The sequence below is a fragment of the Tenrec ecaudatus genome, chromosome 7 (assembly GCF_050624435.1).
Source record: "Tenrec ecaudatus isolate mTenEca1 chromosome 7, mTenEca1.hap1, whole genome shotgun sequence".
Lineage (NCBI taxonomy): Eukaryota > Metazoa > Chordata > Mammalia > Afrosoricida > Tenrecidae > Tenrec > Tenrec ecaudatus.
This window is the reverse complement of record NC_134536.1, coordinates 21,106,486-21,683,201: the sequence shown is the minus strand read 5'-3', so window position 1 is coordinate 21,683,201 and position 576,716 is coordinate 21,106,486. Positions and strand designations below refer to the sequence as shown.

General features: G+C 41.4%; 2 protein-coding genes and 3 pseudogenes across 3 annotated transcripts; all 5 read left to right on the top strand.

Moving 5' to 3' along the window:
• The first annotated feature begins 91,444 nt into the window (after positions 1 to 91,444).
• LOC142452655 (zinc finger protein Pegasus-like) lies at positions 91,445 to 92,755 on the top strand (annotated as a pseudogene).
• A 25,696-nt stretch (positions 92,756 to 118,451) lies between these two features.
• RAB32 (RAB32, member RAS oncogene family) lies at positions 118,452 to 141,755 on the top strand. Of its 2 annotated transcripts, none has more exons than XM_075554423.1 (3): positions 118,452 to 118,845; positions 136,860 to 136,960; positions 141,252 to 141,755. In XM_075554423.1, the coding sequence occupies exons 1-3, from the start codon at positions 118,596 to 118,598 to the stop codon at positions 141,399 to 141,401; spliced, it is 501 nt and encodes a 166-aa protein (XP_075410538.1). In that variant the 5' UTR covers positions 118,452 to 118,595; the 3' UTR covers positions 141,402 to 141,755. The 2 variants fall into 2 exon arrangements, with proteins under 2 accessions (XP_075410538.1, XP_075410537.1); XM_075554422.1 differs by having other exon boundaries at positions 118,457 to 118,845; positions 136,686 to 136,960.
• A 43,746-nt stretch (positions 141,756 to 185,501) lies between these two features.
• Positions 185,502 to 412,481, top strand: ADGB (androglobin). Its single transcript, XM_075553888.1, is given in 36 exon segments — positions 185,502 to 185,575; positions 219,210 to 219,372; positions 221,405 to 221,497; positions 226,733 to 226,804; positions 231,224 to 231,433; positions 241,037 to 241,176; positions 242,763 to 242,849; positions 248,244 to 248,491; positions 258,148 to 258,288; positions 274,659 to 274,753; positions 278,785 to 278,959; positions 282,638 to 282,728; positions 298,575 to 298,701; positions 302,184 to 302,217; positions 303,841 to 304,024; positions 306,873 to 306,936; positions 309,787 to 309,889; positions 312,790 to 312,931; positions 318,788 to 318,902; positions 322,595 to 322,762; positions 326,447 to 326,582; positions 327,220 to 327,357; positions 331,166 to 331,259; positions 339,279 to 339,413; positions 340,171 to 340,324; positions 342,836 to 343,023; positions 349,961 to 350,145; positions 360,890 to 361,089; positions 365,987 to 366,098; positions 386,778 to 386,947; positions 390,472 to 390,648; positions 392,404 to 392,532; positions 396,093 to 396,285; positions 404,147 to 404,261; positions 409,665 to 409,848; positions 412,296 to 412,481. Coding segments are annotated over 36 exon segments (5,022 nt in total).
• Positions 330,457 to 330,585, top strand: LOC142453892 (U2 spliceosomal RNA; annotated as a pseudogene).
• Positions 404,776 to 405,788, top strand: LOC142453071 (proliferating cell nuclear antigen pseudogene; annotated as a pseudogene).
• Positions 412,482 to 576,716: the final 164,235 nt, after the last annotated feature.

The window sequence follows — 576,716 nt, the reverse complement described above, 5'->3', positions numbered from 1 at the left end:
TTTGGGGCATAACACAAAACTGACATGAATGACAGTGTGTCACCCTCTTATTTTGGACATTTTCTCTCTAAATTATATGTTTATTTACTGAAGTAAAAAGTACAAGGGAACAAAAATGTGCTTAATCAAAAGTATAATGAATTCTATGAAATGAATTAAAAATATGACAAGCATAGTACCAACTAAGTTTTTATACTTTAGACAGAATAAACACTACTGTGAGCACTTAGAATATGCTACTGCGCAGATGAGCATTAACAAGAGTAAGGAATATAAATTTGTGATTTCCACATTGGGCAGCTACCCCACCACCACCTGAAAAAACAAAGAGAACCTTGATTACAGGTGCCATTTTAACCACCAGTTTAATGAACTCAACAAAAATATTAAGTATCAGTTCTGCCTGAACCAGTGTAAACCAGCTGAACCGCACCACTGTAACATCATGATATATGGAGAAAAGGTTGAAGTTGTCAAGAATTTTGTCTTGCTTGGATTCAAAATCAATGTTCGTGGAAGCAACAGTTGAGAGATTACAAAACACAATGCACTTGGCTGAAAAGCAAGGATGTTACTTTGAGGATGAAAGTGTGCCTAATCCAAGCCCTGGTGTTTTCAATTGCTTCATATGCATATGGAAGTTGGACAACGAATAAAGGAAGACTGAAGAGAAATCGATGCATTGCATCCAGAATGCTCTCTAGAGGCAAGGATGGTGAGACTTCATCTTAACTCCTTTGAACATTTTCTCAGGAGAGGCTGTTCCTTGAAGGCGGACATCAAAAAAGCAGAAGGTCCTTGTGTCAGTCTGGGTAGACTAGAGAAACAAATCCATGAACACACATGTGTATAAGAAAGAGATTTATATCCAAGAGCAATTAAATATTGAGAAAATATCCCAGCCCAGTCCGGATCAAGTTCATAAGTCCAATATTAGCCCACATGTCTGATACCAATCAATAAAGTCCTCTTCAGACTCATGAAACACATGCAATAACGCCGAATGTAGATCACAGGCCGGTGGGTAGAAAGTCCTTGGATCCAGTGTCATTGGAAACATCTCACCACTGGCAAAGGTCTCTGCCTCAGGGTGGGTCCATGTGTCTTGTCAGCAGCTATGTCTCCCAGGGTCTGTGCAGAGTGTCCCACCTCCTAGGAGGAAATACCAGAATTCCCAGAATCCTTAGGGGAAGGCTATGCCCACACAGAAGCCTAATTGGCTATGACCTCATTGACAGGCAAGACTCCAGCCCTACACACCCAACCCTCAAATTGACAATTATATAACTACCACCGTCCTCGATGAGAAGGCTTGACACCAAGGCTGCACCAATGGGTGCAAATGTGAGAACAATGTGAGGATGGCACAGGACCAGGCAGTGTGTTGTTCTTATGTCCATGGGGATTCTATGAGTCACAACCAACTGGAGGGCACTTAACAACAACAACAACAAAAACAAGTGAGTGAAATGAAGAATAGAATATATGCAGGTTACCACAGATTTACCGTGGAGCCTTTAATTTGCGTGCACTTTTCTTGAGGAGACTGTGTAAGGCAGCACATTTCAAGACACAAGAATGTCAATATCTTTCATCTGCACTACAATTCAAATGCATAGACTGTCCTTCCTTCTTCTGTATTTAATGTCCAACTTAGACATGCATATGAGGTGATTGCAAATACCATGGCTTGGGTCAGAAGCAACCTCAGTCCTCAAAGTAATACCCTTGCTTTTCAACACTTTAAAAAAGTCTTGTGAAGCAGATTTCCCCAGTGCAATCTCTTGACAGTAGCTTTCATGAGCATTGATTGTGGATCCAAGAATGATGAAATCCTTGACAACGCCAACCTTTTCTCCATTTATTCTAATGCTACCTATTGGTCCAGTGGTTGGGATTTTGGTTTTCTTTACATTGAGTTGGAATCCAAACTGAAGGCTACACTCTTTGATCTTCATCAGCAAGTGCTTCAGGACCTCCTCACTTTGAGCAAGCAAGGTTGTGTCATTTGCACATCACAGGTTATTAATAAACCTTCCTCCAATCCTGATACTAAATTCTCAATATAATCCATATTTGCTGATTATTTGAGTCAGATCCTGCTTATAACAACTTTGAAAGTATAGTGTAGAATATTACAACAGAACTGCTGAAAATCCCTATAGAAGCAAATTTCCATCACCCTACAGGCTATTTAGTCAAGACTTTAACCACTGCACCACCAGAGTTACTACATATTTTGAAGTACTATTTTATACCGTAGTGTCTTAAAGAGCTATACACTGCAGAGGGAGATTAGACAATGGAACAAATATCCATCTATTAGTTTCAAAATGGCTACTGTTCTGAAAGAAGTAGAGACAGAGAAGAAAGGCAGTTCAGAGAGGACATTTCAGATGCTAGAATAGGCTGCCCTCAATAGAGAGGTCTGAGGGGCGGGCCCCAATCTCAACTACGTGAACAGCCTCCCCTCCCACAGAAGAATTCACTTCAGAGGACAGCACTGATGCTACAGCTTAGGAAGATAGGCATGTCTGATCAGAGCACACGGAGCAAATGAAGGTAGAGGGAGAGAGAGCAGAACACATCCTGGCCCACCAAGCCCTGAGGATGATATTCGTGCTCAGAGCAGCCAATGTACAGAGAGGACCATAGGGTCGGCCCCACTATGAGATATGACATCCTTCACTGGTCTATATCACTATGGGGGGAAAACACTGGAGACACACTGAGGCAAGACACTAAGGGTATGCAACTAAACAGCAATGGGAGCAGAGCAACAAAGTCCCTCAGGAAATACCAAAAACAGATGTGGGGCCAGGTCGTGGCATTCCATCAGACTCCACAAGAAAACATTCCTAAAGGTCAACAAACAGACCTTGAATTATTTTTAGGCTTTTCTTTTTTTTTTATCACTGGTTTTTTGTTGTTTTCTTTTGTTGCTTTGTTTTGCTCTGTCTTGTTTTTTGTGCATATTATTATCTCTGCACATCTATCTAGAGAAGATAGGCAGGATAAACAATCTAGAGGAGAAATCAACAGGATCGACGGTTCCAGGGGGGGACATGGGAGATGGGACAGCTGGGGAAAGGAAATGGGTGTCAACAAACCCAGGGACAAGGGAACAACAAGTGATTTAAAATCGATGGTGAGGAGGGTGTAGAAGGCCTCGTAGGGCTTGATCAAGGGCAATATAACTGAGAGGAATTACTGAAACCTAAATGAAGGCTGAGGATGATAGTGGGACAAGAGGAAAGCAAAAGTAAATAGAGGAAAGAACTAGGAGACAAAGGGCATTTATAGAGGTCTAAACATAGGCATATATAAATATACTTATATATGAGGATGGGAAATAGATCTATGTACATATATTTATATTTATAGTATTAAGGTAGCAGATGGACATTGGACCTCTACTAAAGTACTCCCTCAATGCAAAAACACTTTGTTCTATCAACCTGGCATTTCATGATGCTCACCTTCCCAACACCATCGCTGAAGACAAAGTGGATGCATAAGTAAATGTGGTGAAGAAAGCTGATGGTAGCCAACTATCAAAAGATATAGTGTCTGGGATCTTAAAGGCTTGAAGGTGAACAAGTAGCTATCTAGCTGAGAAGCAGAAAAGCCAGTTTGTGTGATCACGAGGTTTGAATGGGACCAGGTATCAGGCATCAAAGAACAAAAAAATCATTATTGTTAATGAGGAGGAGTGCGGAGTGGAGGCCCAAAACTCATTTGTAGAAAATTGGACTTGCCCTTATAGAAGGGACACAAGGAAGAAATAATCCAGTCAGGATGCAGCATAGCACTGATAAAATATCCAACTTTCCTCTAGTTCTTTAATGCTTTCTCCCCCCTCCCTACCCATCTACTCTCATGATCCAAATTCTACTTTACAAATCCAGCTAGACCAGAGGCTGTACATTGGTACACATAAGAGCTGGAAACACAGGGGATCTGGGAAAGCCAGCTAGACCAGAGGCTGTACATTGGTACACATAAGAGCTGGAAACACAGGGGATCTGGGAAAGATAAACCTCTCAGGACCAGTAATGAGAATAATGATATCAAGAGGGAAAGGGAAAGGTTGGGGGAGAAAGGGGAACCTATCACAATGATCTACATATAAACCCCTCCCTGGGGAATGACCAACAGAAAAGTGGGTGAAGGGAGACACTGGACAGTATAAAACATGAGAAAATACCAATAATTTATAAATTATCAAGGGTTCATTAGGGAGGGAGGGGAAAAATGAGGAGCTGATACCAAGATCTCAAGTAGAAAGAAAATGTTTTGAAACTGATGATGGCACAAATGTGCTTGATACAATGGATGGATGGATGGATGACTTGTGATAAGGGTTGTATTAACCCCTAATAAAATTATTAAAAAAAAATAAGAATAGGTTGCCCACAAAGTGCGGTGTTTGTATGCTTCCCCAAAGTAGCCTTGGCTCATTCTGATTCAAAGTCCTAAATTAAAGCTTTATCTGTAGAGCCAAGGTTTGATGTGGAACCATTCTCAGGCCATTTCCCTCCACTGCTCCCATTGCCAAAAGCCACAGTCCAAGTGCAGGTCTCCCTCTCACTTATATCTGCACCCTCAGTGCAGCTGCTCTCAGCGTTGCTTCCTTCTTTCAGATTTTCTCTCCTAAAGTCTACTCAACAGATAATATGAAGGCTACACAGTCATTTCAGAACCAGGATAATTAAGTTGTTAGAGGTATGGGCTTAATACCAGGCCTTCAGAATTCAAGTATATCTGCTGGGTTTCTACACATCAGTAAGATAGCCAACACGTACACCTCAGTGCTGTCATTTGGAAAATGGAGTGGCTAATAATTGCCTAGTCTTACAGGGTTGTCCAAAGGATTTCAACAATTCACCGTGGAAGCCCTCGATCACGAAACGTTGGTTCACACTGACATTATCATCACCAGCATATTCCTTCCGAGTAGCCAGAGATGAAGAGGCTAGGAAGCTGTCAGGGGCTGAGAGCTTGTGAGAGACTCGCATCTCCAACTCCCCACCACACTAAACTGAGAGAAGCATTACTCCGGTTCAGTGCTTTTCAGCCTTGGCTGCACTTTGCAATCGCCTGGGGAGCATTTAACTTCCAGAACAATTAAATAAGAATTTCTGTGAGTAGCAATCAGGCATCAATATATTTAGAGCTTCACAATTGATTCCAAAGAGCATTTAAGAAAAACTGCCGTCCATATATAGATTGTCAATAGTCTCCCCAAACCCAATTCAACCCCTTTCTCTCTCTCATCCACTGCTTACTTAGCTGTTTATTCTTCTCTCTAAGTCTTCAGAAATTTAACAGGTATTCCACACTCCCTAGCCCTGAGTCCTCTTACCTGTGGTCACTGTAGTCCAGCATACAATCCCATCATAACCGCTTGGTAACACAGAGAATTACCTGTTGGGTTGCTAACCTCAAGGTCAGCAGTTTGAGACCACCAGTCATTCTGGGGGAGAAAGATGAGAATTTCTTCTCCCATAAAGATTTATAGCCTCGGAAGCCCATTCTACTCCTCCCTATAGGGTCACTATGAATTGTAGTCAACTTGATGGCAGAGTTTGTGAGAGTTTTTTTTTTAACCCCCAAATCAATTAAAGGTGCAAGTTTGTATTTATTTTATTTTCATTTCATACGTGAATACTTTCTAGAAGCAAAAACCAACAATCAGATTATTTTAATGTCTACAACACAGTTCCAAGAAAATGGATAGAGGTATGTTTTTCATAGTATTTATTACTATTATTATTTTTTAAAACTTTTATTGATTGGGATTATACATATATTAAATAATTCCATAGTTCAATCCCATATAGCAGAATTGCACATTTGCTACCACAATTAGTTTTGACACATTCTTTTTCTATACAAACCCCTTGACATCGTCATCCCTGCACCCCACCCACACCTCTGTGCCCCACTACTACCAAAACCTCTATTCCACTTGCTGACTCTATAGGTTCATTGGTCTTGCTTTTCATAGGCCCCAAAATGAAAAGAAAAAACAGTACCACCACATCAAGAGGGTGACCCCCAATGACATTTCACTTTTGAGGTACACCCCATTATGTACAACGAAAAACAAAACAATATAAACCCCAAATACGTAAGATCTTGGAAACCAGATAAGGTCTAGCATGCATCTTATGGGGAAGTCTGCTGACAAATTGTAACTGTTCAAGTCAGGCTTCTGCCTTTGACCTTACTAACCCCAACTCACTAATGCACTCGGTTTGGTGGCCACATTCCTCCTATCTCTCAATTGTGGATGGAGGGAGTTCACCGAGGTTTATTTCCTATGCAGTTCGACCAATGAATCTTGGGCTCCCACTGCCATCCATAGCTTCTGCAAGCCAGATGCTCAGATTTAAGGCTCTGACACTAAGCCCATCCTTCAGTGACTGATGAAGGTGTGCTTCTTTCATGTGGGCTTAGTAGACATATCACTTAGATGGCTGCTTGTTCACAGAGAAGCCTTTAAGACCCCAGATGCTGTTTTATCTGATGGCCAAGTACCATCTAATTTTTTAGCCACATTTTGTTCTAGAACCTGCATCCACTGTGTTCCCTTCCTGCAGGCGGGTATTGGGCAGGGCCATGTTGTAAGGACCAACTGTTCTCAAGTTGGAGCTGGATTTAGTGTGAGCTGAAAACCAATTCCTGGATCTATGTTTATTTGTTCTTTGGTCTTTCATGTCATGTCATTGCATTGTTCAATCTTGTCAAGCAGAATTGTATCATTGCTTCCATAATTGGTTTCTAAACATCCTTTTTCTTCCTGTGTACCTTGCCATCATCTCCCTTTTTTGGCACCCCTCCCTCATACTTCTGCCCCAAACCCTTATTCTACTTGATATCCCTATGGGTTCATTAATTCTGGGTTTCACTTACCAAAACAGAAAAACTTACATAACAATGTCAAAAAGTTAATCCCCCCTTCCATAACACCTCTGAGATACACCCTGATATGCACAAATAAAAACCAAATACAGGTAAATAATTTTCAAAGGTTTTCCAAAATAACACATATCTTATGACAACATATAGGGCATTGATATAATGTGTTAGTCTGGGTTGACTAGAGAAACAAATCCAGAGATACTCATGTGTATAAGAAAGATCTTTATATCAAAGGGTAATTGTATATTAAGAAAACATCCCCGGCTATCAAAGATATAGTGTCTGGAGTCTTAAAGGCTTGAAGGAAAATAAGTGCCATCTAGTTCAGAAGCAACAAAGCCCACATAGAAGAAGCACACCAGCCTGTGTGACCACAAGGTGTCGAAGGGATCGGGCATCAGGCATCAAAGAAAAAAAAAATCATATCATTGTAAATGAGGGGGAGTACAGCATGGAGACCCAAAGCCCTCTGTAGGCAACTGTACGGCCCCTAACAGAAGGGTCACGGGGAGAAGATGAGTCAGTGAGGGTGCAGTGTAGCAATGATGAAACATCCAACTTTCCTCTAGTTCTTAAATGCTTCCTCCCTGTCCCACTATCATGATCCCAATTTTACCTTATAAATGTGGCTAGACCAGGAGATGTACACTGGTACAGATAGGAACCAAAAACACAGGGAATCCAGGACAGATGATCCCTTCAGGACCAGTGATGAGAGTGGCTATACCAGAGGGTGGAGAGGAGGTAGGGTAGAAAGGGGGAACTGATTATAAGGATCTACATATAACCTCCTCCCTGGGGAATGGACAACAGGAAAGTGGGTGAAGGGAGACATTGGACAGTGTAAGGGAGACATTGGACCATGTAAGATATGACAAAATAATAATTTATAAATTATGAAGGGTTCATGAGGGAGAAGGGAGCAGAGAGGGAAGGGGGGGGATGAGGAGCTGATGATACCAGGGGCTTAAGTAGAAAGCAAATGTTTTGAGAATGATGGGGGAAACAAATGTACAAATGTGCTTGACATACAATGGGTATGTGTATGGATTGTGATAAGAGTTGTATGAGCCCCCTATGAAATAATAATAATAATAATAATAATAATAAAAACATCCCAGACCAGTCCAGATCAAGTTCATAAGTCCAATATTAGCCCATATGTCTAATACCAGTCTATAGATTCCTTTTTAGACTCACAACACATGCAATGACCCTGAATTCAGGAAGATCACAGGCCAATAGGTAGAAAGTCTTGTGGATCCAGTAGCGGTGGAAGCATCTTAGCACTGGCATGGGTCTCCATGTGGCTCCTCCAGATCCAGGGTTCTGACTCTATCAGTGTTTCTCCCTGTAGCTTGTCAACAGGAATGTCTTGCAGGTAGAGAGTGTGTCCCACCTACAAGGAGGAAGGCAGGAGTTCCCAGAATCCGCAGGAGAAGGCCATGCCCACACAGAGGCCTCACTGACTAGACTCCACTTCGTCCCTCAAGTTGACAGTAGATTATGTAACTGCCACATGTAGCAAGACCTTTATTTATCCTCCTACCAACAGTTCTCCAAAATTGGTATAGCTGTCTTCTGCTTCCTCATACACTTTGTATTTTCTGACTTAAGACCTCAATTTCTGGGCGCATCGGAGGTAGCATCTGAGGTACTATGACTCTTAAGGAAGACCGAGGGCTCTAGTGTATGCATCACCTGTGACCCTGCTGGACTCTATGTTCCTCATCTTCAGGACCTTCTTTGTTTAATCTCCACCTCATACTTACTGAGCTCAAGAACAAAAGGAGGAATGCCCGTTTGACCTATCCAGTCAATAACCAGTAATTATGACCAAGTTGAAGGTGTTTGAAACCAGCCCATGTGCTACAAAATCATTGCTTCAGTATTACTTTCCTCCCTTTGTAACTATTCAGACCAGTGTGTAGATCTTACGGGGAAGGAAACTGCAGAGTTTTATAGCTCTTACAGATCTTTTCCTGTTGTGATTTTTCACAAAAAAACCTTTAAAGTATTCCAAAGCCTATGCTGTACACAAGGGAAGAGAGGCTCAGAGAGGTCAAGTGATGCTTCCATGTTCACATAATTAGTAAGTGGCTGAGCCAAGTCTCAAATGTGAACTTTCTGGCATTTTGAAGACTTGTCTTCTGCCGTCAGAAGGTTAAAATGTGATTGTTTAACTGAGGGTTGGGGCATGCCAACTAATAAGACTGAAGTGGGGATATGATAAGCTGTACGTATTGCTCTCTTTCTCTAATAATATTATGAAGCCCAGCAAGAACTGCTTCTGGGACCTTGAAATTCTTTATCGGACACATGACAGAGACCCGAGACATTCCATCGATCTTTCTTCAGTAATTTTAACTTCTTTTATTCAAAAAATGTTCCAGTTTCTAGATTTTACAAGGCTTCGGTGCAAAATCAATGCAATACAAAGGTAAGTTTTAAATAATGCTATAAATTATAGAACCTTTCATGAAGCAAAATTATCAAAATGTGAGGCTATTGCTTCTCAACATTTCTTCAGTTTACATCTGTACACTTCTGTTTCCATCTCGCGCCCTTCCACATAAAACAGAAGTTTGGTCATCCTCCAGAGGCTCAAATCATGTTCCTTTCAAGTATCCTTTGAGTTTATGAAGCAAAAAGAAGTGTCAGGGATGATGTATGAACTGTAGGGTGGGTGGAGTAAGGATTTTCAGTGAAATATTTATAACACTTGCTATCCTCAATGAATGAGCAAGTGCATCATTTCAATATAAAATATAAATTCCTAATTGCACTTTCCTGATCTCTTGCTCAGCAATGCACTTTTCAGTTTCCTTAAAGCATCTTCATAAAAAAGTTCCCAAAATAATACTTCAAGAAAATCTATCAATATTTCCCCCATTAGGACTCAAAAACAAGCCACCGTAACCTGCTAAACCTACTCAATGTCTCAATGTACCCAGCAACAACAAAAAGAGCAGATTCTCCCAGAAGCCTTGGAGAACTTGTCTTCAGCATCACACACTGCAGAGACATCTTTGCACTACTTGGGCTGGGAATAAACTCATGCATGCATGAACCAGTATGCTGCTCACAATATTTTGTGCCTGACTTTTGTATTTGTCTGAATAACTAGCTTCTGGCAATTTCTCTGACCTGAACCTTAGAGGTTTCCCACACACCCATTCAGCCTGCCACCTCTCACTAAGCATGCTTCAGGAATAAAAGGGAGGGAACAAAGGAGATCGGAATGCACTAGAAAACCAGACCAAGGCAAGCATAACTAGTGAATGATCAAGCACTGCTGACCTGGTGAGAAGTCATATCTGATTTTAAACTTTGCTCATGAAGAGATGATCAACGTTTGAAAACATGGACAGTGAAATTATCAACCTAGTTCCTTCCAGCATCAGGCAGCCCAAAGTGGATCTCTACCGAGAGAAATAACCAAAGTGCTCAATTAGAAATTAGCTCGGGCACAGTTGTGAGCCACCTCTCATGCTGCAGAGCTTGCTGAGTAGAATGACATGGGAATGTTTGAAAAATATAATACACACAAACACACTTGATGCTGAATGCTTTTAGCTGAATTAAAAGCCCTTCAAAGGATTTTTTTTATCGTTGCCCTATTGCTTGGCACCAAGTGGGCATTCAAGGATTATTAATGAATGAATGAACACCTGGCTGACTAAGTGAATGAATAATTTTTAAGTAAGTATGCTTTCCAAAGAACTTACTTTATTTAGCAAACACTAAAGAATTCAGGTTATTAAGACTTTTGAAGTAAACGAGCAGCCAAGCTTCAAATTAGTGTATAAGTGTTAGCCTTGAATAATATCCTTGCAAAATTCATTCCACCTAAAATCTCAGAATGAGTAGTATTTGGAAACAAGGCGTTTCCAAATGCAATTGGCTAAGGTGAAAAGGTCAATTAGCTAAGGATTTTTAATACTCCAGTGAGTAGTGCCTCTACTGGGAATGCAGAGGGAGGGTGGGTTGGAAAGGGGGACCCGATTACAAGGATCTACATGTGACCTCCTCCCTGGGGGACGGACAACAGAAAAGTGGGTGAAGGGAGATGTCGGACAGGGCAAGATATAACAAAATAATAATGTATAAATTATCAAGGGCTCCTGAGGGAGAGAGGAGCGGGGAGGGGGGGGGGGAATGAGGACCTAATGCTAGGGGTTTAAGTGGAGAGCAAATGTATTGAGAATGATGAGGGCAATAAATGTACACAATTCATGTATGTATGGATTGTGATAAGAGTTGTATGAGCCCCCAATAAAACGATTTAAAAAGAGAGAGAGGGAGAGAAAGAAAAGACAGAGAGACTCAGAGGGAAAGGAACAGATATACACAGAGAGAAGACCGAGGAAGAAATTAGATTTAGTCTGCCACAAGGCAAAAAACCCCCAAAGTTTCTGGAAACCGCCAAAAGTTAGGAAGATTCTCTCCCTTTGTCTTCAGAGAAAACCTGGCTCTGCTGACACCTTGATTTTTGACTAGATGCCAGAGCTGTGAAAAACACAAGTTTGGATTATTTGAATCCAGTCACTGGTGAACTAGGTATAAAAATGTTAACCAATGGTTGAAGGAATCAGTCCCCCTCCAGGAATATATGTGACTGGCTCCCTGCCCGTCAATACTAGGGAGGTTATTCCTGCAACACCAGTGCCAGCCTGTGAAGAAATCCCATTCAAGGGTCAGCATTGAGCATCCACTGAAAAGCTAAGTCTGAGCCCAAGGAGCCCTTGCTGGATGACCAGCAATTGTGAAATGGGATCTGGAAAAGTCATGGCTATGGTGTGAAGTTCATGTCCAACATGCTTTCTTATAAAGAAACTTCCCCCGCATCTATGATTTCCTGCATTTCTGGTGATGCCATGAACCATTTTCCCAGACACAACACCACCTGGGCCTTACCAAATATCCTGAGCCTGCATTTTGCACAGGTAGAGGGAGGAGAAGAGCACAAGCTATACTGATGAGATGCATTTTTAACAAATTATTTAGATTATTATTGTTGAAAATATACTCAGCGAGTGTACATTGATTCAGCAATTTCTACATGTTCAAGGCAGTGGCGCTGAATACATTCTTCAGTGAAGCAGCCATTCCCACCCTCCTTTTTCTGAATTGTTCTTGGTCCATTAACATATACTCGCCGCCCTCAAAATTTATGAATTGCTATTGTCAGCTACATCTTCTACAGATGGTTCTTTGAAAGAGCACAACATTTGAGCAGTTAGATTTTATGTCAACTTAAATTTGTATGAAAGTGTCGGGTAAAGCCCAAACTATCAATTAGGTCAGTTTGGTCATGCCTCAGGGGTGTGGCCTTTCTAGAAGAGTGACTGGGAACTGCTCCTCTTTAGCTTTTCTGTGTGATGTGTCTCTGTGCCTGCCTCCACAGGGTGCCCCATGTGGGTCTCCCAACCCTGGGAGCTGTCAGTGCCCTGCTATGCTTCCACAGACCTTGGATCCATGTGACTCTGCACCCCCTGGCCTATGATCTTCCTGCATCCCACTTCATCTCCCTGCATCATTACTCTGAAGCCTGAAAAAGAGTCTGTTTAGCATCAGACCTATGGACTAACGTTGGACTAGGCTGAGATGCCTTACTGATATGAGATTGCTTCTTGACATAAAGCACTTTCTTATATATGTAAGTGCCCTGGTTTTGTTTCCCTTGATGACACAGCCTAATACAATATTCAAGGCAGATATTCAGTGGCAACATGAATTATTCCAATCCCAGCCCGGAGCTAGTGTCACCCATGATCAAAACCATCTTTCCTCCGTGTGAGTGCCTATGTATCTTGGTAGGGGAATGTCCTCTGCATAATATTCGAGGCCCACAGAGTTGAGTTTTTGCTATGCATATGGTTTTCATAGCGTACCTCAACTTTGTAGCCTATGGTATGCAAATGACAAAATCTTGCTTGCTAAAAGTGAGGAGGCCTTGAAGCATTTTCTGATGACAATAGAGGATTAAAGCCTTCGATGTGGATTATAGCTCAAAAAAAAGAATACCCAAATCCACACAACTGGACAATGATAAATGGAGAGAAAGTAGAAGCTGTCAAGGATTTCATCTTTCTTGGATACACAATCAATGCTCATGGGAGCAGCAGTCAAGAGATCAAAGGACATATTGCATTAGGTACATCTGCTGCCCAAGAACTCCTTAGATTGAAAAGCAAGATGTGACTTTGAGGACTGAGCTGTGCCTGAGGCCAGCCAGAGTAATTTCCATTGCCTCATATGCACGTGAAAGTCGGACAACGAATAAGGAACACCATAGAGGAATTGAGGCATTGGAATCGTGATGCTAGAGAGGAATATTGAAAGTATCATGGACTGCTAAAAGGACGAACCAATCTGTCTCGGAAGAAGTACAGCCAGAGTGCTCCTTAGAGGCAAAGATGGTGAGACTACATTTTACAAACTTTGAACACATTGTCAGGAGAGACCAGTCCCCAGAGAAGGCCATCATTCTTGATAAAGTAGAGGGGAAGTGAAAAGGAGAAAGGCCCTCAAGGAGAGATTCACACAGTGGCTACAACAATGGGCTCCGACGTGGGAATGGTGGTGAGGATGGCACAGGACCATGCAGTGATTCCTTCTGTTGTGCATGGGGTCGCTATGGGTCAGAACCAAGTCAATGGACCTAACCACAACAACAAACAAAGTAGAGCTTTCGGGAAAGACATCCTAGAGGGATAAAATGTAATCTATTGCCCAGATGGAAATATTCAATAGACTGATATTCCATATTCCTTGACACTGTATTCTCAGCAGGCAGGAAATTATACTCAAGGCCACAATCCAGACAGATGGGAGAAAATCAGGACCCAGAGGCTAAACACCGTTCTTTTCAGAGCATTGGGAAAGGATGGGGTGGCGGGAAGGTGAGAACTCTCTTTACTCTCTAAGGCCTAATTCCCCTTCTCCAACTCTATAAAAGCTGCCGAGGCTGTAATTACTTAATAGAAGCGAAACAGTCTCTCCGTGCTGTGTCTGTGGTTCTGAAAAAATGAATCAGAAATCAAAGTCATTCATCACTTTAAAACTGCCTCTCAAAGTAAATGACATCTTAAAATGATTTCTATTGGGCTAATTGGCCCAACAAAGTAAATCTAGAGATGCAAGAAGCCCTTTCAAAATAGAAACAGAAAGATAAGTCAAGAAATGAGAGCAAACAGAAGCAACAAAGCCCACATGGAGGAAGCACACCAGCCTGTGCGATCACGAGGTGTCGAAGGGATCGGGTATCAGGCATCAGGCATCATTGGAACAAAAAAATAGTATCATAGTGAAGGGGGGAGTGTGGAGTGGAGACCCAAAGCCCATTTGTAGGCCACTGGATATCCCTTTACAGAAGGGTCTCAGGGAGGAGATGAGCCAGTCAGGGGGCCATGTAGCAACGATAAAACATACAACTTTCCTCTAGTTCCTAAATGCTTCCTCTCGCCCCACTATCATGATCCCAATTCTACCTTACAAATCTGGCTAAACCAGAGGATGTGCACTGGTACAGACAGGAACTGGAAACACAGGGAATCCAGGGTGGATGATCTTTCAGGACCAGAGGTGTGAGTGGCGATACTGGGAGGGTGAAGGAAGGGTGGGTTGGATGGGGGAAACCGATTGCAAGGATATGGATGTGGTCTCCTCCCTAGGGGGGTGACAACAGAAAAGTGGGTGAAGGGAGACGTCATACAGTGCAAGATATTACAAAATAGTAATTTAAAAATTATCAAGGGTTCATGATGGAGGGGAGAATGGGGAGGAAGGGGAAGGAGAGTGGATGTTTTTGAGAATGATGAGGGCAATGAATGTACAAATGTGCTTTATACAATTGGTGTATGTATGGATTGTGATAGGACTTGTATGAGCCCCTACTGAAATGATTAAAAAACAAACAAATAAAACCCCACAACAACAAAAATTGAATAACATACAGAAACAAGGAAAAAACCAGGGAGGTGGCCTATGGATTATAGCTTAGAGGTTTGATTACTGTTTAAAATATTGTATTGAAAGATCACGTATTTTGAAAAAAAAAAGAAAGAAAGAAATGAGAGCAGAAAAACCAAACTGCTATATTGTTCCTCCTTTTCCAGAAGCAAAGGGCATGTCTTCCCGTGTGGACTTGGCATCTTTATGAACATTACCACATATGATACTCACAATGACATAGGCAGAAGGCAACTTCAGGTCTGAGAACTCACTGAGGGTTTTACCTGAGCTTAAAACAGTCAGTATATATATACTGTATATACACCCAGATCTACATTTCTTATATCTGAAGCCGTTAAGGGGCTCAAGCATCATAAAGGCGGGAGCGGCACAGGACTCGGCAGTGCCTTGCAGGTTGTACGTAGGGTCACTGAGTCAGAACCAATTCTACAGCACCTAACAACCACAGCAGGCATGTGATGCAAATATTCAGAAAAATAAAGACAAATTAGATTTAGGTTTGGCACGTGGTTAAGTGCTAGCCTGTCAGCCACAAGGTCAGCAGTTCAAAACTACTGGCTTCTCCACCGGAGAAAGATGAGGCTTTCTCTTCTTGTGAAGGTTTACAGTCTCGTTAAGTCCACGGGGGCAGTTCTACTCCACCCTATAGGTTCGCTATGAATCAGAATACTCTATACCAGTGAATAAAGCCCCATGAGATGGGTTGATACAGTGGCTACAATGGGCTCCGACATGGCAACAAGGGTATGGATAATAGAAATATGCAGCATGTTGTTCTGTTGCGTGTAGTGTTGTTGAGTTGGAACTGACTCAATAGCAACTAATGACAGCAGCAGCAACAAAGTCCCGTCATTTTATATATATAAGATATATATATATACATATATATATATATCTTGATCTTGATATATATATTGTAAGATTTTAAGAAAAAATATATAGGTGGTGTTTGTTGAAATTTTGAGTTGTATTCTTTTTATGTATGGGCAATAAGTAAATAAAGAAGTCAAAGGCAAGACTAGAAGCTGAAAAACCAATTGCCCTTGTTAAAGAACTAGAACCTATACCTGAAAGCCACAGACAATCTAGTTTTGTAAAATTGCTGAGAGGAGTTGAGACACATTACTCTAGCCCATCTTTTCTCTCGATGTTTGCTCTGCCCCGATCTGGCAGTCACATAAGTAAGCGTTCGTATAAGTCAAAGTCAAGAACTAAATGTGACATTAATGTGATGGTCTTTGATATATTAACTGAGCTAAGATCCAAACCAAAAGATCAAACTATTTATCCTCAAGTCTTTTCTGATTTATGATGTTTGAGAAGAAGATAATCAGGCCTATTTGCTGAGTCCTAGAGGCAAGGCATGTTGAGGCTTACAGGCAAGGCTGAAACTGGCGTTTTGATGTGGAGTCTAACAGGGGGCAGTGCAAATGTCAAACCTTGTAGCTGCTAACTGAGAGGTTGGAGACCTGACACGCCACCCCATTATGCCTCAGAAGAAAGGCCTGGCTGTGGTGGTGGTTGCTGTTACTGCTGTTGAGTTGGTTGTGACCCTGTATACAGGGACCCGGTATACAATAGATGGAAACACTGCCCAGTCTTGGCTATCCTCACAATTGAACTGGGATTTAAATGCATCAATGCAGCCACTGTGTAAATCATCTATTCAAAGGTGTTCTTCTTTTTCACTGATCCTCTACTGTAACAAGCAGGATGTCTTTCTCCAGAGGCTGGTCTCTCCTGACAATATGTACAAAGCACAGGAGACACAGTCTCACCATCTTTGCCTCTAAGGAGCACTCTGGCTATACTTCCTTGCAGACAGACTTCTTGGTTCTTTTAGCAATTCGTGTACATTCAGTGTTCTTCACCAGTGCCACATTCAAATGCATCAGTTCTTCTTAGGTCTTTCCTTACTCATTGTCCAACTTTCACATGCACATAAGCTGATTGAAATAGTATGGCTTGGGTCAGGTACACTGTAGTCCTCAAAGTAACCTCCTTGGTTTTCAAAACTATAAGAGGTTTTATGCAGCCAGTTTATCCAATGCAATGTGTCTTTTTGATCTTTAGGCTGCTGCTTCCATGAGCATTGATTGTGGACCCAAGCCAGATGAAATCCTTGACAACTTCGATTTTTCCTCCCTTTATCAGATATCACCTACTGGTCCAGTTGTGAGGATTTTTCTTTTCTTTTCATTGAAATGTAATCCATACTGAAGGCCACTGAAAAACCTTATGAACAGAATCGAAACATTGTCAGATATGAAAAATCCTGGTTACCTACTTCCACACACACAGAAACCAGTCACTGAAAACTCATTGTTCTACTCTGACACACAGGGACACATATAGGATGACCGTGAATCAGAAGGGACCTGAAAGTGACTAGTTTGCTCTTTCGGTCCAGGGAGTGGTCTTCCTTGCTAACACATCTGAAGTGTGTGAGGTGAAGTCTCCCCATTCTTGTTTGCTCGTTTGGCAGTTCCTGGTATTTTGATATTGTTCACCAGCATGATGATTCAAATGCATTGGTTCTTCTTCAGTCTGCCTTATTCAGTGTCCAACTTTCACATGGACATGAAGGGAATGAACACACCATGGCTGGGGTCAGGTGCACCTGAGCCTCCAGAGGAACCTCTTTGCTTTTCCCCACTTTCAAGAGGTCTAGTGCAGCAGATTCACGGTTCTGAGGAAACAGTGAAACCTGAGACTGGGCTTGAGCTGCTGCAGCTACAGGCAGGCATGGCTACTGCTGGAGTGAAAAAGAGGTAGGAATGTTATCCTGGGAACTGTAGCAAGACGAGGAGAAACCAAAGAGCAGGAAAGCTGTCCTTTCTTCCTCAGGCAGCCCACCATTCTCCCTGTGGCATCCCCTCTTGGTGAAACCTTGAAAGGAGGCAGCTGACAGATGGAGTTTCTGTGATCCAAAATGTGGTTACAGAGCCTCTGTTGCAGAAAAGCAGAGCTACGGGGCGCTCCAGGGAAGAACCCTAAGGTCCTCGGCTGATAATTCCATCTGTGCTCGCAACTGACAACCAGCACCCTGCTGCCAGTCATCTCAGTGGAATCTCTCAGATCCTGAGCTACACCATCCGAACTGACTCTACGTGGAATGGACACACGCTGAACATTCTTAGGAAAACAAATGACCATTGCTTTAAGCCACTGAGGTAAGGATTGGTTTGTTGCCATGCTATAGATAACCTTGTGTCCTCTAGATTCCTTGTTCCCTGTGCCTGGCAGAGTGCCTGAGACATTTAGAAATAAACCTTTAAGGAATAGAGAAACAATGGATAGACAAAGGCCTTTGTAAGGTGAAATGGATGATAAAACATCCCTGAAATACGGTTTTACAAGCAATGAAAGTCTGGTCTGATGGATGAGAATCAGAGGCATATCAAAGGAGAGAACTAACATGGAAAAGCACAAGCCTCGGGTATACACTCTGAGGTGTTCTGGCAGCAGAGCGGTTACACGTTGGAGTCCTGGCCCTAACATCAGGAGTTCAAAACCACCAACAGCTCGAAAGAAGAAAGGCTAGGCTTTCTACCTCTGTAAAGAGTTACAGTCTCTGAATCCACAGGGGCAGTTATACCCTGTCCTATATGGTCCCTATGGGTTAGCATCTACGTGATGACAGTGAGGTTTTGTGCAACCAAAAATGTGACTCGAACAAGTTCAAGTGCAATATAAAATGTACTGAGCAACAGATGTGAAGTAATGGAAAAGGAAAGGTTTCTGGCAGCCTGTGGTCACTAGACCATACAATGGAATTGATTTCAATTCTTAGTGACTGTAGGAGACAGCAACACTGCCCCATAGAGTTTCCAATGAACCCCTGTGGCAGAGTGGTTAAGTGCTAGACGATTAATCAAAAGGTCAGCAGTTCTAAACCTCCAGTCACTGATGAAGCAGTCTGTTCCCACAAAGAGTGTAGCCTTGGAATCTCTATGAAGCAGTTTTACCTGGCCCCATCATGTTGCTATGAATCAGAATGGTTTCAATGGCAGTGAGTAATCCGTACAGAAGCAAACCGTCACATCTTGAATGGAAAGGTTTCCACAGCTGATGAGGCGCTGGCAGCATGCACTCATCTATGGCAGGAATTGGGAAGACAGCTACCTGACTGGAAGAGAACCGTGTCTGTACCAACTCCAAAGAAAGGTGACCCAGAAGAATGCTCAAATTCTAGAACGGCATCATGAAGGTCACTTGCAAATAAAGTGTTGCTGAAGGTCCTCCAACAACAGTTATAGCAGTACATTGACAGAAATCGACCGGAGGTTCAGGCCACATTAAGAAGAAGACATGGAATAAGGAACATCATTATTGATGACAAATGGATCCTGGCTGAAAGCAGAGGATGCCATAAAAAATGTTTACTTTTCTTTCATTGCCTATGCCAAAAATGTCAACTGTGTTATCATTATAAACTCTGGATAGCCTTGAGAAGAATGGGAATTCCAGAACCCCTAATTGTGCTCATGTGAAGCCTGGACCTGGATCAAGAACAGAAGTGAGAACTTAAGAAGGGAAGAGTGCATACATTAAAATCAGGAAAGGTATGTGTCAAAGCTGCATCCTCTCACCATACTTAGTCAATCTATATGCCGAGCAAATAATCAGAGAAACTGGATCATGCAGATGACACACCTCGCTGGCTGACAGTGCGGACATGAAACTCTTGCTGATGAAAATCACGGATTGCAGTCTAATGGATTACAGTTCAATGTGAAGAAAACCAAAATCCTCCTAACTGCACCAGTAGATGACATCATGATAAATGGAGACAAGACTGAAGTTGTCAAGGACTTTGTGTGCCCACAATCAATGCTCATGGAAACAGCAGTCAATAGGTCATAGGATGGCATACATTGGATAAATCTGCTGAACAATACCTAATTTGATAAGCAAGGGGGTTACTTTGAGGACTAAGGTAAAGTGCACCTGACCCAAGCCGTGGTATTTCCATTGCCTCATATGCATGTGAAGGTTGGGCATTGAAAAAGGAAGACCGAAGAAAAAAATCGATGCATTTGAAATCTAGTGTTTTCAAAAAACATCGAAAGTACCGTGGAATAACAAAGAACAAACAAATCTCTCTCGGAAGAAGTGCCGTAAGAACGCCCCTTAAAATAAAAGGTGTTTAGACTTCATCTGACGTTTTTGGACATGTTGCCAGGGGAGACCAGCTCCTAGAGAAGGACACCGTGTTTGGTAAAGCAGAGGGGAAGGCAGTTGACAAGAAGGATCGGCACAGTGCCTGCAACCATGGACTCACACATAGGAAAAGCGTGATGGCGACGCAGGGCCAGACAGTGCTTCCTTCTGTCGAACACAGGATTGCCGGTTCAGAGCTGACTGGACGTCACCTAACAATGGCAACGCCGGGGTAGGAGATGTGACTTTATTCATCACCCAAAGTTTCCTTGGGGGGGCACAGTCTGAAAATTAGCTAGGCATCTGATATTGCTAAACAAACAGAAAAGCAATAACTAGCTTCTAGTTTAAGCAATACCCTATTATTAAGGCAAATTTCCAGCTGTTGGCTTCATTGCGTAAAACAGGAAACTCTGGCTCTGGAACTGCCCAGGAGGACATCTGACCCAACCAAAATGCAAAGAAGTGATCAACATCTACTCTGCCTAACCTTTTGACACCAAAAAATCAAAACAAAGTTCATTGTCATTGATTCAATTCTGACCCATGGCCACCCAATGGTTATAACTGCCCCCCTGTGTTTCTGATGTTGTAACTCTGTAAGTGAAAAGAAAGCCTTGTCATTCATCCCAGGGGCAGCTAGCCAGTGATCTTGAACCTTTGAGTTTGCAGAGCAGTGCATAACCACTGTCGCCAGGGCTCCTTTTGACGTAAGAAGGCAAAATCACCTTCATTCAGTCCCCAGGTGTGAGCACATTTCCATCGCTGCCCCTCCCCACCTGCCATCATGACCTACACTGAGCAACTTTTAAAAAGTTTGCTCTCAGGCTCAGGATCCTGCATCTGATTTGACCTCCAGTTCTTGGGACTTAAGCTGCTACACTAGCTCCCGGGAACAGCTTGTGAGTCCACAGTTTTATTTAGTGGGAAGGAGGAGAATCCTCCTGGCAGACATTGACACCAGCCTCCACACCCATGTGAGCCATTTCCTTGAGGGTTGGTGAGTTACACGACACATTGTAGTGAACTGTGGAACCCTGGGACCTGAGTGAAAAAACGCACCTTTGTTTATATTGGAGTTGTACAGCGTTTTTAAAAATCTGGGCATTTGGGACATCTTTAACTTTTATCTCATTGTGACCTTCCTCCTACTAATCCTTCTAAAAGAAATTCTTTTAGAAGGAACTCACTCGCTGCCCGTGAGTCCACATCTACTCAGAGAGAATGCTACAGGACAGAGTGCAATGGCTGCTATGGGTTTCTGAGACTCTATTAGCATGGCTAAATGGAGCGACTCCATTAAAATTCAAATGCTGCATTTTTAAGAATTTTTTCTACTGTTCAAGTCAATTCAGATTCTTTTGGGTAAAATCTTATAGTACATACCCTGCCCCCACCCCCCCAAAAAAGCACAGTAGAGTTTACTGCATCAAATGAGGAACTGTCTGTTGTGTCTGTTAAGAATGTTCAGTGTGGTCTGAAAAGAATGCCTTGCCGAGACTTTCCCCGCCCCTGAGGGCCTAGGAAATAGATTTAGAATCCATTAAGGTTAAGATGGAGCCGGTCACTGTCTCAAAGTGAAGCAAATATCAGTTAATCAAATGTCAGGTGTGATTTCATGACTCCCCAACATGAAACTGCCTTCGCCGGCATCTTTGCTTTACTCCTGTGGCCTCTGCACATCCCAGAAGAATAGAAGCTTACTGCCTTGCTGGGTGGGAAAGGCAACCTGGAGCTGTGGCAGAACATCGACTGGATTATCATTGAGAGAAATCTTGTTAAACAAACCTCAAGATGAATAACCTCCGAGTATAACAAATTTCAGGATGTGATTGCTGGCTAAAAGTTTCAGATCGTCCCTGTAACTTTGGATGTGCTTCCCCCTCCCATTTCTGTGGCTCATAAACAAAGTCCCACTGTTTGTTTCATCTGATACAAAAACTGCTCTCTCGTGTGTCTCTCCATTTCCCAAAGTGTTTTTTTGCAGAGCCATCATAAAGCTATTTATTTTAATTTCTAGTGGAGCATATGTCTGTGTGTTTTTACTAAGACAGAAGCCACCCAGAGGCAACTTGGAAGACAGGCTTGGTGATTTGCTCCTCAAAGATCACAACCCGGAAAGTCCGATGGTTCAGCTACACCCTGCACTCACCATGAGTCAGAATCACTCAGAAGGGCTCCCATCCAGGAGGAGGAGGTTGGTCATATTGCTGAAGTTCTTAAAGGTCAAGGTTTGATGTTCGTACTTAATTGAAAGTCTGGCATGGGTTCTTTAGAAAGCAGATTTGGAGAAACGGATTTAGACAGGTGACACTAAATATCAAATAATTCAAACATTCTGTATATTGATTGTAAAGCGATGGTGGGACAATGTCTTCCAAGACCACTGGCAATGAGCTAGACCAGGAGAACAAGTGAGGTCTCTGCTGCAGAATCTATGTGGTAGTTTAGGAACAGAAGCCAGCATAATTGTTAGCATCTGGATACTATCAAAACAACAGACTCTGCCACATTCTTTTATTGTAGCTCATGTTATTGTTTCAGCATTCAATGCTTGAGAATGTAATTTCTTTCACTTAACGAGGGCAGTCCATGGAGACGTACAATTGGCTCAGTAGAGCTCATAGTGCATTCGGAGGGATTTTCTTCATTAAAAAAATCAAGTTTAATTTGATATTTCTTTAAAATTGTGTCCTTTATGTTAGTTAAGGAATCCTTGTGGACTGTGTATTATGCATTGGGCTGCTAGCTGCAAGGTCAGTGGTTCAAACTCAACAGGCACTCTAGGGGTGAAAGATGAGGCTGTCAGTTCCCATAAATATTTACTCCTGTCTTGGAAGCCCTCCGTCACTTTCAATCAGATCCACTTAATGGTAGTAGGTATCCTGGTTATCTAGTGCTGCGATAACAGAAATAGAACAAGGGGAAAGCTATTACACACATTTATTATCTTACAGATAAGGAGGCTGTGTTTAGGGTGCTGGCGTTCTATGTGGTTTCTGGGGAAGGCTCTTGTCTCTTTTGAGAGTCTGCTCTTAGAAGGTCTTCATGTGACGTCACTCTTCCTCTTCTCTGCTCACCTGTTTCTTTTAAATCTCAAATGAAATTCACTCAAGAAAAACCCATAAGCTGAAGAAAGCTGATGGTTCCCAGCTATCAAAAGATATAACGTCTGGGGTCTTAAAGGCTGGAAGATAAACACATGGCCATCTAGTTCAGAAGCTTCAAAGCCCACATGGAAGAAACACACCAGCCTGTGTGACCACGAGCTGTTGAAGGGATCAGGTATAAAGCATAAAGGAACAAAAAATCATACTGAAAATGTGGGTGAGTGCAGAGTGGAGACTCAAAGCCCAATGGTAGCCAACCAGACACCCCTTACTGAAGGGTAGTGGGGAGGAAATGAATCAGGCAGGGTGCAGGGTAGCAACAATGAAACATATAACTTTCCTCTAGTTCTTAAATACTTCCTCCCCCCAACTATCATGATCCCAATTCTACCTTACAAATCTGGCAAGACCAGAGGATGTACATAGGTATAGATAGCAACTGGAAACACAAGGAATCCAGGACAGATGATCCCTTCAGGACCAGTGGTGAGAGTGGCGATGCCTGGAGGGTGGAGAGAATGTTGGGTAGAAAGAGGGAACTGATTACAAGAATCTACATATAGCCTCCTCCCTGGGGAAGAGACAGCAGAGAAGAAGGCAGGGGGAGATGTCAGATAGTGTAATATATGACTAATAATAATTTATGAATGATGAAGGGTTCATGAGGTAGGGGGAAGGGGGAGGGAGGGGGAAATGAGCAGCAGATATTAAGGGCTCAAGTAGAGGCAAATGTTTTGAGAATGATGATGGCAACAAACATACATATGTTCTTGACACAATGGCTGTATGTATGGATTTTGATAAGAATTGTACGAGCCCCCAATAAAATAATTTTTAAAAAATAAAAACAAACAAAAAAATCCATAAACTAAGATACCTTATTGCTAGTAATAACAAATAAAAAAACATTTCCAAATGGGATTATGGTCACAGGTATAACAGAATTTACAATACTTGTTTTGAGAGGACACAATTCAGTCCAAAGTAGAGGGTCCAAGCTATCACCTGTAATATTGATAATCTTTATTATAGTAATTAAGACTAGCATCTACCCTTTCTGATGGATCTTTATTAGGAAGGTTCTTTAGCAGTAATGTGAGAGTCTGATTTCCCAATGCTTTCTCATTGACTTTTACAACAACAAAAACTCACTACCATTTAATTGATTCCTCCCCAGAGTGACTGTAAACAGGGTATCTGAGACTACATCTTTATTGGAACAGACAACCTCACTTTTTTTCTCTCAGAGCGGCCAGTGTTTGTGAACCACTGACTTTATGGTTTGCAGTGCCATGTTCACTGTACTCTGCCACCAAGGCTCCATGTAGGACCATGGCCCGCACTACATACACCTATATCACAATCTTGTACATAAAGACAGTGCCAAAAGGAAATCATGAAGAGTGTACACTACTCAAGTTGTTTGTGATTTTTATTCGCCTGGGTTTAGTGAGAAAGCTACCTAATGAGTGCTTTGACAGATGATCCATGGGGGATGTGGCCAGTCTTGTTAGAAGTGACTGCATTTTGCACAATTGAATTTCTGTAATATAATGTCAGAGCATATTTGGCTTTAGTCAATATTTATTTAGTTGCTTCTTTGGAAGCAGTTGTAATGTGAAAATTAGTTTAAACTGAATTCCCAGTGTTTCAGAAAACAAGTCTACCACTATTGGTCACACCAACATTTGCAAAATCAATTAATAACAAAAGAGTGTTTAATATGGGGAGATAAAGAGACTTTAGAATTCATTTATAACTAAACTAAAATGTATTTATAACAGAAATTTCCATCACTGAACTAATTTTAGGTTCAAAGAGTCACCAATTACCATGGAGTCGTTTCTAACTCCTGTCAATTCCAAGTAGGTCAGAGTAGAACTCTGCCCCAGGATTTTTCATGGACTAGTTTTTCATAAATAAATCACCAGGCTCTGCTGCTGGGGCATCTATTGAGGGACTCAAACACAGCAGCTGAGTGGTTAACCATTTACACTATCCAAAGACCATGTAATCTGACCTATTTTTAGAAAAAACAAAGGGAGAAAATCCCTACCCTGTACAACAAGTTACCTTCCTCTAGACATTGCACCTGCAATTCTAGCGCTAGCCATAATTCACTGCCATCAGTTCGATTCTGACTCGTAGCACCTATAGGACAAAGTAGAACTGCTTCTGTGGGTTTCTGAGATTGTAACTCTATGATAATAGAAAGCCTCATCTTTCCCCATGTGAAGCAGCTGGTGGCTTTAAACTGCTGACCTTGAAGTTAGCAGATCAACACTACCTAGAGCAGTGCTTCTCAATCTTCTCATGCCGCGACCCTTTCATACAGTTCCTCATGTGGTGGTGACCCCAACCATCAAATTGTTTTCATTGCTATTTCATAACTGTAATTTTGCTACTGTTATGAATCAGGCAACCCCTGTGAAAGGGTCGTTTGACCCCCAAAGGAGTCGTGACCCACAGGTTGAGAATCGCTGACCTATAGGGATGAGTTTTATCCACATGGGCAAGCTGATGTGGCAGATGACAGTAGGAGAGAGAGAATTTACCTCTGCTGCCTGCTGGCACAGGTGGTTTTCCTCCTTGTTACTTCGCTGTATCCTCTTATCCCATTTACAGATAAATGCTGTAGGAATCAGAATGGTTTTTGTTTTGTGTGTGGTCACATTGCTAGGGTTAACCCAGAATCCAGAGTTAACCCAGAATGCCTTTTCATCTTTCAAGTGACCTCAGCTTTTAAGAAAATGACCTTTTTAGGGAAGACCCGGGAATGGTCTGCTGAGGCATACAGACTGCAAGCAAGCCAGGTGAATATTGTGGTCATTGTATGAATGAGCCCTCTGACCGCATCGTATTTTCTTCAAGAAATATGACCCCAGTATAAGGTGCTGTAAAATGATCCTCGGTTTCCCTGGACCAGAAAATGTTTTGTGTTCATTTGCAAGTTGTTTTTCTGCTGGAGCCACTTGCTCATCTCGACTTAGTTTCACATGGCTAAGTGACTCCATGAGTTCACAGTTATTTTTTAATTAAAGAAAATGCATGCTCCCCTTCAGCTACGCTGCTGCACAACGAGGAGAGTTTTCTAAGGCAAGATTAGCCCCAAAACCACGGGCTCTGTCATTACACTGACCTTTTTGTTTTGTGGGTTCTGTATTTTGTTTCTCATTGGACTTGGAGTTTCTGTGACATAGAAGAAAAAGAGAGAGGATACAGGCAGTTTACAAGTTTTTCTGAACAAGAAAACTGTGACACAAACAGATAATCGTTCTTCTTATTACTGGTGATAAATACAAACAACAAGACTACACACACACACCCACAGATCAGTGACCGTGACTATTAAGTTGTGCCACCTTTCTCAGAAATTATTTGTAAACTATTTCACCATCATTAACACAAACACATCCCCCCCCCCAAGTTTCTCATCTTTCCTTTCAAGTTGTTATCGTCAACTTGATCTCATGTAGATCAACATTTAAAGGAGCATGATGATTAATTCAGACATTTTCCAGTTAGGCTAGCTTATTATTTGCTTCAAAGATGACTTCAAGAGATCATTTTAGTTCAAGGCTTAATGATTTTCTCAGGGTAAATCATTTGGTGGAGGAGGAAGGTCACCTGGCCCAATAGCTCCAGAAGCTCTTAATTATATGTGGAGTATTATAAAGCCCTCTTCTTACTCTGCCCAATAACATTGCCTTTGTGCAAGATAGAATATATTGGTGTAGTGAATTACATGATATGGTCCTTCTAGCCAAAGTCCTTTTAAGCCCCACGAAATGACTGAGAGGGCCCATGAAAATAGACTGCATTTGGGGGATATAGCCCTAAAACCAATATTGGTCAGTGATCACTTACTGCTGGGTTTAAAAAGCCATTTAAGAAAGAGGCAAGGTGGAGCTCCCTGCCACCAGACAAAATGAAGAGCCAGAAATGGAGTCCAAGCCTTTGAACCTCAAGCTCCTTGATCCAAAAGACAAAGCTGTGGCATCAGCGAACTGACAGAGGAGTGATCACAACGCAATCAAGAGCACAAGACAGCGCCATGGGTTTCTTTCCCATACATAAATGGGTACCATTGGCTTTCTCTCTCTACCAGCGGTTCTCAACCTCTAAGCTGCAAACTCCTTGGGGGTCAAATGACCCTTTCAAAAGGGTTGCCTGATTTCATAACAGTAGCAAAATGATAGTTATAAAGTAGCAACGAAAATAATTTTATGGTTGGGGGGGGGTCACCACAACATGAGAAACTGTATTAAAGGGCCACGGTTTTAGGAAGGTTGAGAACCCCTGCTCTAGACAATCCAGCTGTGGCAGTAACATAATCTGTCAACTTGCAAAGGGGTGGAGTCTAGCTTGTCCATCAGGTCACTGCTTGATGACCTCATTTGGAGGCTCAAAGGAGATAAAAAGCTCACTGGAGGCTAGATACGGACTGTTTGCTTGTTACCCTGTGAGACATTTCTGTTGACAAGCCACATAGAGTTACGCTGATGGAGCCATAGCCCTGAAGCTGGAGGAACCATGTGCAGACCCACACCAGTGCTGAGATACTTCCACCACCACTGGATCCACAAGACTTTCCACCCACTGGACTTCAATCTTTCTATATTTGGTGTTATTGCATGTATTGTGTGAGTCTAAAGAGGAATTTATAGACTGGTATTGGACATATGGGCTAATTTCAGACTGACAGACTTGTTCTGATCTGGGCTGGGATGTTTTCTTAATATACAATTACTCTTTGATATAAAGTTTCTATTACATACATATGAGTCTCCCTGGATTTATTTCTCTAGTCTACCTGGACTAAAATATTAGCCCCATACCACTGATGTTGAGTTTGATATTCCTTTTCCTTTGTGAATCCCGAAAAGGCCACATGTGGCCCGCACACTATTCTTGCGTGTATTAGTTGAGCCAAATCTTCAAGAGATTGAAACCTTCTTAAGAAATGAATAGTATCCTCCAAAAAGACCAATTGAAATACTAACCTCTGTATGTGTATGACTTGGAGTTTCTTTGGAAATAGGTGTGACTTTTTCTGTCAGTTAAGCTTAATGGTGTCACTCTGCAGTACAGAGGGTCCTCATCTTAATCCCTTCTGAGTAGTGTCTTATAAAAGGTAGGAACTGATAGGAAAATCAGAAACACATTCAAGAGAAAGACATTTTGTGAGGACTTATCTACAAACCAAGAAATGTCCAGGGATGCCAGAAATTGAGAGACAAGGATCATTCTCTAGAGTTTAGAGAAAAGGGGCATAACCCTACCTATATCCAGAATTAGATTTAAAGTTTTCAAAAGTGAGAGGAGATAATGCTGTGCCTTACAGCCAAACACTTTGTAGTATTTCGTTATGGTAGCCTTGGAAACCACAACAAAACTGGAGCTGATTTGGAATAAGATTTGTTTGTTTCCTGATGTCTTTCACAATACCTTTCATTTTCTCTTGCTAAAGATTCCAGGTACCATTGTGCTGCATTTTTTATTGTTGGGATTTTAATTATTTGGTAGACCATTACACCTCAAATGCAGACAGACCTCTAAAGACATTATTGCTATTCCCAAGCAAAATTGTCTGATTTTATCCTGGCTTCCAACACCCACAGCCATCAAGTCAATCTAGACCTATAGCAACGCTATAAGGGTGTCCGAGACTGCAGATGCTTACAGCAGTAGCTCATTTCCCCTCAGAGTGGGTGGGAGGTTTAAACAGCCGACCTTCCAGTTTGCAGAACAGTGCTGACCCTGGCTCAGATGCCTGCAAAAGTTGGCCTTAATAATAATTTTTTTCATTTAAATTTATACCTGTTCCTATTGAAATGGGGTGTGCTGTTATTTCTTTTATTTAATCGACACCAGGGGAACTTTTAATAAGAGCCAAGTACAATATGTATGTTACTGAATTCCAGGTGAGTTCACCCTTCAGAAGATTTTAAGTTTGACATTCTATTTTGACTGTGGATCTGAATCCAGAAAGAAGATAATCGTGTAGATGTTGTGGGATAGAGTGTCTGGGACCTGAGGCTCTCATTTAGGCCAACACTGCCTCCAGATAAATATTAGTCAGTCTGGCTCAATGTTTAAACGAGACAATGAACTCTTTGGAGAAATGATAACTTTGGGGTTCTTTCTTTTGTTTTATAAATCGTTTTATTGGGAGTTCTTACAGCTCTTAAAGCAATCCAGACATCAATCATATCAAGCACATTTGTATATATGTTGCCATCATTATTTTAAAAACATTTCTTTCTACTTGAGCCTTTGGTATCAGCTTCTCTTTTTTCCCTCGCTCCTGCACCATCCCACCTTTGTGAACCCTTGATAAATTATAAATTATTATTATTTTCATATCTTACACTGTTTGCTGTCTCCAATCACCATGTTTCTGTTGTTCATCCATCTTGGGGTGAGTATACAACAATCATTGTGAATGGTTCCCCCTTTGATCCCTTTCTATCCTCACCTTCCCCCTACCTACATGGTATCACTACTCCCATTGCTTTCCTGAGGGGGTTTATCTGTCCTGGTTAAGTGTGTCGAGAGCTCTTATCTGTATCAGTGTACATGCTCTGGTTCAGCCAGATTTGTCAGGTAGAACTAGAGTCATGATAGTTGGGGGATGGGGGTGGGGGAAGCATTAAAGAACGAGAGGAATGTTGTATGCTTCATCAGTATACTGCACCCTGGCTGACTACTCCTTCCTTGTGACCCTTCTGTGAGGGGATGTCCAATTGACTATAGATAGGCTTTGGGTCTCCACTCTGCCACCTCACCTCATTTGTATCGATGTGATTGTTTGTTTTGCATCTTCTGATACCTGATATCTGATCCTGTGGACACCTCATTATCACACGGGCTGGTGTGCTTCTTCCATGTGAGCTTTTTTCCCTGATAGATGGCAGCTTGTTTATCTTCAAGCCTTTAAGACACCAGATTCTGTATCTTTTAATAGCCGGGCACCATCAGCTTTCTTCACCACATTAGCTTATGCACCCATTTTGTCTTCAGAGATTGTGTTAGGAAGGTAAGTATCACAGAATGCCAGGTTATTAGAACAAAGTTTTGTGTTGATGGAATACTTGAGTGGAGACCTAATGTCTGTCTGCTACCTTAATATTTAGCATACAAATATATATACATGGAAATATATCCCTATTATTAGTTATAAATATATTTACATATGTATGTGCCTGTATTACCTCTAGATAACTATGTATAAAGAGCTCTATTAGCTGTCTACATATCTTTGAAAATGATTCTCAATGGGACAAAAAGAGACAGTCAAAAGATAGTTGCTGACTGTACTGCATAACCCCCAAACACTTAAAATGCTCCACACTTCATTGCAGCATTCCCAGAGTGTTCCATGAGCAGAACTGCAGAAGGACTAAGAAAGAAATGGAGGGAAATGGTGGGGGTAGGGGGTCCTTTCTGGTCTTACCTGTAGGATAAACATTGTAACCAGCTGAATTTAAACACTTTTTCTGAGCAACATTTAATCACCTTAGTCCATGCCTTCTACAGCTTCTTAAAACGGATAATCTAGCTCGAGATATAACTCAAGGGTTTCCCATTGTTAAGCCTGTCCAAGAAGTTTTAAGCCAAACAGCAGGAGCTCACACTGGCAGCTGGCATTGAGTCACATTCTCCAATGTTGAGATTTATAGGTCCTAGCACAAGGTTAGGACTACTCTATTGGGAGTTCAGTGGCACCTCCCAATCAGTATAAAGATCTGGGCTCTTGAAGAGAAATACAGGGTTCCTCGCCTTCCATTTGGCCTCAGGTCCTGGCTTAAGCTATTGTCTGAGGTCCCCCGAGTATATTCTGCCCATATCCTACGTCATTGTTATGATCTCTTGAACGGTCCTCTGTCTTTAGTTTTCTCTAAATATATCATGTTTACTGGAGAATGTGTGCCCTCCTTCATCAAGCTGACTGTAGCTCTTTTACTTCCACCACTTAACATTCAGCTCTGCTTTATGGATGTCCTCATTGTATCAGTAACGGTGCCCAAGTGAACCCTTTCCAGTCGGCATCATTTAAAACATCTTTAAATCCCAAGCCTAGAATTTAGGAAATACTCAATAAATTTTTGCTGCATATGGGAGACCAATATTTAAAAGTGAGTTTAGATATTACCAAGGCAGTTGATTGATTTTGTAAATAAGCAACACAGCTATTAAAGTTCTTCAACTGTAATATGCACTTTTAGTGTTATTAGAAGCTTTGTAAAATGCATATTCCTTGGTCCCTGTGTTAGTCTGGGTAGACTAGAAAAAGAAATTCATAGACATGCATATGTGTATAAGAAAGAGCTTTATATACAAGAGCAATTGAATACTGAGAAAACATTCCAGTCCAGTCCAGATCAAGGCCATAAGTCTGATATTAGCCCATGTCTTCTACCAATCTATAAATTCCTCTTCAGACTCACGCAACACATGCAATGACACCGAATGCAGGAAGATCACCGGCCAGTGAGTGGAAAGTCTTGTGGATCCAGTGGCAAGTAGAAGCATCTCAGCGCTGGCAGGGGTTTCCACGTGGCTCCTCCAGCTCCCAGGGCTCTAGTGTAGCTCCGTGTGGCTTGTTAACAGCAATGTCTTACAGGGAGTGGGTCAGTGTCCTGCCTCCAGCAAGCTATTTTTCGCTTTACTGGCTCCAAGTGAGGTCATCAAGCTGTGACCTGATTTCCAGGCTGAACTCCACCCCTTCACTCTTAAGTCTCAAATTAACAACAGATTATGTAACTACCACAGTCCCATATAAGATTCTGAATCAGTAAAGCTGGGTAAGTTATAGGAATCTGTGCCTTAAGTAAGTTGTTATTGTTGCTGTTGTTGTCAGGTGCCATTGAGTCTGTACCAACTCATAGCAACTCTATGTACAACAGAACAAAACAGCCCAGTCCTGTGCCCTCTTCACAATTGTTCTTATGTTTGTGCCCATAAAGGCAACCACTGTGTCTATCCATCTTGTTGAAAGTTTTTCTCTTTTTCACTGCACACCTACTTTACAGAGAGTGATGTCCTTCTGCAGGAACTAGTTTCTCCTGACATCTCTGTGCTAGAGACAGTCTTGCCATCCTTGCCTACAAGGAGCATTCTGGCTGTATTTCTTACAGGATCAATTTGTTGGTTCTTTTGACAGTCCATGTTACTTTCCACATTCTTTACCAACATATTAATTCAAATGCATTGATTCTTCTTAGGTCTTGCTTATTCAATGTCTCGCTTTCACATGTGTATGAGGCTATTGAAAATACCATGGCTTGTGCCAGGCATATATTCATTTCCAAGAGGTCCTGTGCAGCAGATTTATAGAATAAAAGGTGTTGTTGGATCTCTTGAATGCTGTTCCATGATCATTGATTGTGAATCCAAGCAAGACAAAATTTGCTTGACAACTTCAATATTTTCTCCATTTATCATGATATTACCTTTGGCTCAGTTGTAAGGACTTTCGTCTTCTTTCCATGGAGTTGTAATCCATACTGAGGACTACAATCTTTGATCTTCATCAACAAGTGCTTCAAGTCCTCCTCACTTGCAACAAGCAGGGTTGTGTCATCTGCATATCAAAGGCTGTTGATAAACCTTCCTCCAAATCTGAAGCCACAATCTTCTCCATATAATCTAGAGAAGTGTAGAGTTTAATGAGTCTTAAGTGATTGTATTATTAGTGGTCTTTGAGCCACATTTTACCAAATGAAGATGTTTTAATTCCCTTGACTTTAAGTTTAGAGTGTCAAATTCATCCTCCACAACTACTACTAGAGTTTTTGTTTTGCTCTGATATTATTTGTTTTAAAAGGAGCTGATATATCTTTAATTGTTTATTGACCTTCCTGAGATTCAAATTGTCATGTCAGTATTTTGCTTCTAGTCCACCATGCATGCCATTTAAGTACTTCTTTACATTCTGCCAAAGTAACACGCATTCATTATTTATACCTTTTGCAGCTCAGTCTTAAAGCTTTCTGTATCTAAAATTATGGGTATACTGTGCTTGATTTATAAAAGTAAATAGGCAGTCTTTGCGAATGGTAGTATTGTTAAAGCATGACCTCAAGTCCATTGGTTCTAAAAATATCGATATCTATAGATCATTACAGGTAATCTAGTCTCATGTGCTATATATAACGCCTACGTCATCACCATTGAATCAGTTTCAACTCACAGAAATCACATACAAGGTTTCCCAAATTCTAAATCTCTATGGGAGCAGACAGCCTTATCTGCCCCCATGGGGTCCTTGGTGGGTTTGAAGTGCAGATTTGTGGTTAATAGCCCACATGCCACCAGGGCTTCTTGTGCTAGGTGCTCAAAAAAAAAAAAAAGCAAAAATAAAAGTCACTGCCATTGAGTCAAATGCTACTACTCATGGTTATAGGACCTTATGGCTATAGGACCTTATGGTTATATGAGCCCTGTTGGTGTAGTAATGATTGCGCTTTCTGCAAGGTCAGCAATTCAAACCCACCAAGAGCTCTGCATGGGAAAGATGAGGCTTTCTATTCCCATAAAGAGTTACAGTCTTAGAACCCCATAGGGGTAGTTCTACCTTGTCCTGAAGGGTTGCTACAAGATATTATGTGTAACACTAGATAAATAGAGAATCTATTTTTGGAATCATGACATACTTTTGTTCACAAGGTGTTCAGTATGTGATTAACAACTGTACTCTTCTGCACATGCTTTTTATTTTTTCCAAGTAAATTATATCACAAATAAAATAAACATGTTTTCCTGTTCCTGAACCCATTTATAGGACATAATTGAACAATTAAGAGTTTTGTGAAAGCTACTTTGAATTTTATTCTGCACCTTTGAGGATTCTCAGAGGTTGTACTTAAAGCCAAAAATACATGTGCACACACACACACACACACACACACACTCACCAAACCAAAAAGCAAACTCCCTGCCATCAGGTCAATTCCCACTACAGTGATCCCGTAGAACAAAGTGGAAACACCTCTGTGGTTTCCCAGACGGCAACTCTTTTTCAAGTAGATAGCCGCTGTTTCTGTCTGGTATAGAGAACCTGTGCCCACCTTTGGGCATTTTCACCCTGGCTAAAAGGGTGGTCTTTAAATGTGACTGGTCTTTTCCAAGGAGCCCTGGTGGCTTGGGGTTACACAGTGGGCTGTGTTCCACAAGATCAGCAGTTCAAACCCACCTGTGACTCCATGCGAGAAAGACGGGACTTTCTGCTACTGTAAAAAGGAACAGTCTCAGAAACTGACAGGGGCAGTTCTACCCTGTCTTGTACAGTGCCATGAGTTGGAATTAACTCAATGGAGTGTTTTTTTGTTTTGTCTTGTTTTTTGGTCTTCCCCAAGGCCTGGTCATCAAGGTATTTGGTCTTGCGACCATGTTTTTGAAATATGAGGGTAGGTGAGGTCAAGGTTTGAAAGGAGTTACTTGGTAGAAACCCCATTTCTCAGCTCTTCCGAAGAACTGGTCTCTTGTCTTCTTGCTGAAGCACTCACATCTCATGTTCACATCTGACACTGGCAGTGGTCTCCTCCACTTTGCCTGTCAGCCTTAATGTTTTGACTTTGTATATTACACCCTGTAGTTTTTCTGCCTCTATCATGGCCTTGGATCCTGAAGTTATTGATACAGCCTCGGGACCTTGAAAACTGAGCTATAGCCTCAGAGCATAATGTTGCTTGGCAAGAGAGTTTTGAACTACACCTATTGTCTACACTGAGTTACATAACTAAGGAAAGGAAGTCATTATCAATGAAAGCTTTGAATTAATCCTTTTTCCTCTCTGCCTCTATTATTGTCTACTCCTACTATGAAGAAATAAAAGCATTAAACCAATCATTAGAGGAAGAAGTTCGTTAAGTATACCACAAGAGAAATAATAGAAATTACCAGTAACCATATTTATACTAAGAACTACACCAAAAGTATGTATGTATATATCTGTGTGTGCATATATATATTATATATATATTTATATATATACACACAGGTATACATCATGATTATTCATGCAGTCAAATTGTTATGCCCTTCCATCCATAGTCTTTATAACTACACTCAGACACTGAGGGAAAGCAAACAAAAAGGATGGAGGACTCCGCTTTGGGGATCCATTTTACCATTATGCTGGGTATAAAGTACATCACTTCGGAAGCAGGAAGGGAGAATCCCATGACCGTCAGGAAAGAAGAGCCGCCAGTAGAGCATGTGCAAGAGCCCCAGATGAAGTGGTGCCAGCAGCAGATGCAGTGTGGGCTGCAGCCTTGAGATCGTGCGACAGAGAGATGGGATTCCCAGATTGTAGAAAGAATACAAGTGAGGGCTTCCAGGCAAGCAGCTGTTCTGCACAGGCAATGCCCTGTGGTTATTTACCAATACCGAAGGAGTTCTGTGGGACTTGCCTTTGAAAGCTTTTTGTTTTTCCTTTTTAAAAAATTTATTTATTTAAATCATTTTATTGGGGGTTCATACAACTCTTGTTACAATCCATATAGTCATCCATTGTGTCAATAACACACGAGGCCAAGGGCTGCATAGCTCTGCAATTAAGGACCAGCGAGACACCAGACACATACCTGCTGACATGGCTGAATGAGGAGGGGCACAACTGAGGACCAAATGACTTTCTGGTCCTGACTGTGATAAACTGTTAACTTCCTTAATAAAACTCCTCTATTGTGAATATTCTCTGTGAGTTCTGTGTGGCCGTTGCCATGGATTATCAAGCCCAGTTGAGAAGTGGAGTGTTGTGGGAGGATTGCCTGGTGTCAGAATAAGGTAAACGGAGTGGGAAGGTGGAGACATGTCTGACTTCAGCCTCTGAAGGGCTCACCCTTGGGAAGGTGTGCAATCAGATTCACCTCCTTTGTGTATCCAGAAGATGTCAGATAGGGCCCCATGCCATTTGTTCATGAATAAATAAATTGTGTTTGTCTAGGTACTTTAGAGAAACAAATCCACAGAAACATGTATAAGAGAGTTTTATATAAAGGTTAAGTGCGCATCAAGAACACATCTCAACCCAGTGCTGCCCAAAACCACAAGTCCAACATTAACCCATGAACCCATATGTCCAACACCAATCCACAACGTACTCCTCCATCTCATAAAACAGATGCAGTAATGCTGGCTGCAGGAGGAAAGTCAAGTCAGTGAATGTGTAAACATCTCAGTACTGGCAAGGGTCTCCACATGGCTGCTCCAGCACCCAGGGCTGCATCGGGGTAGGTCCACGTGGCTTCTCCTTGGGGATGTCTTACAGGAAGTGAGCCTTGCCAGCTGAAGCAGGGAACTGGCTAAGGCAGCTGCATCCTGGTCCAACCTTCAGAAAGCAAGGGACCCAAGAACTAGAAAGGCGAGGCTCATGGAGTCATTTATCCCTCTGCCCTTCAATTAACCCCACATGTGTTTATCAGTCAGGTTGGCACAATAAACTAACTACCTCATAAATATACCAAAAATAAAACAAATCACCTGTAGCCATAAGTCATAATGACCCTGTAGGACAGGATAGAACTGCTCTTGTGAGTTTCTGAGACTGCAGCTCTGTGCAAGTAGGATGCCCAATCTTTCTCCCACTGAGCTGCAGGGGTTATTGAGTTGCTGACCTTGAAGTTAGCCCCCCCAACATAATAACTACACTATCTCACAGTTCACAATAACACAAAGCCAGAATCAGCCTAAATTCCCACCAACAGAAAAACAGATTAAAAAAAAAACCCTCTGGTATATACACACAACGGAATACTTTGCATCCCTGAAAAACAGCATTGACACCATGAAACAGCTCAACTTGTGGAAGGATCTGGAAGACTGTATGTTGAGTGAGGTGAGGCAAGCACAAAAGGGCGAATACTGTGTGAGTCCACCGTGGTAGGGACAAACAGCAGAAGGACACACACTTGAGCTTGCGGGCCATCCAGTCTTCTGGCAGGAGACCAGACAGCCTGGTAAAGATCGGGGCCAGTGCCGATGAACCACACATCATCTGCTCCAGATAAGTACAGTGTAGGTCACTTGGCCAGAGGATACCTCATGGCAGCTGGAATCAAATAGTTGGGGGGAAAGGAGGGGGTGCTGTCTGCTGAGTGGTAGCCATGCGGATCTGGGGTGAGAGTCCCCGGAGAGGGAGGTGGCCCTGTCAGAGGGATGATGGGGCTTCCTGGTGGGAGGGGCACCACAGGACAGGGGAAAGGGAACGGTCAAGTATGAGTGAACATAGTGCATGGCTGTTGGGGGGAGGGAAGGGCGAGCTGACCACCAGGTGGGGGGAGAAGAGACTGAGGATGCTCTTGGGATTACTAGGTAGGGAAAGAAATGCAGTGGGAGGGCAGAACTGACCAAGGGCATCTGGGGGTATCCCATGAACCCAGGCCAGAGGCTTAAGAACACTGAGACAGTGAATCCTGGATTGTCTGGGTGCATGTCATGCTTCATAGGCTTCATCAGTGAGACCCCAAGTGGGAACTCCAATGGGTAACTGGACTCTATCCCAGACACAACTGTAGCCAGAGGACTTAAGCCGGAAAACATACAGTATCAGAGGTAGAAGAAGACAGGGATCCCAAGAGCTGTGCACTGTTTGTGCACAAAGTCTTGGTAATCAATATCCTGCTTGCTGTATTAAGATAGTACTATGGGTTAGGTGTCAGACTGGAGGCTGCTCCTGACACCCATGGTCATATAGGCTGATAAATCCCAAATCTAAAGACCGCATGGCAAGGTTGAAGGAGTCATGAATCCAACATTTTGTATGGGGTCATGTCAAGCAGCAGGTTGCTGGCGCATCTCCAGGGAATGTGAGGGGAGAGGCTGACGAGCCAGATGCAGCACTCAGAGAGAGAGAGTGTGAGTTTTGCCAGAATATCCACAGATATTGGGTCTAGGTCACATCCCCAAGGAAACTCCCCTTCCACCTCACTGTTCGTGCAGATGAGGGAGGGGGTGACCACATGTCTGCCAATCGTTGAGAAGCACGACCCCAAAGTTACCAGGTAACATTAACCAGCACAGAGCCCAATAATTGCTGAAATTGCTGCCTGTATAAAATTGTCTTCCGTGTACTCAATACAGAAAAGTATACACATAATTATGAGCAATGATAACAAAGTGGTAGTCATTTTCTCAAGAGAAATATGCACTTTGCAAAGAGCCATATACTTGGGTAAATGGAATTCAACCATGACAAACCAGTCAGACTGGTTGTGATCAGTAAAGAAAAAAGGAATGATGAGGGCTATATTAGTCTTACCTCTATTACCTTGGTTTTATCTGTGTGTGTGTGTGTGTGTTCCAATGTTTATTGTGGCACAATTCACAACTGTAAAGAATTGGAAACAACCTAAGTTTCGAACAGTAGACGAGTGGATCCGAAACTCTGGCACATAACACAAGGGAATGCATCCACCTTGGTTTTCAAGGTCCAATCTATACCATTCACTTTCCCCTGAGGAATTGAAATGTAATTGCGACTTAATTACAGTACTCGGTCACAGATACTTCCTTTTTTTCAGTGAGAGGATTATGCTGGGAAATATGCCGGAGGAGATATATTTCTCTCTGCACACCTAGAAAATCTTCTTCTGCCGTCTATAATCATTTTTCTTCAGAGGAAATTTTGACTAAGGCTGTTTGAGTCCCTCGGAGAGCCAGGGGTGTCTAGGATGTCTCTAAAGTGCAAACCTGTGGAGGACCAATTGATAAGCAGCTGCCTACCTGGATCTGTGTAAAAGCGGGAGAAAAGTCCAAAGCTTGCACCCGCTCAGTAAACAAGGAAAGAAACTGTAAGCCTCCTAGGGAAGGATACGGTATAGGTGGGGTGGCTGTAGGGATTTATCTGAGACAATTGGGACAATCTCTAATGACAGATTTTGGCAAGATTTCATTAATAACAAGTGGTGTATTTAAAGTCAACCACCACCGTCACCACAAATTTGCTCAGCAGTATTGGTTAAATCGCGTCCTTGTATCTCAATTTCCTCATCTATAAAACAGGACTAATACAAGTGCACATTGCAAACTTTTATTGTGAAGGCTAAAAAGAAGGAAATACATAAAACTTTTAGGTTTTTATTTCATGGTTAATTGCTGACATGAACTGACTACTTGTTTTAAGGGCCTCTTTTAGTGCTTAGAATTAGCATGTGGCTCAATTAGATCACTGGCATACTTGGCACAGGACAAGGCAGCCTTGTTCTGTTGTACATAAGCTTACCACGAGTGGGATTCGACTTGACAGTAACTAACAAAAACAGAACAGTATTAAACTATAATCCTATCATTCTTTCCCCTCCTTTGCAATAGTAATTTCTGCTAACAGTGTATTTTTCAAGCCCCCTCTCTGCTAATTTGCTTGGGAAGTCAGGGTTGTGAGAAACCTGAGAATCACTCAGTTTGATTTCAACTTGATGATTTTTCTTTCATGGCAAAATCCCTTTGATGCTTGTGGGAAAGTGGAGGGAGGAAGCGAAAGGCGCACACAGTGCCCTTCACAGCCACACTAAAGGTGTCCACTGCAGACGTTACGATGTCTAAGAATAGGTGAAGAGATGTAGGCTTAAGAAGGTACTATAACAGTTACAGAGAGTATGTCAATAATTTGTCAAATTTCTAATCATATGAATCCTCCTAACTACATAAAGCTATCATAGGCTCCTAACAGCAGTAGTCATACATACTGCATTTGCTGCTTGAGAAACTATATAGAGGCAATGATTGAATATAGATGGGCTGTATATAAAAAACAATCTGAAACATATAAATAAAAATCTCAGCTGATTTCTGTGTGCAAATGATTTGTCAACTTGTCCACATTTCTTGACTGTTTGCAGTAACCCATTACCACACATTAGCCAATCCTTTTGAGCTGCTTACAAACATGTTTTTTTTTCAGTTGTCTTAAAGCATTGTAATTTTTAAATACTCTTTCACTTCTATTAAATTAAAATAAGACACTTATATAACAGATTTAATTAATATAAAATTTAATTGATATTGCTATTAAAAGATCACTTATATTTGTCTATAGTATGTATGTTTTATGGAGAAAATTTGCATAACCCCTAATGTGTTAGTCCTGGTAGACTAGAGAAACAAATCCATAAACATGCATATGTGTAGAAGAGAGAGTTTTATATAAAGGGTAATTGTACAGTAAGAAATCATCCCAACCCAGTCCAGTCTAAGTCCATAAGTCCAACATTAGTCCATATGTCCAATACCAATCTATAAAATTCTCTTCAGACTCATGAAACACATGCAATAATGCTGAATGCAGGACGATCACAGGCCAGAGAGTTGAAAATCTTTGGATCCAGTGGCTGATACAGTTATGAGCATCTCAGCCTTGGCAGGGGTCTCTATGTGGTTTCTCCAGCACTAGAGGTCTGGTTGCATCAGGGTAGGTCCATGTGGCTTCTCCAGCTCCCAGGGCATAGCACAATGTGTCTTGTCAGTAGAGCATCTCTCAGGGAGTGAGCAGAAATGTCTCCTGCCTCCAAGAGGAAAAATATAACAGTTCCCAGAATTCTCAGGAGAAGGCCATGCCCACACAGAGGTCTCATTGGCTATCTCCAGATTGACAGGCTAGACTCCACCCCTATACTCTTAATCCTCAAATTGACACCAGATTATATAACTACCACATCCCACATTAAAAACAAGAATTTCTGTAAAGCAGTGAGTGACACATTCAGGAAAAAAATGTGTGAGGAAATGACTATTGCTGTTTGTTTTTTCTTTCAGAATGTTTTGATTATGCTAATATTAAAATAATATTAACTTCAATATTTAATTATGATAGTATTAAAACTACATATTAAGCAATGTGGTTATGACCAAATGAGCCTTAATGGTGAAGTGGGTTACATGGTATGCTGCTAACCACCTGGCAGTTTGCAATCACAAGCTGCTTCGAGGAGAAAGATGAGGCTCATGCTCCTGTAAGGATTTCCGACCTGCGGAACACACGGGAGCACTTCTCTGTCCTAAAGGTTATGGGGGGTCAGAATGGACTTGAGCAGTGAGCTTAGCTGGGCTTTGGAGCTGTCAGCAGCATTCTCAGCCTCCTGCTGGTAACTAAGTTCCCTTTGCTGGAACTCCATAAAGGCCAAAGAAGAGCTTGAAGCCCCACTCCACTTGACTGTAATAAACCAAAAGAAAACAAAAAGCCATTAAGTAGAATCAGACTCAGAGTGACCATATGTAAAGATTCCCAGACTGCAAATCTTTACAGGAGCAGGAAGCCTCATTTCTCAGACCAGATATTGGCTTTGAACAGCTGGCCTTGCAGTTAACATATGAAAACTGAATGCATGAGTGAGTCTAATTCCATCTCTATCACATCCAGTGACTGAAAGTGATGGATTTCAAACACAACTGCCCCATTTTTTTGAACAAGTGTACAAAAATACAATGCAGTCAAATATATGAAAATGATAAAGCATCTCTCAATACTTTTTTCATTTTTATAATATATAGATAGATACATAGAATATGACAGAGTTTCAAAAAGTTCACAGAAAATTTCCATGATCTTTCCATTCCATTTTCCATGAAGTTTCTATATAAGATTTACTTACCAGGCTTGCCTAGAAGCAATTTACTAAATCTACATGTTCAGGGTTCGTGGTTTCATTTGCCATACGAGGCTATCTAGAAGATCTCTGGGCCGCAATGCAATGAATATCAAATAGCAATACGCTCTTTAATAGTTCCTGTCCATGTAGGAGCGTAGTCAACTGTAAGCATATCCTATCATCTGCTCCGCTAAAAAGAGTCCTAGTGGCATATTGAATTGTGCGCTGAACTGCTAACCATGGCATCTGCTGTAGGAACCTCCCCCCCCCCCCCCCCCCAGCCACTCCCAGGAGAAATAGGAAGCTTTGTGCCCTGTGAACATTTACAGCCTCCAGAAGCTCAAGGGGCAGTTCTGCTCTGTCCTATAGGGTCACTATGAGTCAGAATTCACTCAATGACAGGCAGTTTCACTCAGTTAAACACAATTTGTTTCTTGCAATGGGTTTGCTACCAGAACTTGGTGTGTATAAAACATTGACATAGCTAAGTCAAAGTCAAAGGAAAGGACAGGACTCCCAGCAGGTGAGGTCATCACTCATCCTCATGCAGTAGGGATTCTCTCACAAAATACCCCAGAGCATCTGGCTACAAAGAAAACAAAAATGTCCCCCATATAGTTCTGGATTTTAAGGCATTATTAGGACTATCTTTTCTCTCTCTGTTGCTTCTCAGAGGAAAATTCTTCCTTGTCTCTTTCAGCTCTTGGTAACCCTGGGCATTGCTTGGCATTCCTTGGCTGCCTGTAGATGCATCTGCTTTTGTTGTGGCATGGGATCTGCATTCCCCCGGTTTAGGACTCGTGCTCCATGCCTGTTCTCCCCTTTTATAAAACATCGTTCAGAAAGGATTAGGAGTAGGGTCCACTCTACTCTGATATGGTTACCAATTACAAATAAAGTGGAAAACTGGGGCTATGAATTCAACATCTCTTCTGAGGAGGGACAATTTAATCTATAACACCATTTGGTCTCCACATGCAGTGGAGTCAACAAAATCATTTGATAAGGAGACAGTGGACATTTTATAAAGAGACAGTGGACATGGAAAAAAATTTCCATCAAGGTCTGGATAAACTTGTGACTAAAGATGAGCAGGGTTTCACCATTGAAACTTCTGGTAGGGATTTGAAACCAGCAAGGAGGAGGTGACCATCACTGATGTTGGTGAGCAGGGACTTCACTAAACACATTATCAATGGATGCATCTCGGACTGACATTGCTGTTGTTAATGTTTGTGGGATCCAGCCTCACAACCGAATGGGCCAAGAGGGCAGTTGTGTAAATGAGGGGTAAATTAAAAAGACATGAGACAAGGCATGCAAGGGCTCACCTCTTTCATGGAGACCAAAACCAGAATAAGGCAGTAAAGCATTCTCTCACAAGCTTATATAAACTAGGGTATGCAAGCCCCGGTAAGCACATATGTAACAGGAAAAGGTCATATTAAAGGCATACACACAATATGAGAGGGACAAGTTAGAGGTATACACACAATGGGATAGGGAGGAACTAGAAGCATACATGCGACAGAAAGGTACATACAGAACAATGTGGGTGAGCTCTAGAGCTAAAATAGTGACCTTATCTTGCTCCGCTCTGTCTGAGCTGGCTTGAATTCAGGTGTCTTTGCGTTTTTTTCCAGAGAATAATTTATGACTCTATCAGAAGGAAGTGGCCCTACTTAGGGTGGGACTGACAGTAGGGTCTGATTGCTCTTGATGGCAGACAAGCTTCAGGCAAGTGGCCATCAAGCAGTTAACCTGTACATACATACAATGGAGGACTATGAGTCCCTAAAATGCAGTGAGGAACGCGTGAAGCACATCACCGCTCGGGAAGAACTGGGGGAAATTGTGCTAAGTGATGTAAGTCAAGCACAAAAGAGCAAGTATGAGTCCACTGAGGTAAGCTTAAAAACAAAACAAAACAAAAAACAACAACAAACGGGGCTGCAACTGTTGCAGAGGCCAAACCCAATCCAGGGGTGCATATGAAGAGGTGCATAAAGAAGAGGGGGAAAGAAAGAAAGAAAGAAAGAAAGAAAGAAAGAAAGAAAGAAAGAAAGAAAGAAAGGAAGGAAGAAAGAAAGGAACGAGAGAAGATATGGGGGGAGAGAGGAGAAGCAGGGCACTAATCCACCCAAGGCGAGGGTATAGTTTATATCTTCACAGGAGAAGGAGAGAGACACCAGGCTTCAACCCGATGCACCAAGAGTGAATACAACATACCGGCATATACCAGGGAACCAATGGAGAGGTCTGCAGGACTGGCCTCAATCCCAACTATGTGCACACTGCTCCCCGACCCCCCTCAGAAGAATGCATTTGAGAGGACAGCACTGGGGCTGCAGCTTGGGTCGAGGAGTGTGTCGGATTGGAGCACACAGAAAAAAATGCAAAGGGATGGAGAGGGAGGAGAGGACAGCCTGGCCCACCAAGCCCTAAAGACAATGTTCCTGCTCAGAGTAGACAACACACGGGGAAAGCCATAGGGCTGGCCCCATCACGTGACATGTGTCCCTCACTGAACCATGACATTGCGGGGGACAGCACTGGAGACAGTGCGGGAATGGTGCACGGTCTGGCCCCATCACACTCGAGCGAGGCACCGAGGGCATGCAGCAGAGCAGTAGGCAGAGCAGAGTGATGAAACCCCCGGGAAACACCAAAACTATACTTGGGAGACAGAGTGTGGCACCCCATCAGACTCGACGGGAAAACACTTGTAAAGGCCAACAAACAGACCTTGAACTATTTATCGGCTTTCCCATTTTTGTCATTGGCTTTCTTTAGGTTATTGTTATTTTGTTCTTGCTTCCTGCTGCTGTCATTGTTTTGTTGGTTTTGACATTCTTTGTTGTTTTATTTGGCTTTGCCTGATTCTTGCACTTATTAATGTATCTGCATGTCTCTCTAGATGGGTGGGATAAATAATTTAGAGATGAAAAGAACCAGACCTATGGTTCCAGGGGATAAGGGGGAAGGGGAGGTGGGAGAATGTAAGTGGGCAGACCACCCCAGGGACAAGGGAACAACAGTGAACTCAACTCAATGGAAGGAAGGTCCTAGGATGCCTAGTGGGGCTCAATCAAGGGCAATGTAGCAGCAAGGAATTACTAAACCTGAATGAAGGCCAAACATGATGGTGGGACAAAAGGGAAGTAAAAAGGAAATAGAGGAAAGAACCAAGAGACAAAGGACTTTTATAGAGGCTTAAATACAGGCATGTAGACGTGTAAATATATATACATATATATATGGAATAAAACTATGTACACATATCTATATGCTAAGAATTAAGGTTGTAGGTGGACACTGGGCCTCAACTCAAGTACTCCCTTAACATAAGAATACTTTGTTCTAACAATCCAGCATTCTGTTATGCTCACTTTCCTGACAGGATCACTGAAGACAAAATGTGTGCATAAGCAAATGTGGTAAAGAAAGCTGATAGTGTCTGGCTACCAGAAGATGTAGCATCTGGGGTATTAAAAGCTTGAAGATAAACAAGCAGCCATCTAGCTAAGAAGCAACAAAGCCCACATGGAAAAAGCACACTAGCCTGTGTGATCATGAGGTATCAATGGGATCAGGTATCTAAGACCCAGAATAAAACCATACCCAAGGTGTAGAGGTGGGGTGGGGGGTCGTGGAGTAGAGACCCAATACCCATCTGTAGACAATTGAACATTCCCTCACAGAAGGGTCACAGGGACGAGATGTGCCAGTCAGGGTGCAATATAGCACCGATGACACACACCTCTCCTCTAGTTCTTTGGTGCTTACTTCACCCCAAAATCATGACCTCAATCCTCCCTTACAAATCAGATTAGACCAAGACATGCACACTGCTATTGTTAACAGCCCACAACACAGGGAATCCAGGATTGAAAAACCCCTCAATGCCAACAAGGAGATTAGAGATACCACAAGGATTAGGCGAAGGAGGGGAGAGGGAGAAAGGAGGAGTCGATCACACGGATCAACCTAGAACCCCCTCCCAAGGGGGTGAATAACAGAAGAGTGGGGGTCACCCGATTCATAACAGTAGCAAAATTACAGTTATAAAGTAGCAATAAAAATAATTGTATAGTTTGGGGGGGTCACCACAACATGAGGAACTGTATTAAAGGGTCACAGCATTAGGAAAGTTGAGAACCACTGGTATATAATAAGCAAATTTATGCTTGCAAACCACAACACACAATTGTAATAATTATGGGGGAACATCATGTGGAATAACTTTTACGTAGGAGAGACTGGAACATATCTCCAACTTATGAACATTAAAGTCTCCCCACAAGGAACCTCCAGATTCCCAGACTCCTTAACGCATAACCATTGAGAGTTTACAAGTATACGCTCTCTTCCCAGTTCTTCTAGTTTGGGTTAATTTGAAGCTGGTATGTCCAAGAATGAGCAGATCTCTGAGCATACCCTTCTGACTTACATGCTAGATTCAAACCAACTAATTGCAACATATTGATGTCTATAAGAGATACTGAGAAATTTTTAAGGAATTCAACACCTATGCCTTTAAAATTAGCTACCGATTCTACAGAGTAGTACTTGTGCCAATATCTGGTAGAATTACTGACATGATGGAGCTAATATGCTTTGATTTTAAGGATACCAGGTAATCAGAAAGATGATGGCTTAGTTGGATTTCCTAAAACATGGTTCTCAACCTGTGGGTCGTGACCCCTTTGGGAGCAAATGACCCTTTCAGGGTCATGTAGGACCATTACAAAATACATATTTCCAATGGTCTTAGGAACTGAGGCACAGCTCTATCCATCTCCAGGTGGGTCCGCCCACATGCAGATACACCCACATACGAGTACCAGGCATGAAGACTCTTACCCATGCTATACCATGCTTCAAGACAAAATTTCATTTGTTTTAATTGGAAATAAATATTTCACAATGTATAATTACATATTGTTTTGTGATTAATCACTGTTTTAATTATGTTAAATTTGTAACAATGAAAATACATCCTGCATATTTACAAATATAATAGTAGCAAAATTACAGTTATGAAGTACTGTTACAGATATAACAATAACAAAATGAAAATAATTTTATGGTTGGTGTCACCACAACATGAGTGACTGTATTAAAGATTCATGGCGGCATTAGGAAGGTTAAAAACCACTGCCCCAGAAGATGAAACCAATCTGATGCATATACATATAGAGGTGAGAGCTTGATTTACTTCATGGAAATGACCCACCGATTTGTGAGGGCTGGCCAATTCCAAATCTGTAGCAGGGTAGAGACTTCTGCAGGTTTACACCTCACAACCCAAATGCCGGGTGATGAGAAGACTAGTACAAAGGGAATTCTGCCAGAATGCCAAGGAAACTCTTATCTGATATTTGGTTCTCTCAGATCATATCATAGAGAATAATTAAATCATATTACAGTCTATTACATTAAATCAACCAAGTCAGTATCTGGCCAAACACTATGAACCATGGCCCAGTCAATTTGACACATAAAATTAAGCTTCACATATGGCGATGCCAATGGGAACACACCACTGAAAGCCATGGATTCTGTCCTGCTACCAACCTGCCCAAGTGACAAGACAACATTGGTCGTTCCTATTGAAATGATCCTTCTTGGCCAAGTGGTGACTGGGGTGATAGAATGGTGGCCACCTTTGCTCCAGTCAGCAACAGAGCCGAAGTAAACTCTGTTGAAATGCATTAAGAAACTCTGAATTAAATTCTACCTGAGCACAGGTGGGTTTCAGGGGCAAGAATGTAATTGCCAAAAATGTTTATTGTGGGAACATGGACATCACTGGTAACAGCAAAAAAAAAAAAAAATAAGACCTGCCAGTTACTTTGACTACTATAATGAGCTCAATGAAATTTGGGATTGATCAAAAGCAGATAGGGTCACAAAACAAGCATTGCATAGCAAACTTTCCAGGAGCCAATGCATTGACAGCCAAAAGCAGCCCACACAGCTGGGGGCATCCTAAGTCAAGCTGTTCGGGGAGCCAACTGAAGAAGGGGGTTAGAGACCTACAGGGAAGAAGAAAAGGAGGAGGACCATGTATGTCTCCAGGTGAGGTCGAGGGCCTCCCAGTCAGAGCGCTATAAAGACACTAGCACTAGACTTGGGTTGGTGTTGCTGCCAGGTGCCATTGAGTCCATTCTAACCCATAGGATTCCTAGGAACAACAGAACAGAACACAACACTGCTTGATCCTGCACCATTCTTGTAACTAGTCCTCTGCCTGAGCTCAGTGTTGCAGGGGCTGGTCAATCTACCTCAATGATGACCTTCCTTTGCTTTCTCTGCCCCTCCACTTTACCAAGCATGGTGTCCATCTTCAGGGACTGGGTTCCCCTGACAACATTCCAAAGTATGTGAGATGAAGTCTGGCCATCCTAAATTTAGGGTGCCTGGTTGTGCAAGATTTTACATTATCTAAGGGCGGCAGATGTTGGGGACAGTTGTGGGAGATATATAAAGCAAACAGATTCTAGGCAGCTAAAATCTGTTTATCTGGGCTATTTTTAAAGCAATTAGTTGTGTACAAATTTCAGTTTGGCATGAGCCAGCTTTGGGGGTTGCTGGGCCTCAGCTTGCTGTGAAGACATAAACAAGTTAGGGCCAATACACAGAGATCGTTTTCGACTCATTTGTATAACCTACTCAAGTGATCATCCTGAACTTTCCAGGCCAAACCAGCGCCGCTTATTCATCTGTGCTGATTTGCGACCTTTCTCATGTTGCGTGCATATTTGTTGAGCTAAGGAGAAGACTAAGAGCTGCTGGAACGCTTGTCATTACTGAAATGGGTCTTGGCAAGTGTGTGGGTGTTCCATGTTTCTCTGACTCTCCTCCTTTAAGTCACTCTGCGATTGATGTTATGAGGCAGACCCTTGCTTTGGGTGTCATCGACGCAATGGACAAGAAGGCTGTTAGAATTCGCAGCGATACCGATCGGCCCCAAATTCAAATGGCTAACTGGTTATTATCTATAGAACTTATGATGTACCCATGCAACTGATTCTATTCTGACTTACAGCCAACTTACGTATTAGAGAGAACTGCTCCCATGGCGTTTCTGAAACAGCCAACCTTTTGAGAACCACGCTCCCTCTTCTTTCAACCAGTGGTTTTGAACCACCAATTTTGTGATTAGCAGCCCACTGTGTCACCAGCATTCCTAATAATGCAACGGAATTTATTAAAGCTCTAGAAAATTAACTATAAAGTTTATAGTGTGGAAGAGTAGCTTGCTTTTTTATTTTCCAAGTTTTTTTTATTAGGAGCTAATCCAGACATATACCATTCCATAGTTCAATCATATCAAGCAGTGTTTTACAATTGCTACCAACATCCGTTTCAAAACATTTTCTTCCTTCTTGAACTCCTTCATATCAGTTCCCCCTTGTCCTTCTCCCTCCCCTGCCATGCCCCCCACCCCAAGGAGCCCTTAATCTAGTTGTCTCTATCCTGGGTTTCATATACCAAAAACATGGAAAAACACATAACAAAGAGCCAAGAAAGCTACCAACAAGTACAAAATACAACAGAAATAAACCCCAATGTGAAAAAAATGGGAAATACTAATAACCAGATTGAACCCAGAGTGTATCAGAAGGGAGATCAGTAACGAGGTTTGCCAATTCCAATCAGAGTTATCATTTAAATCTACTATAGTCGTCTCCCTAACACTCACTGTATGATAACCAGGCTATTCCCATCCCTCATTATGGCTAGAGGGCAGTTACTGGAGGTTTATTCCCTTTGTAGATTCTGTATTTTGGGCTTCCGCTGTCTTCCATAGCCTTCTACACAGCAGAATCTCATGATTTAGGCTCTGCTACTATTTCCTCATTTGGATTTAGATGATAGAATTTACAATCCTTGGATCACAGATATGGGTGTGCTTCTTCCATGTGCGCTTAGTTGACCTGCAGTAGCTTTCTTTTAGAGTCAATTATGTCCAGTTTATAGGGAAAATAATGACACAGAGAGTTAATAAAATTATTGTGTTGGGTTGATTTTCTTACACTGTTGGAATATATTATTGCAGCTCAAGATCCTACCATGGAAAAAAAATAGAAAGCCTGAAAAAAAAACCCTAATAATATTGAAGAGGTTTGAAAGCATCCAAGGATTCAGTATCTATAATTCAGGAGCAAAAATAAGCAAATTGGGTGAGTTTCACATTATAACTGTATAACCTCTTAAGGCATTGGAAGCATCTTGAGACGGAGAAGCTAAGAAGGAAAGCAGAATGTAATAGGTAAGGGAGTGGCAAGCCGAGCAGGAATTTCTGCAAGCTCAAAACTCAATGAAAGCAAAATTTATATCTCAAAGCCAGTCAAGGACATTCTGATTAATAACTGGTACTCTGAAAAGATGCTTTCTAAGAATAAGAGCCAATGAGAATGTGAATAACTTCTATAAAATAGGGAAATCTGTTTTGTATCAGCTTAATTTCACATGATTTTCCCTACATTAAAAGCTTTTCTGTAAGCAAGATTATGTTCTCTCTGAAGAAAGACAGATATAAGAATCATAAAATATATTTACAATTTTGTAATACAGGTTATGTAAGATTAATTTAAAATTGATAAATTACTGAACAGAAAAAAAAGGCAGGGGGTGGTGGGCAGGAGGAAGGGAGACAATAAAAACAGCTCACAATTAGCGTTTTCAGATGTGATTATTGATATTGTTGATTAATATATTCAGATTATGGATGGCAAGATGAAAAATTCAGTATTGAATTGGGGCATATTAAAATATTCTAGTGAAAAACTATAAGAAGTGACAATTAGTGAACAAAAATCAAGTAACTAGGAAATATTCAGAATGAAGCATAAGAAAAAGGAGAAAAAAGATGAAATTTCAGAAAACGTTTCAGATCCAACGAAGAGAATGAAGAAGACCTAACATGTGCAGAATCGAAAGGCTAGAAGGAGAGAAGAGTGAGAATGTTGTTCTTGCTAGCTGTCAACTTGGCTCCAAACGCGTGTCTAGATTTGATGATATCATAGTTGAGAACCTTAAAATGTTGAGGCTAGAGAACAATCTAAACATTATATGAGTCCTGTGAACCCCAAGAAAAATAAATACAAAGGAAGTCATATCTGGAAATATGTGAAAGTGGTTACAAACCATGAACAAAAAGAAAAAAAAATTCAGGCTGGGAGAAGTACAATTACATTACTTTTATAGAAGAACAATAAAACTAACATCTGACTTCTCCCTAGGAAACCTGTGGGGACCATAAAATGAATCACATGCATAAAGTAAAGAAAGAGCTAAATATTAAATTACGGAAAACAGCCTTCAAAAATGAAAGCATGTCAAAGATATTTCCAAGCAAGGAAAACTCGGGGAGATAATTATCAGCCAACTTTTACTGAAATAAAATACTCTAGGAAGTTCTTCAGTTAGAAGGAAACTCATTGCAATCGCAAGACCAGAAATGCATAAAATAATAATGAAAACTCTTCTATTAGGTGCCATCAATTGGTGCTGTTTCATAGCAACCGAATGAGACAGCACCAGCTCCTGTGGCATCGGCATAGCTGTCCTATGGTGCGTCCATGGTCTCAGTCACTAGGCGACTCCCTCTCATGGAGGAGCTTCCTCTTTTTCACTAGCTCTCTACTTTGGCACACATGTTGACCTCCTCGAGGGCCTGGTCCTTCCTGATGACACACTCCAAACAAAGTCTCCCGGTTGATGCTTCTGATGAGCATTCTGCGTGTAATTGTTCCAAGACAAATGTGTTCATTCTTCTAGAAATCCATAGTATATTCAATATTCTTCACCAACAAAATAATCCAATGGCATTAATTTTTCTTTGAGATGCAACCATGGGGCTCAAACATGAAAACAGTTGTGAGGATGGTGCAGGACTGGGAAGGGCATCCTTCTATTATATTATGCTCCTAAAGGGATTTCATAAAATGAGCAGATCTATTGGCTTCAGTAATCTGCAATGCATGGGAGTGAAAAGATAATCGAACTCTGGAATGTTGCTCCTCGTATATCTGGTCTTTATAAGCCAAGGTAATAAACATCATGGCAGAAGAAGCATAGCACTATCATCATAAACCCTTTCACATTTAGGATATGCATCAAAATTGAAAAAGAAAAAAAATCTCCTGGCAGAGCAGATGGCTGGATGCACACTACCAGTGATTTGTGTGCACACAGTTTCAAGCGACAGTCTTTATTGTTCCCTGAATATGGCTTCTGATGACAGAAGCAAAGTCAACAGCCTTAAAAATATGTAGAAGTGTTAATATCATCTTATAAATGGAGATTGCATTCATCTATTAAAAAAATCAAGGTCAGACCTTACCATATGCCATAAAGATATTGGTTCTGCTGAGGGATGAAAAATACAATCTGGAACAAGCTATGAGACAGCAACCACCAACTTCCAAGCCAGAGTAATAAAAGAAGTGAGTTCTGAGGGACATTTATCTTCACAAAATACTCTAGCAACCATGGGAATTAATCAGCCCAGCAAACATTTCAATTTAGAGCAGTGTTTCCCAAAGTGCCCCATAGGGGCCATACTACCCCCTGTGGGGTGCTGGAAGGATCCAACTCAAATAACATCTCTCTGCCATCAGTATTTACCGACCCGTGGGACCACGTGGGGCAGGGTAGAACTGCCCCTGTGAGTTTCAGAGACTGTAATTTATTACTGGAGTCTTTCTCTCTTGTGCATCTGGTGGTTTTAACTGCTGATCTTGTGGTGCAAAACTCAATGACTAACCACTATGCCACCAGGGCTTCCTGAAATGATCCAAGGTGGGGAGGGCGCTAATATAAAAGTGGCAGAGGGGGGGGCAATTAATTGTTTTTCCTGAAAAGGGAGTGGTGGGTCAAATAAGTTTGGGGAACTAAGCTTTCGAGTGGCAAAAGTGTCACATTGAAATAAAAATGTAAGCAACAACAACAATGACAAAAAACCCACACAACCAGTTTGTGCCCACCTGTTTTTAAAGAGAAAATATCCCATTGACAATTCTGAGAGTATTTAGGGGGAAATCCAGGTATAAAACTGAAGTGAGCCTTTTTTCCCCCCATTATGTATTAGGGCAAATTCATTCATCAGACCTTATTTTAAGTTGAAAGCACTCTTTTTAGATTTTGGTGGAAAGAAGAGGATGCAAAGTGACAAATATACAATTGTAACTTAAAATCCCAAATTCTCACTCCCTGCTATTGAGTCCATTCTGGCTCACAGTGACTCTGTTGGACAGTAGCACTGCCCAAGTGGGCGTCCAAAGTTGGAAATCTTCGTGGAAACAGAAAAGCTTTCTCTTTCTCCCTCAGAGCAACACGTGGGTTTGAACTGCTACCTTTGTACCCACGATGCACCAAGGACTCTAGACTTCCAGACAGGGAAGAAAAACTCATGAAAAGGACATAGCAGACAACTAAATATGTATTTCTCTTAAACAGTATGAACCATGAAAGGAAAGAACCAGGAGGCTGTAGGATACAAGGGACACAAGCTGGGGAGAGGAAAATTCAATGGATTCTGGATCATGGATGAAGACTTAACTCCTACTGGCCATCAAGAAGGCCTAGAGCAGTGGTTCTCTACCTTCCTGATGCTGCAACCCTTTCATACAGTTCCTCATGTTGTGGTGACTCCCAACCATCAAATTATTTTTGTTGCTACTTCATCACTGTAATTTTGGTACTGTTATGAATCAGGCGACCCTTTGAAAGGGTTGTTCAACCCTCAAAGGGGTCGCGAACCACAGGTTGAGAACCGCTGGCCTAGACGCTATCCCAGAACATGTTCTAGCATTAGCAAATGGCAGTGTGTCCTTTTGCCTGGTTGCTAAGTAGTATCGTTGGAAAGTAAAGGGTATAACAATATATTCTTTGCCTGAACTAACCAAATACATGTCCATGGAAAACCAAATCACCTTATTCGTAGGTATAAGTGTTAGGCAGCTAGCATTGGGACTAGGGCGTCCATTACGCATGCTCAGAGTTTCAAGCTTCTGGCCAGGAAGGGGTGGTACACCTCGGTGGGCCTTACACCTGGATTGGCCCATCTAAACCAGGTGAATTTGATTCAGCCATTGGGGGCGACCAGTATTGTCGACCACACCTCCCAAAGGGGCCCCTAAAAAGGCCAGAGGTTTTGCTCTGGGTGCTCTCTCTCTTTCCCAGCGGCTACTACACGATGAAGCCCAGCCGGGCTGCTGTCCAGGAGCAGCCAGGCCACAGTCCTGCAACTGTGTCACAGACTCTGTCTGGTTTGAGTTCCATTTACTGTAGAACCTGACGCTGCTCCAATTCTCTATAAACCCACTTGGATCACAAACCAGGCTTCCGCGTGAATTCTTTCTCGCTCAGAGCCAAGGACCGAGGTATATCTCTCCCCCGAGAGATCTAACATAAGTATCCCTGGGACTGGGCTACAGCTTGCAAAGCTAGAATGGATTTAAATTTGAATCATCAGACCAATGCATCCTCAAGTCCTCATTCAAGTAGTGCTGCAGAAACAGAGTTCATGGGCTCTGGAGGATTCACCAGCCCCTTGAAATTGCACATAAAATTTTGGTCTAGATAATTCTCTACCACTCCCCCGCCCCTCCCCCCTCCCCCCGAGAGAAAGAGGACAACTGCACTGGGCTTTGTAAAAGGGTCGATAAAAACAAAATCACGGAGAGAATATCTGCAGTGTAATATAAACTGAAATGTACATATTCACATGTCAGAAAGTAACAAAGTGGCTGAGCAAAGATTAGAATGCTAAATTTCTTTAGCGCCTACCTTAAATCCAAATCCGTGCTTTCTCATCTTATCCTCACAACAGCCCAATCTTGTATGGAAATCGTAAACCTAGAGGAGATAAATCACATTTCAAATGTCACACAACGTATAGACTCTCCAAACTCTCAGTTTTAAACTCCACTGTAAGACTGCTTCTTTCTGTCACTACAGGCTCTGCCTGGCCTACAGCCTGCCTCATTTTGCAGACTTCTTTGGCCATAAACTTCCTCTGTCTTGACTTCAGTTACCATTGACATGTTACCAAAAATAAACAAACCAGTTCCTGTCAAGTCAAGATCCATACCCCATGGATCAATGCTGTGACCTTTTACAAGTAAATCTGTCTCCCAAGGTACCTCTGGGTGGGTTGGAACTGTCAGATTTTCAGCTGGGTTAGATTACTAGCTAAACCCTCAACTGATTGTACGCCCCAAGCACTCCTCGCCTACACATTGTTCACTGCTATCAGTTGAATCCAACTCATAGCGATCCCATGTGTGCAGAGTAGAACCACTCCATTGGATGTCCAGGACTAGGTCCTTTGGGAAGATTCCTTGGCCTGTCTTCTGAGGTGCCTCTGGGTGGGTTCTGAGCAACACATTTTCAACATGTTAAACAAAACAAAAACCTACTGCTGTTGAGCTGACTCCAACTTCTAATGACCCTGTGTAGGGTTTGTGAGACTGTAAATCATTCTCCCACAGAGCAGCTGGGAGGTCAATTTGAATCATTGACCTTGTAGATAGCACTCCAACATCTAAGAGAAGGCATCACCAGGCTCAGCACATTAGTAGTTATCTCTGGGATACAATTTCCTCCAACCTCCAGGCCAATTCTATTTAGTAAGGAATCTTACTTTGTGTTGCACTATAATTGTCTTCCCTGAGGCTACAACCCTTTTGAGTTTCAGTAGATAGTTTGCTTTCTGAGAGAAGAGGAATGTCTTATTCATTCTTTAGGATCTATGGCAGTGATTGGCATATGAAAGGTTTTCAAGATATGCCTGTATAACCACCAACTGTCATCAATTTCATTCTGATTCAAAGCCACGCTATAGGACAGAGTAGAACTTCTCCCTGGTGTTTCCAAGGCTGTCAATCTTACCCAGAGATCCCTCTCACTGTCATTGAGTTGATTCTGAGTCAGAGAGAGTCTATAGGACAGGGTGGAACTGCCCTTGTGGAATTTTGAGGCTGTATCTCTTTATGGGAGTAGAAAACTTCATCTTGCTCTTGCTGAGCAACTGGCGGTGCCAATATAGAAACAAACCTTATTGTCTTTGGAAGTGCCCTGTTTAAAGTAAGCATTGTATCCATTTTCAGTCTTCCAAATACATAGTTATAGGAGTCTACATAAATCATGTCTTTGAGAGGATAGACATTTCAATTCTATAATTCATTTTTCATTGAGAACCTGAGTACATAGCACAGAAAAGATACTTGATATATGTTTGTCTGTAGAGAAGTATTTCATATTTAATGAAAGCTAGCAGTAATGTTTTGAAAATTTAATGCTGCGTACAGCTTGAAAATACATTTTTGTGGTTATAGGCAAAAATGGTTGCATTTGAATTGTGGTGTTGGCAAAGATTTGTGGATATACCATACAAATCTATATTAGAAGGCGAATCCTTCAGCTTTACATCTACCCACTGCTTCCACAACTGTGTGAGTCATGTCCTTGATGTAAACATCTGTGTGTGTATATCTATATCTATATTTTAAAGAGAGGGTCAGTGAAAATGAGGCAGACCCTTAATGAGACACTGTCACAACATCCTCAGCCATGGGCTCAACATACCAAAAATCAAGATGACGACACAGGACCAGGCAATGTTTCATTCAGTTATGCATAAAATCGCCACGAGTCAAAGCTGATTCGATAATAAGTGATATACACAAAAATCCATACCATTCTAAACCTCCGTTTAAGAAAGTGCAGTTTGCCTAGATGCCTTTAGAAAATGCAAGTTCGCCATGACTGTGCACATAAACTCAAGTATGCCCACAATTTGAGATGTTTCTATTTTGAAATACCTACTATAATTCTGTGCAGTATTTTGAGGCGTCCTCTACAATTCTCCAAACGTATGACTTGCCAGGTCCCATGTTTATGTAAATGGTCCAGATATTGTTAACCTGGACATTTTGCAAATTATAGGAAAGAATAATCCTTCTTCTTTTTTGTTGTTATTATTCAATATATTTTCCCTGAAATATTTAGCAAGAGGAATGAGTGTGCCATCACATGGTTTCTGTGCACAAGATTGCTATAGGAAGACCAATAAAAGAGAACAAATGAATGATTTGATCTACTAATTAGAAGCAAAACCATGCTAAAAATGATAAGGGGTATATCCAGATGCTAGATGAACCTGAATTTAGATCACTTTGAAAGAAATTAAAAATAAAAAGATGGGGATAATTCTCAACTTCTCTTCAAAATTGTCTAATTTCCTTGAGATCACTTACTAAGCTATCATTTATTATCATTTATAGAAAGCAAAGAAAACCAAGATTTATTATTAAAACTATGTGCTATTTTTAAACCAGAAAACTTTGAGGAGGAATGAGCAGTTGTACTGCCTTTTATTTATAATGAATGCTAGTTGCTAAGGTGGCTAAACGACTCGGTAGTCTATATTCAAAACTGGCTTGGAGCTGGGTATATAGTCTGGTTTGTTTGTTTGTTTGTTTTTTCCCGAGGGCCAAGCAGTAAGAATGGGACAGAACAGCCTATCCTATATTATAATTTGCAATATGGTCACATTACAAAATCGTGGCTTGTTTGGTTGCTGCAGAAAGATCAGCCATGGTGAAATGAATAGTGATTAAAAGACTCTCTCTTAGGAAGAATTCCTAATGGATGTGATTTGTATACATCAACAGGAACAAGAACAACACTGAAAAAAAAAAACTGGCTGCATCTTCTCCTTGATCATGGTCTTCACGCTTAAAGACAGGAGTTTCGAAGTAGAAATCCATGATTTTGAAAGCATGTATATTATAAATAAGTATAAACAGGAGAGAAAGACACCTTATACACTACCATGCTGGTGTAAGCCCCAATGTTAGTATCACAGCCCAGGCCAGCAACTCTGGGAGTGATGCAGCCGTTCTTCCCAATAAACATAAAATCCACTAGATGACAAAAGACTGGGTATCTCTGTGGTCCAGCTGTCGATCACAAGTTTCTCTCCCATAAAGTGGTCCCCCTTGCCTCTCCCCTCTCCATCACCTCTGCTCCCTTTGCAATCTGGTTTCTTAAATAGAAGATTTGAGGGAAATCCATGGAATAGGTTATAATAGGTTGCCAGAGGATATGCTTCTATTTTAGAAGTCAGAAAGAAAAACAGAAGACAAATATGTGCAACTACTCTGTACTGTAGTCATTTTCCATCTCAGAGAGCGATTGCATGAGGATGGCCTGCTCCCTGGAAGAAAGAGAGACAAGATTCTCTACCAGAACATTCTTAGGGGAAGACATGTGGGACCCAGCAGGATGGGAGGCACAGAAGCCTTCCTGAGCCATATGCTATAAATGGTGGTGAGATTTGAATTACCTTCATTCCCACCTGCCTCTCTGCTGCAGTGCCAGAAGTCAAGGAGCTGTGAGATGCTCAAAATTTTCTTGATTTGAATTATAGTATTTGTGCAAACTGTATCCCTAATGCTCTAACTGAGATACTAAAAATAATAAGACTCTTGAGACAAATGAGTAATACACTGAACAGAGCTATAAGAGAGGGAGGAGAATGTTTGCAGCTGAGATTTAAAACAGAAGAAACAAAGGGGGAGGGAGATCAAGAACAACTACGAGATCTGATATAAGAAACACCCTTCTCCCCTCCAATTGCCTCCCACTTTGTCAGCTCCCAGAAAGGAACTAAATGAATGTCCAAAATATTTAAAAAATAATGAAGACTACCACAGTTGCCTTAAGTTTAAAATGAAGATAGAACACTCTTAAATGATTCTCAAAATTTACATATATATTTATATATGTATATATATATATATATATATATAAACAAGGGGACTAGTACAAGGCTATGATGGATGAAATTATATTCTATTCTTTGTAAACAGAAAGAACATTAGTTGCTGAAGGTGCCATTCCACTTTGAACAGTTTGATGATGTCAGTGCCTGTGGCAGTTACATAATCTCCTGTCAACTTGGGAAGGGGTGGATTCTAGCCTGTCAATCAGGCCATGGCCTTCTCCTGAGGATTCTGGGACCTCCTGTTTCCTCCCTGGAGGCGGGAGGCTCTCTCTGCTTCATCTTTCTGCTGACAAGTCACATGGAGCCAGATGCAGCCAGAGCTCTGTAACTGGAGGAGCCATATGGAGACCCACACCAGCACTGCAATTCTTCCACCACCACTGGATCCACAAGACTTTTCACCCACTGGCCTGTGATATTCCTACATTCAGCATTATTGCATGGGCGCACGATTCTAAAGAGAAATTTATGAATTAGTATTAGACATATGGGCTAATATTAGATTTGATCTGGACTGGGCTGGAATGTTTCTCAATATGCAATTGCTCTTTTATATAAAACTCTTTCTTGGCCGATTCCCTTTTGATGCTGCATCCCCGCTACGCCGGGCAGTGGAGGGAGGAAGCCCTAGCTTGAACCAGCTAATAAACTCCTTTTGCCGCGTAAAAACATAAGTGTCCATGAGTTTGTTTCTCTATATACACATAAGTGTCCATGAGTTTGTTTATACACATAAGTGTCCATGAGTTTGTTTCTCTAGTCTACCCAGACTAAAACAGTGCCATTTTGGGGGGTGAACAGAGTTTTCCTGGAACTTAGCTGCACCCCTTCTGAGAAACAGACATACTCTCAGCTCTAGAAGAGTGAGATTGGGGTTCTTTTCAGCACAAAGTGCTTAACTTTTCATCACATTAAGAAAGTGGAGATATTATAGTGTATCTTCTCTGTATTTCCTGTTTGTCATTCTAAATTAAGCTCTACCCAAAGAGTGCCAGCCATCATTAATCAGATGTAACTCGTATCAGTTAAAATTGATGGGGCTGTTTTGGCAATTGGAATGAAACATTCATTCCTCAACCTGGAGGGAGTCTGGATATTCATCTTGGGTCAGGGAATTTAAGCCATATGATTTTTAGACTTAATATTGTTCAGGCGATTTTGAAAATTAAAATAATCTTCACCATGTGCGTTTCCTCTTTGACATCACTAGGGTTGTATCACTCAGTGGAGTCACTCACGGCGTCAGTCCGTGGACTTTGAAGCATACCACATTAAAGTCAGAATCCTATGACCCATTGTCCAGAAAAAAGAAAGGAAACAGTTCAGATGTAGAAAATGTAGATTACACTCGTTCATTTTAGCATCACTTTAGAGGAGGCTATTGATGGTGCTAGATGCTGTGGAGTCAGCAACACATAGTGACCCTATCATAGTGGAATTGAACTGTTGTGATCCATAGTTTTCATAGCTGATTCTTCTTTGTTTTGTTTTGGACATAGCTCGCCTTCATCTGGAAACCCCACTGACAATTGTTCTGCATCATAGCAACATAAGCCTCCACTGACAGATGAGCTGTGTCTGCTCTTGAGTTATACTGGCCAGAAAGCAAGCCAGGGCATCCTGTGTAGAAGGTGAAATTTTACCACTGATTCCTAAATATCTTTAAACACTAGCCTGAGCTGAAAACTATGATAAACTGGGCAGCTGAGGGAGCAAGGGCGTGCAGGATTAATCATTCAATGTGATCAGCACTCATCAAGTATCGTGTCAAGGAGATGGTGTGGGACCAAGTTCCCCGAGGAACCATGTAAAGAGTCCACTAGTGGCGGGAGCAGAAGGATTAACAGGTTCTGTCCATCTACCTCTGAGCCAGACTGGCTATTTGCAGTTAGGGAAAGAAAAAGGAATGTCTGCAAAGCTGTTGAATAGATGTTTGCCTAAGAAATGCTTTCTGGAGTTCTGTGTTTCTATAAATATTAGGGGAAGACATGTCCCTTTGTATACCAACTAAGCCAACAGGAAATTATAACTGGATGCTGCCATGGAACCCAGATTAGATCGAGAGGAAAGTAATGAAGTGATGGGAACACCCTCCACCTCCTGTAACTACTACCCAGCCTCTCCACAGGGGCTTGGCCACAGCCCCAGGGCAAACCATTCTGCTTTGACTAAGGCAGCTCCATCTACCCTGAACTACAGAATCATATGGTCATATAAGAAGCTCACCTGTAGCAGAGGGCTAGAACCATGCAAAGACTGACTGTGAAGTGTGCAGCAGGTAGAAGTTTGGCTAATGGGGGATAAGGGAGAATATACATCTTTGGTTTTAATGTCATGCAATTTCTGTCTCATCAATATCCAAAATGAATACAAAGATGCTCTAACTCACAGCTAGAATTTGCAAGGGTATAAAGTACCTATAACCCTCAGTGTTTATGAAAAGTGTATGATAGTCCTTGTCCTTAAAGTTCTCTCCTCCAGTCAACAAACACCTAGTAATAAGGCAACGTTGACAGATGCTTATGGGATAACATATAATAAAATATACTAAAGACACAAGTCATAATTTGATCATTTTTAAAAGTAAAAAGAAATACAATGAGATACTAGAGATGAAAGGGGAGGCATTTAAGGAACAATTATAATGAAGACTATTGAGTTTTGGGATTCAGATTTTCTTGGATACCTATACATTACCAGGTGACATACAAACACTAAAATGAAGTTATGAAAAGGAAATAAAAGAAAAATAAAATGATGTGGTCATTTTCTAGGTATACTGTAGGGAGTAATTAAGTTTTCCATCCAACCAATCTGTTTTTTAATCTTCCACATAATAACAATCAGTTCCTCTGTAGTTAATGGAGAATCTGTTGAGATGGGCTAGAATATAGGTAAATAGGAAAGACAGACGGAGATACTCAATGGCAGGAGACAGGTTTATTGGAGGAACCTAAGAGGGGCCTCTGACCGGAGTCAAAAGGCCGTCTCTGTACAGACTAGTAGGGTTTTATAGGACTAGTGAAGGGGTACACTTGTGGGTGGGGATGTATGGTTTGGCTAATTCCTATAATCAGGATCTGCAGGTGAGTGGGAGATTACTGAACAAGCTTCAGGCAGATGTCCTTGCCGTCTGCCCAAGAAACCGCTGAACAGGAAGCTTCTGCAGGCAGGGGTTTCTGTGAGTCATTCTCCCTTCAGGAGGACTGCATTGATGGTACTTTGAGGTCGTCAGCAGAAAAAGAGATGAAAGCACATGTTCTTGATATTTTTGCAAAGAACATAATTAAAAGTGCATTGACATAAAAATGATATACTAGTGTGTTATTCAGAGTTAAAGAGGTACTGGTATCCTGTTTTGCAATATATAAGATTCTATATTCTTGTGCGGGGGTGCTTTAGAGAAGACATACAACTTAAGCTTATTTTCTTAAACAGTTAATAAATTCTTTATATAGAGAAAGTTATACCATTATAAGCTCTGATATTCATTATAATAATTAAAAGATGATGTTCATTATAATAATAAAAGCTGAAACCAGTAGTTGCCAAGTAAATTCCAACCCTGGTGACTACACACTTTGCTCCGTGGGATTTTCAATGACTGGTTTTTTTTAAACAGATCAAGCCTTTCTTCTCAAATGAGTGTCCACTAACCAGTTGCTGTCTAGTCAACTGGGATTCCATGCAAACTCATGACTACAGACCTGATGTAAGGGCGATTATTGAACATCTTCTGTGAGAAGACATTGAATTAAGTGCTGGAGATACAAAAAAAATGAATTCACACCCAGTTAATTCAATAACTACATAGATGTACCAAGACTTGTGCTTATAGGTGAGGAAAAGCAACTATGAATATAAAGGGATCCAGAAAAGAGTTTACCAAGCAGCTGATATTTGAACTGGACCTAATAGAATGTGTCATGTAAGTCATGGGCCAAGGACGAGTCAGTCAGATGAAGGGCAAACCAAAGTTGAAATATCACAGGAGTCAAAAAGTCAAAAGTTCCACATAGATGAAGAATAAGTAAAATGGAAGTGAGTATTGTATAGGAAGCTATATAAAAGACAAATATTCTTATTGTATTATGATCAATATTTTATAAATATTTTATTTCATGATTGTACATTGTCTGAAAATGGTTATATATGAATATTTTTAGCAATGATATCCCAAATGCTGTAGGCATTTCTAAATAGTTTGAAATGGTTTTCTGCAGAGCTCACTATGTAAATGACCAAAAGTCATCTATTTGTTTCCCTTATACATAATTCACACCGATTTTATAGTTTATCCCAATGCCATATCACATACAGGTAAAATTTGTGTGCTGAGGATAATTCAAACACTGGTTTAGCAGTGTGCCCACAGGGAACTGCCACAAAGTCAACTGTGTACAGGAGAGACTGTGGAAGCAGGCTTATCACAGCTGATGACAGGAATATCTCAACTGAAAGCAGAGAATATCAGAGATGTGGACCTGTGCTTTATTGGCTGTGCAAAGGCATTAGAAAGGGCGAAAATGCCACAACTGTACATGGACCCAAAGGCAGTTGTTCAAACAGAGCAAGGAAAGAATGCCTACTTCAAAGTTAGAGAGGTCTATGTCAGGGTTGTATACTTTCACCATACTTACTCCAACTGTATGCCACGCAAATGACCTGAGAAAATGAATCCTATGAAAAAGAACATGGCACCAGGATTGGGGAGAGAGACCCAGAAGAGCCTACACTATGCAGATGAGTCCACATTGCTTGCTGAAAGTGAAGGGGGCTTGCAACACTCACTGATGAAGATCAAAGGCAACGGCCCTAAGTACGTATTACACTTCAACAGAATTAAGATTAAAATCCTCACAGCTGGACCAATAGACAACACTATGATAAACAGAAAAAAGATTGAAGTTGTGAAGGATTTCATTTTACTGGGATCCACAATCAAGGGCCATGGCTGCAGCAATCAGGAAATAAAATGACATGGCACTGGGTGGATCTGTTGCAAAGGACATCTTAAAAGTGCTGAAAAGCGACAAGTATCCTTTGAGGACTAAAGTGTGCTTGGTGCAGCTGAATTACTTGGTATGACTCCTCTATCCATAGCCTTTGTCGCTCCTACTAAATGATTGGCTGGGAAAATGCAAATAAGGTATAGGAGGGGGGTCCCCCCCCCATAAAAAAACAAACAAACAGAAAAAAAGCTCTGCTGGGTGGAGCTCTCATAGCACACATTTTTCCTGTCAGGTGAGCATCAAGCAACTCGAGAATTAGTGCACCCAGTAGCATCACCTGGGAAGGTTCTCGCGAGTCACAGTGAATTTTTTCATACAAGCAATTTCACTCAAAACTCGTTTTTTGTGATGGCTGATTTAAGAGAACAGGATGGGGCTGTGAAATGTTCCCTGCTCAGGAAAAATACCACAGAAACTGTTGTGATACTGAACACGGCTGACAGAGAAAGCGCTGTGGGAAAAATTAAAATGCATGAGTGGTTTTCTCATTTCAAAAGAGATGAAATGTCGATTGATGAAAAGCCTCATTCTGGACATCTGCCAACTTCCTGAACAGGTGAAAATATCAACAAAACTCATGCGCTTGTGCTCAAAGGCCAATGGTGGACCATTGAAGAGATGGGGGAGTTATCTGCACTGTCTTAAAGCTCGGTTCAATTAATTTTAAAGATTTGGGAATGAGAAGGGTCTATGCGGAATTTGTGCCTCGGGTTCTGACTGACCAGCACAAAGCACTTCAACTGGAAACATGCCAGGCTCTGGAAGAACAGCTCCAAAGTGACCCAGACTTTTCCTTCAAGGTCATTACTGGTGAAGAGACATGGTGCTATTCCTAGGAGCCTGCAAGCAAACATCAGTCAATCCAGTGGAGGATGCCATCTTCACCTCTCCCCAGAAAATCTCATCAAGTGAAATCAAAGATCAAGATGATACTCATTTATTTTCCTGATGTGAGGGTGGGGATAGTTGGATTCTTTCCACCAAGTCAGATTGTTGATCAATTTTTCTACTTAGAAGTTCTGAAAAGATTGTGTTTAAAAGTGTGTGGCAAAAAAGGGGCCTGGTTTGTGGCAGATGGGGGACTGATTTTGCCACCACAATAATGGACCTGCTCAAGCTTCACTGTGCCAATTTTGGGCAAAAAGCACACACCTTACTCACCTGGCCTTGTTCTGTGTAGCTTCTTTTTGTTTCCTCGAAGGAAGAGTAACATGAAAGGACAGATATTTCACTATGTAGAAAAGGTGAAGAAAAAATGAGGGAGGTGCTGTCAGTCATGCAAAGAGTTTGAAAAATGTTTCCAAGAAATATTTCAAGTGTAATGGATATTTGACAAATATATTAAGTGTAATGGAGAGTAATTTGAAGGTGCTAAGGTTGTTCTGTAAAAAAAATTCAAATACATAGCTTAGAAAAAATTCCATTATTTTGGGGGGTACCCCTCATATGGTCTCAAATTAGGGATTGGTCAGTTTTGCCATTTTTTTTTAGTATAAAGTGAGTCATCTCAGAAGCAGAAAGGAGGGGGATATCATAACTGTCATGAACAGAGCCTTCCATCATCCATGCAGGGAGAAATAGCAGCCAGCAACAGAGGAAGCAGCACTGACACCATGAAACAGAGTGAGAGTAGCCAGCTTCCAGACCCACAGAGCATGTAAATCTCCATGTCTACAGGCATCAGCAGTGTTAAAGGAGCTTTGTAACACTTGTTCAAACACAGCAGAGGTCCAGTGGCTATGTGGCTCAGAGACTGATGAGCAGAAAGAGACGTTCCTGCTGATATATTTTAAAAGAGCCAATTTGGACAAAAGAACTGTGTCCTTAACATTTCTGATCCTGATTTGTAATCTTTTGTTGCTGTTGTTAGATGCCTTCGTCCCATAGCAACCCTATGCACAACAGAACAAGATACTCTGGTCCTGCGTCATCCTCACAATTGTTCCTATGCTCAAGCCCATTGTTGCAGCCACTGTGTCAATCCATCTCCTTGAGAGCCTTCCTCTTTTTTGCTCCCCCTTCACTTTACCAAACATGATGTCCTTCTCCAGGGACTGGTCTCTCCCGACAATGTGTCCAAGGTATGTAAGACAATATCTCACCATACTTGCCTCTGAGGTGCACTCTGGCCATATTTCTTGCAAGACAGCATTGTTTATCCTTCTAGCAGTCCATGTAATCTGTTGGCGCCCTTAATAAACCTTACAATCAAGCATGTTGTATTACCAGAGAGTTCTGTGCAGCCATTGTAATGCACTAGCAAGCACAGCAGAGAAGGAAAGAGCCGTGGGAGGCGCAGCTGGTGTCAGAACACAGTAAAGGAGATTGGAATGTTGAAGTATCTCTGACAACTGATTCAAATAAACTGGCTTTGGGCCTATCATGAGTTTGATTTTTCTTATAACTGGTGAAGTCAAAAAAGGTCAGATGTAACCCTCACACAATTTTTGCTGTGTGCCTGATATAAGTAATTTATTTTCAATCACTTCATATATATGCAAAATCTGGACAGTGAATGAGGAAGATAAAAAAAGAACTGATCCTTTTCATTTATGTTATTGGTAAAAATAAAGAATATAACACAGGCTCCCAGAAGAATGAACTTCTTTTTCCCTGGAAGTATAGCCAGAAAGCTCTTTAGAAACTAGGATGATGTAGCAGTTATATAATTGTCCATTTGAGAGGCTTACGAGTGAAGGGGTGGAGTCTAATCTGTCAATCGGATCACAGCCAATGAGGCTTCTGTGTAGGCATGGCCTTCTCCTGAAAATTCTGGGAAATCTGGAATTTCTTCCTTACAGGTGGGAGACATCTCTCTCTCTCTCTGCTGAATTCCCTGGGAGACATGGCAGCTGACAAGAAACATGGAACTACGCTAGTGCCCTGAGCCGGGCAAGCCACATGGACCTGCCCTGATGCAACAAGAACTCTGAAGCCAAAGAAACCACAGAGAGACCTCTGCCAGCACTGAGATGCTTACAACGCCACTGGATCCAAAGAGTTTCTACACACTGGCTTGTGATCTTCCTCATTTGGCATCATTGCATGTGTTTCATGAGCCTGAAGAGGACTTTATAGGTTGGTATCGGATATATGGGATAATATTGGACTTATGACCTTGGACTGGACTGGGTTGGGATGTTTTCTTAATGTACAATTATCCTTTATATAATCCTATCATATACATATGAGCATCTCTGTGAATTTGTTTTTCTAGTCTACCCAGACTACCACAGATGATGAGACTTGGTCTTGCTTATTTGGGACATGTCTTCAGGGGTGACCAGTGCGTAAAGAAGGACATAGTGCTTGGCAAAGTAGAGTATCAAGGTTTTAAAAAATCAAGATTAATTGAATCAGTGACTTTAACAATAGGCTCCACATAGCAATGAGTGTGAGGAAGGGGCAGCTCCAAGCAGTGTTTCTGTCTGTTGTTTTCAAACATATGGTCCCTCTGGGTCAGAACCAACTGGACTTTACATAGTTCACACTGACTTCAGAGTCCATCCACATAGTTATTCACTAGTCATACATTTGACATAGAGGCCCACAAACAACTGAACGTGCATTACTTACATGGTTTCTATGGGGCTTTGTGATTGCATGTTGATAGCAGGCTCTCTCTGCTTAATAGTTAACAGTTATATCAAGTCACGATAAAAAAGTGGGATACTTAACTGCATACTTGCAAAGTCCACACCTAATTTGCACAGAATGGAACAATATTTCCCAAGTGGTAGATACCACTCCCAGGAGGGAACTAGAGTGATGTAGGGGGTATTTCAAAGGCCGATACCTGCACTTTATCCTAGATCATGAGTTAAGTAAAAATATTTTTAATTTCCATGGGGAGGCACTAATAAGCTTTCTCTCTAAAAATTGGGAAGTAGGTCAAATAAATATGGGAACTTATGGACTAGAATGCTATTGAGGTCACAGAGAAGCAGTTTCCCTGCTTAGGAACCACAGATGGCCCACTTACCTAGAGCTATCTGGCACAAAAATATAGACTCTTGGTCAGAAGGGACTGTACATTAACACATTTGCAAGTCATCAGATTGTAAAATTCCAGGAATAAAAATAATTCAAAAAATATTTATTGAGTTTTTTCCAGGCTCTGTTATAGGACACGGAGATACAGCTGATAACCAAAGTTCTATCTCTTACAGCTGTACATTCTAATTAGAAAAGACTGTACATTCTAATTAGATAAGACGCACCACCTGCGTGAATATGTGTGTGTGTGTGTGTGTGTGTGTGTGTGTTACACACACACCAGGTATGGAGGACTATTTTTCTGCCAAGTACCATTTGGATATTTATAATATCATTCACAGGCCAAACTAAATTATCAAATTTAAAATTAGCCTGATAGTTTTGGTGAAACATTTAATTAGCTCACCCCTAATGGCAAGACAAGGCTTTCTACACCGGTAAAGTGATGCAGTCTCAGAAACTACAGGAGCAGAGCTAGTCTGTCCTCTAGGATCAATATGAGTCAGAATCAACTCAATGACAGAAATTGAGGTGAAAATGAAAGCTGGGACTGCTTCTCTTTGCCTGAGGGGTGTGATGTTAGCTGATATTCATGCTTTCAAGGACCTTATATTGTCCTGGTGGCTTAGTGGTTATGTGATGGACTGCTAACCACAAGGTCATCAGTTCAAAGCCACCAGCCAACTCAGAGGGAGAAAGATGAGGCTTTCTACCCCAATAAAGGATACAGTCATAGAAACTCACAGGGACAGTTCTACTGTCTTATAGGGTCGCTATGACTCAGGATCAACTCGATGGCAGTGAGTTTGGAGGTGAGTTATATGACCCACAGGCTGGCCATTCCTTACCCTTGGGGTACTCACACACATAGATAAAATAAGGTGAGAAATAAGATGCTTTTATACAACCAGGTAACAGTTCTTTAATGAGGTGACAGTGTAGGTAATATCTGAAGGAAGTATGGTAATAAGCAATGCAACAAGAGCGAAGGATGTGCATTCTAGATGTTTGAAATGCTGGAGGAATTATAAGGAATGCCTGCAGTACAGTTAGGGGAGGAGGAAGTGCTAAGGAGGAGGTCGAAGTGATAGATGGCCTGGGTCATTCATAGAGAACGTTGTCTTCCTAAAGGACCTTGGGTCTTCTTTTGAATGAGATGATGATCCATTTGAGGGTAATGAGCAGAAGAAAGGCATGATGTGATTTATGCTAAAATGAGTGCTGGCTACTCTGTAGAGAAGTGCATTTTGAAGGACAAGGGTGGAAGTAGGGGGCCTATTATAATATTACAAGTTAAATTAATGAGAATTGATCAAAAATGGTAGCAGAGATGATGTATAGGAAATTGTAGGGTTATGGATCTATTTTACGGTCACTAGAATTCAAAGGCAGGGATTTTGTCTGCATTATTCTTTTTATGTGCACCTTCCAGAATAGTACCAGACACATAGTAAATCTTCAGTTAAAGGATTCTAATCAAATCAAATACATTTGTAAAAAGAGAAGATAGAGAAGCTCAATATCCTAAGTCAAAAGAAAGCCAGTCTGACTGTGGAACAGGTCACTAATTGTTGATACACAAGTTCAAGTTTAAGTTGCAGATAACTGAAAAAAAATACATGAGACCCAAAGTACAAGCTTGAGTATATTCTACCTAATTTAAAGATTTTTTTCAATAATGCATCAAAGCATTGAACATTAATGACTGAAAAACAGATGAGTTGTCGAATGACATCATAGAAGGGCATCATACAGGAAGAAAGTAAAAATTCAATAAAAAGACAAGAAAGAAAGGACCAAAGATGATGTCAGACGAGACTCTGAAATGTACTTTACGAAATAGAGAACAAAATACATGATGGAGAAATAATGAAGTAAAAGATCTGACTGGAAGATTCCAAAAAGCAACTTGAGAAGACAAAGTATCATAACAAAATGTGCAAAGACCTGGAGTTAGAAACCCAAAGAGAAAGAACATGCTTAGCCCATCTCAAGCTGAAAAAATGAGAAAAAATATAAACCTCAAGTTACAACATTAAAGGGTTCTATGAGCAAAATACTGAATAGTGCAGGAAACATCAAAAGAACATGGAAAGGCTACAAAGAATTGCTGTATGAAAAAAGGGGTCAATGTTCAACCTTTTCAGGAGGTAACACAAGGTAAGAACCAGTGGTACTGGAAGAAAAAAGTACAATCTGCACTGAAAACATTGGAAAAAATCAAAGTTCCTGGAATCAGTGACATAGCAATTGAAATATCTCAACCAACAAATGTAGGACTGGAGGTGATCATATGTATCCATGCCAAGAAACCTGGAAGAACTGGCTAACTAACTGAAATATATCCATATTTGTGTCCATTCAAAAGGAAAGTGATACAATGGAATGCATAAATTATTGCACAATATTATTAATACCACACACAAAAATTATGCTAAAGATAATTCAAAAATGGTTGCAGCAGTACATTGACAGAGAACTGTCGGCAACTTAAGTGGGATTCAGAAGAGGATATGAGACAAAGGATATCATTGCTGATATCAGATGGATGAAAGCAAAGAATCCAAAGTGGTGTCTTCATGTGTTTTGTTTATTGGGTAAAGGCATCATACTGTGTGGATCATAACAAATTATAGATAATACTTAGAAGAATAGGAATTCCAGAACACTTAATTGTGCTCTCATTGAGCCTGCCCACAGACAAAGAGGTAATTATTAAAAAGAGAATAAGGGGATACTGTGTGGTTTGAAATCCTGAAGTTATGCATCACGTTGTATCCTTTTACCATACTTATCCAATCTGTATATAAACAAGCTGAGAAGATGGGTTCTAGGAAGAATACAGCATCAGGATTGGAGGAAGACTCATTAACACTCACCACTCTGCAGATATTACAACTTTGCTTACTGAAAACCAAGACGACTTGCTATGCTTACTGTTGAAGACTAAAGACTACATAAAGAATACAAAAAACTTTAATAACTTGCCCAGCAAGGTGCATTATAAAAGATAATGGAAAGATTGAAGTTGTTAAGAATTTCATTTTACTTGGATCCATAATCAATGCCAATGGAGGCAGCAGTCGGGAAAGCAAATGATATACTGTATTAAGAATTTTGTTGTGAAATATCTTTCAAGTGTTAAAAAATAAATATATGTCACTTGAAAGACTATGGAGCACCTGACCCAAGTCATGTTATTTCAATACTCTTCTGTGCATGCCAAATCTGGATAATGAAGACTAAAGAAGCACTGCAATATTTGAATTATGGTGCTGGTGAGGAATATACAATATACCATGGAAGATAGATAAAAGAATAAATCTGTCTTGAAAGACTATAGGCAGGAGAGTCTCAAATACTTGGGGTATGTTATCAGGAGGGACCAGTATCTGGAAAAGGATATCATGCATAGTAGATGATCAGCAAAAAAGAAATATGTTCAGTGATCTGGATTGATGCATTGACTGTAGCAATGGACTCAAAGATAGGATTGCATTTGAGGATGATATAGTTCTGGGCAGTGCTTGTCTCTGTTGTATAAAGGGGTTGCCATGAGTCAGACTGACTGCATGACAGCTAACAACCCCTTGGCTGTCCACATGAAATTTTAGAGGGACTGAGGCAAAGACTCACTGGCCCACGGATTTGCCAGTCATTACAACCCAGGCAATAACAAGTGGAAAAATTGTGTATAGACATGATTTGAATATATATATATAAAGAAATAATATAATAGAGGTGAGTGTGGTCCAGTAGAAGGGAGAAAATCCTAAGATCTAAGAGAACACGAAAATTAAGTCAGCTGGCAATACAATAGTGAAAGTACCATATATACTCGTGTATAAGCTGAGTTTTTCAGCACTAAAAAATTGCCCCCCCCCCCTGCGTTAACAGGAGGAGTGCCCCTTTATCTCACAGGTGATTGCCATTTCTCCACTGTTCATTCAAAGCCCCCGCTGACACTGCAGGGCTTTGAATATTTGTTTACTCACATCTAACCAATTAGAGCCGTTCTATGATGTGTATCTTTGAATAAGCCTTTTAAAGACCATGTGTGAAGGGTGTGGCATGAATGGATGCCATCTGGTCAAGCCTGACTAACAAAAGTAATAAAAGATGGAAATCTCATGAAGCCTGACAGAGTTAATAGCAAAGTGGGTTCAAGATACATGGGAAGACATTCCAGAAGACATGGTGCGAGGTGCCTTCCAGACATATAGTCTTCGTAATGCTATGGATAGCAGTGAAGACTGCACTTTTTATGAAAATGACAGCAGTGATGGTGATGATGGTGATCTCAGTGACGACAGCATCTATGATGACCTCACACCATCTGAAGCCCTGCATTGGAATACGGATGATGAGGAGGAATCCAGTTTTGAAGGATTTTAACTCTTTACATTTTAGCTTGGTTGCTGATTGAGCTCAGGGAATAGTACTATTAAGGTATCATTGTTGATACCTTTGTGTGTGTGTGTGTGTGTGTGTGTGTGTCTGTGTGTGGGTGTGTTCCAGTCTTTTATTGACTAGTTCATATACATTTAGAAGAGTTCCCACTGTTGTCTCATTTAGTAATATTATTTTCATTTCTTTTGATTATTGAAACTCACCAATAGCTTCTGCATTTTCCACCCTAGCCTTATACTCAAGTCAATCAGTTTTTCTGGTTTCCCAGGTAATGATTAGGTACCTTGGCTTATACTCGGGTCAGCTTATATTTGGGTATATACGGTAAATATTGAAATGTCAATCCTTTGAATCTCATAATTTTGTTATATATCTTCTCACTGAAGCAAAGCTGACCTATAATATGTTAGTTCTATCAGTGGCCCTAACTCGAAATGCAAAGCTATCTCATGTACCTTCTATAAGCCTGGAGTGGAACCTGTCATTGCTAGGGGCCTCGGAGTCAGTTAACCACAGTGATGCTGTGCACCACGGAAGGAAACATTGCCTGGTTCTGTGAAACCCTCATAATTGTTGTGTCTGGGCCCATTGTTGCTGTCATGTGTCAATCTATCTTGTCCAAGGTCTTCCTCTGATTCACTGCCCCTCTATTTTACCAAGCATAATTCCCTTTTCCAGGGACTGGTTTCTCTTGGTATGTCCAAAGCATGACATAAGTCTCACCATTTTAGCCTCTGAGGAGTATTCTGGCTATACTTCTTCCAAAATAGACGTGTTTGTTCTTCTGGCAGCCCATGGTACTTTTACTATTCTTGGCCAGCACCATAATTCAAGTGCATCAACTCTCCTTTGGTTTGCTTTTACACAATATCCAATTTTCACACGCATAAGGGGCAATTGAAAATACTATGTCTTGGGTCAGACACACTTAATCCTAAGAATAATATCCTTGCTCTTCAACACTTTAAATAGATCTTGTGCAGATCTACCTAATGAAATGTGTCTTTTGATCTCTTGACTGCTGCTTGCATGAGCAATAATGGCGGATCCAAATAAGATAAAATTCTTGACAACTCCAATCTTCAATGGATTGTGACATTTTCTACTGACTCAGTTGTGAGGATTTTGATTTTTTTAAATTGAGTTATAATCCATGCAATCCTTGATCTTCGCTATCAAGTGTTTTAGCATCCCCTTCACTTCCAGCAAGTATGATTGTGCCGTTTTCATATTAGAGGTTGTTAATAAGAATTCTCCCTCCAATTCTGATGCCATGTTCTTCTCCAGATGGCTCATATTCTCTTATTATTTGCTTAGTATTAACATTTATTAAATATGGTAAAGTGATATACACTTTACTTTAAATCATGCTAATCCCTTTTTCTGTTTTGATGTCTGCCTGCCCTTGTTCCATATATAGGTTCCACATGAACACAATTAAGAGTTCTGGAATTCCCATTCTTTTCAATGTTATGTCTAGCTGGTGTAATCCACAGTCTAATACTTCTACATAACCAAAAAAACAAAGTAAATATATTTCCTGTATTCCCTGCTTTGAGGATTTAATGTTAGAAATGATATCCCTTATTCCATGTCCTCTTCTGAATCCAGCTTTAATTTTGGACAGATTCTTGAAAATGTACTGCTGCAGCTATTGTCAAATAATATTCAGTAAAATATATCTCCACGTGATATTAATGATATTTTTCAATAATTTGCACATTCTATAGGGTTCATCATTCTTTGGGATGGGAACAAGTACGATTCTCTTCCAGTTGGTTGGCCAGGTAGCGGTATTTCAAATGTCTGGAATAGACTAATGGGTGTTTCCAAGGCTTTATCAGTGTGTTACAACATCTCAGTTTGTAATCCATCAATTCCTGGAGCCTTGTCTTTGGCTAATGTTTTCAGTGAAGCTTCTGTTGTTTCCTTCAGCACCATTGGTTCTCGATCATATGCTACCTCTACAGTGAGTCTGTGTATGAGGGGGTAACTCCTCAAAATGGAATTTTTTCAACGATATGTATTTAATTTTTTTTACAGAATAAGCTTATCACCTTCAAAGTATTCTCCATTACACTTGGTACATTTGTCAAATCTGTAATTCCATTCTTGGAAACATTTTTCAAACTCATCTGTTTGGCTGGCTGACAGTACTTCCCTTATTTTTTCCTTCACTGCTTCTATGTCTTCAAATCACTGTCCTTTCATGTCCCTCTTGGTTCTCAGAAACAAAAAGAAGTTGCATGGAGCAAGGTCAGATGAGTCAGGTGCATTGGGCAAGGAAAGCATGTTAATTTTCCAAAAACTGGCACATTGTAATGGCTGTGTGAGCAGGTGCATTTTCATGGTGGAAAAACCAGTAAGTATCCTGGACCCGGTCTGCCACACATCAGGCCCCCACTTTTTTTTGTAACACACTGGTACGAACCTCTTTTCAGAACCTCTAAATATAAAGCTGTATTAACAGTCTGACCTGGATAAACAAGAGGCCATCTAGCTGAGAAGCAACAAAGCCCACATGAAAAAAGCACACTAGCTTGTGTGATCATGAGGTGTCAATGGGATCAGCTATCAGGCATCTAAGACCCAGGACAAAATAATACCCAAAGTGAATTCAGGCTTGAGGGAGGCGCATGGAGTGGAGACCCAATGTCCATCTGTAGACAATTAGACACCCCATCATAGAAGGGTCACAAGGAAGAGATGAGCCAGTCAGGGTGCAGGATAGCACTTACAGCACCAATGAAAAACACAGTTTTCCTCTAGTTCTTTAACACTTCCTTCCCCCCACTATCGTGACATCAATTCTACCTTACAAATCAGATTAGACCAGAATATGCACACTGCTACAGATAAGAGCCTGAAACACAGGGCATCCAGGATAGATAAACCTTTCATAGCCAACAATAAGAATAGAGATAACAGGAGGATAAGGAGAAGGTGGGGGGAGGAAAGGGGGAATTGATCACAAGGATCAATGTATAACACCCTCCCAGGGGAACAAAGAACAGAAAAGTAGGTGAAGGGCGACAAAGGACGATTTAAGATGTGAAAATATTAATCTATAACTTATCAAGGGTTCATGAGGGAGAGTGGGCAGGGGATGGAGGGGGAAAACGAGGAGCTGATATAAAGGGCTCAAGTAGAAAGAAAGTACTTTGAAAATGATGATGGTAGCATATGTACAAATGTGCTTGACACAATGGATGGTTGTATGGGTTTTGATAAGAGATGTAAAAGCCCCCAATAAAAGTATTCAATTAAAAAAAAACAGCAACAGTCTGACCTGGTGGAACAAATCCAAATCCACTACCCCCTCACATCAATAAAACAAATGAGCATTGTCTTGATCTTTGATTTCACTTGATGAGCTTCTTTTGGTGAGGTGATGATGGCAATATTCCACTGGCTTGATTGATGTTCGCTTTGGGTTCCTAAGAATAGCACAACCAGTAATGACCTTGGGAAAAAAGTCTGGGTCACTTCTTTCAAAGCACGGCATGTTTCCAGTCCATGATCTTTTTGCTGGTCAGTCAGAACCCAAGGCATACATTTGCTAGCGACCCTTCTCATTCCCAAATCTTCCATTCACTGAACTGAGCTCCAAGATAATCCATATAACTTCCCCATCTCTTCATTGGTTCCTCGTGGGTCTTTGAGCACAAGTGCATGAATTTTGTCAACATTTTCATCCATTCAGGAAGTTGATGGACATCCAGAACAAAATTTGTCATCAATCAACATTTCACCTTTTTTGAAATGAGAAAGCCACTCATACACTTGCGTTTTCTCCATAGTGCTGTCCTTGTAAATGGTGTCCAACATCACAACATTTTTGTGGATTTTTCCAAAGCAAGAAACAAAATTTCACAGCTGCACACTGTTCTATGAATCATCTACCACAAAAAAATAGGGTTCGAGTAAAACTACCTTTATGAAAAAATTCACTGTGAGCAGAGAGAACCTTCCCTGACGACACCACAGGGTGGTCTGAGAGTGAATTGCTCGATACTCACCTAGCAGTACAAATAAATACTACAAAAGCTCCTCCTAGTGGAGTTTTTTCTTCTTCATTTTTTGGGGGATGGAAGGGAGATGGGTACCCCCTCGTATTACTTCCATCTTTTTATGCTTCCTGCATTGTTCACTTCAAGAAGACAAAGTAAACTATTATGCTGAAATGTTCAAATACCTGGAGTTATAAAACCAAAAAGGAGACACAAGCTTAATATACCTCAAGCTTAAATAACTGAAGAAAAATTCAAGCCTCAAGTTGCAATATTGAAAGAAGGTATGCTTAGGCTTAATTCTAAATGTAAGATGAAGTTAAGAACATTATTGCACTTACTTCCTCTTCTTTATCTCTTCTGCCTTCTTCTTGTCCTTCTTCTGCCTTCTTCCCCTTTTCTTCCTTCTCCCAACTTCTATTCCTCTTCTACTTTTAATAAGTGGGTCAGAACTAGAAAATCCCACCGAGTTTGTTTGTTATCAATCTTTCCATCCTTCCTCATTCAGCACATGTGCACATATATAGATCAGCTATCTCCTTCTCTAGAGAAATGGCTTCTCCAAATGTCCACCACCATGCTCAAAGAAAGAGACGGCTTTCTTTTGTTACTTACTACTCTGTATCCAAAACAAACCTCACAATTACTAGTCAGAACCAAAGACTTGGGAAGTGACTGAACTTTTACGTAACTTTAAAAAATGTATGAAGGATGCATTACTTAAAGCCAAGTAAATTGTTATGGGAATTTTAAAATGCATGCTATTATTATTTTTGAAACTCTGGCAGCAGGCACCTAGGCATATTAATTCTGATGGCTCTGTCAAAAAATAAACATGCAAAGAAGGCAATCAAGCTTATGATATTTAGGACATTAAAATCTAATGCAAAAGCATTTTCAGTTGAATTGAATTCAATTAAGCTTATATTGTGCAAGGCACTATGAAGATTCTCACTGCTGTTGAATCAATTCTGACTCAGTCAACACTACAGGATAGAGTAGAACTTGCCGTGTGGGTGTCTAACACTACAACTCTTTATGAGAATAGAAAGTCTAGTCTTTCTCAATCAGAGCAGCTGTTTGTTTCAAACTGCTGACCTTGTGCTTTGTAGTCCAATGTATAACTACATCTCCTAGGCTCCATTGTGAGGCTTGATGAACTGTGTAATTAAATGAAAAAGAATTATAAAGATGGAAAAATCAAAACAAAGTCCAAGAAACAAGATATAATTGTTCACAGTAATTTATACCAAATCCAAATATATGGCACACACACACATCAAATTATAGATTTAGTGGATAGCCAGTCCAACTTCCTAAGACACCTATCCTTCAGTTCATTGGCTTTGAAATGATATTTGTTGTTGTAGTTACATAATCTTACATCAACTTGTGAGTAATAAAAGTGAGTGGGGCAGAGTCTAGTCTGCCAATGAGGTCACAGCCTGATGATGCCTCCTGGAGGTGAACACCTTCTCATGACGATTCTGGGAACTTCCTCTCTTCTTCCCTGGAGGTGGGACATTTGCTCTCTCTGCTTCCTGTGAAACAGACAAGCCACATGTAGCCACACTGATGGCAGTCAGAGCCCTGGAGCTGGAGTAGCCACGTGGAGACCCATGCCAGCACTGAGATGCTCCCACCATCACTGGATCCACAAGACTTTCCCCACTTGCCTGTGACCTTCCTGCATTCAGCATCATTGCATGGCTGTGTGGGTCTAAAGAGGAATGTATGAACTAGTATTGGAGATATGGTCTAATATCAGACTCATGGACTTCATTTAGACAGGGCGGGGGTGTTTTTTTTCATATACAATTGCTCTATGATATAAAGTTCTCTTACAAATGCATGAGTGTCAAGGAATTTGTTTATCTAGTTAATATGGACTAACACAAGTGTCCTTCAAGATTCAGCTTCCTAGAACTTATGAATCTTTCATATCAGAACGAATCTCGTCTTGCGCCATTTTGAAGCTATATCATTGTATGTTCTGCTCATCCCAAGAGCATGTGAACATTCTGAAGACAGGCATTATATCTTATTCATCTTTGCATTCCCTTAGTATCTAGGTCAGTGTCTGACTCATTATAGATGAAATCATTGCCAGTGAGTCCATTTGGATTCATAGTGACCCAGCAAGACACAGTAGAGAAGCACCCCTGTAGATTTCCAAGCCTGTAAATCTTTATGGGAGTAGAAAGTCTCAATATTAGGGAATACTACATTTTTTGTGTGCACTTTAATTCTTCCAAAAGGCAAAAAAAAACCTTACATGATTGCTAGAGTCCTAATGTCATTAGATAAAATTTGTTGGGTTTAATTTGTGCCAGAAATATGCTAAGAGCCACATATGCAATATGTTTCTTAATCCGTAGAACACTCCTTTGAGACATATTGTTATTAGGCTTCTTCTAAAAATGAGAAAACATAGGCCCCAAAGGTTATCTAGATCATCACAAACTCATATTTGGGAGAGGCAGGTCTGGAGCTTAAATGTACTTCCATTGAACTCAAAGTACGCGCTTTCAAAACTATGAGAGTTTCCCTACCTAAGCCCACAAGCCACCGCCAGGGACAAAAGGGCTTAGCATTGTGCAACTGCTCAACAGGTTTTATTATATTACATGTTCACCAAACATCAATGACGAAACCTTGAAAAGACTTATAGAATGTAAGACTGCATAAATTCTAAGTGTCAGAGCTGAGATTTCCACCTGATTATATTTCTAACCTGGACCCTGGAGGAAGCCTTTAAATGACTACAGCGTGGTGGGCCAGATACTTCGTTGTTTACTGCCTTCCCAGGTAGCTTTCATGGCTCCCGTCATCCTTTTCATCTGGAAGAGATGCAGTGTTCTCATCATTTCAATGGTAAGCAGTCTCTACTTCTGTCCAAACACCCTTCTCATAGCCTAACGTTCTTCTTGAGTGCAGAGGTAGGGGAGGGTGGGCTAACTCCTAGAAACCCCAGGCTTCCAGTTGGAACATTCTGTGGGCTTCAACTCAAAGTAGGTTCTCCTCTTGAGCCACATGCTACAACCTCCTGAAGGAGAGAGTCACTCCAAGTCACAAAGATGCAGAGACATTCTCCCTAAAACTCTCACCTCAAATTCACTTAGTCTGCTTAAGCTGCCCTTCCTGCCCATTGATTCCCTTGATGTTGGTTTTTCAATTGCTACTCTTGCAAGCATTGTCAAACTGGATCTGCTAAATGGCATCAGTGGGAAATGAGGAGGAGGGTTGTGTCAGAGCGAGGAATGAATATCTTTCACAAAATCAAACTCACTGCCATCGAGTTTACCTTATAGAAAAAGGTAGTTTCCCCTATGGGTTTCGAGACTCTGGTTCTTTATTCAGGGGGGGTGGGTGGAGAGGTTAAGATCATTTTATTGGGGGCTCTTACAGCTCTTATAACAATCGGTACATCAGAGTAGTGCAGCTTTCTCCAATATGACTTCGCCCAGTTAAGGTAATAGACCGGTGTTTGTCCTGGCTTTCTGAGATTGAAGAGGTGATGGAGAGAGCATCACACCAGTGGAAGGACTGGTAAGGACCAGGCCTGAGACAAGGTAAAGCAATCCTATTGTGGACACCTTAAGATTCTCAATATATAAAATCATATTGGGGACTTCCAGGAAGATGGCAACTGAGTAACAAATACCAGGATTCCACAGAAATCAGCCCATGAGAGTTGTTTACAGGGAATTTCAACACTGCTGGAACACAGGAGGAGCATCATAAAGATAAGTAGGCACAGACCACAAGGTTCTGAGGAGCTGGGGATTTTTGGCTCACCACAGTGGAGGCCGGCTAGGTCTTGATCTTAGCGCAGCCACTGTCTCAGTCAGAGGCTGGACCATTTGGAGCCTGCACAGAGGCATAATTTCAACACAGCCACAGTTTGCCACAGCCTGCCTTGGGGCAGGGACTAAACCCTTGTAGCCCCATGGACTGGGATGGGGCTCAGCTACATTGTTACTTTTGTTTCCCTCTTTTCTCTATCCCTGCATAGTCGTAGGCCAGCACAGTCTTAGCCCACTTACTTTTTAATATTTTTCTCCTCTTTGTCTCTTTGCTGTTCTCCCACACTCCACTGCGGACCTCCAGACAACTCCCCTTAGGGTATTTACACCTACCCCACACCCAGCTAGGTGAGTTCCACCCTGTGCAGCTAAACCAAGGCTGGGAAAGCCCTGCCGACCTCCACTAGGGGATACTAAACCCAATTTCTTACAGGGGAATTCCTGCCTGTGTGCCTGAGGGAGCTTTTATTTTTCCTCCGTTGTCCCACAGGACTGAGGAAACTTCTTCCCACCTGCCTTAGGAACATGGCCAAAGGCAGCTCGGCCAACACTGATCAATGATCCAGGCTGCTGCAGGAACCTCTGCCCAAGCTACGCAACACCAAATCAGGCAACCCACCAACCTTATGGGGCACTCCCCTGAGAGGGAAGCTGCAGGAGGATAAAGTGGTAGATTAATTGCATAGTAAAATTATCTGTAGGCAGTTCAAGGAAGCATTCCTACAAGTCTCCCACAGAGAGCCAGTACTCTTCAACTCCCTGGAAAATGGCACCTGGCTCCTCTAAAATAACGCAAGGAAAACAGCCATCAGCCCCAACCACATCAACGAAAAAATAGAAGAAACAAAAGGCAATGGCAGAAGATGTCCTGACCATAACTACATGCATAGAAGAAGCAGATATTAAGCTGCCAGTGAACGAAATTTTCAGAATGCTACTTGGAGTCATACAGCATTTGAAGGAAACAATAAAGAGATGAAATGATAGATGAGATAAAGTCCATACACCAAAGGGAAATACAAGAGCTTAGGGAAAAGAAACCAAAAATCAGTAGCAGACACATGGACCTCGAGAATCGACTGGAGGAAGCAGAGAACCACACACGTGACTTGCAGGACAGCCAAGTAGACTTTAACAAACATGAACAAAAATCTAATAAGATCATCAGAGAAGCTGAAGAAAACCTAAGAACTATGTCTGATGCTATGAAGAGGAACAGCATTAGACTTATTGGCTTACCAGAGGAAGACACAACAAATAAGTCATCTGCAACAATATTTTTTTTCATCTGCAACAATATTGAGAGAATTCTTGGAGGAACACTTCCTCAGCTTAATGAATGAAAACCAGACAAACATGCAGGACGCTGAAAGAACACCAACTAGACTGAATCTCAAGAAGTCACGAAGGCACATAATAGTTAAACTATCTAACTTTGAGGAAAAGGAGAAAATCATGAGAGCAGCTAAGGAAAAACAAACAATCAAATATAAAGGTTCCCAAATAAGAATATGCTCAGACCTGTCAGCAGAAACTATGAAGAAGAGAAGAAAGTGGAGTGCCATATTCCAAAAATTGAAGGAAGACAATGCAAACCCAAGAATACCCAGCCAAATTATCGATCATGATAGATGGAGAAGTGAGAGTCTTCCCAGACAAGGAAAAACTCAAATACATTAGAAGAAACCCAGCCCTACAAAAGACCCTTGTTGATCCAGTATGGGCAAAATAACAGTACTCACCAAGCATAAATAAGAGATTGGCACATAGAACAACCTCACCCAGAGGGCTTAAAAGCAAAAACATACCCCAAGATAGCATTGGTGTAAGATTGGAAAAAAGTCAAGAATGATACACACACACACACACACACGCATAACACACTAATGAGAAAGGAAGGTAGGAAAACACCCAAAACAAAGGTATAAGATGACATCACAGAGTCTGCAGATAGAGATAAAAACCCTGAATATCAATGGCCTGAACTCAGGCATTGAAAGACTGAGGCTAGCAAACTGGCTTGAAAACACAACTCACCAATCTGCTGCCTACAGGAGACACATCTCAAGGCTACAGACAAAAATAGGCTGAGAATCAAAGACTGGAGAAAGGTATAGCAAGCAAGCAGCAATTCAAAAAAGCAGGGGTTGAAATCCTAATCTTGGATAAAATTGACCTCAAAGTGCAAACCATAAAAAGAGATAAGAAGGGACACTATATAATGCTCAAGGGAACAGTAGAAAAGAACCACTAAGCACTGTAAACATATATTCCCTGAATGAGAGACATGCGGTATATGTCAACCAAACACTCCAAAAGATGAAAAAAGAAATCACAACCTCAACAATTATAGTGGGTGACTTTAATACATCTCTCTCTGAGAAAGATAGATCACAGAGTATGAAACTCAACAAGGAGGCTAGAAACCTAAATACTACAATTAGACAATTTGACCTGATAGATATTTACAAAGCTTTTCATCCAAATACAAAATAAAATTCACAATCTTTTTAAACCCGCATGGCACATATTTGAAGATAGACCACGTGCTGGGGCAAAAGGCAAATCCACATAAATTTAAGGACATTGATATCCTACAGAGCTCTCTCTCTCTCTGACCACTGTGCCATAAGGCTGGAAATCAATAAAGGAAGATGAAGAAAACAAGAGCAAATAATTGGAGGATGAATATCTCTCTACTGCAAAAGGAGTGCACACTAGCACAGATCAGAGATGAAATTGGGAAATTTCTAGAAACCAATGAGAATGAGAACACGATGTACCAAAATTCATGGGACACAAGAAAGGCAGTTATCAGAGGAAGATTCGTAACAATACATGCACACTTGAGAAAGGAAGAGAGACTCATGATTGATATGCTGGCACAAAATTTACAACAACTAGAGCAGAGTCACCAGGACAATCCTACTAATAGCAAAATAAAAGAAATAGTAAAAATCAGGACTGAGATTCAGAAGGAAAATAAGAAAACTATAGAAAAAAATTAATGCTGCTAAAAGTTGGTTCTATGAAAGGATAAACAGAATTGACAGACCGCTGGAAAACCTAATCAAAGCAAGAATAAGGGATAAAAGAGGGGACATTACAACAGACCCTAATCAAATCAAAAGGATAATTACACAGTATTATGAAAGATTTTACTCCAATGAATTCAACAACTTGGAAGACATGGAAAAATTCTTGGAAAAACAATACCTCTCTAGACTGTCCCCAAGGGATGTCAGGAATCTGAACAGACCCATAGCAATAGAAGAAATAGACAAGGGTATCAAAGGATTACCAACAAAAAATTCCCTGCACCAGATGGCTTCAATGAAGAATTCTACCAAGCATTTAGGGAAGAAGTAACACCAATCCTACACAAACTCATCCAAAACATACAAAACATACAAAAAGATGGCAAACTTCTGAACTCCTTCTATGAAGCTAGTATAACTCTGATACCAAAACCGGGCAAGATCCCACAAGAATTGAGAACTACAGACCAATATCCCTAATGAACATCGATGCAAAAATCCTTAACAAAATATTGGCCAATAGAATACAAAAGTATATAAAACAAATAATTCACCATGGCCAAGTGGGATTCATACCAGGGATTCAGGGATGGTTCTACATGTGAAATATCATTAATATCATTCGCCCCGTTGGCATGAAAAACTATAAGAACCACATCATAATATAGATGGATTCAGAGAAAGCATTCGACAATATCCAACACCAATTCCTGTTTAAGACACTTGAGAAGATAGGAATGGGAGGAAAATTCCTCAAGACAATATAAGCTAAATATGAAAAACTAACAGAAAACGTGGTAGTCAGTGGAGAAAAGAATAACACAATCCCACTGAAAAAGGGGACCAGACAAGGATGGCCCTTGTCCTCCCTCAAATTTACTATCATGCTGGGGGTTTTAGTTAACAACATAAGGCAAAGACATCAAAGGTCTGGTAAAGTGAGATAGTTAGTTTATTGTGCCAGCCTGGCCGATAAACACACGTGGGATTAATTGAAGGGCGGAGAGATAAATGGCTTGGCGAGCCTTGCCTTTCTTGTCTCTCGCTCTTTGATCAGACCAGTGGTGTGTTGCTGGAATTTGAGGTTCCTTTTAAGACTTGCCTCGTCAGAGAATTGGAATGTACATCTCTGGAGCTGGGGACTGACGGTTGGTGACCTGGATGACTGTTGGTGACCTGCCTTGCTGTTTGCTACTTGTGCTGGGATAGCCTAGCTCTCTCTACAGGGGACTACCTGGTGGCCCTCAAGACTGGAAGGACTGCCAGGGTCTCACAAATCTCTCATGGGAGTGAGTTACACTGAGCCATTTGTACTGCTTTATAATTTAACTGTTCATTTCTTGTAATGTGTATATATATATATACATATATATATATCTGTATATAACTTAACAGTTCATTTCTTGTGTTACAGATATATATAATTATCTGCAATCTGGTTTTGTCTCTCTTGAGAACCCTGTCTAACACAGAAAGGAAGAGGTGAAACTATCGTTATTTGCAGATGATATGATTTTATATATGGAAAATCCCAAAAGTTCCACAAGGGGAGTACTGGAAGCAATTGAGGAGTTTGGCAGAGTGGCAGGATATAAGATCAACAAACAGAAGTCCATCTGACTGCTATACACATCAGATAAGACCACAGAAGAGGAGATCAAGAAGGTGGAACCCTTCACAATAGCCAAACACAGATTGAAATATCTAGGGATATACATGACTAAAAGAACAAAAGATCTATATGGGGAAAACTACAGAACACTATCACAAGAAACCAAGAGCGACCTCAACAAATGGAAGAATATCCCGTGCTTGTTAATTGGAAGACTCAATATAGTAAAGATGTCAGTTCTACCTAAGGCACTATATAAGTTTAATGCAATCCTGATACAATTACCCTCATCTTTTTTCAAAGAAATTGAAAAACTGATTACCAACTTCATATGGAGAGGCCAAGAAGCCCAGGATTAGCAGAGAACTCCTCCAAAAGGAGGACACAGAGGGAGGGCTTATTTTACCTGACTTTAGCACATACTATACAGCCACAATTGTCAAAACCGCATGGTACTGGTACAATGACAGATACTCAGACCAATGGGAAAGAACTGAAAACCCAGAAATAAAAGCATCAGCATACAGACCACTGATCTTTGATAAGGGCCCCAAAAATATCCAATGCAAAGCAAATGCCTTCTTCAACAAGTGGTGCTGGAAAAAATGGATATTTGCCCACAGAAAAACAAAGCAAGACTGTTATCTTACTCCATGCATAAGAATAAGCTGAAGGTGGATCACAGACCTTGAAGTTGAACCCCAAACTATTTGGGCCATCAATGAGGGAGTTGGGACCAACTTGAGAACTTTGGCACAGGGAATACATCGGCTATCAGAAATAGGGAAGGACACAAACATAGAGGAGGTACATATTGATAAATGGGATGTACTGAAGATTAAACACCTGTGTGCATTGAAAGAATTCACCAGGAGAGTAATAAGAGTGTCCACAGATTTGGAAAACATCTTTGGCAATGACACATGAGACAAAGGCCTTATTTCTAAAATCTACAATACGCTGCTAGTTTCCAAAAAGAAAAAAACTAATTGCGACTGAGGAGGTGGGCAAAGGACCTAAACAGAAGTTTCACAGGGGCAGAAATCCGAGGGGCCAACAAACATATGAGAAAATGTTCCTGATCTTTAGCCATAAGAGAAATGCAAATTAAAACAATAATGTGGTACCACCTAACACACTCAAAGATAGACCAATTCAAAAATCAGAAAGCAGCAAGTGTTGGGAGGGTTGTGGGGAGGAAGGAACTCTCATCCACTGCAGGTGGACCTGTAAGTATGTACAGCCACTATGGAAATTGATCTGGTGATATCTAAAACAGATGGAAACCGAGTTACCATATGACCCAACAATCCCCCTATTGGGCATATACCCAGAAGAGGCAAGAAACAAACCAAGGCCAGACATCTGTGCTCCAATGTTCATTGCGGCAAAGTTCCCAATTTCAAGGAGTTGGAAACAACCCAAATTTCCATAACTGACAGTGGTTTAAAAAGCTGTGGTACATACATTCAATGGAGTACTATGCATCACTAACAAGTAATGATGAACATATAAAGCACATCACTGCATGGGAAGAACTGGAGGAAACCATGTTGAACACAGTAAGCCAAGCACAAAAGAACAAGTACAACATGAGTCTGCTGAGGTAAGCTTTAAAAAAAATGCAAAAGGGGCATAAGGAAAAAGCTACTGTATATAAACATTCCTGGGGTGAAGACAAAGTAGTATGGCAGGGACCAGACCAAATCCAGGGATACATATGGTAGCCAACTAAAAATGAGGTAGGAAAAGGAAAAAAAATAATAAAGAAATAGGTAGCGGGGGCACAGGGCACTAACCTACCCAAGGGGAGGGAATTGTTTATATCTCCACAGGGAAAGAGGGACCAGACTTCAACCCAGTGCTTCAAGATGTGAATGCAACATGCTGGCTTGGAGTAGGGAACCAGTGGAGAGTTCTGAGGGGCCGACCCCTATCCCATCTACTACACCAGCCCCTCCCCCCAGAAGAATTTATTTCAAAGGTCGGCACTGAATATGCAGCGTTTGGAAGAGGGACATATCTGATAGGATCACACAGGAGCAGATGAAGGGGGAGGAGGAGACAGTGGAGCACATCCTGGCTCACCAAACCGTTAGGACGATGTTTCCAATTACAGGAGCCAGTCCACAGAGAGGACCAGATGGTTGGCCCCAGTAGGAGACACACATCCCTCACTAACCCATAGCCCTACAGGACAACACCGACCGGATACACAGTGTGGGAATTGTGCCCGATCTGATGCTGCCACACCGAGGGAAAATACTAAGGGGGTGCAACAGAATAGCAAGGGAATGGAGCGGCAAGGTCCCAAGGGAATGCCGAAGGTGGACTTTGGGGCCAGGGCTTGGTGCCCCACCAGACTAGACTGGAAAACACTTCCAAATGACAACAAACTGTCCTTGAACTAACTGCAAGCTTTTCTTTCTAGTTGTGTTTTGTTTTTTGTATTAGTTTGTTGTTGTTTTGTTGTATAGTGTTGCTTGGTTTTGCTTGGTCTTGTTTTTATGCATGTTATTATCTCTGCAGGTCTGTCTAAATAAGATTGGCTGGATGAACAATCTGGAGGAGAAAACAAGGAGACCAACAGTTCTGGGGGGACATAGGAGATGGGGAGGCTAGGGAAAGGTAGTGGTGCTAACAAACCCAGGGACAAGGGAACAACAAGTGATCCAAATCGGTGGTGAAGAGTGTGTAAGAGGTCTGGTAGGGCTTAATCAATGGTAATGTAAACAAGTGGAATTACTGAAGCCCAAATGAAGACTGAGCATGATAGTGGGACAAGAGGAAAGTCAAAGGAAATAGAGGAAAGAACTAGAAGGCAAAAGGGATTAAAACAGGTCTAAATAAAGGCATGCACATATGTAAATATATTTTTATATGAGGATGTGGAAATAGATCTATGTGCATATATTTATAGGTTTAGTATTAAGGTAGCAGAGGGAAATTGGGCCTCCCCTCAAGTACTGCCTCAATGCAAGAATACTTTCTTCTATTAAATTGGCATTCTAGGATGCTCACCTTCCTAACACAATTGCTGAAGACAAAGAAGGTGAATAAGCAAATGTGGTGAAGAAAGCTGGCTATCAAAAGATATGGTGTCTGGGGTCTTTAAAGGCTTGACAGTTAACAAGCGGCCATCTAGCTCAGAAGCAACAAAGCCCACATGGAGGAAGCACACCAGTCTGCATGATCATGAGGTGTCGAAGGGATCAGTTATCAGGCATCATCATTAAAAATAATCATATTGTGAATGAGGAAGGGAGTGTGGACTGGAGACCCAAAGGCCATTTGTAGGCCACTAGACATCCTCTTACAGATGGGTCTTGGGGAAGAGACGAGCCTGTCAGGGTGTGATGTAGCAAAAATGAAACATACAACTTTCCTTTAGTTCCTAAATGCTTCCTCCCCCCACCATCATGATCCCAATTCTACCTTACAAACCTGGCTAGACCAGAGGTAAACTGGTATAGATAGGACCTGGAAACACAGGGAATCCAGGTCGATGATCCCTTCAGAACCAATGGTGTTAGTGGTGATACAGGGAGGGTGGATTGGAAAGGGGGAACTCATTACAAGGATCTACATATAACCTCCTCCCTGGGGGACAGGCAACAGAAAAGTGGGTGAAGGGAGATGTTAGACAGTGCAATATTTGACAAAAGAATAATTTATAAATTATCAAGGGTTCATGAGGGAGGGGGAAGTGAAGAAGGAGGGGAAAATGAGGAGCTGATGTCAGGGGCTTAGGTGGAAAGCAAGTGTTTTGAGAATGAGGAGGTCAATGAATGTACAAATGTGCTTTACACAATTGATGTGATAAGAGTTGTATGAGCCTCTATAAAAAACATTCCATACATCAATTATATCAAACCTATCTGTGCAAATGTTGCCATCATTATTTTCTAAACATTTACATTCTATTTGAGCCCTTGCTATACTCTTCTTTTTATCTCCCTCCCCCTCCCACCCTAGTGACCCTTTGATAAATTTTAAATTATTAATTTCATATCTTACACCAGCCACTGTCTCCCTTCCTCCGTGGTTCTCTTCTCTCTACCTTCTCCTATCCTCCTAGTTTGGCTACTCCCATTTCTGTTCCTGAGCAGTTTATCCAGCCTGGATTCCATGTGTCCTGAGTTCTTATCTGTACCTGTGTACATGCTCTAGCCTAGAGGCAGGATTGGGGTCATGATAGTGTGGGAAGGGGATGGAAGGAAGCCTCAAGAAACCAGGGGAATATTGTGTATTTCATCAGTGCTATACTTCACCCTGGTTGACTCATCCCTTCCTTGCAACCCTTCTGTGAGGGGTTGTCCCATTGTGTACTATACGGGTTGAGGCTGCAATTCTTTATGGGAGTAGAAAGCCTTCTTTCTTTCTCCTGCGGAGACTAGGGATTTTGAACTGCAGACCTTGCAGTTGGCAGCCCAATGTGTAACTACCAGGACACCAGGCTTCCTTGCCTTTATAAGATAGGCTGTAACTGCCAATGGTGGCCCACAGATAACCAGCAGAACAGAGGAAGGAGGGACTGCTTTTGAACATGAAACATTAAATGGAAGAATTTGATCAGGAAAACAAAGCAGGATTAAGGGTTCAGGTTAGGTGAGAGGACGGGTATGTCTAGAGGGGAGAGCACCTCTGAGAGGCGGAGACAATACAGAGACAGGACAGGCCTGATGTTGAGTGCTGATGACAGAAGTTGCACCGTGATACACATAAAATCTACAGAGGAGTGAACTAGTTTAGACTGAAGAGGAAAGAAGCAGCAAGGTCCAATCGCACCTATTGGAGAGAATGATCATTACATGCTTTCATTTCCAAACAAATGATTTAAACCATGACTAGACTTTGCAGTTTGTGGTCAGTTATTTTATTATCCAATTATTAAATCATATGCATGCTAATTTCAACATTTTAAATCCTAAAAAAGAATTTTGTCTTTTAGTTTACTAAGAAAAACTTGAGTTATTCAAAGGGGGGGAAAAGGTGTCAAAGTGAATTATTTCCAAGTAGGCCACAGTTCAAAACTGGGGCAAATGAGCTGCCCATTGAACTTCCAAGCACACCACGTTAGGAATCACAGCGCCATGAAAGGGACCATCATGCAAACCTCTGTGTCCTTATTAGTCTCAGTTTTTGCTTCAGAGATAGAGTTTGAGCTAATTTTCCATTTTTAAAGGTCTTTTTGAAGTAGGTTTTCTTCTTTCAGTTTGATGCGATTCACTGGAATCAGCACTAGAGAACCCTGCTAAGTGAGAGGTGTTTCTTCTGTTCTAATGCTTCAAACAGCACCTGCCCACATGTTAAGGGATTAGTGGCATTTCCCCCCACAAATGTTCTCACAGCTCAGAATCTCATTCGTGATCTGTCCTGTAGTTCATTTTTTAGTCAATTTTTTTCCTGTGGTGACTCAGAAATAAAACCCAACACTTTTTGACCCTTTGTTTCCTGCCCTTTTTGTTGTCAAATTCCTATAGAATTCTGGATGGAAACACTAGATGGAAGTATTTACGAAAAGTCTGCGGGGGAAGCATCTTCTACAGAAGCAATTTATGTTCCCCTATCATAGCATTAAGGAACTCAAACACAATATGTTTCTTAACTATCTTTGTAGGCTTTATAATCCTAAGAGTGCCTGGCACATAGGAGCTGCTCAATTAAGTCCCTTAGAGAGTGAATTTTTCCATCTGGAGTGCAAGGACTTTCATCAACTTCTCTTTCTGCCATTTAATTACTTTGTGAATATGGACCAATCATGGAACCTCTTTCAACTTGTTTCTTCATATGTAGCATATAAAACCTTGGTGTTCCGGTCATTTTATTAATATAAAGCTGCACAAAGCAGAGTACACACACACACACACACACACGTAGGTTAAGCAAATAATGCGAGGGTGGCTCAGGGCTGGGCAGCGCTTCATTGTGTTGAACACAAGGTCACTGTGAGTCAGACTGACTTGATGCCACCTAACAACATGCATTGCCTCTAAGGCTTGGGACTATGAATCACATAAGAAAGAGTCCAAAGAAGTGGTGCTCAATCTATTGCAATTTTGCTCCCCGGGGATATTTGAGACATTTTTGGATGCCACATGTGGGGACATCGGGTAGCACTGAGTAAGAAGAGACCAAGGATGTAGCCAAACATGCACTGCACACACGACAAATCCTGTTATTATCACCTCACCCAAACTGTCAGCCCGTGCATGAGAAACCATCGTTCACACTAAAAACAATCAACCAAATAATAGGAAAAGCTTTTCTTAACATGTCTATAACTAGACTAAATGTGAGCTTTTCCACATGTGATTAGTATCAATGTACTTAAAACTTTTGGAATAACTTATAAATGTGTTTGCTTGCTCCGTTTCCTCATCCAGAAATAACTATCTACATATGATAGAAATTTCTAACTCTCATAACTCGTTTCTTCCCCTTCCAGGCTTACTTTTACTCCCCATTCCCCATGCAAGCAGACCTGTTCATATGACCAGTGCTAGTCAGTGCCTTCTGAATACACGTGGCTTGTATTTGCTTTGGGGCCAAAGCATTTAACCGCTGAAGTCTTTTCAGACCTTGCTTGTGCTGTCTGGAGCAGCAGGGAAATGGATGTACAGCAACAGCTGCCCTAGACACCTGGCCAGACCCACATAGGATTTTGCAATAAAGGTATCCAGGCTAAGCTACTGGAATTTGGGGAACTGTTTATCACTAAATTAAACTTAAACTCAGCTATTATACTACAGTAGAATCTTAACAATATTGTTTTTTTTAACACTTCATACACATCTTGAACAATTCCTGGGATGGAACATTTCTTCAAGAAATATTTAAGGAGAAGGAAGTTGAGACTAAACGAATATGGCGGTGGTGACAAAGATGGTGGCTGAGGCGACCGCGGTGGCATTGAACCAGGCGGTGGGGGTTACTCGGTGCAAATGTCTGGAGGTGTAACGAACTGTAAACTTCAAATGGAAGCCAAGATGGGTGAAAAGAAACCAGAGCCTCTGGACTTGGTGAAAGACTTTCAGGAGTACCTGACTCAGCAGACCCATCATGTGAACTTGATCTCTGGATCAGCCAGTGGGGACAAAGAAGCGGAGGCTCTTCAGGGAGCTGGAATAAATGTTGATCACCATCTGAAGTTTCTCTGGACGAAAACCCAGGAATGTCAGTAGACGGGTTTGAAGGGACCTTTGATGGAAAGCTCAAGTGTCGGTACTGCAGCTATGCCTGCAAAGGGACGGCCAGGCTTATGGAGCACATTAGAACCCACACAGCTGCTGCTTCTCAGGTTGGGCAGGTCAACGCTGGAAGCAGTGGGGAGATCCAGTGTTCTTGATCCTTAGTAGGTGAGAAACCTCTGAGGTGTCACGTATGCCCCTTCGCCTTTGCGTACGAGCGTCATCTCGAAGTCCACATGCGTTCCCACACTTGCCAAAAGCCATACAAATGTGAATTATGTTCCTTCCGCTGCCGCGACTGGAGCAACCTCTCCCACCATCGGAGGCATGAGCATAAAATGGTACCAATGAAAAGTACCGGGTCTTCCCTGAGCAGCAAGAAGATGTTTGGGGTTTTACAGAAGATCGGCAGCCTGGGGTATAGCAGAAGAACACTGGTCAACCGGAGCCCACCGCCTATGGTGGTCCAGAAACCCGACTCTCTTAACGACTTCACCCACAAAATCCCACATCTTCAGACAGACGCCTATGAGAGCATGGTGAAAACGACACCCACTGGGGGCTTCCCAAGGGACGCCCAAGAACTCATGGTTGACAACCCTTTAAATCAGCTCTCGACTCTAGCAGGACAGTTGTCCAGCCTGCCTCCTGAAAACCAAAACCCTGCCTCCCCCGATGTAGTGCCCTGCCCAGATGAAAAGCCTTTCATGATTCGGCAGCCCTCTGCCCAGGCCATTGTTTCTGCTGTGTGGGCAAGTATTCCTCAGAGCGCCCTCGCCCACCAGCCCTGAACCTCGGCCGGCACCCAGTCAGAGGAACTACAGCACGGTGGCAGGGCCCAGCAGGGAACCAAGTGCCCACACGAGTACTCCCAGCCTAGGAAACAGCCAGCCCAGCACGCCAGTCCCCACCCTGCCGGCCCAGGACTCCCTGCTTCTGTACCACTGCCAGCACTGTGACATGTATTTTGCCGACAATATACTGTATACTGTTCACATGGGATGTCATGGATACAAAAACCCTTTTCAATGTCACATATGTGGTTGCAAATGTAAAAACAAGTATGACTTTGCCTGTCATTTTGCAAGAGGTCAACATAAGCAACACTAATTAAGAATAATCACATCATACCTGGGGCTTTTGGGTGGGAGTTTTTTGTTAGTGTATTTTCCATCATCCTCTTAACTGCACCCAAGAGCAGGTAAGATGTCTGCTAATTTAAAGTTTATACATTTTCATTTATAGACTATAAATTTGACAGTGGAAACAAAATCCCCCACCCCATAAAAGTCTAGCCAGGGTCAAGTCTGTGTTAGAGCAGCTAGCCGGCTGGATGTCTGGTTTCCCCTTGGTTGGCCATAGGCGAATTAGAGTCCAGTCATGTTTGTAGGACGTATTCATGTAAATCATCCCCTACATGGATAGTCCAGGAAACTTAAACTGGTACAGACTCTTGCAATTTCAGGACATGGGTTGCAGCTGGATATTTTTCTGCTGTATTTCACAATGGGAGAACAGTTACTTTTCTTGCAGAAAACCTGTTGCAATTTATCTCGGGGGGGGGTGGGAAGAGTATATAGAGTTGGTGAGTTGCCTTTAAGTTTTTCTGAATTAGAATGCTATATTATTCACATAATTTAATTTGAAGCAATAGTTTCATTTCAACTGATAGGGGTAAGTTATTGCAGTATAGTAAATCATTTCCACAAGGGAAAATGTAAAACGATTTGAATTTTTAAAAAAGTTATGGAAACATGAAGTTAAAGTTATAAAGGAAAGTTGTCAAAAGAAATGAAACTCATGACTTGACATGGAAAATATGTCATCATTTTCTTTGATGTCTGAAATATTGAGGTTTTAATTCTTAAAATATGTTCCGTTTCTAGCCTAATTTCATGCTGTTTCCATTGGTGTATTCTGATATTCCAGTTTATTTGATTTCAAACCAAACACACATGAAAAGAATTGCGCCTGACCTGATCCTGCCACACCGAGAAAAAATATTGGGGGAGTGCAGCAGAACAGCAAGAGAATGGAGCAGCAAGGTTGCCAGGGAATGCTGAAGGTGGACTTTGGGAACAGGGTGTGGTGCCCAACAGACTGGACTGGAAAACACTCCTAAAGGCCAGCAAACGATCCTTGAATTAACTACAAACTTTTCTTTCTTGTTGTGTTTTGTTTTGTCAGTGGTTTGTTGTTGTTTTGTTGTATATTGTTGCTTGCTTTTGCTCTGTCTTGTTTTTGTGCATGTTATTATCTCCGCAGGTCTGTCTAAATAAGATAGGCTGGATGAACAATCTGGAGGAGAAAACAATGGGACAGACAGTTCCGGAGAGACATGGGATAGGGGGAGGTGGGGGGAAAGGAAGTGGCATTAACAAACCCAGGGACAAGGGAACAAGTGTTCAAAATTGGTGGTGAGGTGGGTATGGGAGGCTTGGTAGGGCATGATCAAGGGTAATGTAATGAAGAGGTATTGCTGAAACCCAGGTGGGGACTGAGCATGATAGTGGGACAGGAGGAAAGTCAAGGGAAACAGAAGAAAGAACTGGGAGGCAAAGGGCATTTATAGAGGTCTAGATAAAGACATGTACATATGCAAATATATTTATATATGAGGATGGGGAAATAGATCTATGTGCATATATTCATAGGGTTAGTATTAAGGTAGCAGAAGGATATTGGTCCTCCACTCAAGTACTCCCTCAATGCAAGAATACTTTCTTCTATTAAATTGGCATTCTATGATGCTCACCTTCCCAACACAACTGCTGAAGACAAAGCGGGTGAATAAGCAAATGTGGTGAAGAAAGCTGATGGTGTCCGGCTATGAAAAGATATAGCGTCTGGGATCTGAAAAGCTTGAGGGTAAACAAGCAGCCATCTAGCTCAGAAGCAACAAAGCCCACATGGAAGAACACACCAGCCTATGTGATCATGAGGTGTCGAAGGGGTCAGTTATGAGGCATCAAAGAACAAAAAATCGTATCATTGGGTGCACACCTCCATGATGCAATCACTGAAGACAAATGGTTGCATAAGCAAATGTGACGAAGAAAGCTGATGGTGCCCAGCTATCAAAAGGTATAGCATCTGGGGTTTTAAAGGCTTGAAGGTAAACAAGCAGCCATCTAGCTCAGAAGCAACAAAGCCTACATGGAAGAAGCACACCCGCCTGTGCAATCACAAGGTGTCAAAGGGATCCAGTATAAGGCATCATCAGAACAAAAAAATCTTACCATAGTGAATGAGGGGGTGGGGTGCAGAGTGGAGATGCAAAGCCCATTTGTAGGCCACTGGAGATCCCCTTGTAGAGGAGTTTAGGGGAGGAGACGAGCCAGTCAAGGTGCGCAAAGTAGCACTGATGAAAAACACAACTTTCCTGTAGTTCCTAAATGCTTCCTCCTCATCCCCCCACCCCCCACCATCATGTTCTGAATTCTACCTTGCAAGTCTTGCTAGACCAGAGGATGTACACTGGTACAGATAGGAACTGGAAACACAGGGAAACCAGGGTGGATGATCCCTTCAGGACCAGAGATGTGAGTGGCGATACTAGGAGGGTAGAGGGAGAGTGGGTGAGAAAGAGGGAACCGATTACAAGGATCTACATGTGACCTCCTCCCCGGAGGACGGACAACAGAAAAGTGGGTGAAGGAAGATGTCAGACAGGGCAAGATATGACAAAATAATAACTTATAAATTATCAAGGACTCTTAATGGATGGGGGAGTGGGGATGGAGCAGATGCTAAGGGCTTAAGTGGAGAGCAAATGGTTTGAGAATGATGAGGGCAATGAATGTACAGATGTGCTTTACACAATTGATGTATGTATGGATTGTGATAAGAGTTGTATGAGCTCCTAATAAAATGATTAAAAAGAAGGTTTATCTGGGGTGGGGGGAAGGCTTTCTGTGAATCAAAAAACAAAACAAACAAACACACATGAGAAGAGCCCGAGAGAAAGGGTCACCTCGGAAGATGCTCGCTCTCGCCCTGTGTGCTGGACCATGTCATTGCAGCCCTCCATCTGGCATTAGGGCATCAGGTGGGGAGGTCATTCTGCCCATTCCTTTGATGACCAAAGAGGTTCAATGGAGTGTCATCCATTTTACTGCCCTTGGGAAGGGCAGGCCTTCAAAACAGATCTGGGATGCTTTCTTTGCTTGCCTTAGCCCCTGTTGATGCTCATTTTATGGGTCCAGTGACACACGGAGAAATGGATCTGAACTAATGCAAGAGCAGGTGCTCACAGTGGATTCTGGTGTCCTCATGAGAATTAGCCTCTGAGGTCATTAGGGCTGTAGATTCAGATTGTAAAGCTGCTTTGCAACTTACCCCCTTTATGGTGAAATCACTATGGAGACTGATTGGAATGTCACCTCAGCAGGAGACCATACAGTGGGGTGAGATGGGTCTAAGATGCATCTAAACGTGGATGTCTGTTTATAAAAATGAGAGTTGGTAAGTCCATCTAGAGTCATTTTGAATGGGAGGCTGTAGTTTTTATATTGAGTAATTAGCTTACTCTGAAAAATAGCTTGGTCAAACAATAAAAGACATTGTTACTAAAAATATTTAAATGCATAAATGGTAGAATACAACAAAATAAAATGACAGACTAGGCATATCACTTTTAAAAATTATCTCTCTCCCATTGAGGAACATACACTGATGCCCACGTCACTGTTTATTCATGTGTTTGATTTTCACAGGGTCAATCTAAACATTGTTTACTACATAATTACATAATCTTTCAACACCTACGACACAATTAAAGAATTCTAGCAAGACTTGCAACCCCTTTGACCTTCTTATTAAGATCAAAACTAAAAGCCAACCCACTGCCATGGAGTCAGTTTAGACTCATAACCAACCTATTGGGGTTTTGAGACTGCAAATCTTTACCAGAGCAGACAGCGTCATCTCTTTACTGGTATGTGGCTGGTGGTTTGAACCCAAAACCTTGCAGCTAACAGCCCATCTCCTAACCAGAGCAGCAGCAGTGTTCCTCTCCCTACACCCGGTTGTCACAAGCACACACACTGACCAACCCACTGCATAGGCTTCAGAGTTGCACACTGGAGGAAAAGAAGTGAGTGAGCTGTGAATGCCAGGGCATTTGATGCCACGGCTCAGCAGGTAGAATGTGAAAGCTGGCTTGAAGCCAAACAATTCCAAATCATTATACCTGGATTAAAAGACATATTAGTTTATGTGCTTCCTTCAATTCCACTCCTTCCTCCTGACTGATGCAGGAGGGCTGGGAACCTCAGCTCTTGCAGAGTGATGACAAGCATGGACTCTCAGGCCAGACATCTGAGTTTGTGTCTGAGTCTCACCACCTCTTCTTCCCAGTTATGCCATGCTAGGCCCTTAATGCCTTATTCTGTAAAAATGTGAACACTTAAAGTGTCCCTAGTACATGGCTAGTCATCTAAATGCATTTATACATGTCAAGGGTTTAGAATCCCATCTGCCACACAGTTCAAATAAGGGGAGCTAATATCTACCACCACCTGTCTTCCCTAAGTCACGCTGCAGCGGCTGGCATGTTGCTATGAAGCTGTTGTGCCACCACTATTTCAAATATCAGCAGAATTTTAAGACAGTCTAGAAAAAAATGCTAGGTGATCTACCTCTTAAAATATCCAGCGAAACCCACAGAAGAATGAATGGTACAGTGCAGAAAGATTGGGCCCCCTAGGTTAGAAGGCCCTCAAGATGCAAGGGGGCTTTGAAAATTTGTGGAAACTGGAATTAAAAGAGAATGGTATTTTCCAACAAAATTATGGAAGGCCCTGGATATACTAGTCGTAACATATGGATTTGAGCATACCATTGATGGTAAAGACATTATGAAGGAAGACAATGATTTGTCCTGTTGTACATGGAGTCACCACAAGTCATGATCAACCTACAGCAACTGATGGGGAGGTGGTAATATGTCAATTACAATGGCTCAGAACTAGTATACGAACAAAATTTCCCTTTGGTACTTTATCACATCAACTAGACAAGCAGGTGCTATCCTTAAAAGTGCTACATGATTAACCAACTAAACAGTTTAAAATATATTTAAAACAGATAAAATCAAGAGTTTAAAACATGATTATGATCTATGATAAAACGTGCCTTCTAATCCATTTGGTTCTATAGCAAGACTCCATTAAATGGTGAAGATATTCCCACTAGACATGAAAATCTAAAATTGAAAAGCACCCATATTTTCTCAAAATATATTTTTGAACAGTCGAGAAAGAGCACAGAACACTTGTGAAGTATTCTTTTTCCTATCTTTTCAAATTCCTTTTAAAAAATTTCTAGGCAACTGAAATAAATATTGCAATTACAAGTTTCGACTTGAAAATCACACTGTAGATGGAAAAGAAGATCGATTGATTCACAGATCACCTTCTGGAGATCCAACGAGGTCATTCAATTCAACATAAGAATCAATATATAATGTACAACTGATTACTGAACATACTCAGGAAGATCGAATCAGCTATCTTTGGGGGAAGAAATTTTAAAATTGCATACTTCCCTTTTCACACGGAGCCTGTGATATCAAATACAATCTCCTGTGAGCCAAGACAAGATTATAATTGTATTTGGCTCTATGAACTCATGAATATTAGATTATCTCACACAATGTAGAAACAGAAGGCAATAAACAGAATTGTCCAAACTGGCTAGAATTTCATTTCTATTTTGCCAAGCTGTTCCGCATTAACGGTTGCAAATTATATGAAATGAACATGGAATTAAAATTAAAATGATTAAATAAGAATCCATGACCTATGAAAAGATTTCAAAATTCAACTGCATGGTACATTGAAAATATTTGTAATTAGTTATCATTAGGCTAATAATAGGGGCACTCTTTGTGCTTTTGCTCAAAGCATATTCTGTTATTATAGACATTTAAGAAAAGTGAGAAGCTGCTAATTTAAACAGAAGGACGTAGAAAACCAGACTCACACATGCACATCAAAGAACATGACCCAGAGCTCAACACCAGATTATCAAGTAGCTTCTTAAAATGAGATAATCTTTACTGTATTTTTTGCATTTGTAAAATATTCTGTACATTTATATTATCTTTATACCCTTTTGTGAAGTAAGCTGTGCATACATTTTAATTCTCTTTAGAGCAGAGAGAACTGAGATTGGGGAGGTTGTGACCACCGTACATCACACAGGAAGTAATAGAACTAGACATTGACCTCAGAGCACCGTCTTATTTATGGGTTAAATTGTGTCCTGCTGAGTAAATTTCACGGGACCTGACACGTCTGACCTCCTCTGGCTTCTGAAGGAAGAAGGTGAATCCTACTCCACACCAGCCCAATGGTGAATGGCACAAGGCAGAAGTCAGACATGCCTCCACTTTCCAACTTCCTTTACCCTATTCTGACACCAACCATTCCTCCCATGGACTTTCCTTTCCCCACACTCTACTTCTATGCTGGATTTGATAACATGTTGCCATGGCTATAGAGAACTCACAGACAATCGTCAGTTCATGGAGTTTTCTTAGGGAAGTTAATAGTTTACCACAAGTCAGGATCAGAAATTCTTAAACACACAGTCTTTTATTATGCAGTATCTTTTCTCAGTTCCTATTCATAGACACGTCTCTCTCTGGTCTTCAGCCTCTCAGCCTCATGGTCCTTTGTCCTCTGCTTGTGCCATGGGCCAGGAATCCCATGGCCCTGTCTCACAATGGCTCTTACTACTTACTTCTCCTCTGTTCTGTCTCATGGTCTTAGTGCACGGTGGCCTCTGGTGCCTCTCCTGCTGACATGATTTTAGAAGGGGATCTTAGACTCTGTTGGATGTTCTTTCTTGACAGCCAGAAGATTATTCTGTTCCTGATTCTAAGATGACTCTCATACCTAGAAGGATGGCAAAACTGACTAATCCCCAATTAGAATCCCCTACACCTTATTTGCACACTCCACCCAATCACTCAGTCAGTGTTAACAAAGATTACACATGAAAGAGCCCTGTCAAGCATTTTTCCTTCACCACATACATCCAAAAGATATATTGAAGTCCCTTGTTAACTATGAACATGATTTTGCTAGGAGGGAAAAAAGTGTTTTTCTTTTGTTATCATTAAACATGGCCAAGCTGAGTAGGGCATGTCCAATTCCCTTCGTTGTGGTATTTATATGAGAATGAACACACATGCAATCCACCTTCCTGCACTATACATAAAGTTTATGGTCCAGAGGCATTGCACCAGAAAGGACACCAGGTACAACACAATGAATGGTGAGGTGCCACAATCAAAAGAGAGGTGCAGTAGATGAAAATTTGAATACTACACATTGAGGCTTCCAAGTCTTCTACTAGCAGATAGGTTTACATTTGTCAGAATAGAGTGGACATTCTTTAGTGGATAACTTGATTAACCAGAAAGAAAACTCTATTAAGCCTGGCATGGGAGTTGTGATACAAAACAGCTAGATCACCCACCCAATTGTTGTTATTGTTGTTCCTTGCCATTGAGTCAGCTCTGACCCACAGCAACCCTGTGCCCCACAGAATGAAATGCTGCCCAGTCCTGTACCATCATCACAATTATTCCTATGCTTGAACTCATTGTTGAAACCACTGTGTTAAGCCATCTCCTTAAGGGCCTTCCTCTTTTCACTACCCCTCTAGTTTACCAAACATGAGCTCTTTCTCTAGGGACTTGCCTCTCCTGACAACATTGAAAGCTATATAAACTAAGTTTCACCTTCCGTGCCTCTAAGAAGCACTCTGTATTCTTCCAAGATAGTGGATTGTCCATTTAACAGTCCATGGTACTTTCAACATTCCTCCCAGCACCACAATTTAACACATCAATTCTTCTTCAGTCTTCCTTATTCAATTTTCAACTTTCACATGCATGAGGTCATGGAAAATACCATGGCTTGGAGCAGGCAGACTTTAGTCCTCAAAGTAACATTCTTGATTTTTAATATTCTAAAGACATCCTATGCAGATTTACTGGATTTAATGCAACACATCTTTTTATCTCTTGACTGCTTCTTCCATGAGCACTGATTGTGGATGTAAAAAATACAAAATACTTGACAATTTCAGCCTTTTTTCTACCATGATATACCTTTTAGTCCAGTTGTGAGGATTTTGGTCTTCTTCACATTGAGTTGCAATCCATACTGCAGGCTACAATCCGTATCTTCATCAGCAAGTGCTTCAAGTCCTCCTCATTGTCAGCAAGCAAGGTTGTGTCATCTGCATATTGTAGGTTGTTAATAAGCCTTTCTTCAATCCTGAGGCTGAATTTGTCCTCATATAATACAGCTTCTCTGATGATTTTCTTAGCATACATATTGAGTAAGTATGGTAAGAAACTACATCCCTGATGCACACTTTATGGAATTTAAACCATGTAGAATTACCTTGTTCTGTTTACACAACTGTCTCTTGATCAAAGCAGAAGTTCTACATAAGCATAATGAAATATTCTGGAATTCCCATTTTTCTCAAGATTATCCATAGTGTTTTATGATCCACATAGTCGAATTCTTTGGCTTAATCAATAAAACAAAAATAAACATCTTTCTGATTTTCTCTGCTCTCAGCCAAGATTCATCTGATAACTGTAGTGACATCACTTATTCTGTATGTTCTTCTGATTAGAACCTGTGAGATTATCCAATGCAGTGCCATCCTCATGGGGTTACAAGCACCCAATTAGCATCCCCTGAAAGGACCATCTGACTTTCCCTCCAAATAATGGAATACTAGTTGGCTAGGTAAACAATAAAATACACAGGAGGATAAAGTGGTAGCCCAATATCACGGTGCAATTAGCTACAGGCAGTTCAAAGAAGCATTCCTAGGAATCTCCCAAAGAGAGAGTCTAGTGCTCTTCAATGCTTTGGAAAATGGCACAGGGCTCCTCTAAAACAACACAACACAAACAGCAATCAGCCCCAATAGCCTCAACGAAAAACAGGAGAAACAAAAGGCAATATTGGAAGAAGTCCTGAACCTAACGACATGTAAAGAAGAAGCAGACATTGATCTGCTTCAGAAAAACATCTTCAGAATTCTTGGAGTTATACAGGATATAAGGGAAACAATACAGAAAATGGATGAAATGATAGGAGAACTAAAGGCCACGCACCAAAGTGAAATACAAAATGTAAGGGACAAGCTAACAAAAACCAGTAGCAAATTCACAGCAGTGATGTAGAGCAGGGGTCCTCAAACAATTGGGCCAGTTTACTGTCTCTCAGACCCATTGGAGGGCCTGACTATAGTTTACCAACTAAAAAAAAAATCTGTGAACAAATTCCTTTGAACATGCACATATCTTATTTTGAAGTTAAAAAAATGGGACAAAAAATACAGTGGGCTGGATGAATGTCCTCAGTGGGCCACATGTGGCCCGCGGGCCATAGTTTGAGGATCCCTGATGTAGAGGATAACCAGGCAGACTTCAACAAACAGGAAAGGCAGTCAAATAAGATCATAAAAGAAGCTGAAGAAAACCTGAGATACATGCCTGATACTAAGAAAAGGAATAGCATTCAAATAATTGAAATACGTGAACTAGACACAACAAAGAAGTCAACAGAAAAAATAGCAAGGGAATTCTCAGAGGAAATCTTCCCCAACTTAATGAATGAAAACCAGGCAATTATTCAAGAGGCTGAGAGAACACCAGCTAGATTGAATTCCAAGAAGTCACCAAGGCATAAAATAGTTAAAATATCCAACTTTGAGGACAAGGACTCATGAGACCAGCTAGGGAAAAACAAGCAGTAACCTATAATGGAACCCAAATAAGAATATGATCACACCTATCAAAAGACGCTGTGAATAAGAGGAGAGACTGACGTAATATATTACAAAAGTTGAAGGAAAATAACACAAACCCAAGAATACTCTATCCAGCCAAATTATCTATCAAGATAGAATGAGAACTAAGTCTTCCAAGAAAATGAAAAATTCAAAGAATATCTTAAAAGAAACCCAGCCCGGCAAAAAGATCTTTGCTGACCCATATGGGCAGAATAACAGCATTCATTGAGCACAAATAAGATACTGCCATATAGAACAAGCCCACCCAGAGTGTAATAAAGAGAAAACAGCCCCCAAGATAGCATTGGCTTAATGGTGGAAGGAAGGCAAGAATGAACCACACACACACATGCGCAACGCATGGATAAGAAAAGGAGGTAGAAACACACCCAAAACAAAGGTATAAGGTGACATCGCAGAGTCCACAGATGGATGTAATTGCCCTAAATATCAATGGACTTAACTCAGACATTAAAAGGCAGAGGCTAGCACACTGCCTTAGAAAACACAACCTGTCAATCTGATGCCTGCAGGAGACACATCTCAAGATAACAGAGTAAAGAGGCTAAGAATCAAAGGCTGGAGAAAAATATAAAAAACAAATGGCAATTCAAAAAAAGCAAGGGCTACAATCCTAATCTCAGACAAAATTAATCTCAAGGTGGAAGCCATAACAAGAGTAAGGGGGGACACTATATAATTCTCAAGGGAACAGTAGACCAAGAACTTGTGAGCATAATAAATATATACACACCCAACGAGAGACATGTGAAATTCATGAAACACTCCAAATGATGAAAAAAGAAATCACAGGCTCAAAAATTATAGAAGGTGACTTTAATACACCACCCTTCAAAAAATATAGATCACAGGGATAAAGCTTAACAAGAAGGCTACAGATCTAAATATTATAATTAGACGACTTGATCTGATAGATATTTGCAGAGTTCTACACCCAAATGAAAAAATAAATTCACATCTTTTCAAGCCCACGTGGTACTTACTCAAAGACTGACCACATACTGGGATACAAGTCTAAATTCACGCATATACAGGTAATAAATATTACTCTCTCTTACCACTATGACATAAGACTTGAAATCAACAAAAGAATGATTTACAAAACAAGTGCAAACAATTGGAGGATAATTTACTATTGCAAAAGGAGTGGGTACTGGCCCAGATCATAGATGAAATCAGGAAGTTTCTAGAAACAAACGAGAATGAGAATACAATGCACCAAAACCTTTGGGACACTGCAGAGTCAGTTATCAAAGGAACTTTGATAGCAATACGTGCAAACATGAAAAAGGGGAGAGACTTATGAGTGATATGCTGCCACAAAACTTATAGCAATTAGAGCAGAGTCATCAGGACATTCCTACTAATAGCAAAAGAAAAGAAATAATAAAAATCATGGCTTAGATACATGAGAGGGAAAACTAGAACCTATGGAAAAATTTAATGCAGTAAAAGTTGGTTCTATGAAAGGATTAACAAAATTGACAGACCACTGGCAAATCTAACCAAAGAAAGGAAGGAATAGGTTTCAATAGCAAGAATGAGGGATGAAACCGGGGTCATTACAATAGACCCTAATTAAAATCAAAGAATAATTACACAGTACTATGAAGGCCTGTACTCCAATGGATGCAACAACTTGGAAGACATGGACAAGTATTTGGACAAATAATCCCTTTCTAGATTATGCCAGATAAACATCAACAATCTCAACAGATCCATAGCAATAGAAGAAATAGACAAGGTTATCAAGGGACTACTAACAAAAAACATCGCCTGCACCAGATGGCTTCACAGGAGAATTCTACCAAGAATTTAGGGAAGAACTAACATCAATCCTACATAAACTTTTCCAGAACACAGAACAAGATGGCAAAGTCCCAAACTCTTTCTATGAAGCTAGTATAACTCTGATACCTAAACAGGGCAAGGATCCCACAAGTATCAAGAACTACAGACCAATATTCCTAGTGAACATTGATGCAAAAATCCTTAACAAAATACTGGCCCAAAGAATATGAAATATATAAAACAAATAATTCAACATGAACAAGTAGGATTCATGCCAAGGACGCAGGGATGGTTCAACATACAAAAGACCATTAGAATTATTTGCCACATTGACATGAAAAATTGTAAGAACCACATGATAATATCAACAGATGCAGAAAAAGCATTTGATAACATACAACACCAAATCCTGTTAAAAACACTCCAAAAGTTAGGAATGGAAGGAAAATTCCTCAATATAACACAAACTGTATATGAAAAATCAACAGCCAACGTGGTAGTCAGTGAAGAAAAGATGAAAACAATTCCACTGGAAAAGGGGAACAGAAAAGTATGTCCCTTGCTCCCACTCTTATTTAACATCATACTGGAAGTCCTAGCTAACAGCATAAGCAAATAAAAGATATCAAAGATATTCATCTGGGGAAGGAAAAGGTGAAACTATCGTTACTCACAGATGATATAATTTTATATATGGAAAATTCCAAGAGCTCCACAGGGGGAGTACTGGAAGCAATAGAAGAATATGGCAGAGCAGCAGGATATAAGATCAACAAACAGAAATCTATTGGACTGCTATACACATCAGATAAGACCACAGAAGAAGGGATCTAAAAGGTAGTACCATTCACAACAGCCAAGCACAAATTGAAATATCTTGTGTATACCTGACTAAAAAAAAAAATCAAAAGATCTGTACAAGGAAAACTACAGAACACTTTTACAAGAAACCAAGAGTGAACTCAACAAATGGAAGAATATCCCATGCTTGTGGGTCAGAAGACTCAATATAGTAAAAATGTCAGTTCTGACCAAGACACTATATAGATTTAATGTTATTCTAATACAAATGCCTTCATCTTTTTTCAAAGAATTGGAATAACTGACTACCAACTTCATATGGAGATGGAAGAAGCCGAGAATTAGCAGAGATTGGCTCAAGAAGGACACAGTGGGAGGGCTTGCTTTAACCGACTTTAGCACCTATTATACAGCCATAGTGGTCAATACAGTATGGTATTGGTGATAGATACTCAGACCAATGGTAACGAACAGAAAACCCAGAAGTAAAATCATTAGTAAACAGACAACTGATCTTTGATAAAGGCTCAATAGTATCAAATGGGATGGATGTTTTCTTCAACAAGTGGTTCTAGAAAAATGGATATCTACCTGCAGAAAAATGAAAAGGACTCTTACCTTACTCCATACACAAGAATAAACAAGGTGGATCACAGACCTTGAGGTTAAACCTACCCTATTAGGGCCATCATTGAGGGAATTGGGACAAACCTGAGAACTTTTGTACAGAGATTACATAGGCTATCAGAAATAGGGAAGGACACAAATACAGATGAGGCACACATTGACAAGTGGGACATACTGAAGATAAAACACTTGTGTACATTGAAAGAATTCACCAAGAGAGTAATAAGACAGTCCACAGACTGGGAAAATATCTTTAGTAATGGCACATCAGACAAAGGCCTTATTACTAAAATCTACATTACTCTGCTAGCTTCCAAAAAGAAAAAACTAATTGTCCACTGAGGAGGTGGGTAAAGGACAGAAGTTTCACAGGGGCAGAAATCTGAATGGCCAATAAACATATGAGGAAATGTTCCCAATGTTTTGCCATAAGAGATATGCAAATTAAAACAACTATGATATAACACCTAACACCCTGAAAGATAAACCAATTCAAAACAATCAGAAAGCAACAAGTGCTGGAGGGGCTGTGGTGAGATAGGAACTCTCATCCACTGCTGGTGGACATGTAGGTATGTACAGCCACTATGGAAATCGATTTGGCAATATCTAAAACAGATGGAAATCAAGCTACCATATGACCCAGTAATCCCTCTCCAGAACATATACTCAGAAAGGGCAAGAAACAAGCCACGGCCAGACATGTGTGCTCCAATGTTCACCGCGGCACAGTTCACAATTGCAAGGAGTTGGAAACAACCCAAATTCCCATCAAGCGACGAATGGATTAAAAAACTGTGGTACATACATACAATGGAGTATTATGCATCACTAAAAAGCAGTGATGAATGCATGAAGCATATACCCACATGGGAAGAACTGGAGGAAATTATGCTAAGTACAACATGAGTCTTCTGAGGTAAGTTTCTTAAAAGAGAAAAGAAAAATGCAAAAGGGGCGCAGGGAAAAAAAAACTACCGTATACAAACTCTCCAGGGGTGAGGTCCAGGTAGTATAGCAGGGGCCAGACCAAACCAGGGGTACATATGGTAGCCAACTAAAAGGAGGTGGGGGGAAGGAAGGAAAAGAAAGAGATGTGGGGTCCTGGAATAGAGCACTGACCCACCCAAGAGGAGGGTATTGTTTGTGTCTCCACAGGGAAAAAGGGACCAGACTTACCTGGTAATGGGGATGCAAATGCAGCATGCCAGCATGGAGAGGGGAAACAGTGGAGGGACCTGAGGGCTCCTTCCCAATACCAGCTACATAGACAACTGCCCCTGTCCCCAGAAGAATTTACTTTAGAGGATGGCACTGAAGCTGCAGCTAGGGGAGAGGGACATATCTGAGCAGAGCACATGGAAGCAAATGAATGGGGAGGAAGAGAGAGTGGAGCATATCCTGGTCCATCAGACCTGGAGGACGATATTCCCACTCCAAACAGCCAATGCACAGAGTGGACCCTATGGTTGATCCCACTATGAGGCACGATGTCTCTCGCTGACCCATGGCCCTACAGGTGACAACACTGGCCTGGTCTGACCCCACGACACCCAGGCAAAACATTAACAGTGTGTGGCAGAGCAACGCGGGGAGCATAGCAGGGAGCTTCCGAGGGAGTGGAAAGGATAGATTTGGGGGCCAGAGTGTGGCACCCCATTGGACTTGGAGGATACATCTACAGGTTAAAAAAAAAATCAGACCTTGACCTATTTACAGGTTTGTCTTTCTTTTTAAAAAAATTTTCTTTTTCTTTTAATAAATTTATTCTTCTCTGGGTCATTGGTTTTCTTTTTTGTTGTCATCGTTGTGTTCCCTTTTGTCGCTTTGTCTTGCTATGCCTTGTTTTGGGTGCATATTATTATCTCTACAGATCTATCTAGATAAGATAGGCTGGATGAACAGTCTGGAGGAGAAAACAATGGGACCAATGGTTCCGGGGAGACATGGGAGAGGGAGAGACAGGGATAAGGAGGTGGTATTGACCAACCCAGGGACAAGGGAACAACAAGTGATCCAAAATTAGTGGCAAGGAGGGTGTGAGAGGCCTGGTAGGGAGTCAGCAAGGGAAATGTAACCGAGAGAAATTACTGAAACCCAAATGAAGGCTGAGCATGATGGTGGGACAAGAGGAAAGTAAAAAGAAATAAAGGAAAGAACTAGGAGTCAAAGGGTATTTATAGAGGTCTAAATACAGGCATGTATGTATGTAAATATACAATGGTAGGGAAATAGATCTATGTGCATATATTTATAGGTTTAGTATTAAGGCAGCAGATAGGCATTGGACCTCCATTCAAGTACTTACTCAAGGAAAGAACACTTGTTTTATTAAATTGGGATTCCATGATGCACACCTTCTCGACATGATCGCTGAAGACAAATGTGTGCATAAACAACTGTGGTGAAGAAAGCTGATGGTGCCTGGCTATCAAAAGATATAGCGTCTGGGGTCTTAAAGACTTGAAGATAAACAAGCAGCCATCTAGCTCAGAAGCAACAAAGCCCACATGGAAGAAGCACACCAGCCTGTGTGACCACGAGCTATCAAAGGGATCAGGTATAAGAAATCAAAGAACAAAAAAATCATATCATTGTAAATGAGGGTGAGTATCGAGTGAAGACCCAAAGCCCATCTGTAGGCAACTGGACACCCACTTACTGAAGGGTTGTGGAGAGGAGATGAGCCAGTCAGGGTGCAGGGTAGCAACGATGAAACATACAACTTTCCTCTAGCTCTTAAATGCTTCCTCCCCCCACTATCATGATCCCAATTCTACCTTACAAATCTGGCTATACCAGAGGTTGTACAGATAGGAACTGGAAACACAGGGAATCCAGGACAGATGACTCCTTCAGGACCAGTGGTGACAGTGGTGATAGATACCTGGAGGGTAGAGGAAAGTTGGGGTAGAAAGGGGGAACTGATTACAATGATCTACATATAACCTCCTCCCTGGGGATTGACAACAGAAAAGTTGGTGAAGGGACACATCGGACAGTGTAAGATATGACAAAAATAATAATTTATAAATTATCAAGGGTTCATGATGGAAGGGGAACGGGGTGGGAGGGGGGGAAATGAGGAGCTGATATCAAGGGCTTAAGTAGAAAGAAAATGTTTTGAGAAGGATGATGGCAACAAATGTACAAATGTGTTTGACCCAATGGATGTGCTATGGATTGTGTTAAGAATTATATGAGCCCCCAATAAAATGATTTAAAAAAACAAACAGTGGTACATATATACAATGGAGTATTATACATCCCTAAAAAGCAGCGATGAATGCATGAACCACATTGCCACATGAGATGAACTGGAGGAAATTATGCTAAGCCAAGTAAGCCAAGCACAAATGGACATGTACAACATGAGTCCGATGAGGTAAGTCTAAGATTTCAAAAGGGGATAGGGAAAAAACTCCTGTGTACATGTATACCTGGGGTGAGTTCCAGGTAGTAAGGCAGGGGACAGACCCAATCCAGAGATACATATGGCAGCCAACTAAAAAATAAGGAGAAAAGAAAGAAAATCGAAAAGACATGAGTAGTGGGAAACAGGGCACTAACCAACCCAAGGTGAGGATGTTTTTATATCTCCACAGCAGAGGGAGAGAGGGACCAGGCTTCAACCTGGTGTGCCAAGGCATCAATGCAACATACCAGCATGAAACAGGGAACCAACAGAGAGGTCTGAGGGGTCAGACACAATCCCAACTGTGCAGACACCTCCCTCTCCCCGCAGAAGAATTCAGTCCAGGGGCCATCATTGAAGCTACAGCTCAGGGAAAGGGGCACATCTGATCAGAGCACACAGGAGCAAAGGAAGAGGGAAGGAGACAGTGTAGAACACATCCTGGCCCATCACGTCCCAAGGTCGATATTGCTACTCAAAACAGCCAATGCACACAGGACCATAGGGCTGGCCCCACCACAAGATAGGACATCCCTCACAGATCCATAGCGCTCCCAGGAACAACACTGGAGGCACAGTGTGGGAATTGTGCCTGATCTGACCCCACCACACGGGGCGAAACACTAAGGGTGTGCAACAGAGCGGCAAGGGAAGCAAAGCAATAAACTCCCCTGGGAATACCAAAACTACACTTTGGGGCCAGGGTGTGGCACCCCATCAGACTTTACCTGAAAACACTCCTAAAGGTCAACAAACAGACCTTGAATTATTTATAGGTTTTTCTTTTTTGTCATTGGTTTTGTTTTTTGTTGTTGTTTTATTTTGCTCTGTCTTGTTTTTGTGATTATTATTGTCTCTGCATGTCTATAGAGATAAGGTAGGCAGGATAAGCAATCCAGGGGAGAAAACAATGAGTCCAATGGTTCTGGACAAGGGAGAGGGGGAGGCAGGGGAAAGGAAGTGGGTGTTAACAAACCCAGGGACAAGGGGACAATAGGATGCCTGATGGGGCTTGATTAAGGACAATGCAGCCTAGAGAAATTTCTGAAACCCAGATGAAAATCAAACATGATAGTGGGACAAGAGGAAAGTAAAAGGAAATTGAGGAAAGAACTAGGTGTCAACGGGCACTTATAGAGATCTAAATACAGGCATGTATATATATTTATATATAAAGATAGAGAAATAGATCTATGTCCATATATTTATATGTCAAGTATTAAGGTAGCAGACAGACATTGGGCCTCTACTCATGTTCTCCTTCAACGCAGGAACACTTTGTTCTAATAACCTGGCATTCCACGATGCTTAGCTTCCCTGTCAAGATCGCTGATGATAAAATGGGTGCATAAGCAAATATGCTGAAAAAAGGTGATGGTGCCCAGTTATCAAAAGACATAGCATATGGAGTCTTAAAGGCTTGAAAATAAACAAGAGGCCATGTAGCTTAGAAGCAGCAAAGTCCACGTGGAAGAAGCACGCCAGCCTGTGTGATCATGAGGTCGATGGGATCAGGCATCAGGCATCAAAGACCCAAAATAAAAAATCATATCAGTGTGAATGAGGGGGAGTGTGGAGTGGAGACCCAAAGTCCATTTGTAGACAACTGGATTTTCCCTTACCGAAGGAACACAAGGAAGAGACAAGCAAGTCAGGGAGTAGTTTAACACTAATGAAACATCCAACTTTCCTCTAGTTCTTTAATGACCTCCCCAACTATCATGACACCAATTTTACATTAAAAATCCAGTATGTACAATGGTACAGATAAGAGCTGGAAACAAGGGAATCCAGGACAGATAAACCCCTCAGGACCAATAATGAGAGTAGTGATGCCAGGAGGGTAAGGGGAAGGTGAGGGGAGAGAAGGGGAACTGATCACAATGATCTACATATAATTCCCTCCCAGGGAGACAGACAATAGAAAAATGGGTGAAGGGAGACATCAGTTAGTGTAAAACATGAAAAAAATAATAATTTATAAATTATCAAAAGTTCAGGAGGGAGGGAGGGAGGGGAGGAGAGAGGGAAAACCTAACTGAAGAGCTGATACCAAGGGCTCAAGAAGAAGAAAATGTCTTGAAAACAATGATGGCAACAAATGTACAAATGAGCTTGACACAATGGATGTATATGCGGATTCTGAGAAGAGCTATATGAGCCCCCAATAAAATGATTTTAAAATAAATAAATTACTAACATCACCAAATTACTAACATCACTAATATTACTTAAAAAAACACAAGAAACTATCTTGAAAAAATAAAGAGAAATTTAACTTTAATACAAGTTTGTGATAGTTAGTGATTATGCCAACTTGAAGCTCCTGGCTAGGGGTAGAGTTAAACCTGTCAATCAAGTTGTAGCTTGAGGGCACGTTCTTGGGGTCTAGCCTTTTGTATAAGAGTAAGGACTCTGGTAACTGCTCTCTCTCTCTCTCTGCCCGTCTGCCTTCCTCCCTAAAGGGGGCCCCGTGTGGTCCATCTGACACTGACAGCTGCTGGCACCTTGTCATGTGTCCACCAACGCTGGATCCATGCAACTCTGTACTCACCAGTCTGTGATTTTCTTCCTTCCTGGTTCATCATTCTGCATCACTGGGAAGGTGGCTATGTGATTCTGTAAGAGGGACTTATGGATTCGCGTTGGGCTTATGGCTAGACTGGGATGGCTTCTTGAAAAACAATTACTTCTTGATATAAAGCTCTTTCTTATATATATGAGTGTCACTGGATTTGTGTCAATAAACAACCCAGCCTAACACAAAATGTAATACATTGGATTACTTTTCAGCAAATATTTTACCCCTTTACTCAATTCATATAAGATAATTTCCTTCTCCATTGATGTTGGGATAGGGCCATCAAGACAATAGAAGATTTATAGAAGTAAGTGACCAATAGACTAACTCTGAAGTAAGTTCATAAGAACCACATGTGTTTCAGTTTGCTTTCTAAAACATCTGTCTTATAGAAAGCTCCCAGTCCAAGGCAGATGAGAAATATATGGACCAGTTGGCCCTCATCAGCAAAATGCAGCTAATCCTCGTGAAGCCCTATGGAGTCCAAGGCAAATGCATATTTCAATGTGCTGTGTTGTGTTTTGTCTTGACAAATAGACTAGTGGAAAAGAGGAGAATGCAGAAACAGACTCATTCTTAAGAGCATTTCCAATCTCAGGTGACACTGTAGCAGAATGGGAAAAGGATAGTGTTCTTGAAGTCAAACTCCCTGTCCTTGAGTACAATCCGACTCACAGACCATAAAGGAGAGAGTAGAGCTGCCCCTGTGGATTTCAAGACTCTTGTGGAAGGAGAAAGCCTCATCTGGTGACTTTTAAACTGTTCTTTTTGAAGTTTGCAGCCCAACACATAACCACTATGTCAGTAGGGCTCTGAACCAAAGTGGTGGGTTAATTGGCTATCTATGTGAGATTCAAATAAAACTTGATGCCTATTTTTAATATTTCCTTTAAAGTGGGTCTGTTGATTATTGTGTTAAGTTTTGGGCTGCAATCTGCACAGGTCAACAGTTTGAAACCGCCAGCTGCTGCAAGGGAGAAACTCCTGTAAGGAGTTCCAGTCTCTGAAACTTGCAGGGGCAGCTCCATGCTGTCCTATAGGGCGGCTATGACTGGCATCAACTTGGCGGCAGGAAGTGGTTACTCAGTAAATCAAATCATGTTTTCTTCATAAAATTAGTTATTATCTACAATCAACTCATTTATTTGGTTATTATTAATTCTCTCTTTTCCTCCCAGTGAAGTATAATGTCCTTAAAAGCAAGAATCTTGTCCAATTCTGCTCATGATTATATCTAGAATGTCTAGCTCATTTCCTGGGACAATCGTAAACTTCTGAATAAACAAGTGATTGATTAGATGTGCCCTGAGAATGCAGTGTGAAAGACAACATTGACTCCCTTGATCTAGTACAGGAAAGATGAAGAGGAATCTGTACCGGGGGAGCTTGGGTCAGCGTGATGGTGCTGGAACATGTTCCAGACTGAGGATGCAACATATGCCGAGGGAGCCCCTTCTGCCCTGAGTGAGCAGGATAAGTCCTAAGAAGGTCGTTCCGCTATGTCTGAAATGGAAATGCTTACATAAAACAAAGGCAGTCTTATTTATTCCACCATAGATCTCAGATTGCTTGTGTTATTTTCACTTTGTACATACAAAAACCTTTCTTTACTAAAATCTCTTCCCTATTTAGACTCTAAGATTTCTCTACTATCTCCACCCACAACCTTCTATGATTTAGATACAATGTATCTGTAGACACTGTTCAGTAGTCACCTATGTTAAACCAAATGAATAAACAAACTCAGTCCTTGAGTCTATTTCAATTCATAATGACACTATATGACAGTAGAATCACCCCAAGAGGTTCCTGAGGCTGTCACTCTTTACAGGACTAGAAAGCCTCACCTGTATTCCAAGGAGCAGCTGGTGTCTTCAACTGCTGACCTTGGGGTTAGCAGCCCAACTCTTACCTGCTACCCTAATAGGGCAGTGGTTTGTTAGCTTAATTTTATACATCATAGTCACTTAGGACTGGAGAGTGGGGTGGTGGTGGTGGTGGTGTGTGTGTGTTAGTCTGGGTACTTTAGAGAAACAAACCCACAGAAACTCATGTATCATAGAGTTTTATATAAAGGTTAAGGTTAAGCGCTCATCAAGAAAACATCCCAACCCAGTGATGCCCAAGCCCACAAGTCCAACATTAGCCCATTATCCCTAATGTCCAACACCAATCCACAAAGTCCCTCCATCTCACAAAGCAGACGCAATGATGCTGACTGCAGGAGGAAAGCTGAGTCAGTGAATGTGTAAGCATCTCAGCACTGGCAGGGATCTCCACATGGATGCTCCAGCACCCAGGGCTGTATTGGGGAAGGTCCACGTGGCTTCTCCTTAGAGATGTCTTGCAGGAAGTGAGTCTTGCCAGCTGAAGCAGGGGACTGGCTAACACAGCTGCACCCTGGCCCAACCATTACAAAGCAAGAGACCTGAGAACTAGAAAGGCGAGGCTAATCGAACCATTTATCCCTCTACCTTTCAATTAACTCCACATGTGTTTATTGGCCGTTGGCACAATAAACTAACAACCTCGGTGTGTAATAGAGATTCCTGAGCTCAATTTCTAAAAGGAAGGTCTGGAAAAGAAAATCTAAGTTAATGATGTAGCTTGGTTTCAAGGTAAGTCAGATACACAGTAGACTTGGGAACTACTGAATCCTAACCTGAAACCTTGCAACTGGAAGTGTAGCCCACTAACAATATGGGCACTACCTGGGACTATGTTAGAAATCTTGAATTCTAGGGCTTACCCCAGGTACACCAAATCAGAATCCCCATTGTAACAAGGTTTTAGGTCAGATGTTCTCAACCTGTGAGTCGCGACCACTTTAGGGGTCGAACGACCCTTTCACAGGGGTTGCCTGATTCATAACAGTAGCAAAATTACAGTGATAAAGTAACAAACAATTTTATGGTTGGGGGGGTCACCACAACATGAGGAACTGTATGAAAGGGTCGCAGCATTAGGAAGGTTGAGAACCACTGATTTAGGTGACCCATGTGAGTATGAGACTTTGAGAAAAAAGCATTGTCCAGGCCAAATTGGCTCTAGGCCATCATCAGAATCACTTGAGACCTTGTTAGAAATACAAATTTTCTGGAGCCGTGGTAGTGTAGTGGGTTACAAATTGGGCTGCTACCTGCAAGGTCAAAAGTTGGAAATCACTATGCATGGGAGAAAGATGAGACTTTCTACTCCCATGAAGACTTACAGTCTCTAAAACCCACATAGGCTACTTTTATAATAAGATCACTATGAATTGTTATCAACTTGATGGAAATGAGAGTTTTAAGTATTCCAGATCCTAGGAATCCTGATCCTATGCTAAGTTATGTATCTGACTGCTAACTACAAGGCCAATGTTTTGAACCCACCAGCTTCTCAGCAGGAGAAAGATGAGGCTGTTTGTTCCTATAAATATTTAGTCTTGGAAACCAAGGTGGGCAGTTCTACACTCTTGTAGGGTTGCTATGAGTTAGAATCAAGTAGATGACATTGGATTTGCTTAGGGTTTTGATGGCCCAGATCTTTTGAATCAAAGCCCCTGTAACCCTTGGGGGCAGAGTGGTTACAAGTTTGGCTGCAATCAGCAAGGTCCATAGTTCAAAGCCAGCAGCTGCTGCTCCCCCTTGAGAGAAAGATGGGACTTTTTTCTACTCTGTAAACAATTAGTCATGAAAACTCGAACGGGGCAGTTCTAGCCTGTCCTACATAGTTGCTGTGAGTCAGCATTGATCTGATGTCTGAAGTGTTAGTAGGGGCAGCTTGTAAATTGCCATAGCAAACCCTTGAAGTACATTCTAGTCTAAGAGCAGGTAATCCAAAACTGTTTCCTGTCTTTGTTAGGTTTCTCGAGTGGGAAATACCTCGGTTCTTGGTTTCATATAAGAAAGAATTCATGACAAAGCTTGGTTTTGTGATCCAAGTGGGTTTTTGTAAAGGGCGAAAGAAGTTTCAAGTTTAATAGTCCCTGAACAGGGGCAACCTTGTAGGACTGCACACCCACACATGGTGACCTGAGGCCAAAGAGACCACTGCAAGACAGAGCAGAATGACAAGGAAGAAGGGCAGGTAGTCTCCTGGTCCAGGTATTTGAGGCCTTTGGCTAGGAGGTGTGGTCGTAGGTATTGGGTGACCCCATTGGCTGCATTAAACTCACCTGGGCCTAGTTTGGGCTGACCCAGGTGTACTGCCCACCTGGCTCAGGCTTGAATTGGAGCATGTGCAGTAGTCTTGATGGCTGGTAAAGGCTCGCCTGGTTCTCTGCAGCAACCTCCTGTACTGGCCTTCAGGCTTGGAGAGGGACAAACCAACCCTCCACCCTACCCCCCTCCCTGCCATGTCCTATTAACACCTTCAGGTAGAGATCTATTATCTATTCTAAACCACTATTCTGCTGTGAGCATTTCCAGTTTTAAATCACCTCATATGAGTACCATAATTCTATGTCTAATGCCAGTGAAAATCTGTAAGAATTAGGGAAGGAACTGACAAAAATCTATAATAATAGGTTCATGTGGAACAATATGCGACAGCTGAGACAGGAACTGGAGATTTCCATGCCCCCAAGTTGGAGATGGCACTGGGAGGACTAAGTGGCTGCACACTTCTACGAGACCCGCTTGAAGTCACCATGAGAACCCCAACGCAGAGTGAACCTATACGCAGGGTAAAACTGCTTCCCTGAGGCTCCTCCCTTGAGGTTCCAAGGTTGTAAATCGTTCAGGGAGGAGACAAGACTTCTCGTTCCCCTGTCCAGAGGCGTGTGGGTTTGAAGTGTCAATCCTGTGGTTAACAGCTCAGTGCCTCAACCATTGTGCCACCAGGATCCCTAAGCAACAGCTCCATTATTTTCAATATTCTAGAAAAGGTTTTACTCCCACTTTGACTTCTAAATTTTAAAACGCCTCCACCTCTCAGGGGCATGGGGGTGGGGGACCTTTCAATGACTGTCAGTTAGTGTGAGGACAGCAAGGTGAGCTAAGGCTTTAGTTTATTTAAGGAAGCTACCAGCGCATTTCCACTCTGAATGTCTCTCTGCGATAGGGGGTGTGGGAGACCTCCTTCAGTTCCACAGACACAGCTAGTAGGATAAAGCCTCCTTTTATTGACTTTTTTCCTCAATAGAAAAATCAACAATACAGGCAGTCTTCAGATTGTGAAAACACCTGTTTCTAAGCTTTTTTTTTTTTTGATTGGGTAGGTAAGTCGACACAGGTGTATATGGTTCTTATTTAGCCTTAATTTATTCTGGAAGCCTTCCCCATGGTGTAAAAGCTGCAAGGGTAAGTGAAGGTGAATGTGAATTAATTTGTTAAGAGTTAGGGTTGATTTAACCCTTTCAAAGTGAGAGCAAATGTACATTAAAGTGGGTTACTCATTGGGCTGCTCCCTGTGAGATCAGCAGTTCAAAACTACCGGCCACTCTGAGGGAGAAAGATGAAACAATGCATTTGAATTGTGCTGGAGAAGAACAAATCAATCGTTCTTGAAAGAAGTACAGCCAGCAGAGGCACGGATGGTGACACCTGGCCTCATCCTCTGAACATGATGTCAGGGGACCAGTCCCTGGGGAAGGACATCATGTGTGGTAAAGTATAGGGACAGTGAAAAATTGTAAGGTGCTGACAAGATGGATTGCTCTAGCAGCTGCAACAATGGGCTCAAGCACAGGAACAATTGTGAGGATGGCACAGGACCAGGCAGTGTTTCCTTCTGCTGTGGGCAGTGTAGCCATGGATCGGAACTAACTGAATGACACCTAACAACGAGTTACCATTTCTGAAACCCAGCGGGGCAGTTCTACTCTGCCCTATTCAGTCCCTGGGAGTTGCAATCAGTTCAACAGTCAGCCGTGAGTTTGAGTTTGAACAGTTGGCTGTAAGTCCACGTTGGTGAGGCAGGGATTTGCTGCTTACTGAACTATCATTTCCATCCTTTCCCAGGTCATACCTCACAGCACTGACACCGATTCAAACACTATCTTCTGAAGGCTTTAAAATAAAAAAGACGTATTTTGTGGGGGAAGAAAAAATTTTAAACGTTCAAATTAACAGATAGATTGAAAGACCCTTGTGCCTTGTCTAGAGGATCCTTGGTGGTGTAGTGGTTATGCCTTAGGCTATGATCTGCATGGTCAACTGTTCAAAACCAACAGCAGCTCCACTGGAGAAAGACTGGGCTTTCTAGGAGTCGGCATTGAAGATGGCAGTGAGTGTTATCTCCTGTCTGGGTCTCATTGCTTTATCTAAATGGAAACTATTTAATTATTTAAAACAAACTCACGGTCATCGGGTTGTGTGGGCTCATGGCCAATCTATAGGGCAGGGTACGTTTCTGCGACTGAACTCTTGGCAGGCGTCGACCCCTTGATCAGTGCGGGCTCACTCCGGGTCACTGTCGGGACACGGGGGTCGCCAGGGGATGGGTGCCCTCTCCCCCAACACCCCAGGGGCGCGAAGGGCTGGGTGGGAAGTTTCCCGCGGACACGGAAGGGCGGCCCGGTCGGTCCCCGTGCCGCCGGCGTCCAGCAGGGGGCGGCGTGGCGCGCGGCCCGCGCGGGAGGAAGTGGCTCAAGTTGGGCGGGCGGCGGCGTGGGGCGTGAGGGGCGGGGCTGGGGGCGTGAGGGGCGGGGCGGGGGCGTGAGGGGCGGGGCGTGGGCGTGAGGGGCGGGGCGTGGGCGTGGGGCGTGAGGCGCGGGGCGCGGGACGCGCGGCGTGGGACGTGAGGCGTCGCGGGCCCTCCCTCCGGCCCGGCCCTTTCCCTGCCTCGCGCGGGCTCGTGTGCCGCGAGGTTCCGGGTCCTGTGACCGGTCAGGCGGTGGCCGCCGGCGAAGAGTCGCGGCTGCCGGGGTCCGTGCGGCCGGCCGGGAGGGCGCGCCCATGGCGGGCGGGGGAGCCGAGGACCCGGTCCGCGGGGCGGCGGTGGCCGCGGTGCCCGAGACCCGCGAGCACCTCTTCAAGGTGCTGGTCATCGGCGAGCTGGGCGTGGGCAAGACCAGCATCATCAAGCGCTACGTCCACCAACTCTTCTCCCAGCACTACCGGGCCACCATCGGGGTGGACTTCGCCCTCAAGGTCCTCAACTGGGACAGCCGGACGCTCGTGCGCCTGCAGCTGTGGGACATCGCGGGTAAGCGGGCGAGGGGCCTTCTGGAAGTTTCGGGCCCGCAGTTGCTCTCGTTGGTGTGCCTTTGCCCTCGGCCTGTCCTGCCCCACTGCGTCCCAGTGAAGAAGCCCAGAGAGGACACGGGGGCTCGGGTGGGTGGCGTCGGGACAAGGACATTGAAAAGTAGGTGAAGCATTTAAAACAGGAGAAAACCAACAGGTGAATAGAATAATCTGATCCTTCTGGAAGTGGGGGCAGAGACCCCTCCGCCTCATCTCCCCCTCCCCCCAGTATCGCCCCCCAATATTCCACTCTGAATATTGCCCCCAGGAGCGGCCAGCTCCTCGCCAGTAGCTCTGCCAGTTTCTAGATGAAAACTGAAGTTCACTCTGAAGAAGTGACTTCCTCAAAGTTACCCTCCTAGCTAGTGACCCCAGAATCCAGATATCACCCCAAAGGGGTTTCTGCACGCCTCCCCGACCTTGTGTTGCCAATGCCTGGCCCTCATTCGGCCACCAGGTCACCGAGATGAAGACAGGGTCAACGTTTCCCTGAGACCCTGCAGCCCTGCCCGTGCCCGGTTCTGAAAGGTGGTCTGGTCTCTCTGGCTTTTGCTCTCACTTGGCATTGGGGATTTCATTTTTTAAAACTCTCTAAGAACTGTACTCATGCTTCATACTCCAATTTATGGAAAGTTCAGCCCTGGCTGGGGTGGGGGGTGGGATGCCTGCTGAGGCGTGACACTGACTAGAGGAACTGTTATTATAGATGTGGGGATTTTGCAATATGGGAATTATGAAACTGGGGAAATTTGAAAGTGCCCGGTTTAACCACGATTGGTGGATTGTTACATGAGCTGTAAGAGCCCTCAATAAAATGGTTTTTTTTAATATACATGAGATAGCTTTTGAACTCAAAAATAAATACCAGTAAATAAAAATGGAAACGTCTATACAAAAAAAGACCAGTCTTTAATAGAACTTTTGAATGGGGGAATGTTCCAAGGTTAGGGGCACCTTAGAACAGATGGTGAACTTGAGGCCCATGGAGGGCCACAGAGAGGAGAGGACAAGTCTATAGTCTGGTAGTGGAGTGTTCTTTCCATTTACAGCGTACTGCTTTGGAGAAAGGACTGTAGAATTAAAACCCATTTCTTTGCTCCACCAGGTTGCAAGAAAGCAGCCATGTCAATCCCTCACAGAAAGGGACTTCACTAGCTTCGGGTCCAGCTTATTATTTTTTAAGTTATAGAAAACCAAAAGCTCATTTGAAAAGTTGTCTTTTCAAGTCAGTTATTGCTTTTGAAATCCTTCCTGCCTGCTCTTGCACGTAACATTTATGAACAGTATTAAGTATTAACCGCCTTTCTCTTGGCAGGGTCATGGTTGTAAAGATTGGTTGACCATGTGACAGTCATTCTCCAGAAAGCCTCAAAGTGGCCATGAGTTTCTCTGAAGATGACTTTAAAGCCCTTGTCTAGGATAGTGGTTGACTCTGCCTTATTCATGTGAGAGTTTGGTATTTAACTCCTAAATGATAAATGGGATGCACTGCAGTGAATTATTTTTAAATCCTTTTTACTCTAAATTAGGTGGAAGTTTACTTTTCAGCCCGTGATTTTTGCATCCAACCACTTAAATCATCTGTCCAACCACCCACTGGCTGCCCTACATCCCTTTGCCTTTTCGCATCTCCCAACTTAACAACTGCCTTACATCTGCATTTAACCCATTACTTCCTCTTCCTCCCACCCACCCCTGGTAACCATCATGTCTCTTTCTTTTGGAGTGAAAACTTTCAACTTGATTTTCATTCTTTCTTTTTTTTTGTAATTAACAAATTATAATATTCCATTTTCTAATTAATGAATTACAATATTCTCATACAGTTGCCATCTTTTGTGATTGACTAACTTTACTCAGCATCATGTCCTCCAAAGCCATATATGTTATGTGCTATTTCACCATTTCATCATTTATCTATATAACTAGGGTTTTGGGGGGTATAGTCTGTTTTTAGGCTACAGCATCAAAAGCTTTTGTTTGAAGTTTAGGAAAACAAAAGGACCAGTAGGCGTTTTCTTACTGGGTACTGCTACTTTTTTCCCCCCGTTTTTTCTTGAACATATTCACCATCTACTGCTGTTGAGTAGATTCCAACACACAATGACCCTATAGGCAGAGTAGGACTTCTTCGGAGAGTTTCCAAGGCTGTAAATCTTTAGGGAGGCAGACTGCCACGTCTTTCTCCCATGGAAGGGCTGATGTGTTCAAACACACCAGCCACCTCACCACCAATTACAGAGCCTGGAAGGGGGAACATCTAGTCTTAATCAGACATAGTTGCCTTGATGCCTTGCTCATTTGCCTAAATCCAAAGATTGCCAGGAAGGAAAGTAAAATGTTAGGTCTTTAAAAAAAAAGGATTTCTGGACATTACATGTCGTGTTTGCTTCTGGAAATTATTAAGCCAGTATGTGTGCTAATTAGATTAGAGATAAGCTTAGGAGGCCATCTGAATTTATGTTTACCATATATAAGGCTTTCAGATATTAAGTCTCAATATTAAGTTAACCAAGAGATTAAAATACTTAGTTTAACCAAAGATAAGGTAGCTAAATAATTAGCTTTGTTTGGTTTGAGTATTTCAGTTGCCACTGAATCTAGTTTATGCCATTTGAATGAAGTAATAATGATATAATGAAGGAAAACTGAAGGCCGTTCCAAAAATTTCCCCCATAGCTAAGCATACTTTCCTTCTGTAATAATAAAATTTAGCTCTATGTAATGCTCAAAGAATGGGAATATTCCTTGGTTGGGAAACAGTAGGTGGAGCCAGCCACTTTGAATAGGACTAATTTAAAGTGTGTGCTAGTACTGGTTAGATTTTGTTTTAGAGGTGGGCAAGGCAACAGAGAAATTATGTCAAGAGTTTCTATTCTTGGAAACTTTGAGTGTGATGAAAAAGACCAAATCCATTGATTGCCATTGAGTCGATCTCAACTTGTGGTGAACCTATAGGACAGAGTAGAACTGCCCCTTTGGGTTCCCAAGGCTGGAAATCTTTCTTCCATGGAGCAACTGGTGGTTTCAAATCGCCAACTTTGCAGTTAGCAGCCCAACATATAACCCACCATGCCACCAGGGCTCCTTGTCAAGTGTGATAGGCAAGAGTTCTGTGAGTGTTTTCTGTACATGTAGCCAAGCAGGCTAATCCTAACTTTTCAAATGGAGAACCCTAGTGACTCAGGTACAGATCTTATGGACGTTTTTATTGTATCATAGGACTCTAACTTTAAAACACAGATTTAAGTGCAGTTTTAGTGGCAGACAATTACTATATATTAATCCAGGCTCATCTTGATATACAGAGAAAGAATTGACATCAGGGATTTCATTTTAATGGGATCCACAATAAATGCCTATGGAAGCATAACCAAACAAAATCCACTGATGTCCACCTGGTTCTGATTTATAACATCACCCTATAGGACAGAGAAGAATTGTTCCCATAGTTTTTCCAAAGCTACAGATCTTTATGGAAGCAGACTGCCATATCTTTTTACAGTGGCGCTGCAGTGGGCTTGAACCACAAACCTTTTTGTTAACAGGTAAGCACTTTAACTACTATGCTACTGACACTCTGTCATTAAAACAGAAGTCATTCCCAAAATCAAAAGACATAATACATTGGGTACATCTACTACAAAAGACGTCTAAAAAGTATTTAAAAGCAAAGCTGCCATCCTTGAGGACTAAAGTGAACCTGACCCAACCCATGGTACTTTCAATTGCCTCCTATACACATGAAAGTTGGACAATGTGTAAGGAATACCAGAGAAAAATCGACACATTTGAATGATGGTATTTGCAAAGAATATATTGAATATATCATCAACTCCTATGTTAGTCTGGGTAGATTAGAACACCAACTCCATTGACTATACATAGGTGTATAAGAAAGCGTTTTATATAAAGAGTAATTGTACATTAAGAAAGCATCCCAACCCAGTCCAGTTAAAGCGCATAAGTCCAATATTAGCCCATATATCCGATATTGATCTATGAAATCCTCTTCAGACTCACAAAACATGCAATGATGCCAAATGCAGGAGGATCACAGGCCAGTGGGTTGAATGTCTTGTGGATCCAGTGGCATTGTAAGCATCTCAGCGCTGGCAGGGTTCTCCACATGGCTTCTCAGGTCCCATGGCATGGAGTCTAACAGCACAGTACCATGTGTCTTGTCAGTAGAGCATCTCTCCAGAATTGAACAGAAAGAGAGTGTGCCTTCTGCCTCCAAGGAGGAAATCTCAGAATTCTCAAGAGAAAGCCATGCCCACGCAGAGACCTCATTGGCTATGATCCAATTGAAACACTAGACTCCATCCCTTCACTCTTAAACCTCTCCAGTTTCAAAGTGACACCAGATTATGTAACTACCACAACTGCCATAAAAGTGAACAAATATGTTCTTGGAAAAGTAGGAACAAAATGCTCCTTAAAAAGTGAGATGTCAAGAATTTGTCTTCCATACGTTGAATGTGTTATTTTGACTGACCAGTCCCTGGAGGGAGGGCATCAAGCCTAGTGAAGGGTCAGCAAAAAAGAGGAAGCTCCTAAATGACATAGATTAACACATTGGCAGCAACAAAGGACCCAAACAAGCAAAGACTGTGAGGGTGGTGCAGTAAGGGCCGTGTTTGATTATGTTGTACATAGGGCCATTATGAGTTGGAATGACTCAGTGCCACTTAATAACAGTCCATCCCAGTGGAGCCATGTTGGCACAGTGATGAAGTGCTTAACTGTTCGCTACAGGCCTTTCGTTCGGTCCCACTCGCCCATCAATTGGAGAAATTCGGGACTGTTTCCTTAGAGATGACAACACTGAACCCTTCGCAGCAGGTATTATAAAGAGCCTGATGGGTCAGTGCTCAACTGAAAATGACAGCGGAAGCCCCAAGTCCATTTGCAGAGTCCCCACATGGATTAAGCCCCTAGTGAATGCCCTCTGGCCACAGTCAAGGGATGTGGATAGCCTTGCTATTGGACAGAGAGCATTTAAAGTTGATTAGGGCAGATGTAGTTGGTTAAAATGTAATATCACTTGAGTCCCTTTTGACCCATTTTAAAGTTGCTTTGGGTCTTATATTTTCTTTCTTTTTGATTGAAGTTTTTCTATGTCTAGTCAAGGTTGCTGGCTTTATTTGTTTGCTTCCTGTTGTGTTTTGTTTATTTTGTCTATATAACATCTAGGAAAGGTATATTTATGGAGACAGTCTCTGGAGCATGGCAGAGGAGTATGGGGGGAAATGAGCTAACAACAATGAGTACAAGAAGAAAATATTTGAAAATTATGTGATAATTGCACAAGTCTTTTTAAATATTGAACTATTAATTGTATGATATGTGAAGTATATCCCATTAAAACTATTTTTTTAAAAAACCCACAGGGGCAGGTGTACCCTGAGCATTGGGTCACTGTGTGTCTGAATTGAAGCACCAGCAATGAGAAGTATTGATTGCACAAGAGTTGTGAAAATATTGAAAAACCTGATATTAGAATTGATCACACGGTGCTGGGTAAATGCCAGTGATGGTTATCATCTCAGTGAACCCCAAAGGGCAGGAATTAATGCTACCCCCATTGTAAAGGTAAAGAAACAGACTTTGAGGACTTCAGAAACAACTCACCCACTTAGTAAGGAAGCCCTGAGGCCTGCTTTGAGAGTCCCTCACTAACCACGTACAGTCCTTGTGCTTAGTCTATTGCAGAGGGTGAACTCCTACAGAATGCTTCGGATAAATTAATCCTTCGGTATTTAAAACAAACAAACAAAAAAAAGAGTGAAGCCTTGAGAACACTTTGGGGCAGTTCAACTATATCCTGCCTTGTTATTCTGAGTCAGAAAGAACAAGTTGGCAAGGAGTTTGATTTTTTTTAAAAAATCCATACCAATTAAGATTGCTGCTCTAAAATATCTAAGTCTTCCATTTAATTTTAAAAAGCACTTATTAAATGCTACTAAATTAAAATGAGACAAGAACTACTTTTTAGGGGAATGGAGTAAGTATGGCTGATCTTTCAAGGCAACAGTTCTCAAACTGTGGGTCGCGACCCCGCGAGGGACAAACGACCCCTTTCACAAGGGTTGCCCATTCATAATAGTAGCAAAATTGCTGTTATGACGTAGCATTGAAAATAATTTTATGTTTGGGGTCACCACAACATGAGGAACTGTGTTAAAAGGTTGCGGCGTTAGGAAGGCTGAGAACCTGTTTTAAGGCTTTTGTAGATGGCAAAGTGATACAAGAGGGCTTCAAAAGTTCATAAGAAAATACATTAAAAGGTAATATAATTTTTCCATGAGCTTTTTGATGCTACCTTGTATTTGACTTAATACTTAGGGTAAACCTATTACTGATAAACCTATGAATATAGAATATTCCAGTTACACTAAGTGGCTGGTCTAGGCTAAATCCTAAAATCAAAACAAAAACAAAAACCTAACAAAGTCTTTTAAGTCTAGTGCACTATCATCTTTGTGTTTACTTGATTTCATTTTTAAAATTAAAATTCTGTATAAAAATTAATGGGAAGCAACTTTTGTTTTTGGGCCATTGAAACCCAAAAAGGAACCAACCTGTTCAGAAGTTCGTGCACTATTTTGCCAAGCATAAAATGCATGCTTGGCAGACTTTGCAAATTAACTAAACACGCATTTTTTCATTTCTTCATATCCATCCCAAGTTAATGCTGATCTTGATCTCTTCACTACATCTTACACACTGCCAGTTATCCTTGTGGTCTCCTCTTCTTTCAGAGCTGACTGCCCTTCATGAACTAGAGTCTGGAATCTTACCTCTGGCACTTTTATGACTTTGGGCATACTAGGGATTATTCATATTCAAGTTTCTTTTAAATAAGAAAAATCTGGGTTTGAGGAGTTATTTTGCATGTAATTATTTGTAGTTTCTGCCTCTGAATTCTGAATTTCATAGTGCTTATTAGATCATTACATGAATAATCCAATTTGTGAAACTTTGCCAGTCCTTAACTTTATTCAAGTTAAATTGCTGTGCCGAGTTATAAACAGAGCTTCTTATCTCATTTTGCTTCCTTAAATCTCTAATTCCTTAATCTTGAAACACCTTGGACTACCATAGTTGGTAATGTGTAATCATAATTGCCCAAGTATGATGATAAGCATAAGAGGGTATTTGTATTTCATGGAAATCCCCCTAATAAAGATGCCTGCTATTTTTCCTTCTTGAATATGTCACTATTCTTACTAGGCTTGGTCAGTACACTTAAGCTGAAAGATACTCTGGCTAGGGGAGACACACAATTTGAATTTGTTTCCAGTTAGTCAACCAAACAATTCTCTCCTAACCATTCTTCTTCTCCTTGTACTCTAGACTCTCTAAGCAACTTCATAGAGGCCTGAGTAACTTCAGCAAGAAAGCATAGCATTTGTTGTTAAAGCCAAGTTGTCTCCAAATTCTGATAAGTACACTGGTTTCAGAGTAGCAAAAAAAAAATTATTTTCTCAATTTTCAAATGTTATAGTTATCCCTAAATTAGGACCTGTAGCTCATAGTATATACTTCTTTTTAATAATTAACCTCTTTGTCATCAATTCAGAATTGCCACTAATACATTTATACTTTTGAAGCACAGTATCTTTAAGATATATTCCTCTTAAAATTCATTTTGTTATTTTTTGTGTGTATAGGTAATTCCCAACTTAGGACAGAGTTTTTATTCCAATGACTGTCATTAAGTCATTGTGATGTAAGGCAAATGCCTCTTTTTTCTTTTTAAAGTTTTCATTATGACCCTTATTATCCCTATCTTTATAGATCTGAATTTTATTTTCTGATGTCCATGTCGTAACAGTGAACCCAGAGTTGTAATGTAATGACTATTGGGTACATGTGCTATTCAATTATAATAGGTTGTTAAGAGTTGAACCTTGGCCAATTATCTATTCATTCTGTTACTTACAACCAACACAGACTCACTGTCAACCAGGCCACTGCATGCTTCCTGGCGGGGTTTTTGTCAGTAAATTCAAGCAGTGAACATCTGTGAATGATAATGGCAGCAACTTTTATTTTGCAACTATGAGTACACATGAAGGAGGATCATAGGAGATACATAGTTTGTTGTAACTCGAACACATAAACTGGGGATTACCAGTACTTTCAAAGTCTGAATCCACAGTGTAGACTTTTCTGCAGGTTCTAGTGGTATTTATTGACATATATTCCAGAGCACAGCTCCTGGATTAAATCTGTGCATAATTCCAGAGATGGAATGTTATTTTCAAAGATGTTATAGGAGAGATTTTACTCATTACATGCAAGGGAGCTCCAAAAAGTTCATGGAGAAAATGTATTAAAGATAATGAAATTTTTCAACAAATTTTAAAAATACACATGTATATATTATCTTGACTTGCTAATTTTCTTAAATTTAGAAAATGCAATTTTCAATTAATCTTTTCCCAAGGCACATACTAAAATATATTGAGAAACTAGAGATGTTGTCTGGGGTAATATCAAGCAAGCACTTCTCTTCTTAAAAAGAAAAACAATGAAGGTCTTAGATTTATAACCCAGAATACTTTATCCTTAAAAATAGTGAGGATTTCACACTTAATCAACACTTAAGTAAGAGAGAATAGACTAAGCCGACAAGTTTAAGTGAAACCATATCATTGCTGTAGAAATATCTTGAATGGTGAAAAAGGTACAAAAATATAAATGTGGGAGACTTTTGAAGCATAAGACAAAAGATCAAGGGAAAGGTTGTCTGGAATTTATTCAGTTATATTTGGAAAAGAGCATTTGCTACTGTTGACCCATGTCATTTCCCCGTGTCTTTTAGAGAAGCAGAACACAGAGAGTACACTGATAGCATGCGTTCAATTTAGGGATCTATGTTGGTCTTCCTGTCAGATAACCAGACACGGTCTTCTTCCTCTTCCCCGCCCCCCCCATTCACTTCTATCTAGATATTTCCCTTATCCATCCTCTGTAGTGGTTTTCGATTGCTTCTTGATGTTAAACTATATCTTTGTTCAGTGTCTGCAGTAATAGACGGAAACATGGGGTAAAATAGATTTGACATCTTCTGACAAAAGGCCTCAGGCAGGGTGGTTTTATGGGAAAGTTGATTCTTTCACAAGTAAGTATGAAGATGGCAGCTCAGAGCACCTTCTGGCAGGCAGCACCAAAAAGTTTTGAGGCACCACGGCTGCTATTTCCTACTCGTCTGCTAAGCCTTCTTTGTCATCCAAGCACATAGAAATGCCCAGCTCCACCTGATACGAGAAATTCACTGTTTCAGTTTCACTTAAGCTGGGAGCATTAGAATCGTGAGAAGGGATTTGGAGGTAGACATATAGCTATATATCTTGCTCATCAATTCAGAATTCCAAGAGGGAGAGACTGGAAATCTACAATATAACAAGTAGTAAGGGTGATTATTGCAGAAGAAAGACAGGCCTTTCTACTCCTGTCAAGAGTTACAGTCTTAGAAACCCATAGGAGCAGTTCTACCGTGTCCTATGGGGTCGCTGTGCGTCTGCATCGAATGCATAGCAGTTAGTGAGTGAGTAATGGGTGATTATAGCTTACATTAAAGTTGAGAACCGTTCTGTTGACCTTGCTGCACCCCGCCATCTGACTCGCCCTCTCATTGCACTCCATGGGCTCTCCACCTTACTGGGCTAGCTTGCGGCTTTCCCCAGTTCCCTCTTCCCAGGCCCTCAGCAGGCTGTAAGTTCCTTTTCCTCAGTTTCATATCACTTTCCAAAATGACATCATCTCTTTATCCCTGTGATGAACAGCAAGGTTTCCCCTTGGAAAGTTGTGTATAGAAACAATGTGTTTCTTGTTCCTGTTGAATGCATTAAGGAGCCCTAGTACCCAATGAATTAAACACTGGGCTCATAAACTCATGTTTGGTGGTTCAAACCCTCCAACTGCTCTGTGGGAGAGAGATGAGGCTGCCTGATCTTGTAAAAATTCACTGTTTTAGAAATTCTATGGAGCAGTTCTGCTTTGTCCTAAACTCAATTTTGACTCATAACCTGTAAGTTTAATCTACACCAGTGGGATTGAATAAATGAGTTGAAAAAGGAAAAAGTTCGCCATCTTAAAATTTTAAAACGTGATATTGGACACAAATCAGTAAAAAAAATTGATATAACTTCCAATTTTAAACTGATTAAAGCCTTCTGTTCATTTTTTTAGTTACCACTAAAGATGTAAATAGTTAAGTAATAACTTAGGCAATAACTTAACTCTAAAATCCTACATGTCTCAAATTTAAAAACAAAACAAAATCCAAACATCTAGAGTGTGAACTACCAAGCATCTGGTAATACGTAATTTTGAGAACTAATTAGTGATACTACTTAGTGAAACTACAAAGCAGTTGTTTTCCTTTTACTTTAGGTACTCTCTTTTTAATTTTCCCTTTTGTTAGGGTTTTGCTACATAAATAGGTTGATTTTATCACAGTCTCAAAAAGCAATAGTATGAGTTAAAATATGATTTGTTCATGTTTATACAGCAACTTTGAATATTTTCCCCTTTAATACTTTAGAGTTCAAGAGCATTTTTAAAGTATGCATTTGTTGATTTTAGGTGTTAATTGGATTTGACTCATATTTGACCTTAAATACAACAGAACCAAATACTTCTTGATCCTGCACCATTCTCACAATCCTTATGCTGTTGTGAACCCATGGTTGAGGCTACTCTGCCAGTCTTTCCCACCAAGGGTCTCCTTCTTTTGGACCAACCCTCTACTTCATCAATCATGATGTCCGCCAGTTACTGATTCCTCTTATCTAACGTAACTCAAGAAAGTGAGACAGCATCTTACCATCCTCACTTCTAAGGAACATTCAGGCTGTAATTCTTTCAAGACAGATTTATTTGCTCTTATGGCAGCCCATATTCGATAATACATCACCAACATGAAAATATACATCACAAACACTACACTTCAAAAGCATCAATTCTGTGTTCTTTTTTTAAAAAATATATTATCTAGCTTTCACATACTTAAGAGGCAATTAAAAAAGGTCATTGGTTGGATCTAACGAACCTTAGCCCTCACAGTGACATCCTTGTACTTCAGCACTTATAAAAGGTCTTGTGCTGCAGTTTTGCTCAGTACACAAATTACTTGATTTATTGACCACTGCTTCCACTAATTTGATGGTGGGTCCAAGTAAATAAAATCCTTGACAACTGCAGTCCTTTCTCTGCTTATCAAGTTGCTCTTAGGTCCAGTTGTGAGTATTTTTGTTTTCTTGTGTTAAGGTATATCCCTGAGATATAGTCAATGTGTCACTAATAGCCATAATTATTCATGTAATGTATTATAATTATGGAATATTAATGCCAGTGGCTAGAATCCCATTTTTGAGGGAGTTTTCTGCAATGCTAATGAACCGGATTAAAGTAGGATTAAGCCCCAACCAAGTCCACCCTTTGTTTCCTTGAGGGTATGCTCTGCTAAAAGAAAGCAGCTATACCTCCATCAAAGAGAGGTATTGCTGTGGACCAATGACTGTATCCTTGCTGTTTACTAATCCTGATATTAGCTTCCCTAATACCTTCCTTTCATTGTGAATATTATTTCTGAGTTCTGTGCAGCCAATGCACCAAATTATCAAACCCAGAATAGATGTAGAGTACCACAGAAGGAATGGTTGGCGTTGTTGGTGTTGTTGTTGTTAGATGCCATTGAGTTGACATGGGCCCATAGTGACACTATGCACAACAGAGGAGAAGCCACATGGACTTAACCCTCATGCAGCCCTGGATGCTGGAACACCCATGTAGAGACCCCTGCCAGCGCTGAAATGTTTACACTTTCACTGACTCAGTTTTCCCCCTGCAGTCGCCATCATTGCGTCTGTTTTATGAGATGGAAGAGGACTTTGTGGATTGGTGTTGGACATACGGGTTAATGGGTTAATGTTGGGTGTGTGGGCTTGGGCAGCACTGGGTTAGGATGTTTTCTTGATGCGCACTTAACCTTTATACATGAGTTTCTGTGGATTTGTTTCTCTAAAGTACCCAGACTAACATGCTGAATATACTCATATAAACCAACCCGAATATCAGCTGAGGCACCTATTTTACCACAAAAACTGTATTAAAAATGTGCTTTAAAAAAAACTCAGTTTACAGTTAAGGTGCGATGTAGGAACAATGAAAAATACAACTTTCCTTTAGTTCCTAAATGCTTCCTCACCACCACCCCCACTATCATGATCCAAATTCTGTGCAAGTCTGGCTAGACCAGAGGATGTGCACTGGTACAGATAGGAACTAGAAACACAGGGAATCCAGGGCGGATGATTCCTTCAAAACCAGGGGTGTGAGTGGCGATACTGGGAGGGTAAAGGGAGAGTGGTTTGGAAAGAGGGGACCGATTACAAGGATCTATATGTGACCTCCTCCCTGGGGGACGGACAACAGAGTGTAGGTGGAGGGAGACGTCAGACAGGGAAAGATATAACAAAATAATAATTTATAAATTATCAAGGGCTCACAAGGAAGGGAGGGGAGCTGGGAGGGAGGGGAAAATAGTGAGCTGATGTCAGGAGTTTAAGTGGAGAGCAAATGTTTTGAGAATGATTAGGGCAAAGAATGTACAGATGTGCTTTACACAATTGATATATTTATGGATTGTGATAAGCGTTGTATGAGCACCTAATAAAATGATTATATATATATATACTGATGGTGCCCATCTATCAAAAGATATAGCATCTGGGGTCTTAAAGGCTTGAACGTAAACAAGCAGCCATCTAGCTCAAAAGCAACAAAGGCCACATGGAAGAAGCACACCAGCCTGTGTGATCACGGGTGTCAAAGGGATCAGGTATCAGACATCAAAGAACAAAAAGTCATATCATTGTGAATGATGGGGAGTGCGGAAGGGGGACCCAAAGCCCATCTGTAGACAACTGGACATCCCCTTACAGAAGGGCCGTGGGGAGGAGAGGAGCCAACCAGGGTGCAGTGCAGCAATGATGAAACATACAACTTTCCTCTAGTTCCTAATTGCTTCCTCCCTACCCACTATCACGATCCCAATTCTACCATGCAAGTCTGGCTAGACCAGAGGATGTACACTGATATAGATAGAAACACGGGGAATCCAGGACACCTGATACCTTCAGGACCAGTGGTGAGAGTGGCAATACTGGGAGGGTGGAGGGAAGGTTGGGTGGAAAGGGGATCTGATTACAAGGATCTACATGTGACCTACTCACTGGGGGACGGACAACACAAAAGTGAGTGAAAAAAGACATCTGACATTGTAAAACATGAGAAAATAATAAATTTTAAACAATCAAGCCTTCATGAGGGAGGGGGAGTGGCGAGAGAGGGGGGAAATGAGAAGCTGATACCAAGGGCTCAAGTAGAAAGAAAATGTTTTGAGAATGATGAGGGCAGCAAATGTACAGATGTACTTGATATGTATGTATGTAAGGATTGTGATAAGTATTGTATGAGGCCCCAATAAAATTATTTAAACAAAAAAAATCTGTATGAGCGCCCAATAAAATTATTTATTTTAATAAAAGAATTATTTGTTGTCAGTAATAGTTTGACTTTAAACAATACCACCAATTTTAGCATGTTAAATATTGACATGTAATGCTGCGGTAAGGTTATAATGACTTGATAAAGGAATAGTATAATGGCTTATAGTTATTGTAATGACATCTACCATATATACTTGAGTATAAGCTGACCTGAATATCAGCCGAGGCACCTAATTTTACCACGCAAACTGCTTTAAAAATGTGCTGAAAATTCAGTTTATACACAAGTATATACGTCATATATATTCGGCTTATACACAAGTATATATACGGTATGTGGATTCATATTGTAATCTCTTGCATATAAAACCCAAGTGTATTTGAATATCACATTATTACCTAGAGAAAATTAAAAATAAATTCTTAATGGTTTGATAATTTTCCATTGAGAACCACTGACTATTTCTTCTCATTGGAATCACCAGAAGACCCTGAGTAAAAGAAACTCAACCATTTTATGAGATTGTCATCTCAAAATTAGCCTTCAAAGCTGGCTGCACCAGAGCAAGAGCACTGACAGCAAGTGGTTCTGCTTGGAAGTGGCAATCCCAGTCACATTATTCACCAAGATTCATGCCATAGCTATTCCTAACTTCAAGGGGGCAGACCCCCCCCCCCATGTACTGGCAAGTCACTCTCTGCATGCCATATATTGAGAAGTGGAGGAGAACCAAACATTCATAAACAGTAGTGAATTTCATGGGAGTTCTTTGCTTTAGCTAATTATAAGGCCATTATGTTACTTTGAGGGCTCAAATGTGCCTGAATTAAGCCATGATATTTTTAATCACCTCATATGCATGTGAAATGAATAAGGAAGATCAAAGAATACTTGATACACTTGACTTATAACACTGGCAAGGACTATTAAACACATCATGGACTACCAGAAGAACAAACAAATCTGTCTTGGAAGAACTGGCAGAGACTGCTTCTTAGAATAGAAGTGAGGATGGTGAGACTTTGTGTCAAATACTTTGAACATGGTATCAGGATATACCAGTTCCTGGAAAAGGACGTCAGTAAGAGGAAGACCCTTGTTAAGAGGGATTGACAAACACTGGCTGCAACAATGGGCTCAAATATAACAATTGTGATGATGGTCCAGTGTAGGGCAACATTTCTTTCTCTTGTACTTAGGGTTGTTCAGAGTAGAAACCCAGTTGAGGCATCTAACAACAACAAAATTACCCAGGGAACAATCATAACAAAGACATGGGACTCTATCCTTACTCTAGTAGTAGTAATTGTGTAGTATGCTAAACTGAAAGGATTTCACCTCTCTACGCTTATGCTATCAAGTACATTCTGACTTTCAGGGGAGTACTGTCCCTGTGGGCTTCTGAGACTGACTTTTTATGGGAGTAGAAAGCTTGCTTCATCATTCTCCACCGGTGTCATTGGTGGTACCAAACTGCTGGCTTTTGCGGTTAACAACCCAAAATATAACTACTAAGACTCCATATGCAGAAAGCCTCTTCTAACTTATACATAGTTAAGTCTAGGTATATTTTGTTAGGTTTTATGTTAAAATTGTCTTTACGTACTGATTCATCATCTCCTTTTACTACTCCCTAATTAAACTTCAGTGTTTTAGAGAGTTTTTTTTTTATAAACTTTGAAAAAAAGAGGCAATGCTAACACATCTGAAGCACTAATGATTTACTTCAGAATTGTTCAGAATAGATTATGAACTCAATATAGGAAATACATTTTACTATTACAGAAAAAAAACAAAATACCTAAATAATCTGAGCACTTTGCTGGACCACTTATATCTGATTCTCATTGCTTAGTTCTTAAAGTTAAAACATAGGAACCTGAAATATTGACACATAAGACTTTGGGAGGAATGTCTTAAGATTTTTATGGTTTCTAAGACCAGTTGGCAAAATGGTACAATGCTAACTTTGTATAAATGTCAGCATTGTGACTAAGTAAACAGTTGACTGAGCATATTTATTTTACCCACAAAACTTGTGAACATGGCAGTGGAGTTGCTTTTCTTTCTTTTTTTTAGTTTCATATATATGCATTACGTTAGGCAGGATTCTCTAGAGAAAAAACAGGACACTTATGATTATATCGGTGTATCAATCTATTGATCTATCTGAGGATAGATTTATAGAGCATGAAGGAATATAACAGCTAATTAGTCCACAAGCAGTGCAGAGAGCTCAGTTCAATTCACTTCCTTGGAGTAATTAATACATACTAGAAGCCCTTTAACTCAGGAGGGCTGCTGGGTCCAAGGTCAAGGAAGGAGACAGCTTAGTCTTCCCTCAGGCAGAGCAGGCAGTCTGCCTACAGGCAGCAAACATCAGGGTGGGTCACCAATAGTCAGCAGCTCTGGAGCTTAGAGAAGCAGGCCTGGATGGAATATCAAACTCAAGCAATACAAGATGACAGGATCCACCAGCCTCAAGTTCAAATGATGTATACACCATCAAGGTGGCAAAGCAGGTCTTGAAGGAACCTCAAGCTCTAGGGACAGGATCGACAGGTTGGCTGTCCCACAGGTAGTGTATAGCTCACAAGTTGAGGCAGAGAACTAGTTACTGTATATCCTTGAGTATAAGCCAACCCAAATATCATCTGCGGCACCTAATTTTACCATAAAAACAGCATTAAAATGTGCGGGAAAAACTCATTTCTTCTACATGAGTATATATGGTAAACAGCTGCACTCTGGTTTGATCACCAAAGAGCAAGAGAGAGAGGGCAGGCCTTGCTGAGCCATTACCTTTGCTCTCCAATCAAACTGACCTTATTAATCCCACATATTCCTATTCGCCAGGTTGACACAATCACAATAAACCTACCCATCACACTCAAGTATGGTTATAAAGGCTTTATATATGACATTCAGATATTTTAACTATCCCAATAGAGCTTCAGATAACTGAAGAGGTATCACAAAGCAGATCAACTTTAAGGTCATTCTTTTAAGATGTTTTCTTTTTTCCATCATCTCATCAATCAATATTTCAGATTATATCAAAAACAAAAATTCAATGCTATCAAGTAGATTCTGACCCATAGTGATCTTATAGGACAAAGTAAAACTGCCCCTGTGGGTTTCAAAGCAGTAACTCCTTATGGGAATAGAAAGCCTCAGCTTCCTCTGGTACATCAGCCAGTGGTTTCAAACTGCTGACCTTGCAGTTAGTGGACTAACATGCAACCACGATGCCATTTGAAAGTATATAATATGCTTTTGGAGAAGAAAGCATTTCACATTTGGGGACAGCTTTTGCATTTTTACTATCAACATAATATAGAAAAAGCTTGCTTGTCATATATTTTAAGAAAAAGTGACATATCATAACATGTTTATCACAAGTCAGATAGTTGCAGACCTTAAGGGTGCATTAATCACCATTCATTTTTCCAAGCTTTAGAAGTGAAAGGCCATTACAAGATATTTCAGAATGCCTGACACCACACTCCCATAAGCCTAGTTGGAATCACAGACCTGCATTCTCATCTTCTATAATCTGCAGCTAAAATCCTCACCAAGCCTCTCTATTTTGTCCTCTATGTCAAAAGTCTGATAAAATCTACTAAGCTGTATGTATGTGTATATTTTTTAACCAAAGCATTCAACAGAATTCAAAGTATTTTTTTAAGTACAGTGCTATTTGAAGGACATGGCAGTAAGACAAACAACTGTACTGCTTTTTGTTCTTTACTAGTAGGTGCCCATGCCTCTGCCTTCTCGAGAGGAGGTCAGGCTTGCATATTGAGTCAAAAGTGGGTATAGGCTAGAGATATGAAGGAAAGATGAAATGAGAACATGAGCTACTTTATCTCATGACCATGTCTAATCTTTTGGGAGTAGAATTTTAGCCAGTGTACTTATCTTCTTCCTTCAAGCTTCCTTTTCTTTTATTCTTGTCTCCTTCCCTCCACTCCAGCTATTTTTTAAATGCCCTTTACTATTCCTCATAGAACAAGGATTAAGTGACTGATTTTTGTCCTCTGATATTTATAAAGAATGGGTTAGACATGTGCAGAACATGAAATTAGCTTATTGTTTACTCAAACCATTTTACCAGCTACTTCTCTTTTTTTGGGTGTGTGTGTGTGTGTTTTGCCAGTTTAGGTTGCTATAAAATGTAAGACATTTGTTTATAGTATTATTATTAAGGTTGAAGAGATTACATCAAATTATGTTTGAATCATGGTTCTTTAATCTCTTATGATTTCTTTGTAGGACAGGAGCGGTTTGGCAACATGACCCGAGTATATTATAAAGAAGCTGTTGGGGCTTTCATAGTCTTCGATATATCGAGAGGTTCCACATTTGAGGCGGTCTTAAAATGGAAGAGTGATCTTGATAGCAAGGTCCATCTTCCAAATGGCAGCCCTATTCCTGCTGTCCTCCTAGCTAACAAATGTGACCAGAAAAATGGCGACCATAACCCTTCACAGATAGACCAGTTCTGCAAACAACATGGCTTCAGTGGATGGTTTGAAACTTCTGCAAAGGTGAGATGTGATTTGCTTTCTGAACCTGCTCTGCTGTTTAGATCTAAAACTTGAGCTCTAGTTGTAAGGTGCTCTGAAGGATTTCTTTGGGTGGTTTCTGGAAGCCTAGAGAAAGTGAAAACTTAGCATGGCTAAGTGATTGCTTCTATCAGGGTGCAATAATGGTGCTATCAAAATTGACCAAAGGGAGGGCCATAGAGGGGGGCAGAGTTTTGAAAAAATTATTATTAAAATAAAAATGGGCTACTTACTTAGACCAGAGAAGAAAAATGACATTTTCTGTGAGCACAATGTTTTGATTTTCACAGTGGCTTAAAGTAACCAGGGGTGTGTCTGGTGAAGCTGTAGATCCCTTGTAGGGTTAATGTGAAGGCCTGAGAGAAGACTCACTCAAATGATACTTAAAAGAGTTTTAGATGAACTGAGTATGAAAGAATACAGCAAGGGGAAACCATTAACACTTGTGACATCATTCTTCATGAATAACAATAAAGACTTTTTGTTTTTCTGTCCTATATGAAAACTATATCAAATGTTTTCAAAGGAAGGGGAAAATAGATTTTTCAATTCTGACCTGGAAATAGGACACTTATGTTGATTATCAAAAATCTTAATAGTCTAGATATATTAAAAAAAAACAGTGCTAGCAATCACAAGTACAAAACACCAGGAAATGTTTGTGTTTGTATTTCAGAAATTTCAAAGAATAAGGTCAAAGAACAGTCAGCCTTTTTAAAGCATGATTAAATATATATGAAATTTTATGGTGGCAATAAAACCTTAAGCCCTAAGTATAGTGTCATCGTAATACAATTCTGACTTTTTATAGTTTTCCATTCTGTTTTGTGTTTTTAACTTATATTTATGTTGTTAGAAGCATTGAGTAAAATTCCACCTCCTTGATTGTGACCCAATAGCATGAAGTAGAACTGTGTTACAGAATTCCCAAGGCTGTACATTTTTACAGATGTATACTCTTACATGGTTATCCAATAGCCTGACTGGTGGTTTGAACAACTGACCTTTGGGTAACAGCTGTGTGCTATAACCACCAGGAATCCTTCATATATAATATAGGTAGACATATACATATAGAATGAATGCCTTTGATTCAATTGCACTTTGTGGTGATGCCATGAGTACACAGCAGAATTACACTTTTGAGGATTTTCATTGCTAGGATACCATAGAAACCTTGCTTCTGAGGTGCCTCTAGGTGAGTTTGAACTGCCACCTACCACTTTTTGCAACCACCCTGCCAACTTTTCCGACCATACACTAGAGATGCACCCTCAAAATAAGACGACTATTTAGTGCCCTTGAGGATCAGGATCATGAAATAAAAGATATGAGTGACAGTACACGCACAAAATCAGTTCCAAAAAGATGGAGAACAGTGATAGAGTAAGAGGGTTTCCTAGAAACAGGTGCTGGCTCCTAAGATGAAGCCTATTTGTTTCAATAAATACATTCCAACATCTTAAAAATTGGTCTTACAATTAGTTCAGTGGACCAATGGAGCATCTGAACATTAGTCTCCATAGGACCCAGAGACCTGCAGAAACAGATGGTGCCTGGCAGCCACCACCAACTCTCTGAAAGGGCTCACATTAGAAGGTCCTGGGAGAGTTGGGGAAGAGTACGGAACAAAACTCAAATCATAAAGCAGACCAGACCTTCTGGCCTGATACAGTCAGGTGGAACCACTGAGACTCTGGCCCTCGGTCACCTTTCATTTCTGGAACTGAAGTCGCCCTTGTGGCTCAGTTTTCAGGCAAACAATCAGCAGGTCTGTAAGGGAACAGCAACACTAGTGAGGTATGCAGACCATAGAATAGTCAACCCTCTGGGTTCAAAAGGGCAGCATTTAGCCAAGGACAAACTTTAGAGGGTAAGGGAAAAAGGAAGCATGGAAACAGGGAACCCAGGGAGGAAGTGAGACAAGTGATGCTAAGTTGAGGGTATTGAAATGAATGAAATGAAACAAAATATGGATGAATTGTTGAATGTAAACTCTGATGATCTGCTCTGTAAACTTTGACTGAATTCACAATAAAAAGTTTAAAAAATCATAGCCTCTGAGTACAAAACCTCTACCACTCAAGCTTTCCCTCCATGCTCCACCAAAAAAGTTGACTTCCTAAGCCACCCTGTTCCAGCTCCCTGGAGGCTAATACTAAAACAAACAACAACCAAAAATCTGGGTAGTTTCCACATACTCCAGGCTTAAAGAGAAGTGAGTCAAGCACATCCCTGTATGCTAATGTTCATTGAAGCTTTATTCAAAATAGTCAAAAGGTGGATGCAACCTGCATGCTCATAAACAGATGAATAGATAAACAAAATGTGGTGGTGTAGACATACAAAGGAATGAAGTGTGAATACATAATCGAACATGGGTAAAACTTAGCAATGCTTAGTAAAATAAGGCATACCAAAAGCATAAATTCTATGTGATCCACTTACATGAAATATCGAGAATACACAAATGCATAGTGACAAAAGTTTCTCAGTAATCAATTACTGGGAAGCAGGGGTCAAGGAGGAGCCCCATGGCATAGTGGTTATGTATTGCGTTGCTAGCTTCAAGGTCAGCAGTTCGAAACCAGCTGCTCCATGGGAGAAAGACAAGGCTTTCTATATCTGTAAAGAGTTACAGTCTCAGAGACTCACAGGGGTAATTCTCTCCTGTCCTACATGGTCACTATGAGTCGGCCTGGACTCAATGGCATTGAGTTTGATGTTTAGATTAGGGGGTCAGGGGAGTAGGAGGGGTTGGTTAGGTGCTGCATATTTCGGGGGATAATGAGAGCTTCTTGGAAGTAGATAATGGTGATGGCTATACATTGTGTGGATGTAATTAATGTCACTGAGTAGTATACTTAAAATTATTAAAATGAAAAAAATTATTAAAATGGTAAAAGAAAATCATATATTTTACCACAATAAAATTTTAAAAGTAGTTGAATAAATAAACAGTAGTAGAGGAGGAGAGATGAAGTTCAGAAATGCGGCCTACATGCTAAGCCAAACCAGAGCAAAGATATTGCAGCAGAAAAGGTTTCTTAAGGCAGGACTTTCTCTGGACAGCTGTGCCCTCTGTCTGCTCTGTACATCTCTTGAGTGATGTGCTTTGGTTCCTCACTTCCTTGCTATAGTAACATTGGCACAATAAACCAAAAAACTCTTTGTCGTCGAGTCGATTCTGAGTTGGTGATCTGCATGAGGCAGAGTAGAATGGCCCTCTCTGGTTGCCAAGGCTGTAATCTGTTCAGAAGCAGACTGCTACCTCTTTTTCCTGCCAGAGAATTGGTGAGTTCACACCTCTGACCATTCAGTTAGCAGCCAATCCATCACCACTGTTCCTCCAGAGTGCCTTAACTGACACCAGACTGTTACTTATCTTCCTGGTGGTGTTAATATTGCATGTTAGTTATCTAAGATGTTACCACTGGGGGGAAATGTGAGGGTACCTAGAATTTTTTAAATAGTATCTTTGGACCCTTTTTAAAAGTTTGATGTTATTTGAAAATCAAAAGTTAACTGTAAAAAGCATCATTAGGTTGCTTGTGGAGTATGTAGAGTCACACAGACGTTTCACAGCTGGTGCTTGCTTAGGTTATCCTTCGTGGACTCACATTGTGTCAGGTTAACTTACAATCATTTGTCTGCAGAGATGGAGGAATGCCATGGCGCGTTTATTTTATTTGAATGTGGTTTGAGCCCTTTAACTACTTTTTATTTCTTTCTCTTGTTTCCCTAATACTTGAGTTCAATATTATAGGACAGGAATTTGTCAGTCATTTATGGGAGTGGTGCCACAGCAGGGTAAAAGTTTGCTTTTGTCCATCTAGATAGCACAATACGCAGCCCGGCAGCACTGGTAAGCATGGGGCTGCTAACCACAAAATTGGCGGTTGTAACTTACCAGGCAGTGCATGGGAGAAATGGGGCTGTACTTACCACTTCAAAAACCCTCGGTGGCAGTTCATTCTCAGCATTTGGACTGCTACGAGTTGGAATTGACTCGATGGCGGTGAGTTGGTTCGGTTTCTTAGAGAGCTTATTAATGCTCAGTTAAGATTTTTTAAATAGAGACATCATAAAGAATGAAACGTTATAAAGAAAACCGGTTCCATTGTCATATTTTGAATAGCATTGGGCTCTTAGGGACGAGGCATTGGACAGGAGATGGTAGGGATGTACTTCCGTGCCACTTGTTTTGTCTTAGTTCCCACGACAACACTTCAAGGGATTCGTGCTGATTTTGTGACTCATTTCTCCATTGCAGGATAACATAAACATAGAGGAAGCAGCCCGATTCCTGGTAGAGAATATACTTGCAAACCACCAAAGCTTTCCTAATGAAGAACATGACATGGACACAGTGAAACTGGATCAGGATACCTTGCGAGCAGAGAGCAAATCTCAGTGCTGCTAACAGTGCTCTAGGTTTGATCACGCCCACCACAGCCTGACTCCATTCCAAGCAGATCCCCGGGAAGGGAGTCCCACTGACAGGCTGCCTTGTGAGTCTTCACACAGAGGCCATTCCAGCGTCAGCATGCTCCAGCCTCAGCTGTTACACAGGGTCCTCCAGTGGAGACCCTCCTGGGGGCGCTGCAGCTGCGCAGAAAGAACACGGCGGCTTTGGTGGTTGCCATTCTGTTGAGGCTAATGTTGACATTTGTTTGCCAGCTTCTCGAGTGCACCTCCGCAGGATTTGCTAGGCTGCCAATTGTGGCCTTGAGAGTAAGCAAGGGGGGTGTTAATAAAGTGTGCTATTTTCTGGTGATGTCATGAGTCTATGTTATTGTCCCACCTTTTAGTAGAGTGAGGTGAGCTTTGTTTGGACATTGCCAGAAGGAGCCTGATGTTCCTGTTCTGCATTTTTTCCCATTTCAAAATGATGGTACTTCACGTAAAATTGTTACCCTGACTTGTTACGGATGCCATCTTCTGCGTCTGGTTGTTAATGTTATGGCAAAATACAGATCAGCGTTTTTTTCTTCTTTCTCCCTAGTTCTTACATCTCTCTCCTTCCTGTGCATTTATAATTGATAATACTAACTAGAGTCTGTTTCAATACAAATTTGTAGTAATAGTGGTCAAGGAGAGACTGTGTATCAATGCATATACAATGAAATTTGAAATTCTGTAGTATGAATTGTGGTAGAAACAGGCTGATGTGTCGTTTTTGTAAGGTATTGAGCATTTAACATTAATACCTGAGAAATTTAATGCAGGCTCGCAACAACTGTATTACCATTTTAACCAAATTTGGGGGGTGGAAATAAGTGTTTGGACTAAATCCTTTGCTTTGAGTTAATACAGTTCCAGACAGTAAAACAGGCATGTAATTTTTTTCCTTAGAAAACTTTGTATTTACTCACTTTTGTCTCCTATTTTCATGGGGTTACATGATACATGTGACAGGTCGAATTTCTTCCCTTCTGAACAATTTCAAAGACCTTTTGAAACAATCCAAAGCTAATGCACAATGAGACATTGACTGTTTTTCTGTACATTATGTGTGAACTTGGATAGAAGAGATCCGTGTATTCTCTAAGAGGAGAGATTGAAAATAGAATTCATGCAATTGTATTTTCTATAGCGGTTTATCCTGGGAATAAATAGTAATTTCCATGACTTATAACCTAGTTCTCTCTTCCACATTGTACCTGAGGCTCACCTAAAAATAACAAGTGAGTTATATGGTGAAGTAAGCAAGTCCTTTGACCTCTCTGGACACTCATTCTATATTGAATCAACTTTTTTTTCAGGATGAAGTAGAAAGAAGACTTACTTAAATAACATAGTTAAAAACAGAACTCCTTGTGATTTTTCTATTAGATCTTACTTCCTAAGAAACACACATGACATACTTTTTATTTTTTTCTTAGTCTAGGTTCAAAGTACATTTTTAAACCTTTTTTTTCATATTCCACAGTGCAGTTGTCTAAATAGTATAAAAATTTGGTGTCATTTTTTCCCTAAGTTACAAATAAGAAGCATCTTCTGGGAAGTCTCAGAATGATACTGCACTCTCCTTGGGGTGCTTTTAAATGTATCGATTTTAATCTTTTCAAGAAAGCTAGGATGTTTCATTCAGCAATGGATTTACTTTCTTTGCTCATTGTTTCTATATTTGTTATGTGAGTTTAGGTTCATCGTAAGGATTAACACTGCCTTAAAAATGGTTTCTCTAAACATTCAGGATATGCCAGAATGTGTAATGACTTAATATATTTACTGTTTCCTAGAATTATAAATAATTATAACTGAGTAAATGTGGTTTTTTAATCACTAAATTCTAAGAGTTTATTTTTGTAACTTAAACCCAAAATTGGAATTTAGGTTAAGCTATGTAAATTGTGAAAGAATTCTAGTTTATTCACTTATAAAAATCAACTGCCTAGTATATATCTATATGTCTATGTGTACTAGCTAAGACACTGGTAAAGAAATGAAGTGTGCCTGATAAAGTGCAAAGGATATGTATCTCCTCTGTGGGAGTCTTGGGCCCAGGACATTGCCACTTTGCTTATCAGCTATGTATACAGGTAGCTTGCCCATCCTCGCCCACAACCATTGCTATGATTGAACCCATAATTGCGGTCGCTGTGTCAATCCATCTCACTGAGGGCATTTCTCTGTTTCACTGCCTCTCCACTGTAACCTACACAATATCTTTCTTCAGGGACTTCTCCTTCCTGATGGTTTGCTCAAACTACTTAAGATGTGTACAGCTTCACTTCTTAGGAGCATTTTGGGCAAAGCAGTAGAACCTGACTTCACAGATTCCATGGAGGTGTTGTGTTTCGGACAGACTGGACCAATCCACAAGTAATAGTGCTGTAGCTGGCTAGCCACGAGGTAGACTGCCAGATCTCTATCACTGTTCCCCCAAATGATCCAATAGGAAAATGAAAAAATTAGAAAAGCTATAGCTCGCATGGAAATATTTTTATACCGTGCTAAGAAAACACCCTTCAAATGATCAAAAACCAAAGAGGAAAATATAATTTTCTTACAGCAGAATACTTTGTATAGCAAAATTTTCAACCCATTTCATTCTAGGGACTTAATATGTAGGATAATCTGAGGATGCTTTAAAAAGTTAATGGAAGATTACATTTGATAATTCCATTTTTGATGGCCCTTTAAGAACCCCACCCCATACAAAACTCATGAGGCAATGAGTAAAATTGTCAGATGATTAAAAAAACAGCATTTTATAAAACTGGAAAAAATTAAAAGATACTCAAATAATGCAAATTGTGTCTGATTGATTATATCTGTGATGTTGGTGAGCATATAAGAACATTGTTAGGTGCTGTTAGGTTGGGTCTGACTCAGAGAGACTGTATTTACAAAAGAATGAAGCATTGCTCAGTCCTGCACCATCCCCATAATCGGCACGTTCTCGAGCCCATTGGGGCAGCCACTGTGTCAGTCCATCTCAGGAAAGGACTTCCTCTTTCTGGCTGACCTAGCCACCAGTCATGGTGCCCTTTTCTGGGGCTGGGTTCTCTTCATCACACGTCCACTGGATGTGAGACCAAGTGTTTCCATACTCACTTCTAGGGAGCCCGCTGAGTGTACTTCTTCCAAGACAGATTTGTTTGTTCTTGTGGCAGTCCAGGACACTTTGCATATTCTTTACAACGTAGGAAAGCAGATAGACATATTCTTCTGTTATACTGTATTTATTTTAAGGAATATCTCCAGGTTTCTTTCTAAAATGGCTGTTTCCATTGCTATTCCTTGTGACACTCAGAGGAAGCCCAGACAACCCCACATAAACACAAGTGCACACACAAAGGTGTTTGTCGAAGGCAGCGTTGCTTGGGCACAATTCTTGAAAAATGTTAAAAAGAAATCTAAATGGACACTTTGTATAACCTTATCGGGAGATACTATGCAGTCGTACCAAACCAAAACCAATCACACTGGCATCGAGTCAACGCTTATTGAGTGGCCCTATGACAGGGGAGAACTGCCCCATGAGTTTCTGAGACTGACTCTTAATGGGAGTAGAATGCCCTGGCTTTCTCCCAGAAAATGTAGTAGGACAGTAATATCTATATAAAAATAAATGTTCAGAGTATAAAAGCTTTATGAATCATCTAAAGAGGCCTGATGACATGGTGAGTAAGACATTGGGCTGCTAACCAAAGTCGTCAATCCAGGCCCCCCAGTCCCTCTGCCATAGTTGAGGCAATCTGCTTCCATCAAGAGTTACAGCCTCAGAAATACTTAGGGGCATTTCTCCCTCCACTGGCAGCGGGTTTAATTAGTTGTTTGATAGTCATCAGAGAAGATGCATATCAAATTTCAGACACTGCCCTCAGAGAAGGGTCTAGAATTGGGGTCGTTGGCCAAGACTGACATTAGTTTCTAAGAAAATGCTCCCATGTTTATTAAACATATTTTCCTTGCATGTGTTATTTAACACTCAACATAGTTGCTACACTATCATTGGAATAAAAGAACCATAATGATGTGGAAAATAAAAACTACTACATTTAATGTGTCATCTATGATCTTGTTCTCATTTCTTTCATGTTAGGCTTAGTTTTTAAACGACACTGTGTTTTACTATTAGTAAAAAACAAACCAAATCCACTGCCATAGAGTTTATTCCAACTCACGATGACCCTATAGGACAAGGTAGAACTACCCCTGTGTGTATCTGAGACTGAAGCTGTTTATGAGGGTAGAAAGCTTCATCTTTCTCCCCTGGAGTGGCTGGTGGTTTTGAACTGCTGACCTTCCAATTAGCAGCCCATTATTCAGCTCAGACTTTTATTTACTTATTTTCAGCTCAGGTGTTTTTTTTAATCTACATTTGCCTTAGTTGATTAATTTATTTGTTTACTTTTGGTGGCTAACTCTAGGCAGTAGTAAAGAACAGGCAGCTTCTCTGCAAAATGAAATGTAGGTATCTGCCTATGAAATGGAACAGGCTACTACATTTCACAACTTCCTGTAGATCCATTAACAATGGTGGTTGTACACTCAAAGTACAGTTTCAGATTGCTCTAGAGTGAATCAAGCTGCATCAGAAGTATATGATATCCACTTTGTATCCAGCTCCTTTAACTCGTTGACATTTAAGGGCGTCCTGTATTGCAGGTGCCAGACAGGGGCTGATGTAACTAGCCCTTTACTCCCAAGTGATAGCCTCGCACAGGTCTAGAGTCTTACACTGAAAATTCACGGGGGAAGATTAAATGCTTCCTTCTCCTCGAGTTCCCGTTGCAACACTTTAAAGTAATAGATACGTGAGGGAAGGTTGTTTGTGGTTCTTTGTTTTGTTCCCCCCATTAAGGAGTTGGACAAATGTCTCACTGACTACTGTTTTCTTAGCAGCAGGTATTTTTGGAACTGCCTCTTATGAAACAGTTTAGTCTGTCTTTTAACCTTGGTCAGATGACAGATTTGTAATTTTTAAGAGTCTTGTTCTTCTTAAGCCAAGGTTAATGGTGAACCTGAAGGGAGAAATGAAGCAGATCTATCAAATAGAATTGAGAGTATCTTTACCCACTCAGTCTGCTTTATTAGAAAATAAAGTTTAGCCAACCCCCACCATGATCTTAATTGTAAATTTTTGTTCCGTGTCTAGCTTCCGTGTTTTAAACAAAATAGTCAAGATGCCATAGTTGCTTAATTCTGTTCTGACATTTGTATGGGAAGTCATTTTAAAATGTAGGTGTTCAATTTTTCTAAAGTAGGATTGGTGTGTATATCTTTAAAAATGTAAAACAGGTTTTTCCTACTATCCCAAAGTACAATGAAACAGAAAGCTTCTATAAGCCAAAGTAATGAAAGCAAAGAAGTAATTAGGTAAGGAAAAATTAGCCACCAAATAATCTGTAAAGCCCAAAATAACTTTAATACAGTTTATAGACAAAGTTCAAAGCTGTGGTAGCATGATGCTAAAATCCTAGTGCCCTGAGAAGAGGCCAGAGACACCCCTCTCGCAGCTCATGTACCCACTACCTCTTTATTGACTCTCTGAGAAACAACACTGAGTGTATCGCTTTGCCATTTTAAGTGAAAGTGAAAATCCTCCTCAGCTTGCTTTTAGGTTACCAAAAATAGGGATGGAGGCAGATCTTTCATAAAAGCATAGTGGCGGAAAGCAAACTTGAAAAGCAGGAGGTAGCTGCATTCACGTTAACTTTAAAAATAAGAAGAAATTGGGTTTGTGTTACACAGCCAAGTGAAAATGGCTGCACTATTTTAAAAAATAAAGATCGCTTGCTTTGTAAGAAGCATAGGGTAGTATATTATACTCACTTGCCTTTTAAAGAGAGATCATGTTGTTTTGCTGCAATTGGGTGCCCCTCCCCCCATAGGTATGGCTCACAGCAGAGCTGGGTCCTGCACCATCTGCACAGCTGTTCTGTTTGAGTACATTGGCACAGCCACTGGGCCATCTCCCTGAGCGTCTGCCTCTTTTTCACTGAACCTTTGCCTTACCAAACATATTGCCCTTCACCAGTGACTGACCTCTTTCAATAGCGTGAACGTATGGCAGCTGAAGTTTCTCCCTCCTCGCTTCAAAGGAGCATTCTGAATGTACTGCTTTAGCTTCAGATTTGTTGGTTCTTCTGGCAGTCAATGGTCCTTTCATTGTTCTTCACCAGCACCATAATTCTACTGGATCATATCACTAACTATGTCTACACTAGGAAAACAGATCAGACTACACATGATATCAGTGATACTAGGAACAAGAACCTAAAGTGATACACTTAAAAAAAATTTTTAACCAAGGAGCAGTTATGTTGCCAAACATGATGCCCCCACCTTTTAAGTGGGAAATTTCTTTTAATAAAGAGAGAAAGATTGATCAGAATTAGAAACTTGAGGCAGATATACTTTAACAAAACTCTTTTTGAGAGCTCATAAAAAGGCAGAGAAGGGCAGCGGTGGAAGTCACAGAAATGGAGGTCAAATTAACAACACCAGGAAGAACAGACATTGAAATCACGGGAAGGGATATAGGATGGAAGATCTGAAAAAGAAATGGGATGAACAGAATGCTAAACCGGAGGTAATCATAGAAGGAACAAAGGAGATCTTAAAATCAGTATGCTCACAATCTGCCAAGATAAAGTGATTAAAAGTAATTGAATGGCCAAAACGGGCAATGTGAACAAAATGATTCCACTATCAAACAAAAGGAATACAGGAGGAGAATATTATTCCAAAGGAAGTAAACTGCCCTGAGGCTCTAACTGTTTACAACCATTAGTATATGAATCTGTCACTTTCATAAGCAAGTAGTAGGCAGTATCCCATCACATGTCTGTGTGTTATATGAAGGGGTACCAAAAAAAATCCGGAATTTTTTTATAAAGCAACTCTATCCCCTTCAAAGTACACGTCATCACACTTAATACAGCTGTCAAATCTGCGATTACATTCTTGGAAACATTTTTCAAACTCATCTGTTTGGATGGCTGACAGCACTTCCCTCATTTTTTTCTTCACCTCTTCTATATCATCAAATCACTGTCCTTTCATGTCCCTCTTCATTTGCAGACACAAAAAGAAGCCGCACAGAATGAGGTCAGGTGAGTAAGGTGTGTGGGGAAAGAGGCATGCTGTTTTTTATGAAAAACTGGTGCACTGAGATGGCTGCATAAGCAGGTGCATGGTCATGATGACAAAACCAGTCCCTTGTCTGCCACAAATCAGGCCTTCTTTGTCGCACAGTTACATAATATTTTCAGAACCTCTAAATAGAAAGCTTGATTAAAAGTCTAACCTGGTGGAACAAATTTCAAATGCACTACGAGTGGACGTTTTTTATCCATTCGGGAAGTTGACGGACATCCACAACAAGGGTTGTCATCAATCAACATTTCACCTCTTTTGAAACAAGAAAACCACTTATACCCTTGAGTTCTTCCCGCAGCGCTGTTCTTGTAAGCTGTGTTCAACATCACAACAGTTTCTGCAGCGTTTTTCCCGAGCAGGAAACAAAATTTCAGTTTCACACTGTCCTCTTCAATTGGCAAGTCCAAAAAAATGAAGTTTAAGTTAAACTTTGTTTATGAAAAAAGTCACTGTGACCAGAGAGAACCTTCCCAGGCAATGCCAGTGGGTGCACTTAACTCAGAGAAGTTGCTCAATGGGAAATGTGTATTCTGAAATCTGTGCGCCACCCAACACAATTCCGATTTGGGGGTTGGGGGGTGGTAGCCCCTTGTACTGTGGTGGTTTCAGTGTTGTATGATGCTAGAAACTATGGAACTTGTATTTCAAATCCAGTAGGGCCACCCATGGTGGACAAGTTTTAGTGAAACTTCCAGACTAAGAGTAGGGTGATAGCACTGAGAATCTGCTTCTCAAAGAAAGCTGTCAGTAGTGAACCCCCTACTGATCACAGCAGAACGGCATCTGCCTGGACTCAGACATGCCACAATGAAGAAGGTGGCCAGGGCTGGCCTACTTTTGGTTCTGTTGTACATCAGGTCACCATGAGTTCAAACTAGCTCAACCGTGGCAAACAATAGAAGGAAGCTTTTGCCGGAAAGTATTTTTAGTAAAACACTTCAGCAGAACGTTCTTCCATCAATGTGACATGACATAAAGGAGTTCCTCCAGGAATAACCACCCATGCATACACAGAGGAAAAAAGATAAATACTTTCCCACTGATCATGAATTAGATCACAACACAACCCCAAATTCTTCAGTATAAAAACATCTAACATTTATCACAAAGCATTAAGACCAGAAGGCACAACACACAAGGAAGGGGTGTGGGAAGACTCCCTTGATGGACCTCCAAGACTCAGGAAATTCAACCTCCAAATGACAGCATACCTGGAAAATAGCTATAATGAAAAAGCTTTAAAAATTTGTGGAAAAATGGAATTAAACAATATTTAAAATTTCCCACAAAGTCAAAGCCCCTTCCAATATGGAAATCTCTGAGTTGCAACTACTGTGTATTAAAGGGATAATGTTCATTTCTAATAATAAAAGGGTGAAAGTGAATGAAATAAAAATAGCAGTCTTAAAAGCAGATGTTCATTAGAAAACATAGTGATAATTCTGAATGTTCCTTTGGAGAAAGATGATAATAAAGATAAACCAGAAATACATGGCAAGGATAATCTAATCATATTTACATGGAAAACTGAAAGAATCAAAATGGAAAATTTTGCTCTATAGTATTGAAGTGAAGTGAAATCACTTGTAAGGGCTCTTCTGTACATAATCTCTGTAACTCCCACCAAATGACTGGGCAGAAACATGCAAATAGTATGCATAGAACTCTAATGGGGGCATTGGTAAATTCTGCCATCCTGATAAGTATAAAGCCATCTCCAAAGCTAAAGCACAGAATCTCAAAAAAGAGGAGCCAGGAATGAAATGCATCCTTTGGACCCTAGGATCTGCAAACAGAGCCTCCCTGATCCCAGAGACAGAGTATTGATACCAGAGATGGCGCGGGAGGGAGAGAAGTGATGAAGTGAAGCAGCAGCACCAAGATCCCATGAGACAGAGCCGTGTGTTTCCCGTCCCCAATAGTGAATAAAGCTAAGTGCTCTGGGCAGGAGGTTTACTGGCAGAGTAGCTTACCCTCAAGCACTTAATCGGGGGGCCTAGGTTTGCAGACCCATGAAGCTAGAACTGGACACCTTCAAGATAAGGCTTATAGTGGAGCAGTGTGCCCTTCAGGCATTTATTGGAAAACTAAAGGAGGTGTGTTAGTCTGGATAGACTAGAGAAACAAATCCACGGACACACCTGTGTATAAGAAAGAAATTTATATACAAGAACAATTGAACATTGAGAAGGCATCTCAACCCAGTCCAGTCCAAGGCCATAAGTCCAATATTAGCCCACATGTTCGATATCAATATATAAAGTCCTCTTCAGACTCATGAAACACATGAATGACACCAAATGTAGCTCGCAGGCCAGTGGGTAGAAAATATTTGGATCCAGTGTCATTGGCAACATCTCAGCGCTGGCAGGAGTCTGTGCATCAGGGTGGGTCCATGTGTCTTGTCAGCTGCTCTGTCTCCCACGATGTGAGCAGAGAGTCTCCCGCCTCCAAGCAGGAAAATCTCAGATCTCCCAGAATTCTCAGGAGAAGGTCATGCCCACACAGAAGCCTCATTGGCTATGATACGATTGACAGACTAGACTCCACCCTTTCACTCATAAACCTCTGAAATTGACAACTATAAAATTACCACAGGAGGATTTCATTTTTCTTGGATCTACAGCTAATGTTTGTGGAAGCAGTAGCCAGGAAATGAATCAAAGCATTGTATTAGGTAGATCTGTTGCATAAGATCTCTTTCAAGTGGCGAAAGCAAGGATATTACTTTAAGGACTAAAATGTGCCTGTTTAAAGCCATGGTACTTTTAATTGTGTCAGATGCACGTGAACATTGGGTGTTGAGTAAGGAAGACAGAAGAATCGATGCATTTGAAGTGTGGTGCAGGCGAAGACTGTTGAAAGTACTATAGACAATGAAATCTGTCTTGGGAGAAGTACGGCCAGAATACTCCTTAAAAGCAAGGGTGCTGAAACTTCCTCTCACATATTTTGGACATATTATTAGGAGTCACCAGACTGTAGAGACCATCATGCTTATAAAAGAAGAGGAGCATTGAAACAGAGGAAGTCCCTTGATGTGATGGATTGACACAGTGGCTGCAACAATGGGCACAAACAGGACAATTGGGAGGGTGGTGCAGGACCAGGCTGTGCTTTGTTCTGTTGTCCACGGGGTTGCTATGAATCAGGACTGACTTGATGACACCAAACAACACCTAAGGTGCTGTGGGATACCTGAGCAGAGTGGAGGCCAAGGGCCTGTGAGAAAGGTATGCTTGTGGGTTTGGTTTGGAATATGAATTTCTTAAATTGTCCTAGAGTGAAATTACTTAACCAATTTATGATTGAGATGTAAGCAGTCTGAAGATTCATCTTTGTCCCCATTTACCTGCAACCACAATCACCAAAAAGAGCATTGTGTCCAGGTCATCACCAGGAACTGGAAAAATATTTTAGAAATCAGACTTTCCATTACCATTGAAACTGTTCCAAAATAAGGAGGAAAGAGAGATGCTGAAATGTTTCGAGATGTGGAAAGGCTACGTAAACATAGCAGAAAGGAAAGCAAAAACAAAGTAATGTTTTATGGACAAATGAAATATTCAAAGAATACTTTCCCTCTAATTAAGCATCAAAATTTGCTAGAGCATTCTAAGAGACAAGTTCCTGGTATTGAGAATGTGGAAGCTAACTTTCCAATGATTGCTACAGAAATTTTAGAAGACATAACTAAACAAAAAATTTTGGAAGATATCCCAGACCCACTCCCAGAATGCCTCCAAAATTGCATTCTCTAACAGACAGAGGAAGCGTTGGAGCCAGGGATTAGACACAAGGTCAGTGATTTAAACCCACCAGTAGGGAGATGGCAGATTTATAATTTTGGGACACCTGTAAAGGATTGGATTCCATGGCAAGGTTTTTGCATTTTATGTAAAAATTAGACTGTGAAATACAACAAAATATGAATATCATTGGAAGGAATTGAAATTCCAGAATACTTAATTGTGCATAGGTCCTGTACATAGATCAGAGAAAGACATTCAAACAGATGAAACGTGTACAATCAGGAAAGATGTGAGTCAGGGCTGTGTCCTTCCATCACATTAACTTAATGTGTATGTTGAGGAAATATTCTGAGAAGCTGGCCTATATAAAAGAAAACAGTAGTGGATTGGAGGAAGGCTCCTTTACAAACTGAAATATGTAGGTGGCGTCTGGAAAGGGAAGTGAACCTGAAGCACTTACAGGTGAAGATAAAAGACCAACGCTTGCAATGTGGCTTATATAGCATCAAGTGTGAGACACTCTCCACATACAGAAGAGAAAAACATTCACAAAGGGACCAAAAAGCAACACCAAGAAACAAGAGGGAAACCATTGAAACTGTCACGGATCTCCATTTACTTGGATTCAGTCAATGTCCATGGAAGCAGCAACCAGGCAGTCAAATCAAATTTGGGCAACCTGCTGCCAAGGACATGTCTGAAGAACGAAAAGGCCACTGTGAAGATTAACGTGGGTCTAAACCAAGTCATGAGTTCATGTGCACGCGAAAGCTGGACGTTGTATAAAGAAGACTTGATGCATTCGAATTCCGGTGCTGCCAGAAGAACAAACAAATCTTGGTGAAAATTCAGCCAGAATGCTCCTTTGAAGCAAGGATACTGAGACTTCATCTCATGTCCCTCGGACATGTCATTAGAAGGGACCAGTCCCTGGAGAAAGGGGCGATGGTCTGTACAATGGAGGGTTGTTGCTAATGGGGAAGGACCTCCCTGGGATAGATTACACGGTGGTTGCAACATTGGACTCAAACATTGCATCAAATGTGAGGCTGGTGAAGGGCCAGGAGGTGTTTCATCCTGTTGTACAGAGGGTCACTATGATTCAGAACCAACTTGAACCCACCTGACAGTAGCACAGCATGGAACTATTTAAAAATGAATTATTGATGATCTTATGAGCCTTGTATTTCCACCATTTGGACATGCAGATACAGTAAGTTTAACAGCAAGGTGCGTTAATAATAAATTCAAGAATCCTTCTGTTATGTTTGCTTATAAGGTTAACAGGTGGAAACCACCAGCACTCCCAGGGGGATAGATAAGGCTCTCTGTGCCTGTAGGGAGTGACAGTCTCAGAAACCCAGAGGAGCAGTTCTACCCTGTCCTATAGGGTCACCATGAGTCAGCATCTAATTGAGGGCAATGAGTCTTGGAGTTTTTATACACTAAAATGTCTTCCTGTGATGGTGATAACAGGCTTGAACCATGTCACATTTTACTACAATTTAGAATCCTATACCTATCTCTCTAAATGGAAAATTACATTTGGACATGTCATAGAAAAGGATGTTATTTTAGATCAGATCTTAAAACTACAAGACTGAAAACAGGAAACCTGAGATGACAACGTCAGAACAAAAATGTAAGATACATGGTATGGTTCTAGAACTCCCATAGAGAAAAGACTGGTGCTTTGGGGTTCTGGCAAGGGAGGTTGGGGGGAAATGGAGAGCAATAACAACGAGTACAAGAACAAGGAAAATGTTCTAAAACCGATTGTGGAACTCTTGAAGTTAGCCAAAGATGAGCAGCCATCCTGGGAGCAGCCATTTAAAATAAATAAGTAAATAGAACAGCTGACTCTCATGAAACACAATGGGCTCTGCAGCATTTGCATTTAAGCCCAGCGGCTTCTACTGTGCCCAGCCAGAGGTAGCCTGGAAAACAACAGCCTGCATTCCAGGTCCTAGAGGAAACACATGGAGCTTCTTGCTTTCTCTTAAGCGACAATTCCTAGAGGATCAACTCAAAACTCTTCTCCTAATACACCTAAGCTGCTGCCGGGGACAATTTGTCTGGAGTGGAAAGACTGACTAATTAAATGTCATGGGACTTTGAAGAACACTGAAGTCTTCCTGGAAATTGACATGACCACCCACATTCTCAGGACCCTGGGCCTGCCCAGCAATGACCCGTGAATGAATGAAATTCTTAACATTCTCTGCTACAAGCCCTCCGTGAAATAAGGAAATAAAGAAACAAAAAGGATAACAAGGGAACACTATAAACAGAAAACCTGGATAAAATTGGAAAACACTTAGAAAGACGCTATAAAGTAGGCATCAGAAGTCTTGTAAATTCACTCAGGTAAATGAGAGTGACCATCAGACCAAGGCTGGTTCTTGTGAAGTGGAAGTCATACGCACTCCCATGCCATTTTTCTTTAAGCCACTACTGAAAGCACTCATCTTTCCCTGGTACTTTGATGTCTCCGCTGGGTTTGGAAACTCGCCGGAGCTGCCTCCAAGAACTCACAGTCATAGTCACACTTTGAGGATTCATGAGGGAAATGAAAGTTTACAGAGCAAGGTCAGGATCAACTTGGAAGAAACAGGATACAGCGCAGACAACAATCCTTCCATTAGGATAGCTTTCAACCAGTACAGTTCTCAGTTCTGTGTCCAGAGTACACCACGCTTCTTGGCTACGCCTGTAGGTCACCTTCTGCTTGAGCTTTGCAGATGGACTTCCGCTCAGGCCTGGCCTTTGCTAAAAGGCCCAACTCAGTCAAGTTCATTTGGCTTCCATGTCCAGTGTCTGCAGGCACCCCTTTGTCAGCAAGCCTTCCGCTTCAAGACACTCAGCTCTCCCACTCCGTTGTCCAGCAAATGCAATTCAGACTCCTTCCTCCCTGGCCAGGCAGCCCACTTAGGTCTTGCAGCCCCGGGTCTTGATGCTCATACCTTCTTGCACTGTCTTGTGTCACACCAATTGTGACATTTATTTCTGTCTGCTGGATCGAGGAGGTTCTCAATGCATGCACCCTGGGTCAAAAGGATGGCCTGCAATTCTGGCTCTTGGTGGTTGTGAGATCCCCTCAACCTCAGTGGATTAGCCCTGTCATAAGCCTACTTCCCGCACCAAGACCACAAACTGACCAAACCTCTTAGCAAACCACCAGCACCTTTTTGCACAGTAAACTGTCTGATACCTGCAATAATTTGATGCATCTTTTGGTATAGTAACCGGTTCGATCTCTGAGCAAAATTGTGGCCTGACAAAGGTCTCCTGACAGAATTCTAAACACAGGGACCGAAGGTCATAGAGAGAAAAGCCCATTGCACTAACGTTACAAACTACCGAAGCTGATGACCCAAACTGAGTGTGAACAGGTCTACAGTAAGTAAGAAGTTAATTAGTAATTAAAGCAGTAATAATCCAAAAACAAAATCCCTACCCTGATGGGCATGAATTCTCCCAAGCATTTGAACAATAATTAAGAACATTTCTCCTCTAATACTTCTAAAAAAGAGAACAGAAGAAATATTTCTTGAGTAATTTATGAGACCAGTATTATCCTCCTTGTCCAAAGAAAACAAATACATCACAAGAAATATAAACTACATTCCAGTATCTCTTACCATATAGATGCAAAAAATCCCCAGCAAAATATTAGCAAACAAAATCCAACACCATGTAAAAGAACTAAACACCATAGCCAAAGGGAAATTTTTTTGGAGGAATTCAAGCTTGATTCAACACAATGACACCAAGCAATGTAATCTATCAAAAGAATAAAAGGATAAACAGTCATCTAAAAAGTCAGAAAAGAGTGACAAATCCCAACACCATTTCCTATTAAAAAGTATTAATGAAAACTTTTAGGAATAGATGACTTCCACCATCTGATAAAGACCATCCATGAAAAATCCACAGTGCCTAGTGGTAAAAGTAGAGAAGCTTCATAGCAAACAGTAGCAAGGCAAGCCTGTACCTTGTTGCCATTCCCATTCAGCACTGGACTGGAGGGTGAAGACAGGAGAATTAGGCAAGAATTTTTTAAAACCTATGGATGAGAGAGGATGAAGTAAAAATATTGCATTTTCAGAAAACAGGAAATACTTAAAAATTAATAAAGTACTTAAATTACTTAAAACTTTGCTGATGCTGTTAGGTGCCATCAATCCAGTTCCAACTCATGGTGACCCTGTCCGCAACAGAACGCAACCCTCTGCAGCCTTGTGCCCTGCTCACAATTGTTGTCATTTGAGCCCAGTGTTGCAGCCATTATGTCAGTCTATGTCTTTGAAGTACTTAGGTTGCCTAAGTTTTGACCAATGGGGAGAAAGTTTGAAAAGGTGTGGTAGTTACGTAATCAGGTGTCAACTCGAGACTACTAAGAGCGAAGGGGTTGAGTTTAGCCTGTCAATCAGGTTGCAGCTTGATGACCTCATTTAGAAGCTTACGGAGGCCAGACCCACTCTCTCTGCTTTATATTCTTGCTGACGAGCCACATGGAGCTATCTATGCAGATGGCAGCCAGAGTCTTGAAGCTGGAGGAGCCATGTGGAGAACCACACCAGCGCTGACATGTTTCCACCACCACTGGGTCCATAAGACTTTTCACCCACTGGCCTGGGATCTTTCTGCGCTTGGCATCATTGCATGTATTGTGCTGAGTCTGAAGGGAAATTTACAGATGGGAAACACACATGTGGGCTAATGTCAGACTACTGACTTGATCTGGACTGGGATGTTTTTGTTAATATACACTTACTAGTTAATATAAAACTCTCTCTGACACACATATAAGTGTCTCTGGATTTGTTTCTCTAGTCAACCCAGATTAACACAATATGATTAACTTCATTCTGGGACAACTCTCGAGTTAGTTTTGGTGTCATGAGTTCCGTTAGTCATCACAGTGTGGTCAGTGCCAATCCCACTCTGTTGTCTAACGCAGCCATCAAATTTACTTTCGAATTTTGTTTGATGATCTCATTCCAATGGTTTTTCCTTTCCCTATATGCACATAAACACACATACACACACCTATTATTGTTTGGGGATTTGCCAGTTCGTTTTATCATTTGTGTCTGCATTAATTTAGAGACCAGTAAAAATAGTTTCTTAATTTCCTTCAGTATTTTATAAAGAAACTCTTGTTCTTTGCAATGTCCTTTGTTGATTCAATGAAGAATAATGGGGAATGTAGATGGACAAAGTTCAAGAATAACGGGGAATGTTAGTTTAAGAATAATGGGGAATGTAGATGGACAAAGAATTTTTTTAATACATGTGACATTATTGGCTTTTTAAGTGGTATGTATCTAGTAATCAACAATGAATAAAGATAAAGAAAACGTTTTACATGGAAACAATTTTATATAATCCATATCTTTATTTATATGGCATTATGGAAATAGGAAGGTAGAATGAGCAAAGAATATATTCAGCATTGTTTCCCCCTATAAGTCTCACAGCCTCGACAATGCAAGAGTTGAGAGTGGGATGGAGTTGCAGGGCTGGTTGGCAATTTTATGAATCCAAAGACTATTTGCCCCATCTCCTGCCAGATTCACGATACACTTGCACTTTCTTTAAAGAAGCTTCTGGGTATGTATCCATCACTCAGAAGAAATCCAGTCTTCGTACCACTCCAGGCTAGATTAGTGTAACTTATTGTTGTTGGTTTTAGTTGTCATTGAGTTGATTTCCCACTCATGACAACTTCGTAGACCACTGACTAACATCATATCTGGGACTCTGTGCCAAACCCAAATCTCTAGGTTTGAGTTTCATTTGGTGTGATTTACAAAGAAAAAAACAAGGTCAAAAAACGTGAAAATGTGTTCAACATTTTTTCCAAGAAAATTTAAATTACCATGTGTTACTTCTATACAACAAATTGAAAAAAAAATAAAAGACAGTTTCAAATTGGTGAGGACATAGAATGACTAAAACACTCTTTTTAAAAAGAATTCATTTTATTGGGGCTCATACATCCATCCATTGTGTCAAGCACATCTGTACATTTGTTGTCATCATCATTCTCAAAACATTTTCTTTGTTTAGGAGTGTTTTCCAGTCCAGTCTGTTGGGGCACCATGCCCTGGCACCAAAGTCCACCTTCAGCATTCCCTGGGGACCTCACCCCTCCATTCCCTTGCTGTTCTGTTGCACCCCCTTAATGTTTTGCCTTGTTGTGGCAGGATCCGTTCAGGTGCAATTCTCTCATTGTGTCTCCGGTGTTGTCGCCTATAGGACTATGGGTCAGTGAGGGATGTCGTGTCTCATAGAGGGGCCAGCCATGTGGTCATCTCAGTTCTGATTGGCCATGATGTGCTCCACTCTCTCCTCCTCCCCCTTCATCTGCTCCCGTGTGCTCCGATCACATATATCCCTCTTCGAAAGTGCCGTCCTTTGATATAAATTCTTCTGTCCCCTTAGTAGTTGGGGTTGAGGACGGCCCCCCAGACCTCTCCACTGGTTCCCACCTCCATGCCGGCATGTTGCATTCACATCTTGGAGCATCAGGTTGAAATCTGGTCCCTCTTTCCCTGTGGAGACACAAACAATACTCCACTACCCTTTTCTTTATTATTATTATTTTTTCCTTTCCCCACAAGGTGTCAAGGGATCAGATATCAGGCATCATCAGAACAAAAGTCTTACCATACTGAATGAGCAGGGGAGTGCAGAGTGGAGACCCAAAGCGCATTTGTAGGTCACTGGACATCCCCTTACACAAGGGTCTTGGGGAGGAGATGAGACAGTCAAGGTGCAATGTAGCAACGATGAAAAATACAACTTTCTTCTAGTTGCTAAATGCTTCCTCCCCATCCCTCCCACTGTCATGATCGGAATCCTACCTTGCAAGCCTGACTAGACCACAGAATGTACACTGGTACAGATGGGAATTGGAAACACAGGGAATTCAGGGCGGATGATCCTCTCAGGACCAGAGGTGTGAATGGCAATACTGGGAGGGCACAGGTAGGGTGGGTTGGAAAGGGGGAATCTATTTCAAGGATCTGCATGTGACCTCCTCCCTGGGTGACATACAACAGAAAAGTGAGGGAAGGGAGACGTGGGACAGAGCAAGATATGACAAAATAATAATTTATAAATTATCAGTGGTTCATGAAGGAGGGGGGAGTCGGGAGGGAGGGGAAAAATGACCTGATGCCAGGGGCCTGGGTGGAGAGCAAATGTTTTGAGAATGATGAGAGCAACGAACGTACAAATGTACTTTACACAATTGATGTATGTATGGATTGTGATGGAGGTGTATGAGCCCCTAATAAAATGATTTAAAAAAAATAAAATAAAAAAGTGCTGAAAAAAACCACCATCTTCTTTCTACTTGAGTCCTTGGTATCTGCTCATTTTTTCCCCTTACTCCCCTATACTCCCTCCTTCACGAACTCTTGATAATCATGTATAAATTATTATATTATTTTTTTCATGTCTGACACTGTCCGATGTCTCCCTTCACCCACTTTTCTGTTGTCCATCCTCCAAAGAGTGGGTTATATGTAGATCATTGTGATCAGTTCCCCCTTTCTACCCCACCTTCCCCTAACCCTTCTGGGGTCTCTACTCATTACTAGTCCTGAGGAATTTATCTGTCCTGGATTCCCTGTGTTTCCAACTCTGATCTGTACCAGTGTACATGCTCTGGTCTAACCGGATTCGTAAGGTATAATTGGGGTTATAATAGTGGGGGGAGGAAGCCTAAAGAACTAGAGGGAAGTTGTATGTTTCATCGCTGCTGTACTGCACCCTGACTGGGTCGTCTCCTCCCCACAGCCCTTCTGTAAGGGGATGTCCAGTGGCCTACAAATGGACTTTGGGTCTCCACTCTGTCCTCCCCAGCTCATTCACAATGACGTGATTTTTTTTTCTTTGATGCCTGATCCCTGATCCTTTTGATACCCCGTGATTACACAGGCTGGTGTGCTTCTTCCGTGTGGGCTTTGTTGCTTCTGAGCTAAATGACCACTTGTTTCTCTTGAAGCCTTTAAGACATTCTTATATTTCTCATGGGAGTATCAATTGGTACAGCCTCTTGGAGAACTCTATTAAGGTTAAGTGTCTGAAAAAAAAAGGTTAAGTGTATGTTCACTATATAAACAAACTATTTTTATCTACATGGAACAAATTCCTAGGAGAAAAAAAGAGCATGTCCATAAAGGCCTATCCACAGTGTTTAGATAAATATTATTCATAATAGTTCCAAGCTGCAAACAATCCAATGTTTAATAGAAGGATAAACTTTATGTATCTTTGCACAATGGCATGCTATATAAGAGTATTATATATTATCGATGGCATATTTCCTGAAGGACATACATATAGTTATTATTTTGTATATTTATATGAATGGAAGGAGTGACACATGGAGAACTACTTCATGTGTGAAGTTCAAGATCAGAAAAAGGGAGGCTTGCTTTGTGGGAGGGAAGGACTTTGTATGTGAAGGGGTATTGTACTATTGGAAACAACCTGTGTCATAATTTGAGTACTAATTATCATCACATAGGTATAGTTGTACACTTACAATGGTGTCTTTTGCTGTATAAACATAAATTTTGTAACTCACGATAGACATGTGAAAGTCACTAGAGGAAGACTGGAGCCCTGTTTGTGCTGTCATGTAAACTTTGGACTGCTAGCAGCAAGGTTGGTGGTTCAAATCTACCAACCACACTGCACAGGATCTTTGTGTTTCCAGGAAGATTTACAGCCTTAGAAACCATACATAGGGACTCTATGAGTTGAACCCAACTTGATGGCAGTATGGTTTGTGGGGGATGGGGTGGGTAGGGGGTAGGGGAAGCTTAGAGGAAGACATGTTTGAATTACTGTTTCTGTGATGCTTAAATTATTTTATTTTTATAACCAGGCCTGTTTCCAAAATAATAACACATAATCCAAAAAGCTCTGAACACAAAAATAAAATAAATGAAAAATAGGTTAAGGTAGGAAAAAATATAAAATAATGCTAAGAAAATAAAATTTATCTGGAAAAAAAACAGTGGAGGTCAACAAGTTGTATATAGACAAACTAGGCTACCACCAAAATCAAAGGGAACAAAATAGTTGGTTACATGGCCTACAATGTACATAAATTAAAAGCAAATAATTAATGCAGGGAAGCATACTATTCCCATTACTGATACTAAAGAGTAATTTCCTCTGCAAATCCATCTGCACAGAAGAGGTGTTACATCATGTACTGAGCAAGCTCTTCTATACTAAGCACAGTAAATATTTTTGTTGGACTTTTAAAAAACCAATTTCTCACTACTAAATATGTTTCAATGAAAGACGAGGCACTAAATTCCAAAGCTAGGCTTATCATTTATGATTTTGTATGTGGGATTTTCTTCTACAGGGAATACCTGTTCTGACACCTGCACCTCTCTTCATGAAAGAGAAAAAGAAATTATACTTGTAATGCAAATGTTAAATTGTGGCTTCTTTCTGTTGCTATGGGCAAGGAACTTGAATGACTTGAACAGATTCTGGAACTGAACAGAAATTGCTTCCCACTCAGTTATAATTTTACCATGCAGAGGCTAGAAATTGGGAATAAATAATGGAAGAGGTCATTTGGGTTCACATTTAATGCTCTGTGTGGGATGTGCCTGATGATTGGAGAGAGAAAACATGACCTAGTGATAGAAAGATCTTGCTTTATGATCTGAAAGAAATTCTGGCAGCTCTGACTTAATTTCATATAAGCACGTGGAAATGAGAAGGCAGAAGCCTCTTCTACAAATATAAAGGTAGCAGGTAAAATTGCGTTTTTAAAGTTGAACCCTGCAGAAAGAAATAAACAGTGCCCAGTAAAGAATACCATGGAATGTGGATTTCTTACCATTTTTTATGCGTGCCATTTTTTACCCTATAACTGGTATCTAATTGAGATAAATATTAAATAAAATAAGGGGCATAGCAAATGTCTTTTTCCTCAAAAAATGTGTAATCCATATTTTTATTCACAGACAAGAAAGTGGTTAAATATGACCGCAAACTCTTTGAAACTGTTCTTGCTGAGAGGTGGAGTTTACTTTCCTTCAGTCTGATTCAGTCGCTGCTTCAGCAATAGACTACGGTAGAAGTGACATCATGCCAGCTACAGGTTTGGTCTTTCACACCGCTAAAGCAAACAAAGAAACAACCCCACAGCCCCACTTCAGCTTGGCTCCCTAGTGTGGTCTCCAGCCCCACAGTCAAACAGGGTCCTGAGGAGACGATGGCACAATTATAGAACAAGGGAGACAGAAAAGTGGAGCACAGGGGACTGATCTCCAATATCGGGAGAAGAGCCTCGAGCTTATTCAACAGTGGGGTCCTATAGCAAGGAGTCCTGCAAGCCTTCAGTTCACATATCACAGTGGAATAGACAATGTGTTAATCTTGGATAGCCTGAGGTCTTTAGGGGAACACTAGCTCTTTAGGGGAACCCTATAATGCTTGATTAGAATAAACGGGGTCTTCAAGCCTCCTGCCAGGTCCTTGAGCATCCTACTAGGTCCCGGCCCCCACCTCGCCTTGGCCCACAGTGTGCGCAGACCTGGCTGGTAAGATCATGGCCATCCAGGAGGTGAGCATTGCTACCATGAACTGTGTCTGAATCCATTATTTGACTCTCTCTCCTATCTCTCACGCTCTTTCTGACTTTAACATAATATTTATATATCTCAACCATACAATTGTGCTTACTGAACCTGTGATTGACTAGTGGTGGGGGCTGGCACCCCACTCAACCGCAATTGCAATAATTAAGAAATATACAATATTGTCTTAGAATAGGATAAGAGTGGAGGATCATGGGAACTGGTCTGATGCTCCTCCTTTGATTGGTGACCAGACGTCCCGCTTTTGGCAGGACAGTCCTGATTTTTAACAATTTTTCCCTCATCCCGCAGTGTTTTTAAAAAGTTCCAATTTTTGGAAAGAAGGCACAACACGCTAGGGTATACAGTTTTCAGCTGCCATGTGGCTATTTCACCAGGATGCGAGTTTTATCAATGGTGTCCCGCTGGTGTCCCACTTTACCAATGTTAAAATCTGGTCACATTGCAACAGAATTTGCTGACAAATAGCTTACGATAGCAAGGTGTGTAGGTGTGAAAGAAGGAAGCCTGCTCACTGCAGTGAAAGAGACGCTGAATTCAGAGGTTTGGGAAAGAACACTCGTTGTTCGGGCTTTAATATTTTCAATTTGAGATGCCCATTAGAAGCCCAAGCAGAAATGTTAAGGAGGTTGTTGGATTTTAGTGTGGAGTTCAGGGTTACAGAGAGAAATGTAAGAGTCATTATCATAGGACAAATTCCCTAAGTAAGCTTCCGCATCCTGTTAAAAAATAACTTTAATATTATAAAAAGATACGGGAAAACTCTCTTAGGTCAGAAAATGATTACGGGTGATTTATTCTTGAGTTCTCCAAGCAAGTAAAATCATATTGGTTATTATTTTTAAATTGATCCATGCTGCTTAGATGAAATTCCACTTCAGAACAATGCCTTTTATTGCTCTAGATTATTACTCTAGCTTATTAAAAACATTGCTCTGGGGTTCTCCCATTACACAGAGCAACTGTTGCCGTAAATGAAACCAGTGCTAGAAAGCAGTGAGACTTCACAGTCATTCGACTGGGGGCCTAGAATGGGAATGAGCTCATTTAATCTAAGAGCTTTTTCTTTTTCCCTCTTTTTCTTCTTCTTTTTTTTTTAAATAAAGTAAGGAAAAACCCAGAAGCTTCAAAGCCAAAATGACTTTTTCAAAGTCATACTGCTAGTTTACTTACTAATTATTTACTTTATGCAACACATATTTACTAAGTATTAGGAGCTGGGTAGTATTCCATGTGTTGAAGAGAAAGCAATGACTATCAAAAGTAGACCCTGCTGCATGATTTTTTATACTTTACTTATTAGGAGAGATAGTAAGCAATTGGACATGCAAGCATGCATTATGATGGATAAGGGCCATTGTCACGGAGTCGGACAGGGACAGGAGCTGCCCCTCCCACCTGCACAAGGCCCCCTACAGGAGGTTGGGAAGAGAAGCATCCTGGAAGACTTTAACTGGGCATGATCCAATTCAGGCCCCCTGAGTCACGCCTGGGTGGCTCAAACTAGGCCCAGGCTCATGACCCTACTCAGGTGGGCTTAATTCAGCCAATGGGTCGACCAGTACCATCAACCATGCCTCCTCAGCCAGAGGCTTTAAATATCTTAGTGATGGGATTGTTGGCGTTTCAGCCTTCTGGCCTTCTCCTCTTGTCCTTTCTCTTGCACCCTCTGGACTGTGCTACAGTCTCTCTGGCCTCAGGTCACCAGGTGAGGGTGTGCAGACCCATGAGGCTGCCCATGTCAGTGGTGGGCCCCAGCATGGCTTTCACACAGTTTGGCACCCTTCCCTGGAATAGCGGGTCCTCTTTTGAGACTATAAAACCTGAAATTTCTCCCGTCCTTTATAAAAACCCACTTGGATTACAAACCAGGCTTCCGTGTGAATTCTTTCTCATGCGAAGCCAAGAACTGAGCTATTACCCACCCGAGAAACCTAACACCATGCAGAAAATGGAATCGGGGTAAGCAGACATTGATTTTAAAAATCTGTTCTAATTGGGGGCTGTCGTAGACTAAAAGTGGTTGCAAGCCCGATGGGACGGCACACTGGCTGCGACAAGGGCTTCACACAGCATAGCGAGGGTGAGGAGGGTGCAGGACCGGGCAGCGTTTCCTTCTGTTGTTCACGGTATTGAGTCAGAACTGATGGACAGCACCTAATACAGACAATACGCACAGAATATTTGTTTGTATTTAGGCTAAACATTTCCAGAGGTTCAGGCCAGATCACAAGGGCGATCCATGCTGATGTCAGGTGGATCTTGACTGAAAGCAGAAAATACAGACAGATGTTTGTGTTTTATTGATTCTGCAAAGTAAAGTCAACTGCACGGACCATCACAAACTATGGGTAACCTTGAGAAGAATGGGAATTCCAGGACACTTGATTGTGCTCGTGTGGAACTTGTACCTGGATCAAGAGGCAGTTGTACAAACAGAACAAGGGAATACTGCATGGTTTAAAATCAGGAAAGGTTTGTATCAGGCTGTGTCTTCTCACCATACTTGTTCAATCTATATGCTGAGCAAATAATCAGATAAACTGGCTTATATGAAGAATGTGGGATCAGGATTAGAAAAAGGCTTATTAAGAACCTGTGATTTGCAGTGACAGAACTTTGCTTGATGAAAGGGGACTGGAAGCACTTACTGATGAACATTAAAGATTTCAGCCTTCAGTAAGGATTAGAACTCCATGTTGAGGAGATCAGAAGCCTCACCACAAAAGGTTGAAATTGTCAAGGATTTTGGCTGCGTGGAATTACAATTAATGCTCTTGGAAGCAGCAGTCAAGAGATAAAAGATAAGTTGCACAAGACCTCTTTAGAGTATTAAAAGGTAGGATGTTATTTTGAGGACTAAGGTGCGCCTGAGCCACACCATGGTATTTTCCATTGCTTCATATGCATGTGAATGTTGGTCACTGAATAAAGGAAACTGAAGAGGCATCGATGCACTTGATTTGTGGTGCTGGGAAGAATTTTGAAAGTATCCTGGACTGCTGTGGGGGCAAGGAGGGTCCCCAACAAATCATCACTGGTCTGATAGGCGCAATTGTATGGCGATAATAAGTAAAGATTATAGTGAAGTCATAGAGAGCATGAGAGATAGAAGAGAGATTGAAATAATGGAGTCCGACACAATTCATGGTAGCATGCTCAACTCAGCCCCGCTTGGTGTGGTCCTCCTGGGGAGAGCCCCAGAGAGCCTGGGAGCAAGAGCAGGTAATTCCGACTTTATTGCTAACCAAGGGTTATCATTACTCTGGGGGCGTAATTATAGGTAACCTCACGTCACAGGAAGGGACAGTACAACAGGCATACACATCATAGGAAGGGGATGTACAATGGGCATAAGCGTGACAGGAAGGGGATGAGCTAGGGGTGTGCACATAGGAATGGGAAGGATTAGAGGTATACATGTGACAAGACGGGTGGACCCTAGATTCATGATGGCGGCCTAACCTTGGTCACCCTTGGGTGGGCTTGACCTCTCTGGAGTCTCCTACAGGGAAATAGACAACTACTATTTTCAGAAGGGAGTGGGCCCTATTTGTTGTGGGATAAACAGTGGTGACCTCTTGTTCTAGCTGGCTGATAACCCTTAGGGAGAATAACCCCTGACTACTTCTGAGGACCTTCAAGTGTATAGTCATTCGCAAGCAGCTAAATTTGGCATATGTTTGGGGGAGATAACTTGGAAGAAATCCTTCTGTTTCCCACAGACTGCTAAAAGGACAAAGTGATCTTTCTGGGAAGAAGTATGTCCAAAGTGTTCTTTGTAAGCGAGCATGGGTAGACTGTCTTATGCGCTTTGGACATACTGTCAAGAGAAACCAGTCCCCGGAGGAGAACATCTTGTTTGGTAAAGTAGAAGGGCAATGGAAAATTGGAAGGCCCTCAAGGAGAGGGATCGACATGGTGGCTGCAACCATGGGTGCAAGCATAGGAACAAGTGTGAGGATGGCACAGGACTGACTGGACAGTGTTTTGTCCCCTTCTATACAAGGCAGTGATGAGTCAGAGCTGGCTCACTGGCATCTAACAACTTGATTAAGCAAGGCTGCGAGGGTGATAACATATTATAGATAGCATTGCCCAAGATGGGAATTCCAGACACTTAATTATATTCATTCAGAATCTGTACCAAGAGGCAATTATGCATCAGAACAAGGGAATAGTCATGATATAAAGTGAGCAGAGGTGTGTATCAGAAATGCATCCTTTCATCATATTTAGTCAATCTGCTGAAAAAAAATTGAGAACCTGGGCTAGATGAAGATGAATGTAGCATCAGTTTTGCAAGAGAATTTCTTTACAGCTTGAGATATGCAGATGATGTAAACTTGCTCACTAAAAGTACAGATGACTTGAAGCACTTGGTGGCAAAGATCAAAGCCTCCAGCCTTCTCTATGCATGTTAACTTAATGCAAAGTAAACAAAAATTGCAATAACTGGACCAACAAGCAGCAACATGATAAACAGAGAGGACATGGAAGTTGGCAATGCTTTTATTTACTTGGATTCAGAATCACTGTCTATGGAAGCGGCAGACCAACCCTTCCCCCTCCCCCCACACCCCCAAACAAAGTCAGCAACATATTGCAATTGGTAAATCTGCTGCAAAAAACAAAACAAACAAAAAACCTCTCTAAAAATGTGCAAAAACACAGCTGAGGCTCTGAGGTCTGAGGGGTATCTAACCCACGTCATGTCAGTTTCAATCATGTCATATGCATGCTAAAACATGCAAAAAACCTGAATAGGAATTGATGCATTTGAGTTGTGGCATTATGCAGCATGGTGACTATACCATGGTCTTCCAGAAAAATAAACAAAGCTGTCTTGGACTAAGTACAACCAGAATGCTCCTGAGAAATAAAGATGGTGAGACATCATTTTTGAACATGCTATCAGGAGGGACCAGTCCCTTGGGAGGGACATCATACTTGTCAGAGTCAAGGGACATCCAAAAAGAAGGGACACAAGACTGATCCAGTGGCTAACAAAGGGCTAAAACACAATGATCGTGAGAATGGTGCAGTGTCGGGCAGTGTTTCTGTTCTGTGCGGCATTGCTATGAGTCAAAACTGACTCAGCACCTAGCAACAACAAAATACCAATGTATGCAAGATGAATATTTTGATTATTTCTGCATAACAAAACCACTTGAAATGTAAAAGCTTAACACAGTGATTTGATTGATCTTCATAGTGTTATCTGTTGTCTAGAATGACTTGCCCAGTTCTGGTCCTGAAAGGTATCAGTCAGAACTAACTCGAGGGTAATGAGTGAGTCCTTGGATGATCCCCCATTGAGGATCTTTGGGACTGAAATTAAAGTCACACCAGGCCTGAGTAAGCTCCTGGAGACCCCAAAATTTTGCTGCCTCTATAGTCTGTGATGGATTGACTTGTCTGTGCTATTTCCCTCAGAAGTTAAGGGCTGATGCAATTTTTACTGAAATGCTTTTAGGGCAAAAGCTGCCGAGACTTCAGCAAAGTACATGAGGAATGGGTTAAAACGTTCTTTAAAAATGCATGATTTCAGTACAATTCATTTTGGCTTCCAGGGTGAGAGTTAAGGTGAGCCAAGAACTGGGCTGGGGGTATGTATGGAAACGTGACTAGATTAAGCTTATTCTTTTGAGTCCTGGGAAAGAGCAAGATAAGCCATCCCATTATCCCAGCCTATGGGGGCTCAGCGATCATCAAGCATGCCGGACAAAGCAAAGAGCAAAGAAGATAAGATGCTTGCTGGCAGATGTCTTATGATGAAGATAATAAAAGGTTCTCACATTCCTTTCCCAAAGCCCACCCATTGCCTCTCCTGCATAAAAATATGTGGGGTTTTTTTTCCTCTTTGGAGAAAAGCCAATACTGTCTCTTTTTGCTTAATCAATTGGGCAAACTAAACCATTTTCCTGTCCAAAAACATATCTCAGAGGATTGTTGGTTTCACTTCCGCACTAGGCAGAAAATCCTAATTTTTCCACTAACAAAATACCTAAGAAGATTCACTCAACATGGGTGCCAGTTGAAGCTGCCTAAAGTCTGGGAGCTTAACTGGGGATACTGCACATACACATGACCCTTACTCTGGCTTAAACTTCTCACAGCAAGTTGCCAGGATTCGGAGAGGTGGAGCCTAAAAAAATAAGTTCCAAGAAAAAAGAAGTTAATGCTGTCTGTGGTACAAGTTGTAGTTTGTCAGGTGCTGGTGGGTTGTGATCCCATGTACAATGGATGAAACAACACCTGGTCTTCCTGCACCATCATCTTAATTGTTATATCTGAGCCCCTTGCTGCAGCCATGGTGTCAATCTCTCATTGAGCTTCTCCCTGTTTTTCACTGGCCGTCTATCTTACCAAGCATGATGGTGTTTTCCAGCGACCAGTCTCCCTTGATAAGATGTCTATCCTCATTTCTCAGGAACATCGTGGCTACACATCTTCCAAGAGACGTGTTTCGTTCTCTCGGCAGTCCATGGCACTCTCCACCAGCACCATATGCAGGAAAGAATACCGAACGTCCCGTTGCTTCGCCAGTACCACAGAAGAGGCGAGTGAAAATACCGTGGTTTGGGTCAGGCCCACCTCAGCCCTCAAAGTCACATCACTGTGCTTTCCGACACTTTACAGAGGTCTTGCACAGCGGACTTAGTCAATGCAATTGCATCATTTGATTGACTGTGGGCCCAACCGAGACAATAGCCTTGACAATTTCAACCTCTGCTCCGTTTATCAGGATGTTCCCTGTTGGTCTAGTGAGATTACTTTCCGCACATTTCACTGTATTCTATACTGAGGGCTGCAATTCCTGATCGGCATCAGTAAATGCTTCAAGTCCTCACTTTCACCAAGGAAAGCTGTGCTATTTGCATATCACAGGGTGCTCATAAGCCTTCCTCCGAGATGATGGCAAATTCTTCTTCACATAATCCAGCTTCTTTGATTATTTGCTCAGCATAGAGCAGTACAGTGAGAGCATACAACCCTGATTCACATTTCCTGAGTTTAAACCATGAATTATTCCCTTCATATTTTTTTCCCCATGTAACTGTCTCTTGATCCGTGTACAAGTTCTGCATGAGCACAAGAAGATGTTCTGGAATTCCCATTCTTCTCAAGGCTCTCTATGTTGTTGTGGTCCACATACTCAAATGCCTTTGCATACTCAATAAAACACAAGTAAACAGTCTTCTGGTATTCTGTCCTTACAGTCAAGATCCAACAGAACTTGCAAATGATATGCCTTATTCCACATCCTCTTCCGAAGCCACCCTGAACTTCTGGAAACACTGTCAATGTGGTGCTGCAACCATTGTTGGATGATCTTCAGCAAAATTTACTTACGTGTGTTATCAACGAACATTGTTCTATAATTTGCGGATTCTGTCGAGTTTTCTTTTTTGGAATATCATATATACTCAATTATAAGCCAACCCATATATTAGCTGAGGCACCTAATTTTACCACAAAAACTGCATAAAAATGTGCTGAAAAACCCGGTGTGATAGGTAGATTTATTGTGCCAATATGGCCAATGAACACATGTGGGATTAATTGAAGAGCAGAGAGATAAATGGCTAGGCAAGCCTCACATTTTTTGTCTCTTGCTCTTTGATGATGGAACTGGTGTGTGGCTGCCTTGCTTGTTCTGTGCCTCAATTTCCAAGCTAGCCCATAGACTGGGTCACTGTAATTTGAGGATCCTTCAAGACCTGCTTCGCCACATGACTGGAATATACATCTCTTGAGCTGAGGACTGCTGTTGGACCCTGTCATTTGGCTGACTGTTGGTGACCTGCCCTGGTGTTTGCTACCTGTGCCTGGATAGCTTGAACTGCTCTACAGAGGACTACCTGGCAGTCCTTAAGACTTGAAGGACTGCCAGTGTATTAACTGTCTCATGGAAGTGAGTTGCACTGAGCCATTTGTACTGCTTTATAGATTGTTTATTTCTTATGTTATCTATCTGTCTATGAAATCATCCGTGTCCTGGTATTGTTTCTCTAGAGAACCCTGCCTACCATACTGGGCTTATACATGAGTATATATAGTAGTTATGAATATGGATCTTTTCTAGTTAGTGGTCTAGTATCTGTTTTTCAAATTTCTTGCCATCATCAGTTTGTTGAAACATTTCATTTGGTATTCCATCAATTTCTAGAGCTTTGTGTTGGGCTAATGCAGCTTGGACGGTTTTCTTTGGTACCACTGGCTCTTGCTCATATGCTATGTCTTGAAATGGTGGAATGACGACTAGTTCCTTTTGGTACAGTGACTGTATTCTACTTAATATGATGGTTCCTGTATTGCTCAATATTTTGTCCACAGAAATTTTCAATATTACAACTTGAAGCCTGAATTTTTTTCTTGAAGTCTTTCCGTTTATGATACGCTGCACATGTTCTTCCTGTTTGATTTTCTAACTCTAGGTCTTGGCAAATTTCATTATAATATTTGACTTTATCTTCTCGAGCATCGCTTTAAAAATGTCTATTCAGCTCTTTTAATCCATCATTTCTTCCATTTACTGTACATAATCTATGATAAAGAGCAATTTTGAGAGTCTCTAATGACATTCTTCCTGACCTTTTCTTTCATTACTATCTTTTTTCATCAAATTTTGCTTTCTTCATATATGTTCTTCTTGATGTCCTCCTACAGCTCTTCGGATCTTCTATCATTAGTGTTTAATGAGTCAAATCTGTTCTTGAGATGTTTTCAAAATTCAGGTTGGTTAGACTCAAGGTCATATTTTGGTTCTCAAGGATTTAAGTTTCTTCAGCTTCAACCTTAACTTATCTATGAACAATTTATGACCTTTCTGCATAGGTCATTGGCCTCATTTTACCTGATGATATTGAGCATCTCCATCGTCTCTTCCCACAGATGCAGTTGATTTATTTCTGTCTATACCATCTGGAGAAGGCCAGTGCATAGTCATTATTTTTTGTTGTTGAAAACAGGTATTTGCTAAGAAGAACTCATGGGTTTTGAAAAGTTCTATCATGCGATCATGTGGTTCATTTCTATCACCAAGGCTGTATTTTCCAAGTACTGTTCTTTCCTTTTTGCTTCAAACTTTGCATTTGAACATTTGCTTATAATTACCAATGAATCTTGATTGCATATTTGATTAATTTCAGACAGAAGATATTGGTCAATTTCTTCAATTTCTGCATCACTTGTTTGAATGGTTAGTGCATAAATTTGAATAATAGTTGTATTGACTGGATTCCCTTATATTCAGATTGATATGATCCTAACACAGACAACATTGTACTTTAATTTAGTACTTTCATTTAATGAATGTGATGCCATTCTGCTTGAATCTGTCATTCCAGGCATACTAATTCGCATATTTCCTGATTCAAAATGGCCAACACCAGTCCATTTCAGATCACTGCCACCTAGGATATCAATCTTCATGAAGTCCATTTCATGTTGGACAACTTCCCGTCTTTGTTCTGTTGTGTATAGAGTCACTAGGAGTCAGAAAGGACTCAATAGTACCTAACAACAACAAGAATCTTCTTAGATTCACATTCCATAATTCTGAGTTCCAATTATTCACAGTTGTTTGCTGCTGTTTCTTCTCATCTTGAGTCATGCCCCATCAGCAAACGAAGGTCTCAAAGGTTTTACTCCATCCATGTCATTTTTATCACCTATCCTTTGAGAAGGCAATTCTTCCTCATTCATATTTAGAGAGTCTTCTGACCAGAGGAGCTCATCTTGCGGCACCATCTCTGACAATGTTCTACTTCTACTCATTAGGCTTTCAGTATCTCTCAAGGTTTCCATGCTATCCACGAGGTCTTCAATGACTAATTCCCCCAAAGGGGGCAGCCTATTTCTTATTCATAGTCTGTTCTTTTTCTGGAAGCTCTGCTGAGCCTGTTGACCTTGGGTGACCCTGCTGGTATTTGAAAACACTAGTGACAAAGAGTCCAGCAGCACAGCAAAACAGAAGTCATCACAATATGATTAACTGACAGACGAGTAGTAAAAAGTTCATTATTAGTGCAAACAATCTTGGCTCAACTACTAACCCAAAGGTTGATTGTTCTAACCCACTCAGTAGCAACATGGAAGAAAGTCCTATTGATTTGATTCTGTTAGGATTAAAAAATAAAATAAAAACTCAAACCCATTTAGCTTATTCCAACTCATAAAGACCCTCTAGAACAGAGGTTCTCAACCTTCCTCATGCTTCAATCCTGTAACACGGTACCTCATGTGGTGGTGACCCCCCCCAACCATCAAACTATGTTCGTTGCTACTTCATCACTGTAATTTTGCTACTTTTATAAATCAGTGACCCTTGTGAAAGGGTTGTTGGGCCCCAAAAGGGGTTGCGTCCCACAGGGTGGGACCTGCTGCTCTAGAAGACTTTCTACTCTGGACTGCACAAGGTTGCCATGAGTTGGGCAATAGGCCACCATCATGTGACATGTGGTTACCTGCAATCACGCCCCCCCAAAGTAGATATCCATATTGAGCTTTTAAGAGACAAAAGGAGTAGATCACTCAGTGAGGGAGAAGGACAAACGAATAGACGGCTCTTAAAGAGAGGCATCCTAGGGTGCGATGTAACAACGGTGAAACATACAACTTTCCTCTAGCTCCTAAATTCTTCTTCCTCCCCCACTATCATGATCCCAATTCTACCTTACAAATCTGGCTAGACCAGAGGATGTACACTGGTACAGATAGCAACTGGAAACACAGGGAATCCAGGGCGGATGATCCCTTCAGGACCAGTGATGTGAGTGGCAATACTGGGAGGTAGAAGGAGGGTGGGGTGGAAAGGGGGAACCGATTACAAGGATCTACATTATCAAGGGTTCATGGGAGGTGGGACCTGGGAGGGAGGGGAAAAATGAGGAGCTGATGCCAGGGGCTTAGGTGGAGAGCAAATGTTTTGAGAATGATGGCAATGAACATACAAATGTGCTTTACACAATTGATGTATGTATAGATTATGATAAGAGTTGTACGAGCCCCTCATAAACTGATTTTAAAAAGCATCCTTTCACTGCATAAGTGAGGAGCCAGGTGCCTGTAGGAGACAGCTGTATAATATCTTTTGATGGAGGGACTTTGTGGAGAAACCTTTCTCCCTGGAGAATGTATATTTGGATGCTGTCAAAAGCCTTGGAACCGTGGAGGTGTTCCTGTCACCAGTGGTGGTCTGCCAAACCCCGGGGTCACAGTGTAGAGCAGGCTGCTTACACTTTTTTCTAGGTCCTCAGGTCTCCACATCCTGCCTTCTGTCCTCTTCACCCCTCAACACCCACTCATATCGATTATCAACAATGCAACCATAAAGACTGTGAAATCTAAGTCAGATCATGACATAACTCTGCCCTAAATCTACTACTCGTGTCGGGTTAGCTCAGAATAAAGGCTGTTTTCCTCAGAGGATCTGTAGAATCTGCCACCTTGTTTTCTCTCTGACTTCAGCTTTTGCTGTTTTTCTCCTTGCTTTATTTGTGTTTAAATGACATTTTTTTTAACACTTTGAAGAGCTGTTTGGCAGAACATTTTCCCAATACATCATTAGATTTCTTGACTGGTGCCTCCATGAAGATTGGTTATGGATTTTTAAAGAAATTGCATATCTCTAATGGCTAATAATTTTGAGCATATCCTAATATTTTTGTTGATCTCTTGAATGTCTTCTTTGGCAAAGTACCAGTTTTGGCCCTCTGCCCAATTGGACTATCTTTTTTTTCTTTTTGAAGATGACCCAGTAATCACCTTACTTGAAATAGAACCCAGAAAATGAGAGGAACAAGATTTGTTATATGCACACCTACATTCCATGATGCACTATTCACAATATCCAAGAGGTAAAAAAAAACAAAACATAGTATATGCCCATTAAAACACCTCGTCACATGTATGAACCTCGAGGATATTATGCCACGTGAGGTTAGTTAATCACAAAAGACAAATGTAGTGTGAGATTGTTAGGGAGCTAGAGACAGACAGGAACCAGGAGTTGTTCCTCTACATACCACTCCCTCCTCCTCTCACCACCCTCTTTCTCCCCTCCCCCGCCTACAGAAGTTGGAAGCCATTAAGGCTAATGGGAATGCACCAATTCAGGCCTTGAACCAGGGAGGCGGTACACCTGGGTGGACCCAAACTAGGCCAGGTGGGCTTAATTCAGCCAATGGGGCCAACCAGTATGGTGGACCATGCCTCCCAGCTGAAGGCCCTAAAGGCTGGAACCTGGAAACCACTGCTCTCTTGCCCTCGGACATGCTGTGGTGTCTCTCTCTCTCTCTCTCTCTCTCTCTCTCTCTCTCTCTCTCTCTCTCTCTCTCTCTCTCTCTCTCTCTCTCTCTCTTGGTTCAGGCTGCTGCTGGTGGGTGTGGAGTCCCGTGAAGTTGCCCGTGTTCCTTAAGTGTAAAACCTGAAGCTTCCTCTGTCCTTTAGAAAAACCCACTTGTATCACAAACTAAGCTTCAGCATGAATTCTTCCTCATTCAAAGCCAAGAACCAAGGTATTTCCCACTCAAGAAACCTAACAAGATCACTGTTATAAAAAATTAAGAAGTCAAGAAATAGTTTTCACAGTAAAAGAAATATTCTTTGATAGTTAACATGGGCGGGAGGGGAAAGAAGCATAAATTACTGCTTAGAATGTAGACACATGTTTACTTGGATGAAGGAGAATGCAATATAAAATTATGCAATATAAATATTTATCTATATATAATATGTAATATAGCACACCAGACTGTCCCGATATAATCACTGAAGGCAAAGTGGGTGCATAAGAAAATGTGGTGAAGAAAGCTGATGTGCCCAGCTATTAAAAGATATAGAGTCTGGGGTATTAAAAGCTTGAAGATAATCAAGCGGTCATCTAACTGGGAAACAACAAAGCCCACATGGAAGAAGCACACCAGCTTGTGAGATCACGAGGTGTCGAAGGGATCAAGTATCAAGCATTAAAGACCAAAATAATCATAGCATTGTGAATGAGGGGGAGTACAGAGTGGGGAAACAGAGTGATCTGTGGGCAATTGGACATCCCTTTGCAGAAGGGTTGCTGGGAGGAGACAAGACAGTCAGGGTGCAGTGCAGCAACGATGAAACATACAACTTGCCTCTAGTTCTTGAATTCTTCCTCCCCATACCCACTATCATGATCCCAATTCTGCCTTGCAAATCCAGCTGGACAGGAGGACGTACACTGGTACAGCTAAGAACTGGAAATGCAGGGAATCCAGGATACATGAACCCCTCAGGACCAGTGGTGAGAGTGGCAATACCGGGGTGGGTGGAGGGAAGGTGATGGTGAAAGGGGGAACAGATTACAAGGATCTACATGGGTTCATGAGGGAGTGGGGAGCAGGGAAGGAGGTCGAAAATGAGGAGCGGGTACAGGGGCTCAAGTGGAAAGCAAATGTTTTGAGAATGATGATGGCAGCAAATGTACAAATGTGCTTGACACAATGGATGTATGTGTGGGTTGTGATAAGAGTTGTACAAGACCCCAATAAAATTATTTAATAAAAAATATAGCAGAAGAAGAATGAAAGAGTTAAAGGCAGCAGATAAAAATACTATTACATACACAATCCTGCAATAAAAGTGATCTATGAATGTACACATCGATAGACATTCAAGCTGAGTGTACATGGAAGAAAGACTGGGAGTATACCATGCACGCATAGGCATTCATGAGTGCAACCATTGGGGGGAGGGGGGGAGTCTATCTATCATCTATCTATCATCTGTGTGTATATCACAGTGGGCTACTAAATGTAAAATCAACAGCTCAAAACCACCAACCACTCCATGGGAGAAAGATGAAACTTTTCAATCCTATAAAGACTGATAGTCTTGGAATCCCACAGGGGTAATTCTACCATGTCCTACAGGGTCCTAAAGGGTCACACACCCTTGTGGGACAATGGGCGTATACCATTAGCACATGGACATTCAGGAGTATACCCATATGTGAATGAATATATATATACACATATATTTATGTGTTCAGCAAATATGTACAAATATACAAGCACATGTACAAACACACATATACAAATTTATGTTGAATACAAGATATCTGTACATGAATATTTACTTTTGCTGCAAATATATCAATTAATGTGGTAGAGCCCATAAGGGGCGAATTCCTGTGACTTGACAGACATAATCACACACCTTGAAGGGATGAGTTACCAGACCTAGAGGCTCAGGGCCACAGCTGTGGGGGACACCAAGATCCATTGGCATAGCATAGTCTACAAAGACAAGATTCTACGTCCTGCATTTGTGAGCATGGCTGTGGTCTTAAAAACATCTGAACAGCCATCTCAGGTGCAACTATGACTTCTCTGTGTGTCGGAACAAAAGAAGAGTGAAGAAGAGAAAGGAAGATACTTGGAAATAACTAGTCCAATGGACTAACTGCCCATGCGAATAGTGGTTGTGATATTCCTGAGACAAGAAGAACTAGACGGTGCCTGGCTACCACTACCAACTGCTCTGAAAGAGTTTGCAGTAGAAGGTCCTGCACAGAGAGGGAGCATGTGGAACAAAACTCAAAATTATGATAAGGATTAGGCTTACTGGTCAGATGGAGACAGGGAGAACTCCTGAGAATATGACCCTTAGTCATCCTTCATGTGTAGAAATGAACTCACTCACCCAACCCCAACCCCTACCTCGGCTCACTTTCCAGGCAAACAATATAAAGTTCTACAAGGCAAAATATAATACCAAGGAACTACTCACACCAGACTAATAAGTTATTTGAGATCAAAAGGGCAGATTTTACCCAAGGACAAGTTTCAGATGGCTTCGGAAAGAAAGAAGGAGGCATGGAGACCGGAAACAAAGAGAGAGCATGAGATACGTGATGTTACTTTGTGGGGATGGCAATCAATGATATGAAACAACAACAAATCCATTGTTGAGTGGGAAACTGATCTACTCTGTAATTCTCCACTCAATTCACAGTAAAACATTAAAAAAAATGAAGTTCAAGCCGTGGCCACGAAGAGGAAGAACATTGTTCCATGTGGTGAAATAGAGGAGCGAAATAAAGGAAGCCCTCAATGAGATGGATTAACAGAGGCTGCGGCAGCGGGCTGAAACTGGACAAGGGTTAGCACAAGACCATGTAGGTTTTTGCCCCACTGTGTCTGGGCACCTGAGAAGAGAGCTTAGTGAGAGGGTGAATCTTTAGGTGGGGTGGGTTTACTGCCTTTGCAAAGGGAGTGAGGGCCTCTGTTCAGAGGGGAATCTGAAAACATACCGAATCTCATGTATGACATAAGTAACTTCAACATCATCCAAATGCAGGCTGATTTGCATTTTTAACATATCTTTTTAATGGGAGTGGGCTCTTACAGATTTTATAACAATCTGTACTTCAATTGTATCAAGGATATTTGTCCATATGCTACCATCATTGTTTTCTAAACATTTACTTTCTATTTGAGCCCCTGGTATCAGCTCCTCTTGATGAAGGTTTTAGTTACAATCTAAACTTGCTTCTTATTTAAGCCACTGGGCAGAATGGAAGTTAATTTCTCCGTTTCAAGTAGTATTAGGAAAATAACTTTTTAAAAAAATTCTCCCACTTTTAAATACTCCCTATTCAGAACCTCTCTTTCAATATAATTAAAAGTGGGTTTGCTAGAGTACCAGTTCTTTCTCTGGGAGCTACATCCAGTTTCATCTATACCGGATTCATTTCTACTAAGCAGGGGTGCTTTGCAGAGCTAAACATGAGGGGACAATTGGAATCTAAGTTGCAACTTATTGAAGATAGTCAAATGTATTGAAGACACCTTTATTGTATTCCCTGTTAGAAGGAGAGAGTATAGCTGAGAGTTATTGGACCCAACAGAGAAGTAGAGTGAATGGGAGTGACAGTTTGGTGTCAGAATAAGGGGGTTAGAGGCTGCTTGACCTCTGCTTCATTGGGATCATCCTTAGGCTAGTGAAGTCAGAGGTCAGATGTTTCCCCAAGTCACTGATGCAGAATGAGTCAACTCAACTCACTGCCATCCAGTAGACTGACTCATGGCAGCCCTGAAGGACAGGGTAGAACTTCCCCTTTGGGTTTCTGAGACTAGAACTCTTTATGGACATATAAAAAGACTCGTCTTTCTCCCTCAGAGAGCCCAGTGGTTTTGAACTACTGACCTTGAGACTTTTCAGCCCAATGCATAACCACTAGGTCACCAGGACTCCTATATGTAGAGTTAAAGGTAGATACTATGATTACAAGAAGTATGAGTAGAGATCCAGACTGCTTGGGCTGGATTACTTCCTAATTTAATGTACCCTTATTGCTTATTTTATTATTTATAAATAAGAGATGATAATATAATTTTAAAGATCAAACACACAAACACCAAAAACCCTAGACTGTTTAAAGAACATGCTCATCATTTTTTCATCTGAGAGAACTGAAGAGAAAACTAAAGCATTGAGTTACAATAGGGAGAGATTCTACATGTACTAATCAGAACCCTGGTATCATTGTGGGTTAGGTGTTGGGTTTCATATTTTGGCAGTTCAAACCCATCAGATGTTCCCTTTGAAAATGATAGGACTATCTACTCTTGTAAAGATTTACAGTCTTGGAAACCCTCTCTAGAAATTGGGATGATAAGCAAAATATCAACTGACTCAGGAAGCATAAAAAGAAGAGAGAAGTAATACAGAGTCACTGTATCTAAAGAATGAATGGACATCCAGCCATTTCTAGAGGGAACATCTGATCAAGACCTGAGGATATTGAAGGAAGAAACCCAACCCGCACTGACAGCACTGGTAGGAAACAGGCTCCAGCAACTGATGGAAGAACAATGGAAATACTGCAACAAATGCAAGCAGTGCTGGAGGTGGTCATTGTCCATGGCAAGAACTTGAAAGACAACGGCATGGCCAACTCATTAGGATCCATCTCTGTGTCCATTCAAAAAATAAATGATCTAAAAGAATAGCAGACATCATCTAATACTGTTACTATCACACACAAGTAAAAGTTTGTTAAAGATCATTCAAATATGGTTTCAGCAATACATGAACAGTAATACAATCGCAGTAGTGCAACAGTAGTACAAGAATTCAGGAGGGTGTGGAACAAGAGATATCATTGGTGATATCCAATGAATCTTAGTAAAAGCAGAGAATATGAAAAAGATATTTACCTGTGTTTATATGAAGAATAATTAGTATCTGGATTAGAGAGAGAATCATTAATAACTTACAATATGCAGATAACACATCCTCGCTTTCTGAAAGTGAAGAAGACTCAAAGTACTTAGGGATGAATAGTTGTTAGTCTGGGTTGTCTAGAGAAACAAAACCAGTGATATATATCTCATATATATATGAAAGTTTTCTATCAAAATGTTATCTGATATCAAGAGGGTATCCCAGCTCAGTTCAACTCAAGACAGTAAGTTTGATGCCGGCTGGAGACATCCTCAGACTCATGTAGCTTCAGTTCAAAAGATAAAGGCATCATCAGGCTATGCCTGATTGACAGGGTGAATTCTACCCCTAAACTTTCATATATTTCATATTATAAAATATAACTGCCACAAATATCAAAGCCTACTGTCTTTAGTATAAATTACACCTCAACAAAAAGAAAATCAACATCCTCAAAACTAGACTAATAAACAACATCACAATAAATGGAGAAATGAATGAAGTTGTCAAGAATTTCATTTTACTTAGATCCACAATCAATGCTCATGGAAGCAGCAATTAAGAAATCAAATGGTGTATTGCGTTAGGCTGATCTGCTGTATAAGAGCTATACCGTGCCATTCGGTCTTCCTTTGATCCTGTTAACATTTGTCTAGCTTGTAGTATTTCCTGCCTTCCTTTTGATAGAGGGTTTTCTTGGTTTGTTATTGTTGATGATCTTGTTCTTTGTTTGATTTTGCATGTTTTTAAATGTATGAATTACAGGATAGGTAAGTCTGTAGAGATAGTAACTGAATTGATGGCTTTTTGGAGATAGGAAAGAGACATTGGAGGGAAATGGGGAGTTAATAATGGGTACAGGAAGGAAGAAAATATTCTAGAATTAATTGTAGTGATGCTCATAGAATTCTTTTGTAATATGATTGAACTGTTGAAATGTATGATATATAAATTACATGTCTATAAATCAATACAATTTTAAAAGAATCTCTTTAATGAAAGTGTTAAAGAGAACAGTTATTACTGAGGTCTAAGGTACACCTGTCTCAAGTCATGGTGTTTTCAATGGCATCATGCGCATGTGAAAACTGGGTATTGAATAAAGAAGACCAGTGAAGCATCTATGGATTCCAATGAAGGTGCTGGTGAAGGCTACTGAGAGTACCATGGACTGCCAAAAGAACAAACGAATCTGTCTTGAAGAAATGTGGCTCCAATACTCCTTAGAAGTGAAGACAGCGAGAGATCAGTCCTTGGAAAAGGACATCACGCTTGGTAAGTGGAGGGTCAGAGAAGACTAGGAACCGCACCTGGTTAGATTGGCACGGGGACTGCCACAGTGGGCTCAAATGTAAGGATTTCATAGGACAGAGACCTGGTTCATTCTCTGGTACTTAGGATTAGGGTAAGTGGGAGCCGACACAGAGACAGCAACAATCACTACTTTGGGAAGGTGACTTGCCCAGTTGTATTTTGTGTACCTTCCAGCCTGAGGGCTTGTCTACAGCACTGGATCAGACAATGTCCTGACACTGTTCATAAGGTTTCCATCATATACTTTCCAGGACCCATAGCTTCTAGCATCGCAGCATCACCAAAGCCCCCACAGTATAACAAACTGACAAGACGAATGGGGATTTTGCCCCTTGAATTCTTCAATATTGCAACTTGAGTCTGGAATTTTTTCTATAGTTGAATTTGTATTTCTATATTTGAGAAATGCCTAGCATGCTCTTCCCTTTTGGTTTTTCTAACTTCAGTTTTTTCACGCTGCATTATACTCCTTTACTTATTTTCCTTGAGCTGACTGGAAATCTGTCTATCTCTTTTACATCGTCATTTCCCCCGTTTGCTTTAGCTGTAGTTTCTGAGTCTCTTCTCATGGTGGTCTTTTATTTCTTTTATTTCTTTCCTGCCTTTTTAATAACGTCTTGCTTCTTCCTGAAGGATGCATGGTTGTTATCCCACAACGCATGTGATCTTTGGTTATTAGTGCATCCAATCTAGTCTCGAAATGCTTTCTAACATCAGGTGGGATAGACTCAAGGTTGTACTTCGGCTCTTGTGGACTTATTTTACTTTTCTTCAGCTTCAAGTTGACCTTGTAGATGATCAATTGGTGGGTGATCCGTTCTACAACTGGCTTCTGAGCTTGTGCTTATGAATAAAATGGACCTTCTCTGTTGTCTCTTTCCACAGATGTACTTTGAGTTGATTTATGTGCATTCCATCCCGTGAAGTTCACATGTATAGTTGTCATTTCTGTTTTTGAAAGAAACATATTTGCAATACATAAATCATTGGTCTTGGAATTTTTTTTCCCGTCATTTTATTGGGGGCTCATACAACTTTTTAAAAAACATTTTATTAGGGACTCATACAACTCTTATCACAACCCATACATATACATACATCAATTATATAAAGCACATCCGTACATTCTTTGCCCTAATCATCAGTCTTGGAATTTCTTAGTCAACAGATCTCCAGCATCATTTCTATCACAAAACCATATCTTCTGATTACAAATTCCTTGTCTTTGTTTTCAATTTTTGCATTCCAGTTAATAGTAATTGTCAACACAATTTGATGGAATGTTTGATCATTTTTCAGAAGGCAGAAGTTGGCAAAAATATTCAGTTTCTTCATTTTGGCATCAGTGGTATGTCAACTTGAATAATAATCATGTAAACTTGTCTTCCTTTTAGGCATATGGATATTATTCTATCACTGACAGTTTTGCACTTCGGGATAGATCTTAAATTATCTTTTTGATAATGACTATGGCTCCATTCCTCTTCAATTTCTCATTCCTTGAATAATATAACATCTGTTTTTCCCATTCAAAATGGTACATTTCTGCTAATGCCTAGGTTATTAATCTTTATGTGTTCCATTTCATTTTTTACTACCTTCCAATTTTGCTTGATTTATACTTCATATATTCCACATTCAAGTTATTAGTGGATATTTCAGTTGTTTCTTTTCATTTTAAGTCATGCCACCTTACCAAATAAAGGTCTTGAACTCTGTCCATGCCTATGAGATCAATACTACTTTGAGGAGGACACCCTTCCCAGCAATATTTGATCTCCTTCTGACGTAAGCGGTCTCCTTTTCCAGCACTATATCAGACAATGTTGCACTGCAATTTGTAAGATATTCATTAGCCTTCCCTATCTTCCCCAATAGCATATCATCCGGTTATCTTTCCTAGTTAGGAGACTCTGATAAAACCTGTCCACCATGGATGACCCCGCTGTCGTTTGAAATACCGATGGGCGGCTTAGCCTCCAGCATCACCACATGCACGCTGCCAGAGGACCACAGACTGACAGAAGGACTGGTAACATTTCTACATGCTACATGCTTAATATAATGGGGCTAAAAATAGGTTAGGAATTCATAGGATTTTACATATTTGAGATCTAGTCCATTACTATGGCTCCTCTAGCTATAATTCCTTATGTGAAGAATTATATAAATCTGGACTCTATGCCTGTGGTTATAATCATCCCTTTACCTCATTTGGAGTGAGTTATCTGTTATGATTATAGGGACAGGAATAGCTAGCTAAGTCTCTAACTTAGTACAGGGTTTGAGGCAAGTTGCACTCCAAAGTCATCCCTCTGTGTTTAAGAGCCATCACAGTCAGACACAGACAAGAGAAGTCCCAGGATCATGTGAAGAGCAGGTTTCAGATCTGTCTGAAATGGTGGCGGCCTAGCCTAGAGGCCTCGGAAATTGTGGCCCAGAGACTCAGAGGTACAGCACTGACCCTGTGGGGTTCCTTCTCCTCCTATTGTCTAAGACGATGAGATTGTGAGACAGAGCAACCTCAGAGATTCCTGATCCATGGAGGCAAAGGCCAAGGAACTGAATGGCTGAGAGACTGAGGACCAGAGAATGCCCTGTGTGTTTCCAAGACTTTGACCCTTTATGGGAGTAGAAAGCCTTGTCTTTCTCTTGTGGTGTGTCTGGTGGTTTTGAACCACTGATCTTCCAGACAGCAGCCCAATGGGTAACCACTATACCACCAGGACTCAGAGGGTCCGTTCTCATCAATGCAGGTGGAATTCTGAGCATGTGCCCAGAAGAGAATTATTTATTTAAAGACACTAACATTCTAGACTCCTCAAAGAGGCTAACCACTTATGGAGGTCTTAAATTATGTGATCTCTTTGAAGTGAGGGTTGATTGGGCCAGCCCAATGTTTGATTTTGTTTTCATTACTGAACCCCTTGGGTGGTGCCGACATGTCAGCTGCTTCCTATACCTAGTCAGTACTTTGGCAGTTCGAAGAATAAAGTCTATTGATCTCCTGCTTCTGAAACACCTCAGCCATGGAACAGTTTATGGAGGGTGGGTCTACACTAACACACACTTGGTTGGCAGGAGTCAGAAAGATTGTTGTGGTTGGGTTTTTGTTTCTGATGTTCGCCATTTCTTAGCTCCCCATCGGATCCAACGTTGTGTCCCTAGCTTTCTGCTTCAGCATTCCTATCACCTGCCACTTCCTTAAAGGCATCTGAGCCGGCATTTACTCAATCGAGGGACTACTAGCTGTACTCTCACTGGTGTCAAACATTTGCCCTCACAAAATTATGGTTAGATGTTGGCATTTCTGAGTTATATCTGAATAAACAGAGACTTACAGGGAAGAGCTTATTCAAGGGTAGCACGTTCCCAAATGCCAGGCAGGCTGGACTGAGCACTCTGGCTGACCCTGACTAGGTCTTCATTTGATAGGCTAATCCTGTCACCTGGCCCTGGGGCCTTTTCTACAGAGTGTACCAAGGATCACTGGTTCTTGGATTGAGGTAGATTCTTTCATGTGAATAAACATTTGTTTCCATCCATCATTTTTCTCTCTTTTGGGGACCCTTAGTCTTCAAAACACTGGCAAACTCAGTGTGTCTCTGTTGTCTCATGAGTAATTAGTGAAGGCATTTCACAAGTTCAGCCCCAGGAAAACCTGGGGTGAGACTCTTAAGATGTGAGAGGCCTTTAATGTGACTTGGGCTCCAAAGGTCAAGGCCAGGCCTAACTGCTCTGACCTCCTGCCTCCATTTCCCCTTGCTGCAGGGGCAGGTGGTCTGACTGTCCCCAACGTCCCCCTTCCCCTAAGTCCGCCCCCCCTCGTCCCTGCCCCCAGAGCGCCCCCTCCCCCGCCTGCGGGCGCCGCCCCTACGCCCCCACGGAGGGACGCAGGCCGCCGTCTCCTGGCAACGGGGGAGACAGAGGCTAGGTTCGCGGAGCCAGTCCAGTTCCGTGGCGCCGGTAGAAGCGACCAGCGCCATGACCACCAAGCAAGCGAAGAAGAAAGAAGTGCACCGCATTAACTCGGCGCACGGATCCGACAAATCGAAAGAGTAAGAGGCCTGTCCCGACCGCCAGCCCTGGCCCAGCCGCAGCCCCCGCTCGTCCCTGTTGGTCCCCGTCCAGGTGGCTGCAGCCCCAGCCCAGCCGTGGTCCCTCGGGGCCCAGCTCCTCGGGCATTCCCGCCCTGGCGCCCTGCTGTTCCCAGCCGCTCAGCCAGGCTCCGCCGGGGGAGAGGGACCTTCCTGGGGAGGGCAGGTGCGCGCGGGGCCGGGTTCGAGCAGGAGGCTTTGATTGCCCTGATTTCTCACCCAAGGCCTGCTTCTCCAGCCCCGCCCCTTCGAGGCACTGGTTTCCGCCCCCTGGCCCTCCTAGTCTGTGTCACAGGGCCCCAGGGGGCACTGAGGGTTTCTGCTCAGCAGGTAAGGCCATCAGGTGAGCTCTTCCAAAGCGCCCTGTGGTGCTGGGAAAGGAAGGCGAGGCCGTGGACTTCCCTTCAGATGGCAAACAAGACAAGCTGGTAGAGTGTGGGGGCTAGAAGTGTGTCTCTGGGACAAATCAACACCACAAACAGAATCAACAACAAACCATGATGCTTCTCCGCCACTTGTGTCCTAATTCAGCCCTCTCCAAAGTACAGGTGTTCAGCTATCTGTGATATATTGTCACTTTTCTTTAATTAGTTTAGATATCAGAAATGACCTTACATTTGCGTACATGATTTTAATAGTCACTCCATTGTGTGGACCCATGTAATTTCAGCATTGTCGAATGGCTTCGTGGAGTCTACATCCTACAAGATCCTGAGGGATCAAGCCCTGATGCTCCAGACCTTTCTATGCTCCCTAACCACCTCTCCACTCGGCCTCAGGCCGTCCCCTGCCCCTGGGCCTTTGCACTTGCTCCTTCTTTTAGGTAACATTGTGGTTTGCCCCCTCATTCCTTTGAGTCTTAAAGCTTAAGTATTTACCTAAATGTCATTTCCTTATGCCTATTTCTTTGGTCCTTTTAAAAACTGCCTCCCCTCCAAATAAAAACACAATCTGAAACCCCAAAAAGTTCTGTCTTCCTTAACTGTTTTTTTTCCTTTCGTTCATTCAGTTTTGCTCACTTAAACTCCCCCCCCCCCCCCCCCGTAGTGGGCTATGCTAACTACAGAGTCAGCATTTTAAACCCAGCAGCCCCTCCATGGGAGAGCGATCAGGTTGTCTGCCTGCTTCCATTAAATTCTTGGAATCACAAAGGGTAGTTCTGTTCTGTATTCTTGGGTAACTGTGAATCAGAATCGACAATGGCAGTGAATTTGGTTTGGTTTTAATATACTTTATGAGTTGAAATCTACTAGATGGTAGTGGGATTTTTTTCACATATATATTCATCTTTACTCTCAATAGAATGCAAGTTTTATGAAGGCAAAGGCAGGAAATTATTTTTCTCCATTTTATGCACTCTGGCAGCCTTAACATCTGTAGTGGCTCCTGGCTTGTAGTAAGCACTCAAATATATCTACTGAATTGAATGAATGAATGGCCAAGAGATAATAGGGTTTTAAGGACATTTTTGAATACATAAAAATTATTTACTCAATGATAGTACAATGAATGAATTTGGGGGCGCATATGAAATCTCTGCCTCCAGTGCATTTATATCATGAAAAAATGTATTCTTAACTCCCACAAAGAAACTGATAAAACCTGATTCCATACGGCACATAACTCTGGAACTCTGGCCTGGTTTTGTGACAGGTCAGAAAGAGGCTAATCTCTCCTCCCTCAGAACTTCTTATTTCTTTTTGAGATAATACTGTTTCTAGCATGTTTTTTATTCTTAGAAAATATCTGAGTTTGGATCATGGTATATACTTATATTCAGAAATGTGTACGTTTATGAAAAGTGAGCAAGAAGGGCAGATGACTATGCTCAAATGTAGACCTTGCTAAAAACTACCTTTTGAGCATAAAAGAGCCTATCAGTCCATTTTGCTATAGCATTTTATGATACATGGGAAGTTGATTACCAGTAAATCCGTCCTCTAAGTGTTACTGAATAACTGAAGTTTCCTAGATTCCACTTTTTTATTAATAAATCTTTTTATTGGGGTGCATACAACTCTTATCAATTGAGTAAAGCACCCTTATACATTCGTTGCCCTCGTCATTCTCAAAATTCGCCTTCCACTTGGGTTCCTGGAATCAGCTCGTTTTCCTTTCTTTCCCTCCCCCCCCCCCCGAAGCCTTAATAGTTTATAAATTATTTTATCTTATCTTACACTGCCCGGCGTCTCCCCTCACCCACCTTCCCATTGCCCATCCCCCAGAGAGGAGGTTACATGTAGATCCCCCGAGATCGGTTCTCCCTTTCTACACCCCCTTCCCTCCCGATGTCATCACTCTCACCCCTGGTCCTAGATTCCACTTTTATCAGAGAGATCCAGATAAATAAAGTATCTCCCAGTATGAGGCCTGAGAATCAACTAGTCTACCAAGACTCCTGTGTAGTTTTCATTTGCAAAGCTCTGACTAGAGTGAGGGTTTTTTGTTGTTGTTTGTTTGTTTTAATGTTATTTTATCACGCTTGATTGGACTTACCTATTTCTACAACTGTGTTACCCCTTTTCTTTTTCTCTTTTCAACAGTTTTATTAACATATAATTCACATCACACAATCCAGTAGTTCAGTCACATCAAGAATTGTACAATCTTCACCACAATAATTTTTAGAAATTTCTTCATTCTTGTACTCATTGTTATTAGCTCCCCATTTTCTTTCCTTTTTTTTTAGCTCCCCATTTTCCCAAAGCTTCCCTTCTGTTGATCCAGTTACTGTTTATAGATTTACCTCTCCTGGATTTAACATACAGAAAACAATAAGCAAGCAAACAAACAAAACCAAGAAGAACCCACAAAAAACTCCAGGAATTGATGGGCTACCAATAGAAATATTTCAACAGTCGAATGGAAGCACTAGGAGGAGTCACTAATTTCTGCCAATAAATGTGGACGGCAGCTAATGATGGCCCAACTGACTGGAACCGATTTGTACCCATTCCAAAACAAGGTGACCTAAGAGCATACATAAATTATAGAACAATATAATTAATATCGCATGAAAGCTACATTTTGCTAGAGACCATCCCATGAAGGTGGCAGCAGCACATTGACAAGGAGCTGCCAGAGGTTCAGGCTGGCTTCGGAAAAAGACGTGCAACACGGGAGATGGAGATTGACTCCAATCGGAGAAACCAGAAAGATGTTTACTTGTTTTTTTATATTGACTATTCAAAGCATTTGACTGCGTGGACCATAAAGAACTCTGGCTAGCTTTGAGAAGAATGAGAATTCCAGAACACTAGATTGTGCTCACTTGGAACTTTTACACAGATCAGGAGACAGGTGTGTGAATATGAAAGTGAATATTGCATAGTTGAAAATCAGGAAAGGTTTGTGTCAGGGTTCTGTCCTCATACCACACTTATTCTGTTGTGAGTCATAATTGTAGGCACTGTGTTATATGAAGAAGAATTTGGCATCAGGATTATGGGAAGGCTTATTAATAACCTATGATAGGTAGATGACACAGTCGTGCTTGCTGAAAGTAAGGAGGACTTAAAGCATCTTCTGTTGAAGATCAAGGATTGCAGCCTTTAGTATGGATTACAACTCAACATAAAGACCCAACTCCTCACAACTGGACCCATAAGTAACATCATGACCAATGGAGAAAAGGTTGAAGTGTCAACGGTTTCACCTTGCTTGGATTTACTGTCAGTGCTCCTGGAAGCAGCAGTCAAGAGATCACAAGACAAGCTGCATTGGTAACATAGTTGCACAAGACTGCTTTCAAGTGTTGAAAATCCAGGGTGCTACTTTGAGGACAAGGTGTGCCTGCCCCAAGGCATAGTATTTTCGTTGCCTCATATGCATGTGAAAGGTGAATATTGAATAAGGAAACACGAAGAAGAATCGATGCACTTGACATTTAGCGCTGGTGAAGAATCTTGAAAGTACCATGGACGGCCAAAAGAACAAACTAAACTGTCCTGGGGAAAGCGTAGCCATACTGCTCCTTAGCGGCACAGAGGATAGGCTTGTCTCGTGTACTGTGGCAATGTTATGAGGAGAGACTAATACCTGAGAAAGGAGATCATTTTTTATAAAGTGGAGGGGCAGTGAAAGAGAGAACGAGCCTTGAAAAGGCGGGTGAAGGCAGTGGCTGCAAGAATGGCTTAGACCATAACAACAATTGTGAGGATGGCCCAGGACCAAGCGGTGTTTTCCTCCATTGTTGGAACTGACTTGAACTCACCTCATCACCACTAAAAGCACAAGCACTGTTACCTGTATCACCTCTCATCCTGAGCCTACAATCCTGCAAACTGAGTACATGGACCATGCCTGGCTATGTCATAGCACAGTGTCTGTAGCTAGTAAGCACTCACGGCTTGTTCATGAAACGAGTTTATAGTTATCTGCTTGTGCTTGCGTGCTTTGGGCATCTGCTCTTCTGATCTAGTCAGCCATTGCCAAACTTCACACCTTGGGCCTTTAAAACTGATAAGCCCGAGGAATCATTGACAGCCGGCTGTGACCAAAGTCCAGTGCTTCACTAGCTGGGTGTGGAGTGCAGACTGACACCAAAGCGGCTGTCTAGGCGATTTCTTTGGTGAAATGTTTCAGCAGAAATTTATCACTTTTTAATGGAAACATCACTATAGTTAGTTGTAATAAAAACATCTCTTGTAAGCCGTCCTCATGTGTTCTAATACAGAAGTTTAGAACTATGCTGGCTTACTATTTGAACCTTCTAATGTGTCTGGTCAGAGCTGCTTTAATCCCCAATTACAATTACAGTTTAAATCACCTTTCATTTGTGAGTCCTACAGGCATTTGATGCTGTTTTTGTTGCCACTAGTGTTTTTGTAGGCATCGTTTTTGCAAATTTTCTGGTGTTTTAGCATGATATTATGCCAGTTAACCTTTGTGAACCTATATCCATATTTCTTTTGAGAATGAAGTACTCATTAAATTAAAGAAGAGGCACATGGAAAGCAGCCGTCTTCCACTCAGTTATGAATAGTGTGTTAACTGAGATGTGATTCAGTGTAGAATGATCTTACAAAACAAATTTGTTGTTAGTAGTCATATGACCTTTAAGATGATTGCTATTTTTATTCTGAGATGAAGATGGACAATAAGCAATACTAAGGATTTGGTATGCTTTGGTAGAGGAGGAGCCCTTGGTAGGGGAGGTGGCAGGAGGTTTGGCATCATGAGTTACAGTACTGGGTGCCACCACTCTGGTGATAACAATGACCACAGTCATAAGTAAATATGACTTTCAATTACCAGGAAAATTGTGCCAGATATTCGATCTAGTCTTTAGTTTTCTGACTCTATGAGATGAAATGTCCCTTCTCGCTTCCCTGTCACTGATTCTTTGGAAGTATTGGTCAAATCCTTCGTCTATTCTGATGCTTGGTTTTCTCTTTAAATGTAAGGACATCTGACTGAAATTGCTTCCAGACCCAACACCCCTTGTTCTCCCTTCCTTGCTTAATTCCTATTATTTTATTTTTCCTACATTTCTGAATTACCAATTATCTGGTGGGTTCCTTGCTGGATTAAGAATCAGGATAGGGAGAACTGGGTTGTGGTCATGGGGATGCCATGGTCCTGGATGCTCCTGATGACAGCGGGAATGCCATACATGGTAGAGGTGGGAGCAGCGCAGATGTGTGGAGTGATAGGAGCCAGAGACTGCAGAAGCTGACTGTTTGAAATGGAAGTACGTGCAGTGAAAATATGTGATGATGATGATGATGATGCCCAGTCAATGGCCACATCTGAAAGAGAAGGAAATGATGGGTACTTGAGATTCCCTGACGAAGCTCCAAGTGCCTTGCCTGGCTGCCTTATTTGTGCATTCTCTTCAGGACCTGGGACACTGCATGACGAGGAAGTCTGTGGTGTAGTTGAGTTCCACTGGAAGCCTGGTGTGGCAATTTCATGGTAAACTCCTCTGGCTGACGATCAGAGAGGATGTTGCAGTGAAAAGCCCGGCAGGCAAAGACCCTGAATGGCCTTCAAAGGATGGAACTCTCACACTGATTTGACCAATATGTGACACGTCAATTGCATGGCTCTTACTATGAAAACCTCCTTCAAACGTCCTGACTAATGAAGACAGAAATGTGCATTTACCTTCAGTGGAGGCTGCTGTAAGTTCTCCCTGTGAAATGATTTTAATTGAAGGACTTCTTAATAACTCGTTAAAATGTGACACCATTTAAGAGTCTCCTCTGGAAGAGATTACTTTTTAATTTACTCCATTTGAATGTGTTAATTTGGACAGAAGAAGAAGAAGAATTCCTCGTAAGTTTGTTGTGTAGAAAGATTAGAAGAGTAGATAAAATGAGAGGTAAGTATTGATATTTTATAAATGTATGGAATTAGTACTTCAAGCTAAAAACACAATTAAATGTATCTTTTAAAGCTAATAGTGTGGCTGCAAATGCTTCTAGATTAACAAACTCAATCAGAACTGATTACTTAAAAATATTTTCAAATGATTAAAAAATATTTTCATTGAGTTTAATAGTACTTTGAAAACTGCCAGGTTATTTTAATAAATCAAGGCATTTATTATACAATCTATAAATTGCTTATGCCACTAAGGTTGGAAATACACTTTCAACAAATGTGTGTAATACAGAATGTTGGATAGGATATTACTAATTTTTCTCATGTGTACCCTTGACAAAGATACTATGCATATGTTCTTATAATAAAGAATTTATGCTCTAGGTGCTTTGAAACTTCATTGCTAAAACTTTTTCCCTCTGGGTATGTCCAAATAAATTAATATCATGTTCTGAGGCCATTATTATGCTAGTTTGGATGGCTGACATAACATATGGTACATCTTAAAAGTAAACAAATTCTTACTTATATTGTCTGTGTTTGTGGGTATCTCCCTGATATAAAAATGAATGCTGTAGTAGAAATATTTTGTACTGATTTTTACATCATCTTTTTACTTGATGAATATCAGAATTAAAGTAGTTAAAATTCTCCAAAAGTCTGCAGGTCCCTTTTGTCCCTTGTTCTCACCACTCCTTCTCTAATACCTGCCTCACTTCCATCTACCCACTCAACAAGGCTAGAGGAAAGCTAAGGCTCTCAGTCTCCTTCAGTGTCCCACAGCATGTGTGTGGTGTGGAGCTGCTTAGGAAGGCATCCAGAGGGGAAATGTATTGAAGCTGGAGGTGGGGGACAGTTTCTAAACTAATAGAGAAGCCTGCAGGGCCTGGGAGCAGTGTGGATGTGCAGGGAAAGGTAGAGAAAGCCGGGAGACTGAGGGACCTCCTCACTTGCTTTTGCCCTCAGGTGTGTCAGGAATATGCTGAAAACTTCCCCAGGTAAAGATAAGATCCGGGGTTTAGGTTGTGCTCCTGAACCTGGCAATGGAGCCCTGCCCACATACCACTGTGATGAAAAATGCAGACCGACTGGTTAGAAATGAGAGACAGAGTCTTGCACTTGCTCAGCCGGGGTCAAAGTCTGGGAGGAATTTGAGATGGCTTTGTAGGACAGGTCAGAATGCGGTTATGAGGAGAATCTGTTGAGTCGTATAAATAAAAGGATGCCTTTGGGTACTGGAATCCTCTTGTTTCTTTCACAGATTTTGGTTAATGCCAGTTTGGATACTTTCTTATCAAATTGCCTACCATGCTTTATGCCTGCTCTTTATGAACACCAGCTTTGCTACCAGAATATAGATGTCTTGGGGAATGGCAGACATTTTTTTCCATATAAAAAATTCATTTATTACATATTGAAATTTATATTAGGAATAGCCTTTAATGACCTCTTTAATTTTTAACACTATTATTGACCCATAATTCACATATACAATCCAATAGTTCAAGCAAATTAAGAGTTGTACAATTATTACAATTAATTTGAGAAGTTTTCTTCTTTCTGGTACTCATTCTTATTGTCTCATCATTTCACCCCCAACCTCCCCTGCTATACACCCAAGAAACGATTAATCCAGTTCCTGTCTCTGTAGATTTACCTATCCTGGATTTCATACAAAGAAAGAAATATAAAGAGCAAAGGAAAAAGAAATCCTTACAATAATAACAAATAAAGCAGGAATCCTCAAGCAAAAAGAACTCAAAAATATCAAAACCTAGAGCAAATTAAAAATAAGTCAGAAGGGAGAGCAAATGATAAAGTATTAAATTTTAACCTAACTGCATCTACCATAGGAGGCTGCCATCTGCGTGTTTGGCAATTTGACACCAGGCAGCTCCTCCTAAGAAAAGCTGGGCTGCTGGGCTTTCTACTCCCATCAGCGGTTACAGTCCCTGAAACCCACGTGGTCACTACGAGTCAGCAGTGACTCGATGGCAGTGAGCTTGTTTATTTTCGGTTTTGGCATCTACAATAATCCATTTTCCAATGCTCTCTGCACGACAGCAAGACTATTCACATCCCTGGCCCATGGTCTGAAGGGATTCACCAGGGGCTTAATCCAAATGTATTTGCCCATTCACACCCTCCCTCCCCCCAACCAAAACTGAAGCAGCTTTAAAATGGGTCAAAAGGGAAATTAAGTGATAATATATTCCATTTTAACCTAACCACATCTGCCGCAATGCTCTGTGTCTGATAACAAGACTATTCATAGTCCTTGACTATGGTCAGAGGGAATTCTCTAGAGGCTTAGTCCATGTTTGGACGCTGCAAATGGATTTTGGGCTTCCACTGTCACCCACAGCCTTCTGTCTGCCAGTTGTTCACAATTTAAGCTCTGATACCATTCCCTTCTTTGGATTTGGGTTTTATTATTTACAATCTTTGGATCACACAGGATATTGTGCTTCTGCCATGTAGACTTAGTTGATGTCTCGCTCATGTGAGTGCTTGTTTGAAGGCAAGCCCTTAAGATCTTAGAGCAGCAGTTCTCAACCTGTGGGTCACGACCCCTTAAGGGGTCGAATGGCCTTTTCACAGAGGCCACCCGATTCATGCAAGTAGCAAAATTACAGTGATGAAGTCGCAACAAAAATCATTTTATAATTGGGGGTCACCACCACATGAGGAACTGTATGAAAGGGTTGCGGCATTGGCAAGGTTGAGAACCACTGTCCTAGAGGCTATTGTTTTCTGAGAGCCAGGCACCGTCTAGTTTCTTTACCGCATCTGTTATAGCATGCATCTCTTCAATGATCTCTTCTTGAGGGCCAGCATTACGCCTTAGAATAGGGATAGAATTCTTTGAATAGCTGAAATTTAAGATCCAGGGGTCTGTGGCCCTGACTTGGAACCAGAGCAGCACAAGTAGGCTTTTTCCTAAACAATCATCAAAGTCCTTACCTGGTTCTCAAAAGAGCTGATCTGCCTACAGGGACACAGAAGGGACACAACGGAACCTCCCCTCAGCATCCATGATGACCGTTCCAGAAGGGACGGCAACGGAACCTCCCCTCAGCATCCATGATGACCGTTCCAGAAGGGACGGCAACGGAACCTCCCCTCAGCATCCATGATGATCGTTCCAGAAGGGATGGCAACGGAACCTCCCCTCAGCATCCATGATGACCGTTCCAGAAGGGACGGCAACGGAACCTCCCCTCAGCATCCATGATGACCGTTCCAGAAGGGACGGCAACGGAACCTCCCCTCAGCATCCATGATGATCGTTCCAGAAGGGATGGCAACGGAACCTCCCCTCAGCATCCATGATGATCGTTCCAGAAGGGATGGCAACGGAACCTCCCCTCAGCATCCATGATGACCGTTCCAGAAGGGATGGCAACGGAACCTCCCCTCAGCATCCATGATGATCGTTCCAGAAGGGATGGCAACGGAACCTCCCCTCAGCATCCATGATGATCGTTCCATGTTACCAACTTGCTCCCTGCCTTGCTTTCTTCTGCCCTCACAAGCAAGCCATTCTTCAGTGTTCTTACGTGGCTTCATTTCTTTTTGTGTTGTTGTTGCACAATCTTGTGCACAACAGAAACATTCCCCAGTCCTGTATCATCCTCACGATTGCTGCAGCCTCAAGTGACAATTCTTCTCACTCAGGGTCTTACTTTTTTTTCACTAAGCCTCTACCTTACCTCACTGAGAGCATATCCAGAGTACAGGAGACTTAACATCAGCATCCTTGACATCAAGGATGACTCAAAGGAGCATTGTGGCTGTGCTGCTTCCAGGGCAGATCTGCTTGTTCTGACCCACGACAGTACTTTCAGCGTTCTTCACCAACATCGCAATCCAAATGCATCCCTTCTTCTGCAGCTCCTTACTCATTGGTCGGCTTTCATGTACGTAGGAGGCCAGTGAAAATACACCGGCTTGGGTGGGGCACAGTTTAGGCCGGAGAGTGAGATCTTTATCTTTACTATTTTAGAGAGGACTTCTGCAGTAGATGTGTTCAGTGCACTCTGTTGCTTGATGTCTTGACTGCTGCTTTCTTGATTGCTTATGGATTCAAAGAACATGAATTCCTTGATACTTTCAATCTTTCTCTGTTTATCATGATGTTGCTCATTGGTCTAGTTGTGAGGATTTGGGTTTGATTTATAATTATAAGCAATGCATACCACAGGCTTTGTTATTTGATCTTTATCTGTAAGACCAAATTTTCCTTATTTTTAGCAAGCAAGGTTGTGTCATCTGTGTATTATCAATCCTTAGAAAACCTTCTTCTAATCTTGATACCACACATTGTTCATATCGTCCGGTTTCTCAGATTTGCTCAGCATACAGATTGAATAAATATGGTAAACAGATACAACATTGGTACACACCCCTCTTAATTTTAAAACATACAGCATTCCCTTGTTCCATTCAAATAACGCTTTCTTGTTCTATGTTCTGGTTCCACGTGAACAGAAGTTCTAGAATTTCCCTGGAATTGAACATTATGAAGTATTCTGAAATTCTCATTCTTTCTCAATGTTATCCATCAGTTATTATGATTCATAGAGGTGAATGTCTTTGCATACTTAATAAACCCTAAGTAAACATTTTTTCTAGTGTTCTCTGCTTCCAGCCAAGATCCATCTGATATCAACAATGGTTCCATGTTCTCTTCTGAATCCACCTTGAATTCCTAGCATTTCCCTATTGAGGTGCTCCTACAACACTTCTTAAACTATTCCAGGAAGATTTTACTTGCATTTAACATTAATGGTGTTGTTGTTCGGTGCTGTCGAGTGGGCTCTGAGTCATAGTGACCTTACATGAAATAGAGTGAAGCAATGCAAGGTCCTGCACAATCCCCACAATCACTGTGGTCCTGTGTGGGCCTCGTTGCAGCCACTGTGTCAATTCTTCTTACTCTCTTAATCACTCTCTACCAAGTCTGATGGTCTTTTCTACTGTTCCACAGTCTGGCCCCTTCTGATAACATGCCTAAGGTACGTGAGTTGGAATCTCACCATCCTCCACTTGAAGACTCACTCAGACTAATTCTTTCAAGGAAGATTTGATGCTTTCGATATTCTTCACCATCATGATTGCTCAAAGACATCAATTCTTTAGTCTTCCTTATTCATTGTCCAACTCTCAGATGTGTTCAAGTCCATTGGAAACACCATGGCTTGGATTAGGCACACCTGCGTTTTCAAAGTGAAATCCTAGTCTTCAACATTTTAAAGAGGTTTTGTGCATCAGGCTTGACTAATGGGAACATGACATTTGATGGTTGACTGCTGTTTCCATGAGCATTAAGTGTGGTAGAGCCAAGCAAGATGAACTCCTTGACAACTTAATCTTTTCTCCATTTATCATAATATTGTCTCCTGATGCAGCCATCAGGATTTTGGTTTTCTTTATATTGAGTTGTAATTCATACTGAAGGCTGCAGTCCCAGATCTTCGCCAGCAAGAGCTTGAATTCTTCCTTGCTTTCGGCAAGCAAGGTTGTGTCCTCTGCATATTGCTGTATACTTCTTTATACAGTACATAGTTTTGGATTATTCATTCACTTTATAGATTGAGTAAATATGATGAAGGGATACAACCCTGTGCACTGTGATTGTCATAGTTTGATAACCATTGCTGGGCCCCTCAATGGGTGTACAGTCCGTTTCTGGAACCTTGTTTTGGCTAAGGTCTTCAGTGTGGCTCTTGGATTTCTTCCTTCAGCACCATCAGTTCTTGATCACATGCTACCTCTTGAACTGGTTGAACTTTAATTACTTTTGCTACAATGATTCAGTGTGTTCTTCCATCTTCTTGTGATATTTGCTCCGTAACTCAATATTGTGACCACGGAAACCTTCAACAATATAACTTGGCCTTGTATTTTTTTTCCTTAATTTCTCTCAGCTTGAAATATGATCACTTTATTCTTCTTTTTGCTGTTCTAACTCCAGGTCTTTGCACATTTCATTATAAAAATTTACTTTGTCTTTTCCAGCTGCCCTTTGAAGTTTTCTGGTCACTGACTTTTCCAGATTATTTCTTCAATTTTCTTTAGTGACCCACATTCAAAAGCACACTTCAGAGTCTCTGACATCCATCCGGGGCTTTCTTTCTTTCCTGTCTTTGTAATGACCTTTTGTTTTTTCATAGATGATGTTCTTAACATAATCCCATAGTTCTTCAGATCTTCTGCTATTGGCATTCAGTGTGTCAAATCAGTTCTTGAGATGGTCGCTAAATCCAGGTGAGATATACTCACAGTTGTATTTTGGCTCTGCCAAATTGTTTTCATTGTCTTTAGCTTCAACCTGAACTTGTTCGGTGTCATTGAGTCAGTTTCTACCCATAGCGACCTTGTGCACAGTAGAATGAAACACTCCCTGGTCCTGCACCATCCTCACAATTGTTCCTATACTTGAGCCCATTGCTGGTTCCACAGTGTCATCGTCTCCTCGGGGGCCTTTCTCTTTTTACTGGCCCTCTGTCAAATAGGACGTCTTTCTCTAGGAACTGGTGACATGAACTTACATGTGAGAAATTGATGGGCTATTCCACAGTCAGCCCCTGACCTCGTTTTTGGCTGATGATGTTGAGCATCTCCATAATCTCTTCCCACAGACACGGACGGTTTGATCCTGTGTCGTCCATCGGGGATGGGCTTGTTGTGTTGTGTCACCACGAGTTGAAACAGACAACAGCATTGTTCTAACAACCTTGCTCCTTCTTGTCACTTTTATCCTAAAGAGCAGTCATCTTTGACTTCTCTCCTTAGCCCACCACTTCCAATTGTTTTCCATGTCCTTATTATTCTCCCATCAAACTGCTTTCCCACCCCCAGCTCCACATTCATCACCTCCCCCACTGCTTCCCCCAACCCCCTGCCATCCATTGGTTCAGCCTGTTAAATTAAGGTAGAGATGTGGAGACAATGTTTTAATCGGTCTTCTGTTAAGATTTTCTTTTCAGATTTAATTCTAACCCCTTGTGCAGTGCTGTCAGTGAGCACTAGTAGCACAAATAGTGAAGCACTCAATTGCTAACCTAAACACTGAAAGTTTGCGACCACCAAGCAGCTCCAGATAATTCATAATTCTACCTAACGGTTACAGCTAAGACGATCTTATGTATGCAGCAGTTCCACTCTCTCAGACTGTCATTCCGAGTCTGAATCTTACTTCATGGCGTCCAACACAGCACTACTTTCAATAGTTTTCCTAACATTTCACAGTTAAACTCATTCTAATTTTGATTTAAAAACAGGGAACTAGATAAAAAGGACAGCGAGAGATTGAACAGTCTAACCAACTTCAGCTTGCTGTTTCTCTAGCTCTCTGCAGCAGCCAAACCTTAGCACTCTGTTGGCCATTCATCCACTTCGACTTGTGGATGCTTTTGCTGTCTCTCTCTCTGTCCTCCACTGGCTTTCATCATATCCCTAATTTCTTCCATCTTTAGTGACCTTCCTTCCCTCGAAGCTGACATTGACTTTTCAAGTTGGAAACAACTTTTACACCTCCTCGGTGCTCCCATTTAGTTTTTTGTTCACCTTTGCCTTCTGGTGATGTCTTTTCATTCTCATTATTATAAGTTATTTGAGATTTTGCTGATCTTTGCAGTCACGCAAATAATTTTAATAAAGTGAAGTGAATGAATCAAAAGAGCATAAACCATAACAACCAGGAGTTAACATTTTACTTTGTAGATTTAGATTTGCCTTTCCATTTCCTTCCATATTTGTAATTTCTGGACAGTATGGCTCAGAATAGCCCTACCCAAAGTTAGTCAGTTGTGTACATCAACTTATCTCTTGCTTCCTTCAGGATACAAGCTGACATGACTTAAGAAGGCATGCTGGCTGCGCACAGCATAAACTGCCTCCTGCTATGAATAAAATCATGCTCATACACTGAACAGCATGCATGAAGAACACAGTGGCAAAATCCCAGACCATCCTTTTATGAAGGTTTAGCTTCCTTAAGAGTGAACATGTTTCCATAAAACGAACCATGTTTGTGTAAAATGATGCCACTTTCCATTCCCTTAAAAGTCCTGGATTGGCTTTGCACCAGTTAAATAATTCCTTGAGCATTTTCAGCTCTTGTACATTTTTAATTGTATAATCTTCTTAGTTGACATTCATTTAAAATATTTTTAAAGATATTTTTCCCTTCTTGGTATGGTATGTGTTTAATAGGCATTTTTAGTTAAAAAGTTATTTTATTAGTATTTTATTAATAATTGAATTATAAAATATAGCTTAATACAATCATAGACTACTTCCAGTATATATTACATTTAATAAGACATTTTCTCAGTTGAAAATTATGTAGGTTATTTAATTTGTTGAGAATGGGTATATATATGAAAGACAGAATATGTAGGCAAAATATATTTTATTACATAGGGTTTGGTAATTTAATATATAATGAGATATAGATTTAAATTTATGGATTTTCACTCTAGGATCAGATAGAATTGCTATCATGAAGTGATGTTTGGAATATCCTTAATTTTTCTATTAAAATCCCCAAGCTAGTTTTTCATTTCTTTTTATCTCTTAAGTGATATAAAATTGACACACAGCACATTATACTTACTTAAAGGGTGCATCGTATCGATTTAAAAATGAACTTCCAAATATAAAACCATCACCACAATCAAGATGAGGAACAGTTACACCATTCCAACAATTTCCCAGTGCCCTTGGTCATTCCTCTTTCCAAACGTTCTGTGTTCTAGTTGCAGGCAGGAACCTGTTAATCTGTATTCTGCTACTATAGTGTGGTTTTCATTTTCTGGATTTCCACATAAATGAAATAAATCATAAGGTGTGTACACCTTTCTTCTGGCTTTGTTCCCTCATCATGTATTTGGATATCCATGATATTGTCAGTCTCAGTGATTCTCTGTCACTGAGTTGTCCATTGTATGGGTATACCATAATGCGTCGATTCATTTTCCTGTTGGTAGGCACATTAGCATCATTTCCAGTTTTGAGCTACTAAAACAAAACTGTTTTGCACATTCATATAGCTTTTTTTATTTTTTCCCATATATCTGTTTTTTTATATGAACATTCCTTCTCCTTCCCTTGAGTAAAATAGGAGTGAAATAGCTGAGCCATGTGGTTGGTGAATGCTTAACGTTTAAAGGAACTGCTGAGCCATCTTCCCAAATGCTGCACTACTTTACATTCTGTCAATAGTATATCCTAATGTGTTGGTCCATTGTCTTATCAAGACATTTTAAATTTTATTTTTCATTTTCTAATGACTATTGATACTGAGTATATTTCCATGTGTTTATTTTTTTAACCTCTTTCATTACTTAAAACAAATCACCAGAAATGCAACAGCTTAAAACAACTTTTATTACTTCACACTTCAGAAGGGCAGAAATCTCCATGAGCGTGACTAGGTGACATTCCCCCATTTCAGGAGGTAGCATATGAGCCAGGACCAAATAACCATGAAGGAATAAGTTCAAGATGTATTGAAAGCATTAGCCAAAAATAAGGCTCCAAGAATTGAGGGAATGCAATTGGAATGTTTCAACCAATATTTCAATGGAAGCATTTGTGGATGTCAGGAAGACTGCTACCTAGCCAACTGACTGAAGAGATGCATATTTCAAAGAAAAGCGACCCAACAGAATGTTCATATTATCGAGAAATATCATTAATACCACATGGAAGTAACATTTTACAGAAGATAATCCAACAATGGTGGTAGCAGTACATTGACAGGGAGCTGCCAGAGCTTCAGGCCAGATGCAGAAGACTTGGAGCAAGGGATATCATTATTGATGTCAGGTAGATCTTGGCTCAAAACAGAGAATACCAGAAGTATGTTTATTTGTGTTTCATTGATTATGCCAAGGCATTCAGCTGTGTGGGTCCTAACAAACTATGGATAGTCTTGAGAAGAATGGGAATTCCAGAACACTTGTCCATGGATAAAGAGGCAGTGGCGTAACAACAAAGGAACACTGCATGCTTGAAATCAGGAAAGGAGTGTGTCAGAGTTATATCCTCTCACCGGGCTTAGTCAATCTGTATGCTGAGGAAACAACCAGAGAGGGTGGATGATGAAGGAGAATGCATCATCCGGAGTGGAGGAAAGTTCATTAACAACCTGCAATAGCCAGTTGACAACCTTGCTTGATGAACGTGAGGATTTGAAGCACTTACTGAAGAAGACCAAGAAATGCAGCCTTCAGCATAGATTACAACTCAATGTAAAGAACTAATCTTCACAACTGGGCCAAGAGGCAACATCACGATAAATGGAGAAAAGATTGAAGTTGTCAGGATTTCATCTTGCTAGGATCCTGGGGAAGCAGATGTGCAGAGATCAAAGATTCCTTGCATTGAGTAAATTTGCTGCAGATCTCTTTAAGATAATGATTCTATTCTAAAAAAAGCAAGTATGACTTGTAGAAAACTAAGTATACCTGACCCAAACTATGCTTTTTCTGGGTGATCCAAGTGAGTTTGATCAAAGTTAGAAGAAGTTTCAGGTTTTATACGGGCATCCTCAGGGCACTCCACCTCCCCACGTGGAGGCCTGAAGCCAGGGGAGAGTGCTGCATGGCCTCCCAGGAGCAGCTCGAGAAGCAGAAAGGGAGCGATGGTGTTTTTAATCGCCTCACATACATGTGAAAGTTGAACATTGAATATGGAAGACTGAAGCAAACGCAATGCATTTGAAACGTGGTGCTGGAGAAGAATCTTGGAAGTACCGGGAACTGCTAAAAGGACAGACATCTGTCTCAGAAGATGTATGGCCAGAGTGCTCCTTAGAGACAAGGGCAGCGGGACTTTCTCTTACCTCTTTTGGAGAGTTGGCCGCAGAAAGCAGGGCTGGAGAAGGGCATCATGCTCGGTAAAGCAGAGGCAGTTGTGGGCTGAGACGTAAGAACAGTTGTGAGGGTGGCACAGGAGCAATCAGTGTTCCTTCCTGTTGTGGAGGGCGTCAGTATTGGTTGGAACGGACTCAATGGCACTTAACAACAGCAACAACAACAGAAATTGGCAAATGACATTTTCTGAAATTCCCGAAAAGCATCTTCCTCTTTTTAAATGACGGAATCCAGTCTGGAAAATTAAGGACCTATTCCTAATTCCGTTATTTATGCCCAGACCAGCAGCAGACCTCCATCACTCTGTTCCAGTTTAAAGGCAGCATCCTTTCAGATTGGTGGGTGCATATTTTATAGCAGTGTTGAAACATGTGTACATTCATCCTACTCAGTCTCACTTTAGGAGGTGGAAGTCTCGGTGGGAAGTGCTATTCATGATGCCAAACCCATGGGATGGACAGAGCCCTGTTCCTCACCCTCTTTTTTCTGCCTGTTTCCTCATGGAATTACAGGGAAGAAGATTATTACTTGTTATACAGGACACTGTAGGAGGAGTTAAACCTATTTTATTTAAAAGCTAGGAGCTTGTGAATAACTCTAGCTATTTGTTCTCAGTTGGGGCCTATTCAGACTATGTGCCATTTAGAGGGTAAATTCAGCTTGCTTTCTAAAATAGAATTTTAAACTTAGAGTATTATGGTTATGTGGCATGTTCAGCCTCATAGCAACTTAATGTCCAATGAACCCACTCACTGTCCAGTCCTGTGTTGTGCTCACAGCCATTTTTGTTTGTGCTTTTTGCTACCCTCATTGTGTCCAGCCCATCTTGTTGGGGATTTTCCTCTTCTTGGCCGACCTTCTACTTTACCAAACTTGATGTCCAAAGCACGTGGAATGAAGAGCCATCATCATGTCTACGGAATATTCTGAACGTGCTTCTTCCAAGACTGAGTGTTCATTTTTCTCAAAGTTCGTGGTCTTATTTAATATTCTCCACTGAGACAAATGCATTAGGTCTTAGGTCTCCCTTATTCATTGTCCGGCGTTCACATGGGGATGTGGCGACTGAAAATACCTTGCGGTGAGTCAGCCACAGCTTAGTTTTTCAAGTGACATCTTTGCTATTTAACACTTTAGAGAGATTTTGTAGCATCTTTTCCCAGATGCTGATTACTTGACCAGCTTTTTTATGAGTATTAAATGCTACTTCCCAAGTCCCCTTCCTAATGCCTATCGAAGGTTTACATTTCTCAGCCCCCAAATCATCACCGTAGTTGATTTTTCTGTAATCAAGCCACTGTTATTTTGTACTGGGTTTTCATCTTATGTGTGTACCTCCATTCCTTATTTAGCAACATGGCTAGATTCCAAAGTCTATGTTGTTATATGAAGATTGGTGTTATTGGAAAATGGAGGATTACCATATGAGATCACTAAATGAAGATGATTTCATCATTGCATAACTGGAAGATTATACTATTACATAACTTCCAGGCTGCATCATAGCATTATTTAACTGGAAAAAAATCACTTCATTACATAGCTGCCAAATCATTGAGGAACTTGGTTCAGCCTGTAATTGTCACAGGCAAAATTACTGTCACCTCACTGTCTGTTTTAGCCGTGTTTCTTCCTGACATATATTATTAATACACAAAATAGTCTGACAGATTTTTTACAATTGTCATCAATGGGAAATGTTGAACAAATGTAGGATAGAAAGAGGTGTGTGTATGAACAGATGCATATTCTATGTATTAAATATATGCATAGAAATACATAAGGAGCCCTGGTGGCGCAGTGGTTACATGTTGGGCTGCTAACTGCAAAGTGAGCAGTTCGGAACCACCAGTCAGTCTGTGGGCGAAAGATGAGGATTCCTACTCGTGTACAGAGTTGCAGTCCAGGAACCAGTGTCAGGCAGTTCTATCCTGCCCTGTAGGATTGCTAAGCATCAGAATTAACCTGGTGGTGGTGAGATTTTAAATTATTTCTGAATACATATCACATATTAGTCAGTCTTCTTATCACCATCTTACTCTCTTAATTTGTTTATGTGTTGCAAATGTATGATACACCATTCTTCTGTCCCTACGCTTTTGAAACTACTTTGTCAGACTTTCCTGGTATGCATGCTGCTTTATGCTTCTTCTCTTTACTGTAAAGCAGCTTCACTTGTTAATCTTTCTATGCTGGAAATCAATCTCTTGTCTGGCAACTTCAGACCCACTAAACTACCTCATTTGTTTACTCACACATATTGTTGTATTTTATTTTTTACATATCCCCTATTAAGGATTTAATTTTATTTATATTTAAAAGATCCCAACTTTTTACAAATTTATTTTGCATAAAAATATCTAGCATTTCTTAAAAGTATCAATGACACCCACCTCATTCCCTCATTTAACTCCCCTCTCCCAACAATATATTTAGTATTGAGGAGGGAAGATTTAGTCATACAGTTATAAATACTTTGAAAATATTTATAAAACTTATAATGAGAAACAACAAAGACATCTCTGTGAAAAAAGTAACTGCTTTTTCAAGGCCGCAGAGTTATTTGCATGTTGGTATTTTTTTAAACTGGACAGTATTTTCCAATATTACCTTTTAAAAAAATAATCAAAAGTCTTGCATTTACGTTTTTCCCCCAAAATGATGAGACCAGAGATGTGCTTTGAGTATTTTGAAATCGCCAATTATGCTAGTGTACTAAGTACATTTGCCCATCAACTTCAAAGGCATATTGTACTGAGAATTTTAAAAGCCACCGTTAGTACGCAATCATTTGGAGTCTACAGCAGTATGTTGGATCTTGGGTTGAATCACCTTAAGCATAGTGTACATTTTATGCTTGGCATTGTAGGTGAGCTATCGGGCGTATGACGATCCTTCTAATGAGAGCCTGGTTTAGTGGTCTTCAATGTAGATGGCAAGTGATTTGATGTGCTACAAGGAACAAAGGCCAATTAGTGATCAAACTTAACAGCCTTAGAAAAGAGCTAGAACACTCAACTATGCATGACAGAATGAAAAGCAAAGCAAAACAGAATCCAGTAGAGTCCTTATTCTTTTAAAAACTTGCATCATCCTTTTTCAAGAAAATAACTTTGGAGACTTTTGAGCTCTCTAAATTAATTATATTATAGCTTTGAAGGTTATAAAATCCATATTTTTATCTGTAAGCTTTCACTTTCACTAATAATAAAAGTAGAAGTACAATGCTGCACTATTTTTCTTATTCTTTAACATTATGAAAGAGTTTCATCTTTTAAAAACTATTCTACTCGTAGGAGACCTGTTGGTTTAGTTGTTCTGTGTTGATCTGCTAACCACAGGTCAGCAGTTCTAAACCACCAGCTGCTCTTCGAGACAAAGTTGTTGCTTTTTATTCCTATAAAGGGTGGAAGTCTTGGAAGCCCATGGGGCAATTCTATCCTGACCTACAGGGGTCATAAGTCAGAAATGAGAGATGGTTTTCCTGCTTCCATGCTTATATTTTCTCACATATATCTGAGGATATTTCTTTGCAAGGAATATATTTTCTTCCTTTCTTTCCAAGATATATGGTAGGCTAAGATAATTTAAAAAATAAATTATATCACAAACTCAACCTCACTCCCCGTGAGGTAATCCCAATGCAGAGGCACCTGGTAGCCAAAGTAGCACCGCCCTTCTGTGTTTCTGAGAGTGCAGCTCTCTAAGGGAGCAGAAAGCCTCATCTTGTTCCTGTAGAAAGGCTTGAGGACTCGAACTGATGACCCTGCAGTTCATAGCCCAGTGCACAACCCACTGCACAACCCACTATGCTACCAGACTTCCAAATTATGCTTAGACATACCTACATAAATAAAAATGCTGTGGATCCAGAAATTAGGGCTCTTAAGAACTCAGTGCCAGAACCCTTAATTGAAGCGGCTGCTTAACCCTCTAATTAAACTGGAACACTTTGCCTTTACATATAGAGGGCAACGTTTGGTGGTCAAATGAAGAAGGAGGTACCACACCTTGACTCCAGGAGTTTCATTCTCATTAAAAAGTTGAAGGAGAAAATCCACTCAAGTGCTGCTGGGAGATTTTAAGAAATTTAATTTCTCACTTCCTGGGTTCTGGGTGAAATAAACAAACAAACGACATCAGAAATTCCCTTGGGAAATGGAAATCCTCTGGCTGAGACATTCAAGGGTTTGAGATATGATTTTTTACAGTACCCAAGGTCTAACTAAGGTGGTGGTGTGGACTAGGCTTTGCGCTGCTAATCACAAGATTAGGCTGTCTGCTGCAGTGAAGACTGACAGTTTTGGAAATCCTGTCTAGGGTAATTATGAGTTGGAATCAACTTGATAACTTGATGACAGTGTTTATGCTGTTTTGAGGGGGTGGTGAGGGGGCCCTTTCTAAAAAGTCTAGACGAACAGGCCTGGTCTAAGCATTGGGCTACTAAATGCAAGGTAAACGCAGGACTCAAACCCACCAGATGCTTCACAGGAGAATTATGATATTGTCCCTCTCTTTAAAGACATATGGTCTTGGAAACTCAAAGGAGCCATTCTGCTCTGTCTTCTATAGCGTTGGTCTTAGTTGGATGGACTAAATGGGAGTCATGTTTTTTGTTTTGTTTCTTAAGGTGAAGGATGACATGGACTTGAATACGTCTCACTTTAATGTAGAGATAATCTCAAAAACAGTTTGATGCGTTGAATACTAATGATCATAGATTAGATGAGTCCTGGGATGATAGCAAGAACATCGCACATGAAGAAAGCAAAGGGTTATTAATAAGACAGCAAAGAAAGAAGTGAACAAAAGTGATGTCAGCTGAGACTAATTTGCTCTTGAACATAGTTAAAACAAATGGAAGAAGTGGTGAAGTAAAAGAGTTGAGCAGAAACTTTCAGAAGGCAGCTTAAGAGGACAAGGTAAAGCATTATAATGAAATGCACGGAGACCTGGAATTAAAAAAACAAAAAGGAATAATGCATTCAGCATTTACCAAACTGAAATAACTGAAGAAAAAAATAAAAACTTGACTAAGCATCTGTGACTGTAGACAAAATACTGAAATACAGAAACATCAAAAGACAGAAGGAAGACACAGGGTCGCTTTACCAGGGAGGATCAAGGAACTTGTGACCATTTCAAGATGTAGCATATGATCATGAACTAAATGTACTGATAACAGTCTAAGCTACACTGAAAGTATTAGTGAAAAATAAGGCTTTAGGAATTGACAGAATAACAATGGAAATGTTTCAAGAACTGCAAGCTCTCAGTCTATGCTACCAAATTAGGAAGATAGTTACCTGGCCAACCCACTGAAAGAGATTCATATCTGTATTCATACCAAATAAATATGACCCAAGAGAATGCAGAAATTATTGAGCAATATCATTAATATCCCATGCAAGTAAATTTTTGCTAAAATACTTTAAAAAATGGATGCAATAATACAAAGACAGAGACGTGCCAGAAATTCAAACTTGATTCCCAAACCGTGTGGAATGAGGGGTGTTATGACGTATAGCAGATGTGTTTGGGCTGAAAGCAGAGAACGCTAAAAAGATGTTTACTTGTGTCTTACTGACTGTGGGAACACAATGAACTGTTTGCATCTTTTAAAACCTATTGATAATATTGAAAATAATGGCATTCTCGAACTCTGCATTGTGCTTATGGAAAATCTGTACATAGAACAAGAGGAGGTTTTGTGGTTTTTTTTTTTTAACAGAACCAGGGAATACTGCCTGGTTTAAAACCCGGAAATGTGTGTCAGGGCCTTATTATTTTACCATACTTATTTGATCTGTACACTGAACAAATAATCTGAGCCGCTGTACTGAATCAGGCTTTGAGGAGAACTCATTACCATCTGGTGGTGATGTGTTCATGACACAATTTTGCTTACTGAAAGCCAAGAAGGTTTGGAGCACTCACTGATGAAGATCAAGGACTATGTACTATAGTTGAGGCTGACTAGATGTGACAGCAACAGTGTGACAGAAGTGGTCTGTCATTGGCAACTAACCTAAAGATTGGTGGTTCATATCTACCCAGGGGTACCATGGAAGAAAGGGCTGGAGGGAGATTTGCTTCCACAAAAGTAGCAGCTAAGCAAACCTCAGAGAGCATTTCTACTCTGTCAATCACAGACTTGCCATCAGAAATGGTAGAAGGGCAAGCAATTTGATTTAGGTTTTGGAATCACTTTGGGCTCACAAGGATAATCTTCATCTCAAAGTTCTTAATTTTACTTTAGTTAAATGTACAGAGTGCCTTACTCTAGTGAAGTCATTACAAATTCCAGGTATTATGATGAGGGTGTATTTGGAGTTATGATGTTGTTAGGTGTCCACAAGTCACTTCTAACTCATAATGACCCTAAGTACAGCAGAACCAAATACCACCTGGTCCCAGCCATCTCACAATTGTTGTGTTTGATGTCATTGTTATAGCACAGTGTCAATAAATCAAGGCCCTTCCTTTTTTTTAACATTTTATTAGGGGCTCATACAACTCTTATCACAATCCATACATATACATACATCAATTGTATAAAGCACATCCATACATTCCCTGCCCCAATCATTCTCAAAGCATTTGCTCTCCACTTAAGCCCTTTGCATCAGGTCCTCTTTTTTTTTTCCCTCCCTCCCCGCTCCCTCCTCCCTTATGTGCCCTTGGTAATTTATACATCATTATTTTTTCATATTTTGCCCTATCCGGAGTCTCCCTTCCCCCCTTCCCTGCCATCCCTCTCCCAGGAAGGAGGTCACATGTGGGTCCTTGTAATCAGTTCCCCCTTTTCAACCCACTCGCCCTCCACTCTCCCATCATCTCCCCTCACACCCTTGGTCCTGAAGGTATCATCCACCCTAGATTCCCTGTGCCTCCAGCCCTCATATGTACTAGTGTACAACCTCTGCCCTATCCAGCCCTGAAAGGTAGAATTCAGATGATGGTAGTTGTGGGGAGGAAGCATCCAGGATCTGGGGGAAAAACTGTGTTCTTCATCGGTACTACCTCGCACCCCAATTGACCCATCTCCTCTCCTGAGGGGATCTCCATTGGCCGACACTTGGGCCTTGGGTCTCCACTCTGCACTTCCCCCTTCATTCTATATGGTATATATACACACACATACATATACACACATATACATATACATACACACATATATATACACACATATCTTTTTTTTTTAAGGCCCTTCCTTTTCTTGACTGCCCCTTTACCAAGCATGATTTCTTTTTCCAGGGTCTGGTCTCTCAACTTGTCCACAGTACTTGAGATGAATCCCACCATCTCTTCCTCCAAGGTACATTCTGGCTGCACTTCTTCCAAAACAGACTTGTTTGTTCTTGTGGCAGTCCAGAGTATGTTCAGTCTTCTTCGCCAGCACTATAATTCGAATGAATCGGTTCTTCTTTGGTTTACCTTATTCAATGCCCCGTTTTCACATGCAAATAAGACCATTGGAAATGCCAAGGCGTGGGCCAGGCCTCCTAAGCCCTCAAAATGACCTTTTTGCTCTTCCATATTTTAAAGAGGGCTGTACAGCAGACTTGCTCACGGAAATATACCATTTGATTTCTCAACTACTTTCATGAGCATTGACTGTGGAGCCAAGAAACATAAAAGTTTGACAATTTCAGTATTTTCTCCATTGATTGTGATATTACCTGATGGTCCAGCTGTGAGGATTTGGGTTTTCAGTGCATTGAGTTACAATCCATACTGAAGGTGACAGTCCTTGATGTTAATCAGCAAGTGTTTCAAGTCCTCCTCCCCTTCAACATGTAAGGTTTTGTCAGTTGCACATAGCAGGTTATTAATAACCATTCTTCTGGTCCTAATGGTGCATTCTTCATGCTCTCCAGTTTCTCTGTTTGTTTGGAATGGCTACAAATAAGGATCTCTTCCAATCAAATTGACCATGTAGCCGTTTTCCAGATTTCTTGGCATAGACAGACGAGTGCTCCTCATGTTCCAACAGCTTGTAGGAACATTGCAATTGGTGATTCCATCCAGTGCTGGAGCCTGGTGTTTGGTTACTGCCTTCAGTGCAGCTTGGACTTCTTCCTTCAGGACCATTGGTTTGTGCTTATCAGTTACCTCTTGAAACAGTTGAATAGTGACTCGTTCTCGCTGGTATAGTGACTCTATTCTTCCCATCTTCTTTGGATTGTTTCTGCATTTTATTCAATGTTTTTCCCATAGAACCTTTCAATATTGAGGTTTGGGTTTTTTGGGTCAGTATTTTCAGCTTGAGAACAAGCTGAACATGTTCTTCCTTTCGGGTTTTCTATCCCCGGCCTTTGCATAGTTTATTAAAGTACTTTCCTCGGGCTTCTCAAGGTGCCCTTTGAAGTGTTCTCTTCAGCGCTTTTAATTCATCCCTTCTTCCACTTCCTTTAACTGCTCTAAGATCAAGAGCAAGTTTCAGAGTCTAGTCTGACATCAGACTTGAGCTTTCCTTTCCTTCCTGTTATTGAAGTGAATACCAACCCTCCCCCGACTTTATGTATGATGTGCTTGATGTCATTCCCCAGCTCACCAAGATTTTGTCATTGGTGTTCAATGTGTCAAATCTGGTCTTGAGATGATCTCAAAATTCGCTTCTCACATATTTAATGTCATTTTTGAGATGCTCATGGATTTGTTACTACTTTCTTCAACTTCACCCTGAACTTTCATATAAGCAATTGATGGTCTGTTCCACAGTTAGCTTCTGACACCTCTTTTTTGATGCTGATCTTTAGCTTCTCCAACATTTACTCTGATGGATGTAGTCAACTTGATTTCTGTGTATTCCTTCTGGTGAGCATATATATGCAGACACCCTTCACGTTACTGCAAAAAGGTATTGGCGATGAAGAAGTCATTGGCCTTGAAAAATTCTATCATGCAATCAGCAGCCTCGTTTCTGTCACCAAGACCATATTTCTCACCTGCTCCTTCTTCCTCTTTGTTTCCAACGTTTGCTTTCACGCAGCCAATAATTATCAATGCCTCTTGACTGAATGTTTGATCAACTTCAGATCGAATAATTTGGTAGAATTCTGTAATATCTTCACCAGTAGCTTTAGTGGCTAGTGCATAAGTTTGAAAAATAGTTGATTAACTGGACTTCCTTGTATATGTTTAGGTATTATCCTATCACAGAAAGCACTGTATCTCAAGATAGATCCTGATATGACCCTTTTTACTATAAATTATACACCATTCCTCTTGGATTTGGCATTCCTGGCATAGTAAGCCATGTGGTTGTCTGATTCAGAATGGACAATGCCAGTCCTTTTTGGTTCACTAATGTCAGGATATAGATTTTTATGCATTTCATTTCAACTCCTTCTAATTTCCCTACTGTATACATTCCACATTCTAATTGTTAACAGACATTCCCAGCTGTTTCTTCTCATTTTGTGTCATAGCCCTTCAGCAAGTGGACACCCTGCAGGCTTTGCTCCATCGGTGCTCTTATGATAATCTAATCTCTTCAGGCAGCTCTGCCTCAGTTATATTTTGAGTGTCTTCCAATCAGAGGGGCTCATTTGCTGGCACTATATCTGACAATGTTCTGTTGCTATTCATTGATGAGGTTTTCAATACACAGGACAGAGTTACCCTCCCATTCATAATGTTTTCTTTCATTACTCACTCTGAAGTATACAGCTTATTTCTTCTTCTTAGTCTGGAAGCTCCACTAAAATCTGTTCACTTTGGGTGATCATGCTGGTATTTGAAATGCTAGTGACCTAGCTTCCAGCACCACAGTCACATGCAAGCCACTGCAGTACAACACACTGAGGGCCAACTGTGGAGGGGTTATTTTTTCTGTGCACCATACTTACAGTTTTTTTCTTATTTATTTTTGCTGACTTAACTTTCTGTCTCTGAAACTTAGCAGGGTGACAGATGAACAGCTATACCGATTATTTGTATATTGAGCTATTTTTATATTTATTGTAGCCAGACCTCTAAGTCCAATAGATTTCTTCCTTCACCTTAGACTCTGGTCTAAGGGCCACACAAGGGCCTTGCTCCTTACTCCCATTGCTGAAATGAAAGGCAATGCTGGAAGCATTAGAGATAATAAGCCAGCATCACAGCCTTGGGTCCATTTAGATCGATCAGTGCTCACTAATTACTACCTGTTAGGAGATTTGAAATTCATCACCAGGGATGCTCCCACCCAGTCTTAAAACTTTAAATGTCATCTAAACATGCTGACTTTAAAACTTTAAGTCAATTTTTTTCACCCTATATGTAATACAGGAGCCCTGGTGGCATAGTGGTATGTGTTGAGTCAAAAGTTCAAAACCAACAGCTCCTCTTCAAGAGAAAGATGGAGCTTCATACACCTGTTAGCAGTTGAAGTCTGAGAACCAGCCAGGGGCAGTTCTACCTTGTCCTCTAGGGTGACTATGAGTTGGCGTCAAGTCCTTGGCATCGAGTTTGACTTTGGCTGTCTAGGTAATAAAGAAGCCTCTTTGTAATTACAAGCATCACCATGCATTTCTGATAGGCATCCCGAGCACAACCCATTCAAAAGGCTATTGCTGAATAGGGAGACACATGGAAACAATGAATCCCCTGGACTAACGGACCATACAAACATCAGTTTACACAAACCTGTGATCAGGAGAACTAAATGGTCCCTCGACTGCCACTACCCACTCCTCTGAAAGGAATCACAGTGGAAAGGCTGGGATAGAGTGGGAGAAAAATGTGAAACACACTCCAAAATCACCGACCAGTCCTATTGGTCTGAATGCGATTGGCAGGACCCCAGGCTTTGCGTCCTAAGGGCTCCCTTAGGTCTGGACCTACCCTCAGCCCGTCTAAGTAAGTCAACCATTTGTGACCTTGTCCTTGGGCCATTTTTTTGTATTCTGGCTTGATTTTGAAGGCCTATTTTTTGTATATGAAACCCATCTTCAGTAAACCTATAGAGACAACAACTGGATTAATGATTCAAAGGGACGGGATGGGGTGACTGGGAGGACATGGGTCGCTAACAACAATGGGCACAAGGAAGAAGAAATGTCCTGGAATTGATTGTGGTGATGGTTGTACAACGTTTTTTAATGTGATTGAACTCTTGAGCTGTATGACATGTGACTTGTATGTCAGTGGACATCTTAGAAAAAAAACTAATTAAAAATACAGTGGGGGCAGAGATGTAGTAAAGAACAGGACACACTGGGAGAATGCGGAATAAGAGTGACAGTACATTGAGGGGACCGAGATGGATGAGTTGAAACAAAATATATATAAATTGTTGAATGTAAAAAATGAAAGATCTGTTTTCTTAACATTTTTCACCATCTGTTGTCAGGGTATCTAGTCACACAGATGCTATGGACACTAGAGGAAATACTGCCTGGTCTTCAACCATCTTTACAAGCTCGGACCCTGTTGCTGCTGCCACTGCATCGGCCCATCTCATGGAGGGCTTTCCTCTTTTCACTGACTCCTCCCCAAGCACCATGTCCTTTCCCAGGGATTGGTCCCTCCTGAGATCCGGGCCAAAGTGATGTGAATTCTTGCCATCCTCATTTCTGAGGAACATTCTAGGCAAACTTCTTTGCAGGCAGATTTGTCTATTTGTTTCGGCCAGTCCACGAAGCGTTCATCGTTCTTCACCAACACCATAGGTCAAATGGACCAATTCCTTTTGGTCTTTTTATTCTTTCTCCAGCTTTCACATACGATTGAGGCATCTGGGCCCAGGCTTGCATCAGGCACACTGTAGTCTTCCAGTGACGTTTGTGTTCCTTAACACTCCATAGTAGTTTTGCTGCAGATTAAATGGCTTGTTTTTTGTCACAGCTACTTTGTTAATTGTTGATTGAGAATCAAAGTAAAATGAAACCCTCATCGACTCCAGCCTTCTCTCCAGTTATCACTACATTGTCTATTGGTCCAATTTGGAGAGTTTTTTTTGTTTTGAATTATGTTGAGGCATAATTCATACTGAAGATTGTATATTTTGATCTTCATCCGTGAGTGCTTCAAGACCTCTTGACTTTTAGCAAAATAAGATTGTGTTATCTGCATATCAAAAGCTATTAATGAAGCTTCCCATTCTTCACAGTGTTATCCACACTGTGTCATGATCCATACAGTCAAATGCCTTTGCATACTCCATAAAGCACAGGGACAGTAGAACCCTGGCACACGACTGCATCAGTCAGGTACATCGACATAAGTGCATGGGCATAATCACATTTCGAGCGAAATGTCAAGAAAATTTTGCACTGCAGCTCAAACTAAACATTGGAATCAAACCCGACACATGTGATTTTTGTAAACAAAAGCAGTTGTGTTTTGGTCGCCAAGTGTTAGTTGGCATTGTTAGTATGTGTTGTTTAAATTTTTTGCGGCTGTGTTCCAAGTGTTTTGCTATACTTTTCTTAGTTTTTGTGGCTTTTGTACTGTTTTTAGATAAAAATAAAACATAGGTCCTAAGAAAGAGTTTTTTGAAAAAAATTGTCATGATAAAGAACTGGTTAACCGTGTTACGATATTGTTGATGATAATTTCATAAACCCTTTTAGAAAACAGTTCATGAAACCCCAACAGCAGACCACATGAGGCAGATTTTTTTTTAAAAGAAAGCCAGCCAGGTCCTAGTGAGAAAAAGGCAAAGAAGGGGGGAAAAAATCCTCCTGCAAAGCAGCTACTAGAGTTGATTTTATGGAAGGGGGTTCACTTTCCAAACAATGGCTCTTTCTCCATCCCTCCTCTCTGCATCTGTGTCCACAGATCCAGATCCTCGTCAGTCTCAAGGTATGGGCCATACTGTAGTTGTTAAAAACGGTTTTAATGTTGTGTTTCTTATTTAAATTATATAATTTAACTCTGAACTTATTTACTTTGAAATTTCTGTGTAATGTTTTGTATAAAAAGGCAAGGCTAGGATAAAACTTGGTGATCAAGGTTGGATTAATCGGTTTTCAGGTATTTCTTATGGGAAAATTTGATTCAGAACTCGATTGGATCATATCTTTGCGCTTCTTCTAGAATGGATTAGTGTTGAGGTCCAGGGTTCGGCTGTAAACATCTTTCGGATATTCTCTGCCTGTAGCAAAGATCTACATGACATCAGTAATGATATCCTTCATTCCATACACTTTTCTGAATCTAATTTGAATTCTGAAAGTTCTTTGTTGATATACTGCTTCAACTTTTGAATTATTTCAACAGAAGTTTACCTGCTGATTCTTGTGATATTAATGCTATTGTTCTACATTATGTTGGATCACGTTTCTTTGGCATGGGCACAGCTGTCTTCCAGATTTCTTCTAGTGCTTCATACAGTTGTTGAAAATCTTAATTGTTATTTTTCATTTCCTGGATCTTTGTTTCTTCCAATGCCTGTGGTGCAACTTGGACTTCTTCCTTCAATGTTCTGGGTTTTTAATAAAATACTAAAATGAAAAATGGTACGTGAACTATTAGTGGTATAGCTTCACACATAGAACAAACACACAGAGAGAAATAATCTCTTAACTAAGTTTGAAGTTTTTAACTACTGTATATACTGGAGCATAAGCCAAGCGTAGTGTATTCACACAATGCATACACTACCACATGCCAGCAAACTGACAGAAGGGATAGATTCACCATCTAACATACTATACATCTCATTTTGCTCATGCCTATACCCACTGGAATATAAATTCTATATGAGTAGAGATTTTAATCTGGCTTTGTTTAATGCTATATGCCAAGGTCTAAAACCGGGTACTCAGTAATTATATGTTCAATAAATTAGTAGAATAGCATTCTTTATATATAAAATATATCAATATCTTTAGACAAGCTTTTCTTCAAGCACAAAGGACATAAAATGATCATTTAAGGCATAAGAAATGTAGATTTAAAATAAGATTTATTTTAATTGTTAAGGGGCAAAGATGTCACTTTAAGGATTAGACTGTAACTAACCAAAGCCATGATATTTTCTATCACCACATATGGATTTTAAAGATGTACAACGAATAAGGAAGACCTGAGAAGAATTGATGCAGTTGAATCACAATATTGGAGAAGAATACTAGAAGTACCATGGACTTCCAGAAGGAAAGCAAACAAATCTATCTTGGAAGAAATACAGTCAGAATGCTCCTTTAGAAGCAAGAACAGCAAGACTTCATCTGACATACTTTGGTCATGTTATCATGAGTGACAAATCCTTGGAAAAGGCCATCCTGATTGGAAAAGTAGATCAATAAATAAAAGGAAGATCTTCTAGGAGATGGCTTGAAATAGTAACTGCAACAATGGGCTCAAACATAGCAACAGTTTGTGAAGTTGACTTAGGATTGGGCAGCGTTTCATTCCGTTGTGCTCAGATCCGGGGGATGGTGCCTAACAACAACAAAATAAGTACAAGCGAAAAGCACAGCCTTCATGAGTACCACATATATTTGTGTATAAGTCGAGGTTTGCAGCCCATTTTAAGGCAGTTTTTTTTGTGGTAAATTTAGGTGAATTGGCTGATATTTGGGTTGGCTTATGCTCGAGTATACACAGTAGTTAAAAACTTCAAAGTTACATGAGAGGACTATTTCTCTCTGTGTGTTTGTTCTAGCCCGAGTTCTGTAGAAAAACAAAACCATCTATGCTTGTGTATGTGTGTGTGTGTGTGTACATATGCATCTATATATATAAAGAAAATTGTATGCTCAAGTTCAGGCATGTTCCAAGTCCACGGACCAGATGTTAGGCTTTAGGCTTCTGTTAATTCATGCAGGTATAGGGTCTAATGATTTGCTGGGAAGTCTACAGACTGGTAGCTTCAAGGTTAACAGGTTGCGTTTGTGGCTACAGATGTCATGGACCCAACATTGGCAAGTGAGATGACAGGCTGCTGATGAATCCTAAGATCTTCAGACAATATGACAGGCTTTTGACTCAAGTCCAACAAACTGGAGGTTGATGAGCCAGGGGAATAACCCATACACAGCAAAACTAACCTGATTTCCCACAGCATTCTCTTATATTGGAAGCAATCCATACCCCTGAGGCAATTCATAACATCAATTAAAGGTTGTTGAGTTCCACCCTAATCTTATCCCATTATGGAGCCTTAAAATTGATTTGGCTGTGATTGCATTGTGTTAGGTCTGGTCATTGGGGGATTGCAAAAACCAACACCAAACTCTGCCATTGAGTCATAGTGACTGTATAGAACACGGTAGAGATCCCCCCTGTGAGTTTCTGAGACTGTAACTCTTGATAGAAGTAGAAAGCCCTCTATTTATCCTATGGATTGCCTAGTGGTTTCAAACTGCTGACTTTGCTTACAATTAGCACCCAGCTCATAACCCACTAGACCACCAGGGCTCTAGGTGTGAGTCCCTGAACCACTGAGAGTCTTGACCCAGCTAAGTTGACACGGAATCATGTTTACACTTTTAAGTTCATAGAAATTAATAAAAATATTATTCCTATTTTAAAGATAGAGAAATAACATGCTAGTAGTGACTTGCAATTTTTGTACACATTAGTCAAAATATATCAGAAATGATAATATGTATGTCATTTCCTATTGTGAACCTCTTTATTAAAGCTTACCCTAAGAAAATAGTTAATGTATATAAAGATTTGACACAAATCATGCTTATTATAGTAAAAAATTAAAATAACTAATGACCAAATTCACCAAATATAGATGATTAGTTAGTAAATGAAATATCTTGCTTTCATATATTTGATTATAATGCAATCAATAAATTAGTATTAAGAAAAATGTTTACTGACATAATAAGTGTTAGTGATATATTTATAAATGGGAAGAGCAATCCATACACAAGAGCATGTTGAATTATGTAACGTTTGAAAGAAAAGTTAGTATATTCACATAAATTGGCTAAAGCAGGTATAGAATTTTTAAAGTAATTTCTAGCTTTTTTCTTATGCCTATAACTTTTATAATTTTTTTGGAACTAATAATCACATCATACTTTTGTTTTGGAAAGAAATCAATCATATGTATACTGTACTTCAAAACATCGCTGGTATTACACATATAAATGGTTTAAGTGTGAATGGTAATCAAATATTCCTCTTCATAACATCTTATGTGCTTGTGATAATACTGTTTCTATATACTTTGAATGTCCTGAATTAATTAAGTAGACAGTAATGCTCAAAATTACTTATAGAATACTCTCCCGTGGGTCATTTCGTTCTTTATAATCTTAACGTGCGGAAGCTATTTGACTACAGGGATGGCTGTCTTGCATTTCACATGACTTTGCTGACAAGAGAACTGAATTTATATCATGCAGTTAATCTATTTTGACCTTTTTGGAGATCTTAATTCAAGCACAAGCCCTTATTTACCCCCCTCTTCTCTCTCTCTCTAGACAGTACTTCTATGGCAGTAATATACAATCTGGTTTTTTTGAACAAAAGAAGGGGAAATTCCCAATATGGCCAGAGTGGAGTGAAGCTGACATAAATGCAGAGAAGTGGGATGCAGGGAGAGCTGCGAAAGAAAAGGACAAGACGGGCAAGAGCCCTGTGTTTGTAAGTAGTCTTGACTCTGATTTGATTTTGTTTGGCTTTAAATTTTCTAATGGAATATGGCTTATAAACATGGAGTGTACGCATACTTCTCCATCATCTGCAGTCTACAAGGAAGTTTTATCTTGGTATACCTGGTCAGTCTCACCCACCCTGTCCTTTTGGCCAAACGTTAGTCCCGAGTTTTTATGAATGTCATTTGGGGAGATGGTAGAGAGATATGTAACTAAAAGTTATAATGAAATAAAGGAATTAAGTGGTAGAAGAAGTCGTCAATGAATTAGGGGCAGAGTTGGGACTTAGGGCATTTAGAAAAGATGTTTTAGAGAATGACAAAACTGAGTGTAAACTTTTCATGGCAATTACAGGAGAAATCATTTTATTCAGAGATGTAACTGTGAGATAAAAATTGAATCACTCTCAATATTCCTCAAGATCTAGGATAAAGATCTAAGTTACTCTTTGTTCACCTTTGATCACTTAAAAAATGATGTTTCCCTATGAAAGATTCCTACATTTTCAGGTGATATTATTTATGAATTTTTGCCTACTTAAAATATATATAACATAAAGATTTATTGATTGGGGATATGAGCCAAACTGAGAGATATTTCTTGAAGTTCCACAAACTGGATATAAGAAATGATCCTCTAGTAAAATGACATGGAAAGACCCTATTCTTGTCTTCAGTGAGGGGCTCAAAACCGGAAGGAAGTGCAACACTGGGCTGAGCCCCGCCTTCGTGTTTTTTTCTTAAGCACATGTATGGGTTCAAGGCCTTGGGATTAGAGGCAAGCAGAAAGTCGTGGCAGTATCTGTAGGCGAGAGGCAGAGATAATGTCCAGGACTTCCAAAGCAGCCAGACGGGAAACCCAGGGAAGAGGAGGCTGCAGGGAAGTGAACCGGAATGGTGGCATATAGTTTTATTTTGAGATATTTCCAATTGCTAAGCGATGTGTGCAAAGGGCAAGCTACTTGGAAACTGAGTGAGAAACAGCAGTGCTGGGGAGAGAGGCTGACTTTCGGGAAAGAACAAGACGAAGACACATGATCACGTAATTTGTACAGGGAGACCGTTTGCTGCTCCCGGGGAGAAAGGTGAGGCTCTCTGCTTCCGTACAGATTGACAAAAGCCTCCGAAACACAATATATAGGGGCGTCACGAGTTGAAATCACACCCGGTGGCAGTGGGTGCGGATGAAGGTGCGTGGAGTGAGAGGAAACCCAAATGAAACCACCCCCGCGCTCGGATGCGTTTCCACAGCTGATGGGAGCACTCCAACCGGAAGAACTTTGGAAGCCAGCTAGCTGACCAACTGACAGGAAGAGACCCACAGTTGTACCCTTTCCGAAGCAAGGTGACCCAACGGAATGCTCACATCATGGCACAATATCACTGATAGGACATTCATGTGAAAGTTAGCTGAAGATCACCCAACAATGGTTGCAGAAGTACATTGACGTGGAGCTGCCAGAGGTTCCGGCCAGCTTCAGAGAAAGACGTGGAACTAGGCCTGTCGTTGCTGAGGACCCGAGGTGGATCATGGGTAAAAGCAGAGTACCAGAATGATGTTTACTTCTGTTTCATGGACTATGCAAAGGAATTCGACTCTGTGGCTCGCAACAAACAATGCAGATCCTTGAGAAGAATGGCAAGTCCAGGACACTACATTGTGCTCTGGTGGAACCTGAACATAAATATGTTATCATGGATACATTCATGTCTGGTCCACCCCAAAGTATGTTCATTTTAGGCTTAATTTACAATCCAAAATAGCTCATGTTTGTTTAAACTGCATTTTCTGTAATGGAAATGCTACTCAAGAATTAAGAGTTTATTGATTAAGTGACATAATCTTAAATATAATATTCACTATGCACTGCATAAAATAGCTTTGAGGACAAACAGAAATTGCTTTGTAAGCTCTGTTTAGTGGTTTATTTCTATGCATTTAATTTGTACCCAAGATTGAGTTGTTTTTATTTTAATAAAAGTAAATGATAAAGAATTTAATTTTTTTCTTTTTTAATATAGCATTTTTTTGAAGATCCTGAAGGAAAGATTGAATTACCACCATCCTTGAAAATTTACACCTGGAAACGCCCACAGGACATTATATTTCATCGGGTAAGAAATATTTTTCAATGTTATGCAAAATAAATTTTATGATGGATCTGCAAGGTCCTAGTTATAAAAGCTACATTTAAAAATTAGGTTTTTTATCTTTTGATATTCAGTAGGAATAAGTAGTTTCTTTATGGCATTTAAATTGGATATAAATACTTATCAGTATAGTTTAATATTTCTTGTAATGGTTACTAAGACATTACTGAAATGCTTCTTTCTGCTTTTAGGATCTTGAGTTTTCTAATTCTCCCCCTCATAATGTCAAATCATAGACTAAAATACTGCAGGAAGTTTCTTCCTTCATGGTTGATTGATAGGCCGTATTCTTTATGCTGCTTAGCAGGAGTTTCATCCAGTCTGCTTTCTCTAGTATTCATTAGTATTAATTTTTTAGCCAAAGACATTTGCACTTCAATTTCTCTATACCAAGGACACTTGAAGAACCTTTTCAGGGCCACTTTCACCTGACTCGTTTGGACCAGGCCGTCAAGGAAACCTCATTTGAAGTAGCACCTCTATGCACTGAATCTTCATACCCACTGGTCTATCTTCTAATTTCTATGCTAGTTTGAATATACTTGGTGTTTCAAATGGTTTAATTATCACTAATGCCTCTTTCATTATTGAATCCCCCATTATTTTCTTTTAATGCACACAAAATCAGTAGACTAAATTAGCTCTTCATTTCTCATCAAATGATTGTAATAGAGCTGACTCTTTTGGTACATTATGGAGTCTCCATTGAATCTCAATTTTTACCCAAAGTGATTTTATTCTTAGAAGTTTTAGCTTCCATAAGCACTCTATTGCAAGAAAATGCAATTTATATGCAATATTTTCAACTACTATTACAGATTGAAAAAGTTGGATACATCTAAGTTTAAAAAGATTAAAATGAGAAAATTTAAAAGGTGCATTCTTTTAAGACAATTTAAATTTAAAAAATCAAACATGAATGAAATATGACTTTATATTACTTATGATTTCAGATAATATTGATATGAAGAATATGAATTCATCAATGCTAATACAATGGGCTTAGTTTTAAATTATTATTAATGTTCAGCTTAGTTCTATAGAGATATTCTGAGCTCGTAAGTATAAAGGATATGAATTGTATAAGTTGGAAGAATAGAAAACTTTTCTGATCATCTTAAGTAAACCTTTCCTCTGAGAGATAAACTTGTACTAAAATATGAAACCATTCTTTGCTGTTGAATACACTTCCATTTATATTTAGATGGTTGCTACCATTTCAAAACCTCTAGTCTTCCTTTGTACTGTACTCCTGCTCTTGTTCCCATCAAAATGTATGGACCAGAACAGAGATAGGAGGAAGGTACAAGAACTGAAAGTCTAGCTAAGTAGAGCAGTCTTAGACACATTCAACATGGATACACATATATACCCGGATATCATGTATGTGTATGCATATATACATGCATATAGACCATATGTAAATGCGCATAGTCTGATCCTCTAAGCTGACTTAATGAACAATGATATAATTTCGACTGAAAAATTTAGAAACCTTGACCAGACTAAGAAATTAACTCAGAACCCTCCAAGCAACATATGAAGTCAATGAAGTTGATTTACATTAAGAGAAGCTTAGCTGATGAAAGCCATAACTCTCTGCATTGAAGAGAGCAGAGTCAACAAGGGTAACAAGATCTGATCCCAGTCCACGAGCAGATCTGTTTATTTCTGATAACTCGATGGGGGCGGCATAGGCCCTTGGGCATTGATTATGCAAAGGAGATTTCTAAGAATTTATGGAAAAATCCCATCTTTTAATTCAATTTTTTTTCATGAACTTTGGAAGCCTCCTTGTCTCAGACAGAAGGAAGATGTCCAAAGATTGATCTTGTTAAAGGTAAAGGTATGGAGAAGCCCTGGTGGTGTCTGGTTAAGCATTGGGCTGCTTACCACAAAAGCAGCAGTTTGAAACCACCCACCTGCACTGAGGGTGAAAGATGAGGCTTTCTACTGCTGTAAAAAGTCACTCTAGGGATCAACCGCCCTGGATTCCCTGTGTTTCCAGGGCGGATGATCGCTTCAGGACCAGTAGTGTGAGTGGAGATACTGGGAGAGTAGAGAGGGTAGGTTGGAAAGGGGAAAGCAATTACAAGGATCTACATGTGACCTCCTCCCTGGGGGACGGACAACAGAAAAGTGGGTGAAGGGAGACGTCGGAGAGAGAAAGATATGACAAAATAATAATTTATAAAATATCAAGGGTTCATGAGGGATGGGTGAACAGGGAGGGAGGGGGAAAATGGGGAGCTGATGCCAGGCGCTTAAGTGGAGAGCAAATGTTTTGAGAATGATGAGGGCAATGAATGTACAAATGTGCTTTACACAGTTGATGTATGTATGGATTATGATAGGAGTTGTATGAGCCCCTAATAAAATGATTTTAGGAGCTCATACAACTCTTATCACAATCCATACATATACATACATCAATTGTGTAAAGCACATCTGTACATTCTTTGCCCTAATGTGATTAAAATTTTTTTTAAAAGAAAGTAAATGTTTAGAGAATGATAGCAACATATATAGAAATATTCTTGATACAATTTATGTATGGGTTGTTATTAAGAGTTGTAAGAGCCCCCAATAAAATGATCTTTCAATAAAATTAAAAAGTCCTTGAGACATGTTATAAGGAGAGACCAGTCGCTGGAAAAGCACATCATTCTGGGTAAAATAGAGGGGCAGGATACAGAGGAAGGCCCTCGACAAGATGCATCGACACAGTTGCTGTAACAATGGGCTCAAACACAGCGATTGTGAGGCTGATGCAGGACACGACAGTGCTTTGTACTGCTGTAGGTAGAGTTGCTATGAGTTGGAACTGACTTGAGAGCATCCAACAAGCGCAACAGAGTTATAGTGTCAGAAACCCATAGCGGCAGTTCCCTTATCCTCTCTATGGATGTTGTGAATCAGAATCAACTCAGTGGCAGTGACTTTGATGTGTTTGTTTGGTTTTCTGAGATAAATCTATAGTTAACCCTGCTAGGTTGGCCATTCAAATACACCAGCCTTCTCTGTGAGAGAAAGACCGGAGTGTTTGCTCCTGGAAAGACTTCTGTCTTAGTCTTTAGAGTCTATGGTTCCATTCCTTTCTGCCACATGAGTGGATCTGAGACAAAAACTGGCCTGATGGCGCACAACAGGGGAACACGTTTTACAGAAAAGGACACACAGTTGCAAGCACGTATTACACGTGGCTGCCCCGGTCTGAAGTCAGAAAAGTCCTCTCTGAGAAAGTGAGGCTTCAGCGTAATCTGAAAAATGAGTAATAATAAGGGGACAAAGAGGCTAGCCTGTGTGACCTTATGAGGCTCTGGAACGGGGCAGCATGAAAGTTGTCAAGGTCACTGAAAATCAGTCATCAAAGCTTAGCGGTTTCCTAAGTTTGATTGTTTTGACCTCCTGAAAAAAAAAAGTCCTTGGAGAAGTTTAAAAGGGGTGGGAACCAGTGGGATGTATATGATAAAATTGGATCTACTTATTGAGACCCTCATTATGGGTGGCCTGTAGATAGGGGTTGGAGGTACCATTAAGGAGGTACTGTGAACTAGCCCAATCAAGAGGTGATATAGGCGCACCCTCATGGGGACACATGGAAATGATGGGTGCTACAATAAAGTGTGGTGAAGAAAGTACATGGTACTAGGCTGTCGTAAAGAATAGAGTCTGGGTCCTAAAAGGCTTGTTTTCAAACAAGTAGTCATGTAAGTGACACTTCAAGCAAACCCGCATGGAAGAAAAACATCGGCATCTGTGACTCAGAGTTTATACATTATATGATCCAAATCTGAAGGAGGGAATGGCATCAGAGCTTCAATAGTGAAATTTGGGTTCTCAGAATCCTATGGATGTCAGCGGAAGCCCAAAATCCATTCACAGGGTCTGCGGATGGAATAATCCTCCAGCGATTCTCCTCCTACCTTGATTGAGGGATGGGAATAACCTGGTAATGAAATAGAATTAGTGAGATGATTATAGTAGATTAAATGATAAATCTGACTTGAACGATTACCAATAAAAAAAAGACTTCTATCTTTGAAATTCTAGGAAGCAGCCCGTGGCGCTTTCACGTGTTTCTCACCAGAATCGTAATCCAAATGCACCGTCTCTTCCTCGGGAGGCCTATTATAAGTATACACCGATATGACACAGTGGTTAAGTGCTCAGCTGCTGACCAAAAGTTTGGTGGTTTGTTTCTGTAGAGACTACAGCCTAGAAAGTCCTGTGGAGCAATTCTTGTGTGCCTCATGGGTCAGTATGCATCCAATGGAATCCAGAGCATCCAATAATAACCACTGTACGGACAAGAGTGAATAATTGATGACACCGGTTTTCTTAGCAATCCAATTCACTAATCAAAACCATTTCTATGTTAATTTCATATGTTGAATATATAATCTCGATAAGAATCACTTTTTATTGTTGCAAGTCGTATCTTCAGTATTATCGGTCTTTATTGGTATTGAATATATAAAAGCAATGTTAGCTGTGCCTCAATTCAATTATGACCATCGTGATAATTTTAATATGCAAAAGGATTTAAAGTTGGACAAAATTTTTAAGAAGCTGTCACAGCTAATATCTTCATCTACAAAAGAGATATTTTTCTAGCTACCAGATGTTAACTAAAGAGCAGGTTTAATTTGAGTGGCTAATTTGAATTTCAAATCAGTTTTTAAACACTCAGATTGTACATGGCGGCTTCAAAAGTTTTGTGAAAAATGGAATCTAAAGACATTGGAATTTTTCCACAAACTTTTTGAGAGATTCTGGTATGTTTGTGTAGTATGTAAAAATTCATCTTACATACCTTTGCACATGTTAGAAGAGACCAGTCCCTGGAGAAGGACATCATGTTTCAAAAGTAGAGGAGCAGCAAAGAAAGAGGATGGTCCTCACAGAGATGGGAGGCATGTATCTGTCACTCTGCATATATTATATCTGATAATATTTGGTTGCTTATTAAGTTCTATATTTTGTAGACAGCCTTTTATTAAATTGATTTCATCTCCAACTCTAACTAATAATTATTTGGTGGATTAATATGTTTATTTTTAATTTTTACTAATTCTCCTGGTTAGGAGTAATGATATCAAGTTTAGCCTGTTTACAGCACATGAGAATATTTCATTAAACTAGTTAAGCTCTCACTTAATGGCGTAATAAATATAATTTAAAATTTTTCCCTTTTAGACTCCAGTGGTTGTGAAAAATGAAACCATGTTTGACTTGTTTTCAGCAAACGAGCACTTACTCGGCAGTGAGGTATGTGGGAAATGGCCAAACCAGCCCTCGTTGCAGAATGCCATCCGCCAGACTCCCTCAAGTAATCCTGCACTGCAAAGTCAGCCTGAAGAGGCTGGCCGTCTCTCACCACCTGTGGCTTCCCCATTGCCAGGAGCTAGGGATCAGACATGACTTCCCTGCAGCCCCCTTCACCTATTCAGACACCAGTTCAATCCTCCCAGGGCACACTACTTCTGTCCTAGGTTCCACAATTTGTTGCCTTGGTTACACAGAACTCACAGCCATTGCTCCCAATTAAGGTGGCTCATTAGGGGCAGTTAACAAGTCACCACAAGTCAGGATCAGTAAACAGTAAGGATACAACCATGGGTCCACAGCAAGCCCTCTCCTCAGTCAGCGGCCAAGTCTCTTTGCCACCCTTAGCCTCTCAGCCAGGTTGTCTGTTGCCCCCTTCCAGTGGCTCTTTGGCTCCGTCCCATAGTCTTGGCACTGACTAGCTGTTCTGTCTCCTGGGTTCCCTTCCTTGGCCTTTGACCTTGGCCTGGATCCTTTGGGTTTTTTCTCTCATAGTTTCTGTGCCACAGTCTCTAATGCCTCCTGTCCCACCGTCTGTCACTACAGACAGACATCTGCATGCATCATGCTCTTCTGATGGTGCTGGGGATTCTGTGTCCAACATGGCTTTTATGCACAGAGAGATGCTTTGATGGAGATGTGGGCTTTGTCTTTTAGCAGACAAAACCAAAGAAACAAAGGATGTGATCTGGTTCATACCACACTAGATACTTAATCCCAACCTAAGTCCCGTGCATTAGCCTAGTAGAGCACTCCTTCTGAATTGAGACTGTAGCCATAGACTTGAAGTCCAGAATTGTAACACATCACTTAAGGACTTTTGACTAGAAGGGCCATCTTAATCAACTACATCTTAGATGCCAACTTCAGTTCTCCCTCCCTTACCTTCATTGTTATTTGTGTAATTGAGTATTCTAGTAATATTCTATGCATGTGTGTGTGTTTAATTGAGTAAGGATAACACACTTTGGGAAGATATTAATATTACCACCTGTCAACCTGCGCATGGTCCTAAGGTTGTTGATTTCTCACGATCTAGGCATTTCCCTTCAGAATCCATGTTTCAAGTAACACATGCAGTGCAGCTGCCCCTATTGGATGACACCGTGTCTGAGAAGTAGGGGTCATGATGCTGTTTGATTGCTGCTCTTACTGGGTACTGGAGTCTGCTTTCAACTCCCAGTGACCCCAGATGGCAGAGCAGAACTGTCCACTAAGGTTGCCTCATGGGAGTCATAATGGGAGCAGATTAGAGGCACGTGAAAAAGCCAGCCATTTGACAAGTGATTGACTGCTTGGCCCCTGCATCACCAGGTCTCCAATAGGGTGGACCTCACCTCACTAACGGTCATCAAGCCCATTCTGACTCATAGCAACCCTATGGGACAGGGTAGAACTGCCTTTTGGGCTTGCTAGATTGTAAGCCTTATGGGGGTAGAGAGCCACACTTTCTTTCTCAGAGTGCTTAGCAACCCAACGAGGAGCTCATGATGCCACCAGGGCACTTACACAGGGGCGACCAGGGGGATGAAATCAGATATAACGCAAAAACACATTTTCAGCACAGAGCTCTAGCTTCCTGTGAGAGGTGGAGGTAAAGGGAGGTGTGTCTTCCTCACTCTACCCCTAGGTCATTTTCCCACCCCCACTCCACTCCCATTTGAATTGGGGTGCTGGAAAAGAATATTCAAAGTACCATGGGCAAACCAATCTGTCTTGGCAGAGACATGGCCAGAGTGCTCCTTAGAGGCAAGTTTGGCAAGACTTCATCTTGCATACTTTGGACAGGTTGTCAGGAGAGACCAGTCCCTGGACAAGGACCTCGTGCTTGGTAAAGTGGAGCGGCAGGAAAAAAGAGGAAGGCCCTCAATGAGATGATACCGAGGCTGCAACATCGGGCTCGGGCCTAGGAATAATTGCCAGGATAGGCCAGGGCTGGGCAGTGCTTCGGTCTGTTGTGTATGTGTCAGAATGGACTAGATGGCACCCAACAACCACACCCCACTGAAAAGAATCTATTCCCCTTCTCTATGCGATTTATTTTAGAAATAAGGGCTTTTAATTATTTGCTCTAAGGGTCAGTTCAAGGACTGGGAACATGGTCCTTGTTGATTTAATTGCTTTGTCGTTAAAATATTTACAAGTACTACAATAAATACATTGATTTCTTTAGCTAGATTGCACAGATTAGTGTAAAATTATCTCTGAAATATTTTAGACTTAGTCTAAAATATGCTTATTTTATGAATCCTAGACATACATAGACTTTGGCTTTTTATTTTTCCAAGGAAAAGATTATTTTCAATATTCTATTGAAAAGTATAGAATTGCATAGGAGGATACCTGTTTCCACCTTTTCAACTCAACCCAGCTCTAAAAACTTCCTAAGTAGCTCTGTTTAAGCAAAACATAAGTTAATGAGGTCGTTCTCAAGTGTTGTGCCTCATTAGAAGTCATGCAGCTTAAACAGGCATCAAAGGTGAGCTGCATATTTCAGAAAAGTGCAACCCTCCAAGGCCATAAAACCCTACTGAGCGCTCACTATGACCCACAGGATTTTTATGCATAATACTATTTTTCACAAAAAACTTGACTGTTAGTGTTAGCTACATTTTCACAGATGAAAAACTGCAGCAGAGAGAAATTGAAGTAAATTGCCCAAGAGCAGAAAGCTATGAAGAACCTGAAGGAGAATTAAACCCAGTTTCTCTTTTCAATCTAAAGCCTAATTCCCAGTGGATCTCGTTGCCTCTTCAAACACACGCACACACAGACACACACACACACACACACACACACACACATTCACAGCACCGATAATGGCAATTTCATTAAGCTATTTCTATGTTGGCATGTCAACCCATGAAACTTGGGACTGAAATATTTTATGGAATATTTTAATTCCATCACAGGACTCGTTTCTTGTCCCATAGACGTGGGAGAAATAGGTGCCTTCTCAAGCTTTTCAGCATTTACAGAATAACTCACCCACTTATTAAAAAGTTAGTTCTGAAATAAGTTCAGCAATGGTCTCAAGCCCATGTAGACATAGAGTGGAGGAAAACCTGTCCCAGGCCAAGAAGTTGTCTTCCAAAACAAGCTGTAGGCAAATTGACAGTGTTTAGCACTAGATATTTTAGCTTGTAATTGATTTGTGTCTTCAGAAAACAAGACTTATGATTTTATTCTGTATGTCAAAAATCAAAACTTGGACTCTATGGCATATGGTGTTTAATATTAGAATTAATATATGTAGGGTCAGTTGTGATATAAAGATGATGCAGCCTTGCTTGCTGAAAACCAAGAGGACTTGCAGCCCTTGCTGATGGAAATTAAAAGCTGCAGCCTTCTGTATGGATTTCAACTCGTAAAGAAAACAAAAAATCCTTACCACTAGACCAACAGACAAACATCAGGCTAAACAGAAAAGATTGAAGTTGTCAAGGATATCCTTTGACATGCGTCCACAATCTGTGCTGCTGCAGCTGAGAAATCAAATGACAATGACACAGTCCACTGATCATATCAGCTACACAAGAACCTTCATAAGGGTTAAAAAGCAAATACACGACTTTGAGGATTAAGGTATGCCTTTATCCTGGTATTGTAGTCATGGTATTTTTCATCATTGCATATATATGGCAAAACTAGGCAATGAATAAGGAAGATTGCAGAATCTGGTACATTTGAATTACGGTGTTGGCTAAGAGTATTGAAAGTACTGTGGACCACCCAAAGAATAAACTAATCTGTCTGGAAGAAGTTCAGCCAGAATGCTCCTTAGAAGCAAGAATAGCTGGATTTCTTCTCACCTACTTTGGACATGCTAGCAGCAGAGGCCAATCCCTGGAAAAGGACGTCATGATCGCTCAAGCAGTGAGCGATGAAAAAGAGGAAGTTTCTAAACAAAGATGGATTGACACAGGAGCTGCAACAATGGGCTCAAATATAGCAATTGTGCAGATGGTACAGGACTGAGTAGTGTTTCGTTCCATGGTAGATAGGGTGGCTATGATTTAGAATGGACCTGGTGGTATCTAACAAAAGCAAAAGTAGTGCAGATCTGGTGATACAGTGGCTAAAACACTCATCTGCGCATCTAAAGGTTAACAGATTGAACCCACCCACCTATTATCCCAGGGAGAAAGAGAAAAGATGTGGCAGTCTGCTTCCATACAGATGGACAACCTTGGAAACTATGGGACAGTCCTACTCCATTTAGAGCATTGCATGAGTTGGGGTCAACTTGGACGCAGAGCGTTTAGTTTTTTAATATTAGAAGCAGATGTTTTTAATCCCCATTAAATTATAGAATATACAACTGAAAAAGAACCAATTATCACCAGTGGTTTTTATCTCTAGCTCATGAGATGGATTATCAGTGAACTCTATGCAGTGTGGAAGATATTCAATGGAGGAGCTGTGAACAACTCTTTGAAAAGCAGTTCAGGAGAAGCTCCTATTCTCTCCTGGAAGCCTTGGGAGCACATCTATTCTCTTTGCAAGGCTGTGAAGGGCCACACGCCTTTGTTCAACAGCTATGGAAAGTATATTGTCAAACTTTTCTGGATGGTGAGTAAATTCAAATGTGTGTACATTGAAATCTGTGCAATGTCTTCCGTACAAAAATATTTTTATTTCAGATTGTGCTTCCTATGCTAGATATTTAACTTTTAGGTCTTGGGGGATGTGCAGTATGTCAACTTTACAGGAACTGGATGAAAAAGTCCCGCATATGTAACTAGTGATGATGAACAGCAAATACGTTGTTTCTCCCGTGACACTAGTCACCTGTGATTTTGCAAGTGGTGCCCCAGGACCACTGCAGAGTGATGTGCCTATAGATTGCTGGCTCTGCTGTGGCCTCTGCTCTCTCAGAGGACAGTCTAGGAACTGGGTGAAAAAAAAACCACACACACACACAATCAAGCTCACTGTCATTGAGTCTATTCTGACTCAGCATTTTCGAGTCCTGTCTCGCCCTTTTCTGGAGGGTGTGCTGGCACATGGTACTTCTCTCCTGTTATCTGCTGCTAAGAACCTTATCCCAACACTTCGTAGTCCTAAATTAAGCCTCACTTTCATGTTATCAAACCTTACTGTGACGCAGCAAGTTTTCATTGCTGTCTAGAAGGAAGCAAATGGGATTATAAGAACTAAATACAAACAAAAACCCACGATTGGGTAGAAAATGACTAGGGGTTGTTAGGATCACGGCAGTGGGAGTGTCACGGTAAAGATGTTAATGTATGTCTTTGCTATCCAAAATTAGACCCTCAAGATGATAGACCTCAAAAGTCACAACTAGTTGGAAGAGAATATAATTCCCCCAGCTTCCTTTCTTGTCCCTTTTTGTCATTCAGGAGGCCACCTTGGCAGACTTCGTTTTAGAGCTTTGAGTGTCTTGAGTTATGGTTGTACAGTGACGAACCCAGTGGCCAGACCTGAGAGGTTTAGAAAAGGAGATAAATCCAGGGGTGAGAAGGGCTTTCGTGGCGCCCAATTAACACTCATCTACACTCGAGGTCGGAGGGACTCCAAACATTAAGTATTTAAAAAGGACCGGGGCAGAACATCAAACCAACCTCGTGGTTCTCCCCTTGCTCCCTCTCTTTCCAAATTTCCTCTGAATAGAGGTCAACAGTGACCAACATCACTGCCTTGTGATATGCATAGGAATTATGTTGGTGGACAACTTGTTGCTAAAATGCATGGTCATGTCCTTGCCACTGAGAATAGCAGAAAGCATTTCTGGTCCATGAGCAGTACATGTAGATCTACTTACTGGCCCAAATGGGCCCTTCTGGGTCTGTGCCTGTGTACAGATCTGCAGGAACCATGTTCATCAGGAGTCCGGACACATCCTAGGAGCGGGGACAACTGCAGGTGAAGAGGTAAATTGCCAAAATATGTGAAAGAGCCAAGCAAAGATTCTGGCAGTCGTAGCTTCTCAACAATGTTGTCTCTTTCCCCCTTTTGTTCGTTTCTGTTTTCTATCCTTATCTTCCAATATGATTTCTTACCATAGAAGCCAAAGTGATAGATCCTTCTTCCTGCCCCTTGCTATAGTTAGGAGTAAGAAGGCCACCTGCTTACCAGGGGCTCACTTGCCCCAAAGTGGATCTTGAATGAAGATGTAGAGATGACATGGATAATAGTGACAACCAGTAATGCCCAATCAGATGGTTTGTGTAGTATGGCTCCTGACCAATGTCACATTAATCAGTGCCCAAACTAATTTAGTTCTTGCACAAATTTGATGCCTGGTCATCTAGTCTCATATCATGCTTACATAATTCTTGAATTTCTTGACTTCTGCTTAGTTATAAAATAAGTTGTTTATATTTTAGGTAAGAAATTAGATGCATTGTTCATTTGTTACAGGTAGTTAAGAATGTATGTACAAAAAAGTGTCATATAAATTTAATTTGTATATTGAGACAAAATTTTGTGTAATTGATTATTATTTTTCTTTATAGTCTAAGACACTTATCATTCAAAGTAATTTATTACTACTGCAATATTTTAAAAATATTTTTCTGTTTCAGCTTACTATTTGGTAGGTTTATTGTTAGTACTGTTATTTTGTTTTAATCTTAATTTGTTTAATCTACTCTGAGAAATATGTAACTGGTTTATTTATTCTAAGAAATTGTCCAGTATTATTTAATTGATGTTTGACATTTAATCCCCCTGATTTTAAAAACCATAAATATGAGGACTAACGTGTGATTTGGACTTGTTTTGTTTCTGGACTCTTATTTTCTCCCATGGTTTTTTCTCTTGTCTCAATACCATATTGTTTCAATTATTATGGCCTTATGTGTTTTGATAATTTTACAGAAAAATCCACTAATATTCTTTTGTATCAATGTTTTCTTGGAATATATTTTGAGTAAATATTTTAATGAGTAAAGACATTGAGTAAATATGTCTTTGCGCATATAGCTATAATTTTTTTCCTTTATTCTCTCTACAAAATACTTGGTCTTCACCATGGGTTTTGCTCTCTGAGTATCTTGTTTTGATTCAGCTTTCAGTCAGATGGAATTTGCATTCCAGGATGTATGTTTACTTTGAAAAATGTGGCATATTTTAAGGGAGTATCTGAGAAGTTCTTCGTGTTTCCTCTTGACACGTGAATGATAACTTGGTCACAGATAAACGGATTTGGATGATAAGCAGTAGCAGTGCCTGGTTGTCTTCAGGTTTTCATGTGAGAGACCCATCCAAGGCCTTTCTTCCTGTGTGAAGCTGTGATCTCCACAGCCTACCACACTGCTCCTCTACCCCTTTTCCTTCTTTTTCTAAACGTTTCATTGAGTGCTCTTACAGCTCTTGTTACAATCCATCCATCACTTCTTTCAAGCACATTTGTCCATAGGTTGCCATCATTAATTTCTAGATATTTAACTTTCTAGTGAGCGCCTCTTCACCTCCCCCCACCCCCCGTGGCCCCTTGATTATTTATAAATTATTATTCTCTTCATACTTTACCCTGACCACTGTCTCCCTTCCCCCACAGTTTCTGTTGTTGGTCCGGGGGCGGGGTGGGGGTGGGGGTGGGGGGGAGGCAGGGGTTTTGCGATTTGAGTAGCATCAATAACAGTTTGGTGTCTGTACATCCTGATCTGTTGCTTTCCACTGTTAGAGTTTAAGATACAAGCTTCCAAAAAGCATGCTTTGTTCTCTTCTCTTGACTGAGTCAATAAGCACGAGAGGCAGCTCTCAAGATCTCCACTTGTTTTCCTCCTCGTTTCATTCCTCAGGCATTTTGAGTCTTCTCCCCACTGGTTTTCTTCTTCTTCGGTTACTTAATGCTTTCTTACTGTTGTCCTGCTGGAAGGCAGTTTTCCATCTCTGCCTTATTACACATAGTTTTCCATCTCTGCCCCCTTCAGGTGCTCCGGAAGCCTTTCTCTTTGTCTCTCCCTTGAACTAAATCAACCTCCCAGAGCTTCTCTGCATGCTGTCTAGAGTTTACAAAGCATGAAAAGCATCCCTGTTATTTCCCACTTGGATTCTAAGTAAACAGCAGGCAAGGTTCCTGGCATCAGCCTGATGAACATGTATGGGGCGGCCTTCGGAACTTGGCTCTCACACAGAGAGTTTCCCTCTCTGCTATGGCGCTCATCCTTCACCTGGCTGTAATAAAGCTGATACCTTGACACCTGGATACAGCCTTGTCAGTGACTTTCAAGCCTCAGGCTTCCCTTAGCTCCCGAGAGAAGCAAATTAGCTGTTGCTCTCCACTTGACATGCCCTGCTGTTGGCCGCCTCTCCCAGCGTATCCCTGTGCTGGTGCACCTGCAAATAATCATGGAAATCACACACCTTGGCACCAGTAATTACCTCCAGATCCTAATGTTCTGACGAGGTGAGAATTATTGGCTTTTCTTTCTGATGGGGCCCTGGTATGTTTTAAGCACAGTCCTATCATAGAACCCGGAGTTTCTTAAAACCTGGCCTGTAGTAGCATCCACATCGATACATCTAGCTGGTTGAGAAATACGTTCTTCCCATGCCCCCCTCCAGGCATCCTGGCACAGTCTCTGGAGTAGAGTCTACAAACCTAGATTATCAACAAATGAGCTTATACCCAGGGGCATTTAAAGAGTACATTTGAAGAACAGTGCTTCTAGGTCTAGAATACTATGAATTTTTTCTTAGTCAATATATGTATTTTTCAAATAGGAATGCTTCATTCTTATTTACTACAGGTGGACATGTTCTTAGTAGAAAAATTCAACCAACACCAACATGTTTAAAGCAGAAAGTAGAGGTTCCCTGTGGCCCCGTTCTCTACCCTTCTCAGAGTAAACTATTAATGTATGGCCCCCTAAGCTTTTTCTATTAATAGAAACACTTGCAATGCACCATATATAATTAATAGGAATTATAGTACTGTAAGATTGCAACTGTTTTATTCAATAACTGTGTGGGATAATTGACACTGAGGAAAATATGACTTGGGACTACGTTCCCTGACTTATAACAGGGAATCTGGAAAGCTAGTAGTCCATGGTAGGAAAACCACCACGTTGGTAAGTTAGAGATAAAGTCCCAGTTCATTATCCTGTTTTAAATAACATTCCCACAGATTCTCCCCTAACAGCTGTGCTGCCTTAAAGTGAGCGCATGGTTGATTCTGTCTCCCTGTAGAAGCAGACTCTTTGGTCATCTCCTCCCACGGAGCACCCATCCCCCCTCAGAGCTTCCCCCAATGCAGGTTCTTAGGGTTCCTCACCTGTGAGCCCAAGCACTTTACTGTGGTTGCCACCCACCTTGTGACCTATGTGAATACTGACTGTGCATGTCCTGTGGCTGCCTACAAATATCCTAAGATAGTAAAGACCCTCTCTCTGCGCTGACCTGGCTGCTGAGACCATGACTGCCCCAGAGGCGAGCATGCTACCATCAAATGTGTCCGACTCCTTTATTTTACTCTCTTATCTTCTATGACTTTACTATGACCTCTATATATTATAGCCACACAATTGCGTCAAAGGGCCCCTGGATTTTCAGAGGCTGGTTTACTCTGATTTAACTGTGGGAATTTCTCTATACTAATATGAGGGAGTTGCAAAAAAGTTTGTGGAAAAAGGTAATTATGAGATAATGGAATTTTCCCATGGATATTTTGAAGTTCCCTTGCATAGATTGGTCTACCTCACACTCTGCTGTACAGATACACCAAAATATGTGTATTCTGCTAAGTCCATATTGATATGTATTTAAGGGATCATGAGTGTTTTACCAGAAGTAGCTTCTTTGTGTTTATTTTTGTCCATTTGTGGGACTCCCCACCCCCCAGAGTTCTGTGATGTAGAATTATTCTGACAAAGCCTAAGCAATTTCTTCATTTTGGTTAGACTATTCAAATCACTCTTATAATTTCATTTGCATGTGTTTGGATGATTTACATTTGAAGTTCTGTGGTCAATGGCGCTTAAGTCTATCATTTTATTATTTGTTTTCTTTTTTTTACTTAATGGTTCTTCCTTTTTCACTTTTCCTGACCCTCTGTGAGTTTCTTCCATTCTCTTGTAGTCCTTTTCAAGTTTATATGATTTTTAATATATTGCTTTGTATGCAGTTTTTAAGCGTTTGCACTAAGGGTAAAACATACACTGGCAATAGTCTGTAAATACCAACAGTTTACCATTTTAATTGGAATATACATTTCATCATAAATTTGATCATAAACTAGGTGCCTGTATACTCCTTTCTTTGTGACATATTTGTGTTAAATAGATCTGATAGATTCAGAATATCATACTTTTTGCTTTTAACAGTCAAGCCCAATTAAAAAAAAATTCAGAAGGAGAAAAATACTTTTCCCTGATAGGTACTCTTTTCTTTGTTCTTTCTTTATTTCCTATGTCTGATGTGCCCTTCCATTCCATTTTATTTCTCTCTGAAGCCTTCTTGTTCTCCTTTGACTTTGTTTTTGAGCCAGTCTCCTATTGAGCAAGTCTCTTAGCTTTCTTTCATCGGAGAATGCCTGCTTTTCACCCTCATTCTTGTCAGACATTTCAATAGAGAGAGCATCTCAGCTGAACAGGGTTTTGTTTTGACTCTTCACGTTCAGCACCTGAAACGTATTGTGCCATTTCCTTTGGCCTCCACGGTTTCTTAGGAGATATCTACTGCCTATGAATTGTTGCTCCACCACAGGTAATCTGTCATTTCTTTCTAGCTATTTTCAAGGGTTTGTTTTTCCCCCCTGGAATTCTCAGAAGATTGATCATGAGGTGTCTAGGTGTGTGTTTCTGTATTTGTGTGCGTTTAGCTTCTTGATTCTGTGTGTATATCTTACTATGCCTCTAAAGTTTTCCCTATGGGTCTCTCAAATCTGCTGTTAGCAATGCATTAGTTTTCCTTTTTCTAAACACCAGTGACCTGAAGGCAACGTCTTTTTGATTTCTCCTAAAAGTCCTGGAGGCTCAGTTAGTTTCCTCCACAACCTTTATTTGTCCTCTGTTGTCCATAGTTGCTGTTGTTCTTACTTGGTCACTATTTTCACATCAATATCTTCACTCTGCTTTTGATCCCATCTGGTGAGTTTGTGTTTTGAGATTAATTTTTAGTTCCACCATGTCCATTTGTTTCTTCTGTTATATGTTCTGACGTTTTGCTGGGATTGCCAATTAAAAAATTATTTCAGTAATCTGCTTTGCAGAAGGCAATGGACGACAGTGGGAACGCAGGATTCATTTGTGGGAACAACGTAGGAAATAAGCCTCCGGCGAGCTCCTTCTCTCCCCAATCGAGGGAGGTGGGGGGACTAAACAGAGCGCATTGGAGAGCTGACTTGAACAACTAAAACCTCGTTAGTTGATCCCCACTCTGACGCACACTGGGCCTGAGCTGGTTTCAACATTTTCTGTATTTTTGCTTTGTTTGTTCATATTAGGGTTTATCTCAGTGCTGTTATGTCATTCGGGGTATCCCTCTTGAAGTTGTGCTATATGTTTTTTCAGATTTTCGGTATATGAACCCAGGATTGATGAACCTATAGGGACAGCAACTAGAATAAGGGTTTTGGAAGGGGGGTGTACCATGCTGGCACAGGGGAGCCGCTGTGGGTAAAATGGAAGACAATGTCAAGGAGTCCAGGAAGGAAAATAATGTTTGGACACGGATTGTGGTGGCAATTTATAATACTGCTTAACATGATTGAACTATGGAATCATATGATATACGCATGAACTCTCAATAAAATAACAGCAGTTTCCATAATTGCTGACTGAGGCTTTGTTATGATAGCTGCTTGTTTGTTTGTATTTTTGGCTTTTGCTTTTTTCCCCACCTAGGTATCCAAAGCGCTTTGTAATATGAGTAGTGTGGCCTATTGTTTGCCTTGACCTTGAAATGGAGATGGCCCTGGTTGCTGGTATGAGGAGGGATTCTAAAGTGCATCCTAGTCCTTTGCATAAGGCTCTGCTTTCTCATGAATTTTTTTCTTTCAGGGGCTCAGTGTGTTTCGGTACCTGGCTCACTTTTGTGGGTTGTTGTTCAAGTGTCAATTCGGTGTGAAAGACTCTACCATGCTTCCTGGCAGGCCTTTCCTCTTTGTTTCCCAGAAGACCAGACTCCATTCATCCCTCGGGGATTTTGTGCCACCAGAGAAGAGGAGCTGCCATGCAGTAGGCAGAGGATGGCAAGAAGAGTTTCTGCCACAGTTTCTGCCCGGACAGGAACCCTCCTCTTTAGTGAAGAAGGAAGGAAGCCCAGTCTCTGCCACTGGCCACACAGTGTTCTGCTCACAGACCGGGTGAGGGGAGGGGCAGCTCTTTGTTCCTGCAGTAGAGCTGGTAGGAAGGTCAGACTTAACTCCCCTCCCAGTAGTTCTGAATATACAGATATTTGTGCCATCTCCTTCCTACATCGCTCTTCTCCTGATCGCTTCTCCTGATCGCTTGATGCATGCTACCACTTAAAGCAAAACAAGACAAAACAAAAAACATCCAAATGTTATCTTTGAACAGGTTCGAGGAAAATAACAGGTATACTCTATTTACCCAATTAGGTACCTTGACCTGGAATTTAAATATGGAAATGCTAATTAAAATTAGAATTTGACTGTATTTTAAAGAATTCTGGTACTGTGTGTTTGTATTGACAGAGGAGTTATCGCACTTTGTAGGAATACTAAATAATTAATTATTTTGTTGACTTTGAAAAATAAAACAGTATGTGATGTTCACACAGTACTTAATGAAAAGACTTCAGTGTCTGACATGTATGCATTAACCAGAGAATGCCAGGATCCAAATAATCCAATGTTGTATGATGATGTCGCAAAGAAATCACGGATTTACCATTCATGCTTTTTTTTAAAACAAACTTTAAGGGAGCATCTGAAACACTGATAGCAAGGAACCTCAACATTTCTATGAAAAAGTCTTAAAAATAAATGTAGTAAAATTATAATTTAGAAATATAACCCTCGATGTCTCTGTGTATGTTTTTGATATTTTTATTTGGATTTTGGGAGACAGGGTGGCTAGACACCAGTCCTTTTAACTCTCTCTTGCCCTCTATCAACTATTAGAGAAGAAACAATGAACCACGTAAGCACTTAAATGGCAATGTAAGTGCAGAGTTACACACGCTATCTGCCCTATCACTCCTGTTTACTTGGAAAATTATGCTGGTTCTTGAAGTTTCATTTTATGTCTACTTCCTCCCTCAAGCAAGATTAGTCAAACTCTTTTTTATCAATCCTTATGCCATGGTCTTCGCATCACCCAGCTTCTGAAAATATTTGCTCAGCATGCAGCCTAAGTGTGGTGAAAGGCTACAACTCCAATGCACAGTTTTCCCGATTTTAATCCATACTCCATCACCCTGTTCCAGTTGGAAATTTGCTTCTTGGTTTATGTAGAGATTCTGCATGAGCACAATTAAATGCTCTGAAATTCTCCTCTCAGTGCTATCCAAAGCTTGCTTTGATGCCTATAGTTCAATGCTTTTGCAAAGACAATCAAATACAAGTAAACATCTTCCTGGTATATCTGACATCAGGAATTATGTCCTTCATTCTAAGACCTTTGACCAATCCAGCTTGAAATTCTTGTTGTTCCCTATCAGTGTAATGCAAACGATTTTTTTACTTATCTTCTGCAAAATTTCACTTGCATGTGATGTTACATTGTTCAGTGATTTACACATTCTGGTTTGTCCCTTTTCTTTGGGATTTCTTTCAGTCACTTGGCCAGGTATCTGTCTTCTAAATCCCTTGGCATAGACTAGTACGTGCTTCCAGTACTGCAGCAGGTTGGTGGAACGTTTCAATTAGTATTCCATCAATTCCCAGAGCCCCCAGTGCAGCTTGGACTTCTTCCATCAATACCACCAGTTACTGATTATATACTACCTCTTAAAGTAGTTGAACATTTTTGTGCATTGACTGCGTATTTTTTTCCATCTTCTTTCAATGATTCCTTCCTAATTCAATATTTCCCCCCATAAATTCCTTCAATATTATCACCTCATGCATGAATGTTTTCTTCAGTACTTGCAGGTAGAGAAGTGCTGAGCCAGTTCTTTTGTTTGGGTTTGCTAATTTCAAGTGATGCATGAAGGAAAATCATACAGTTGATTGCATATTCTTGAGTTCCTAGATTTTTATAATACAGTAAACACATTTAATTGTCTTCTCACTTTTAGGGTTGCTGGAGAAAAATAACTATCGATGACTTTCTTCCATTTGATGAAGATAACAACCTATTGCTTCCAGCTACGACTCATGACATTGAGCTCTGGCCAATGCTTTTGTCCAAAGCGATCATTAAGCTGGCAAATGTCGAGTAGGTAGAATGAAGCGCTGTCAATGATTTTTGATGAACCAAATCATACATTCATAATACACAGCTTTACTAAAAACCAATAAGCAATACCCTCTTCAAACAATGTGAAATTTCAAGTATATTAATAAGCCAAAGCCACAGTTTAGCTTTGTACAAGTGTCTCTGTTTCTTTAGATGGAAAATAGAAAAATTGTATTAGTCATGTAGCCAGCAAGAAGACATATTTCTTCCATAAGAATTAACTAAGATTTCCTATGTATTACATACAGTTATATACCCTATGCATTATGTAAAATTAGTCTATGCATGTGTCCCATCCAATGTATTCCTATTAATGCAAAGTTAATCATGCAAGGTGGATAATAGTGTTTTGGTTTAATTGTTGCAATAGATTGTTTTGTTGGGGCACAATTTCTTCATGTCAATACTGAATATTAAATGCTGGTGTCCAGTGACATTTTACATTCTGTATATATAGCAATACTTTACTAGTCTGAGAAAACTTAAATTATTCTCAAGTACATATACTCCTTTTGATTTATTAACACTAGTATTGTTGAATATATTTTGGTGAAAATTGCTCAATTTTCCTCCATTGTTACTGCAAACTCTTCTTGAGTCTTATATTCCTACATGACAGGTCACATGTACGATACATGTTTGCTATGATCACTTCCCTTAGCTTCTACTTTGAGAGACCTCCACTCATCCTATCCTGGTTTTATCAAGGCCATGAAGCATAAGTACTTGAGTTGGCGATGCAAGATGCAAGAGAGCTCTGTACTGGTGCTCAGTGGGAGACTCCACACACGTACCCGCAGGAACTTGAATTTGATACCCTTCCCCTCCTGTTGTGTGTGGTGGCATTGGGAGTTCAACAGAAAACACCCACATGCTTTAGCAGACAAGTTCAGCCATTTTCTCAAAGCTCATCCCCTCCCCTCCCATAAATACAGCACTGCCAGTCGGAAGTCACGTCTGCTTTTAGTGAATTATCTTTCCGTGTGCTTCGTTTTTCTTCCCTAAGCCTTCACAACGGTAACCATGCCTACTGCCAATCTCCTGGTCTAGCCTTTCTCTTGCCCACCCTCACTTCCCTGTGGGAAACTGTCCCCGCCCCCCAGGCTTACAGGCTTCATTCCAATGATTGTTATCAACACCCAGCCCAGACCCATGCAAGTAACTGAACACACCACACACTTTGGGAGTGGGCGCTGTCTTGGTGGCAGCTAGGTTTGCAAGGGAAAAAATTTAATTTCAAGCTTCACTTGAATTCTGGAAATGAGAGGTATAAAGCTAGTGTGATCGCGTGATTGAATTAGATCATTGGCGTGGTGTTTTGTGTTCACAGTTACCATTAAATAGACTTCTAGAGTCACACGAGTAAGAATCCCCAAGCCAGGCTGATCGCCGGTTCTTTCCTGTCTGCCATGTGCTTTGGCAATATTCAGCTGTTTCTGTTGCTGCAGTGTGTATCATGTGTCGTCTGTATGGTCCCTATATTCTTGATGATAATTTTAGCCTGTGAATGATTTTCTTTTCCTTGTATATCTGGTAACTCTCCCTTTGTGCATTTTCATTTTTAGCATCCATGTGTCAGACAGGCGAGAGCTGGGCGAGTTCACCATTATCCACGCCCTCACGGGGTGGTTGCCAGAAGTCATTTCTCTAAAGTAGGTTTGACCATCAATCGTTCATTTCTGCTTTATTTTCTTTCTCACCCAGTAATATTTCTTTTACTGACATGTTCTTGGTCTCTCAGAAAATCCCAGGAAAATAGCTCCTGATGGTATTATATAAAATCCCTTGAGAATTTCAGGATACTTTCTGGTTTGTTTGTTTGTTTGTTTGTTTAGCTACATTATTAATTCAATCCTTAAGTAGCTCATGTATAAATGGTGAAATATTAAGGCTTAACATCAACAGATTTGTAAATCTGTAAAACATACAGATTTCCCTTTGTTCATATTCTTATTTCCAGACAGAAACACAAAATCTGCTTTTAATTAGTCTGAAATACTGGGGGATAATTAATAATAGTAGAACACAGTAGACATCATGTACTTTTAATTTGTTATGTATAACAGAATGCCATAGTCCTTAATCATCCATGGAATCTATATTTCCATTATATCATTACCTACTCACATGAGGAAATTGAAGCTCAGAGATATTAAATTTCCTAAAAGCAAGCATCATTTGTGGGGAGAGACGACTTGATTCTAAGTCTTCTGGGATTTAAAACACATTTTTTCTCTCACATGATTCTCTGTATGTGACTTTATTTATCTGTGTCCCAAGGCAATTCTTGGAAGGTGCACGAGGCCTGCTAGCCCTGATCTAGTTCTTCTAGTCTCATAACGAAGGGGTCATTTGTTATGGAGTCCATCAGCCCCAGATGTCACAGTTCTCTTCCGTTTATCACCCTCCTTTCCTGGTTGCTCCAGACAAATAGAGAGAGATTGTTGTACCTTCAGTGTTCGAGTGCAAGATTCCCTGGAAGACTCCTGGTCAAAAGAGGGGAAGCGCTGAACAGGAGTTCAAAAACTCTTAGAATCCAGACTTCTAGAGCATGGACGCTGACTTCTGAATCACCTAAACCATTGATTTTATGCAACCTCTAAACCTTAAACCAAAAATATCCCCTGGAGTGATTGTAAAAATCAAACAATAGTTCAGTGAAATCATTATTACAGTTATGTCAGCACGTGTATTGTTTGGTGTCTTGAAACCAGTCATCTGCGTGTCTTAAACACTGGGCTGTCTTAAGAGTGATCTGAGTGCCATCAATTTGACAACAGCAACTCAGACGATGAGGTAGGAAACTCAAGGGGCAGTTAATTTATGCTAATGCGTGTGGGGGGAACCCCAAAACTGAGGACAAAAGTGGTGCAGGACACGGAGAACATAATCAGTGTGACTGAATTGTTCACTTAGAAATTGCTCATGTTCCACAGTGTACATTTTCAAGAGTGACAGCAAAAAATATGTGGAAAGTTTCAAGTGATAAATAGAAAAATTTCAAATGTGAAGGCATGGACTTGTCTAATTTTAATTTTAAATGTCAAATTAAGGATTATTACTCTTGCTTTCATATTTCCGATGCTGTAAGTCATTGTAACTATCAAGAGACACGAAAACATCCGATCCCTCAGGATGGAAACAGAGGCAGGCTTCCACAATTAGTCAGAGTAGAAAACCAATTAGTAAAAATTGTGAAGTGTCTTTGTCTAGAATCATTTAATTATATTTCCAAATAATAAAGGGGCCACTTGAATAATTAATAATAAAAGGAAAGATTTGATGGAGTTTAGATATCCATGGTACATGCATTATGGCTGCTTATTAAAAGTTTAAGGGAAGAATATGATGGAATCCTGATGGCGTAGTGGTTATGAATTGGACTGTTAACCACAAGGTCACCAGTTTGAAAGCACTGGCTATTCCTCAGGAGAAGGATGAGGCTTTCTGCTCCTATAAGGGTTACAGTCTGGGAGACCCACAGGGGTAGTTAGTTCTACCTGGTCCTATAGGGTTGCTGTGAATTGGAATTAATTCAATGGCAGTGGGTTTGATTTGAGTGGGTTTGAGACTAGTGTAAGGTGGAAAACTTGAGCATTGGTGTGCGAACTATCTGGCTAGACTAAATTCTGACACCTCTGCTTTCAAGTTCTGTGAATTGTATCTCTCTAGCATCTGTAAAATAAGCATAGACATACCTTAGGTGGTTGTTCTGAAGATTAGATTAGTGAATGAGTTTCAGGAAAAGTAACCTAGTGTATGGTATGAAAGTTCTCGCCCTTTCTGAATGACATTTGCTGGATTGTTTATTGTTTTCTGGAAATATGCATGATAGTGAGTAATCCACCTTTCCCAACAGGCGTGGGTTATATAGAGAAAAAAATAGGCTAACCACATAATCACTTTTTACCAGTTTTTCTCTAAATAAAAATAGAAAGTAAACAATAGGCACTCCTGTTGGGCACTCCATCAGGGGTTTGTAAGATTGTTCTTACATTCTTATGAGGATTTGAATTACCATTCTACCATGGTATGTTAATGGTGTATGCCATACAAATTTAAATGAAAGGGATGCTATAAAGTGACACATAAATGAGAAGAATAGCTTAATGTAAAATTTTGAAGCAATGACCAGTTGTCAACAGTGCAGGCAGTGGTCAAGAAAGGCCTCATCCAGAAAATTCTGATTTGGTTGGATCCTTCATATTGCCCGTGTCGGCTTAATGAACAGGGGTCTGGGCATATGAAGCATTCCTAAGGAGCCATCGTTTTGTGAAGGCTGAGGGGAAAAAGAGTGGTGAAGTTTCAAACATAGATCGACAGTGGGCTGTCCTCCACAGGAAAATTGATTCATGCACTTTGTGTCATTTCCAATAACTTCTCCCTTCCCACTATCCGTGTGAGTGCCAAAAGGAGACGCCAACTCTGTTTGCCATTATTGGCCTTACCTCTTGGGTTCCCAAATTTTTTGCTATTGGAAACAAAATTCCAAATTACCGGCAGTGCCATAAGAATGCCTTCTGGCTCATAGGGGTCCCTATTGGCTTTCCAAGGCTATTAAAACGTATGGAAGCAGACAACCTCATCTTCCTGCCAAGAAGCAGTTGTTGAGTTTGAACCACCAATGTTCACTTGCCAGCACATCCATGTGCTCCTCCACTTATCTCTTCCAAAGCTCTGTAGAAATAGAAGTACCATGAATCCCAGGCATGAGTGGGTATTAGAATTCTGAAAATTACACATGGAGGGGTGACTGTTTCCCTGCACACTATTGGTGTGGTCCACCTGTGGACATTGTACTTTGCCTTTACACCCTCAAGTCTAATGGTTCAAGACAGTCTGTGGCCTCATCTGTGACCAAGGAGTATTTCTTTAAGACAATGTAGCTTTTTATTGGTATATAATATATATGGGGAGGGGGGAACCAGACACACACATGCTGACTTTGGAATCAGAATGATGTGAGTCCTGTTACTTGCTGGTTATGTGACTTCATAAAGTTTAACACCTCTTTAGAACTCAAGCTAAACAGTGACTTTAACCCTCGAGTCGCAGAGCTTTTGTGCATATAAATGCAAGAAGACAACAAAGGGCCATACTGAATAGTCCTTGTTTTACATGCAGTCCAATGAGACATAGGAAACCGCTCAGTCACTCAAGCAGATGGCAGATGCACTCAGAAACCAATCACTATTTTCTAGCCATCCATTCACTTTGCATTATTTTCTCCTCAGGGAAAATCTCTTAATGAATGAGTGGAATATACCCATCGTCTTTATCTTGTTCTTGCAGTTGTTGTGTGCTGTGGAGTCCATTCAGACTTAGAGTTACCCGAGAGGATAGAGTAGCATCACTCGCCCCGTCCCCGCCCCCCCCGCCCGGTTTGACAGTCCACCATTTCAGGAGGTAGCATATGAGCAAGAACCAATGGTGCTGAAGAAAAGAGTTGAAGCCTCACTGAAAACATTAGCCCCAAATCAAGACCCCAGGTGTTGATGGAAGACCAATGGAAACATTTCAGAATGCTAAGGAAGCACTAGAAACAGACACTCATGATGCCAAGGAAGTTTGGAAGACAGCTACTTGGCCAACTGACTGGAAGAGATCCATGTTGTTTGGTAAAGTGGAGGGGCAGCACAGGATGGGAAGGCCCTCAAGGAGATGGAATGACATCCTGGCTGCAAAATTGGCTCCATAACAGGAACACATGTGAGGCTGGTGCTAGACAGGGGGGTGTTTCATTCTGTTGTTCATAGGGTGGCTGTGGATCAGAACGGAATCAATGGCAGACTCGAACCACCACCGCCACCACTGTATTTACCATTGCAGTTTTCGTACTTCCTTCTCTGGCACACCAGGGAAGCAGTTTTCCTCACGACCAGCAAAGGCTGGAACATTGCTACATGCTGGGGCCACTTTTCTAGCCATCTCTCCTTGGATTTTCAGGTGAGATGGCTAGAAACACTGCCGTGAGGAATTTATATTTAGCCTCAATGAGACATGACTGACCTGCTGCACCCAACCACGCGGATATCTGATGTAAGGTCTTTCGAGGCAGGAGAAAATAATAGCTCATGTCAACCCTCGAGGGCAATGCGTTTAATATCTTCCAGAAGCAGAAAGAAGACTTGCTCGCCAAGTTAGAGACGAGGCCAGGGAGGAAGAAAGAGGGTGTACAAAGATCAGCCAGTGAGGACGAGGGTAAAGGGGTGAAAACTCCATTCAGGTATAGTGGTCACCCATGGAAAGGTTTTAAGAAGATCAATGTGATCTGATTTACATTTTAGAAAATTACTCTGACTACCCTGTCAAGCATTAACTAAAGGAGGCAGGGCTAAGGAGAGGAGTCTGGTTCATTTTCCAGGATGTTTCTATTATTTTGTCATTATGTGTTTTTTTTACAGATGTCTGTGGTTGTATATGCTGGCCTGAATTTCAGGAGAGGGGCTTGAGTGGTTTGGGGCTTCCATCTATGTGTGGTGAACTCAAAAAATGGTTATGCTAACCCCACCCCACTGAGGACAGAGGAGATAAATCACAAGAACACAGCAAGGAAAGCACTGGGAAATTGAACAGTGGGCCCAGGAAAGAGGGCGCTCAAAGGAGTCTGCAAGTCATTTCTGTAAACGGTGGAGAACTAGGTTAGAACGGCATTATGGGAGCCTCAGAGACGTGTTTAAAGGAGAGATTGATCAGCACTCCCAAATTCCACAGAGAAGCCAAATAAGATAAGGGCCTTCTACCTGAATGCTAATGGATGCGAAAGTGCCCGGCCCCTCTTATGCGCTCAGATGCGAGCGTCCCCTTTCATGGTTATTAATATGACTGAATGATCCCAGAGAGAACCACAGTGTTTTTGGTCCCCCTGCATCTGTAAAGTCTAGCACACAGTAGGTACTCATTCAAAGCTTACTAAATGAATGAACTTTAAGGCCATTTTCCTTTTAAACTCAGTATTAAAATAAGACTGTTTGTTCCTCTTAGTCGTCACATGGGGCAGGGTCAAAGCTTCCTTTGGAAATTAACGTTGCTTTCTTTTGTCTAAGCCCCAGTTATGTGGACAAAGTCTGGGAGCTCTTGAAAGAAGTCCTGCCCGAGTTTAAGCTTCCCGAGGAGCCATGCTCTGAAAGCAAAATCACAGTGATCGAGCCCAAAGTGAAAGAACCGGGGAGAGACGCTAGAGACAGCAAAGACCCGAAAGAGAGCAAAGAAGGGAAAGACCTTAAAGACACCAAGCCAGACATTTCTCAGACGACACTCAAAGTACTGGACAAAAGTGACAAAACGCTAAAGGGTAAGCGAGAGTAGATGAAATGCTAATGAGTATCGCATATAAATGTCTGAATGTCACCGTGGAAGGTAATGCTTCTTTATTGCCTTTCTCATTTCTTCTGGTGAAAACGGGCGTGCCATCCACACCCTCCTTTTCTAGAGCTGGGGAGTTGGTAATGTTGCTTATGATTCACTGTCTCTTGTTCTGTTTGGCTTTCTTTAAAAGTCACACGTGTTAGTCGATCAGGCGTGGGTCTACCTTCATAAAGGACTGCTCTTGAAAGAGTCCCCGTACCTCCAGCACGTATGACATGTGTGCCTTACACGTGGATACAAACCTTTGTTCAAGAGTGCTTCCCACGGAGTAAAGCAGTGCTACTGTCAATAGAATTTCCTTAAGCCCCAGGAGGATGATTTATGATATATAACAATAAAATGACAATGATGTCTCTAAACATGAACCAGTGACTTGAAGAAACCATATTACATAAATAAATTTAGGGCTCTCACTTGATTGTAGCCCTAACATAAGAGCAACTAGCTCTTGGGACTTGGCCCTGCCTGGTACTTGCCCTCATGAGGAGATCACTGAAGACATGGGCCCCATAACAAGATGGGATGAAGAAATCAGGTGTTCCCTAGATACCATGAAAATTAGTATCTGGGGTCTTAAAAGCTTGCCTCCCAGATGGTGAAAGATATGAGGATAATAATAATCTGTAATTTATCAAGGGTTTGCAAGGGTAGAAAGGCATGGGAGGGAGAGAAAAAGGAGGAGCTGATACCTAGGGCTCAAGTAGAAAGAAAATGTTTTGAAAATGATGATGGCAACAAATGTACAGATGTGCATGATACAATTGATGTATGGACTGTTATAAGAGCCCCCAATAAAATGATTTATAAAAAACAAAGTCAAAACTTATATCAAAGCAAGCAATCATCTAAGCGAAGAGTCAGTTATGTTAAAATGGAAGAAACACTCCAGCCTGTGTGATACAAGGACTATAAAAAACAAGACCCAGAAGCAGGAATGGTTCCAGTGTCCAAATGGCAAACATCTGGTTTTTGGAAAGCTCTGGATGATAGTGGTATCTCATCGTCCATTTACAGGTTCCCAGTGTGGACTGAGCCCCCAGTGCAGCCCCAAAGCCCGTAGCTAGGTGTTTGAGAGGCCTAATATCAGAGAGGGAGCGTCGTAAAGTGGACTCTGTGCCGCTGTGCTTAGGCTGGAATATAACGCCTTGTCATTTGACCTCCCTCTGGACCCAATGTGACTTTATTCTAAATTTTTAATAGTCTCTGGTTTTTCTTGGACTTTGGTCTTTCTCTGTTTCAGAGGTCATTGTTGCTGGGTCCTTGTCTGTTGTTTGCCCTTGTTTTGTGTGTTGGTCTGCACAGGGGAACCAGGATAGGTAGACTTTTGAAGAAAACAGGTGGGTCAGTGATTGCCTGGGGCACGGGAGGGGAAGGTGGGGGAGATGGCAAGTCAACATCAATGGGTGCAAGAAGGAAGAGAAGATTCTAAAGTTGATTGCAGCAGTGCCGCGTGGCACACCGCCTCTTGATTTGATTGAACCATTGAATTGTATGATGCTCATTGCAGCTCAATAATAAATTTTTTAAAAGGAAAGAAAATAAAAAGATACATGGAAACAGAGCAGCAAACTGATCCCAGACCACGAGAAGCTTGCTCTCTACCGCCCTGAGATCAGAAGAAGGCTGCCGCTACTAACTGTCCTGAAACACGTCCTGGAGAGAGTAGAAAGAAATACCAAAGAGAACCCCAAACCATAAAAGAGGCCAGATTTACTGGTTCCATAGAGCTTGATGGGGTGCTCAAATCTGTGACCCTTAGTCATACAATTCCATGATGAGCCTTGTAAGGTACAGTAACACAAGGAGATGTGCGTACCTGAGAATCACTAACCGGCAGAGACCAAAAGGACGCCCGCACCCAAGAAGGGCCTTCAGGAGGGTTAGGAAGGAGGAGGAAGGGAAATAGGGAACGTGGAGAGTAAGTAGTTTAAGTGATCATCTAATGGTGGCACTGAATTGATGAGATGAAAGAGAAAGTATTATGAATTACTGAATGGAAAAAAGTGAAAGGCAATCCTCTATTTCATACTTTGACGACAATAGTAAACTAATAAATCTACTATTGTATGGGAAGAGGCATGAAGTTTCCCATTTTTATTGAAGACTTCTTTTTACTATGTGGATCATTTTTAAAGTAGGAACTATATCAAGCAATTATTTATTTTGTAGCTTCTCAAAACTATTTCATATAACTATGCATATTTAGGCTGGTATGACCATTGCCTTGTAGTCAGTGCTGATTCATATCGACTCTGCAGGAGAGAGAAAGCTGCTCCTGTGGGTTTCTAAGACTCTACACAGTTGAGGGAGCAGACAGCCTTGCCCGTCTCCCACAGCTGGTGGGATGAACCTTTAACCTTCAAGGTAGCAGCCCATTGCTTAATCCAGTGATCCACCAGGGTGTCTTACGGTTTGTATAGTGAAGTAGAATTACATGTACTAAAAATATCCATTGTTATATGTTATCTCTTACTAGCATCTACTGTGAGCTTTGAAATATTTGTTTTATAAAATATTGATATTTTTTCAGAAATACTTATGATAAAGATGTCATCTACCAGCACTTCTCATAGTCTACTGCACAGAAATTATGACCTGAATGTTTCTAAAAATATGACAAGTCATATTTGTGATTGATAGCTGTCTACCATAGACTTTTCTTGGCGTGATCTAATCCTATTGAAGAAAGCAAATAAGGAAGTCTAATTAAATATGATCCTTTGTTTTGCGGGGTGGAGGGACAGGGGTCATAATAAAACATTCATTTATGTTTTCCCCTTTGAATATTTTTTTTAATTTTAACAATTTATTAGGGGCTCATACAATTCTTATCACAGTTCATACATATACATACATCAATTGTATAAAGCACATCTGTACAGTCCCTGCCCTAATCATTTTTTTCTCCTCTTTTCTTTTTTTACATTTTATTAGGGACCCATACAACTCTTATCACCATCCATACATATACATACATCAATTGTATAAAGCACACCCATACATTCCCTGCCCCAATCATTCTCAAAGCATTTGCTCTCCACTTAAGCCCCTTGCATCAGGTCCTCTTTTTTTTTCCCCTCCCTCCCTTTTCCCCCCTCCCTCATATGCCCTTGGTAATTTATACCTCGTTATTTTGTCATATCTTGCCCTATCCGGAGTCTCCCTTCCCCCCTTCTCTGCTGTCCCTCTCCCAGGGAAGAGGTCACATGTGGATCCTTGCAATCAGTTCCCCCCTTCCAACCCACTCACCCTCCACTCTCCCAGCATCGTCCCTCACACCCTTGGTCCTGAAGGTATCATCCACCCTGGATTCCCTGTACCTCCAGCCCTCATATGCACCAGTGTACAGCCTCTGTCCTATCCAGGCCTGCAAGGTAGAATTCGGATCATGGTAGTTGGGGGGAGGAAGCATCCAGGATCTGGGGGAAAGCTGTGTTCCCCATCGGTACTACCTCTCACCCTAATTAACCCATCTCCTCTCCTAAACGCCTCTATGAGGGGCTCTCCATTGGCCGACACTTGGGCCTTGGGTCTCCACTCTGCACTTCCCCCTTCATTTAATATGGTATATATATACATATACATATTCACATATATACACACACTTATATCGTTGTTTTTTTTTTTGCATGATGCCTTATACCTGGTCCCTTGGCACCTCGTGATCGCACTGGCCGGTGTGTTTCTTCCATGTGGGCTTTTTTGCTTCTGAGTTAGATGGCCGCTTGTTCACCTTCAAGCCTTTAAGACCCCAGACACTATCTCTTTTGATAGCCGGGCACCATCAGCTTTCTTCACCACATTTGCTTATGCACCCATTTGTCTTCAGCGATCCTATCATGGAGGTGTGCAGTCAATGATATGATTTTTTTTTCTTTGATGCCTGGTAACTGATCCCCCTGGGACCACTCGATCACTTCCATGTGGACTTTGTTGCTTCTGAGCTAGATGGCTGCTTGTTTATCTTCAAGCCTTTAAGACCCCAGTCACTATCTCTTTTGATAGCCGGGCACCATCAGCTTTCTTCACCACATTTACTTGTTCACCCACTTTGGCTCCAGCCGTTGTGTCGGGAGAGTGAGCATCATAGAGTTCCAATTTAATAAAAGAAGGTATTCATGCATTGAGGGAGTGTTTGAGTAGAGGCCCAAGGTCCTTCTGCCACCTTAATACTTGACCTATAAATATAGACACATAGATCTATTTCCCTATTCTCCTATATATATTTGCATGTACATGTCTTTGTCTAGACCTCCATGAATGCCCTTTGACTCCTAGCTCTTTCCTCCATCTCCCTTGACTTTCCTCCTGCCCTACTACCATGCTTCATTTCCACCTGGGCTAGAGTATACCTCTTCTCTAAGCAACCTTACCCTTGATCATTTCCCACCAGGCCTGCCACTCCCCCTTCTCTACCATTTGGGGTCCCATGTTTTTCACTTGTCCCTGGATTTGTTAACACCACTTCCTTACCCCTCCTACGCCCCCACCCCAAGTCCCCCCTTTGAATATTTTATTGCACATTACATGTTGAATTTGATCCGAAGACTCAGGGTCAGGTTGGGTTTGGATTGGTTGCGTGCGGTGTGAGGTGAAGATTTACATAGCAAGTTCGTTTTCCCATGAGTGGCTCATCCAGCGAGCATTCTCTGGCATTGGCAGCACTCGCCCCATTTCCTCCCTGGGTGCTCGGATGCCACTCACCCAGTTTCCCTGTCCCTCCATGCTCCTCATCTTGGATTCTTGGTCTTGTGGAGTCGATTGTTCAAGAGAACACATATGTAATGTGTGTATGGCGACCCTGTGCACTACAGAATGAAGCGCGGCCCTGCTCGGCTCCAGTCTCATGCATGTTCTTCTGCTGGAGCCCACTGCTGCAGCCGCTCTTCCAACCCAGCGTGCCTTATCAAAGGCCTTCTTTCTTGCTATCCCTACTTGCCAAGCATGATGCCCTTTTTCAGAAGCTGGTCTCTCCTGACCATGCCATTGGGATATAGAAACATCAGATATGGTGGGACATAGAAGTCATTGCAAGGATGGTGCAGAACCAGGCCACTTTTAATTTTTCTCTTGTCTAATTAAGTACGTGAGACAAAGTCTCACCATCCTTGCCTCTAAGGACCATTCTTGGCTGTACCTCTTCCCGAACAGATTTGTTTGTGCTTTTAACAGTCGATGGAAATTTCCATATTCTTTGCAGGCACCATGATTCAGATGCATCAATAACCTTTCACATGCCTATGGTCAGGTGCACTCAAGTCCTCAGAGTGACATCCTTGTTCTTCAACACTGTCAGAAGATCTTTTGCAGCAGATTGACCCAATGTAATGCATCGTTGACCTCTTGACTGCTGCTTCCATGAGCATTGATTGTGGATCCACGACAAATTCTTTGACAACTTCAACCTTTTCTCTGCTTCTCACGATGGTACCTGTCGGTCCAGTTGTGAAGATCCTGGGTTTCTTGGCTTGAGCCGTCATCCACTCCAAAGGAGGCAATCCTGGGCCTTCCTCCGTAAATTCTTCAAGTCCTCCTCACTTTCAGAAAGTCACATTGTATCCCCTGTGTATTGAAGAGTGTTCCCAAGCCTTCCTCCACAAGTAATATTGTTTATTTTATAGGTCAATTTATTATTTTAATTATTAATTATTTAATAATTTAATCAGGCTTCCTTATTTGCTTTCTTCTATACTTATAGGTCACTCCAAGAAAAAATCTAAAGTAGATAGATATCAACCAGACACTCAAGTGGGTACATCTTGGGGAAGAAAATGCTGGCATATGAGATTTTGATAAATCTAGTATATTATAAATATTTTATAAAACATAAATATATGAATATGATAAATGCTATCAAGAGATAAAAATGGCTGGATATTTTCTAGTATATTTAATTCAATTTTCCTATACAAGAATGACTGTTTAAATACATAATTATTTGAAATATATTTGAGAAGATCTGCTTACAATATTGAAAAGTAAAGATGTTTCTTTGAGAAATAAGGTACACCAGACCCAATCCAAGGTAATTATATGCACGCTAAGGTGGACAATGAACACCGAAGACCAAAGAAGATTTGATGTCTTCGTATCATAGCATTGATGAAGAATATTAAACATACCATCAACTGTCATGAAAGAGAAAAATATGTCTTGGGGGAAGTTGTTAGAATGTCCTTAGATGGGAGGATGGTGAGACTTTCTGGTACAAGCGTTGCCTATGTTCTCAAGAGGGACCAATTTCTGAGCAGAGCACTGTGCTTGGTGAGGTAGAGTCATCCGGAAAGAGGAAGGCCTCAGTCAGACGGACCGCCCCTGTGGCTACAGCAGTGGGACCTGGAAACTACAGTGAGCCTGGTGCAGAGCCAGGCCGCTTTCCATCGCATTACGCGCAAGTTTGCCGTAAGATTTAGGCAGCTTGAACGTGCCTAACAACAGCAGCAGTAGTTACATTGATTCTACCCAGCTCTCTTAAGTTAATTTGATCCTAAAATCCCTTTCTCTTGGCTCACAAATTAACATTCATCCAAACACCCATGCATTCATTCAAACATGACTCGTGAGTACTGTGCCAGCAGTATTTTAGGAATTGGGGATAATGTGGTGAATTTTAAAAAGGTAGAAGTCACCTCTTGGAGCTCATAGTTCATGAGAAGGACTGACATTATCATTCGTTTTCCCTGCAAGTTTATAACCACATGTGAGCTCATAAGCCTTAACAAAGAAATACAGGACAGTCCATGAGGAGGGATGGGGGAAGCACCGGGAGTATTGGAGGACATAGTGGAAGATGCATCTAGCTGGAGGAGAGAGAGTGAGGAAGTAACAACCTATCCTGAGGAGAGGCAGGGATCACATAAAAGCTTTGGTCGTGTCGTGTCAAGAGAGTAGAGAACTTAGCGTAGGGGACTTGAAATTGAGCATTAGAGAAGTGAAACCTTTTTAATGGGCATGCAAAGGAATAGCCAGAACATCTGGAGAAAACTCAGCAGAGCAAGTCAAAGGCGAAGAGTGCTTTTAGAATCAAAGAAAATATCTATGTGAAATATGATTACATTTCTCCATTGGATTTTGTGAGATGGGAGCTTAATGGGACATTGCCAGAGATGTAAGTGGAAGGTATTGGAGAGGGTTGATCAACAAGTGGGAAGCAGAATGGCTTATCGACTATTCTGGGAGAAGTTTGGCTAAGAAGATCAGGAGAGTAACAAGATGGAAGCTGGCAGGGAATATGGCTCCAGAGAGGATGATCCTAGTTTATTTACCTCTACTTTTGTTAGGTGCCAAGCAGTTTGTTCCTAGTGACTCCGTGTGTGCGACTCTGCCTGATCCTGTGTCATCCTCACAGTTGCTACTGGGGTTGAGCTCATTGTTAAGGTCACTGTGCCCGTCCACCCAGCTGACTCTCTTCCTCCTTGACATGGCCCTCTGCTTTCCCTACTGTGATGTTCTTCCCCAGGGACTCATCCTTCTTGATACCATGCCCAAAGCATATGAGACCCAGCCCTGCCATCCTTACTTCCAAGGACCATTTTCCAAGACAGATTCACTTATTCTTTTGTAAAGCCATGGTATAGTCCACTTTCGTTACCAACACCACAATTCAAAGGCATCAGTTTTTATTTGTTCTTCCTTATTTAGGCCCAGCATATGCGGCAATTGAAATTACCATGGCTTGGGTCAGGTGCACCTTAATATTCAATATGGCATCTTTGCTCTTTTAACACTTAGGCAAGATTCTTGGCAGTAGATTTTGGCTCATGCAATTTGTCTTTGATTCTTGACTCTGCTTCTATGGATGTTGATTGTGGAATCCTAATAAAGGGAAATACTTGACCACTTCAAGCTTACTACCATTTATCATGGTTATATTTATATCTAACAAGCAAGAGTTGAGTTTTTTAAAATGATTATTGAGAGTATTCAGCTAAGATGATAGCAACCAGGTATATTTTCCTGAGAACAGAGAAGGAAGATGTTTTAGTGTCCAGAGTAAGGGATTGTCTCAGATTAGCAACAGGCTGTCTTGGGAGAGGATGGATACAGAAATAAGTGGGTGGATCGATTAGGAAGTGAGAAGTTGAGACTTTCTGGAAAAGTCTTCAGAGTCTGGCTATTAGCTAAGAGTAAAGAGTAACATGTTGGTAGAAGGTAACAGTTTTCATGGGTGTTTCAAAGAGATGTGGGAAACGTTTGTATAACTGCGGGAGGATTATCTCCAGGATGACTCACCTGATAGTTTACTCAGAGTGGAGTATTGACATGTGGATTCGAATAAAGGACAGCGAAGCAACACATTTATTGAGAGTGTTATCCAAACCAGATTTGGGCAAACACTATTATATACATTCACATTTCTATGTGAAATAGCATGAATCTTGTTTGTTTTATGATGCATCAATTCTATATTATGAATTCTATTAATTTGAAAGATTTTAATGTACCAAAATAATATGTGAACTCATATTGCAATCCAAAATTCGTTTTGTTGTTTTTTTTGGTGTGTGTATGAGTCAGATATTTATATTAGACTTACACAAAGTAAAATTTTGATATTAATCTGTTTTTTTATACTTAAGTTTTCCAGATAAATACCATATTTTAAGTTACTTTTAAGAATTGAATAGAAATCTACTGTAAAAGCTAACATGAGACAGGCTTTATTTGGAGGCCCAGTGATATTAGTAAGTTGTAATTATTACAGTTTTAAGTTAAAAAGGAAAACCAGAGCAATGGTAATTAAACATTCAACAGGTAATGCAGAGAACGGCATGTCAGAAATCCGCACTTTGTGTGTTGGCAGTGGAAGGGATTCACAGTGAAACCTACATTTCTACCTTTGATGGTGGGGGCTTACCAGTTTCCCTTGCTAATTTAAAAAAATAATATTTGAGTTATTCTTCTCTGGTAGATTTCCACTTCTGAAGGTCTACTCTACTAGAAAATACAACTCTTCGGGGGAAGTTTTAAACCAAGGGTGGACATTCTTCAGAATAAACATTATATGAATGGAAATTCAGCTGGTGGGGGATAAGTTTAGGTGCAAGGATTTTAGTACAGAAGCTGTGTTGGCAATAACATACTGGATTTTGGATAGTGATTGGAATCAGGGATCCAACAGAAGATATTCAAGTATAGACAGGTGTTCCCCAAAGCCCCATAAGATAAAGAAGATTGGAGAGGTTTTTCATATTTAGGACTTAACTTAAAAACTAAAAGCTGTGCTGACTTTTGCTTGATTATTTGTTTTTAAAATAAGAAAATTAGCCTCACAAAATATTTCTTCATAGAGAAACAACATTCAAGTGATAGTCAAAATAATTTTACATAAAGAAACAATATTCATGAGAAAATTTAGGTGTAGCAGATACTAGCAGATACTACCTGTCTCATAAAACAATGTCAATTCCAAAGTTTTCTCTTGCTTTATTTTGATGTTTCAAATTAGTGGGGCGTGCTTATGGGATTACGTGAAATAATATTATTGTTAGGCCTTTCTGTCCCCAACATACTGACTGAATAAGTAACAGACGTTGAGGCTCTATAATGAAAAGATTTAATATAATTCTTTTAATATGTTAGAGAAAGCAGATGCAAAAGACCTTGGGAAGAAGAGGAGTAAAGATGGAGAAAAAGAAAAGGAAAAGGAAAAATTCAAATTCTCATTTCATGGTTCAAGACCCTCATCTGATGTGCAATACTCTCTGCAGTCCCTATCAGACTGTAAGCGTTTAGTCTCTTAGAATAATCATTACTTTAGTTGTTTCATAATTTATTTTAACATTTAGGAGCATAGAAATATATTTCCTTGTATGAACTATCCAAATAAGTTTGTTCAAGGTTGCCCATCATATCCAGGCACAGATGTGGATTTAAGTATGCACAAGATAGTATATATGAGACAGATGAAGTGTTCAGATAGAGCAACTTTTAGGTATTTTTCTGAAAAGCACTAACATTACATATATGATCCAGGTGCCAATCAAACAGAAAGCATCCATATACCTTGCTTACAGTGGGACTCCTGTCATTTTGGTTGTGGTTGTGTGCTATCCAGTCAACTTTGACTCAGATACCCTTTAGGATGGTCTGACACAGTCACCCTGTAGAATGGCTCCTTAGAGTTTTCCAGGTTATACATCTTGCACCAAGGCAGTCTCATCTTTCTCCCACAGAGCCATGGGTGGTTTAGAACAACTGCCTTTGCTGTGAACAGCTCCATATGTGTCCCACTGTGTCACCAATAGAGACCATACAGGACAGAACCAACCTGCCTCATAGGTCCTGCTAGGCTGAAACCTTGACTGGAATACATCATCAACTCCTTTCTCCATGAAGTAATTGGTGGATTCTAACAGCTGACCTTTAGGTAAACTGCCAAGTGGCCAGCAGGGCTCCATATGAACTGTCTTTTTAAAAAATCATGGAAAATGTGTATTTTGAATAAACTCTGAATATTTATTTTTTTTCACTAAAATAAAATTGTTCTAGCTTGTTAAAAGGTTGGCAATGTCTAATTTATCCAAATTGGACAGCTGGCCATTCTTCACAGTCTGGGAGCTTTGCTGAAACCTGTTTACTTTGTATGACCCTGCTGGTTTTTGACAGACCGGGGGCTCAGCTTCCAGCATTCGAGCAACATGTGTGCCGCCACTTTACAACCAACTGAGAGAGAAGTCAAATACATTTTATAGCAGCACAAATGGTGACTATACATGTGAGCATCTCCAGATGGAAGACACAGAAGTGAAATTGTCAATATCTGTGGGAAGATACAGTGGAGAAGCCCATTATTAGCATCTTACTACAGACCAAGGAATGAGTAGGGAACAGACCACCGGTTTCTCACAACCAAGCAAGTTCAGATTCAAACAGAGGAAAATGAAGACAAGTACATGAGAGCCAAAATATGACCTTGGGTATATTTCAATTGTTTTTCAAGAACATCTCAAAAAGAAATTTGTTGCATTGAACACTAAGAAGGGGAGACATGAGCTGTGGTATCACATCAACAACAACACTCATGATAAAGGGAAAAGATCACAAAAATGCAGGAAATAGAGAAAAGATAAAAGTGGATCTGAAGAGACTGACACTTGCTCTTCATCATAGATTAGCAAAAGCAAATTGAAGGAATAATGAAGTCAAAGAGGAACAGGAAGTGTCAAAGGATAGCTTGAGAAGAAATTAAAATGTTATGAAATGTGCAATTATCTAAAGTTAGAAAACTAAAAAGGAACAACATGCTCAGCAGATCTTAAACTGAAAAACTCAATAAAAGAGTTCAAGTCTTGAGTTTCATTATTGAAAGATTCTATGAGTGATACAGAAAGCATTCAAAGTACGTGGAAAGAATACACAGGAACACTGTACCAAAAGAACTAGTTGACATGCAACCACTTCAAGAGGTAACATATGAGCAAGAACCAATGTACTGATGGAACCAGGGATATTTTTTGCTATTGTTGTGTGCCATTGAATCAATTCAGACTTACAGTTACTTTATGAGACAGAGTGGAACTGCCCCATACTGTTTCTTAGGGTGAAAACTTTACAAAAATAGACCTCCCAATGTGACATTCCACCATTTCAGGAGGTAAGGTATGAGCAAGAACCAATGGTGCTGTAAGCAGAAGTTCAAGCTGCACTGAAAGCATTAGTCACAAGCAAGGCTCCAGGAATTGATGGAATACCCATGGAAATAATTCAACAAGCTGACGAATCACTTGCTCCCTCATCTATGCCAGGAAATTTAGAAGACAGTGACTTGGCCAACTGACTGGAAGAGATAAAAAGTTTTACCCATTCCAAAAAAAGGTGACCCAATCAAATATACAAATCATAGAATAATATTGATATCACATGCAAGTAAATTTTCTTGAAGATCATCTAACAAAAGGTGTGGTAGTACATTGACAGAGAGTCACCAGAGGTTCATCAGGCTGGATTCAGAAGAGGATGTGGAACAAGAGATATCATTGCTGATGTCACATGGATCTAGGCTCAAAGCAGAGAATAGCTGAAAGATATTTACCTGTGTTTTGTTGACTATGCCAAGGAATTCAGCTGTGTGGATCATCACAAAGTATGGACAGCTTTGTGTAGAATGGGAGTTCCAGAGCACTTCATTGTGCTCATGAAGAACTTGTACTTGGACCAAGAGACAGCTGTGCGAACAGAACAAGGGCATGATGCATGGTTTAAAATCAGGAAAGGTGTGCATCAGGGGTGTATCCTCTCACCATACTTGTTGAGTCGGTGTTGTAAGGTGCCAGTGAATCAATTCTGACCTAATTCACAGCAAAAGGAAATACCACCTAGTCATGTATGCTGAGCGAATAACAAGAGAAGCTGGATTACGTAAAGAAGAATGCAGCATCAACAACCTGCGATATGGAGATACCATAACGTTGCTTGCTGAAAGTGAGGACTTTGCTGTTTAGCACTTGCTGATGGAGAGGGAGGATTGCAGCCTTCAGTGTGGATTACAACTCAATGTAAAGAAAAGCAGAATTCTCACAACTGGACCAATAGGTAACATCATGATAAATGGCGAAAAGACTGAAATTGTGGAGGATTTCATCTTGCTTCCATCCACAATCAATGCTCAACTGATGCATAAAATTTGCTATCGCTTTAACAGAAAATTGCCTGGGAAAATGCACAAAAGAATCCTTCGCCATCATGACAATGTTGCTGTTCACTCCTTTCAAATATGAATAATTATTTTAGAATTTCATTTGGAATCGACCTTCTGATTCCAAATGGCTCCTTCTGATTTCTTTTTGTTTCCTAATCTAGAAATATCTTTATAAAGGGCTCCCATTTTTCATTCGTTAATAATGTTAAAAAGACTGCATTGATATGATGCTTTAGGGTCATGGCTTCATAGGGAATCCTAGCTAATTGGCCCCACAGCATATTTAGTGCTTCTACTGTAACTCCTCAGAGCCCTGGTGGTATCCTGGGTTACACGTAGGGATTCTAACTGTCAGGTTAGCATTTTGAAATGACCAGCCACTGTGAGGGAGAAAGATGAGACTTTCCATTCCCATAAAGGATGCATCCTTAATGTACACATTTCATAACTTTAAGCCACTTAGTATCCATCTGTTCTGTTGACATTGCAGCTTCTTTGTCTCTGTACAGATTCTGAGTGTAATGAAGTGTTGTGGAGCTCACACTGCTGTCAATGATGCATCAGGATCCCAGGAGCCTCATTTCTTTAGGGATAGACTAGATGGATAGTGTCATCATTTTGGAAAAGTCCTGACCTTGATAAAATTTACATTAAGAAATAAATCATATATATATATATATATATATATATATATCACACATGTATTATCTTTCAGTACCATAGCATTTTTGCAGTTCCCTTTTATGGGGAGCCATATTTTTTGCACATCATTTTGTGACTGGATAAACAGAGGTGATAAATGTATAATAATCCCATTTTTAAAGGTCATGTTTTACAGTGAACATGTCCTGACTTATATTTCTAATATTTAACCTCATTTTAATTAATATATTTCCAGCATATTTGAATTTTGGACTGTTTAATTCTCTTTAAAGACCACCCAGGCCAATGCACTTTTTTTCTGTACATCACCTAAGGTAGAAGCTAACATGTTATTCAGGTCTCCAGAATACATACGCTATACAAAAAATACACATCATTTTATTCAGAATTATTCTATGAGACCTTCTAGTCTTAACATTGAGTCATTTACCTTGTCTATCCAGAGTGTAGGTTATAATTTTTAACCTCTCCTTTATTACGTGGTTCAAAACAAGCCCATATATTTCCAATATCATTTAACATATTCCAGTATCTTCTTTATTAAATACATTATTCTGATTTGGGATGAAACATTAAGAATTATAATATTTTAGTTTTACATAAAAATGTCTGCTTTGGTAGAGAAAGTAGTCACTAGTTATTTTTTGATATCTATATTTAAATTACTTTTGTATTGATGCCGGAAGCATTTTTATAGTGAACTTTATCTCATTTCTAAAGTTATTTATAATTCATCATCTTTATACATGTTTCTTTCACTTTTCAATTTGCTGTGTCTCTTTAAATAAAGTTAATGGTGTCCCCTTCCCCCATACGACTGCACTCATCGTTAATGTCAATGTCAAGTGCAGAATGTGGCTGAGTTTGCACTGTGAGTTCAGAGCTTTGCTCTGGCATTTACTGAACAAATTATGCCAAGGAAGGGACTAGGTCTCTTTCAGCTCGACTGCTCCCTGAAAGGTTGGTGTTAGGAACCTACCCAGTGGCCGCATGGAAGAGAGACTTGGTGATCTACTTCCATAAACATGATCGCCTAGAAAATCCTACAGGATTACTCTGTCCCAGCGGGTGTCTGTGGGTTGAAATCCACCAACATCTTTGAATAAAGTTCCTGCCTGCAAACATGGCAGCTTAATGTCAGTTTTCGTGAGAATCAAGTAATCCAGTGCTTAGCACTTGTTGGTAGAGCTACACCTCAGCAAAGATCCGCTAAAGCTTATATTCTTAAATATGCTAAAGATCAGAGATTGTGTTAAAATGCACTCCATCTACAGGGTATTTTATCTAGCATCAAGAAAACCAAAGCCTCAAGCCAAATCCATGGCCATTGAGTCAATTTCAACAGTGTCTAAGGGTTCTCAAGGCTTTGTAAATATTCATGGGATCAGACAGCATCAGCACAATTTCTCCCATGGAATGGCTGGTGGGTTTGGACCATTGACCTTGTGCTTACTAGTTCAACACTTTCCCCACAGCGCTACCAGGCCTCCTTCACATCAAGAAAAAGAGAGCGACAGTTTGAATGTTCTGCTCCCACAGAGCTAATCTAAATATGTCTTGGATGGTGTGGTTGTAATTTGTCTGCTGTGTTAATCCAGGCTGACTGGGAAAGCAAAGCCAGAGACACTCATATGTATGTAAGAGAGCCTTTAGATCAAGATGTAATTATGCATCAATAGAACAGCCCAGAGCAAGTCCATTTGTTCGATATTAGCCCCTAAGTCCGATAGTAGCCTATGAATTCCTCTTCACAAAGCACATGCATTGATGCCAAATGCAGGAAGACCACGGGCTGGTGGGGGGGAAGTCTTGTGGATCCAAGGGCAGTGGACACATCTCTGGGCTCTGGCTGCCATCAGCGTGGCTCCATGTGGCTTGTCAACAGGAATGTCAAGTAGAGAGGGAGAGTGGCCTGCCTCTTCTGTTGGCAGAATCCAGAAAGATGAAGTTCCTTGAATTCTCATAAGAAGGCAAGGCTCACAAAGAGGGATCATCAGGCCGTGACCTAATGAACAGGCTAAACTTCATCTCTTTATTCTTTTATTAAGTTGACATGAAATTGAGTACTGCCATACCTGCTTTGGTTTTATTTGTAACTGAGATTGTGCATGGACCCTGAGCTGTGATAAGATCACTGGCATGGGAATCAAATATCATGGCCTTCATATGATTTGTACATTGGCTTTTTATACTAAATATGTGATATTTTATAGTTCGCTCTGAGATGTTTGAAAGTTTGGTGTAAAGCAAACCCCCGTCTCTTAACTTTTAGAAAGTAGTATATTTATCACAGTTGCAATTGAAATAAAACGACAATCGAGGTTTAAAAAATGCCAGTAAAAGATTATGGCTCTCAGATGGCAGAAAGCCCCGAACTCACAGCCATTGAGTCCATCCCGACTTGCAGTGACCCTGTGGGACAGAGAACTGTGCCTCTGGGTTTTCTGAGACTCGCCCCTTCTGTGAGTAGGAAGCCTCATCTTGCTCCCAAGGAGCAGCCTTTAACTGCAGACTTGGTGAATTGAATCACCAACATTCCCAAGATGACAGAAGTCATGTAACAATTTATATTTGCTGGGTGTTGGTAACTTGACTTGTATCATATCCACTGTACAATGTGAGACAATGATCTTTAAGCTTTCTTATTTATTTATTTATTTTTCATGGCAATTACCATTTTTTTTCTAATCATTTTATTAGGGGCTTATACAACTCTTATCACAATCCATACATACATCAATTGTGTAAAGCACATTTGTACATTCACTGCCCTCATCATTTTTTTATTAATAAATCTTCTTATTGGGGCTCATACAACCCTTATCACAATCCGTACATACATCAATTGAGCAAAGCACCCTTAAACATTATACATTCGTTGCACTCATCATTCTCAAAATTCACCTTCCACTTGGGTTCCTGGAATCAGCTCGGTTTCCCTTTTTTCCTCCTCCCTCCCCACTTCCCCCTTCCCCATGGTCCCTTAATAGTTTATAAATAATTATTTCTTTTATTATTATTTTTATTTTTATTTTTAAGCAATGTATTCATCAGTATGATGGCTTCACCAAATGTCTCAAGCTAGATATATATTTCTTGGTCTAATGAAGTCTAAGACTAGTGCTGATGATTGACAGGCATCTTCTAAATGGTATTTAAGTGACACATGGCCCTCCCCTCTGATGGCCCTGGCCTCTTTAGCATGGGATTCTAAAGTTCTCTGCCAGTGAAAGGGGTGAGAGCTGAGAGTGTTAGATGTTTGATATTTTTAAAGGTAACCCTGGTCAGGTTATGTATCTTTTCTGCTCACCTTCCTTTGATTATTGCCTCATCTTATTATAAGGAAAGTAAGGCAGTATAGTTTGGTCGAGTGCTCTGAAGAGGAGAGCAAGTGGTGACGATGTTATTAACTATATGTGTATGATACTGTCGACCACAATCGAAATGATTCCTTTTATAATGATGAGCTAAGGATCTCTGGTAGAACAATGATCAAATGCTGGGCTACAAACTGAAAGGTGGGAGGTTTAAACTTACCTGGTGCTCCAAAGAATATACCTAGCTATCTACTCTGCCTTATGCAGGCCATTATAAGTTGGAATCTACTTGACTGCACACACGAACAAGAACAACAAGTTGCTGCAAAGCCCACCTTTCTATTGTTTCTGGTACATTATCGCTGCCTCAGATAGAGAAGTTTCTGATCTGGCTCTTATCATCCATGCTATAATTTTTATGTATCTCTTTTGAAAGTTACAATTTAAATTTGCTTAGAGGATAAAAGTTTTCAACAACTTTCGAAGTTGTTGCTTATCCACAGATGCTGAATGAGAGGATACTACAATTAGGGGTCTGACTCTGAGAGAAAACTCTGGGTTCATAATCCCACACTGCGCTTCTTCATTTGCCACTTTGAAGCCATTGCTTCATCTATCACTCACTCAGTCTCCTTATTATAAAAAATGGTGTTAGTCATATAACTTATTTCATATAGCTTTTGTGAGAACAGCCAATTCATGTAAAATGCCTTGAATAGAATAGAAGAGTTAAAGAGTTAAACAACAAAAGCAAACTCAAACTCACTGCCAATGACTCAATTCAGACTCATAGCCACCCTGTCGTTTAGGAGAGAATTGCTCCTGTGACTTCTGAGACTGTAACTCTTTACAGAAGGAGAAAACTTCATTTTTCAGTAAATGCTGGCAAGTCTGAGAAAATTATGTAACATCTTATGTGAATACAAACTCGCACAAATGTCTCTCACAACCGTAAGTTGTTGTTGATGCACAATTCATCTTGTGAGTCCATGTTTCAGACGGAACTTCGTTTGCTAAAACAGTAAAATTTTAATAGGAAATGAAATCAGTGATATTGAGTTGTAAGTAATCTTACAACATTTACACCAGAGTCTTCTGAAATAAGATTACAGGAGGCAAACTAACTGTCTTCTATATGAAATGAGCCTTCCAGAGCGTGCCGATATGGTGATACCCTCTTTTGACATCATAAAATACATGTGACTAGGATGCCGATTATAGGTCTTACTGGATTCATAAACAGTGAAGAAAATATGTTAAGAGCCATAATTGCAGTTTTAGAGAGACATTTCCAGGCAGTCCAACCCAGCCACTGGGGCCACGAGAGAAGCCCCACTAATTTGCTGAAAATTAGTTCCAACAGCGAGAAAGATTGGAATGGAAATTTGGGGGTTGGCTTCATTGTCAGGCATTTCACTCACAAAGGGAAGAAAACATTATTATTAATGTCCTAGTATTGCAAAGACAGGAAGGCCTGGCAGTCTGCTTCTGACCGTCTATCCATGAAGACCTCCTGGCCCATCACGGCATCACCATGCGTTGTGACTGGCTCTATGCAATATAAATGCAATGACAACCACAGCATTGCAAAGTCAGACAACATATGTAGAGAGACGTAATGGGGAGAGTATGAATTATCTGACACTTTTCATTAATGGTTCTTATCATGATAATTGTATTAAAATGAGGCACCTTCTGTCTTACCACATACTTATACACACATCCACACAGTGTTTAGCATGGCACTTTAGGGTGTTTATGAGTTCTTTAGATCCATTTATGCAAATTATAAAACTTCACTTGGAAATTTCTTTTGCATATTACATTGTCATCCAGTTTGTAAAGGTTACTGCTTAGCTGATAGGTAGCAGTGGGGCCATATCAGTATGTATGATCAGTTTCCATACAAGCTGGCCCATGTTTATGATAATACCTTTTATTAAATATTTTAAAATTCACCCTTTACTGCACCCTAGTATTTTCAGAAGCATTTGGACTACCTAAATTTTGAATATTGCCTGTTTGTCATTTATATAAACTTGTGATTATTCATATATTAGAAGCAAAATATTTTAACCATATTATTTATATAATCTATGGTAATAGGGAAAAGGATGAGACTTTCTACTCCTGTAGAGTTACTGAGTTATATGATAATAACATTTCTTTTTAACGCATTAACCAGATGTTGGGTTTATTTTAATGGCCCCATCTGGAATTCCTAAGTTTCTCTATATTTTTTAATAAAAAATGGAAAACTTTTCAAAATACTTTGATCACAGTAAGACTCCATTTTTATGGTGGTACAGAATCTACAAGTTTAAATAATAATGTATAGAAAATTATTCCATCTCTGAAGATTTAGCTTTGAAAGGTGCATGAAAAGCAGTAAGATCTGCAGTTTGGAATTCAATTTCAATCAAAACTACTTTTATATTTTAAGATATTTAAAACATCTAGAAAATAATTATAATTTTAACTACAAGGTTATGCTTTAATTAAAAAATATCAGATACACTTGGAATTTTCTACTTGCATTTGAATATCTAATCTTTCTGGGCAGAAAATATTAAGATTAAATTTTTAAAGTCTACCAAAAAGTAGACTTTTTGTTTAAGTTAATTTAAGTTCATTTCAAATAGTTGAACTTGTCCTATCATGAATTTATAGTCATGTCTGTATCTGGGAAGTCTTTATGGATCATCTATGATGTACCCTAGGCAGATACTATGCAAACCCTGATCTCATACATTTTTTATCTACTCGTAGAAAATGATAGGCTAGTCAGTGAATGAAAGTGTTATGTTCAAGTTGCAATAAAAGTTATGAGGAAAGTAGTGGACGATTGTGCCATAGAGCACGACTGGTGATGGCTAAGAGAGAATAGGGCGCCTAGAAATGTTCCTTTAGGAAGAAGTCGTAGTCAGTGAACCCAGGTTGTTTAGACAGCTGAATCTGGATTGCATACCTTATTTAAATATATGCATAGTTTTGAGTTTCTTAAAAAGTTTGAACCTGTAGAAAAATCTTAGAGTAATTACATGATCTTAAGTAAATGATTAATAGTTTTTTCACTAATATTGATATCAAGTAATCGAACACAGGACCTTATGATTCATGTAAAATCTAGACATTGTTGTCGAGCACGTTACTGCTGCTGTTAATAGTGTTGTTGTTAAAACATTTAACAATTATTATAGCAATCATTTACTGGTTTTTTAATTGACATTATCAATGAAGGTAATTAATATTGTTCTTCTAAACATTTAGAATGATGAGTGGGAAGCTCTGTGAAATCTATACCCATGTTCTTTATAACCAAAACCTTCATGGTAGTTATCAAGAATTTGAGCTGTAGTGTCAGACAGCCTTGGCGGCCTACTTGTCCATAGTACCTGTCGCTAGAAAAGAAGAATGGCAAACACTTTGTAATATCTGTTTTCATTTTCCTCCTCACTCACTGCCACCGAGTCAGTTCACAGCGATCTCATAGGACAGAACAGAACTGTCCCTGTGCGTTTCTGATAATCTAACTCTTGACGGCAGTAGAAAGCCTCGTTTTTCTCCTTAGGGACTGCCTGGTGGTTTTGAATTGTTCATCTTGCAGCTAGAACCCCCAAGGCATAACCACTTAGTGTAACTTCATGAGATATATTTTGCTAATAAAAAAATTAACTTGACACTCATTCTCCATTCATTCTGAGTTAGTAAATGTATATCCTGCCCTTTCGTACTCATGCTTTAAAACAGCTCCCTTTTCTGTACAGTATTACTACCACCAATATAATTTTCATTAATAATTAGCAAAGAGAACTAAAAATATCAACAATATAAAATGCTGTTATAGTGAACTTAAGTACATAAATTAAATTATTGATACTTTTTTTGGTAAGAGATAGTATCCTTATCAGGGAGAAGTCAATATGATTGTTTTGTATTGACATTTAGAAAAAATCAATAATGACAAAAACTTTTTAATATTTATTTCATTTGCTTCATCTTTATCACATGGCATGTAAATTATGTTACTCAAACCAAACTCACTGCCACCGAGTCAGTTCAGATTCATAGTAACTATAGAACAGCTTTTTAATACCTAATAGAAAATATTAGCCTTAGTTCAGATTCATAGTAAATATGGAATAGCTTATGTAATACCTAATAGAAAATATTAGCCTTGCCTATTTTTAAACTTAGTTCCTATTAATATATTTATAACTTTGTGCTGAGACTCACAGTAATTTTGCTAATAGGGAATTCTTGTTTGGCCCAGTTAGGGCAGATGATAGCCCCTGGGGTCTTAGCCCTTCTTTATTAGAGACCCTTGATTGTTTCAGAGAACCTAGGCTACCAATTCCTAGTGGAGTATTTGTTTTTTAAATTTCCCTTAGAGTCAGGTGGAGGTGGCTCCTTGAGCATGTCCTAGTAAAATATATTAAAATGTTTGTCTTCAGAAGGGTCTTGTAAAGGTTCCTATCTTTTCCAGCGGAACAGCATAGATGCAACTGATCTCTCACTCACTTCTTGTCCCCAAGCATCTTAATCTTGCCTTGAAGTTGGAGATGACATTAGGGCTGGGAGTTATGACAAGTGCTAGAAAGAATTCAGTCAAAATTGCACCACGTCTGTCCCATGCTATCGAGTACATAAGCCAGTGTCGCATCCCCTTGTCTTCAGATTGCCCATTATGTGTGACCAATAAACGATTACTCTGGGGATGTTGTTAGTTCAGTTGTTTGGTACAAGCAAGCTTCGTTCTAACTGGAAATCTATTGTAAATGATAATTTTGTATGCATTTTAACAATCGTGTCAATAATTATTTTCTAAACAGAGCCAATTAAAAAGCAAAGATACATTTTGCTTCCAACATCATTTTCCAGAGGTATTCCAAATAATATTTAGTCATTGAGATATTATTGTTACATTGAAAACTCAGTGAAGGATGGGCAATTGGAGGTACTGGCCTTTTTGGTCCAATGAACTTGGCAATTCATTTTTTTCTTTACATTGGGACTTCTCTTGACTTCCTAGTCTTTGTTCCTTCTTTCCTTCTCTGCCCCGCTCCCCAAGGTTCTTAGTAGGACTGATGATCCAGGGAACATATTTCAGGAAATACCATTATAAACCAGTTATTCACTGGTTTGTTCTTTCGGCAAACAATGTTTGTGGGCTGTCCCTGTCCCATTTATCTTATGTTTTCATTGTCTTTTTACTGTTGCTAAGAATTTATTTTATTCCTATTATTCCTCTGAATCTTCCATTACGGTGTTATAAAAGAAGTTCTTAATGGTAGATTTCTAACTACATATTAAAGTTTCTTTTACATGAAAAGTCCATGAACTAGCATTTCACTTGCACTCCATTTGTACTCCATTCACTTGAACTAGCATTTCACATGGCGTCATGGCTGACTCCTGGTGACTGTAGGAGACAGTTGAACTGCCCCTGTAGGTTTCTGATTCTTCGGAGCTTTTATTTATAGTCACTTATACTAGGGGGCTTCAAAATATTTGAGGACAAATTCCATTAGATTTTCATTCCCCCTTTCCACAAACATTTCAATGTCCCCCTGTTTGATTTGCAGATAACGCAACCTCTCGTGCGCAATCCACTCTATTAATGGCTCCACTAATACAACGTGAAAACAGTGTGGGAACCACTTCTGACCGTCTCGTTTCAGTAGGGAAGAAGGAAGGTCCATCTCCACACCAACCCAAGGCTAATAGGCACAAGGCAGAGGCCAAACATGCCCCTATCCTCCATCTTTCCTTACCCTATTCTGACACTTCTTTTCCTCCCAAGGCACTCTGCTTCTATCCTGGGCTTGCCAATTTGTTGCAGACAATACCCACAACATGGGAATTTATTGTGGAAGCTAATAGGTTACTAGAGCCAGAGTCACAAAATATTCAGGATACAGTGATTGGTCCACCACAGCACCTTTCCTCACCCAGCAGCCATGTCTCTCTCATTGGTCCTCAGCCTCTTAGCCTTGTGATACCTTGGCCTCTGCCTTCACTGGTCCAGAATCCTGGTTCCTCTGCTTTGTCACCTCATAGCCTCAGTGCTCCTCCTCTGCTCTGTGTCACAGTCTCCTTGCCTCAGCTTCTGGTCATCGTGTGGAATGGCCCTACTTAGTCCACCACTTTAGACAAGAATTTCCAAGTGCTTCCCTGGTGGCTCTGCTTTGGAGATGCTTGAGTCTTAAAGCCAGGGAAATGGCAGCACCAACCAACTCCAATTAAAGACTCTTCAATTTCTTTGCATGGTACCATCTGATCATTTGGTGGGCACATTAAAGGAAGAATGGCCACATTAAGGAATTTCACTTCACCACATGATTATTTTTCCACTTAAGTTTATGACCCCCCCCCCCTAAACTTAGAAAGTGAATCATTAATGAACCATTCCCAGGTTGCTCATGTATCCTGATCAGTTAGTTTTAATTTACTTTTTTTCTAACTATATTTCCAATTTCATTATCTATGAATGTCTAAACATATTGATTTCATTCTCATTCTGTTTCCACTTTGACACAAAAGAAACTATAGGATTAGAAGAAGCAGGAGTATAAATTGAATGTCTGAAATGCAAGCACATTCTTTAGAATTAAAATTTGGCAATAAAGAGCCTAATTCTTTTCAATAGCCAGACTCAGAGAGAGACCCTCACCCTTCTTTCTGCCACTCCTTACCTTCCACAGATTCCTAAGGGATCAACTGGTTAATCCTGACCTGGAAGTGACCTTGAAAGGTCATTTAACCTCTCCTTAGTAAAGCAGAAAGTTTTCTAGACAGATAACCCACTGCCATAGAATGGATTCTGACTCAGATAGACCCCACATAGGGTTTCCCAGGTTTTATGGGAGCAGACAACCTCTTCTTTCCGACTCAGAAAGACTAGTGGTTTTGAACCCTGACTTTGTGGCTCTCAGCCCAATACTTAACACCTAATGCCACCAGGACTCTGACTTAAGAAACCATTGTTGATAACCACCATTTTTCTCTGCCAAAATTTTCCTCCACACACTGGCAATCATCCCTTAGCTGAAGACACAAAGACATTTCTGTGTCCTTCTGTTCATGGGCGGAATAATGGAAGGGTTCTGATGAGCTTTCCCAGTTAGCCCGTTAACTAGTAGACAGAGTCCCTGCTAACCAGGATCACTCTGGGTCACCGTGGTAGTTCTGGTTCCAGATATCAAATTGTCTTACCTGTTGATGGTGGTAGAAATAATTATTGTTTATTATCACCATGCAACTTTTTTGTTGTTCAGATTCGTTTTCCATAAAAGAGGATAATTTTGTTGCACCTGTGGTCTGGAGCTCCTTAGTAGAAATGTAAAACTTCCTACACGCAGTCCTTGGGTTACAAAAGAGGTCAATTCCTAAGTGTGTCTTTAAGTCAGATTTGCAGGTAAGTGCGTACAGCTGCATGCAATTCTGTTTTATACAGAATTCATACAAGCTTCTCAATGGAAGCTCTTTGTATGGTATAAAAGCTGCCTGCCCAATGGATTTGTTGTGAGTGGGGGTTGGTTAAATCATTTCCATTGAGAGAAGATTTACATACAATTAAAAGGAAATTAGGAGTTGTCCTGAGATGCTCTGGTGGCATAATGGTTGTACTTTGGTGTGCTAAACACAAGGTCAGTAGTTCAAAACCAGCTGCTCCGTGGGAGACCATGTCCTGTTCTAGTAAAGAGTCAAGGTCTCAGAAACCCATAGGAGAGGCTCTACCCTGCACCATAGGGTCTCTATGAGCGGGACTCAAATTGATGGTAGGTTTTTTTTTAGTCCCTTGGAGGAATTTCCCTTATATCCATAAATCATATTTTTTAATCCAGAGAATTAGCTATATTTCATGAAACATGCTTTTACGTAAAGTATTAACTCAAACTCTGCACACGAATGACTGAAAGTTAGTTGTGAAACAGCATAAATAGACATAGCACAATAACAAATAAATATATCACAGGTAAATACCAACAACTCATAGTAAGTCATGTGGTTAGTAAGAAATCACTATGTGCTGGCATTGTCTCTGAAGAATTTATAGTTTAATATATTTGGTATATCTCACTTGTTGATTTATCTAGAGACAAAAACTCCTATCTAATTTGTACTTTAAGGCTCTAAAGTAACATTCTATAAACATGTTCTCTAATTCAGTTCAGTGTTAAATATTTGAGTTTGTACAGGTGTAAAACATAACTATAATTAAATATAAAGTGAAGAGAGGAAAAAAAATGGGCTTCTATTGATCTGACCAGAATCCTTTTAGAGCACAAACATTCTGGTTTAAGCATAGTCATTTCAGTTATATTAAATGTTCTCATAGGAAATTTTGCAAGTGTTAAGCATTCTGAATGCAGTTATGTCTGTTTTACTTTGTCATAGAAGAAATCTTGTGTTTTGTAATTTCATCTTTTAAATGACATAGACACTTTTGGATATTTAAGTTCAATAGAAGATTCTATCTATGAAAACCAAGAAATGCTCCCATTGTAAAATCATTACCTTGGGGCATGCCCACTTATTTGTGATCCCTTGTACATTACACTGACTTGTAACTGGAGAACGTGCCTGTGCTAACTTTTTACAATCGGAGGAGATGACAGCTTTCTGTGTGGGGTGTGGTGTAATTGGTGAAGCAACCAACCGCCACCCCAAAGTTGGCAGCTTGTGCTTGGAAAGGCCCCAGATAGAATGGGGAAAATATGAGGACCAGCACTCAAAATCATGCAAAAGACCAGACTAAACATTTGGATAGAGAGCACTGGGACCTTCAAGACTATGGCCCTTGGTCACCCAGCAGGTGTGGAACTGAACTCCTCACCTTTGGCTCAATGTTCGGCTACACAACAGACCATTCTGTAGTGGAACAGTATTGCTAGGGAGGTAGCCCCACCTTCGAATAACCAAACATTTGAGATCCAAAGGACAGCCTCCTCCCAGGGACGAAGTCCAGAAGGGTTCGGATAATAGGAGGACTGGAACCAGGGAGAACAGTGGGATACGGGGTGTTACATTGGGTTGCCATGGACGACATGACCCAAGATGGTTATGAGTTGTTGAATGCCAAACTGATCTGCTCTGTCAACCTTCATCCAATTCTCAGTAAACAGTGTAAGAAAAAAGAGATCACAATTTCAATCCACCAATAGGTACCTCAACATAAAGGTCTGGGAACCTGTTTCTAAAGGATCCCAGCCTTGAACCCCTTGACAGAGTTCAGTTCTGCTGTGCACATGTGGGATTGCAAGGAATCAGAATCTGCTCAACAGCAATGCACACGTAACTATACATGCTGAGACTTACAGTGGTCCTTTGATAGCTTCATTTAGGCTCATTTGTCAATTTTCCACCCACAAAGATAAGTTCATCGAGGGATTTGAACACTCTGGGAGGCTGGACCCCTTAACCCATTTAGACCAGAATGTTCATGACACACTATGTGTTTGGTCTTGCAGGTTCTTCAGCAACGCTGCCCCCTCACATGGCTGTATATGCTACCTTTACGCCTCTCTATTTGTTTGAAAAGAAGATCTTCTCATTAGAGACAATGGTAAGCCCCCTGGACCTGGCTCAGTCGTGTTATGTCTGCTCTAGCTTGCTAGCTGCATATGTGCCCATGTGCTCTGAACTGTTGTGTGGCAGGGACACCCCATTTAATTAAGTCTACCTCCGATTTCACTCTCCTTCTCCTGATAATTAGGTAGTTAACCTAAGGGGCCTGACATATACATGAAATGATCTTAGATGGTGGAAATGTTAGTACAAAGCAACAACAGAGTTACTTTTCTTTGCATAGATTCCATTCCAGCGAAAGGCAAAAGAAGTGATATATTTTCATGGGAAACATTTTCATCATTTTTAGATTCTGATAAGTCATATACATGAAGAGCTTCAAACAAGTTCATGGGAAAATTCCATAATCTTCTAATTATGTTTTCTTCATGAATTGTTGAAGCCTGCCTATATTTTCTTAACATAAGATGGCCTAAGTGAGTTTGAAGCCAAGGCTATTTTTTTTTCCTTGAACAGGGATATCATTTTTCATTCCCTTATAAAGAGCAACATCCATTAGATTACAATCGCTTGGTTGAATGCCCTATCACATCTGGACGTATTGAGCCCTCATGGTTTTGGAATGTTTAGACTGCTACCAGTTTATTAGCAGACGTCCTTGTGTTCGGAAGTACTGTGGAAGAGTTTAACAGAACAAACGGGGTGGTGATCTAATTAACTATAAATGCTCCTTTTGTCACATAAGAACTCCACCTCACTGCCATTGAAAAGACTCCCACGCGTAGTGACTCCATCGGACAGAGTTTCACTGCCCCTTTGGGTTTCCGTGGCTGTTAAATCCTCACACAAGCAGAGGACTTCATCATTCTCCTGCGTAGGAGCTGGTGGGTTCAAACCACCAGCCTTGTGCTTAACAGCTCAGTGCATAGCTCACCAAGCCACCAGGGCTCCTCGCAGGAGAAGTGTTTGTTTTTTTTTATAAACTCATTGAAAAATGGATTGAAATGTAAACACCCCAATCCAATAGGATGATCATTGTACTCTATTGTGTCCCTGGCATTTGTGGGCTAACTGACCCGAAGGCCTGTCTTGAGCATTGTCCTAAATGCCTCTCTGCCGGGACTTAACTCTAACCCAAGGAGCTTTGAGGTCTTTCAGGAAAAGACCTTCAAACTTTGTTAAAAGAACTCAGCAGTCTTTTAACAACTCGGAAAATGTGGCATGAGAATAATTGTCATGCATATTTTAAATTATGGTGGCACTTTTGTGGGTTATTCAAACTCTATACCACTTGCTAATAACACACTTGGTTATTTGGTATAGCACTTTACATTTTCAAAATGCTCTAAATCCTTTTATTTTCTAATGATACACAGCTCAAAAAAGGAAAATAGATGAAAGCTTAAAGTGTAGAAGGAATTGAGGTATGTAGACTAAATTTAATGAATAGTAAATGTCTAGAAATTATTCAACATATAAATGTTAAGTTGGGCGTGACTTCAATTTTTTATATTACTTAAATGTAACTTCTATAGTTGTGCACTTCTGAAAAACTCCATAATGCAATAGTCTCTCAAAGAATAGCATCAATAAATTCTCCTGTATATTTCCATTGACTTGATTTAAAGACTTGAATCAGCTTACTGCAGCTTTTAAAATTTTACAGGGTTAGAGTGATGAGAAAAGGGATTAGACTTTAGATCATCCTTAAATGTTGTGTTTTGTTCTATTTTTTTTTGTTTAAGCCCCTTTAAGGCACAATGCCAGAAGTATCGCATGTTTCTGTAAATTACTGTGATCCACAATGTCCAGAACAGAGAAAATCAGGTGTTTGTTTTAGATTCTAAATATGAAGTATTAAGGCTACTTGTATTTTTAACATTAAATCACTTTTTATTTTATTTTTAATATTTATAATACTCCCTGCTGTTGGCCTCAATAGCGCAATGGTTGAATGGTTGTTGATAAATGCTGACAAGTTGGGTTCAACTCATAGAGACTGTGTACAAAAGAATGAAGCACCACCTCACAAGTATCACCACTCATAGGTCAGGTATCACCACCTCACAGGTATTGCCACCCCTAAAGTATCGCTGTGTTTGAACCCACGGTGGCAGCTCTTCCTCTCATTGAAGGTCTTCCTCTTTTTCAGCGACCCTCTCTACCCAGCATGCCGTACTATCCAAGGACAGATCCATCCTGTTGACAAACCCAACATACTTGAGACAAAGTCTTGGCATCCTTTCTTCTAAGGAGCACTCTGACTGTATTTCATTTAAGACAGATTTATTCTTTCTTCTGGAAGCCCATGATATATTTATTATAATTCATAGCTTAACACTTCAGAGGCACCAGCTCTTGTGATCCCATTTGGACACGACAATTGAAAATACCATGGTTTGGGTCAGGCTCGCCTTAGTCTTGATCCTGACAGCTCCACTTTGTAACCATTCAAAGCGGTTATGTGCAGCAGATTCTCCCATTGCAATATGTCATTTCTCCATCACTGCTTTTCGTGGGCATTGATCGCAGATCCATGAAATGAAATCTCTGACAACTTCAATCCTTCCTTCATTTATCATGACGGTCCCTGTTGGTTCATTTACGGGGACTTTTGTTCTCTTCATGTTGAGGTATAACCCATAATGATTAGCTCCTCACAGTTATTCCCAGGCCTCAGGCAGAACTATCGTGTCTCATTATTCATCGTGGTTTTACACCTCAGGAAAGAAGAGGTTGAGCGGCACAGAGACACGAGAGGAAAGCCACTTTAGAGCTGAAGCCATCATTGGAAATGGGCTCATAGGCTTGTTTCTGATCCACTTTCAATGACGGCATTCTAAATGGACAGTTGCAACCACTGCAATTTGCATAGAAATCAGCAATCCCAAATCAGGAACAAAGATAGTTACCAGCAAAATAGACTTTAATGTGGATAATGTTTCATTTTAAATGTTCACATAAGCGGTCAGAGTCAGCATTTGGCTCTGAATATATTACTTAATCTCTCGCATACTTTTAAAATTTCTGATGGCATAGTGCTTTGGACAATTACAAAGCAGAATGACCTCAGGTGAGCTGGAGATTTGAATCCCGGAAACATCTACCTGGGCAGTTCTTGAATCTGAATAACTTTTGTCCCCTGCACAGCTGTGTATGAACACTGCCATTGTACGGGGAATTCGTGGGGCTTTTCTGTGGAGGAACTGGGAGGTAGAGCACTGATGACATCTAAATGACAATATAAGCAACCAATAATGGGCTCATTGATCTATGTTCCTTTTTTAAAAAAAAAAACCACTACGTTTCAATTGCTAATGATTAAGAAGAAACCACAATTGCACATTGTCACATATCAAGCTCTTGTGATAAAGCTTTCACATATAAAAATAATGCTTGCTCATATCAATCCAAATCTCACATGCTAAGATTTTTCCAATCTCATAGCACCATTAACCCTTAGAAAGGAAAAGTATCAGCTAGCTCTAGTCAATCAATTGGTTTACATCCAAGGACACTGGGCTGAGAACAACTCAAAGTCAGGGGTAAATCCAGAAAATAGGAGTGCTGCTGGTTCAGGCCTATGAAGTCTGGGTCATCGTATTCTGTGTACTGAGACTCTGGTGAAGAACACTGAAAGTCCCGCGGACTGCCAAAAGAACAGACAAGTCTGTCTGAGAAGAGGTACAGCCAGAATGCTCCTTTGAAGCAAGGATGGTAGGACCTCATCTCATGTACTTTGGACATGTCAGGACAGACCAGACTCTGGAAAAGGCCATCATGCTTGGGAAAGCGGAGGGGCGGCGACAAAGAGGAAGGCCCTCAGCCACCTGGACTGACACAGCGGGTACAGCAGTGGGTGCAAACACGCGAGGATGGCACAGGACTGGCCAGTGGCTTGTTCTGTTATACAGAGGGGTCGCTATGAGGCAGAAGCGACTTGATGGCAGTGACTTTGGTTTGAGTTTTATCCCCCTGGTGGTGGGCTGGTTTTATAGTGACCACAGGGTGGCTTTAAATGCATAAACGCAATCACAAGCACGCTTAAATTGGCCGCCTCCCTTTTAGACAGATTCTGCTGAGAAGCTCCGAGAATACGGACTCTCTCACATCTGTAGCCACCCTGTGCTGGTGACCAGGACGAGGTCTTGTCCTCTTATAGCCCCACCCAAACCACCACCAGTACCTGCCTGGAAGCTCATCCGTCAAAAAAAGGAAACGGTGGTGACAGATGAAGCCCAAGGTAAGGCTCACTTGGTCTTTACACGTGATTTTTAGTAACCTTTTCTCCCGATGAAGGCCACCTGTTTCATTTGATGGATAATTTCTATCAAAGTAAACCACCCCAGGGTACACCTGACTCCTACCCTGGATGGTATGTCCAGAAGTTATAGCATTCGAGATCACAGCAGCTTAGAAGCTTAGCGATGCTTATTCAAGTCTAAAGTGTAATGTATTGTAAACAGCCTTTAGTAGAAAGCACAAAATGAAGCAATACTGAGCATGGATATATTGTAGAAATACCTGAGTGGCCACATATAGATAGAATTTTAAAAACATATGTTTCCGCCCTAAGGTTATGCAAGTATATATTTCTAGTTTAGGATTAAACATCAAGTGGTTTTGTTGTTGTTGTTGTTGTTGTTTTTGAGCCAATGAGGTTGGATGAATCCCCCAAAAAACTGTCCTGAGAAAACCTTCCAACCTTCAAACAAAATATGTGCTGGGATGTTATCTAAACTGAACGACCATATAGCTAAGTAGTAAAACCCATCTGCCCCAAACCTTGTGCTCTTTTAACTGGATCAAACTGACAAGAGCAACTTCGCAAGATTGGATCGGAAACTTCGAGGGGAGTAAATGCAGGTTCACGTGGGACGAGCAAGTCAGAGAAGAGGGTGACAAGGGCTCAATTTAAAGGTGGTACGCCATGTCATTGAACTGTTCATGCAGACACTGTGGGCACGGTGCAGGTTCTGCGTTACATGTATGCTCTGCAACATCAACCACAGCATCAAAGGATTTTTAAAAATCTAGAAGTATGAGAACCCGCCAAAGTTAATGTCTCAGGTGGACATCATTAGAGCCACTCTTGGTTGTAAACTTGGTGTGACTTCATTTGCATCTAGCATCCCTATAGGAGTAGACAGAGCATCTGTCTAGAACTGGCTTCAGTGCCTCATAGTGTCACCTAGCTACGCAGTAGGTTGCATCTAACCTCAGCCTTGACCAAACTCAGTCGGGCAATTAGTGGGATGTATGGAGAGGCTGGTAGGGTAGTTCCGACCTTTTATTTTCTTCCCAAATCACGCCGAATCATTCACTCCTTAAGTCTTCATTCTTGCTAATTCCTCACCACGGTCATGCCCCTGCCTGTATGTCCTGTTTGGAAAGAAGGACCGACTGGCAACAAAATGAGCAAAACAAACCAAATTCACTGCCAGCGAACTGCTTCTGATGCACTGTGACCCTACGGCGACCCAGAACAGCACTGCCGCATGTGGGTTTCCAAGACTTTTAAACCTTCATGGGCACAGATGAGCTCCTGTTTCTCCTGTTGCTTTAGATTGACGAAGGAGATCATCAGTGACAACTCAAATCTGCAGCAGAAGTGTGACCGTGAGGGGCGGGCGGAGATTTTTTAACAAGAAAAGATAATCAGGAGATTAGAATATTAGCAGAATTGGGGCATGTTTTCACCCTGTATGACGGTGGATGTGTGTATCTGATTTGGGCACCTCGGGGTGGCACAGGCAGTTAGGTGCTCCTCTGAACACAATGGCCAGGGTTGCAAACCTGTAGAGGCCTCTCAGGAGGAAAACCTGGTGAGGGGCTTAAATGACCGCAGCCATTACAACTCCGAAGGGACAATGTTTTAGTCAGAACCACGTGAAATTCCACGAGTCGGATTGACTTCAGGGTGCTGGTAATGCCTGGCCCTCACTGAGAAAGCATCCGTCGCTGTCTGTTTCCAGCCAGCTGTATTGGGACTTTCGTGCGCTTATGCCCTTGCTTTTTGCGTTTTCTCCCTCTGTCTCTTTATCTTCTAATCCTGTTGATTCGGTAACCGTATACCCTGTTCACCCTAATGAGCGTGCATAGCACCAGTCCACCGAAGGCTTCGGTGATCAGCTTAGAAATAGCCTGGAAGTGTCTGATGCCATGAGCCGAGCCTTGTTCCCCATGGGCGGTGAGCACGCCTTTGAAGCTGCCCTGGCTTCTGCTGCCCTGCAAACATCGTTCATCCTGCGCTGCAGGTGACAGTGTCAAGGGAAACATCACAGGCACACAGTAAAGCTCAGTGGTAGTCACGATCTTCGAACTGCCAGGGATTGTGCAGGCCCCAGAGCCCGGTGTCAGCAGCCTGAAACTGCAATCACCACAGAGATTGGGGTATTCACCTCTTCTTTGCCTCCTACTTCCTACCATAATCTGCACATTTAAAAAATATAAATCACAATGGTGAACTGTGTAATTTCCCTCCCATTTGCTTCCTGCCTACAGTGTTACAGCCAGTGCATTGGGTAGCAAAGATTTCTCCAGCACAGCTTGGTTTATCCTTGCCAGAAAGAAGGGTGATTAAGGAAAAGTGTCTGGTCTGGGGGAAAGGAGCAACGATCAGTGCTTAGTTTTTGTTTGTCTGCCTTTGTTGTGAGGCTCACCTGCCTCCTCATTCCCACCCCCTTAGTTATTTCAGTCATTTCCCAGCATCCCTTGAGTTTCTGCAATGGGGCGTGGGTGCCTACAACCTGTACCCACTGCAGATTCCCACAAGCCCCCCTCTTTCCCTCCCTCCCTCCCTTCCCCTCACTGCCTGTTTTCCTTTCTTCCTGTCCTTTCGTAGTCTTTTCTGAACCCAGGACGAACACCCATGTGACACTTGAAACAGGGGGGGAAGGTGGAAGGGGGGACATGGGGGGCGTGGCGGTGGAAGGCCTTTACTTTTAAATGTTATAGTTCAGCAAAAAGCATGGAGCCGTACTGGAAACAGTTGTTATTCACAACGGTAAGGACCAGGGGCATAAAAGGGAAAATATTGAACATGGGGTTTCTTCTGATTTTATGACTGATGGTTGCTAATGATATGCAAGTAACCCCTGCTGAAAACAGGCAGACGATCTAATGATCGGTGGGATTCCATGGTGGGGTGTCACCCGGATGTTTCCCGCATTCTTGCCTGTCTTCTGTCTGTGGATGTTCGTATGTACAGTGAAAAGGAACGCCGACGGGGGCAGGAGAGGCCCTGTGAGCGGATAGCCTAGAGGAGGCACAGAGCAACCACTCACAATGGGTCACAGGCCTCCCTTCACCCCCCTGATGCGCGTCCTTTCCGCTGTGGCAGGGCCTTTTGCTGAAGCGCCCATCCCGCCTGTTGGCTGTCCGTACTCAGCAGCTTCATATGTGGCCTGTGGTCCTCACCCATGGGGGAGTCAGCGTCAGACTTCTCTACAAGTGGCCACAACTCATTCCTGGAGCTGCCAACTTCCTTTTCTCCGCATGACCTTGCTATCCCTGTTGGATTTCCCTTTTGTCCACTGTTCTCTCTGCTTACCGTTTCACACGCCTTCCTCCTGCCCTCAACAGCCGAGAGAAGAGAAGAGCACTTCTCAGTAAGTACTTTTTCTACAAAGCCCTTCATGATGGCTCCAAGGGGCATTATGATCCTTCCCCCCTAGACTTAATTGTCCCATCTTGTATTATGGAAAGTAAGAGCAGGGTAGATAAAGGAGATCTCATGTGGCCTTTGAAATTCCTCCAACATTTTTTATGGATTGTAGTCTCTCTCTAGATGACATGATTGAAATTTGCTGGGTAAATAGTTTATCTAATCAATAAGGCATCAACTGGAAATTCTCTATATTATCTTGGAGTGTTTTCTTTTTAAAGATGTACCTCATACTTCTTAATTGCTTTGTTGTAGAACCAGTAGTGAAGAAACCTGAGCAGTTTCTTGAGATTTCAAGTCCATTTTTGAATTATAGATTGCACCCATTTACAATTCCAACAGAAACGTAAGTATATCACACACACACCCCCCAAATGTGTCTGGTCAACAAATAAATTGCCTTTGTGTGATTGTGTGTGGATGTAGGTGTTACTAAAAATAAGCACTACCAACTCACAGAGTCAAGTCCATTCTGACTCGCAGACCCCAATGGACAAGCTAGAACTTTTGCTGTGGGTTGTCAGCAGTGTAAATTTTCACGGGAGCAGAAAGCCTCATCTTTCTCCTGTGGAACAGCTAGTGGGCTTGAACTGCCAACCTCGTGGTTAGGAATCCACTGAGAAACCCAGTCCAACATCATGGCTCTCTAAAGATAGCACTCAGCAAGAATGCTTTGAAGAATATTAACTTAAGAAAGCTCAAATACACATATGAGGCAGACTAATGGATATTTTCTAGATCACCTACAGCTTAATATTTCATTGCTTCACATTTAACAAACATTTTCTTGCTCACCTTTTATGTGTGAGGCACCATGTTTGACTTGAAGTCACTTTCATGAATATTAATTTATAGAGGGAGCCGGATGAATAAGTAAGTCATTAGATAGGTGATAATTACCATGCAGAGATATATCTCAAAGTTTGTGGCTGCCCCTCAAGGAATATAATTTTCAGACATAATTGTTGTCACATGACTGAGCAGCATTTTTGGTGCCTGCGTGACTGAACAGAACTGCTGCCCCCTTCTGGTGTCTTAGCCTGGGATCTCTGTGAGAGTGGATCTCTACGTCCTCCCACAGAGCGTTGAGTGGGTTTGAGCAGCCCGTCTGTTAGTAAGCAGCCACGCTCGTGACGGAGGGTCCTTGCAGAAACGATTAGCATTCGGAATATAAGAGTCTTGGTTTCAAGGACTGTGCCGGAAGTGGAATAATTGCTGTCGGTGTGGTACAGTGAGTAGAGCTCCCCTTTTGGATCCCATGGCTTCTCATCTTCCTGGAGCCCGAGCCTGCCCACTGCCTGAGGTCCTGTCTCCAGTACCTGTAGAAAGTCTTCGTCTCCTTATAAACTCGCACGTCGAGAGCTTGCTGGAGACTATCTGGAAGGCAGGGTTGGAATGAGCTAACCGTGCCTGGATCATCTTAACTCACCTTCCCTTTCTTTCAGTTCTTACCGTGCTGCCCATAGCCCATGCTTCCCTCATCTCTCCTGCATTTGATTTGGGATTTGTTGATAGGCTTCTGTGTAATCTCATTTATTGGGGTACCACTTTGTTGATCTCATGGGGCTATTGGTTTTTCCTGCTCTGCTGAGTTTTGACATCATCTATTTTCGCCTTTCTTCCAGGAACCTATCACGGTTCCAATTTGCTCATAAGAAATCTATTTTGCTAGCTCTGTGTGATTTTGATTGTATTTTTATTATTTCTTCTAAATCCTCACTGGAATTGTGAGAGGAGGAGAAGGAGACATCCATGTTCAGTCTGCTGTCTAACTGATGGCCTGTGATGTTCTGCTTCTGCTGTCCTACTCTCCCATGACCATTCTCTTCCCTCTCTACCTGCCTAGGCCTACAATTCAGTCATTGTTTCAGACACCCCTCCTTTGCCCACTCCTCAAAACCAACCAAATAAACCCAAACAGTAAGTATATATAATAACTTACATGCACTTGAATTATGGTCCTGTGAAGACTATTGGAAATGTCACCGACTGCCAAAAGAAGCACAGCTGGAATGCTCCTTAGAGACCAGGATGGCGACACTCAAGTACTCTGGACGTGTTGTCAGGAGAGACCAGTCCCTAGAGAATGACATCACGATTAGGGAAGTAGAAGGGCCGTAAAAATGAGGAAGACCTCCATTAGATAGATTGATACATTGGCTGCAAAGATGGGCTCAAACTCAAGGACATTTGTGAGGATGGCGGAGGACTGAGCGGTGCTTTGTGCTTAAGATCCCTCTGAGTCAGAAACGACTTGTTGGCGCCCAACCAAAGCAACAACAGGAACAGCACCTTTTTTTCTGAAGCTCTGATGGAAAAAAATAACGTTTTTGACCTACTCAAGTAATTAAAGGAGAAAATTCCAAATTCCCCTCCCATGTGGCCCCCTCCCCTAAATCCATTGCTATCTCTCTCTGACATGGAGCAGTGTGGGTTATGGATTTGGATGCTGGGTGACACATAGACAATGGCCTATGCGATCACTCGGTAATACACGGCCGATGAATCCCATTAGCTACCACGACTCCCGGACTCCCCACTTCCGGCTATGCTGAGCAGTCCCTTCGCTCCTTCCTGCAGTCACCTTCCAATACCTCTCTGGTTTAGCTCGCATTCAGAGAGCAGGGGAACCGCCATTTTTCATTTGCTGCTGCCTCCTCACCGATTACATTCTCAAAGCCTTTCCACCTCTAACTAGTCTGTCAAGGTGTTTCCTAAATGTGTGCAGTTCTGACCTTTAAAGGAGCAACCCATGAAGCTGTTTAAAAAATGTGTTCCAGGTTTTTATTTCTCTGATAAATGGCAGATTTTCAAATATTTGACAATTACATGTCCCATTATTAACTTTATATATGGAAAAAGACTATTCTATGAGCAATGTTTTCATTCTCACGGACTTTTCTGTTACAAAAGCAAAAGAAATTCAAAGTTTTCATTAAAGTAATTACGCATCTGCCTCCCTATCACTTGAGCACAGTCCTAAGGGGTATCTTACTGCCCTGTAAAGGAGTGCAGCCCTCCCGTCCGCACGGCAGCAAGTCGTGTGGTCTCTTCTTCTCCTTCTTGGACTGGCAAATTGAAAAGTGTCTATTAACCTTGGCAAGCATGCTACTATTGATAACAATGAACTAGTTGGAGAAGAAGCCATATTTGATGAAAAAAAATCAGTACGAAAAAAATGGAGATGACAGATTGATGATATTGATATCCTTATTTTATGTATAAGGCGGGATAAAGAAGTTAGATGAGGATTTGAATTTAGAAAAATAATTTTATTGGAAAAATCCAAACAGAAATTCTGAATATGTTGAAAAACAAGTGATACTGAGTAAAATGTCAATATCAATTTACCTATCAATAAAAATTATGTAATCTAAAGGAAAAAAAGAAAGAGAAAGGAGGAGGGGGAAAAGACTTGGGAAACCTCAGAGACTGAGACTGGTAGGAACACAAAAAGCCTAACAGCGGTTCTCAACTTGTGGGTTGTGACCCCTTTGGGGAGGTCACAGAAGTCACCCAGTTCATAACAGTAGAAAAATTACAGTTATGAAGTAGCAACTAAAATAATTTTATGGATGGGGGGGGTCACCACAACATGAGGACCTGTATTAAAGAGTCGCGACATTATGAAAGTTGAGAACCTTCCTCTAACATATTTGTAATTGTAGACCAACAGGAGTGAGACCTTGTGCAAAACGTTTGAACATGAATGGCTAGAGATCTTCGATATTTGAAAATATAAATTTATGCATTTAAGAAGGTCAGTTAATTACTTAGAGGATGAACTCAAAGAAGATACTCAGGCATACTGCAATCAAACTTCTGAAAGTGAAAGAAAATGATGGAGAAATCTTGCAAGTAGTTAGAAAAAAGCAGCCTATTATGTGGGTGAATAATGACCCAAGTGGTTATAGATTTCTCCCCAGCAACCAGGAAGGCCAAAGGCTGCAGAAAAATACATTAAAGAGCAGAAAGAAAAGAACTGTCATACCAAAATGCTAACCTTTGAAGTTCAGAAATCAAGTAAAAATAGAGACAACCTTCTTTGAAGGGGACCATTTCACCGCCAACCATACTCTGACAGTCTGCAAGAAAATGACACCTTCACCCATCAGCCAAAAAAAAAAGTAGGAGTCTGCCTACAACCATGTGAACTTGGAAGTTAATCCTTCCCCAGTCTAACCCGCAGCCCCTGTCGACATCTTCATTGTAGCCATTGAAGACACCTTGAAGGAAAGGTTACCAACTGAGCCATAACAGAATTAAAGACCATCAAACATGTCAAACCATCTCACTGATGGTCTTCCCTCTTTTCACTGATCCTTTACCAAGAATTTCTTTTTTCCCTGCCTGGACCGGTCCCTTCTGCCAAAATGTCCAAAGTGAGACAAAATCTTGCCGTGGTTGCATCTAAGGAACATAGTAGTTACAGTTTGTTTAAGACAGATCTGTTCTGCTACAAATCTTGGTATATTCAATATTCTTTATCAACACCATCATTCAAGTGCATCCATTCGGTGGTCTTCTTTTTCCTTTGCTCACTTTTCAAAGGCAGATAAGATGACTGAAAATGCCATGGCCTGGCTCAAGCACACCTCAGCACTCCAAGAGACATCCTTCCTCTTTATCACTTTAAAGGGAACTTTTGCAGATGTTAAAGGAGCTTTGGTGGCACAGTGGGTTCGGCTGATAACAGCGAGGACAGCAGTTCTACCCCACCAGCCACTCTACGGCAGAAAGATGAGGCTTTCTGCTCCCATGAAAATTTACAGCCTCAGAAACGTCAAAGAACAGTTTCACTCTGATCTAGAGGGTGAATCAGAATTGACTTGATGGCAGTTCCTGAGCTCTGCAGGTTTGTCCAGTGCAGTGCTGTTCTTGTGTTGGAAGATGCTGTCCAGGAGTTTCAACTCAGAATTGACCCTGTATGTCAAAGCACGAAACATCACCCTTTCAAATGCGATTGAAAACAGGATGGCTTGGGCCGGGCGTGCCTTAGTCCTCAAAGTAATAGCCTTGCTCCTCAGCATCTTAAAGAGGTCTTGTGAAGTAAATCACCCAAAGTAATGTGTCCTTTGATCTCTTGACTGCTGATTCCATGAGCATTGACTGTGGATCCAAGAAAGACAAAATCATGACAATTTCCATCCCCCCCCCATTTATCATGATGCTACTTATTGTTCTAGTTCTGAGGATGCTGGTCTTCATTACATTGACTTGTTTTCCATACTGAAGGCTACAATTCTTCATCTTCATTAGCAAGTTCTCCTCACTTTCCACAAGCAAGATTGTGTCATCTGCATACAGCACGTTGCTAATAAGTCTTTCTCCAATCCTGATGCCATATTCTTCTTCATACAAGCCAGCTTCTCTGATTACTTGCTCAGCATAAAGACTGAAAAAAGTGTGATGAGAGGAGACAATCCTGAAATGCACCTTTCCTGATTTTAAACAACACACGATTCCCTTCTTCTGTTCCCATGACTGCCTCTTGAACCATGTGCAAGGTCCACGTGAGCAAAGTCAAGTGTTGCAGAAGTTCCATTCTTCTCAAGGGCATTCATAGCTTGTTATGACCCACACAGTCATATGCCTTCACACAGTCCAGAAAACCCAAGTAAACACCTTTCTGCTATCCTCTGCTTTCAGCTAAGATCCATCTGACGTTAGTGATTATATCCCTTGTTTTGCATCCTCTTCTGAATCCCACCTGAATGTCCGCAGCAGAAATGCAGTAGGTCTTTTGATTGCTCAACTGCTCCTTCCAGGTGTGGTGGATTCAAGTAAAATGAAATTGAAATCCCTGACAACTTCAAACTTTCCTCTGCTTATAATAATGGTGGTTATTTGTTCAAATGTCAGGGTTTTTTTTCTTTATTGCCTTGTAATTCATACTGAATGCTGCATTCTTGGATCTTCATCTGGAAGCGCTTCAGTTCCTTTGGCTTTTGGCAAACAAGGTTGTACCATCAGGACATCGCAGAATATTAAGCAGCCCTCCTCCAAACCTGATCCCCTGGTGGCCTGTTTTATAGTCCATCTGCTTGGATTACAGATTCAGAATACAGATCGAATGGTATGGTGAAAAGATACAAACTTTGAAATACTTTTAAATAAATAAAGTTTGTTGTACTTCAATTATTTCTCAATGAAGCCTTAAAACTGTGAACATAAAAATGATTTAAAAAATTTTAAATGGCTTTAAAATCTCTAAACAAGAGATTCTAGAACTGAAGAATGCTATAAATGAATTTTTTATTATTTGGAGAAGTCTATATTATTCTTGGTAATCAAATCTATGTAGATAAGACCTTTCATATTTAATACAGTGCATTATGCCTATACAAATGGAACAAAGGTTAACATGTCTGGATCGATATGACTATTAATTTCTGTACAGTGCCAACCCAACACAGATCACTGCCCCTATTAGAGTTCCAGGTTTTAACCATCACATTGAACTCTGGCCAAAACCACTCACAACTGAATCACATATAATGAATGCCATCAGTATTCCACCCTCTTTCAACACCACCACTCTCTGTTACTCAGACCCTTCAGGAAGAGGAACAGCACCCTGACTTCACGGTCCCGTGCAGGTGTTTGGGAGGGTGGCTGGCAGAGCCATAGCAAGTGAAGCACTGCACCGCAGGCTACCTTACGGCTCTCCGAGCCAAAGTCACCTTCATGCATGAAAGATTGAATTCCATCTTCTTTCACAGTGGCATCTTCTATCGTGAGTGTTTACCATCACCAGTAATCCTGTCACCAACCTCTCACAATTGGATTTTATAATCATATCAGCATCTTCCCTCACTTTCTGCGACCCAGAGCCATGAGGAAAAGAAGCACTAGTAGGGATTCTCTCTCGAACCCCTCATTCTGAGACCAGGCACAACCACGAGAGCACATAAGCCACCGCACCATCCTGTTTTCGTATCTATGAGTTCTAAATCACCTGTCTCTATCAGCCCAGTAAGGAACCCCGATGCCAGAGTGGGCTATCATGTCAGAGTGCCAAACCCAGCATTCACCCGGTGGGGGTGGGGGATGGAGCCATCTGCTTCTGAAGAGATGTAAGGTCTGAGCACCCCCAAGGGGCAGCTCTACCCTGTCCTGTAGGTGGCTACTCAATGGGCTCAAAGGCTGTGAGTTCTGAAGCGTCCATGGACCCAGTACTCTGAGGAAACAGTCATGTTCCTTGATCCGAAGAGACTTCCAGTCTAATTGCATCTGAATTTCAGACCCTGCATCCGTTAGTGATGTGCAGCTCAGAGCAAGTCCCCACACTTACCACCGCTCTACAGACTTCTTCAAAGTTCACAGAAAAACAAAAGTGCTGGCAGTTTTTCTAATTAATTTCACGCTAAAGGTACTCACTAAATTATTGATTTTGCCATCCCAAATAAGTTTTTATTATTTCTTAGCTAATTGAGGTCGCATGCCGAAAAGAGTTTTATTTTTTAATACTTTTATTGGGGCCTCTTACATCTCATCAAAATTCATACATTCCTCCAATATGTCAAGCATATTTGCATATATACCGCCGTCATCATTTTCAAAGCATTCTCTTCCCACTTGAGCCTCTGATATCAGCTCCCCATTTCTTCCTGCTCCCCCCCCTGTCCACCCTCCCTCATGAACCCTTGATAGATTATAGATTATTTTTTCCATATCTTACATTGTCCTCTGTCACCTCTTACCCACTTTTCCATTATTCATCCCCATGGGAGGGGTTGATCCTTGTGATTGATTCCTCCTTTCTCCCCCCACCCTCCCCTAATCCTCCTGGTATCTCTACTCTCCTTGTTGACCCTGAGGGATTTATCTATCCTGGATTCCCTGTGTTGAGGGCTCTTATCTGTACCAGTGTGCATGCTCTGGTCTAATCTGATTTGTAATCTCATCTAATAGAATTGAGGTCATGATAGTGGGATGAAGGAAGCACCAAAGAACTCGAATTATTTATCCCGCCCATCTAGAGAGACATGCAGATACATTAATAAGTGCAAGAACCAGGCAAAGTCAAATAAAACAACAAAGGAAGTCAAAAACAACAAAACAATAACAACAGCAGAAAGCAAGAACAAAATAACAATAACATAAAGAAAACCACAGACAAAAATGGAAAAGCCTATAAATAGTTCAAGGTCTGTTTGTTGGCCTTTACGAGTGTTTTCCAGTCAAGTCTCTGGGGGTGTCACACTCTGTCTCCCAAGTCAATTTTTGGTGTTCTCTGGGGGTTTGGTCACTCTGCTCCACCTGATGCTCGGCTGCATGCCCTCAGTGCCTCACCTCAGCGTGATGGGGCCAGACCGTGCACCATTCCTGCACTGTGTCTCCAGTGCTGTCCCCCGCAGTGTCATGGTTCAGTGAGGGACACCACGTCCCATGGTGAGGCCAGCCCTATGCTTTTCCTCATGCATTGTCTGATCTGAGCAGCAACATCGTCCTGGGTCTTGGTGGACCAGGATGTGCTCTCCTCCCTCTCCATCCCTTTGTGTTTCTCCTGGGTGCTCTAATCTGACACACCCCTTTCCCCAAGTTGTAGTCCTAGTGCTGTCCTCTGAAGTCCCCCCTTTGAAGGGAGGCGGGACCTCTCTATTGCTTCCCTGGTACATGCTGGTATGTCGTATTCATGTCTTGGCGCCTCAGGTTGAAGCCTGGTGTCTCTCTGCTTCTCCTGTGGAGATATAAACAATGTCCTCCCCTTCGGTAGATTAGTGCCCTGCTAACTCCTACCCATGTTCCTTTTTTCCTCTCCCTTTTTTTCCCACTCTTATTTAGTTGGCTGCCATATGTATTCCTGGATTGGGTTTGGCCCCTGCCATAGTTGCTGGACCTCACCCCAGGGATGTATACCTATATAGCAGCTTTTCTCCTATGCTCCCCCCACCACTTTTTAAAAAAATCTTACCTCAGTGAACTCATGTTTTACTTGTCCTTTTGTGCTTGATTGACTTCACTTAGCTTGATTTCCTCCAGTTCTTCCCATGCAGTGATATGCTTCACACATTCATCACTGCATTTTAGGGATGTAGGATACTCCATTGCATTATGTACCACAGTTTTTTATCAGTTTGTCTGTTGATGGGAATGTAGGTTGTTTCCAACTCCTTGCAATTGTGAACTGTGCCATGATGAACATTGGAGCACAGATGTCTGGTCGTGGTTTATTTCTTGCCTCTTCTGGGTATATGCCCAGCAGGGGGATTGCTGGGTTGTATGGGGTCTGGTAGGCACAATTGTACAGACATAATAAATAGAGATTATACTAAAGACATAGAGAATAAGAGAGATAGGAGAGAGAGTAAAATGAAGGAGTCAGACGCATTTCATAGCACGCTCACCTCAGCTCCTCTTGCTGGTACAGGGCAGGAGAGAGAGGAGAGAGCAAGCGGGAGCGATTTATTGCTAACCAAGGCTTATATATCTTTTGGGGTTGTTTAAAGCCCCCTAATTACAGATAAAGACACAAGTCACAGGAAGGGTTGTACTATAAGTAAAACAGTTAAGAGAGGAGAACAATTTAGGGGTATACATGCAACAGGAAGGGGAAGGATTGGGAGTAGACAATCTGTGTGACAAGATGGGCGGATCCTAGATTCAGGATGGCAGCCTAACTTTGGATATCACTGAGCAGGTTTGACCTATTCTCTGGCTCTCCATGGAAACAATGATCAGTAGGGAATGAACCCCACCTACAGTGGATCAGACAGCAGTCTGATGTCTGAATGTCTTCAGAGAGAATATCTCTAAGCATCTGACCTCCCACCATGTGTTGGCAAACAGCCTCTAATATTTGGCATATCTTTGGGGGAGACAAAACTGGGGAAGAGTCGTTTTATATCCCACAGTGCACCAGCAGTGGACAAGCGTTCTGTCTCCCCACAGCCCCGCCAACACTTGTTACTTTCTGACTTTTTGAATTGGGCTTTCTTTGAGGGTGTTAGGTGGTATCTCATGGTGGTTTTAATTTGTATTTCTCTTATGGGTAATGATCGGGAACATTTTCTCATATATTTATTGGCCATTTGTATTCCTGCCCCTGTGAAACTTCCAACAGAGGTTTTTAAGGGGCCTAAAGAACAGAGCTGCTGTCCACCAGGGACGTTTGTCTCATGGTTCTGATGGCCACACTCAGCCGTTTAGAATTTGTATGCCGAGAGGAAACCACACAGGAGATGATTTCGTAACCCGAATTTCCCTAGTTAATCTCTTACTTGATTTTCTTGGACTTTTCAGCATTTTCACTTGATTAAAGTGGATTAAATTCTAGAACTCAGATCCAGATGATTTCACTACTTGATTGGATTCTGCCAATCTATTACACTGCTGAATTTATGATGAATACATTTACATATAGATATGTGATCTGCATTTCATCGTTTATAAAGAAGTGCCCTGCATGACTGTGCAGTTGTCTGCATCCGGACAAGTGACGAGTAGTCTCTCTCTCTCTCTCTCTCTCTCTCCATCCTCAGTTGCTGTCCAGGCGCCGGACACTGACACTGTAGCAGCTTGTGGGCTTGCCAGTTTCTAACTCTTGCCTTCTTGGATAGCATTGGGACCTCACAATTACGTTGGTGCTGCTCTCTAGTGGCAATTTCGTGTAAAGCAAATGCATTCAACGTTAAAACCACAAAAGCAGACTCATTGCCATCAAGTCAATTCCGACTCATAGCGCCGCTGTGGAACAAAGTAGGACTGCCACCTGGGTTTCTGAGCCTTTGAATCTTTACAGAAATAGCCAGACTCCTCTTTCTCCCTGGGACAGCTGATGGGTTCAAAGGGCTGACGTTGTGGTTAGCAGGTCAATGTGTAACTCACTACTCCACCAACCCAAAACGACAACCGGGACCATTGAGTGGATGAGGACTCCTGGTGACTCTATATTACAGGATAAAACTGCAGCTGCAAGTTTGTAGGACTGTTTACTGGAGTAGAGATTCCCGTCTGTCTCCTTCAAAGAGGCGGGTGGTTTGGAACTACTGAGCTTTCAGATGAGAGCTCAATTCATAACCGCTATGTCATTAAAAAAAGAAAAAGCAAACTCACTGCCATTTAGTCAATGCCAACTCATATTGAGCCTTCTGTGGGTTGCTAAGACTGTAACTGTTTACAGGAGTAGAAAGCCCAGTTTTTCTCCAGTGTAGCAGCTGGTGGTTTCAAACTGCCGACCATGAGAATCACAGTACAATGCATAACCACTACACCACCAGGGCTCCATGAATTTAGCTTCAGGTAAATTAGGTTTTACTACACTAGAAAAAAACATTTAAGTCCACAAAGCTTATGCATAGAATTTAATTTTATGCACATTTATCATCTATCATCTATCTGTATTTATAGATATACATGGAGAGAAAGGGAGAGAGAGAAAAATTAGCCTACAATCCCATTCTTGTATAGCAATGGTGAGTTGGGGAGTCATGTAAACAATTACACTGAATCAATTACTGTGCACTTGGTAGCTGTATGAACACCACAGGTATAAACATCAATGTTTCACCTCATCGTTAAATTTCTTACCATAAGATTCATTTGTCAAGCACATTGTTCTAGTCAGTTTTGTGGCTGAATCAATTCCAACTCATAGTGACCTAACAGGAAGGAGAATTGCCACCCTGTGTTTCCAAGGCTGTGATGTAGATCAAAGCAGATAGCCATAATTTTTTTCTGCACAGTGTCTGCTGGGTTTAGAGTGTCTGCCCACCTCTCGGCAGCCTAGCACTTAGCAAGTCTCCTTTTGTATTCTGGATGTTAGTCAGTACCATCCAGTAGGTTCCAGCCCATAGCGACCTTATGCCCAGCAGAACACAACACTGCCCCAGTCCTACACCATCCTCATGATTGTTCCTGTGCTTGAGCAGCCAGTGTCAATACATCTCCGGGAGGATCTTCCTCTCTCTTCACTGCCCCTCTGCTTTCCCAATCATTATGTCCTCCTCCAGGGACTGGTCTCTCCTGACAACACATCCAAAGGATGTAAGACCAAGTCTCCTCAGACTTGCCTCTTAGGAGCATTCTGGCTGTTCTTCTAAGACAGATCTACTTCTCCTTTTAGCAGTCCATAGTATTTTAAATATTATTCTCCATCACTGTGATTCAGATGCATTAATATTTCTTTAGACTTCTTTATTCAATGTTCAACTTTCACATGCGTGTCTCGGGTCAGGCTCACTGTAGTCCTCAAAGTCACACTCTTACTTTTGAGTACTCTAAAGAACTTTTGTGCAGCAGACTTATCCAATGAAATTCCTCTTTTGATCTCTTGACTGTTGCTTCCATGAGCATTAATGTGGATCCAAGCAAGACAAAATCCTTGAGAATTCCAACCTTCCCTCCATTGGTTACGATGTCCCCTCTTGGTCCAGTGGTGATGGTTTTGGTCTTCTTGGCTTTGACTTGTAATCCACACGGAAGGCTGCCACCCTTGGTCCTCATCAGTAAGTGCTTCAAGTCTTCTCTGCTTTAACCAAGCAAAATAGTGTCATCTGAAAATTGTAGGTTGTTACTAAGCCATCCTCTAATGCTGATGCCACGTTCTTCTTCATATAAGCCAGCTTCTCTCATAAATTGCTCAGCATACAAATTAATAAGTATAATGAGAAGATACAATCCTGATGCACACCTTTCCTGATTTAAAACCATTCATTATTCCCTTGTTCTGTTTGCACAACTGCCTCTTGATCCATGTACAAATTCCCCAAGAGCACAATGAAGTGTTCTAGAATTCCCATTCAGTTATCGATAGTTTGTTATGATCCACACAGTCAAGTGCCTTGGCGCAGTCAATAAAATCCAAGTAAATATCTTTCTAGTGTCCCATGCTCTCAGCCAAGATCCATCTTGACATCAGCAAGCTCCCTTGTTCCATGTTGTGGTAGTTACAAAATCTGGTGTCCATTTGGGACTTGAGAGGATTGAGTGAAGGATGGAGTATAGTGTGTCAGTCGGGTCACAGCCAATGAGGCCTTTGTGGGCATGGCCTTCTACTGAGGATTCTGGGAAAACTTTGGTATTTCCTCCTTGGGGGCCGGAGAGATTCTCTCTCTGCTCACTCTCTTGGAGCCTCTCTACTGAGAAGGCTGACCCCTGCGAGACATCCCTGAGAGACCACATGGGCCTACCCTGATGCAGTCCTGGGTCTGGAGAAGCCAAGTGGAGACCCCTGCCAGTGCTGAGAAGCTTATACCGCCACTGGATTCAAAGACTTTCTACCCGCTGGCCTGATTGTCCTGCATTTGGCATCATTGCATGTGTTTTGTGAGTCTGAAGAGGACTTTATAGATTGGTATCAGACATATAGGCTAATATCGGACTTAGGGACTTGATCTGGACTTGGCTGGGATGTTTTCTTTATATTCTATTGGTCTTGTATATAAACCTCTTTCTTTTAAAAATATTTTATTAGGGGCTCATACAACTCTTATCACAATCCATACATACACATACATCAATTGTATAAAGCACATCCGTACAGTCTTTGCCCTAATCATTTTCAAAGCATTTGCTTTCCACATAAGCCCTTTGCATCAGGTCCTCTTTTTCTTCCCCTTCCCTCCCCACTCCCCCCTCCCTCATGAGCCCTTGATAATTTATAGATTGTTATTTTGTCATATCTTGCCTGATCCAGAGTCTCCCTTCCCCCCCTTCTCTGCCGTCCGTCTCCCAGGGAGGAGGTCGCATGTGGATCCTTGTAATCGGTTTCTTATAGACATATGAGTGTGTCTACGAATTTGTTTCTCTAGTCTACTCAGACTAACACACATGTCCTTTTCTGATCCCAGCCTGAACATCTGGCAGCTTCCTGCCAATGGACTAAACTGACACAATTCTCGATGGATGATCTTCAGCAAAATTTACTTTCATGTGTTATGAGTGATATTGTTATATCATTTCAGCATTCTGTTGGGTCATCTTTCTTTCGAGTTTATACAAATAGGATCTCTTTCAGTCAGTTGGCCAAGTAGCCGGCTTCCAAATTTCACAAGTGAGTACTTCTAGTGCTTTATCAGCTTGTTGAAACACTTCACTTGATGTTCCCTGAATTCCTGGAGCCTTGAGTTTGGCTTGTGCTTTTAGTACAACTTGAAATTCTTCCTTCCATATTATTGCTAATCTAGCTCGGATGTGACCTCCTGAAATGGTGCGATGCTAACTAGTTCTTTCTGGTACCGTGGCTTTGTGTATTCGTTCTATCTGCTGCTGCTTCCTGCATCATTCAGTATTTTTCCTTAGAATATTTCAGTATTGCGCCTGGAGGCTTGAATTGTTTAATTGAATTCTTTCAGTTGAAGGTTTGCTGGGTGTGCTCTTCACTTTTGATTTTTTAATTCTAGGTCTTTTCATACTGGATTATAATATTTGGCTTTGTATTCTCAAGCTGCCCATTGGAATGATCTATTCAGCTCCTTGACTTCATCATTTCTTCCATTTGCTTTACCTAGTCTGTCTATGATTAAGAGCAAGTTGCAGAGTTTCTATCTGACATCAACTTTGATCTTTCCCGTCTTTTTTTTTTATTTTAACAATTTATTGGGGCTGATACAATTCTTTTCACAGTTCATACATATACTACATCAATGATGGTCTTGAGATCTCCCCACCACTCATCCTGTAGTCTGCCACTGGTGCTCAGGGCTTCAGCTCTCTTCTTGCAATGTTCTCAAAATTCAGGTGGGATACTCACAAGGTTGTATTTTGGCTTTCATAAACTTGTTCTCATTTACTTCAGCTTTATCCTGAACTTACAAAAGAGCAATTGATGGTCTGTTCCACAGTCAGACCCTGGCCTGGTTCTAGCTGCTGATATGGGTGCTTCTCCATTGTCTCTTCCCACAGATGTAGTCAATTTGTATTCCATCTGGGAAGCCCAGGTGTATAGTCACCTTTGTGTTGTTGGAAAAAGGTATTTGCTACAAACAAGTTTTAGGTTATCCAAAATTCTATCATGTGATCTCCAGCTTCATTTCTATCACCAAATCCATGTTCTCCACCTGCTGTTTCTTCATTTTAGTTTCTACCTTTGCATGCTAATCATCCATAATTACAAATGCATCCTCACTGTATGTTCAATCAGTTTCAGACTGAAGTCATTGGTAGTTCTCTTCAATGCCTGCATCCCCAGCTTTTGTGGTCTGTGCATAAAGCTGAATAATAGTTTTATTGATTAGAGTTCCTTGAAGGTGAATAGACATAACCCTATCACAGACAGCATTGTACTTCATGAATTTTTTAGTGTGCTTTTTGGCAATGAGTGCAACGCCATTTTTCTTGATTGGTATTATTCCCAGAATAATAAAGCATATGGTTTTCTGATTCCAAATGGCCAATGCCAGTCCAGACCAGCCCTCTAATGCCTAGGATGTCAATTTTTATGAGTTCCGTTTCAGTTTTGATCACTTCCAGTTTTCCTAGATTCATACTTTGCACATTCCAAGTTCTGACCTTCAGCAGATGTTTGCAGCTGTTTCTCCTCATCATCATCAGCTGGAGATCCTGGAGGCTCCACTCCCACAGGCTTTCCCGGACTCACACCACCAAGGTCGGGCCTCTGTGTGCAATGAGCTCTTCCTCAGTCACGTTTCCAGTGCCCTCAGGCCTGCGGCCCATCCCCCAGCACTGTCTCTGGCGATGCTGTGCTGCCATTCATCAAGCCTGCGGTAGCTGACAATGTGTGCAAGCTCTGCACCAGGTCTTGAGCGGCTTCTTCCTCGGAGATGAGTGGAACGCTTCGCCACTGTCTGTTCTGAATCTGGAAGCTCCTCTGAAAGGTGTTCCCTTTGGATGACCTGACCGTATTTGAAATACCAGGGACATAGCTCCGAGCGTTACGTAACACACCAACGACCGCAGTGGGACAAACCGAAAGACAAGTGGTGGATTATTCTGACACTAATGAGTTAAGTGGTCCTCCATGTGGTCCGTCTCCTGTATTCCCATGCGGTCCAAAGATGACCACCAGGCCTTTGAAACAATCATGGTGGAGAGTGTTTTTATACCAACCCATTGATATGGACTATTTGTTCTGTATTCTAACATGAAGGAATAAATAACTGGTTGTAGAAGAATGAATATGATAAAAATGAACAACATCAGAATGTTCTGTTGTTGGCAAAATTGCAATGGTTCATGTGGAACGTCAAGCAAGTGATTAACATAACAGAAACGTTGTCTTTTCCCTTAGGCGTTATGTAAAATCTTTCATTAAGAAAGGACTGTCCCCAGGACCGTGTTTGTCTTCTCTCACGGAGAGTGATGAAGCGGCAAACAGCCTGACGGACGCGAGTCAAGTAACCAGAAACGTATCCCAGGTAGCTATCTTACTCTTTATGATTTGGTCCAACCCTTCATAGTAATAGGCTTTTTCCTTCTTTTCTTGTATCTTAAATTTGTAAGATGTAATTGGGAATATACTGTATCCACAAAATAATATATAAAATTCATCCGTGTCATAAAATAGCAGCGATAAAATAAGTGTCTTGTATATGTATCACCTAGGTGAGGAAATGGGATATTCATTTCCTCTAGAAGTCCCTGGTGTGTCGCTTCTCTGCAGGATTTCCTATCTGTCATCTAGTGATAACAAAGCCCATACTTCTTATAACTTTATCAAGTATGTATATATCTATTAAAATACGCAGATTAGATTTTTTTTTATATCTCTTTGTATGGACTCATACTATGTTCCGTCTGGGACTTCTGTCAGGTAACATGTTTGGGAGATTCATCTCTCTGTGCATGTTGGAAATAAAATACATTCATGTCATTGGTCTGTGACTTTTTATAACTGTGTGATTCATTTGTCTATCAGGGACTTTGTTTATTTATTTTGTCATTCTTTTTTTGTTTTGTTTGTTTGTTTCATATTTAAATCATTTTATTGGGGGCTTGTACTACTCATGTCACGATCCATGCATCGATTGACTCAGGCATGTTTGTACACATGTCGCCTTCATTCTTTTCTAGACGCGTCTACTCAGCCCTTGGGATCACATCTTTCCACTTCTCCTCCCCACCATCCACCCTCATAACCCCTCGATAGATGGGACAGTGTTGCTATTTTCGTATTTCACACTGACCGCTATCTCCCTTCCCCCATGTTTTCTGTTGTTCTTCCCCCTGGAGAGGGGTGTATGGTTATGTGTCGTTCATTGCGATCGGTTCCCCCTTTCTCCCTTCCTCTCCCTCTCTCCTCTCTACCCTTGTTTTATCACAATTCCCACCCCTGTGTCTGGACTCTGTGTGTCGTGGTCATTGGTTTGTTGTTGTTTTGTTTTCTTTTTGTTGCTTTGTTTTGCTCTGTCTTATTTTTGTACATAGTATTATCTGTGCAGGTCTACCTAAATAAGATAGCCTGCATAAACAATCTGGGGGAAAAACAACAGGAGCAATAGTTCTTAGGGGAGAGATGGGGGAAAGGAAGGTGGTTAGACAAGGGAAGAACAAGTGATTAAAAATTGGTGGAGAGGAGGGTGTAGGAGGCCTGGTAGGGCTTGATCAAGGGCAATGTAACTGAAAGGAATTACTGAACCCCAAATGAAGGCTTAACATGATAGTGGGACAAAAGGAAAGTAAAAGGAAATAGAGGAAAGAATTAGGAGGCAAAGGGCATTTATAGAGGTCTAAATACAGGCATGTACATAGGTAAATATATATGATGATAGAGAAATCGATCTATGTGCATATATTTATAGGTTTAATATTAAGGTAGCAGATGGACATTGGGCCTCTACTCAAGTACTCCCTCAATGCAAGAACACTTTGTTCTATTAAACTGGCATTCCATGATGCTCAACTTCCCAACATGATCCCTGAAGACAAAGCATGTGCATAAGCAAATGTGAAGAAAGCTGATGGTGTCAGGCTATCAAAAGATAAAGTGTCTGGGGTCCTACAGGCTTGAAGATAAACAAGCAGCCATCTAGCTCAGAAGCAACAAAACCCACATGGAAGAAGAACACCAGCCTGTGTGATCATGAGGTGTCACTGGGATCAGGTATCAGGCATGAAAGAACAAAAAATCATATCATTGTGATTGAGGGAGAGTGCGGAGTGGGGACCCAAAACCCATCTATAGACAACTGGAACATTCCCTTAGAGGAGACAAACCAGCCAGGGTACAGGTTAGTAATGATGAAACACTCAAGTTTCCTCTAGTTCCTAATTGCTTCCTCCCCTCAACTATCATGTTCCCAATTCTACCTTACAAATCTGGCTAGACCAGAGGATGTACACTGGTACAGATAGCAACTGGAAACACAGGGAATCCCAGGACAGATGAACTCCTCAGGACCAGTGGTGACAGTCGCCATACTGGGAGGGTGGAGGGAAAGTGGGATAGAAAGGGGGAATGATTACAAGGATCTACATATAACCCTTCCCTAGGGGACGGAGAATAAAAAAGTGGGTGAAGGGAGATGTTGAACAGGGCAAGATATGACAAAATAATAATAATTTATAAATTATCAAGGGTTTGTGAGGGAGGGGGCGGGGAAGGAGGGGAAAATGAGGAACTGATACCAAGGGCTAAAGTAGAAAGCAAATGTTTTGAGAATAATGATGGCAACAGATGTACATATGTGCTTGACATGATGGATGTATGGACTGTAATAAGAGTTATTTGAGCCCCCAATAAAATTATTTTTAAAAAAGATTGGCAGATAGTTGGCCAGCTGTGCTAATCAAGTGTACAGTAAGAGATGGTTATATTTAAATCTATAGTGGGTCTGGCCTACTGCTTTAATATTAAATTAGTGATCAACTTTAAGTACTTGTTAAAAACTGTGATATGTTATAAAATACGGTGATTTCTTTTATTGACAGAATCTCAGATATTGTCAATAACTTTGTGGTTATAAAATTACAATCTGAAAGTGATTTTTTTCCAACTTGTGAAACTCCTCCTTGATCCCTGGTATTCTCAGATGTCAGTGGGCATTGGTCTTGAGTGTGCAGATGACATGCTAAGTTTTTAATGAGTCGTCCTTCTCATGGCTTCCTACCTTTTTCCAATAATAGGTTTAGGTGTGGCCCATTTTATATCAACTGTGTGGTGGTTGATTAAATAATATCCCTCAGAGTGCATTTGGAAACTCAGAATGTGGCTTACTTTGCAAACATGTTTTTTGCTGTGGTAATCAATTATGTTAAAATGAGGTCATACTGGATTAAGGTGGGCCCTCACTGCCATGACTACAAATTACTGAGAAAATCTCATTAATTTCTCTGTTTTAATGGCAGGTGCCTAATATCAAACAATATAACCATTTAAAGATTTTTTAACTTGACATTTTTTAACTTGACATTTAACCATTTTTAACTTGGCATTTCTGTTAAGATCCAATCATTCAATAAATTCATATAGTCTGTATTTAATGCCATGATATTAACCCACTGCCTATTATTTAAACACAAGATTTTTATATTGCAATGTCCAGTGGTACTGTTGGGGTGACCACCTGAAAGCTAGCATCCAGGTTGGCAGTTCAAGCTCACCAGCTGCCTTGTGGGAGAAAGATGAGGCCATCGGCTCCTGTAATGATGTCTAGACTGAGACACCCGCTATCCGGTCACTTTGAGTCAGAACTGACTCTATGGCACTGGTGTTTTGGTTTTGTTTCCACTTCATGTTTAAAAAACTAAATTCTCTGCTTTCCATTAGGACTTTTTCTTACTAAGTCTTTGTGGAAATCTTTCGGTGTTCTAAAACTCACACAAGCCTTTGTGCTTTAGATAGCTGTGGCATTTTTTTTTTGAATTAGTAAGTGCTTAATTTGTTCTTTTCTATTCACAGGGCAATATCAATTCACAAATTGTACTTGGAAAAGGTAAACGAACGCTCTTTCCACGACACTCTGGGCAGACACTCGGGCATGCAGGGGTCGGTGCTTCCTGACAGCTTTCTTCTCTCGCTTCCAGCGGCTCACAGGGGCCTCTCTGTAGTGTATTTTCTTTATTTGTCAAATTAAACTTCTCTGGGTTGAAAGAACCCGATCATCTCCCTCATTAAATCCAGGCTTAGAAGTAAAAAAGCATTGGTGAAGAACTCGGGATTAAAGTTCACTTTTGATGCATCTAGTATGTGACCAAAATAGCAAAACCATTGCACGTCAGAAGTATGAAGTGACATGAGCATTGCGTGACACTGCTTGAGAAGCACAAAATGAAGCCGTGGGAAGAGGTCGAATGGAGGATAATTAAGTGGTGTGCTGAAACATGTCTTGTTGGGAGGAATCTTGCGACTTTTCCTTCTTTCTCCTGATGTCTCAGCTATCTTTCCCTTTCTGCAGATGTTGAATTATAGGGTGGGGTGGGGGGGACTCAAAAACTTTATGGAAAAATGGAATTGCACCACAATGGAATTTCCCTCTTTCAGAGGTCTCGTCATGTAAGCGAAGTCATTTCTTTCTTTTTTTTTTTTAAACAATGTATTAGGGACTCATACAACTCTTACCACAGTCCATACATATACATACATCAATTGTATCAAGCACATCCATACATTCCCTGCCCCAATCATTCTCAAAGCATTTGCTCTCCACTTAAGCCCTTTGCATCAGGTCCTCTTTTTTTTCCCCTCCCTCCCCACTCCCCCCTCCGTCATGTGCCCTTGGTAATTTATACATCGTTATTTTGTCATATCTTGCCCTATCCGGAGTCTCCCTTCCCCCACTTCTCTGCCATCCCTCTCCCAGCAAGGAGGTCACATGTGGATCCTTGTAATCAGTTCCCCCTTTCCAACCCACTCACCCTCCACTCTCCCAGCATCGCCCCTCACACCCTTGGTCCTGAAGGTATCCACCCTGGATTCCCTGTGCCTCCAGCCCTCATATGTACCAGTGTGCAACCTCTGCCCTATCCAGCCCTGCAAGGTAGATCATGAGGTGCCAAAGGGACCAGGTATAAGGCATCATGCAAAAAAAAAGATATATGTGTGTATATGTATGTGTATATATATGTATATATATGTATATATATGCCATATTGAATGAAGGGGGAAGTGCAGAGTGGAGACCCAAGACCCAAGTGTCGGCCAATGGAGATCCCCTCATAGAGGGGTTTAGGAGAGGAGATGGGTTAATTAGGGTGTGAGGTAGTACCAATGAATAACACAGCTTTCCCCCAGAACCTGGATGCTTCTTCCCCCCAACTACCATGATCCGAAAGCGAAGTCATTTCTATTGCAAATTGAGGCCATTCTTAAAGACCTGTGCATACATTTATGAGTATGTTCCTAACATTTCTAAACAGCCTGGTGTGCATATCTAAGTTAGGATTGCCCGTCATGAAGTCTGCGCACTGGGTCTCTGTGGAGATTGTCATAAAGTTGAGGCCTAGATAGTTTCCTAAATGGAGGCTCTTATCCTTGAGGCTCTCTAACGGTTCCCGTTGTGGCTAGTCTTTTTGCTTAGCAACACAGGTGACATTGGACACCTTTGTGCCTCTTCCCTGCACAGATGAACAAACAGAACTTGGGCAGACTGACGCAGTCCATCCACCCGAAGGACTCAGTTACCAAGATTTTGTCAACCTGATGCCGTCCGCGCAGGAGAAATCTCAGGAGGAGATAGCCATAAACACGAGTATCGCTAAAGAAACATGGCTGGACTATGACGACTTCTGCGTGTGCTTTCAGTAAGTGCAGACGTTCCCTGGGATGCTCTCTGTGGACTCCGTCTGGAGAAGTCCCTGGGACTTGACTTTGAGGAGGCCACTCCTCCTCATTCATATATTCAGTCCCTTCCAAGCCGAGGGGCTCAGCTGTGGGCAGCACTGTCTCTGCCAGTGTTCTTCCATTCCGGACGGTGTCATGTCTGGCAGTGGTTCCATGGGTAATTCCTCAGAAAGTCACAGCCCACTCCTTCTGCATAGTCGGTGCTTAGTCTGTAAATTCTCCTGAGACCTGTTGACCTTGAGAGATCCTGCTTGGATTTTGAAATACTAGAGACTTTCGCTTCCAGGATCACCGCGACATGCAAGCCACCACAGTACGCCCTTTGTGTTGTTCAACTAAGGTGTGGGTTATGAGCAAGTCATTGATCTTGCACAATTCTACCAGGCGATCTCCAGCTTCATTTCTGTCATCACTGAGACCATGTTTCCAACTGTGGGAAATATTCCTCTTCCGTTCCTCTTTGTCTCCCATTTTACATACCATTCACCAGTCATTTTGTTTTGTTCTGTTTTGTTTCATTTTGGTTGGCTCCAGTGTTTACATCAGAGGGAAGGCTCCAAGCCTGCATCTGTCTAGTGGCGGCTTGGGGGCTCTATCTTCTTACTTGGCCTTCTGGTTACCACCCAGCAAAGACATCCCTGTCTCCAAGAGCCTTCTCAATCCTCATGAGGTGGTTGTATGTGGCCAGACACTCTGAGGGGCAGGAGGCACCCGTCTTGATCTGTCCAGAACCAAGTCCCACCATGAGTATGTCCTCTGTCTCCCTGGAGTGGGCACTCACCATCGCCCCCCAGCTATTAGACTGAGCCAGTTGGCATGCCTGAATGGACTCCATCAAGGAGCCGATTTGGTGGCTTTCAGCAGCAGGCAGTTGCGGGCCTTCTCAACAGCCTGTGCAATCCTCTTGGGGTTGGGGATGGTGAGGTCATCCCCCACAACCTGGATGTCGACCCCCTTGAGGAATGAGGTCCAGGTGGCCCAGTCATCCTGATCAAAGGGATCTTCCATGGAGGCAACAGGCAAGTTCTCCACAAAGCTCATGTCCAACTCCTCCAGCTTCTCCCCAGTAAAGTGCCACAGGGGGCCATCAGACGATGTGAAGTGCAGGTCCCTTTTCCTGTTGCGATAGAACACGGAAGCTGCCACATCCATGCTAATCAAGACCTAACCTGGGAGCCAGCAGCCTGGACGGCCATCAGCAGCCCCAGGGCTTCATTGTTCTCCAGGCTCCTGGGTGCAAAGTCACCTTCATCATCCACATTGGTGGCATCCATCCCATACTTGGACTTGATGACCCCTTCAGGTGATGCACCAATGCGCATCGCTTCCTTGAAGGAGCTGGCTGCCAGGGGCAGGATCATGAACTTCTGCATCGTTAGCTTGTTTCCCGCGTGGGAACTCCCATTGATCACTTGGAAAGCAGGCACTGGGAGCACGAGGTCCTGCTCCCCGGCAAGGTCTGTGATATGGCGGTAGAAAGCAACCCCCTTCTCAGCTGCACCTGCTTTGCACACGGCCAGGAACATGCCCAGGTTCTCAGTGGCCCCAGACTTGGATTCATTCTTAACCCCAGGAAGCTCTATCATAAATTTGTCCACTTTTTCTTAATCGACAACACTTAGTTTCTTTTCCAGCTGAGTGGGACCTAATGCCTTGTTGACCTACAATCTTCAGGACCCCTTTCCCCAGGCTGTGTGGCTTGTCTCCATCTCTCAGTTTTAGCTTCATAGATCCCTGTGGAAGCTCCATTAGGTCCAGCGGCTCAGAATCAGCCCTTGGTCGTGTACAGGTACACCTGATCAGTGGGGTTGCCCCTGGAGTCCAAGATTTCCCGGGAAAAAATTTTCTGCATGATGTCTTTCTACAGGTTTGAGGTAGTCTCGGAGTCAAGGTGGCAGATGGGACAGGGTCTGCCAGTAATTATTAATGCCTCTTGCTTGCACTTTGAATCAATGTCAGACTGAAGATGCTGGTAGAATTCTTGTTTCTGCATGACCCGCTTTAGTGGTTGGTGGTAAATTCAAATAATAATTGTATTGGCTGGAATCCCTTCTATGCCAACAGATATGATCCTATCACAGACAGCATTGCACTTCAAGATAGACCTTGAAATGTCCTTTTGTCCAATGCATGTCACAGCGAACCTCTTGAATCTGTTATACCCAGTATAGTAAATTATGGTTTTTTTATTCAAGAGCGTTCATACTAGCCCAGTTCAGCTCACAAACACCTAGCATATCCATCTTTATGCTTTCCGTTTACTTTTTGACACCTTCCACTTTCCCTAGATTTATACCCGTACATTCCCAGTTCCGATTATTAATAGATGCTTGCATTTGGTTCATCTCATTTTAAGTCACGCCCCATCAGGAAATAGAGATCTCCAGGTCTTTACTCCTGCTCTGCTCCGCTGCATCATTATGGTTACTTTGAGAAGGCTGCTCTTCTTCATTCATATTTGTCCACCCATAGTCCTCATCGTCACGTGCCGTGTCTGACGATGTTCTTTTACTCATGGGGTGCTCAGGATTCGGCAATATTTTGATGCTCCCCATAAGCGTTTCATGGGCTATTCCTCAGACAGTGGCAGTCTGTTCCTTCTTCGTATTCTACTCTGAGTCTGGAAGCGCTGCTGAAACCTATTAACTTTGGGTGGCCCTGTTTATATTGGAAAGACCAGTGACATCACTCCCAGGCTCACAGCAGCACACAAGCCACAGCCAGAAGCCAAACTGATAGACAAGTGGTGGAACATGAAGTACTAGTCTGTTGAATATAATGGCAATAACCTTTTATAATTTTTTTCAGGACTATATATATTTTCCACAAGCCAAATTCATATTGCTTCAACTTTCAGAAATCGGAATGTAAGGTAAATATATTTTATTTCAATTGTCTTTGCAGACGTGTAAATATGTCTTTCTCTAAGGAAATTCATAATTGAATTTTTTGTAGAGTTCTAGGAGCGATAATGGTTTCAAACTTCTCAAGAGTTAATAAACGTATAGCAATTGTATTTTAAAAACCTCACATATGATGGTAATTATCTAATTTTGATGACCACACCTTTTCTACCAGGTACACCTTTATAAGAAGCAGGTGAGAGGCTCTAAAGCTAAGTTTACTGTTTTGGTATTTTTTTTTAATTTATTGGTTTTAAATGCAGGCCAATATCTCCTCTATGTTGGAGTAAATGAGCGTGTGGTTTTAGTTCGCTTTTCCCTCAATCTCTCATCTGTACAGTGGGCTAATAAGAGATCGGCGCTGTGGAGTTAAGGAACAGGCAAATGTTGTATGCAGCACATATTGCTTCCTAATGAGTGAAGAGCAACATTGCAGAACTAGGAACCAAACTCTGCCCACAGGTGATTCTGATTCACAGCAGCCCCTTCAGTGCAGAGTAGACCTGTCCCTTTGGGGTTTGGAGAGTGTAAACGGGGGCCGAAATCCTCGACTTTCTCCCGTAGAGAGGCTGTGGGCTTTAATCTGCTGGCCTGGCAGTTCGCAGGCCAATGTGTAACCGCTGCACTTCCAGTCTAGCTGTTGTTATTAAAGGCAGCGTTCTCATAAGTCATTCTCCCTCTCTCTCTCCTTCTCCGTCCCTCTCTCTCATCTGTCTATCATCTCTATCCAGATAGCAATGTCTGTGTGTGTGTGTGTGTGTGTTCCTGACCTTAATTCTGATCTCAAGTTTATAAACTGATAGCAAAGGTAGATTTTTTTTCCCCTCTTAGCATTTCAGCTTGGTAACAGCAGCAACATCCCTAAATGAACATCTCTAAATGTTTCTTTGTTCCCTTGATACTTATTAATATTTTTTATAATATGTAGACAAATCTCCCACCCACAAAGGGAGAAACAAACCAAAAAACAACTAAGGCCTGTCCTTGGAGGAGACTGGCACCCACAGCTGATGGATGGCTTAGCGGGTAGAAGGATCTGGGGTCAAAGGTGGGCAGCCACGGAGGAAGCAGGGGGTTGGGAGGGAGCCTGAGTCATTTTCTCAGCACACATTTTCTGGTGTTGGGTGTGGCCAATACACATGCTCATCAGGACCAACCAGCCTTAGCAAGTTCTCAGACTCTGAATAATGACAGGAAGCAAGCTCTGTGTTTACGCTTGCTCTGCCTTAGGCATGCATACACGCTGGGCTAGCTGCTCCTGGCTCCTTCAGACTTCCCAAGAGTGAGCATTTGAAACAATTGTCTCTACCACTGAAAAGTACAGCTACGAGGAAGCAAACGGAATAATTCACCGAGTGATAGTTAATTAGGAACACTGTGAGGGAAGCCATCCTTTTTAACAATCTTGCGTTGTTGTATTCCGCATTCCCGCAAGGTCGCACTTGTTTGAAAAGCAAGGTTTCCTTTTCTCATAACTTGGGGTGTTTCTTTGCCACCGATTTTGAAATATGGCGGTAAAACAATGTGCAAAGCTTTACTGGGTGCCATCGACCCAATGCCAACTCCCCGGACAGACGGATTGGCTCCCTACGGTTTGCAAGGCAGGCATCTCTTTCTTATCTTTTGCCCACCAAGCGGTTGGTGGGCTCAAACCGCTGAGCGCCAAGCACTTACCTGCAGTTACATTTACCTAGCACTTTACTGAGTGGCATCCTTCAGAATGGGTTGACTCATTAGGAATGCGAGAAGCAAGAGCAGGCCAGGAGTCAGGAGTGCAGGCCTTGAGTCAGACACAAATACTTTTGTTTATATATTTATTTTTGTGCGTGTGAATCATGCGGGGCTTACATTTCAGATAACAAATTTTGCATTCAACAACCTTTTGCATGAAACTACTTATCCAGCCTTCTGCTAGCTTGCCCTGCCCACCTTTGCCTTCTCTTCTCCGTCTATGGGATACTCCCTTCCCTTCACCCAAGTTACCCGTCCACCCTCTAGCCTATTGCTTCACCTCCCCCACCCCCAACCATCAAAGATGGGTTCTTTTAGTTCAAGAACCTCTGTAACAGTGGCCTCATAAAATAGCTGTCCTTTTGTAAATGGTCAGTTTCACTCAGCATGATATTCTTCAAGTCCATTCATGCTGTGAGTTCACAGTCGCAGTTTCATTACTCTGTAGCAATGATGGTATTCCAGTGTGCGTGCGTGCGTGCGTGCGTGTGTGATACTTCGAATAGCAGCTTTGCTGCTTGCACACTGTATGGCCTTTGGCAAATAACTTGTCTCAAAAGTCATTCCTTCCCCATTACCTACAGAGGATCAGCTGAGGTCATGTATCCGGAGCCCTTATCAGGGGAAGTTCTGGCTTTGTCTCTGCAAACAGAAGCACAGAGTCTGGTACACCATCAAGCAGTAATGACACTTCTGACGGTTTTGAGAAGAAGAGGAGAGGATTTATGTCACCCCATTTCGATCCTTCAGCAAAGTTACTCCACAGCCTCGCTATGAGTCACAGACCCACGCTGAGCAGTGCCCGGCTCTGTGTCCAGCCTGTTTCTCATTTCCAGAACCATCACTTCCCTCACAAAGAAGTGCTTCTCACACGAGCGCCAGGCTGACTCCCAGGCCCTGCAGGCCCAGTGTCCATAAACTAGGAACTCTTGTATGTTTTCACCCAGTAAGATTTTCTTTCTATCAGGGCATCTGAAACATAGGAAGTTTTCTGTGAATATTAGTATTGTGACACAGTGTTTTTGCAAGCAGGAACAATAACATTAATACATGTTAATGAGTACGATGACTGGTTTAATGTGTTGCAGTTCTCAGATGAACGTGTGTCCTACTATCTGTTTGTGGACAGTCTAAAACCAATTGAACTGCTAGTTTGCTTTTCTGCGTTGGTACGCTGGGGCGAATCTGGAGGTAAGAGGGCATGGGAAAATGACCACCATAAACCATCTCACAGTAAGGTTAGGGGAAGTGCAATACTGGGAGATTTTAGGCTATGGATGAAGACATTTATACCACCTCACACCATATCTTATTCTTCAGACATCAAGAATGACACCCACTCTTGTTCCCCCAGCCTTCACCTCTTTGGCCCACTTAGTCTTTCCATTTTTCTTTCCATCTGTAAGAAACAAAAAAAAAAGGTTGTATTTGTAGTAGAAATACTGTCAGTGACCTTATAATAGACATTTTCAAGACCAATAACTTATTCATTAAAATGCCATTTTCAGTAGCATAATTTTCAAGTATGTATGTGGACCTCACTGGATGGAATTCACAGGGAAAAATTGGCAACATTGTGGAAAGACACAATAAAGCAGCTCAATACATTCAGTCAGAACAAGGACGGGGCCATCGGTGAAGCAGAATATTAGTAGCTAGTATATAAATCCATAGTGAAGCTAAAGAAAGTTAAAATAAGTGCACAAGAGCCAAAGAACAAACTTGTGTATATCTTAATTGAATTAAAAAAACATTTCAAGAACAAATTTAATGCATCGATCACTAATGATTGAAGACCAGATATGACATCAAGGACATCACAGATGAAGAAGTAAAAATTTATTAGGAAGGCAGCCATGATAGGAGATACAAAACTCTGAAACTTGCTCTTTAACATGGAATTACTAAAATGAATTAGATAAAAATATGAAGGAAAGTAGCTGAGCTAAAGATATAAAAAGGATGTATTACAATTAAATATATAAAGACTTGATAATAGAAAACCAAAAGAAAATATTTAACATTTTAAATGAAAGAACTGAAAAAAAAAAGTCAAGCCAGCTTCCAGTTACAATATTGAGGGAATATATGGTCAAACTATTGAATGATTCAGGAAGCATTAAAAGATGATGGGAGGAATACTGAATCGCTGTACCGAAAAGAATTGCTTGATAGCCAGAAATTTCAGGAGGTAGCATGTGATAAAGAACCTAGAGGGACTGAAAGAAGTACATCAAGCTGCACTGAAGTATTGGCAAAAACAAGGCAGCAGGAATTTAAGGAATGCCAGCTGGAAGGTTCACCAAATGGCTTCACTGTTAGAAGCGCTAACTAGTCCATGCCAAGATACTTGGAAGAAAGGGACATGGTCAACCAACAAGAAGAGATTGAGGTCTATGTTCATTCTAACTAAAGGAGATGCGAGAGGATGTGTAAATTGTTGAGCAACGTAATTGTTACCACACTTGAGGTAAACATTGCTGAAGATAATTGAAAGAATGGTTGCAGCAGTATTTTGACAGAGAAATACAATAAATCCAAATTGGATTCAGAAAAGTATGTGAAATAGGCATCATTGCTGATGTTTAATAGTTGGTTGGGCTTTCGTAGACTAGTGGAAAGATGTGTGCCTGTGTTTTATTAACTAATCAAAGATGCTCAGTTGTGCGGGTCATCACAAATTATGGATATTATTGTGAAGAATGGACACTCAAGAACACTTCAGTGCATTTATGGAGAACCTGCAGGAAGACCAAGAAGAGAAAGTCATTCAAGAGGAGCAAAGGCATTCCAGATGTTTGAAAATAAGGAAACGTGTTAAAAGTGGTGTATGCCTTCACCATACTTAATTAATTTGTATGCTGAGCAAATCATCAGCAGTTAGACTATATGAAGAAGACTCATTAATCTTTTATTTGCTGATGATACAACCTTGTTGGCTGAAGGTTAAGAATACTTGAAATGTTCACTGATGGTCAAACATTGCAGCCATGAGTATGGATTACATTTAAATATAAACAAGAATCATCACAATGTTACCAATAAAGAAACATCATAATACGTTAAGCAAACCCTGGAACTGTTCAAGATTGCATCCACAGTCAGCACCTATGGAAGCAGCAAATAAGTAATCAAAACATAGAAATTTGCTGCCAAAACACATATGCCACCTTGAGGACTAAGGTGCCCCTGGCTCAAGCCAGGGTGTTTTCAGTTGCCCCATATGCATGTAATAGCTGAGCCATGAGTAAGGAATACTGCAGCAGAATTTGAATTCTGGTGTTGGTCAAGAATATTGTCAGCATATTGAAAATACCATGAGCTCCCAGAAAGAAAATCACATCTCTCTTTGGAGGAGTAAAGTCAGAATGGGCTTTAGAAGGGAAGATGTTGAGGTTGTATCCTTTGTACTGTGCATGTGTTAGCAGGAGAGATCGGTCTGTGGAAAAGGACATCTGCTTGGTAGGAAGTCAGAGTAAGAACCTCAAAAGGATGGACTGGCACAGTGGCTGAAACAGTAAGCTCAGACATAACAAGAGTGAGGCTGGTGCAGGACCGGCAGGGTTCCCTTCTGTCGTAGGAAGGGTCCCTCTGAATGAGGACCACCTCGAAGCCACCCGAAGGAAAGAAGTGAATCTGGCAGTTGGATTTATCTCCTATCTCATCCTTACCAGACGACCCCCTTTCACCCCACTCGTTTGTTCCTGGGGCGTCATTGTTGTAACCAGTTCAGTTTTCTAGAATGATTTCTTCTAGTACATCACACAGTTGGATTCTTCATTTATATATTTATTCAAAAGTTTTCCCTGACAAACATAACTGAAATGCCTCAAAGCTAACATAAAACACACATACTCTCTCTCTCTCCTCTCTAATTCCTTGATCTGTTTTTCTTCTTTTATTGAAAGCATTTATCTCTAACACAAATTAACAATTTCTGGAATCTATTGTTTCATAACCATTTTAGAATATGTCTAATATCCCAATTTTAAAATGGGTTATGATTTTATTGGCTTAAAATGAGAGAACTATCAGAAAAGCAAGTTATACTTTCAAAATCAAATTTTAATTTTTTTTAACTTTTCCCAAAGCTTTAACAAAAGACAGTCCTCCTATAGAGCCTGGACTACTCATGGCTGAAGAAATTTCTTGGAAATCTCTGAAGCCACGAAGCCTTGTTCTGAAGATTCATACTTATGCTACCAAGGCTACGGTGGTTCGTCTGCCTGTTGGGTACGTGGTGATGTACTTTTCCCATACTGAGAATTTATAGAGCCTTGTAAACCGTGACTACTAAGAATTAAACAATGTCTCTCTAGGGTATTGTTTGCTGAGGTGATTTCAGAAAGCATGGTTCTTGAGAAAAATACACGAACAACTAAAGAGAAGAAATTCTGTATACTGAATTCCCTTGTGGAACACTCATAATTATCAGAGATTCTGTGAATATTGTTTGAAGAAATACTATTTAAACTTTTTTAACCCAACTTTTCCTAAAATTAATATGTTTAAGAATCATTTTTGTTTACTTATTACTCTTTTGGTATTTCTTGGAAAAGCCATGATTTTACCTAAGCACAGATTAACCAACCTAACCTTTTACCCTACCAATTTCTATGTCTTGTTATTGTAAACATATATATTCACTATATATAGTAATATATGATTTTACTTTTAGCTTGTTTTGTTAGAATTTATTTTAAATTTAGAGAAAATTGGTTAAAACCATCAATTTTTTCACTCAAGTATGCATAATCAAAAGGTCTTTTTGATTAATAAAATTCAAAATATTATTACTTCATATTTCAGATGATGAAAGATTTTCAATAGATTTATTTTCAAAGGCCAAGTCTACTTATTCTATTACCAAAGACAAAGTATGGCTGCTGTGTAAAATTTAAGCCTATGCAACAAAATAAAGTGCTAAAATACTGTATTAAATGCCCTTAGAAAATGATGGTTTAAAACCTTCAGCATTTCCTACCCTTGCTCTAAAATCTCTGACATGGCGAGAATCTACCAGAAACCCAGTTACTTTGTTTGAGTGATGGACAGCCGACATAACAAACATAGAGAAGTAATAGATTATATTTTATATTCACATTTCTAGTCAAAGGACCTAATCCATTCTCATGTGTTTTGAATGCACTCGACTTCCTAAACAGCTGAGAGAATATTGATGTTCTTGCTTTCAACCATGCTACATGCTGGTATAGTGATACAGTGTTTCAGAAACTGACCTTGAAATCCCTTAGAAAACTAATGTAGAAGGTAAACAAGCTTCAATTGTTCTCCTCTTTGGTATGAGTGGTTGGTGCATACATTTTACTAATAGTCTTATTAACTGGTCTTCCTTATATGCATATGAATATTACCCTACCACTGACAGCCAGTCCCCATTTGTCAGCCATCCTGTGGTGTCTGTGTTCCTGTGATGCTTGAAGATATGACACTGGTGTTTCAAACACGGAAAGGGTGACCCAAGTGAACAGGCTTCAGCAGAGCTTCCAGACTAAGAAGAGACTTTGAAGAAGGCATAGGCTGTCCCCTTGAGAGGAATTAGCCACTGAAAACCTTATGCATAGTATCCAAACAAACATTATCATATGTTAAACACCTCATAAACAGCAGAACACTGTCAGAGAGAGAGCCATAAAATGAGCCACAAACCACTCAAAGTATGACTGAGGAAGAGCAGCCTTCTCAAAGTACCGCTGACTCTCCCGACATGGACGGAGTCAAACCGGCAGGTGTAAATCCAGTGCGGCACTCATTTACTGATGGGGCATCATGCCAAATGAGGAGAAATAGCCTCAAGCATCAATTAGCGATTGGAATTTGGAAGGGACAAAGTACAACCATAGGAAAATGGAAAGTTGTCAAAATTCAATGGAAGGCATGACGATCACTATACTAGGTGTCAGTGAACTGAGATGAATTTGTACTGGCCATTTAAAATCAGAAATGCATATTATGTACTGTGCAAGGAACGTCAGATTCAAGAGGCATGCTGTTGCATTCATTATCAAATAGGACATTTCATGATTAATCCTGAAGTATAATGCTGTTATTGGATAATACCTATCTGGATCAAGGAAATCCAATTAATGCAACTATTATTTAATTTAGTTGCCAGCCACTAAAGCAGGTGATCTAGAAATTGAAGAATTCTACCAACACCTTCAGGTTTAAATTGATCAAATACACAACCAATATGCATAGATAATTATTCACTATGGGAATTCAGAAGTTGGAAACAAAGAGGAAGGATCAGTAGTTGGAAAATATGGCCTTGCTGATAGAAATGAAGCTGGAGAACTTGTTAATACCAAATATTTTTCAACAACACAAAATACGATTATGCACAAGTACTCCTCCAGATGGAATTAAAAAAAAATAGACTACCTCGGTGGGAGAGGCTTTAGTGGTTACACTGTGGGGCTTCCAACTGCAAGGTCATTAGTTCAAAACTACCAGTCATGCCACTGGAGAAAAACAAGACTTTCTATTCCCTCAAAGAATTACAGTCTCAGAAGCTCAGAGAGGCAATTCTGCCTTGTCCAATGTGGTTGATATGAATAAGCATCAACCCAATGTCAGGGACTTTGGTTGTTTGGGTTTATTTTATTTTTTGTGGGAAGAGACAGCTGACAAGCTCAGTGTCAGTAGCTAACTCCAGGTCATGAGCCCACTGTAATATAGACCATCAAGTTAAAATTGAAGTTAAAGAAAATGAAAATCTGACCTTGAATATACACCATCCAAATTTTGAGAACATTTCAAGAAGAGATTTGGTGCATTGAACCCTGATGACAGGAGACCTGATGAGCTGTAGAATGACATCAAGAACATCCTACCTGAATGCAGCAAAAGGGCATTAAAAATACAAGAAAGGGAATAAAGATCAGCTTGGGCATCAGAGGAGACTCAGAAAAATACTCTTAATCATAGAGTAGCCAAGGTACATGGAAGAAATAAGTCAGAGTTGAACAGAAAATTTCAAAGGACAACTTGAGAGGACAACTTCAAGTATTATAGTGAAAGGTGCAAAGACCTAGCATTAGAAAACCAAGAAGAACAACACACTTGGCATATCTTAAACTGAAAGAACTGAAGGAAAATTCCAAGGCTCCAGTTCCATCTTGAAAGATTCTCTGGGCAAAATAGTAAATGATGCAGGAAGCAACAAAAGAAGAAAGAATGTACACAATCACTGTACCAAAAAGAATTGTTGACATTCAACAACTTCAAGAGATCGTATTATGAGTATGAACCAATGGTACTGGAGGAAGAAGTCCAGCCTTCACTAAAAGCATTAGCCCAACACAAGGCTCCTGGAATTGACAGAAAACAAGTAGAAATGTTTTAGCAATCTGCTAACGCACTGGAATCACTCATTCATCTATCACAAGACATCGGTGAGATCGCTAATTAACCGTTTGACTGGAGGAGATCCATCTTTATACTCATTGCAAAGAAAAGTGGCACAACAGAATGTACGAGTTTTATAGAGCAATATGATTGATATGATATGCAAGTAAAATTTTACTGAAGATCATCTAAGGATGGGTAAAGCGAGCTGCCAGCAGTTCAGGCCGGATCCAGAAGAGGATGTAGAACAAGGGATATCATGGCTGATGTCACATTGATCTTGGCTAAAAGTAGAGATGCCACAAAGATGGTTATTTGGGTTTGATTGACTGTACAAAGACATTCAGCTGTGCGGATCATAACAAACTGTGAATAAAAATGAGAGAAATGGGAATTTCAGAACACTTCATTGTGCTCCTGAGGAACTTGTACATGAATCAAGAGACAGGTGTGCAAGCAGAACAAGGGACCACTACATGGTTAAAAATCACAAAAGGTATGCATCAGAGTTGTACCCTCTCACCATACTTACTCAATTTGTGTGCTGAGCAAATCATCAGAGAAACTGGCTTATATGAAGACAAATGTGGCATCGGGATTGGAAGAAGGTTTATCAACAACCTGCAATACGCAGATGACACAATTTTGCTTGAGGCACTTGCTATGACGGTCAAAGTTTGTAGCCTTCAATATGCGTTATAACTCAATGTAAACAAAACCCAAATCCTCACAACTGGACCGATGGGTAACATCACGATGAATGGAGAAAAGACTGGAGTGGTGAAAGATTTTGTTTTGCTTGGATCCACAATCAATGCTCATAGAAACTGTAGTCAAGAAATCAAAAGACATTCAGTAAATCTACTGCACAGGACTTGAAAGTGTTGAAAAGCAAGGGTGTTATTTGAGGACTAAAGTGTGCCTGATCTAAAGGTATTTTCAATTGCCTCAGATTCAATTAAAAGTTGGATATGTAATAAGGAAGCCCAAAGAAAAATCAATACATTTGAACGATGGTATTGGTGAAGATTATCGAAGGACAGGATGCTTGGTAAAATGGAGGAGAAGAAGGCCCTGGACAAGATGGGTCAACACAGTGGCTGCTACAGTGACCTCAAACACAATGACAAGAGTGAGCATGCGGCAAGACCAGGTGGTTGCTACGTTCTGTCTTCCACAGGGTTGCTATGCATTGTCGCCAAACAGCAGCAGCAGCAGCAGCAGCAGCAGCAGCAGCAGCAGCACCACCACCACCACCACGGTATTTCAGGATAGATCACAAGATGTTCTTTTTAACAATGAAAGAGAAGTCCTGTCTCTTCAGTTTGTGGTTCCTGGCATTGTTATCATATGGCTGTCTATTCAAAATGGTTCCAAAAAGCCCACCCCAACACACTAATGCATAGGATATTTCTCCTTCTCCCCCCACCCCCATTAATAAAAGGATATATTTCTCTGGGCACATCTTGCTGCAAGAAACTTCTGTTCTAAAGTTCTAAAAGGCAAAGATGTCACTTTAATTACTCCGGTGCACCTAACCTAAGCCCGGTATTTCTTTTTTATTAATCTTTTTATTGGGGATACTTACAGATATTGTAACAATCCATAATTCTATTAGATCAAGGACAATTATACAGACAGTTGCTGCTAGCATCGGCTCCCTCCCCCCAATGTTTCCCTCAGTAACCCTTCTTATTATATTACATATTATTATTTTGGGCACATTTTACATCATCCAGTGTATCTGTTAATCTACAATTCTGTTATTCATTCCTCGGGTATTTTGAATAACCTCATAGGTGTGCTAAAGCTAATCAGTAAAAATAACAACAACAAAAATTTTTTTAATTGAAGTATTCAAATCATGGTGTTGGCAAAGACTAATGTCCAGGTGAACAAACAAGGAAATATTAGAAGAAATGCGTCCAGAATGCTCACTCTATTTTATTTTTGATGACCTCCAGTTTCCTTATATTCATGCATTCTTATTTTTAATGGATATTTTCAGCTGTTTCTTCTCAATTTGAGTTGTACCACATCAGTGAATGAACATCTGCAAAATTCTATTTCATCCACATCACTGAGATCAACTCTAATTAGAGAACACAGCCCTCCCTGAGTTAAAGTTCAAGTGTCTTTCCACCCAAGGGGCTGGTGTCCTGTCCTATGTCAAACAGCTGTCTGGTCCTGTTAATCAGGTTTTCAATGGCCCATTTTTTCATAAGTGTGTCTCCAGGTCCTCCTCCATATTCTGTCTTAATCTGCATGATCTACTGACATCTGTCTTGTTGGCCCTACTAGTATTTGAAATGCCAGCAACATACCTTCCAGCCTCACAGCAACGCACTAGCCACCACAGTACTGCCGAGTGACAGATGTGGGGTGGACGAAGCCCTATGACAATAGCCATTGCTGTAGCTGTTTGGGGAAAAATCAAGACTAGTCTTTCACAGTATGCAAGAAATCTCTCGTGCTACTTTGCCATTCACTGCAATTAAATGTACCCTACATAACTTTAAAAAATATAGACTCCCCGACCTCTCAAGGTTCTTTCAGGGTTAAAATTCTAAGAGCTTTTATATCAGGTGTGTTAAAGGGTTCTGCCCTTCAGGAATGTTTGACTTAGTTTCAGGTTCAAGTGATCATCAAATTGTTAACAGAGGCAAGTACTGCCACCAAGGAAATATTCCGTCCTAACATAGTGCCCATTTTCTTTAGGAGACACATGCTGCTCGTCACTATATATTCCCCAATAGGACATTACATACACGTCTGTAGCATGGTGACGTTTGTTGTGGGAGATGAAGATGTGGTGCTACCCTACTTTGAGCCGGTAAATATTTCAGCAATGGAATGAAGAGGTTTTTTTTTTCTTTTCTTTTTTCCCAATCATAAATGCGTAAATCATGGAAGTTTTATTGGTGTTCATTTCAAAAATTTTAGATTAAGCATATTGCTATTTTCTTAATTTAGACAGTTCTTTTTTTGTTTTGTTTTTAATTTTTTTTCTTGGAATAGGGTTTTCTTTTTTTTACATTTTATTAGGGGCTCATACAACTCTTATCACAATCCACACATATACATACATCAATTTTATAAAGCACATCCGTACATTCTTTGCCCTAATCACTCTCAAAGCATTTGCTCTCCACTAAAGCCCTCTGTATCAGGTCCTCTTTTTTTCCCCTCCCTCCCCGCTCCCTCCTCCCTCATGAGCCCTTGATAATCCACAGATTGTTATTTTGTCATATCTTGCCCTATCCGGAGTCTCCCTTCCCCCCTTTCTCTGCTGTCCATCTCCCAGGGAGGAGGTCACATGTGGATCCTTGTAATCAGTTCCCCCTTTCCAACCCACTCACCCTCCACTCTCCCAGCATCGCCCCTCACACCCCTGGTCCTGAAGGTATCGTCCACCCTGGATTCCCTGTGCCTCCAGCTCCCATATGCACCAGTGTACAACCTCTGCCCTATCCAGTCCTGCAACGTAGAATTCTGATCATGGTAGTTGGGGGGAGGAAGCATCCAGGATCTGGGGGAAAGCTGTGTTCTTCATTGGTACTACATCGCACCCTAAAACCCTCTATGAGGGGATCTCCAGTGGTTGACACTTGGGCCTTCATTCACTATGGTGTACACACACACACACACACACACACACACACACACACACATATATATATATATATTTTTTTTTGCATGATGCCTTATACCTGGTCCCTGTGGCACCTTGTGATTGCACCGGCTGGTGTGCTTCTTCCATGTGGGCTTTATTGCTTCTGAGCTAGATGGCCGCTTGTTCACCTTCAAGCCTTTAAGACCCCAGACACTATCTCCTTCGATAGCCGGGCACCATCAGCTTTCTTCGCCACATTTGCTTATGCACCCGTTTGTCTTCGGCGATCGTATTATGGAGGTGTGCAGCCAATGATATGGTTTTTTGTTCTTTGATGCCTGATAACTGATCCCTTCGGGAACACGTGATCACACAGGTTGGTGTGTTCTTCTATGTGGACTTTGTTGCTTCTGAGCTAGATGCCGCTTGTTTATTTAGACAGTTCTTATATTTAAAAATATCAAGTATAGTCTGTAAGAAATTCCCAAATGCCATTTCGTAAAAAAAAGTCTTAACTCTGTGAGGGACACAAATATGAGTTTCCTTTTCTCTAGCAACTGCCTTCACCTCTGCCCTGGTGAGTCCTCTTTCAGATCCACTGTCATATCTTTCCTTAACTCTCCTTGAGTTCGTTCCACTGGGGACACCCCAGTATAAGAGAGAACTGCCCAGGGGGTTTCTAGGCTGTAACCTTTACAGTAACCGATGGCAGCAGGTCTTTGCATTAGTCCTCTTCTGGGGGGAGCAGCTGAGCCCTCACCGTTGCTGACCAGGGCTCCCCTGCCAACCCCTCAGGGAGCTCCTGCCCTCTGGCATTGGGACTCAAAGGCTCCACATGCCTCTTTTTAGTGCAGTTGAACACGTGATCCCTTACACTCCTTTCCCTCTTTTTCCCCTAAGGATCATGAGTGGGTATTTCTGGGACCCAGAGGGAGAGAGTCTGACGGAAGAGATGCTGACAGGTCCTCATCTCCTCTTTCTTGTCTTGGCACCTTAGTGCTTTCCCTCAATTCTTGCCTTTGACAGGTTCTGTAAGAAGAGATGGGCTCAGTGGGTTGAGCTTCTTCTTAGAAGTCTTCCCTTCACATTAGGTGCCCTCTGGGTGGTGTGAGTATTTGGTGAACAAATTTACATAGGTTCTTCTCCGATGTAATTCTTGACCCACTTCAACCTCCATCTTCAAGGACAGTTTTAAGAGTGGGATGCTCTCACTCCGCCAGCAAGCATCTTGGTCAGGGAAGCAACAAGATGGCGCCCTTGCACTGGGTTCACGTGGCCAAGACATGGTCTACCTCTGCACCCTCGCTTCTCTGGGCAGAGGTCTCCATGGCAGCCTCCTCTCTCCTGCTGGTCCTCTAGCTTCACCCCCTCTTTCCCTCCTGCTCAAAAGGCACAGAGGGAAGATAAGCAAGTGAGGCAAATATTTAGGTGGCCCCATTTTCTTAATTACATTGATCCTGCTTGCTTTAAATTCTTGGTTTATCTTTGTCTAATAGTTCTATTTTAGAGTTAGCACCTTATCCAATTCATCACAATTGTTTAGGTGAGTGAATTTCTCAAATGTTTACCATGGTAAAGTATTTCCCTGGATTATCAACTCATCTATCTTGCGAAGATTCAAGATTCAAGATCAGGTCCCAGTGTTCTTTGGTTCTAATGTAGACCCCTGTTCTCTCAAAAAAAAAAAAAAAGAGTACACAAACAGAGAGAGACCCTGGTCTCATAGGATGTTACTGATCACTTGCAATGCTTCCACTTGACAAGAAAAAAAAATTTCCTGGTGGTCATTTTCTGGTAGGTTTCATAAAAGAGGCTTTCTCAGAGCGTGTTGTGGGACCTAGAGTGTAATAATGGAGAAATAAATGCATGAAGGTGCGCATCCAGCATCCACTTTCCTCAGCTATTTGCCCCAGCAGGGAATACATGCTGCCCAAGCATACCTGCTAGGTCCTTTCCCAAGATGTCTGCAGAGAGGCCCCTGCACGCCCCTCCTCCCTACCCACAGAGAAGCCAAAGGACACGCCCAGACAGTTTCACTTCTTTGTGCGCCTCCCACCAGGTTGCTCAGGGTTTTAACATATATTTAGTTAGTATGGTTTCAGTGACTTCCTGAGATCTTTATTTCCATCTTGATTTTACTACTTCTCCATGGTTGATGGAGGTGAGATCCAGAAGGCCTTGTCTTTGTGTTCTTTATGGCTCTCATTCTGCTCAGCCATCCCCAGACCCCACACCCTTGTTGGCAGACTTGCTGTTTATCCTCAGCAAAGTCAAATAGGTCAAAAGGGAGATCAAATGACAAGCTGCCTTTGAAGTCATCCACTTCCCAAAGCTTTCTGCATGATAGCTGGGCTGTTCACATCCCTGGCCTGTGGTCAGAGGCTTTTCCATATCCCGGTTTGGGGAAGGCGATCACCAGGCCATTCTTCCCAGTCTGCCTTTTGAGGGAAACTCGGCTGCACTCTGTTCAGCATTATAGCAACACACCAGCTTCCAGTGATGGTGGTGGCTGCACCTAAGGGAATTGAACCCAGGTATCCCACATGGAAAGTAAAAATTCTACCACGGAGCCCCACTGCCTTCTTGCTGGTTGCTGTTCAGTTGATTCTGAATCATAGAGGCTTCAGTGTACAAAGTACAACTGCCCCTTTGAGCGTTCAGGGGAGTTCTATGGGAAGCAGACTGCTAGGCCTCTCCTATAGAGGCACCTCTGAAGTGGACTTGAACCTCCAGCCTTCCAGTTGTAGTACAGGGCTTAGTCACTTGTGGAAACTGGAGACGCTCCAAACCACCACTACCCCCAAGGAATGAACAGTGTAGCAGACACTGTTTTAACAGCTGGTACTTTCTGTAAATCCAAATACACTCAAGTAAACCCAAGTGAGGATGTGTGCTATGATTTATCATCATAGGAGAGCTACCGATTTACGGAACAGTCTCTAATAATTATGAAAGCTATTGGGAATTTGATTGCTAATTTCAAAGATAAGGCGAAACTCAATGCAGCGCTGAAGGATTTGAAGGCAGCTCACTACCCTGTGGCCCTCCAGGATAAAGAACTAACTGCTCAACACTTCAGGGTAAGTATGTTGGGGATATGATAGTTGGGGAAGGATGCTTTTGACTTGAAATGGTATATCTTACATTAAACTACCCCCACCCATCCCCCCCACTCAAAAAATCCACCTTAATGCCATTGAGTCAATGCCAACTCATAGCATCCGAGTAGGGCAGGGTAGCAATGCCCCTGTGAGTTTCTGAGCCTGCAATAGTTTATAAGAGTAGAAAGCCCATCTTTCTCCCATGGAGCACCTGGTGGTTTCGAACTAGGCACTCTGCAGATCATAGCCCAAACCATAATCACTACACCAAAAGGGCTTCTGTATCTTACATTAGATAACCCGAATAGAAGACCCCGGGCAAGAATTTGGGTGGAGATAATTTATTTAGTCAGTGACTTCAAGGGTAGATGAAGAAGAAAGAAGAAGTAAGTAAGACCAAATTATGAAAGGTTGTGATCATGAGCAAATTACTGCTGTGGGCTAAGCCATCCTGGGGATTTGCAAAGACTAAGTGGGACATCCCTAAGAAAGGTCCACTTACAGATGGGGAGATTGGGGCACTTATGTGCCAGCTCCCTTCCCCAATGGGGACTACTCATTGAGATTCTAGGATTACAAGTTGTGCTATGGGAGACCATGCAAATGGTGACATGATCGAGGCAGCTATCCTTACATCCTTTATATTATTTTTAATATCGCTGAACTATGCTGCCCCATTTTGACATAGTGCCCTTTTGCATATGCTCATGGTACTGCCCTGGCCAGAGTGAGACAATTTCAGGGGATACCTGTTGGCTTTTCTCAGTAGTGGCTCTTAGTCTATAGACCAGAGAACAACATGAACGTTCTGTCAATGATAAATTATATTTATCACAGTTCTCCGTACAGAAACCTTAGGAAATGACCTCAGTGTAGTTTGTAGACTCAGAATCCAGCATGTAACATACCAGACAGACCAGGCCAGTAATAGAATAATAGACCAGACCTTTCTTTCTCACCTGCCATCCCTAAACCCCCACTCAATCAAGGTGCCGCCCCGATGACTCTCTTGATCTTCTAGTATAATTCTCAGTGGGGCTCCCATAACCGGTCTGGATGTGTCCCTGTCCTCAGTATGCAGTCACTCCGGAAAATGGTCACAGTGCCTTAAGGACTTTAAAAAATTATATATACTTATTGATGGCAAGATATTGTCTCCAGTAAACTCAGCTTCCTCTGTACTCAGTGAGGACGAGATGGCTTAGTTCAGCATCCTGTTTACATGCATCACCTCTAGTAAATATCATGGCTTATTAGCTTGTTATGTGCAAGCAAGGCTCTCTATGTGCTCTTCTGACCTTACTATGATCTTGTAATAGTTTTGTTCTCCTCACTGCTCATAAGCAAGTTCAATTGCCTGTCCAGTGCTATTGCAGGATCTTATTAATCCCAATGACACTATGTCTCAAAATTGGCTTAACAGGTTTATAGGACGCCATTCAGCTTCTTCCTGCTGTGAATGTGTGCCTTCCTTGTGCCCACCCTATTGTACATTCTTACTGCTTAAGCAAAGGGAATTTCCTTTCGTCCTTTCTGGAGAATGTAGTCCACATGTAATGTTATCAGTATAGGTAATTCATCCACCTCGCTATAGTTGCTATAGTTAACTTTTCAGTGTGACTGCCAAATACTCTATCTTTAAATTTTAATTTCCCATTTTTGGATTTTGTTTATGATTTCATCTCCTTTGTATGGGACTATAGACATATGTCACCTAACTTTTATGTGCAATTATGTAATGTAACCAAACTAGATTCATTCTTTGCGAAGTATATCTTTTGTTCTACATTTCTTTCCTTTTTTAGAATCATCCATATTGATGGATGTTGCGACAGTTCATTTTACTGCTATTGAGTACAATATTATTTTGTAATCAAACAATTATTTTATTTCCCATGATAGATTGGGTTGTTTGCCTCAATTTTTCATGCCTTCCTTTTACCAGCAGTATACTTTTATGCCCTTTCTTTAACTTCATAGTGGGTCGGATGTATTTCCTGATGACTTTGAGGCTGGTCATTGAGGAAATGTGGTCAGTAGAATGCCAGTGAGCGTGAAAGGTCCAGAGGCCTGGGTACACTTGCACAGCTTGGCGCTGCCATGAGAAGAATGCCCCATCCCTGGCCCTGCCACTGGCTGAAGAGGCGTGGAGAAATGCTTGGAGCACACCCCACCCACAGCTTCCAGCCAGACCCAGTGGATCCAGGCCAGGGGCCCTTGACAGAGAAAATGAACGTTGATTTTATGAGCCATTGAGATATAAAAGTTGCTAATCCTGTAACAGAAGAGCCATGTTCTCAAAATCATATTACTTCTGCTTTCCTTTGAAAGGCCTTTATTTTTATGAGATCATCTTTCCTAAATGTGAAGAGTTAAAATTAAAAGTTCAACCTTTGTTTTGAATGTAAAAATTGGTGCCGGTGGATCTGAAGTCAGCTGGTAGGAGGATTAAAAACCCTGGCCACATTACCAAGTCTTCCTTATTTCTCTCTCTCTGAACAGGAGTCGTAGAGTGTGACTCTGAACTTGCTAATAGAAGAACTTTATTTTTTGTTGTAATTACATTTTACATGCATTTGTCTTATTTTTATATCAGATGTTGAATTATTTAGGGCATTTTAAGAGCTCGGAGGACATAATGGGTTATGCATCAGGCTGCTAACCCTGCAGTTGACCATTCAAACCCACCAGTTGCTCTGTGCGATGATGCTCTCTGCCCTGGTGAAGATTTGTAGCCTTACAAACCCACAAGGGAAGTTCTGTTCTGTTCTACAAGCTAGCCATGAATCAGAATGGACTCCATTGTATTGTGTTCTGTCTTTTAAAAGGGAATAAAACCTGCCATCAAGTCAATTCTAATTCATGATCTCTCCAGTACAATTTGCTCTAGGGGTTTCCAAGGCTCTAAAATCTTTATAAGAACAAAAAGCTTCATCTTTCTCCACAGGAGTGGCTGGTGGGTTAGAACTCTTGACCCTGTGGTCATCAGCCTACCACATAACCCACTGCACCACATACATACAGAAGCAAAAAATAAAATAAATATATGCAAAGAGAATTCTAGAGACCACCATTAATCATAGGAGAAACTCTAAATCAATGTGTATATTAAAAGGCTTCTCCAGGGCAATTCTACTCCGCCCTGTAGGATTGCTATGAGTCAGGATTGACTCAATGGCAAGGAGGGAGATGATGCAAAAGACATGTCTAAATAAGTGTAAATTAAGGTTTTCATTGTGAAACAAAAAATAGTGACTCCAAGCAGCACATTTTCTTTTTCCCTTGGTAGCAGAGGGAATGACGATGTGTTTTCCCATGGGTGATACCTTGGAAGCAGTAAACTGTGGCTTTTATCTTGAGACCGAGGGCCATGTTTACATTTCATTCTGTACGTTTTCATCAGGTTCAATGTTGTGTTTAATTATGTGTTTTAAACATGGCTGTAGTGATTAAATGTTACTGAATTGGGAATTGATAAATGAGAAGTAAGTTTGGTGGTCTCTTAACTGGCCAAGTAACACTAATGGTCTTCAGTTAAATTGTGTGTATATTTTCATTTTAGATTTTTTAAAATGCTCTTCTGATAATAGGTAATAGCATTTAGCATTTAGGGAATAGCGTTTCTTGGCTTAAAAAATCAGGACTACATTTAAATTTTTCTAGGTCTTTCATATTTCTCTGTGGCGTTTAATGAAAAAAGTTCAATTAATGAAGGCTCCTTCCAACATGAAGTTTGCATTTCGTGCTTTGGTTCTGGAGTTGGATTTCCTCGATTCCCCCTTGGAAGAGGTCTCTCTGGGTATGAATTAATTTTAGATTTTTATTTGATCAAGGAATCCCTAGCCTTATAAAAGATGAATAAGCTGGGAAACGTATACATAAGGTTTCCATGGAGCTTGTCGAGCGAGACTGCCTCCAGTGAGGTGAAGCTCAAACGAAGCTCAGGGGACTCGAGTCAAAAGTGTTCTAAGAGGCTCCTGTGTACCCCCTGCCCCCTTTGCCCGCCACACATATTTCAGCAAGGAAACCCCAGATTTACTTCTATTTTTCCCTGTCCTTAAAAAATCTGAAAATCATTGCTCTCCCCATATGCGGTATGGTTTGAGGATTCTGGGACGATATTCTCATCCCAGTAACATTCCAGGTCTGTCCTTTCACTGGTGTTCCTTCTCATTTTTGAGAGAGCATCTGGCTACTTCCACAGAGAGATCAGTAGTGCGACCAGCTGGTCGTCTTGAGAGTGCTGCTCCACTCCCCACACTGACATTCAATGAAAGGACCACTGGAAGTGGGCGAGGCTGAATACCCTGCTAAATCTGTCAGGGTGAGGTTTGATACAGCAGGGTCTATTAGCTGATGGCAATCACAGCTGAATAAGAGATTAAAGTTTAACTTCCACCCCAAACGCCCCCCCTCTTTTTCCCCTTTCTTTCCAGCGGAATGGGTAGATATTAAATATTCTTCACCAGTTTCTGAGAAAACATATTCTGCCGAGGAAGTCGCAGCAGCAGTTAAAATTCAGTCCGCGTGGAGAGGAACTTATGTTAGATTGCTCTTGAAGGCCAGAACACCAGGTATGATTTTTCAAACCTTTATAAAATGAACTTCCCTGCAGAAGGACAAGCGTTGGCTGAAAGTATGCTAGTGAAAGCTATTTTAGACGCATCCTGCTTTATGGGTTGGCTGATAGTTTACAAGATGCATGTCAACCTGTAAATTCTTTCCTTCCATACAATGTCTGTAACTTAGAGAGCCCACCATAGATGCACGCTGTAAGCATGAAGGACTAATTGACTTAACAAGTGAATGCCAGCTACATTTCCCCAGTTTGTCATGGCTCTTTAGAAACAAGGAGCTGATCTTTTTGGTGCAAGTCCCTGGGGACTAGCAGAGTGTTTCTCCAGCCAGTCCTAGTGGAGTCATAGCTGCTGGGTTTCTATTCCAAAGGAATGACTGACGCGAGGAAAGACGCTTCCGTCAGCCTCCTTCATGGCACCCACACAAGGCAGAACACATTGTCATAGTCTCTCATTTCCAAAGGAAAACACTTAAGAATACGAAACAAAATATCTTACATAAAATATGAGTGTATAATTTATCCATTGAAAATAAAATACTGCAGGGGCAAAACTTATGTTCAGTCATTTTCATCCTGTGCTTTCCATTGAAATTTTGTTTAAAAAAACCCCTCTTCTCAGAGGCTCGAACTTATTGAAACATTTTGTTCAAACACGTGTCTCTTTGAGACACTGAACGACAGTAATAAACACGTCCATCTAAACAGTGAAACTGCAGACACGTGACAGCATAAAAACAGATACAAAACTAAATTGTATTGTCACATTGTGGTGCTTAATAGAAAATGTGATTGTTTCCAGATTTTTAGCTTTTTGTAGAATTAGAGAAATAATATATTCATCAAATTAAGTGTATGGAAATTTATTTTGCTTTTTAAAATACTGTAGTCAAAGGTCATACAGTGATTTTTCAGAAACTGAAAACCTTGAATAAGTTAATAATACACTAGTAGTATTTGCATTTTTAAGTCAATACATATGTACTGATTAGCTGTCTACACAGCACTTCAAAATTATGACCTTATACCAGTCAATGAAATAGAAATGCTCTCTTTTCTAATAAATTTAGTGCTTTAGTGGCGATAGGCACACCAAACCAAAAACCAAACTCATTGCCTCTGAGGCAATGCCAACTCATAGAAACCCTATATGACAAAGCAGAACTGGCCCTGTGAATTTGCAAGAGTGTACCTCTTTATGGGAGCAGGATGCCCCATGGTTCTCCCTTGGAGGAGCTGGTGGTTTCAAACTGCTGCCCTGTGCATCTCAGCCCAACACATAGACACGATGTCACCAAGTCTCCTGGTAGGCAGACAGTGGAAAAGTAAATATATTAAGAATAACAATAGGGAAATAGATCTGTGTACATATATTTATAGGTTTATTATTAAGGTAGCAGATGGACATTGGGCCTCTACTCAAGTACTCCCTCAATGCAAGAACACTTTGTTCTAATACCCTGGCATTTCACGATGCTCGCCTTCCTGATATGATTGCTGAAGACAAAATGAGAGCATAAGCAAATGTGGTGAAGAAAGCTGATGGTGTCCGGCTATCAAAAGATACAGCGTCTGGGGTCTTAAAGGCTTGACGATAAACAAGCAACCACCTAGCTGAGAAGCAACAAAGTCTACATGGAACAAGTACACCAGACTGTGTGGTCACGAGGTGTCCATGTGATCAGGCATCAAAGACCCAGAACAAAAAAAAAAATCATATCATTGTGAATGAGAGCGGGGGAGTGCGGAGTGGAAACTCAAAGCATCTGTAGGCAACTGGGCATCCTCTTACACAAGGGTTGTGGGGAGGAGATGAGCCAGTCAGGGTGTAGCACAGCACCGATGAAACATACAAGTTTCCTCTAGTTCGTTAATGCTTCCTCCCTCCCACTATCATGATCCCAATTCTACTTTACAAACCCAGCTAGACCAGAGCATGTACACAGGTACAGATAAGCGCTGGAAACACAGGGAATCCAGGACAGATAAATCGCTTAGGACTGGTATTGAGAGTAGCAATACCAGGAGGGTAAGGGGAATGTGGAGGAGGAAGGGGGAACTGATCACAATGATATACATATACCCCCCCTCCCAGGGGGATAGACATCAGAAAAGTGGGTGAAGGGAGACATCAGTCAGTGTAAAACATGAAAAAATGATCATTTATAAATTATCAAGAGTTCGTGAGGGAGGGAGAATGGGGAGGGAGGAAAAAATGAGGAGCTGATACCAAGGGCTCAAGTGGAAAGAAAAAGTTTTGAAAATGATGATGGCAGCAAATGTTCAACTGTGCTTGGCAATGGATGGATGTATGGATTGTGATAAGAGTTGTATGAGCCCCCAATAAAATGGTTAAAAAGGAAATCTATTTCAGACAGAGGTAACTGCTATGAAGAAGGTTAAGGAAAAAAATTGAAAGAATGCCAGTTTCTGACATTGAGTTTGAGGTTGTACTTTTTTTGGATTTGGATCTTTCTTGCCAAATTATAAAATTTCCATTATGTTTTAACTATATAATTATCTTTATAACCTATATTATCTATATAATCAGGCTTAGAGAAACATTGCTGTTTTTCACCCATTTATGAATAATGATTAAACGTCAGTGGAATTCTGCCTACCACTGCTTTAAGAGAAGACACCAAAACTGGGTCTCTCGTGTGTGTGTGTGTGTGTGTGTGTGTCTGAAATAAGACCTTTCTTTTTTTTTTTTTTTTAAATCATAGGGCCTGCCCTATGGTCCTCTCTGTGCATTGGCTGCTCTGAGCAGGAATATCGTCCTCAGGGCGTGGTGGGCCAGGATGTGTTCCACTCTCCCTTCCTCCCCCTTCATTTGCTCCTCTGTGCTCTAATCAGAAGTGCCCCTCTTCCTGAGCTGTAGCTTCAGTGCTGTTCTCTGAAGTGAATGCTTCTGTGGGGAGGGCTGGCTGCCCTTGTAGTTGGGATTGGGGCCGGCCCCTCAGAGCTCTCTGTTAGTTCCCTGCTTCATGCATGTATGTTGAATTCACATCTTGGAGCACCGGTTTGAAGTTTCCCTGCTACCCATGTCTTTCCCCCCCTCCTTTTTTAGTTGGCTACCATATGTATCCCTGGATTTATTGCTTCTCGGGCTTTTGGCTGAAATTAAGTGTAGTATCTGTTCTTATCAGTTTAATAAGACCTTTCTTGAATAAGTTTTGGTATTTAGAAGCTCTTTGATGATTGTCTTCATTTAGATCAAAGCATAATTTATGATTTTTTAAAACTAAAGATGAAAGAAAATGATAGTTCTAGATTTTAAACATGGTTTTGTGGATAACAAAAGTAATGACTTTGTACATTACACTATTTCTGAGTTTCAAGTTTGATCTGTAAAGTAATGGTTTTAATCAAGATGGTCGTTCAAGTACCCATATCTTCTCTGTTTCTTTCACGAGGGCAAGTATACAATAGAATCATGTTGTGATAATTAATTTTTCTTAGATTGGAGCTAGGATTAAGTGTGAGCCAAATCCATTCCTGAACCTACATGAACCCTAGGCTAGGTGAATCTATAGAGACAGAGACAGTAACTAGAATCGGGGCTCCTGGAAGGTATGCTTGGGGAAGTGGAGTGGTGGTACAGGACCGCTGATGTTAAGGAGTTCCAGGAGGAGGAAAGTGTTTGAAACTGATTTTGGTAGCAATTGTTCAACATTGTTTGATATGATTGAACTATGGAATGGTATAATGTCTGGATTATCTCCTAATAAAATGACTTGGGGGGGAAAGATAATCTCCCAGGCAACTTATCACTTTCTTAATGTTATTATTTACTATTTTTTTAGACACAAAAGAAAATATCCTTGTTTCTGATACTCTTCAAAAATTTTGGGCTCTGGTGGAAATGAATATGGAGCAATATGCAGTTTCTCTCTTAAGGTAATGGGTAAACCATGATATTTCTTATTGCACCATAGCAATAATCTGCAGGTTCCTGTCCAAATATCACATTGTTTATTAAAGTTTCTTTATTGTTGTAGCTAGGAACGGTATCTTATCCCAAGATTTTGTCTAGTATTTGCTACTTTCTCATATTTTAATCTCACTTAGTTAAAATTCTCAACAGGAAAGCTTTGCAAAGCAGAAAGGGATTTCTTGCAATTTCGTGGTGCTCAAGAGACAAAGGTCAGAGTTTAGACCTGCTAGAGGAGGATGCCTCACTAAGTGGTCCGAGTTGTCAGTTCAGAGCCTACCAAAGACCAAATGTAAATTGTGCCGGGAAAAACCTCCGTCTAACAACATACTGCATTCACAAGCACAACACCAAGAGAAAGTGTGTGTGTGTGCACTTGAAAGAAGTAGACTTTCTGGAGATCCAAATATTAGAGCTAGCACATAAGATAACTAAGGGAATGTTATGGAAATACTTTCAAAATACTACATATATAACATAGAAGTTTGAGAATTTGAATTGAGTGTAGAAAAGCCAAGTGGAAATTCTATCATTGAAATTTCTGATCACGGAAATGAAGCCACCATGAAGGGGTTTTATAGAAGATTAGCATGAGTAGATGAGATTAGTGAACGAGAAGATGGGTAAGTGGAAAATTATCCACATTGAAGCATAGGAAGGTGTTGAAATCAGGAAATGGAAATGACTCATAACATGTTCAAAACATGAAGTGTATAGGAATATGTGTCAAAAACATTGCTAAAAATCATCATCAAATTACTTATTAAACACAAATGTCAAAACGTGAAGCTGTATCCTTTATCTAGGCCTGAACCTTTCTGAAGGTGGACTTTTCATCTCTCCAAAGCTTTCCTGAAGAATCCAGCCTCCTTTAGGTTACACCACGTCAAAATGCCAGTCTTGACAGTCATTGAGGGACTTAAGGTCTGTTCCTTTCAAAGACTCTTTGATTTTGGTAACAAAAAGAACTCTGAAAAGACAAAATTAGTGTTGTAGGATGGAAGAGGTAAGGTTTCCCAATGAAACTCCCATAGGACAGCCTTTCTATCCTCTAGGGTAGAGCAGGTACACAGTTGTAATGAAAGAATTAATAAAATCATCCAGCTCATTTCTTGGCCTTTTTTTAAAACGTATTAGGGGCTCATACAATTCTTATCACAGTCCATACATATACATACATCAATTGTATAAAGCACATCTGTACATTCTTTGCCCTAATCATTTTCTTTTCTTTCTTTTTTTTCTCTTTTCTTTTTTTACATTTCATTAGGGACTCATACAACTCTTATCACAATCCATACATATACATACATCAATTGTATAAAGCACATCTATACATTCCCTGCCCCAATCATTCTCAAAGCATTTGCTCTCCACTTAAGCCCTTTGCATCAGGTCCTCTTTTTTTCCTCCTCCCTCCCTGCTCCCCCCTCCCTCATGTGCCCTTTGTAATTTATACATCGTTATTTTGTCATATCTTGCTCTATCCGGAGTCTCCCTTCCTCCCTTGGCCTTTTTTTTAATCAGTGCAGTTTTCAATTTTCCTAAACATTCTTCCTCTTAAGTTCCTGTCTTCGTCATATGTATCTTTGAAAAGTCTTTTCAGAGTGCCCCTTGAGCATTCCCCCCAAATGGGACCCATTATTTTTTAGTTGACCTCTCCTTCTTGAATTCAATTGTCCCAGCAGATCCCCTCAGATCCCATAAGATCCCCTCAGATCCCCTCAAAACTTACAGCCTTCGCTAGATCTTTCTTAGGAAAGCAACACCCTAACAAGACTAAGATAAATATCATACTGTGGAAATTTGTCTGCATGCATACACTGTTCATAGGGACATGTTTAAACATATATTGATTGCGATAGGATGTGCATATGTGAACTGGAGCCATAGTAGTAATACCTTCTGACTTAAATTTGTGTGTAGCTGTAAAGAGATAATAGGTTAGAATATCTCCAAACAGATAGTGTAGTGGGTTATGCATTGAGCGGCTAACCATAAGGTCAACAGTTCAAAATCACCAGCTATTCCACGAAAGTAAGATGAGGCTTTCTACTCCTGTAAGGATGTACAGTCTCTTGAACACACAGGGGAAGTTCTACTCTATTCTCTAGAGTTGCTGTGAGTTAAACTCCACGTTATGGCAATGAATTTGATTTTGTTTTTTAGTAATAAATAACATCAAACCATATTTTTAAAGAAACTCTCCAAACTCTATGCTGGAAATGCATCCCCAAAATAACAAATAAACTAATGAGAGCCGATTTTTGAAAAACCAAAGAAATAAAAAAAAAATAAACCCTTAAAGGCAACCAGAGAGATCAGAAATATTATAATACAAACAAGAATCCAGATAATAGCTATCTTTAAAGATTTAAAATATATGTTAGAGTAAAATGTGTGGCGTAGTAATACAAAGGCTGGCGGTCAGTTACAGATTATATTTTAGCTTTTTAGTTTGAATTAAGTGGAGGTTAACGGTATAAGTCTCCAGCTTTAAATGTAACAGTGAATAAGCCTTATGTTTAAACTCATCTGATGCAGTGCCGTCAGGGTACCATTCCATACGCCACATTCTCCCTGGGTTTCCACTTGATGGTCCTCCTTTTCTCTAACTTTCGGTACTTTGTCCATGGATCAAAGCTGTCCTTTTGAACTGAAATGATGGATTAGTCTAACATGAGGGAGCATTTGGCTCTGGACCTCCAGGTGAATAAGGGCCATAACCTCTATCAGACTAGTAAACCTATGCCCCCTTATAATTGGGTAAAAGTTTTTCAAGAACTCTAAGAAGTGCCCTGGTGGCACAGTGGATATGCATTGGGCTGGGATCCAAAAAGCCACCAGTTCAAAACCCCAGCCATTTTGCTGGATAAAGATGGGGCTATTTACTCCCTTAAACAGTTACTGTCTTAGACCCTGCAACTGATGGGCAGCGCTATCCTGTCTGTCCTATAGGGTCACGAAGAGTTTGTTTTGTTTTGTTTTATTTGGGCAGACTAGAATGTTGGCAGATGTGCTGCATGGTACTTTTGATGAAATTCTTATAGATATATAATGCATTATTCTTAAACATAGACTATACAAACATTACAAGTGAATTTAATAGGGAACATTATGATAAATGAAGAAAATATTACAGTTGTGAACGATTTCATCTGCTTGAATCCATAATCAATGCTCCTGAAAGCAGCAATCAAGAGATCAAATGACACATTGCATTGGGTAAATTTGCTGCATGAGATCTCGTTAAAGTGTGCAAAATCAAGGATATTACTTTGAGAGGAGTAAGGTACACCAGAGTCAAGCTACAGGATTTTCAATCACCTCATATGCATGTGAAAGTTGGGCACTGAATAAGGAAGACTAAAGAAGAATCAATGCATAGGAATTATGGTGCTAGTAAAGGATATTGAAAATATCATGGACTACCGAAAGAACAGACATCTGCCTTGGAAGAAGTATGGTCAGATGCTATTTAGAGACAATGATGGGGAATCTTCCATCTCAGATACTTTGTGCATGCTGTCAGGAGCGACCGGTCCCTGGAGGAGGACATCATGCTTGGAAAACTAGAGGAGCATAAAAAAGAAGAATTCCCTCAAGGGGTTGGATTGCCACAGTGGCTGCAACAATGGACTCAGGCGTAGGAACAGTTGTGAAGTTGGCACAGAACCAGGCTCTTTCATTCCTTTGTGCACAGGGTCACAATGAGTTGGAACTGACTTTATGGCACTTAACAACAAAAGACACGTGGATTTAAGAAGGAATGAGCTCAACCCAGAAATTCTTCCTTCAGTACCTGTGGTAGTCAGATATGTTCATGGCAACTTGAAGATATATAAAAGTGTAGGTGTGGGGTTTAGCCTGCCAATCAGGTCACCGGGAGGTAAGACTGAGATCAATAGCTCTCTGGAGGCCAGTCTCTCTCTGCTTTCCCTTTCTGAATTACTTTGCTGATTCGGAGCCCTGATAGGCTTCACACCAACTTCAGATCCACAGGACTTTGCAGGCATCAGTCTGTGATCTTCCTGCATTCTTCACCATTAAATGTGACTATGTCTGTCTGAGGAGGGACTCATTGGACTTACGGACTTGAATTGGACTGGGCTGAGATGTTTCCTGGATATATAATTAATTCTTGATATAAAGCCCTTTCTCACATATATGTGAATGCCACTGAATTTGTTTCAGTCGTCAACCCAGCCTTATACAGTGCCATTGGTTCTCATTCATATGCTAACTCCTGAAATGATGGATTGTTGACTAATTTGGGGGTGGGGTGGGTAAGGGCACAGTGACTCTATGTATTCTTTCTATCTCTTTTTATGCTTCTTGCACCATGAAATATTTTTCCCGTAGAATCTTTCCATATTGCACGTAGAGGCTTGGATTTTTTTCTGGGGTTCTTTCAGGTTAAGATGTGAGGAGCATGCTCGTCCCTGTTTGGTTCTCTCACTCCAGGGTTGTGCTAGCCTGGGTCGAGTAGAGAAACAAATTCATAGACACTCATGTGTATAAGAGAGGACTTTATATCAAAGAGTAATTGTACATTATGAAAACCTCCCAGCCCAGATCGAGTCATAATCTAATATTAGCCCATATGTCCAATAATGGCTATAAATTCTGCTTCAGACCCACGCAGCCATGTAATAATGCCGAATGCTGGAAGATCATAGGTCAGTGGGTAGAAAGTCTTGTGGATCGGGGGGTGGTGGAAATGTCTCAATGCTGGCATGGGTCTCCACGTGGCTCCTCTGGCTTCAGGGCTCTGACTTCATAAGTTTAGATCCATGTGGCTTGTCAACAGGAATGTCTTGCAGCGAGAATGTAGGTCTGGCCTTCAGTGAGCTACTTATCTCCTTAGAGCCTCCAAATGAGGTCATCAAGCTGTGACCTGATTGCCAGGCTAAACCCCACCCCTTCACTCTTAGTAGTCTCAAGTTGACACCAGATTATACAACTACCATAAGGCTTTGTGTGCTTCAATATAATAGTTTACATGGTCCTCTTTGAAATGTTCTGTTCAGCTCTTTGACTTCATCATCTCTTCTGTTTGCTTTAGCTACTCTCTGATTAAGAGCAAGTGATCTTTCTTGTCTTTTTAATGATCTTTTGCTTTCTTCATGAATAATATTCTTGATATCCTCCCATAGCTCATCAGACGAGCTATCCTGTCATTAGTGTTCAATTCATCAAATCTGTTCTTGAGATAGTCTGTAAATTCAGATTGGATAGACTCAAGGTCTTACTTTGGTTTTGTGGACCTGTTCATTTTCTTCAGCTTTATCCTGAACTTGCCTATGAGCAATTGATGGCCTCTTCCACAGTCAGCGCATGCCTGGTTTTACCTTCTGGTTTCAAGCTTCTCCATCACTTCTTCCCACAGATGTGGTCAATTTGATTTCTGTGTATTCCATCTGGGGAAGTCTATATATATATAGTCACCTTTTGTGTGGTTGACACAAAGGTATTTGCTATGAACAAGTGACTGGTTTTGCAAAGATTTATCTTGCAAACCCCAGTTTTGCTTCTAACACCAAGTCTATATTTTCCAACTACAGAATCTTCCTCTTAGTGTCCAACTTTTGCCTTCCAATTACCAATGATTATCAATTCATCCTGATTACATGTTTGATCAAGTTTAGCCTGAATTTGTTGGTGGAATTCTTCAAGTTCTTCATCACTAGCTTTTGTGGCATAAATTTGAATAATAGTTGTGTTGATTGGATTTCCTTAAAAGTGGATAGATATAATTCTATCACAGACAGTATTGTGATTCATGTTTGAATTTTCAACGTCCTTTGTGACAATGAATTCCATACCATTCCTCTTGATTTTCTTATTCCAAGCATAGTAATTCATGATATTCTGATTCAAAGTGGCCCAAACCAGTTAGTTTTAGCTCACTATTTCCTAGAACCTTGATATTTATGTGTTTCATATCGTTTTTGGCCACTTCCAAATTTCCTAGATTCTTCCTTTGCACATTCCAAGTTATAACATTAACAGATGTTGCAGCTGTTTCTATGGAAAGCTCCTACATTTCTCTTTATTTCAGAATGGTAGCTAGTTCTATTACAGCATTTCCCTAAAAATCCTGGTGAAATCTCATGTTGGCTCAAGCTTAGATTAAACTAGTCCTCATGTGCTTTGTAGTGGCACTTTGTATTGATAGATCGTAAAGTAAGACTCTTAGAGAAGAGGGATTGTTGTTAATCAGTGTAAACCAGTGCTGTCCTAAGGATACCAGGATATAGGGTCACCTTAACCTTGCTCTATGGCCATTTGGAAAGGCTTTTTAAAATCTCACATAATATAAACCTATCAATGACCTTCTCAACAGTCAAATGAATCATGAAATTAATTACTCCATGAGGATCTTCACAACTTTGCTTTCTCATGATAGTGCAATTAAACCACGTGGCGTCAGGAAACCAAAAGCACCTCTTATTCTGTGTGGACCTCCAATAGAGTCTATTTCTTATGGTTCTTATGGTTTCTTCCTAACTACTACCTGAAACATTGTACAAAAGGTTCTAGATTCCTGGTAGTGCAAAGTCTAGATCCAGTTAACAACGCAGTTGAACCAATAAAATCCAAAAGATGATTCATATCACTCCTCTCTTGGAGATGTCACAACCTGACAGGGGGCATCCTTGAAGAAGCCTTCACCCATAATAATTCACACATGCATGGAACCATGTAGAAGGAACCCTCTAGCATTATCCCCATGTCCATGACTCTGTGTGTTTGTGTTGGTGTATGTGTGTTTTATTTTATTTTTAAAAATCTTTTACAAACCTATTTCTCATATCAAAATCCATTCTTGTCTCTTTTCCACTAGGAATTGCTTTTACATCCGGTCAATTGTGCTTCAACTGGTTTCACATATCTTAGCTCCAAACATCTCCAGGAGATTCGTGAATATAAAGAAAGAGAGAATCCTTCTGGTACTTAGCCTACCTCTACTCAGTGGGGCCCCAAACAGTTTCACTTATCTCAGGTCAAACCTTACCTCCTGGACTTGCGTTGGTGTGAAGGAGAACAGTGAATCCTGCATTTCCTGGGCTGCCCTTCTGCATTGCCTGACTGAGAGTTACACTTGTTGTTTCAAATTGCCCCCCCCTCCCCCCGCACTTCCATTTTCTGGGGTCAACAAGCATTACCATTTCCCATAATCAAGAGGATATGGGAATCCTTGAATCCTGTAGGTTCCTGTGTGTCCTAATTGCATTAAACAATAGAGTTTTATGTATCTTCCTGTGTTTCACAACAATGTTTGCTCACTGAGCATATTGTCAACCTGGCTGATAAGCACAGGTGGGTTAATTGAAGGGCAGAGGCATACATGGCTTGTGAGCCTCACCTTTCGAGTTCTCCGTTCTCTTGCTTTGTGAAGGTCAGTTCAGGGTGAAGTTGCCGTAAGTAGGTAACTTCTTTTGCTTCCAAGGTTTACTTCCTGCAAAACATCCCTGAGCAGAAGCCACATGGACCTACACTGGAGCAGGTGTGTGGAGACCCCCACCAATCCTGGGATGATTATTACCCTTTAACTGACTCAGCTTTCCCCCTTCAGTTGGCCTCATTTCGTCTCTTTTGAGAGATGGAGGAAGACTTGGTGGAACAAAATTATCCCAATTTTATTCCTAGTAGTTGGTTTTCCTATCTTTACAATTTGAACTCCGGTTCTGAGTTCTCACCTATCGGCTTCAATCACTTCATCAATCACGAGTCAGGTTCTCTTTTGACCAAAAGCTTGAGCTAAATGTGGGCTCCTCTGAGGGCCATGTATTACCATGGACCTGAATGGCCCTTCCTATGTAACACCCACCCGGGCCCACAACTTCCCTGTGGTCAAGACCTTAAACCAGTAACCAAAACACAATTATTTCATGTCATGTTGACCTCATTTTTCCTTTTGCAAATAGTATGTATGTTAAGAGTTGCTTCTTCCACTGATACTAACATGTTCATATTTGCAGACTAATGTTTAAAAGCAAGTGCAGGTCTATTGAATCCTACCCGTGCTATCAAGACGAAGAAACTAAGATTGCGTTTGCCGACTATTCTGTGAATTACCCAGACCAGCCACCAAACTCTTGGTTTATAGTTTTCAGGTGAGGTTATTATGTACTGGCCAAGGGAGTCATTTTTAGATGGCATTTAATATTAATATTATAATATGTATTGTATTATAATATAATTATACTATAACATTATATTATATTAGTTTAATGATAGAATAAATATTAACATTTCACCTCCTTGTCTAGAATTTATGCAAACCTATATGCATGAATTAGATGGTATTATTGAAAATTTATCTCTCTTTAAATAAGATATTGAGAATATGAATTAATTGTTAGAAATTTGTATGACTATGATATTAGAGTAACAGATTATATGTGTCCAGCACAGAAAGGAAACATAAAGCTAGTTTTAGCTCTTTAGCACTGTGGCTAAAATTTGCAAATTAAAATCTAGACTCTGAGCTAAATTTATGACTATCGCTACCAAGATTTACTAAATTTGAAGATATTATCCAACAGTACATTTACTTGAAGTTATCTGTACCTTTACTTACTGTAGGCCTGTTTCACATTTATAGTTTGATGAAAAATCTGAATGAAACAATTTTTATATGTTCAGTTATCTATATTTGTAATTATGCCCTTAACTGTTTTTAAAATCGCATATATATACTAAATGGGATTTCTCAGCATAATTGGATTTACATAGAAAACTATTAATAATTTTTAAAGGAAAATGTCTACTTTGTAAGTTAGGATGTAATATAATATTTTATAACTTAGCATTGTAGTTAATGTCAAACTTTAAGATACATATTAAAGTTTATGCTTCTTTTAATTATAGAGAAGTATTTTTGGTTCCTCAAGATATGATCGTGGTCCCCAAAATATACACAACCCTTCCAGTCTGCATGCTTCACGTTGTTAATAATGACACATTGGAACAGGTGCCAAAGGTTTTCCAAAAAGTGGTGCCTTACCTCTATACCAAGAACAAGGTGAGTGTAAAGTTTATTCTCCTCAGGTGATAGAATATGTGCTTTTCACTGTCGGGAGACAAAAATATGACATCGGCTTGTCATAGGTTGTTAAATAACATGCACACACACACACACATTGCTTTTGCATTGATTCTAAGTCCTCAGAAGAGTAGAACTGTCCCTCCGGATTTCCAAAGTTGTGATATTTAAAGTAGCTTGTCTGCCTCATCTTTATTCTGAGGAGCAGCTGGTGGATTTGAGCCACCAACCTCCAATTCTGACAAGGTGCTATTATTCTTCAGTATAGTCCTGCTGCACTGATTACTTGCACAGCATCCATACTGAGTAAGACTGGTGAAGGATACAACCCTGAGTTTACCCAACTTTTCTTCTGTTTTTGAACAAGGCTCCATCCACCTGAGTGCAGTTAGGTGCTCTAGAATTCACATCCTTCACAATGTTACCCATAATATGTTACGCTCCACAGTTAAATATCCATACTGTGTACAAAAGAGAAGCTCAGATGCCGTTGTGTAGTCCACACACAAAAGGTAAACATCTTTTGAGTATTATCTACTTTAACCAAGATCCAGCTCACATCAACAATAACGCTTCACGTCATCTGAATTCAGCTTGGATTTTTGGCAATTCTGTGTTGTTGCACTGCTGTAACTATTTTTGAATAATCTTCAGGAAGAATTTTACTAGTATGTGACATTAATGATATTATTCAATAATTTCCACATTCTGTTGAATAACCTGTTTATGGAATCGGTTATTGGCCAAGTAACTATCATTCGTATTTCTTGTTATATATGACTGATGATTTCCATAAACAACAACTATACACATGGAACTTACTTATTAATTGCATAATAATCAAAGTAAGCACAGCCAGGGAATGACTATAGAAGAGATCATCAATTGCCCTTCTGCAAGTGTAAGTTGAAGCTCAATCTGTAAATGGTCCAGGGAGTAGGTATGACTGTGGAGTTCATATCTGACCTCCTCTGGCTTTCCTGTTACCATGAGTCAGGGTCAGACATGCCTCCACTCTCTGCCCTTCTTTATCCGATTTGAACACCAACGGTTCCTGCCACAACATTCTGCTGTGCTGGGCTTGCTCCTGTGTTTCAATGGCCACACAGAGCTCACAATCAATGGGGCTTGTTAGGGGAGCTACAGGACACCACAAGAAAATTAGTAAATAAGTAGCTCCCTTTCATATTTCTTGTTATATATGACTGAGAAAAGACAATCATTGGTCCACAAAAACATCTCTCCTTAGCCAATAGCCAAGTGTCTATCTTGTTCTCAGCCATAGGGTCCACTGGATAGGAAGCCAGACCTCTGCTCAACTGCACAGTTCCACGGTCTCAGTACTCTTCTCTTGTGTCTCCTGGCTTCCTTGCATTGTTCTCTGGCCTTGGCCTGGCTCCTTTTCTCCCATCATCTCTATGGTGCACGATACATCACATAGAATACTCGTGGCTAAAAGGGCCATATTAATTGACTACATCTCACAAAAGAAAACTAAGATAATTTCATGAGAGTCAAAATAGAACCTTGAGTACTGTATCCCTACTGAGTTTAGAGCTGATCTTGAGAATAAAACATTTATAAAAAGTGAGGGGGAAATACACATGGGTTGTCTCCCATGAATTCCTTCTGAACATAGACGAGGGTTGTGAAGAACCGTGGTAGCTGACAGAGGCCATGGGAAGCTTGATTATGGCAGACGTACTTAAGTGAAAAGGTAATAGCTCATCATTTTATCTACCTTTTGGCCTATTTTAAAGTTGTTTCATCATAGGGGGAAAAATGAAGGGAATGCAGGTGGATTAAGCCTCTGGTGAATCCCCTCTGACAGTAGACCAGGGCTATGAATATTCTTGCTATCGTGCAGAATGCAAAGGAAAATGGATTGTTGTAGATGCAGTTAGATTTAAAATTTTAAACAATACCTTTTGACCTCCCTTTTAACTCATTTAAAATTTGTTGTGATTTGTTATATTTCCTGCTTCCTTTCAATTAAGGTTTTCCTCTTGTTTATTTTGTTATTTTTAGTATGTTTTTGTATTGTGTTTTGTATGTTTACCTCTATAGGAAACCCAGGATAGGTAGATCTATAGAGCCAGTAACTGGATTAAAGGCTCATCAGGGGGTGTGGTAGGGGAGCTTGGGGGAAATAAGATGGAGAGCTAATAACAATGAGTACAAGCAGGGTCAAAATGTTGTAGTGATGCTTGTACAACTTTAAAAAATATGATCAAACTGCTGCAGTGCGTGATATGTGACTTGTGACCTCTCTGTTAATAAACTTCTTTTAAAAAGAAAATAGGTAAGCTGGTGCTAGCTAACAACGATTTCAAACCTAAAGTTGGCAATCCTATGTTTGTTACTAAAGATCCAGGGATCTTTAAGCCCGCCACGGTAGTATGGCATTTCAGTAGTAGGAAACGAATATGTACACATATGAAAAACTAGTAACCAGGGGCCTTCTTTTCGTGTGATGCCTCTTTCATGCAGAAAGGATACACATTCGTGGCCGAGGCATTTACCGGAGAGGCATTTGTAGCAGCTGCACGGTGGAAACTACGCATCATCGGGTCTTACCACCCCCTCCCATGCCTCGCTCGAGAAATTCCCAGCAATACCTTTGCCATGAAAGAAATCAGAGATTATTACATACCCAATGATAAGAAACTTATCTTCAGGTAATAACTGCTTTCCATAAGGGGGAATGTATTCTCATTATTGAAGCATTGTCTTTGGATAAATTCTGTAGCAGAATCGGAGTCAATTTTGAATGCCAATTTCAATCTTCATTTGAAAAGAGTTGACTAACAGAGTAATGTGCTAATATAGGTGACATATAGGTGGATTGTTGAATATAGTAGCATTGATATTTTCTTAGTCTACAATGGCATGCTTTTGCCTTCTATTATAAACATAATATGCTTGGTAACATTTTTCCTCTTATTACTTTCTCCTCTGTCTGTTCTTCCTTCAATTAATATATTGTGTTGACTGCTGTCCATCTGCTTACATTTCCTTCTCCTTTTCCTGAACCCCTAAATACTTAACTTGGATGGATTCCGTCTGAAATCCATTCTCTTTCATAATTTTGCTGATATCCGCTCTGATATGCCTCTCATCTCAAATTCTTCCTCTCTATCTTTGATGTTGCTGCACTACTCCAGATCCACCTACCAGTCCTCTATAAAATGACTGTGGTTCTGGAATCCAGGTTGCGATTTCGGTTGGTGGTACAGTCTACTATCTACCTATCTATCTAGCAAATTATCTAGGTGTATCACTATCACGGTTTTATTACTAGTGTTATCTTTACATATTAAAACATACAATTCTCTGCTGTGAAATCTTTGACAGTTTTCTGTTGGCCACAGAAAAAGATCAAATAACTTCACAGGTACCCAACATTCTTGCTCTGTGATCCAATACACAATACCTCTCTACTTCATTTTTTCAACTTAGAAAACACACACATATTACAACTTTGGACAGTAAAAGCTTTTGTGGTTCATATAAGGATTCAAAACGTCTGGGAAAATCTATTAACTTTTAATTCCGAAAGTTCATCAAAAATGGAAATGAAGATGAATGGAATGTGTCCATAACTCTCTGAAGCCTCCTTGTACAACATCCGTGGGTCCTGCTCTCTTAAAAAAATAAAAACAGAAACACATCTAATCTGCTGCAGAGTCAATTCTGAGTCACAGAGAACTTATAAATATTAGCAAATTGGTTTTCCAAAGGAAACACAATATATACATAAAGGATGATAGCTTAGGTCTTTTGGGATTTTTTTGGGAGGGGGGTGGTGTTGTATTCTGATTTGTTTCTTTTTTCTATAATCCCTACTTACCTATTTAACTTTTAAACACTTTCCCCTAAAAGGTATGTATAAATTTCTATAATAAAAAATATAACCCAAACCCCCAAGACCCACTGCCATCAACCGATTCCTACTCTTCGTGACCCCATTTGAGGCTTTTTCTAAGGCTATCGACTCTTTATGGAAGGTCATGGCCTCATCATGCTGCTGCAGAGGGACTGGTGGGTCCCAGCTGCTGATTTGGAAGTGAGTAGAGCAACGCTGACTAGTGTGTGCAGCGGTTATGAGCTATGCTGTGATCCTCATGGCCAGGAGTTCAAAACCACCAGCAGCTCTGTGAGAGAAAGACTGGGCTTTCTACTCCTGTAAACAGGTACAGTCTCAGAAACCCCAGGGCGTCTCTATGAGTCAACATTGACTTGACGGCAACGAGTTTGGCTTTTTGATTTTATGAGTTTTAATATCATAATAATGTTAAAAACATAATAAATTGTGAAAAACACATACTAAATTGAGGGCAATGGAAGGGGGGTGCATAATTTTAAAAATCTGTCTCCTTATATATTTTTGTATTGCCTCTTTGAATAAAATGAAAGGCACTAAAAATAACAGTTTCTATGAACTGTTTTAACTACTATGAAAGGAGAAATATAGAAAACCAAACTATCAAGACCTCTAATAGACTAAAGTGATTTTAACCAATATCTTAGTTAGTCTTTGCGAATGGTCTTAGAATCAAGGCGTGTGTTGGAATAGTTGAGGGAACTGCTTAAATAGTCTATGTGAAAGTTCAGATGTTAATAAATATATTACCTGTATTTATTAACCCAGTAGACTAGAGAAACAAATCCAGTGACAGTTGTGTACGTATGAGAAAGATTTATATTAAGAAATCATTCTATATTAAGAATGCATCTCAGGTCAGTCCATCTTAAGTCCATAAGTCCAATACTAGTCCATAAGTTCCCCTTCAGACGCATGCAGACACACGCAATGAAGAAGGCAGGAAGATTGCCTGGTGGGTGCAGTCATGGGGATCCACAGATAGTGGACACATGGTAGGGCTGGAGTGGCTCTCAGGTTGTTCAACAAGCAGGAAGGTAAAGGAGGAGAGGGGGAGGGGACATGCCCTGGCCACAGCATCAGACTGTGATCTCATTGACAGGTTTGACTCCATCCCTAGACAGGAGTAGCTACTTGACATAAAATCATCTACCTACCACATGGCCTTTACAGAGAAATGAAGCTATTCAAGTCCAGGGTGCTGTATGGCAAGGAACAACATTGACAACAGCAGAACTCTTTTCACGAAGAACCTCAGAAGACAACAAACACTAGAAATGGCTCCAGGGCTAATCATGTGCTGTTTAAAGAGTGTAGGTCAATTGACACTGTCAGCCTGTGTTTGATGGAGTTCATGCCCAAGGCTGCATTGTGTTGAGTGGACTGAAAGATAGCTTGGCTGGAGAGAGGGAGGCTTAGAAATAATACACGTGTATGCGATAAAGCAGCAATAGTGAAAAAGAGACTTTAATGATTGATAAGTAAAGGTGGGGCCTTATTTGATTGGCGCTTGTAGAGCGTGGCTGGGGGATGATTTGGTGATTGTGTTGCTATTAAGGTGTTGAGGATGGGGTATTAGTCTGGGTACATTACAGAAACAAATCCACAGAAACTCATTTATAAGAGAGTTTTATATAAAGGTTAAGTGCACATCAAGAAAACATCCAAACCCAGTACTGCCCTAGCCCACAAGTTCAACATTAGCCCATATGTTCGACACCAATCTACAAAGTCCTCCTCCATCTCACGAAATACACACAATGATGGTGACCGCAGGAAGAAAACCAAATCAGTTAGTGTGTAAGATTCTCAGCGCTGGCAGCGGTCTCCACATGGCTGCTCCAGCACCCAGGGACGCATTGGGGTAGGTCCATGTAGCTTATCTTCAGGGATGTCTTGCAGAAAGTGAGGCTTGCCAGCTAAAGCAGGTAACTGGCTAAGGAAGCTCAACCCTGGTCCAACCATCACAAAGCAAGAGACCCGAGAACTAGAAAGGTGAGGCTCACCAAGCCATTTATCCTCTCTGCCCTTCAATTAACCCAACATATGTTTATCAGCCAGGTTGGCAGAATAAACTTTAACGATATCAGATGGATAAATAGATCTATGTGTATATATTTACAGGTTTAGTATTAAGGTAGCAGATGTACATTGGGCCTCCACTCAAGTACTCCTTCAATGCAAGAATACTTTGTTCTATTAAACTGGCTTTCCTTGATGCTCACTTTCCCGACACGATCGCTGGAGACAAATGGATGCATAAGCAAATGTGGTGAAGAAAGCTGATGGTGCCTGGCTATCAAAAGATATAGCTTCTATGGTCTTAAAGACTTGAAGGTAAACAAGTGGCCATCTAGCTCAGAAGCAACAAAGCCCACATGGAAGAAGCACACCAGCCTGTGTGACCACGAGGTGCCAAAGGGATCAGTTATCAGGCATCAAAGAACAAAATAATCAAATCATTGTGATTCAGGGGGAGTACAGATTGAGGACCCAAGACCCATCTGTAGGCAACTGGACATTCCCTTACAGAAGGGTCACAGGGAGGAAACGAGCCAGTCAGTGCGCAGTGTAGCAATGATGAAACATAAAAGTTTCCTCTAGTTCCTAAATGCCTCCTCCCCCCACCCCACTATTATGATCCCAATTCTACCTTACAAATCTGGCTAGACCAGAGGATGTACACTGGTACAGATAGGAAATGGAAACACAGGGAATCCAGAGCAGATGATCCCTTCAGGACCAGTGCTGAGAGTGGCAATAGATGGCGGGTGGAGAAAGGTGGGGTGGAAAGGGGGAACCAATTACAAGGATCTACATATAAATTTCTCTCTGGGGGGTGGACAATAGAAAAGTGGGTGAAGGGAGATATTGGTCAGTTTAAGATATGACAAAATAATATTTTTTTAATTATCAAGGGTTCATGGGGGTGGGGGGAATTGGGGAGGGAGGGGGAGAAAATGAGGAGCTGATGCCAGGGGCTTGGGTGCAGAGAAAATGTTTTGAGAATGATGAGGCCAATGAATGTACAGATGTGCTTGACACAACTGATGTATGTATGGATTGTGATAAGAGTTGTATAAGCCCCAATATAATGATTTTTAAAAATACCCTTTATCACCATTCCTATTCCATGTTGTGCTGGCAGTCTTATCCAGAGCTATTAGGTAAGAAAGGTAACTTAAATGCGTGCAAATAGCAAAGAAGAAGTAAAACTTTATTTGCAGATGATATCACCAAAAACACAGAAAGTCCCTAATGCAAGAACATTGTTGGAACTAATCAAAAGATTCAGCTAAGTAGCAAAGAGCATTGTAAAATTGATTCTGGCAGATATAGTAAAGTTAACATGTAATATGGTATCATTTGGTCTCCCTTTTGACCCATTTTAAAGTTATTTCCATTTGGTGTTTGCTTTTTGTTTTTAAGTGAAAGGGAAATAGATGTGGGTTAAGTCCCTGGAGAATGACCTCTGACCGTGGACCAGGGTTGTGAGTAGTCTTGCTAATATGCATAATACAATGGCAAACAGGTTAAAATGTAGCACCCTATCTCTAGATCTCCCTTATTATCCATTTAAATTTTTCTAGTTTTTAATATTTTCTGCTTTATTTTTATTGAGGTTTTATCTGTTTTACTTTGTTGTTGCTGTTAGTTGTGTTGTTGTCATGTGATGTATTTTCTATACATAAAGTCCAGGACAGATAAACTTATAGAGACAGTATCTGTAGTAACGGTTCCTTGAGGCTATAGAAGGGGAGGTTGGAGGAAAATGGGGAGTTAATAAAGATGAGCACAAAAATGAAGAAAATATTCTAAAGCTGATGTGGTGATGATTGTACAACTTGTTTTGATGTGGCTGAAATATTGAATTGTATGATATGTGACTTATATGCCAATCAAAAAATGACCAAAAAAAGGTATTGCTTAGTTGGTTCTGACTCAGAGAGACCCTATGCACAATGGAGGGCAGCCCTATCCAGTCCTCACACCGACGGGTGATAGTGCCTGTTTTGATGAAGGATCCTGAGCTAAGAGGAACACATTTGTAGGGTGAGCAATAGGAAAACAATGAACTTATTTTGTGGTATTAAATACCATAGACCAAGGAACAGTGCAAGGGACATTGCCTAAAAATAGTTGGGATGGAGGTCCAGGTTGGAGAAGCTTTGAGTCTGTGTCTGCTCATGGACGTGCTCAGGAATGTTTGTAAAATGAGATTGAATATTCCCTGGGCTTAGAGCTTCATGATTCCCTGGCTTTTATAGACATGGTAGTGGAAGAGAAGCCTGACAAAGGAGACCTTCAGCAGGAGGGAATCTATGAAAGTTATCCTCCTAGGGGAAAGGTTTTAAAGAATAAAGACATGGGGGGTGGTTTACACAGTAAAACCCTCCTGTGCAGTCAAAGAAAGCTGAGAACAGGAGTTTCTGTAGACTTGAGAACAGGCTGCCTGAACAGCTGGCAAAGAGCAAGGCTTGCACCTGGACTGGGGGCAGAGAGGAGCTGGAGTGTGCCAAAGCCAGTGGGAGGTGTGGAGAGGAGGAGTTTGGGAAAAGACAGTGCGTTTTAGATGATGAGCCGCGGGGATAAAATAGAACAATAGGATCTGTACTGCAATATGGATTGGAGATTTGGGGTTTTTTGTTTGTTTTGATTTGTTTTTAGGATGGGAGAGATTTGCACATGTAATAAGGGAGAAGAAAGAGCAAGATTGAAGGTACAGGGGAGGAAGTATAATCAGAAAAGAAAATGTCTAGAAAAATTGAATATTCAGATTGGATCTTGAACATCTGGAACGATTCACCTGAAATGGGGGGAAACCCCAATCTCCTCAGGCCTATCAAGCGGGGAGTTGCAAAGGGTGGGTGAGGTGTGAGTTCACATTCCATCAATTGGAAGTTCCCAGCTTGCATGGGAAAGACTGAGGCTGCAAACTGCGGGCATTACTTTGATTTCTCTCTATTTTGTGTTTTCTTCAAAGTGAGGCACGAAGGCACTGTTTCTACTCTAGTTGTTCTTTTTGTCCAACTGAGGAGGATTGTATACGTAAAAGGGTTGGTGTGACGTGAGTTTGCAGATATATTAAGAGGTGGTGACAATAGCTTGTAGATCTATCAATTTTCTTGGTGCGTGCAGGTGGTTCAACCAGTTAATATACTTCCCTACTACTAGCCACCAGCGAACATGCTTGCCTGCTAATAGAGAGGTGGCAGGTTGGAGTCTACCTAGAAGGAGCTCAGGAGAAAATCTTGGTGGTCTGTTTCCCAAAAGCCAGCACAGTTCCACTCAACACCTTGATGCTACCATGAATCTGCGACTGGTTTGGACTTATTTTTCCCCTGACTAATCATATCTAAACAAAAAGTTACATTTACTTTGGAGATGTGATGATAGTGTTAGACTGATAACCACATAGTTGGCATCAGTTTGTTTAGAGTTAAATCAGCGGAAGCCCCATAAAGAGTCTCTGTGAGTTGGAATTGACTTGATGGCAGTGGCTTAACCTCGTTTGAGTTTACTGTGTGATGGTGAGTTTATTAGGACTTGATGGAGTATAAGGATCTTAGGGCAAAATATATATTAACTCTGTTATCCCCAGGATTTGAATGAACTTTCCAAAGTGGCATTACTTTTAGAGAACTGTATCCACACAGTGTCTAGTGTCTAGTGTCTTTTACTGACTTGAGAGAAAGATGACCAAAGTTGATGTTTTGGGTTATTTTCTATAGGTATTCAGCTAAGGGTGCATTACCACATCCTGTAACAATCCAGGTACGCACATCAAAATCAGATGCCTTCATCAAACTACAGATCCTAGAAAATGACGAGATCATTGTGAGCACCATTGGGAAAGGCCAGGCTATCATCCCAGCGTTTAACTTCCTGGGGAATGAAAAAGATCTGAGCTCCCAGTGTAAGTACGGTTTAAAAATTTTACCATTTGAATTCCCAAATAGATATTAATGTTTATTTAATTGATTTAAAAAAAACATTCCTTTAAGGTAAAATGTTGATTGGTTAACCGGTTGTTTACAAACACTGGCACACTATACAACACTGAACAAAAATACTATTTTGAAAATATTTATATTTTAATTGGTAATTTTTTTTCTTATTTGTGTCATTGGTTAGGGTCCCCCAAATGATGATAAATAAATGACTTACATAGACTCCCAATGGGAGAATATACCTTGTTTTATGTTCCTAATCTGGTACTTTTGACTGAGCTTTTGTCCCAGCCTTGGTAAACTAGGCAACATGCTGTAGACAATTAGGATATTAGGTTTTGTCCCTTTGAGGTGTACAATATCCTTCTTAGGCCATACCAGAAGGATCCAATTTATAAACCCTAGTAAGTGAGCCAGATTGCTTTAAACACACCTGGAATAGATTACACAAATTGCATTTCTCGCTTACACTTAAGGTTGAAGCACCCTATTGTGAGAAGAAGTACCTCCTATCCCAAGGGTGTGGATTTGTAAGTCAACAGTCCTTGCTTTGAGGGTGCCCAATGATTGACAATTTAATCTACCATGTATTTGCTATTTTCATTTGATTTTTTATGTCATGTCTTAATCCAGGAGGCATAGTTATGCCTTAGTGGGTGAACATTCTTGAAGATTGTGCCCTAACTCTGACTCTTGTCATTTGCTTAATATCCAGTCACTTAAGGTTTTTAATCTGTACAAGTAAACAATTCATATATTGTACTCTAAATCCATTCATTTCAGTGAAAAAGCTATCCCATACATATATACTTTCCTTTAAAAAATTAAATTCTCAACCATTAAAGTCTATAACATTGGCTCAATTAATGAGACTATCAATAAAATCATCACATAATAGTCCTCAATAAAAGGATAATTATGCCTCTAAATATATCTAGTTATATATATTAGAGATATGTATATAAACTGTATATATATGAATGGATTTTGAGCTTGTTCTTAATTGTAAGCCCTAATAAAAGACAAATCAGAGAAGCTAGAATGTATGAAGAAGAATGTGGCATCAAATTTGGAGAAATACTTATTAACAACCTGCAACATGCAGCACTTGCTGATGAAGATAAAGGATGTCAACCTTGAGTATGGACTACAACTCAAGGTCAGCTTGAGTATGGACTACAACTGGACCAATAGGGAGCATCATAATCAATCGAGAAAAGCTTGAAGTCTTCAAGGATGTTGTCTTGCTCTGATCCATAATCAATGCTCATGGAGGCTGCAGTCAAGAGAGAAAATATGCTGCATTGGCTAAGTTTGCTTCAAAAGACCTCGTTAGAGTATTGAAAAATAGGGAGGGTACTTTGAGGACTAAAGTGCATCTGACCCAAGCCAGGATCTTCCATTTACTTTATATTCGTGTGGAAAATGGAACCCTGTATAAGGAAGACTGAGAAAGAATCACTGTGTTAGAATTTTGATGCTGACCAAGATTGTTGAACGCATCATGGACTGCCAGAAGGACAAGCATCTATCTCAGAAGTGCTCCCACAGTACTCCTTAGAGGCAAGGATGGTGAGACTTTGTTTTACATACTTTGAGCAGGTTATCAGGAGAGACCCCTCCTGGAGAAGGACATCATGTTTGGTAAATCAGAGGGGCAGTGGAAAAGTAGGCAGGCCTTCAAGGAGATGGATTGACACTTCAAGGAGATGGATTGACACTTCAAGGAGATGGATTGCTGCCTCAGTGGGCTCAGGCGCAGGGACAATTGTGAGAATGGGGAAGAACTGGACAATGTTTGGTTCTCTTGTGCATAGAGTCACTATGGGTTGGAACCACTCCATCACTCTTAAAAACAATAATCATATACATTCACTTCTTAAGACATGCTCTACTCAATACTTGCCCTTGTGGAGATAAAACTGAAGATATGAGTGCTATAGCAAGCTGTGCTGAAATCAGAAAGAACAGAATCTGGAGTCTTAAGAACATATCTTAAAACAAGCAGCCATCTAAGTGCAGTGCCAGCTAAGTCCACAGGAAAGAAGCACCCCAGTTGTGTGATCCACAGAGTGTGTGTAATAAAGTCTAAGGATAGAGGAAGGAATGTATTGAAGCTTAAATTCTGAGCACTTGGTTTGAAGAGGCTATGAATGACAGTGGAAGTCCGAAATCCATTTGGTTGTTTCCAGTGACTCCCCTGTGACCATTGGAGAGGAATGTGGATAGCCTTAATATCATACAAGTGCAATAGGAGCATACAACTTTCCTCTAGTCCTTTAATGCCCCCCGTATCATGACCCCAAGTCTACCTTACAAATCCAGCTAGACCAGAGCATGTACACGAGTACAGATAAGAGCTGGAAACACAGGGAATCTAGGACAGAGAAACCCCTCAGGACCAACATTGAGAGTAGCCATACCAGGAAGGAAAGGGGAAGGTGGGGAAAGGGGAAACCGATCACAATGATCTACCTATAATCCCCTCCCAGGGGTTTGGACAACAGAAAAGTGGGTGATGGGAGACCTCAGTCAGTGTAAGACATGAAAAAATAATAATTTATAAATTATCAAGGGTTCATGGGGAAGGAAGGGCGAAAAATGAGAAGCTGATACCAAAGTATCAAGTTGAAAGAAAATGTTTTGACAATGATGATGGCAACAAATATACAAATGTGCTTGACACAGTAGATGGATGTATGGATTGTGATAAGAGCTGTATGACCCCTAATAAAATGATTTTACAAAAGGAGAACGTAGATTAATAGAGATGGAGTTAGGTTAGAATTGAACACATTGTCATCTGTTCACCTTTTTAACCCATTTTAAATTTGTTTTAGCTTTTACTATTTTCTGATTTTCTTTAGATTGAGATTTTTGTGTGGTTTGCTAATTGTTCTTGGTAAATATATTTTTTTGTCATATGAAATCTAGGATAGGTAAATCTACAGTGACAGGAACAGGAATAATGGTTTCTTAGGGATCCAGCAGGAGAAGTTGGGGGGAAATGAGGACCAGAAAGAAGAAAATGTTCTAGTCAATTGTGGTGATGCTTGCACAACTATTGTGTTGCTAGGTGCCGTCCAGACGGCCCGACTCATAGTGCACAACACTGCGCAACAGAAGGAAACCCTGCAGGGTCCAGTGGCATCCTCACCAGGTTTCTTTGCCTGAGCTCAGTGATGAAGCCACTGTGTCAATCAATCTTGTTGAGGGTCACCCAGTTCCTTTGCTATGGCTCTGCTGTACCAAACCTGATGTCCTTCTCCAGGGACTGGTCTCTCCTGATATGTCCAAAGTATGTAAGGTGAAGCCATCTTTGCTTCTAAGGAGTACTCTGGCCTTACTTCTTCCAACAAAGATCAGCTTGTCTTTTTAGCAGTCCATGGTATTTTCAATATTTTTCTCTAGTGTCACAATTCAAATGCATTGATTCCTCTTATTCAGTGTCCACCTTTCACATGCATGTGAGGCAATGTAGAACGCCATAATCTGGGTCAGGCCTATCTTAGTCCTCAAAGTAACATTATTCTTGCTCTTCCTTAATCTAAAGAGGTATTTTGTGGCTGATTTGCCTAATATAATACAGCTTTTGATCTCGACGGCTGTTTCCATGAGCATTGATTTTGGATTCAAGCAAATCAAAATCCTAGACAACTTCAACCTTTTCTCCATTTATCATGATATTACCTATTGGTCCAGTTGTGAGGATTTTTGTCTTCTTTATTTGAGCTATAATAACCTTGATCTTCATCAGCTATTTCTTCAAGTCTTCCTTGTTTTCAGCAAACAAGATTGTGCCATCGAGTTATCTCAGGTTGTAAACACACCTTCCTCTAATTCTGATGCCACATTCTTCTCCATATTATCCAGCTTCTCTGACGATTTGTTCAGCATACAGATTGAAAAGTTGGGGGTGAGAGGATACAATCTTGATGCACACCTTTCCTGATTTTAAACCATGCAGTATGCCCACATTCTGTTCTGTTTGCAAAAACTGCCTCTTGATCCATGTACGTGCTCTGAATGAGCACAATGAAGTGTTTTGCAGTTTCTATTCTTCTCAAGGTTACCCATAGTTTACTCTGGTCACACAGTTGAAGGCCTTTGCACAGTAAATGAAACACAAGTAAACATCTTTCTGGTAGTCTCTGCTTTAAACCAAGATCCATCTGACAGCAGCACTGATTTCCCTTGTTCCACATTCCCTTCTGGATCTGGCCTAAAGTTCTAGCAGTTCTCTGGCTACTCTGCTGCAACCACTGCTGCAACCAAGATTTTCTTATGTGAGATATCAATAAGAGTATTCTGTAGTTTACATATTCTGTAGGATCACTTCCTTTGGAATGGACATAAATATGATTCTCTTCCAGTCAGTTGGCCAAGTACTGTCCTCCAAATTTCCTGGCATAGATGAATGAATCAGTCCTTCCAGTGCTTCTTCAGCTTGCTGAAACCTTTTGCTTGATACGCCATCAATTCCTGGCTTTTGAATAATACTTTTAGTGCAGTTTGAACTTCTTCCTTCAGTACCATTGATTCTTGCTCATGTGCTACCTCCTGAAATGGTGTAGTGTTGACTAATTCTTTTTAGTATGGTGACTGTATATTATTTCCATCCTTTCTTGATGTTTCTTGCATCATTCAATATTTGCCCATATAATTTTTCAGAATTGCAACTTGAACCTTGAATTTTTTCTTCAGTTTTCACAGTTTCAGATATGCTGAGCATGTCCTTCCCTTTTGATTTTATCATTCTAGGTCTCTGCACATTACATTATAATTTTTTATTTTGTATTCTCAAGCTGCCCTTTGAGAATTTTATTCAGCTCCTTGATATCCTCCTTTCTTCACTTTACTGTAAACTACTCTACGATTGTTCTACAATTACTCTATGATTGACAGCAAGTTTCACAGTCTCCTCTGATTTTGATGTTTTCTTTCCTGTCTTTTTAATGACATTTTGCCGTCTTCATGTGGGATAGTCTTGATATCCTCCCAGAGATCATCAGGCCTCTGTCCTTAGTATTCAGTGTGTCAAATATGTGCATGACATGTTCTTAAATTTTAGGTGGAATAGACTCAAGGTCATATTTTGGCTCTGGTGGACTTGATTTCCTTTTTTTCAATTTTATCTTGAACTTCCTGATCTTGTTGTAACTGCTGATAGTGAACTTTTCCATTGCCTTCCCATAGATGTAGTCAATTTGATTTCTGTGCATTCCATCTAGGGAAGTCCATGTATAGTTGCCATTTTTTTGTTTTTAGAAAAAGGTCTTTCATATGAATAAGTCATTGGTTTTGTAAAATTCTCTTGTGTGATCCTCAGCTTCATTTCTATCACCACCTTTATATTCCAACTACTGCTCCTTCTTCTGTGTTTCCAGATTTCGTATTCCAATCACCAATGATTATCTTTATTGCATGTTTGATCAATTTCTGACTGAAATGTTTGCTAGCATTATTCAACTTCTTCATCACTACCTTTTGTAATAGGTGCATAGATTTGAATAATATTTGTATTAACTTGATTTCCTTGAAGGTGGATAGGTTTAATCTGATCACAGATAGCACTGTACTTCATGATGGATTTAGTGAGATCCTTTCTGGCAATGAGTTTTCTTGCCATTCCTCTAGATTGTGTTATTCCTCATGATTTTGTTATTCTTTGTGTTGCACAAGCATGTCAAGTATGTTTAAGTCATTGAACTATATGGTATGTGAATTATATGTCAATAAGACTTAAAAACTTTTAAAAGTTCAATAAGAGTGATGGTGATGCATTTATTTAAAAGGGAAGTCAGTAGCATTTAACTTAAAAAAATTACATGAAGTCTGTTGTAACTCATAGTGACTGTGTAGGATAGTGTAGAACCGCTCTTTAGGATTTCCAAGACAGTAAATCTTTAGGAGAGTAGACAGCCTAATATTTCATCTATAGAACAGCTGATGAGCTTGAACCTCCCAGCTTGAGGTTAGTAACCCAACACCTAATCCACAGAACCACTCAAACTCACTGCTATCAGGTCAATGCTGACTCACAGCGACCCTTATATAACCGCATAGAAGTGCCCCTGTGAGTTTCCAAGACTAGTACTCTTTGTGGAAGTAGAAAGCCAGGTCTTTCAACTGAGGAGATGCTGGTTTCGAACTGCCGACCATGTGCATCTTCAGCCCAACATGTTACCAATACACCACCAGGACTCCTAGGGTTCCATTTATCATTAAGTCTTATGTTTATCGTTGTGCTATAAGAATTCCCTCTATAAAATATAAGTTGTTTCTATGAAGAATGTTAATATTCAGTTGGGAATTTCATAAATTATTATTCATCGTTTAGAGATGACATCATATCTCACTCCTTTTAACTTTTTTACATTTTAAAATTTTGAACCAATTTTTTATTCTTGGAATAAAATTTGTCCTTAATGTTTTAGTAAATCATTTCTGAGTACTATATTATATTCATTTTAAGTATCATTTAAAATATTATCTGAATGTATAATCATTTTAAATGTTTCTATTTGTATTTTTAAAAATCTTCTTGAACAAACTTTACAAAGAGTTTTCTGTAGTTTTCTTAGAAAGAACTTTTGGATTTGTTCATTGAGCCTAATGGCTCTTTTTTATCTGTAGTCTATATTAGCAATACTCATATTTTTTTTAAATTACTTTTTTTAAAAGTAAAAATATTACTTTTTAAAAAATATTCTTTTTTTCTGGAATCTCCAGTTGAAATACTAGTTAACCATTTCTAATTCTAGGTTGAGTAAATCTATTTAATTTAATTCTAATTTTCTAACTATAGCTTTTAAAATAGTGGGACTGTTTTATATACAGTGTTGCTATATTGGGCCACTCCTGAATATATGATTTTAATTCTATTTTCTCTATAACTTGGTACATTTGTATTTTTTAAAGTTCTAACCCATAAAATTATTTGGGGTAAATACTTGTGTTTTCTAATTAAATTATACTTTGGTTAGAAGCGTGTGCTTTACGTGTTTTCTGCTTTGACAAGCTGGTTGACATTAGTGTATGTGTGCTTTAAAAACCAGTTTTGGTTAGTTTTTCACTGGGACTTGAACTTGATGACTCAGACACTAAGGTGCACAGAGCAATCAGAATCCAGAAGCTGAGTCGTAATTCGATGGATGGTTTTCATTGGGAAAGAATAGATGCCCCCAAACCAAGCTGGCTTTATCCTCTCTTCAAAGGTGCATTGAGTCGAGTGATGGCTTGCCATCACAGTCAGCGGTTCAAACCTACCTACTGTTCTGTGGGAGAAAGCTAAGGTGGTCTGCTCCAATACAGACAGACACTTTCAGACGCAGGGGAGTAGCTCTCCTCTGTTTGGCAGGGTCTCTGTGAGTTAGAATTGACTAGAGAGCAGTGAGTAGGAACCGTGGAGCCATGTCTGAGTTAGTATTGTGCCGCAGGGGTGTTTGCCTTGGAAGAGTAGAGAGTTCAGAAGACAGCATGCTATGATGACACAGTTGGGACAGAAAACGCTGTCAGCAAAGGTGAGACTGCACTGTATCTTAGAACCGAGTTAGAAAAAGCAAATGAAGCTGAAACTCACAGTTCTTTTTTGGAAAAGAAAAAGGAAAGCTCTGCCTCCTCCTATCATCCATAAAATCACCCCTGGAACCCTCGAGGGGTGCATCCAGCTGCTCACCAAGAGGTCGGAGGTTCAAATCTACCAGGAGGCATGTTGGAGGAAAAGCCCAAAAAGCTACTTCTGAGGAAAACAAACCACAAAGCATCCTTGCCAACTCTGAGGAGCAGAGTTCGGCTGTGACATCGCTGGGGCTGCCGTGACTTGGAATGGACTCAGTATCAGCTGTTGTTTTTTCTTTCTTTCTTAAAGTTCTCAGCATTATTGGTGGTTTTGTGTTTAAATCTGTATACACCTCACTTATAGATGTTTTCTCCAGGTCTGTTAATGCCTTTAATTCGTGAGGTCAGCTACCCTTTCTCTTTGGAATAGCTTTGTTTCCTTTGCTCTCATCCATTCTATGCAGGCTCTAGAATGGATTTCCTGAGGGATACCTTCATTTCAACAGCCCCAGAGGCACCCCTCTGCTTTCTCCCATTCCACTAATTACATCATGTTTCTTATTGTTTTTCTAAACTAGCCGTCATCAACATTCACCCATCAATTTTGTTTTCCCCTTAATTCCTCAACCTTCCTAGCGTGTCTGCCTAGGGAAGGGACATCAGGGTCAGCAGCTGTGCCTGTCCAGAATGCTGGTAGCAAGGACAGCCTGGCAAGTGCTTTTCCGTTAGTCCGCTCCCATTCGTGTTGGGTGCGGTAACATTGGTACAAGACTAGGGGCTATCTTGAGTAGTATTTAGTGTACGAGGCAATGTGACATTATTTACAGTCAACCCCAATTTTGCCATCCATGGAGATGGTATTATCCATCCAATTCAGCCCTTGGGAAATCTGGCATACAGATTCAGCAAGAATCTCTATGAATCTGGCCCACTGCTTGGTCTAAGGAAATACAACTTAGAGTCCCAAATTGATAAAAAAAAAGCTTTTGTTCTAATCCTTTACTTATTTTAATAGCATTTGCATCTTTATGTGCAAAAACTAATCCAGAGTACGTAGCTTTCCCTGTGCGCACCTGGTGCCACTGATGTCATTGTCGGACATGAACCAGGTCTGTGCAGGATTTCGAGGGGATCTTCACCACAGCCACCTGCAAACCTTGCCTTTGTTTCTGGCAGAGAGAGCAGACCTTCCTGACATTGTGGATCTGAGGGTGTAAGAAGGATGTGTCTGGATAAAGTCCATTGAGCCGACGTGGGTGGGTTTCCACCTAAGACCCCAACTCTACTTTGAGGTCTGGCTAAAAGTAAAGCCTATTCTTTCTGGGAATTCTTAATTCGACTTTTACTATACCAATCAAATATAATCTAACTAATGGCTTATAGGATCTCTGCAATCACAACAATCTTATCGATTTCCATGACACACATGAGCCCATTTTATAATGCCCTATAGGAGAAACATTTCCATGTCCATAATATGCTCAGTTAAACACATAACCATTAACTCTTAAGAATACTTAACATTTGACTTCTCAACCCCTGAACTCTATCTATTTATGTTCATATGACCTGTGTCTTTGGCAGGGTAGATCCAGTAGGCCCTAGCCCCATATCAATCCTTAACAACTTCAACCTTTTGTCTATTTATCATGATATTTATTGGTTTATTTGAGCATTTTTGTTTTCTTTATTGAGGTAATTAGGTTATTGTGCCAACCTGGCCAATAAACACAGGTGGGATTAATTGAAGGGCAGAGAGATAAATGGTTCAGTGAGCCTAGCCTTTCGAGTTCTCGGGTCTCTTGCTTTGTGATGGTCGGAACAGGGTGCAACAGCCTTGGCCAGTTCCCTGCTTCAGCTGGCAAGGCTCACTTCCTACAAGACATCCCCAAGGAAAAGCCACGTGGACCTACCCCGATGCCGCCCTAGGTGCTGGAGCAGATGTGTGGAGACCCCTGCCAGTGCTGAGATGTTTATATGTTCTCTGATTCGGCTTTCCTCCTGCAGTTGGGTCATAGTGTGTGTTTTGTGAGATGGAGCAGGACTTTGTGGATTGGGGTCAGACATATGGGTTAATGTTGGACTCGTGGGTTAGAGCAGCACTGGGTTGGGATGTTTTCTTGTTGTGCACTTACCCTTTATATAAAACTCTCTCTTATACCTATGAGTTTCTGCTGATTTGCTTCTCTAATGTACCCAGCCTAATATCTTTACACTGAGTTGTAATCCAGACTGATGGCTACAGTCTTTGGTCTTCATCGGTGCTTCAAGTCCCCTGGGATCTCAGAAGCTAGGAGTCTGTGTATTACAGGCTGTTAACGATCCTTCTCCCGTCCAGATGCTGCATTCTTCAGGTAGACTAGATTCTTGAATTATTTGCTCAGCATGCAGATTGGATAAGCATGGTGACAAACTCCTTTGTGATTTTAAACCAAGTAAAATAATCCAGTGTCACGTAATTCTGTTTGAAATATGAGGATCATGTGTGAGTTTCTGTTCTCAAAGGTATACCTCAGTGCTGTTGGTTACTCAGTGGCTACAAACAGATGCTGCAGGTGTGCTATCCAGTTCTTGTTTTTATGTAGGAGAATAAATAAAAGCAATGCTTATTCTTCTGTCATGGCTAGTATTCCCAGTTCCCTGTGTCATTCACTTGCTCCCCCTCATTACATGTTCAATGAAGAAATAAACAACAGTCATCAACTCTCTGTTTCTATCTCTTCAAGAAGTATCTGTAGGATTTACTAAATAAAGATGGATACAGATGTAAAAATCAAATGAAAGTTTTTATACTTGAGATATGATACACGATACTAAACATTGTGAAACTCAGAATATAGAAATAGTTCAGGGGCATCCAAGTGGCGTAAAATGAGTGAAGAGTTATCGAGTTGTGTATTATTGTAGCATTCGCTGGGTAAGCAGAATATATGCTGCTCGCTGTAGGTCACCTACTGTTATTATTAAGTTTTCTGTAAGAGCAGTACTTGTATAAGAGCCATTGAAAGTAGTTTATATTTTACTAAAACAAACCAAGTTACCTGTGTGTGCATGTGCGTGTGTTTAGAAAGGAATGTAGTTACAGAATACAGGCAATAATAACTAGTCATTTCATATATGTTGACGGAATTTAATATTTCTCCTATTCAGCTAGCAAGCAAATTCTTTTTACTCATCCCTCTCCCAAGAAAGAGCCGGAGACATATGTAAAGAAGAGGTCTGCGGCAGGGAGTCAGAAATCCTATAAGGGTAGACCTGGCAGTGCAGCAATAGACGTGAGTCCCGTTAGTGTGGACGAGGAGAACGTCATTGTGCCCACTATCGAAGAAACTCCCAGCGCACCACAACAGGTATGCTGGCATTTAAGGAAAGTCTGTAATTCCATTGTTCCTAAAATGTAACATCAAATATCTTCATCCTCTTGGCAAAATTCGTCAATGAATAATCCTTTCTATATCGAGTGCCATCTATGTAAAGCCAAAACTGAAGAATAAAAAGGTATTGAGCAATTTCTTGTTCTCAGAACTTTATATATATATATGAAATTTAGATTTTCACACTGGTCACATAATGCAAATGTTCTCCTCTTAGTTGGCATCTGAAATATAAAAACCTCTCTGCCACAAGTCAATGTTGCCTCCTGGCCACACTGTAGGGCAGGATAGAACTGCTCTGTGGGTTTCAGAGATTGTGACTCTACAGTAGTGAAAATATCGCATATGATTAATACCTAATTTGTACACGCCTTGAATTAAGGACTGCAAGGCCAGAAATACGGTGGACACATATTAGCACAGAGCTGGAAGTGTGCCCTGTCCTTGGGAAAGAAAACAAAGTCCACTGCCAGCGAATTAATTCCAACTTCGTGACCCGATCGCACAGAGGTGACGTCCCCATAGCGTTTCCAAGGTTGTAAATCTGCATGTGACAGACTTGCACATCTTGTCCCTGCAGAGACCTGGGGGGGTCCCAACCACTGGACTTCCAGTTAGCAGCCAAGTTCTTAACCATTGCAGGCCCAGGGCTCCTTGAAAAGAAATGAGATGGGAGCAATGAATCCTAACATAACAGCAATTACAGTAAAGGCAAATAGATGCGTCCATTTCAAAGCTAAAAATTTCAAGGTTGATCAAAAGCCAGCTGCAACCATATGGAGTCTGAAAGCGATGATTCTCAAGAAAAGTGGTATATGGAAAGCTAGAATATAAAACGATAAGAAAGACATACATTGCACATAGGAGCCAAGACAGAGACGTGAGCATAATCATACCAACCTAATACATAGCATGCATAGGAATAGTATATACACCAACAAACGGAAGGAAGATTCAATTCAGTAGACAGGACCCTCACGAACCTACAGGCCTCTGGCTATGCAGCTCCAGTATAAGTTAGAAACAACAAATGTTAGAATGATAGCTAATGATAACAATTGAGTTTAGTTGATGAATTAAGTTTGTGCTTCTCATAAACTGAAAGAGCAACCAAATAGTATAATTTTCAGGATTTGAAAAGTGTATGTCTAATTCCTTAGGTGTCCCCATAGAACTCTTCACCTCATAACAGAGAAGAGATGGCGGCGGCTGCTGCTCCCTCCTCCTCTCTCCTTCCCCTCCTTTCCCCCTCCCTCCCCCACCTCCTCCCCCTCCCTCCCCACCTCCTCCCCCTCCTCCACCCCCTTTGTCTCCCCTTCTTCCTTCCTTCCCCTTCTTTCACAGTCCTGCCCTGCCCACATCCCTGTACTGTGTGGGCCATAGGAGACCATGGCTGCGAGAAGAGACCATGGCTGCCTTCTTGCACACGACTTTATTAGTGTTAGTGAAGGGTGCTTGGCTCACCACATAGGCGATCCTCTCGGTCAGCATAGGTGGCCCTCAGGCCCTGCCCTGACCAGTGGGTGAATGTGAATGAAAGGCCCCGTGGAGTGCTCCTGTTGTCCACGGGAGGGATTGCTCCTACAAGACCCTGTTCAAGCCTCTTAATCTTCACGTGTTTATTTCTTTATAGATCCAGGGTAGCAGATAGCATGTGTGTATGTGCATAGGAGGAGGTATCCCCCTGCCCAGCAAACATAATCCCCCCCCCAAAGCTATGTATTTAAACCTTTTACAAACAACCTTATCACCTTCAACGTGTCAAAGTACTCTCCAAATGTGCTCAATACGTTGCCAAGACTGGATTTCATTCGTAGTGCATATTTCAAACACATCTGTTTGGATGGCTGACAGCACCTCATTTTTATCTTCACCTTTTCTACGTCATCAAATCTCTGACCATTCATGTCCCTCTTCATTCGTAGAGACAAAAGGAAGTTGCACAGAATGAGGTCAGGTGTGTAAGGTACGTGGGGCAAGAGAGGCAATGTGCCCAAAACTGGCAGAGTGAGGTGGCTGTGTGAGCAGGTGCATTGTTGGGGTGGCAAAACAGTACCCCCTCTGCCACAAATCAGGCCTGTTTTTGGTCACACACTGTTATGATATCTTTTCTGAACCTCTAAATAGAAAGCTTGATGAGTAATCTGACCTGGTAGAAGAACCAACTCCAAATGCACTGAGTTGGCATTTTCATCCATTCAGGAAGTTGGCGGACATCCAGAATGCAGTTTGTCATCAATCGACATTACACCTTTTTTGAAATGAGAAAGCTACTGGTACTCTTGAGTTTTTCCCATAGTGCTTTCCTTGTAAGCTGTGGCATTCTTTCCTGAGCAGGAAACAAAATTTCACAACTGCATGCTGTTCTCTTAAATTGGCCATCACAAAAAAAAAAAAAAATGAGGGTTGAGGGAAACTTCTTTTATGAAAAAAAATCACTGTGACCAGAGACAATCTTCCCAGGTGACACCCCTGGGAGCACTAACTCAGAACGAGTTGCTCAGTGTTCACCCAATGGGAAAAATGCCTATTACAAAAGCTCCTCTCTGCCCAGTGCAATTACGTTGGTGTGTGGGGGTACCCCTCATGTTCTGCTACACCCATGGTCCTCCTCGTTTTCACTGACCCTCTACCAGCCATGCTATCCTTTTTCAGGGAGTGGTCTCTTGTGATGACGTGTCCACAGGACGTGAGACTAAACTAAGTCTTTCCCTTCTTGCTTCAAAGGGAGTGTTAGACTAGAAGAGAGCAGTCTTACAACCTTAAGGCGTTTTATGAAGTTAAACACCTACCCAGGAACATTTTAAAAAGACTTAGTAAATTAAGCATGATTTTGAGAACGATGCATTCAAAAAACCTTTTGAGACACATTGTGTGCAGAAAATATTATGCATACACAATTATACAAGGGTACTTTGAAAAGTTCATTAAAAATTCCATTATTTTTTAATTCCATTTTCCATGAACTTTTAAAAGTCATCTTTTATTACATAAATGTAAAATTATATGAATGTAGAAAAATTTCATTAAACTTGGGAATAAGAAAGGCCCATTCGACTGCTGAAGCTTCCTTGTGCTGGAGCTTGAGTCCAATCACATGAGGGACAAAGTGAATTAAGATACTGTTTCCAGTAATCATTGCGTTACCAACAGCCACATTAATGGAAACAGCAAAAAACAGACAGTGTTAACAAACTTGAGAAGTCTAGAGAAATCTTAGCAAGACTACCCAGATCATAATAACCATGATAACATATACTTATACAATTGCTTGTCGTCCATTATGTATCTGCTTGGAAAAAGTAGTCAGAACGCTCCTTCGAAGTGAGGCTAGCAAGATACCAGTCCCTGGGAAAGGATATAATTCTCGATACAGCAGAAAAAGGAGAAGACTGTCAAGTTGATAGATAACTACAGTAGCTACAACCACAGGCTCAAACATAAAAACAACTGTGAGAATCACAGAGGGCTGGGCAGTGTTTCTGTCTGTTGTACATAGGTTCACTATGAGTCAAAACTGTCTCCAAGCACCTAACAACAACATATATCTGCTACTCTGTATGTATTTCTATCTTTAACCCCCCCCACTGAGCTTTTAAACAGTTATGATGTGTGTCTAACAGTCAACTCACAGTGGCCCCAGGTACAACAGAAGGAGACACTGCTTGGCGCCGCACCGTCCTCACGATGATTCTTATGTTTGAGCCCATTATGTTTGACCACTGCGTCCATCTGTTTCCTCTGAGGTCTCCTCTTTTTCTCCTCCCCACACCCGACACAGCCAACACTGCCTGGCCCTCCCTCACCCTGACAAATATTGTTATGTGTGAGCCCATGGTTGCAGCAACAGTGTCAATCCATGTGGTTGAGGGCCTTCCTCTTTTTCACTCTCCCTCCATGATGCCCTTCTCCAGGGACTGGTCTCTGCTGATGACATGTCCAAAGTTTACATGTGAGGCAAAGTCTTGCCATCCTTGTCTCTAAAGAGCATTCTGACCGTACTTCTTCCAAGAGAGATGCATGAATAAAGTCACACAAATAACATTTAGAAAAAAAATCAAAAGTAGGGATTTTCCCCCTTCAAGTATCAATACATATTACAAAGTCATAGTAATAGAAAACAGGGAAAAATAGGCAAATGGAGCCATGCAGGAGAAATGACTTGTCAATATACATCCAAAAAGATTACAGCCTATGAAATCATTGGACAGTTCTACACTGTCATGTAGGGTAGCTAAGTTGACATCAACTTGACAGCACACAAGAACCACCACCAGATGAGCTACATATTTAATTGTAAATTTAAATCCGTAGTGTGGGAGGTGGGACTGTTAACTGCAAGGTCAGTAGTTCAAAACCACCAGCCGCTCCATCTTGGAACACCCCAGGGGCAGTTCTACCCTGCACTGTAGGATCACTGTGAGTCAGAATCAACTCGGTGGCAATGAGTTTTATGACTTTTTTAGAGACACATAGAATAAATGTTCAAACTCATGAGCAATCTGAGAATTGAGAAATGCAAAATAAGACAGTTGTGAGATTTCAACTTTATAGCTGTTATACTTATAAAATGGCAGATGTATGTGGAGATGATGAGGATATTAAACTTTTGTACACAATAATATTACATGATTTTTGAGAATATCTATAAATGTTTATAATTCCCGGTCCAAATGACCCTATGTATATCACTGTCAAAGCTGACAGTTTACCTTTAGAAATTTTAATGCATAAATGTCTGTCATACACATGATTAAATTTTGATCCTATGATCCAGAAAAATAAATCATGTAATTTGGGCCTAATCATCAGTTCCTTAAGCACATTTCCTGTTTATGATTACTTGATCTTTAACCTGCATTTTATTTCACAGGCCTACAAGTATATTATACAATGTTTGGTGTTGTATAATAGTTGGTGTCTCACCGAAAATCAGCTGACATTTGTTCAAGCACTGAAAGACGTAGAGAAAAATGATAACAAAGGTATGTCACCCTAAATGTTTCTACATTTATGTTTCATCTGAATATTTAGCAGATACCTAGAATTTTTAAACAGATTAAACATATGATTGTTTAGATCAATTTGAAAACATTTTTTCCAGTTAGTAAAAATTGATCAAGAAATGTACACGAGCCATTTCTATTTATAAAGTTTACATTTTTGGAAAGTGATTGATTTAGTTTGACACTAAAATAAGTTCCCAAACACAGAGTGAAATGACCTACTAAAAGAGAACTCTGCTTTATTTTTCAAAATATAAACTAAATATGCCACCTCTGTAGATTCCTTATATCATTCTCCATCTATTTATAAAATTAGTTGATGCACTATGAGTCAGGACCGACTCAATGGCAATGAGAGGAGAGAGAGGCTAGTGTTTCTTCTCAGGAGCCAGTGAGTGGGTCCGACTCACTGCAAACCCATGTACACAAAACACTGCCAGTCCTGGACCATCGTCAAAATTGTGCCAATCTGGATCAATGAGAATCCTCTTATTTTTGCCAACTTTGCCAAACATGCTGTCCTTCTCCAGGGATTGGTCTCTCCTGATAGCATCCCCAGAGACTGTGCGACAGTCTCACTCCCGTGACTCCTGAAGCGCGTCTGGCAGTACTTCTTCCAGCCGATTGGTTTGTTCTCTGACAATCCTCGGTGCCTCCAGTGTTCTTCACCAAGGCCGTGATTCAAATGCATCCTTCCTGCTCTGGTCTGCTACCGTCACTGTCCGTCTCTCTCAAGCATGTGAAGTGACCGGACACGCGCTGGCTCGGATTGGTAGCACTTTAGTCCTCAACGTGATAGTCTTGCTCTTCAATGAGACTGTATGCAGGAGAAGATTTACCCAATGAAGTACATCATCTGTTTTATTGGTGGCTGTGTCCATGATCATTGTTGGTGGATTCAAGAAACACATCCTTAACAACTTCAAACGTTCCTCTATTTATCATGATGCTGCTCATTGGGACAGTTGTGAAGATTGTCTCTTCCGATGAAGGACACGCTATCCTGAAGACTGCAGTCTCTGGTGTGCACTAAGTGCTCCAAGTCCTCTTCGCTTTCAGAGAGCAAGATTTAGTCATCTGCAAACCTCAGCTTATTAGTGAGCCTTTCTCCAAAGCTGATGCTTTGCCCTTCATATAATTCAGCTTCTTGATTATATTCTCAGTATACACATTGAATAATTGGGGTGAAAGTATAGTACCCTGACATGCATATTTTCTGATTTTGAACTACTGTATACACTCAAATATAAGCCGACCCAAGTATAAGCCTAGGTACCTAATTATTACCTGGGAAACAAGAAAAACTGACTCAAGTATAAGCTTAGGGTGGAAAATGCAGAAGCTATTGGTGAGTTTCAATAATTAAAAAAAATGAAAATAAAATTTTCTAAACATTGAGACATCAGTGGAGTAATATAATTAAATATTTATTTTTAATAAAAAACATAACTAAAAGGACAGCAAGTCATTAACATTAGTAAACCAGCACAGGAAGTGGAAAATAGGTTCAACAAAAACAATGAGGTATCAACAATGATACCTTAAGGGTTCTATTCCCTGAGCTCAATCAGCTACCTAGCTAAAATGTAAAGAGTTAAAATCCTTCAAAACTGGATTCTTCATCATCCATATCCCAATGCAGAGCTTCAGCTGGTGTGAGGTCATCATAGACGCTGTCCTCACTGATATCGCCGTCATCACCATCACTACTGTCATTTTCATACAAAGCGCAGTCTTCACTGTCATCCATAGCATTACTAATACTGCCACTGACCCTTGTATAAGCCGAACCCCAGTTTTTCAGCACATTTTTTTGTGCTGAAAAACTCAGCTTGTACACGAGTATATAAAATATTTTAATTTTACTGCTGTTGAGAAATATGCCGAGCATAACAGAGCAATTCAACAATTTCTACATGTACAATTCAGGGACATTGATTATATTACTCCAGCTGAGCACTGATTCTCACCCTCCTTCTCTGTATTGTTCTTCCTCTGTTACCATCAACTCACTGACCCCTGGGGTTCCTTTATCATCTCTGTAGTTGTCCTTGTCAAACGGCTCCCACACAGCTCGTTCTTAAAAGAGCACAGAGTTCACAGCAAGCGTTCCTTACTAGGTAAACTAAATGATGGTTTGATTTTGCATGTACTTTGCATCATTATATTTTCACACTGTGATTTGTAACTATAATTCCCCAAATTACATAGCCTCGATTCCATATGTACCAGAATTTATGTTTCTCTGTAGAAGTCCATTCTGCTAGTGCTTCTCCACCGCCCAGCCTCATATTTGGTTGACTGTATTTCACCATGAAGTCTTCTTTTCCAAATCTAATGGCGTCTGGTTTCTGTTCAACCATCTGTCTTTGCATTTAGATGGCACCATGTCTGTGTGCACGATCCTTGGATCGGGCACGTGGCTGCTTGTTTCCTGAGAAATGCTTAAACTCGCTGCCATTTAATGGATTGCTACTCGTAGCAAATCTATAGGACGGGGAAACAGCCCTCTTGGGGTTTCTGAGCCTGTAACTCTGCATAGGAGCAGAAAACCCGTCTTTTTCCCTGGGAATGATTGATGGGTTCAAACTGCTCACATCTGGGCCAGCAGCTCAAGCTTCAGCCACGGCCCCACCAGAACCCCTTTTAGGAATACCACACTACTGAATGCTGAGATCGTTGGCCGCTGCGGAGGGTCCTGGCAGTACAGTGGTTACATGTTCATGTGCTTGCTGCAAGATCAGCAGTTGGAAGTCACCAGAGGAAGACGAGGCTTTCCCCTCCTTAACGAGTTTCAGTCTTGAAACCCACAGGGGAAGTTCTGTCCTACCTTAGCGGGTCACTGTTCGCCTGCGTCAACTCCATGCCGCTGTGGAGCAATCTGAGGCAAAGTGGTTTCCTTCCTTGCTTTTCTATCCGGACAGCTATTGCATTTTGTCTTCCCATATAATGTTTCCTCTGTACTTTAATACCAGATACATATATGCAAAAATTGTTTTTCCTAAGGTCATTTTTCTGACATAGGTGTTATTATTTGTTCATGAGATGTTGTTTTCATTTCTATTTTAACCACCTTTGTTCTTGTTCCGGACATGAATATCTGCCTGGGCCCTATCCCTTACTGAACACAGCATGGGGACAGTTTTTACTTGACCAGATACTTGCAAAGGAATAATTTTGGAAGGAGCTATAGTGAGGAAATGAGAATAGAAGATATTTCGATTTGAATCTATTTTCTCCACACTCTATTCTGTGCAATCTCTAATGCTCTAGCCCCTGAAGACACACATTTGGGCCCTTAGCCCAAAGGAAACACATTTTGATGGCAACTGGGAATTCTCAACCTTGAAGACTATGTTTCTGATTTCCCTCAGCTAGCTGTAAGGAGCAGTGGCAAGGTACAGCCTCCCCCCACCCCGCCATGCCTCTCAAACCTTCCTGCTGCGGAAAAGAACTGGAGTGCCATGTCTATACTAGTGGGTGTTGCTTTTTTTTTTTTTTTTTTTGGTCTCAGGCTGACTTCTATACTCTTAAAAACTGCTGAGGACCTTAAAGAACATTTTTTGTATTGATTTATCTCATTATTTATCCTCTTACAAGTTAAAAGTGCAAAAAATATATCTTGTGTAAGTATTTTAATATGACAACAATATACCCATTATAGGTAAATAAAATGTCTATGAAAAATAACCATATATATATTTTTAGAAACTTGTGAGGAGAAAGTAGAATCATTTGATATTTTTCAAGCCTCTTTATTGTCTGGCTTGATAGAAAACTCTCGATTCTTGTGGATAGGGCTGTGTTCCACTTGTAAGGCCGCAGGAGATTCCACATGACTTTGATGGAAGAAAATCTAGTCGCACATATACGTAAAGGGCTGGGCATTCTCAGAGCTCTACTTTTCTATTCAGGCAGGCACTCTACAATGACAGGTTTCCCAAGGTTACTTTCGACAGATAATTTGAATCCACATCAAAGAACCTTTTCCTACTCTTACATCTACTTCTCTACTTGCACTTTAAATGCATATTTTAGCTATGCATGATTTTGTGACATCTTGCATTGATCATTTAGAAAATACCAAGTCACTGATCAATATTTTAGATATTGGTACATTTCAGTATATAAAATTGAAGCATTGCATTTTAACATGACTACCGATCCAATTAGAAGAACCATGTGCCCATTGGGAAGCTGGCACACTCAGGGTGGTAGAGAAAAGGTTTCCAAAATTCTAGTTGTGTTTGGACACTTGCATTTTTTCATTGGCTGAAAAGATGATCAGTTATATCCCTGGCACCATCACGCTCAACTTATTCACTTTGAAGAGAGCGCCTGCCAAATAGTCATGTTTGAGTGACCATAGCCTCTCTGTCAGATGCTCTGCCCCGCAAGACTGATGCCTCATGAGACAGGCAGCCAGGACAGCTTGCGACTCAGGAGTCACACGGCTGCTCTCTCCAGAATCAGCCCTGTTCCTCCGCTCTCCCCGTCTCGCTTCACTTTATTGAAAAGGCACATACTCAAGGCTGGAGAGTTATCAAATTAGTAAATGTTACAATTTCCTCAAAGAACAGTCTGACTGTATATTTTTCCCCAAAGACAGACAAACAACACCCCCAAACCAGAAACTTATTGTAATTTCTTGATGGTGAAGAGTGCAGTAGTGCTTAGCATCGGATGGCGCCGTCTGCGTTTGCGCTAAGGCTCCTGTAGGGTTTCACCGCTCGTGGCTTTTCCATCGGCACACAGTACAAATGGCAACACACCACAAGAAGGAACTAACATCTTAGTGTGATACTCAAGGGTCATTTTTGCTCTGGTGTGTACAGGGCCCCCATGAGTCAGTGCCACCTGGACAGCACCTAATGTCCCCATTATTATTAGCCTGTTTGTGGATCACCCCTGTAGATCCTTAGGAACCCCCGGGGGTGGGGGTGGGGGTGAGGACTGCACTTTCTCTAGTCTGGCCTCATTGCTACTGTCAATTAGAAAGTGACGGCTCTGTGAGAAGCTTCATGCCTGGCCCGTAAGAAATCATACAGGGATTTTCTTTATCTCAATCTTAAATGTGCTTACTGTCAGTGCCCTGGTAACACAGTGGTTAAGCACTGGGTTGCCAACGGCAAAGTCAGCAGTTCAAAGTCCACGAGCTGCACCATAGGTGGACATGGGGCTTTCTACTCCCTTAACGAGTTACAGTCTCGGGAACTGATAGGGCACGTTGACCCTGTCCTGTGAGGTTGCTTTGAGTCAGCCTGGACTCAATGACAGGGAGTTTGGTGTTTGCAACGTTAATACCAATGCCAACCAGGACAGCCTCACAATCTTGTTCTGTGGCCTTACCAACTCCCTTTTCTGACTCCCTCTCAGCCCCAATTCACTCCTCACGAAAGTTCCCTCAAGCCCAGCACAGCGAGGCAGCTCTCAGCAGTGCGACGCAATGGGGTGTTTAGAGGCAGGGAGGTGATGTCCAGTTGGGAAAATAGGCTATTTGCTTCTTAAGTGTGTCTAATTAAAGGATGTGGTAACAAAGCAGGGGTCATTGGTCCCACAGATGTGCGTGCCTAATGGAAGTTTGTCTGTGTGTGTCTGGTATGAGGAAGCAGAAAAACCCTCCAATGCCAACTTGGTTTGGGTTTTGTTTGTTTGTTTGTTTGTTTGTTTTAGGAGGGGGGTGTCCTCATGATTAGAACATAAAAAAATCCCCTATTGTGCTGTCAAGGTTCTTATCTAGCACCATCGGCCATTTCCGTTTACTTGTTAGAGGAAAGAGTTTTCAACCTGGCCCAAGTGGAAGTTTATTTTGAGTTACCCTGAAACACCCAGCAGTCCAGGTTGACGTGGCTGAACTGAAACCTCAGACTGGGGGAGCCGCTGGTCCCCTCTTGGATGCTACACGACTCAAGGAGAAGACGATGATGCTTCCAACAAAAGAAGAGGCAAAACCGTGGAAGTTTCTGCCTCACACTTGCACAATCAGAAGACGACTCTCCAGTATCTCCAGCAGACAGACTTGCCCCGGGTCCTGAAATAATGCCTCCATCCAGTTTACTCTGCATGATAGCTAAAGACTCCTGGGTTTTATGGGGTAAGCATGGCTCTTAACCTATGTACCTGTTTGACTTGTGTGTTAGGCTGGGTTGTCTAAAGAAAAACATTCAGGTGTAAGAAAGAACTTTCATCAAGAAGTAACTTTATATAAAGTAGATGTGCTAGCCCAGTCTAACGCAAGTCTATGGGTTCAGTGCTAGCTGGAGCTCCTTTGAGGCTCATGCAATGTAAGCTAATGACACAGAAAGATGAAGCAAGCTGCAGAGATATCATAGATTGGTGGGTGATGAGTCAAGTGAACCCAAGGTGGGTACGAGCATGGCAGGGTACAGACAGCTCCCAATGTGTCCTCCACATGGTTGGTTTGGGTCACCCCTAGAGGCAAACATAGAATCCAAATGAGCAGAAGGCAAAAGACAAGACAGAGAGAAGTCCTCACTGTCTCTTTATGTTAAAAAGGTCACCCCTTCAAGGAAGCATCACCAGGTACCACCTGATGGACTGGTTGGACTCCACTCCTATCTGCACAATTTGATGTTTCAAGTTGGCATAAAGTCCAATCATCACAGCTGGCAAGAATAATTTCAGAAACATGTGTTCAAAGACAGAATGCAGGAAGACAATGTGGTTCTGAGGATCAAGCTAACCTATTGAGGTTGTGGAAGTTCTTCCTTAATCTACCAGGACATCTAATTTCAGTTAAGAGAATCTCGGACTGGAATCAGAGCCTGTGGATGAAATCATTTCCAGATGACACAGGACCATGATGCAGGATGAACTTACCCTTGTTGAGGTTTCCTGGACTTTATCTTGTCTGAGCTGTTAAAGTCTGTGTACTGAGAAGGGCCAAGGGTCTTGTTTAAGACCTTACACTGAGATAATCACTGTCTCAGCTAATCAGGATTAGGTCCCTTTCCAGTCACATGTTTTCTATTAAAATACTGAGGCCGCAACGATGGAGTTGGCTTCTATCTCGTAGTTGTTAGCAGCTCTATTTTATTTCAAGCAAGTGTGTTCTGTAGAAACTGCTGCTGTGCACTCTGGTCATGAGTGTAACTCCAATTTCTAAGCTTTTCCATGCACATAAATCTGATCCGAGGTCTTTCCCACCCCCTCCCCAAATAACTGTGGTTTGGATCAGCGCCGCTAGTTCTTCTCATGTACTGGTCAGTTTATCCCTAAGGCCAACTCCTCTTCTCGATGGAGGAGATTTCAGTTAGTTAGCTGTACCCCAGAATTGCTTCATGGCCAGCACCCTGAATTCTCAGTGATTCACGTTGACAAGCATTTCCTTTTCCTTCACAGACCTGGTTGGGTTGGGGTGACCTCAGCTGGGTTCAGCAGAACTTCACGGCATGGCCATATGTCTCTTTCTGGGACCCACGGCAAAGGTTCAGTGGTAGCAAGGACATTTTGCTTTCACTCTAATGGCAAGTTCAATCATAGACGCACATTTCAAGACCCAGATCTGGTAGTACATCTTTACTCTGAGGAACATCAGGGCCAAAGCCAAATAAAAGGGAAAGGAACACACCTTACTCAAAAGGGGGCCACACTGAGAGAGTGTGTGTATAATTCCACTGAGGAGAAAGGAAAACTAAGGACCAATAGTGAAACATCCTACAGGACCTCTACAAGGACATGTGGGAAGCCCACGCTACATGGTTACATCAAACCATTAGGATCAGAACTCAATCAATACGTTTTACCCCAAGCTTCAAAGGCAATACAATCTGCAAGACTCACGCGGTAGCCTCTGCCCCATCCCCATGAGGTATTTTCATCTCTTAAGAGTTGTACCCCAACTACACTTAAAACAGAAAAGTTAAAAATCCTGCAAGTCTTGTGTTAAGTAACAAGTTGGAAGGTATTAAGCTGGTTAATCCTAACTTCTTTCAAGGTAGAAAGATTCCCTTATCCGTTGACATGGAAACAGCTTCCAGAGGTGCATTAGAACGCAGTCCTAATGCTTCTCCCATGGAACCTAAATTCAAGCCCGTCTTATCATTAGGCTCCTGCAGGCACGGCTATTTTGGACCCATATGCACAACACAACAAAGGGCCTCGCTGTGTCAGTGGAAATAACTCAAGGCTTGTGGGGTTTGAAGAAACACAAGGGTTTGTGAGGGAGGGCGGATGGGGGAGAGAGGGGAAAGAAATGAGGAGCTGATATCCGGGGCTCAAGTGGTAAGAGAATGCTTTGAAATGATGGCAGAATATGTGCAGATGTGCTTGACACCCTGGATGAATGTATGGGTTGTGGTAAGAGATATAAACACCCCCAATAAAAGTATTTAACAGTAATTTTTTAAAAAGAAGCACAAGAGAGCCCCTGAAGAAATTGCAGAATGAGAGCAAGAGAGCACAGGAATGGCGTGTCTTTTTGAACATTTTTGTTGATGTTTCAAAATGATGCAAATCCAATGGAGAGGAATTTGGTGAGGAAGTAGATAAAGTTTCATATGCATGGCAATTTCTTAGAACCAGCAGTTCCGATTTTAGGGAAACATCACAATATCTATCCACAAACACAAACATGAAAAGGTCTAGGCCAAAACATGCTCATCTGTAAATCTGGGTGAATAATCTGTAAGCACAGTACCTTGCTCTGTGAGGGAGATCACTAGATGGAGTGATCTTAAGGTTATACAGGTTTTTTTAAAAAGTTCACAGAAAATGGAATTAAAAGAAAATGCAATTATTCTGCAACCATCCTTTCACATTGTTTAAGTTGTAAATGAAAAAATGCGTGCAAGAAGCAAATTGGTATGAATATTATATATTTTATAAGAAATTACAGACCAACTCTAATACCAACCAATAGAGTTTTCAATAGAGTTAAGGCTATTAGGGTAGAATTAAGCTTTACCAGTGTACCTTTATATACTGGTATAGAGTTGTGAACTCTGTAAATATTTTATATAATAAAAGAGTAAATTAATCTATGGAAAGGGAAAAGCCAACTCTAAAATGAAAGGGGACAAAAGATAGAAACAAATAGTGCATATCAAATTATTGCTCCAAAGCTTATGGAGCAATAAATTATTTAAAATAATTGTTGAATATAGCACTCTGGCTGTACATCCTTAGCTGGATGTATTATATTATTAGGACTAAACAAGTCAAGAAAACTATATGCATACACTGATTCAGTAATGATGTCTTGTGTCATGTGGAGGTTTTACATTTTAGTAAGCCTTTCTTTATAATAGAATATAAAATTAAGAACAATATTCACCTCTTCACATGTTTATACACGTGAACACACATTCAGGAATATATCTCCTGCATAACCTGGGAAGTGCCACTATAGTAACACAGTTATATTGTTGTCCTGTGTCATCCAGTGGATTCCAACTCATGGTAGCCAGATGACAATGGAATGAAAGACTCCCTGGTCCTGTGTCGTCCGTCCTCTCAACTGTTATCATTTAGACCATGTTATGTTGAAATTAAGGTGTCTGTCTGGCCCCTTGAAGTCCATCCTCTTGTTTCCTGACCCTCAGTTTTACTCAGCATGATGTCCTTTCCCAGACCCTGGTCCCTGGTGATACCATGTTCAAAGTACACAAGGCGAACTCTCACCATTCTGCCTTCTAAGAAGCATCCAGCGGTCCTTCCTTCAAGACAGCCATATCTGTTCTCCTGGCAGCTGCTCCTGATATCAATAGTCTTCCCCCAGCACCACAAGTCAAATGTGCCCTTTCTTCCCCAACCTTCCTTGTCCTTTCTGCAGCAACTTCCACATGCACACGAGGTGATGGCAAATATGACACTGTCATCTTCAAGGGGACGTTCTTGATCTCCCACATGTGGAAAAGGCTTGGGCAGAGGATTTGCCCAATGCAATACATCAAGATGTCATTTGATTTCTTGCCAGCTGCTTCCCATGAGCAGTCATTGTGTATCCAAGCAAACTGTAATCCTTACAACATCCGCTATTCCCCCATTTACCTTGATGTGGTTTCTTGTAGGTTTTGAGTTCTAAATAATTGACACTTTATGAAACATTATTATGTTGATCTTTATGGTACCTCCGATAAATGTTTTCATTTAGGAAGCTGCCTATATGACATTACTTTTTGAAGATAAATCAGCAAAAAGTTCATCTCTATCAAGTAATTTCCTGCTCATGGTGGCTATAGGTGTTTTCTTAGCGCTAATGTGTATGGAAGCAAATCATCAGGGTTTTTTTTTTCCCAAGGTGCCCCAGGTAGATTCAAACTATCACCCTCTAGGTTAGTATTTAAGCATGAAGACTTTATTATGTGTTTTATTTTCTTAAGATCTCTTGTTTCTCAATTTCAATCTCCCCAACACAGAAGAATTTCCTGTATACAATAGCTATGGTAAGTGGTCACATTGACTAATGACTTTATATCAATGGATACATCTTAAAATTCTAGAAGAAAATAAGTACCATATATACTCATGCATAAGCCAAGTTTTTCAGCACAAAAAAAAATGTGCTGAAAAACGGGTTTGGCTTATACACGGGTCACTGCAACCCCAGCGAGGTGTAACATCTTGCTGCCCCCGGCCCGGACGAGCGCCCATTATCTCGTGGGTGATTTCCATTCCTCCACTCTTCATTCAAAGCCCCGCTGACACTGCAGGACTTTGAATGTTTGTTTACTCACATCTAACCAATCAGAGCCATCCTATGACGTGGACGGCTCCAAGTCGCAGAAGCATCCATAGTGATTCACTTATGCCAGCAGCTGAACTGGTAAGGATGTGTCTGTGGCTGCGCTCTGCCTCTCCCCTCTGGTCTCTGTGTTAATTCACATCCTGCATCCCCCACCTGCACAGACTACCATCCCCCCGCCAGATAACACGGGGAAAGGGGGCATTACCATGAAAGTTCTTTTTCAAAGTTTTGTTTTATTATCCAATTAGAAATGGAGACTCTTGAACAAAAACAAAAACACTGGTCATATGAGGCTGGTTTCAAAATGGCATGTCAAGAGCAGAAGAGAGCAATAACAGTATTGCAAGTAGGGAATTCTGTGTTGATGCAAAGCAAGTGAGGGAGTGGCGGAAAATGAAGGCTGACTTGGAACAGATTCCAAAAGCTAAAAATGCTCATCGTGGTTCAATGTCTTTTTATGGGGCTCTAGAGAGTGAATTGCATAAATGGGTTATGGAGTGCCGTAAAAATGGTTACTGCGTAACATGCATGGTGTTATGTTACTCTATAACATGCATATGTGCTCTACAAATGGCTAAGGATGACAAATATAAAGCACCAGGCATTGCAAAATTTGTTGCATCAGCAGGATGGTGTACCCACTTAATGAATAGGTTTGGCCTACTTTGTTTGAGACAAAGAACAAAGATTTCCCAGAAATTGCCACAAGACCTTGAAGAAAAAATTATGTCATTCCAGTCATTTATTATAAAACAAAGAAGAATTTATCATTATGACCTGGAAGATATTGGGAATACGGATGAAACTGCCATGACTTTTGATCTTCCAAGAAACAGAACTGTGGCAAGTTTAGGAGAAAAAAACATTTTTCTCAAAACCACAGGAAATGAAAAAAACACTTTACAGTTGTTCCATCATGTTTAGCTAGTGGAACTAAGCTGCGTCCAGTCATTATTTTTAAAAGAAAGATCTTGCCTAAAAAGATCAATTTCCCACCAAGAATTACTGTGTGTGCACATGTTAAAGGCTGGATGGATGAAGAAGGAACAAAAAAAAATGGCTGGAAGAAATTTGGAACCGACCACCAGGAGCAGCCTTAAAGAAAAAGCCAGCGTTACTTGTTTGGGATATGTTCAGAGCCCACCTATCGGATGACATAAAAAAAAATTGGCAAAACCTAGTAAAGTTACTTTAGCCATTATTCCAGGTGCCCCTGGATGTATCTTTGAATAAGCCTTTTAAAGACCATGTGCAAAGGATGTGGCATGAATGGATGTCATCTGGTCAAGCCCGACTAACAAAAGGAGGAAACCTTATAAAGCCTGACATAGAGTTAATAACAAAATGAGTTCGAGATGCATGGGAAGACATTCCAGAAGACATGGTGCATTGTGCCTTCCAGAAATGTAGTATTAGTGATGCTGTGGATGGCAGTGAAGACTGTGCTTTGTAGGAATATGACAGCAGTGATGGTGATGACAGTGATCTCATTGAGGAGAGCGTCCATGATCTCACACCAGCTGAAGCGCTGCATTGGGATACGGATGATGAGAAGGAATCCAGTTTTGAAGGATTTTAACTCTTTACATTTTAGCTTGGTTGCTAAAGGTATCATTGTTGATACCTTATTGTTTTTGTTGAACCTATTTTCTACTTACTGTGCTGGTTTACTAATGTTAAATGACTTGTTTTCCTTTTTTAATGTTTTTATTTAAAATAAATATTTAAATACATTGCCCCACCGGTGTCTCAATATTTAGTAATTTTATTTTCATTTGTTTTGATTATTGAAACTCACCAACATCTTCTGCATTTTCCACCCTAGGCTTATACTTGAGTCAATCAGTTTTTTTTGTGGTTTCCCAGGTAATAATTAGGCACCTCGGCTTATACTTGGGTCGGCTTATATTTGAGTATATACAGTAATATGAACATAGTTGTATATGTCATGAAATAGAATAATGTAAATCTGTTGAGCTTGCACTTAATCATAGCCCTAATCTAAGAACAATTAGTTCTTATGACATGGCCCTACTCCACACTGGCCCTCCTGAAAAGATGGGCGCTTAAACAAAATGGGGTGAAGAAATCAGAAGGTGTCTGGCTGTCAGAAAGAATTGCATCTGCTCTTAAAAACTTGTATTTATCTTTAATGACCATATACGTGAGGTATTAAGTAAGTCTACACAGAAGTAGCACACCAGCTTCTGTGAATATTGTAAGTAATAAAATCCAAATCCAGAGGAGGGAACAGTATTAGAACACCTGTTTGCAAAAGGCAGTGGACAGCAGTGGAAGCCCTAAATCCATCTGTAGTCGCCACATGGATTAAGTCTCCAGTGAATTCCCACTGACCATAGTCCAGGGAGGTGAATAGCTTTGCTCTCAGACTGAGAGCAGCGTCATGTCCATTAAGCAGACATCTCACTCTCCCGGCCATCTAGCCAATGTACGATCCTATAGGGCAAGGTGGAACTGCCCGGTGGGTTCTGAGACGAACCCTTTATGAGAGTTGAAAGCCTCATCTTTCTCCTGAGGAGCGACTGGTCTTTTAGAACTTCTAACTCTGTGGTTAGCAGCCCAGTGGGTAAGCACTATGCCACCAGGGCTCCTACTGTAACTCTCGCTAGGCTAAAATGTAACCCCGTGTCACTGCCTCTCCCTTTTGACCCATTTTACATATGTTCCGGTTTTTAACATGTTATGCTCTTTTCTGGTGAGGTTTTATTTTGTCATGTTTGTTTCTTTGTTTATTCCTTTTGTATGCTTTTCTGAACATGAATCCTGGCTCGGTAATTCTGTATAGACCTTAACTTGATTAATAATTGCCTAGGGGGATGACAGGGGATTGGATGAGAAATGGAGAGCTAACAACAAGAAAGAATGTTTTAAAATTGATTGTGGTTATGATTGTCCAACTCTTCTTAATAAGACTGAGTGATTGAATTGTATATGTGAATGGTATGCAAATAAAATAAAAATTGGAAGCTATGGAGTTTGATGGGAGAAAGTCACAGCTTTCCACTCTCATAAAGAGGTAATCTCTTACCCTGCCCTGTGGCATCACCTCAGTGGCCAAAGAGAGGAAGAAAGGGAGAGAGTTAGTTTGATAATAGCCTGAATTTAGAAAGACAAGTTTAGAGGAAAGAAGCTGTTGAATAGGAGACTCTTGTGTAGCACAATGGCAAAGGAGTCCCTAGACGGTGAAAACAGTTAACATAGGTGACCACTAACCAGTTGGAGGGTCACGTTTGCCAAAAAGCTCTTTAGAGGAGAGGCCTGGCAATGTGCTCTTTAAAACCAGCCGTTCACATCCCCATGGAGGACAGCTGTGAGCATGAGCTCTGGGAACCAAAGTTGACATCAGGTGGTGGCGAAAACGTCCTAGGTTCAGGTACCTAAAATAACCTGGTTATTTATCACCTGTGATATTAGAATAAGAACTTCCATCTTTCACGGTTGCTGTGAGGAGTTAAGATAATGCATATAAAGATCCTAAAGCCAGGTGACACGCGATAAAAATGGAGTTACTATTATTATCAATTCCAGCCAAAAATAAATGTCAGGAATAATAGTATGTGCTCTCTTTGACATCCTATTTGCCAGTTTTATATGTGACTGAGCGGCTGCTGATGTGGAATTACACCTTGCGTAATACATTTGTTGCTGAAAAGCAACAGTAAAGAAAAATCAGAATTGAACTGCGTTTAAAATGAACTAGGACAATTTTCTATTCGAAAGAACATGTTGAACAATCTTTTAAAAAGGAAAGTACATTTTGAATCTGCTAACCTCAATGAAGGTGGTTCAAACCCATCAACCTCTCCCTAGGAGAAATACGAGGCTGTCTGCTCCGGTAAAGATTTACAGCCTGAGACAAAAGCAACTCCATGCAGGGGTGTTGGTTTGGGGGGGGGGGGAGAGACTATGCTGATGAATGTGGAATTTTAGAATGTCACACTCTTTAAATCAAAATTTGTAAATATATCTATGACTATTTCTATGTTTCAACTATTTAAAATTTAAAACTCACAAACTTTATCTGTAAAGGTATTAAAAGTAGGGTCTTCAAAAAGTTTATGAGGAAATTCCATTATCTTTCTTTTTTTAACATCATTTTATAAGGGGTTCATACAACTTTTTTCACAATCCATACATACGTCATTTGTGTCCAGCACATTCGTACATGTTGCCATCATCATTCTCAAAACACCTGCTTTCTACTTAGCCCTTGGTATCAGCTCCTCATTTTCCCCTCCCTCCCAACTCTCCTCTCCCCCTGAACCCTTGATAATTTATAAATGATTATTTTATCATATCTTAGACCATCTGACGTCTCCCTCACCAACTTCTCCGCTGTCCATCCCCCAGGGAGGAGGTTATATGTCGACCTTGTCATCTGTTCCCCGTTTCTCCGTTACCTTCCCTCTACCCTCCCGATATCGATATCGCCACACTCACCACTGGTCCTGAAGGGTTCATCTGTTCTGGAGTCCCTGTATTTCCAGTTCATATCTGTGCCAGTGCACATCCTCTGGTCCAGCTGGATATGTAAGGTAGAATTCGGATCATGATAGTAGGTGGGGGGGAGGGAGGAAGCACTTAAGAACTAGAGGGAAATTTTATACTTCAACATTGCTACATTGCACTCTGACTGGCTTGTCTCCTCCACGCAGCCTTTTTGCAACGGGATGTCCAATTTCCCCCAGATAGTCCCTGAGTCCCCATTCAGCACTCCCCCTCATTCATGATGCTATGATTTTTATTATATATATTTTTGGTCTTTGATGCCTGATACCTGATCCCTTTGATGCCTTGTCATCTCACAGGCTGGTGTGCTTCTTCCATGTGGGCTTTGTTTTTTCTCAGTTAGATTGCCCCTTGTTTATCATCCAGCCTATGGGACCCCAGATTATATATATGTTGACAGCTGGGCACCATTATCTTCCAATGTGTTCTGGTGAATTATATAGCTTACTTAAGAATTTAACTTCTATATACTTAAATTAGCCTAGTGCTTTTGTGTTGTTTCTCTTTTAAAAATACTGCATTAGCAGACTGATGATACAACTTAAAATGGAATATGCATTTTTACACCACTGGAAACATTCTTTCCTTACTTCATTTAAAGTTAACAATTCACTAATGATGAATAAAATAAATAACTTAATTTTGTCCAATATTCACATATTTATAACTCAGGATGAAAATTAGGCGTTTCTGTTAGGCCATGGCTTAATATGAGGCAACACTGCCACCTGCAGTATATTAGTATAACTACATTTTAGTAAAAATCACTTGATTACTATAATAGAAACGCATGCCAGTAACCTAAATTTTGGGGTTAGGCTGCTGACCATGACGTCTGAAGTTCAAATCCACCAGCCAGTAGAAACCCACCTCTGGAGAACTAAAGGGAGAAAGGGCTTTTTCCAAACCTGGGAAATTCACAGAGCAGTTTGAGTCTGTTCAACAGTGTTGTGTGAGTTGGAATTGGCTAGGTGGCAGTGAGTTTGGTTTGGTTATAAAAGCAAACTGCAGAATCCAGTCCAGAGAGTTTAGTGGTGTTAGTTTTTGTTAAGAATTTGTTACGGTACTTATTTCAAATTCCCTTTGCCAACATGCTGTCTTTGCATATTGCTGACCTGCATTAATGTTATGAAATTCAAATCTTATTCAGCTTTATGAGATTTAATAGCAGCATATGTCTATAGTGACCTCTAATATTGTAGTTTATTATTCAGCACAATGAATGCATTCTATAACCAATTCAAGTTCTTTGGAGACCTTTCTGAGACATGTTTTCAGTTATCCTAGGATCAGTCTGGACGCTGGCTACCCCATATCTGCAGAGTAAACTGCTCTATGTGATGTTCAAAGGTGTGATCTTTGGGAATTAGAACACTAGGCCTATCTTCTGAGAAGACTGTTTATATTGTCATTAGTAGTCTAGTGCTATAGACTCTTGGTGGCATAGTGGTTACACGTTGGGCTGCTAACTGCAAGGTCAACAGTACAGACCTACCAGCCATTCTGAGGAAGGAAAATGGGGCATTCTACTCCCATAGCGTTACAGTTTCTGAAACTCACACGGGCAGTTCTCCCCTCTACTATAAGGTCACTATGCATCGGCATTGACTCCATAGCAGTGAGTGGTTTTGTCTATTTACTTTTTTTTTTTTTAAAGTGTGGTACTTAACGATTGTACCACACAGGGACTCCTACTCGGCATATATTGTGTGTATATGAAAAGTGAATTCTGTGTATATTTCCAAAGTCTGGTTCTAGTTGATGAATATTGATTCTATCTTACACAAGTATTCCACATTAGCAATTTTATGAATGTTCAAATCCCTACCAATTTATAATTCTTGGATATAAGAATCTTAGTAGTAGATGTTAGTTCTAAAAGTGAATTGCATTTATCTAAATTCATAGCTTTTTCTTTGATCCACTCAAGATTTCTGTTTCTCATGTTCTTATGAAAATCAGCTTGGGGTCACAATAAACTTTTATTTCATTCCAAGGCTTTCACATTCGCTGTGATGAATCCTTGGGGGGATGACTTCCATTTCCCTCCTCTTGTAAGGTGACCCAGACACGGTCTCTTTCATTGTCTCCTCTCTCCCTGTCATTAGCAGCCTACAGATTCATTAGCCAGCAGAGCAGTGGTTTTCAACCTTCCTAATGCTGCCATCCTTTCATACAGTTTCTCATGTTGTGGTGACCCCCAACCATCAAATTATTTTCGTTGCTACTTCATAACTTTAATGTTGCTACTGATAAGAATCATCATATAAATATCTGATAGGCAGGATGTATTTTCATTGTTAAAAAATTGAACATAATTAAAGCATCAGGATGAATCACAAAAATAATATGTCATATATTGTGAAATATTATTTCTAATGACAAAATAAATGAAATTTTGTCTTGAAGCATGGTGTAGCATGGGGAACTGTCTTCACGCCGGGTTCTCTTAGGTGGATGTGTCTGCATGTGTGTGAACCCTCCTGGTAGAGGAGCGATGTCTTGGTTCCTAAGACCATTGGAAATATGTGTTTTCTCATGGTGATAGGCCATCCCTGTAAAAAGGGCCGTCTGACTCCCAAAGGGTCATGACCCATAGGTTGAGAACTGCAGCACTAGGACTTACTTCATGCGAAGCTTGCAATTCATGTTCAGTTAACATCTGTTACCCAGGAAGCATGATGCTAGGTGAGATGCTGTTTTAGCTGTTGTAGTATTTTCCAATGCTGTAAGTACAGCGTTAGTCTGTATCTCCATGAGATAGAGGATGAAATGCTGGCTCACGGATAGCGGTGCATGTACCAATGTAAGCTAGAATTCACATGCAAGTCATTTGATTATTTGAACGAAGCCCCAGGCTTCTAACTACCCCAGCACACACACACACACACACACACACACACACACACTGCATCAAATTAGGCTTTCAGGTCACAGCCTCTTGTAAATTGGTGCTGCACAACACCCCTCTGAAGTCTCTCAGGGCCATTTGCCCCAAATTTGAAAGTAGTTAATTATTGGCATCAGTTAATTATTAGGATTAGATTCTCTATCATTTGTATTTTTCCTGGCTAATGAGGTGAATTGTTGTGAGTTGCCACAGAGTTGACCCCCACCTGGAGACCACTGTGTAACAAAGCGTGTTGTCTGGTCGCGTGCCATCTTCATGACTCACAGTATGCCTGAGTCCATTGTTACAGCGCCATCCTAATCCGTCTCATCTGGGACCTTCTTCACTTCTGCTGGTCCTCTGCTGTCCCTGATGTAATGTCCTTTTCTACCATTTGATCTTTCCTGACAGCAAAAAGGCGTCTCACTATTCTTGTTTTTAAGGAACATTCTAGCTGTAATTTCTCCAAGATGCTTTTTATTTCTGTTTTTGTTTCATTTGGGCGTGGCAGTACAGAAGATAAACACTATAAACAACTGTAGGATAGTTGATGGCATTAGATGACCTAGAGCAGCGGTTCTCAACCTGTGGGTCACAACCCCTTTGGGGGTCAAACGACCCTTTCACAATTCATAACAGTAGCAAAATTACAGTTAGAAAGTAGCAATGAAAATAATTTTATGGTGGGTGAAGGGAGATGTCAGACAGTGTAGATATGGCAAAATAATAATTTATAAATAATCAAGGGTTCATGAGGGAAGGGGGAGCGGGGAGGGAGGGGGAAAAATGAGCTGATACCAGGGGCTTATGTGGAGAGCAAATGTTTTGAGAATGATGAGGGTAACGAATATAAAAATGTGCTTTATAAAATTGATGTATGTATGGATTGTGATGAGTTACATGAGCCCCCAATAAAATGATTTTTTTTAAAAAAGAAAAATCAAGGGGAAATAAAATAATTTATTGCTGGGGGTTAGCACATGAGGAACTATATTAAGGGGTCATGGCATTAGGAAGGTTGAGAACCACTGGCCTAGATGAATGAAAAAATTAATAGAAATATGCAAAATACTAAGACTCACAAAGAAATAGAAATGCTTAGTAGATTTATAGCAAGTAAAGAGCTTAAATTAGCAATCAAACTTCTTACACAAAAAAACCCCAGAACTTGGATTCAATGATGAATTCTACTGAGACTTTAAAGAAGAACTAACAATACCTCACTGTCTCTTCCAGATGACAGAAACGGAAGGACATGCCCCAACTCATTGGATAAGACCAAGATTGCCCTCATAATTCTAACCAGAAACATTGCTAACAAAGGAGGGCCACTATGGAACAATATCCTTTCTAAATAGGTAGACGAAAATCCTGACCAAAATGGGAGTAAACCAGGACATAAAAAAACACCCAACCGTACACCATAACCAAGTGGGAGGTAGCCAGGAATGTAAAGTTGATTTAATACACAGATTACTTTTTCTGATGCATTATATTAATAGAAAAGAGGGAAAAATACAATTATCTCAATAGATACAGAAAGTGCATTTCACAAAATCCAGCCCACACTCCCATGATAAAAAACACTCAATGAATTGTGTGAACTTACTGAACCTGATAAAGTGCAGATATTAGCATCTTAAACTAACATCAAAGTTCATGGCAAAAGGCTAAAAGATTCCTATCCTACTAAGATGCTAAATAGGTCATCAAACTCCAAATGAATCTCACTGCCGAGTCATTGCCGACTCATAGCGACCCTTTAGGACAGGGCAGAATTGCCCCCAGTGAATCGCTGAGAGGGTAACTCTTTGCAGGAGTGGGAAGCTCCCTCTTTTCCCAGCAGAGCAGCTGGTAGTTTCGAAATGCAGCTCAACACATAACTATTACGTCACCAGGGCCCCCCAAATCCCAGAACTCATTGCCATCCGATTGATGCTGACTCGTAGCAACTCTACAGGACGTGACAGAACTGCTCCCGTGAGTTTCCAAGGTTGTCACTCTTTCCGAGACCATCACTCTCTAGAGAAGTAAAAGCCCTATCATTCTCTGTGGAGTGGCTGGTGGTTTCAAACTGCTGAGTGTGAGGATTACAACCCCACTTGTAACCATTACACTACCAGGCTCCAAGAACAGGATGGTCTCTCTTCATTCAGTATCATCCTGGAGGCACTAGACTGGGCGAGTAGGCAAGACACCAAAATAAAAGAAATACAAATCTGAAATACATCATGATGATGAATCTACAGTCTTTTGAATGTAAGAAACATTGATTTGCATACGTGAACATGGTGAATTTCATGGTATGTGAATTTTGTGGCATGTGAATTTTATCTCGATTTAAAAATAAAGCCAATAATGAATAAAGCCAATGACGAATCTCTTCATTTGCTGGTGTAGAAAGGAGAGAAATGAAAAGAGAAGGAACGGAAAGGAAGGTAGCTCTCCTTCCCTGGCCTGCTTTCATTGCGTCCCAGACAGTATCTTACTCTTACGTCGCAGTTTACCGATTTCCATTTGATCTCTCTAGCTCAAGCGGAGAAACATGAGGAATCCATTACCACAGGCAGCCCAGATTCCCACACTGTCAGCGAAGGGCAAAAGTCTTTGGGAATTTCCAAAACAAGGAAAGGCAAAGAAAAGTCTTCTGAGAAAGAGAAGGTCGCCAAAGACAAGCAGGTGCCTCGCTTTGAGCCTCAGGTATGCTCTTTTCCCTCTTGGTGTCTTGTAAGGAAATTGGGTTCATTGGGTCTCTGTCTGGCCATCTCTCCTAAGACAAAGTCCCATCTTTTTTCACTGCAATGACCATTATATGTCTTGAGGACATTCCATGGACACTTTCCCCCAAATCCTTACCCATAATAGGCAGTCAATCCAGTTCAGTACCAGAGAAGATGGACTAGATATTTGCTATGTCAGACATTTTTGAACTTTTTGAAGTTCTCTCATATGTGCAGAACGGATAGGTACCCAGCCCCCCAGCCCCACCCTGCCACTGTTCTTGATTGCTACCGGAAGGAAGGAATGAGTGTTATCCAGGGGAACGACTTGGAAGAGTGAAGCAGAGAAAAATGTATTTTAGAATGAGAAAACCACATAGGCAAAGACATGCTGAGGCAAAACCCAACTTGATCTGGCAATTGAAACATAAACGTGTAAGAGCTGAGACTGGAGGGATCAGTGAAGGTCAGATGGAGGAGGACATAACCCCCATTAGTAGAATGAGCCCCTGTCTACAGCGCAGAGATAATGACTCCTAACCCCTGCCGTACACGTTATTAGGATTGTAGGGAAGGAAGGAAAAGTGGCTGGAAATTTATCAAAAATGTTAAAGGTAGATAAACATGAATAAGCTGTGTTTTTAAAAGAAGAAATAAGACCCTGTCTAGTTGTGAGAGTCCGTTCTCTTCGGGATGTTAATGAGTTGGGATTAAGCCTGATACATCAACCAGTGTATTGGCATGGGGTAAGTCTGCTGCCTAGGACCACTTCAAAGTGCTGAGGAGCAAAGACGTCCCTTTGCGGACTAAGGTGCGCATGGCCTTTTCATTCGCTCCATGTGCCTGTGAGAGAAAGTTGGACAAAGACGGAGAAGACTGAAGGTTTGTGCATTTGAATTAGGGTGCCGGTGAGGAATATTGAGGGCACTGGAACTGCCGGAAGAACCCACGGAGCTGTCTTGTAAGAAGTACAGCCCAATGCTCTTTAGAAGAAAAGATGGCGAGACTTTGTCTTACGTACTTTGGACATGTTATCAGGAGAGACCAGTCCCTGAGAAAGGACCCCATGCTTGACAAAGTGCGGGTCCATGGAGAAGAGGGAGAGCCTCCGTGAGAAGGCTGCACGAAGGAGCTCAAGTAGGACAGCAATTGTGAGAGTGGTGCAGGACCAGGCTGTGTTTGGGTCACCATGAGGAAAATGACTCCCTGGCAACCAAGAACAATGTGGCCCGTGGTAGCGATCTGTCCCTAAAATAAAGGGTTGGCAGTTCCAACCTACCCAGCAGCTCCATGGAAGGGAGCCCTGGTTGTGAACTGCTTCTCTAAAGATGACAGATTACCCTATGGGACAGGATGCTGTCAGGACTGGGGTCACCTTTATGACATCTTCTAGCAGCAGAATTGGAGCAAGCAATGAGAGCTTTCTCATTCATGCTGAAACCAAGCTACTTGTGGAAACCTTACTCAGTGCCAGTGCCTTCCCCCAGTGGTACCACTTAGCATGGATAACTGACCTGGGCTCAGTCTTAGGGAAAGGCTAGGTAGCCACATCAAGTTAGAATGCCACACACAAACCTCATTTATGTAGCAACTTTCTTAAGAAAAGGTATACTGAGTATTTATCAAGTGTATTCCCACCAAGAAATAATGATCCATTACTAGTCCTTGTTTTTGTCAAAAGGTTATACGAATGGGGAGAAGTACACTTTAGAATTCTTCTCATTTACAACTTTACCTACATGCTTTCAGCCATGTGATTGAGTTGCTCCTAGTGCAGAGCTCCCGTAAGGGAAGCAGACTGCCACATGGTTCTCCCTCTGAGTGGATGATGGGTTGAAACCTCTGACTTCGAGGTTAGCAAACAAGTACTTAACCAGTTTTCCACCTTATTAATATATAATGGATCGACAAATCCTTAATTGTACAACCCAGTGAATGTTCAATGTGCACAAAAGCCTTTACCAGTAACCCACACTGGCCCCTCTCAAGGTCTAGATTATAGAACTTTTCCAAAGGCTCAGAAGTTCCCTCAGTTTTTCTTTGTAGTTGCTTCTGTCACCCACACACTCACCACTAGGCAGCTACTGTCTTCTCTCAGCCACTATAGATTCGTTTGCCTGTTCATACCTGCAAGCCTTTGAAGATGTATCTCTTGGGTTCAACCTCTTACCTCTGCACTATTAGTCTATCTACTCTAGAATCTACATGAGCATATTTTAGGAGTCTTTAATTCTATGCATATTTTATCATTTACTTCTGCATTCATCTGATAATTAATCTTTGTTTTGTGTTTGACTGTTCCTATTATTGATAAGGCTACAATGCATATTTTAAACAAGTATTTGTGTGCATGCATCTATAAGGGTAAGTAATAAGTACTCACTCACTGTGATCCAGGCTTTGCTGACTCACAATGACCCTATAGGGCAGAGTAGAACTGCCCCTGTGAGTTTCTGAGACTTTAACATTTTGGGAGAGTAGAAAGCACCGTCTTTCTTCTGAGGAGCAGCCGGTGGTTTCAAACTGCAGACCTTGCAGATTAGAGCTCAATTCAGAACCATTATGCCACCAGGGCTCCTGACGTAAAAAAAAAAAGTATTGCTACAAAATAATAGAAAAATTTATTTAGCAACAATATCAAAAGATGACACTATTGTTTCTCAAAATATCCTCTAGCTAGGTCTGTGCACTCCTGAAAAGGGGATATTTTCTCTTTCTAACCTTTCCCTGAAAAAAGTTCTTCGTTTTATACCACAGACATACATAAGTTGAGGCTTCCTCAGCAGACTCAAAGCATGGTCCTTTTCAGTGCTGTTTGGGTTTGAGGAACAGAAAGAAGTCCAAAGGGGAAAGAATGAATGGGGTAGGACTTCCCAACCAAATGTGCATAGGAGGTTCTTGCTGTGCTTTTAAAAAACAAGCAGCTTCTTTGCTGTACTGGGGGTGGGTGGGTGGAGAGGTAACCCTTTCTGAATACAATGCAGTCTCCTTCCTCCATACTAGTAATGCACGTGTCTTTCAGAAGACCTATCAAGATTTCTCCTCCAGAATCTCCCCAAACAGTGACCTTCTGGGCTGATGGCTCTGCTCTGAGATTAAGTGTCTCCAGATGCCCCCAGAGGCCACTCTTTCGATTGGGCCCTTATTTTCCTTTAAGATGCCTTAAGGAGACTGAGACAAGTGTATTATTGAGAGACAAAATGTTTCCAGCCTTCCATTGATGGCAGAGACGTGCTTAAATGTATGTTTTTTAAAATCAACCTGTGCATGTACAAACTGGAACCTTAGTGGATATATATATTATGTATTATATATTTATTATATATTATATAATATACAATATATTATATAATATATATTATATTTTGCCCCTGTATTGTGTATGTGTGCTTAATTATTCTGGATAAGTACCTAACATTGAAATTATATGCCATAGGGTAGAATCCAGACCCCTTTGAAAAGAAGAAAATATCTCACCATAAGGTTTTTATTCTATTCTCTGAGGTATCTGCTGTTCAGTCTCAGCAAGATGACCCCAACAAACCTTACTGGGTTTTGAGGTTGGTCACTGAACACAATGAAGTGGAGCTACTGGAAGTAAAAAAAGATACAGAGCGAGCTGATGAAATCCGAGCCATGAAGCAAGCCTGGGAGATGACTGAGCCTGGAAGAGCAATTAAGGTAACTCGGGTGTGAACAAGTTGCCCTTTCCTCACCATCCCCATGCAGAGTCTGCAGGAAGGCCATGTGATAGAAACCACATGGCCATGTTCTCCTCAACATGGACCATGATCACATATTTACTAACTAAACCTTAAGGCCGTGTTTAGACACATTGCACAATGCTGGTCTCCCTGTATCAAAAGGCGTTCAAAAGCAAAGCCCACGGTGGAACCACGTATAAGTCCAGATGATGCATTAACTTCCTTCACGAGGCCCTGGCCAAAGACCCAGACCCACACCTACTACTTGGAGCGTCAAACCCAAGCAAGACCTCCTGAAAGTGTTCAGTGTGTGTGCTCTATCCTTTACGCAGCCCTTGCCACCTTGTGAATTATATACATTTTGTCCCATCCTCCTCCCCTCTATTTTCTGTATGAAGCACCCTTATAGTGAAATGTTATTATGTGCTATGTAATTCAGTGTGATTGCTGCAGCACCCCCCAAAAATGAAAAAAAGTATTGGATCTACGGTACCATGCCCAGCTTCATCCTTTTATGATAGCTACCTCCTTCGTTCTCAAATACAGGCATGTACATATGCAAATATATTCATATATGAGGATGGGGAAATAGAGCTATGTGCATGTATTTATAGGTTTAGTATTAAGGTAGCAGATGGACATGGGGCCTCCCCTCAAGTACTCTCTCAGTGAAAGAACACTTTGTTCTAATTACCTGGCATTCCATGATCACCTTCCTAACACCATTGCTGAAGACAAAGCAGGTACATAAGCAAATGTGGTGAAGAAAGCTGATGGTGCCTGGCTATCAAAAGATACAGCATCTAGGGTCTTGAAGGTAAACAAGTGGACACCTAACTCAGAAGCAGCAAAGCCCACATGGAAAAAGTGTACCAGCCTGTGTGATCATGAGATTTCAAAGGTAGCAGGGATCAAGCATCAAAGAACAGAAAAAAAATCAAAATATTGTACATGAGGAGGAGTACCGATTGGTGATCAAAGACCCATTATTAGGCAACCCAAAGAAGGGTCATGGGGAGGAGACAAGCCAATCAGGGGGCAGTGTAGCAATGTAGCTCTTTAATGCTTCCTCCCCCACCTCCCAATGTCATGATCCCAATTCTACCTTACAAATCTGGCTAGACCAGAGGATGCACACTGGTACAGATAGGAACTGGAAACACAGGAAAACCAGGACAGATGACCTCTTCAGGATCAGCGGTGAGAGTGGGAGGGTGGAGGAAAAGTGGGTTGAAAGGGAACCGACTATAAGGATCTACATGTAACCTCCTCCCTGGGGGATGGAGAACAGAAAATTGGGTGAAGGGAGACATCTGACAGTGTAAGATATGCCAAAATAATAATTTATAAATTATCAAGGTTTCATGGGGGAGGAGGAGGGAGGGTGGGAAATGAGGAGCTGATACCGAGGGCTCAAGTAGAAAGCAAGTGTTTTGAGAATGATGATGGCGACAGAGGTACAGATGTGCTTGACACCATGGATGGATGGATGGATTGTTATAAGAGTTGTATGAGCCCCCAATAAAATGATTTTTTAAAATCTCTATATATCATTGATGGTTTAGAATTTGTGTTTACTTGATCCTTATTAAGGGTTGGACTGGCTCGGACATTCTTTTCGATTTCACTTTATTATTTTTGTTCGTTTGTTTCCCTTGAGTACTAGTCACATGTCTTTGCCTCTATTTTCTATCTTCAAAGAGGATTAAAGATGGCAATATCTGTTCTTTAGGCATCTCAGGCTCGTTTGAATTACCTCAGCCAGTTCGTTAAGAAAGGGTCCGATACTGAGAATGAGCAAGTGGCTGAAACTCAAGGTAAGCCTCTGGAAGAAGGTCAGTCCACCCTGGAGCACAGGGCTGTTTCTTCTTTGAACCCTTTTAAAAGATACTCAGGAAGAAACTTTTGATTTAAAATGAGAGAGAGACAAAAGGAGGGCATTTCAGATTATATCTTCTTATAGAATGGTTTTAAAAAAGAGAAAGAAATTTGAGATAGCACCCTAAACAATTTCATTATCAAAGTACTTCCTCTTATATCTGCTGATTCAGTGCCTGCATATGTCACCCCCTACCTCCCAAATAGCTACAATGGCCTCCATTAAGAAAATCTAAATCCAAAGATTGGGGATAAACCCTCATTAGAAAGAGCAGTAAGCAAATTTTAAGGCAAACCTCTTACTAGAAATCTGATTCCTTTTCTAAAAACAAGAGCAATAAATATAAGCATAGGTATCGTCCAGCCAACTCATTTACCAAGTCAATAGCCTTGGGTCGGTATCATCCTATTAATTATTCATCATTTAATAAGTAGCCCTGATTGGGCTTGTAGTTACCTATTGGGCTGTGAACCCCAAAGTCAGCAGTTAGAAAACACTAGCCCTTCCACTGGAGAAAGGGGGGCTTTCTACTCCCTTAATAAGAGTTACAGATTGGGAAACCCACAGGGGCAGTTCTACTCTATCCTGTAGGGTCACCGTGAACGGGACTCGACTCAAGGGGAGTGTGAAAGTCACGACTATGAGTTGTGTAGGGAAATGGACTCCTACACTTGTAGACTCCCAGAAAGCACCGCTGAGGTCAAGAGTTAAAGATGTACCCCATCTGAGAAGTGTTTGTTCTCTCTCCCAGCCATGACCTGCTTCCAGGGCGCCACCATCCTCTCCTCGTCGCCAGCAGTTCTTCTGTCTCGTCTCCTCACAAATCTCTCAGAGTTTTACTATCTAGGAATATGAGGGTACTCCCTGCATCTCACTAGGGTCGCTTATGAGTCGGAATGCACTTGACGGCAAAGCGTCTTTCATGGCCAATGACTTCTTGTGATTACATTGTATTGTACAAGAAACGTGTCCATTTTGCCTAAGTTGACAAGCTTATTGGCACGGGTCTGTTTTTCTTAACCAGTCTTGTTCTAGGTTTGTATCCGTTTTATCGACATCTTTAAAATGAAAACAACGACTTTCAGCTTCCGAATGCCAGCCTTCAGTGTCTGTTTTCATTGTCGGCTTTCTGGTTCCTGCTTACCTTGCCTCTAATCTATTTGAGATTTGTTTACTTGTATTTTTATAGGCTCTACAGGTGGAAACTTAGATCAATGACTCTAATCCATGTCTTTTCTTTGTGATTTTTAAATTTTACAAATATACAGACACAGCTGTGGATTTCACCACTTTAACTTAGCATTTTTAATAGCACTTACTCAAAATACTTTGTTTCCCGCCATCGTTTTCTCTTTGAACTTTAAGTGACATGAAAGTGTCCCAGCTGCATGCATAGTAAAACCAACACTCATTCTCTTTCTCTTGAGGCGTCTCTTTAATTCTACTGGGTTCAAATAGCATACTTCATCTGAGTCCAACCTTATGATTCCTGTTGAACGGTGCTTTATGGTTCATTTTGGGGCTGTTTATGGATGCTTAAAAATAATTTACTGTTCTGAACTTGTTGATTGAAGTGTCCTCTCTGCTTCTTAAATTGGCCAAATTATTTAATTTTGTGTTAAAACTTTTATCTTCTACTTGACTTTTTTGGTCTGTTTTTCTTTCTCCCCCTCCCCCTCCTGAAAGAGCTATTTCAAATAACTAAAATCATCGCTGTTAACACTCAAATGTGAAGAGGATAGATCCCTCCTCCAGAGTCTGGACTTCATTCTAAACAGAGAAAAGTTTCCCACTTTTGGTTTTAAGTTTAATAATAATTGTAAAATGTAAAAATTAAAAATGGATAGAAAACTCCAATAGATTGATAATACTTTTTGTAATAGCCATTGCTATATATACATTAATTTACATTTCCCAGCTTCATTATACAGTAAAACATGCAAAAGCAGGAACCTGTCCACAAAGAAAAGCTCAAATGTTTCACACTAAAGTTGGCAATAGAAAACTGCTAAGATTGTACTCTATGGTAAAAAAAAAAAAAGGCCGGACCTGGAAAACTAAGGCAGGCCCATTGTATGCCAGCCCTCACAGTTTTCACCACACAGCATGCACCGTTTCTTACAGAACAGAGAACATGAACAATAATAGCAACACAAAAAATGGCCAAGTTATTTAAACCAGGAGTACTTACATCACTGTAGCTCAGCTGATTTTTATTCATTCTTGATTAGTTTTACAATGACTGGCTTAAATTCTATCATGCATAGCTCAGAACATAAATGAAACAATTATTTCACCCTTTTATTGGGTATTGTAAATGGCTCATTGCAACAAAACACTGCCAAGTCTTGTGCCATTCTCACAAGCGCCACTGTGTTTTGAGTCCACTGTTACTGCCCCTGCATTCATCCCTCCTGTTAAAGACCTTCCTCTTTTCCACTGACCTAGACTCTACTGAGGATGGTGTCCTTCTCCAGGGGTGGGTCCCTCCTAGTAACATGTCCTAAGTGTGTGAGATGAACCCCATTCTCACGTTGAGGAGCAGGCTGACTGTTCTCCCAACATACATTTGTCAGCTGTTTTGACAGTCCACGGGATAGCATTACTCTTTGCCTACATCATGATTGGAAGGCATCAATTCTCCTTTGATCTTATCCATTGTCCAAGCATATGAAGCAATGGAAAATACCATGGCTTGGGTCAGGCACACTCTATCCTCAACTAGACAGTTTTAGTCTGTAACACAGGTATGACAGATTCGATCAATGCAGTAGATCCTTTGATTTCTGCTGCCTCCATGAGCATTGCTTATGGTTCTAAGGAAAATGAACTATTTGACAACCTAAATCTTTTCTGCGTTCATCATTACATTGTCTGTTGGTCCAGTTGTGAGGATAATTTTTTCTGTCATTGAGTTGTAGTCTATACTAAGGTCTGCATTCTTTGATTTCATCTGTATTCCTCACGTGGTCTTCACTTTGAGCAAGCAAAGTTGTTTCTTCTGCATATTGTAGTTTGTCAATGAGTCTTCCTCTATTCACTCTAGCTCCAATCGCCTACTGCCTTTGACATGTTCTTTTGAAGTGAAATTGTATGGCTGTTTTATCCCTTATGCACTAAGGCCATCTTTTAGCAGTAAAACTTAGGCGACTTTGCCTTAAATATTCCGAAATTCAGTTCAAAATTGAATAAGAAATTTCTGGCCTCCAGACTCAGGATGACTTAAGGTAGGAGGAGCAATATTCTAAACAACTAAACCACCACCTACACTAGCTCCAAATTTACAACTTGTTTTAATTTTTATTTATTTTTTAATGCAAATATTGCCTGCCTGGCCATTAAAGTCAGTTTCTGAGATACCTTTGAGGCATCATCTGAGGTATGGATTGTTGTTTTCTTGCTAGTGCTCTGGTTAGAATTTGAAAAGGCTTTTAATGTACCTGCTCCAAATTGATTTTCCCATCTTTCCTGTTAGGTTTGTATGTGATTTTGTTGTGTGTAAACTTCTTTAATAATACACATGTCATATTTCACTAGGAAAGCATGGGCATCGGCTATCCAGGAGTTCCATAGGGGGAAATGGCAGAGAGATAATCCCTTCAAGAGGCCTGCTCTGGAAGAAGTGGCAGCTGGGGAGAACCATAAGTCATCTGACAAAATTTATAGGCCATGGGTCTGGAGGATCCGCAGCAGCAAAGGAGGATCATGATCAGAGCACGCGGAAGGATAGTATCTGTAAGTATTTCTCTCACCAACAAGAGTGGAGAGGCAATGGTCAAAATCTCAGCTGCCAATCAGAATGCTGGCGGTTCCAACTGACCATCTGCTTCATGGAAGACAGGTATGACCGTCTGCTTATGTAAAGATTTGCAGACCTTGGAAACACTATGGGGGTAAGATAGACGTATAATCTGAAATATAAATTCTGGGAAAGATGACAACTTAAACACATGTGATATTATGTTCAACTATTTAAACCTCTATTGTGTAATCATCTGCTCAAACACCAGATTATTAAATACAAAAGCAAAAGATAAAAGTGGGCCCAAACAATGCAAACCCAAGAATCCTCTAACCAACCAAATTATTTATCAAGATGGATGGAGATGTAAGAGCCTTTCCAGACAAGGACAAACTCAAATAATATATTAAAAGAAACCCATCTCTACAAAAAAAACCTCCTTACTAACACAGTGTGGTCGGAAGAACAACACTCACCGAGCACAAATAGGAGCCCACCACAGAGAGGCACTCCACCCAGAGGTCGAGTTGGAAAACAGTCCCAATGTGTTACAGAAAAACAGCTCCAATTTTGGAGCAGATACCAAAAACCTATTGATAAACAATGGGACATCCCCTCACAGAAGGGTCACAGGGAAGAGATGAGTCAACCAGGGTGCAGTACAGCACCAATGAAACATACTTATATCTTTGGTAATTTGAGACTTCCTCACCCCCCTCTATCATGACCCCAGTCCTGCCTTTCAGTGTGGGCTAGACTGGAGCATGTGCACAGGTACAGATAAGAGAGAAGACATAAGAGCTCATGACACATGGAATCCAGGAACAGGAATGGGGAATAGTGGTACCAGGAAGGTATGGGAAAGCAGGGGAGAGGAGGGGAGGAAGGAGGAACTGATAGCAATGATCCTCCCCAAACTCCTCCTCCCCACCACCCCCAGGGGAAGAGCAACAGAAACCATTGGGGAAGGGAGACAGTGATCGGTGTAAGATATGAAAATAATAATTTATAATTTATAATAGGACCACAAGCGTGGGGGCGTGGGGAAGGGAGGGAAAAAGAAGGGCTGATACCAAGGGCTCAAAAGAAAGTAAGTGTTTAGAAAATAATGATGGCAACATATGTACAAATATCTTTGATACAATTTATGTATGGATTGTTATAAGAGCTGTAAGAGCTCCCAATAAAGTGATCTAATAAAAAAAACAGCCCCCAAGATAACATTGGCTTAATGGTGAAAAGAAGGCAAGAATGAACCACACACCCATTGGCACAATGCCATGTTAAGAAGGGATATAGAAAAACACCCAAAACAAAGGTATGATATGATATCAAATTCATAGTCCACTGATGGATGTTGTGACTCTGAATATCAATGTACTGAACTCTCCCATTAAAATACAGAGACTAGAGGACTGGCTTAGAAAACAAAATCCAGAAAAAAACAAAATCCATCAATCTGCCTGCAAGAGACACATCTCAAGCTTGCAGACAGAAATAGGCTGAGAATCAAAGGCTGGAGAAATATATACCAAGCAAACAGCAATTAAAAAAAAAACAGGGGTTGCAATCCTTATCTCTGACAAAATTGATCTCAAAGTGCAAGCCGTAACAAGAGACAAGGAGGGGCACTCTATAATGATCAAGGAATCAGTAGGCCAAGAACCAGTGAGCACAATAAACATTTACACACCCAACTAGAGACCCAGGAAAGCTGTCAATCAAATGCTCCAAAAGATGGAAAAAGAAATCACAGGCTCAACAATCATAGGAGGTGACTTTAATATACTGCTCTCTGAAAAGATAGATCACAGAGAAAAAGCTTAACAAGGAAGCTACAGAACTATACAATTAGGCAATCTGACCTGAGATTTTCAGAACTCTCCACCCAAATTCAAAAATGAAATCACATTCTTTCCTATCCCATGTGACACATAATCCAAGATAGATCACATGTTGGGACACAAGTAGAGCCTGTGTAAATGCAATCACATAATGATCATTCAGACTTCCCTATCAAACCACTATGCCATAAGACTGGAAACTGACAAAAGGAGGATTAAGAAAACAAGGAGAAACAACTGGAGGTGGACTAACTCTTTGCTGCAAAATGTGTGGGCATTGAGCCAGAGCAGAAGACTAATCAGCGAGCTTTTAGAAACCAATGAGAATGAGGACGTGACATACAAAATACCTTTGGGGCACAGCAATTTGATAGCGATAAATGCAGATATGGAAAAGGAAGAGAGATTTATGATTGACATGCTGGCACAAAACTTCCAGCAATTAGAGCGGAGTCAACAGGACAATCATACTAATAGCAAAAGAAAAGAAATAATAAAAACTAGCACAGAAATAAATGAACAGGAAAACAAGAATACACTACAAAAAAATCAATGCAGCAAAAAGGTGTTTTTTTTTTTAAAGGTCTAACAGAATCAATACACTGATGGCAAACCTAACCATAGAAAGGAAGGAACAAATATCAATAGTCAGGATGAGGGATGAAATAGGGGAAATTATAATGGGCCCTAATGGAATTGAAAGGCTAATTAAACAGTACTATGAAGGCATGTACTCCAAGGAATTCAACAAATGTGGAAGACATGGACAAATACTCGGAAATAGAATCCCTTCCTAGACTATCCAAGATGGAAGTCAGGAACCTCAACAGACCCATAGCAATAGAGAAAATAGACAAGGTTATCAAGGAATACCAACTGAAAAATCCCTCCCCCAGAACAGACAGCTTCACAGGAGAATTCTACCAAGCATTCAGGGAAAAACTGACACAAATCCTACACAAACTCTTCCAAAGCATAGAAAAGATGGCAAACGCCCAGACCCTTTCCATGAAACTAGGATAGCACTGATACCTGAAGTGGACAAGGGTCCCACAAAAATTGAGAACTACAGACAAATACCTCTAATGAACATCGATGCAAAAGTCCTTAAAAAATACTGGCCAATAGAATACAAAAGTTTATGAAACAAATAATTTACCATGACCAAGCAGGATTCACTCCAGAAATGCAGCAACAGTTCAACATCTGAAAGTCCATCAGCATTATGCATCACATTGATAAGAAAAAAGGAGAAAACCCACATGATACTAGATGCATAAAAAGCATTCAGACACATTCAATGCCCCTTCCTATTAATACACTCAAGAAGATAGGCATGGAATGTAGATTCCTCAATATAATACAAGGTTTATATGAAAATCCAATAGCCAATGTGTTAGTCAATAGAGAAAAAAACTAAAACAATCCCTCTGAATGGGGGACCAGACAAGCATGCCCTTGTCCCACTCTTAATTGAAATCATACTGGAGGTCCTAGCTAACAATATAAGGGAAAGTAAAGAAGGTATATTTGTCTGGGGTGAGAAGAGGTGAAAGCATCGTAATTCTCAGATGATAAGATTTTATATTTGGAAAACCCCAAAGCTTCACAAGAGAAGTACTGGAAGTGATAGAGGAGTATAGCCGAGAGGCAGGATATAATATCAACAAACAGAAGTATATTGAACTGACATATACATCGGACAAGTCCATGAAAGAGTAGATAAAAAAAGTAGTACCCTTCAAAATAGCCAAGCACAAATGGAAATATCTAAGGATATAATTAACCAAAACCCCCAAAAGATTTCTATGAGGAGAACTACAGAACACTATTCCAAAAAACCCAGAGTGACCTGCATAAGTGGAAGGATATCCCATGCTCATGGAATGAAAGACTGTAGTAAAGATGTCAGTCCTGCCCAAGGCACTATACAAGTTTAATGCTAACCTGATACAAATACCAATGTGCTTCTTCAAAGATTTGGAAAAATTGACTACCAACTTCATTTGGAGAAGGAAGAAGCTCAGAATTGGCAGCGGACTCCGCAAGAGGAAGGAGAAAGTTGGAGGGCTTCTTTACCTGGTGTTAGCACCTGCTACACAGCCACAGTGGTCAACAACAGCTTGGTAATGTTATAATGACAGATATATGCAGACCAATGGAAAAGAACTGAAAACCCAGAATTGAAATCATCAGCTTCCAGACAACTGATCTTTGATAAGGGCCAAAAAATATCAAATGGGAAGCGGATGTCCTCTTCAACAAGTGGGCTGGAAGAAATGGATATCTACCTGCAGAAAAATGAAGCAAGACCCTTACCTCACTCCATGTACCGGAATAAACTCAAGGTGGATCACAGACCTCGAGGTAAAGCCCCAGACTATTTAGGCCATCAGTGAAGGAATTGGGACACATCTAAGAACTTTGACCCAGGGAATACAAAGGCTATTGGGAATAGGGAAGGACACAAACACAGAGCAAACACAAACGGACAAGTGGGCTATCCTGAAATAAAACAGTTGTGTACATCAAAAGACTCCGTCAAGAGAGTAATAAGAGAGCCCATGAACTGGGAAAACATCTTTAGCAATGATACATCAGACAAAGGCCTTATTACTAAAATCTGAAGTCCTCTGCTATCTTCCAAAAAGAAAATAAAGCCACAAATAACCCATTGAGGAGATGGGCAAAGACCTGAACAGAAGTTTCACCAGGTCAGAAATCCAAATTGCCAACAAACATATGAGAAAGTGTTCCCAATCATTAGCCAGAAGAGAAATGCAAATTAAAACAACTGTGAGATACTACCTAACACCCTCAAAGATAGCCCAATTCAAAAAAGAAAGCAACCAGTGTTAGAGGGGATGTGGTGAGATGGAATATCTCATCCACTGCTGGTGGTTCTGTAGGTTATGTGCAGCCATTGTGGAAATCGAGATGTCAATACCTAAAACAAATGGAAGTCAAGCTACCATAGGGCCCAGCAATCCCCCTACTGGGCATAAACCCAGAAGAGATAAGAAACAGACCACGGCCAGACATGTGCACTCCCATGTTCATCGAAGCGCAGTTCACAATTGCAAAAATTGGAAACAGCCAAAATTTCCATCAACCAACAAATGGATTAATATACTCTGGTACATACATACAATGGAGTCCTATGCATCCCTAAAAATCAGTGACGAACACATGAAGCACATCGATGCATGTTAAGAATTGGGCGAAATTATGCTAAGCAAATTAAGCCAAGCACAAAAGGCCAAGTACAATCTGAGTCCACTAAGGTAAGATTAAAAAACACAAGGAGCATAGGGGGAACGCCACCAAATGCATACGTTCCTGGGGCAAGGTCCAGGTGCTCTGGCAGGGGTGGACCCAACCCAGGGATGCATATGCAACCAACTAAGAAGGAGGGGAAAAGAAAGAAAGGAAGGAAGACATGGCCAGTGGGGGAACAGGACACTAACTGACACCCAGGGAGGGCATTGTTCCTGTCTCCACAGGAAAGTGAGAAATGATGCGGGTCAGAGAGGAGACCCAAATATATTGATGCAAATGATGGGGGTCAGAGGGAATGTCTGTGGACATTCTCTCACAGAAGGGTCACAGGAAGGAAGGAGTCAGCCAGGAGGTAGCATAGCACCAATGGAGCACACACCATTCCTCTAGTTCTTTAATGCTTCCTCCCCACCCACTATCATGGCCCCTGTTCTACCTGACAAATCCAGCTAGAATGGAACATGTACACTGGTACAGATAAGAGCTCTTGATACATAGAATCCAGGACAGACCAACTCCTCAGGAATAGTAATGGAAGGAGTGATACCATGGGGGTAGGGAAAAGTCGGAAGAGAAGGGGGAGAAATGGGACACTGACTACAATGATTGACATATAACACACCCTACCCCCACCAAGGGGACGAACAACAGAAACGTGAGTGAAGGGATACAGTGGATGGTGTAAGCTATGATAAGGATAATTTATAATTTATCATGGATCCATGAGGGTGGGAGGGGAGGGGAGGGGAGGGGGAAAAGGGAGCTGATACCAAGGGCTCAAGCAAAAAGAAAATGTTTTGAAAATGATGGCAACATAGGTATAAATGTGTCTGATACAATGGATGTATGGATTGTCTTGAGAGCTCTAAGAGCCCCCAATAAAATGATTTATTCATTTAAAAAGAAGGTCCAATTTTTTAATAGAGGGATGTTTGGTAAAATTTTATGTAAGCACAAATATTTTTAAAGAGCGTAATGGTTACATTTATAATAGTCAAAACATTATAATTATTTCCAAATTGTTGTATAAATTCAATATAAGCTTTTTACAAAATTCCAAAAATATATTTAAAAGAATTTGCCAAGCAGATCCTAGATCACGTGGAAATAAAAAGGCCTAGAATAGCCCAAATAAGTTTGAAATGGCTTCTGTGAGTCTGAACTAACTCAAAGGCATCTGACCACACCAACAATACGACTAAGAAAAGAGCACGTATGTTTCAACTAAACATGATATTGGATTCGGTAGAGGCGATTCAGATACAGTCCCCCACAGAGTCTCCATGTTTCTGTGATGTTGGAAGCTAAGTCCTCAATAATTAAAACACCAGCAGGTTCGCTGAAGGTGAACAGATCTCAGTTGTGCTTCCACAATGAGTAGAGACTATGAAGAAAAAAATAGGCTATCCACTTCTTAGGGAATCGCCACGGAAAACCTTAATGAATACCAGCACAAAGGTGTCAGGCAATGCCGGAAGATGAGTCCCTCAGGTCTGGGGAAATTCAAATCAAAAGCACAGGGAAATATTAAGTACTGTCACTGGAGTGGATGATAGTGAAAATTACCGGCAATACCAAATGTTTGGAAGCTTATTGAGAAATTAGAACCCTCATAAATTCCTGGTGGGAACAGAAAATAGCACAGCCATTTTGGAAAACTACTAGATAGTTTCTTAACAAGTTAATCATAATTCTACATCAGCCACCCGTCGGTATCTACCTCTCCCCAAAGTGAAATGATAGAACCACACAAAGACCTTCATGCAACTATTGCAGCACTATTCATAGAGGCTGGAAGGTAGAAACAACTCAATATTCATCGATTGATCAACATAGAAAAAATGTGAAATATTATTTGACTATAAAAAAGGACTGACATTCTGGTATTTATTTCCATATTGAACCTCCAATGTTGTATTAAATAATAGAAAACCAAGCACAAGGAGCTGTATGAATCTGGCATATGAAATGTCCAGGAAAGGCAAATGTACAGAGACAACATCAGATGCGTGGTAGCTTGTGCTTGGGGCTATCGTGAGAATGGAGGGTAGGTACGAAAGGGTACAAGAGACCATGTTTGAATGCTAGAAATGCTTTAAAACTGGGGCTTGGTGATGATAAATTTTCTGATAATCATTGAATTTGAAGCCTATAAAGGGTGAGTTTTGTGTATTATACTGCAAGAAATTAAATGATCTTAAAAGGCTGAAATATTAACATCCAAGAGTTTAAAGTCTCTCAAACTTGGTTGTTTGGTTCACTGTGGGTCCATGGAAGTTAGAGCTGATGCTTATTTGACCTTAACTGTTTACTTTTTAAATGCCCACTCTACAGGACTAAAATGTTCTTGAAGGTAAGGTTCCCCAAATTTTACATTTCTATATCCATAGTGTTTACTATAGCTTTTGTGCAAAGCCCAAGCTCTTTAGCATGTTTATAATGAAATTTTGTAAGTAAAAGTTAGAATTTTGTTTTCTCCTTTACTTAACTATATGTTGTTACTCCCATAGAGTATGTTTATTCTGTCTAAATTAATTTTGTCATTTCTTTCATTCAACTGAAAGTATAGCAACTCTAGCTAGAGTATAAGTATGAAATACTTATTGTGCAAATCTGATTAAGTAATGCAGTCCAAACAATGAATGGGTTTTAGTGAAAATAACATTTTAGATTAAAATGAGACAAACAGCCATTCCTTTAGTCATTTGCTCATTGTTTTTTGTAAACCTAGAATTCTCTTATTTTTAAAAAACAGGTTCTCAACCGCGAGCTCCCAAAGTTTTGGACATACCTCCACAACTTATTAAAAATGAATTGGCATGTATGGACATGTCTAAATATGTACGGTAAGTTTAAGTAAACATCATTCTTCAGACAGCTGCATTCCTAGTGTGTGGAATGTATCGCCAATAGGTCATTTCTAAACAACTGAAAATTGAACGTGGAAGCTTGCTCTGTCTTCATTGTCCACTGCTCATCTGCTAGTGCCTTCTGCTGCAGTGGCTTCCTGGCTGCTGGGATGCTGGAAGCTCCGCCCCTGGTACTTAAATACCTGTAGGATCACCTGTGGGGAGGAAGGCAGGGGCCCCAGCATAGAACAGGCTAGGAAGAAGGAATAGGCTGTCCACTCGGGAGAGGTAATCTCCTGAAAGCCTTCTAAAGAGCAGCAGAACCCTGATAAAGTGCCTGAAGATACGCCCTCAGACTGGGAGCGCTGCCTCCTCAGAACAGAGTCCTCCTTAAAGACAGGGGTAGAGTGAAGCTGTCAGGACCCTCATTTACTCATGGGTTTAACTCAAAGCACGAGGAAACAGTGGTAGACCACAAGTTATAATCATATAAAATATGAACAAATGTAATATGACATTGTGCAAAGTATGAACCTAGGAATAAATGTGCAAAGTATGAGTCTAGGAACACTGGAAGTGATCAAAATGGAATAAAACACAAAGATCAATATCCTGTGTGTGGATTGCAGACACCACAGACTGGTCCTGGTCCTTCTTGGTCTCCACCTTATGGTTCTCTCACTGAGCCTTGTGAGGCCTTAGGTGGCTAGGCCTCCAACCTTTCCACCTGTTTGTACCTGGGATACCGAGGCTTCACCACCACGTCCAATGTGCGTCTGGTCCAAGGTTCCCTCTGGAAGAACATGCTAGAGGCTCTCCAGGACCTCAGCAGCAGGACCTGCTGGGATATCAGCTCACGTGGCAAGAGCTTGCAGAGTATGAACTCGTCCCAATTGCCCTGGTGCAGCTCTACACTTCAAGGGTGTCAACATCCACTTCTGTGACCGCAGCCTAGCCAAGGGGGCAAAGCTCATCAACATGTCCAAAATAAGTGTGTTGACAATGAAGACATCCTCACACTAAGGGCAAAAGATAGCCTGGACATCTTGGCACTAGTATTTGAGGTACCAAACCGAGAAAAAGTTTCAGACTATGAAATGAAGTTACTGGATCGAGATGTTGAACACCTTGGAATTCCAGAACAAAAGTATAGCTATGTAGTAAAGATGCCTTCTGGTGAATTGGCATTGCTTTTGCCGAGATCTCCGTCATATTGGAGATGCTGCTGTCATTTCCTGTGTGAAAGATGGAGTGAAATTGTCTGCAAGTGGAGAACTTGGAAATGGGAATATTAAGTTGTCATAAACAAGTCACGTTGATAAAGAGGAGAAGGCTGTTACGACAGAGATGAATGAGCCAGTTAACTTTTGCTCTTGAACTTCTTTACTCAAGCCACTCCACTCTCACCTACAGCAGCACTTAGTATGTCGAAGGTGGACCCCTGGTTCTAGAATGCCAATTGCTGATAAAGGATATGTAACGTACTATTTGGCTCTCAAGATTTAGGATGATGAAGAATCTTAGAATCTTAAAATCTAAAATCCATGAATATAAAATGCCCTTTAAGGACTGTTTTTGAGATGCCAGTGTGTCCTTACGTCTTTCTGTCACCAAATCTGTACTACCGAGTATCTGGGTAGATATTGCTTTCTGTAAGTACTCTACTTTTTCACCACTCTTCTAAAACTTCTTTAAAAAACAAAGAATCCAAAGTTAAATCTGTTAACCTAGAAATGCTACTTTCATTTCTGTCCTACCTAGAAGCACTCTTATATTTTTATAGCAAAGAGTCTTACATAATTCTGTTTTAAGAATGTTTTCAATTCAAATAAAGTTATCTGAAGTTCAAATGTCGTAAGAAAGTGCTTTTGTTTGGACTGCACCACTGTTATCAGTGTCCTAAGTACCATTTAGTGGAAGCTACTCCAGTGTAAATGTGTTTATTTTCTTTTATGTTTTTTCTAGAACACCTAATAAAAATATATTGTTGGGATAAGACTGAGCTGTAAAGACATTGAAACATCCAGTAGGTAACGAAAATTGTGCTGCAAGTGGCCTAGTAGAACTTGGTGATGGTGCTTAGGGCTCCGGGACTATTCATTTGTTAAAAGTCATGTAACTATATGCCATTGTATATAAGTTAAGCCTTAATAGCTCTCACATCCTAGGTGAGCTAAAATGGATGGGTATTGGCAATTTTGAATCAGGCATATGCTGTACAATGCAGGTAAGGACAGATTCAAGATGAATGGCAATACACTAATTAAAAAGATTTATATAAAAAAGATCTATTGTGAAGCTATCTATGATTTATAAGCTTTTAGGAAAGTATAGTTAATATAACTAATCATCAACTTTATACACCAACCATTAAACGTAGTCATGAGAAAATTGAAGCATTCTATCAAGCATTCTATACTGATGACTCAAGATGTACTGATAATTAATGGCGATTGGAAATCAAAATCTTGAAAGATCACTAATTGGAAAATATAGCCTTGGTAGTAGAAATGACATTGGAAATATCATGATAGAAAATTTCAAGACCAATGATTTCTTCAGAGCAAGTAATTTTTCCCCCCAACAACACCAATGGCAACTATACACATAGACATCATCCAATGGACTACATAGAAATCAAGTTGACTACATCTGTGGAAAGAACAGATGAAATCATTCACTCTCATCCGCCAGAACAAGACCAGGGGCTCACGGTGGAACAGACTATCAATTATACGTGTGTAAATTCAGGTTGAAACTGAAGTAAATGAAAACAAGTCCATGAAAGTAAAAATACAACCTTGACTCTATCCCACCCGATTTTAGAAAATATTTCAAGAACAGATCTGATGCATTGAAGACTAGTGGCAGAAGGCACAACAAGTTGCAGGATGACATCAAGAATATCATACATGAAGGGTCATTAAAAGCATGCAGAAAATAAGTAAAAGACCAAAGACGATGTCAGAAGAGACCCCGAAACTTACATTTGAACATAGATTGTCTCAAACCAAACAAGCAAGCTCAATGCCAGCCACCAATTCCGTCTGAGAATGCAAGTGGAAGTGATGGAAGTAACAGAGATGACCAAAGAAATTTAAAGGGCAGCTCGAGAATACAAATGAAAGAATCATAATGAAATGTGCAAGGATTTGGAGTTAGCAAACCAAAAAGGAAGAAAACACCCCTACATGTGTAAACACAGCATTTTTCAAACTGTAAAGAACCGAAGAACAAAAAATTGTCAAGCCTTGAGTTGAACTATTGAAGGATTCTATTGACAAAATAATGATTACACGGCATGAAGCATCTAAAGAATGTGGAGGGAATACACAGAATTACTGTACCCCAAGTAATGGTTGATGCTCCTCACATTCCTGCGGTAGCACATGATTGAGGACTGATGGTGTTGAGGAAGACCATGATTAAGGACTGATGATGTTGAAGGAAGAAGTCGACGCTCCACTGAAGGCATTTTTGAAAGCAGGCTTCAGGAATTGATGGAACACCAACTGAAATGTTTCACCAATGATGCGGTGCTGGAAGCACTCACTAGTCTATGCAAAGGAATTTGGAAGACAGATACCTGGCCAACCGAGTAGAAGAGATCCATATTTGTACTCGTTCCGAAGAAAGGTGACCCAGCGCAATGCAGAAACTTTTGAACGGTATAATTAATCTCACACGCAATTAAAATGTTGAAGATAATTCAACAGCAGCTACAGTAGGGCATCAATAGGGAGCTGCCACAATTCAAGCTAGATTCAGAAGAGGATGTGGAGTGAGAGAGATCTTTGCTAATGTCAGATGGATCTTGACGGGAAGCTGAGACTACCAGAAAGATGTTTACTTATGGCTCATTAACTATGGAAAGGAATTTGACTGTTTAGATAATAACGGTGGACAACATTGAGATGAATGGTAACGCCAGAACACTTTTAAAAAAGCTCATGAAAAATCTGCACATATACCAAGAGACAGTCATTTGAGCTGAATAAGGGCGAGCTGCATGGTTTAAGATCAGGAAGGCTGTTCCATCTGCTTACTGAGCAAACAATGCGAGAATCTAGAAGAACTGAGCATCAGGATTAAAGATAGGTTCTTCGTCAACCTATGATAAGCAGATAACACAACTTGCTTGCTGAAAACTAAGAGGGCTTGACACAATGTCTGATGAAAATCAAAGACGAATATAAATTTAATATAAATTACAACTCAACGTAAAGAAAACTAAAATCTTAGGCTACATCTGCCAATAGGCAACATCATGATAAATGGAAAAAATTATGGAATTTGTCAAGGATTTCATTTTATTTGTGCAATATACTCATGTAAGAAGCAGTCATGAAATCAAAGGATGTATTACACTGGGCCAATCTTCTGCACAAGACCTCTTTAAAATGCTAAAAAAGCGACAATGTCACTTTAAGGACTAAGATGTGCTTAGCTCAAGTCACGGTATTTTCAATCAACTTATATTCATAAAAAAACAAACTGTACAATGGATAAGACCACAGAACATGGATGCATTTGAATGGTGTTGGTAAAAAATATATATTGAAAGTACCATGGGTTGTTAGATTGTTCGAAGTGCAAACAAGTACAGCCTGAGTGCTTGATTGATGCAAGTTCGCCGAGGCTTCGCCTCATGGTCTTTGATGGAGTGAGTGTCCAAGGCAAAGAGGAGGACCATATAGAAGGTGGACTGAGGCAGCACCTGCAACTCCGGGCTGTCAGCACAACACCTGTGAGGATGACGCAAGACCAGTCAGTGTTTTGCCCTGTTGTCCACTGTTCTGTTTGAACCAACACAATGGCACCGAACAAAATCAATATATCTTCCGTGTACATGAAATTTTTTAAGTACAGGAATTTGTATCTCAATGACAGCAAATATTTTACGGTCAGCAACAAAGTCAGTTCAGTAGTTTCAATAAATATCAAACTTGTCGGCTATTCAGGTGGGTTGAGTTTCAGAAAATTCCTTTTAACTTGCTGCCATCCCTTAATTTGATTCAGCTTTCTTAAGAAATCTCTGATAGAATTCAAAGACAAAAATGTTACTCCAGCCTATTCATAAACTTGAAAACATGATGAATGTAGCTACACAAATTCAAAAGAAGACCCACGAACTATTCTCAGACTTGCCTACACCAACTCCACAATCTTCACACTGAATGTTTTAGTGTCGGTCTCTGTACATTTCCCTAAATTCGCCTGCACTACTGGCGGCTCAGTTCATGGTTGAAAAACAATGGTTGGTTCTTTTTATTCCCAGTGTTTGTTTGCCAGACCACCACGCTGTTGACAGAAGAATGTTGAATCCTGTGACTTTTGAAGGAAACTTCCCCCAGAGTTCCCCAGTGATTAGTGTCTCTCTCCTGATGTCTTTCTAACAAGGAAAACAAGTGCCGACACTCTGCTGCAGACGGAAGAACTGAGCCAGCAGTTTGCGATGCAGAAGGCAGAGGAGGTCCATCAGTTTCGACAGTATAGGGCCAGGATCCTCAGCATTCGAGACATCGACCAAGAGCATAGGGTTAAGTTAAAGGACGATATCCTGGATATGTATGGAGAAATGCGGGTGAGTCTAATGCTGCGCATATGGGCCCCAGTAGACTAAGTCTTCTGTAATATTAAAAGGAAATCATAGAATCATAAGGTGTGGTGGAAAGAAACCTTTTTTATTACATTATTTTATTACCACTAGATAGCACATTAGATAGCCATGTAAATGTATTTATAAAGGCTATGTATGGATTTGCTAAGTAAAGCAGAAAATAAAAATTTTCCTTCTCCTCCTCTTCTTCCTCCTCTTCCTTCAATCCTCCTCCTCATCCTCCTTTTCCAGCTGTGACTTCAGAAAAAATCCAAGGAGTTCTACCAGCTTTGTCTCTGGGTTCTATGGAGTCTCACTTGAGCGTTTTAAAGCACTGTGGATAACTTCAAAGGGCACAAAATTCAAAATTCAAAACCAAACTCACTGCCATCAAGTCAATTCCAACTCACTCCTATAGGACAGGGTAGAACTCAGTTCTTTTTTTTTTTAGCCCCAATAAAATGATATTTTAACTTAAAAAAAAGAAAAGAAAAATCTTGAAAACATGTCATTTTACAATGCACATCTTCTGGATACAGAGGGCATTGCCAATACAGATCTAATTTCATTCATTCTCTTAAATTCCTTCCAAGTAGCAGTATTAGGAATCTCTAAGCCATAAAAAAATCTACAAAGATGGTAGAGGAATCAAAAGTAAAATAGGAAGTTGGGAAATAGCCAGATGAAAACCACACTATGAAGATGAAAGAGTAAAGTCCCCAATTCCGGAACTGGCAGGCACATTCTAATTAATATAACTGTAAACTCTGGGAATTACCTCAATTTCTCCACAGAATTTCCATAAACAAACAAGCAAACAACAAAACACTCACTGTCATCAAGCGAATTGTCATTCATAGTGACCCTGTAGCATGGAGTAGAAGTGCCCCTTTGGGTTTCTGAGACATCCAATCTTTACCAAGACTACTTTCTCCAGTGGAGTGGCTGATGGCTTAGAACCACTGACATTTTTTATGGTTCAAACTGCTGACTTTGTGATTAGCAATCCAACTTAGAGCTCATTATGCTACCAGGACTTCTAATATCCAGGGGATATTATTTGTAAATAGCTCAAGTATAGGTGAGATATGATATGTTATGGATAGAATATGTGTGGTAAACTTATAACACAGTGAGCATAGACACTATATGAGAGACACTGGACTTGATATTTGTTTTATTTTCCTAGTGGTGCTGTAACATCCATACGACATAGGGGCATTTTGTGAAGAACCCACCTGTATACTCTTAGTTCTGAAGGGTAACGGGGAGCCTGGTACATAGTTACACTTTGTGCCCCTAACTGCAGAGTTAGCACTTCGAAACTACCCGCTGTTCCACGGGGAAGAGATGGGGCTTTCCACTCCCGGCAACACTTACCGTCTTGAAAAATCAGGGGAGCAGTTCTGCCTTTCCCGACAGGATCACTATGAATAGGCATTGGCCTCATGGCAGCGTGTTTGGTTTGGGTTTGGAGGCTAAAAATCCCAATCCCAGTCTTGGCCTTGGCAGTTCCTTCCTTGTTGACCACGCCAGGCTTTCCTGGCTTCTGTGTGAGCCTCACACAGCACTTGCCTTCCCCAGTCTGTCCCCTCATCTGGGTCGAATCTGCTCTGTTCATTAACTCAGAGGTGATTAGATTTAGCGCATACTCTATGCTGATGGGTTCCCTGAGAGAGAGAGAGAGAGAGGATTATGGCCACAGGAATGGGTTTGGGTAGAACATATATTTGGGGAAGACAGTCTTGTTGCTATTCCCACGTACTGCTTACTGGTAAACAAGCATGTAAAATTTGACTAAACATGTTCAATTGTGTGGTAAAATTTGAGTTTACAGTCTAATTTTTAACTTCCTTCCATAATTTCCCACATTCTTCTATTAACATAAGGAAAAACTCCCAAAACTTGCTGCCATCGAGTCCATGGTGAATCATAGTGACCCCCTGTGGGTTTCTGAGACTGTAACTGTTCGCAGGAGTCAAAAGTCCATTCTTTCTCCCACAGTGCTGCTGGTGGTTTCAAACTGCCGACCATGAGGATCACAACCCAGCACGTAATCACTGCACCACCAGGACAGCACTAGCATAAGGAAAAGATAACTGAAAATAAATGGCGTCACACACACACACACACACACATACACACACACACACACCCCTCCCTCTGTGGCCATACACTTTCATCAATCGGCGACACACACACACACACACACACACACACCCTCTGTGGCCATACACTTTCATCAATCGGCGACACACACACACACACACACACACACACACCCCTCCCTCTGTGGCCATACACTTTCATCAATCGGCGACACACATACACACACACACACACACATACACACACACACCCCTCCCTCTGTGGCCATACACTTTCATCAATCGATCTCAGACCTTACTTGTTTGGGTTTTGTTTTGGAACAGAACTCCTTGGATGAAGCGCGCCAGAAGATCTTCAATATCCGGGAAGACTACAGAAACAAGCTTCAGGAGGCGGAGCGCCGACGGTTGGAGACGCTGGCGGCAGAGGAGGTGCAGGTTCGGATAGAATCTGAGAAGAAGCTCGCTGTGTCTGACTCACAGAAAAAAAAGAAAGGGAAGAAGAAGTGAACCTGCGGTGCCCAAGGCTGCCTTTCTTCTGGAGGAAGAAAACTGACGTTTGAAAACCATCTATAACTTTGTTGAGAAAATAAACTTGTAGGCCAACGGAAAATAGACATTTCCTTGTCTTAGAAATTGTTTATACATTGTTATGTGAATGTGTTAGTTCTTCTCAGAAATCTATTGTTTGAAGCCATCGTGCATAAAAGTGTTGATTTCCACAATGCCGACTGGCGAATAGTTCGAATTCAGACGGAAGGGTCTGCATTTGTATTGGGGGGAGAATGATCAGAAGGGAGACCGTAGGATTGCATTTGGAAGATTCCACAACTGATGAGAAGAAGAGTTATGGTGGTAAATGTTCGTTGTTGTCTCAATTATAAAGGTTTATAAGTGCTAAAAATGCTTCAGATGTGTGTAACCTTTTAAACGTTGTTCATTGGACAAAAGCTTTCGGAGGAGGGCCCGTCTGTCTTGAGCTCAGGGATCCAGAAGGCGAGCCATGAGTAAGACAGTCATGGAGAAGGTGCTGTAACACACCACCTGCTACTGGTGCTGCTATCGCGCCTTCTGTATGTCAGAGTGCATGCTACCACACACTACTTTTCAAACAATTAGGTGAGTCGATTACGTGAGTCACACAGTTGGAAAGTGACTTCCACAGAAAACCATTCGTATGCAATTCATGACATTCTCGATGAAAAACATAGTTCTGTCGTTATTGTTCCATACTTTGGTTGTTGTTGAAAATAGTCATGACAGAAATGCACCAATTCAGTAATTTCTACACATCCAATTCAGTGACATTGAATACATCCTTCAAGTCGTGAAACCTTTCTTACCTTTCATTCCAAGTTGTCCCTCGGCCATGAACCTAAACTCACTGCGTCTGAGATTCTCATCTGAACTCTCAAGCTGCTCTCAGAATTTGATCCCAATGCAGCCTACAGAGAGAGCTGGTTAAAAGGAGCACAGCTTACTGGTAAATATGTAAGTCATACTCTACTTTGTTCTCAACTTCTAACCCAAAGTCTGTCCTTGAAGCCACCGGCTGCTCAGTAAAATTGAGGGCCCGTGACAAGAGCGGACGTCCCTCCGTGAGATGGACTGACACAGTGGCTCCAACACTAGTCACACACCTAACGGCTCCTCAAGGAGGCACAGGGCCAGGCGGTGTTCACGTCTGTTGCACCTAGATTATCATAAGGCTGAACAGACTCTGCACGCCCAGCAGCAATATGAGTATCACTGTCCCATTGAGAACATCATTGCCATTAAAAGAGTTGTGTAAAAGCTGCTGAAAACATAAGATCATAATGTCTGTGGACATTAGTGACGAAGCAACTCTGTGATAATGTGCTGTCATATAAGTCCCTTACATTGTCTTCATGGAGCTCACCAGGGTACATGTCACGGTTTCATAGTCCCCAGGTAATTGCCTTGATGAAGCGCCTGGCCTATCATCCAGAGTCCTCCTTTGTTCTGTACCAATGGTCTCCCTACGGTAATGCATTTCAAGGTCACCCCCTTCTTCCTCTTGGGCCTTAATAAGGGGCAGAATAGATTATTTTAATCTTCTGTAGTCAGAGCCCTGTCTCTGAATAGACAGTTATGATCCCCAGGGTTTAACTCTCCTGATAATAAAGCGTCCTTCACTATAAAGAGCCGTTTCCCTCCCCATTGCCTCAAACGCCTCCACTGAAGAACTGACTTGTAGCTTTCCCTTGTTGCATAAACAACTTGCCCACAAAAGGGTGTTTTCAAATGTAAAAAAGAGAAGTCTTCATTTCAGTGAACCGGAAAGCTTCAGAGAGCTTCAATCATGTACTCAACTGACTTATATATGTGTATATTAAAAAAAACATTGAGTTTTAGGCTCTACTAGAGTGTTATGAGAGGACATGGATTTGGTGAAGCGAAATTGCTTAATAGAACTCTTCTAGGCAAACCAAAACACAGTCATCAAGTCAATGCTGACTCAAAGCAACCCTCCTGTGGGTTTCCACGACGGGCAGAGAATCGAAAACCGAGCCTTTGGAGATCCCACCAAATGGCTAAGTTGACACATGCATGAGGCATAGATAGAAGACTCCCAACGCAGGTACTGGTCAATTTTGCCACCCCATTGGTTACATAAATGAGCTGTCTCAGCAGCAGGAAGAGAGAATCTTGCCATCATTGATGAAAAAGAGTCACCATTGGAGGATGTGCAAGATCCCTGGCTGAAGTAGCAGCGGTAGCAGAGGTACCAGAGGCTACAATACCAAAGTCATGGGAAGGAGCAGGCCTCGATGCTGAGACCATGAAGCAAAGCAGAAGGCTGACTTCCTGCTCCATGGAGACAGACAAGGGACCATGGACTGAGCGCTCCAGTACCAGAGACGCATACCTCCCAGCATCACTGGGAAGAAGCTGCACTTTCGACAAAAGAATTATCGTTTTGTAACCTCTTAGGTTCTCTAGTAAGTCCCAGTACCTTTATTATATGTGAGTTCTGTATGGCCATTGCAATGAGTTCTCATACCCAGAAACAGATGCAGCTTGCCATGAGAGGGCTGGTTCATTTCAGAATAGGGTAGCAAATGATGGAGTCTGCTTTCTGGCGGTTCACTTTGAGCTAGTAAGCAGTTGGGGCCTCCCTTCTCTCTTCTGATGCTGGAGGAGGTCAGGAGTGGCTTCCACCCTACTTCCTTAGAGGATTTCAAACGTTTCTAAGAAAATTCTGTGAACTGTCAATTCCATTTTTTCTGTGTAGATTATTTTGGGGCAAAAAAAGTGCGTTAACTATATATGATATGTGATATGCTAACTATAATTACCTTGTATCCCCGTCTTCTTCAAAACAAACCCTCCCTCATATCCACTGTCTTTTAGGAAATAGAAGGAAACACACTCATCCCAACTCCTAACAACCTTTAGGATGGAGCAGAATTGCCCCCGAGGGTGTCTGGGCCTGTATATGTTTTCAGGAGCAGAAAGCTTCATCTTTCCCCCATCAAGTGACTGGTGGCTTGAAACTGCTGGCCTTGTGGGTGGGAGCCAAAGCGTAACCCACTACACCACCAGGACTCCACAGAGGGAGAGTTATGAAATACCATGTAGGAGTACTTAGTCTCAGAGAAGAAACCATGTGCCCAACCACTCCTATCTCCCACCTAGATTTGTATTCCAGGTGGGCTTTTTTATACCCGATGAACGAAGCTTCTTATTAGACAGTTAAGGAGAAAAGAGACCCCGATTCAAATATAATTAGAGATTCAAATAGAGATACATTTATTTTATTAAAAAGGACAAAGACAAAGATAAGCCATTTAGTTGAGAGATGCCATCAGCATGGGCTATGGAGAGCCAAGGAAACACGAAATCATGGTTGGTGACCGATCAGGCGGGAGACTACAGAAGGCGGCAGAGGGGTCATGACTGGAATATGTACATCATTGCAGATGAGCAAATTTTAGGTTTGTTCAGGGCCCTCCAAGCAAAGCAGACAGAATAAGACTCCTGACTTCTTAACCCTCATAGACAAATATCCATCAAAGGTAAGTAAGTCCCTGAGGGTGAGGCTAGTGTGAACAATGGTAGCAACTCATTTTCAAACACACGCTGCCCAAAAGCAAGTCTTCATATTGCAGGTCAATGCTCAGCAAGAAAAGAATGAAGGAATCTATGTGGAGACTCAAAAATGGATCCTAGTGAAAAATTCAAAAGTAAATGTTTGGAGGAACTTTGTTTTAAGATTTGTTATTTAATATAATAAAACGATTGATTCATCTGAACTTAGAGTTAATACTGTAGCGGTGTTGTGGTTAGGTGTGAGTTTGCTTAATAAAAGCTTGGCAATTCAAACCCATGAGCCGTTCTGAAGCTGTCTTCTCCGGTAAAGATTACAGCTTCAGAATCCATTGTGAGCTGGTGGGGTGGTGGGGTCAGGGTAGTGGTGGGGGTTGCTCATGAGTCAGAATCAAATCAATGGCAGTGGGTTTGATTTGGGGGTTTAATAATTTGGCTTAAAATTTTTTCATTTCACATTGAAGCCTTGTCTTGAACTTAAATTCCTGGGTTTTTATTTTACACTATGGTCACGTTTAGCAGGACAGTCATGCTGCATGATTTATGTTTTAAGTGCACCTATGTAACAAATCACTCTTATCAGGTATATATAGTTTTATAACTTGAAATAACCCTAACTTTAGTCAGATTATTACTTTAAAACCTCATAATTAATTCATTTGTTCCCCAAATTCATTCGTCTTATCTATGGGTCTCTTTCCCATCTGGATTCCAGTAATACAGTTTTGGTGTTCACTGTTTCTCACACTGCTGATTTCAGAATCACCGGTTCAGCTTGCACAGGGATATCACCTCTGTTCTGCGGTGCATGGACCCGCACAGGAGTTGAGTAGACACAGGGAAAAACCATGGAATATATGTTCAACTCTCACTCCAAATAAATATATCACAGAGCAGAATTAGTTCAGCTAATATTTAAGCAAATAATATTTAAACATATGCAAATTAGGACTATGGTCCATTGGGGAAATGTTAGCAATGCTATAAAATTTTACAGAGTTTAAAAGGACTGTTTGCAAGCAAGAAAAAGAGGAAACTTTGGAACAAGATGGTTTGACATCGTGGCTGCGCATAACAATTGTGAGGATGGCGGAGGATTAGGCTGTGACTTTTTGAGGCTCTTTATGAGTTCGGAGCCTACTGGACAACAGCGAACAGCATCATAGCCCGGGGAAGTCATTTGAACAATTTCACGAACTTGAAAATAGGTTGTAGAACAGTAAAGCAGAATTCAAAGATAAATATCCATTTATGATTTATACAGACTCCATATGTTTGCTTTCCCTTTTTCATTTATCAGCTTTCCAGTTATTTCACCACACTCGCTGCAGCAAGGGCTCAAATATAAAGACGTGTTCTGAGCATGGCTCAAGACTGGGCAGTGTTTGGTTTTGCTGTTCTCAGGGTTGGTGTGAGCCAGCACTGCCCAGAGAACACCAAACAACAACCCAGACAAAGAGGAGAAAGGGAAATCCCAAAAAGTTTTTAATTGGAAGTTGTAAATCTCATAAAAAGCTTCTTGAAGAACAGATGAAATTCCTGTTCGATGTTCATATATCATCCATACATTTCCATAGTCCTTAGTCTTAAGCACTCTGAATGGTTCAAATGTTGCTGACACGTTTTACTTCTTAAGTTGTGCCACTACTATTTAACCAAGTTTTCACACACACTGTATAAAAAAAAACCCCAAGTATTCTTGGTGTTATAATAGGCTAAGTATTGAACTGCTAACCAAAGGGAAGGTCAGAAGTCTGAAACCACCAGACGCTCCCAAGGAAAAATATGAGGCAGTCTGCTTCCTTAAAGATATACCAGGGGTACCCCGCAAAAAGAAAAGTTTTTTTCAAAGCTATGTATTTAAAATTTTTTACAAAACAACCTTATCACCTTCAAAGTACCTGCCATTACATTAAATACAGTTGTCAAATCTGCTATTCCATTCTTGGAAACAGTTTTTCAAACTCATCTGTTTGGTTGGCTGACAGCCTCTGTTTTTGTTTTTTGTTTTCACCTCTTCTATGTCATCAAGTCGCCATCCGTTCATGTCCGTCTGCATTTGTGGACACAGAAGTTGCACAGAGTGAAGTCAGACGGGTCAGGTGTGTGGGGCAAGAGAGGCATGCTGTGCTTTGCTCCAAACTGGTGCACTGAGACGGCTGTGTGAGCAGGTGCATTGTCGTGAGGGCAAAACCAGTCCCTCATCTGCCACAAAGCGGCCCTTTTTTGGGTCACACACTGTTAAGCATTCTTTTCCAAACCTCTAAATAGAAACAGTCTGACCTGGTGCATGAACTCCAGATGCACTACAAGTCGAAATTTTCATCCCTTCGGAAAGTTGGCAGACTTCCAGAATGAGGTTTGTCATCAGTCGACATTTCACCTTTTTGAAATGAGAAAACCACTCATACACTTGAGTTTTTCCTATAGTGTTATCCTTGTAAGCCATGTTCAACATAATAAAAGTTTCTGAGCCATTTTTCCTGAGCAGGAAACAAAATTTCATACACACACACTGTTTTCTTACATCGGCCATCACAAAAAACGAGGTTTGAGCAAAACTGCTTTTACGAAAAAAATTCACCGTGACCAGAGAGAACCTACCCTGACGATGTCACTGGTGGCACGAACTTGGAAAGCTGTTTGATGCTTGCCTGTCGGGGGGGGGGGAGGGGGGCAGAATGTGTGCTACAAAATCTCGCCCGGTGGAGCTTTCATCCATTTTGGTGGGTGCCCCCTCATATACCCTTGAAAACTCTCTGAAGTAGTTCTATTTTGAAGGTCTCTTTGAACTGGAATTGACTGAATGGCGGTGAGTTAAATGATGTGATGCAACCCCCCAAGTACAAAAACTATACTGTAATTGTCATATGTTATGAATTATAATTACAGAGCACAGTGCAGAATCACATTGACTAGATTCTCCATAGGTTTTAGTTGACCAAATCATTTGCATTATTTGGACTTAAATTAAAATAAGTCTATATCTACATTTGTGGTCAATTAAAAAATGCATCAAATTAGCCTTCAAGTAAAAATATTGAAAAACAGCTTACAGAGCTTAAAAAAAGATTCACACTCTTAAAAGGTTGTGATAATACCAGATGGCAGGTTGTCAACAATATTATTTTTCAGTGCTCATGGGAGACATGTAGCCGTCGTCAAGACAGTTTTCTTAAAACAACAAAACCATTCATCTTGAAGTTTGCATTCAATGTAATTAAAATGAGAATGGCCAGAGGATTTATAATTAGTCACCCTTCCCTACACACAAATCCAAGCAACAATTATGAATCTGAGAACAATATCAATCGGTACTTTCATGCAGATGGGTGGGGAATGGGAGATCCCATCACTGGTTCCTGGGGATTTTGAAATCCTTCATTCTGGACATTGTGATGTCCCCATACTGAAGTGGAGCAAGACCCTTGATTCGGTCTGATCCTGGCATCTAGGAGGGCCTCTATCTTCATCTGTCACCATGGCTCCAGGTTCCTTTTCGGGAGAGTTTCTCTTTCTGTCACACACTTGGTTAGACCTGAAGTGGCTGGTTGGAAGCAGGTGGTCCTGCAGGATGACCAGCGTTTGCATCCTGCTTCTGCAAAACCCACTTCATCTGTTGCATCTCGACCCACAGATTTTAAAAAGGTGAAATAATTGTGACCATGAAAAAAAATTAAATACCCTTAAAAGCAGAGAGAATAAAGGGTTCATCGTGACTCTGGTATGTGTTCTTTGTTTCTGCCTGATGGACATCCTTTATACTGCTTTTGACCAGCAGCTCTATCATTTTCTTCTTGGAAAAAGATCCCACGTTCACGTTAGGGTCCTTAGCTCAAGCCGAGATGATGATTTCAGATTCTCTCATGAATTTGAACCTTGAACAGAGTGACACAAGCATTATAAAAGCAGGAGCTAAGCCACTGTGTGGCAGTGTCTGAGAGACACGGTTCATTACATTAGTGCCGGCACCTCACTTCCCACCCTCTTTGGTCTGGATCATTCTTCAAACCTATGGATTAATAAATTCTGTCTCTTCTATTTTCACACCAGCCAAAGCTTATTTCCATTATGTATAAGCAACATCTTCATCGATACCCTCAAACATAATTTTGAATATTATTCCCTAAATTGATACATATCACAGAAAGGATCCTGAAGTTTGCAAGAGATATAATAGACATTCGCATAAATAAATGCCTAAACTCAACAGCAAGGATCCTTAACCTGGGGGTCTTTCCATAGACTATGGGATCACATCATAAGGATTCGAGGAAGACTCATGAACAACTTGCAATCTGCAAATGACACCACCTTCCTTACTGAAAGCCAGCAGGCTTGAAGCACTTACTAATGAAGTTTAAGACTACCACCTTAAATACCATTATAACTTAACCAAAGAAAACCTAACATCATAACTGGACCGATAGACAGCATCATCAACAGAGAAATGATTGAAGCGACTAAGGATTTCATGATTTTACTTGGACCCACATTCAAAGCTCATTATGGAAGCAGCAGTCAAGAAGTCCAGTAACATATGGCTCTGGACAAAGAGCAAAGCTGTCACCTTTAAGACAAGACGTGCCTGACCCGATCTGTGGTATTCGCTGGGCAAGCATCAGAAAGTTGACTAATACAAGGCTGTCTCCTTTCGTTGTGCACAGGGTCACTATGACTAGAACCTGTGGCACCTACCGACAACAACGTAAAAGTTGTTCTGCTTCAAATGATTTTTGTGGAAGAAGGATTTAAATGCTAGTCAAAGTGGAGAAAGAAATTTGAAAAGAATTAAGTTACCCAATAGTTGAATGTGTTATGGTAAAGTATATGATATATTATATATATTTGCATTAACTTTGATCCTCCTGAAAAAGATTGTGATGACTATATTACAGATTTTATAACCTTTCTGATATTATATGTTTAAGGTTTTGCCTTTTGAAGAAAAAAATAAAAGGGGATATATAATGCATTGTGTCAGAGCACTGGGTTATGAGAATCAGGAGGGAGGGAAATGAGAGCAAAGGAATTTAACTGGAAGGTTTTCAGTGGAGAAATAAAGACGGGGACATTTTCCTTCTACAGTTAAACTGTCATTTGTGAGCATAAAGAGCTGAAATGAGTCATCCTTCACTGGCAAGAGCTAATGCCCCATCCAAATGTTGCACTGGTGACTGGTGCGTTATGTTTTTCAGCAAACAGATCTCTCTATTTTCATAAAAGTATTAAGCAGATTCGAAAGCAATGACAAGGAAATGAATAAGGTGATCCCTTGCCCCTAGAAAAGGTCATCAATTGGAAGATTTATCAGAAAAAGCATTCTGCTAAAACTGCCTCAGTCCTGTTGGCTTGAGATTCTCGTTCCAACTCGAGGTGCTGGGCAGTGAGTGGGGAGAATGGGAAGGAGCTAGCTGCAGCGAGGGTCCCAGTTCACGCACTCTTGTGCTACTCCCTGAGACCCCTCCACTGTCAGCAACAGGAGACTCAAAGAGCAGCAGTAGTGAGATTCCCTCCCACCTCATTCTCACAACGAGACAACCGCTAGCTGATCGGGGAAAATCTCGTCAGGCATCACCAACAGAGATCAATGAGAGCTCCCTAAGCGCCAGAAACACCAAAGCAGTTTGAATGATGCCCCAAATTTCAAAAACGTGAAAGTGTCTTTGGAACCGCAGGCCACAAAACTTAAGCGACATCTCTAAAAGGTAGAGGCAATGTGAGAAATTGAAGCAATTTTGCTCAAGTGATGGAATTATGGGCTCACCCCTTGCCACCAAGTTGATTCCGACTTACAGCAACCCGGAGAATTGGTCCTCCCACCCCAGGGGGTCCCAGGCTGTGGATCTTTTCGGAAGCAGACAGCTCACTGCTTTCCTGCAGAGTGGTTGCTGCCCTTGAACTGTCGGCCGACTGCTTTCCCCACTGTGCCGCCAGTGCTCCTTGGGATTATGGACAGGGTTTATAAAACAGTTTTTATTCTAATTATATATGATTTAACTTAGTGAAATAATTGTCTATGTAAAGACCTGAAAACAGTTACCGCAGATCTAAAATGCCTAGACTATTATCTTATCCTATGGCTTCTAATTTTCTTCCTACCTAATGTCAACTAATTTATTTCACTTTTCAGTTACAGCACTAATGAGTGAACTTATTCACTTACTAGGCACTCAGTACATTCTGAGGGGCATTAGACACAAACATGTCATAGATTATGCAACATGTTATATGTATAAATACTTTTCATTATCTTATTTAATCCTCTAACTCACTGGGCAATATGGATAGTTTATTACTTCTGTGTTTTTCAAAAGTAGGGTTACAAGATTTTGAGGTTTTTGTTTTATATTTGTGGTTGCAAGATTTTGATGATTTTCCCAGTGTCACACATCTCTCAACTTGCTGAGCCAGGACTTGCGTTCTCTCGATCCATCCCTCACTCTTTGTGGCCGAGAGAAGTGGAGGCAGAGGGTACGCTACACATTCTGCTGTGCTTGTTTGCTCTCTGGGTGGGAATTGGATTTCCACCACACGCCTCACCGTGGGTTTTTGTTGTGGTGGCTTGCATGTTGCTATCATGCTGCAAGTTATGTCCCCCGGTTGTTACATACCAGCAGGGTCAGCCAGGGGGACAAGTTTCAGTGGAGCTTCCAGACTAAAATAGATTAGAAAGAAAACTTTGGGACCTACTTCTGAAAATTAGCTCATGACGAGCCTTTGGATCATAATGTTGCATTGTTACTTGGACATGTCAATAGGAGAGACTAATCGCTGGAGGGCAGGGTCAAGTTTGGTGATGTGCAGGGCCTGTGCAGGCAAGGAACACATTCACCAGGAAGAAATGGCACAGTGGCTGCAACAATGGTCTCAAGTTACCTGGCAATCAGGACAGCAGCATGTCACTCCATTGTACACTAGGTAACCCGGAATGAGAGTCAAGTGCATGACAGCTAAGAACCACAGCATGAATGGAATTATCACAAGCACAGGATTGATTTCAAGGGTGTCCACTACTCTCATAAATTGTGTCACACACAAGTCACAGCTTGTCATCTGTGGTGTAATGAGGATAAGGGTAAAGAGTGGTGAGAGTAGCGATACCTGGATGGTGGAGGGAGGGTAGTGTGGAAAGGGGGAATTGATTAGAGGAATCTACATATAGCCTCCTTCCTAGGGGATGGACAACAGAAGAGTGAGTGAAGGGAGACATTGGACAGTGTAAGAAATGACAAAATTATAATTTATAATTGGAGCTGATGCCAGGGGCTTAAGTGGACAGCAAATGTTTTGAGAATGATGAGGGTAATGAATGTACAAATGTGCTTTACACAATTGATATATGTGTGGATTGTGATAAGAGTTGTATGAGCCTCCAATAAAATTATTTAAAAATAAATTTAAATAAGAGAGATGTTCAAAATGACCACTTTTCTTTTCTTTAAAGTTTCTAACAACACCTTAATCACTGCTGCATTCTTAACCCATGCACCTGGTTCCAAACACTGAGGATGTGAAATGTATTATTTGAAGTTAGAGTATTAATCCTAGCTTTCACGATAAATTAAAGTAGCATTATTGTTTCCTTTCCAAGTGACTTTCCCCATCTGTCACACTTGAATTTGGCTGGAATGTTGTGTGTTAAAATACTGAGTGAATACAAGTCAATTATGAGATAACTCGAGGTTACATTTCAAGATCTGTGGAGGTGTGAAATGATTCCCAAACCTCGTACACAATGCTGAGTAGTGGAGCACCCAGAATAGCGACAAATCTATGAAGACCTGAAACCAAGGATGTCCAAGGGGACCCAACCAAACAAAATAAGTGGCTGACTCAAATCCGTTTCCTTTAGTTTCCAGCAAAATGCAAGTTGATTACATAAAGGTTTTCATGAACAAAGCAGGATGCAAAACCTACATCTTTAACAGATACGGCACCAAACAAGACATGCAGGGAGCTAGCAACTGCAGGAAGAAAGGGCTAATGGGAATTAGGCACTGTTGGCATTATGGGTGCCATCAAGGAGGCTCCCACTGGTGGCAACACAAGGGACAACAGGACAAAGCCTTGTCCCATCGTGCACCACCCTCAACAGCATTCTTATGCCTGAGCCCATTGTTGCAGCCACTGTGTCCATCCATCGTATCAAGGACCTTCCTCTCTTTCCCTGCTCCTCTGATTCACCAACCAGGACGTCCTTCTCCAGGGACTGGTCTCTCCTGACAACAAGCCCAAAGCATGGGAGGCGAAGTTTTGCCAACCTTGCCTCTAAGAAGCCCTTGGGCTGTGCTTCTTCCAATGCGAATTTCTTTATTCCTTTGGCAGTCCGTGACAGTCACTACCCTTCCCCAGCACCACCATTCAAATTAGAGAGGTGCAAATTAAGATAACAATGAGATACCATCTCACTCTAGCGTTCATATCAAATATTTCTAAAAAGGCAACAAAAAACCACAAATGCAAGCCAGAGTGTGCAGAAATTAGAATCCTCACCATGCTGATGAGACTCTAAAATGGGAAAATCCTTGGGCAGCAGGACAGATGCTAACATTCCCGAACTGAGCGAACTAGACATCTTATGCTAAGATGTACTAGGAAATGCCCAGAATCACCTATGAAGTAGTCTTGTCTACAAACACCAAAGGAAAAAATCAAAAACTGAATCGAAACATGAATAGGCTTTCAGCTACAAATACCCCTGGATAGGAAACAGAGGGGATAGGAGAACTGAATGATACACAGGAAACAATCAGTCGAAAGGATTCCTATAACACAGTAGGGTTCAAGTGTGGTTTCAGGATCAGTAGCTTCAGCCTCATTGGAGAAAATGCCCAAAATACTGATCTCCTGAATCAAGAATTTGTGAGAGTAGAGGGGTCGGAGACGTGGCAGCACCCTGTTTCCACAAGTTCTCCAAGTAGTAGTGATGTACATTCACGTTTAGGAACTAACATTTTGAAAACAAGAAATGAAAGGCATGTGAGATTAATTGAAGGGCAGAGAGATAAATGGCTCGGTGAGCCTCGCCTTTCGAGTTCTCAGGTCCCTTGTTCTCTGATGGTGGGACCAGGGTGCAGCTGCCTTATCCTGTTCCCTGCTTCAGCTGGCAAGGCTCACTTCCTGCAAGACATGCCCGAGGAGAAGCCACATGGAACTAACATTCTGAAAAAAAGAAATGACTGGCACGGAACAGAGACAAGGGAAGGACACTGTTATAGAGGAGATGGCTGCAGAGACACCACCACACAACCACAGCCAGACTTCCTCACGCAGGCTTTGGACAGGTCAGAAGGAGCAGCCCCTGGAGGAGGATGCTGTGTTTGGTAAAATGGAGGGCCGTGAAAAAGAGGAAGGTCCTTGACAAGGTGCACTGACGCAGTGATGGCAGCAATGGACTCAACGGAGAATGATGGCGAAGGGGATGCAGGACTGGGCAGGTTTATTTTCCATGTTGTACCTACTGGGTCACTATGAGTTGGAACAGGCTTGGTGGCACCGATCAATAACACCATTAAAACCAAAAAACTAAACTTACTGCCCTGGAGTCAATTCTTACTCACAGCGACCCTTCAGGACAGGGTAGAAGTGCCTCTGTGGGGTTGATGAGACCCTAACTCTTTCAGGGAGGAAAAAGCTCTGTCTTTCTCTCACCGAGTGGCTGGGGGTTTTGAACTGATCACCTTCTGGTTACCAGTCTAATGAGAAATCCCTGCATCACAGCATTATCAATAACTAAATATTCTGCTTTCCTGCTGTTCAAAATCTTTGATTTTGTTGCCAGTCTGATCGGCATGAAATCATTTCTGACTATGAACTTCAATTTGTGTCTCCCTTGGTACTAAAGAGCTTGAGAAGTATGTTCATATCCTTGCTAACTATTTTGGGGTTCTACTTCAATTAATTGATTTTTCATATTTGTCTATTTGTCTACTGGTGATTTGATTATTTTGTATTTTGGGAATATGAATCCTTTTTCAGTTATATAGGTTGATAAGGGCTTCTCCAAATCTTTGTTTAATTTTTGTGTGTAATAAATTGAATCACAATGAATGTACAAATGGGATTTACACAAATGATGTATGTATGGATTGTGATAAGAGCCCCCAATAAAATGATTTAATAAAGAGAGAGAGAAATACATTGAATCGCATAGATTTTCTTTACTTTTTCATCAAACTTGTGTTTATAAGACTGCTCACCTCGTATAGAAGAGTTGAAAGACTAGTAAAATATATAACCAAATGTCTTGTACCATGATACAACCATTTTGAACATTTACATTGTGCTACCTATCTGATTGCGCACTATTTTCATTTTTATTCATTTGCTATACTGTTCAACATTAAGCTGACACCTTACCTTAACCACCTCGATGTGGGTCCCAAGAATAAGACATTCCCCTAGACAACCTTAAAATTATCGCCAGAGCTGTTGTGTGCTGTTCGGTGGCTTCCCACGCAGTGCACAACTGCTCCCAGAGGTGCCCTAGCAACAATTGGACTCGAGCAGGTTGTTGGGTCTTTGCTCACATGGAGCCGCTGGTGGGTTCAAATAGCCACCTTTTCATTTAGCAACCACCCATGTCTCTTTGAACAGCCATCACCGCCCCTTTGTGTGGCCTTTTCTAAAATATGCATTCAATTTATTTTCAGTTCTTCATCCTCAAAAAGAGCCTCAATACCACCTTTTAAAATCCAAAATACCATCTGGATTCTTTAAAAATCTATGACCACATATAATATTTGGTGAGTGCATACAGTCCATGTCTTTTACCAAGAGTTGTCATTGTTAATGTTGCGCCGCACTGGTTTCATCGATATGACTGCCTGCTAATATCCACTTTCTGCTTCTCCATTTCCCTCATGCTTTCAGGGGGTGGAGTGAAAGGACCTGACTCCAATGACTGCCGTGACGGCAGCAACGTGCAAGCCACAGGCCAGTTGTTTGTAGAACATCCAACAATACAAAGTTCCGGAGTGCCTCCCCAGGGCTTCCAGAATCTGCTGAGAGGGTTTGGCACACACACTGGATGCGTGATCCCTTGCACCCCTTGATGCACGCACACATCAGATGACATACATCATCAGTGTGCCACTTTCTGGGCATAATTGGGACCGCATATTTAAAACGATATCATGCATTAAATTGCACCCTGCACCAGTCCAATATGTGTCAGCTTCACAAGGCCATGATTTTCAGTGCTCTTGCAATAATGCAGTTTGGCAGCTATGTAATAATATGACTTGGCAGTTATGGGATTATGCGATCAGTCCCATGGTACCACCTGAAGCGAGCAGCCAATCAATTAGAAGGGGATTAGGATAGGAGGCACTGCCCTTACTCAATACACTCAAGATGTGTGGGGAGCTTCCCTGGGATGCGCCCTGCATCATTTTTATCTCACAAGAGCTAAAGGGACAGAGACGGGAGCAGAGGAAAAGCTGAAAACCACCGAGAAAGCAGAGCGGGAAGCATAGGGTGGTTGGCCCCAGGACTGGGGGAGATGGATGCCAAGACACATGGCAACCTCCAGGGAATGCGAGCACAAAGACCTTCCTCCGCAGCCCAGACTCAGAGAGAGACTTCCTCCGCAGCCCGTGGTGCCTTTAACCTTTTAAATGGTGCGAGAGCACATTTATGTTTCTAGAACTATCCGTGTGTGCTATTTCTAGTCCTAGCTGCTCTAGATAACTGACGGATGATGATTGCTTAAAGTGGTGTCTTAGAGACCACTCGTGTATTGCATTCTCTAATCATAATTAATCACTACTATAAAATAAATCCATGCCTATCCTCCAGACAGATTCACACAAATATGTTTATGCATTTCACAACATTAAAAATTTTTTTAGTTAGATGTTTACCGCTACTGAATAAATTCCTGTGCGCTACATTGGGAAACATCATTTCGCACACCGATAGTCAGTTATTTCCACACCATATAACGTCCTCACTTGTTTGCAACCCATCTGCTGGCAGAGTGGTTCTCAGCGTGTTCCCCCAGGAGCAGCAGCAACAGCAGCAGCACCACCTGAGAACATGTGAGAAATCCAAGTTCCTGGACCCCAGTTCTCCCACCACTACCCCTACTTGCCCTGGCGTCAATGCTGACTTATGGCCACTCTGCGTTGGACGGGGATTTCCACTGGTGAGTTTTGGAAGTAGATTGCCAGGTATTTCTTTTGAGGTGCCTTGAAGTGCACTCAAACCCCTAACCTATGGGATATCAGCAAAGCGCATTGATTGTTCATACTGCCTAGAGATTCAGGATGCCACCCGGGCCTTCTGAATCACAAACTTCATAGTGGGCTGCAGCAACTTGGCTGTCCTGGTCCCCCCAAGTGTTGAAGCATGCTGATTTCAGAACCACTACTGTATCCAACACAGTACCAAATGTGAGGATGGTGAAGGACCAGGAAGTGTTCTCTTCTGTTGAACGTGGGATCCTATGAATTGGAACTGATCTGAGCACACCTACAACAACAAAAAACAACCCTGTAGCAACTACTATAGTCTTACATACTCTTATGCCTGGGTTTGTTCCTTAGCTCTGTAATAGGAGGGTTGGTCCTGGAATTATGGCTTTAAAGGTTTGGATTATAAATATTTTCGGTACTGTCGGTCATATGGTCACAGCAAGTCTAGGCAGTCCCTGACTCAGGGAGGATTTCAGCCACAGCAGATGTCCTTGTGACTGTCCAGCTGCGTTGAGTTTTGCTTTGCAGACTCTATCCTTCTTGAGAAGTCCTACACACAAGACTGCAGGTCATCATTTGCTGATGTTTTCATTCTCATTCACTCGCAGGTGTTCACTATTGCAACTTACCGTTCTAGACACTTTCACATAGGTTTACTTTTCTAGATGAAACCAGGCTTCAATTGAATGAAGACCATGAACCCAAGCACTGATGCCTTGGCCTCAGTCCACGGGCAGATAGATGTAGGACACAGTGAGATGCTACCAGAATGTATGAAGGAAGAGAAAAGGACTCTATAGGCAACACTCTAACAACTTTTCTAACAAGAAACACCCACCTGATTCCCAGGGATGGTCCAGATGGTCTGGAACCTTGTACGACTGGAGTTATTCTTGCATTGACAAGATGTCAATATCATCCAAGGACGCCATTGTGTTTTATGTATTATTAGGTATGTACGCAGACATATCGGTTCTTTTAAATTTGTATAGCCAAACTGTCATTGATATAAATGTCACAAACGGTACGCTCCCAGTCCGTGATTAAGCACTCTGTAGTCAGCCTTTCAATTGAGCCCACCAGTGGCCCTGCAGGAGAAAGACGTAGCCGGCTGCTTCCATAAGGGTTGTAACCTTGGAAACTCCGTGAGAAAGCCATGCTACTCTATAGAGTTGCTATGGGTCAGAGTTGACACTACGTAGTGAGTTGATAAAAACAAAATAACTCCAATAAAATGTGAAATAAGCTTCTCACTGTCATTGAGTCAACACTGACTCATAGTGACCCCATAAGATAGGATGTACCTGTCCCTGTGAATTTCTAAGACCGTAACTGTGTACAGGAGTAGAAAACCAAGACTGGGTCAACTTGGGTTTAGATAAGATTTCTGAGACTGTAAATTGGTAAGTGGACAGACAGCTCATCTATTTGGGTTTTATTATTTACAATCTTTCGATCACACAGGGTGGTGTGCTTCTTCCTCGTGAACTTAGATGGCTGCTTGTTGATTGACAGTGCATTTTGAGTTCTTGGGTTGATTTTGTTGCGTATTCTTTTCAATGGTGTTCTTATGTGCGGTAGAATTTCTGTTTGTACGCTCCATGTGAAGACAAATCTCTTGCTCGCGCTCTGCCTCCCTGCCTTCGTTATTCTCTGCCTGGCACTTTCAGTCTCTTCCATCAGATCATCAACTGTCGGTTTGCTACCCTGTTCACCACTTAGACCGGGACACTGCGGATTAATGCATGGCCTGCTCGGTGACTGTGTCGAGGTACCATGACTGTACCATGATTTGGTTGTACCATGATTTGGTTCCTCCCACCGTGTAGCTTAAGCGAATCACAGCCCTCAACACGAGATGAGACTGTTTCCATAAAGATTGCCAGTCTCCGAGACCCTAACTCAGGCCTCTGTGAGGGAGACCTCACTCGAAGGCAGCAGGCTTGGTGTGGTTTGGATTCTGCCTGGGAGAAGGCACTCCACCCAAGCTTCCTGTTTCAGACATGTACCCAGCTCTGAGCCTCTGGCTCTCATCACCAACAGAAGTTAACAACTTGTTGCTGGTCCCGGAAGCTATGGTGTTCCCAGACGCAACTCTGTTCTATTTTTCTTTCACCAACCACCACCCACTCACCCACCATCATGAAGTCCATTTTGACTCATAAGACCATATAGGACACAGTACTGCTCCTTAGAGTTTTAAGAATGTAAATCTTTATGGGAGTAGAAATAAAGCCTCATTGTACTCCCACGGAGTGGCTAACAGATTTCAGCTGTTGACCTGAGAGGAAGTCGCTCAGTGCTTAACGCCCTCCACCACCTGGGGGACATTTTCTTTCTAGGTTGTTTGTACTTTTATTTTGACTTTGAGTGGGCCCCATCTGATTTATTTTTTCAGTGTGTGTATATATCATTGCTCATGATTTATTGGAGTTATTTGGACTCCCATGCAGATGGTCTAGTGTCTCACTGTAGAAGGTGGGGGTGCTTGGCACCTACTGTGGTTTTGAAATATGCTCACAAATTATTTCACACTCTTCCCTTTAAAACGTTCACCACGCATCTGCCAGTTTGTCATCCTCTGGGGGCTAGTGCGTTGCTGTGATGCTGGAAGCTATTTCACCAGTATTTCACATTCTAGCAGTGTCACTCATGATGGGCGGATTTCAACAGTGCCGAGATGAAAGCAGACTAGGAATAAGTGACCTCTTTCGGAAAAGTTGGCTACTAAAAAGATTACGAGTAGCAGCACCGCCTTGTCTGACAGTGGGCTTGAAGATGGGCCCATCAAGTGTAAAGGCACTCGTATTATGTGACATAGAGTAGCCATGAAAAAGACAGGATCCCCACCCCCACCCCAAGAGATGGGTGGGCCCAGTGGCTGCAACATTGGGCTCAAGATTAGTAAAGAACCTACAGATGGTGCAGGATCAGGCAGTGTTCCGTTCTGCTGCATACTCCATCGCCTTGGCGGCCTCTAACAACACCCTAATGTCTCTCCGCTTGAGTGTTGGCTGAACTTGGTGAATCGCTTCTAACAAGTAAAATAGAACACAAGGGATAGACAGCGTGTGTCGTCCAAAGGTCGGTCGTAAAAAGGCTGTGTGGTTCCTGCTTTGCTCCCGTTTGATTTCTTGGATGACTTGCGCTGGGGGAAACAGCTGCCGTGCTGTAAGGACCCCTCACACAATACTCTGGGGAGATCCACATGGGGAGGAACTCAGACCATCTGTCAAGAGTGGTCCATGTGAGCCACTGGAAATACTGGGTGTGCCAGCCCTCCCCAAGCCTTGAAATGATGCAAGACGAGACACTCGCACTACCTGGAATGCCCCTTCCTGAGAGACTCCGGCTACTGTCACCCAGTAAAGCCACCCCCGACTCCTGACCCACAACAATAGCAAGATACAGGAATGGATGTCAGGTCTTGTGTGAAGATGGCCCACAAAATAGGAGCCTCTTCTTTTGGGAAGCACCGGAGAAAGCTGCTTCTATCCTGTGGGAGATGTCCACGAGTTGTGCATGTCCCCACCACACTAAACCTACGCGCCTCCAACATCTTTCTGCACGCAACTGTGGCCGAGGGCTCCCCCTGGCTACAGGAGCCTGCTCTTCTCAAGGGGACCCCCGGCAGTGCTGGACTTAGTTCCTGCAAGAGTAGCTCTTCTCCATGGAGTGGCTAGAGCCATACCTCTCTTTGTGATCATCCTTCCCCAGCCACTCAGATCCCCAGCAAGATGCAAGCCCCCCGCGCACACAGAGACCTGCTCATTCCTGCATCCTTTATTGGCATCCTTCCTCCACATGCCTCTCTTCCTCACTTCATGGCCGCACTTCCTGGAATCATCTCCCCAATAAATGGTTTGCACTCTAATTCAGAATCTCCCGAAAAGGCCCAACCTAAGACACCTTCGTTCCTCCCTTGGAGAGGACGGACGGAGCCCACGGGCTAGTATGAGATGAGGAACAGAAGAACAGAGCCTCGGCCAAGCACCTCTTCCTTAGGAATGAGAGTTTGTGGTCACTGCGGCCAGTCTTCAAGCTGTTTCGATCCTCTGCTCATCCCCTGGCACGATTGCCAGCGTTTCCTCCGTCTTTGCCAAGGGCAGTCTGAGATTCCCGGTAGTTAATCTCAATGTGGCCTCATGGATTATGAGTTATGCTGCAAGTCACGAGGTCAGCAGTTTGAACCCACCTACTGATTCTGGTCCCTTGTCTCAAATTAGCTAGCACTCAGGAAATGTAAGGACGATTGTTTTGTTCTTGTTGTTTGTTCTGTAGCGAGGCCTTAAAATGTCAGCTACATGCAAACTACTGTTGAAATATTGTCATGGAGAAGATTTCGATTCATGCGTCTCAGGGTAAATTGTGCTGCATGTGATTTTGCATGGATGCTATTTTAGAAGTAGAGCACCAGGTCTTTCTTCCGCAGTGCCTCTGGGTGGACTAGGACCTTCAGCATTTGTGTTAGCAGCCTAGTTCACTAGCCTAGGCTGATTGCACCTCCCAGATTACAGATGAGTAATGTCAAGTTTACCAAGATGTTAAACTAAGCTATAAATATCCTAGTTAAAATAACCTTAGATTGCCTAGTTTTATGACATTGGGACAGTATGCATTTTGTTTTTGTTTTGTTTTAAAAGAGGGACTTCAATTATCTTTAATACCCATCAGTTGTTAACAACCTTATCACTTACCAATCCCCCTGAGGGCTCAGAGGAAACAAGAATGGGTGTGAATGGAAGATATATGACTGACAAACACTTGCATCTGCCCTTGGGAGAATCACAGTCTCTGGTTCTAGAATGGGAAGCATCTGCTGAGTGAGGATTTGTTTCCAGGACACTAGGAAAGCCCTCAGGCATCTACCTTCTGGATTCGGCACACCTCAACTTCCACCAGTCACAACCTCCTTGATAGCAGCAGGCTGGCGGCTGGGTATTTTGTGGAAATTCATGTTCTGCTTGAGGGAGAAGAAGGCGTGGGCAGCTGTTCTTCACTGGGGCGGTTCCCCAGTCACCTGACAGAATCTCTTTATAAAAGAAAAGACTGGTCCCCTGGGCTTGCCTCACCCCCAGAGATTCTGATTTAATCACTTTGGGTGGAACTCTTCAGTTGTTGCTTGGTTTTTTACCAGCTCCCAGGTGATTATCAGGTATAGCCTGGAGTGAGGGCCATTGGATGAGGAATGGAGAGGGAATTTGGATCAAAGTTAAAAAGGAAGGAGTCCGAGGTAGCATGCTGAGCAAACTGTCCCAGTGGTGTGTGCCCTCCCCTTCTCAGTTCCGACAGCCCCGCCCATCGCCTCTGCCTGCAGAGACCCGGCAGAGTCCAAGGCAGGTGCAGTTGCACATGTACGAGCTGAGCAGACAGGCACAGCGCCACTGACTTCCCAGAGGGACACAAACCCCGACCCAGGGCCCCAGAGAAAGAACTGAAAGAGAGGCTGGGGAGGGAGGGAACCGTGAAGATGGCCGAGATTGGTTTGACTAAAGGAGCGCAACAGCGAAGGCTGATGAAAGGTGTACTCTTGCCAGGCATGTTGTCAAGATTTTCAAAGTGGAAGGAGGGATCCTGGGTGGCCTAGTGGGTCAGCAGTTTGACAGCACCAGCCTCTGGATGGGCCAACGATGAGGCTTTCTAATCCTGCAAAGAATTACAGACTCAGAAGCCCACAGACGCAGTTCTCCCCTGTGCTATAGGGTCGCCAGGAGTTGGAATTCCTGGATCGCAGGGAGAACGGTTTTGAGAAGTAGAGAGGAAACAAGCCCAGTGGTGGTGTCAACAGTTAAAGGGCCCAGGTGCTAACTGAAAAGTTGACAGTTCAAGTCCAACTAGAGGTGCCTGGAAAGGAAGACCTGGGATCTACCTCTGAAAATGCAGCCACTGAAAATGCCGTGGGACGCAGTTCCATTTGGCACACGGGGTGGTGCTGGGAGGTGGACAGGGACAGGGACGGGGGTTGTGCTTCCCAGGCCTGCACAGGCCCGGTAGAGGAGGTTGGGAAGAGATCAGGCGAGCATTAAACATCCCTGAGGACCCTTTAACTGAGCATGCTCCAATTCAAGCCCCCAGCCAGCTGGTGGGTACACCTGGACGGCCCAAACTAGGCCCAGGTGGACTAGGCAACCAAGACCTTGGACCACGCCTCCCTAGTGAGAGGTTTGAAATACTCTGGCAGCAGGAAGCCCTCTCACTTTTACCCTGCTCCCCAGCAGGGGTTCCTCCCCCAGTGCTTGCTCCACACTCCCTCTGGCCTCCGTTCACCACAAGTGGGTGCGCTGTTGGACGGAGGTTGCTCATGTCCAGTTGTGAGCGTCTACACGGCTTTTGCGTCACTTGGTCTGCTTCCCTGAAAGAGCGTGTAGTCTTTTGAGACTGTCTAACCTGAAACTTGTTTCGTCTTCCGTTAAAACCCACTTGGATTACAAATGGGATTCGGCGTGAATTCTGCCTCGGGCCAAGCCAAGGACCACAGTGTTACCCACTCAGGAAACCTCACAGTACGGTTGTATTTTTAAGTTCAAAATATTTTTTTTTAAGAGGAGGAAAAAGCTAGCTGGCTCTCTCTGCCATCTGTGGGACTTTCTGGCTCTGTGCGTTCTGATGTGCAGATCAGGCCAAGAGAGGACTGGACACCTGGTCCCTTTGCATTCCTCCCTCCATGTGCTGAGACATTCTGCCTGCAGCCCCCTGCTGCCAGCCTGAGGCCGGCCCCCTCCAACCCTGGGGTTAGGCTGAAGGAGAGATGAGGAGCCCCGTGCTGGGAACTACGGAGAACTCCCCTGCCTCTCCTCACAAGAGCTCAGGTTTGTTTTTCACTGCAGGGCAATGGTTCCTGTCTTTTATCTGCGGTGGCCAGACCCAACCCAAACTCACTGCCCGCGTGTTGGTTCTGATGCAAGGCAATACAACAGGACAGAGTGGATCTGCCCCTGTGGTTTTGAGACTCAACTATTTACAGGAGTAGGAAGTCTCCACTTTCTGGCTGGTGGTTTTGAACGGCCGACTCTGTGGTTAGCAGCCCAGCACCTAAGCAGTATAGCACCAAGGTGGCACAGCGAGAGAGAGAGAGAGAGAGAGAGAGAGAGAGAGAGAGAGAGAGAGAGAGAGAGAGAGAGAGAGAGATCGATCCCTGATGTTGAGTCAATTCCATCTCATAGCAACCTTATAGGACAGAGCAGAACTGCCCCATAGGGCTTCCAAGTCTGTAACCTTGACTGAAGCTGACTGCAGAGAAGCAGCTGTGGCTTGGAACCACTGACCTTGAATTAGCAACACAGTACTCAGCCACTGCCCTTGGTGAGGAAAGTAGCTCCTGGGTCAAGCACTAGGCTAAGGACCAGGCTGCTGCTAATCATAAGGCTGGTGATTCAAATCCATTGGCTGCTTCCAAGGAGAAAGCGGTGACTTTTTGCTTCCATTCACAATTGCAGACTTGGAAGACCTACCGGGTAGTTCTACTCTGTCCCAAATGGTTTCTTAGCGTTGGAATCCATTTGATGGCAGTAAACCAAAGAAAAAAAAAACAACAAACTTAAAAACAAACTCATTCCATAGATAGAGCCAATGTTGATGCTCATGACATAGTGGGTTACACCTGGGAGAAAGATAAGGCTTTCCACCCCTGTAAAGAGTTAACAGTCTCAAGAACCCACAGGGACAATTCTGTCCGGGCCTAAAAATTCCTTATGAGATGGTGATTAGCAATAGGCTTACTTTTCTTTGTTTATTGTATTTTTAAAAAACAGTTTTATCGGTATGGATTCACGTATCATATAGTTCATTGGTTCAATCACCACCACAATCAGTTCTAGAACATGTTCGTCATTCTGATACCGTTATTAGCTCCCCATCCCCCCCAACCTCCCTCAAGGAACCATTAATCCAGTTACTGTTTATCTGCAAGCCCCTGGAAAGGCAGAGGTCTGCGGAAGCGCCATTACTCCGTGTCCCCAGCAGGTGGTGTGGGTGGGCCATGTGCTGACAGCAGGGCTGCACCTGGACCTTATGCAATGCTGAGCGCGCCCGCGCTGGCGGGGAGGCGGGCGCTGACAGCTGCGCTGGTGCTGACACAGCCTGCGTCTGGAGGCAGCTTCGCTGGGCCCCGAGTAACCCCTTCCCGAGGCCAGTCATCTGCATTCTCCCCATAGAAAGGCTTGAAAGCGCCTTTGTTCTTCTGGTTAACTTGCCGCCTGCAGGGGAGCCAGTAGCTCAGTGCGCCTGCTCTGTTCCCAAAGGGAATGTATTGTTTTTGCTGTTGATTACATCTTGATCATTGTGTTAGACACGATAAGGACAGTCCGGGCATCCTTTTCCGAGCAGCTCCGGCGTCCCGTCAGCGTCAGAGGGGTTTCATTCACTCCGTGCATCGTCCTGTTCTGCGTTTTGCAGCCTTGTTTCCAGCAGCCAGGGGCACTTCCAGCGCCTTCCAGCAGGTTCGCTGCAGAGGCATTGAACAGGGATGGGCGGAGAGAGAGAGAATACGCCTTTACAGAGTCTCTAGGCCTGGAGCCCTGAGAGCGGAGGTTCACAAAATGAAAGGGAACTGAGTATGATTTGAATTTCTTTGGAAACCAGTATCCCATCCGACGGCCGTTTCAGTGTTTGTATCTTGTGGTTTCTTTCAATGCCCCTCGGATAGGTCGGAGACCTTTTAAAATCTCTTAATCTAAAGCCAGAGGCTGGTGAGAAGGGAGAAAAGCCATCAAGGAGTTTTAGAGAACCGACTGCTCTTTCACTTCCTGCCTGCCGCCTGCCTTTAAAATCACTTTCCTCTCCAGGTGGAGGCGCCCTCTGGCCAGGCTGGACTACAGCCGGCAAGGGGTGATGGATTCAAACCCACCAGCCCAGAGGGGAAGAAGTTTTGGCAATTTGCACCCAGGAAAGATAACCGGCCTCAGAAACCCTATATGAGGTCACTAGGAATGAGAATCCACTCCGTGGGATTTATTATACTCATCATCTCTCACATAGATGGGACAAATATGAGGAGGCTTAGTAAAGTTTGCTGAGAAATAAAATGGAAGAGAACGGAATCTTACCACGAATGTTTGAAGTCCCGTGGGATTTTCAGTTGACCCCATACCCAGACATTTAAGCTACTTTCTTTTCATTCCTTTTTTAAAAACGATTACACCCACTTCCTCATTAATCAACAAAGACCAGATCATTATGCAGAAATGGAGGGTTGGGTTTTATCCCCCAGACTACATGTCTCATTTTCAAAATTTATTTAGAATCTATGATCATAGAAATAATGATAGCTGCAAAGTACTACCAATGGGAGACAGTTTGCTCCCATAAAAATTTAGAGATTCGGAAACCCCAAAAGGCCATTCTACTCTGTCATATAGGGTGGCTATGAGGCAGAATTAACCCGGTGGCAGGGAAGAACATTTTACAGAGAAGTACCGATATGTTCATCCACGTGATGGATTCAGACATGAATTATTATTCTGTGGAGAACAGTACATGGTGAGGACCAGACTGAAGGAATCGGGCTGGGTGTCCCGAGGGCAAAGGGCTAAACCACTACTCCTTCCCCTTGTGCTAGGTCAGGGTTTTCCTTCCATGCTGCCTCTGGAGGGCCACCCCAGACTGGAAATGCCCTCCCATCCAGGTCCAGGGTAGCTCCCAGCCTGGATGTTAGAAGCCTGGGGCCCCACCAAGGCAGAACCTCCAGTGACGTCACTCACTTTGAGATGTTCCTAAATTCCAGGAGTTCTTTCCAAATACTCACTTTCTTCCCTCCCTTCCCACTGTCAGCAATTTTTGAACTGCCGAGAGTCAGGAGCTGGGAATCCAGAAGAAACACCCACTGGCTAGGAGCGGGAGGAGTCCTGGTAGTGTAGGATTACAGGTTGGACTGCTTACCACAAGGTCAGCAGTTCAAACTCCCAGCCACTCAGAGAGAAAGATGAGGCTTTCTCTTTGCAGACAGAGTCGTAGTCTCTGTATGCCCATGGAGACTTCTACCCTGTCCTATGAGGTTGCTATAAGTTGGAATCAACTCCATGGCAACGGGTTTGGCTTTTGGGTTTGCTTTGTGAGATGATTGCCTACATGTGAAGTGTTGGATAATGGGGTAAGTTCAGAGGAGCACATGTCACCTGTGGTGTGCGCACAGGTGTGTATGATCCTGCTGATGTCCACCCACCCCTGAGTCTCATCAAGCGTGAAAGAGACAGGAAGCCGTGGCAGGCAGGAAAGATTATTAGAAGATGGGTCTGAATTTGAGAAGCAAAGTCAACTCATTTCAATACCACTTTCTCTCCCTTGCCTCCACAAACCAACCAACCAAGTTTGTGGAATGCCCAATTGGCAAAATCCTAAGGATTCATTTCATCTTCCTGTGTGCTGGCTCCTGGACCTGTCTTGGGTTTTCCTAGGGAAGGGCTAAGGTCAGAGATTGGGCAAGGGCAAGAGATGAGTGTGCAAAGTCACAGCAGTGGATGAACCAACGTGAGAAAGAGGTCTCACCCACTCTCCGAAAAATTGGCCAAGGGTGGGGCACGGGGAGCCGGAGGTAGAGTATGGAACTCTCTTCCCCACCCCTGAAAGATGAAGAAAGAAAACAGAGCCCCTCACCAAGGAGTCCATTCTGATTCATATCGGTCTGACGGGAATACTGACACACAACAAACATTCTCAGTGAGTCTGGAGATGGGTCCTTCATCAAGCTGGTTTTGCTAAACTGGTTTTCAGCCAATTGACCTGGGAACTTGCATGAGTACTTTCTCCTGCCAAAAGCTCAGTGTCCCCCTTTCCAATCAAACTTCTCTTATGTTACACTTTATGTCACCCTTGACACTTGTGATGAAATGAGAATGGACTGGCAGTACACGCATGTGGATCCTTCCACTTGAGGAGAGCCAACTCTGACTCCTGGTGGAATCTGTCAGATGGGGATTATGCTTTCTACAATTTTCAATGGCTGATTTTTCAGAATTATTGTGCCAGAACATTCTTCCAAGGTAATTCAGAGTAAGCTTGCTAGTCATTCAGTTAGCAACCAACTGCCTGAATCATGTGACATCTTAGAGCCTATTTAACTATCATCAGATCCAGTGGTGGCAGTTATATAATCTCCTATCAACTTGAGCAAAGGGGAGGAGTCTAGCTTGTCCCTAGCTAATGAGGCTTCTGTTTGACAGCGTGGCCTTCTGTGCATTCTGGGAGTCCATGTCTTCCTCACTGGAGGTGGGGCACACTCTCTCTCTGCTTCACATTCCTGTTGAAAAATCACATGGAGATACACTGATGGAGCCAGAGCCCCGGAGCTGGATGGAGCCACATGGGGACCCATGGCAGCACTGAGATGCTTCTACCACCACTGGATCCCAAAGATTTTCCACTCACTGACCTTTGATCTTCCTGCATGCGGCATCATTGCATGGCTGTGTGAGTCAAAAGAGGAACTTAAGCACTAGTATTGGACATATGGGCTAATATAGGACTTATGGACTTGCTCTGGACTGGGCTGAGATGTTTCTTAATATACAATTGCTCTTTGATATAAAGTTATCTCTTACACATATATGAGTGTCAATGAATTTGTTTCTCTAGTCTACCCAGAGTAACACATCCAAGTCCTGGTATTTGCATTCACCCTGTGTGTTGGCATAAGGTGGACCATGAAGATCAAAGACCAAAGATGAGCAGGTTCATCTCAGATGAAGCACAGCCCGCATGTGCCTTAGACTCAAGTATAGCAACCCTTGACCATGTGCACTTTGGATGTGTTATCAGAAAGGACAGTCCCTAGAGAAGGCCATCGTGCCTGGTAGAAAGCCTTCAGGGAGAGGGTTTGGCACCGTGGCTACATCATTGAATTCAAACATAACCGCTGTGGATATAGTGAGGGACCAGGAAGTGCTTTATTCTGTCATACCAGGGGTCGCTATGAGTCGGGACTGCCTGGACAGCGCCTGAAAATGAGGACAACAGTGATACATCTGAAGTACACCAGATGAGAAGGATTTGGAAATGACCTCTCTAACTTAGTATTTCACCCTCCCATCAAACATCAGCCATGGTTGTAGGACCTTAGTGAACTCCACTATTGCCCAGAAAGCACCCGCCTTCATCATCTGAAACCCTTCTAATCGACTTTCTCCTTGCCACTGTAGGAGGAAGATGCAGCTGTTTGCTCCCATAAAGACCGAGAACCCCCCCAGGGGCAGTTCCCGTAGGGTTGCTATGAGACAGAATCAACTTGATGACCGTGAACACGATTAATCTACTTAACCTCTCACTCAAAGAAAAAAAATATATAAACAATCGCTCCTATTGTAGCTGCCACAGCATTACCAGGCACAGGGCCCTTACTGAAGTGGGTACTTCGATGCTCAGAGGTTGCCTGGGAGGGTGGGCCCTCGTAGAGAGCTGGCCTCGGGGTGGAGAGACCAAGGGTGAGTGAGCAACAGTTGCACAAAGATTGGGGTCCAGCTGTTTTCTCCTGAATCTCCACACAATACCAGTGTGTCGCCTTCCCAGCATGAGTGCAATTGGGAAGCCGTCTTCCATTATCAGAGCACTGGAATCTGGTAGATGCCAATGAGGTTGAAAGGTGGTGAGGGCTGTCAGAAGGTTGACTCAGTCATAAGAGCTATACCATCCCACATGGGGTCTTGGAAAATATTGGTTAAATTCTCATTGTTTGCAGGCACTATTATGGTTTATAGGAGCCCTGGTGGAGTAGTGGTTACTCTTTTGGCTGCTACCTGTAAGATCAGCAGTTTGAAACCACCAGATGCTCCACAGAAGAAAGACAAATCCATTTACTCCTGTAAAGAGTTAGTCTCAGAAACTCACAGGGACAGCTAGCTCTACCCTATCCTGTTGGGTTGCTATGAGTCAGCAGACACAATGTCAGTGAGGTTTTTTCCCCCAGGATTATGGTCTATGAATGGAAAACTCAAATTTCTTATTTACTGTTGGGGGATAAAAAACATACCAAAATTATCAACACCAAGCATCATGTGCTAACAGGCGAAGGTTCCAGAATGGTCACAAACTTGACAGTCACCAACGGTGACGGCAGCCTGAGAAGGGCTCGATGTCAGTGCGTGGGCTGCCCTAAGGCCCAGAGCATCAAAGAAGGAAGAGGGTTGAGTGATGGTGGAAGCACCTTCGTACCTGTCATGTTGGAAATCTACCACAACTCCAGACGAGGTGCCTCTCTACAGGCACCTCTGTCCAACTCTGTCTTGGGACACTGGAGGAGTGAGCAGAGACATCCCTGTGGGCTTCCAAGGCTTCAAATCTTTATGGGAGTAGAACATTTGGTGTCATGGGAGGGTTACAAATTGAGCTGCTCACCAGAGGGCCAGCAGTTCAAAACCAGCAGTGACCCCAAAGGAGAAAGATGAGGCTGTCTGCTCTTGTAAAGAGTTAAATCTCAGATATCCACAGGCCCAGTTCCTCTCTGTCCTGTAGGGTCTCTGTGAGTTGGAATCAATTCTATGGCAGTGAGTCTAGTTTGGGGTTTTCTGTCCAACTCTGAAGGTCAGTGAGTGACCTTCCATAGCTCAGAGAAGAAAAAAACAGACCCACCAACAGCTCAGGGAAGACCTATCAATCTTCTTCCATGAAGATCACAGTGTAGGGAACACTATGGACAGTCTACTCTGCCAATATCAGGTCATGACGAGTCAGAGAGGACTGGATAGCACACAGTACCACCGCAGAACTGTAACGTTGGGGATGGCAGATCTGCAGGGATAAAACAAAGCTCAGGACCCAGTACATATTAAATATGCAGGGTGTGTGTGTGTGTGTAAATTTGTGATTGGGGCAAATCGTAATACAATTAGTAAGCAATCTCGAACTCTCTGTATTCAAGTTTGGCTCCTCCTCCTGCCCAGGAGAAGGAACAATTTCACGCTTTCCAAACGGCAACTTCACCCCTGATCTATGAACCATTTTATTTCAAACACATCTTACTGCTACAATTTTGCCTACTGCTCGGTTGGGAAAAGGCCTTTCCATATCTCACTCACTGCAGAAGCAATCCAATTTTCTTGTAATACCCATCTGGTGTTTGTATCAATGCCTTGAAATATAAGGGTTATTAGAATTAGATTAGAAATCTGCCTTGTCGAGTGCAGCCCAGAGCCTTGTCTCTGATGACACGGCAGAGAGAGCGAGAAGATGGACATTGTGGTGGGAACAGTGTGGTCGAGTGGGCATCCTGACAGACCTCTGGACAGTTAGCTGCACCCGCTTCCCCTTCCAGTCATTGCCAGGCTTGCTCCGGGGTCCCACTGAGCAGAGGTAGCCTAGTCCCTGGCCTACTCTGACATAAAGCAGGAACTGGCTTTCCTGAGCAGAAACCCCAAAATAGCTCAATTTCAGAGCCCCAGCCTCTAGCCTCACCCTGCTCTTTGCCCACTCTAGGAATTTGATTTTCAAACAGAAAAAAATCTTTTTCCTTTGTTCTCATTAGAAACCAGGCTTTAATCAAAAACACAACTCCTGGGAGGGGTGATATATGGCTTTAAGTTCTCATTTGCCTCTTGCAGTGTAGTCAATTGCTTAATAAATCTATACATTCATGTCTTATATGCATGTGTGTACATATATTAAATGTATATATGTGTGTTATATAAGTATATATCATATATGTGCACTATGTACATATATGTGTGTGCATGTATTGAATGCATATGCATTTTGTACATTTATGCTTATATATGTAAATACATATCAAGTATATATATAGTGTGTATGTGTTTATAAAATATTTCGGAAGTAGACATCATTTGACTCCCAGCCCACTCTGCTGCCTAATAAGAGCCTCCAGTTCCATTTTTCTTGTTGTTTTTGTGTTTGCTAGTCATGTTGTATTCATATTTTTTCTTCAAACAAGATAACCAAAGATACAGGCAGTATGCAATAAAATAAAATAGATGAAACACATTTCTATGAGTCAGCATTGACTGGGTGACAGTGAGTGAGTTTGGGAGCGAATTAGGGTCTCAGACACCCACAGAGCAGTTCTACCCTGTCCAATAGTCTTCATGAGTCAGCATCAACTCAGTGGCAATAAGTTTGACTTTTTGTTTTTGGGGGCATCTAATCTACAGCTTTCAAGCTACGGTAATAATGTACTTGAGCTGCTTACATGCACACAAATCGAGCAGAGCAGGTTTGGTGTAAACACAAACACAACTACTTAAGGAGCATTTTGTAAGAAAGCAATTGCTAATTTTCCTTTGCAGACAGATCAAGCACTCCGAAATACAAATTCTTTGACAGTGCGGGCCCCTTTACGACACTAAACCCTGGAGAGAAAGTCAGCACGTGGACAGCCTTAGGCGAAGCTGACGTGAATGAAGTATTCAGGCAGGGCCACAGACCCTCGTGCCAAATGGCTAAGCTACCTTTTGACGACTCTGTTGTAAGTTGGTGCTGATGTCAGATGAATGCCTCCTTTAAAAAATCATCATTACTCCTTTTTTGTTATCAGTATCTTTATAAAACTGATCTTCATTTCTCTTTGGAGATTAGAAATATTACATATAAATTTACGAATATCTGTAATGCAGACCTACAGTAGTGAAGTGGAATCATGTCGGGAGGGGCTCTTCTATCTACAGTCTTTGTAATTTCCAGGGCATGACTGGGCAGGGGCATGCAGATAAAGCGTAGAGGACTCTCAGAGGACACTGGTCAGTTTGGTCCTTCTTCTGGCTGTAAAGTGCATCTGAGCTGTCCCAAGCAGAAATAGAGACCCTTACGTTTACCAGAAGAGTCAGGAGAGCGGAGTGTAACCAAGCTCCCTGTGTGGGTGACCGCAGTACAGGCTCCAGAGGGGGCAGCCTGAACAGAGGCGCAGTCTTGGGCTCCCCTGCTACAGAACAAGTAAAGTGCCTTTGGGAAGGAGGCTAGCTAGCAGAGGGCAGTGCTCTACGGCACTTACCGCTGAGAAAGGAACTTTGCGAAAGGTCTCCTAGCAGGGCAGAGGCAGGAGCCTCGGGCTGAAGCTGACGACCTGAAAACCAGCATGACTGAGCAGAAGCAATTCCGACACACACACACAAAACTGTAACCTACACATTTCCGATCTTGACTGGCAACCTGTTAACTTCCCTCACAAACCCATCCACAGAATATTGTCTGTGTGGCTGTTGCAATGGCTTATGGAACCCAGCAGAGAAGCCGAGAGCAGTGGAAGGGGTGGTTGGTGTGAGGATGGGGTAAGGAAGTCAGAAAGTGGAGGCATGCCTGACCACCTGCCTTGTGGGAATCAGCCTTGGGCTGGTGTGCAGCTGGCTTCTTCTTCTCCCTACTGAAACCAGCGGTGACCAAGCGTGACCCTGAGTCTGTTTTCTCCCATACATACATAAAAAGTACACCAATCATAAAAATGCGCCCCTACAATGAAGAAGAGTTGGAGAATATTGGCATTTTTGCCAGTTGAAGAAACAGCTCCACTCGTGGGAGGTTCGGATCATCTGGTGTTTCTAGTGAGAGCTTGTCTGTATAGCCCTTTGCTTTTTTTGTTTCATGTATTTTATAGTAACATCTCACTGCTTCCAAAATCTGCCTTTTGAGAGACATTATTGAAATAATCAACATTCGGGTGCAGTAATGGAATGCGCCGTTGAGTTTAGAAAGCTAAGTTTATATGAAGTGTTTTGAATAGTAGCTCCTATAATCAAACACCTGAAAGTGAACACCTGAGAAGGAACACATCAGCAAGCACGTGCCACGCCGCTGTCCACAGTCAATAGTTCCTAATAACAAAATAGACCCAAAAGATAATGACAGTCATAAGTGCAATTTGTTGTACCTGAAATTGTTCAAAATCTGGGGATTACCTGTGATAGGTTTTGGAATCACAAAGATGAATACAGAAGGTCATATTTCAGTCTTTTTCAGAAAACAACTAGTTTTTGTGTTGCTAGGTGCCAATGACTGAGTTCTATCTCATTGCAGCCCCATTTACAACAGAAGAATACAATTCCTGGTCTAGGAGCCTTGGTGGTGTAGTGGTTCTGCATTGGGCTGCTAACTGCTAGGTCAACAGTTTGAAACCACCAGCCGCTCCTCAGGGGAAAGATGAGGCTTTCAACTCCTGTAAGGAGTTCCAGTCTATGAAACTGACAGAGTCGATATGAATCAGCATGGGCTTGATGGCAGTGAGTTCAGATTGTTTTGCAATTGCTGTTATGTTTGAGCCCATTGTAGCAGCCATGGTGTCAATCCATCACCTGTAGGATCTTCCTCTTTTTCACCCACCCTACACTTTCCTGAGCAGGATGGCCTTCTCCAGGGACTGGGCGTTCCTCACAACTTGCACAAGATACACGGATATGTTGTGTAAGGACCATTCTGCATGAGACGGATGTGTTTGTTCTTCTGGAATGCCATGGTGCACTCAGTACTCTGCTGAAATCATAACTCAGATCCATCCATTCTTGTGCCGTCTTCCTGCCTCATCGTACAACTTTCCGTGCGTATCCGATCATTTGAAAGATGCTGTGGCATGAGTCAGCCCGCTTCAGTCCTCAAAGGACATCCTTACTCGTCAACGCTTTCAATAAGTCTTGTGCAGCAAATGTGCCCGATGCGAGCTGTCATCTGATCTCCTCCCCGCTCCCCTGAACGTTGGCTATGGATCCAAGTAAAAGTGAAATCCTAACACTTTAAATCTTTTCTTCCTTTATCACGATGTTGTCCACTGGTCCAGCCATGAGGGTGGTTTTTGCCCTGCTCTGTACATTGAATCAGGAGCCCTGGAGGTGCAGTGGTTACGAGTTGGGCTGAGATCCCCCTGGACGGCCATTCAAAACCACCAGCAGCTCCGCAGGAGAAAGGCTGGGCTTTCCATTCCCGTAAACAGGTCACAGCCTTGGAAACCCACGGGGCACTGTGAGTCAGCACTGACTTAATGGCAGTGTTTGTCTGAGTCAGTGGCATGGGTTCCGTGCTGCAGGCTGTCGTCTTTTATTTATATCAGTGCATTCATCAGTAGACCATGCTGTGTTGACTCGTGTGTGGCTGCAAGGTTCCAAGTTGTGCCCCTGGTATTTCAAATATCATCTGGGTACCCCATAGTGAACAGGCTTCATCAGGACTTCCTGAGTAAGACTAATCTAGGAAGAAGCAAGAGACCACTTCTGCATCCATAACAACATCCTGGGATAGTTCCCAGAGCCCCTCGCTTTCCTGATGAAAGTTCCCGAGAATCTAGTGCCGGACGGGGAATTCTTAAGATTGTTTGGTTTGCATGTGTTGGAGGTGGGTGTGCGGTGGGTATGTGTGTTTGCGAGAAATACTGAAGTCGGCCAGGCTGGCTGGGAAGGTTTTGTTCCTCCTCCGGAATCTGACTGCCATTGAGTGAATGCTGACTCATAGCGACCCTCCTGTAAGTGTCTGAGACTAACTGTTTACCGGAGTAGGAAGCCCGGCCTTTCCTCCCATTTCCCATGGAGCTGCCGGTGGTTTGGGATGGCTGCTCCATGAGAGAAAATGATCTTGTAAGGGCCTAGGTCTTCCAAAATTCAGTCTTTCTCTGGCTAAGTCAAAAACCCAATTCCGGCAACATCAGTGTTTAGTCACTGAAAGTCTTATGAACAGCAGAACATTGTCCTAGTCTTTCTTATTACCAGTACGAAAGTCACTGCCACGAGTGGATGCCGACTCAGAGTGGCCCTAGAGGACAGGGTGGGACTGCCCCTGTGAGTCTCCAAGACTGTGATACTGAGGGCAGTAGAAATCCCCGTCTTTCTCCCATGGAGAGGCTGGTGGTTTTGAACTGCTAACCTGGGAATTAGCAGCTCAATGTTTAAGTAACTACTATTCCAGCAGGACTCCCCTCTGAACCTTATGTCTTTGAAAATTCATTCTTCTTTATATCCTGATCCTTCATCTTTTCTGGTTGAAAATTCTTCTTAAAATAGACATGCAGACCTTTCTTATTGCGCTCGTTTCAAAAACAGCTTTCTTAAAAGGTCTTCCAAAATGGTACAATTTCAATGTTTTGAAAGTATCATTTTGAGATGTCTTTATTTTTAAAGCCTCTAGCTGAAATCATGCATATTTTTTCTGAAATTTAAACAATGGATATTGAGTTACTCTCTGCATTTCTCTCCTCATTCACGATGAACTCTGAAATGGCGTGGTTTCTTGTTTCTTAGGTACTTTGCCTTGTACTTTACTCTGCATTTCTGCCAAGTTAATCAGAATGAAGTTCATAACCATAATTTTCTTTTTCTCCACCTGAAAGCCAAACCTAGTGACAGAGTAATTCAAGATTCTGTCAGGAGATTTGTGTGTATCAGAAAGCCTCTCTTTGCTCACCAGCCAGGTCTGAGCACCGAGCAGGGAGAAAGGGCAGGAAGAGTCTCTGTATTTATGGTCAAGGCCCATATACACTTAGGTGGCATGATTACAAGTGACCACACACGACACAGGAAGGGGATGAACAATAGGATAAGAGTGACAGGAAGGTGTTGAGCTAGGGGTGCACATGTAACAGGAAGTGGAAGGAATAGGGGTATGCATGTGACAAGATGGGGGGACCCTAGACTCAACAGGGTAACCTAACCTTGGTCACCCTTGAGTGGGATTGATCTCCCTGGGCTCTCCTACAGGGAAACAATCTACTATCCTTATCAGAAGGGAATTGGGCCCTACTTGGGTTGGGACAGACTCTACAGTCTGATTGCTCTAGAGGGCTGATAACCCTTAGGGAGTATAACCTCTGACCTGCTTTTGTTGACCTCCAAATGTATAGTCGTTTTCCACGTGTAGCAAGCAGCTAGGTTTGGCACATATTTGGGGGAGACCATGGGAGAAATCTTTCTGTATCCCACAGCATCTGTGCTAAGTGGCATTGCTGATATGAACCAGAAATACCGGGAACGGTCCTCAGCATGAAAAGAACAGTATAAGAAAGAATGTATCTACTCAATGAGAAGTTCCATACCACAGTTGGTTTGCAAAATATATACATTTTGTCTAGTCACAAACATTATAAATCCCTTATTTCAAGGCTCTTTCCACAAAAGGGATTTCATTTTCCTCCACACATTCACTTAACCCAGTGAATGAGTCTAGATTATGAATTAATATAATCACTCCCCAAAGAGTAATTATTTAAGGGAGAGCAGAACAAACATGACCAAGAGCTCCTTCTCACCTCTACGGAGAGCTGAGCAGAAGTTCGACGTGGGAGTGAAGTCAAACTACCTTGTTAAGGCCTCTCTAGGGTGCAGTGGTGGTGGTTATGAGGTCCTGAGATTGAACACCCCATTAGTGAGCTCACAGATAAGAACAGACGACCAATCTCTGCGTCGGTGAACTGGTCAAGGAAGAGAGCCATTACGCTACAAACCATGAGGTCTAAAACACAGGATAAAATGGAAGTGTGTGTTAAGATGCTGGTGGTACAGTGGTTAAGCATTGGGCTGCTAGCTGCAAAGTCAGCCGTTTGAAACCACCAACCACACTCCTGCGGAGAAAGGCCGGGCTTTCTATCCCCGTAAAGAGTCAGTCGGGTATAGTCATAGGGACCATTCTGCCCTGTCCTACAGGGTCACTATTAGGCAGCATTGAATCAATAGCAGTGAGTTCATATATTTGCCCAAATCATTGTACTTTTATTGCTTTTACTCCATGAGATGAATCACCATGTATATACTTAACCTCCCACTAATCTGTTTGTTACTCACCGGGCAAAGGTGCTCGATGCTGTGGTTTCTAACATTGATCTTGATGGGATCTAGAGACAGTCTTTGGAACAGAACAAGGGGATACTGCATGGCTTAAAACTAGAACAGGTTTGTGTCAAGGTTGTATTCTTTCATCGTACTTATTCAACCTGCATATTGAACCAATATTCTGAGAACCTGGGCTGCATGAAGAAGGATGCAGAATTCAGAACCTGAGACATGCAGATGTCACAACCTTGCTTGCTGAAAGTAAATGGGACTTGAAGGACTTATTGATGAAGATGGAAGACTACAGCCTTTGGGATGACTTACACCTGAGCTAGAAAGTCTGGTCAATGTCCCGACAGTCCTGGCATCAGAATATATGCTGGATCCTGGATCTCAGCCAACCGTGCCTCACTCCAAGGTCATTTTGTTGCTTCAAAGTCACCAATATGATCCTACTCAGCCCCTCCTAAGAGTTCCTCCATAAGGAGCTCTCTGCCCTCTGGCCTCGGGCTTTGAAGTCATCCAAGCCACAAGCTTTCCACAAGGAAGGCAGATTCTCCTTGCACTTTTACCTGGATGCCCCAAGCAATCTGAGGTCAGTAGTACACTTTCTCTATATTGCTCAGGACAGTTTGCTTTTAGCAAGTGGCTGAATTTCCTGATATATTCTTTCCCTAAAACTGAAAATTCCTAGCCACCCCATGGTTGTACAAATGGTTAAATGCCAACTCCTCAACTAAGGTGGGCAGTTGGAATTCACTGAGAGCTGCCTCTGAAGTAAGTGCAGAAGATCCACTTCCCCAGTCTTATGGAACACAGATCGATTCTACCCAATGGCTTTCTATAAACTGGAATATTTTTATATACATTGGTTTGTCATTTAAGTGAAGATTTACCCAGATAGTTTCAATTCATATACCGGTGAATAAAAATAAATAAATATATATATATCTGCTATATATTAAAATATATTGACCCAGGATCCTAATAGCTTTCAATTCACCCACTGCAATCCCCTCAATGTGCCGTTGCTTGTCCTGCTTCCTCCCAGTGGTTTTTTCTTCCATTCCTCCTCCTTTGCTGAGCCCCTGTCTCTGGGTAAATGCTGCCCTTTTACTCTTAAATGGTTAATTCTTCTCACATGCAACTGTATTCAGTTCCAGACCTAAAGGGTGACTAAGGGTCATGGTCTTGGGGTCACACCACTCTGACCTTTTTTTTTAATAGAGATTTTGTTTTCTCTTCCACATTTTTTGCCCGCACTACCCAGGCCCATTCCTTCTTTCAGCATAGTTGGAAGTGGTAGCCAGGCACCATCTAGTTTTTCTGGTCTCCTGTGTTTGGAGTATCATGCTTTCAGAGTCCATTAGTCAAGTAGATTAGTTGTTTCCATGTGTTTTTCCATTTTCCTCGTCCTTCTTTCCTCTGGTCTGGAAGAGACCCATTCGGAAGCATCTAGAAGCATATTAGATGGGTGCTCACAAGCTTTCAAGACTGGTGATAGTTGAGTTTTGTGTCAACTTGGCTGGGCCAAGATTCTCAGTGGTATGGCACTTGTTGTTCTTAGGGTGCCATCCAGTCTGTTCTGACCCAGAGCAACCTTATGCACAACAGAATGAACTACTGCCCTGGTCATGTGCCGTCCTTACGATTGTTGCTCTGCCAGAGCCCATGGATGCTGCCACTGTGTCAATCCATCTTAAGGCCTTCACCGTTTTCGCTGCCCTTCCACTCTACTAAGCATGATGTCCTTCTCCGGGGACTGATCTCTCCTGACAGCATGTCCAAAATATGTAAGGCAAAGTCTTGCCCTCCTGGCCTCTAACAAACATTCAGACCTTACTACTTCCAACACAGATCAGTTTGCCTTTCAGCGGTCCATGGTACTGTCACTATTCTTCAGCACCACCATTCAGTGCCTTGGTTCTTCTATGGTCCTCCTTCTTCAGTGCCCAAATTTCACATTCATATGATGGAATGGAGAGTCCATGGCTGTTTGGTGGTTCAGGCCTAGTAATCCCCCATCAACTCTCTGATGGGATCCATGCTGAGCACTTGTAAGATCAGAGTGGAGTGCGACCTCCTTACTCACAGTCTTGATGCAGTTGAAAGAATGTGTCCTTGGAGGTGTGACCTACTTCCTATGAGAAGAGACTGTGGGAACCTAGCTTGTGTTTTGCTGGATCTGGATCAATCCTGCAGTGGCCTGTCATATTGCCTGCTGATCCCAGGAGCCATCAGTGGCCCACCATTTGACCTGCTGACCTGGGTTTCAGCCACAGCCAGCAGCCTTTGGAGGCAAGACTGAGGCAGGCCCTTTCTATAGCTGTGTGAGCCATTTTCTTGACAAACAGCCCCCTGTCTGTCTCACTAGCTAGCTAACTATTTCTCTATGGGCATCACTGGTGTTGCTTCTCTATAGAACCCAGCCTATTCACCAAAGCAGTGTGTGGAGCATGGTCTTTGTGAAACAAGTGATGTTCACCAAAGCAGTGTGTGGAGCATGGTCTTTGTGAAACAAGTGATGTCGTTTGACTTTGACATTCCTGTAGACTATGGTCCTGAGTCCCCACGCTCAGGAACTCATTTCCTCAGGTGTTTGCTCATGTCTAAAATACTTTCATAACTTTTCCCCCTATGTGTCACTACATTCATGGGTATATTTTCAGTATAGATAAATGCTCATAAACAAATATCTTCTATCAAAACCTGTGTATATTCACTGGTAGACTCCTACGGGCCTTCCTACACCTTTAAGCTTGCATGTCTACCCGACCATTTGCTCCTCAATCACTACTGTTAGAGGATTGTGTGTATCGCAGTGTCGACTCCTGTTACTTTTATGTCTTGCTGACCTCTCAGTGTCTTCCCAGCCACTACCATGCTGTCCTCACCTCATTGCACAGCAACCAACAACAGCAACAGACACAGCCAAAGAAGGCTGCAGGCCCCGGTGTGTAACAACATAAATATCTGTGTTGTGTTGTTTATCAGATGATCATGCTCCATGCAACACCTGGTACATGATACCTGGCATTCATTTCTTTGCACAGATTCTAAAAGCCAAAGACAGGAATTTCTATAAATACCCAAATGTCAACCTTTATGTAGAAAAAACTGGGTGCTTCCTCCTCTGTGTTCTTCACTTTACGTAACTCTTGCAGTAGCTTCCACACCTAATTGCTATTGGAGTTATTTTTGTACCTAATATTTTCCCTACTATTTGTATGCTCCAGGGTCACCGACTGTGTTTTATATATTTCAGACAGCCCCAAGCCGCTAGCTTACAACACTTCACATCTAGAACTCTATAAATACACAATAAATAATTGATGATGAATTAATGAAAACAGACCCGAGAGCCCAGAAATCATTGTGAAGCCCTGTAGCGTGCTTGAGTTTGACTTGCTGTTCGGCAGGCTGAGCTCAGGGTATGTTCAGACTTAGTCAGAGAGGGTGTCATCCTGTGCCTGATGTCATGTGAACCCACAGGCCCCTCTCCCCTGGGGCCAGTGCTGTTTCTGAGCATGACTATTGGGCTGACTCTAAAAGTCTCTATTATGTGACTAGACATTTTATGAGTTCCCCAAGGCAATACAAGTATTTATTGAAGGTCATTTTCCTTGAATAAATCCATGATGCTGGTGGGTAAGTATTGGACCACTAATTACAAGGGTGGCAGTTCAAACCCACCAGCTGCTCCATGGGAGAAAGATATTTAAAAAGCTTCAGAAACCTTATGTTTCACTGAGTTAGAATCCACTTGATAGTAGCGGGATATACATATAACAGCTAGAAAATGTCTCAATGCCACTGAGTTGATCTGACTCATAGCTCTGCCCTAAAGGGCAGGATAGAACTGTCCTGTGAGTTTCTGAGACCAACACTTTAAAAGATAGAAAGCCGCATCTTTCTTCCAAAGAACAGTTGATGGTCTTGAACTGCTACCTTTGCAGTTAGCAGGAAAACACGTACCCTACTGAGCCACCGAGACTCCTAGAAATGTATAGTAATCAGAATAGGTGTTATTCTCTTCCTCTGAAGTAATAAGACTGATAAATGTTACTTATTGTATAAATGATTATGCACCAGTGTCAGATGCATTATTTCATTTGAGCTCCACAACAGGATTGTAGGAATCATTGTTAACCCAGCCTTACAAATAAGAACTTGCGATTCAGAGACCCAAAAGTACAGACTCCCTACCATTGAATCCATGCTGACTCACAGGGTCCTATAGGGCAGGGCACAATTATAGTGTTCTAGAGGACAGGGTATAACTGCCACTGTGGGTTTCTGAGACTATAGCAGTACTCCTTATGGGAGTAGAAAGCCACCTCTTTCTCCAGTATAAAGGGCTAGTGGTTTAAAACTGCTGACCTTGCAGGTAGTAGTCCAAATGCATACTCACTATACCAACGACAAATTGTTCAACGTTACATAGTTCAAATGTGACTGAACAGATCATTTGGGCATGGTTAGCGTTCTTTTTCATAATGTCTGAGGAATTTAAAAACAAATTGTTTTCCCTACTCTTGAGAGTCTTTACCCTTATTTACCAAGATTTCAGAGCATGGAATTTTACAGAGGTTCTTCACACAAATCCGAGGGATTTTCCAAAGGTTCATGGGAAGATTTCAATTTCTTTTCATATCGCTTGTCCTGGAACTTTTGGAAAAACTCCTTCTAGCATCAGCTGACCTTGAACTTCAATTCTCTCATGCTGTGGAAAAATACTTGGCGTTCAGTAGTTATGCTTAGCGACCGCTAGAGGCGCTATCTCCATGCTCAGGTAGGACAGTCCTGAAGACTTGACATTTCTCTGCATGATTCAAGCACCAGTAGCTACTAGCAGGAAGAGGCAGAGGCTGCCTGCTTTCTGACTGCACTGGCCACAGAGCTGGAGCTGCCGATGGGCCTAGATCGCCCTGCCAACTGCTTGCGGCAAAAGGGTCAAGAGACAGCAAAACTCTGCAACCCTTGTCATGCTCTTCCTTGGGAGACTGCTACAGCGCAGATGAATAGCACCCCGTGCCCCGCCTCCCCCCAATAAAAGTTGAGGGGCAGCATCTATGGGACAGAGATGCAGGGGGTAATGGGGAGGGTAGTGTGCAGTGGTAGAGGCAAGGATTGGAGTGAATGTTCTTTCCTATCACGGTGCGCTTTTTATTAAAGGGGAAGTCCAAAACGGAACTGACAGCTAGCTCTCCAGTCCTTTCCAACTCACGGCGGCCTTCCAGGCTTTCTGACACTGAAGATATCTTTTCTTCTCCCCCCACCCCCTTCGGGGGGACATAGTTCACATATCATACAATTCAATAATTCAATCACATCAAGAAGAGTTGTACAGTCGTCACCACAGTCAGCCTTAAAACACTTTCATCATTCTTCATTTTATTAGCTCCCCCTTTGCCCCTACCCCCGCCATATCCCCAAGGAACCATTCATCCAGTTACTGTCTCTATAGATTTACCTATCCTAGATTTCATAAACAGAAAAACAATTTTTAAAAAAACCCAAACAAGCCAAAACACAAAACCTAATAAGAAAGTAAAACAGATACTGTAAATTCATAGGGCAGTAGAAAGCTTCATCTTCCACCTGAATCGCTGACTCCTAAATCGCAGCCAGTACACCAGCCAGGCACCAAAAAGGGACATATGCAGTGACAATTACAATTCACAAAATGCCACAGGCCCTGGGAAAACATAATTAGTTGTTGAATTTTCCACCAATGGACATCAATATCAGTGAGAAGTCCTTAAACCCTACCACAAAGATAGGTCTCTCTTCCACCTTGGTCTAACACCTATCGTAGCCCTACAGAGCTGACAGATCTACCTGAGGAGCACAAAGGGTTGATGCCTCCCACTGCTAACCTTTTGGTTGGTTGGAGATTCAAGACCACCCAGAGGTACCTGGTGATTTAATTCTGAAAATGTCAGATTTTGTAGACCCTCTGGAGGAACATTCTACACTGACCCACCTGGGGTCATCAGGGGAGCCGAGAGTTGAATGTGGTGTGTCTGCTCTCCAAACAGCTCTGGAATACCATGGCTCCTCCAATTGGGTTTTTAAAAAGTCCATAGCTGATGTTCTCATCTGTTGTTTATCCATAAGTGAAGTAGACTCCGTGCATTTTATGAACATTGGTAGCACCGAGCTTCCTTCCAATGGTGCCACTATCCAGTTAGTTGTTCATCCATCACTTGAGTTCCTGGGAAGGATCCTGTTCTTCCTATCACACGGGCCAAGCCCACTGTACTGCTCCAATTGCAGCCATAAACTTCCTGAAATACCCAAAGCCAATTGGCCTGTACTGTCCAGTAAAGCTTAAGATAACCTTAACAAGAGGGGCAAGTCAAGTGTGTTTTATGAGAAGAACCGATACAAAAATTTTTTAAAGTGTTCAAATCCTAGCCTTGCTATCATCCAGTCAGGTCATCTTTTATTGGTGCTTATTACCAAGGTAGAGCATGTTAAGTGTGGAAACCATGGTAACTCATTATGGGCAAATGGAGGTTGCCTCGAAACACCAATGCTTCCTGCTGTGGAGCACTGCACATGGTCCATGAAGATGCCTGCCGGATGTGCATCAGGACAGCCGCTTACACATTTGCCCTGGTCAGAGCACAGCCACACACTTGCTGAGAGGGGAGTGCACTCTGAACTGAGAACCCTTGGCAGTCTCCTGCCTATTTCCAGACTGCCGATAGGACACCACAAAGTGCACATCCCCCTGACCAAGTATACGCTCCTTAATCCTGTGAGTTGTGAGGAATATGTGCTGCTGTGCGCTGATGAATCAATTCCAGTTCCCCACAGCCCTCTGTGACAGTGCAGAGCTGCTCCACATGGTGCCTGACACTGGAAGCTTCACAGGAGCAGATCAGCAGGTCTTTCCGTTGCTGGGTTCAAGCCAGCAACCTTTCAGATCACAGCCAAGCATTGACCCATTGTGCCCCTTTGGAACTGAGCTCCTTAAGAGATATTTAAATTTGCCTAAATGTGAACGATATTTACCATTGACCTTTTTGGCCTTTTCTCTCTTTCCCTGAAGCTCAAATTTACAATTTCCTTCACATTTGAAAACCTTGAATTAAAAAAGACATTTTCGATGGAATTGTTCATGAAAATGTTAGATTCCAATGCTATGTATCTGATAACAATAAGTATCTCTCTGTAGACGATGGGAATTTATCAGTTCCCCAAATGTTAGCACACATAAGGCCACACTCCAAAGAGTGATACTGAGCCAGGCTTGAAAAAAATCTATTTCTTAATCATTATAAGTAAGTCAATACAAGTATTTTGCTAGTATAAATACAAATCATAGATTTATAGTTTTATTACAATTTCATCAGAATGGAGGATGCAAAGCTTCAGCAACACAGAGAATAAGAGTAGAAAATGTTTTAAGTAAACAATTAAATGTGTGTAAGATCCTTCTTGTTCAGCTGATGTCAGTTCAATATTAAGTTTAGCAAAGCTTGCTTGGCTAATGCCCCCATGACCCTGAAAATTTTGATTCTGTGCTGTCTTCTAATGAATGGTCTTCTTGTGCTATCTTCTAATGAATGGCCACAGCAAATCAACAATCCGAAAACAGATTCAACTAACAATGTTAGCTTTGATATGCTGCTGAAGTTTCTATCACCCACTTAATGCCATTGCTGATTTCACAATAATAGGATAAGCCACCATTTATTTTATGTACATTTTAAATATCTATCTTTTAAAGGGACACATCTCCAGTGCAGATAATAGAAAATATGAAACTCAGAGAATCCAATAACATCTGACATCTGACACTGATTTCGAATCCTCATTTATCATGAATATGCGTGTCTACTGTTGTCTATTGACATGCTTTTGTAAGTCAGCCACTGTAGATCAATTTCCTTGAAGGTCTTGTCTTCATTTGTGTTGACCTTCTACCTTATCAGCATGATGTCCTTCTCAAGGATGGGTCCCGCCTGATAACGTTTCCAAAACCTGTGAGGCAAATCCTCCGCATCCTCCACCCTCAGAGCCTTCTGGTTGTACTTTTTTTCAAGAGAGATCTGCTTGTTTTTCTGGCAGTCCATGGTAATTTCAAAATTCTTGGCCTACACCAGAATCCAAATGTCTCAATTCCTCTGCGGTCTTCTTTATTGATTGGCCAGCTTTCATATGCCTATGACGCCATGGAAGTACCTTGGCTTGGGTCAGGTACAACCTCATCCACAAAGTGACTTCCTAGTTCACCTGCTGCTCATAAGCTTTACAGTGATCAATCCCTCAGCTATGGACAGCTAATTCCTTCTTCCTACTCTGTTCTCAGTCTGGAAGCTCCACTCAATCTTATCCATCATGGGTCATCACCCTGAAAAAAGGGCACCATTTATACAATATGAAGAGTAAGGAAAAAAGGATGAATGCAAGTAGGAAACACTGGGAACAAGTGGGATAAGTGAGGACACATTAAAGAGATTTTAATCGATAAGTTGAAACAAAATGTGTATAAATTTTTGACTGTAAAATTCATTATCTGCTTTATAAAAGATCACCCAAATCACAATTACATTACACACATACACACATAGACACATGCAATGCTTCCTGATTACAGGAAATAAATAAAAATGTTGTATGCATTGTGTTAAGAGTTGTTTGAGTCCTCAAAAAGTAATTTAGAAAAAAGAAATAAAAATGTCTGTTAAACATATTGGAAGATGTACCTAAATCTCATCCAAAGCAGGAAATATGAAAAATAATACTTTGAGAAAAAGTTTGCATGGATTTGATTGGCAATGCGTCAAAAAATTAAGCAGCACGTTTGTTCTCCATATTTTTAAGAACAAGGCATCGCCATTCTTTACTGTTGAAAATATAAAGTGATAGAAGTTGTATAGTGAACAATTAGGCCATAATCCACCAAAATTCAAGATGCATCCTACTTTTGATCCAGTAAGTTACATATGTAGAAAATTATTCTACTAAAAAGTTTACACTGATCTATTAGAACAACATACTTATGAGGCTATTGAAAATACCATGACTGGGGTCAGGTCCACCATAGTCCTCAAAGTAACCTCTTTGCTTTTCAACATTTTTAAAAGGTCTTATTCCTCAGATTCACGTTAAGGCAATGCTTCCTTTAATCTCCCACTGCTGCTTCTATTAGCATTGGTAACTGATCCAAGCAAGGGGGAATCTTTGAAACTTCAATCTTATCTCCATTTATCATGGTCTTACCTGTGGGTTTCAGGTGAGGATCTTGGTCTTTTTTTACATCGAGTCATAAGGCATACTGAAGGCTGCAATCCTTGATCTCCATCAGCAAGTGCTGCACCGGGCAAGGAAGAACTAAGAAAAATCCATGCACTTGAACTAGAGTGTTGGCAAAGAATATTGAAAATACCCTGGGGCTGAGACCAGAGCAAACAGACCTGTCTTGGAAGAAGCACAATTGGAATGCTCTTTAGAGGCAAGGATGGGGAGATGGCATCTCATGCACTTAGGACACGCTGTCCAGAGAGAGCTGTCCCAGGAGAAGGACAGCATGCTTGGTACCAGGGAGGCACAGCAGAAGCAGAGGAAGCCCATCAACAAGCTGGTTAGACACAGTGGCTGAGCAGAAGGGGGCTCAACATCAGAACGATAGTGAGGATGGTGCTGGACTGGGCAGTGCTTTGTTCTGTTGTGCACCGGGCGGCTGTTAGTTGGCACTGACTTAATGGCACCTAACAACAACAGCATTAGAACAAAGACATTCACTGAAGCACTGCAAGTAACAGCAAAACACAGAAATATAATAATAAAACAACTAAAATAAATGTACATCCCTTGAGGGCTATTGAAAATATTCATTTCATTTATAAATGTAAACCAAACCTACTGCCATAGAGTGAATTTTAACTTATAGAAACCCTATAGGACAGAACAGAGCTGCCCCTTAGAGTTTCTAGCACTGTAAATCATTACACAAGCAGTCAGTCTCATCTTTTTCTCTTGGAGCGGCTGGTGAGTTTGAACTGCCAACCTTATGATTAGCCGAGAGCACCATCAGGGTTCTGGTTAGGTTCCTCTCACTGCCATGGAGCTGATGCCAACTCAGAGCTACTTTGAAAGACAAGGTAGAACTGACCCCATCTGGGTTTCTGAGACGGTAACTCTTTACATGAATAGAAAGTCTCATCTTTCTCCTGTGGAGCAGCTGGTGGCTTTGAACTGCTGACTTTGAGCACAGCCAATACATAACCGACTATGGCATGGCACAGATGGTGTGAACTGCCAACCTTGTGGTTAGCAGCCCGATAAGCAACCCAGAGCACAACCTTTTTGACGGAAATAGCAGAAAACTATGTAAAAACTTATATGGCACACCCTTACGATTAGATGTCTAATCTTTTTAGTGCCGATGAATGTGGAAAATATAATTCTTTGCACGTATATGTTTCTCAGTTCCTAGACTAAGTCAGAAGGATGCATCAAAACCATTAGAACTGGTTATAACTGGAAAGAAAAATGAGAATGTTTTAATTCATAAGACCATGTTCAGATAGAATGACAACACACAACACAAAAGAGGATAATAAAAGACTCTAAGAAGAAAGGCAGGCAAGACGAGGAAAAGCAGTGCCCCACGTACGGTCGATTGGTCCCGGATGAGAGCTTATCTGGTGGAAAACTCTGGGCATAGGTGGCTATCTTCTCTTCATTTGTAAGATTTTACAATGTAAAAGTATTTTTACAAAGTTGCTGCCAAGAAATCTCTATCTCCATGATGACTCATTGTTTGGCCATGCGAAAATCATTGCATATGTTTGTACATTTGTCTTACGCTTCTTTCGATGACGGCAAGGCTTCGGAAGGGGAAACAGGCGATGTGTGGCCAAATACAGCCATCCTTGCTTTCCAATAACCCACTTCCACCTACTAAGTCACTCTTATGTAATGTTTGATGGGGTGGCTTTGGAAGTCTCAATCCTGGCATGTAGCTTGGCTCCCCACATAGATAACTCTCCTGCCTCCCACATGGTCGTGGGTGAATGACAGAGAATTGAACCAGTCCTAACATCCAAGACTTATTCCATATGTAAACCGACCCCTTAGTCACCCCTTTCTCCAGAATTCCAGAGTTGCTGCTTTTATTTGGTTCCTTATTTTTAGCAGCACGCCTTATACCTCTAAAAGCTCTTTCCTTTTGGTTCCCTGGAATAAGAGTGGAATAATGTTAATTCTGTTCATGGGAATAGTTTATTTGTTAAACAATTCATCTCTCTATTTTTCTGAGTTAATATATTTTCTGAGTTAATATATTTTAGGGGCTTCTTCATATACGACTTTCCTGACAAAATTGCATTGAGTTAGTTCCATTGTTAATGCAAAGAATCAACCTTTGGCCATTCCCCACCCAGGCAACGGCTCTGGGCCCACTAACCACTCTGCGCACCTATATATGCCTGTCTGCCTACAGCTTTTATCTGGATCTATATTGATACCTATATTTTAGATGCTCACCAGATTTTTGTTGCTTCCGTTGATGCCAGGAGCTGCTGACAGCTTTGATTAGATTTTATTTCTCACTACACGCTCCTGGCCGAATGTGCTTCTACAAGAAAACTTAGTTGAACTAGAATGTGTGCTAAAGTTCAAACTCTGATAGCCTTTGGCTTCTCCCAAGATTTCAAATGAACGTTCCATTTCACACATCTCCTCTTTCGTATTTGTTTGCAGAATGGTATAACCCCCGTGGGAAAGGGCTCAGAAAATCCATCTACATAACATGTCTGAGTTGAAGGGAGAACTTGGGGTCTGATTTCCTTCTTGGGGTGGAGAGGACTACGCGAGACTAGAGCCCTCTAAAAAGAAGTCACATCAAGGAGATGATTCTCAACACCACCTGGTAAGTCAAAAGCCCTAAAACTAAATAACAACAGCAAAAAGCAAGAACACTACCAATACCTAGAATGAATGTCTCTCTCTGCAAAGTAGCAAATGATGCCTCCACCCAGCCCTGTCACAAATAGCCAGGAAGCAGGTCAACTGGAAGCCTGGCAGCTGAGAGGAAGCTTACTCAGTTGCCATGGAGTCAGTTCTGAGCGCTGGCGCCCCCGTGTGTGTCAGAGCAGAACTTGTCCCACGGGGTTTTCATGGCTGATGTTTTCAGCCATGTCCTTTCTTTGAGGCAACTAAGGGCGCAGTTGAACCTCTCACCGTTCAGTTACAGCTGAGCACGTGAACTAGGCACATTACCTAGGGATTCCTTGGAGACAGAAGATTTTCACTGCTGCTCCACAAACCCAAAGAAGTAGGGGACAGAAGCTGGTTGTTGGCTGTCTGCTGGTGTTGGCTGGGGGTGACAAGCTTGAAAGGTACCCTGCAATGGTTCTTACAGCACTGGCACCCGGTGGGGAGCCTTTCCTGATGATAATGGTAGATCTTCTTCAACCTTCTCCCCGTCTCACACACCGGTTACTGAGCAAAGCCTTTTCCCTTGCGCCTTCCATTCTCAAAACATCTATTGTCTCTTCTTAATGTCACTTTCCACAGCCAGATCTTGATTTTCCTCACCGTGCACTATCTGGTTTCAATTGTCCATGACCCATTCAAACATATCAAAAGAGTCCATCGTCTGTAACGTCCTTGGGTCCCAATGTGTCCTGTCTTAGAGCCCTATGATGGCTTCCAACTGCTTCCTGAATCCAGTTACACGGAAGGCTTAGAGGCCTTTCAGACAATGGCGCTCTCATCCTGCCACATTCTGTTCCCCATCCAGCCGTCAACACTTCCTATGAAGATGCCACTCGGGAGACAGCAGAGTTTTGTTTTTAACCCTCTAACCCCCACCTTAACAGGCCTACTGCATCCTCTATGTGCTCCCACATGCCCGTCTTCCTGTCCAGCCAGGCCTTCAACCCTCCCGACAGAGAGTCTTTCCACCACAACGTGTCTAAAACTGGTCTCTTATCCAAAGAGTAACTAATTTTTCTTCCTCCTTCTCAATTCCTGAGAATTACATCACTATTGACATAGCAGATGATAATTCCTATGGTAACACCATAATAACAATATACATTTGGGCAGAAGTTTGCATAGGATTTCGCATATCCACCTCTTATCTCATTATTATTCATTAACAGAGCTCTCTTCAACTATTTTCTTCCCCATATTTTCCCATATTCCTTTGTACAAAGTGGAGTGGAAGTTAGCTGTCAATTGATGGATAACCTGGGTTTACATTGCATGATTTTATACCTTTAATTTCCCACGAGTTCTTTTGCTTTAACCCCTTACATGCTGGGGTGGTAAATAACTCACCACTTAATGACTGCTACCAGGAGAGCCTTAAGAATTAATGACACAACATTTGACACAGAATCCTTTTGAAAGGTCACCAAAAGAAAAGTAGAATTCCAGGAAATTGTGGCCCAAAGGAACCCCAACACTGAACAGGCCTCATCCTCATCCCTCAACTGACTTTAGGGATATCAATTAGGAAATTGCATATAAATAAATAGATAAAGATATACATTTAGGTATATTTAAAGATAGAAAGATTGATATAGATACCAGGACCCTGGAGCTTTTATCCTAAAAGCAAAGAGTAGAACTATTCACTAATTATATTGGTTAGTAAGTTTGACAGTAATGCCTTTCAAAAGAATGTTATTATCTCTGCTGGTCTGTTTAAATAATCTCTGCAGGTCTGTCTAAATAAGATAGGCTGGATGAACAATCTGGAGGAGAAAACAATGGGACCGGCAGTTCCAGGGAGACATGGGAGAGGGGAAGGTTGGCGCAAAGGTAGTAGTGTTAACAAACCCAGAGACAAGGGAATAACAAGTGAGCCCATCAGTGGTAAGGAGGGTGTAGGAGGCCTGGTAGGGCATGATCAAGGGTAATATAACCAAGAGGAATTACTGAAACCCAAATGAAGTCTGAATATGATAGAGGAACAAGAGGAAAGTCAAAGGAAATAGAAGAAAGAGCTAGGAGGAAAAGGGCATTTATAAAGGTCTAAATAAAGGCATGTACATATGTAAATGTATATATGAGGATAGGGAAGTAGATCTATATGCATATATTTGTAAGTTTAGTATTGAGGTAGCAGAAGGACATTGGGCCTCCACTCAAGTACTCCCTCAATGCAAGAATATTTTCTTCTATTAAATTGGCATTCTATGATGCTCACCTTCCTGACAACCACTGAAGACAAAGCAGGTGAAAAAGCAAATGTGCCTGATCAGGGATCAGGCATCAAAAACATAAAATCATATCATTGTGTGCTCACCTCCCTGATAAATTCGATGAAGACAAATGGGTGCATAAGCAAATATGGCAAAGAAAGCTGATGGTGCCCAGGTATCAAAAGATGTAGTACCTGGGGTCTTAAAGGCAAATAAGCAGCCATCTAGCTCAGAAGCAACAAAGCCCACATAGAAGAAGCACACAAGCCTGTGCGATCACGAGGTGTCAAAGGGATCAGGTATCAGTCATCATCAGAACAAAAAAATCATATCATTGTGAATGATGGGGGAGTGCGGAGTGGAGACCCAAAGTCCATTTGTAGGCCACTGGACATCCCCTTACAGAAGGTCTTGGGGAGGAGATGAGACAGTCAGGGTGCGATGTAGCAACAATGAAAAAATACAACTTTTGTCTAGTTCCTAAATGCTCCCTCCCCCCGCCCCCAACTATCATGATCCCAATTCTACCTTGTAAGTCTGGCTAGACCAGAGGATGTATACTGGTACAGATAGGAACTGGAAACAGGGAATCCAGGACGTATGACCCCTTCACGACCAGTGGTGTGAGTCGCGATACTGGGAGGTGGAGGGAGGGTGGCTTGGAAAGAGGGAACTGATTATAAGGATCTACATATAGCCTCATCCCTGGGGGACAGACAACAGAAAAGTGGGTGAAGGGAGACGTCAGACAGGGCAAGATATGACAAAATAGTAATTTATAAATTATCAAGGGTTCATGATGGAGGGGGAGCGGGAAGGGAAATATGAGGAGCTGATGCCAGGGGCTTAGGTGGAGAGAAAATGTTTTGAGAATGATGTGGGCAATGAATGTACAAATATGCTTTACAGAATTGATGTAAGTATGGATTTTGATAAGAGTTGTATGAGCTCCTAATAAAACGATACAAAAAAGAGAGAAAATGAAAACCAAAGAATGTTATTAGCTGTGTACACAGTTCAGTTCCCTGAGTCAACTTTGAGATAAATATTCTTCATTTCCACTGTCATTAAAACGTATGGCCTTCAAAAAGAAAAGAGAAAGAAAGAAATCAGAAAAGAGAGAGAAAGAGAAACTCCAAGAAAGGTGAATCTTAGTTTTACATTCCTAAATTAGCACTCTGAGGTAAACCTCTTTTTCTATTTCATTCTTTATTGAGAATCTAACACTTAGTGTTTTGTTTACTTGTTTTTTTTCCAAACGTCTGGCTTCTTTGTCTGGGCACCGCACAGTATTTCATATGCAGTTCCGGGAAGGCCCCTTTTGGAGATCAGAACAAACCCTGCAAGGCTGGCACATGAGCACCGCTCCCACATTTTGACAGCCCTCTGCATCTCTGTGCCTTATGCTTTATCAGAAATAGATGTGTGTGTATATATGTATATACATTTATATATGCATATACATGTGTGTGTATATATATATATATATATGATGGTAGCCATCAGAACGGAGGGCCTGCGTATGCTGGTAGGTGTTTTACTTAGGATGGTTCACACACAGAAAATAGCTCTCAGGAGCAGAGCTGCTCCCCATTATCTCCATTTTTTTCTCCCCAAATCTTTCAGTTTGAAAAAATTAGTACAACTAATGTTCACCTTGTCTTCACCTAGACTCAGTACCATCACTGCTAACATTAGATCCATTTGCTCACCCCTCACCTCTCGATAGATAGAGAGCTGTAGAGATAGAGATGTAACAGGGAGAAAAATGATGCTTTCTATTCCCATAAAGATTTATAGTCTCAGAAACTCATAGAAGCAGTTCTACGCTATCCAGTTGGTAGGAGTCGGAATTGACTCAGTGGCAGTGAGTTTCCTTTGTTTGGTTGCTTGGTTGATGTGGATAAATGTAACACATCTAACATATATCGAGATAACATATTATCTTCCTACTTACCGATTTATCTCTGACTGCCATTGAGTTGATTCTGACTCAGTAGGACCACGTAGAGGTGTCCCTGTGGGTTTCTGAGGCTGTAACTCTTTATGAAAATAGGAAGCCTCATCTTTCTCTGGCATAGTAGATGGTAGTTTTGAACCGCAGTCTATGAGATTAGAGGTCCAGTGATGTAGCCCACGATGTCATCAGGGTTTAAACACTACCTACCTACTATATATGTATATATGCTTTCAAGCCCGTTGAAAGTAAGTTGGAGCCTTCATGGTACTTCAGCCCTAGACACCTCATAATTCACTTCCCAAGAACAAAGGTGTTCTTCCACTGAATCACTGCATCATCTTCCCCCCTATCATCAACGATGTGGGGTTTGATCCCTTGGATAAATTTATATCTGCCTCATTTTTTTCATTATAAGGATACATTTTCCCATCTAATTTACTAGTAATATGTGGGTTGCTGCTTTGAAACTATCACACATGCCAGTAATTATTTATCTATCTTAGCATCATTGGTGATCCTGAATCAATGATTACATTGACAACTTCAAAACGATGATTCCCATTTTACTGATGAGAAACTTACACATTTCCTATACCCTTAACCAAGTAGTGTGTAGCTGTGTGTGTGTGTGTGTGTGTATGTGCTATACTAAACCCAAAGCAGAACGCAAATTCTTTCTCTCACTTCCATATACAAAAGGCTTTAATGAAAAATAGAGATGTTCAAGGGAATAGAAAAGTCCTAACTCCCCTCCTCACGTACAATTTAGAATCGATTATCAGTTATTTCTATTCTTAACATAGACCCTACGTGGTGTAAAAGCTTATTGTACTTGACCGCTAACCCAAAGGTTGGAAGTTTGAGTTCACTCAGAGGTACTACAAAGAAAGACTTGGCTATAAGCTTATGGTTTGAAAAATCAGCCACTGAAAGGCCTATGGGACACAGTTCTACTTCAGCACATATGCAGTCACCATGGTCCACTTGACAATAAATGGCTATTTTTCATACAGTTTGGTTTAGACCTCACATTCCCAGATTCTTCCATCTGGTATTATTTTGCCTCTTTAGAGCAACAAAAATTAACTTCATCTCATATTCTATATGAAAATAAATTTAAGTTGTCTGCAGACCTTGAACTAACTAAACTATGGTTTCCCTTGTCTATTTAGTCTTGTCCCAAAACTTTGAAAATATTCCTGGTCAAGGTTTGATTGGGAATCTCTCAGGAGTACCCAAAGTTAAGCACAAAGTAATTGAAAGTTCAAATTCATCCAGATATATGTTGGAAGAAAGTACTTGGAGTCTACATCTGAAATCTCACAGTCATGGATGCCCCAGGCAATGCCGTTCTGTTTGCAAAGCAAAAAGATGGGTTGGCCCATCAACAACTCATGGGTTTGTTATCAGTTGGGGTTCACTTGAGAACTGGTGAAAGGTTGGTTTTGAGTAAGTTTTCACCTCCTTCTTCCTCTCCAGATAGTCAGAGGGTGATGAGGAAGGTAGAAAGGGTAAAAGTCTTGTTACATGCTATACTAGATGAGGTCCAGAGAATCAATCACGTAATTTGCTTACGGCTCTACAGAGCTAGCATATAACCCTTTGGGTTACCGTAGAAGTAAAATATTACTGACTGGCTCGCTGGGATGGCTGACTGTCTCAGTAGAGATGACTGAAGTGTAGAAGTGCAGATTTATCATAAGTGGTTTGAGGCTAAATTTAGGGGCATTCCTTCCCATAGAAATAACAAATAACCTTTACATGTACAAAAGAGAATAGGAGAAGGAACAACAAGCTATAGCCATCTTTGTCAGCATAGACATTTGGGAAACAATGATGAATGAATTATTTTCTGTCACTGAAGGAAACAAAGCAGGGGTTGGCAAGAAGAGAAAAACACAAAGCACCCACAAATTAGACACAAATACCAGCCATAATCTGATGAACAAAAAAGACAACGATTGAAGATGAGAAGCAGGAAGGAGAAGGTACCTTGACTTTGTTGACACTTTCAGAATGCTTTATGAAATTTTTCAATTTTTCGTTATCACAGAATAATAGCACAAATTAAGCAACTTGTAAGCATGCTTTAAATTCTGTACACACATCAGAAGTACCTGTAACATTCAACCCAACCCACAACTGTTGAATCAAATGTTGTTAGGTGCCTTCCCCTAGTCTTGCCAACTCATACCCTCTCTATGTACAACTGAACGAAACACCGCCGATTCCTCAGCCCCCCTCACAATTGTTGCTGTGTTTGAGCCCACCGTTGTGGCCCTTGTGTCAGTCCATTTCATTAAGGGGCTTCTTCTTTTTAACTGCCCTTTTATTTATCAAGCATGATGGTTTTTTTTCCGGGGACTAGTGTTTCCTGATAACATGTCCAAAGTACATGAGAAGAAGTCTTGTACTTCTTGCTTCTAAGGAGAATTCTGGTTGTACTTTGTGATAGGTAGTTTTGTGCAAACCTAGCCAATTAACATGTGGGATTAATTGAAGGGAGGAGAGATAAATGGCTTGATGAGCTTCGCCTGTCTTGTCTCTTGCTCTGATGAATGGACCAGTATGCGACTGCCTTAGCTGGTTCTCTGCCTCAACTACAAGCTACACTACCTGTGCGGCACCTAACTGGTAGACTGTGTTGCTGTAGTTTACGGCCCTTCAAGACCTGCTTCACCTCACTGCTGGAATATATATCACTTGAGCTGGGGACTGTCCGACCTTGTCATCTGGCTGACTGTTGGTGACCTGCCTTGCTGTTTGCTGCCTATGACTGGACTGCCTGCATTGCTCTACAGAGGACTCTGCTGTCCTTGACTTGCACCTGGCAGCCCTCAAGACTTGAAGGACTGCCAGTGGATTAGCTGTCTCACGGAAGTGAGTTGCACTGAGCCATTTGTACTGTTCTATAGACCAATTAGCTGTTTATTTCATATGTTGTATATATATATGCATATATAAAATCGTTAGTGTACTGGTTTTGTTTCTCTAGAGAACCCTGTTTAACACATTCTTCCATGACAGATCTGTTTGTCTCATTGGCAGCCCATGATACTTTCAATATTCTTCAACAGATCCATAGTTCAAATGCACGGAATCAGCTTTGTCTTCCTTATTCAATGTCCAACTTTCACATCATACCAGGTGACTGAAAAGACCATGGCTTCATCCAGGAACACCTTAATCTTCGACACTTTTCCCCTAGCCCTTACCCTAGATCGTCGACACTTTGAGGATGTCTTGTATAGCAGACTGACCCAGGAAAATGCCTTGTTTGGTGCAATTGTAGTTGCTTCCATGTGCATTGATTGTGGATAAAAGAAAGACTAAGTCATTGATAACTTCAGTCTGTCTCGAGCTTTTCATGATGTTACTTACTGGCCCAGCGGTGAGTAGTTTTGCTTTCTGTACATGGAGTCGTAATCCACACTGAAGGCTGCTGTCCTTGATCTTCATCAGCAAGTGTTTCAAGCCCTCCTCACTTTCAACAAGCAAGGTGGTATCTTCCACATATCACAGGTTGTTAATAAGCCTTCCTCCAATCTTAATGCTCTTTTATTCTTCAAAAAGTCCAGTCCCTTAGATTATTATCATAGGGATTGAATAAGTATTGTGAAAGGATACAACCCTGGAAAACATCTTTCCTGATCTGAAACCAGGCAGAATTCCCTTGTTCTGTTCGGATGATTTTGGATACATGTACAAGTTCCCCATTCTCTTCCTGCTGTTTCCTTGTAGTCCACATAATTCCCAGTAATGAAATGTAGATACAAACAGATCAGGTCTGGACCCCTGGGAATCTGGAGCTGGAGAGAAGGTAGAAGATATTCTCTAAACAGTCTATCTTGACCTTTTGATAGTCAAGAGAAGATCTTGAACAGATCATTATCTTAAATTTACCTTAATTCCCTTCAGCTCTTCTTTTGCTTCTTGGGAACAGTCTTGGAGTTATGGCTTCTGTGATGGTGTCAGCAGAGAACTACAGCAACGAAAAAACTCTTAACTTGGGCACCGGCATGTTCACAGGGCAGAGAAATCTCAAAGGTGGGACACAGTCATTGGAAAAAGGGAGAGATGAGAACTTGGAGGGAGGAAGGGAGAGAAATCAACAGGCTGCAGGCCAGGGGAGTTATAAAGGAGCCTCTGTCAGGGCTGTGCAGACAGACCCGGGGCCTCGTGCCTTTGCACAAAATGTGTCTGCCTTCCTGGGGCCAGCGCTGAGATGTTTACACATTCATTGACTCGGCTTTCCTCCTGCAGTCGGCATCATTACATGTTTTATGATATGGAGGAGGACTTTGTGGATTGGTGTGGGTTAATGGGTTAATGTTGGACTTGTGGGCTTGGACAGCACTGGTTTGGGATGTTTTCTTGATGAACACTTAACCTTTATATATAACTCTGTCTTATACATGAGTTTCTGTGGATTTGTTTCTCTAATGTACCCAGACTAGCACAAGTTGATTCTGGTTTATGATGACCCTAGAAGACAGAGTGGAACTGCCCTACATAGTTTCTCAAGGATGCAAATCATTGCAGAAGATTCCACCTCTTTCTCCTGAGAAGCCACTGGTGGGTTTGAACCAACCACCTTTCAGTTAATATTTGAGGGCTTTAACCACTGTACTACCAGGGTTCATCTTTATACTTAATATGAAATACTCATTATTTGATTGTACCACTTATCTGTGTGTTTGTCCAATTGTGGTAGCTTGTGTCTTGGAAGCCTTGTCCCTGGCATTTCAAATACCAGCAAGGTCACCTAAGGTATTGGCCACGAGAAAGTCATTGGTCTTGCAAAATTTTATCATGTGCTTTCCAACTACTTCCCCTTTGTTCACAAAGTTTCCGGTCCAATCGCCAACAATTATCAACGCACCTTGCTTGTATGTTTGATCAATATCAGACTGAAAACATTTGCAGAATTCTTCAATTTCTTCATGACTAGCTTTAGTGGCTGTAGCCTAAATTTGAAGACCCATTCTATTGACTAGATACCCAGGTGTGTTCGTATAGATATTTTCCTTTCACAAACAGCACTGTACTTCAACATAAATCTGAAATGTCCTTTTCAACAATGACTATGATGCATTCCTCGTGAATTTGTCATCCATGCCTGTCTGATTCAAAATGGCTAATACTTAGCTTATTTCAGCTCATTATTACCTAGGATCTCAACCTTTAATTGGTCCATTCTATACTTAGCACATTGCAAGTTCCATTTAGTAATAGATGTTTCCAACTCTTCTCATTTTGAGTCATGCCCCATCAGCAAATAAAGGTGTTGAAAGATTACTCCAGGCAGATCCTTTTGACTGAGTGCCTTCTGATCCGAGGCATTCGTCTTCCGGCCCGACAGCTGACAGTGTTCCGGAGCTATCCGTGAGGTTTTCAGTAGCTGATAATGCTCACTGCTATTCATAAGGTTTTCGGTAGCTAATCACTCATAAGTGGACAACCTAGCCTTTCTTCATAGTCAGTTCTTAGTCTGGAAGCTCTGCTGAACCCTGTTTTCCACGAGGGGTCCTCTTGGTCTTTGAGCTAGCCTTGACATAGCTTCCAGCATCACAGCAACCCACAGGCACCACAGTAGGATGGCGGGAAAGAGACCTTATGTACAACGCAAAGAAACACTTGCTGGCCCTGGGTGTCCTCACATTTGTGATGCAGGGGCTCATGGCTGTGGCCATGGTGTTGAGACTTACTGGTTTTAGGAAGCTAGCCAGCTCTTCCACTCTGACTACGAATGGGTTTTGACCAGAACTTCATACGTGGGAGGAAAAAAGAATGGCTACATTTATTACTTGGAGACAGCAAGTCTTGCTAACAGAACTGATGGTGAACTTAACAGTGTCATGCTGCTTAATGGGAGGCAGGAGACAGTGGGAACACTCCAAGGAAGGCAAGCTGCCTAAATACCGTATGTACTCGTGTATAAGCCAAGTTCTTCAGTACATTTTTTAATGCAGTTTTTGTGGTAAAATTGGGTGCCTTGGCTGATATTCGGGTCGGCTTCTACTTGAGTATATCCCAAGAGCAAAGGACATGGGATACTCTTTCTGGTTCCCCTCAGGAAACAGTCTGCCACTATCATTAGCATGCTAAAGTGGAAATGCATGGCTCTTCATTGTTTCCAGACCCCAAACTTCTCAGGCTTCTAGGGTAAACAAACACCAGCAACACATTCCAATCAGCTCGAAAACCTTTTATCTTTCTGTTGGCCCAAAGTCGGGAAGTAGCTGTCTTCCATTATCTCCACGTAGGGCCTTGAAGAATCTAGACCCTTACATTAATTCCTTTGTCTGCTTAATGAGAAATAACACAGAAGTGTACATCTGTCGTCATCCAGCGAATTCTGACCCTGTACGACAGAGCAGAATTGCCCCATAGCCCGTCCAAGGCTCTGATTGCTTTACAGAAGCAACCTGAATGACATGTGTTTCTTCCCATGGAGGCTCCAAACCACCGACCTTTTGGGTTAGCAGATAAATAAGCTCATGTTGGTTAAGGATTCTGAAGATTTAAAAGCGTGTGTACAATTGTCTGGAATTATGAACACATTTTCCGTACATCATGATTTCAAACATACGTAGTAAAGCTTGCTGAATGATTGTTCAATTAAAATAGAGGCCTTTTTCAAAACAATTGACTGGTTTTAAAGTATGATTTTAAGGTAATTTTACTATTTCAAACTTGACTGCTTATTTAGTCTCCCATTCTACCTAGTCATTCATTACCAGTCACTGTAGACATTCCAAAAAAGGCTTTCTAACAGGACCAAGTTTTTTAGTATGTGTTTTGTTTTTAATGTACGCTATACTGACTATTACTTCTGAGAAAGACTTCAGCATATTGGGAAAAATAACCCAATATGATTTATGGAGATCGCAACAGTACCTACAACTCATCACTTTATTGGGCCTGTCTCTGCCATCCACCCTGTCAATCATGTATGGACCCAGGCTTTTACTTCAACCAAGCCCCCAGCCTATTTGCCACATGGACCCTGACTGCCTAATCCATTTCAATTCAAACATCTAGATTAATGATGAAACCTTTTACTTTTCTTTCTCATTTATGTGAGCACTCAAAGCCTTACTTTCTACAAATGGGTTTTAAAAATAACTGCACTTAGGTAATAGCTTCATTCCCCATGTTACCTGGCACCTTCTGATGGCATGATGTTTGTCCTCAAAAGTCTGTGGACATGCACTGGCAAGGGTTCTCCAGAGGACCAGAATGATGTGTACATACAGGTATGCGTGGGTAGTTCCCCAACGCATGGGAATCCGTGTGTGATGGAGCAGAACTGCTCCCTAGGGTTTTCGAGGCTCCCATCTTGATGGAGCGGAACCTTGGTGGTACTAGATTAAGGGATAAGTGCTAACCAGAAAGAGAAAAGGTTATGTATATATTCGTACTTATATATAATTGCTGTTAGGTGCTGTCCCATTGGTTCTGACCCATAGTGACCCTATGCAGCAACAGAAAGCAGTACTGCTTAGTCGGCCACCATCCTCACATTGTTATGCTTCAGCCCATTATTGCAGCGACTATGTATATTATATATATATGCATGAACATGTATATCATAAATAATCTATGTATGTATATCTATATATCACATATATGTGTGTGGATTATATATAATTGAAAAAGCTGAAAGATATGAAAAGGTGTTGGAAAATAGAATTAAAAGAAAAAAATTTGGTGAAAGGGCTTCAAAAACTTCATGGGAAAAATGATTATATTTTAATTTCCCTTTTCATGAATTCTTTGAAGCATATTCGTGTATCTTTTGTACACATATGTATATAGATAGATAGAGAGATAAGGAGTCTCTGGGCAGCACAAATAGTTAAGCTGTCAATCACTAGCTAAGACTTTGTCGTTTCAAATGCCGCTATAGTTACATGGAAGAAAGGGCTGCAATTTGCTTCTACGAAGTCCCAACCCCAGGAACATCATGGCATGGCTCTATTTTGCACTCAGGGGTTGCCATGAATTAGAATTGACAACTTGGCAGTCACTAAGGAGAGAGAGAGAGAGAGAGAGAGAGAGAGAGAGAGAGAGAGAGAGAGAGAGAGAGAGAGAGAGAGAGAGACAGACAGAAATCACTGGAACGAGCCAATCCAAAATCCGTATCTCAGGCAAAAATCGTCTAGAAGATCTAGCAATCCTGTGTCCACCATTCGTAGGAGTCTTGAAATTATAGTAGGACATCTGTGTTCCTGAAACCTATGGACTTTCAGCTCCTTGATATCATTAAATGGCTGTGAATGATAATCTCATGTACAGAATGCCATCAGAGTGATATCAACTAGTGTTTAACTACAAACCTGGGCCTCTAGCATGCCCAACTCAACACAGAACATGAACTGTCACTGGATATAGCTGAGCCTGTAGGTACTGTCCTGTCTTACTACTTGTCTACAGATGCTGTGGCCTCTTAGGTCTCACCACCCAGCCCAGCTAAGTCCTTAATAGTCACCGTAGGCCCCCCTTGGGCTCCTTCAGCTTCTCACGTGTGCAAACTGAATCTGCTGTGACACATCCCTTGTCACTTTCACTGGACAAGCTTTGCCATGAGAACAAAGTTAAGACAAATCTGTTCTCCACGGTGCCAGTGAGGGGCGCTATCATTCTGAGGACAGAGCCACAAAGAAGGACTCAAGTAAGAAAGAAAAGCTCACGTGACTCATTGCTGACCGGAGTTCTAAAATAAGCAAGCTTTCCAAATGTGCGGCAGCGTCTGCTGCATCTGCATGACCAGCACGCAGTGTCAGTTGGATGTGCTGCTTGTCTCTGGTACAGAGGCATCATAAAATTGGCTTCAGAGATGCCTCCCCCTTCCAACCAAACCCGCAAGGCAGTGCAGTGTGGCCAGGCTGGTGTCATTGTGGAGAAGGACAGAGATTGTCTTTGGAGGGCAAAGTCAAGGACCTGCCTCTGGGTCGCTCCTGTGGGGGATTTGTAAATGCAGATCTGAGTTTGGGGCAGTGGAGTCAAAGGCAAAGGAAACAGGCTGGCAGTTCTTCTCCTGTGATTCCTGAGGAGCAAAGAAGTGGGGTGCAGAATCCTGTGTGTGAGGATGTACCTGTATATAGGATGTGAGGAATATTAGTTTCGAAGGATAGTTTAAAACCACCAGGCATTTATAAAATTGAATAAATATTATGAACTTTAAGTAGGCTCAAAGAGTGACACTTTGAATTGCTATTAAGGATCAGTGTACCTAGCTACCTGTTTTTAAGAAGAATGGTAAATGTCCAAGAAAAATGAACGAAACAATTTATTATCAAACTCTCACTGCCATCAAGTTGATGCCATGCACAGTAACCCTATAGGACAGGCCTAGAACTGTCTGATGAATTTCTGAGTTTATAGCTCCTTATGGGAGTACAAAGCCCCATCCTTCTCCCACCGAGCCGCTGGTCATTAGCAGCCCAAAGTGTAATGGCTGTGTTCCCTATTTATGATTGTACATAGAGTAAATATAGCCTCTATTTATGATTGTAGAGGCAGTGAATCATTTAATGTGGCTTTTCTAGACAAAGGCTTGGTGACTCCTGCCAAACAGCCTTTTCCTGCACGCATCTGAGTAATGGGTAGGGGGAAGATACTTCACCTGTGAGTAACTGTTGATGGGATTCATTGCAGTGCCGTCCTGCTGGGTATAAAGTGAACCCCCACCCACCCACCCTGAGAGGCAGGAGGGAGGAGCTCCCTACAAGCAGGAGCCCCAGGGGAACACAGCTTGGGATCCTGCATCTGGTTCATAGCCCGGATTTCACCAGCTTCCTCAGCCCTGGGGATGAGGAGTGTCCTCCAGACAGACGTCTGAAGTTTGGATTTGGGACTTAGCAGCACCCACAGGATGTGAGCCAGTTTCCTTTATGTTGTTGGGCCTGAGTGGTCACTGGGAGGGAAGGGCATCTTCTAAGGGGAGGGAGTAGTGGTTGCCGTCAGAAGTGAAGGAGTACAGCGGTGTGGAAAGGTAGCGACTTTGGGATAGCTTTAAAGTTCATCTTCTTGGGACCAATCTTGTGTTAATTTTCATGAAGGAAATTGCTACTTCAAGTATGTATTTCTTATTACCATTATTGATTCCTCTCTCTCTCTTGTTTTTTTTTTTTTTAAATCCACAGATGCAGTGGAAGTAGATGGCCTCCTAGAAGACAGTTTGGCATCAGCATCAACAGTGTGCTTGGAATCTCACACAACAAAGTAAGCCTTCTGGCACCTCCTTTTAAAAAAATTCATTCATTCATTCATTTGATTATTTTTAAAATCATTTCATTGGGAGATCATAAACTCTTTTAAAATCATTTTATTGGGGGCTCATAAAATTCTTATCATATCCATACACACATCCATTATGTCAAGCACATTTGCACATCTGTTGCCATCATCATTCTCAAAACATTTGCCTTCTACTTGAGTCCTTGATATCAGCTCCTTGTTTTTCCCCTCCCTCCTTGCTCCCCTCTCCTTCCTGAACCCTTGATAATTTATAAATTATTATTTTGTCATATCTTATACTGTCCAACGTCTCCCTTCATCTACTTTTCTGTTGTCCGTCCTCCAGGGAGGGGGCTATATACAGATCCTTTTAATGGGTTCCCCCTTTCTACCCCACATTCCCTTCACCCTCCCTGTATGGCCTCTCTCACCACTGATCCTGAAGGGAATCATTTGTCCTGGATTCCCTGTGTTTCCAGTTCCTATCTGTACCAGTGTACATCCCCTGGTCTAGCCAGATTTGTAGGGTGGAATTGGGATAATGAGAGTGGGGGAGGAGGAAGCACTCAGAAACTAGAGGAAAGTTGTATGCTTCATCATTGCTACACTGCACCCTGACTGGCTCATCTCCTCCCCACGACCCTTCCATAAGGGGATGTCCAGTTGCCTACAGATGGGCTTTGAGTCCCACTCCACACTCCCTCTCATTCATGATGATAATTTTTTTCTTTGATGCCTGATACCTGAACGCTTCGACACTTCATGATCACACAGACTGGTGTGCTTCTTCCCTGTGGGCTTTGTTGCTTCTGAGCTAGATGGCCGCTTGTTTACCTTCAAGCCTTTCAGACCACAGATGCTATATCTTTTGATAGCCGGTCACCATCAGCTTTCTTCACCACATTTGCTTATGCACCCATTTGTCCTTAGTGATCGTATCATGGAGGTGATCAGAGAATGATATGATTTTTAGTTCTTTGATAAGTGGTAACTTATCCCTTTGGCACCTTGTGATCACACAGGCTGGTGCCACCTCCATTTCATCAGTTCTAAAATCAAGCTATGAGTACATAACTTCATAAACGGAGAGATAAAACAGGGATGTGAGCTGAAGGGATTTCTAATTTCCTTCCAACTGTAAACTATCACAGAGCCTTCTTCCCCATGATGACATAAATATTTGCTTTCAACATTTTCAATGTTTGAATATACGACTATCCAAATGTATATTCAGTATAAAACAAAACTACAGCACAAACACAAGGTAAAATAAAGAAAAAGAAAAGGAAGCAGGCTTTTGGAGTTCTACAACCTCTCCCAAAATTAAGACACCTAGGCATCCAAACCACCTCCGGATAGCTACCGAATTAGGCTCCAAATACGAATGGTTTCTGATTCGGTGGTAGTCATCAGACAAGAGAATTGAGAACTTGAGTTTCTGGGATTGCTTAGTTTGATAACTAGAAACAAACGGTGATCCTCAGCCTTTTCTCCACATCATAGTCCCCTGGAGGACTGGGAACACAGGCTTCTGGGCGCCCGTCCCCAGGAGCTTGACTCGGGAAGTTTATGTGCAGCCTGAGCACTGGCATTTCTAATAGGGTCCCAGCTGATGCCGGTGTTCCTGATCCAGTGACAAGATCGTGAGAGTCAGTACTAGAGGGTTGTGTAGGCCCCAGGGGAACCCATTTGACTGTCAGAGAAGAACTGAATCTGGCTTGCTTTATTTCAAATCTCTCTCACTGCCAATGAGTCCATTCTGACTCACAGTGACCCTGCAGGACAGGGTAAAACTTCCCCTAGGAGTTTCCGAGACAGTAGCTCTTTATGGGAGTAGAGAGCCTCATCTTTCCCCCCAAACCATCACCATTGAGTCATTTCCTATATACTGGCGCTATGTAGAGTTTCTGAGAGCATAAATCCTTAGAGGAGCAGATGGCCTCCGCTTTCTCCCTTGGAGCGGCTAGGAGATGTGAACCATCAACTTTTGGATATCAATGATTAGCAGCCATTGCCTAGTCTTCAGTGCCTCAGTTTACTGCCATCAAGTCAAGGCTGACTCATAATGACCCCTTCTGAGTTTCTGAGACCCGAGACCACAACTATTTACAGAAGTAGAAAACCCAGGCCCCACGCCCACCCCAACACACACACACACACACACACACACACACACACACACACAGCTGCTGGTGGTTTCTATGCAGATTGCAGCCCCACAGGGAATCACTACAACCCTAAGGCTCCTGCAGTACCCCCAAATCTCCTTCGATGAATCTCCCTACATCTCCCTTGTTTCCTATACCCAGAAATAGACACGCTACCTGGAAACTCATAAATCTCAAGTCATTCTGACATCTGCATGGTACCAGCTTACATGCCAGTCCCGCCCCCAATCAGCAAAGTGTCTATAAAATTTTTTAAAAAGTAGTATCACTGAGCTTTAGGTCTTGTCCAGGCAAATGCAGAAGGCCAACATTCAATGTCATGGTTTAGGAGGCGTGAAGTAACAAGTGCCTAGGGAATACCAAGCAATCCAGTCACTCTTGCCTGTTGTCATAAATTTGCTACCTGCTAAAGTTCAATTGAAAGCAATGGGGGGTGTTTTGGCTGTTATCCTGGGGTGCAATCCAATATTTTCTAGTGCCTGCTATCCGAATCCACATCTGAATCTACTGTTTCTGCAAAGGGGTGGCACGTGTTGTAGCTGGAGCTCCAGCTCGGCCGTGTCCTAGCCCTGTGACCCCGCTGAGTTCCCATTGCCTTCCTTGTCTGCAAAGTGGGACCAACTCCAATTCTTATGCATCCATCAGGACATTTTCCAGAGAGTTTTCTTCCCCTTCAATTCTTCACTCACCTTGAACCTTACCTCCCACGTGCAAAACATCCCAAAACTGACTGCATGGATGATATTTAAACATGTTCTTGTCAACTTTTAGTGATTACATAAAGTCCGTATTTGTTCATTTTCTAAAATATTCAAACTCTGTGTTTATGCTCTTAGACACACTGCTGATGAGCTTCTTTGTAAAATACCTTCCACACTTTGTTTAGAAAGATACATTTACCTTGCCTACCCAATCACCCACTACTTCTTGCGCCTTCTGTGTCTAAGGCATTGTGCTTAACTACATAGATCAGAGGTCCCCTCTGAGAGCAGCAGCATTTCCTGGGAACTTATTAGAAATGCACAATCTTGGGGTCTTCCTGAAACGAGGAACCCCATGGTTAAACAGCATTACAACGACAGTTCCATTTCACGCATGCCTGGATTTATTCCAAACAAAACAAATTTCAACATGGATACAGACATGCTCTCTCCGGAGTGAACTTGTGGTCATCTCCTTAGGATGTCAGAGAACAATGGTCCAATCCAAAAAGGGTGTCTGAAGGTATCTGCGTGGTCAGTTAATTCCAGGCAACGAGGTTGATTGAGAAGGCTGTGGTGACTGTTAGGGGAGATTAAAGACTACCAGAACGATGTTTACTCGTATTTTGTTGACTATGAAATAACATTTGACGCTGTGGGTCAAAACAAACAATGGTGATATTGAGAAGAGTGGGAATTCTAGAACAATACATTGCGCTCATGGAGAACCTATGCATAGACCAAGAGGTCATCATGCAGAACTAACAAGGGGACACCGCCTAGTTTAAAATCAGGAAGGGTTGTGTCCCTTCACCCTATTTATTCAATCTGTATGCTGAGTACGTCACTTAAGAAGCTGGATTATAGAAAGAGCTTGCATCTGGATTGAAAGGAGGCTCGCGATCAACCCGTGATATGAACTGTCTTGCTGGCTGAAAGCATAGGGCAGTTGAGGCACTTACAGAAAGTAAAACAAAACAAAAACTGCATCCTTCCATATGGATAGCAACTCACTGTAAAGAACACAGGAATCTTCCATATCAACAGACAGCAGCGTGATCAATGGAGAAGAGCAGATTGAAGCTGTCCAGGGTCTCCTTGCACTTGGATCTACAGTCAACTCTCATGGAAGCTGTAGTCCTAAATCAAATTACATTGTGCATTCAGCAACTCTGCCGCACAAGTCCCCTCAAACTGCTACCGAGCTAACATATCACCTTGAGGACCAGGGTGCCTGACTCAGGTAATCGTGTTTTGAATGGTCTCATATGCAGAATAATGGACGCATTTGATTTATGGTTTTGGTGAAGATTATCAGGGAAACCAACAAATCTGCCCTGGCAAAGCGTAGGCAGATGCTCCCTGTGGCATGCGGTTGCCTCACATACTGTCCCCATAGTATCAAAAAAGACCAGTCCTTGCACGAGGACCTCCTCTTGGGACAGTCGAGGATCAGCGAGAAAGAGGAAACCCCCAGGAGATGGATCGACACAGTGACCGAAACAATGGGCTCGAGCAGAACAATTGCGAGGCTGGTGCCGGACTGAGCAGCTTTTCACTCTGATGTACACGGGGAGCTGTGAGCTGCAGACGGTATGGGTGAGGGAAGGTCAGGACCATTGAACAGAGGAGGCTAGTCCCATCCTGACAGTGCACCTGCTCAGCTTGATGGGTGGCAAGGGCGAGTCTGCAAGAATCTTGTTGCCACACCTTACGCCTGCCATCCCATGGCCTTAATCTTGCCCCTTCTGACTAATTGTTCCCCCCAATCAAAAAACATTGTACAGCAGCGGTTCTCAACCTGGGGGTCGCAACCCCTTTTGGGGTCAAATGACCCTTTCACAGGGGTCACCTGATTTACAACAGTAGCAAAATTACAGTCATGAAGTAGCAACGAAAATAATTGCGTGGTTGGGGGGTCACCACACCATGAGGAACAGTATGAAAGTGGGATGGCATCAGGAAGGTTGAGAACCCCTGTTGTAAATGAATGTGATTTTATTCCCTTACGGATGCTCAAGCTACCATTTTGATGTGGTATACATTTTAATAATCATTTTATTGGGGGCTTGTACAACTCTTATCACAACCCATCCATCCATCCATTGTGTCAAGTACATTTGTACATTTGTTGCCCTCATCATTTTTCGAAACATTACCTTTCTATTTGAGCCCTTGGTATCAGATCCTCATTCCCACCCCCCCCCCTCAGATTTTCTGAAAGAACACGGGCGATCACAAAGCGGATGTGGTGAATGTCCACAAAGATGAGGGAGACATGGTAAGAAATTGCACACTGTGCGGGTGAGGAAAAGGCCAGGCAAGTTGCATGGAGGAATTTTTCCATTACAGCAATGCACTTGCTTATCCTTGCAGGTAGAAAAGGTCGTCCCAGAAGAATTTATATAAATAAATAAATAATACACACACACAAATACATATATACATAAAATTTTATTGGAGCCTCTTATAGCTCTTATAACAATTCATACATCAGTTGTATCAAGCACATATGTTGCCACCATCATTTTCAAAACATTGACTTTCTACTTGAGCCCATGATATCAGCTCCTTTTCCCCCTTTCCTTCCCCACCCTCCCATCCTTGATAAACTACAAATTATTATTTTCATATCTTACACCATCTGATGTTCATAACTCCTGGGGGAGTGGGTTATATATCAAACATTGTGATTAGTTCCATTTTCTTCCCCTTCTTCCCCCACCTTCTCCCTCCCCTCCTGGTATTGCTACTCCCATTATTGTTCCTGAGGGGGTTATCTGTCCTGGATTTTGCATGTTGAGAGCTCTTATCTGTACCAGTGTACATGCTCTGGTCTAGACGGATTAATAAAAGAGAACTGGGGCCATGATAGCGGAAGGGGGGAAGCATTAAAGAACTGGAAGAATGTTGTGTGTTTCATCAGTGCTATACTGCACCCTGGCTGGCTCATTCCTTCCTTGTGACCTTTCTGTGAGGGGATGTCCAATTGTCTACAGATGGGCTTTGGGGCTCAACTAGTTTGCATTAATTTGATTGTTTGGTTTTTGTCTTATGATGCCTGATACCTGCTCCCGTCAACGCCTCGTGATCACACAGGCTGGTGTGCTTTTTGCATGTGGGCATTGTTGCTTCCCTGCTAGATGGCCACTTCTTTAAATTCAAGCCTTTATGACCCTAGATGCTATATCTTTTGTTTTGTTTTCAGACGCTATATCTTGTAATAGCCAAGCACTATCAGCTTTCTTCACATTTGCTTATGCACCCATTTTGTCTTCAGTGATTGTGTTGGTAATGTGAGCATCATAGAATGTCAGGTTATTAGAACAAAGTGTTCTTGCGTTGAGGGAGGAGTTGAGTAGAGGCCCAAAGTCTGTCTGCTACCTTAATACTTAACACAAAAATATATGCACATAGATATATTTCCATATTGTTATGTATAAATACATGTATGTGCCTATATTTAGACCTCTGGAAATGTCCTTTGCCTCCTAGTTCTTTCCTCTATTTCCTTTTACTTTCCTCCTGTCCCCACTATCATGTTTGAGACATTGTATAAATTGAAGAGCACAACATTCTCCAGGGAAAGGTTAGAGAAATTAAAGCATCATCTTTAGAAATGTATAGAGCTATGTGGGTATATGTGGAGAAATAATAGCTTCGTATTTTGATATGTTTATTTAAATAATTCTGTGACTTGGTAGCAATATTTTCAGACTAACCTTTTGTACTATCTAAGAACCACTTGGATTGGGACCACCAATCTGCTTTAACATGCCTCCCAGGTCATTCTAATTCATTCTGAAATTTGAGCACCACTGAAATTTCAAGGAGAGTCAATAAGGTGTCAAACAGGTTGACTGTCATATCACGAGCTCAGACAAGGATTCAAATACCCACGGCACAAGGCAACATGAAAGAGGTGGATATGTGATGGGGCGTAGGAACACCATGGAGGGACAGGGCACTGCTGGTTGGAATATTCACAGAGGATCTTGGAGGGAATGGGGTTGAGGAAGGGCTTCATTGTTAGTCGCTCTCAAGTTGTGGTGATTCTGAGCCCTGGGGATCCACTGGATTTCCAAGGCTGTGACCCTTTGGAAGATCACCAGGCATTCCTTCTGAGGATCCATAAACCTGGATCACCAGCTTTTAGGATGGTAGTGGAGCACTTAATGGTGTGTGCTACCCAGGGACGGACTCCAAAGAGGGAGGTCAAAGGATCTTAAACAGAGAGACGAAAAAGGGCAAAACCAATTGCAAGAGTAAGTCTTTTGCAGGAAAGGGTGATGATAAACTAAGAGGGAAAAAATGATGTATCAAGAGAAGCATAAAAGTACTTTATGTTTGAGAATCTTGAACTTGTACTCTCAAGGCAGCTATAAGTCATTGTACCCTTTTGAGGAAGAAAGTTACGCAAGCAACTTTATGTATTAGAAAAAATAATAATTCTAGCAAAAAGATGAGCGATCTGACAGGCAGGCATTTAGAGGCAGAGAATGATGTGGTAGAGTCCCTTGCTATGAATGACTGTCAATTCTATTTTAAGCTCTCCATTTTTAATTTAAATTAAGAATTGAGGCATTAAAATAAAGATTGTATGGTTTAGTTAAATAAGGAATGCTGACAATCTATCAGCATTCTGAAGCCTACATGTGTCATTACGTCATTCTCACTTGGCTCCATTAATAGAGATTAATTTGAAGGCTTTTTTTTCTGCCTTACAACAAATACAATTGCAATAAGATGTTGTTTTTCAAACTTTCTGGTTAAGCAAGAATAGACATTCAAGTTGATGTCTTGTGTTTATGCGTCACCCTAGCTTCCTCATTTCTGGCAAGATGACCCAACCGTGCCCATTATCTTACCATCTGGGATGTGTGTCAGTTCCTTCCACCCCTTCATGAGAGGGGCTTCATAGGAACTTCTCTACTGTCTGTGGTATGTATGTTTCTTCAAGCTGTTCATCCTATCAAAAGAATGAGATGGCATTTCTCCTATGACTTCTCCTGTTCTTTTCCAAGACTGACATACTGAGCCCAAGAAATGATCATATAAACATGAAATATCTCTAAGACTTGGTGGGATCAGGGGGATTTGAAGAATAAGTAGAACTTGAGAGGCCTAGAGGAGAGAGTATAAGGGTGTGAAGCCTAATTTCAATTGCATCTAAGTGTTTTTGACTTAAGAATTGGAAGGGTTGGTGTTCAGGAGTTGACAACCCTACTTTTAAATCCCAGCTCAAGTGCTTCCTTACTATGTGTGTTCTGCAGGAGATGGGAACAGAGAAGACCTACCGCTAGGTGAATCCCAGGTTGAGGTTTGACTGCACAGGTGGAAGTTAGAAAGTTAAGAGAAAGTGACCGAAGTAGGGTATCATAGAGGGCAAGTTGGACGATGAAGAAGTAAAGAGAGTAAAGATGAACAAAGGCATAAAGGAAGGACTGATCTTCTTGAGGCTGCAGAATGAAATGAGAAGGCAGAGGTAAGGCGTTGTGATCATAAAGGAAGTGTATGAGTGCATAGTTTCAGAAGTGGAGTAGTTCTGAAGCAGGTTTTGATGAAGAGGTCTAGTTCAGAACTATGTAAATTAGGAACTGACATGGCAAAAGGAGAAAGCCAAGGAATCCAGAAATAATTCAGCATGACATCGTTGAATCATGTGAACAGGAAAGTAACTTGTGATGGTGATGGGATTTGGGAAGAATATTGAATGCAAACTGAGTGTCCTCAAATTTAGGGGAAATTTTAGGAATCTGATGAAGAAGAGGAGAGATGCTAAGTTAGTTGCTGACACAAGTCTCATAAGCATACGGATTTTGCAGAAGATAGGAGGAGTCTTGGCCAAGAAGAAGCTTGAGGAGGAGGTATATGCTGACCCACCTCCAATAAGAATTGTGGAAGGGAGCCCCTTCCAATGGAAGACACAATATCCTCAGGGTGTTAGCATCGACTAAGGTTAAAGGGATGTTCAAAGTACATTCCTCATGGAGCATATGAAGATGAAAGATGTAGAATAAAGATGAAAACAGAGGAAAAGTTTGGAAGTGGGAGAAGAAATGAAAGCTGACTGATGGAAGGAAGGAATCACAGAAGTGTTTGAGGATGAAGAAAGGGGAGAGGGCTAGGGGCTCCCACCTTTGACAGCCACCAACATGGCAGGGCTAGAAGGCCGGTACCACATGGATCTTTGGGGAACAGAGAGGGGATTTTATCAAGGAAGGGTAGATGCAGTCTCTACATAAGGAATGGATGTGACCTGTCCTCATGGTTCTTTTGCCTAGATTTACCCAGAGAGACATGAAAGGAAAAAGACAAATGTTGAATGGAGGCAAAGTACTTTTTCAAGCTCTTGTTGGTAGGTGCTGTCTAGTCACTTCAGCCTCAGTGCCTCTGAGCAGCAGATTGAAATACCACCCTGTCCTCACAACTGTTGTTATGCTTCAGCCCATTGCTGGAACTACTGGTCGATCCGTCTCTTCAAAACTCTTACTCTTTTCCCTGCCCTTCTACTTTACCAAGCATGATGTTCTTTTCCAGGGAGTGTCCAAGGCACCTCAAATAACTTTATTTGGATCCCTCCGTAAAAGGGAATGCAGCCTATTCCCCATTCTTTCCTATGGTGTCTTCAGCTCAAAATATTCCATCCTATCATTACTATGAAACACTGGTTTGTGAAACCATATAGAATCTATAGATCGAAGAGCAGTCCCTGGTGAGGGATGGTGGGGATCTTACAATATCCATGATGCTGTAAAAATAAGTGGGCTTTGAAAATTTCATGAAAAATTTTAATTTATTTTTCCCCTCATCTTTTAAGCCCCTTCATATTTTAAGGTTTAGCTACCTGGGGACTCATGTTTTGAATTCAGAAGAAGAAGAAAAATACATTATATTGCCACGGTTCACTGGAAAATTGCAACGCAGCACCTTTTTGCATTTTCTGCTTTGGCATTCTTTCCAAAAGATAGTGGTTCTCGTACACGCTGCTGTTCTTGGGCCCTCTCTGCTTAAAACAATATCTTGCAGACAGCAGACTTTCTGAAAGGCGATAAGGGGTTGTCCAAATGCAGCCTACACAGACTCGGCCCTTATCTCTTCCTATTCCCTTGCCTTCATTCACTATTAAGGGCTAACCTTTCCTGTTTCACAAGAGGAGACTCTAATTTTCCACTGCCTGATGGGAAAGATTTGGAGGTCTACCAAGGCCATGCCTTTCGCATTTCTGCCTTCTGGAAGATATAAGAAAAAAGAGAGAGGGAAAGAGAGATAAAGCTCATTTCCAAACACTGTCTTGATTATAGTCTGCTCCTTCCTGGACCCTTTGCCCTCCTCTTACCCAGGAACCGGTTGGCTGACCTTGATGGTCTCTCTATTAGCAGTAACGATGACTCCAGTTCTCCTGTGGAATGGATAGTGGCATCGACCCTTGAAGCTGCAGCAGCCACAGCTTGATAAAGCCCCCGACCACGATGCAAAGTGGGGTTATGGGAAATTTTCATTCTGACAGCAACTAAGCTAAAGCATCTTGAGAATTAGCACGTTTTAATGAAAGGGGTCCTTGACTTTCCAATCTTCTGCTCACAGCTTCCATTTGGTTGCAAAATTCACGGCTGAGCCAAACAAGAGGACATACCAACAAAGCCTCATGTTTCTTCCTCAGAGGGGCATATGGAGTCAAACTACCAACCTTGCAGTTAGTAGCTCAATGTGTGATCCACTCAACCACCATGGCTCCCTTGTGGTAGTATAGTTGGTAGGGATCATCCAGTTGATTCTGCTCTATCGTGATTCTCTGCACAACAGAATGAAACACCAGCGGGTCTTGCATCCTCTTCACAATAGTTACTAGGTTTCAGCCCATTGCTGCAGCCACTGTGTCAGTCCACCTAATCGAGAGCATGCTGCTTTTTCCCTGCCCCTCTACTTTACCAAGCATGATGCCATTCTCCTATACTTTGGACTGCTAACTTCAAGGTCAGCAGTTTGAAACCACCAGTTACTCCTCAGGAGAAAGATGAGGTTTTCTACTCATGTAAAGATTTACAGTCTCAGAAACCCACAAAGGTAGTTCTACCTTGTCCTGTAGGGTCACGCTGTCAGAAATTGACTCAATGGCAGTGAGTTTGGTGGTGGTAGTTATAAAATACCAAGTCAAATCTGTTAAATGAACCAAATTGAAGAGAAATAAAACTAGGAGCTTTTGACCATTTAAAATTTTATTTTCCTTTTTAAATTTCTTAATCCTTAATTCTGACACATTTTTCTGTTTTCTTAAAAGTTTCCTGAAAAACTTTCTTTAAAGCAAAACCTGTCTACTGTAATATTAGATAAGATGGGTCAAAGGTCCCACTGTAATATTAGATAAGCTGACTAAGACTAAATGTAAGCAAGAAGATAGTACTTGAGTATATTTCAGAAACATTTTATTTCAGAAACTTCCAAACAAACACAAAATTCGACAGGGGAGTAAAACAAGCCCCTATGTCACTGTCATTGAATGCTGACAGCTTCCCACACATGACCAACTTCACTGCATCAGGACCACCACCTCCCACCAATACCACCAAGTTTCAAAATCATTTTGAAAGACTGAGAAGATGTATTGATATTAACAAGATGAAATTCCATCTGCATGCATAGAAAATTCTCCATTGGAGTTTGTTTACTCTTATACTTTTAAAATTAATTTTACTTTATCATAAAAGCCCAGGTGGATAACTGGTTTTAATGTATTTCATGAGGGGAAAAAATACGTGGGCCACCTCAATACACACCAGTTCTATGACACAACTTCTACGCCAGGGGACAGTCAAGTCAACATAAAGACTGGTTTGGGGATAAAGAAAAAAATGAAATCCTGTCTCCTAAGTCAACTACTGAGATTCCATCTTTAACTTGGAAGACCACATTTTTAACAAAGATGTTGTATATGTAAATGATATCATGGGAAAGCAAATGAAAAGTTGAAGATTCTAAAATGCATCTTATTAAAGAAGGAGATAAAAACATTGAGTGAATCTCATTTAGAATAAAAACAATAGCAATTCACAGAACAAGAAAACCACCATAGGTAGCTGAATCATTCTCCATGGAAAAGGACAAATGTCGCTAAATTAAAGATCTGATGGTGTGTGTGGGGGTGGGAGATCCCTTTGCAGAATTCCTAGTTTCACTTAATTATAAAGATTACACTCTATAATGGCCTTGATTTCAGGCCATAAACTAGATGTTCAAAACCATCTGCTTACTGTTTTCTAAAGGACGAGCATATCAAACCTAGGTTTAAAGAATAGTTAATATTAGATATCTATGAAGAATCTGAAACATCCCTAGTCACTAGTTTCAGTGGTGTCCCCAGGTGGAGTGCATGGTGAATGGCCCTAGCTACCAAATGGAAGATTGGAACTCGAAGTCCACCAAAGGCACTCACGAAGAAGAGCCCACGTAGGCATCTATTTTTGAAAAGCTAGCCATCGAAAACCCTGGGTAACATAGCTCTCGTCTAACGCACATGCATTCCCCCCGAGTCCGTGCCTCCTCCAGGGTAACTGGTTGCTGGTTAAGACTGTATCCAAATTCTCCTGAATACAAATGAAGAACTAGGTTCGAGGGGCCTTGTTCCTTAGCTTTAAATTGACAGAAAGAGAAGTGGGCCATCAAGGGAAGGAGAAGGAAGTGTGACCTCTCAGAACCATGATATCATTTCCAGAGTCGTGTAGAGCATGGTATATGCGTGTGCTACATCACTGGTCATATGTTGTGTTGAGTCCAGGCACTGAGAGGCTCCTAAAACACATCGCTGTTCTTTTCCTGACCCTCTGAAACATCTGAATTTCAACTTTGAAATATATTCCTTTACTTTCTAACCTCCTTGTAAAAGATGTGAATGATTCTAGGTTAGATTTTCAATTAGCTCAGAGAGGTCACACAGTACAGAAAAAAGAAAGTTGAATGTCTACCTAGTTGTGGGAGTTACATAATTTAGTGTCAATATGGGACTTGAGAGGATTACGAGTGAAGGGGTGGAGTCTAATCTGTCAATCGGGTCACGCCTCTGTGTGGGCATGGCCTTCTCCTGAGAATTCTGGGAACTCTGGTATTTCCTGCTTGGAGGCGGGAGACTGACACCTCTCTCTCTGCTCACTCCCTGTGAGACATCCTTGAGGACAAGACGCATGGCACTACACTGACAGACCCTGTGGCCTGGGACCTGGAGAAGTCACATGGACCTACTCTGATGCAACCTGACCTCTGAAGCTCAAGAAGCCTGCAGAGACCACTGCCAGCACTAAGAAGTTTACAAGCCACTGAATCCAAAGACTTTCTACCCACTGACTAGTGATCGTCCTGCATTCGGCATTGTTGCATATGTTTCATGAGTCTAAAGAGGACTTTATAGATTGGTATTGGACATATGAGCTAATATCAAACTTATGGACTTGATCTGGACTGGGCTGAGACATTTTCTCAATATTCTATTGTTTTGTATATAAACCTCTTTCTTACATACATATGGATTTCTATGGATTTGTTTCTGTAGTCTACCCAGACTAACACACGAGTGGTGTGATTTTATTCGATTCCACCTTTATCAGATGTCTTCTCCTGACTGCACTGTGGACCTTATATCTTGAAGGCATGATTTTTATGAGGATGTAACAATAAAGAAATGTTCAACTGCCACATAGAAGGTAATGGTCCTATCACCAGAACTATTTCCCATTGGAAAATTTCTTACCAGGAACCTTTGAGAGAGAAAGTATGAATATAGCTGTATATAGCAGGCCCACAGCATTGAGTCAGGAAGGCATGCCATCGAAGAGGCCAAAAAAAAAAACTACTTTATGATTTTGCATTAAGACCAACAATAAGATTTTTCCAGGTCACATATTTGAAGCAACTTCTTTCCCTTCTTTTAAATTCTCCTAGTATTCCATGTCTTCACCATGTTTATCTATTAAAACCGTTTGCATTCAACTACCTCCCATCCATATAAATTTAGCTGTCACTATTTCTCTTTGAAATATTGAACAGCAAGGATGCCACTTTGAAGACTAATGTGCTTCTCACTCAAGCCATGCTTTTTTTTTCAATCACCTCATCTGCATATGAAAATTGGACAATGGATAAGGAAGACCGAAGAAGAATTGATGTGCTTGAATTATGATGTTGGTGAAGAATATTAAGACTGTTAAGGACTGCCGGAAGAACAAGCAAATCTTCTTTGAAAGTAAAGCCAGGATGCTCCTTAGAAGCAAGGATGGTGACACTTCATCTCTCTTATTTTGGACATGTTATCTAGAGAGACTAGTGCCTGGAAAAGGACATCATGCTTGGTAAAGTAGAAGTTCAAAAAAAAAAAAGTAGAAGTTCAGGGAAAAGAGGAAGATTGTCAGGGAGATATATTGATACACTGGTTGCAACAATAGGCTCTGACACAGCAACAATTGTGTGGAGAAGGCAGGATGCGGCAGGAGGGGTAGTGTTTTGTTCTGTTATGCATGGAGTCGTTAGGAGTCAGAACTGACGCGAGGTCACCTAACAATAACTTAGCATTGTTTTGGCAGACTATTTCTTCTAAAATTATTAAAAACACCTTTTAAATGAGTATTGGCAGACTATTCCAAAATTATTAAAAGTCTTTCAAATGAATATTGAGACTTTAAATAATCCCTTTAAATGGGGATTCTTCTATAAGAGGAGCGAGCGATGAAGAAAGCTCACCATGGGGAGAAAGAAACAGAAAGAAGGTTCACTCTTGAAAGCAGAGAGCATAGAGTAGGATTTCTAGACCTCTCTGAAGTGAAGTAACCAGAACCTCCAGGAAACTAAGATGTTCTTAACTAGTCAAAAAATTAACCTCAGGTATTGTAACTAGGCTGTATATGCGGGGGGAGGGGGGCAACTTTAAAGCACCACATGGATATAAGTTGGGGTTCTAAAACCATTTCTAATACGGATGCTAATAATTAAACGAGGTACCAAAAAGATTTTTAAGTTTCTACACAATTTCAATCTACGGCTGATTAATTTGTGATGTTTTAGTGTTAATGTTGTCACCAGATAGGCGACCTCTCTCTCTTTACTGCTATAGAGTCAATTTTGACTCAAGTGGCCCGGCCAGCAGACGCTGTCTGATATAGTGCCAGAAGATGAGCCTCTCAGGTCAGAAGGCACTCAAAATGTGACAGAAAGAAATGCTTTCTCAAAATAGAGTTGACTGTATTAACAAGCCTGGGGTAAAGCCCTCAGGACCTTCATTTGCCGAGGGGGCTCAACTCAAGGTGAGAAGAAACAGCTGTAAGCATCTATTAATAATTGGGACTTATCATGTATGTAGTATGGATCAAGGGCATTTGGAAGTCATACATTTTAAATTGAATGCATAAAGGTCAACATTCTTGGCATTAACTAACTGAAATGTATTGGTATTGGCCATTCTTAATCAGACAATCAGACCATTTTCTATGCCAGGGATGACAAATTCAAGAAAATGACATTGCAGGCATAGTCAAAATTGACATTTCAAAATCTTGCTTGAAGTACAATGCCGACTGTGATAATATCTTTCCTCATACAAGGAAATTCAATCGATGCAACTATTATCCAGTCATATACCAACCACTGAAGCCGGTGAAGCAGAAATTGAAGAAATTTACCAACACCTTCGGTCTGAGATTGATCCACCATGCCGTCAAGATGCGCTGATCATTATTGGTGATTGAAAAGCAAAAGTCGGAAACGAAGAAGGAAAACATGGCCTTGGTGATCGGAATGAAGCTAGAGATCACATGAGAGAATTTTGCAAGACCAACAACGTCTTCATTGCAAGTACCTTTTTTCAAGAATAAGAAATTGAGTCTACATGTAGACTTCTCCAGTGGGAATGCCCAGAAATCAAATGGACTCAGTGAAAGGAAATACTGGAGATGCTCAATATCAGCAAATAAAAGCAGGCCAGAGACTGACTGTGTAAGAGACCATCAACTGCGCATATAGAAGCTCAGATTGAAGCTGAAGAAAATGAAAGCAAGTCCACGAGAACCAAAATGAGACTTTAAGGATATCACCCCACCCCTGTGTTCTCCAGATTATTTATCCCACCTCTCTTATCTAGAGAGATATGCAGAAACCATAATAAGCATAAAAACAAGGCAGAGCAAAACAAAACCCCAGAACAACAACCAAAGAAAAAAATAACTATAAATAGTTCCAGGTCTGTCGGTTGACCTTTATGTGTGTTTTCCAGTCGAGTCTGATGGAGTAATTTTTATAGTATTCAAGACAGGGGAAAAGAAGGGAGGTGTCAATAAACCCAAGGACAAGTGAACAATAAGTGATCTAAAACCAATGGGGAGGAGGGCGTAGGATGCCTAGTGGGGCTTGATGAAGGGCAATGTGGCTGAGAAGAATTGTTGAAACCCGAATGAAAGTCCAACGTTGATAGAGGGACAAGAGAAAAGTAAAGGAAACAGGAAGGAACTAGAGAAGGTGAAGGGCATTTATACAAGTCTAAACACAGGCATGTGCATATGTAAATATATTTGTATATAATGATAGGGAAATCGATCTATGTTTGTTTCTATAGAAACAAATAGATTTATTTGTTAAGTATTAAGGCATGGACAGTGGGTCTCCTCTCAAGTATTCCCTCAATGCAAGAACACTTTGTTTTAATAAACTCAGTATTCTGTGATGTTCACCTTGCCAACATAATCACTGAAAACAAAATGGGAGCATAAGTAAATGTAGTGAAGAGAGTTGATGGTGCCCAGATATCAAGATATATCATCTGGGGTATTAAGGCTTGAAGATAAACAAGTGGCCATCTATCTGACAAACAACAAGGCCCACATGGAAGAAGCACACCAGCCCGTGTGATCATGAGGTGTCCATGGGATCAGGTATCAGGCATCAAAGACTCTGGACAAAAGATCATATCAGTGTGAATGAGGGGGAGCGTGGAGTGGAGACCCACAGCCCATCTGTAGACAATTAGGCATCTCCTTACAGACAGATCACAAGGAAGAGACTAGCCAGTTGGTGTGTATAGCACTGATGAAACATACAACTTTCCTCTAGTTCTTTAATGCCTCATCCCCTCAACTATCATGACCCTGATTCTACCTTACAAATCCAGCTAGAATAGAACACGTACACTGGTACAAATAAGAGCTGGCAACACAGGGAACCCAGGACAGATAAACCCCTCAGGACCAATAATGAATGTAGTGATACAAGGAGGGGAAGGGGAAGGTAGAGGGAGAAGGTGAACTGATCACAATAGTCTACATATAACCCCCTCCCAGGGGGATGGACAACAGAAAAGTGGGTGAAGGGAGACAGTAGTTGGTGTAAGAAATGGAAAGAAATAATTTATAAATTATCAAGGGTTCATGAGGGAGGGAGGGTGGGGGAGAGCAGAAAATGAGCTGATCTCAAGAAAGAAAATGTTTTGAAAATGATGATGGCAGTATATGTACAAATGTTCTTGACACATGGGTGGATGGATGGTTTGTAACAAGAGCTGTAAGAGCCCTCAATACAATGATTTAAAAATAAGTAAATACAGCACACACATATATTCTTTAATTTATGTTTCACAAGCTTTATTAGTTGGTGCATAAATTTATCTAAAAGTTGTATTACTGGCTTTCCTTGTAGGAGGATAGATACTATCCTATCCCAGGAAGCATTCTATTCCAGATAGGTCTTGAAATATCCTTTTTGACTCTAAAAGCAATACGTGCCCACCTGAATCCGTCATTTACCAGCTTTGGCACAATGGACATTAAGCAGTATGACTACTGGCTAAAAACTCACATGGGACCTTTCAGGCAATCCCTAAGGCTTTACTGGGCAGGTCTCACAGGAAAAGATACCCTCTTCACACCAGACTTGGGCCACAGCAAAGTGAATGCACTGCAATCACTGAGAGGGGCTGCAGGGAAGGATTCAGCGAACAGGCATGCTCTTATGCCTACCTACCTGCCATTCTCATGGATACAGATCTCTTTACCAGTGGAAGTCTCCCTGAGGCTTCCCTACTAAGTCCTCCTGATGAGGGAAGAAAGTTGGAGGCACCTTTTTTTCCATCCTGACTAAATATTTTTCCAGGTCAGCCTTTCTTTCCCCTCTCCCTCCTCTTGACTATGCTTCCTTAAAAAAGCAGGAGGAGCCTGTGTTTGTAGCCCATCACTTCACGGAGTCTTCCTGCTGGCTCTGTTCCTCTAGGCCTGCAGCTGCAGAATTCCACAGAGGAAATGGAGCAGGGAGCAGTCTGCCTTTTCTCTGACTTAGACTCTTAGTGCTACTATTGTAAGTGATTAAAGGCTTGACTTTCACGTTGACTTGTCTCCATTGAGTACTTCTTGGACACCTGGAAGCTCACCTCAGCTTTTACAAGGCCAACCTCCTGGTATGCTGGATTTTTTGTTTTGTTTTATTTCATCTGTAAAATGGGATTTACATCAGACACCACCACAATGTGGTTGAGAGGGTATGATAAGATAATATGTGAATAAGAACTAGCTCATTGCCTACAGATGATTCAAAATGTCTGTTCTCATGAATACAGTCCATTCCTTGTGGTGCATCCTGACATTTCGGATGATGGCAGTAATTTAGAGGATATTTATTATATTCCAGACAACCTACACATAAAAGCAAGAGGAAAACATTTACTCTAACAAACACTAGTTTGGTACTAAAAAATGCTTGCAGTAGAGACAATGTAGAAAATGGACTGAGAGGTCTCTCTATGATGTGACCTCATATCTTCCCTACTTTTCATCCAAAATATTAATACATTAATAGTTACAGACTATACATGAATGTAGAGACTATACATGTATATATGCACGCACATACACACATATGCATATACACACACATGCACCTACATATAGGTACATGCTATACATGTGTGTGCATGCACATATACCTACCCCAAGGCAGCTGCTAGATGGATGTGTAAATTTATACACTAAAGTTGAAAAGAAACCCACTGCTACTGAGTTCACTCCCACTCATATTGACCCTAGGTAGGGTTTCTGACATGGTAACTCTTTAGAGGATCAGATAGCTTCATCGTTCTCCCTAGGGGCAGCTTGTGGATTTGTTTGAGATGTTAATCTGTGGTGGTTAGGAGCCCAGTGCCTCAACCACAGTGCCACCAGGACTTATCCATGCACACATATGTGTGTGTTTGTGTGAATGTGTGTGTGTGTTGTTTTGGGTAGCTGCTGTTGAGTCCGTTTGGACTCACAGTGACCCTTATGTATAACAGATGGAAATACCCCTGGGTCTGGGCCATCCTTACACTTCTTGTGTTTGAGCCCTGCGATACAGCCACTGTGTCCATTCATCTGCCCAAAGCCTTACTCTTTTTTGCTGTCCTGCAAAAACAAAATATATATTTCTAATATATATATATTTCCAAAAATATATATGTATTTCCAAAAGCTCATGGAAGCAACCCATTACATTTTAATCCCATTTCTACAAACTTTATATAAACCATATCTCATTTTATAATTTATCTAGATATTACTCATTCTTTTAATAGCTCAATAATATTTCAAGGTTGTCATACGTGTTGGTCCTTTGGAGATATTGGGAAAAAAGAGTAAATAAGGTAATAAGTCCATGGATAATGGAAAGAACCCCCTTTTGTTCTCTTCACTCTCATTCTATGATCTCCTTATCCAAGGAATGAAATTACAAATTAAATCACAAAGGTCGGAGATGTAACTGCTGCAGGAAAGGAGGAAACAATTGGATGACATCAATAGAACAAACAGGCATGTAAAGGGAGAAGCTACCCATAGGAAAATTAAGTATCTAGGTTGCTAGGGAACAGCAGCTCAGTAATTTGAAAAGCTCCCAAGTCTTAGGAACCATCCATCTTTGAGGTGGACTCCCCCAGGAGCATCTGAGTTCTGGAGAGCAACGCTTTGTCCCTTTGCTAGTGAGACCAATGGAACTACAAGAAGCCCTCCGTTCTGGACGTTCTACTCGTCCGCTCTCCATCCAATCCTGTGCTCTTGTCCGAATCCTCCATCGGGCTTGCCTTCATTACAAACTTGAGGCCAGAGACTCACAATCAGTTAGCTGGAGAAAAAGCTAGGGCTCTGGATCATTCTGCAATAATTCCGTTCTCATTATATTAACACAAAGGAGAGAAAAGGATCTGGAATTCTATCAGTAAAAGGCATATATCTGTAATAAAACTCCCAATGAGATAGATCAAGACCGTGGCTGCAACAACTGGCTGGGCACAGTAGTTGGGAGTTGGCACAGTGCCGTGATGTGATCTGCCTGCAGGAGGTCACTTTGAGTTGAAACTCCCTCGCTGGCACCAAACAGCAGCTCTAAAAGTCTATGGGGGGCGGGCGGGATACAACTTTCTCAGTAACAACCCATCTAGTTGACTGGAAATTCAACTTGAATTAACCCCAATTTGGAAGTTGTAAGACTGGAAATTCTAGTGGAATGGATCCAAGTGAGAGCACTTGGGAGACGGGATGGATGAGCTGCTGGCAACCTTAGCTGTGCCTCAGCTCACGGCAGACCAGACCCTCCTTCCTGGAGCCTCCTCTTCACATGACTTCATGCTTCCTACATGAATGCACTAGGTCCCCGTGAGGGCCATTTAAATCAGCCACATGATTTCAAAGATTGGGGTTCAAACCCGAGAAGTAGCTCTGTGGGAGAAAGCACAGTGATCTGCTTCTGTTAGGATGACAGCTAAGAAAACCCTGTGGGGACACTTCTTTTCTGTCACACGCGGTCACCGTGAGTCGGAACGGACCTCACAGTACCATCACCAATAATTTGTAATGCCTTTTGTTAATTTCATAATCCTCTGACCTCTAAGAATCTTGTTAGCGCTTCTTAATCTCCACTATGGAGAGATTGCTGTGCTGTGGTCACCCCAATTTTACCAGTAAGGGCCCTGAGAGGAGACTGGTTCAAGAAAAGAAACTGCAAAGAGTCAAGGCCCGAAGCAGAGCGAACATGGTGTCCAAATACCTGGCTCCCTCTGCCTTTGACCTGGTCAAGCAAAGAGCCCCAGTTTGATACAGCAGAGGAACGTCCGGTTCTTACTGAACAGCTGGAGGAAGACCCCAAGTGACAGCTTCTCCCCCACGGATATTTTATTGTTAGTTACCGCTTCCTTAATGGTCAAGTCGTGACCCCAGAGAATGGTCAGTTTGTATTAGAGTCCTCTTGTCCCAAAGCTGGGATTTTATTAAAGGCACATGTTGATTCTTTTTCAGTAATAACCAGGAATGTGGGAAAGAGCATACTTTCATGGCTAGTAAGGGCAACATTCAAAAGACAATTTGAATATAACCATTTCTGGTTTTGTTTGCTTGTTTTTAATTGTTTTGCCCCAAAGCTACTGTTTGTATAACCGGCAGGGAAAATCTTCTAAACACTGTGAAAATTGAATGCCATTCCCAATCTGGCAGACATTCATATGCAACATCGTGTGTGCGTACACGTGTGCATTGTGTGTGTGTGTGTGTGTGAGAGAGAGAGAGAGAGAGAGAGAGAGAGAGCGCGCTCCCGCGCGCATCGGAAGAGAATACTTGTTCATTTCTGGTTCAGAGACTCTTAACAATTCACAGACCAGTAAGACAACCTCTGGTTTTTCAGTACCTTCTCTCTGGACAGCAGAGTCTGAGGTTATGACACAAATGAAAGAGAAAACAGGAGTCTGAAGAATAAATACGATCATAAGGAAATGTTCAAATTCGCCTTTGAAGATATTTTGCTCTGAGCAACTCCGGACTGCGGGAGACATGTTAAATCCTCAGGAGCGGCTAACTTTCTTCGAACAAGCTGCTTCCTGCTTGCTGCCCAGGCAACCAAAATGTCCTCGTGCGCATGTACATATGTCTGTATAAACACGTATGCGCCACTCGCATGCTTGCTCTATGCATGCGCTCTGTCTCCCCTCTCTTCCTGCAGTGTGGATGTGTGTCATACGCATGCTTAAGGTATCCCCCCCCCCTGCAGCTATTTGAATATATGCTATTTCTTATTTTTGAAAGACCAATGGAAATGTGTTTAAAGACAGCAGATTACATCAAAATCTGTCTCACCAATTTGGCTACAGATACTGTGTACATGTAATTATCCATACACACACACACACACACACACAAATCGCTTCTCCCCTCTCTGCTGTGACTTAAATAATTAATAGCTGCTTTCTCTTTGGTCTTTTGAGAGAAATACTCTCGTAGGCATTAGAAAGAAATCCCATCATTCCTCTGCCAGAAGGCAGTGGATTTCTCTTCAGAGCTGTACCCCTGTTGGTTGTGTTCCTTGCCAAATTTCACATCATGGGAGGGGGAAAATAGCTTGATATCAGAGTGATTAAATCTCAGGGAGAGCTGACAGAACGGAGTTCTTCCAAACCTAAACTCTGCCAATTTTGAGGTACCTAAGATATTTAAACCTAAATGGCTCCATTGTAATCACATTAGCAGCATATTACAAAGAGATTGAACACCCAAAGAACTCAGTTACAGAAGGAATTTGCCTCTTCCTCCCTTCCTTTTTGTGTTTGGAATTGTGAACTATCTGCTGACAGAAGCCATTAGCGTGGTCCAGCTCCTTGATGCGTTCCCTTTGACTTGTTCTATTTCCTTTGCCAAAGTGCTTGGCCTTGGCCCTTCCCCAGGTATCACAGAAGATCCATTCTACCTACGCTCCAGTCGAGAATACAATGCTGATCGGCTGAGCAAAGCTCCCATTTAGTCCACCTAACCAATGCAATTGTTCATGCATTTGACAGTGCTAGTAAAAATTGAAGGTGCCCTGAGGGTGCTAGTGAAAATAGAAGGTGCCACAAAGTCAGTGGTTCAAGTCTATCAGTCTCCCTGTGGGAGAAAGATGGGGCTACCTGTGTGAGGAAAGGTGTACAGCTTTCAAACCCAATGGGATCCTCTGGATTATAGCATTGGTCCTGCATGGTACTTCCGTAAGACCAATGCACAGACTTGTTCATGCCGCCTCTGACCCTTTGTCAGTGGACCCATTCCTCCACTCACATGCTCACCTAAAGCTACAGGAAAGCTGAATATCTAATGCAAAGTTTATATCTGAAACCGAATGCTCTTGTTCTCCAGAGTCTGCTTTCTGTCGTTGGTTGACATCCCTGGGAAAAAGGAAAAACTCATTTCTGCTTTGCAGAAGCCAGGCAACTTCTGTACTTAGTTTGCCAACAGCCATAAAACTGCTTGTGTGCCTGCAGAGCCTCTGGACATTCGAATATCTCCAGGGCTGCACAGTGGTTACAACCTAGGCTTCCCAGCCAGTCAGCTTGTGCTAAACGGTCATCATTGCCCCTCACTGTGGAAGGCATTTATTCTCTCCCACATCCCATTTTCAAACCATTAAGACAGAAACACAATAATTGAACCTGCTTTATGCATTGCTGAGAAACCTTGAGGTAGTACACAAAAAGTGCTTCCCATATTCGGCCCACGGCAAGTGCTCCATAATGCATTTGCTCTAGAAAGGGCGTTGGTAAGAGCTTGGCCAGTGGTATTGATCATGATAGCATTCTTAGCTACTTGTAAATGGTTCAAGTTGGAGATTTCGAGCGGCTCCGTAACAACACACACAAAAAAGGGAGCTCCAAGTATTTTGAGCACGAGCCAAGGCTTCTTTTGAAGTAGTCGTATGATTAGTAAGCTCTAGGATCAGGCCACACCCCTCTGCTACTTTATCTTTCGGTGGTGGCTGGTGGGTTGCTGTGGGCTGCTGTGAGGCTTGCAGCTACGCTACTAGTATTTCACATACCAGTCGGGTCACTCGTGGACAGGTTTCAGGAAAGCATCCGGCCTAAAGCAAGCTAGGAGGAAGTACCTTGTGATCTACATCTGAAAATGTTGGCCAGGGCAAGCTTGACAACCAGCAGTGGAACATCGCCTGGCACCGTGCAGGGAGATGATACATTCAGGTTGAGGGAAAGCCGCGTCCTCAAAGATGAGTTGACCTTCCTGATATGGATGCAATAAGACATTTGGGATTTTCATTTGCTGAGGTGCCATGATTTTAAATGGGGTGGTCCAGCCTGTGTGACCATGAGGTGCTGAAGGGATCAGTTATCAGGCATCAAAGAACAAAAAAAAATCATATCATTGTGTGCTCACCTCCCTGATATGACTGCTGAAGACAACTGGGTGCATAAGCAAATGTGGTGAAGAAAGCTGATGGTGCCTGGCTATTAAAAGATATAGTGTCTGGGATCTTAAAAGCTTGAAGGAAAACAAGTGGCCATCTAGCTCAGAAGTAACAAAGCCCACATGGAAGAAGCACACCAGCCTGTGTGATCATAAGATGTCTAGGTATCAGGTATCAGGCATCATCAGAACAAAAATCTTACTATAGTGAATGAGTGGGGGAGTACAGAGTAGAGACCCAAAGCTCATTTGTAGGCCAGTGGACATCCCCATACAGAAGGGTCTTGGGGAGGAGATGAGACAGGGTGCGATGTAGCAATGAAGAAAAATACAATTTTCCTCTAGTTCCTAAATGCTTCCTCTCACCCCGCCCCCTCCCACTGTCATGATCTGAATCCTACCTTGAAAGTCTGACTAGACCAGAGGATGTACACTGGTACAGATAGGAACTGGAAACAGGGAATCCAGGGCAGATGATCCCCTCAGGACCAGTGGTGTGAGTGGCTATACTGGGAGGGCATAGGGCGGGTGAGTTAGAAAGGGGAAACTGATTTCAAGGATCTACATGGGACCTCCTCCCTGGGGGACATATAACAGAAAAATGGGGGAAGGGAGACGATGGACAGAGCAAGATATGACAAAATAATAATTTATAAATTATCAAGGGTTCATGAGGGAGTGGGGAGTGGGGAGGGAGGGGAAAAATGAGGACCTGATACCAGGGGCTTTGGTGGAGAGCAAATGTTTTGAGAATGATGAGGGCAACGAATGTACAAATGTGCTTTACACAATTGATGTATTTATGGATAGGAGTTGTGATAGGAGTTGTATGAGCCCCTAATAAAATGATCTTAAAAATGGGGTGATTGTGGGGCCTTCAAACATCCATTAATAATTTGAGTATGGAATGTATGAAGTATGAATTTAGGAAAATTGGAAATTGTCAGAAATCAAATAGAATCATTGAAAACTGGTACCCTAGTCATCCATGACCCGGCATAGGCTGGTATTGACCATTCTGAATCAGAGAAGCAGATGATCAACTTTATCAGAAACAAATAAGTAAAGAAGAGCAGTCTCACATTTATCATCCAAAAAAGTATTTGAAGAGCTAGCCTGAAGTACAACAGTAAGTGATAAGTTAATATACTTATACCTTTAAGGCAGATCAATTGATACAATTATTGTTCAAATTTACACCTCAACCACTAAAGCCAAGGATGAAGAAATGAAAGAGTTTTACCAACTTCTGCAGTCTAAAATGGATCAAACATACAAAAAAATATGCATTAATAATTACAGTTGGTGGAGAAAGCTGGAATCAAGTAACAAGGATCAGTAACAGAAAATCTGACCTTGGTGACAGAAATACCAGATATTGCACATTAGAACTTGGCAAGACCAGTGACCTATTGGTTGGAAGTACTTTTTTAGAACAACATAATCAACAGATGTACACAGAGACATCACACGGGAATCAGATTGACTGCATCTGTGGAAAGAGACAAGGAGAAGGTCCACATTATTAGAATCCCCTGCAGAACAGCCCATTCCTTTCTCATATGCAAATTCAAGTTGAACCTGAAGAAAATTAAAACGAATCTCCAAGAGTCCCAATACAAATTTGAGTCCACCCTACCTGAATTTAGAGACCATCTGAAGAACAGATTTTATGCATTGGACACCAATGATCCAAGACCCGGTGAGTGTAGAATGACATCAAGAAGGTCAAACCTGAAGAAAGTACAAGGTCATTAAGAAGGTAGGAAAGAGAGAAAAGGCCAAATGGATGTCTGAAGAAACTTTTAAACTGGCTCTTGACTGTGCAGCAGATAAAGCAAAAGGAGTAAATAATGAACTACGAAATCTGAACAGATTTCAAAGGATTTCTTCATAAGAGAAGGTAAAGTATTCTACTGGAATGTACAAAGACATTCCATTAGAGAGCCAAAAAGGAAAAATGCACTTCTCATCTCTCAAGCTGGAAGAAATAAAAAATAAAATCCGATCTTCAAATGGTCACTTAGAAGGATTAGTTGGGCAGTATATTCAGTAGACTGAACTGCACCGAGCGCTCCAAAGAAAATGAATGGAATGCCCAGTTGTGACCCCAGGATTGGCCAGTGCTCAACCACGTCAGAAAATGTTACGTGACCAAGAACTGAAAGTGTTGAAGGAAGAAGTCCAAACTGCACTAAAGGCATTGGCAAAAAAATGGCTTCTGGGATGCGTAGACTACCAATCAAGATGTCTAAATTAATTACTGCAGTACTGGAAGTGCTCACATGTCCATCTAAGGAATTTGGAAGAGAGCTAACAACAGACTAAAAGAGATCCATTCCAAAGAAAGGTAATCAAACGTAATGCATAAATTATCAAACAGTGCCATTAATTTTATATAGGACTAATATTTTGCAGAAGATATTTCAACAATAATTGTAGCAGTACCTTGACAAAAAAGTGCCTGGAACCCAAGCCAAATTCAGAAGATGATGTGAAACAAGAGATATTATTACTCATGTCAGTAAGTTTGACTGAAAGCAGAGAATAACAGGAATATGTTAACCTGTGTTTTATTGACTATGCAAAAACATTTGAATGCATGGATCATAAGAAAATTATGTGTAACATTGCCAGGAATATGAATCTCAGACTTTTATGTTCATACAAAATCCATACATAGACCTAGCCACAGTCATTTGAACAAAATGAGGAAATATTGTATGGTTTAAAATCAGGCAAGGTTTGAGTCAGGGTTGTAACCTTTCATGATAGTCATTTGTTCTATATGATGAGCAAATAATCCCAGAAGCTAGACAACAGGAAAAGGAATGCATCAGGATTGGAGGAAGACTCATTAACAGATGCTCCAGTGTTGCTCGCTGAACGGGTAGAGGACTTGAAGTACTTACTAACGAAGATCAAAAACTTCAGCCTTCGGTATGGATTGCACCTCAGTATCAAAGCTCCTCACAGGTGAACATCATCAGAAGCAACATCATGACACATGGAGAGAAGACTGACATTGGCAACGAGTTCATTTGACTTGACATCCACACTCAATGCCTATGGAAACAGGAGTCAAGAAATCCAACACCATATTACATCGGGGAAACCTGTGGCAAAAGAACTCTGTAGAGTGCTAAAAACCAAAGATGTCAGATTAAGGACTGAAGTGGGTCTGACTATAGCCATAGGACTCTCAGTCCTCTTCTGTGCATGGGAATGTTGGGCAATCAGGAAGGAAGACTGAAGAACAATTGATGCTGTTGGTGTGACAGAAACAATTGAATGAACCAGGGACTCCCAGGAGAACAAACATCTCTGCCTTTGGAGAAGTACAGCCTTGGAGGGAGGATGACAGCGTTTCACATACTTTCCATATGTTGTAAGGAGGGGCCAGTCCCTGGAAAAGGGACAAATACAGACTCAGCAAAAGAAGTAGTAGTCAAGGAAAAAGGCTGTAAAAAAGATGGATCAGCATAAGTGGCGACAACAGTGGAATCAAGCACAACAGAGTTGTGCATATGGCGTAGCTCCAGGCAGTGTTTGGTTTGTTTCACACGGAATTGCTCTGAGTTGGAAGTAACTCAGTGGCAACTAACAAGAACACGATGCTGGAAGCTATGTCACCACGGTATTTCAAATACCAGCTGGATCACCCCCAGTCACGTTGCCGCATGCAGAGCTTCCACACTAAGATAAACTGGGGAAACATGGTCTAGTTAAGAAGCTACCTGTAAAAATTAGCTCAAAGGAACATATGAATCAAGATAGAATATTATTCAGCATAGTACTAGATAATGATCCCCTTAAATTATCTCAAAGGTCCCCTCTCTCCATATAAAATCTTTGTAAGAAATGCACAATGAAAATAATATCAAATAGCTAAGCATAAAATTTTCCAGCTCTATTGAAAGACATAAAATAGAGTGCTCACAACGGATTTAAGTGTATCGATGATCAAGATGGTGCAGGATGGGGCAAAGTTTCCTACTGTCATACATGACATTTGCTATGAGTCAGAGGTTACAGAACAGCACCTTACAAAACAACATGAGCGTAAGGGCAACACTGCAGTTGGAAGCTACATTGCTAAGCCCATTAAGTTCCCTTAGATTGTGTGGGTCAGCACAGGACTGCTGGAAACTCAAGGGTGCCCTCTCAGAACCCTCACCAGTACAGCCTGTCTAGCTTACCTCTGGGAGGTCATGCCTTTTCTTCCAACTTTACTGCCTATTGCCCAAATCATTTTTTAAAGTTTTTTACACAAAACTGTCTGCAAAGTCCAATCTCTCCATTTTAAAGTCTTTGGAAGAAGAGTAGCATCCAATAATCAAGCACAGATTCTATTCCTGACTTGTGTCAAGCCAAGAATACTTCTCAAGCAGCGGTCGTCAACCTGTGTGTCATTACCCCTTTGGGGGTCAAATGACCCTTTCACAGGAGTCGCGTGATTCATAGCAGTAGCAAAATTACAGTTATGAAGTAGCAATGAAAATAATTTGATGGTCGGGGGTCACCACAACATGAGGAACTGTATTAAAGAATCGTGGCATTCGGAAGGTTGAGAACCACTGATCTAAAGCCATGGATCTGTTGATACTCTTAGTAGATGTTATGACTAACTTTTATGGGTGGGATTTCACACTGAAAGGTAAGCCAAATGAATGAAAGATGTCACGCTATTGCTGTCGTTGCTGTTGTGAGAGTGCCATTGAGTTGGTTCCAACTCATCGTGATCCTATGTATGTAAAATGGAAGGAAACACCTGGTCCTGCACCATCTTCACCGTTGTGGTTAGGTTTGAGCCCATTGTGGTCAGCATATCAATCCATCTCATTGAGTCATACTCTTTTTCACGGACTCTGGTAGTTGGATGATTTTATCTCACACATTCCTGGCTGAGGCGTGCTTAAACTTGTCAATCAAGTGGTAGCTGGATGACACCTCTTTGAATGGGTGGACTTTTAGATGAGAGGAGGGACTCTGAGAACTGCCTCTCTCTCTGCTACCTCTTCTTCCTCCTTACAGGGACTTCAATGGGACTCATGTGAGCCACTCAACCCAGAGAGCTGTGGTCTCCCTGCCATATGTCCACTGACTATGGTCAGCGGGTGTCTCTGCACCCACAGGCCTGTGATCTTCAGCTTTCTGATTTGGTTCACATTTCTGGGTCACCAACATGAAGCTAATCTTAGTTTGAAGAAGGACTTGTGGGAGAGCATCAGGTAGATGAACTTGAGTCGGCTGGGCTGTGAGGCTGCCTCCTTGATATATAAATAGTTCCCCATATCAAGCTCTTTCTTTTATCTATCTATTTATTTATTTATTTATTTATTTATTTATTTATTTTTTATTTTAACAATTTATTGGGGCTGATACAATTCTTTTCACAGCTCATACATATACATACATCAATTGTATAAAGCAAATCTGTACAGTCTTTGCCCTAATCATTTTTTTCTCTTTTCTTCTTTTACATTTTATTAGGGACTCAAACAACTCTTACCACAATCCATACATATACATACATCAATTGTATAAAGCACATCCATACATTCCCTGCCCCAATCATTCTCAAAGCATTTGCTCTCCACTTAAGCCCCTTGCATCAGGTCCTCTTTCCCCCCCCCTCCCTCCCCATTCCCCCCTCCCTCATATGCCCTTGGTAATTTATACATCGTTATTTTGTCATATCTTGCCCTATCCGGAGTCTCCCTTCCCCCCTTCTCTGCTGTCCCTCTCCCAGGGAAGAGGTCACATGTGGATCCTTGTAATCAGTTCCCCCTTTCCAACCCACTCACCCTCCACTCTCCCAGCATCGTCCCTCACACCCTTGGTCCTGAAGGTATCATCCACCCTGGATTCCCTGTACCTCCAACCCTCATATGTACCAGTGTACAGCCTCTGTCCTATCCAGCCCTGCAAGGTAGAATTCGGATCATGGTAGTTGGGGGGAGGAAGCATCCAGGATCCGGGGGAAAGCTGTGTTCTTCATCGATACTACCTCACACCCTAATTAACCCATCTCCTCTCCTAAACCCCTCTATGAGGGGATCTCCATTGGCCGACACTTGGGCCTTGGGTCTCCACTCTGCACTTCCCCCTTCATTTAATATGATATATATATACATATATACACATACATATATACATATACACATATATACACATACATACACACACTTATATCTTTTTTTTTTTGCATGGTGCCTTATACCTGGTCTCTTGGGCACCTCGTGATCGCACTGGCCGGTGTGCTTCTTCCATGTGGGCTTATTTGCTTCTGAGCTAGATGGCCGCTTGTTCACCTTCAAGCCTTTAAGACCCCAGACACTATCTCTTTTGATAGCCGGGCACCATCAGCTTTCTTCACCACATTTGTCAAGCTCTTTCTTACACAAAAACGAGAGTCCCTGTTGCTCTAGAGAACCCGGCCTCACACACGACTCTCTACTTTATCAAGCCTGAAGTCCTTTTCCAGAGATGGGTTTCTCCTCATAGCATGAAATAATTGCCTAGAATCAGGCAAAAAATTATCATGGAAAACATGATTTGTTCTTTCTTTTGAAAATCATTTTACTGGGGACTCGTACAACTCTTATACAATCCATCCATCCATCCATTGTGTCAAGCACGTTTGTACATTTGTTGCCATCATCATTCTCAAAACATTTGCTTTCTACTTGAGCCCTTGGTATTAGCCCATATTTTCCATCACTCCCTGCCCCTCCTCGCTCATGAACCCTTGTTCTGTTGCACGCCCTTAATGTTTTGCCTTGGTGTGGTGGGATCAGATTGGGCACAATTCCCACACTGTGTCTCCAGTGTTGTTCCCCGTAGGGCACTGGGTCAGTGAGGGATGTCGTGTCTCATAGTGGGGCCTGCCATATGGTCTTCTCTATAGATTGAGCAGTAATATAGTCTTCCAGGCCTGGTGGGCCAGGATGTACTCTACTCTCTCTTCCTCCCCCTTCATTTGCTCCCATGTGCTCTGATCAGACATGTCCCTCTCCCTGAGCTGTAGCTTCAGTGCTGTCCTCTGAAGTGAATTCTTCTTGGGGGAAGGGCGGCTGTCCACATAGTTGGGATTGGGACCGGCCCCTCAGACCTCTCTACTGGTTCCCTGCTTCATGTCGGTATGTTGCAGTCACATCTTTATCACCAGGTTGAAGCCCAGTGGAAAACATGATTTTCTTAAAGTTACTTTTTTATTCAGTCAACGTGTATTTTAAAATGATAAACAGGTGACTTAATGATTGTAATGGGTGAAATAGAGTGTTTTGACTACACAAAGTGGATGTGGTCACTATTGAATGCTGTTGAGCCAATTCCATTACTTAGAAAAGCAATGTGACCGAGGAGAAATGCCCCCATAGAGGCTGTTTGGCTGTCATCTTTACTGGAGCAGATTCCAGTGTCTTTCTCCAGCAGGGCTGCTGTGGGGTTCGAACGGCCAGCCTTTCAGCTAGCAGCCACACACTTAGACATTTGTGCCACTAGCGTCACTTTCTAAGTAGATGAAGTATACGATTTTTTATTCAAGCAACAGGTACACTTTACCTGTAGGAAATCAGTCATAATTCACTGCATAGTGATTTGATTAAAGACTAGTTACCTTGTTAAAGAATTAAAGCTGGAGTATGTTGGGTTTTGTTTGCTTGCTTCCTTCTCTACATGATTGACTCCGACACACAGGCTTAGACTCCAAGGGAATGGAGAAAACACAAATAAGGATTCATGCCATATCTGAGTCTCATAACCAAGAAGAATCATTGGCCAAAGAGGGGAATAGAGTTAAAGTTTCTAACTTCTATTTGAAGAAACAAGGAGAGTGAAATTTTGGCCACTCACGAGTTCTCAACACAGAAGTCATTCTTATGTGGCTGGAAGTGGACACCACTTCTGTAGATGGGGTCAGTGGTGCTAAGGACAGTAGCAAACATTAAGCACGTGTCTCATTGCCTAAAGCTTTTCTAGAATTATGGACACTGGGTTTTCCTTTTCGATGTCAATGAGATGTACCCAGAGGTATCCAAACAGAACAACCAGCTCATTCAATCAGAAGATGACCATATATCTGGGACGTGGTTATCCAAGATCATCAATGGTTAACATCTATTGAACCAGACCCTGACTCAGAGAAGCCCCACGTGCACGGGAACCCTGCCTTGCCTGGCCCTTCATCGGTGTCTCACAGTTGGGTGTGGATTAAACTGTTATGATTTACAGAACCAGAGGATCAGCGCTTTATTCCTAGTTCATTTTAGTCAAGATGAATCACTGAGCTACTACTGTTGTTTGACATGGAATATTCAGCTTCTGAGACTCTCCAGGTGAAATATAACTTAATGGTCCTCTTTAAAATATAGGTAAAAGCCCCAACATGCAGATTACAGTTAGATTATTAAGTGTGCGTTACATTAAAGTTATTACTGCCAGCTATATATGTGTAAGTTAAAGGCTCTAGGAAAGAGTCTGGTGATTTTTGAAAAGTGTCTCTTAAACTTCAGCATTTTCTTGGCAGGACCTAGGTCCCGGCAAGGATTGTTTCAGGAGCTGGAGCTCTTCTCACCTGAATATGATCGAACTGCAAGGTCATTTATCAAATTTGGAAGCCACTAAATTCCTTATCCTCCTTTAGAAATAGGAGAATATGTGGAAGCTGCTATTTTCAGTGTATTCGTTGATAATGAGGCACAAGTAACTTTAGTCTCCATAGCAGCCCTGCCAGCAGAGTGGCTATGTGGTGGGCTGCTAAAGTCAAGGTCAGGCATTTGAAACCACCAGCGGCTCCCATAAAGAGGCTCTCCTGAAGATTTACAGTCACTGGAGAAGTACAGGGGCGGTTCAACCCTGTCCTAGAAGGTCAGTATGAGTCAGCACTGACTAGATGGCAGTGAGTCTGGCTTGTTGGTTGAACAATTTTGGTCTATGTGCAAAAGTACCTAAGTATCAGCCCAGTATCATTTGGAGTAAAGAGACATAGTTTACCTCCCTCAGAACAATATGTAATTTAAAAAAGCAGAAACATCAGTAACAGTGACATCAGTAGGGGTTTGGGGAGGTATGGACCGTATTCGGTGATGTCAGATGAGGTGACTTCAAAGTGACTGTATATCATTTGTGTGCCATTTTGCAACCAACATTTATTCTTAAAAAGATTTTCCTGCAGTTAGTTATAACAACTGAAGCATGTTGTGCAAACCCAGCCTACTGGCTAAATTTATGTGCTAATTTACCTTTTAAACCCTTTAAATAGGTTTACATCAGCGCTGTCATGATGTCCAAGTTACAGTGGCACTTCGAATCCTGTCGTGTCGTCTGTCCTTTCTGGAAATGCACACTTGTTTTTGATCTGCTGGTGTTTTCATGGTCACCGATTTTGTCATATTCTCTGGTGCGTTAGTTACAGGAGCGTGATAGCTAGTATTTGTGAACCTGTAGCATTAACCTTTTTTTTGGGGGGGGCAGGGGGAGATGAAGCAGTAATTAAAGGAGAAGAAGAGGAAAGATTCAAATAGACTTCCACTCGGTGGCTATCAGTGCTGTAATTCAATCTAGAAAGACTTTATAAAACAATTTTTGTTGTCAGTATTCATATAAAATATTACATGCAAGCAATTTATAACTTTGTTTATCAACTACCATGCTATGGATACAATGGATACTAAACATTACTAAGGGTTCTGACAGGAGGCGGTAGTAGCAGCGTACGTCGCAGCACTGTTGGCCTGTTGACCCCATGGTCATTAGCATATGTAGAGAAAACCTTGTTTTTCCCATCTTATTATTATTAGCCATTTCTGCCAAGACGGCTTCCTACCAGGCATGTGTGCGTCAGATTTTCAAGGTTTATTTCCTTACTGATTCTCGTCTCAGTCCAGATCCGGCCATCACTTTTTCTAAATTGTTACCTCCCTCACTTGGCACCAACTGTCTGAGATATTGACTGGGCTCTTGCTGTCCTGTCCTTCTCTCTGGGTTACAGAGCCTGAGTCATTGATGTGCATTTAGAGATATCTTTGGATGCAGACCTGCTAAAGGAGAAGGCGGTCTGATGACGCAGTACCTTACCATTTGCACTTGTTTAGAAGAATAGCATCCGCTTACCTGCAGAGTATTTCTCCAGGAAGGTAAGTTGGAGATTTGCTCCTCTGTCTGCCTTTGTGTGCAATTCTCTTTGAACTCTTGATCCTTTTGGCAGCAAGTGCATCTGGCATCAGCGTACTGCGCACTGTGACTGTGCATGGTGTCTCCACGTATTTGGGAAAAGCACACAGCCAAAGCTAGAAAAATCAGTGTTTCAACCCAAATCAGAAACAGTTTACAGGAGAGTATGCTCAATTGTCATACAATTCATCTTCAGTGTGTGCACCACAAAGACTTTAAATATACGCATTGCGTTTGCCAAGAGGCAAAGCTGAGAGGAAAAAGAGCACAATTCTAAAAGCCAGTCCACATAGGCTTTCATTCTGCCTACTGACAGCCAATGTGTGACCTTGGAAAAATATCACGTCCTCTGACCACGGCCATTTCTACTGCAGAAGGAAGGACGGGGTCTTCATGATTTCTCTCATGTTCTACCTTGTTTATAGTTCTATGTTTTCAAGATTAGGGGAAAAACATGTTGTTTCTATGTCATAAGTAGAATTGGAGTGTTCAAAGATGGCAGTTCGAATTCACGGTGACATTTTGAGTCTCATGTGGGGAGATCTTATTAAAGAGGGTGACTGGCGGGAAGACCACCTGTCCAGGAGTCTCGAGTGACACCTGCACGTGTGAATGCTTTCGAAATCACCTGATAGAAATCAAATAAGAGAGAGGTTGTTTTCTAGGCAGTTATAAATCTACTGACTGCCAATGAAACCACTGTAATATAGGTCTAGGGTGGGAATTTGGAGATAAACTTTTGCCAGGACCATGTCCCAAACAAAGCATTTAAATGGCCAGGTGTGACAGTTGACAGGGAATCCAGAACATCAAGTAAACAATGCCAACTTGTTGGTAAAAGTAAAAGCTGAAACTTGATAGTTAGCCTTCTGAGAGGCAAACATAAATAAATGTTCTGACTCTTAGGAATTTGGCACAGAGAGTGCAAGAATGAGTTCTTTTTACAAGTCCAAAAAATGTTCCTGTCTCTACAATTTCCTATGACTTGGCACCTACTTTACCCCTTACATTGATTGGCTCCTCATTACCCCTGACACCCCCTCCCAACTATCTTCTTGCTTATTTCCATCCTGAGAGGCTCCATAAAGCCCGTTTCTAGCTCTGCTCCCTTCTTCTTCAGCGAGCGACTACTTTACCTTTCTTGCCTTCTGCCACTCCTCCCTCCACTGGGGATTCAAATTCAAAAAGCAAACAAACCAAAAACGTGCCTGGTATCTGGTCAAAAAATATATTTCCCCAATTACCCAGAGTATGAAAGCAAAGAGGTTTGTGTGCCTGGCTTTCACTCTTAAAGGCCCCTGTCTCTAAATCGTTGTCTCCCCAAAGCTTCATAATTGAGTGTATAATAACCCTCTCCCTACCTCGCCGTGTCAACGCACGCCAACATGCCTTATGCCTACTTCTTCTAGTGGGCTTGTGCTGCTGGGAGACAGAAGACAAGACATGGCTCGATGAGCGGGCACTGAAGTCACCCAACAGCAGCATGAGAAACAAGGCCTCCCTCATGGTTAATGGTTAACGGTTAATCCTTCACACCACACTTTCCATCTTAGCACATATACTATCCAGTGTTTCCTGATTTTGCATTTCAAGTATCAAATCTATTGGTAAGCTGCTTCTCAAGAATGTATCTGGGATCATCTGTGCCCAGGTAAGTGTTTCCCAGATGAGCAAGGGGTTCCTTTTCCTGGTACGGGATCTCCTGATCAAGGTCACTTGGCTGATTATCATGTCCCTATTCAGTTTTTCTCTCCTTTGAAAAGATTGCATTCCTTAAATAGAAGACGTAGTATGAAGAATTTTAGAAATTAAAGTTTAATTGAATTATTTTCTGCTTATGATGGCTTTAAACTCCATCAAATGAGCTACTACTGGGGTCTTAGGAGGTCAACTCATTACATTTCCACTTTTCTCATGGTTTTAAAACCGAGCCCAGTCCAAATCTTGTGTTTCATTAATAAGAGAAATGGGGTTTGTGAGCGGGTAAGTGATTTATCCATGATCATTTAGCTAATAAGTCGAAAAAATTGCAATGTATCTCAACTTAAAAATCAAAACAAAAACTACTACTTCCCGACTGAAAGACATTTGCTATAATTTAACAGGCACATGTATAAAGACTGCACACGCTCGTTGGTTATATTTAAATCAATCTTAATTTCGAGAATTCTTTCAGATATGGACCAGTATGGGGTTCCAGCAGGGCTGAGTAGTACGAGGGGTTACCCCCCCCCCAAAGAACAGCAGAATTGCACTGGGCAGAGTGGCACTTATATAGTAGATATTTTTCTGGCTACGTGAGCATTGAGCGGACAGGACACGTGCCTTAATGGTTGATCCCTACCCCTCCTGCGCTTGTGATGAGGAACCCAACTTCTGATGCCCTGTTTTGAATTTTAAAGTGCTTTTGAGGTTAAACAACTACAGCTTCTTTTAAAATTCTCTTTGAGAGAAGCATGTTATCAACAAACAAACCTACCACAAGTATTCTTACTAGTTTTTACCTCTGCTTTTTACAAGTCATTTGAAAAATGAACATCAATTATGGCAATGTCTTATCTTGTACTTGACTTTTATTTTTGAAATTCTGTCTCAGGGAAGTGTTTTCATAATTTATCATCACTTTTTATACAGTAGCTTAGCTGCTAGAGCCAAAATGAAGGTTCACGTGTCTTAGCTTCACAAAATTGCATTCTTCTCTTCACACATAACAAGTCTAGTCTCCCAAGAAAGCTGTGTGCTCTTATATGGTAATATTCTGATAGACTTTTTGCTGTCTAACTTGTTTCCCCCTGCAATACTGAAGATAAATGGTATTGAGAAAGAGTTAAAGCTCTTGGCTGCTATCTGAAAGGCTGGAGGTTTGCACTTACCCAGAGTGAACTCAGAAAAATTAAAAAGGGTTGAGCAATGTGCTTCAGAAAAATCAACCACTGAAAAGCCAAGGGCGGGAGCATAGTTCTACCCATGAGTTGGCATCGACTGCAGGGCAACTGGTGTATGGGATGTGGAGCTGGGATATATATCCAATATGTTTCACCAACATCATAATTTAAAAGCATTGGCTCTTTGTCAGTCTTCCTTCTTTGTTATCCTGCTTCTGCTTGTATATGAGGTGACTGAAAACACCATGGCTTGGGTCAAGCCTATCCTTTCCTTAAAATCATATGCTTACTCTTTAACATTTGAAAGAGAGCTTTAGAAACAGATTTGCCCCATATAATCCATTGTTTGATTTCTTGACTGCTGCTGTCATGGGCATTGATATAGATCCAGCTAAAATGAAATCTTCCCCAACTTCAATCATTTCTCTATTGTGCTGTTAACTGGTTCAGTTTTGAGGAGTTTTGGTTTCTGTTGTGTACTCTAGGACTCCTGTTCCGCTTCACAATTTTATGTTATTCACTCTTTGTCATGATCCACATGGTTGAATGCCTTTGCCTGATCAATAAAGTGCAGATAAACCTCTTTCTGCTAGTCTCTACTTTCAGTCAAGACCCATCTGATATCATCAGTTAATATCCATGTTCAGAGTCCTCTTCTGCATCCAGCTGGCATTTCTGACAGTTCACTATCTATGGACTGCTGCATTCATTTAAAAATTATCTTCAGCAAACTTTTACTTGCATATCCTATTAATGACATGGTTCAATGATTTCTACATTTGCTTAAGTCTCCTCTCTTTGGAATGGGCACAATTGTGGAATTCTTCCTGTCAGTTGGTCAGGTAGCTGTCTTCAAAATATTTTGGAATAAATCAATGAGTCCTCCAACCCTGGTTTATTGATATATTGGTTTGTTGAAACATTTCAATTGGGATTTCATTATTTCATGAAACCATGTTTGTCAACAATGTTCAGTACAGCATAGACTTCTTGCAGCAGTACTCTCAATTAATAATTGTGTGCTGCCTCCTGAAATGTTTGTACTTTGCAACTCAGGATTTAAACATTTTCTTCAGTTTTTTCATGTTGACTGTATTCTTCCCTTTTGGTATTTTATCTCCAAGTTTTGAATATTTAACTAAAACAATTTATTTTTGTCTTCTAAAGTTGCCCTTCACAATTATCTGTTCATCCCCTGAACTTCATCCTTTCTTCTATTCCCTTTAGCTTCTCTGTGTTTTAAAGCAAGTTTCAAAGTCTCTTCTAGCATCCAATCTTTTGTCCCCTGTCCTTTTAATGATCTTTTTGCTTTCTTCATGTGTGATGTTCTTCATGTCCTCCTACAAACTGTTGGGTCTTCAGTGTTAGTGTTCGATGAGTCAAATATCAGTTCTTGACATGGTCTCTAAATTCAGGGAGGGTATACTCTGGGTCATACTTTGACTCCTGAGGACTTACTGTCGTTTTCTCCAGCTTCACCTTGAGTGTACATATGCACAGTTGACTACTCCACAGTCAGCACCAGGCTGTGTTTTGGCTGATGATGCTGGAGTTCCCCGTCGTTTCTTTTCACCGATGCCGGCGATTTGTGTGCTATGCATTCCGTCAGGGGAGATTACCATTTATACGGGTGAAACTAAAGGAAGTATTTGCAGCGACTACATTGCTGGTTCTGTCAAATTCTGTGGTGGGACCTCCAGTGTCACTTCTATACCTAAGGCCACATTTCATGACTACTAATCCTTGTTCCAACGCTTGTATTCTTATCACTAGTCCTTACCAATACATTTTGATTGCATGTTTGATCTATGTCAAACTGTCGAACTTGATGGAAATCTTCAGTGTCTTCAGCTTTGGTGTTTGTGGCTGCTACGTAAGCTTCAGTCAGAGGACATCTGGATGTGAGAGCAGATTCCCAGGTCTTTCAGAGCAGATTCCCAGGTCTTTTGTCCATAGAACCACTGCTGGCTCAAAAGGCTTCTCAAAAGGTGGTCTCCAAAGGCTGCCAGCCTAGGAAACTCTGTGGGGGCAGCTCTTCTCATTCTCTAGGGGCACGGTGAGTCCTGATGAAATGCATGGGCCTCACCACCACCTCTAGTACACCCCAGACAGATGCACAATCCAAGGCTGAAGGGAAGGCCTTACCACCCATGTTCTGAGCATTGACAAAGGTGGGCACTGTCTTGTGCACAGAAGATTTAAGCAGAAACAGCCCAGACTGCCAACTCTGCACCAACCCTCGCATGACAGGCCTTTACAAATCATTTTGCATCTTTGATCATTTATTTGCATACAGCACAAATCATCTGCCCTCTGCCTGGCGCTTTGGAGCAGGAATGGCAGAAGTCACCCAAAGTAAATCAAAGGAAACTCTACTTTCCTTTTTTATTTTTCCGTTTAAACATTCATTTCTCTTCCAATACAAAGATTCAAATACAAAAAACAAATCCCCAAAAGGCACTTGGCAGTGGTATTTTTTTGCTCTTGCAGTTGATCGAGATTTGTTACAAGGGCCAGGAAAATGCCAATTTTAGGACTTAAGGACCTTCTTGGAGATTGGTTTCCCTGCTGCCTCTCTCCCAGCCCAGTTCCCAACCCAGGGACAGGCACAGAGCACCCAGGCTGTCACAGCTACTGCGACCAGCAGAGGGAGGTTTGCTGAGTGCCAGCTGGCTCCTGGGCCTGCTTCTCCCGCAGCTGTGGCGCCTGCGAACTGCTGATTCATGCTCCTGCTGCAAGCCGAATGACCGGCTCTGCTTTTTTATTATTTTTTTTCACGAGGTGCATTTTCTTGGTAACCAAGCGAATGATATGCTAATACAAATTGGCAGACTTGAACTCAAGCTACAAAATACGATCTGCCACGTGGAAGGGAAATAAAAAAAATTTTTTTTAAGGTGGGGGCGGGGGAGTAGGGAAAACAGGGACTTCCAGACTGCTGTTTTTGACTTGGGTCGCCATTTCTGTGCCAAGGTCCCCAGTACATGCTCAACCAAGAGGCTAGGGATCCCGAAGGCATGCATGGCGACCACCCGGGTGTTTGATCAACAGCAACAGTTTTTGTCATTGAAACTAAATTGGTTTCCAGCCTTTTCGGTCAGGTCACCCCGCGCCCCAGTGACTCTGCTACTCTCTCTCGGTGGCAAAGAGCTCCGAGTCGCCTGCATGGAGGGAGAAAAGTCTGAATTTGCCTTTTCTCCCAATCGCATTTGGGCCACAAGCTGGCTGCACCTCCTGTCTGAGTCACTGAGCTCCGGGTTCACTGGAGGTCAAGCGCAGCGGCCGGGACTCATTTGGAGCTGTTAATGTCTCGCTGGTGGAAATCAAGTTTATTTTCTGCTTGTCGCCCGGCCAGAGGATGCAATCATAGTTGCCTGCGTGGCCGCATAAGTGACTGGAGTTCAGGAGCACAGCAAAGGCTGCGGAGACAGCCAGCCATCTCTGGGGCGCGGAGACAGGATTGTGCCGCAGGGACCAGCCTGTGCCACAAGAATTGGCTGCAAGCGGGTTCGGGAGCCGGTTCTCTGGTGCCCCGTGGCAGGCTCTCCGCTGTGTGGGACACTGGGGTATGAGCGCTGATGAATCAGGAGCCTGTGCATTCTGACTCTCTGCCCGTGCGCATTTCCTGGCCACCAGCTGGGAAGGTGCTGTCCAGGGAGCCAGTGCAGGGGAGCCAATCAGAATGCGCCAGGCAAAGCTCCACTCAGACTCAGAGTGGCTGTTTCTATTCTGGAATGATCTCTCTTTCCTCCAGGATCTGAGAACTGGTCGGTTAAGTGGATCTGGGTCGGGCTGTTTTAAGAGGCTCAAATGAATCAATACATCACGAAGGGTGAGCTCATGCCAAATGCCACATAGCCTCCCTTGGATGCCGGGGAGCTGTTTGGTTTAAACTGGAAGGTCAGGCTGGCTCTGCTGCTGATCTTAAGAGTTGGTACGCTGATAAGGAGAGAAAAGGGACAGAAATACCTTATCAAGCAGATCCATTCCCCGCCCCCACCCCACCCCACCCCATCACAGAGGAATAAGATTACATCAAAATCCTGAGAAAGTGGCCATATTTAAATACAGAGAATCCAGGGGTGGAGAGATAGCTCCAGGATTTTAATGAAGTGCTTCTTAATCAGCCCAGTAGTTGGAAGGTGGCCTGGTGGTGCAGCGGGTTAAGCACTTGGCTGCAAACTGCAAGGTCAGCCCTTCAAATCCACCAGCCACAATGCTGGAGGAAGACAAGGCATCTCTTTCTGCAAAGATGTACAATCTGAGAAACCCTACGGGGCAGTTCTACTTTGTCCTGTGGGGTCACCATAAGTTAGACTCAACAGCAGCGCAAAGGTCGGTGGGTTAGCAATTAGGACAACCTTGGAGAAGGGTATTGTTTTTTCTTGGTTTGAAATGTTTATTGTGAATTAGGTGCAGGTTTACAAAGCAGAACATCAGTATTACTGGCAACAATTTTTGTCTCTGATCAGCCTTTGCAATCTCCTCCATGCACCATCGCTTATTCCATTTCCTCCCTCCTCCTTTCCTAACCCTCTCCAGTTTGTCCTTGGAAAAATGCTTCCCTTTTGATCTTAAATGACTGATTGTTCTAACCTGGGGGAGAAGTCAGTTCCAGATCTGAAGCACGTTAGGTTAGGGGCTTTCACCAGTCTCGAATTGATCAGTAAGCTGGTGGAGACAGTTAGTGATTTTAGTTGCCATTGAATCAGTTCAGACTTAGAGAGACTCTGTATACAACAGAAGTAAACACCACCTGGTCTGTATCACCCTCAACACGGCTGTAGTTCTAGCCCATTGTTACAGCCACTGTGTCCAGCCATCTCATTGAGGGGCTCCTGCTTTTTTCAGAAGCCTCCACTAAACATGACATCCTTTTCCAGGAATTGGTCCCACCTGGTAATATGTCTTAGAAACAGTTATTGCCATCTCATAACAGAAATCTAAAAAATTAGATTTTCTTTTAAAGTGATACAAGCACCTAAATTCCTGGTTTATCTGTTAAGGATACAGAGCCCACAGCCCTTTTGCCTATCATCAGAGCCACAAGAAGAGCCTTGAAGCTCTCTTTGAACAATGGACTTAAAACCCTTTGCCCTGGCAAATGGTGACCCGAAGGGTTAACAGCCCAAGGCGTACCATGCACGCGGTTCATCCTGATGATCACCTGCAGTGTCCCAATCCACCTCATTGAATATCTCCCTCAGTCTCTTCTACCAAGCATGATGTCCTCCTCGGGTGATTCACTTCTTCCGATAATCTCTTATGTTATGATCCATTTGAAGGTATACTCGTTCTGTTGCTGTGGACTAGATTCCAGCTTCTAGTGATCCTCCAGGATAGAGTAGAACTGTCTCACAGGGTGCCCAAGGTATAATCTTTACAGAAGCCATGTACCCCATGTCTTTCCTGGATAGTGGTGGGTAGGTTCCACCCATAGTTCTCTCATTTAGCAGGTGAGCACTTCACCACTGTGCCACCAGGAATCCTTCATGGAAAGGTAGATCACCGTAACCACAGAGAATTCCAAACACCATCTCCATGGAATCCCAGAGCTCAGAGTCCCAGTTTAAGATGGCCCTTCTACTTAGTCTAGTGGAGTCACTGGATAACAACATTTAAAAGAATAAAGTTATATTAAATGACTATCCCAATTACACAGAGAAGAAAAATGAGGTATGGAGAAGTCGATAAGCTCTCCGCATCACACAAATCAAGGAATGAAGAAGAAAGCTTTGTTCTTCCCTGGAGCTTAGCTAGGACGTCCAGGAGCCCATGCTGTTTCTTTCTTTCTTCAGAAAGGGGCGGGGGGGGTGGTAGAAAAATGGCTAAGCAAGCAATAAAGCGAGATTCTAAAATTTAGGGGAAGAATTCAGGTAGGTGCTTTGTTGACACCAGGAAAAGTTTTCAATCTCCTGCTGTATGAAGATTGGGGAATAGTGAGAAAGAGCATGCTCCATTGAGAAGGTGACACTTGATGCAGGGAAAAGACTAGAGCACCATTCTTACTTGCTGACCCTGGCGTGTATATCTTTGTAAGAAATGGCTGAGTTAGCTTTAATAGTTAAATTTTCTGTTCTTCTCTTCAGACGACTCACTGACATTGAGTCAGTTCTGACTCATACTAAACGTATAAAATGGTAGAAATTCCCCTGTACTCTTCCAAGTGTACAATTCTTTATAAGGGGAGAAAGACTCCATTTTTCTCCCCCCCGCCCCAAAGTAGCTGGTGGTTTTGAATTGCTTACCTTGAGGTTAGAAGCCCAATGCTTAACTGCCGTGCCACCAGGACTCCATTCACATGAGAGGAAGTGCTAATCCAATCCATCACCAGTATTTATGTGCCATTTCCCAAGGGGCTGAATGGGAGCAATTAACTAACACTGAAAAGGTCAGAATCACATCTTTCTCCTATGTACAAAGATGTCTCATGTAAGAAAACAGGTCTCCCCTTGAGACTTTCCTTTCTGATGGAAGAGAAAGCACAATAAAGATGAAGTTTAGGAAAGCAAGACAGTCAGGGCAATAGAACCAGACAGAGCAGACCTAGTTTTGATCAAGGATTGACCCCTGGGACCTGGTCTTTCACGGAAGCCACCACTGTAACCCTCTTTGTCCAACGCTAATGAATGTATTACTCACTGGCACGCTCTTATTCCCACTGAACTATGTAAGCTCTGCTCAGGAACCCCCTCACCAGTGGGGAATATATGGGAAAACAAGCTGAAGATGTAAAAGAACTGAACTGCCCGCTAACAAAGTTACTGAAATTGAAGTGGAAGGCAGGGTGGCCTGTGGCATAAGTGTTGGTTTCAGAAGTGAAAGTTTGGTGGTTTGCATCCACCAGTAGTAAGATGAGGCTGACTGTTCCGATAAAGATTTACAGTCCTGGAAACCATACATAGGGTAACTATGGGGGAAAAATTGAAGAAACCTATTTTGTTGAGAAAGTAGTACATGCTAGGTAATGCACTACAAACACTGTATTTTCTCACTGAATATTCATAATGAGGTATGGGAACAAATATGAATCTCTTTCAATCAGTTGGCCAAGTAGCTGTCTTCCAGATTTCTGATCATAGAGAGAGTACTTCCAGAGCTCCATCAAGTTTGTTGAAACATTTCAAGTGGTATTTTATCAATTCCTGAAACCTAGTTTTTGATCAAATGCATTCAGTGTATTTTGAACTTAATCCTTCAGCACCGCTGGCTCTTGCTCATATGGTGGGATACCCGGCCCCCCAAATGGATTTTTTGTCAAAGCTATGCATTTATTTATTTTTACAAAACAACCATATCCTTTTCAAAGTACTCTCCATTTCAATTAACACATTTTACAAATCTGTGGTTCCATTCTTGGAACATTTTTCAAACTCGTCTGTTTGGATGACTGACAGCACCTCCCACATTTATTTCTTCATCTCTTCTACTTTATCAAATCGCTGTCCTTTCATGTCCCTCTTCATTTGCACAAACGAAAAGAAGTTGCACCGAGCGAAGTGAGGTGAGTAAGGTGTGTGGGGCAAGAGAGGCATGCTGCTTTTTTGGCAAAACCTGGCACACTGACATGGCTGTGTGAGCAGGTGCATTGTGGTGGTGACAAAACCTGTTCCCCATCTGCCATAAGTCAGGTCATTTTTGTCACACACTATTATGCAATCATTTCAGAACCTCTGAATAGAAAGCTTGATTAACAGTCTGACTTGGTGGAATGGAATCCAAATGCACTACCCCCCTCCCATCAAGAGAACAAATGAGCATCATCTTGATCTTTGATTTCACTTGACAAGCTCTTTTTGGGTGAAGTGATGATGGCATCTTCGACTGAATTGATTGCTGTTTGCTTTCAGTGCTGTAAGAAAAGTATCATGTCTTGTCACCAGTAATGACCTTGCACAAAAAGTCTGGGCCTCTTCAGAGTCATTCTTTCAAAGCATGTTTCCATTTGATGCTCTTTTTCCTGGTCAGTCAGAACCCGAGGCACAAATTTTGCAGTGACCCTTCTCATTCCCAAATCTTCACTGAACTGAGTTCTAAGATAGCCCGCATAACTTCCCCAGCTCTTCAATGGTTCGTCATCATCGGGCTTCAAGTACAAAAGTGCATGAATTTTGTCGATAACCTTTGCCATTCAGGAAGTTGACACACATCTAGAATGAGGTTTGTCATTGATGGACATTTCACCTGTATTTTCAAATGAGAAAAACCACTTGTACACTTTCCCCCAGGGCTGTCCTTGTGAGCTGTGTTCAATATCACAGCATCACAACAATTCTGTGGCATTATTTTCTGAGCAGGAAACAAGATTTCACAGCCGCATGCTGTACTTTTATATTGACCATCACAAAAATACGAAATTCAAGCAAAACTACTTTTACAAAAAATTTACTATGACCTGAGAGAAACTTCCCCGGTGATGCCACTGGGTACACTAACTCAGAGTGAGTTGCTTGATGGTTGCTTAGCAGGAAAATTGGGTACTATGAAAGCTCAGTCCAACGGACTTTTTTCTGTTTATTTTTTGGAGGGGTACCCCCTCATATGCTACCTCATTAAATGATGACATGTTGATGAGTTCTTTTTGGTACAGTGACTCTGTGGATTCTTTCCATATTCTTTTTTTATTTCCATATTCTTTTGATGCTTCCTAAATCATTCAATATTTTCCCATTCAGTCTTTCAAGATTGCGACTCAAGGCTTGAATTTTTTCCCTGAGTTTATTCCGTTTCAGAAATGCTGAATATGTTCTTCCCTTTGGGTTTTATAATCTAGACCTTTGCACTTTCATTAAACTGCTTGGCTTTGTCTTCTCAAGCTACCCTTTAAATTTTTCTATTCAGCTCTTTGACTTCATTCTTTCTTCTACTGTCTTTCGCTACTCTCTGATTAACAGCAAGTTTCAATTTCTCTTCCGACATCCACTTTGATCTTTTCTTTCATTCCTGTCTTTTGTTTTCTTCATGAATGATGTTTTTCATGTCCTCCCAAAGGTCAGCAGGTCTTCTGTCATTAGAGTTCAATTAGGAAAATCTGTTCTTCTGATTTTTTTGAAATGTAGGTGGGATAGACAGATGGTATTTTGGCTCTCATGGATTTGCTTTCACTTTCTTCAGCTTTATCCTAAATTTACATAAGATCCATTGATGGTCTGTTCCACAGTCAGCCCTTGGCCTGGTTTTAGCTGCTGATATTGAGTTTCTCCATCGTCCTTTCCCAGAGATATAATCAAATTGACTTCTGTGTATTCCACATAGAAAAGTACATATATGTATTATCGTTTTGTGTTGTTGAAAGATATTTTAAGACTTGTATGAGCCCCTAATAAAAAGATTTGTTTAAAAAGAAAGATGATATTTTCTATGAACAAGTTGGTTTTATAAAATTCCATCATGCTATCTCCAGCTTCATTTCTATCATGAAGATCATCATATTTTCCAACTACTGTTCCTTCCTCTTTGCTTCCAACTTTTGCATTTCAATCACTAATAATTATTGATGATAGATCACTTCCTAACTGAAATCAATTGGTATAAATCTTCAATTTCTTAATCACTAGGTCTTGTGGTTGGTGCATAAATGTGAATAACAGTTGTATGGACTGGATTTCCTGGAAGGCAGATATGATCCTATCACAGGCAGACTTGTACTTCATGATGGATTTCAATGTCTTTTTAAAACTGAATGCTACACCATTCCATTCCTCTTGGACAATGAATAAGGAAGACCATAGAAGAGTTGATGCATTTGAAATTGAAAGTACCATGGACTGCTAAAAGGACAAACCAATCTGTCTTGGAAGAAGTATAACTAGAGTGTTCCTTAGAGGCAAGTACACAACACTTCATATTACCTACTTTGGGCATGCCCATCCGTTTCCTAGAGAAATACATCATGATTGGTAAAAATGGAAGAGCAGCAAAAAAGAAAGCCCTCAACAAGACAGATTGACACAGTGGCTTCAACAATGGGTTCAGGAATAAGAACAATTTTGCTTGTTGTTAGGTGCCATGAGTCCGTTCCAACCCATAGTGATCCTATGCACAAGAAAACAAAAGTCTGCCAATTCTGTGCCAACCTCACAATTGTTCCTAAGCCTGATCTCCTTGTTGCAGCCACTGTGTCCATCCATCTCATCGAGGACCTTCCGCATTTATGCTGCCCCTCCTCTTTACCACGCATGATGTCCCTCTTCAGGGATTGGTCTCTCCTGATACCATGTTTTCTACGTGTTATCAATAATTATTAATCATAATTAAAAATTATCAAGGAGTGTATTTTAAAAGCTGAAAATTGAGCTATAAAGAAAATCTAGTTCCGTGTTGTTATTGTTAGGACCCATGGGATGAGTTCCAGTTCACAGCGATCTTTTGTAAGACAGAAAGAAACACTGCACATTCCCGTGATCGTTGCTGTATTTGAACCTATTTTTACAACCACTGTGTCAATCCCCCTCATTGTGGGTATCTCTCTTTTTGATTGACCTTGTACTTGACCAAGCATGATATTTTTCTATAAGGACTGGCTCCCGCTAACATGTCCAAGTACAAAAGATGAAGTCTCGGCATTGTCACCTTTCAGGAGAAATTTTTCCCCTACATTTTCCAAGACCAACTTGTCCTTCTGCCTATGTCTAGCATATTCATTATTTTTTTAACCAATACCACAATTCAAATCTATCAGTTATTCTTTGCTTTTTAATTTATTGTCCAGCTTTCACATACGTCTGAGGCAATTGAAAATAGAGTTTTGGTCAAAATGACACCAGTGCTTTTTAGTGCTTTGAAGGTTTCCTCCCTGGCAGGACTGACTGTCCTTTGACTTTCTGACGGATACTCCTATGGGCAGTGATGATGGAGCCAAGTAAAGTGATCTCTTGGACAACTTCAGTGTTTTCTCCATTTATCAGAATACTTCTTATTGATCTAGTTGTGAGGTGAAATCCACACTGAAGGTGATAGTCCGCAATCAGCAAGTGCTTTCAGCAAGCAAGGTTGGGTCGGTTGCATATTGCAGGTTGTTAATGAGTCATCCTCCAATCCTGATGCTGTGTTCTTCTTCTTATAATGTAACCTCTCTGATGATTTGGTCAACATACAGATTGAGCAAGTGTGGTGAAAGAAAACAACCCTGATGTGCCCCTTTCCTTATTTTAAAATGTGGACGATCCCCTCTGTCTGTTAGTGCCTGTTCAGGTTCTATGTAAGTACAATGAAAGGCTCCGGATTTCTCATGTTATCTATGTTTTGCTATGATTCATCCAATCAAATGATTTTGCAGAATCAATAAAGCGCAGGTGAATTTTTTTCTGATATTCTCTGATTTTAACCAAGATTCTTCTGGAAACAGCAAGAATAGTCCTCATTCTTCATTTTCTTCTGAACCTGACAAGTTTTTGGCAGGTCCCTATAGATGTACTGCTGCTGAAACCAGTTTTGGTTTTGTTGTTTTTATTTTTCAGTTATATTAACCAAAAGTTAAAATATGTAATACCATTGCCAGTGTTCAGTAATTTATGCGTTCTCTTTGTGTTATGCCAGGTTGACTGGAGAAAGAAATCCAGAGAACTCCCTCTAAAAGGGGATTTTAACCATAAGCATAGAGGCTAGAATTTAAAATATCTCATGAAAAGGTAATTGGATAGAAGAGCCATCTTGAGAAATTTTACTTCACCACAGTATTCCTTTCAAGGTCTGGAGATGTCCTTTTAGCCAATGCATTCAATGATGCTTGGAATTGACTCTTTCTTTGGGTTGACTGAGTCTGAATGAAGTCATAAACCAAATATGTTAAAATTGACATTGAAAGCTGGGTATAATTGAATGGTGATATTTTTGAGAAATTATATTAAAGCTTAGATTTGTAACTGATTCTAACAAGTATAGTACACTATACTATCCACAACTCCAAAAGAATTGCAAGTAATTCAGGACTGGAAATTTTAACCGCTGCATCCACTTCTTACTTTGCAAGTTATTAAATTATAAATAAACTAGTTATTCTTTCTGAGTTCCAGTCTCTTCTGTAGAGAAGATAGCATGATGGCTCTGTCCATTTCACGTAAATACTATTGTCATAGTAACATAATCTGGTGTCAATTTGGGACTTGAGAGGATTAAGGGTGAAGGGGAGGAGTCTACTCTGTCAATAGGGTCATGGCCAATGAGGCTTCTGTGTGGTCATGGCCTTCCCTAAGGATTCAGAGAATTCTAGTATTTTCTTCTTGGAAACGGGAAACACTTCTCTCTCTCTCTCTCTCTCTCTCTCTCTCTCTCTCTCTCTCTCTCTCTCTCTCTCTCTCCTGACTACCTGGGAGACATTGCAGCTGACAAGACACATGGAACTATGTTGGTACTCTGAGCTGGAGAAGCCACATGGACCTACCCTGATGCAATCAGACTTCTGAAGCCAGAGAAGCCATGTAGAAACCCCTACTGGCACTGAGATGCTTACAATGCCACTGGATCCAAAGGCTTTCTACCCACTTGTCAGTGATCATCCTGTATTTGGCACCATTGCATGTGTTTCCTGAGTCTGAAGAGGACTTTATAGATTGGTATCAGACATACAGGCTAATATCAGACTTAAGGACTTGGACTGGACTGGGTTGGGATATTTTCTAAATGTACCCTTTCTATAATACTCTTACATACATTTGCGGCTATGGATTTGTTTCTCTAGTCAACCCAGAGTAAGACAACTATAAAGATGATGCCATCAAACTCGACTAGAAAACACTCATAAAGTCAGCAGACTTGGAACTATTTATAGGCTTTTCTTTTTTTACTGTTGGTTTTGTTGTTGTATTGTTTTTGTTCTCTTTTGTTGTTATGTTTTGCTTTGTCTTGTTTTTGTGCTTTTTACTGTCTCTGCTTGTCTAGATAGATAAGACAGGTAGGATAAGCAATATGGAGGAGAAAACAACAAGACCATTCATTCCAGGGGTCACAGGAGAGGAGAAGGCAGGGGAAATAAAGGGAGATGTTAACAAACTCAGGGAGAAGGGAGCAACACTTGATCTAAAATTGATGGCAAGGAGGGCAAGGGATGTCTGGTGGGGCTTTATCAAGGGTAATATAGCCAAGAGGAAGTACTGAAACCCAAATGAAGGCAAACATGATAGAGGGGCAAGAGGAAAGTAAAAGGGACTAGAAAGAACTAGGAGGCAAAGGACATTTATAGAGGTCTAAACACAGGCATTTACATATATAAATGCATTTATATATAATGATATGGAAATAGATCCATGTACATATATTGTTAAATATTAAAGCAGCAGATGGACATTGGGCCTGCACTCAAGTACTCCCTCAATGCAAGAACAGTTTGTTCTAATAACTCAGCATTCTATGATGCTCACCGTCCCTGACACAACCCCTAAAGACAAAATGGGTGCATAAGCAAATGTGGTGAAGAAAGCTGATGGTGCCTGGATATCAAAAGCTATAGTGTCATGAGTCTTAAAGGCTTGGAGATAAACAAGCTGCCATCTAGCTGAGAAGCAACCAAGTTCACGTGTGATTATGAAGTGTGGATGGGATCAACAATCAGACATCTAAGACCCAAAAGGAATAATCTTATTGACGTGAATGAGGCGGAGTGCGGAATGGAAATTCAAAGCCCATATCTGTAGAAAACTGACATCCCCTTACAGAAGGGTCACAAGGAAGAGATGAGCCAGTCAGGGTGCAGTATAGCACTGATGAAGCACACAACTTTCCTCTAGTTCTTTAATGCTTCCTCCCCCCACTATCATGACCCCACTTCTACCTTACAATTCTGGCTAGATCAGAGAAAGTACAATGGTACAGATAACAGCTTACAACACAGGGAATCCAGTACAGATAAACCCCCCAGGACTATTAATGAGAATAGGATACCAGGAGGGTAGGGAAGGTGGGGGGAGAAAGTGGGAACTGATCACAATGATCAACATATAACCCCTTCCCAGGGGGATGGACAACAGAAAAGTGGGTGAAGGGAGACAGTGTCTGGTGTAAGAGATGAAATTTTTAAATAAATTATCAAGGGTTCATGAGGGAGAGAGGGTGGGGGAGGGGAAAATGAGCTGATACCAAGGGCTCCAGTAGAAAGAAAATGTTTTGAAAATGATGGCAACATATGTACAAATGTGCTTGACATAATGGATGGATGTTTGGATTGTGATAAGAGCTATAAGAGCCCCCAATAAAATAATTTAAGAATATGTGTGGATTGTGATAAGAGTTGTATGAGCCCCTAATAAAATGTAAAAAAAGAAAAGAAAAAAAAATGATTAGGGCAAAGAATGTACAGATGTGCTTTATACAATTGATATATGTATATGCATGTTTTGTGATGAGTTGTATGAGCCCCTAATAAAATGTTTTAAAAAATAATTTAAGAAAAAAATCAAATGAACTAAGGTTTGTAAAAATGTTTCAGAAAGGACAAAATGATATACAAATATAAAATTTTAGGTGTGAAGACTTCAAAAATGTATCTTTGATTTTTTAATCATATGTAGTTAATTACGGTAAGCCCTCTACAAATGTAGGAGGAGTGGCCATTGCCTATCAAGCTAAGAATGCGAGGTTAGAGTCAATTGGCTTTTAATTCTAGCTACACACTCTAAGTAGTCAAGACACCTTGGCTAGGTTGTTTCTCTGAGCCTTTAACATCGTCTGCAAAGGATCTATGTTGTTGTTGGGTGCCTTGAGTCCACCCTCACCCACAGCAACCCCATGCACAGCAGAAGGAAACACTGCACAGTCCTGCACATCGCCACAGTGGTTCCTATGTCAGAGCCAATCGAAGCAACCACTGTGTCAACTCATCTTTCCAAGAGCCTTCCTCTTTATTGCCACTCCTCCACTTTACCAAACATGATGTCTTTCCCCCAGGGACTGGTCTCTTCTGACAGCATCTCCCAAGTACATTAGGCCAAGTCTTGCCATCTTTGGCTCTAAGAAACACTCTTGCCTTCCTTCTTTGTCCTTTTAGCGGCACTCAGAACTTTTTAGATACTTCTCCAGAACCACTTATTCTTCTAAGACCAAAGAAGAAAGGATCTGTAGTCATGTTTAATTATATTAAACAAGAAAATGAATGTTCAAGGTGTAAGTCACTGGCTTAATACAAAGACTGAATTAATGAGAATGATTTTGCTCAAAATGAGGCTTCAACACAGTCTTTGCTCTTCCCGTGGACCACAGCCACATATGTGTGTATGGTTTGAGGACAATTCAGTTCCTCTAGCTTGAAGATTTCCTCTTGTTCGGATTCTGTATTCAGTTTCTGCCCAAAGCAAAGAAATGCAACCTCTGCCGTCACTGGGGAATCTTGTGGATGCATTATTAGAGAGTTAGTGACCTGGTTGCTCTCCTCAGGTCAGAGACTGTGGATTACATCTGACTGAGGGGTCTGAGCAGAGATCCTGATGGGATGGGAGAAGCCATGGAGGCTCGGGCACATGGGGAGACATACTCTTGTCACCTTTTCAAGGTGACAGGCTCCTTTTCATGTTTTTGTGTGATCTTTTTCTTGAAGTGAGTGTCTTGAAAATATTATCCCACCTGGAGAAATATCATGATTGCTAAAAAGAAGGGCCGTCTGGGAGAGAAAACACTGCTGCAAAGAATCTCATTTAACATCCTGACTTTTATTCATTTTTAATATAGAATTTCATGGCTCATCAAGGAGGAAGCTAGTCCATCAGAGGGAATTGTCGTCTGGCTCACTTTGGAAGGTGCCCTGCTGTCACTGTGCATGCAGGAAAACAAAGAAAGCAGCACACATTTCAGAGCAGGGGACTGATGCTCTGCTTGCTTTCCCAGTGCACTTAATTTTCAATCGAAGTCCCTTCTGCAGCCCATCTGAGTGAGTGTCAGAGAGCTCTCCACAATCATCGTTTCCTATTACGTTTAGAGTTAAGCTAATGTGGTGGAATGATCTGCATGCCAGAATCCCTTCATTTCAGCGTCTTCTTCTTTCCCTCTGACAGCAGTACACTCGAACCACACGCTCTGCCCAATCTCCTCCTTATGTAACAAAAAGGAGGCGAACACTTCTCTGCTCCTCTTTCTTCCTCACCCGTCTTTGCCATCTCCCTGAGTATTTATAGAACCGACTTTAATTATAATTTACCAGTGTGCTGAGGGCATGTCCGCCATTCCCCAGATGGCTGAAACCAGCCCTAGAGAGTACATAGCTTTTCACATTGGACCTGAGAATAACCAGTCAGTCCTTGGCAGAAACCTGAGGACACCCTTCACCTGCCTATTTTCAGTTGGTTTCCATTTACCTGCTTTCTGATGATGAATGCAAGTGCTCCTTGATATGATCTGTCCCAGGTGACTAGCTAAATATTTTTCTCTTTTAGTGTTGCCACTGGGTCTAGGCTGAGTGTCCGTAGGAGGAAGCCCTCATTCACAAAATATATCTGTCTGATTATTTAAACCAGCCTTCCTTCCAGCATGTTACTGCTTTCAAAATGAAGGCTTTAACCTGTATGTGAAGGCAGGCCAGATATTTATTCTAGAAGCACTTCTGATAAAGTGCAAACGTATGCCTATCAATAAATGAAGAGAAAAGAGATACGAAGAAGAGGAAGGTATTATGATGAACACGACCCTCCATTTCCTCGGATCAAATTCTTGGACAGGTAGTTTCAAGGAAATCTCTGCAACACCAATGTGGGTATGACACCAAGCCTTCAAGTCATCTTTCCTCAGTCTGCCTTCCTTGACGTTTAAAATAATGGAAAGAAAATGTTGCAAGATGTTCCCAAGAATTGCATATAAAGCCAGCTATGCGGACATGTTCATGAGCAATGATGGTGCAGGCATTTTATGTTGAGGGATAGTTCAGAAAGGCTGCTCAGCTCATTGACTTCTCTGATTGAAAAACCAACTATGTGTTATAACAGGATATATTTTTATTGTGGGGAAAATATTTTCCTGGGTTTATTTTAGTTGTTTAAATGTTCCTCGTGGGCTAAACTGTGACTAAGGAAGTGGAACCATTGCTAGAATTCCAACATACTTTAAGAGGGGATAGCACATATGTATGTTGGACAATGAATGCATAATCCACAATTTTTATACTTGTTTGGAAAGTTCATGTCAATGCTATCGTTTACCCATTCATTTGTTTGGACATACCCCTGGGTGTTAGTACTACGAGTATATACTGGGAGGTGGGAGTAGCATAAGAGATAAAAATTAAAGGAATGTTCAGGACATTTCAGGCAGAAAGAACAGCATGTGCATAGAAAGGCAAAGCAACCTACCATTTATGGTTCTATCATGGTTTGTCTGAAGCCTAAAAAGAAGAGCATAATTATGAAGATAGAATGTAGATGACTTTAGATGTTATATTGTGGAACTTGTCCCTTAACCATAGGTAGTTGTGAGAAACTGATATATTTGAGCAGGAGTAGCATATATTATTGAATTTTCAATTTACAAATTTACATTGGCAACTGATTGAAGGATCTCCTCTGAGCATGTAAAATTGCAGCCAAATACATGTTAGGAGACCATTGCCACATCAAACAGAAGAGTTGATCAGGACACAACCCATGCCTGGATAAATAAGGATTTTAAAAGATATAAGTTATAGGTATGATTTACAAAGCCCTGGTAGTATAGTGGCCTATGCATTGAGCGCTAATTAGAAGGTCATTGATTCAAACCCACCAGTTGCCCCATGGCAGAAAAATGAGGTTGTCCCCTCCTGTAAGAGGTAAAGTCTCAGAACCCCAAAGTGCCAGTTCTACTCTACCCTGTAGGGCCACAATGTGTCAGAATTTACCCGAGAGCAGTGAGTTCATGATCATTTGACATCAGCGTTCAAATATACGAGTTTAGAGTGGCTCTTTTGCTCTGGCTTATACAGCTTGGAAATGTCTAAAATGAAGAAAGCCAAGAGAGAGGTTGATTTGTAGAAGATAATGAAGTCAGTTTGGAAATGTTGTGAAATGTCTGAAACCCATCTCAGTAGTAGACAGTTGAAATAATAACCAAGTTCATGAGAGAAGGTTGAGTTGCATGAGGATGTGCTTCAGGTGACATAATAGGTTATTGTTGATACAAAAAGAGTGATTTGCTTTCCAAAGGAGAGTCTTTTTAGAGTACAAAGTCCCAATAGCAGATTGCCAGAGAACATAAACACTTGAATGATCCAGAGAAGCTAATAAGGGAGAAAATTTAAATAAGAAAGTACACTAATGGAGTCATGATCCAGAAGAAATGCATTTTTTTCACTTAAGTGAAAGGTCCAAATAAGTCAAGGTCCAAATGGTAGCAGTTCCTTTGGCTATGTCACTGATGCTGGCAAATGTTGCTAGGTGAATGAGTATGGCAGGTTGAAAAGGATATGACCAGGAATTTTTGATAGGTGCCATTCTTACAAAATCATTTTGAAATATTACATAGAAATAATTTAATCAAAAGAATAAGTTCTGTTAAAAATGAAGTTTATATATGTTGAAAATCAATTTCGCAATTGTGTTTTCTAGAAGAAAATTCCTTCTAGCTAAAAAGCATTTTGAATAAAATAATTGTATGAACCCCCAGTTTTGGCTGTTCAAGAACAACTGATTTAGGCCCACCCCTGCACTCAGCTGCAGTGGTAGATGAAATATAGGTGCTCATGTTTCCAATCACTGGGCAGTAGGAAGCCCAAGGTAGAGAAGGTGGAAGCAAAAAGAGAAACAAAAAAGGTGTTTGTTCTCCTTGAAGATTTCTGTCGGAGGCAGAACCAGGAAGAATTGGTGTCAAAACAAGAAGATGTCGTTAACCAGAATATGAAGCTATGGCATGGCAGAGTGATAGCACAAATGGAGGACACAGAACAAGAGATTTTAAAAAGTTACATAGGGGCAACCTTGAGTCTTGGGCGGAGTATTAAGCTACCCATTCCTAATGTCACTTCACAGGGTTGGGATAACTAGTCTTAAACTATACATTCAATGATTGCTGCTTGCCTGGGGATGAACTACGTTCAAGTTTTGCCCCATCAGTGTGAAGAGAACTCCGTGTAGAATCTATGTATCTGGTAGGGAGCGCCGAAAAGCTATACTGTCAGAGTGTGGCTAGCGGGTGAAAGGGAAACGAGATCTGCTCTTAACAAGGCTTAAAACTAAATATTAAGTATATGGGGTAAAAATGAAATGTCTGTGGTCAGAGGACTGGTCAGTTTGTAGTTCCCACCTTAGCGAGGGATGTGCCTTAAACTTGACAAGGAGTTGTGTATATAAACAGTCAACCCTACAAAGACTTAGTCTAGACAGAAGGAAGCAAAAAGAATTGAGAGAAGAGACAAGGAACTTCTTCAAAGTGCTGTCAGACATGTCAAAGGCTGTAACACTAAAGATGACAACAGATTCACAGGGTCTAGTGACAGCGTTGGTAGCAGCAGTCCAGGAAGGGGCCCAGCAGCAGAGTTGAAGATGACACACCTGGAAGGGGTCCTGCCATGAGGAGGGCAAGGGGATGCCCGCCTGATTGCAAAGTGGCGAGAGAGCTCTTCTCCCAAGGGGAAGCTTTCTGACAGTCCTCCCAATCCGTGTTCTGAGCTGTACCCTGTTCTGAAATAAAGTATCATCTCTGTATCTGGTTGGCCATGACATGGATTTTGTACCCAGAAGATTACATAGAATTGTGGGAGGGACAGCTGCTGGCAGAATTGGTAGAAGGTTGGAGGGTGTGGTATCTCTGACTGTCCTCATAGAGATCAGTCTTGGGTTGATCTTGCTTCTCATTGTCCCCCCTGGGAGTTAGACAGGTTCTGATATGATTACAGATTATTACAGATATCCTTCCTCCTCCTTGAAATTTCCTGAGGAGTATAGATTTACCGATTGAATTGAAAACTGATAGATGCTGATTAAATCAGGCATAAGTGAGGCTAGCTATAGTTTTACCCTTAAAATGGGATGTGAGGAAGGCATTGTTCTTACCACAATTAACCAAGGTCCGTGCACACATGCCCCAGAGGTTAGCACTGAAGCCTCCACATTACTTTCGTGAACGCCGTCTGGGGATTTGCACGTTGACAAACATTCCTTATGCTGTGGTTTCAAAGGAGAAAACAAACCACAGTGGTGAACGCAGCAATTAATGTGAATTTGCTAACACCACAACGGATGTAAAATAACTTTCCCGACAGATGATTTAAAGAAAGGCTGGCTGTTCTATGCAGGTTTTTTTTAAAAACAAACATAAAGGGAATGAAATCAAAACAAGCATTTTAAGAAATGAACACTGAGATCAATGGCTCTCAACCTTCCTAATGCCGCGACCCTTTAATACAATTCCTCATATGGTGGTGACCCCAACCATCAAATTATTTCTGTTGCTACTTCATCACTGTCATTTTGCTACTGTTATGATTTGGGCAACTCTTGTGAAAGGGTTGCTTGACTCCCAAAGGGGTTGCGACCCACAGGTTGAGAACCGCTGACTTAGCTGATGTGGTATCATTTGGAATACTTGAAGAGTTTGTTCATTTGGAATATATAGATAGATATAGCTATAGATACACACACATATCCACACAGCCACTTATTTCCTCGGCAAACATGGATTTAGCATGGCACTCTCGTGGGCACCTGCGTGGTTTGCTGTGAGTGAGATGCAGCCTGACTAAAAGGGGAGGGCCACGCACTCTTGTCACGGGGGTTCAGTGTCTTTGAGTTGGCTAGGACGTTCAGTGACCTCATGTACAATAGCAGGAAACACTGTCCAGCCCTGTATCAGCCTCACACAGGTTGTTGGGCTTGAGGCCATGTTTGAAGCCAGTGTCAATCCATGTAGTTGAGGGTATTCCTCTTTGCTTCACTGCCTTTTCATTTTACCAAGCATCATGGTTGATGATAAACAAAAGTTCATCGTAATAAACATCCCCCTGCTTGGCCGTATTCCTCACAAGAGTTGTAGAAATACAGCCATGCATATCATTCCTGAAGCTCACATTTTACTGTATGTATCAAATCTTACATCTCTATCCTTTGAAATAAAATCTTGATTATGTTTTCTGTCCTCAAAACTCCATCCATGGTTATGGAACACGTTTTGCATGACAGACATGGTAGCCAAAGATGCCTTTTCCTTGAGGCCCCCACTGCCTCATGGTGGGGCACTTTCTGTTCACAGAGCACTCTGCAGTTTACAAAGGGCCTGCTTTTACCCATTTGGTTTTCCAGCACCCTATGAATTAGGCAAGTAATTTTCAATGATTCTAAAGACAAACTGGAGCATTAAGATGACATATTTGCTGTATTTGTAAGTGGTGAAAGCAAGATATATACAGGAATCCTTTAACCTGGAATTCAGTGTTCTTTCAAAATAACACCCAGATTTTAAAAATGTTTTGAGAAATAGGATTTTTGAAACTATCTTCTCTGTCATTTCTCTTCCCACGTACTTTGTACTGCATGGTTATGCAATGGTGAGTTCAGGAACATATTAGCTCATGTTTTTAAGGTGATGTCTTAGACTACATCAAATTGCAACTTAATAGCAACTCCTATAATTAACAAATACAAATTACCTATTATTTTATGTCCTGAGCACATATCTTACCATATCACATGAATTATAACCATCTGTACAACCTTGTGAGTAACATCAATTATTACTCAATTTTATTTATGAGGAAATTGAAGCACAGAGGAGCCAAATAACTTGCTCAAGGTCATCCAACTAGAAAAGAAGAGAGATTTAATCTGAGGTAGAGTGACTGCAGAGCTTTCTCTATAATATTTGGTGATGCTTATAAAGGAAAGAATAATTGTCTACTATAAGAGATCTTTCATAGCAAGTTACAATATTGGAAATAGACTTCATTAGTTACATTTTAAGATAGATATTAGTATACATACATACATATATACACAGGACAAAAATATTTTTGAGCTGGATGACCAAAATCTAGAGTGATCTAGAAGGAATCTAGAATGATCAAAAGTATGATCAACTTCCTAGAAGGTCAAGGATGGTTACAGGGCTGCAGTAGAAAAGATCCAGAAAAATTACTAGGACCCATGAGGATATTAGGTTACTGACCCTGGATGAAGAGGACACTGTCAGGGTACATAGCATAAGTAGATTCCAGGCTGCGAAGGGAAGAAGCTATGTAATGTGTTAGTGTGCTATACTAAGACAAGTGTTATGATAGAGTTATGTTGCACACGGTTCAGGGTAGATTCAAGAGAATGCTGATTGATTTACTAGAAGTAAGCTGGGAAGCTACAGAAGATACCTTTGAGGTAGAATTCTTAACTAGGGTCTTAGTGGGCAGGAGGTCATCAGACAGAGAGTAGATGGTTAGCTCACTGCTTTGATTTTCAGGTCATTTGAAAGAAATTTGAAAGGACAAACTGCTACAAATATTTTAAATAAAGAAGAAAGCATTTCATTTTACTATTAAAATAATAATATTTATAGATGATGTTTTATATTGATATTGCATGTGTTCTGCCTTCAGTTTGAATTGAAAACAAGCCAACCACAGAAGAAAAGATATTGTGATCATTTAATAATTAGCCATTAAAGAGATGCAAATCAGAGCTACAATGAGATGTCATCTCATCCTTACTATAATGGCAATGATAACAACAGGAAGCAACAGATGTTGGTAAAGATCAGTGGTGGGATCTGGCAGTGCACACCAGGTCAGCTGAACTGATACCTAATTTTTGTTGAGTTCTATCTATACACTGGTTGTTAAAGTGGCACCGGAAATCAGGGTTCTCTCTAAAGTGGACATCACAAATGTGGATATCACAAATTTACTTTCCTTATTTTTGCTTTCACACTCATCTGTACAACAACAGCATACGCTAAGTGCCCACAGTAATGTTGATTCCATCCATGTGTATAAAAAGTTAGATGGAACTTTGTAATATTTATTTATTCATTCCATAAAACTTATTATACTTTTGATGAAATAAGACATTTTTAGTCTCTTGTATTTGTTACTTCAGTAACAAGTAAAGAGACTAAGTGCCAAACCACCAGAAGATGACACATTGTTATTCATTTCAGATTTGGGTTATGCTCCAAATTCCCACGAGGTCGTCTGAGTGGATTATGCAATTTCTAAAAGTGTTCAAAGAGCGAAGTATTATGTCAGAACAATTGATGTAAGTTCAGCACAGCAGAGAAAGGGTTTTCAAAATGAATATCATATGTTTTTAAAAGAGAAGTCGCCTGTTTCTAATAGACAATGACTATTTCACTGAAATAATGACTAATTGGTCTACCTCTAAGGAATGGAATCCTTCTCGTATATATAGTGACGAGATGGTTAAAGATAGATCACACAGCCGATGATGCTTGGATAAAAACCAAGAGTATTTCCATGAGGATGCCAATCAAGAAGTAATATGGAAATATCCTAAATAACAGTTTCCCTTTTTTGTCAGACATTATTTAATATTTTTCATTAGTATTTTAAAACGCATAACATAATCTAGTTTTGTAACCATTTTTTTTGTTCTTATATAAGTACTCACAGTATGAGATAATAAACACCTTTTGGTATATTTCTTTTTTTAATACTTAAAATGGGCATTAGGCCAACAAGCAATGAACTGATTGTTAAATTACTTGAATGCCACCACTGATGAAGATGCCCTTATACACTGCCAGTGGGAATGTAAAAGGGCATATCAATTGTTGCAAACAGTATGCCATTCCCTGAAACGTTAACAATGAAATTATCATACAATCCATCCGCCCCTTAACCCCACCCCCCCCCAAAAAAAAACCCTGAAAAACCTCACTGCAATAGAGTCAATGCTGATTCACAGTGACCCTGTAAGGCAGGGGATAACTGACCTCATGAGCTTCAGAGACTCACTGGAAGTAGAAAGCTCCATCTTTCCCCCAAGGATCAGCTGGTGGTTTTGAACTATGGGCCTTGCCTTGCAGATCACAGCCCAATGCATACACCATCATGGCTCCCATCATCAGTCCTACTCTTTGGTACTTCCTAGGAACCAATAAAGTAGACACACACACGTATATAAAATATGAGGCATATCCCCCCCAAAAAAACTTTCAAAAGCTTCATTAGGCAGAGCATTTGTAGTACACACTTTCCCTGCTAGGCAAGGAACTGGCTCTGAATTAGTGCACCATTGGCATCACCTGGGAAGTTCCTCTCTGGTTACAGTGAATTTTTTTGTAAAAGCGGTTTCACTCGAACCTTGTTTTTGTGATGACTAATTTAAGAGAACAGCATGCTGCTGTGAAGTTTTGTCTCCTGCATGAGAAAAATGCTACGGAAAAAGTTGTGATGTTGAACCCAGCTTACAAAAACAGTGGTTTGGGAAAAACTCAAGGTTTTCTCATTTCATAAAAGGAGAAATGTCAGTTGATGACAAACCTCATTCTGGATGTCCATCGGTTTCCCCAAAGGACAAAAAGGTCCACAAAATTCATGCACTTGTGTTCAAAGACTGACGACAGACCTGTGAAGAGATGTGGGCGTTATCTGGACTATCTTGGAGCTCAGCTCAGCCAATTTTAAGAATGAGAAAGGTCACTGAGAAATTTGTGTCTCCGGTTTAGACTGACCGAGAAAAAGAGCATCGAGTGGAAACATGCCACACTTTGAAAGAACAGCTACAAAGCAACCCAGACTTTTGTTCCAAGGTCATTACTGGTGATGAGACGTAGTTCTTACAACCCTGAAAGTAAACGTCAATCAAGCCAGTGGAACGTGTCATGATTGCCTCTTCCCAAAAAAGCTTGTCAAGTGAAATCAAAGATCAAGACAATGCTCATTTGTTTTTTGGGTTTCGTTTTGTTTTGTTTTGATGTGAGGTGGATTTCGTTTCATTGGGTCAGATTGTTAATCAAACTTTTTATTTAGAGGAGTAGTTCTCAACCTTCCTAAAGCCATGACCCTTTAATATAGTTCCTCATGTTGTGTTAACGCCCCCCCCCCCAACCATCAAATTTTTTTTGTTGCTACTTCATAACTAATTTTGCTACTATTATGAAAGGGTCGTTTGACTCCCAAAGGGGTTGCTATCCACAGATTGAGAGCTTCTCATTTAGAGGTTCTGAAAAGATTGCAAAACAATGTATGACCAAAAGATGCCTGATTTGTGGCAGACGGGACTGGTTTTGTCATCACTAAAATGCACCTGCTCACACAGCCATCTCAGGGCGCCAGATTTTTGCAAAAAACAGCATGCCTCTCTTGCCCCTGGACCTTACTCACCTGACTTAACTCCATGCAACTTCTTTTGGTTTCTGCAAATAAAGAGGGACATGAAAGGACAGTGATTTTACAATATAGAAGAAAAAATGAGGAAGGTGCTGTCAGTCATCCAAACAGGTGAGTTTGAAAATGTTTCCAAGAATGTAGTCACAGATTTGACAAATGTTTTAAGTGTAATGGAGAGTACTTTGAAGATGATACATGGTTTTGTAAAACAAATTTTAATGCATAGCTTTGAAAAAAGCTCTGAAATTTTTTGTGTATCCCCTCAAATGTACACCGCAGTTCACTGTAGGACTTTTCATGAAAGCAAAAAAGGGGACACACCCAGATGTGCTCCAAGAGGTATATGGATAAACAAAGTGGGGTGCATATACATGGGAATACTACTCCAATATGACTCATGAAACCGTTTCAAACCAAAACAGTTTATCTTGGCTAATAAGGAATGTCAGTATTGATTATTTTGCTCTTTTAAGGAATTAACTCCATGTAATCAAATTGACAGCAGCAGCTCTAAAACCACGAGAACTTTCCAGGGCATAGAGCATGGACGCTAAGGGTAGTGGAACAATATGGATAAAGATGAGGAGGATGAAGAACTGATGTGGAAGATGGGACAAATCACCTTGAGATCAGCAAATGTGGAAACCGTTGGCCAACAACAAAAACAAACCAGCCCCAAAGCACCATTTGCCATGAGAAACAAGAGGAGGATTATGTAACAAGTTACATAATCTGTTGTCAATTTTAGAGGATTAAGAGTGAGCAGGTAGAGACTAGCCTGTCAATCTGGTCGGGAGCTTGAGGACCTCATTTGGAGGCACAATGGAGATAAATAGTTCCCTGGAGGCAGGACACAGGCTGACTCCCTGGGAGACACTGGAGCTGCAAAGACACGTGGAGCTATGCTCCTGCCCTCAGCAGGAGGAGCCACGTGGGGACCCCTGCCAGCGCCGAGATGCTTACGCCACCACTGGATCCACAAGACTTCCAACCCACTGGTCTGTGATCTTCCTGCATTTGGTGTCATTGCATGTGTTTCGTGAGTCTGAAGAGGAGTGTAAAGATTGGTATCAGACATATGGGCTAACATCAGACTTGGGGACTTGATCTGGACTGGGCTGGGATGTTTTCTCAATATTCATTTGCTCTTGTATAAGTGTCTATAAATTGTGTTTTTCTAGTCTACCAAGACTAACACAGAGGATCTCTCATTACAGAAAAGTAGGTGGAGATAAGAGCTTAATATGCTCCTATTATGTGGTAGATTTTTTTTTTTTGCTTGTCTTTACCTTTAGCTTTCATGATCCTGTTGTGCTCATTTTACATACGAGAAAGGATGAGTCTGGAAGACAGGTATCTGGCACTGCCAAAAGACTTTCTTTTAGAAATACCAATACCACACCCAAATAATAATTGGGTGTAATACATGAATACCCCATTCAATAACTAGCATTGGACCCAAGGACTTGAGATGGATTGGGCTGGGATGCCTTCCTTCATGATATAAATTTACATCTCGGTATACAGTTATTTTTATAAATATATGAGTGTCGTTGGTTTTGCTTCTCTAGATAACCTAGACTCACATGTGACTTTGTAACTCATTTGCTACCTGAAGAGTGTTTGCCACGTTTACAAATAAGGAGGCACACCCATACTGACTGACAAAGGTTCTTGCTATAAAACGAAAGGCTTGGAAAAATCAAACATATGTAGGCAATCACTGATACCACTAATCACACTAATAAGGATCATGTAGTTAATGGAAGCAAATAATTGATTCCAACTGATAAATGTGCTGTTTAGTCTTCGTTATAGCAATTCATAAACAGAGCTCTCCTTTGCAGCGCATGACCTTGGCGTGTCTGAATCCCCCATCCCTTCTGTTTTTCCTGTCATCTATTTGGATGGAAGCATTTTAAATATATATATACTAAATTGGTATTATTTGTAGAGGCTTAGGGATGTCTATTGTTAAGAAGGACCCCTGCTGGTACAATGATTAAGCACTCAGCTGCTACCCAGAAGGTCTGTAATTTGAACCCACCAGCTGCTCCATGGGAGGAAGCTGTGGCAGTCTGGTTCTGTCAAGATTACAGCCTACAAAACCCTATGGAACAGAAAGAACCTGTTTGAAACTTATGGAGCAATTCTAATCTGTTTTCTAGAGTTGCTATGATTAGAATCAACGTGATGACAAACAGTTTTGTTTGCTCTTGGTTGTGATGATGGTGATGGTACCAGTATTGCAGTTCAAATATTTCCCCCCTATGGCAGAGTAATCATATAGAGCTTCAGAAACTAAAACCTATCTCAGACAAGCAGATTTTGTATTGTTTTAGAATTAACTTTTCCTGCCAATTAGATTTGTTCATAATTTAGCACACGGCTCCCTTTTCCTCATTCGCTCAATTTCCGTGTGAGCTATTTCTCGATTTCCATTTTGAAATTTTCTCAAGGAAAAATAAAACTCAAATTTCCCATCAGTTATAGCAACATCTGTAACCACAGGTTATTCCGGGGGGGGGGGAGGGGGGATGGAGAAGAAATTAGGCAATATTTTCATTTTCTCCAGAGTTGTACATTTATGGTTAAAAACCCATACATTTTGGAGGTCACCCCATGCAAATCCCATCCTCCTTGGATGGCTGACCCCACTTTCCAGGACAGTTCAAGAGCTCATTCCAGAAGCCATTTGAGTTCCTGTTGATCAAATTCTTACACTCCTTCTGTTTCCTCATTGTCAATGTGTACCCTCCTAAGTGTGGCTACCTCCTTCATGACTCATTTGTCCCTGCCATTTGCCCTTCTAGCTCATCCCCTCAGGTCCTCGTGTTCAACTCACCACTGTATTGTACTGTTTGACACTGACCCCGTCTGATGAAAAATCTAATACTGCTCCCTCCTAACCATCTCAAATATTTAAGCAAAGTGGTTGTGTTTTAGGTCCTTGGGTAGTTTGAGCAGCTACTGCCCAGCTGTTCCATAAAAGCCAGGTGAAGATTACAACCAAGATAACCCTATATCCAGGCAGAGAGGAGGAAACGGGGAAGGAGAACCCCAAATATATGGAGGATTCAATAGGATATTGTTGATTTCATTTCTTGAGCTGGGCTGTGTAAATACATATAGTAAATTTCTTTAACACCTACCCCTTAAATAAATAATCCCTCCAGATTCCTTCTCCCTCAAATCCAAACTCAATGGTTTGAGTGGCTTTAAAAAAAATTAAAAAAAATAAAATGGAAATGGACTTGGATTCTGCAGTGACAAACAAGTTCACATCAAGCAACAACAACCAAAGAAAACCCTGTGGGATTGTTCTGCTCTGTAACGCATGAGGTCACTATGGATCAGAATAAGCTAGATGGAAATAGGTCTGGTGTTATTACCTCCGTTTTTTAAAATTTTCGACGTTAGCCTTTCTTAATTGCTTTGATTATGATGATTCTTCAGTCAGAATGCTCCAATGTTCCCTATCTTGCTAAAGTAGAAGGCAGTGAGCAAGAGGAGAGCCTTCAGCAGGATGGCTGGCACAGAGCCGACAACAGGGGCTCAAGTACAGGAACACTGGTGAGCATGGGCCAGGGAAGGCAGTGTTGTCTTCTGTCATGCGTACAGTCTCTGTGACTTGGACCTGACTCAATGGCACACAACAACAGTCTGGTAAAATTAGATACCGTTGAATATGGTTTGTTGACATGGTTGGCTCTGTTCAGACAATATCAGGCTTTCACTTCCCTGGCTCTAGACACATGTTTATGTAAATCAAAATTTCATAGGTTTCTTTTAATCATCCACAGCTACTATGTTGAATTGGTCATTTAAAACTCTACATTAATGGTCATTAAGTTACCAGAACCTTGTAACTTTGCAATTAATTCAAACCACTTTGCAATTCGACATTTCCATTGAATTGCACCGTATCAATTGTTTACTTATTTCAGCCTGCTGAGAATGTTCTTTGACAATCGTGTGTGTGTGTGTGTGTGTGTGTGTGTGTGCCTGCATACGCTGTTCAAACACTGGTTGTCTTTGCATTCATTCACAATACCAATAGAGGCAGTTGGGAAGGACAGGGTTGAATGCATCATCGAGGGCGGCCATCACATGGCTATAGATATGTTCTCTCGATGAAGGCATTTGTCTGAGCCTCCTTAGGGGGCCTCTCCCCAAAGAGTCCAAGTTAAACAGTGGCTTCGGAGGGGAGCAGCAGGGCTAGTTCCATCCAAGGCGGAGGCGTCAGCTCAGGTTATGGTGGCTTTGGGGGTGGGGGTACTTAAAAAGAGTAATCTTGTTAAATTTCCCCAAAGTACACAGGTTTAAAAAAAATATTTCATTGGGGGCTTGCACCGCTCTTATCACAATCCATCCATCCATCCATCCATCCATCCATCCATCCATCCATCCATCCATTGTGTCATGCACATTTGTACATATGTTGCCATCATCATTTTATTTTTTTAATGAAAAGGTCATTTAATTGGGGTCTCTTACAGCTCTATTTTCTTCTTACAGGTCTTATAACAACCCACACATCAATTGTACTACACACAGTGGTGCATAGGTTGCCATTATTTTCTGGACATTTGCTTTCTCTTTGAGTCCTTGGTATGAAGACGTTTCAAAGAAGGAGGAGAGCTGCACTGAAAGAGCAGGCAAGCTACACCGAGGCGTGCTTTGCTTCAAACATTCTTTAAAGGCCAAGGACTGTCCTTACTGTGTTGAGATTACTCCCATTCAGACTGATTTTTGCCCCCTAAACTCAAAGAACATTGAAAAGAAATGCAATTTGATTTCCTCCTGGATGCTCAAACTGCGATTGGGAGCATGGAGTTATTCACAGAAGGGTTAGCGAGATAGAATATCACCTTCAGGAATATGCACACCTGCATGTAAGCAACAATAGCTTTATATTTTGATATTTTTGTTTGAGAAAAGTTTCTATAATTCTGTAGTAATACATTTCTATTTTCCCTTTTATGTGTGTCGGCATGTGTGTCTAGTGTGTATATGTGGGCGTTGCTTTCTTCACTTATCAAAGAATCTTGGAGATACTTTGCCATACTTTACGCAATCGTTTCCATAGGGATGTATCATGTCGGAATTGACATGTTCAACACACAAATTGCCACATGTGTCCTTGCATGTTTAATTCCTCAAATGCACACATGAGGTGGGTAAGCATTATCTCTCCCTGTGGAAACTTAAGCAAGCACACAACTTTGTTATTGTGAAATATATATCATGAGAAAATGCATATCAGACACATGAACATTTATATAGTTACAGTATTCCGAGATCCGGCTTATGTCTATTGTACTGTGCAACGACCATCACCATTTCCAGATGATTCCACCACTGTTCACAGAAACTGAGCCACTTTCCCTCTCCCTTTCACCCACAGTTTGGTCTCCACATTTGCCTGCTTCACGGAAGTGGGACCATACAATATTCATCCTTTAGTGATTGACTCATTTCACTCAGTATAATACTTTTAAAAATAATACTTTCAACTGTCATCCATTGTATTGAACTTAAAGGAATTTCATTTTTTATGACTAGTGAATATTCCTATGTATGTATGACATGTAGTTTATCCATTCATCTGTTGATGGGCACTTAGGTTAGTGCTAATTTTGGGCTGTTGTCAACAGTGCTGCAACAATATATGTCGATGTATGAATTTTTGTTTATGTCTCTTCTTTGGGGGTGAGTTTTAGTGGTGGAATTGCTGGGATACTCATTTTCTTAACATTTCCTTTGTAGACCCTACACATGGAGCTCTGTTTAATGCTTGCATATACATAACCATATATATATAATCATATATGTGTGTGTAGAATTATGATCCTGGAAAAGATACTGAAAATACGATGGGCTGGCATAAGAACAAACACATCTGTGGTGGAAGAAGTACAGCCAGAATACTCCTTAGAGCATGGTTTGGACATGTTATCAGGAGAGGCCAGTCCCCAGAGAATGACATCATGCTTGGTAGAGGGCCAGTGAAAAAGAGGCTCTTGACCAGGTGGACTGACACAGTGACTGCAGCAATGGGCTCCAACAGAAGATCACTAGAGAGGATGGCCCAGGACGAGGCAGTGGTTCCTCTATTGAACGCAGGATCTCTGTGAGTTGGAACAGACTCAATGGCACCTAACAACAACAACAAATATATATATGTGTGTGTGTGTGTATTTGTTGTTGTCAAGTTCCATCAAGTCAGTTCTGACCCACAGCGACCCTTTGCACACAGAACAAAACACTACCTGGTCGTGCACCATCCTCACAGTGGTCCCTTTGCTTCTTGCAGTCACTATGTCAATCCGTCCAGTGCGGGGCATCTTCTTTTTCACTGCCCTTCTATACACACACACACACACACACACAACACACCAATACACACACAGAGTCTTTAAGATATTTAACTGCCAATTTAGAAATGGAATGTTCAGTCTAAGATACCATTCAAATATTTCAATCTTCATTCAAAGATGGGACTCTGCTAAAGTGTGCATTTGGTGGTTTTCTGCTTATGTCCCGGCAGAGGTTACGGCGTTCTTCTCTAGGGGATGCTTTTGACGTCTGAACCTTGCAGAGGTGCAAAGATGACTCCTTGCTGAGATGGATACCTTCCCGATTTCCTTGGAGAACCAGTTGCTAGAACTGTCTCTAGCAGGTCCTTGACCCAGGCAAATGCCTTCTGAGTAATAGCTTCGACCTTTCCCACTTCCAAGTTCAGTGCTGCTGGGTGGGCCCTACCACACCTCTCAGTGGTCATGTTGGACAGGATCTAGGGTCCCTGAAGATCCCCTGCTTTAATTTTCTATTACCGTTGTAACAATTTACCACAACCTTCATGACTTAAGAGTAGCACAGCACCATCCTGGACTACCAAGGGCATAGGTACCAGCGGAACGACATTCCTCTAGAAGCGCTGCTAAATTCCGGCATTCCTTCAGAAGCTCTCAGGACATTGCTCTCGAAGCGCTAGGGCAAATCTTTGCTTTTTTCAGCTTTTGAAGATTGCATTCTTTCGATGGTGAACCATTCTATTCTCAAAGCCAACAGGGACTGGTGGAATATGTCTCATGCTGCATCAATCTAAGAATTACTTTCAATTTCTATCTCTTTGACTTATAAAGACTTTATAAGACTACCTTAAATCAAACTAGATAATCCAGTAAAACCTTCTCATCTCAGGGAAAGGTGATCACCAATCTTAATTCCACCTGAAGTCCACGTTATTCTTTGCAATATGATTTCACCTATATTCTAGTTTTGGGAATTCGGACATGGGCATCTTAAAAAAGACAGTATTTTGCCGACTACACCCACTACCCAGTGCTGAAGATATGTCTATGGGAAATATTGATGACCTTGCTTCCTATGACAAGCTAGGAGTGGAGACTGATCCAAATGCAAATATTTTAAGAAACTACCAGTTGAGCTTTTGCAGGCATGGTCAAGCCCCGATATTTCTGAGACACTCAGATTCAGGGTACACCTTTCTAACCCCTTGAGTAATCCACAGCACCTGAAATGCAGAGCCTTAATCAACAGGACTCTTCTGTCCATAGGCTTTATTATTCCTCTCAAATGACTTCCTTTTCCTGATGCACCAGGGTAAAATGGTGGGGAAATATTTAATTATTTGATACAATTATAAGTGAGTGTTACCAGCATGTTTGTGTATAAGATATGAGTATAAGATATGCCATCTCAGAAGTAAGAAGAGGGGATCTTACTACCAGCAAGAGAGTGCCCTGGTAGCAGTGCATAGCCTTAGCATCTTTGAGGTCCCTGCACAGACAGCCTCCTTGATCCAGAAATCACCTTTGACTTCAGGAGCAGCAGAGGACTAGTGATAACATCAACAGGAGCCAGAGCATGAAACAGCATGGTGGATTCCCAGCCCACAGAGCAAGCAAAGCTGAGTGCTTAGAGGCAGGAGGCTGGCTTATAGAGTGGGGTGTCCCTGGATATTTAACTGGGGGATCTTGCTTTGCTGACCTACAGAGCTGAAGGTAAATACCTTCAAATTGAAAACCTATGGAAAAGTGGTAAGCCTTTTAGTCACTGGCAGTCCCAAAAGAATTTTTAAAAAATTATCTGAGCAAGTTCTTATGCATTCCAGACCAAGATTGTGAGAGCCATAGAGTGGCCCACCTGTGGGCGTGGCAGAGAAGAAGCTGTCTTGACTGAACAATTGCAGTCTGAAAGTTTCTCACATTAATTGTAATCTGGTGTGGTAGTTACATGATCTATTGTCCACTTGAGACAAGAGTAAAGGAATGGAGTTTAGCCTGTGAGTCAGTTCACCACTTGACCTAATTTGGAGCTGTTAAAGAGATAAATAGTTTGCTGGGGGCAGGACACTTACGTACTCCCTGGGAGACATTCCTGTTGACAAGCCACATAGAGAGAGGCTAATGGAGTCAGAGCCCTGGAGTTGAGGAGCCACGTGGAGAACCACTCCAGCCCTGAGATGCTTCCACCACCACTGGACCCACAAGACTTTCTACCCACTGGCCTGTGATCTTCCTGAATTCGGCATCATTGCATAAGTCTGAAGAGGAATCTATAGACTGGTACTGGAATATGGGCTAATATTGGACTTATAAACTTGGCCTGGACTGGGCTGGGATGCTTTCTAAAAGCACCATCACTCTTTGATATAAAATTCTCTCTTACTCACGTAATAAGCATCGACTGAGATTTGTTTCTCTAGTCAACCCTGACCATCACACCTGGTGACTTCTCTAAGAAAGCCCCACAATAATGAGCATCACCTGTGGATTCTGCATGGCCTTTGCAATGAATATCAATCCCAGCCACAGAAGTAGAGTGTTGTGAGAGAGAGAGTTGGTAGCAGAATGGGTAAGAAAGGGGAGTGGGCATAATGGAGACAGATGTGACCTTAGCTTCATAGGAATCACCCTTGGGGAACCGATGCGGCCGAAGATTTTCCTTGCCTGTTGTGTAGCTGGAGGTCATATGTCACCCCCACACTGTTTGCTCAGCCTCCCATTTGGAGTGCGATTACCCATCTCTATCACTCAGAAATGCCTTTATAAATCCTCTCTCCAGTCTCTGACCCTTCCTGGAGACCAGACAATAATTCCAAGAGTCAAAGAAGCAGTTTCCTAACATTTCCTTTAAAACCCTCCACACTGATAGCTGTATTAGTATCTGAAATGTACTGTTTTGGAAACTAGTAGAAATTCATTTTAATGTCTTATTACATAATGTTTTTAATTATTTAATATTATAAATTATATTGCTGTGAAAGTTCTTATGCATACATAATTTTGTACATTCTAGATGTTCAGATTCCAGAAGTAGAATTAATGATCAACAAGGTCCCATTTTTATACAAATTCTACCAATACACACTCTCAGAAGCAAACATTTGAGAAACTGTTTTTCCCTCATTAATGAACAGGACATATTTGGCTTTTGAATTTTGCCTACTAAATTGGTGATAATAAAAACGTACTTTGCTGTATTTCTCTCTCCCGAGTAGACGAGGCCATATGAGTGGGGCTCATTCACATTGATAGGCTTAGTCTACGTGGTTTGGGATCAGCTAAAATCGTCTAGTAATTTGTAAATGACTAGAAAGAATTCAAGTAGCATGAATGTAGAGTGCGATTAGATATAATCAAAAGGTTTTTTTTTCCTTCAAGGCAAAAAGAATCACCCCGGAGACGAATGGCATGGTTCTGTCTCTCTCCTGCTAGTTGCTGTGGAGTAAGTCCCAATTCAACATGTCCCATGTGTAGAATTGGTCGCTATGGGGTTCTAATGGCTGATGGGTTGGAAGCAGATCGCAAGGGCTTTTGTCCAGTGTGCCTTTGGGGTGGACTTCAGCCATCAACCTCTGTGAGCAGGCAAGTGCATTGGCCAGTGACACCATCCGGGGGCGTCTCTCTCCTGAGTGATGGTACAGAAGCAATGGCTCCATTCCCGGAGATTTTAATCAGTAACTCTGGGAGGCGGCTCTTCCTCCTCCCCATAGTTTATATTTAGATCAGTCTGCTGTGACGATCCACAGGGCCAAGATGGGTACAACACACATCATATATATTTATTGATATAGATATATATTTCTTTAACAGTGTCAGGAAAGACCTGAACAGACCTCTAGAATCTTAGAATTCTAGTGAGACGTTTTATGAATCAGGAGTGATGTGATTTTTATTTTACAAAACAAAGTTATTTGAGACAACTTTTATCTGGATCTTTGCAGACAACCTCCAAAAGTAAAGAATGAAATCCTGGCTCCCTCTTTTCAAAGCAGACATAATTTTGCAGGATTCTGAACTAGGAGACTCTTCTTAGGAAGGGGAGCAGGGGAGCTAGTATTAAAATGTGAGGAATTTTTTTCCTATTCATTGTCCAGTGAATTTATATTTAAATTTCAGAAATGGAGGAATTTAAGATGGCCGACTTTTTTAGGCTTATTTTCTATCTGAAAACATTAAGACTCTACAAATATCAAAATAATGTTTATGACTACTCGTAGTACCCTAAATTGTGCATTCTTTCTAAAGTTGGATAAAATGACAATAATGTTCTCTGAGTTACTGAGGATGAACATTGAAATTCAGTGACCTTTAATGTGGGATTTCACCTACTTCGATTTCTATATTGAGCATATGATTTATGCCCAATCACACGCTATCTTGAGCCACTGAAGGAAAAAGAAAACCTCTTTTTTCATTCCTTTCCCTGGAAAACACAGTCAGGAAATATGAGACCAGAATACAGGGATTTTCCTCTATTTACAGACTCTCATTCTGAATCATCGAAATAGATAAAGTTTGCGGGTTCAATTTAACATTAATTAAATACTAGATCAAAACATCGCACCGACGATATTATTCAATATTTATTTGAACAAAATTTTATGTTTTCAAAGTTCTTTGCGCACCACCCCATGCCTCCAGAATGGCACAGGCAGTCCTCACGTTGCATGGCACTGTAAGCCCATAAAACTGATGTACAGGTTTAAACAATACGGACATATCAGCAATCAACAAGAAAAATTAGGATTGTTCTCAAAACTTAAATGTTTTTGCCACTTCTTAAAACCTTCTTACTATTGGGTTATCAGGGGATAGAGCAGTAGGGGTGGTGAGAATTAAACTATCATTAATTTAGTTCATTATAATTTAGGATACAAGAACCACTGAGGATTCAGGTGATTTCTCTGCCCATTCATCTAGAGTAGTATAACAGAGCCTGCTTCTGTCTTCTTGATGTGTAACTCAAGATACAGAGAGAGCATCTCCTCTTGCCTTGGATAATTTGGGTACACCTAAGTTTTGACCAGCTTCCAGTCTTTTGTCCCTTTCCTTCCATTGCTGGAAATGCTGATTCTTTTAATATGAAGAAGGGACTTCCTCTGGGAGAGCTATATCATTTTCATCACGACCAGGTCCTGGGTTTTGTCAGTAGGGACACTCTCACTGTGACCTCTGCATACCTAGTCTCAAAACTGGGTGCGATAGCACCATCCCCATGATGGACCATTTCTTCCACAATTCCATTGCTGCTCATTCAAATTCACTTTTAATTTCTGTTTCTTTCTTGTACGTCCATTTTTATTGGCCAGCCTCTGTTTTGATTAGCCATTTGGGGCAGAAATATGTGGGTGCCTCACTATTTCTTATGTGATTCCTCAAGGATGCAACACAATGATACGCTTTGTGGCATGTATGCTAATTGCATAACAGCTCAGTGACCAACTGCTGATGGGATTTGAAAGAAATGGCATGATTGGCAAGCTGTCATGATGTCCAGGTTATTTACATATGATTTATGGACGTATGGGCAAGCAGCAAAGTATACTTTCTGCAATTATTTATAGTTAACTGCATCAGAGTAACTGAAGCCTGAGCCATGTTTCTGGAAGAACTGTTGGTTAACTAACTTCTGGGGATGGATATTCATACATGCTAGAGCCATGCAAACCACGGGGTGGCTTGTTATAAATATCAGTGGTGTTTTTATTTCCATACATTGATTCATAAGTCTACCTTTTGGAAACAAATTAGTAGCTCATTTCTATATTTGTAGTTTAAGAAAATTGGGAGGAAAAAATTGAACAAAATACCAGGATCTGATGAAAGATTGTTTGTAAATGTTTGTATATTACTCTCCTATCACCTATATAGAAGCGACTACGCCAGGCATTGACTAAGTGCCATACAAATATTGCCTTATTTAATATTTAACAACAAAGAGTAGAATATGATAGTGTCCCCCTCTGACAAATGAGGAAATAGTAACAGACATGATAAATGACTTGCCTCACACCCAACAGCCTGGAGATGACAGAGCAAGATTATTCAAATCTAAGGAGTCTGTGGAACCTGTGCTGGCAAACACTGCACAAGCCTACCATGCACCGTTGGCCTCCATCGCTACTTCTACTCCTGGTAGACTTAGGTCTGCCTCGTTTCTGACTATAGACACAATAGTCAGCACATAAAGCGGCACTACTTACCACCGAGACTCCAAAAGGTCTCACACTGGTGTAGAAGAAAGGTAGTGACCTGAGAGTGTAGCCACGCGCACAGGACATTCTTTAGGAGAAAGGGCAGGCTGTGGGTGGCATCCCTTGAGGTTTTGCATTTCTACTTCAGAGGGATAGAAAATTGGAGTGGAGTCATTAAGGTTTACATGAAGGCAAAAGAACATCAGGGTGGAGAGAATAAATCCATTATTTACTCCATTTTTACCCAAATTACTGGAGTCCCTTTGGGGAAACCTTGAAATCAACTCTACTGAAGTTTGAGTGACATAAATATTGACCTTTTTTTTTTCACAACAACTTCCCATCCCTCTAACCACTAAACCTGAAAACTGTACAAGTAAATTCTAGGGATGCAGGTAAGTGTATTTATAAGGGAGGAAAAATAGACACACAACTGATAGAGTATTACAAATTACAAAGTTCGATCCCATTTCCCTTGTTAAAAAGTCTGCTTGGGGAATATCAGTAATGAGAAACTGTGAGCTGCGTCATTAGATTTGTGGTTAAAGATTAAAACGGTAGTGTTTATTTTTAAATCTTGTGTTTTGGTACCTTTCCCTCAATGTCGACTGGGTGCCTAGCAACCGCCTGCTGTCCAGTTTCTTTGCTCTCCTTTTTGCACTTTTGCAAACGAAAGGGAAGAAAATCAAAAGGTTATGCAAGTTGTTACTGAAAATAGCTTTTTTCATAAACAATATAAATTACCTAGAAGAAGCAATGCGGGAGGTTTCAGGTCATGAACGAAGTGCCTGGGTCCTTTGTTTGCAATTTCTGAGCCCCGATCTAGTGGCTGGCTGTAAGAAACTCTTGAGGACCTACATGGTAGCTCTTGGTTTCACAATGGTTTCATTTAAAAGGGGAAAGAAAGAAAGAAAAGAAGGATCAAGGATACAGGAAAATCAATAAAGATGTGCACAAGCATTGGATAGCACAGTAAAAAGTATAGGAACGATGCCTCCTGGCATTCCTAGCCCGCAAACACCACGACAGGAGATACAAGGAGAGTACTCTGTGACAACTGTCTCTGGAGAGAGTTATGACCCCGGCAGATGAACTCCCCAATGTGGGAATCAGTTCCCAGTCCAAGGAGCGGATTGAGCTAGATGATCTCTAAATTTGCTTTTGCTGCAAAATTTGGATGATGTGCAAAAGCACTTGAATTATTTCAGTCACCCACTAAATTGTAAGAGCCCTTACATTATGCCACTCAATGCTCTAAAGTCTCCATTGACTGGAGAGGGGAGAAGCCTTTCTTGTTTTTATGCAAGAACCCATGATAGGCTCCTAGGAAATTCCCTTCGTGTGCTGCCATCTTTTTGCTGTTATTGGAGGCCTGCATGGTGCTTAACAGAATGTATTTACTTGCCTTCTTTCTCCCCACAAAACCAAACTCACTGCCATTGAGTCGATGCTGATGCATAGCGAGCGACCTCCCTATGGATTTCTGAGACTTACTGTTTTGGGGAGTAGAAAGCCCAGTTTTTCTCCCATGGAGCTGCTGGTGGTTTTGAACTGATCACAGCCCAACCAGCATAACTACTACACAACCAGGGCTCCCGTGTTTCTTCCAAATCTGCCCCAGCTCTTAGTCACTGGGCTCCTTTCCTCTCCGACGTGACCAATAGCAGAGTGAGGCTTTCTCCCAGGCAGTTGCTCTGGCTCTGATTCTTCCAATCCCCTCTTTCATTTAGAAGTGATAACATTGAACCTATCTGGAATCTCCAAGATGATCATTCCATCTCAAGGTCATGAACCTAATCGCAACCCACAGTCGCATTTGTCTTGTAGCATTACATACCCACCAGTTTCTCGGAGGAGATTGTGAACATCTTTAAGAGGTCACTCATTGTTCTATCACATGGTCATTTGGTATGATTCTGGGAACAGAACACCCGTGTTCTGAGTAATCCCCTGGAAAGGCCTTCTCTTAACTCACAATCATGTGCTACATAATCATGCTTTGAAAAAGAAATTCCTAGACAGGGTTATCCTACACATCTATTGTTGTTATAACAGAAATACCATCAACGGAAATTTACTGTGTCACAGTTTATGGGGCTAGAAGTCCAAGTTCGGGGTGCTGGTTTAAGAGCGAGGCGTTCTTTCTCTGTGGCTTCTGGAGGAAGGTCCTTGATTGTTGAGCTTCTGCTTCCGTGGAGATCTCCATGTGTCTTAGAATCTATTTTATTTAATCTCTAATGTACTTGCTTATTTAATCTCTTTTTATATTTTACAATAATGGACTCAATACACATGAATGAATCTAAGATGGCAATATAGTTGAATGTTTTATAACTGCCCCTTTTATAATAGTAAAGATTTCCCAAAATAATGGGATCAGATTTAAATGACAATTTGGTGCCCTGAACGTCAAAGGCAAGACTGAAGAGTCTGATCAAGTGCAGAGTGGAAGGACAGACAGACTGTACAAGAAGAGTGGACATGTTTAATTATGACTCTTTGTTGCCCTGCCAGCCAACTTGCACAGTGAGGCTGTGATGAAGTGAACTTTTGGGGTATGGCTCTTCTATCCCTAGTCTTTTTAATATCCACGAAATGATTGGGTGAGATCATGCAAATAACATGTTGAAGTCTCCAACATGAGAATTTATCAGTGTTGCTGTTCATCTTGGTATTGAAAGGAATCATCGCAGAAGCAGGAACAGAGGCATCCCACAACCACCAGGAAAGAAGAGCCATCCTTGGAACATGCGCAAGACCCCTGCCTGAAGTCATGATGGCATCAGAGGCACCAGAAGCCACAACACCAAGGCAATGAGACAGAGCAGAGGACTAATGCCGAGACTGTGAGGCAGAGTGGTGAGTTTCCTAGTGCATAGAATAGATGCAGACGAGTGTCCTCAGTCAAGACGCAACCTTACAGAGTGGGGAGCCTTTTGGCCATTTACCAGCACTACAGAAATGCAACACATGCCCAAACATGGCAGAAGTCAAGAGGCTACCTGGCTGAGGACCAGAGAGAAATGAGCCAACTGGAATGAGTGGGAAGAGACATTACAAACAAAAAGACTGCGCCCTTCAGGCTATCTGATCCTCACTCGATGCCACCTGTAACTTCTTGAAGACATCCCCATAATCATAAGTACTGTCTGAGCTCGGGATGGCCATGACAATGGATTATGAAACCCAGCAGAGGTGATTTGTGACAGAACAGGCTAAAGGAGGTTGTCCGATGGAGGCAAACCTGGTCTCTGCCTCATAGAAATCATCCTTGGAGGACTAGAGAATTAGACTCACCTTCCCACATGAGCAGCCAAAGGAGAGCTGACGTGTTCCCCTTGTCATTTCTATCCGGGCCATGTTGACTCCTTCCACCCACGCCCGCCTGGTGCTGTGCCTGACCCAAGACACAGTATGTTCTTTCTTTTTGTCTTGTCAGTTACTACTTTCATCTTTTCATTTTTTGAAAATAATTTTATTGGGGCTCTTACAGCTCTTGTAGCATCCCATACATCAATTGTATCAAGTATATTTGTCCGTATGCTGCCATCATCATTTCCAAAATTTTTCTACTTTTTTCCACTCCCTCCCTCACCCTCCAACCCTCATGAATCCTTGATCAATTATATATTGTTATTATTTTCTATCTTACACTGTCCACTGTCTCCCTTCAACCACATCTCCCACATCTTCAACCACATCACTGTCATTCATCCATTGGATGGAGGGGCTATGTATCCAACATTGTGATGGGTTCCCCCTTTCTCCCTCTTCCCCTTCCTGACCATCCCCCTACCCTCATGATATCGCTACTCTCACTACTGTTCCTGAGGGGTTTGTCTGGCCTGAATTCCGTGTGTTAAGAGCTCTTATCTGTACCGATGTCCAGTCTAGTCAGATTTGTAAGGTAGAACTGGGTCATGGTAGTGGGGGAGAGGAAGCATTCAAAAACTAGAGGAATGATGTGAGTTTTGTCGGTGCTATACTGCACCTTGGTTGAATCATCCCTTCCTTATAACCCCTCTGTGGGAGGATATCCAACAGTCTACAGCTGGGCTTTGGGTCTCCACTCCAAACGCCCTCATTCACATCAATTTTATTGTTTGTTTGGGATCTTTTGATACCTGATCCCGTCCACACCTCATGATCACACAGGCTGGTGTGCTTCTTCCAAATGGGCTTATTTGCTTCCCTGCTGGATGGCTGTTTGTTTAACTTCGATCCTTTAAGACCCCAGATGCTCTATCGTTTGATAGTTGTCACCATCTTAACTCTTCACCACATTTGCTTATGCACCCATTTGGTCTTCAGCGATTATGCGGGGAAGGTGAGTATCAAAGAGTGCCAGGTTATTAGAACAAAGTGTTCTTGTGTTCAGGGGGGCCCAAAGTCAGTCTGCTATCTTAATACTTAACATATCAATATATTTACATTGCCCTCTATCTCTTTCATTGTAAATTAGTATATTTACATAGATACATACCTATGGCTGTACCTCTATAAATAGCTTTTGCCATCCATTACTTTCCTCTATTTCCTTTCACCTTCCTCCTGCCCTACTATCAGGCTCCCCCTCCATTTGAGCGCTTAGTAATTCCTCTACGATACCTTGCACTTGATTAAACCCCAGCAGGCATTATATGCACTGCTTGCCATTGAGTTTAGATCTCTTGCTGTTCCCTTATCCCTGAATTTGTTGGCTCCCGACTCCCCCTCCCTCCCCCTCCTCTTCTATGTCCCCCCATAACCGCTGGTCCAATTGTTTTCTCCTTGGGATTGTTCATCCTGCCTATCTTATATAGATAGACATAGGCCAAAACAAAAACAGAAAAAGCAAAATAAGAAAAATGAAACCCCCAAAACAGTGGATAGTTCCAGGTCTCTCTGCTGATCCTTATGTAAATTTCCCGATCAAATCTGATGAGGTGCCAAGTCCTGTCCCCCAAGTCAGAAGTCTCTTTTCAAGATTCCTCAGAAACTTGGTTACTTTGTACCCCTTGCTGCCCTGTTGCACTGCCTCTGCGTTTCACTGCCTGTGCATGGGACAGACCAGGCACACTTTCCGCATAGTGTCTGACCAGTGTTGGCCCCCACAGCACTATGTGTCAGTGAGGGAATGTTCTGTCTCCTGATGGGGCCAGCCCTACAGTCCTCTCTGTTTATTGGCTGCTCTGAGCAGGGATGTCATCCCCGGATGTTGGTGGGCCATGATGTGGTCGACTCTCTTGCTCTCTCTCCCTCTTAGTTTGCTCCTGTATGGTCTAGGCAGACTAGCCTCTCTCCCCAGGCTATATCCTTAGTGCCAGACACAGTATTTTCAATTGTCTAATATGCATGTGAAAACTAGACCTCTTATAAAGCACACCAAAGAAGAAGCAATGCATTTGAATTGTGGGGCTAGTGAACACTATTGAAAATAAACACCATGGACTACTTACCATGCTAACTGATCTTAGAAGTGCAGCCAGAGTGCTGCTTAGGCAAAAGGATAGAAAGGCTTCATCTTATGTCGGACACGTTAGGAGAGACCAGTCCCTAGAGTAAGACAACATGCCTGGTGAGGCAGAAGGAAAGCAAACAAAGAAGAAGACCCCGGTAAGGTGGATGAACACAGTGGCTGCAGCAATGGGCTGAAGCAAAGCTTAATTGTGATGACGGCACAGGACAGTACAGGGTTTTCTTGATTGTGCATAGAGTCCCTTTGGGTTGGAACCTATCTGGTGGCACTAACACCACAACAACGACCAACACCCAAGTGATACATCACCTCACTTACAGCATCAGCTATAGCCTCAGCCACCCCTCAATGCCAAGAACAGAGAAATTCATGCTCACCCAACCAGGTGCTATCCTACCCACTGGAGACAGGTGGTAAGAACTCCAAAACAGCCAGACTAGTAACCAGAGTACTATGCACACATCACAGCAAAATCAGGATGTAACAAATGTGCAATAAATATAATAACACCTTAGTGCTTTGGAAACAGAAACAATATAAAATTGCAACAAATTCAAATAAGGTAGCTTCAGCAAGTCACTTAAATAAAGAACCAGAACTTTTCTGGAAGAGGTAATTGCAATGGAAATCCTGGATAAGTAATTCAGAAGAGGAAACATCTAATGCATCAGGCTCTCCAAGAGATAAAGAAGGAGATCAAAGGAACCACAGAGAAAACCAAGGAAAACAAAGACAAAACCAGGAAAACACAAAGAAATAGGAGAATTAAAAAAATTTCTAGAACTATAAACAGACTTATAACAAAAGAAGAGCTTGAAGTGGTAACAACAACAAAAATCTCCCAACAATTGTAACAACAAAAATCCCTGTCCCAAACAGTTTCACAAGACTGTCCGACCAGAGATTGAAAGAAAAGTTCACACAAATACTTCTCAAGTTATTTCAGAGCACAGAAAGGAAATGAACACTCCCAAATTAATTCTATGATCTCACCATAATTGTGATCTCAAAACAAGGCAAAAACATCACAAGAAAGGAAAATTATAGGACAATATCCTTTGTAAATATAGATATAACAATTCTGAACCAGATTCTAGCCAATAGAATTCAACAGTAGATAAAAAAAACTGATAATACATCATGGTAAAGTGGGATTCATGCCAGTAACAAGGACAGTTTATATGAGAAAATCAATTATTGGAATCCATCACAAAAATAAAACAAAAGAAAATAATTACATAATAATCTTAGTTGATTAAGAGAAGATATTTGGTAAAGTCAAACACCCAGATTAAAAACAACATCAACAACAACAAACTCAGCAAAGCGGAATGGAAATCCCTCAAGGACCATCAATGTAATGATCAATACAGAGAGACTGAAAGCATTCCCCTTGAGAATGAGATCCAGACAAGAATTCCCAGTCTTAGTCAACATTGTACTGAAAGTTCTAGCTAGAGAAATCAACCAATAAATGGAAATAAGAGGCATTCAAACTAGTAAGAAAAAAGAAAAATTATCCCTATTCACAGATGATCCTACAACCAGAAAATCCCAAAGAATCCACAGGGAAGCTACTAGAACTCATAAAAGCATTCAACGAAGTGGTGGTATGCAAGATGAACATACACCTATCAGCTGGATTACACCAACAAAGAGAATTAAAAGGAAATTTAGGGAAATAATAACATTTACCACCTCCTCCCACATACCCAATGGTAATGTACTTAGCGATCAACCTAGCCAGGGACATAAGAGAAAACTACAAATCATTACTGCAAGGAACCAAAGGAGACCTACATAAATGGCAAAATATGCCATGCTCATGGACAGGAATACACAATCTATAGATCTGATTGAAACCTCCAGCAGCATTCTTCAACAAAAGGAAAAACTAGCCACTGATTTTGTACGGAAAGAGGTCCTGGATAAGTAAAATATATTGAGGAAGAACACGGCAAGAGGCCTGGTAGTAAAACAGTCTGGTACTGGAACAATGGCAGATACATAAACCAATGGAGCAGAATTGAGAATCCAGACCTGAATTCATCCACCTATGGACAGCTGACCTTCAACAAAGGGCAAGCATCCATTAAATAAGGAAGAGATATCCTCTTTAATAATAAATAGTACTTGTTTTTTGTGGCTATTTCTACATACATAATTGTAAGTGCTACATGTATATTGATACAGACAACAGAATACACAAGGGGCTTAGTCATAGAAACATCTCAAGCATAATCAAACACCTTCCGGGGCTAAGTTCCTAGGTTTGAAGGTGAAGGACCGTAACAGACTTAGAGAATATCAACATCAATTGGCACAACAAAGCCCATAAAACCAATGTTCTATATCCTACTTTGGTATGTAGCATCTGAGGTCTTAGAAAAATGCCACTTAATATGTAAGAAAACGTAAGTGTCAAGGGAGTAATTAGTCGAAAGGAATCATCAATTGAACCCCAGTCTATACCACCAAAGGCCAGAACTAGATGGTGCCATGCTATCTCTACTGTCCCCTTGGACTTGAATACAATAGGGACTGCACATAGAAAAATGTAGAGCGAACAATTGAAGTCACAATGAATGACCAGCTTTACTGGTACACCAGAGATCGAAAGAGCTCCTCCAACACCATTCTGGGCTGGAAGAGAATTAATTTCTGGAAACTACTGTCAACCAAACAGACCCAGGAAGCAAACAATAACACCTGAGAGGAATATTCCATAAGTGTCCCACAGGACACTCAATTATATGAAACCAGAAGGAAAACATTTGCCCCCAAACAAGGAAGATGGTCAAGTGTAGAAAACTCAAGACTTCGCAGTGGAAATGGGGAGAGTGATGGCACTGGTGGAGAATGCAACACTTTATGTAAAATTAATTTACTCTGTACACTTTCACTCCCAGCACAACAAGAGTAACAAGACACATCCTACATGTACACTGCTCACAGGACAGGAAACCCTGTGGGCATTGTGAGTTCAGTGTTGGACTGCCAGTCCCAAGGTTGACGATTCACATCTGCCAGCCCTTCCTTGGGGGAAAGATGAGGCTCTCTCCTCCAATAAAGATTTGCAGTCTTTGTAACCCTACATAAGATAACTATGAGTTGGAGTTGACCTCAGTGGATTTGGGGTGCGGTGGGAGTGGGATTATTAACTAACACAGAAAACTTATCCCTAAATGGGAGTATAAACAGGGCCGTAGAAGTTAGGATTTATAACATATATTTTACACGGACACAAGTCAATCCATAGCAGTAATCTAATCCCTTACTTTTCAACTTCAAGACCTAGGGGAAGTATGTGCATTATACCAACTATTATGTACAGGTTGCAAAATGGATTTAGACCACAACCTCCTGTGTATATAAACAGCCTGGAAATATGCAGATATTGACATCTCTGTACAGGCTAAAAATCCATTTCAGTTGCTGGTAGAAGGTAATTACAAGCAGAGAACACATATTCTGTTCCTATTACCCCAAAGAAGAAAAACAACCCTGGTGTGTAGTGTAAGAAGATAAAATTCAGTGAGAGGCAGGCAAATTGTATTATCATTAGAAGGAAAGATGTGAAGTCTGTGGAGAGGGGAAAGGGACCAGGTTATACTGACTCAAAACCTACATTCAACTCAGGCAGCTCTCCTCATCCGCCCAGGCTAAATCAGCCTATACAATTAAGCAAACCCAGGGGCCTAACACATTAACTTGCCATAGATAGATCCTCTCGGCCTTGGCATTGCTAGTGTTCCTAGTATTATTTATGAAGGCACTTTTGCAATAGTTGCACAGCATGGAGCATTGTTCAGAGCAGGCTGAAGATTATTGCCAAAGCCAGTGAAGAATGCCCTGGAAGCTCCTAACCCTCCATGCTTATGTTCAATAACTAAACCTACAATAGCCGCTTCTCTGAGTTCTACTTAAGATTGTAGCACATCCATAAACAAACTCCCCGAGCAGGATCAATGGGACATCAGATAGTGCCATGCAAAGCTGCAGGTCCGCGTTGTTCTCTAGGGTACCATAAACAACACTCATTACTCACATGGCTTTCTAAAGGGTTTTGAAATGGTAGGGGAGGAAACTGGTGAATCCATCTTGTTTAGTTGGTTATGTATTATTAACAACCCACAATAAATTGTGTATTTTAAAGGTGAGAACATCTTACATATGGACATCCGGATTTTCTGAAATCACATTGCTTGAACTCTTTTTTTTTTCCCTTTTCTATCATTGCTTGGATTCTTAATCAGCCCACATGTACGCCAGAGCTTGTTTGAGCTATTCCACAGGCCACAGATGAGACTTTCAGCTCCTGGAAAGGTTATAATCACAGAATCCCTAAGATGGTCACCGTGAGCTGCCATCGACTCAATAGCAGTGGGTAGTAGCATTTGCTAAGCAATTTCCCCTAATTACTGTGCACTCCCTCAATCCCTTAAAATACTTTGCCTTGATTCACCCACTGTAGAAGGCCAAACTGAGGTCTGTCCATCTTCGTCATCTATTTCAAACTCCACTCCTACAGCAGGAGCGTTGTAGGGCAAAAGGTACATTGCTTTGAAGTTAAACAAACAAACAAACAAACCACCCTGAGTTTCAACTGTAAAGTTTATTAGTTGTGTTAGTAAGTTTACATATCATACCAAAAAAACATGACTTTTGAGTTCTTTCTTATTCACGAATTTAAAGATGGGATTGGTTTTTTATATTAGGGTAAATCAAAAAGTAGCGTGACAGGGGTCCAGCTCATACATGCACAGGGTTATCTCAGGTAACATGTGTGTCACTAGGTCTCTGCAAACAGTGAGGAGCTGCAGATGCGTTCTTTCATGAACACAATGATGGTAGACCCATTAGACCCATGGAAACAAACAAACAAACAAACAAACAAAACCCCAATCAGACAGTGACTTCCAACTACAAACAACCCAAAATAACTCAACCGCCCTTGAGTCACGTTCTTACTTATACAGGGGTCCTGGTAGCAAGTTGTTTTATGAGTTGAGTAGCTAAATGCACAAGTCAGCAGTTGGACACACAACCCCCCACCCCGCACCCCCCATCAGCTGCATGGACGGGAGAGGAGACAATCCACTCTCCTATAGATTTCCAGCCTTGAAACCTGAAGGGGCAGGTCTCTTCTATCCAATGGGTGAACAGGTAAATTAAATACAAGGGAGAACTGTTAGCTCAGAAGATTTTAACAACTGGTTTGGGGACTTCAAAGAGAGCCATGTAGGTAATTTTTCTTTAAGGACACTGGGAAATCATGGAGTTTATTATGATTATTTTTAAAAAAATTGATAACTGTGTTGCTAAGAAAAAGATCAGGTAAGTTGCACCAGGGCCACCCCCACTCCGCCCCGTAAGGACAATATACTTGTCCATTCTTTGAGGCAGTAAGAATGCCACCGGACAACGTTGGCTGCATCTACCCGACAGCACTGTTCTTTCCCCCGGCGACTTATTTTGCTCTTCCAAATTCAAAGGACATTAGAAAAAGTTATTTGACTCTGTTGGGGACAATGAAATGGCTGTTTAGACTTAGTGTAAGTCAAAGAGGGCAGAATTCTTCTGTGCAGCGCTAAGAGAAAGAGAAACACTGTCTTCAGAAGGACGTAGATCTAGGTGGAAGATATGTAAAAAAAACAATAGATTCACATTTTGATATTTCTAGTTAATAAAGGGTTGTATGATTATGTAGTGATATTTTTACTTACCCATGTATCTATTTTTATTGCAGCTGAAAATTTGTCAGATATTTTGTCTATTACAATATTTTTAGTTAGTTTAGAACAATACAGCATCGTTCTATAGACCAGAACAAAATAGAAAATCTCTATGGGCTTATTTATAAGAAATGGCAAAAAATAAGTTGGGTCAGAGGGCTAGCATCTGTACTTTTTTTTTTTAACTAACAATGCCTGTTCTTCACTCTTTCAGTTTTGAGAAGAGTAACATCAGTTTTAACTTTCTAATTTACAATTTACAAAGGCAAAAGTATCTTTCAACTTTTACGTAAGGCCTCAGACACCTAGGAACAATGAACAGTATGTATATACCGTATATTCTCGAGTATAAGTAGACCTGAATATCAGCCCAGAAACCCAATTTTAGCACAAAACCAGCATTAAAAATGTGCCCCTAAACTTGGCTTATACACGAGAATGTACAGTATACAATGAACAGTATGTATATATATATGTACAATAAACAGTATATATGTGTGTGGGGGTGGTGGTGGTGCCTGTACACATGACCACTTGTCTATCAGTTTGTTGTATGCATACTTACATTCTTGTGTGTTGATGCATTCTTACATTCTTTGGATACATCTGCTGTCCAAGACCCCTGTAAACTGTTGAAAAGCAAGGATGTTACTTTGAGGACTGAGGTATGCCTGACTCAAGCTAATATATTTTCACTTGCCTCATATGCAGATGAAATTTGGGTATGAAATAAGGAAGACAGCAGAAAACTTGATGCCTTTTGAATTATAGTGCTGGCAAAGAATATTGAAAGTATTATGGACTACAAAAAAATAAAGAAAGACATATCTTGAAAGACCTAATGGCCCAAATACTCCTTAAAAGCAAGGATGGTGAGACTTCTCCCCATATGCTTTGTATATGTCATCAAGAGAGACCAGGCCCTGAAAAAGCACATCCTGCTCAGTCAAGCGCAGGAGCAGTGGGAAAGAGGCAGGCTGTCAACAAGGTGAGGGACATCATGGCTGAAATAATGAGCTCAAACATAAGTACAGTGTGAGGATGGCCCAGGACCTGGTGGTACTTAGTTTTGTTGTACTTGGAGTTGTTATGAGCTGTAACCAATTCTGAAGCGCCTAACAACAATAACAAGACCCAGGGTATCCATGCACACTTTGGTTGCTTCTGAATCCCTGGTTTATCCCAGGCTGTTCTTGCCCCTGCTTGTCAATCCTCCAATATTTGTCTCTTGCTTCAGACATCTTCTTTGTGCTATCCAAGTACAAATTGGTCCAGTAGTGAGGATTGTGGTTTTCTTTACATTGAGCTGTAATCTTACAAGGCTGCAATCCTGGATATTCATCAGCAAGGGCTTCAAGTTCTCCTCACTTTCAACAAGAAATGCATCATTTGCATATTGTCATCCTTGCCTCTAATGAGAATTCTTGATAAAAATTTCTCTTTCTGTATAGCTATATATATATATATGAAGATAAAATGTGGTCTCTTAATATATATTGCTATATATATGAATATAAAATTTGATCTCTTTATATATACAGTTTTATCAGGATAATGGCTTCATCGATGTAGCTGACAAGTCTATTCTGGTCCCCACAGGCTGGTGGCTGCAGAGATAAATGAATCCGAGGCCAGTAGGTCAGCTAGAAGGTGTGATGATGGAGGTTAATGGCTTTTAGGATTGGCAGGTAACCTAGCAGGCTTAAGCCAGGGAACTAGAGATCTATGAGTTAGATGCAGAATCCAGACCTGCCAAAATCAAATTCAAACAGATTTTGCCATCATGTTCATTCATATAAAAACCAAGGCCTCGCCCTCCACCCCCACCAAGGAAACTTCCTTTCAATTGCATCAGGGCTACGACTTGAGTAAGGGCATAACATTCCACCTTAATCTTCTTCTTACAATTGATTGGCTGCTCATAGCAGATCCCACTATGGAGTTGATTACATTGTCATATCATGGGCAATGTCTAGGCCTAACTGCCAAACACTGAGATTCTTGCTTGGCCGACCAAGTGGGCACAAAACCAAAACCTCAGTATCATAACCAATATAAGGGGTAGAGGAGGAAGGCAGCTATGACCTTCACGTCTTCAGCATCCACCTTGGATGATGCTGTTGGTAATGGTGGAGATTCTCTCCTTGGTCCCTTGTAAAGTTAGAGAAAGTCAGACATTACCTTCATACCACTCTTACCCCATCAGTGCTCTGTGGAGATTAGCAAGAGGCTTAGCCTTTAAAGGATGTACTGGAAATGTTGATGGAGTACTGATTTCTCTATAGATTCCTGTGTAGACCCCTGTAGTGCTACCAGGTAACTTAATCCCATCTCAGCAGAATCTTTCCTCACAGTATCAGGGTGTGAACATGGCTCTCATGATGTTCAGGGTTTCCTTGCAAATGCCTTTGTTAAGAAGATGTGGGTAGGAATCTGCATTCCTCTGGACTTCTGCCCACACAGAATCACAAGGGTCCAGGTCAGAAAGAGGCTCAAAAGTAATGATCAGTGGCCATCGAGTTGTTCATTCCCCCTCATCCCTCTTCAAACTTCTCTTTTCCCAAAGTCTTTGAAATGTTTTATTTTTCCCAATTTCAATTGGCAATTATCTATAACTGGATATAATTCAATTTACATGTAAATGAAAGGAAATTTTCATTTTCATTTATGCTTCGCTGGGAGCTGAAAGAAGTGACTATATCTGACTTGTTAGAAACGAAAAGATTAAGTTCAACAAGTTTTCTTTCACAGACCAAAGATAGAATTCCAAATGATATTTATACTGCATGATTAATGAAATTATATTTAATCAGGCTTGTGACATTGTCTAAAAGATCTCACATTTTCTTACTCACTGAAGTTTTAACCCGTATCCTTTATTAGAAGTCACCAATGGAAAAAAAAAGGCACGAACGCACTGTGTTGTGTTTATTTCTGATCTCACACTGATATATAGTCACTGCACATGTTCTGGGTGGGCAGTGTCAGGGCTATGGGGTAACATGGAAGCTTCATCTGGGCTTTAGGGAGACATTTAATTCTTATCATTGCTTGTTGTTTGAAGCAGTTCAATAGTTTGTTTTACACACACACACACACACACACACACACACACACACACACACCCATCCCAGATCTCTGTCCTGAAACCGTCTCATCCTCTGGGGTGATATCCCAGTAGAAGTTGGCCAAATTTGGATGCCCTGGAAACTTCCATAGTTCTATGTATGGAGTTATGCAATCGAAAACATATATCACTTGATTAAATAGATGCTCAGGAAGATATCATTAAGTTGAGCTCTTTTATGCACTGAATTGATTTTAAATAGTTAACTAGGGTTTAATGTTTCATATAAGCACTCTAAGATTCAATTTTGAAGTGAGAAAATATATGCCCAAAGAGGGCAATAGGAGAATTCTAGTCTTCCATGATGGAAACTCAGGTTTGATTCCTGGATGGTCAGCATACCTCAGCACCATCACTATTCATCTGGTAGTGGTTGTCTGCGTGTTGCTAGGAGGCTAAACAGATTTTAGTGGACCTTGCAGAGTAAGACATTCTAGGAAGTAAGACCTGGCTACACACTCTTGAACTTGTGTCCTATGAAAACCCTATGGCTCAGAATGGTCTGATTCCATTGTGCATGGGTTCTCCATGAGTTGAGCCAGCCCACTCAGCAACAAAAATATATACCCATAAACTTATGTAGGTTTTATGAATCAAGTCTTAGTATTTTTTAAAACATTCTTGTGCATGTGAATGTTTTCCACTAAAAAATAGACAAGAAGAATTGATACATTACGTTCTGGTGATGGTGGAGAGTATTGAACTGCCAGAATAACAGACAAATCCACCTTGAAGGAATAACAGCTGGATGCTCCTCAGTAGCCAAGATGGCATGAGTTTGTCGCGCTTAGATACTTATCAGAAGGATCAGTCGCTGGAGAGTTAGAGCATGCTGGGTCAATGTAGGAGTCAAATAACCATGTAATGTCCTCCATAACATGGATTAACATAGTAGCTGCAACAATGGCCTCAGATATGGTAACAACTGTACAGATGGCAGAGGATTGGGCCATGCTTCATACTGTTATAGGAAGAGGGTTTTCACAGTTATTGAAAAGATGGAATTGAAAGATTAAGGACTTTTCCTAGGAATTTGTTGAAGTCATGTATATACACTTTGTATGTAAAGCCACCATGAATTGGAGGCAGTTTGATGGCACCCAACAACAATAACAATGTATATTTACAGAGTGTTTACAAGGTACCAGACATTTCATCTGTATCAGTCCATTTAAGTTGTTCAATAACTTGAGGTAGCTACTTGCCCCATTTCACAGATGAGGAAACTAAGGCACAGGAACATTCAGGAGCTTTCCAAAGTCACAGAGCTGGTTGTGACAGAGTCAGGATTCAAATTCATGTCACTTAATTTAAATGCATGTTTTTAATATAACATGTTGCATATGCAACACTGCCATCCAATTCCAAGGCAATTTATCATCCCCATATTAACCAACCCTGGTCTTGCACCATCCTGTGAGCAGATGAGATGTGGCTAACTCACAGGAATGTGCCAGCGGGAATCCACAGGATGTCTTGAAATAACACTGCAAATTCATTCTTAGCCCTCATGTAACCCACAGAATGGATATCCTGACTTAGGGTTGCTAGCTTTAATAAACAGAAATGCAGAAGATCGGATAAATTTGTATTTAACGAACACTCAGATATTTTCAAGGTTAGTCCAACTCACAAAAAGAAGCTCTGAAAATGCAATAGTTTGACTTTTTGCTGCTAACCGAAAGGTTAACAGTCTAAGCCCACCTTCATGGGAGAAACACCTGGTAATTTCCTTCTGTAGAGACGATAGCCCCCAAAACTATGTAGGCCAATTGTATCGAAGGTACTTGATGACAGCCCACTGTGATGGGGACAGCAACAATGGCTCAAAAATACCACCGAGCACAGAGAGGGGTAGACAGCACAGTCTCCTGTTATGCAGAAGGTCTCCAGAGTCAGAGCCAGGGCAACAGCTGCGAACATTGACAAATGTTCCAGGAGGTTCTGTAGACACGGTTATATTAAAAGTACAACTTGCTGTTCACCTGAACTTTAAATCTAGCAGGATGTCTTCTACTTTATCTGCAAACCCTGGCCCAGGTCTACTTCATCTCTAAGGTTGTCTACCAAACAGAAAGGAAGCACTCCCATTCAGAAACAAAGGCTCTTCTTGCACCAAACACCTGAGTGAGCTGAAGAATGGTCCAGACTCAAATGTTACCTCTAAACGTATCCATAGAGGAATCCTGATCAAAGGTGTGTTGGGGTGGGGAATGTGAAGCAGATCAGACAAAATTCATGAAATCAGAATTTTAGTAGCCATTAAGCCTGGATGGATTATTGCTGCAGCCCTTAAATTCAAACTATCCCCCAAAGTTCCCCAACAAATCAAATAATAGTTTAGCTTAATAGCAAAGATTATTTGCCTTGAGCATGGTGTTCCTTTGAAGAATTATCTTGAGGTAATCAAATTAATACCAGCCACTTGAAAGGGGAGAAGAGAAATCAGGGGACATTGAGTTTGTGTGAAGGGGGATGGGCAAGGATCAGGAAAGTGGTTTCACCAGCTGAAGTCTGTGATCAATGTCACTAAATTGCATATGTGCAAATTATCTCATTTCTTTGTTAAATAGATCTTTCCCCAAATAAAGTAATGCTTAAAAAAATAATTGTTCAGGCCCGGTGTTGCCAGAGAGGAGGGGCAATGACACCTGTCCTTGCTCACTTTTGCCCTCAGCAGAGGTGAGGGCGGCTTCTTTCTTGCTATTCAAAGATAAGAAAGCCCTTTCCAATATATTTAGTCTAGCCCCCTACTTTCCACTTGATGCCTGAGCCACAGATGGGTCACAGGGGATATTCGGGTGGCAAATCATTCATCAAAATTGCCATAAAAGCATATTCATTCTCACTCCTACCACACTTCTGGATTCCAATTCTAAGTTAATGAAACACTAAAAACTTCATATTGAAAAGAATGTCTTTCTCGTTCTATCACTTGTTGGGTGTTCCAATTCAGCCGTAAAATGTAACGACCAGATGGAAATAGTCTCTGAACATCTGAGGACGGAATTTGGCTCTGGATGGCTTTGTATCAGACAGCCTTAAAACTTCCACTGGGAATCAAGCCAAAATGCATGATTCCATGTTCAATTAATCACCAGGTGAGCTTCCTATTACCGAGTTCACAGTGGCCTTGAAAAATATTGTTCTCTGAGGTAGGCCAAGTCAAAATCATGGAGTGCTCTTTAATTGATGCATGGAGTTTAAAAATAGCCAACTCTCTCAGATTCGCCCTGTGCTAGCTATCTCAGTAAGGGCTCAATAAATACTTGTTGATTGATTGACTGAGGCGATATTGGTAAAGATACTGGGTAATTCTCTTTTCTATATGACCAGATGTCCTCAGCCAGGGTGAACTCAGCAGGGCAACAGAAAGCAATTGAAGGAGCCGCTGAAAACTATTCAGTGAGAGCACAGAGGAGAGAAGCACATTATCTGCAGCCCATGCTGGACGTGTAAGCATTTGGAATGCAGTTGTCACAGCAGTGAGAATAGAGTAACCTGAAAAGGATTGGGAGTTTGCAGGCTTCGCGTTTGGTCCTCTGCCAACAACCATGTTGTGGCCTTAGGAAAGTCAATTTATGTTCTCTCTGGGAAGTTTGGCTTCATGTCTTCTCAGGTCTCTTTGGCTCTTTAAGTTGATCATTTTTCTTCTGACTCAGGTTGATGTGAATGTGAACATCAAGACGTTGGAGCCTTCTGCTGACTCTCAGGCGTTGATTTGCTTCCCTTTTTCCTCCATTTGTCTAAGCTCGCTACATCCTCACAGGTTGTGTAGGGTACACAAATCACTGTGGGCATGTCCCTACCCTCAAAACATATATAATCTATTTGGAGAAATCGGCATGTACATGGGGGATTTTAACAAATTGTGATAAGTCCTGCAAGAGAGATGTGTCCAAAAACAGATACAGAGGAAGAGGGCCATATCCTATTTGAACGAGTCAGAGAAGACTGCCTGGAGGAGGCACCATTTGAGATAAACCTTGAAATATGAGGTTGCCAGGCAGAAGAGGTATAAAGGACATTCCATTTGCTTGAAAAATAGTCCAATGATTCTGCACAGATGTGAATAATTGGTATGGGTGTGAGAGTGAGAAAAAAGGCCCAGGCAACAGAGAAGAAAGGCAAGATTAGACAACTGAAATTATCTCAGAATGCAGAGAGAAAGAAGAAATGGAAGGAGGAAAAAGCATAAAGTTTATCGCAATCAGCATGAAAGTGTGTGGGTGATTAGAGGAAGTTGAGGGGTTTATCAAGAATATGAACCCCTGTCCTAAAGGAAACCTTCATGAACCACACAGAGAACCTAATGACTTCACGTCGGTCAGGCCCTGGAGCAGGGCATTTTGTTGTAGGTATTCACCAAAGATTATGCACGGAGGTTCCATGTTCCTTAGATCCACCCAATGACTCCACAGGAGGAATACTTGGCAACCTGCTCCCATAAGGATCAAACCCCAAAACCAAGTTCACTGCCATCAAGTCAATGCCGACTCATAGTAATGCTATAGGCCAGGGAAGAGGTGTCCCGGTGAGTGTCTGAGACTGTGACTCTGGGAGTAGAAAGTTCCCTCTTTTCCAGTGGAGCATCCTTACACTTAGCAGCTCAATGCGCAATGCATACCCGGGCTCCCCACTGAAGTTTACAGTCTAGAAAATCCTGCTGGAAAGTTCCAATCTGTTGCATGGGATCATGTTGAATCAACCTTAATTTGACAGCGCCTAACACCAGCCCCAAGCTCTGGACAAGGCTGACCTCTCTCCCGTTCCTGCGCAGACTAAAGCTATTCTCACTTTCCCAAACAGTATGCTGCATTTCAGCCACAACTTGCACGTCCCTGTCATCTCCATCTCCTTCTCGTGGTTGGATGCTGCTCCTATTGGGCTTGAAGTTGGAAGAGTGCAGAAGAACATCTTGCATAAATCAAGATCAGAGCTCACTATACAATGACCCTTGATTGATTAATTCAGGGCTTGGAAATATGAGGTTCCTTCCACTGGTGACATAATTTCAGTTTGTGTTATCATTCTTGAGCAAAGAGTTCATTTCTTCAGTATTCCAAATGAGTCAGCATCTCATCCCACACTAACATCTTGGAACAAGAAACATATCTTTTTCCTGTGGTGCCCTCTTCACAATATCTGAATTGAAAGGGGCTTCACAACCTCTTGATAAATCGTGGGAGAATTCATTATCTCATACTTGTTTTATCCATGTTACAATTTTTTAAGCTCTGAAATTATCTCCTAACATAGAAAGCAATAGCACACACAAAGAAAAAGCAAACAACAAACCAACTCAAAGCCTTGTTTCTTTCTTTTCTAGGATGAGTGAAGGGGCTGGGATAGAAAGAGATGCCTGGGGAAAAAAAGCGAGATATAATTAGGAATCAGCCAAAAGTGTGACTTCCATCTTTGTACCGCATGACTCCTTTCATTGAGTGTAATGTACGAGCTTCCGTGTAATGTGATCATCAATTTTAATTTTTGCTAGCCTTTCATTTTACTGTTCTTACTAATCTTCAGAGGGCACGGCCAGGGTGATTATCACAGGCACCAGCCTTTCTCCTGTAATATCACCGAATCTGATCAGCCTATTTCCTTGCAACTTGGAATCACAGGTAGAGCTACGGCACTCATTCTGACAATCGTCTCTCTCCAAGCACAGATTGTAAGATTGCGCATGCCATACAGACAGACACATCCTCTCTTACATAACCTCTTTCAGGTGAAGATTCTATTGCCTGCCACATTTATATGGGGTTACAAGACTGGGTTGCCACCCCTACCACTACCTAACCAGAGCAGGGTGTACACCTTCAACCCTAACTAGAGCAGTGTGTACATCTTCAATCCTAACTAGAGCAGTGTGTATATCTTCTATTGTGGAGAGAAAGACAAAGTCTGTTCAACTCTGTCCATTTTTTCCTGAAAGAGCTCAGGTGATGCTTAAATGCCTCACCTTACAAAGAACTGTCTCATATCACCCACACCCACCCCCACCTTTCTTCAATTGTTGTGCTTGGCATGTTCTCGTTGCCCACAAGCCAAGTTAATGCACAAATCAGTAGTTAGTGCTAAAATTCAAGAACAGTTATGATTTCACTAAGTGTTTTAATTCAAGGGCGATGCTGTTGACACAGATCTTTATGGGAATAATTATGAATTACCAACTTCAGAGGATGCTGATAGTCTCGTTTGTCTACTTACGATCACCAAGAAATAAAAATAGACATAGTAACATTTTTTATTCAGCTGGAAGTTAATTTCTGCTCTTTAAATTTTGAAGAAATGCACTTAGTGTCCGAGTATAACTTTACCATATGATGAATATTTTCCCTGGGATGATAACACATACAAGGGACTCTACCAGTTATTCCAAGGGTGGTCTGAAAGTTAAGCTATCACATACCATGAGTTCTTGAGCTATTAAGACAAATCTCCAGGTAAACAGATTAAATTTGCATTTTGGCACCCTTGCTGGCTCAAACCCACTTGACCCATTGTTTTTCTCACCTAATTCCAATACCCATCTAATTCCTATTTGCTCCCCCATATGTGAACACACATACTGCATTATCTGTGCTTCTGAGATTTATGTTAAGAACCTGTTAGCATTTAGCAGCAGTAGAAAATCCTCACCTAAATTCACAATCTTGCTGTGATAACTGAGCACCTAGGTCACATAGATAAGCTCTTTTTAGGCATGCACGTGTGTGTGTGCATGCACACACACACTATAAGGAAATGGTAAACAATGGAATTCCTTGTTATAGCCAATAGCTTTCTGAATAACCAGGGCCCATTAGTATGTACATACGTTATCGTGTTCCCAAGTCAACACATACTAACACAATTGTAATATACAAGACAGTAAGTTAAATTCAGGAACCCTGAACTAGAAGAAAAATCCCAAAATGAAAAAATCTCATTCTTCTTCACCACTACCTAAAACAGTGCCTGAATTATATCAGGCTTTAAAAGCAATTGCTTTGAAATAAATGAAAGAATGAGCTAGAAATACTAAGCAGGAGGTTTGTTTCCTCCTTGTAAATTTTCTTAATAGTAAATCAACATAGAGTAATAAAGGAGACATTTCCAAGGGAAAAACAAAAGCATACATTTGATCCATAGACAGTAGCCAGAGGAGCAAGAATATAAGTAAATATTTCTCGGTTGCAAGAAAATTTAGAATTACTTATTTGTTGAGAAACCACAATGAAACAAAAGCCAAGCTTGCCTCCCTTGAATCAATTCTGACTCATAGCAACCCTATAAGACAGGTTAGAAGTGGCTTGTGGGTTTCTGGGACTGTCAGGCATGGAGAACCTAACATTTCTCCCAAAGAGCAGCAAACGGATGACCTTGTGGCGAGCAGCCCGATAGGGAACACCCTGCACTACGAGGGTGTATAGTTGCTGGAGAAGCTGGCGTTCAGCCAGTGTAGTCATGAGGACATGAATGTGTCTAGATTGACACAAAAGCCAGAAGTCAATTTGGGTAAACACATTATCCTCAAACCCTTGCCCAACAAGTGTCCGAGAGTAACGTGCTGATCTGCTTATCGTTGACCTCATCATCAGATATCTGCGAGCCCAGGTATCGGTCCTTGGAAGCAGGAGATACAATGGACCCAGCCTGTAGAGAAAAAGTATGCAAAATGCCTGGCGCTTGGGAAAATACAGTTCTCTATAAAACATTGCCACCTTGCCATCTGTGCATTGGGTCCACCATCATCGGCATGCCCTCCTCTTTTTTTCCCTCTTTTTTCTGTCTATTTTTCCCTTTTTTTCTCTCCTTTTACATTTTGTATGTCAGTGGCTTTTTTGTTTGTTAGCTTATCAGTTTTGCTGGTCGTCGCCATGTTCTTATGGGCCACTTTGGTGCTGTCAAAGCCATCCCCAATTTTATGCACATGTTAATATTTTTGCAGGTCTACCTAGATAAGATAGGCTGGAAAAACAATGTGAGAAGAAAATAACGGGACCAACGGTCCTGGAGGAACATGAGAGTGTGAGAGGTAGGGGAAGGGAGGAGGTGTTGGTCAACCCAGGGACAAAGGAACAAGGAGTGGTTCAAAACCAGTGGAGGGAGGGGATGGGAGGACTGGTAGGGAGTGACCAAGGGCAAGGTAACTGAGAGGAATTGCTGTAACCAGAATGAAGGCTGAACATGGTAGTGGGATAGGAGGAAAGCGTAGGGAAATAGAGGCAAGGAGTAGGGCCAACATAGAAGCCTAAATACAGACATGTACATATGTAAATATATTTATGATTATGGGGGAAATTAGACCTATGTACATATATTTATAGTTTTAGTAGTAGGGTAGCAGGTGGACATTGCACCTCCTCACGTGCATGCCCTTAATACAAGAACACCTTCTCAGCTAAGCAGTCATTTCATGACGCCCTCATCTCCTTTATGACGCTGAAAATGCTTGAGTTCTACAGCTTTCCCTGTTGTGTGTGGTCAATGTGAACACAGGATGATGACAGCATGCACAGACTCGAGTAACACAATTCCCCAGGCAAGGAATCAAGACTTCAAACAAGGGAATGGATTTTCTTGTTTACCCCATTTACCTTATCCTCGTCAAAACCCAAAAGTGTTTATGTGGGGATGACTCCAGAAAACTGAACTAACCATAATGCACACGTTCCTATGATTTTATTGATTCTGCTCCAAAGACTTTTCCCAGTGGTCTCGGTTTGATCATCAGAAGACGTTCAGTAGAGGTTGTTATTGTTGACTGCCGTCAAGTAGACCCTGACTTATGGCAACCCCATGTGCAACAGAAAGGAATCCTGACTGATCCTGCCCCATCCCTAGGATCGTTTTGGACCTTTGTGATCCATGGGTTTTAACTGAGTAATGATGGCAACCAGATTTCCAAGTCTTTCTTCCTAGCTTGTTTACAAGCTCAACGGAAATCTGCACAGCATTGTAGCAACATATAACCTGGGACTGTGCATGAGTTCAGAGAGAATCAATCCCGAGTCCCCCCTCTACGGAAGGCAAATTTCTAGCCCTGTCCCTTGAATGGCCTACTTATCATGGGAACCTTTAGCCGCAAGGAAACACCGGTGTTGTTTTTCTGGTAGTCCGTGAGTGGCTATCTTCTGATTTAATAAGCAACCCACAACATCTGGGAACATGAAGGTAAGCAGAAGGCAAAGGGAAACAGGGATAATAAAGAAAGCTAAAGTGTGGAAAGTGAAAGGGACAGACACTTCACACCTCTGGGGTTTTTCCATCTCTCCCTCCTCCCCCATTTTTACTTGCTAGCTCTTGCATCTATTCATAGATGATGTGTGCCTGTCTGCCTTGGCGATTCACACAGTGCAGATCACACTGTCAGTAGCAGCAGCACCTTACCTCCCAGTACAGCCACAGAGGCGTCACTGCCAAGGCTGCAATGCTCTATGTGAACAACACAGAGGAAAGGACCAACTGGGACATGTAGCCTAGAGGAGAGAAGTAGGGGATAATTTTCCAACAGGTGCGAGTCACCTACGAGACCTAGGGAAGTTTGTTCAAGGTTAAAATGAAACTAAATAGAAAGCTGAGGGTTTGACTGCTTGAAGGAATGTTAGAATTTACCTTTTCCGACATTCTCACTTTCCAGCGACGGCATTTATAGTTGAGATACAACCCTCAGGAGCCAAGAAACTGAACTTGACGACTGACAGCTACCCTGCAAAGGAGATCGATGCACTAAGGATATGCCAAAGTGACACTTTATAGATCTCCTTTCCAGTATGCAAGATGATTTTAGGCGACACGGAGGAAAAGGTGTATTTTAGTAGTTATGTGTTTATTTTAATGCAGATTAAAAACATTGAATCAGCACATCCATTTAGTAATATAAAATTATTTTCTGCAAAGTGAAAAAACTAGGCCAATGCTAAAGTGTGCCAAAGATGAACTGTCCTCTTGGAAAATGTGGCCGTGGATTTGTCCTTGATCTTCATTGAACCATCTCAGCCACTTCCTCAGAACAGGAATGGAGTTTCTCTGAGATCAGCAATAAGGAGGATTTTACTGACAGCATTTGTTGCCTTCAAAGTCAATTCTGACTCATTGAGACACTACAAAATAGCGTGGAACTGCCTCAGTGTGTTTCCAAGAGTTTAACTCATTATGACGCAATCCTATTTCAAAATAGGGTCTCCGAAGCTGTAATCAGTTCACTGAACAAGGAGTCATACTGGAGAAAGGCCGTTCCTTGCCCCAGAAGAGTGCTGTCTTTCTTAAAGGAAAAGACATACCAAGAGGACCATGCAGAGATAGGGGCAGACAATGAAGGGATAGTCCCACAAGGCAAGGGATGCCAAGGAGGCTCAGGACTTACCAGAAGCTAAGACGTGGCAAAGAACAATCTTTCCTTAGAGGAAGATCCTGTCCTGATGGACTACTTGACCTTGCATTTCCGGTTACCAGAATCCTGAGACAGTAATGAATCTCTAGTAATGAATCTCTATCGTTTTTACATCATTCAGTTGATACTTTCTTAGATCAAATGAAGACAGCTTCTTTTAAATGGGTAAATCGGGGAGTTCTTCCAATACCAAAATTTCCAGGGGAGGCCTCATAACATAATCTAGGATCTGCAGTGACAGAGTTATACGTAAAATAAAAAGTCCCAGGATTAACCCACAGTAATAAAATTATATATCTATGGGTTTATAACTAAGTGAAAGTACCTGCCAAACTGTGTGAGCAAACAAATTACAAACATAAAACCAGAGAAGAGGCTAAAGTCATGTTTCTACTTTTTTCTTTTATAGTAATCTCTAATTTGCAAGATCTTCAGTAAGTCACAACAATTTTCTCACTGAAATTATTAACTTATTCATTGGTTGACCTAAAGATTTTTCTATTGATGACTCTCTGTACCTGTTTCTAAGCATTTAAAAAAGAAATATGCCATTTTCCAAAGTCATCATTTGGTCCAGATGATAAAAGGATTCTTTTGGTGAGATTATATCATTATACCATATGGCCCAAACTTATTTTACATCATACATAAGCTCATCCTATTTCATTTCTTTTACCTTTGATGTCATTTGCTGTGGATATTGACTTTATGTTTATGAAATTTGAATCTCATCCCCCAACTTCTAAACACTGCAATGCCCCAGTATGTAATTCTTTGGTGGTCTTTCGCTTTCAATCTTGTGACTATCAATACCAGCTATATGCTACCAGCCAGTAGATCTCTATCTTCCACCCAGCTCTCTCCCTGGAAATTCTGACCTGAGTGCAGTTGCCCACATCGCATCCCTACTTAGATAGCTAGTGTTCTTGCTATCAGGTGCCGTCAAGTCAATCCCAACTCATGATGACAGAGTGGAACTACCACATGGAGTTGTCTTCACTGTAATCTCTATGAAAGAAGCTCACTAGGTCTTTTTTCCCCCTTTACTGCTCTTGGGTGGTTAACTGACAGTTAGCAGCCATTAGCATTGGACATTGAGGACTCCAGAAGCGTGCAAAAGACAATGAAAATATAATATTTTATAATAACCCTCTTAAATTGCTTCCCACGGCCATCACTCGCTCTGTCTGAAGTTGGCTACATGTCAGTTAATGGCAATCCTATGCTTCCACATTCTTACCCTCAAATCCATGGGTTTGTTTTGAATCCTTTCTTTCTCTCACATCCCACAGTTAATCCATCAGCAAGTCCTATTTGCTATCTTTTCAGAACATGCCTAGAACCTACAAACTTTTACCACCTCCTCTACTGACAAGATAGTACAGACTAGCTAGCCTGGATTGTTGCTGTACACTTTCATATGGAGGGAGTCCTGCCTCTAATCCTTATCGAGTCTCACGGCGCAGCAAATGAAAAGATCCTTTTAAAAGCCAAGAGAGCTCATTCTCTCCTCTATTTCAAACTCCTTAATGATGTTCCATATTATCCAGAGAAATGGCCAAAATCCTACCAAGGTTTCACATGCTCTCCCCTAACTCCTGCCCCATCACGTCTCTGACCCTTGGCCCGCTATTGTTACCTTTCCTGCTGTCCAGACATGGAGACTGAGGAGAGGAGAGGAGAGACTGGCTCAGAAGCTCAGATAAAATGTTTATATTTTGTGGGTGTTTTTCAACACCCCCCCCCAAAAGAAAAGTTTTTGCACGACTCATTTGTGATGATAAGGAGTGTCGTGGTTGTAAATAAAGCAACACAGCTTCCAGCCATAGCAACTGAACTTTCAGCACCTCCCACCA

What these genes read in the sequence shown, in the direction of transcription:
- RAB32 (XM_075554422.1), top strand. Translation starts at nt 118,596, where the DNA reads ATGGCGGGCGGGGGAGCCGAGGACCCGGTCCGCGGGGCGGCGGTGGCC. An exon ending in GCAGCTGTGGGACATCGCGG is followed by an intron (nt 118,846 to 136,685) that starts GTAAGCGGGCGA and finishes ATTTCTTTGTAG; the next exon opens with GACAGGAGCGGTTTGGCAAC. An exon ending in GGTTTGAAACTTCTGCAAAG is followed by an intron (nt 136,961 to 141,251) that starts GTGAGATGTGAT and finishes TCTCCATTGCAG; the next exon opens with GATAACATAAACATAGAGGA.